Source organism: Hirundo rustica, chromosome 3 (genome assembly GCF_015227805.2).
Source record: "Hirundo rustica isolate bHirRus1 chromosome 3, bHirRus1.pri.v3, whole genome shotgun sequence".
NCBI classification, from domain to species: domain Eukaryota; kingdom Metazoa; phylum Chordata; class Aves; order Passeriformes; family Hirundinidae; genus Hirundo; species Hirundo rustica.
The window spans coordinates 86,747,168-87,323,883 of record NC_053452.1 but is presented as its reverse complement, the minus strand read 5'-3'; the positions used below and the strand labels follow the sequence as shown (position 1 = coordinate 87,323,883).

Sequence of the window (576,716 nt, the reverse complement as noted above, 5' to 3'; positions counted from 1 at the left end):
TGGAGTCTGTTTTGTTTTTGTTTTTTTTAATTCTATCTTGCTTTTTCCCTTCATTTTTTTCCCTTACATTCTGATATTTCTTTTGTTGTACTACACTATCCCTCTCATTGTGAAGTTCGTTCCACCTTCTCCTATCAGTAATTTGGGGATTTTGTCATCCTTTTTTTCCAGCTGTTTCCCAGAGCTGCCAGCTGCGTTGGCTCCATCACTCATCTGCAGATCCCTTGTCAATTCCAATGGACTCCAGCAGTCCCTTCACAGCCATGTGTCATGTTGCTAAGCAACATGCTTATTGGTACGGCTTTTTATTATTGTTATTGTTATTGTTGTTGTTATTATTAGGAAGGGTAAACATTTTGTTATATCGCAACCATTTTAAACACACTTTCATTACATAATTCGCTTCAGTTCAAAATACAGGAAAATGTTGCTCAGGGGAGTGAAGGAGCAAAGCAAATGAATCCTGCTGTGGTACAGAGATAATGTGAAGTTTGTCTGCATGGGTGCTGCTATACCAAAAAAAAAAAAAAAAATTGAAAAATTGACAGGTGTAACAACACAGCCTTACGTTTTGTCACTTGGAAAGCCCTGCATAAGGAACCTCCTGATACTGTCGTCACATTCTTTGCCAAGTGACTGGAGGGGGATGAATTAACATTAGCATTAGAAACTAAGGAAACAGTGGAAAAATTAATATTTTAATCAAAAGAAAGGTGTCTTGCATGCCCAGTGAAACGTCTCTGTAGACCAGGTCATTGAAAGGAAGTTGCAACAAATGGGTACTAAAGAGATTTCATCATTATTATTACTATTATTATTATTATTACGATTATTACTATTATTATTTAGTTTCCTAATATGATGAAATCAAATAGGCTAACTCTATTTCAAAAAAGTTAATTTTACTATAAGCAGTTATTTATATTGGGAAAGGCTAACAAGACAAAGACTTGTGAGCTGCAAACCTGGTTTTTAATCTTGGTCCATCAGAGGCTTTCTGTGTAACATTAGGTAAGTGATTTATGCTCTTTTCTTGATTCTCCTGATCTAAACTTTAGGTGTTTCCCTCCTAGTTCTTAGGATTCACCACAGCAGTCAACCAGCATTTCCAAAAATAAGGAGTTCTTTCAGTGGAAAGTGCTACATAAATATAATTTGATATTTTAAAGGAATAGTAGTTCCTACAAAAATATTTTCTGACTCATACAAGGCGCTTTTGCTCTCCGCTTGAAAGATTATTTTTGGTACTATTTCAGCCCTCCCCCAGTTGTATGACTGAAATAATCAAAGTATGTACATGGATTTTATGTTTATGAGAGTTGCTAGTTTGAAAGGTACAAAGATGGAAGCAATCTAACCACAGAGGAGATCCAAAGCTAGTGTTAAAAAGGCATGAAACCAGTGATTATGCCTAACAGAGTGCTGCTTCTAATCTCAATACAGTATTTTTCCCCCATGTTTGTATAATTATCTCTCTTAATCCAGACATTTAGACACTTGCCTCATTCAGATGTAAGGTCTTAAACATCTCTAAAGGACTGTTTCTCTGTTTAGATTTAGGCATGTAAGAAGGAAGAAGGATGAAGAAGATTACAGTCTGTCAAACAGGATTTATTTCTCCTATGAGAAAAATACATTTCAACAAATATTAAAGGAATTCCCTTGCTCTAAAAAAGTTAAAGGAAAAAAGAATAACAAGTGATGCAGAAAAATGTTTATATTCTGGGCTTCACTCGTCCCAAAATTAGTTTGTTGAGGCTTAAGAAAATTAAATTTAACAACCAGCAGGAAAGTAAGCCAAAACTAGAGGTTCAATATTTAGTAAATAAATGTATTCAATTCAGCAGGGTCTTATGATATTCATCACAAGCATTAGGGAAAAGGAATTAGGACACACCATTTTCATCCCTTTGGGTTTAAGAACATTATCAGAAGTATCAGAAGGTGTGGGATGTGTGGGCAAAGGGGGTAAGGGAAGGATCCAGAGAATTACAGAGCACTTGACTTCAATTCCCAGAAAGATTCTGGAACAAACTGTTAAACAATCAATTCAAAAGCAGCAGAAGACAGTAAAATGATAAAAGACATCTCACTTGAGTGTGTAAAGAACTGATGATTTCAAACCTATCTAATGTCCTTGTCTGCCAATATAATTGGCATAATGGATTAAAGGGAAGCAGTATATAAAATGTATCTTGCTTTAGCAAGGACTTAGAAACTGTCTTGAGACACTGTCTTCTGAAAAGGCTGAAGAAATATAACCTAGATTGATTGTTCTCACAGCCTAAACACAAACAGCAGTGCTGCACGGGGCACTTCAGAGCAATGCTCAGCAGCAGCTGCTCAGGCACCCAAAGCAGGAGGTGTGAGAGGTGGCACTTCAGGCTTAGCTGCAAGAGCAGAGTGAGAGAGAAGATGTGGCTACAGAGGTCAGAGGGGTTTATGTGAGTGAAAGAAAGGGAAATGGGAAGTGAAGTGTGATAAAAATAAACAGGGGCAGTGAAAAGTATGGGTAGGATCTCGATTTAAACGTTCACCTAAGGAGCCGGCCAGGTAGGGAACACCAAGCTGGAGAGGCGGAGATGGTCAGTGGGTTCTAGGTTAGAACTCTGCACAGGAAAATTATGAATTTGCACTAGTAAATTAGAGTGTAACTAAATGCATTTTTGTTTGGGCAGCAGTAGTGAACTGCAAATCCATTGTAATATCATCCTGTGCCTACATTTCAAGATGTTTGCAATTTGGTAACTGATCTGTACTGGAGCTAGTGCACTATTGCTCTGTCAGAGCTGCCCACAGTCCAGAAAACCTGGACAAATATATTTTAAAAAAAAAAAAAAAAAATTCAAAGGCAAAAAATATCCTGACTGCTATGATAAATTCTTTTATGGACACAGACAATGAAATGCCACACAGGAAAGTTGTAGAAATGCTGTTTTTCAAAGCTTCTGATGTCTCTACTATTCATCTCTGAATGAACCTTTATGCTGCCTCAGAATAGAGAATTATGCCGGATAATTCTGTGAGGTCTTTTCCAGTCCTGCATTTCCATGGGGACATCCTTTTATTGGCAGTTTAAAGAAGTGGCACTGCACTCTCTGGACAAGGTCCAATGAAACAAAGGACAATCCTGCCACTAAAGCCCAGACTTGAAGGAGACATGCAAGCTGAAAAAGTGGACCTCTGTTCATCAGAGCCTCACCTGAAAAATATGCTAGCAGGATGTCTGCCTGTTATCTGCCCTCCTTCACTATTCTCAAAAATATAAATAGTGAAAGGAAAAAAAACCCTATATTTGAGGAGTTAAAAATGTACTGCTAAGTTGGAGAGTGCTTTAACTCTGTCAAATAAAGATATAGCAGTTACCATTAGCCCCGTTTCAGGAATACCAACACTTATTGTCCAAACTGACATTTAAAAAGCCCATTTAATACCCCTAAAATTGTTATACAGGAAAGCCCACAAGTACACACCCCTTTTCCTGCATGGGTATCATGCTTGTCCTTCCAACACCGTTTCGTGAATGCAGACTGACAGCTTCCTGCCCTTGAGCAGCAGAGGCAGGAGACATTATGACAAGCCACCAGCACCCTGCCACCCTCAGTGGGAGGAGCATGATCCTCGTGGTGGGGTTTTTTCCCCTTAGTCCTGGGCTGGCTTGTTTTCCTGCTCCTGGTCTGCCAGCTGCTGTTTGGCCGTGGCCCCCAGTCGCCCCAGCACACGAAGGGCAATGGTTTGCCAGGCAGTGACTGGAGAGGGGCCACCCAGAGCTGAAGCTGGAGCAGGGAGACAGCAGCCACCAGCCACCAGCACCAGCGCAGAGTTTAAACCAGCAGCACCCGGCCCAGGCCATGGCAAGGCTGAGCCCCTGCACTGCTGGGCCTAATCAAAGCAGGCAGAACAATCTCATGCCATAAAATTGTACCTAGCTTACTTTAGTGGCAACGCACATAAACTTTTATCTAGTGATTCAGTGTCGTAAATGAATAAATAAAAGACAGTGTACCAGTGGAAAAATAATTTTCCTCTCCTTTGGGCTCAGCTTCAGCCCAAAACTTCTCCTCCCTTCAGCAGCTCTCCTCCACCCTTACTCATCGCAGCTCCCTTACTTTCAGGATGTTTGCACTCCGGCCCTCCTAAGCCCATGGCTGAGGGAATGGGTGGAGCAGGGGGTGGGATTCTGGATGTAATGGCTTCTCTCTGCCCCTCCTTTCTTCTTACTCATTGTCTTCTGACTGCCCCTCTGTTCCTCAAGAGCTTACCCATGACTGGACCCCCCCAGGAGTGTCCCTGCTCTGGCATGGACCACCCATGGCCACAGTGCCCTCAGAGCCTGTGCTCTGTGCTCAGTGCTCAGTCACAGAGCCCTCCTTTCCGAGAGTGCAACTCCAGCTGTGTCCCCAGCGAGTGTCCCCTTCTGCACCTCTCCTTCTGTGTCTCCTCAGATGTGTCCTCAGGCAACTCCTCAGATGAATTAACGGGGGTCTCTTGCCTCTGTCAGCTCCCACCCTTCCTTGGACACCTCTAAGGACCACACTGCTCCACCTGGCTGCAGTTTTCAGGCTCTGTGTGGTGTTTCAAGCTGTGGCCGAGGACTGTGGAACTAGCCATGACCTCCCCAGGCAAACACTCCACCAAGTGTGCTGAATGCAATCTCTAATAGCAAAGTTAATATTCAAGACAAACCAACATGTCATAAGAAAAAAGCAATGGGCTTCAGGAGACATCTTGGGCTGTGAATTGACATAAAGATAGGAAAAGGGGCCCCTGTGTGGAAAGGGACCCCTATGTGGGCCCCCTGAGCCTGCTCTAAACATAGAAATTAAATAGTTCCCTGTCACCGAGACACACAAAGCAATCACACGCAGACAAGAGATTTTCGCAGAGGTTCCTCTGATCCAGCTCCCAGCTGAAAGAGCGGAGAGAAGAAACCCCTTTGTTTATTCTTTTACTTTTATACATTTGTGGGTCTAGCAGAAGACTGGCTCCTTGGGGTTTCCACCCCTCAGCCTCAGTGGCCAGACGAATTGTCAGTTACAATTGTTTTCAGGTTAGAAATATGCAAACAAAGGACAAAGAATGAAAAACAAAGGATTTGTTTATATTACTTCTGTGGGAAAGGTAGAAAAACTGCTCTAATATTCTGCAGTAACTAAAAGATCTGACTCCATTTATGAAAATCCAAAGGCTAATAAAAAACTCAGAAAAACCAGGGTAACAGTTCCCAGACAAAACTGCATAGAATCCCAGCTCTGAAGCACTGAGGACTGAAAATGAGGTTAAGGGTGGTTAAGAGTGACAAAGTTCCTTTAATAATCTGGATTTTTTTTTTTTTCTCTTTTTTGAACTTTGTGAGATATTCTACTGCTACAGTCAACACTGTGAATCGTTTCTTCAAATACTGCAGATATTTGGCATGACATTTTTAATTAGTCAGTCTTTATAGACTGAGCAGAACAACCATTTGAAACTCGCACAAAATAACTTATTTTTTTAAAAATTGCTAATAATGCCCATATACATTCTTTAAAAGAAAATTAATCCTTTAGGATAGTAAAGGTCTGTATAATTAAGAGAAATGGAATCCAATTAGGTGGCAAAAAATCAAGGAGTCAGCAAATATCTCTGACACTAACATCTATTTGGCTGGGGAATGGCATCCCAAGGAAAATGGTGTGCACTCTATCTTTATTCACATTTAAATGACCAGGACTTCAATGACTGTTCAATATAAAGCTACCCGGCACAGAGGGTGAGTTACAGCCTTACTTCATCTAATTTGTGTTTGTATATCATATTTCTTGAATTCAGAAAAGAGAGGTTCTCACATAAAGCATAAAAGCCATTATTTATATTCTTAATATAGATTAGACTGCAGTCAGAAAGAAATAGTTATAGATATCTACAGAAATTTAGGGCCTTTTTTGCATTGATTTATTGATAGCTACGCAAGATTTCAGCTACACTAGAAGATGCAAATTTTCACCCAAGATTGCAGTTATTGCTTTTAAATCACCAGATATGTTCCATCAATGTTTATGGATATTGCCTTCATAAGAATAAAAAAAATCACAATGTAGGCATTGAATCCAAGGCTGTGCTAGAAAATACCTCCCTTCTGGCATACAATGATCATTTTTTGTTTCTATAAATTAAGGCTGTGTCATTCAATCATTTTTTTTTTTAATTACTGCCTCCAACCTGCTGGCAATTTGTTAGAAATGGGTGTCTTCAGCCACTCACAAGGGACAATCTGTGCTCACTATCTCACCAATTTATTCACACCCATAGCCAATCAGGCAAATGATTTTCCTGCTGGGTTAATGACCTCTGATTGTGCTGTTCCTACAGTTTCACTAGCCTGGCCTCACAATAGGCAGCAGTCTGATGCAGATGCTGTCAAGATAAGGAATTCACGTTAGAGTCAGCATTTGTTTAGAAAAAAACCCACGAAGATATTTAAAAGTGGAATAATAGGAACAAACATGCCACTTATAAAGTGCTGTTGAAGAACAGAGGGTAATTTTAAAATTATTTTAATAGATAGCGTAGTCTTCAAGGGTCAATTCTCTGCTAACACAAGCAGGCTGGAGCTCAGCACCACAGAACATGGTCTATTGTCTCTGCAGGCTGGCGGTGGCTTCTCTCTCCTTGCTCCTGCTCTGCTTCTGTTCAAACCTATAGCTTTGTGGAGGGAAGGGAAGGGAAGGGAAGGGAAGGGAAGGGAAGGGAAGGGAAGGGAAGGGAAGGGAAGGGAAGGGAAGGGAAGGGAAGGGAAGGGAAGGGAAGGGAGTCTATATCATGAATCAATTAGTCTGGTAAAATTGAATACTAAACATCAGAGTTTATAGCCATTTTATATTTCCCACAGCCTCATCTGAGCAGAGGAAGGACATTTTGGTAGAAAGCTCATGGAGAAAAATAAAGTTATTTGAAAGATATTAACCAGCAGTAAAATGTTACCCTGGTTTTTCTGAGTTTTTTATAGCCTTCTGAATTTTCATAAATGGAGTCAGATCTTTTTAGTTACTGTACAATATTAAAAGCAATTCTACCTTTTTCCCACAGATGTAACATAAACAAATCCTTTGGTTTTCATTCTCTGTCCTTTGTTTACATATTTCTAACCTGAAAACAATTGTAACTGACGGCTGGTCTGGCCAGTTGGCTGAGAGGTGAAAACTCTAAAAGCCAATCTTCTGCTAGACCCACAAATGTATAAAAAGTAAGAAATAAACCAAAGAGGCTCTATCTCCGCCTGGATTCAACCTTGAGCCGGATCGGAGAAGGACCTCTGCCCTGCGAAACCTCTCTCTCCGTGTGACTGCTTTGTGTGTCTCAGTAACAGTAAAATCCCTTCTTAGTCTGAAAATGAGAACTTATTTCCACTAAGAATACCCTTAATTTTATCTAGAGATCATTGTTCACAATCTGGGGCAAATGTAACATACTTCTGTAAGAAAGACCTTGAAATCTAAAGACACATATATAAGTTAACAGGCTGCAGTTAGAAATCTGTTATAATTAAGAGCTGGTTGAGGAAGACAGTTCATGTTTATGGGCTGAGACTTATCTTGAAACACCTTGGAAAATATGCCATATGCATCAAATGGCAGTAGAAATAATGGTATGTTTACTTACAAAAAATCCCTGGTTCTCAGGGACTTACTGGGCACTTCAGAAAAACAGAACAGAACGTTTCTATATAACCACAGTAAATTAACATCTTTATTGTTCCACCAGCATTTTTCCCTCTTTTACCTGGTCTCAATCCACACTGTGCATTAATTAATCACCATTATATAAAGCTTAAATCTTAAATCACATTGCAGAGTACTTAGGATCCAGCCCATTGGTTAGTAATTAACCTACTTTGCCTTTAGCCATAAACCTTTACATTGCAGCCCTGCTTTTGATATATGAATCAACAAGTCTGAAAGGCTTAAACGCTGTTCAGATTAATAGCTGACCAACCATAAGATAGATTTTTCCATTTAAAGACACCTCTTACTCATTGAAACTTACTGCTTTCTCAAAGGTAGGTTAATGTGACACATAAAGTACTTATGTGACTTAAGGTACCATGATATTTAAGATTTCGCACGTGAATGACAGTGAGAGGATTCCTATTGATTTGTCACCACTTACAAGTTGGTATGTTCTGTATATTGCTGCCAGGAAAGCTCTGCAGGTTTCTGCTGATCAGTTAGGGTAGCTCAAGGCAACCGTCTACATCTCCTATTTGCTTCTGTGGGTACAACTTGTAATTTTAAGAAAGAACAGGGCACCAGCCATGTGCATTACATCCTTTCATGTAAACAGGACTCATGTTCTCACTCACAACATGTCTCAGCCATCCCTCTGGGCTCTGAGCACCTTTGGGAGCAAGTTTAGCCCTGCAGGGGGTAGGTATGACTGAGACCAAGTAAGGTTCAGGTAGGACCACTTCCATTCTGCCTTGCCACAAATCTGGTAACTGCATTTGCACTGTTCCTCCTTCAACTATGACAGAGCTCCTACCAGGCTCTTGCTTCTTACTTCCTTCCCAGAAACCTCTCACTTCTGGTAGCACAACAAGTTCTTCCTAGCTTCCTTCCTTTCCAACATGGGGCTGACCTTCCCCAAGTGAGGCTGAGCGATTTTTGCTGTTCATTTATACTCTGTGGACTGGGCAGTGTGCAAGCAGCACCTGACTGATTTTCATGAGGAAGTGATGATGGAAGCAGACAGAGCTGCATATGGAACTACTGGCAGCTGATTTCAGGAATAATCATACCTGTTTATGTAGTCAGGGCCAGAACTGAAATGGAAACAATATTTTCTCTGGGCCGCTTTTTTTTGTCTCCTCCCTTTGTTGCAAAATAAGATTCTGGTCTTTGGAAGCACTGGCTAAACAAAAAAGGGTGAGGAAGAAAAGAAAGGGAAGGAGAGAGGAAGAAAGGGAGAGGGAAAAGAAGTGGAACTTCAGCTCAAGGCACTATGTAGATGTCATAGTAGCAATCCATAAACAAATGAAAATCAAAACATAATCACCAATCTTATTATGTTTCTGAAACAAGAACGTTTAGGGACCTAACGGGATCTGGATGAAATGCCCCTCTTTCTTCATTTGTCAAACTTCAGAAAGCAATCTGTGGCCCACTTAAATTACTAAAATTTGAATTGCATTTAATTCCCAGTTGATTACAAGCAATTGATTTGGTTTCATCACAAGGAAATTAGTAAGATTAATTGGGTGGGAAAAAAGTGTATGGAAAGACTTCTTGGCTCCTGCACAAACACTGGGGGGAAATAAGGACATAACAGCCTATAAGCAGTTACTATCTTATCAAATTTCTCCTAAAGTAAAATATTTTAGGAACAAAATAACTGCTTGCATAACTAGGGACATTTCCACAAAATCAAAATTACCTTAGAACAAGATCGTGCCTAAGATTATTTATTTGACTATGTCCCTTTTAAAGAAAAAATCTCATGCTATGAAATAGGAGCTCATTAGATCATTGCTTAGATAAGCTCTTTTGGGCTCTTTATTGATATTTTTTACCTCCCACAGTCTCATTAACAGACTGGCAAGGTTCTTGCTTATTTTTCTGATTCCTTGTGGAATACATAGATTTCAGATCTTTTTTTTTCCTTAACTTATTTTCTATGCTGGATTTTTTTTTTTTTTTCCCCACACACCTAAAAAGCTAGAAAAATGCACCACTTCAGATTTCTTTTAAAATAATTACCTTCCATATGATTAATAAAAGAGTACATCACTGACATGTGGAGGTGGTTCTATTTACCTGATATTCTTTGTCTGACCAGCAGTAGCATAATAGCAGGAATATTAAAAAGCAACAGGGAACTGACATCATCCTACTTTTACAGGACAAGTATTCTCATGGAAAAAGAGGAAACTTTCCCTGAAGGGAAAGCATGCTCTTGGCAAGGCCTTGAGCTGTGACTCAGGGTATCAAAAGTCATTTTCCTGTTCCACCACAGATTTTCTCCATTATCTTGCACAAGATTTCTTAAGCTGTGTGCCTGAGCAAAAGTTAAAAATATCTTCCTTCCTTTGACTGCTGTCATGACTATTTATCACATGCTCTTGAAGGGAAAAACTCTTTAATCTCTCTGCGCATGTCTCTGCAGGGAGGGACTAAGATGCCAGGGAGGCAGACGTAGCTTCTAGTGCTCCCCCTGCCCATCATAAGGGGAACACAATATCCAAAATGCTCTCTACAGTGTGTTATGGTAGAGCTGAGTCCACACAGATTCCTGACAGTTGGAGCACTTAACCAACAAATTGATGAGACTAAAAGTTATTGTTCTCTATATTGTGATATGTCAGTCTAATATATTTTTCCAAAATACCACTTGGAAAAAATAACAATGATAAGTTATTAGGAAGCTATGCTTAATTATATAAAGAATATAGATTTTTAAATATATATATATATATATATATAAAGATATAGATTTAGCTATGCATACATATATGCATCTCAAATGCAGTCTTATTTTTGCTGTTAATTTCACAAGTTGAAATGAATGATTGCTTGCTCTAATAGTAAAGCTTATATTCAGAATTTTCCAATTTAAGTTAAAGAATTTAAACACACAGTTAAACAATTAGTCAGAAATACTGCTTTTGCTTAGTCTTCTTATAGTGCCCACTAAAGAAGATATCTTTACAAAACACATGTAATTTCACAGGACACAGGATATTCTAAATCTGAAACAGAAAAATAAGATTAGGAAAAATAGTTCTAGCTTACAAGCCTTTATTTTTTTGGAAAAGTTTAATCTCTGTTCTACTCTCTGTACTAAGTACGTGACCCAGAAAGGCGAAGTGTGATTAGACATCAGACTGAAACACCTACATTCACACGTGTATGCAAGTGTCTACAAGTACACAAGGTGTCCAAGTCCCTATTATGGCCAAGGGAGATCTGTCCAGTAGAGTCAGTGGTGACTCAGGATTATTTCAAATCACTGAGACATCCGAATTTGGTTAGATAATTTGCATTTTAAACTTTCTTAAGTGTAGCGATTAGGTATCCAATAATTTGAGCTGAATCCTGCCCTTTTTATCTGCAGTTGACTACTCACACACGCTGTGTGTTCTGTTAGTGAAAACTGATAACTTTCAATCATCTGGATACCACTAAACAGTTTGGGTAGCCTTGTAATAAGCAGAACTGCAAGGCTCTACTTCATGGGTGAGCTGCACCTGTCACAGCTGTTTATGTTTTGAAAAAGTTAAACTTGAAATTACACCTCCAGGGCTAATGAAGCCTTGAAATGGCTGATTCAATGGTTGATGGCTCCGGAGCAAGGTCTACACACAGAAAACAGAATAGTGCCCATAAAATCCTACCCTGAGTGCTGTAAAATGATTACCCAAGAGAAAATAAGGTTGAGTATTGCAGCCACATGCAACATCAAATCACAGGTCTTGTCCAAAAGGTGTCAGAAGTATCACCTCAGCCTCTCCTCCCTGGCTGATGCTTTATCCAAGTTGCTAGCATGGGCACAGTTTGGTCCCTACCTGGCTGGCTGTCAAATGTGCCTCGATCCTCCCTGGACAATGGCCTCAGTATTTAGTCTCTTAGGTTGGCATGGTGATAGAAAGTTGAATGTCGGTAGAACATCAAAATCACTGCAGTACTTTCCACATTGTTACCTGTTCATGTGGCCCAATAGAGAGATGGGGTGTTCAGCACACAGCATGGTAGACATGGGCAAATTATAAATGAAACTGCTAGGGACTTCCATAAACTGTGCTGTGAGAAAAGTATCGCCAGCCATGTAAAATGATTTTATTATTGTCAATACTAAACTGTCCACACACTTTACAAGTTCCACATGAAACATCCTCAGCCAATCTCCAAACTAGACAACATAAGCTGATATTCTTAAAGGATGTAGGAAACTGAGAGAAACTTCTTATCCTTGTGTGAGTTTTGCCTCTGCTTTTCATAAGAAAAGAAGGCCCAATAGTCAGGTGGACATGAAAAAAAGCACTGAATATCAAGTTTAAGGATAAAAGAGCCTAGAAGACCACAAATCTAATAATTGTTTCTTAAACTTGATGTTTTCTTTGGCATGCTTACAGACTTACTGTGGTCTCCTACTGAACATTCAAAGCTTGAGCACTCCCCATCTGTTGCTGATAGCTGGGGTCCCAACTGTTCACATTTTCAGGAGCGTGCCAAAGCACTGAGTCACTCTCTTATTATCTCCAGCATACTGTTTTCAAAAGTGTTTAGGACACTCAGTCTCACAAAGTCATTGGTGAGGCAAATTCTTGATACTGCTGAAGATTTTAAGAAGGAAGTTTGTGGAGGGGTTTTTGTGGTTAATTATCTTTATAAGAAGAAATAGGGCTATGTGTAAGTCATATTCATAAAAGATATGTTTCCATTCTTTATAATTAATTTATTTAATCTTTCCAAGCAACTAGGCATGAACTTACATTCTCATTTTACTCATTTGTTCTCAGGAAATTGTCCTCTTTTAGGATTATCATGGAATATTGTAATTTACATTAATTGTATGTTTACGATTCCAACAACTGTTTGTTCTTCAGTGCATTACACAGTCTCTTACAGCATTTTTAGGGTCTCTTTATTACAGTACTCCTTAAAGTCTACTTTCTTTCAAACTGGAACTTAGTAACAGGTGCCTCACCTGAAGTGTGATCCAATATCCAATTGGGTTCAATCCAAGCAAGATCCAGTATTGAATACAGAGACATATAATCCAAGGAAAAACATAAACTTTTTTTAATATTCAGTATCACCCATATCGTCATACTTCACTAATACCTAAAAAATAATATGAATCAAAGTCAGATATATATGAAGGGATAAAGCTAGAAGCACCTTTCAGGAAATCTTCCTTCATTTTAAAAGGAATTGGAATCTATTCCCTTGTGAACCAGGTCAGGCTAACACTACTCAATGCATACACATAAAAAACATTTTACTTGCTTTCATCTGTGAAGGGCGATGCAAAGATCCCTGCACCCAGGAAGAAAAAGGCTGTCATCCTATATGGTACAATTTAAATATAATATGGAGATCCAACCAAGAGCTGAAGATAGAATAAGCCATCTGACGCTTTATCCAAATCAACAGGCAGTCTCAGCTTGGATGTGCACTGTTACAAAAAGAGATACAGGGTTTCTAGATCCCAGCTGGCTCTTGCAGTGCCAATCTGTATTTGCCTTTCGCTGCACTTCAGGTGCAGTAACCTTGAATAGTGGGGTGGGAATACATGATTTTAAGAATATTTATGTGTCATTACCATGGTATGTACCAGCTTCAATCTTTAATTAAACAAATACATTTGTGCTTTTTTTAACTGAAGAACAGAGATACTTAGTAGCACAGCAGATCTGAAGTTAGAGCATTAACTCCAGCTACTGGCTATCACATGATGCTTCTCCTCACCATATAACTTTACAAGAAATATTTAATTTTACATGACCATATGAAGCATTCTAGGTAGTCTGGTAAAGGCTATCAAGTATTATTTCTTTTTACTATGAATCTTTTCCAATCATTACAGTCAGACAAACGGTTTCACCCATGTAACATGGTCCTCAGACCTTGAAGTACTTTCAAATCTATTATTTTATGAGAGTAACGGCATTGTAGCCAAGAATGTTTTGAGAGTCATGACTTTTCTCTCACACAAAGTCCTGTACCAGGGTTAAAAGATGAATAGAATTTGCAGTTTTTGCTCTTTAGAGATGTTTATTCAGCTTCTTATCTCAAGGTCCACACGCCGCTAACACCTGGCTTAATGCATCGGAAAACACAGCTGGCAAGAATGCCAGACAGAGAATTCCAAGGTCTTTTAAAGGTTTCTAGTCCAATTACCTCTTAAAACATGCCATATTTGCACTTTTGTGCCAATAATCGCTATCTGTTCTAAACATGCAGTTTCTGCATCAAACCCATTCTACCAATGTCTCTGTGCCACCGTCACAGCAGAAAATGGAGTAGAGAAGAAGATGAGGCACCGCCCAAAATCCTCCATCGTGCTCTCATCTATCTCCAACCTAAAAACCCAAAACTACTAATTTTCACCCTGTGACAAACTAAGCTACTATTTATTTCAAATCTTTGTTGCTTTTAATTCATCTCTAAGTGTTGGAAGTTTTTCTTATGGACTAAGGTCAAAGGCAATGCTTTCCTGGGGTCCCAGCCAGGGTCTTGGACCCCCCAGGGCAGCTCGAGGGATTTTCTACGAGCCCTGGACTCCAACAAATGTTATCAGAAATATGCCATTATGCACATCTGTAGGATTTGTCATAAACTCTTCTCCAAAATATTCTATTGGCCATCAAAATTGGTGCCAACAGCTTCATGTCACAGGCCAGCCTCTGTCCTTTGCTGCAGACAATGTGCCACATGTCCTTGTTTGACATGGTATGTCTACAATTGTATGATTGTGGCCTTCCTGTCTCCCATTTGTATCAAGATACATCTAGCCCATATGAGCCACAAGAACTCATGTGACAGAAAAAATAAAAAACAACAAACCAATGGTCAAAACATATAGGACTAGAACGTAAAGGTAAAGATGCAACAATGTGGTGAGCAACAACAGTTGCGGTCATAGCATGAAGTGAACAGCATATGGAACAGGCAAGATTTTAAAATTAACATGCATCCATCCCCTCAAGTTTAGGACTTGGGAGGGCAAAGGCTGCTTCCATATATTGCAGGGAAAAGAATAATTTAACTTCTTGACATTACCATATTTCTTTCGCATCTCTACCCCATCAACTAAAGTTGAGTGAAAACTACTGATGAGGCCACACAGAGCATTACTCTGAATAACACACCATAATTTTGGTACTGTCTGCCACTGCGCAAAAGGAAAAAAAAAAAAAACCTTGACCTATGTTACCTTAGTTACTTTAATTAACTTAGTTTTCTAAATAAAGTAGTAAAGAATATCCTTCTGCAGATTCTTCTTTGTTTCTCAGCAGTGATGCCAAAATGATTTTTCCTTTTATATTTCCTCCATACATATTCGTAGCCCCATAGATTACTTTTGTATAGTTATGTAGTTCCTAGCTAACTCCAGTACTTTTCCTAGCCCGACAAAACACATTCCAAAGGCTCCTCTCCTATCTTGCCTCCTCTGGGAACCATGGTTAAAACCAGCTTCTCGAGATACTTTCTCATAAACAAAGAAGAGCTAGTACAGAAAAGGATGGTTCCAGAAGAGGTGGAACCAAGGCTGGGAATTACTTCATCACTTGTGCTTCTTATTGGGAATTCTTGTCAATTATGATAATTTTCTAAACTTATAAAACTGTATTCACCCTGTGTGGGGCAGGCACTTTTCCATATCTGGCCCTGGAGGCCTCCAATGAATGAACTGATTTTATATTACCTGCTATACTAATATTGCCTTGGAAGTGTGTGTTTTATTTCTAGGACTTTAAGGTCTTTAGGGCATGTTTCTATACATGATTCAAAATTACATGGCAGGGATCTTGCTAGAATCGTCTACTAAAATGCTATTGTTCTTTTTTCTTTGACCAAATAGGGACAGTTTAAATATTCAGGGTGAGATGCCTTCCCAAAAGTGGTAACAGGGAAATGAGGGAACAGGGAAGTCTGACATCCAGAAGTGAGAGAGAAGGGCTCCCAATGAACAAGAGTCTCTGTTCCATACCACAGAGGGGCCACCACCCTGAATTTTAGGTAATCAGACAATTTCAATGGCCCATAGTCGCTGAGGATCTGGCTTCAGTTCAGCCGAAAGGGGGTTTTAAACATGTCCTCTGATGATATAACTAGATAGCACATAACTAGAAGAGCCAACTCCTTTGCTCTAAGTTTAAACTGTGCTGCTGCATAGTGGAGAGGGAGCACTGCCTTTGTTCCAGGACAAACACAGACCTTGATGCAGCATTCTAAGTCTAACTTGTTTCTTACAAATTTCTGGGTTTGGAGGTCATGTCTAATTGCCAGTCTCATGTGCATGTAAGGAAGAGATATTTTAGTTATAATTAGTATAAATAATTTCAGGTACACAAAAAGGCAAAACCCAAAAGTATCTCATAAGAAAACATTCTTTGTGCTGTGTGTTTCTGTGCACCAAATTGGTTTTCAGTCCACACAACCTCTTTCATTTTTCTAATTATGAACCTCAGCCTAATTTGGAGCAAACATAAACAGCAGGTGAAGATGCGAAAAGGGCACTTGCTTCTGACAAACATTGTGAATCTCCCTTTTGTTTTTTAATACTGAACCATAATCTGCACAGATGATATGGTAATTAAAGCATAATGGATGTAGGGTAAATTATAATGACTTATATGGCTTACGAGAAAGAGGCTTCAGAATAATGTATTAAGGCCTGAGAACAGAAAATAGTCATTATGCTTTACCAGGCCACTGACAGATGGCTGCAAATTATAAACTGTTAAGGAATTTTTAAACTGAATTGGACATAGTGAGCTTTGTAAAAGAACCAACAAGAAAATTCTTTATCATAATTAAAACAAGGGCAAACTTGTGACTTGAACTGCAAGATGTGATTGTCTAGGTGTGGGGAAAATTCGTCTTCTGTCAAAACACTGAATCCCTTCCTAAATGTGATCCTCTGTATACTCAAGAATACACCAGTTGCTTTAGGTTAATCCCTGTCATGGAGGCCATTGAATTTCAAACAAATTTTAAACAGCCATCCCATTTCTTAAACTCTGCAATGACTCAGAGCAAACAGCCTGTGACAAACCAACAGTGCACAAAACAAAACATGGGGGCAACCCATGGGTGTCATGCTGGCACTGCTGTTGCTGTCTAAGCCCTTGTGCAGACTGAGAGGTGCCCATGTCCAATCCTGAACCCATCCTCTGAGTGGAGGCTTGTAGAGTAAGCACTGAAGACTTCAGTTTAGCAAACCTAATGGTGGAATAAGGGCTTGGGAATTGGATAAGTGAGTTAATGCATCTGTTCAATCTTACTCGTTTAAAAACTATGGCTAAATGAAGAGCTCCACAAAATGATTTCAGATATGCATAATTGAGCCTAATAAATGTTTTAGTGTTTTATTAGTAATTCTTAGAGTAGAACTCCACTGTAATGTAATATTACAGTCTTCACTATATAATCCTGTCTAGTAAAATTTAGCTGACAATTCTATTTCTTTTTTTTTTCCTTTGGCACCTTGTTTAGATTTCCATCTTAAATAGGACTTTAAGATACATTTTGGCAGAAATCTTCCTCACACAGAACATCCCATTTAAAAATTAATAGCTGGCTCTGCTAATCAAACCTGGAAGAGTTTACATTAGTGTTTTAAAACCAGAGTGCATGGTTCATTAAAACCCAGCTTCACCAAGCTTAAAAGAGAGGTGAATGTAAATGGATGCAAGGGAGACTGAGCTGCTTTTCTTTCTTCTCTACTCCTACAGAATCTGATTCATTTACACTGCAACCTTTAAATCTGACCTTTTTAACTTGGCCCACTACACGTAATAACAAAGTTATCTCTGCTGGCATATAGGTTCCCATGCTAAAGGAGAATACAAGAGACTCAAGGACCATTCTTTAAATTAATGCTATTCTGCTTTGATTGTCTCACACCACCATTCTGATAGATTCTGAACAAGTAATTTCTAAAACTCTAGTGCAGTGATCCAATTTAAAAAATGGTATAGAACATGTTTGTAATATACCTAGCCTAAGAGATATTATGAAGATATAAATTCCCCCACTTAAACTCCAGCAGATCATTTCTGAATTTGTCTTGTAAGTCCAGAAATATCACTCCTAATGTATAGATCTATGATATTACTTTCACCACTGTAGGTTTTCATGTTTCTTCTACATATTTCTAACTCACTACATGGAACTTCAGTCTACAGACGTTAAAACTGAAATAACTGGTATTTGCAAGCATCCTGGTGACATCAACAAAGGGCTCAGCTAAACCACCTCAAGATTGCCTCTGAAAATAAAATCAGCACAAACCACTATTATGTAGGACTCTCATTTACCTTTGTCAGTGGAGTTATCCACTACACAGTCCTTGTCCATCCTGCAAGCATTTCACCCCTTTGAAGGCAGCATTCAATTACCTAAATAAAGGAGCTTGATTGGATCAAGTCACCTCTACACTGTTCAGCCTCTCAGAGCTGCCTCCACATCCAATTTGTTACCACCCTGTAGCTGCTTTGGCTATGCAGATTTACTTACAAGACCTAGGATGCTCCTTCAGATTAGGAAGAGACTCTTCCTCTGCTGTGCTCCAGGTAGAATGGGGTTAGACAGGGCTCATGGAACTTCGATTACACCAGATGGATTTGTCACTGATGGTGCAGAATGAAGTTATTGCAAACACTGTAGGAATCAAGAACCTAATTTACTGCTCAGTGTTTAGATGTGGCTCCCTATTTTACCTTAACATGTTCTAGCAGAAAGAATTCACAATGTCCAGAAGCACTAATGATAGAAAACTCTTAAAACCCACTTTATTTTGCATAGATTTTCATTTTAATTTGTCTAGCAAATGTGTTAATTTAAGAATTAAATGACTAGTTGTGGAAGTTGTCTTCACCAAGCTGGTGTCAACATATTAATTTGTTGCCATGTCAATATTCCCTTTGCAATTTCCCATATGCAAACAATTCTTACAAAATCAAACACAAATATATTGGTTTTATTTGTCTTTAATGAAAGTTGCCAGCTTATTCTAGAAGACAAGGTGACTTATGTTTCAGCATACTTAGTATGCAACTCACATCGAGTGTGATTCTCAGGTCTACATTTTCCTGGCTGCATTTTTGTAAAGTTAAGACTTGAGTTTCTCATATAAGCTCCCTGACTCAATTGGGCAAATTGTGATATAGATGAACAATTTTTGCCTTTGCCAGATGAACATTTTATTCTTTTGATAACCAGCATGAACAAAAACTACTCTATTATTCCAAAGGCAAAACAAATTCCTAAGAAAACTTTCTAAACCTTACCTAACTGAGCTTCAAATGGGATTCATACAATCTGTGGCTAGTGGAGAGTTCCCTCTTCAGTGAAAACTGCTGACTTTGAATGCTCCAACAGCTTTGATCCTCTTTCTTTCCATAAAAGAAGTGCCAAAGGTTTGTGCTGGCATCCACAAGGACCTAAGCAGGGAGGAGAAATGGGCTGACGGAGCTCACCACATGAAGAACGAAGGGAGATAAAAAATCTTCCAGCTGGGAAGAAACAATCCCAGGTACCAGTGTATGCTGGAAAGCCACCTTGTGGAAAAGGCTCTGGAAGGCATGGTGAACACCTTATTGAACACAAGCCAGCAAGGACCCTTGTGGCAAAGAAGGCTGGCGGCATCTGAGAGGCGTTAGGAGGAGTGCTACCAGCAGGTCCTTAGAGGCGATCCTTCCACTCCACTCAGCACAGGTGATGCAACACCTGGGATACTGTGTTCAGTTTTGGGCTGCCCTTCACAAGAGAGATATAATGGAAAGTCTAGCCAAGGGTTGTAAAGATGATGAAGGGACTGGAGCATGTCCTCTGTGAGGAAAAGCACAGAGCTGTGCATGTTCAGCTTGGAGAAGAGGAGCCTTAGCAGGGAATCTCATCAATGAATATGAATGCCTGAAGGGAGGGTGTACAGAAGATGAGCCAGGCCCTTTTCTATGGAGACAGGACCAGAGGCAAGAGGAGGTATTATCTGGACATAAGGACAAAATTCTCCTGTGAGTGACCAAGCAGGCTGCCCAATGAGGTTGTGGCTTCTCCTTATACTTGGAGTTTTTCAAAATTTGTCTGCATACAGTGCTGGGCAAGCAGCTCTAGGGGAAGCTGCTTGAGACCATGTTGGCCATGTTGGACCACATGGCCTCCAGAGGTCCCTTCCAACCTCAGCCATCCTATGATTCTGTGAAAAAAATTCTCAGTAGCCTATGATTCTGTGAAAAAAAGTCTCAGTAGCCTCTTCCCTCACTGCTCAGAATTCAAACTGGATTTCCATAAGCAGTCATGAAAAACTGAGTGATAGATAAGATTATCAGAGCTTTTACAGGACATCAAGTTTGACTCCAGCTACTAAAGGTAAAAAAGTATTATTAAAGAAGGTATGAGATTAATCCGTGTGGTGGATAAGCCTTGGCTAAGACAAACCTCCACTGAGCTTCTCAACCTCCTGTTTTCCCTCCAGTCAGCAGGACAGGGAAGAAAGTAAGGACATTAGAACACCACCCTTCCCCTACACCTCTCCCCACCATTGCTAGGCTGACACCACATCTACAGTTACCTCCTTCTCTCCAAATTTTCCACCTTTCCTTCACCCTGAGCCACACAGGAGGATGGGGAATGATGTCTGGAGTCAGACCCTAAGAGCTCCTCTTGCCTATCCCTTCCTTGTCACTTTTTTTTCTGCTCCAGTGTGGGCTTTGCATGGCTTGCAGCTGCTTTAGGCCATATCCACCTGCTTTGGCAAGGGATTGCAGCCCGGATAACTGCTCTGCCATGGAGCACCTCTTCCTCTGACCTCATCTTCCCTCTTCCTTTCCCTCAGGCACTTTTTGCCCTTTCTTAAATATGTTTTCCTCACAGCACCTTGGCTGCAGGTTTAGTCGTGCCCAGAAGTTCCAGTCTCTCCTCAGGGGCCCCAACACAGCCCCTACTGCTGCCAGTGTGGCCTAGTCTACATCATTTTAGATTTTACCCCTTTTCACCTCCAACTTTTCAATGATTATTTTCATCAGAATTACTGCTAAAGTGTGACACACTGTTGAATCCAGACATCAGGGTTTGTAGTTGTCTGGTTCATTTTTTTCTCCTTTCTTTAACAACAGAAGTTCAAAATCACAAAAGATATAGTTATGGAATAGCTGTAAGCAACAAGGAACAGAAATAGCATTTACAAGGGGACAGTCTTACAGAGCTCAGACATCTGTCACGGTGCTATCTTAAGAAGCTAGGACAGACCGTCAGTGTTTAAGCCCAGAGCATCAGCACTGTGAACAGAACACAACAGAATGCTTTGGGTGGGAAGGGACCTTACAGACTGTCTAGTCCCAACCCCCCTGTCATGGGCGGGGACACCATCCACTAGAGCAGGTTGCTCAAAGCCCCATCCAACATGGTCTTGAACGCTTTCATTCACAACTTCTCTGGGCAACCTTTTCTAGTGCCCCACCCTTCTCCCAGTAAAGAATTTCTTCCTAATATCTCACCTAAACCTACCCTTATTATTAGAATACTCTTCTAAGCGTACAAGTAAGTCAGAAATAAGCCTTTGCACAAAAACCAATCCATTAGAAATGGATGTTATTTAACTGTATAACACAAGAGGAGAAAGGACAGTTCTCTGTTGGAGGAAGAGATTAATCCTTTAGAAATTGACAGCTATAATTACTAGTTTCACTTCATAGTAGTCTTGCAAAAGTCAATAGAATTATTTGCACAGGAAAATGAGCAACTTTTGTTATTAAATCTCATTTGATTGTTCAGGTTTCACTCTTTTTTTTTATATCCATGAGTGTAATTTTTTCCACACATATTGCAGAATTCCAGGACTCAGAACAGTCTACCAGTTACCAAAGTGATTAATCTGCTCTAGTAAGATTAACAATGAAGAAAAATCAATAAATGAAATTATCTTTTTTCAGCTTAAACCTTTTTTATTTGGTCACATTAAACTGTTGATTGAAGACTGCACCAAAGTGCATGCACTTTATGAACGTAGTATCATGTAGCTCAAGAAACATTTACACACCATATATATATATATACATATCCCTATGACTGATTTCCATTGATTCAGCTTTGTGATTTCTGGTGTTTATTACATATTTCAAATAAGCATACTAAAAATAAAGGCCTCTTTATGTGTCTATAGGTCTCTCTATTAATTTCAAGATGAATGATCTATAAACATATTATCCACCCAAGTGCAGAAGTCAGTGCTTGGCCTTCTCCCACATAGAGGGAGCTGTGAAAGCCAGGTAGGATACACAGCTATGCCACACTTGGAGGCACAAGGATTTGAGTACTTATGTCAGTGACAGGACTTGTAGGGCAGAAAATTGAATTCCTTTTCTCATCCCCTAACAGTCCAGCAGTGAGACCTTCTCCAAGGAGAAGAGATGAAATGGAAATCCTTTTCCTTGAGAAAGTAGAACCAAGTCTTCTGCATCCTGGATGAGTGCCCCACATGCAATATGGAACATATGAAGGAGATCTAGCTACGTCTTTCTCTGCCATGAGGCAGACAAACCTTTAAATTACTGGATTTTCATTATTTGTGAGCAGCTAATTAAGCACCTCTCCTCAGAACACAGTTTCCAAGTCAGTGAAGTTTCCAGAAGAGGCAATTTAAGATACATCCAGTTACACTGAAAATCTTGGGGATAGATGGAACTAAGGCTTTTTTCTTAGGCTAGAAAGGGCAAGCAAGGAGATAATTTTAAATGTTAACATGGTATAAAGGGATGTGTCAATCCTACTGTAGAAAATAAATAGAAGGGTAAGCTCAGGTGATAACACTTGTTGGCAGGACCATCTGATAGTGTCCCTGGAGTTGGACCATCAGGAGTAACACTGGCCAGTGCTTCTCATCAGGCACAGTGTTCTTAGCAGCATCTTGGTGTCCCACCTTCCTGCACTGTGACAGCAAAGCTCCAAGATAACCAGGGCCTTTCCCTCGTGTGACTTGCTGCATGCAAAGGTGAGGCTTTGAGGCTCTACAGCTATTTCAGTGGCCTCCTGTCCAGCCTGACTCGCTATAATGTACCCAACTGTCAAATGAAAGCTTCCAATGAGTTTTGGATTCCACTGAAGTTTTTTCTAGAGGAAGGATATAATCACTACCCATAAGCAACTTTTATTTTGAGGTGACAGGAACTGAACTGTTCATGTTAGAAACATCATCTTTAGTTTTTATGTTATGGATATCTCTTGTCATATATTTTGAGCTACCTAAGCAATGCTTGTGCTTTTCAAGCAAGTCTTGACAGTATTTAAATCAGACAATGAAATAAACATTGCTGCTGCCAAACAAGAGACTGGCCAGAAGTATGAGCTTAGATCAGCAAAACCTGAATTAATCACAAATCTGCGGCTCGGTTCCAAGTCTACTAGTGAAAAGCTAACTAGAGAATAACATAAAATAGAGAGAAAGAAAGAGAACCTGAGCAGTGTTGCTGGGGCCTGGGACTGCTGCCTCCCCAGCTCCAGCTTCAGCCCTGGTGATGGCCCTGCTGGGGAGGAGGAGACACACACGCAGCCTCTGTCCACCAGCCACTGCCTGACGAACCATGGCCATTTGGGTGTGGCTGGGGGCCACTGCCAGGCTGCAGTTGGCAGCTCAGGAGAAGCAAACCACTGAGGAGAAGCAAGCCCCACCGTGACTATCACTGTCCTCCTGCTGAGGACAGCAGGATGCTGGCGCTTTGTCACAACACGTTCTGCCCCTCTGCTACAGGAGGCAGGAATCTGTCAGCCTGCTTTGGCCAAGCTGCATTGGAAGGATAAGCAGGATACCCAAGGAAAAAGATCCGTATTTGTAAGCTTTTCTTATGTAAGTGTGTTAAAGAAGCATTATTTTTAACTTTTTCAGTCAATGTGGACAATGAGCGTTGGTATTCCTGCAACTGGACTAATAAATGTTTAGTGTATTTTGGTTAGACTTTTAAAATATTCACCTGCACAAGAATAAATTCTTAGTTCCATATACATATGTATGCATGTGTAATATCTTCTCTTTTGGCAAGAAAGAAAAATAAATTTGAATGCATCATCTGCTGTTTCTTGCTTGGGGGAGTTTTCTGTTAGCTTTTTGGCCCTTCTAAGGGATCTTATTTCATGTTCCTGACTGCTTCTGTGAAAAACACCTTCATGAGGGCAGTGGTCTATTACAGGGACCAGGCACAAAGACCTGAATCCAAATAAATTACCTGTAACTACTTGGGAAGAGTCCAAAAGAAGCAGGAATTGAACTGAGATCATGTCTGCATTTAACATAAATTCACCCTAACTGTCAGAGTAGTACTTCTCCATAGTACTTTTCATCCCTGGGGTTTCCAAGGCACTTTACCTATGAAATCTGTGTGTTAATTATTCATTAAATTCTGGATTCATTTTCTTGATCTTTGATACACAGTAGTTATTCTACGGGACATAGCAACAGTCTGGGTGCAGAACTGGGGTAGAGAAAAAAATTGTTAATTACAGTATAAGTTAATCATAAGGCAGAACATAGTTACATGGCTGAATGCATTTTCCAGCTTAAAAAAGCACCTTCAGCAACATAATGCCTGTGAAATTGTCCCATATATCAATTTTTTAATGAAAAACTCTGTCCCAGTGAATCACTGGGACTTTTTACAGTATATTGTGCTTGATAGCCATAAAGCTCTTAAGGGCTGTGATCGACCAGTAAAACCCCACAATGAAAATAATCTTTCCCTTAGATTAATTCATAATGAAACTCTTCTATTTTAAAATTTTGAAGTAATTTTGATACCTGGAATGGGAACTAACTGAAACTTTCTTAGAGGCCACAAATTTCCTTTACAGAGACAAATTTTCAAGAACAGTAATGAGTGCTTGGCATTTAGTGCAACTGCATTTTAGTATGATTGGACATGCTCTGGAAGAAGAAAAGTATCATTTTCCCCTCCTCAGCTGGAAGAAAAATGACAAAGGAGAAAGCGGCAGAAGAAGCCTACAATGCCAGCTTTGTCAGGGAAAATTTACATCTCTACAGTTTTAAAGGAAAAGGCTTTCTGCATTCTTCCATTTCTGATTCCCATGTCTGAGCTGGCAATTTGCCTGAAGGACTGATCCTCTGACAGAATTATTGTCAGGGAGGTCAGCTGTAAATTTCAATCAGTCAGTACAGGGCACAAGGAAAACATTGTCAGGAGTATTTTCCTGCAACTTGGCATCAGATATAAACACTGAATGTATGGCTCTAAACATAAATCTTCAAATAACAATTCACCCTGAAAATCAATAATTTTAAATTCTAACTACAGTCTGTTACTTATGTACAAAATCTCTACTGACTGAGCTGCTTTTCTGTGCTATGGAGAAAACCTTGGCCACACTTGCTGGAGCTGATGAACATCTCAGAAAAGAGAAAGCAAATATTATTTCATTACAGATATTAAAGCCCAGGAATTACTGGGATAATCACTTGCTAAGCAGTAAATTATGATTATAGACATAAGAATTACATTGAACATCCATAGAAATCACATCTAAAATAAGATTAAATTACAATATTTCTATCCAATTTTTGGTGTTGCCAGTTCACAGGCAACATGGGGTTTTATCTTAAAACTTTAGATTTGCTGTTGTCTGAAGACACCAGAACATTACTACTAATTTAAATTAAGGCTGAAAAGCAAATCCAGGGGAAAAATAAAAACAAACCAAACCAAACCAAACCAACCCAACCAACCAAACAACAACAACAAAACAAAAACAAAATTAAAAAAAAAAAAAAAAAAAAAAAAAACATGCACCACAACCCTCAGCAAACACATTTTATATTCCTGACCCTTCTGCTTATAGGGAGAAGCTTAAAAATTCTTAAAAATGGGCCACAAAGGCAGAAGGGTCAAAAAGGATATTTTCGGAGGGCATGTATCTGAATGTGTTCTGACACATCTAAATTTATATAAGTAACTCAATACCAATCTCATGTCATAATTTTCTGAGTCCTGACAGGGTATTAAAACAGGTGAGTCCTATTCTGCTTTCTGCAAGTTTCCAGACACCTTCAGTGCCAAGCACTGAGTGTGCTGGCTGAGCTGGAACCTTGGTTCAACCACGTAGGGTCATCTCTACTTCCCTTTGAGAAGACACAACCTCAAACAGGAGAAGTGGAATCAACAGTTCTGGTTTAAGCTGGGTGAGAAGTTGTTCCCAAACTTTCTCTCACAAGCCCCCATTACAGGCAGCAGTATATCCCTCTGACCCCCATAACCTTGAGGGTGCAGCCATCATCTCTTAGCTGCTTATGCACATTCTCACTCAAAGACTGAAAGAGCAAGTAGCTCAGGCAGAAAGCCAAAGGCAGTACACGTAAATCTTCACAGGTTCAAACACAGCCCTCCCATTGCAAGGGAGCTCAGAATCAGGTTCACACAAGGTCTGGATGTCGGTGTTTGAAGGAAGTTCTCATAGTTTTCATATGGGTTCCCATGGTACTGTACAGTGAACTTCAGTCCTGCTCTGCTGACACAAACTCAAGACTTATGTTAGCAGGAAAAGCAAAGTGTTTTCACTTCTACTTACAACTTAAGACAAAAATAACTTCTGTGGCTCATTCTGTCCTCTGGCTACAAAAGTCTTGTCTTACTTGGTGGTTTGAGGATTCAGAAAACACAAACTGAAATGGAAAGACTGTTGCTGTTGCAAAAAGTTCTCTTACATCCTCTGCTGTTTTCTAAGAAATAATCAGCTATTACTGGATGTGTACAAGAGCTAGGACAAAAGCTCCAAACCTAAGTTTCTCTATACCAACAAAAAATGTGGAGACAGGATGGAAAAAAGGAGATTCTTTAAGGATCGTCTTCCTCCTTCAGGGCTGGGGACATAGAGGGGACTTTGCAGTATTGGGGCAGGCAAAGACTTGAAATTATGCCCTTTCTTCCACTGTGCACCTGCTGGACACAAAATCTCATTAGGACACAATTAAAATACACTATGTAATTATTAGTAGTAAAAAATCATCTTGGGAAGGAAAAAGATTTTATTAAGTCTGTTAACAAGTGTATTCCCACCACCAACATATTTCTATGGAAAGCATAAACTGCAGGGTCCTCATGTAGGTTCTCTCAGGCCATCGTGCCCTGCATTCCAGTTGTGTTCCCTGAGGGCTTGGCCCAAGCTGTTCTGGAGAAAGACACATATTACCTCTTCCCTTCCTAGGGTTCCTATTTGAAACAGGCTGCAGCAGCAAAATACCTTTTTCTTCCCCAGGTACATCAAGGAGTGGGGGGGTGGTCTTGTTTTTGTTTAATTCTTTTTTCCTTTAAGAAAAATAAAAAGGAGGTTTTGCCATTACCAGAAAACACAAAGAAAGGGGAAGAGCTGGTACCTCTCACACCAGGAGGAGCTAGTGGGGAGACAGAGAGGTCCCAAATAATTGCAGTCTCATGCTGGGTCCCAGCCTCAGGACATCTTTTAAGTGGAACAGGAGTACATTTTTTACAGCAGGCTGCTATGGATTGCTAGTGACAATGTTGCTATATGCAGTACTTGAATTAGGAACTAGAAACAAATTAAAATGCTTCACCCTTTGTGTGACAGAGTTCATGAAAAATCACTGAAAAACCTATCACAAAGCAGGCAAGTTTTTTCTGAAGAATGCTTTCCCTGTGCTTGAAAGGTGAAAGCAAGCTTGGTAACAAAATAATACTTGTATTATTTTCTTATTGCTAAAGGGTCAATCATTAAAATTGTGCTAATAAAATACACTTCAAACATCTGATTAGTTTCCTAATAAATCCATGAAGGGACTAATTCATCGCAGTGCCATTTTGCCACCTGGCCAAGTGGCAACAGGAAACAAAAAATTTCAGTGAATAACAGGAATAATCTGCAGCACTGACTCCTTTTTGTTTCCTTTGCATCACTATAAAGATGACTTCATGTATTTGGATGAGGTTAATTTTAAACAATTTTCTCTTCTTACCTTAAGTGCTAAGTGGTTGTGGCAAGGTTAAATCCTAAATGACGAGATGAGGTTTTGCTGTTAAACTTGTCCTGCAGTACCCAGGCAGTCAGGGTGCACAGGCTGGGATTTACTCTTAATGGGACACCTGAAAAATGGTTAGTTCTAATCAAAATTACTTGGAGAAAGTAACCATGCCTACTGTGTTCATTCCTCCTTAAACAGTAAGTAAACAGAACAGACAGAAACAGAGATTTGGCAGGATATATCTACATTGAAAAGTAGCTCTGTGCAACAGGATGGATTTGTAGAATACCTACAATTCAAATTTGTAGAATTTTAATTATTTGGTGATGAGAACATATGTGTCCCCAGTACTGGAATTTTGAAGGATTTGATTCAGTCTGCTTCTGGTGTGATCAACAGAGTGAATATTTTCTCATGGCTGGAGCACACCTTAGATTTCATTTCAGTTAACACAGGCCAAAACATCTCCACAGTGCAACTCCAAGCCTGATAAGTAGGAACTTGACACATCCAAAGTCTGCTCCTTGTTTGAACTCTAGCATTAATATAGTTGTTGCCTTTGAGTCTCTCAACTAAGAGGTTCTGGCATGCACAGGAATTTCTTTGCCATCTCCATGGCATAGCCAAAATCTTCCTACCATGGTGGGATTAAGGGTTATTAAAAAATCATGTTTGCAAAGATTAGAGGTGGGTTTCTGCATCTGTGCAACACATTTTGCTCCTGCAAGAGAGAATACAGCAAGAGCTACAGGATTGCAATGCACAGGTGTAAAAAAATAGATGCCTCCAGGGTTCTGAAAATCTAGGCTGTGACTTTAGACAAGGAAATAAATACATTGAATATTTAAATGTCTCACATTTATATTACTTTGGGAAAAGTACAAGTTGTGAAGCAAATATAGCTGAGAAGTTAGTCATCGCAAAGTTTAAAGAAACAATTAGACTGTAAACAAAATTTCAATATTTTCTTAAATATAAGAAAACATGAAGACAAAGAAAACATTTTAGAAATTAAGTGAAAAGTTCCAAAGTTGGAAAAAAAAGTAGTGTTTCTATGTCTATTCTGAAAAAAAAGGACAGTAGGTATTTTTAAATACTACCTTAAGAAGAACTTTCTAGCTCTTTTTTTTTTTTATTATTTCTAAGATAATAGGAACACACACACACACACACACACACACACACACACTTAAAAAAAAAAAAAAAAAAAAAAAAAAGGCTGCCCACACACAGGGATTTAAGCATAAGGTATATTTTATTGGACCAAAGTGCTGGTCCTTGCCCTAAAAACCAGATCAGCTTTCGTTTCTACCTGAAATATATTTTTTCTGCACCAAAGTCCAGGACTCAGCATTCAGTGACAGGTTATTTAAATCTCAAAAAATTCAATTAAATACTTTTACTTCTGTAATTTTACATTGCTTGTCATTTCCTATTTCTATCCACACCACTCGCCTCCTACATGCTGCGCATCTTGCTTTTGAATCCTTCTGAAATGCTCCAATTAATTTATTTGTCATTGGTAGTACTGTATATATCTTCAGGTTTAAAATGCATGAAGACTTAAAATTTAATTTGAATTTGCCTTAATCTTGTCACCTTGGGATCTTATAATCAAGCTACAGAGTAAAGATACAATCAGATTTTCTCTAGCTTCACTAGAGAGGTAGTCTTGACTGTAGGAATGTTGTCTTACAGAGAATACTACTTCTCTCTGAGAGAAGACTCCTACACTTGTGTCCATCAGGAATGCCCCTTCTTCCTTTCTCTTCTCCCTAATACTGTCACAAAAGTGATGGCATCTCTGAGAACCTCTTTTCATGGACAGTTGCTACAGAGATTGGGTTATATAGCACAGGATTTGTTGTAAAAATTTACAATCTGTTTGGCTTCCCTGACATGCCCCCAAAAATAAAGAATATAAGTCTGAGGTTACCACATCTGAGTTTCAAGCATTTTCATATACTTCATCCATAAGAAACTGTGGAGGTTTGGCTGCAGGCCATCAAGAATGAAAAAAGGAAACATCTCTAGGAAATAATCTAACTGATGCTTGAAGCAGAAGATAGAGAAGATGACCCCTCAAGTTTTCTTCCAGCACACATTCTATGGTGATTTCAGTTTTGCACAGAATACTCGGTTCTGGAAAAATTGTCATTATTGTGATTTTATCAATACATGTCCATGGGAAGTTTAATTATTAGTCAATTATGATTCTACAATCCAATAACCCCTTAGCAGCTGGAGAGAGATAGGTCAGAATTTCTTTTGTTCTTTTGAAGGTATTTAAAAGAGGAAGCCAAAATCACCATATTTTATTGAATTGCCTGTTTTGGCACTTTTTCTAGAGATATATTGCCTAGATCAATAGCTTTAAAAGAGGCTACTTACAAATATGAAAAAAGATACATCCGCAAATATTTCTTCTTGACCCCAATAACACAGTATTTAATTTGGAATTTATGAACATTTTATACATCAAATTTTTGTTCATGTGAAAGCTTAAGAAAAGTCTTGAAGCTTACATTTGCTCATTAAAAGAATAAAAGGGGAAAAGAACAAAGCTATATTAAAAAAAATCTTATCACCATGGTAACTAAGCACAAGCTAATTTTGTAACCAAATTTTACTGGGAGGACAGAATGGATCATTGCCTCTATATCACTTAATCAGAGATTAAGAAAACCCCAAATAAATTATTTCTCAATAAATAATAATTACCTGAATACAGAATGCTAAAAAGGTCATAAAAAGACATAGTCTCAGACATGTTTATATAATATCATCAAACATTGTCAGATAATTACCTATTTTTTAAAGCTTTTAGAGGCTATTGGCAAAGAAGAAAACATGTGAAGTTAATGATTACTTTGCTTTCAAAGAAGAGTGTAATGTCTAAAGGCTAACTACCCATATTATTGAAAATAATTCCCCAAATGTTTTTAGAGAGATCAAAATTGCACCCAGTGTTTTGCACTGAGAAAAAAGTTGGAGATGGGTTTGATTGGCAGAAGTGCACAATGAGCTGCTCACCTTACCTACGCACCACCTACCCATGCTCCACACGTATGAGAATTTACAGGGGATGCAAATTTTTTTAAATGCCACAGAGTGCAAGCACCTCAGATCAGTAAAGGGACAAAAAAGATCCATCAGACCAATTACTATCAGCAGGCAAGAAAGAAATTTCAGATTAATTTCTTTCTCCATTTAGGATTTGACCTTTCAGCTGAAGCTACCAACAAAGGTTTCCATATAATGGCAGTTTTGGTGGCAGTTTCTGTGACATTCCCATGTATCTACAACCTTCTGCCACTTGCATCTTCCCAATAACTGAACACTCATTGCATTATTAGGACTTGGATTGCACTGAGCAACACATTTTTATGAGTTAACACATATGTAGTGCTCACAGAAAGCCTGGACTTCTCTACTTCACTATAATATATTGCTTGCTGTCCTGTACTTTATGGAGCAAAATATTAATGTTCAGTATAACAAATTCCCCATCAAAATAAATTAGTTTAGTGATCATCACTTCATGGCACACTGCAATTGTCACTATTCCTTTTTGAAGATTTAATCTGCTATTTAATATACAGTCTCTTTTTTAGGTCTGGTACTGACCAAGGTATTCTGGATGAAAATGGGATTTTAAATCTTATTTTTGGTGGGTTTTATTTGTTTGTTTCTTTGTTTGTTTGAGGTTTTTGTTTTGTTGTTATTGTTGTTATTCTTGTTTGTTTGTTTGCAGGGCTTTTTGTTTGGGATTTTTTGGTTTTGTTTTTAATAATTTTTTTGTATGATTCTGCCTTGGTTTGAAAGACAGGTATCTGCTAGGGAGAGACGGGCCTCTCTAGGAATGGGAAATTCCAATCCCTTCCCTCTGCGTTATTATGATTTGGAAGATTAAAAAAAAAAAATTCAGTCAGAGCTATGGGGAAAGGAATAACAGTCTTTTACTAGTAAATATAACAGGACAGACAAACAACAACAGCAATTATAATAATAATAAACAGAACCAAGAACCCCGAGGTGCTTTGTCTCACAAGCCCCGGGCAGTCTGATCTCTTGGGAACCCGAGAGCACCAAGCCGAAACGGTGGAAAAACTCCGGGCTGATGGCTGGAGACGGCGGGGTGTCCTGGCAGGCAAAGTGAGCAGTGCTGAAGAAGCCGCGATGGCTGGACAGGGGCTGACCCAGCTCCAGCAGGGCAGGCAAGGAGCTCCGAATTCCTGGGCGCTCCAGCAGATGATAGAATTCCCAGGACCGGACCCTCCGTTAACAGTGGACTCCTCACGCAGCCAGTAGTCGCACGCCCATCCTCTCCGGAAAAACCGAGAGCTCCTGGGAACCTTTACTTCCCCCCTAAACTAAGTGATCTGTTTCTTTTGTATGGGTCAAGCACCTTTTAAGCATCAGTATTTAGTCTCCTAGCAACTTATAGGGGGAAAAATTCCACAGGAAAACTTAACCCCCAACAGGTTCCATCAGGCCTAATAGAAGAGAAATAAGTTACATATCTTACGTTATAACTAGTATGCATTATTTTCAACTCCTGATAAAAGCCCATAAAAATATTTCTCAATAGCACTGTTGGCAAGTTTTCTTTCAATACTTCCTAACAACCAGCAATTATATACTCTGTCAAATGCTAGACCTTTTGTTCCTCAGGCGAGTTGTAGGATTACCTTCATTCTAACTTCATGTTACTTCTTATGTGGTCAGATACCATTTCCACTAACCAATGAATATTTCAGTATTTTATATTAAGTGTTCATTGGAGCAGGAAATCAAATGATGCTGATTTGCTTCCCTAGCAGGTACTCTAACTACTGGCCTGTGCAGCCCCAGTCTTTTCTGCTTCCACTTAATGAATTTTTAAGTAGCATGTACAAAGTGGATTTATTACAAGACAATAAAACTTAAGGACTGGTGGAAAAACTTCATAATCCTTGATTCTTAAATCAATGGTCTCTAAAAGAAGAAGGGGGGCTAAGATATACGCTTAATCACGTAAATGACATCTAAATGTGTATTGGGATTTCTGTGTTCCAAAAGCAAATATCTATCTTGTCAATTTTGCCAGTACTGTTATACAACAGAAACTAAGTGATTTGAATGTACCAGAGTTTAGGCAATGATGAGTAAAATTTAGTTGCAGAGTCAGGTTCAGTGGCTGCAAGCCTAATGGATATTCTGTGAACATTAGTGGGAGCCACGTGCTACACTGAAGCACTTAGAGGAGCATACCAGTACATCATCTTTTTGATGTATCCAAAACAGGGTATCCAGTCTCTACAGGATTCATCTGATTGCTACAGAGACAGCAAATAGTTTTCTGTTTCTTAAACAACCTCAACATGAAGGTTATCATTAGGAGCTCTGTGGAATCAGTTTTCCACATTTCACTTCTTTTTTTATGGGTGGTTTCCAAATCTAGATGAAGTGAGTGTGGACTAAGGAAATACACTGAGGTCTCAAATGAAAAAGAATTTTCTCTGGGTTTAATTATTTCTAATTTTGATGACAAAAATAACATCAAGTGAAGTATGTTAAGAATTCAAACCCATTTACTGAGAATGTGCTGTCATAACTCAAATCCATGCTGTCCATGAAACAATGCCAGCATCATCTCACTTTATAATAGCAAGTCATTATAGCACAGCATTTCAGAGGTTCTATTACAATCTCCAGGAATCAATAAACATCTTGAAGCAAATTTCATTAAGATTTTGTTCTGAAAAAGTGCAAAATGAAATAAAGCTCTGAGAAGACGGACTCATTGAGATATCAATAACATTAAAAAAAAGGAAGATATGAATTTGTTCTCTCACTGCAGCCTCACCTTGGTGGCTAAGGGTAAAGCAACATAGGCAGGATAGGATACATTCCAATTTTCATTACTACACAACTGAAACATAGGACTGGGAGAGAAAAACTACCCAGAATCAAACCTACCCTGCATATTATAAGGGACTGTACGATAAGAAGACAACAAGCAGATTAAACAAGGTTGGTTTTACAAACAGAAGAGGAAACACCCATGGATTCACCACACAAATTTACTGAGACCTAACACAGGACTGAGTAACTGATAGCTATGCCAAAAGCCTACTTGTTTGCATAACTACCATAAGGATACAACTATGGAGAGCTCAAACTTCATGGACAGATGATTCTGGAAAAGCCTTCACATATTTGAAACAACAGATCTTCAAGAAGTCAGTCCAGCTTTACACTATTTATTGCCAAGAGGCAGGCCTCTTAGGAGGTGGAGGACAACGGATACCTTATTCTCTACCTCTGCACAAAACCAGTCACTCAGGAAGCATCTTTGCACCAAGAGAAAAGATGGCACTATTATTGAAAGGGGCGAAAGTGTTCTGATAGAGCACATTCACTGAGTAAACAAGTTCAATAAAAAATTGACTTTTTCCTATTTGAACAACAGAGAAAGCAAGAATATGCATCCCAAATGCAAATATATGGCATTTAACGCCATTTGTCTTTAAGAGGAAAATGAAAAAAAAAAGACAACCTGACATCCTATTTCTCCCTAGAATTCAAAAAGAACTGGGTCTGGAAAGGAAGTTGGAGGTCTAAGCAAGTGTAAGGGAAGGGAAGAGAGATCAGGCAAGTTCCATTCTCAGCTGCTGTATGAAAAGGGTTAAATGGTGTCTCATCAGCTCAGAGCAGCCATGCCTGGAACACCTGATTAGCCTGGCTGGAACAAATAGCATCCAGAAAGAGAAGTTATAAGGAAGAAATCTTGCAGGAAAGAACTTGACACTGCGTGCTTCATTCTTTCTTTTCTTGGATGCAGAGGCAAACTTACCCTCTGAGAAACTTGACATGTATAAAGGGCAACCTCTCCATGCTCAGGTAAAAGAAGAAAAATACTTGCTTTGCCATGAATTACTTTACTTCTGGCAGTCAAGGACTGGATAGGTTCTCCTGGGTCAATATCAGTCTTCTTCACATTATGAGTAGCTCTAAGAATATGGTTCTTCTTTTAGAACACCATAAACTTTAATTTTAAAAAAATCCATTTGTGGATTATACCTGCTGTTTTAGGATGAAGACATTAATGGATTTGTAAAGTTAACACTGCCGTTAATTTATTCCCACAAACTATTTTAAAAAAGGTACAGCTATCTTCTAAAATGTTTATCTAAATAAAGTCTTTATTTATTGCTCTTGGTTAAGTTCTCTAGTTTCTAAATTATTAAGTCCTATAGTTCTGAATTATTCCTTTGTCTAACTCACAGCCTAAAAGCCATTTAATATTCTCACATAAGTTTTAAGTGACAGAAGGACATTTCTCATTCCCTTTCTTATTCAGTATATGGTCTAATAAAAAAGTAATCAAACAACCCTCATAAAAAAAAGTATTCATTATATTTTTTTATATTTCTGTACCAATAGGAAAAAAATCTGCTTTACTTTTAAAAAGTATACTTAATTGAAAGGAATTTTCTTTCTGGCACCTTCTTTATCTGGACTATCCAGGTATTCCTAAAAGTTTACACACATGCAGCAGACAAGCAAAGATCGTTTTTTTTTCTTTTGTATGTCAGTACAATACGCTAAGACAGAAAAGGGAGATGAAGGAGGACTTATGAGATAGCAGGATGTGCTTCAGATCCTTCTGCTTTTATAATTGTGAGTAGGAATGACTCCTACAAGTGCTGCAGTTAATGCTAGACTTTATGTAGATGAGATTAGGGGACAAAGAGGAAGCATTCAAAGGTTGATAGCTTATAGCGATGGCATTACTTTTCTTCCTCAGGATAGCCTGAGTTGTGTGCCAGGGCTTGAATCTTCCCTCTAATTACTTCCTGACCCAGTGAACAAAACACATTGGTCACACATCCAAGTCTTTCATGCTGTGATTTACTCTTCTTTGCAGCACTATGCCGGGCCATTAGACAAATCATCCATAGCACTTTCTAAGACCATGAGTCAATGAATTGGATTACTGCCAATTCAGAAAAGTCCTGCTAAACCTAGCTGTTAAAAGTTATTCAGCGGAGATCCTGAATTTCTAAAATTATCTGACCAGAATTTAAAGGTTCCACATAATTTGCAGCGGCCTTTGGTACCCTTTTGGAAAGCAACCCCCCAAAAAAAAAAAAAAAAAAAAAAAAAAAAAAAAAAAAAAATTTGCACTTTAAAAATGACCCTTATAAGAAATGTTTACTACATATAAGGTATCTCCCTTTTCATGCCAGGGTCCTCCTGGCAGCCAGGAGAGCCAGCCCTGTCCTGGGTACATCAGGCACAGCATCACCAGCCAGGCAAGGGAGGGGATTGTCCCCTCTGCTCTGCACTGGGGCAGCATCACCTCCAGTGCTGGGGGCAGGTTTGGGTGTCACCGTGTAAAAAAGACATTGAACTGTTAGAGAGTGTCCAAAGGAGGGCAATGAAGATGGTGAAGGCCCTTGAGGGGAAGCTGTGTGAGGAGCAGCTGAGGGCACTGGGTCTGTTCAGCCTGGAGGAGACTGAGGGGAAACATCACTGCAGTTACAACTTCCTCATGAGGGGAAGAGGAGAGGCAGGCACTGATCTCTTCTCTGTGGTGACCCAAGGGAATGAACTTGTGTCAGGGAAGATTTAGGTTAGATATCAAGATAAGGTTCTTCATCCAGAGGGTGGCTGGGCACTGGAACAGGCTCCCCAGGGAAGTGGTGACAGCATCAGCCTGACAGAGTTCAAGAAGTGTTTGGACAATGCTCTCAGGCACAGGGTGTGACTCTTGGGGATGGTCCTGTACAGAGCCAGGAGCTGAAGTCTATAATCCTTGTGGGTCTCTTCCAACTCTGCATATTCCATGATTCACTGACAAAAGTTACCATTTTTACTTGCAAACAAGACCATCTGCAATTCTAGATATAGCTGATCTTCGCTTTTTTTGGCCCGTTTCATTGCCATTAGGGCAGGGAAGAAGACATGCCTGCATAAACTACTAAGGCTATAAAAGGAAATCTTGGTTCATTTAGTGTGGCTTGATCCTTACAAGTGCTCAAATAGTCTTTCGAAAAGAGAACTGATGAATTTATTATATACACACCACTTACTGCAGTTAAAAAAAAAAAAAAAAAAAAATATCCAGGCCTCCTAAAGGCTCATGTGGTATTCAGTAAAAAGAAGGATTAGTTCTCCAAAGTCAATACTATATTCTTAACATTCAGAAATTCTGCTGCAATGATGGCGATATGAAGTATGGCTGTTGGCACAAAGAGCCAAACCTGTGATAGAAAAGCAAAGCTAGGCTAATTCTTTTTTTCTTTATCTCAGCAGTAGTTTAGATTGAAATGGTACTCAGTAGAAAAGGAAGTGCTGGGGAGAATTTTTAAATCGGTATTCAGGTGGAGTTCTTCAGCATGACAGTACTGCTCTCACACATAGCTTCTAAGGAGCTGTTACAAATAGGTTTTTGCAAGGTACCACATTTTTGTATCGCTTCTTCTGAATACCTTAAAAACCCAGCTGTATCATTAATACCTCAATCTAAAGCACAGGATAATCTTTAACAACAAAGGATATGAAGATGGGGAGAAAAAAGCATTTAAATAACAAATGTGTCATCTAGTTATGAGCAAATATATGGGGGCTTCTGCTTAATTTCTACTTGAAAATACAAGTCCCCATGGTGTGAGACTGAGCAATATTGGAGCAGAAACCATTTGTCTGTGCTACAGGAATCCCATGAGATGTAGATCAGGATTGAACTCCATTATTGCTGACATTTAACAAAGCCATTAAAAAGGAGCGCTCTCATTCCTACCACTTACAGTCAACTACTGAGTAAATCTAGTTAAAGTGAAGAGCGCACATTTGGAACGAGATGAGGACAGGAAGGTTGTAGGGGCATTTGGGCCTACATGAAGCATTTGTAATGGCTAACAGAAACATGAATACATATATATGTCTGCATGCACCTGTAAATGCTATTATAGGCACACACAAGCATAAAGGCACTTGTCATGATCACTTCACAGCAAGCTATGGGTTCCTCCCTTATTTCATCAAGGTCAGTAAGGGAAGATTGGCTTTGAGCATGAAGACATTAGCACCTAAGGAGACCGTGTATTCCAAGTAGATGAAAAAACCTGAGACTAAGCAGATGATGAATCAAGCTGAAAGTGAGAACTGACAAACAATTTGAGCAGACAAAAGAAAGGAGTTTTCAAGAGCCTTACTGCTATGTAGAAAAGGGTGGGAAACATTAAAAACAGTAATTTCCAGTTTGTTCCCACTGTCTCTGCCCTCGACACTGGCCACTACTGGAAAGGGCCTTCCTCTGTCCTCTTTTGCAGCCTCCCCTCAGGTATTTCTATACATTGATAAGATCCTCCTGAGCCTTCCCTTCTCCAGGCTGGGCAGTCACAACTCTGTCTGCCCTTTCTCGTATGAAAAGTGTCCCAGTCTCTTACACATTTCTGTGGGCCTTCAGCCATGTGGCCACTTCAGTCATTAATATTTCCGTTTTCCTGTACTCTTTTGCAAATACCAGGATCTTTGTCCCTGTCTTTTTGAAAACTGAAGCTTTTCAGCCAGTGAAATTGCTACACTATTTTCCTGTTAGACGATCAAGGAGAATTATCTTCCATTACAGATATTCTGATGATTTCTGGTCTTATAATGTACAACATCCCATCCCAAATGGGTTTGAAATTGGCTAGAGAATACAATTATTCCACACTCTTCATACTTCAAAGTCTTGTCCAAAGCCCAGTGTATACATATGAGCTCAAGCACATTTGATTTCCTAGTTCTGTGAGGAGGAGCTGGCTTTACTTCATCTAGAAACTAGAGCAGAAACAGCTGCTGGGAGTTAGTTGCATTTCATTTGCAGCACAAATTCTGTGTAGAATAATGCACATTTTAAGATCAGTGTGAATCGTTGAATCAGAGCAGAGCCTTCAGGAAAAGAACTGACACTCAGGAGACACAAAAGCCAGGCTTATTTTCTCTTTTCATAGTAATAATTTTGTATTGTCATTACACTTCTTAAGAGAAATGAAGCTGGCCTGTTTTCCTGACCCTTCAGATAATATTTTCTGGAGTCGAAACAATAGCTTGCTTTCTCTTTAAATAAAATGGGATTACAAAAAGAAATTAAAGGGTTTTAGAATTATAAAACAGTCTTCTGCTGCTCATGAATTCCTACCATAACAGGAACTGAGCTCTTTTGACAGCATTTCAGTATCATATATTTCACCTGAGAGCAAAAGCTTGAGTTATAACATCCCTTAAAACAAAGCAACTAATACTAGCCTTCAGAGTGAATCTTCATAGGACAATAAGGAAAATTTAATGAGAATATTATTAGTCATCCTGCACAAATACTTCAAATGGCTCAAGGAAGAGAAAATATAAAGTGCTGTGTATATGCCATGGTTTGGAAAGAATATTGGATCTTCGTTTGTGAAAAGAGTATTGGATCTTCGTTTGCAGTGATAAAATTCCAAACAAATAGAATTAACTATGACAAATGCTGTTTTTCACCCCTCATTACTTTAGCAGCTCAGAACAGAGTTAAATTGCCCTGCAGCATTAAGCAACACTTGAGATACAGGAATGGTCAGGCTGACTGGCCAAACAGACTTCATTTTGTCTGGTATTTAATTTCTGCATTGTTGGTCCTGACCTTTCAGTAAATGATGCTCTGAAATTGGTGCTGGGAGCTGCAACAAAGGATGTGGCCACTCACCTCTTTCTTCACAAACTAGCAAAATCCTTAATGGTGCAGTCCAGAGAATTAAGTCATTATATTCAAGCACTCCATCACCCAGTACCTGGTGTGGATTTACTCAGGTGTGAATTACATACTTTAGATCCTTGCAAAGTGAATGGGGACAGTAAGTTAAGAATGGAACACACAGCTGGCTTGCTTTCTAACTAGGATCAAGGCAGGTATCCATAAGTAGTGCCACAGTCAGTCATATACAACATGTAACTTCTTCCTGAAATCTTAGGGTGCCCGTGGGAAACAGTTTCAGAACCTGACACACTTTAAGACATATAAAAATATTTCAGCCACAGCAACCTAGGGCAAAAGAGAAAGTGTTTGTGTGAGCATCATAAGGTAATAAATTAATTCAGGCAGGATACAGCAGACATGGTGTCAGTTCTTTCCTCAGACTTCTCCCACTTCCTCAGCAGTTCTCTAAGCACAGCACAACTGTGTAACTGTGGAAGGATAAAGGGAGAAGCACTTTTTGTCCATCCTGTTAGCAGTCAGACACCATGCAGCAAAAACTTACAATACAGAAATACAAAAAAAAAAAAAAAAGCTAAAAGGCTCCTGTAAGCCTCACAAATTTTTGGAGCCTCACCCCAGAGAAGCTCGGAACAGTTCAAACACCGTCTCACCCCACATACAAAATGGCCAAGGGATGCTTTAATGCCAGCACAAGTTTTATTACACAGTCATTGCACAGTACATTCTATTGACAGCCAGGTAAATACGCTTGCACCAACACCAGCCCCTTTATGCCCTTCACAGGTATCAGACCTCTCAGAAATGAATACATCACTTTTATCATTAATTCCAGAAATAAATGATACAAATAGACTGCTTTTCTGATTTGCACCTGAAGTACATGATTAACACATTTGGCACTGTGATTCCAGGTCCGGTCCAGCCGGGCAGAGCATGGCAAAAATAGAGGAGTGGGAACAATGGAGAGCCTGAAAATGGAACTTTAATGGTGGTGAAAAAACAAACGTAGAGACCACATGGTCCGAAGGGCAACATCCAAAGGCTCGGGGCTCATTTTATTTAAAGAGAAAGCTACCTGGTCTAAGGCATTATCCATCTTCGGTAGCTCGGTTCCCACAGATGACCATTTGAATTTGTGACTAAAAGAGCACAGATTACTCCCCCGCGCTGTGGCCGAGCTGTGCCATACTTGCAGAGCACCAAGGCTATCTCTGCTCCTCGTGCTCCTCCCCACTGAGCAGGCTGTGGGTGAGGCAGGAACTCGGGAGGAGACAGACAGGACAGCTGGCCCCAACTGACCAAAGGGATATTCCATAGCATATGACATTGTGATTAACAATAAAAACTTGGGCAAAGAGGAGGAGGTAGCCGGAATCAGGACACTCCTGATAATGGCTTTTGTCTTTCCAAGTAACCATTACACAAGATGGAGTCTGCTCTCAAGGAGGTGCCTGAACATCGGTCTGCTGATAGGAAGCAGTGAATAAATTCCTTATTTTGCTTTGCCTGGGTGCACAGATTGTTTCACTTATTAAACTGTCTTTATCTCAAGCCACAAGTTTTCCCGGTTTTTTGTTCTTCTGATTCTCTCCTCCATCCTGCTGCAGGAGGAAGGGGAGAGGGGGAAGAAAGTTGGCAGGCAAACTGGGTTGGTGCTCAGCTGCTGGCCCTGCTCAGCCCACTGCAGCTAGGCCAGCAAGATTGGTATTTACCATCAGTGGCCATGGGCACTACTGAAATAGGACAGTGCACACCTCTTCTTCAAGAGCTATTTGCTTTGATACAGTTGAGTAACTTGAGAAAGCAGAGGTTGAAATGCTGGCTAAGACTGCCACCAGCCTGAAAGCACACAACTGACAAGACAAGCTATAGTGAAAGTAAGACCAAAAGGAAAGCCAAACCCAAATCTTCCAGGTAAGGTCTTCACCTACAGTCATACCCAACTGATCTCACCATGCATCTTTCTCCAATTACTATTACTCATGTCTAAGAAATAGATGAATCTGTCTAGGCTGTAAATCAATTAAATATCAAACAGTTACATCGGATTGGCATTGTGTCCAAACCAATAAAACTAGAGGATGTGAAGGGAAGGGAAAAAAAAAATCAAAACCCTGAGCCCTTCATCATGATATAGGGACTACTTAAGAGCACCAAACCATGCTCAACATAGTGATACTTTAGTATGTAGATCTCCATTGTGGAAACAAGTAAAATACAATAAGATTATTCATCAATGTTTTAGAGTAAAAAACAGTAGACCACCTCTACCAAGCTGGAGAAAAGAAAAATATTTTCCCATAGTTCATTCATATAAATTAGAAAAGGTAGTTTAAAAGATGACAGTAAGCGGCAAACTTGTACACAAGTGGCTGTGGAATTATACTAATGGTGTAGTTAGGCAACAAAGGAAGAGCACAGATTTTAAGAACATAGCTTTCAAGGCAAATTTGCGGGTTAGGATAGCTAGGAGATAAGGATATGGTGGGGTGGGGGGAGGTTTTTCCAGTTACTAAAGAATGATAGTAAAAACACAGGAAGGAAAAAAAAAAACTCCTTTAGCAGACAAAAGACAAGAATTCGTGAGCTGTTCAGCAGCATAAAACTTGAAAAAAATGAGTATATGGAATAAAAATGCGTTTAAATTACCAAGTGTAAAAGACTCAAATAAGAAAGCCAAGGATAAAGTGCAACACATTGTTTCATTACAATAATCACAAAAAATAATTACAGTACATGAGAGTCACAAGAGGAAGTGCAAAGAAAGTGAAAAGAGAAAGAAGGCAAAAATTCTGTGTGGAAAAGGAGAGGAAAGGCAAGATCCAACTGAATCAGTGGACATTGAGATGTTTTAGAGACACCACATTATTGTCATCTCTGAGTTTTCAGAATTCTGGCCTAGAAAAATGTTTGGTATGAGAGTTGTTTGGTACAACTCTCACTGCGTTCTTTACCTATTCTTCTGCATTAGAACTGATGAAACCCAGGGGCCTTAAGAGAAGAAATTCCAGAAAAGATGGAAAATGTCATTATCTGCCTTTCACAGGAGTACAAGAAGGAGTAAAAAAAAAAAAAAAAAAAAAAAAAAAAAAAAAGAAAAAAAAATCATAAAATAGCTTGAACTTAATTCCAAAGAAAAGACTGGAACATATAATCAAACCTATTTTCAAGCAATGCACAGAGAGTGAAGATGAATGTTTAACCTGTCAAGAGTAAGTCATTAAATCAGTTGAATTTTCTTCCACAGCATTTTCTATACTTTCCTTGTACACTTGGTTCTATGGATAACATCTTTTTTCTATCTTAACTGAATAGCTCTTACTATCAGTGTTCTAATGTAAAAACAGGAACATGAGTGCTATTTAAGAGGGGGATGGGGAGGGAGGGGGATTGTACACCTCTTAAGTGCAGCACATTATAACATTTTGATTTGCTCTACATTATTTGCTCTAACTTTCAGAAATTCTGTCACAAAACAGCCTGCTTCTATGAGTGAGGTTTTTGTCACTGAAATTGGTTTACAGCTTTTCAAAGATTTATTCTTGCCCCAATTTATCTTGGTAGTCACCAGCAGTGGATGTTCAACCTTCTTTTCTTAAAGAGAAATCAGTGGAAGTCACAGTTGCAACCTTTTCTTCATCTGCTCCTTCACAATATTTGAAAAAAGATACATTTCTTGTTGAATAAACCAGTAAAATGGAGAATTAATGACAGATGGGCCACTTCTTTCTATAATTGTAAATTCTACCTCTGAAACACACATAACCTATACACCTATAAATGCTTTAAATCCCCATGAAAATGTCACTGTGCAATAAATTACACCAACACTCCCTGTCTCCAATCTCCTTTTGTTGTGGTTTGACACTGGCACAGCATCAGCCACCCACAAGAATTGCTTGCTCACCCTCCCCTGTCACAGCTGGGCAGAGGAGGGGAAAAAAGTTGACAAAGGCTTCATGAGTGAGATAAGGACCAGGAGAAACATTTCAAGGGCAAAACAGGCTCGACTTTAGCTGCAAAGTGAAATGTATTACTAACAGAGTCTGAGGAGGATAATGAGAAGTAAAGTAAGCCCTTAAAACACCTTTTCCCCCAAGCCCCTCCTTCTTTCCCAGAGACAGCACAGGGAGACAGGGTGTGATAGTTTATGGTCAGTTCATCACCAAGATTTTCTTCTGCTGCTCTGGGAGAGGAGTCCTTCCCCTGTGAGGCCGTGAGTCCCTCCCATGGGAGACAGCTCTCCATGAAATGCCCTGGCATGGGTCCACTCTCACGAGCAGCAGCCAAACTGCATCTGCTGCAAACCTCACTCCCACAACCAGACATTCCTCCCAAAACTTCTGTGTTGTGAGTCTCTCCTCCCATGGGGTGCAGTAATCCAAGGGCAGGCTGCTCCAGCCTGGAAACAAGAGCCCTCTCTCTCCATCAGGTATCCCACAGGATCACAGCCTCCCCCAGGCATCCACCCACTCCAGTGTGGACATTTCCCCACGGGCTGTGGGTGGATCTCTGCATCCCCCCTGGATCCCCATGGGCTGTGAATGGATGTCTACATCTCCCATAGATCCCCACAGGCTGCTGGGACACAGCTGCCTCACCATGGTCTCACCACAGCCTGCAGAGAAATCTGGAGCACCTCCTCCCACTCCCACTCCACCTACCTTGGTGTGTCCATGTTGTTTCCCTCACATATTCTCACCTCCTCCTCTTCTCTGACTAGAAGCAAACCCTGTGACTTTTGTTTAGATTTTCTTCTTAGATATGTCACACAGAGACATTACCAACTTCTCTCATTGGCCCAGCTTTGGCCAGCAGCATGTCCATCCTCAGAGCCATCAGCCATTGGCTCTGCTGGACATGGTGGAAGCCTCCAGCAGCTTCTCACAGGAACCATCTCTGTAGCCCTCTTCTACCTAAAATCAGGCCATGCCAAACCAATCAACACACTTTTATACTCTCACCTGTAAGGATAACAGAGAGACTACCAGAAAGCAGTCTTGAACAGCAGGTTAGAAGCATTGTTCATGAAGAAGAGACTTTCACAAGACAGATGTTAATTAGAGATATGGACTTTAATGTGTGCTGGTTAGCATGTTTGCAAGCCTGTCTTTAACAGCATAAGCATTTAGAAGCATAATGCAGGATTTTGCAGTGCCTTGAGACAGGCTTCTTCCTTCTAAAAAAAGCGTTAAGAACAGGTTAGACATAGATCATCCATGACAGACTCCATAACCTTCCTAAACAACTAGTTCCAAAAGTTCTTGCTGTTGGAATAGTTATTTTACAAGTTCATCCAGCCTGTGGCTCCAAGTCATCTGTTGATACCTAATCATTCCTGTTACCCTCTCAAGAATTTGATCTGATTTGCTCTCAGGCTTCTTAAAGGCCATACCCAGAGCAGCAGGATGTATTCCTCCTGGTCAAGTCTTAATATTTTCAAGTGTAGAAATGATTTTGCAGTTCTTGAAGGTCAGATACCCATTTATGTGTTCCCATAAATTTGTTGAGGGGTGAAAAAAACTGTAGCCACAAACTGTACTTGTTCATCTTGTAATGCACAGTAATTTTCAGAGAAATTCCTAAGCTAGACCCAGTAGCCATTTATTCTTTATTTTGGCTCCATCTGGTCACATCAACCATTCCTGTCATTTCTCAGAACTCTTAAAAATTCATTATTTTATTCTACAGTGCTTGCATTCCTCCTCAAATTTAAACTACTGGCAGGTTTATTAAATCTATTCTACGTTTCATCATCCTGGTCCAACCATAATGTTACTATAGTATAACACTGAATACAGGGAAGATGGAAAAACCCAACCTAATACATTTTTCTGGGTTCATTAATGATCAGCTAACAGCTCTTAAGTGCAGTTCTCCAATCACTTCTGCATTTAGGCTCTAAGGAGGTTTCCAGAGATTGCTTATCAAAGCACTATCAGGACTGTCAAAATGCATTTCCCTGTCCACAATACCTTTCTCAGGGTAGAAAACTGATTTCAGTAAATCCATGGCAATTATTACTTATCTGCTGGCAAGCTTACAGGTACCTACCTGCAGGAAATGGATTTGTTGAGAATTCTCAAAGTCTGACAGAAGGCTCACAAAGTATGTATCTGTATGTAAACTTTGAGATAGAAAATGTTGACTTATAAATGGCATGTTGAGAGAGAAATGGAACCAGAAACAAGTTTCAAATGATGGCCTTGCAAATAAGAGCAGATACTTTGGAGAAATAGAGCTATGAAAGATGCACTGCAGTAGGACCCATGAGGGGTAATTTTAGATGATTGGCTTTAAGGCATTAACAGCATTGTGCAGCAGAAGCTGATAAGCCAAGAAACACTTGTAATGTATTGTAATTAGGAAATAGTTAGCTTCTGATTATGGTGGCATGAATTACAACATCTGTACTGTCTCACCCTTCACATGAGACTGAAAATGGAATAAACGTTTTAAAATGCCTCTCAGTCGCCCCATATCTGTGTCAGAAAAAAAGTATAATCCAAAACCCAACCAAGTATTAAACTATTTTTTTCTTGGAAGCTGATGGGGCTGGCTTTTTTCTGAATACTACTTTCAGCTCAACAAGTGAAAGAAACACTCAGCTTCCTCTTTTTTCAGTGTTGCGATATGCTGCAACTGACTTACCCAAAAGAGCTGGAAGAGTGACATCTCATCAGTCTTTTATTTTTTTTTCTTTGGGCGGGGAGCGGGGGGGTGTGTGGAGGGGCAGGGGTGAGGTCGGACGGGTTTTGGACAGGCAGCAGCAGAAGAATCTGGTCAATTTTAGGACAAAGTTCAAAAGGCTTAACCCAACTGGTAGTATCTTACTGAAGTACCCTCTTAGCATGCCCCATTTTTATACAAAGCTAAATTTTACCTTTTTATCCCTGGATTAAATCTTTCAGCCACCAGCACACAGGAGTCAGCTAACTGACCTTCCTGTGAAGACTGGCACAACAAAATTGTAGTAAATCCTCTTATGGCCTTAGGCAATGTATGTTGAGATCTCTGAGTCACAGAGAAGTCCTTCCCCATTTCCTGAGGTTCACAGGATTTTCTTTTACTGTAATTAAAGCCCTTCCCTTTTAGTTTTGTTTCAAAGATGATTCTGAGCTCCCCCTTTAGGCATGTAATTGAGCCTGATTTACTCCACCATGAGTTCTGGACCTATCTGCTCAAGCAGTACAAACACACTTGCATGCTAAGGAAATGGCAGGCAATGACAAGTCAGTCACCTCATCTATCTCATCAGTTCCTTGTGGACGCTCAAGGATCAAGTGTGCACTGCAATACTTCAGCACAACTCAAAAACCCCTTTGTGGTGACCTGTCAAAAAAACCTGGCTTCTCTCTCTGCAGGTGACAGCTGTTCCCTAGTCAACACAAGTCTGTTGTTCCCTGGATACTTGAACATGGAAGAGATCTGGGCATAGCCAAAGCCTTGCAGAGATCTGCTGCATCTTTGGGTGAAAAACATCATGTTATCAACTTGCCATTTAGACCACTTTTATTTCAACTCATGGTATGGCAAAACATTCCAAAAAGATATTAAAAAAAAAAAAAAAAAAAAAAAAAAAGGAAGAAGCCAGAAAGACACCATATATTAGCAGTACAGAAGTACAAATTATGTAAGATGATGGTATGATGACAGGCAGAGGCAGAGAAAGAGAAGGGGCAAGAAAAGAAGACCTTGGCGACCAGACTTCCCTAGGACATAGGTCTCCCTTAACTAGACAAGTGACCTCCAGTGTGGCTAAAACAGCATCAGTTCCACTTTCATATCCAAGTCTGCATTCCTTACATGGACATTTCTTTTTTTGGCAGAGCAGCTTAGCTCTTACGGTTCTCTTTCTGGAGTCTTACACAGATGGAAAATATTTCTTTAAGAGCCTTACAATGTGATTTGCTGGCTGTCCTGAGGTCAATCACTATCCTTCCCCAGATCATCACCCCACTTCACTCATGCTGTAGTTCTCCCTCCTTCCCCTCCCTAGCTGCTGTTTAGTTTTGCTATTACAGTAGCACACTGAATGAGCTCACAGATTAAGGGAGCACTATATGCTGCAGAAATATGCAGAGAGAGTCCCTTTTGGCAGCAAGCTACTAAAGCAGCTCAGCATGACTCAGTTTCATACTCATCCTATTGCTTCCCTACCTAAGGGACAGTGATTATTCTTAATACAGATAGGCACTGTTTCACTACGGCATATGTACTTTTGTATTTCACTAGTTAAAAAATTGATTCAGAAGTGAGAACTCCCTCTCTGTTTTAATAACTGTCGCTTCTGAGAATTCTATATAAATAAAACATAATTTACACTAAACTTTATATGCTATACCAAACTACACATTTTATTAATGTTACAGAAGTGTCCACATTATGAAAATTATGCTTCACATTCCCATCTCTGGGGCAAGATGAGACATAACGAAAGTTATTTTAGTACTTTGGCACAACCATTTCTACCCTAGGAACTTTTTAAAATTAAACTTCATTGCTGTGGAAGAGCATTTTTCATAACTAAGAACTAACTACATGAACACACAGGATGCAAACAATATGACTCATTACTTGCTCTTGGAAGAGAGTAACTCTACAGTAAAGAACTAGAAGTGCTTTAAGGATAGTTAAAAAGTGGCTATGGCTTGCTGGAACTGGGCAGCTTCAGAGAATCTGACAAACTCCTCAGTGGAGCACATTAGAGAGGGTTGGGTTTGTTTTTTTTTTTTTCCCCTTCATATTGATGACTGCCACTGTATGTGACTACAGAACAGGATCCCCTTCAGCACAGTGGGTACAAGAGCAGCTAGCTGAATCCATTACAGTATGGAGAACAGTTCTCATCCACACAGCTGAACACTCAAGGCCAACACATAAAGTTTTATAACTGTAATGTTATAAAACTCACATAGGAGCACTACAGATTTAGGAGTACTGGCATATTTCAAAAAATAATGATGCTGTAGGAGCTGTGATGAAACGTAAGAGAAATTTTAAAAAGTACATCTGCCAACCAGCAGCATAATCTTTGCAGTTAAAGAGCTCAGGATCTGCAAAAGACTCACCAGGAATGGTTTTGGAAAGAGTCCAAACAATACACAGAGAGCAAAAACAGGGCACCAGGTACAGCCAGAACATACAGTTTCTTTTATCCATGAGAGGGTCATGTCGTAGGAGAATTCAAGTACACAACCAGATTATTTAAATGGAGCTCCAACACTATTTGAGGATAAATTTTGCAATGTTATCACATAGAATGAGTGTATTCCTCAAGGCATTTAAAGATCATTTGCCCACAGGATTAGATTAGAGTCCTGAAAAGGAGTTTTAAAATACAGGCTGAAAAACAAATGGAAAATCTTAAAAGGAAAAGCTTAAAAATTTGTTATTGGAAAATAGTGAGCTAAGTCTTATATTTAATTTAAATGGAATAGGTAAATCTAAATAAGGCCCATCAGAAACACATGGAATAAGATTAGAAGTAACACTATCAGGAGTGATATGCTACCTTTTTTTTATGAGATGAGCTCTTCAATTCAAAACATCCCCATCGTATCAGACAGCTCAGAGTTGCTGCTACGAAGATTTTTCAGGCACTGGCCTAAAACAAGACACTAATATGAAAACATTTCTATTTCAGTACATTTCTGAAAACAGAAATTCACATGCGTGAAGAGCAGCTCTTCTCCACATTATTCATCCAGCCCAATGATGATATGCAAAATCTGAATGACGTACTCATCGCTGTGTCTTTGGCATGGGACCTGGGAGCCTTACTGGGAACTGTGAACACACATCCAGCAAACCTGTCAAAACAGGGCCTGTTCACACACAGCTAAGAGGATGAGACAGAACCATCCTCACATGATTTCTACAGTGGCACCGGAAATCTGTGAAACAGTTGAAAGGCATTAAAACAGCTCCTTGCTCCACTGTAGGAGGATGCCAGTTTGTCAGGATGCTGATCTTCAGCATTTTCTGAAACAAAAAATAGACATGCTTCATCTCCAGAAGACAGGACTCCTATTTGTAGGATGTGGATTTCTACTGTTACCACTTGGAACTGGCACCGTTTGTCTGCTCAGCAAGCCTTGCACATCAGTGCTGGTTCCACACACATCACATAGTAGCACTGGTTCCACAGCATGAAAAACCTTTTGTTCAGCAGGACAACATAGCAGGATGAGCAATGAATGTACTTTTAGGCGGGACTGTATTCAAAAACACAGCTTTTTTCAAGACTGGAGGACTAGACTCTAGCTACTCTTGGAATGCCTCCAAGACTAGAAAAATTATAATTCGCTGCCAGCCAGGTGCTCTGCTCTCTGGTCAGACCACCACCAACCACCCTTGCTTTGTGGACATACCACAGAGCAATTGGCTACAGAAGCTGCTGCTTCGACTTTCCTTTTTTATGTCAAGAGATGTTTAGGAGTCTGCAATACATCCAATTCAACAGCAGGCACAAAATTCTCCCTCAGAGCAGAGTGAAGATTCTTCTCCAGATGTGAAAACAAAAGTTTGTTTCACCCAAACTGAGGACAGTGCCATGATCCAGCAGTACCAGGCAGATATTGCATCCAGCCTGCAGGAAGTAGAGTGTACTATCTGTACTTCACACACATCAGATATTAGGCACATCTGCAGAGAAGGACATCTCTGAATACACAAGGGACCTTAATTACAGATTATCTAGAAAGTTTGGTAACCCAAACCATGAACTAAGTTTTAAAAATACCTGGAATAAGTTTGTTCAAATTAAATGGCTCAGTTTTCACCAAGGACTTGCTCAGACTAAATTTTGCCCATATGTTTTAATCTAGCTTTGCAATGAATGCAAAAGAACTGAAGTAGAAGGTCTGATCATCCAGGATCAGCACCCACTCAGCTTCTACCAAATGCTCCTCTTTGCCACATTCCAAAATAGGTGATACAGCTCTTGAGATTTAACTCATCAGGAATGCGATTCTACGATTCCATGAAGAGAATCACAGAATGGTTTGACTTAGAAGAGAACTTGAAGATCACCCAATCTAACCTCCTTTGCAATGAGCAGGGACAACTTCAACTACATCACCTGTCCAGTGATGGACTAGAGAAATCTAATTCTCTGTCAGCAATTAAAGTATTTTTATACATCAGAATTCAGAAACATACAGATTAGGTTTAGGTCCTGCACACCTGTAACCAGCAAGCTCCTTTCTTGGCACTCAGCTTTGCTTACACTCTGCAGCATTAAAACTCCCTACAATGCAAATTAGCCTAGAGTGAAGCTGCACTGAGCTGTTAAATACCAGATTATGTGAAATGCAGACCTCCGTAGTGCAAGCTTTAAGTAAGAGTCTCTATGTAAGAGTCTTTTCTCTCAACCTTTGTCTTTTCTATGAATAATTGCTTCCTAGAGCTGTCAGCCCCTTCCAGGATATTGTCAGGTACCATTTGGACAAGCTCTGAACAGCACAGGACTAAGAGTCAAAGATTAAAACTTTGCCACACAAAACCCGTTCTCTATTATTACGTTTCTTAACTCCATGCTCAAAGACAGTTCAGGAAAGATTACAACTGATCTACAATCAATTCTGACAGTACCCTTCTGCTGCCTCTCAGAACCAGAGACAAGACCAGGTAAGTCAGAAACCTGTTCTACAGTGATTGAATTAGTCAACTTTTCAGGAATATAATTTCAAATGCCTAAAACTGATAGCATTTTCAACTCCATTCATTAAAAGAATGTTTTCAATATATTTGATTCCTTCATTAACAGAAAGGAAAACTGTTGGGTCTATATTTTCCCTAAGTACTTCAAGCACAAAGCAGAATGTTCCAAATCCCCTAGGATCTGAAACCCTTGAGGTTTTCAGTAGGAGCTCCACTCAACATTTTTGAAAATTATACCTTAAAATAATCCTGATATCAGTCTCTGCACAACTTAAAAGGCATTATCTTTCTAGACAAGGAAATTAATAGAAATATCATTTATTTGATACAAATTTCTGAAAAGAAACTAGCTGTCTCATAGCTGGGAAAATGAGGATTCCTCTGGAGTTCATATTTTCCAGTTATGATTTTTTTCTCCACGTACTAGAAAGATACATCCATTGTTAAGAAATTAACTTCCGAGATTAAAAAAAAAAAAACAACAAACCAAAAAACTGTTCCGCATTCAGGACTTTGCAACTCAAGATAGACCAAAACACTTTTCTTTACAATAAACTGAAGTTTTCTTCATTAGCCCATTCCAAAAGAACACTCCATGCAAATCAGACATACTTGTCAACAGCACCTTGCCATTTTTATTTGAAAAGATTGTAAGGGTAGCAGACAATAAGGATATAGATTTCCACTTTTCTAACTTAAAAGTTTAAAGAAGACTAAGTAAAACTCAGAATTCAAAACCATGTAAATGTTGTGCTTAGGGACATGGTTTACCGGTGGACTTGGCAGTGTTAGATTCAGTGTTGAACCCGATCATCTTAAAAGTCTTCTCCAAGTTTTCTAAATGATTCTCTGATTCTGAACTTAGGATGTAAATGGTACCTCTAAATTATATATTAAGTGTGAGAATCAAATATTTTAGCCACAGGACACTCTTTCCAAAGTCTAACATGGTGGTAAGTCCATAGGCTGTAAGTTTGGGAAGGGGCATATGTGTGTGAGAAATATCACAGATTCACACCAAGTCCTTGCTGTCCTAACTCTAAGTACCCTTGGTTGAAGAAATATACTTACCCTAACTGGTAATGTCATGATTAATGTTTAGGCAGCTTAACAGAAGCAAAGGTATTAAGTCAATCTACATATTACTTCTTTGCAGGAAATTCTACACATTTTGGTGAAAAGCACCTTATCCAGACTGGAATTTCAGTAGGAACTACACATTTGTTCAGCTTCATATTTACTTTGAATGCCTCACAGTCTCCATTTTTGGAGACTTTCAGATTCTCATGATAAGGATTTTGAAGTTTTCCTGCAAAAATGCTCAAAAAAATTAAACTGTTTTGTTTTATAGGCAACCTGCACTATTTTCCTTGGGAAAAAAACACAGATGTTTGTAACATACGAAATAAGGACTCGATATCAATAGAGGAAGATCACAAAACTCACCACCTCTGTGGCTTACCGATATTACCAGCCCTCCATAAACCCAAATTCTTCTGTCTGACCCCCTAAATATATCACACTTCTAGAGGTAAATCTGGAAGAAAGCTATAAATACGGGTCATTAAATGTGCTTCAACTGTCTGTTTATTTAAAAGAAATAACCCTCTTTACAGCTATAAATTTGACTGAAGTGCTATCACTCACGCAACCTCTCTGAATAGAAGGAAGTTAAAAATAGCCCAACTTCCAGATAATTTTTGTAACAACCACATAAAGCTGAAGAATTTCTGATCCATTTAATTATCCAGGATTGGCAAGTGTCTTAATTTAGAAGCAGAATTTGGTTTAGAGTATTAATAGAAAATTGTATCTTGCCACAATCAAAACAAGTCTTTTATTTCTTTTGCGAAGTACATTCAAAATACACATTTGCAGGAGAGGAGACAGTGATTCTCAATTTCATCTCTTTGCTTTATCTGCAGGAAAAATGACCTTGCAGAAGGTTATAAGAGAACAGATCTACACTAATGTAAGAAGCATTTTCAATATGAACTATAATCTTTAACATAAGACCCTAAAAAATATTACAGCGCAAGTATATCAAATTACTTTGATAATTTTAGAAAGGGATAAATCTTTTTTCCTTTATCTCAGAAGCAATGCTTTATTTCCCTGCCCATGCCCAGAACTGTATCAGTGCAGTCGTGAGGGCTGAATATCTGCTTACTTACTGGAAAAAAGTTACCTTCTACACGTCATCAATTACTTTAAACACTTCAACTGCACCTCTGCTATGCATAACAGCACTTAGCATTATTTTAGGATAAACCACATAGTTTCTACAAGGGGGTAATGCTTTTCAAAATTCTGTTGTAGGCCAACTCAAACTGTCCAACCCAAACTTGTGTTGACAAAGCCAAATAACAGCTGAAAACCCAAGAAATACAGTCTCTAAGCAGTAGAAGACCTCTCAAAGAAACTGCAAAGTTATGTCTACACTGATTATTCAGAACCAAATCATAAGCATTGAAAAGGTTCATTAGCTTTCAGCTTAAATAGTCACATTTTCTGAGCATGCAATTACCATCCTTTGCAGTATGTTTCTTATACAGGTACACTCCACCCAGAAGTAGATTACAATTTTCAGTGCAAAATTCTCAAGTCTACCCTGCAATCATTTTCCTGAAATTAAAGCAGAAAATACAAAAAGTTAGCAGATATTTCTTTTCATCTTTACCAGGAAAGGCTTTTCACTTGTTTCTGCCAATCAGCAGGAAATCTGCAGCACACTCTCAGCTTCAGATAAGGAACAAGCAGCTTTATCATACTTATGACCTGGAACTCTGGATAAACTACCCATCACTGTAGTCCAAGTGGCAAAATGAACACTTTTTGGCACACGTTGCTGAATTCTATCCAACATATTCCTAGTGATCTTGGTTAATTTGACATGTCAGCAAGATTTAAGGCTCTCTAGGTTCTAAATGTTCATGAGACTTCAACATGGTAGAAGCTAACTGGAGAAGTGCAACAACAAAGGTAACTTACGGCAGGTCTGACCATGGCACTACAGAAGTTTTGAAAGCTCACACTTCAGAGATGGATTTGAAATATCACTCATTTAAAGAAAGCAATGAAACAATTCTGATGCCTTTTTCCAGAAAAGAGACCTCTAAAGACTCAATTGAAGATATTAAATGTTTGCTTGCAAGGTAGAACACTATTGTATCATGACTGCGAAGTTCAAATTTGCTCACCAAACTGCAGAAAACTGGATTTATCATTTCATATTTAACAGCTAAATGAGTGAGATGTGCTGCTACAGCAGCACTATAACTTTGTGAACGTAAAATAATTAATTGTTCTAACTTCAAGTATTTAAGACTGCACAAGAGGAAGCTAGGACAAAAATATACTGGAATTTCTGGTTTTTTGGAAGTTCCTGCAAGTACTGATCAAAGCCAAAGTACTTTAAATCATAGCTGTCTTAAACTTCAATGCTAGGTTTCTTGCCTGGATGATAATCGATGTAGAAAAACAGTCAGAGTTCACACAGTAAACTTCAAAAACATCTCCAGTTAATTTTAAAGGTACAGTACAGCTAAAAAGTCACGTTTCCCTCACATGAAGTATTTAGAGATGAATTCTTGAGTGTGTATTCATTACAATTACATTAGTGCATGGAAAATCTTTTAAAACCTTGTCAGTCAATTGGTTCATTGAACTCCTGAAAAATTTTAGTGAGGATGTGGCAGGTGACAAATAATTCCAATTATGAATGCTGGCAGTTATTTACTACTTCTGTGACAGAGGGTGACAGCAGATGTCTGAAGTAACTTTAGAACTCTCCTAGAGAAGCCTGCTTCTTGATAGCTGCAATTAACAATGGGCTGCTTATAAATCTGATTAATATCTGGATTAAAAAACCTGGTACTTACTGAGTCCTCCAATTAAAGACAGTCACCGTTTCAAAGGCAGATTGTTGTACTACTGCATAAAGACTATTTAGACAGGAAACAGAACTGCGTTGGGAAGAAATTCCTGGAAATTAAGAAAATGCTAAAAACCGGAGAGACTTATAATAAAATGTATCTAGGCACTGGCCATGCATCTTGGCCAGTGATCCCCTAAGCCTGCACATAGCATGAAGCAGCTACATGGCACAAAACCAGCACCTTCCCAACAATCTTCTCCAGATGAGCAGTGATGTCACCAGGGCAAAGTTAGGGCAGAATGGACGTAACTCTGCAAAGCTGTGTTACAAACAAACCTGTAAGAAGTGACAAATTTTGGTTAAAACTGAAGATGACAAGTAAAACTCACAAAGGAGGACATCTGAGCAGTTAACTTTATTTAAATTAGCTCATGTAAGTTTTCCACCAAGGCATGTACAAGTATACTCCTAGTATACTCCTAGTATACTCCAAGTATACTCCAAGTATACTCCAAGTATACTCCAAGCTCTTGCTAGGCTCTGGACACAGCATCCAGACAGTCAACATCACATTCCACCTTCTGTATGAATTACTTGAACTCTTATAACTAAATCCTTTCAAGTTTCCCCGGTTGTCATTTTTAAATAATATTCAGCTAATTCTAGTCAGACAGCTCAGACTGCCTGGTCAAATTTCAATATCTACTCTCAGTGTTTGAATACATTTCTATCCTTTCAAATGTCACATTAGTAGCAAACAGATTGATTGATATTAGTTGAGCAGACCTGACTGCATATTTTCAGCTTATGATCCACTTACAACACCAGGAGACGGACTCAATGATCCATGTGGGTCGCTTCCAACTCAGCTTCTTCCACATTGCTGCATCAACACTTATATTACTGAAGCAGTTGGCAAAGAAGTCTTATTAAAAGATGTCAGAGTTTTTTTGTTCCTATAGTCCAAACATCAGTTCCCTGTAGTCCTTCACTAACTACACAACTCATCTAAGACCTCCTCCAATACTGAAACTAAATTAAAATTCAGAAGTTCCTGAGAGCCTGCTGTTCTGAAATATTGCAGAAAGAGGCAGATTGTTCTTGAAATAACTTTAGTTTTTGCAAACATGAAAGCAGGACATAGTATTAAAAACTACGTTTTAGTAACTGTTTAACAATTAGTCTTATAAAAAAGACTACCTAATCACATTTTCAGGTGCTTGCATAGACTGTAACTCTCAGGTAGCATTAGAAGCTTAAAAATCTGTCCTTGTAAACATTTTCTCTTTCAGAGTCTGTCAAAGGATAGATGAAGATTTTTTTTCAACCTCAGAAATATAGCTCAGTAACTATATAGCTAAAATAGGATTAATTTACAAAGACAACACAAATGACAAAAATATTTCTTAACTGTGTTTATATAAACATATTGGTTTGTAAACAAATTGACAACATTTACTTTAAATATTGCAAGAACTTTAAACTAGACAATTTGCATTAAAGAGAAAAATAAGTTAAAAATTAATCACATCTTAATTATTCCACTGGTTATGACTAGATCAGGCACCTGGAAGTTTCAGAACTGAACTGTACTAAGACACTGCAACATTGCTGAATATTGTACTATGCACTATGATTTCCTTTGAGAGAGCAACACCTCATAGTTACCTGAGGATTTCATGGTAACTCAGTGGATATCACAGTATGAAAATGACTTACTTTTCACAGACTGGAAATTCACCATGTAAATAATACTGTTGGCATACTTTAATGGACAGTCTCTTGTTAACTATAGTTTTATACAGAAACCGAGCAAAACTAAAGCAAAAGTTAGGTCAAGTCCTTCTGAGAGTGCAAATTTCATCCAAACGTTTCCTGCAATATTTGCATTGTTTTGCAGGATTTTAGCTAGTTGTATTTACGAATGAAGTCCTACACGTTAAGCATGAAAGTATTTAAGAAAACCTAAGTTAACAGAAAAGCATTGTGAAATAGGAAATAGTTACAATGGTTCATCAAATTATAGATCAGAAGGTTACATACATGTTTAATCATAAACCAGTATTTTCCATATATTATTCAAAGTCAGCTTCAACATTTGTTCTCATTTAACAGTGATACTCAAAGAGATATTCAGGTTTTTATCCCTTTAAGTGAGTACACTCATTTCCTTTTACAGGTGCAAAGATGCTTATCTGGATAAGAGTTCCATGTGGGCATGACTCTCAACATAATACATTTTTTCATCTTGAAGGCAAAAGGCTGTCAATGGTAATAAACAGACAGTTCATCATCACTCATATCTGAATCGTCATCATCTACTTCACCTTCGATGACTGATTTCTTGCCTTTGCAGCATGAAACAATTAATCCAATTAAAAAGACCTGCAAATTTAAAGCAAAAAGTATTACTGTTACTCAGTTCTGGGGCATATAAGGGCAATTTAAGTAAAACAAATTGTTGTGTGGTGATGCAAACGATGCAATGACAACTACTGTAAATTATCCAACTTGATTCAGAGATCTCCAAAATCCAAGTACTTACTGCAATGAATGCCCAGTTCCCAAAGTAATAGGCCGCACTGAAGAACCAAAATTTATGAAGAAAGAGGTACGTCCGAGTGACAATACACTGATCTAAATTGAAAGGAAATAGTACTGATCAACACAGAACAACAATCAAAAAAATCAGCAAAATACCATACAGTAGGATAATATTTTAGCAGTTATGGAGAGTATTTAGCTCTGCAGAACAATTACACTCTATTACATCTAATTTAGTCTCCTGTACCAAGAAGGTATACAAAAGGGACACTTGTTATGAGAGAGTGACTGTTGACAGGTAAGCTACAATTTACACAGGTAACCCCATTACTACTGGGAACCATTTCTCATGCAGATGTGTCAATTATTAACTAGAATCTGTCCAAAAGGGAACTCACTTGCCATTTTACATAAACCAGCCATACAAATCAGATTCTGGATTAAAACCCATTTCAGGACTACGAAAAACTGTCTCTCTACCAGGATTACATAAGCTTTGTAAAAACTCAAAAGTCAATTACATGTACACAAAAAAGCTCCAACAGATACCGGACCTTTTGCAACCCAGATAACAGAAACCTTATTTGTACACAAGAGCTGACAGTAGTTGTTAAACCTTACTCCTCTAACAACTTGAATATTGAATATTTTCTGATGTGGCTGTATTTTCCCTCATTTCTAACTGTTAGATTTTAAAATTAAGAATCAAGTTTCCACGGAATTTTCAACATGCAGACGGGGAGCATAAAGGCTTGTATATGACACTGAACCTGTGGCATTCAAGGGGTGGTCATGCTAGAGGATGGCCAGCAGGACACACAAGCCAGTTCATTAATCTCTTAAACGCAAGGAAGGGCACACTCTGAGTTCATGCTCAGGTAAAATATAATTTCCTGGTTGCTTTTTGGGGGGTTTTTTAATACTATGCTTCAAACCCCACCGAAAGCCCATTTCAGAGCAGGAATTGGTGTGCAAACATGTTGAACACTAGAGAAAGCAAGCAACCCAGAAACCGCCAGTTTTGTCCCTCAGTTCAGACCCCAGATTTGGAAATATTCCCCAGGTGCAGGTGAAGTTAAGATTTCCTGCCTTCTAAAGGTGGGAGTGATACACTACTTACACAGTTACATAGCTCACTTTTAGCAGCCATCTAAGTAAGAAATGCTGGTTAAGATGCTTCATAATTGCAGACAATATTGTCAATACCATCTGCAGCTTTCCAGCTGGTTACTTGAATTAAAAAACAGCTAAAAGACTTTCAGATGGCTCTTTATAATAATTGGATTAAATAGATGATGATAAATATTTTGGAATAGTTTGACTTTGCAAGAATATTTCTATGCAATGTTACAAGAGCAGATAACTAATTTTTACCTATTGTTTCTGAACTAATATTACTTAATAGGCTGACATGACATTTTCCATCAACGGATTCCACCATATGACTCAACTTAGAGTAAGTTATGATGAATAGCCTGAATTAAGATAGCTACTTGTTATCCAGAATGATCAATGTGGATATTAAATGTATCTTGATTATACAGAACAAAAGTACACATGGAAAGCTACCACGCCTCCAATAGATACCTGCCACCATTTAAAAAATACAACATATTCTATGTACATATGTAGTGCTGACCAAGGAACGGAGCCAAACAGCCAGGATTTAAGAAAAAACAAATTTTACAATAAAGAATGACAAGTAATAATAGTCATTACTACCTGAAGACTCAACTATTTTTTGTTTTGAGTCCACTGATGAATTTTTTCATTATGGTAAAGAAACAGCTACACTTAATGTACTATTTTCAAATTAAGGCTTCTTCCAGGAGGTGAATTAGCTGGTTTATGATGAATTACAATGATAATTCTGTTCAATGCCAAGTATTAAAGCCTAAAACATGATTTTTTGCACTGAAAACTCAAATTATGAGAATTTATTGATGAAGTCAGTCTTTTATGCATCTCAAAACATAGTGATCTTTCACAAAAGCATGTAGAAGGAAATAAGTTTCTTAGGGAAGAGTTACAAATTGTTGTGAGCGATGTAATTTATAAACATTGGCATTGTTTGAAAGTCAATACCATACACTTGTTTTACCTTGTCATTAATCAACTAGACAATGAGACAGATTATACCCTCTGTAAATCCATAGATCAAACTGGGGAGAAATAAAGAACAGATCCCACAAACTAGATGGCTAGATTTAGGAAAGGGTTATTTTTCAAGCCCCTTGAAACAGTCCTCAAAGTTTAATGGAGACAGAAGCCCTGCACCTGGAACAAAGTGACACCATACAATAGTGCAGGCTGAGGGCTGACCAGATATAATCCAACTGTACAGAAAGGAACCTCATCTCCCAGTAGACAAAAAGAACATGTAGTTACTGGTGGTCATCTATAACTCAGATATGTAACCAAGTATCAGGCTTCAGTCCCTGGAATGCAGTGGAAGTCCACAAAACTGATCAGTTCTCCCACTATGACAAAATGCATCTGCAAGGGTGCCATTTTGGACTGCCCAGCACAAAAGCAGCATTTGACTTACTGAAGCAAATCTAGTGGAGGACCACTGCAACAGCTTACAGACAAGACCCAGCAGAAAATGAAGACGTGTTCTTTCGGCTTGAAGTAAAGGTGTATCTTACTGCTGCCTCTGCTATCTAGCAGGGGCTTACAAAGTATTAAATGAGATTCCTCTAGACCTGCATAATAACCGACAACAGATGACAGAGCTGCAGCAAGAAATACACTCATTAAGTAGTAGAGGAGGCAATCAGCATAGGCAAACAGTGAAGCAGGCTGTCCCTCAGACATTCACAGCTGGATGGATGTGAGCTACCAGCTCTACTTGCCCCCTGCTGGGGGGTTGGACCAGACTACCTCTTAGGTCCTGTGTGTGCTCAAAATCATTACATGAAGGTAGATATTAAGACAACACAAATCTAAGTAATAGTGGTAGTTTTAGATGCGAAACTCCAAAGTGTGAATGTTATCCAAAGACAGATATAACCTAGATCCCAGTTTCAAGCAGAACCTCGTTTTACTTAAAATACACTCAAAACTACTTCCAAAGAAAAAGCTACATCTTTTTCTTTGCTTGAACACCTAAGCGCTGCAAAATTTCTGACCCTAAATCCAAGAAGACTTATTTAATACAGCCTTGCTTCCAATAAATGAAAAGCTGCATTGCAAAAAGCAGCTGCTGCTTGAAGGTTCTAGGTATAGCTTTGGTCATAGGTCAAATTGTTGAGACAAAGCAAGCTTCAGGAGTCTCTATAGGAGGATATTAACAGATATATTAAAAATTCCTCGTTTTGTACCTATCATCTCACAACCTAACATCTTGATCAATATTTCATAGTGTTAAGGTCACTCAAGTGTTTACAAAGTCCACAGAAATTTATGTTAAAGATTGTATTTCACATATCACTTCTACCTTTCTCTGGAAACAGATTCATGGAATGGCAGCAACAGCTGTCCTGGCCACAAATACAGCATTTCTTTATTTGTTGGCTAAATAGCAAAGAATAACTACATTCTCAATTGCCCTCTGCTCATTAGTTTCTACAAGTGTTTTTTTATATACTATTTGAGCATATCCCCTTATCCCATGTTTTTCTCTGATATGATATATATATATATATATACACACACAAACAGAATTAATAGTAGCCTCATTTAGCTGTTGAGCCTGTCTTTGCACTTGACAATCCAGCCCCTCCACTGCTGCTACTTCTCTGGTTTCACAAGCTAAAATTAATCTCATAAACAAAACTTTTACAACTTTTGGGTTGTGGCATCCCATACCAGTTATCTTTTTCTCAGCTAACTTCTCCGAGAAATTGCTTAAATTTTAATTCATCCCTCACTCAGCTTTCACAATAATGCAAGTATTAAACAGCTTCGGCACCACTTGCTTCAGGGTTAACTTTGCAATAAAATTACCCCTTTGATCCCTTATCAGACTGAAAAGCGTATTGGAACACATACTACTCACATATAACAGGGATCTGAAAATATTTCCCAACTGGTTGTATGTAGCTACAGTAACTCCCCACTTAGAGATGTGAATCACTAAGCTTCCAACACTTCAAGCTGACAGCACTTTGAAGTACTACAGTGCACTACAGAAGCGTGAGTATCAAATCACTCAGATGTTAAACAACAGCTTGCAGCTATCTAAAATCTAGGTCTAATATATAAGCAAAAAAGATGCCTGTTATTTGATCCCAGTTGTCTGGCTTTGGCGCAGGATTTTTCTGCTTAGCTGGAAGTGGCAATGAGATGACCTGTAGACACCAAAAGTCTAGCCAGATAAAGTCTAGCCCAAAAAGCTACCTTATTCAGCAGAAGCTGCTCAGTAGGTTTGGAATCAAATCCTGACAAAGGAAAATATTCAGCAGGCTAAGGAGGAGCCAGAAACCTGGAAACCAGGAACTAATGAGGAGCCTGGAAAAGCTATTTGGGACAAGTTATTTACAAAGCAAACTGGTTTTTTTCTACGCTTCAAGCTACAGGTAAGTTGTGTATGATACTTCTCATGGTCTGCAGATCAAACACAACCTGATATAAAACTAGACAGAAAAATTATGTAATCAATGTGAATCAGTTTGGTTTTATAACAAATAGATCTGATTTTGTAACGAAAAGTTAAAAGTCTAGATAACCAATAGCTATTAGCAGTTATTGTACAGTACATGAAGAACTGCAGCAGTCAAACTTCTTGATAATTACACATTATGAATGTTTACATTAAATGGCTTGAGAATTTTCACATCCCATCAGTGGAAGAAGGGCTTTATAGTACAAGGAGGCTTCCAGTAAGATTCTCCACAACCGTGTGTCAAAAGAAGAAAAAGTCAATAATCAAAGTTTCTAAATGCTAAATAATAAAAATAATGTCCTATTGAGTGATCTGGGTATCACATTTTTCCCCAACAGTTAAATTTAAATGAATTGACATGTATGAACAGGATTTGCATTTATGTATGAATGAAGGATTGAGTTGTAGAAAGAAGGTTCTGGATCTTACAACCAAGGGCAAACAAACTTTAGCTAAGCATAGCAAGAGTTTTCACTACTTATACTTTCAGAGAGCCTGTCAGTCCTTTTTCAGCCATTTTAGATTTGGAGTTCATCCTAGCACAGTTATAGCATTATAATACAAAATTTCACCCAGTTGTAAGGTTTCTATTTCACTTTGGTTACAGAGAATATGTGAGGGTGCCAAGATTTGCATGTATTAACAGACTAGGTGAAAAACATTTAATGAGATTTGAAGAGCTAAACCTGTTAATCTCATTTTTCACAAGTTTAAAGGATGACTTGATTTTAATGTTTATTAAGTACCTTCAAGTGAGGAAGATACTAATGCTACAAGTCCATGTATAAAGTGGAAAGGTACAGCATTAGCCAAAAGCTAAATCTGAAGCTACTTTAATTCCAAAGAGATAATGCCCAGTTTCTACAGGGAAGCAATAAACCATTGGATCAGCCTGCTGATGTAAAAAGTGTTCTCAGTGGTTTTGTTGAAAGTAGAGCTCCTTTGAAACATTGTGTACAATTAAGGTTAATTACAAGCACCGGCCACATGGGTTTAAAGACAAGCCACAATTTTAAGTTCAGGTCTTTGAACTTAAACTTCAAGTTCTTCGAGAAGCATTTTCTGAGTCTCCCCTGAAAAGCTTATTTTTAAGTAACTAGAGGCAAACAATTCTTATTGTAAAGGTATAGCCGGTGATAAACATGAAAGGCAATACTCTAGGGATGAACACAGATGCAAAACTCTACAAAGGAAGCAGCAGACAGCATAACCCATTATTTTCCTTCTTATTAAAACCTCCTCCTTTAGCAAGAATAATTGCAGGAACTGACATACCCACACCTGTGTGTCAGTGAATAATGTAGAGCAGAGACATTTACAGCACTCTTAGCTGCTCATACTGTTTACAGGTGCCAAACAGGGCTCTCTGTGCTCAGACAAGCACCACTGTGCTTATCTATACGGAGTTCTAATGGTTACAGAGGACTTCCAAAGTGTTAGGTCTAAGTATAGATTCAGGGTAAAGTATTAGTACAGTCATTCACAAAGCAACAGGAAAATGGAAAGTACTCACTAAAATCTTTATGTGAAGCATTTTGTAACTTTTCAAATTAATTAATTTAGAACAACAGTTTGGAAGTGATAACCTACAGTCAAATAACTCTTCATACAAAACGACTAATATTGAGGATTCTGAGCAACTTGCTTGTGGTTTCCCTTTGCATGCCTCCTGCACTTCTGTAGAAGAGAAACAGAATATGCTCCTGATTTGGTATTTGTATTTGGGCCTCCAGCTTGAGTAATGTCTATATCTAGTCTTTATTCAGGCAAAAATAAAGCCTGAGGTCCAGAACTTTTTGACTTCTAGCTAATAAGAGCATCTTAGAAGGCAGCACAGATCAAGTTAGCACAGTAAGACCTCATCTCAAAGCCTTAGAAATGAGATTATTTTTTCTTTCTCACTTCATATGTAGTTCCAAGTCAGCACAGGTCTATGAAAAAGGCCTAGCAGATGAACTTTACCCAGCATGTAACAGGCCCTGGGCAAGGCTCATTTCCTCAACAAATGAAGAGAATCCAAAGGGGATTCAGAGCAAGTTATGCATTTAAAGTGAGTGATGCCTAAAACCTAGATCTTTTAATCTAGAGAGAGGTATAGTGTTTATCAGTTCTCATAGTTCAGGCTTGCAGCTGAGTCATTGCTCATTTACAGTAAATCCCATTAACCTGTTAAGCTAAACCTATACCAAATTTTCAACACATTAGTCCTGCTCCAAGAGTCATAACCACACAATTGAACTTCTTTGCTTTACCTTATACTCAACTGAATTATGAACCAAACATTTCAGCTGTCATTAGCCCTTGAAAACAGTCATCAAATGACATTTTTGCCCAACTGTACTGACCACTGAAAACGAAAGCTTGTTTTGCCTACAACAGATTCAACTTGCTGCCCCTGAAAGACTACTTTTAAAGCGTTTTAAGTTAACCAGAACAAACTTTTTGTGCAAGATGTTTAACTAGAAAAATTACTTATAAGATGTACTCTGCTCTATTATTTTTTGTCTTCTATTCTATTTCATGTAGTTACACTATTATGGCCCTTATCTGAGTATAAAACAGATTTACCTTCTGCATATCAGGAGTAAATAGAGACAAGCCTTGCTGAATGAAAGCAGATATCAATGCTAAAACCCCACAAATTATATCTCTAACTATAAATACTCAAGAATGTGTTTTTTGTAAGATTGCATTTTAACTGCCTTGTGTTTCTCCAGAAAGTGAAATTGTCCTTTGGACCAAACCAAACATTTGCTTGAAACATATCTACAGGAAACACTGCCCAATAAAGGCTGAAGTGTTAGCTCTTACAACCTGATCAGGTCTCTTCTACCATCTCAGAAAGAAAAAAATTATTTACTTAGGAACAGTAAGTAGAGATCATATCTCCAACATCTGAGCATTCAATAAGACAGCAGCTTGCTATAAGCTTATATATCAGCACAGCCATTAAAAGGCCATTGCTTGTTTTATGTTTAAGGAATAACACCTGTTAGAAGTAAATCAGTTTAAATGGAACAAAATTAATTGACGAGACAAATCAATGTTTTCATTTAGCTACAGTTCACGGGTTTACATAAAACCCTAGTACGAAAGAAAGTAATTCAAACTGCAAGTGTTTGACCAACCTTTATGCTAAAGTTATTTGCATTTATTTTTGCCCATGTCTAATATCCTTAAAAACAAGAGAAACTGTATTTAGGAGTTTTGTTCCTACCTTTGAAATAAATCTGACTTGTCAGGATGCTTTGTCTGATCACAGAGAAGAGTAGCATCTGCTTCTTTTCATTAGTTTTGTTACCATCTATTAAAAATGGCAGGTATTCCAAAGTAAGGAATACATTTCCAGTTTCTAAAACTGACTGACTGGAAGCAATCATTAAAGCGTTTTCACTTATGCAACCTTTTATTTTTTTAAAGTTGATTATTACAAAATAAACTTTTCCTTCATTTACAAAAAATGTATGAATGGCCTGAATGTATCCTCTATGGCTCATACAACTCCACTTAAGCCTTTTGATCACATTGATATTCACATTTAAGAAATATCCATCCATCTTCTACTTATATTAGTTTAACACAGGACAGCATATCACCATCTTCTCCACCTCTTTTCTATTAAGAAAGGAGACCATGACTCAGAGATAGCCACTGCAACAACGTGATGATGATGACAGACCAAAGCCATCACTTACTCCAACCAGCTTGTGTTCAGTACATCAGAAGACTAGTTTTAAGCATCGGCATATTGCTTCCATCGATCAAAGTAAATTAAGAAAGAAAATAATGTAAAGTATTAAAGTTATTAAAAAATTAAGTATGGGTGGTATTGAGTAAGTTTATTTAAATCCAATCCCAGTTTCTATAATTAAGCAAAGTCCGAGGAAATCAGACTATTTTAATTGCTCTCACAAAGGTCAAGACTAACAAACTTATCAATGCCAGGGAGTACATTCTGCTTTCAGCAGATACTGGCTAAGTCAAGAGGCTGCTTACAAGAAACAAAAATCTGTACAACTTGGACAAAAGCAATCTCATTTTGAAAGGCAACACATTTGCTCTTCTAAATTTTGCCAGAGTTTCTAAATTTAATCACAAAACCAGGACAGCTTAAACTTGAATTGAACAATTATATTTGTCAAAATATCTAAACACTTGAAACTGCATTAAGGCTAAAAAAAGCTATCAAAATATGGATGAATGATTAGAAGAAGGAATTGAGACTAACACATACTAAATTTGAAGATAAGCATAAATACAAGGGAACTGCCCTCCAGAGGAGACCTGGCTTGACAGATGAGGAACAAAGAACAGATGGTCCAGTTACCTTTACTGGTACAAAAATAAATTAAGTTTTATATTTTCCAATAACAAAAGTAGAGAAAAACTCAGTGATTATTAAGAACTTCTAAAAGCAGTCAAAAAATCAGGTGTTACAGAATACTGGTGGTAAGAGAAGAATACAGGACAACTATATATCTTTTCTGTCAATTAATTGACACTGTCAAGCATTTTCATAAGGATAGAAATCTACACACAATACAACTGCTTTTCATCCAGAGGAGCTGAAAGTTGGCCAGAGTAAGAACAATTAAAGGCTTGGGTTGGAAAAAATCTGGACCATTCTGAAGACTTATGCTGAGATCAGTGTTTAGCAATCAATGTGATTGTGACCTTAAAGAGCACTATCAGTATTACAACAGCTTCTGCAATTCAAACTGTGAAAAAAATGTTTATATGCAGAGGGAAAGGAAGTGTAAAGTAAGACTGCAAAAAATAAAACCAGCATGATTTCAAATTAGCTTGATTTTTTAATGAAACCAGGCTAAAACTCATTCACAGCGTTACTCAAGTTTCACAGAGGAATAAGCACTAAATAAAATGTTATCAGTCTCTCTCTTAAAAAAAAAAAAAAAAATCAACACTAAGGCCTGCATAGAAGGAAAGTCAAGGAACATTCCAGCATTATCCTTCTGCTTGCTAGTCACTACTTAACTCCAGAATATCTGTAATATATCTTCTGCCCAAATAACAGTCAAAAAGGGGACATTTAGTAATACAGCTGAGAAAATTGATCACTCACTATAAGTTCCAGCATAACTCTAAGCAAATCAGAGAAAAATAGACTAAGATTTCTAATTCTACTGGTATTGTTGCTCATGGAAGAGCCCACGTTTACATCTCATTAAAAATTATGCAATTCTCTTATCTGTAAGTTTCCACTGAGAATCTCAAGTTCCAGTGAGAAGCTCAGATCTTAGTTTTCCTGAGTACACTGAGAGACCAAATAGAATACTTGTCTACAAGATTGTATGATAAACACACACAGTGAAGTGCACTTTGAATGCTAAGCTATTCACCAGCTGGGGTTTATTTTTAAGATCTTCTACATACACATTAAAGCAAATATGATAATTTAAAGTTAACTCGAATATTTTGTTACCCATAGTTACTAGTTTCTACTAAAACTAGTCATCCAAATTAATAAAGTAAGCTTTAACGTAACTATACCTCAAAGCTTCAATTTAGGCAAACGAAAGCTATGAAGACAGATTAAGCTGCTTATTACAGCTGAGCATGCACCTATCGCATTGGAAATATAAGAAACAAATTTATCTTACCTTCAGGTGCATCTGCATCACAATCTTTAGACACAAGTGTCACATTCCTTGGCTGACCATCAATTGTCTTATTACTCTGCATTATAAATATGGAAAATTAGTGTATCAGTATACCAGCAGTGGTCTTCCATAGACAATGACAGTGCAGAAACCAAATATATTTTCCAGTGAATTAATTAAAAGAATACTTAAGCAAATCTCTTCAAATATTCAGTAGTATTATTTTTGAACAGCATATGCAGAGTAAGCTGTGAACAGTAAAACATGAACATTTCTAAGTATGATTTCATTAACCAAAAAAATAATAACTTGTGCTGTTTTTGAAGACTTGTGAAAAATATACTTGGGCTCTGAAATTAAACCTTTTAACTGTGCATAAAATTAATGTGAAATTCAACTGGTGATGAAGACACCACAAAAGTGTTAGGCTTGATAATGATTATGAATACAGTTTACTTCTGGTCTAAAAAAGCCAGATGGTAGCAAGCAACATACTTCGACCACCAGAGTGGAAGAAGAGACACTGTGCTTAAGTGAACTACTGAAAACCCAAATCTACCTGTTTAAATATCCCCAACCTTCAGAAAACTGACCCTTTCAGGGAACATGAACTGTGTTCCACCCTTTTGAACAACCAGTGAATAATTTTAGCAGAGTCCAATGTAAATCCTTTGCACTAAATTGATTTTTTTAATTGACTGACTTTAAAGGGTCCATACCTACTGTACTTGCACCCTCATGACTTCCTAAACATAAAACCTTCAAAAGAAATCAGTAAGAGTCAACACCTTTCCTTCAGATGCAAAAAAGTTCCTTAAAATATACCAGCAATCAATACAAGCTAGCACATAAAACTCAGCTCTAACAACTTAATTGAGGAAGTTGATCAATATTAAGCAAATTCCTTTTTCACTCTGAACAGTCAAAAAAAAGCCACTCAGTATCTACCTGAAAAAGTAGCAATTTGTACATGCAGTTAATTTTGCTTCATGCAAGGCCATGAAAGTGGGGAGACTGCCTTAAAAAATGGATCTAAAAGGAACATGACTTAGTCACAGGGATCAGGAACAAAAGAGAATGTGTAGACAGAAACAACAGGGTAAGAACAGAACACATGAAATTTCAAGTGTACATTTAGCAGTTTTCCATCTCCAGAATGTATTCCAGCTGGCTGTCACTATTCCAGCTTACACTGTTCAGTCATAGCAAACACTTCTTTCAAAAGAACAGTATCACACCTTCTAAAATTCCATGGGGTACACAAAAAGCACAAAACAATCACAACATTCAAAGTTTTGTCTTCCTTATCTTAATTCACTTTAAAATATTAACAGGATTTTAAACACAACATCAGCTAGACCTGTGGGCTTTCTTTGACAACATCTGTGCTTTTTTCCAGGTCTTGTATCACTGTTCACCATGAACATTCCTATAATTCAAGACATTTTTAGTAGAACTATTGGCAGAGTAAAACTTTAGTGTTCTGTTATCCCATCTACTCCAAGGCTGAAAGCAGGATGCATCAAAGCCAAGCATGAGCCAAAACTACGGACAGTAACTCAGTATGTGTGCCTCAAGAGCTGACACGTTTTAGACACTTCAGAAAATGGCCAGCTATTACATAAAGGGTTAGGATGCAACCTGTTACACCTACATGATTAGTTTCTGCTTATGTTAAGGATCAAGAACTTGAAAAGATCTGTTTCCACACAGCCATTTAAGGGATGGTACTTCTGGATTCCTGCTGCTGACAATAGAGACACTCTGGGTCCTGCAATTTAGCTCCACTTCTCCAAATTATCTAAGTGATGACTGAAGAAAGAAAGTGATTGCTGCTGTTCTGATACCCCACCAGGGAAAAGTACCCATGTTGCTTACGGCAAGTACTGGCTTTTTAAATCAAGTCTTGAAGATCCACTGGGTACAAACATCAGCAAGCAGTGGTCTTTCTTTCAGACAAAGGCAAAACAACCCTTGGTCTTATTGAACGGAAATAGGAATTATACCTTAAGCACAGGCAAAGTTGTACTTTTGCTAGAAAGCTAAGGTGGCCTGGATGTGGATACAATTCTTTCTTTGTGAAAGGTTATGAAAAGACTAATTTCTGATTAACAGATACAACAAATTGCTTCAAAAGGTGAAACCAAGCCATCCTTGGTGTCTGAAAAGCTCTGAAAGTCAAAAAAAATTCCTACAGAGGATTTGGTTGGTATGAGCACAATATCCAGAAGAAGTTTTCAAAAGTATCCTACAGACACCACAGCTGAAGACACTGAATTGGGGTCACATGCTCTGAACACACCACTGGCTCAGAGTTAATAAAGCAAGTAGCCCAAGACGAGTTAATGTTAATTGCCTCACAAAAGCTCCACTTTTATATACATATTCAGTTAAAAGGAAAAGTTACAAACACTTCCAAATTAAAAGCTCTTACCAAGAGTCAGTCTCCAAAGGAAACAGTTCAAGATTCAAACAGGAGTCTAACCTATCCCATGTATTACTAGAGATTGTGATAACAATTTAGTTTGACACCTTACTAAATCTGGAATTACTGTAGAGCAAAGCAAAGGGGGAAGTACTCCTTTTGCACAGCCTATGAACCATCAGATTGTCACACACGTTTATCAGCTCACCCATACACTAAGCTTTCCCAGAATAATGCTCATTTATTGCTTGGTTCTTACACACTGTTGGTCACCAGTGTTGTTAGTCTAAAGGATGAAATCAACTGTAGTGTGAGAGCACAGTGAAAACCTGAACTGTCCAAGTGAGCTGGTGCACAGGGTTCTCCTCATCAGGAAGCTTGCTACATCTAATTCACTTGCCCTGTTCCTGGTTATGTTCCTGGACACTCCTAAATCCATAATCACCCCATAATCCGTAATTCTTAAGAACCTCTTCATTGCTACAGCCACAGAAAAATATCTTGCTTCTCTTCATTCCCAGACTCCATCTCTCCTTACTTCAAAATATCAAAATTTAACTTACTTCAAAATATCAGACACAGAAAACGTTTCTGGTACATTGTGAAATAATCTTTGAGAGGATGTTTTCAAAAAACCTTGTATTTATTTGGTATGCCAGAGACGCCAGATGTAATTTACCAGTTTATTCTTTATGTCTGGTTATTTTAACAATAAAACCAGTTTCTACTCAGATTATGCACTTTAAACACAGCTCTTTGAAATGAGACATAAGCTGAGGACCCAGGACGGCTATCTTGACCAGAACATTTTTTAATCCTTTAAACAGAAAGTTACAGCTCTACTCAACCATTCCAGCTAATCCTTCTTGCAGTGATGACCAGCAATAGCTGCAAGAATGACAAGAGCCTTCCTACTGCTGTGCTCTAGTCTCTTGACCCTTTTTTCTTAGAAATTATGTATTTATCTTCAGATACTTCTTGTAATAAACAGTTAACATGCAAGTATTTTTAAAGTCTTAATCTTTCTGCCTCCCTTAATACAAACATTTTATTCATAAAGCAAAACAAACTGCTAGCCAAAACCTTCATTACTTGTTTTTCTCTTCAAATCTTCCATGCTATCTACAAACTTTAGCACAAGGGATTCACTACTCAGGTCACTGCAGGTCTTAAAGACTAGCTCAGCAGGACCCTCAATGGAATTGTTCTTCCCACTCTTACACCCACATTGGTTCTGCACTGTTGGAGGCATACAATCATTCTACAGCATTAAAGAAACCCCAAAGTGTCTGCTGCAGGGACTTGAGCTCATAACTAATTCAGATACAGCTATATGATGTTCTTGCTACATAAACAGTAAACAACCATACCAGAAGTTCTATGTAAACACACCTAAACTGACTTTCATCTTAGTTTCATGCTGCTACTACCCTAAATCTGACAATTTATACACACCTAAGCATGTTTATTTTGTGTTAGCTATTTTTAGCATAAAACCTAATAAAATGCATTACAGTTCCTAAATACCAAATATTCAAATCCCCTATAGTGACTCTATTACTGTGCTTGCACTGGTTTCAGGATGACCAATTGCCCATTACCAGACAATTCAAATATAAAGACAGCAGTAAAGTAGCATTTACTGAGACCTCTACTTCCTGCAGTGACAATCCTACCACACCAACATATTTAAGTTGAGCAAGTTCCTCTTCTCTAGCCTATTTAACACTTAAAAATTTAAATTTCTCCTTGTAATCCTTTTGCCCAAGTAGCCACTGTTTAAACTAAGAGAATTGATAGTAGTAAGTTGCAAAATTTACTAAATAGTCACAGCTGAAGGAAGTCAGCAGGTGCTTCATTTGTAAAGCAGGTGTGTTCTCCTCCCACAGGAACATCCTCCTAGAGAATTACAGATATTCCAAAAGCTCAAAGCAGCATCAAATCACTCCAATCTCATTTAAATCCTTTCTTTCAACCACTCCAGCTCAACTATTTTGTCTTTGTGAAACTTAAACATCAAACAGCAACCAGGGAATCTTGACTTCACTGTGCCTGAATAAGCAACCAGTTCATGATATGTTTACATTTGCAAGATCAGATCTAATGAAGTCTACCCTTCTAAGATACCAGACCTTAATAAACAGCCATCAATGCAACCTCTCAAGATGCTTCTGATATGTAACTTTGAACTTCCCCATAAATATGCAGGCTGCCACTCAAACTAAGATGTAATACAATAATTTAATTCTTCAGGTACAGAAGATGAAAGACTTAAAAAATCAAAACCTTGAAATACACAAAAGTGAAATAACAAAAGCGGAGACTAAATTTTAACTGCTTAATTCTGTAGAAGATTTTACAGTGCACAAACTGCATGGAGTTTCATGATATTAGACAGCCCAAGGTGCCTGAAATGCAATTAATCTGCACACACTTAGCTCCACTCAGATTATTATTTTCTACTGTACCAAGTTATCTTTCTCATTCCTCATAAATATGCACATAAAAATTATCAACTGTGGAACAGTATTGATTTCATTCTATACAAAGCCTTACACATTCAAAATAATCCTCACTGCAGTCACTCAGCAGCCTAAGCAGGTCAGTACAAAATCTAGTGGAAGACAACAACTGTCTTACCAGGAGTAAAACAAACCTCAGTTTCACAAAGTCTTGAAATGACCTAGAAATTAAGCTGTATAATATATAACTGCAATCAGTATTCCAAGAGACCTACTACTATTTTAAAAAACTGCCTACCAATGTCTCTTCAAGAACTGAAAATGTGTCTGACTTTCAAAGTTTCTGTAAACAGTACATTTTTAATGCAGAAAATAAAATTTAAACAACAAAAAAAAGCATCTCACCTGCACCAGGTATTTCTGGCTTCCATACATTACATACTGTGGGGCAAGACTGTAAATCATGTAACTTGTATGAAGAACTATCAACAGGAGTATCATACAGAGAAATAAGAGTGCTTGTGGTCGAGTTTTTCCTCGTCTGATTTTATAAAGCTAAAATCAGAAAAACAAATATTAACACAATGAAGTATCTCTTTTTTTTCTAAAGGCATTTAAAAAAACTCTTTAGTTCAAATAAGTTTTAATTCTACTGCCAGAAGTGGGAGGTTGCTACAATTATCTTCTGGTAACTTAATTCCAGTGGTTCAACGCAGGTTTTCAAAGCACAGCTATTTAACCAAATTAAGTTCTATTTGTATTAATGGCGCAAAATATTTATACACTAGCATTTAGTTTAAATTACCTGTCACACCTATAGCAAACTGTGCATTGATTTATCGAAGAATATTGTGTCCTTTGCTCAAAGAGGGGTGCCATCTACCACTATACACCTAATCAGATCTAGAAACAGAGGATGGAGTTATGAGAGCATTCCCAGGCTCTGAGTAAAACGGCACAACATATGGTGGCATCTTGTCCATTTAACACTGCAGGGAACAACATAATCCTTCCTTGTTGCCCTGTAGACACCACTCTAATTCCCAAGGGCACCTGAGTACCATGTTAGGGTAAAGAAGCTGGCAGCTGAGGGGGAAATGACAGCACCTAAACCAACAACTAATCTCACAACTCGTTGCAAAAACTGATGGTCACTGGTCACAATTTTGGAGTGTCACCACATGAAAAGGTGATAATTTTAAAGGGAAAGTAGGCATATGAGCAGGGAAATATTTAACCAAGTATCAGAGGCATGAATGTCATGCTATAGGATACAAAACTGCTTGTATACAGTCATGTATTATCTGCATAGTTTTCAGATAGCCCTATCACCACTGCACTGTCTTCTCTCTTATGAAGCTAAACACTCTTGTCACACAGATGGTAATTCATGAAGCTCTGACTGCATGCCACATTATAGATTTTGACCAATACTTCAAATATACCAATAATATGACTTTGACTTAGAGAAGTCAGAAGCCAAAGGGACACTGATTAAAAACTTGAAGGAGTCAGCTGATACTACTGCTCAAATTAAAACATCAGTTTTGATGACTTGACAAAGTCTGATAACTTGATAAAATACCTTCCAAAAGCAGTGACAATTGTACAATAGACTTTTAATGCTCATTAGGCATACGGACAATGCTATTGGCAACATCCCATATTTAGGAAGCAATACAAAAATATTAAATATATTCAAGAGCACATATTTGTTAAATATCTGAGTATTAAAAACTGAACTCTCAAGTTATATTTACCCTTGTCCAGAAGAACCATATTCCCATATTTCGAATCCCTGCCATTGAAGTGAAGATAAAATACATAACAATGGTTGTGATAAGAATATAATCAAGTGGAAAAACCTAAAACAAGGACACAAACAGTTAAAAAGACAAGGAAAAAAGCTCTTCTCCCGCTCAAAACAAAGTAGCTTTTACTTCTATAGCTTATATCTGAGGTAGACCGAGTCCTATTTTGAAGTTTCTATTTTGAAGCTGACTCCAAATATAGCTAGCATAGCTTGCTGCTAATAGAGCTTAGACAATTAGTTTGGGAAAGCACTAAGCATTTTCATTAATTTAAGATATGCTTTAATTTCGAAGTGCTATACATTTTTAGACCAAGAAATAATTATTTTAAATATGCCCACAGAATGACAAATCCACAGTGGCAACTATTATTTTAGGACTGCATATCTGTGATTACTTTTGTGAACATATCTGCATACAAAACTTGATTTTTATATTTACATTAATAAATGCTTGAGATAATATTGCTGCTGAACACTACTTTTCTCTGAGAACTACAAGCTTAGATGTACAATAGTTTTAAAAGCCATGGGGATGCAATGCATTGTGCTGACCCATTATACCAAAAATACAGGAATAACTCAACGGGGTGGGGATTAAGCAGTAGCTTAATATTAAGGCTTTTCTTTTTCTCAGTTTACTCATGACAAACCCAAATTTGTATGTGTACTTGTTGTCTTCAAACTCTACTAAACTTAAGACTAATATACTTACTGTAACATACCCAGTGTAGCATATTCCTCAATGTGTTATATATTAAAAAAGTGAAAAATCACATTTATTTCACTAAAAATGCTTACGATATCCAGGACACTGACTAGAATGTATGCAGAAGATGGGACAAAGCTGCTTTTATTCTGTGCATAACAACTACAAATGCTGTCATTCTCTGTTGCCACTGTATTCTCATCACATCAAAATCAGTTTCAAGCACCACCTTCCTTGCCCAAACTAGATTCCATTCACCCAAGATTATCATATCAGTAACTAATAACTAAAAATTAAGGAAGTTGCCTTGCTTTTACTGAACACACATCTAGACAATGTTGTCTTAATGAATTACCTGGGGAAAAGTTTAAAAGAAAACAGAAGAGCATCCTTATGTATGTGTATCACCAGTTCTTTACTTACTCTTTGAAGAAGCGGTAGCAGCATATTTAATGGATTGGTCAGATTAGTCCCAAGAATTATAAATCCTGAATCGAAGCCAGCCGAATGCAGAGCTTTGTCCAAACTGCAGTAATTAGAAAAACTGTGTAAGTACTGTGGTTCTCCCAGAGCTTCATCTTTAGTTTAAATTTAAAGGGCAGCTCAAAAGAAAAAAAAAAAAAACAACAACAAACTGAACTAATCCCAGAGAGTAACAGCTGTCTAGCATCTGCACAGACACAGGCTTTGCTTTACCACACTCACTGCACTTGTTCTTTGAAAAATACATTGATTTCTGCATCTCCTCAGCATTTTTGCTTTTCCCTAGTTTGGGTCATAAAGCTTATCTTCCCAGTCTGAAAGATGAAAAATGCCAACATTTGAGACCTCTGGTTAGTGTCAATCCGCATTGAAATCTACCAGACTTGCAGCTGGCAGTGCTGCCTTCAACACCATGAAACCATTCTGAAGTAATGCACATCAAAAGGGATTAAACATGTCATTTACTGCAAGATTTTAAGCACCTGTTACCCAGTCAAAGAAGTACCTGCAATAGGATTCATTCAAGCAAGCAGAATACCTCTGTAATCTGAATTAAACTTCCTGAACATATATGCTTAATTTCTTTGCTGAATCAGAATTGCTTTCCGCCTGAAACGTGATCTTTCTTTAGTTTGTTTTGGTACATTTTGTTCCATTTCAATATATTCTATTATAATGAGAAGTGCAGCTCTATTGAGAGAAATGTAATACTGAAAAGAAGGGGGCTAAAGCAAACCACCCCAATTTTTATAACAGAGCAGAAACTAGGTAGTTTAAATGGTCAAGAAAAACACTGAAATGTACTTACTTTGACAGGAACAGAGAGACAGTGAAGAGCAATGCCACAATGATGAAAAATACTCCCCACACAATCTACAAGTAAAAATTTAAAACCATTTAACTGAAAGTGTTTGCAGTTGGTGCAAGAAGTGAACACTTACATCCATTTCATTAACAAATTAATGATCTTTGAGCACTTCAGAGCTTAAATACACTTGAAACAGTAACTTTTTGGTAAATACTAGAGAGAAATGCTCACAAAACCTTTACCCTGTTAAACACAGTTCGTTAAGCACATCACATGCTCTAGAGTGTAATACACAAATCTACCCTGATATCAAAAGTGACTTTAAGAAAAGAGATGACACACTACATTTAATAAACATAGCATTTCGCAGAAGTCACAACCTGTATTCTCTATATTATGTGGAAAGCCTTAACTACGTACATGCATTTAGGTTTCATTAAAGAAATTAGACTGGTGCCTTGACCACCCCACCTGGTGCTCACCTTCCAACAGGAGGCAACCTGTGCACAGCTTACAAGGAAGATCTCACCCTTCCTGAGTAAAAGCGCTCTGCTGTAGCACTATTCTGAAACGCACAATGACCAAGTCACTTGGGAGTGATAAAAACTCAACAAAGCCCAAATGCCAGGTCTTTATTAAAACACAGAAAAGTGTTTTTACTATGCCTACCAAATACAGCACTTGAGCCAGGAATTGATTCTCCAAGCTGTCTCAACCAGAACACCTCCTACTCTTTTTCCCGGGTTATTAGCTAGTTCAGGAAACTATTCTCACTCCTTCTGTTTCTTCCTCAAAATCTTTTCCCTGGGAAGTTAAGGGCATGACACACAGAAGAGAGCCCAGATGGGAAATCCATCCAGTTACAGTTCCAACAGTTTCACTGTATTTTCCTAGAAACCCTAGTCATGGGATACAATCAGATAAGCGCACTGAACTTCCCAAAACAATGTTTTCAGATTGCTAGACCTGAGACCTAGACAGGGTTATTTCAAAATTCTATATGCAGGAACACAATGCATGGACTCCCACATGAATGAGGAAGTTTCACAGTTGAAAAGGTGATGAAAAGGTTAAGAACTTTATTACAGCTGCTCATTAAAAACACTCAGAGATACAATGCTATTATTGTTCATTAAATTCTGAAGATAAACTTCGATCTGCAAACTCTAACAATATTAGAACATCACTTATAAAACAACTCAAATTATATAGGTCTTATTAGATACAGATTTAGAGATCAATATCAAGGTATTAAGTTTTGCATTTCCATATAATTAAATGTACTAAGATTTTACCTCTCCACAGAAAATTCCTACTAGGTATTAGCTGTGTGGAAAATAGACATTCAAAACCAATTGAGGCCAAGAGTCTGAACCTCATAATTCTTCACTACCTTCTTCCAGTTATGGCCATTAGACAGGTATTTGTATATCCTCCGGAATAAGCCAGTCTTCTGAAGTGACAGCCAACATTTAGAAATGTTAGGGTTAGGGGTTTGCCTCCTATCCCTGCTCCCAGATCAGTCAAGCTAAGCCATTTAATTTATGAACAATTCTGTTACTAAGATAATCATGGAATTTCAGACTTAATTTACTATGAGCAGAAATGATCCACAAACATTTGGTACTTGTTTAAAGAGCCTTAAAAATAGTTCCAAAAATTGTTAATATTCACCCTGTAGACAGACACCAAACTCAGCAAAAGAGGTGCTGCTCCAGAGAACGGAGCAGACACTTCTACTCCAGCCTGTTAAGGGGACTATGCTGGAACAGATAACTACATCTTAACCCATGGAGAATCCCATCAGAACAAGAGGATATTTTCTAAAGGAAGCTGCAGCTTACAGAGATCCCACAAGTGCATCTGGCAGGAACTACAGTTCATGCAGTCCACTCACAGTAGAACAGAAACAAAGTGTGAAGAGGGAGCAAGAGCAGAGTAGAGGTGTTACGGACTGATGGCAACTCCCTATTCCCCTCTATGCCACTGCAGAGTCAGGACAAAAGGAGCTGAGCCTTAGAAAAAAAGAGTGGGGATCTCTGTTCCTGCAGATCTCAAAACAAAGCACCTGTTTGTCTTATATTGCCTTAGGCATCTCCAGTTTGTTCCCAACAGCTGTGATGTACACCACGAAAATACAGATGCAATACTGCCAATTTATTATTGTTGAACAGACTTCCATGTTTCATATCCTATGGTTTTGTTCACATATTGAACAAACATAGCTCTGTGCTCCAGAGTTTGTTTTCCACAAATAATTCTTAAAAACCCATATTATACCACATTCCTCTTATCGCTGAGAGTATCAGTTGAAAGTGTAAGAAACCATAAAAAGGAGAGGCACGAAATGCTACATTTTGTAGAAGGAAATTAGACTAATTCAGCATTACTCAAAACCCATTTTGGCCAATACTCAATTTCCTGGGATTTGAAGATGTGCAGCTTTTGACTGAATTGAAAAACTAACAGCTTCATCTTTGCATTAGCTTTGAGTAGAACAATCGTCAAATGAGGCTTTCTACCTAAAGAAAAAAGTTTTGCCTTTGTTTAACAATAAATCACACACTAATAGATCTTAGCAGCACTAAAACAAAGCAAGAACACTTGAGGACAGCATACAAGGACAGTATAACAGAGGTTTCACTGTAGACACATATTTGAACAGTAATATCCAAATTGAAGGCACTGAAGGTGAAAATGTTGTAAAAGGCAAAGGTCCAAGATACTTTCTGCCCTTCTACTTTGAACAGAAGTACTACATATGGATATTGAACAGATCTTCACCTTTTCTTAAAGCCCAGTAGAACAACTGACAAGTTATACATCTCCAAAGACACCCCAAATGCTTTTCAAGCAGCAGTAAAACATTTCTGCAATAGTTAACATGTAATTAAGTGATAGATATTACAACCTTCACAGGACAGCTCTCGTCAAAGTAAACAAGTTCTCTGACATGCTTCATAGCACAACCATAGTCTAAGAAAAATTTGTCAGGAAAATTTATCCACCTGCAACTTTGCTTTAGTCTGTGATTCATGAGTCAACAACTCACAGTGACTGTCACAGTTACTGAGAGAATACAAAGCTTTCAAACCACAAAAACAAGGAGACACTGGAATACCATCCAGACTACAGGTGCTAAGCTGTAACTAATGATAGTGTATCCTCCCCTGGGAGAACACAATGAACTGTTAAAGTCCCACAAAATACACGGCCAACACATTTCTCAAATTTGAGCTTTATGTGAAAAGTTACAGAAGCTTAATGCTTAATACTTAATACACAAGCTGTATTAAGTATTTTTTAAATAGAAAGGAAGCTTCCAAACTGTTAACATGAATAGTTAGAGATTTGTCCTTTCAAACTCAGTCTATATTTGTAATGTATCACAGCAAGATAACTCCACTAAGAATTGCACACTGACAGCTTTTGTTCAGCTGCAATTTCAGCCCATTGCCTTGAGCACTCAGCATCAACAGCAGCAATGACAGAAGAAACTGTGTACAACCCACCACCCTTCTCCCCAGCTTTCCCAAAAGCAGCCTACAGTTGAAAGTAATGCTGAAATTTCTTCCTGCATCTAGTTGGCAAGAAATACTTTGTATGGCAATACCGTTCATAAAAGTACTCGTTTTCAAAACCAGGTATCTACTGAAAATCAAAGTCCTAAGATCAAAGAGACCAAGATAAAAGCTTTGCCCCAGTAACCATCTCCTTTGCATTGGTTAAGTATCCATGATGTTAGGTTCTACTCAGCTAGCTTACTATTTATCAATTCCTTGGCAAGATATTTGTTCCAAATGCATATATTATCAAAGTGTTTCTTATTTCTGCTGGATACATGTAATTTAGATCAACCTAAGCTAACTGACAGCTGTAGAAGTCTTCCTTCTCTTCTTCTCATTTTTGTATGTTCAATAAAAAAGATGTTCACATTTTTTATGGCAATAGCACTAAAGTATATCAGCTACGATTTGTTCACTTTTAATACAAATCAGAGTTGAGACAAAGTAGAACGTTTTCCAACAGCTCAGAGTTCACTTCATTGCATAATACTGGAGCAAATTAAAAAAATAAAAGCAGTTGATATTCAGGGTGGCAATTGATAAACTTGACCTGTAACTTCTGAGGGAAAAAGGAAGTTATTTCAATTTAAGTATCAAAAAGTGAGAACTTTTACCTTTAGAGGTCGAATAGCTTCACAGAACTTTGTCCACCAGCTTTTCTCAATAGATTCCAGATGCCTCTCTCTCCTTCGAAGTGTCCTTAATCTATCTTCTAGTTGTTGTAAAGTTCGTCTATCCCTCGATGACAGAGGACGACCATCTCTGCACTGGTTACAAAAAGGGGGCAAAAGATCAAGTCACCAAATCAAGAAAATAGACTTGACAGCTACTTAAATTATTTAAAACAACTCTAAAGAATTTCTAGTATATAATTCATGCATGCATTACTTTTGTGACTGTCAAGAGGATGAAGCATGTAAGTCACAAGCTGCAACAAGAAGAATTCCTATTAGGTGGCAAAAACCACTTTTCACAATGAGTATGTTCAAAAACTTTAACAGAGTAGGTAGTCTTCATGGCTAGAGATGGTTTAAAAGCACAGTCATGATCTAAATAACCTGATCTAACCTGAAAGAGGTCCATATTTTGTGTAGAAGGTTGAACATGGTGATTTTCAGGTCACTTCCCATTAAATTCCATGATTAAGCCTATATATCCAGCTCAGCACTTCTTACTTTCTTCCCAACATTCCACTTGATATTCAGCTATGTTTCTTGAGCAAGAAACATAGGTCAGATAAGAGGCAGCATTACCCCAAGAATTAGTTGAATATACCAGATAATTTGTTTGATTATTATGCTTAAGAATGTCTTTTAATTTTGAGCCTTTAAACACAGAGCAGGAACCATTACACTCCACTAAAGTAGCACATCCTCACATCTCAGTTATTTGCTGTAAGCAAAAGCACCAAACTGGGCATTAGGTAGCTGAACCAAAATTGTTTTTAAAAATCGATGCTTGTGTATTACAAACTCATACATGGAAAAAGAGATTCTTTTATAGTAGGAAATGCACTAAAATTATATTCTAAAGTTTTGAAATTCCTTATTAATTATCCTCTTATTTTAAAGGATCCTTTCTGTAAATAACATAACACTTTATACCAGTGAAGTTAAAAATATTAAATAAATTTATCAAAAAGGCTACAACCACATTATAGGCATACATAACACTTAAATTGGAGGTTACAATATACTTTTAATAGAAACATGTACTATACCCTGTACAGCACTTCTGTGACTTAAAAAGGACTTTTTGACAACAGTTTAAGCTCTCAATCTGCAAGTTCACTCTTCAATTACTTAACACTAATGAAATAAGCCTACCAGATGCACAAGAATATACTACATATTAAATCATAGTAGAACACCTTCATACTTCTATTTTTTTTACTGTAAAGTACTCTCAGTAACACTTTCTTCACAACTTAATGCACATATAACTGAAGAACTAATATTTCCATTACAGAATGAGGCAAAATCCTGACCAGAATCCATAAACCAAGAAAAATTAGTTTGCAATAAAGGTCATGTTACAATAGAAACATAAATTAAGAACTTTCTACCTTTTGAACGTATAGTTTAGTTAGACTGAACAACTGGTCTTCTTTGCAAATTATCATAATCCAACAAGGTCTTCTACAATAAGGATTGATCCATTTGTCACAGATTTCTCATTTTGTCTCATATTGTTTCAGTAAGGGATGTCTTGGGAGCGTAATACTTTTTGCAAAACTAAAACATGGTAATTTAAACAGACTACTTTTTAGATTTCTTTATTTAACAAAGTATCTAAAACACTGAAGGTGCCCAGACGGTGTAGAGGTAAGCCAAGTATCAAGGGAAGACTGCTGGAACTGCTTCAACATCTCTGAGGTCTACTATCACAGAGCACACAACAGCACAGATGGACTGCCAGGATGGAAGCGAGGCACCTCCATGTCACTTTGCCCAATCAAGGCTGTGGAAACACTGGTCAAGCCATTACCTGAAATGGGTAGAAAAAAGAGGTGGGAGATTTTCCCCTATCATCTTGTATGTAAAAAAATCTTACTCCCCTTTGGCTTGCACTCAGAGAGTGCAAATTGTTAAAAGTGTCTTGCTTATATGAGGCATAGCATTAGCAGCAAAAGCATCATGGGTTCACAGATGGTATTTGCATCCTAGGGATATTTAGGACTCAGAACAGCTTTCCATATGTATTCTTTTTGTAAAGAAATTGGTTATAACAGCAAGGTACATTAACTGGGAAGCAAGAATATCTGGAGCTGTTATTTTTTCATAAAGATGATTAATAGTTTGATGAATCTAAATCATGACAGCTCAATGTGGCAAATATCCAGTGCTAACTACACTGCACTGAGTAAGCTGTCAAACTGGATGCTGTTTCTGGTAGCAGACTAAGTGAGGTTAATATCTACAAAGCATCTCCTCCACCCAAGCAGGCCTGGAGAAGTTTGAGACAGAAATAACTACAGCTGCAGGACTGACAAAAAAATGTAATCACTGCCACACAAATGACCACATGTGTTTCAAAGTAACTCAAATAACTGCAAGCTATTAATTTCTGACTTGCTATTTCTTCCAGAGCAAGGACTCTACAGCATGACCATGAACTAGTAAGCAAAGAAAAAAAAATATTAAGAAAGTGAGAACAATGAAGAACTTACCTTTGATTTAATCCTCAGTAAATGCTGTTCCACTTCTTCAATATCTTCAGTGTTCTCTAAACGTTCATAGGATGCACTGGTAGTCCCCTTAATCAAGTTTAAGGGCAAAGCTGACATACCATAAGCCTTAAATAAAAAGAAAACATACATACTCAAATTTTCTGCCACATATTTTCATCTGATAAGGCTGCTCTATGTTGTAGCTATGAGGTATCACAGCTGGGTGGCTTTTTCACCCCACCCGCATACTTTCACTGAGGCAACCAATTCCTTTCCCCTTTTGAGCAAAACATAACAAACATGCTATGCAAATTCCAGCATTCCATTTCATTCCAGTGGTACTTAAGTGTCTCATGATCACTAAGACATATTAAGACTTCATATAAGCACAGCACACTGATGATTTATCAAACTAGCCCTTGTTTTTTATATATCACATCGCTTCCAGAAACCTTAACTTTCCCACTTTAGATCAAAATGAACATTTTGTGCAGTACAGAGATTTCTAGATATTGAACAATAGCAGTTTTAGAAGCAAAGTACACACAAGTTCTTTGCAGCCAGTAGTCTTCAAGTTGCTTTTAAAATTAAATTGGGTCGAAAGTACCTAATTTACTAAAACCAAAATTCTACAGTAAAAAGGCAGCAAAAGTTATGTGAACAACTGAACTCAGTTACATTCCAATACTGCTTAGATACCCATTCAAATTCATAAATTTTGTTGGAATTTATTTCTCATTATAAACATTATAAGACATATATGTCTTTCAAAGTGTTTTGCCAGCTTCTACATGAACATCCAGATTTTTTCAATTAAAGGTCCCTAAGCTTTCCACTAAGATAAAAAGAAACATATTTGAAGCAAGGTAAACAAAAAAAAGGCACTACTTTCTCTCTGTTACCCTATGATTCTCAAGGATCAAGGCAAATATCAGAAGCTTCTCCAGGCAGTTTAGAGACATTAGCCCTAAGCTTGGAATTCATTTATTGACTCATCTCTGGGTCAGAAAAGGGCATAATCCAACATTGCTCTTGGTGCAGAGCTCAGCAGAAAAGCTCTTTTCTCCCTCAGCAATTAACACACAAGATTTTACTAGAGTCTTTGATAGCTGAATGCTTGCTAACAGAACTGTTTAGGATGAAAGAGAACTCTAAGATTATCCAGTTCAACCAGTAATCTAACACTGCGAAGTCCACCACTAAAGCATGTCCCTAAGGGCCACATCTACAAACCATTTAAATACTTCCAGAAGTTTGAAGAGCAGTTTTCTAGAATTTCACAGAAATACCACTCCCTCCTTCAAGCACAGCTTTACATTTCCTACTGAGAATAGGTTTAACACAAATGCTAGTGTGTTGAAAATGTCACCATACATGCTGTCACATCACGAGTTTTCTGCACGCAAGACACAATCTGACCTGCTTAGAAACCCACTTCAGCATAGTCTCAATGCACTGAACACAGAGCAAGGCACTGTCCATTTTTTGACTGTGTTTTTGAATACATCATAACTTAGCCTGGACTTGACAACTGTCCATAAATGTGTGTCAGCTCTCCCTTTAGACTGTCTCCTTTGACAATATTAAGCTGCTTTGCTACCTCATGAGGCTGCAGATATTGTCTACCTAGACTTTAGCAAAGCCTTCAACACTGTATCCCACAGCACACTCCTGGAAAAGCTGGCAGCCCATGGCTTGGACGGGAGCACTCTTGGCTGGGTTAAGAACTGGCTGGATGGCCAGGCCCAGAGAGCGCTGGTGAACAGCGCTGCATCCAGCTGCCAGTCAGTCACTGCTGGTGTCCCCCAAGGATTAGTGTTGTGGTCAGTCCTGTTTAATGTCTTTACTGATGCTCTGCATGAGGGGATTGTGTTACAGTGTGTTAATTGGGTTTATATTGTGTTTCATTTTTATATTGGCTTTGTAATGTTTCCCCTGTTCCCCTTGGAAACTACCACGTGGTTTGTCCCTGCTCGGCCATGCCCATCCCGCACTCTGGAATGTAACCCAACTCTGTTCCACTCCCACCTTATCCCTGATTGGGCAGTGGCTCGTCCCTGCCTCTAGGCCTGTCCCCTGGGGAAAAGCCCTGGGAGTGGCAGTGGCTCAGTCTCTCTGGTACAGGGACAGGAAAGGAGCTAAGTAAGAGCTCTGCCACCAGCGGGGGCACGACCCCAGAATAAAGCCATGATATCCCCTCATCAAGAGAGCAGGCTCTGTGCCTTTTGCCATCGGCGGTCGTCTGGATCTCAAAAGAACCACAGGACTGAGTCTACCATTAGCAAATTTGCAGGTGACAACAAGCTGAGGGAGACTGTTCATCTACTGGAGGGTAGGAGGGTTCTGCAGGGAGACCTGGACATACTGGATTGATGGGCCCAATTCAAGGATATGAGGTTCAGCAGGACCAAGTGTCAGGTCCTGCACTTTGGCCACAACAAACCCCTGCAGCACTACAGGCTGGGGACGGAGTGACTGGACAGTAGCACTGATGGACAGCTGGCTGAACATGAGCCAGGGTGTGCCCAGGTGACCAAGAAGGCCAGTGGCATCCTGGCCGGTGCCAGCAATGGTGTGGGCAGCAGGAGCAGGGCGGTCATTCTTCCCCTGTGCTCAGCACTGGTGAGGCCACACCTTGAGTGCTCTGTCCAGTTCTGGGCCCCCAATTTAGGAAGGATGCTGAGAGGCTGGAGCAAGACTGGGGAAGGGCAACAAGGCTGGTGAAGGGTCTGGAACACAAGTCCTGTGAGGAGCATCTGAGGGAGCTGGGGTTGTTCAGTCTAGAAAAAAGGAGACTCGGGAGACCTTAATCCTCCCTACAACTCCCTGAAAGGAGGCTGCAGCCAGGTGGGGATCGGTCTCTCCTCCCAAGCCACCAGTGAGAGGACAAGAGGACACCATCTTAAGCTGCACCAGGGGACGGTTAGGTTGGACATAAGAAGCTCTTCACAGAAAAGGTTATTGGGCCCTGAAATGGTCTGCCCAGGGAGGTGGTGGAGTGACTGCCCCTGGATGTGTTTAAAGAAAGTCTTGGATATGGCACTTGGTGCTATGGTCTAGTTGATAAGGTAGTGTGAGGTCATAGGTTGGACTTGATCTCAAAGATGATTCTGTAAAAAGCACTCTCCTAAAATTCTCTTCTCTAGGCCAAATAAAAAATTTCTTCAGCTTTTATTTATGCTTTGCTCTCTGCAACTTTGTAATCATGTCCACAAGCCTTCTTTGAAGCCTCTACAGTTTACCTGTTTCATAAACTAGGGGACCAAAATCAGACAATTTCCAGGTATGACTTTGGAAGTGCCAAATACAATGAAAATGTGTACACTCTTGCTGAGGCAAGCCCTGGACACTGTCTGGATTTCTGCTGCAAGGCACACTGCTGTATCATACTCAGCTTGCTGCCCAGTAGGACTTCCAGGTCATTTCCAACAGAACCATCTCCCAGCTGATCAGACCCAAGCACTAAATGTTACTTGGAATTAACCCATATCTGCTAAACCTGATGTCATTCTTGTTGCCCCAATCTTCCCATCTGTCAGTGTCCGTATGGTGCCTCTTCTGTTTTATCTATTTCTCCCAATTTGGCATATTTCTCAAACTATATGATTACTCAACACCATCACTCAGATCATTTATGAAGCCTAATGATATTGGGCCCTTACTGCCTCCAAAGAGCTCACTCAGATCAGCTAGTAGCATAACTACAGAATTTAGGGGACATGTGAACACCATACAACATCATAAACCAGAGTACAGGTTGCAATTTATCTGAGGTCCCACTCTGGAACCTAAAACATTTCTAGCCAGTGCTAGTGTGCAGAAACCCATAAGAGATTAGTACAATATGTACCTAAAAAATTTTACAATTTGATAGGATCTGAGCCTAAAAGTAATTAGATTTCAACATCTGAGGTTTCCACCTGTTCTTCAAATAGCTAACATATTAATTAACATATCAAGTATTCACTCTATGAAACTGTTAAGAAATAAAATCCAGGGCTTTAAAGCTTAGTCTAAGTTTCTACAAAGAAAAATACAGCTCTCAAAGTGCTGTACTGTTTTGCTGGTTTTGAAAATGTGAACTACATACTTGAACGTCAAACTCGCTCTTGTGATTCTAGCAATAAAGGCTGTCTAAAGTCCTTCCCTGAATACAGAAGATGCTAATAGTAAGATGATTATGCAAGTAAGGATCCCATCATCAGTGTGGGAAATGCACACATTGGTCCTTCAAGATGACAAATTATAGAATGAAGGACAGAGAAATGAGTCATCTCATGTGATGTGTCACAGGTCTGAACAGAAGCCATATTAGCTCATTTTCAGGGCTGCATTTTCCTTCAGGCTGATACAGAAGTTCAAGGCTGCCCTGGACAAAGTTCTAATCCCCTGGGTTAGTAAAACTGTTAAATTATTCAAGGGCTATTATTTTAGGCATCTGCAATTTAACATGCAAACAAGATATTGAGGATAGCAAAGGAAAACAAACCAAAGATGTACACTACAGCCAAGAGAGTGCTTAGTCCTGAAACAAACCGTGGGTTCAATGTTTGGAATATGAATCAAAACATACCAAAAGAGCCTTTAAAGCAATTAACACAAGTTAATGTACATAAATTTATATAAAACAAGTAATTAATTCTTGACATATTTATACCACTGAAACAACATATCCCAGGACTTATTTTTAGATGTTTTGTCTAGAAGTGTTCAGTCAAATAAGAGACACTGTACCAAAGAGTAAAACGAGATCTCCAAATGTAATAGCTACTGTATACAGTTTTGTAACATAGGTTCTTCAAAATAAACTGAGTCTGGAACTAAACACTAACTCTTCAGGCTGGTATCTGGTAACACATGTTGCAAGGACAGATCTCTAAGGTCTCAGACTCTATTTCTGCTCTTTTGGATGCTGGATAGCTTCATTGAAACCACATTTTTGAGTACAAAAAAAAAGTCTGAGTTTATAGTTAAGCCAACTTATTTTGAGAAGTATCCCCTCTCATGAATCACCACAAGTGGTCAACACAAGATCACGACTATTATTTAGCTTAAGGGCTGGAAAGCCAAATCCTAAGAGCTCACTACCTATTAACTACAAGTTAGAAGCATCATCCATGAGCAGCTGTCTCCTCATTTGAGTTTCTGTCCACAGGCATCTCTGGATGGATGAAGTTCGTACTTAAAGACTTTCTGAAGTATAAGGCCTTCTACACTAAAGGATAAGAGCAAAAACACAGAACAACTTACTGCAACAGAAAACCTGGCTTCCCAGCCTCATTAGAACAAAGCTTTTGAGACTCCTCTCTTATTTTTTACTCATGGAAGTGGTAGTTCAGTCTGAGACAGTAATTTGAAAATAAATCCATCTAAAGCAGGAGCCTGTAACGCTCAAGAATGCAACAAATATATCAATGTCTCTATGCAGTAACAGTTGGCACTGAAAAAGCAGTGAGAAGCATGCTCTACCTGTTCTCTGAGCATGCCACTGAGCCCAAATAATCTCCATGCTTCAGACAGAGCATTAAATACCTTATAAGAAATTACAGGAGAATTGAGACTTGCAAACTCATACAACCCATGGCCAGATGAGGGAAGTCTCTTATTAATTGCCTGCTATTGCTAATAACAGTCACTCAGAAACAGAAAGCAGAAGTGAAATTGTAACAAGTTGAAAATCATGTTTTACTGAAGTTGTTGCAGAAAGCAACTACTTCAGGGATAAACTCTTGAGTATTAAAAAGATCCAAAAAGGCTTTCCACTGAAAACCATAACCTCTAGTGTAAGATTTTAAGTAGCACAAACTATGAAAGAATTTCACCTAAAGCAAGTATTAAGGTGGGAACACCTAATCATCAATCACATCAGCCATAAACACATAGATCAGTTGAGAGGAAGACAGCAAAATCCATTAAAATTAATATAGTAAATTACTTGAAAATAGAGTTAAGTGACTTAAACCTGAACACCTACTGCAAAAAGCCTGAAGCCATCAGGCGTTATAATCTAACTGGAAGTTGATTATGTTTCACTTTCTAATCTGCTATGTTCAGCTAACAAGATATGGTCAAATGATTAACCTATGGCCCAAACAGGATAATCTCCTCCTTGTTAGACATCAAACAGAACAAGTAAATTTTTTCTCATCAGCTTGATGCACAACCAGAACTAAAAATGAAGACGAGGTAACAACTTTTTCTATTAAAGATACTTAAAAAATAAACTTGTAATTTCAATAAATTATCAAAAAGTATTTGTATAGCATATCAGAATGACTTCCTGCTCCATTTATTATTAGGGGTCTGTATATCATGCAAGTGGCTTTAAAGTGGTTATCACTGAGGTTTTTAAAAGATGTCTATCTAGTCTTGGGCAAGAAGCGCAGGAATAAATATTGACAAACATTTCTTGCACAGCAGTGCCCTCTAGCGAAATCACATTAAAAAAGCCAAATTAAAAAGAGAATTCTTCTAACAAACTGTATTTAAAAGACACCAGAAATACTCTCAGCTTTAAAGATACAAATATTCAAATTCCTATTTTCTTGCAACAGCTTACATCAGTACTTCACCTCAAAGTGTGACCATGAAGGACAAAATGTTCAGTTCTACCAACTAGACTGACCAAAATGCATCTATTCAAGTTAGAAACATTTAAACTATTTTAATATATGCAATATTTAAGAAATACAGTCAATTATGATCTAATTTGCTTCAATACAAGTGTCCCAATTAAAAAAAACCCTCAATTTAAAGAATTATTTCAGTATAAAAGATAATTTTATATAGTAATAGCCTAATTAGCCTTTTATTTGAATCATACTAAACATGAGGGAAGTCACAGAATACATTTTACCTTTCATAATAATTGACATAATTCAGTTGCTTATATTGAACAGCTCTGTACAAGTACAAGGCATTTTTGCCAGCATTGCTTCTGACTGAGCAGGTTGGTCAGTGAGGTGCATTTTCAGGTGTCACACCAACACAAGCAACACTGAGTTTAAGAGGAACTAGGACTCCACCTTGATTGAAAGTGTACCTACTCTGTGCAGCTTGACTGCACAGTTCTCTCGAAAAGTAATCTGACCCTAAAAGGACTCATTATCTGCTTTTTTTTCTAAAGCCATGTCTCCATCTCTGACTGCCTACTCATACTACCATTCATTCAAAAATAAAAATTGGAATTCAAGAATCTTATTTCCAGAGCAGCATTAAGCATGGCAAATAGTGACAGCAGTTCATATATCTTCCCTTAAATTATGAGGGGTAAAGGAGAAAGCCTACTAAACGCATCTGAAGACAGCAAACTCTCTCATGGACTGTTGGCTATTTGCTTCCTCTAAAAATCTCATGCCATACAGCTTCAATAATCATTCAGTGTCTTATCTGGTAAAATTTCTCATGGAAAGTTTTAGCATCCAATCTTCAGTTGCTATGAGAGCACAACTTCTTGAACAACATTGTTATAAAAAACATCTCAAAGCACGGAACAGATTGACCATACAGAACAGGCAGGTTCACTATGACAACTCTTGCATGATCTGCAGTACACAACATGAATCTTGCACTGAGCACTTGTTTCTCCATTTCTCTATTCTTCATCCCTACAGTATCCTGCTATACATTTACCTTCATTCCTCATAATAATGTTTTCTCTTCACCATACAGACTCATTTTTTGTCAATGTTTAAGTGGACAAAAAAATGCCATTAAGGTTTCTAAGATACAGAAGCCAAATACAACAGCCTCAACACTACAGTTGCTCTACTACACGCTGTGAACTAGTGCTTGCTGGGCAAAACATCTGTGAAAGAGTTAACTCTGCTTCAGTTACAGTACTGACCATAATTATTTTGTCTAGTTGTCACCTTCTATACTGCTCCATCAGGCTTAGAAAAGCATTAAAAACCAGACGAGTAACTTACTTTAAAATTTTAGAATTGGAATGTAGATTATCATTTTTCCAACAGTTTAATATCTACAGTTCTTCAACAGTGTAGTAGGAATCAGGCTGTTAAAACAACCATCAAATTGGTTTGCTATTATGGTTATTTACTACTTCACAGAGATGTGAACCTAATGAAAGAATTACATTTCTCTACTATTTCAGAATTGGCATTGAAATGATTAACTAGTAATGACGATGAATGCTACTAACATCTCAATTTCTCAATGCCTGTTTGACATCTGCTTAAAAGAATATCACTAATGAATGAGTGCTTTTAAAGTTAGACAGATTCTAAAAGGTTTTGAGCTCTTTGGTTGTTAATAACATCAAATGCAGAAAATTAAATCTCAATCTGGACAAAAATTAGGTGTGAAAAGGTCAACACATTTGTGAGTAGACAAGCACTTCCTCTTTCAGGACAGAGGAAAACAGCATTTTACAGTTCCATAAGAAATCAAATAATGTTTATTAAATGTTTAGGAAAACTACAAAGCCAATTATAATCATCCTTCAAGGACATGCTAAATGAGATGTGCAAGATCACTCAAAAATTCATCTGCCTATTATTGTATGAGTAACTCATTATTCTGTCTTGAATTCAAAGTATCAATTCATAGCAATCTGGAGCTCACAACTATTGTTCTAATACCTAAGGCTATGTAGAACCATTTCAATGTAAAACACATTAATGAAAGTATAGATGCAAACTACATCATCTGTGAAACTGTTTCAAACTCTTCCCCAGCCAAAACCAGCATAGCACTGAAGGCCTAATTTATCATTTTCTTGCTACTATTCCATATTTATAGACATAGAAAGCTGTCAGTATAAATCATCAATGCCATGGATTTGCAGAACCCCCCTGAAGATGACTTGTTCACATGTCTTACTAAACAATTTTAAGTATCAAGCATTGTACTTTCAGTACATTACATAAGGCCAAAAAAGTAGACTTAGTGATAAAGCTTGAAAATAAAAAAGCAACTACCAATTAAGGATTATGTTGAGAGACATAGGTCTAAATAATGTTCATTTAAACATTGCATATACTTGAGAAAATGAAATCTATGTTTATGCTCATGTCAGTAATACTAATGTATCAAGTGAACATTTGTAACTCCATCTACATTATTCACCTATACTATTATTTCCCCTTAAAAAGTTAAAAATTGAGCAGACACATCTTTCCTAGTTTCATCTTTCTTGTCCCTTCCTGGTCTTCCAAACTGTCAATTAAAATCAAAAAAAGATTATTCTTCGGTGTATTCGGCAAGGAAATGCAACATGAAGTTTTAGTATTGTATTCTAAAAAAATATGCCAAAAAGTATCAGCTCAAAGTCAGTTAAAAGAAACATAACTGCAGCTTTTATATTGATACATCCATTTACAGAAGGATGCAAACTTGCTTTTTGTCCAACCAAGTTGCAGAGTCACGAAATTTCTATTACTTAGAAAAAGAATAGGTATTAAAAGTTTGGTTGTTGTTCCCGTACTCTGAATTGACAGTCTCCCTTTCACTTACTCAATGAGCTTCTGAAAATTGCCACCTATCAAAGTACCTGAAAGTTATTACTATCTTCTGACACAGAACAGTCTTGCACAAGCTAGCAGTTATTAAAATATAACTAACTTGTTTTCTGACATTGCACAGTTTTTTCAAAGTGCCCACTGTACTTTTTAAAACACTAGTTGTACTGAGGTGAATAAATCATCGTAAGAATCTCTAATAAATATTTTCTTATTTTTTTTTTTTCCCCACAAATTAACAACTGTGAATAAATAGTTGTTCAAACTAAACTAAATAAGGTTACAACAGTAAAACCAGTATTGTGGAAAAAATTAATCCAATAAAGAGCCAATCTTATTGACAACCATTGTCACCTCAACCATTCCATAGCTTAGACCCAAGCTTAAAGAGAAGATACCTCACGCCATGAAGTTCAACACAGTGTAACCCACTGGTACCACTGTAAACCCTGCAGATCCACACAGCAGAACGCCAGAGGGACTCTGGAGGTCAGCTGGTTCAACACCTCTGCCCAAGCAGGGTCCCCTAGAGCTGCCTGTCCAGGACCACATAGCTACGGCTCCGAGTATTTCCAAGGAAGAGTCTCCACAATCTTTTTAAGTGGTCAGTCACCTTCACAGTGTTTCAGCTTGTGCCCTCTGCTTCTGGCCCCATTCCTAGGTACCAGTAAACACCACATAGCTCCATACTCTTCATACTCTTCCTTCAGATGTTTGTACACTTTGCTAAGACTTCCCCTATTGGGATTATTGAGAGAGAGACAGGATTACTGAGATTCATGTTAAAGCATGATTTATTGCTCTTATCTTCTACAGTCTCATGAAGGAGTGAGAATGTCCTCATGTCATAAGCCAGTAGTAGTTACAAAATCTCTAGCTACAATGTCCTATTGGCAATAAACTACTGCCACAGTTTGTTTGCATTTTCACACCAGTCGCTAATTGAACTATCTCACACGTTTTGCCAGAGTGCAGACCTTCTTAACCAACCATATAATGATACACAAACTTACAGTACTACATCTTATAATTTCTTACTACCTTTCTTACTATTTCTATGGCTAAACTTTAAAACTTTTCATTACCTAGCTTGACATGTTTCTGCTTAAGCTACAAATCCACATTCTTGCTTCTGGTCCCTAAATCTGGAAGCCTCTTCCAAGGTCTGAGATCAAACCCTGTATTCATTTCTATGTCTAAGCCTGCAGGCTCAAGATTTTGAGAGTTTCCTGTGCCTTGATTTTCCACATTCCCCTAAGTCACCTTTTTGTCTTGGCTGCCAGTCTTGGCTCCCACCCCTTCCTTATAAGAGGAAAGTGCCTCGATTATCTTTGTAGCTCTTTACCAGCCATCCTTCTACAGCTCAATCTCTCTTGCACGGAGAAGCCCAGAACTCTAGGTGTGGCCTCACCAAGGCTGAGAATAAAGGCAGAGCCACCAACAACCTGCTAGCAATACTCCTCCTAGTACATTTCAGGATACCACTGGCCTTCTCTGCAGCAAGAGTACATTCCTGGCTCATGGTTAACCTGGTGTCCAGCAGAACTCCCAGGTTCTTCTCAGAGCTGCTTTTCTCCTGAGTGGTCCCCCTACACATATACACATTCATTCCTCCTCAGCTTTGCATGTTCCCTTGCAGAATTTGATTCTGTTCCTGTCAGCCCACTTCTCCAGCCTAGCAAGATCCTTCTGAATAGCTCCAACATAAACTCCAGACAGTATTCTCCCAGTTCTGTGTCACATGCAAGTTTGCTGAGTGTTCTCCCCCATCATCCTGATCATTAATGAGAAAATTGAACAGGACTGGAACCAGTATCAGTCCCTGGCATACACAAGTGACTGCCCTCCAACTAGACTCATGCCACAGATCACCATCCAGTGGGCCTAAATATTCAGCCAATTCTCAATTCACTTCACTATCTGCTCACCCAAGCCCACAAGCTTCTCAAAGAGGATCTTATGCGAGAGGCTCAACATGGGCTAGATGAAGATTTTCCAAACGTGGTGAAGCCACATCACCAACAAGAGATGTTGTTAGCATGTTATAACAGTACTGTGTGTGAAAAGCTGAAGGCTGACATGAGATGTATTACTCTGGAAACTTAGCTCAAAAGTGTTCTTCAGAAAAAAAAACCTGAAGCTGCATAATAAAGTGCTATGCATATCTGTCCATAAACTTGCTTCCACAATTTTAAATTATGTTTAAAAACGGTATTGTAGCAATATGAATAAGATCTAGAGACAGCACTCACTTAAACTGTTATACAATTAGAAAGAAGTCATGCTGTTTAAAAACATTCTGCTTGGCCACACATATAATTGATTTTTGGTTTCTTTGGTCCTAACCTATATGCCTGCTAGAGTCCAAGCTTTTGGGAAATTTTGACAATTCAGTTCTGTGCCCACATCTTAAAAAAGTAAGTACCTTAGGAAGAATAACTGCTCATTGGAATTAAAAAAAAAAAAAAAAAAAAAAAAAAAAAAAAAAAAAAAAAAAAAAAAAAAGAAAGAAAGAAAGAAAAGAAAAGAAATTTGTGGATTTACCACTATGGACTTTTTAATAAAGTGAGACACTTATCAAATACAACAAAGACATCTGCTTTAGATTAAGTTTACACACTAGTGCCAAAACATCTAGCCTCATGCTAAATACCTCTGATCTTGCTTTGCGATCAAGTGTTAGAGAAGCTCTGTATTTCCTGTAGAATGCCAACACTACTAGAAAAATGTCCTGACTCAAAAACCACACAGTTCACAGCTGGACATCTTTATAGTGCAGAGAAGACCTGTTGCCACATTCTGCAGGACTGTCCCAAATATCATCACATGGAAAACTAAACAGAACAAACCAATTTATGTTCAATTTAAAGTGTGGAGTTAAAATCCTCTAAATACTCCTTTAACTCCTTAATCATCTTCCTTGCATATAATCTTCTCATTTGAATGACACAGTGTTAAGAAATACCATAAAATATTTAATTTGCTCCTTTATTCAAATATTAGCTCTTGACTCCTGAAGATATATTCTAGCAAGCACGGAACTTGAATTAAAATCTAATTCTTATAATAATTCTTGCTTTTTAGTAGGTACCAAAAACATACACAATCTTCTGTATTATGTTATCAATGAAAGTAGTTGTGAGTTCTCATTGACCTTTTCTTGGAAAAGCAATTTTTGCACTAACTCCTTAAGCTGGTAATTTCCATGCTAATACCCACCCCCCTTCCCCCCAGTGATTTACCTTAAGGGATAAGATGCTTTCAGGATCAGTATTTATTACTAACACTTCCCAAAGCTTTTAACTAGTATTTCACAGAAATTGAGATTAGAAACTTTTCACACCAAAGAAGTTTTATTTCTTTGGCTGTTGCCATATTCTATTAGCTTTCTGTGAATGTTTACATTTTGTAGTCAAGTCTTCTCACACTTGTAGCATAAACGAGAGTTGTTTTTCACATTCCTCTCTGATGAGGGACAACTGATTAACTTCTAGCCTGGCCAGTGGGATGGAGAAGTGGTAACCTTGTTCTCCAATCCCTGGTCATTGTCCAAAATCTATATAAACAAAGTAATCCAAACAAATTAGCCTTCTTTAACCTTAGAGTTAGTGTGAGTATCATTTCTCTTAGTGTCCTCTAGCAACATTTGGCAATTTGAGTTTTAACAGTGTATTTCATCCTACCCCATTCAGACGCTGGGGAAAAGCTCACAACTCAAAAGCAAAACTCTGCGTTTTCACTCAAATGGCAAGAAAAGCTCTTCTCAGTATGTATCACTGCATCAAAGTTACTGTGATCTTGGTGTTTGAAGCCATAGAAAATGGAACCCAGCAATCTAATATAATAACAACCCCATTGAACTGCAGTGTTACCTACATATCTATCATAGTCAGTAACACAAGTGCTCAGTTATCCGCAACTCTGGTCCAGCATGATGCTTCAATTTGTGCTGCCCCTCAACTGTCACGTTCATCCCTCAAATCACAACATATCAAGTGCTACAACACAGTACGATCAGGTAAGAATTCTGTTCTTCGTTGCATTAACAGCTCACCATGTAATTCGGAATAATATATTAAACCAACCAGGGCCTTGAGAGGCCCTGAACATGGGATTGATCCTTAAAAAATAGGTTTTAACTAGATTAGTCCTTGGGGTAAATTTGCTCATTCCATAATTTAAACTGCCGCCATTTACAATCTCAATAACACCACCTTGATGTATCCCTCCTACTGTGGAAGCAGGAGGATATGCTTTCATAAAGGAAGCCTACAAGCATACACGTGCTGAAGTGAGCTTTTACTCCCTATTTCTACTCAAATTCAAGGCTACCTGCTGACAGTGCCAAAGCCTTTTCCCCCCAACTTTTCACAGTATTGTGTATTACCACAACAAAGAAATTCAATTTTAGAGCAGCCATAATCTAATTCTTCATGCTGAAGGCCAAACAAAGCAGTACTGCTAACATACATTTAACTAATTGTAAAATGGATAAATTGCACTGCCAGGGACTTTAATAAAATCACTTGATGCATCTTTTTCATGGTTTCTTCCATAAATAACATTTTAAGATGAAATCAGTCAACTGCAGTCACAGCATTGCTATTTATTTTTTGTGTTTTGTGTTATAGTAGGCATTCAATATGAAGCCATTTTTAATTATGTATGATGGGATTTGCTAGCATATTACTTACTACAATACAACCTTTATTAGATTAGCATTTAGCATAGATTTTTTTCTTTACTGTGAATGAGTAGACCAGATGTACCTGTTCTTAGTTTCCCTTTAACAATACAATAGCAACTCTGGCACTGAAACAGGCTGAGGATATGCAGAAGTCAGGGGAAAATCAAAAAATTTCAGCTATGTTTATACTACAAATCCTCAACTCTTCAATGACCACAGGTCTGAGATCACCTCCGTCCAGAGACACAGGAACTCAGATCCCACATATGGTATCCCCATCTATTCTTTTTTCCATCATCTACTAAGCATTTGAGGAAAATTTTGAAATAGGTGTCTTTGTTCTAGTGTTCATTCTTACATAACATTCTCTTTCTGTGTTTAAAAACAACTAACACCAATGATCAAATAGTGGTTTGATGACTAAGCACAAATTTCTCCCACCTTTGGAAACTGGGATAAACAATTTGATAGGCAGGCAGAAGGCTGCCTGAAAAACACAGGAGCCTAACTACTTACTTGTGCAACGTCCAAAGTCAGCAGCAAGCATTCCAAACAATGCCCTACAGACTTGTCTGCGCACTCATGTCTGTCTCATCTAGAGCTGATTTTTTTTTTTTTTAAACAAAGCTAATATAGCAAAAAAAACCCCACCCCAAAAACGCAAACACATGGGAAACTATCAAGTTACTCCTTCCAGATTCATGTTCTCCTCCTCTGAAGTAGAGCAAGTGGAGTAATCCAAACTGGCAAAGACAGACAGAAACTGCACTCTGAGCCAGTTTCTCCCTGAGGTTTAGGGAAGTACCACAGGACAGAAACTTTTCATTACCGAAGCAATTTTCGTATTATGTCATACCACTGGGACAAGTCCAGCCCGTGCTGTTGCAGGTAAAAATAGCTTAAATATGGAAGCCTGACCATCGCTGCTGGTGGGAAAGGTATTATGAAAGCTCTAGAGCTTGAAGAACTGTTCCAACTTTGAGAACAGACCTTCTAATAGGTGTTTTTCACTGTCTGTAACACATTCATAACTCAGTCCACCCATATATCAACGCCAGCTCACTATTTCAGCATAAGATTCTACAACTGCCTGCAAACAATGACAAAAACCTCACATTAGAGGTAGATAACAACCCACTCCTGTGTGAGCTCATGCCCAAAAGTTCTGTAAAACAGCTCCTCCATTTCTCTCACTCTCCCTTAACACCTACTGTGAAACAGAACAGATAGCTCTGGAAGGATGAAATACACTTAAAAATAAAGGAAATCAACTTCACACTCCAGGCATTTACATAGACAGCTCAGCTGAACTTTACAAAGCAACAAATTAGCCCCAAAATCTTAGTAATTAAGGCATTAAGATAAGAGTTAGTTCTCATGCTTGATGTTGCACTTCATTTATAATTCAACAATACTGAAGAATTAGGTATTGTCTTCATCTGAGAAAACAGAGAACACTGAAGTTATTGAACACGTATTTCCAGGTTCCATATATTTCCAGGTTCAGCTAGTGTTGAAGACAGAAGCATACTGTGAAACTTAGCTGAATGGTGCCTACAACCAGTCTTGGTTCAAAAACAAGTTGGCAATAACATTGGAAGTAGGAGATATTAGCAGAAAATTGAAAAAAAAAATCCAAGAACCACAGTCATAAAGGTTGGAAAAGACCTCCAAAATCATCAAGCCCAATTTCTGACAGAATACCACCATGCCCACTAAAGCATATCACAAAGCACCACACCTGCTAAGGTTTTTATTGTAAATAGTTTACAATTCAGTCAGGAATAAAGTTGCTTTATTTTTACAATCTCACATTCTAGATGTCAGCTAACAGTTATAAAAATCATACTTGGCTGTTTCAACAAAACACTGATGATATTATCCTAGCAAATGAGTTTTTTCTTTTGTTAGTCTCATGGCTAAAAGAACATTATATGTGCTCTTCAGTAACGTAATGTAGTTGAACAAGAAATTTATCTTTTCTTCTATAATTAAAGGAAACTAATCAAAATCCAGCATATTACAGGCTAATTGGAAGTCTAGATCTTTTTTGACCACCACATGAACCAGATGTCAGCAAGATAACCTGAATCGTTTAATGACCCATGCCACTTTAAGAAAAGATTTAAAGTAATAAAATTTATCATCTTGGTCAGTATAAATAAAATTTATCACTTAGTCAATGGGGCTGAGAGCAATTCAGCTCACCTAAGATGCCCACTAGCTGATCCACCCAATTGCTCTCCTACCTACTGCAAGGACCCTGATGGCTGCCTGATGTCAGGGTTCTGACGCATCTGCAAACCTGTACTGAACTGCCTTCCATAACTCTGCTGTAACTTACACCAGCTGGAGAGACAGAAAATCATTAGTTATACTTGTTACTCATTTAAGAATCTAAAGGTAGTATTTCATAGGCACCTTACCCCATTCTCACTTTGTTAAATCCTGGTTCAAATTTTATACATTTATAGTTTGCCTGAAACAGACACCTCCTTGGGTACCAATGCTTCAAAATAATTTACTGCATAAGCTATTGCTACAAAGCCACTTAAAGTCCACTAGCAAAGCTACATGGGAACAATTGTGTTAGAGCCAGGCTCCAATGGAAAAAAACACTAAGTTCATGTCCTTGCTGATATAAAGATTAAAACCTGTCAGAAAAACAGTAATTTCTCAGAAACTTTAAAGCTTTGTCTGTTATCAGTCAGTTATCTTAAGCTTTTGAGCTCCTTCGTTGTTGCAAAATTTTACCTTGATGAGAAACTAACACACGTACCATTACAAACACACTGATTATTAACTGAATTAAGAAACAGAACAGATTGGGAAAGCTAATGACTACATAAACATTAAATGTTGGCCAAAGCTAGTACATTAACACAGTTCATTTTCTTTGTACATAAAAACAAGAGTCAAGCAGTTGAATTCACATAACCTTAATCATACCTTTTACAACTGGGTTACAGAATGAACCCCACCAAATCTCTCTCACAAAGAACTGCAGTACTTTAGCTCCAGATCAACCCTAGGTTATGCACACTTCAATAAATAAAAGAGTGCAACATTTAATTCTCTACATCAGGGTGGAGAAATAAAGGCTTAAGAAAAAGAAAAGACAGTGACTGTGTTACAAGTCACGAGTAATGTGACATCCCCTTGCATAAACACATCAAATTAAAGTCTGATCTGTGCTCAGTACTTAAACAGTAGTCCTTAAAGCTGCAGCAAAAAGTTAGAACTTAGAATGACTGTTTCAAACCATGAAAATCCAGAGCTAAACACACTGCTGAATCTTTTTAAGATGACAAGTTTTCCACACAGGTACAATCAGCGATAACCTCAAATATCATGAAGGTAAAAACCTGAAAACGTTGTGTAACAACTTACTGTGTAAGTGATAGCTGCCAACATTCCAATCACAGTCAAGGAACTAATGGAAAATGAAAGTGCAGTCAAGCCATCTGCAAAAAAACCAGAAAAGAACCCATTGAAAATACAGTAGGGTATGTAAGAACACTTCTTCCTAAATTAGTTTCCAGAAGAGATTTAAGTTTATGAGAAAGAAGAAAAAGATCAAGACATTATTGTTAGTTACCAGTCAGAACTCAGATGAAAAATTTACCTAGAAGAGCTTTTTGACCACAGCAGATCTTTATGTCAAATTGCAAGATCCAGGACAGACTCTTGTCTTTATCACAAGCTCAAAGAAGTTGCACTCACCCAAATGGTTGAAAAGCCACTAATGAACTTGTTCCCATAGCTGTCTAATACATCTTCAAGACTTATTTCTGACCTCTCCAGGGTGCTGTGGTAACTTCACAACTTTCATGTGCATTCTGGATGGTTCATCTTAGTTTTGTTTACTATCACCTGATTTCTCCGACTAAAAGCATTATCCAGAATCAGACAAGCATGGATCCTTCAACCAAAAAAATCCTCAGCTTCACTCAATATATATACAGATCAACAAACTGGAAAACGTTCAGGAGTTTAATTACTGGAGTTATAAGGCTACTGTAATTCTATAGTCTACAGTAGCCTTATAACTCCAGTAATTAAAAGATAGTAGAAGAAAAGAGTGACCAAATAAAAAGGCATTTACCCCTTAAAAACTCCTGCATAAATCTTCAGAAGAGGTCTGTCCTTAACCTCACCATGCAAGACATCACAAGTTGTTTTGGTTACTTAGTAACATTGAAATGTAACAGTAAATTACAGAAATTAACTTTCAGCAAACAATTTCATGTTTGTGCTCAGTCATAACCAGAGTTTATTGGTCTCCCCATGTCCTCCTCCCTAGTTAATTCAAGAATTTAGAGTAGAGTAACTTTTATTTCTACTCACACAGATATACTAGCCTGTTTCCATTCTTATGTACTGAACACAGCACTAAGCAGTCACAAACTGAGAAATCAAAACCTTCCTCTATGAGAAGCTACCCTTCTTCTGTCCAACTTCTTCTTCTGCACAAATCTCTCCTTCATTTTTGCTAGATAATATCAAACAACTTCCCCAGAGCTAAAAGCAATATATTCCTGTCTTCCAAATACTACAGCTATGTTTAAAACTTACTAAAAAAACCCCAAAAAACACAACAAAACCAAAACTCCCCAAAAATAAACCTAGCACTATTTTTCCTTCAGTAGTTGTGAAAATTTGAGTTGTTTCTCAAGTTTTCACTTGAAAAAAACCTCCACGAGTGACCTCCCTATTTGTAACACATCATGCAATGTACTTACACACTGTATTTGATGAACCTCCTGTACAAGTATTTGAAACCAACATTTAATATCCATTTTAAAGTCAAAACTATGCTCAATGGAACATTAAGAAACTAACTGACTGAAAAATTTATAATTGTATACCAGAAGTATATTATCAGGTTTTGCCTCAGTGGATGAGTTTATGTTCCTTCCATAATCCCACAACCAACCATCAAGTGATGATTGGATGTTTGTTCTATGTCTCAAGATCTTTGTATTTCTTGGGCCACTACAGACAGACAAAGGAAAAGGGTAAACTAATATAAAAACAAGAAAACAGGTACAAGTAAATACAACGCACAAGCATTTTGTCCTTACTTCTCCAGCACTTGGAACACAAAAAAACATTTTGCATAGAGTTGCTGTGTGGGAGTTGCTCTATTAAAACACAAGGGCCCCCCATGTGAAGAACCTGAAGATAAGCCAGCAGCATGTCCTGCCAGCAGAGAAGTCTCATGGCGTCCCAGGCTCTATCAACAGCAGCGTGTTCACCTATTAAAGGAAGGGACCATATAGTGCAGCCAGTTCTGAGGCCCCTGCTACAGATTGAGACTGATAAATCTGAGCAAGTTAAGGGAAGAACTAGGTTGGTTTGAAGTTGGAGCACATGCTGTGCAGAGCAGCTGAGGGAGTCAGGCTTGCTCGGCCTAGGACAGAGACAGGTTTGGAGACACCCACCACAACCTGTCTGCTTAGCAAAGAGGTGGAGCCCAGGCTCTTCAGTGGTGCATAGCTGTCAAGTGTGAGACAATAGATGACAGCAAGTATATCCACAAAAGGTAAGAGGAGAGATCTTTCCGCAATGAGTTCAGTCTCCAAACTCAAGGGGTTTTGGAGAGCTAGGTGATAAAGCCCTGAGCAACCTAGTCTGATCTTACAGCTTCCTTCTTGGTGCAGTTTTGAATAGATGACCTGAGGTGACTTCAATATGAATTATCCTAGGAAATTACAAGTCACAAGAGCATGCTGATAAAAGACAAAATCAGACTTTCACATCACAACCCAGCATCTTAATCATTTTACTTTCCTAGAAATACACACTGGCTATACTGTATTTGATAGCCAAGACAGAGCCAAATACTTTGTTACAGCCATATCAAGGTCACCTGGAAAAATTAACTTACATCTCAGCTCAACCATTATCACAACCTGCATAAACAGTTTAAGAAGCATTTTTTCCTGTGCTGTTATAATCCTTGCAAAGCAAGAGAAACACTAACAAGCAGGCAGCCAAAACACTCAATAAGCTATGGAATTGTCCTCCCCATCTCCTATGCTTACAAGCACAGATAACAGCACAGAGCATGTGAGTAAAGACTCTGCAAAGATGTCAAAGCAAGCAAGGAGGACTGTGAGTATTTAAGTGGCAAGAGAAGAAGAGGCAAAACAGGGGCTTGTTGCTGAGTGGGGCAGCGGGACCTGGTAAGACAGGACTTTTCCATGACAAGTCTGAGATACTGAATGTCTTCTTTGCCCCAGTCTTTTATTTAGCAAGACCAGACTTCAGGAAATCCGGGCCAGGGAGCTCAGTGAGAAAAGCTGGAAGGAATATGTACCCTTGGTGAAGAGGATCTAATCAGAGAATATTTAAGCAAACTGTACATATGAAATTGATGGGCCCTGAAGGGATTAGTCATCTCTGTCAGTGTTTGGTGTATGTCATTGCTGGGAACTTTAAGTCAGGACAAAATTCCTAGAATAATGCAAAATATGACTTGATGAAGGCTTGTATGATTATATCCTAAAACATTCACACAGAAGCCAATACTCTGATGCATATCAAGAATGAAGCACAAAATAATGGAGTACATATGCATTGGGATGAATGTTTGTTAGACAACTTCTTAGTTACCCTTTTTTGAATACATTTGAAAAGGGACATCAAGTCTGTTTTAGCTCACCTATAAAATACTTCCTTCATACCTTTACCCTGAAAACATACCCTAGGCTAAGCACATGAACTACATTACCTAAGTGTTAAATACTATTCCATGGAGCTTGGCCTTCCCAACAGCTCTTTACAGCCCTAGCATAAAGTATAACAAATGCAAACAAGAATTTTAGAAGAAGTCAGTACTGCAAGAGCAAAGGGAAGAAGCTGTAACACCCACAGGACTCTCCTGTCTATTTTAAATAGACAGAACCATCCGTCTCATTTTTACAGTGAACAGCAGTACTGCATTTCATTTGGTCAATGACTGAAGACTCACAACATGATACACACCCACCATACTCTGAAAGTCATTGACCTTCAGCATCCAAGCAGGATTTAAGAGCTGAGTTAAGTGAAGAAAGTCTCCTCCTCTCCCCACCATAAATATCAGCAGACAACACTGGAGTCCTTGCTGCCAAATGGGGACTGGTATTTAAAGTACAGAGAGGAGATGCTGGCAGCGTCTGCTTTTAAGATAGCTCTAATTATTGCTTTTCTCTGAACAGAAGAACAGTCCTATTGTAAAGACCTACTGTAGGTAAGTAGTCAGAGAAAAGTTAGAAATCTGCCACCAAGGAAGTTAATCATCTTGTTCAGTCAATGAACAGGCGGCAAAGGTTAGTAGAGTAGCAACTCATGCAAAGCTCAGAACAAATCTCAAACTTACGACTACTTCCAAATTCTTCAAACAGGAGCTTCACTTTCTCCCACTCTGTGGAATTCTTCTTGTTGGGAATATCCAAAGGAACAAAAGCACTGTAATACAGGAAAAAAAATCTTTCTTACCCTAATCACTGACAAATAATAATTCTATTTCCAAATTACAAGAAAAATAGAAATCCATTCATAGAAAAGGCAGTGTTTTACTTTACTCACATTCCCCTCAAACGCTGTATTTAGATCAGCAGAGTGCATGTATGTGTGTTTAGAGTCAGGTCTGAGGTCAATGAACAAGTGATTTTCTATCTACCAATCCTAAAAGAGGTAAGGACCCTACACTCAAGTATCACTGAAAGACATATTGATATATGATTTAGTATCCTGATTTGATTCATATGCAAAGGAGCAAATAAACTTAAAGTATCAATTGAGACAAATTCTCTTATAAATATACACTTCTGAGAGCCAAAATAAAATAATGATTTTTCAAACAAGCATTATAATATCAAGGGACGTGTTCAGCTTCTATTATTACAACTAAACACATCTGCTCCATTCCATTCTTTGTTCTGTAGCTGGCCTAGAGAACTGAGCTGCAGAGAAGTTCATTAAGTTTTTTTGTTCTTACAATAAGCAGACTAGCAAAGAATGCTCAGAGAACAATGTCAGGTAAAACAGCCCCCTAGGTGAAAGCTTCCTGTTGTGAGGCTCACCATCTAAAGTCAACTAATAAGAATAACTCTTCAGAACCTCTACAAACAGAACAGCTGAGTTTGTAATAGCTGGAAAAACAGTACCTCCCTACCAAAAAAACACTGAAACCATAGCTTTGAGACATGAACTAGAATGCCTAGAAGTCACAAGGATGACAGATTTGAAGGGAAACTCTTTAGGCAAAGAATGAAAGAAGTCAAACCAAAGTCCATAAAGAATGTTTACAAGTATCATCTGGACTTGTATGACAAAGTCTACATAATTAGATCCCTGCTTCAAGCCCCAAACAAATATGCATATTCCAGGAGCAGTCTCAAAGAACAAAATACATGCTTTTGTTTCAAAGGTTAGGGCTAAACCAACTGTGTGCACTTAAAATCATCATCACATGAAAACCAAAACTCTGCAAAAAAAAAAAAAGTTGGCACTTTAAAAGTCAAGATTTTAATTTCTAAAAAAATGCTTCTTGACTGTGTAACAGGCAGATTGAGGGTAAGCATTTGCTTAAGTTGACACATTCTTGCTGACTTAGGATTTAGCTCTTGTATCTGCCTCTAGTAGCAATTCTTTCTGTAAAACAGCATACAGACAAGACACAGGCATTAAAACCAAGTTAGGCAACATCTTTACTTTCAAATGACAGAAATAACTGCCAGTTTATTTACTAAAAATAATTTAAAAAGGAGACTGAGAAGGTAACTGAGGATTTGCCATTTGTGGACCACATGCAGGGAACAAACAAGATGGAACATTTTAGGATATTTATAACTTGCTTGCTTTCTTTTCCCTGAGAATAATAGGATGGGGGTTTTTTGGTTGTTTTGTTTGTTTCTTTTTTGTTTTTTGCTGAGACTATCTACAACCAGCATGTCAAAGGACACTAATCAGAGCAGGGGCTACTGAATACATTATCCTCTTCAATTAGTACTCAGATAAGGCTTGACTGAAGGAGATGGACATCTGATTCTGCTCCTGCTCAAGTTCCATGCACCAAAGGCCCCAGAAAAGAACACGGGAGTTATAAATCAAGGTAATGCAAGCCAGCAAAACAACTCAGCTGTGATGTCTGATACTTGGAGCTCTGGACACAAAATCAAATTATTAACTGTGGTAATTTTAAAAATAGAAGCAAATTGCTATGATGTTGAAAACACAGTCCTGGTAAATTATGATTAAAATCTTGATCAATATCTAAGCTGCAGAACAAAGAAAGTGCAAGACAAGCAGTTTAAAACTATTCACTCTTGGCCAGGCTAATACACAAGTGTAGATGGGTAAAGTTTGATCCTTAAATCAGAGGGTCATCAGCTGTCATCCTTAGGAAATTATTTTCCAACACACCAGATTTAGACTAATTTCCTCAAGTGAGTTCTGCTGTGATCTAATTTGCATAACTATTTATAGGATAATTAAATATATTAATAGCTTTTTAAGAGCTAACGGTTCTAAAAAATTAAGGTAACCAGTTTGATTCTGAACACTGACAGTCACGGAAGCACGCATTTCGGAACTAAACATTTCTTAGCCTCAAAAACAACCATTTTATTCCATACTAGACCCTAAGAGTGCATTAATATAGATAGCAATATCTCAAGCCCCTTGACAAGCATGTGACATTTAGAGAAAAGTACAAGGAAAGTACCTAACTTATGGGAAGGGAAAAGTATGACAAGTAAAAACTAGTTCTGAGCATTTCAGTATAAATTTGCCCTATACTTTGCTTTTAATAGTACTCTGCATCAAGTTGCGTACATAGGATTTAAGTGTTACAGACGTGCACTTTTCTGCCAGATGACTGTTCTGTAATAGACAATTAAAGTAAGAGGTACAAACACTACTCCTGATAACAATTTGGACAAAAACATCCTGCCCACTAAGCTGCGTTATCAAGTCAGAAAAACCTCCAAGATTATGTGGCACAAAACAGAAAAAATTTCCCCAAATAGTCACAACAATCTCTAGTGGAGAAAGTGCAACATCCTGGTAAGACCAAAACACTGAAACTTGGAGCTTAATATAGCTTTTATAATTCCTTTGAGGACAGCAGACTACAGAAGAGGCAAAAAATGCCTTATGTAGACCTTTAAAACTATTTATTTACTTGTTTTAATCATACAGATTACTTCCTAAACCAATCAAAACAGAGGCTGCCTAGCTATGAGACATTCATCATGTAACCACAGATAGAAAGACTATTTGTTAGGCACTCAACAGGAAATATTCCAACGCCTCTCACTGTCATAATCTGTGTGCAGGAGCACTCTAGTCCATTAAGCCTAGACACCTAGAGTCAAACATAGTACATAAAATTCCAGTCTATTTTAAAATTACTCTGATCCTAACTACCAGTGAGAGAATCCCCCACTACTGCAAGACTAGTCTTCACTACCACATTCATTCAAACCACTCATACAGAATCTTCAGCTCCAGCATGTTTATCTCTTTCCTGTCACACTGGCCACTTTCTGTGGCCACTCCCTGCCCTTGCTATGAAAAGAAGCAAAGACAGGTAACTTCTTCTGAAAAAGCATATATACACAAACACTGAGACATATGCTACCTAATCTATATATAACTACACTAGGAAAAAAGTTAACATTTTCCTTCAGCACAGTCACCTCAGTCGTCTCTAAAATTGAGCCTTCTCCCCTCGAAGGAAGTCTTGCAGTCTCACTTAAAGGAGAATATAAGAATTACCTTTTTCTCTCTTACTGGGAGAGAGGAACAAACATGCTTAGAGATACTGAGGATTCAGCTGACACCTACTAGAGACGCTACTAAGATTTCTAAACTGGCTATGTTATACATCGATCTATACCTATGATGTGAGCTGCCAGAAAGAGCTTTTTCCAGAAATTTTAGTAATATTTCTAGAAAATTATTGAGGTAATAAACTCCTACAATCTCTTATAAGAGCAAATACCTTACTTTCACTTAAAAGGACAAGAGACTTGATAGATATATACCTTTAACTTTTATAAAAACTAAAAGTATTCCAGGAAGATGGTATATAACTGGAAGCATTAATTTTACTCTAGTTTCTACTTCACGCTCCAGTACTTTGATATGGATCATTTTAGCACACATTTTGCAATTTTTACCAACTTTATTGCTGCAGTCAAAATGCTAAAAAGCTTATGACACAGCAGACATGAGAAAGATTCAGTACTGGTGTGCATGTCATGCTTAATGGTGATCTGAAATCAATTTTCTGCTACTACCTGGAGTTTCAGAACAACAGCAGTTGCTGCAAACAGCTTACTCACTTCAGTAACATTTGGCTTTTAAACAAAAGCCAACAAAAGCTTTTTCATCCAAGGCACAATTAAGTCAAGTATAACCCCACACTACACTTACATTCTTCAGACAATATTTCCATTTAGGAAAGTATAAGCACATAACATCTAATCATTTCCCCAAAAAGCTGTTTCACAAGGTCCATTTCAGAGAAAGCACTTAAGAAAGGCAAAAAATTGTTGGATGAACATGGATGAGGACAAATTCTTTACTCCCCGTTGAACAGACTGATGTAGTTGTGTCAAAGCCACTGTGCCCTTGATATCAATTCACACTGAACATTCAGCCAGCTTGGAAGCACAAGTACCTCCACAATTAAGAAAATCATTTTACCTTCCAGTTAAACTCTTACTTTTCAGGTACATAGTTCTCAGGATACTTAAGCCCTATTTGTGATTAAGCTAATGTTAATTATACAGATTCAGTGCATCATAATTTACCTCTTAGAAACAAAGAATACAACTCTGATAAATAAATCTTACACAGAACAGTGCTCAATACAAATACTTACCCAATTAACAGAAGAACAGCACAAATTGTGATGAATCCCAGAGTGTATTTGAGTGCAGTTTTAACCTGCTGAATGTTAAAGAGAAAGTTAATACATTGACATAAAAAGAATATAAAGGGATTTGTGCAAACTATGAAAAAGTATACTTAGCATAATAGGCATTCTACAAAAAACCTCCATTAAAAGCATGAGTAGTTTTATATACAAGTAATAAGTATACACAGAATTCCACTCTTGAAGAGTCTCATAGCTTGAGAACTGTGAACAATGACATAGAACTCTGCTTCCATCATAAGCTATGCATTTGAGCAGCTGTGGCTGGAAGCCTGGATATATTCATTGCAAACTCACTCAAAGAAAATACTACTAATGCTTTATATTACAGCTATTACTAAAAATCTTCTTCTGTTATGGCTACAACTAAACAGAAGGGGAAAAAACTATGATTAATTGTTTAGAAGATTCTTTAGAGAAGTATTTTCATTTGAAATGTAGCACCTTATTGGCACGCAGTTAGTGTGTTCCCTGAGAAGTCTCAAGCCAGAGTACTACAAAAGTAAACACATTAGCTTCAGGTAAATTACTACCTACTTCAAGAAAAAATACTTCTACTACAGTTGAAAGACTAAATTTGAGTGTCTATTTCAGAATCAGAACCATCTTTCTATTCCCTATTTTAAAAGCTGTCACTATATCAGGTTTTTATTCTATGGAAAGTCTCACATAAGAAGTTTTAACTTCTGTGTATGAAATCTTGCTCAAAACAATTTTTAGGAAGTTTAAAGAATTCAAGAAAATATAGACATTAATTACTTTTCTCACTAGAGTTTCATTTCATGTGAGACCACAGCACTTAGACTAGAAAATGTCAGACTATGTGTTACTAAGAGCTGCTCCAGGATTTTTATGGAACTATAGTAATAGATTTAAATATTACAATGCTAATACCCTTTCTAAGTTTAAAAAAATCATTCTTGCTTTCATATTTTGGATCTATTCATTTGCCTTTTCATTGCTTGGTGCATTTGCTACAGTAAACTTACTGAGCATGTGTTGCCATCATCATCCTCCTTCTCCTCATAATAGAAATAGACAAAGGGAATCCACAGAAAGACGCAGAACAGGATGATCGAGTACAGAGCTAGGAGAAAGAATTAAATTAAGAGAGTTACATTGGCACTTCATTTATTACACAGTAATTCAAAGGAAAGAGTAAAACATTAATTTCTCTTCTTTCTAGCTCATAATTTCAAGCATTGAAAAGTTAGTAAAATTCACTAGCCAGCTTGCATACTTATCACTGTTTTGTGAACTCCAAAGGACTTTAAAGTGAACTCTTTCAGATGAAGGATTTCAGATCCATCTTCAACTCAGCAACACCAAATGACTAAAAGTAATCAATTGTATGCAAGTGATACACAATACTAGCACACTGGCTTAAAGCATAGTGAATAAAAGCAAGCTAAGCCATCCAATAACAGGTTGCTCAAACAAATGTATATCAAATTAAACTAAATTAAAGGTATTTTTATCACTGGACTCAGAATAGGTTCTACTATTAACCTAAGTACATCAAGAATGAAAGACATGGTTATTACTGACCTCAATTCACAAAACAAAACAAGCTTCAGCAATATAGCATCATCAGTTTATGCTCTTTTAGAAGTACTAATTGGAGATTGCAACAGATATTTAACTGAGTAGCCACTAAACCAAAACAATCATACTGTCATGTCACTTTGATGCACAGGTGATCAAAAAAGTAAAAAGTTTAATACATCTTGAAAAATACTCTCAGGTTTTGAAGTCGTTAAGACAGCTGGTCAAAATCAATTGGACTAATTAGGCAGTGGTACGAAAAGACCAATTTCAGGTAGAGAATTCCAAGTCTAAATCTTAAGTTCTCTGCATTATACGTTGAACATGCTTTAGAACATGATTATTTAGGAAAATCTTCTAATATTCCAAATTATCTCATACTATGAACATTGCGGAAGTCCATTAGGAAACTAAAAACTGTGAAGCAGTACGTTACAGTATTTGCACCCCACAAGAAAAGTTATCTTGGAATAGTTTACTAAGACTTCAAAATGTCGTAAGTGCTACACAACCAAGACTGCTTGTGCCAGCACAAAATTGCACCTTTGAAAGAATAAGTACAAGTACTCAGGACCACAGAAATCCTGTAATCTTTGGTTATTTTTCATCTTTGCCCCATTCTACATGACTAATACATAACTTTCCATATACACTTAATTAACACCTTTCCATGAATACATTCATTCCCAACTTAAAGCCTGTGACCTCTTATTTTGACTAGCACACTCCACACAGTGCACACATCCAAAGAAATCTACCTCAGCATTTTTTCCTAAAGTTGGTATAGAAGCCAAATAAAGTATCAACAACTAGAATCTAAATATGAATCACTAATTATATCTAAATAGAAAACATTCTTTGGGAAAATATTTCAAAGTGTTAAAAAGTATCTACTGTTTAGTGTACTGAGTTAGTATGGCAATGCATGAAGAGAAAAAAGTTCTCAGTTAGTTCATGAACTCTCATATTTGCCAAGAGCAAAACATTCAGTGCTAAAAAACACCTTGAAACCTCAAACTCGAAAAGAAATCTTCCAAGACACTCTAGAGCAGTAGTCATATTACTTCAATATTGTGAATGCTTTCAGAAATCAAGCCTGTCTAATCTATAATCTGTTTTTCTAGACTAGTCCTAAATCCACACCACAATAGGCCAGTAAATTAGGCAAGTTACACGCATCATTAGTCCAAGAGGAGAATAATCAGCCCATAGAGGTCACCACAAGCACAGAAAATCCTCACTTCCAAGTTACACTACACTGAATTCAGCATACCTTACTCTTCAGGCATGCCCTTATTAGCTCATTACATAATGAGACTGTAGTCCATGTTTCTTCCAAGGGGACAAAGGAAGAAACACATTGATTAAAAAGACTATGAACTGTATGAGTAACTTTATTTACAAAGGATCATTAAGGTTGGAAAAAACTGCAAGATCAAACCTTTAAACATGTTATCTGCTGTCACTAAACTGCTAGAGAATCACATATTAAACAGATTTTTAAGTACGGCATGCAGTATTATAAACACACAGTAGTATAAACTCCAATCTACACTTAAAATTGCAGAAGTTCTGCAATTTTCTCTGTTGAAAACCTTGGCTGCCACAGTAATTTTACAGGAATACCAAAGAAAAAAGGCAGCTTTGGATTTGCTTTTCTCAAGAAAACCACTCCAAGACAGATCTTTTTGCTTACATATCAGGTGGTTTTAAACTGCCTGTGAGGATTTCTTAGTAAGAATTGAAAATGAAGTTTACAACTCACATAACTGAAGCAAAAGATAGTGCTTGCTATTTTACTACAGAAGCCAGATGAGGACTGGCTGAGGTCACTTGGTTCAGCCTGGAGAAGACTGAGGGGAAACATCACTGCAGTTCCAACTTCCTCGTGAGGGGCAGACACTGATCTCTTCTCTGCAGGGACAGGGCCCAAGGGAAGGGCCTGAAGCTGTCAGGGGAGGTTTAGGATGGATATTAAGAAAGAGGTTCTTCCCCCCAAGGGTGGTTGGGCACTGGAACAAGCTCTCTAGGGAAGCTCAAGAAATGTTCTCAGGACAATTCTCTCAGTAAATGTAAAGGTAATTTACATTTACATGGTGTGATTATTTGGGTGTTCTGCACAGGGACAGAAGTTGGACTCAAGGATTTTAACAGGTCCTTTCCAACACAGCATACTCTGTGGTTCTATGTAGCTTTAACAGATTTGCCCAAGCGCCTATCAGAAAGACATGAAATTGATCATCTGGTTTTTAAACTTTAATTTTCATAATTCACGAAAAAGGAAATGCAGCAACTTTCATCAGTCCATAAAACTTAGTTACCTGATGGCAAGACTCTAATTGCCTGCTGTCCTACCCAATAAAAGGGCTGTTTATTCCCTGAAAAGCTAACCTTCAAAAGCAGAGGCCTTGCAGCAGCAAACAACCAGACAACAGTGACAAATATATTCCCTTTCCCCTAACTCCTCTGTGACCTTGTGGCATAAAACATTGTCTCAGCTTTCAGGGACTGCTCTTTGTTCTAGTTCAGAGGTTCAACTTTTGTTTCAAAATATTTTTCTGGCTTCTATCAGAAGGTGAAGCACTATCACTAGAAGTGTGCTTCCTGCCACAATCTAAGGAATCCTCAGAAAGAACTCCTTCAAAAGGTTTGTCTGTTGTTAATTTGTTCCTTAGAGACTGCTGTCATCTCAAGTTACTCCTTCTGCTGATTTGCACCGTGTCAATACAAAGACACCTTAAGCATGAGGAAGTTACACCTCATAATAGTCTTCAATTAATAACCATAAGGGTCCCTTTATTACATTTTGAATTGTTGGGTTGTTTTGTTTTTTTTCCTCGAACAACTGGAAAGGTTTCAACCTGACTATCCAAGATGAGTATTCCCTCAAATCCTTTTAAGACACTATAGAAGGCTCAAGAATATTATATCATCAGAAGTCTCTTACACCACAGAAAACTTGTTTTTCCAGATGGTAACACATACAAGGGCATTACATAACATCAAAAATTACTACGCAGCTTAAAACAACAATCTGTTATATACTCCCTCACTTATTCTGCTAAGTCACAAACTACTCCTAGAAACTTATGATCAATCTTTCTTCCCAAATACATTATTCTTACAACTCACAAAAAATGTTTTAAAGTAAGTTTTCTTCAAGACTGGAAGATGATATCTGTTGTATTCCCAAGTGGAAGTTACAGAATACAAAGCAGTAACAAAATTCAAGTCAGACACTTGTTTGAAGCAATTCACCATAGTAAGCTTCAATGCAGACAGAGTCTCAATTTATGTTCTAGCACATTGCTCCCAGAAAAAATTATGCTAATTAGGAAAGTGTTTCTGTAGATGTAACTCCACAGTATTTGTCAGATACCGCTATGGATCGCTCATAGTACTCAGAATGGCTTCTCCTAGAACCAGATTACAAAAACATGAAGTCATATTTGACTTGCACTTAATTTCTAGAAGCTCAAATTCTTGTGTTAATGATTCAGTGTCAATGACTCATCAAACATTTGAAGTAAGCAGACAAAACTCCATGTAAAAATCATCCAAGTAATACCACTTACCTTTTTGGATAAATTCTTATTCAAAAACTTTAACCTATGAATCACCATACTATTGCTGACTTAAAATGGAAATTGAAAAACCAAAATTCATCACAGACTTCAAAGTACATGTGGAGATCCCACAAAATTTAGCAGACAATCCTTGGCACACCGTGGCTGGGAGTCATCCAACACATGCAGGTAAATACCTTTGTCTATCTCACAAGATGATTAGAATCTACCAATAATATCCTTTCACCATTCACAAATTTTCATCAAAGGACACTGAACATCGAGGTGACTGCAACAGCTAGTATTTACTTACTACAGCAAGAACTACAGAGCACACCTCCAGGTTACTGTCAGTTGTTTCAACCTCATTCTTTGCGATACAAAGCAAACTGTGTCGGACAGTTTTCAATTATAACACTTTCTGAAAAGAGTTTTCCTTCCAAAGAAACTGACATGCTTTTTTAGAGCATTTGCCAACCATTGATCACTGTTCAATCACTTCAGTACTGTGAGGCAAGTTCTATTACACCTGGGTTTAGAAATAGTGACACACTAAGCCACTACGGCTTCAAAGCAATTATTGGACTGGTTTGCTATGAAAAGCTTTTAGGCTGCTGAAATCCCTCTTCAAGATACAGTTATTTCAACTTCACTCAGAGAGGCACCTTATTTACTATTCTACCACTACAAACCCATTCTACTTTTGTATCAGTCTAGCCAATAAACCAGCTGGGCATGAGAAACAACATTTTTCATGGGGGCTAACAATTATGCAAAAAAGCCCAAAGCTTTTCTATATTTAGTTAGAGCTTTATCAGTAAAAAAAGCAATGCAGGTAGCAAAGTAATGAATAATATTCTAAAATATCAGTTAAATCACAGTCATCACATTCTTGTTACAATTACAGGTAACTTGTATTGAAGGACAATGACCAAAGTGCACCAATTATTACACCATAAATTGTCAATACAACTATGGGAGTCAAGTAGGCTCTATATAGTTATCCCTCCATTTTTGGGAGACACAAGAAAATACTGGCATTCACGTTCTTAAGTACAAAAGGGTACTTCACTTCTGCTCCTCCTGTCTGTTTAAAAAAAAAAAAAATCAAATATTTTCCTATGAAGATAGCAAAAAAAAAAAAGTTGTTGAATAGTATTACAGTGGAAGAGTCACTTAACTTTCTCCTTCTCAGCTGTTATGTCTCTATGCTGGGCAACAGCAACAGGGGACTAGATGATGTATGAGAGACACTGTGGTTTTATATACGATTTTTGGAGACTTCTGAAAAGTAAGTTACTATTATTGTTCATTTCAACGTAGCTCTAGTTATAAAACTAGTTATGAAAAAGTGTACCTAATCAAATTAAGATGACAAAAGAAAAATATTTTAAAACCATGTTTAAATCTCTACCATCATCTGGAAGATACGGTACAAAATAAGACATTTGTCCTACAGTATTGCATGTAGACCTGTCCAGAAAGGCCAAAAACAAAAGCAGTTTTCCCAGTTTAAATCTATTTCAAAAAAATAGTTCAAAATTTACCAAAACAGTCAGCTAGCCCAAAACACCTTATAGAAATTCATCAATCAATCAGTCTCACAAATCCATAGGAAACAGTCCACAGAAGGGCTTGATTATTCCACTTTATGAGCTGTGAAATATTTGGTCTGTTAAACAAGACTCTGGCAAACTACAAAGAATAGAAAGCAAATACAAACCAATTCCACTATTACAAAGTGAAGAATCTCTGTGTTAAAAGTTCCTTTTTGAAAGCAGAGAATTCTTCTTACTGCTTTCGACTTTATTCATTTTTATGCTGAGTGAAGCATAGTTTGTCACTATCACTGGCAGGCAATAATCTGTAATTTAACAAAATAAGTCCACTATGTGAAATAATTTCCTGATCTAATCTAAAAAACATATTCAAAAGAACCACAATATTCGAAGAGAAAAAAGACATCTTCAAGTCTTTGGAGATGTGAGCAAAAGCAGGCAGCCATCTCTGAGTTTGCATCATTAACTGAAACAAGCATTTCACTCAAACTGTGCTGAGCACACTTCTATACCTATTATATACACATTCATTAGTAGTAAAACTTCTCCTAAGTTTTGCAAGGAACACTTAAAAACTGATATCAGACTATGCAGAGGTTTGATGAACAGGTTTTTTTTCAGTCTTTTTTTTTTTTTAATTTCATTAAAATTTAGGATTACCACTTTTGAATAAACTCAACTCCTCTATGCTCCTCCACAGTAGCTGTTACTTGCACCATGGCAGCTGCGGAATCTGAACACTTGAAAATGTTGCACTCATGGTTGCATGGACTTTATACACGGTAGACAAGTTTCACACTGCTGCATATGTTAAGTGCCATAAAAGTTACAGCAATATCACATGTTTCCTTTAAGGGATCACAAAACACACACACAGGAAACATGTGAACCATAGATTACACAACTGAAACCATTAGCCTTTTCCATGAACTGGCTTCAGTATATTTGCATTTTTAGGGGACTCTTGAAGATAAAAAATATTCTCTGAAGGGCACCCAAGTATAAGACTCATGTTTAACCAAAAAGGGATAACCCAGTATGATCTCTAAAAACTTCATGACTTCACTTAAAGGTTCTAGTATATATATATTAAAAAAAAGGAAAAACTAAAATACTTACTGTAATATCCATAAAGTACAGTGTCTTCAATTTGCCTTGAAACATTAGCATCAGCCCAGACCTAGCAATAAAGGATAGAAAAATGTAATAAAAGAAGACTACATGAGAATCAACCATTAAAGGACACAAACTGAGGGAAATAGATAAAAATGCTGCTTCTAAAGAATTCCATGCTAGAGTGCCAGCAACAGTGAAAATCACTGGACAAACAGGAATCAGCACAGGACAGTTTCACAAAAGGAAGGGTTTAGACTCAAAGGAACATTAAGTTTTGGCAGCTCCCATGTATGTTCTTCTGATCCCCACAGTAGCTTTGTAAGAGTCTCTGAAGATAATCATGGAATGGGTTGAAAGGGACCTTCAAAGATCACCTAGTCCATCCCTCCTGCCATGGGCAGGAACACCTTTCACGAGGTCAGGTTGCTCAAAGACCCATTCAACTTGACCTTGGAATGCTTCCAATGATAGGCATTCACAATTCCTCTGGGAACCCTGTTCCAGAGAACCATCAACCTCACCATAAATTTCCTCTTTATAGCTACATCTAAGCTCTCAGTTTAAAGCTGTCACATTATTTTCTGTGTCCACAGGCACTAGTCAAAATTGTTTCTCCATTCTTCTTATAAGCTCGCTCTATACTGAAAGGCTGCAATAACATCTCCCCACAACCTTCTCTTCTCCACGCTGAATAACCCCAACTTTTTCAGATTGTCTTCACAGGAGAGGTGCTCCAGATCTCTGACCATGTTTGTGGCCTTGTCTGAACAGCTTTCTTGCGCCATGGGCCACACAGTAGGACAAAGCACACAATGTACACAGTATTTCCATCACAGAACAGCTTTGTTTAAAATTTGCATATACATATGCAACAATACTTAGACATAAGAATAAGAAAGAACTTTTTATTATGCTCAGTTATGTATAATTAATTTTTACTTTTATTCATTATTACATCAGTTTAAGCTATCATCACCTTTTTCAGAAGTACAAAACTTCACTTTCTTGTTTGACCAAGACTTAAATTACATGAATATTCAACTTAGCACTATCTAATTTTACAAGTCAAAGTCCAAGAGCACTTATATTCCTTATTCGAACAAGAGTAAAAGTAACTGCACTACTCAGTCCTGGGGAATGGTTCAGAGAATGGAAGCAATGAAAGCGAAAACACAACTCTTAACTACACTGGAAACTGCAGTCAGCCAGATGGCTGAAGTCACGTTCTTGTGCCTACTCCCTCTCCTCCAAGAGAAGAGCTGTTGGTTTAAGGAAGCTAAATATTTTATGACATAATGGCTGGCAGACAAATTCAGGAATTGAATAAAATGGTCCAATGCTGCTAGTACAGTTTAAACACATTTTAGAATCATTTTAGTTTTGTGGGATACAATCTGTATGTGGCCAAGATCAATAAAGCAGTTATCCAGAAGCAGGGTTCTTTAAAAGCTAGAGAACATACCAACATAACTGAATTAGTGAAAACAAAAACAAACAAACAACAAAAAAAATTCCAGTACTGTCAAAGCTCTTTTTCATTTCTGTACGCAGGTTTTCCTCAAAGTGGTAAAGTTGTAAAGATGCACACACTAACAGGGAGATATGAAAATGCATATGAGCATCCTACTTAAACACTGCTCCCATAAGACTTAAAGACACTTTGGCATTTGGTTTATCATTTCTCCCAGAACTGTATAAAGTCTTCTGGAATATGGGCTTGATGACATATCCTGAACACTTTTTCTACTGCCTCAGAAAATCAGCACCACCTTCCTTTTTCTTACTATATAAAGATCTCCAGTAGGTCAATTTACATTAAGCTTTTAAAATTCACCGTATCAACTAAATTAATTATCATCCAGCTGAAATTTGAGTAGAAAAATACATATCCATTTTTACACCTAATTAGCGAAAAGAAAGGATGAAAAATATTTTAGCAGAAGGGGCAGAAGCAACACCTGAAGTATCTGTCAGGTACACAATAAGCTCAGCCTTTGCAGACTGCCAGGCTCACACCCAACAGCATCTTAAGTAAGAAATTTCTAGGCATTTGTATTAAAATATACCACAAAAGAATTTGATTACAATAAGTAAGGAACACATACAGAACATTTAATTTGCCTCACGTTAAATATTAAGAAAATGCTTACTTTAATCAAGCCTAAGAGAAAACAAAGACTGAACTCAACTGTTTGCATTGCTTGATACCAAGCAGCTACTGGAAGAAAGGTCTCTTCTATAAGCAACAGAGACATTTAAAATGCACAAAAACCAAGAACAAGCAAAAAAAGCAACAGTGAGACCCAACTTTTAAGAGGCACAGTCACTGTAAAGAAGAGGTAGCTCATAATGGAAATACAAATGGCTTAGCTGCCCAAGAACTGCTTCCCCTTCAGCTACAGAAAAGCACTCTTAACAAAATACAGATGTAGAACTTTAAATATTGTCATTGCTTTTCATTCTGTTTTTCAAATTAAGTTGCATACAGGACCAGAGTAGTATACTAGGAAACACACACTACACCACATTAAAATAGTGAGCTGCTATATTACACTAAACAAACTCAAATTGCAAATGTGTGCAGTTTACCATTACTTACATCTGCCTCAGCATACAAATGCTGCATTACTCTGCAGAAGAAGAATATATAATGCAGGCCAATTTAATTATATATCATAATTATTACATCAGCTTCCAGTTAGCTTCCAAAGCGCCACATTTAAACAAACTAGAAAGCAAAATGCTTAATTCTAACTGGCAAATTATCTATATGCACACACTACCAGCAACTCAAAGGCAGCTATCAGTTCATCGGAGCTGTTACAAAGGCTAGTGACAGCAGCACTGTCTTCTCAAAAGCAAGCACTGCTACCTAATGAGTATCAGCTCTGACAATCTTAGCATCTCTGGTGCTAGGTATAGGAACTAGCATACTAAGCTGCTAGGTATAGGAATTTACTCAACTAGCACATCGAGGACTCAGCTGAGAACCCATTTGGACAGCCTCCAGATCTAGTCTTTTTCTTTTCCATCCATTACAACCCAAGCTTACAGTACATACAGCAAATGACTTAAAAGCACAATAAATGAGGGAGGTGAAAATTCATACTGCCTTCAACAAACAGTTTAAGGTGTCAAAATGGGACCCCAAATTCTCTTAGGACCTGCAGTATTCAGGCATTCTGCACTGTTGTGCTGTATTTTCATTTTGTTCCGTGCAGTTTAGCAAGCACATATCCCCTACTAATGCATCATACTGAGAGACAAGGGGATCCACAAATTCCAAGGATATGTGCAAAGAGCATTATGACCCATATTAAACTATTATGCTAAGTATTTCTTAAGATGTCACATGAAAAAAATGTAAAAAGTACACATGCTAGCAAAATGTTGCTATGTAAGTAAAAATATAAAAAAGCAGCTTAAGATACTTCAAGTTTACCTAAATGCTAAATCCAATTCAAAGCTCCCTTAGAAGACTAATTTTATAACTACATTCATGGAAAATTAGTTACAAAGAACACTTGCTTCCACATTAAACATTGAGCAGTCTGTCTTCTACCAGCAACTGTCCATTTAGTGACTCGTGTTAACATATTTCAAGGAACAGTACTAATCAAACTGTACAGATAACTTTCCCAAATAAAACCATTCCAAGTTAATCTGACTTTCCACCCTTTTTGGTGAAGGAATAGTAATAGATTTCTTTCTTTTATCCCCATTAAATTTGACATTTCTACTGTCACTGCTGAACCCTGCAAGACTTTCACGAGTAGCCAGGGAAGCTAGCTTCTATTCTCCGAAAATGTCCCTTAACAGAGCTTAAAGTTATGCAACATCACAGCTTTCAGTATTTCAGCAGATGAAGCACTCATTCTTCTGATTAACTCTCCCAAAGCTTGGGCAACAAAAGGAAGATGCAGTATGAAAGACAGGAGACCGAGTCACAGCATGGTTAGATACGAAGAAATTTCATATCCGCATCCCAGATCTTCCAGCCTGTTACCTCCAAAATGAGACAGCGCCAGGATTTTGACTGCCAGATGGAAAGTAGCATCAAGAAACATGCACATGTCAGCCCCACCTGCCTAGCATCAATGTTTTGGCCAAGTATTATTGCTTTATAAGTAGTAATTCTTACTCAAGAAGGAGGCATGGTCTCAGTCAACAATAACTTCTCAGTTAACACCTTCCTAGAAATAAAAACTGTGGATATTTCTAGTGGTTTTGTATTCTGAGCATCTACATAATGAGTTGTTCCCCTCTCACCCTCGTAAGATGCAAAAAACCTTAAACAGCCTTCAAAAAACATCTCCCATTAAGCAGATGCTACTCTTTGAATCATTAGGAGGATAACTAGCTTTTAACAGCTCATGCAGATACCCAAGTCTTGTGATAGATTCAGTTTTAACAAGACTGAAAGAAATGCCACTGGCTTTTAACTTCATATAGTAACAAGAATCCATACATTCCAAAAAGAAAAGGAAAGGTTCCATCACCTCCTCTGCCTTCTGCTAGAACAGTAGGGAAAAAAAAAGACAGTACAATGATGTGAGTGAGTATCCTTGTTTCAAGCAGTCTTCCTGCTGCAAGACAGAATCAGCCATGCTTTAAGTATTTATGAGACTTGTAGGTCAGACCCAGAGATCTTGGGTTCCAGCAGCAATATTATGTTTTTAATCTATGGTGAAGTTTTCTGTTCCTATGTGCTTGTTTTAAGTCCAATAAGTTTTCACATCAAATGGATCAGATGCAACTGGATGTATTTAAAGTCCTTTGAAACAAACTAAAGCACTAACAGTGCTCAATGCCAAAACCTTTGAGCTTAATTGGTGCTGTTGAACATTATGAGGGCTTCACTTTCAAGGTAATATTCAATTTTGTATTAGTATTAAACCAAAAGCCTCCCTTCCTACTCAACAGTACTACGAATCGAAGTAAACCCACCCTCTGGAAAACACATTGCAGGGAATTCTACTGTGCAAAACTTGCCAATAACAAACCTGCTCAATTCACTCAGTATAAAAACTTTAGACAATATTTGATATGTCTCAAAATACAGTGAGATACACCATTATGTGCTAAATGCTACAAGCCATTTTTTTAACCATAAACAATAATCTGTAGTAAGGGAAAGATGTATAAACAATATCTTAACAGTCCTGTGGAAATAAACAAAGCCTCAAGTTAATGAAGGCATAGCGTATACAGCCTTTGTCAAGGAAGAAACTTCAGAACACACGATGGAAAAGGGGTACACAACACTTTAAAGTGAATTCCTCCAGAAAGCAGCATAATATTCACAGCCTTGTGGAAAAGATACTCTGCTTGGGTATTACAGTTCAGGCAATCCTTGTATCCAGGACATACCACCTTTCCTTGTCACAGAACACACACACAATTCTCAATGAGAACTTTGAACCATCAAAGCCTTCAATTTAACCACCAGCTGTTAGCAAACTTAGGTAGAATCACATTATGCTACAAGCTTATTCATCTTGTAAACCTCAGCTAGATCTACAAGTTGACAGTAAGGTCAGACACATTAAAAATGAACTGAAAGTCCACATTTAGTACCTCTTTTTCAAGTTGAGCACCCTTGTTTTTCATCACTCTTAACTCTGATACCAGGAATTATAAGCGGGAAGTAGAGGAAAAGCATACAGAAAGACAAATTTCTTACTTAGAATCTGGATAACTGCCACTACTCTTTTGGCATCAGCTCTAAAATCATTCAGTTGGAAGATTTTTTTGATGAACTACTAATCTATCTACAGAGAATATTACCCACATCTGCTACCTGGATCTCCCTCAAAAAGTCACTGAGAAGATTAAAGACTTAACTCACTCCGCCCATCCAAAGCAACAAAGGTTTCTTGCTGGAGTCACTGTCCTTCAGACCCCAGCATCACTTACAGGGTTTTGGAAGAATTGGGTTTGAAAGAATGGTCCAGAGAACAGCCAGTAATCCTCAGGAAATGTTCTAAACACAATTCAGTCTATCCTACTTGTGAAGCAATAGCAGGAAAGAAGCACATGTTACCAAAAACAGTTTAAAAATTCATGAAGACCACAGAATCACAGAAAATGCTCAGCTGGAAGGGACCATCAGGACCACCACTCCCAGTCCTGTGCAGGACACCACGTGCCTCATTTTAAGATGCTGTCAGTCTCTCACCTCAACATTACCCCTAAACTGAAATTACTGAATCAATAAAGCTGACTTTACCTGTAGGTTTGTAGGTTCTGACTGATTTCAGATTCACTCAACTTTGAAGGACACATTAATACTTCTATACTGTAATTTCAACATCTGAGTTGCATTTCTGTCAATAGATCTTGTGTTACTTCTGCAAAGCTAGAAACTCAATTCAGCTGAGATTAAAAGACACAGAAGAATGCTTCTTCAAGGCAGTATGGAGCAACTGTACTTCAACAAACCATGAGAAGTATCTACAAATATTAGGAACTAAGCAGGACAAAGAAGCCTCAGAAGCATAGGCAAAATGGTACTTTATTAAAAAAGACTTTACCACAAGCATGAAAGCTTGCTCTGTGTAAAATTTTTAAATAGAATCGACCCATATCACCATATCACAGCATGCGTCCTTTAACAAGGAAGCCTAGCCCATGAAAAACAGTATTTGAAGTTCCTTTCCTTCGAATAATTGTGTTTCCTTTATTAAAAAACTGTAGTGACTGCATGACCACCTTTGAGGACCTGCTCTCACAGGTTTGTTTCTAGTCAGACAGAGCATACATTAGCAAAAATGTGTCCTTTGCAACAGGGAATTCTTCTTAGCTCCCACTAAAATTGCATTTTCCAGCTGGACTTACTTGCATCATGGTTATTTCTCTAAGTAGTGAGGCTCAATGTATTTAAGACTATTATTTTCATCAAATTGCTAGAATCCTGACATATGAAAGATCTCTTTCATCTTCTATATTCATTTTAATTCTAAACTAGCAAGATCTGAAAATATTAAGTTTTCAAAATAACATTGAATAACAGCTTAATTTATTCTGTATTAACTCTGAGCAATAAAGATGACAAAAAATACATCACAGTTCAGTTCTAAAGGCTTCTCATAACTTGCATGTATATAAGCACCAGCCAAAAAGCATTGTATTAGTTGCAAGCTAGTTTTGAAGCATTACACAGATCTAGCAGCTATATTTTCCTTTGGAAGTAGGGCTGGAAGGGAATACAGTCTGGTGTGCAGGCATTTACCTTTCTCCTACTCTGTCATTTGTTTCAGGATCGTAACTTTTACTACAGATCCAGTTAGGCTCCAAACCCAACTAAGTTGTTACTCAACTTACACATCATTCAAGTTAGCTACATGCTGCAGTTCAACCTCTTGTTACTCACAGTGCTCTCACTAAGACACTGGGTCAATATCTTCAAGAACTCCTACTGAAAATTGAAGTAATATCTAAAGCATTGGGAAGATCTCTTATAGAAATGCTTAGAGCAGATGACAGCAAGTACTCATCTCATTAGGAACTCATTTTGCACAGCAACCCCCTACAGTTTATAAATGCAGAAGTTCAGTTAAGGCTTCATCAGCCAAGAAGAGCTACTACTGCATTCCCCTCTGCCAAACATTTCTGTAGCTTTCAAAATGCTTATTAATTCAGGCTTTACATTATAGGTAGATTAGCAGAGTAGATCTTTATAAATCTTTAAATGTTCCAGTCCCTTTTTTTTTTTTTTTTTTTTGCTAACAAAAAAGACAATTAAAATAATCCTAAATTACAAAGGGGCAATACAGTCTATTTTTGAACAAAAGCACAACAAATTTTATTCTACAATGCCCCATCACGATACACTATAAAGCAACACTTAAGTGATTTGTTTATACCTTCAGGACAGTACACTCACTCTTATGCACAACAAAAGGAACAAGCATTTGGAAGTGAGCAAAACTGAAATGCAGTTCAAATACCAAACATGAGTGTTTTATGCAGAGTACTAGTACCCAGCTTTGAGAAAAGTCAGGTCACTAAAACAAGTATTAGCACTAGTTTCAAACACTTTGACAACCCAAGACCATCCTTGTGCAACACAAAGCGCTTGATCTGAAGAGGCAATTAACATTTTTGGAAGTCCATACCTTAAATGTACCATTTTGATTTTTCATGTATGAGACCAAAAATATGTCCACTGGCAGGAGTGCTGATGTGATAAGAGCAACGGCCAACGCAAAAATTGCTGTTATGGTAGAAATCACTTCACTTTCCCGCCGACTCTGATACTTGCGCACATAAACCCAGCAGAAAATTAGAATGGCCTGAAATACACGGGAAAAACACTTATGAGTTGTAAAATGACAATGTCAACAAGTAGGTACTGATGTTCGATCCTGCACGGACGACTGGCATCAACACATTTTTTACCTGAACACTCAGCACCAGCGTTATACTGACCACACGAAAGTCACTTTTCCTTAAGAGCAGCTTGAGCAACACCAACAACGCACACATACGGAACAAGCAAAAACATAAACAACGCGGCTCGCCGGGCAAGAGAGCGAGGCAGCCGCCCGCTCCCATCCCCGGGCTCGGCTCCGCTCTGCCCTGCCGCACCACCGCCGAGGCACCCGCGGGAGCCGCAGGGAAGCGCCTGCGGCCGGGGCAGGCTCAGGGGCACGGGCGAGGAGACCGGGCGGGATACCCAGCACCAGAAAAGCGAGCGGCCGAAGAAGTAGCAGCCGGGCCAGGCGAGGGGAGAGGAGGGGAGAGGAGGGGAAGGGATGTTTGAGGGGGCCGCCGCAGGGCGAGAGAGCCGCCTCTCACCAGCAGCGCCAGGCCGAAGAGGCACCATCCCGTCAGCAGGTCAGACGCTGCCGCCGCCATCTTCGCTGCCGTCAGCGGGAGCGCGGCCGCCCTGCCGAGGCGGCGCTTACAGCGGGGCGGGCTCGCGTCACCCGGCAACCGCCCGCGCCGCGTGGCGTCACGCTCCCGGCGCTCCCCGGCCCGCGGGCGCGGCCGAGCGGAGAGCGGCGCCTCTCCGGGGAACGGGAGTGACGGGAGCCGGGAGTCCCACGGCCCCGTCCCGTGGCAGAGCGCAGCCGTCGTGGGGCGGGAAGGGGGAGTCGGGTGGTGAAGGGTTGTCCTCGCTTCTTGTTCCCGAGAAGGGTTTGCCTGTCCTTTTCTCCCGGGGCCGGGAGGCTGAGACAGGGCAGCGCTCGTTCCGCGGGGACTTCTTGTCTGAGGGACAGCGGGACGGGAGGAAGGGGGGGTTGAGGAAAGGTGAAAGGTGCGCGAAGAGGTATCAAGCACTTTCAATCCTTTTATTGTTGCTTTTTTCTGTAAAAGTACCTAAACCATCTCCCTGCGTGGCCTGCAGTGCCCGGGACGCCGGGCAGGTGTGCGGGCGGTGCCGGCGGGTCGAGGCCGCTCCCGCAGAGATGTGCGGGGAGGGTGTGCGGGAGCCCCGCACCGCGGTGCCTCTGCCCCGGGCTCGACTTAACCGCGATAGTGCCGAACTTCGGGCAGCATCGCGGTCTGGTGGGAAGCCTCGCTTCGGGACGCCGTGCCCGGTGAGAGGGCAGCCGTGGGCCGGGAGGGGTGTAGGGTTAGGAGGTGCCTTGGAGAACTCGTGTTCCTCCGAGTGTGGATTTGGTGGCACGGGAAGTGGGAGACCCTCACCTGCAAGGTGCTGCCGCGTGTCTTAGTCTGTGCTTTGCTCTAAGTGCTGCATGCAAACAATCATGGAATCATCAGGATTGAAAGAGACCTCTTAAAATCGTCCAGTCTGAGGTCCACCCGGCACTTGGCACTGTAACTCCTGAACCACTAAACCGCGTCACCCAGCACCAGATCCGGACACCTCTTGTTTCACTTCCAGGGGTGGGGACTCCACCACCTCCCTGGGCAACCTGTTCCAATGCCTGACCACCCCAACAGTGAAATTCTCAACAATATCTATTCTGAATTTCGCCTGTCTTGTCTTAGGGCCGTAAGGTTGGGTGCTGCAGGAGTTCCCAGGGATAGCCCAGGGCCCTGTCCGAAGCGTGGGCTGCTGTGCCGGGTGTCTGCTGGGTGCACAGGCAGCTTAGGGGTGGAAATGTTTATGAACCTCGGTACAAGGGGCTCGGAGACCTAAGGCAGGGGGTGGCCACATTCATGTCCTGAAACAATAGATACGTTTTCTATGTGTCGGTTTGCTGTGAGAACAAACATACACCAAGTAAGAGGAGGTTGAAATTCTGACTCTTTTGATTGTAGCCTTCTGAGAAGAGACTGATTTGGGCAGTGGAGGTCAGCCTGGGAGGGAGGAAGTTCCAGGTGCTGTGAGGCTGGTGGGACTGATGGGAGCTCCTGGTATCAACAGTGTTCATGAGCCAGGTGTGAGGTCAGGTAAATGGAAGGACTTCTTGTGGGGTCATCGCCTTGAGAGATCTGTTGACTAAGGGGTTGTGAGAGCCTTATCCCAGACTGGGTTTTGCCCCTGCTAAGACTTAATTTTTATGAGGGACCATTTATATAGGACAGTAGTGTATGGTGGTGCTTGTGAGCTATATCCAGGGCATCTGAAGTGTGCGCTCCGGTGGATGAGTTCTCTCAGGAAAATGTACTTGATGGTGTGATTTGTAACGAAGTGTAGTAAGTTTGCTGGGCTTCAGTTTGCTGGGACAGTGTTGTGACAGCGCCCACAAGCTATGTGTGGAGTGTTTGGGGCAGCAGGTGTTCAGAGAGGCTCGCAGCTTTGCAAGAAAGGGACCTGTGTTTGGGAGGACAAGAGAATTGGAAGCTTTGCCTCAGAGCAGTGGATGTATGCTGTATTTCTCAATTTGTTGTCAGGGCAGTGTGGAAGGCACTGGCATGTGTCAGCATTCATGAAATGAGTGATAATGGAGCTGAGGAAGGTTCTGGAGAGCTTATAAACCTTGCAGGTAGGATCTGCAGGGGCTGTGTTCGCTCACGGAGGGAAATGTTGCTTGCAGGGTCAAATACCTGTGCCATATATTAAGTTACTGTGAGAACAGTGCAGGTGGAAGCAAAATGAAGTGAATATTCACAAGGTGCTTGGATGGTTGGGTGCAGTTTTTAGGTGAGCTTCTGGCATTGCAAGGGAGGGTCTGCTGATGGAGAAGAGGTATTGTTTGGGGGGGCTCATTCTGGAGGGGCAGGTGTTTGTGCTGTGTGTTGTTTGGTGTAAGGGCATGGGCAGCAATCAGGTGGCTGTGCAGCTCCTGAGCTAAGTGGATAGTTCATGACAACCTGTGTGAGCTTGTAGTCTGATAAGAAAAGCAGCAGATACTGTATAACTATAATTAATTGCAGGTCAGTAAGCAGATTGTGTACGTGCTTTTAGTTGGAGGCTTAGGGTTTTTTCTTTGTGTATTTTACTATTAATGTGTATGTATTATCTCCACCAGAGAAAATATTTCCCTGGATGTCATTACTATTAAATATGTATGCTGTGATTCAAAACTGCCTAAGAGCCCATGAAGAATTAAAACCCTCAAAGAACTACATTAAAAATAAACTATTCCCAAGAGAGAAGGGAAGTAATTTGCCCTTGGAGTATGTAAAGTTTTTATGTTTTGTACAGCACACCTTTACCAATAAAATATTGCTACACCAAACATCAGGGACCTGTAACTGTTTAAGAATTAAGGCTGCTGTTAAAATTTAAAAAAAAAAAAAAGAAATGCTATAGCTCTATGCTACCAGAATTATTTTTGTTTTGACTCAATGGTAGCATGAATATTTAATTTGCTCTAGTAAATAAGCCATAAGTGTACTCCAGCATGATGAAAAAGTCTTTTTATTCTAAACAGCTGAGTTCTTATAGTTTAAGAAAAAAAACCACCCCAAAATTGTAGAGTTTCCACTAACAGAAAAATCAAATCTTTGAGTCTTTTGCTAAAATCTTTCTATATTTTTGCAGTAAATGGTAATATTAAAGAAATTCCCATCATTCTGTCAGGTCTATTCTTTCTTGGTAAATATGGTTGATAACCTAGCTTTAATTGGACAGTGGGCAAAGTTTTAAAGGTTTCAGTAAAAAATGTCATGTCCCTGTGTGTAAAATGATTACTGTAATTCATAGTTTAAAGGAAGAACTTCCATTTTTGTCAGAATGGAAGTAATACTTTTAAGTACAGTGCAGGCACAATGGAAATTTTTCTTCTCACATTACCACTATGGTATCTGAATATGATTTTTTTTTAATACCATGTCACCACTAGAATTCTGAATTCTTTTTTCTTATTCCCTACAATTCAGAGTATATAAATTAAAATAATTTTATCCCTTATTTTAATAAAATTAGCAAGTCTTTATTTGAGGAATTATCTACAAACAAAATTCAAAGGATCAATTTATTTTTTTTTACCATTGGGTGGGCCACTGCTGATGTCAAGTACACAAAGAAACAGTTTAATGGCAAAGCTAGAAATTTTTTTAAAAAATGTTCAAATAATGACCTTTGTCTACACATTGTGCCAACAAAAGTCCTGTAATCGTAAGTCTTAAAAATGGTATTCACTTTTTGTGTTGACTCTAGTGAGGAGGTGGAAATTTCACCAGTTGCTGCTATTCCTGAGGAACCTAAGACTAACATTTTTCATGCCTGTATTCACACAGCTCTTTATGTAAGAGGATGCTCATAAATTGGAGGATAAATTGGAGATCAGATTTCGGAGTACTCACAATGTCTATTGACAGCTCTACGCTTGAGGATACGTTAGTTAGATGTTTCTTGGCATATCAGGGCCATGTTTGTGTTTCTCAGTCACTGTAGGCAGCTTCTAGGATGGCTGGATGGTCCCAAGTCTACCTGCATTTTTCTCAACTGCAGTGTAATGTCATGGGGTGAAAATGAGCAAGGACAGAACAAAATTACATAAGGCAGTGGGTCAGTAAAACTAATAAATGTGAGACCATGGGTCAAGAAATAAGAAATGAGGCAACTGGTCACCAGCACAGAAGAAATATTTCCACTCTGTTCAAACAGAAGATGAGAAGAACAAATGTACTTTTTTCTGCAGAGACTTAGTGCTTGAGAGTAGGTAGATGGTTTTAGTATGAGCCAGCCAGTGAAGTAGCATCATTAATACCAAAATTGTTGATCACCTACAAGCTGAAAGATGGTGTGGTGCCACACTGAGCGCTTGGAATTCTCATGATCAGCAGTGGTAGTGTTGGCTGCAGTGCAGTACACCAGTGCTGTGTTTCCAATAGCAAGGTTAAGCTAGCATGGTGTATAGAAAAACCTCAGTAGTTCTCCTTGTTGTGCTGTTCTCTCCTGCATTTCAGTGGTGAATGTGGCTCTTTTTTGTGCCTACACACAGAAATTTGTCTTGTGCTCTTTCACATTTCTTTGCTCTTGCTAATAAAAGCTTTTCATCAGGATGCCATCATGTGCAGCAAGATCAGTGGATGCACCAGAGTGGTAGTGGATAGAAGTACTTGTGTAGGGCATCATGCATGGAGTCAAGAAGAGTACAAAAAGTGATTTCTGTAAAGGTTTTCTGGGCATGTTTGTAGCAGGGGTTGATAACTGCAACTAATAATTAACTGTCTCTATAAAATCTTTACTGTACATAAAAAAACGGGGAGGATTTTTGCGAGTCATTGAGATAATGTGTGAATGAAAATGGAATTAATAAGTCTGAAGAGAATGCTGTTGTTGTATTCCTCAACAAAATCTGATAGGCGTTGTGGTGGTAGCAGCCATAGTGTGAAAAAGTAAAGAATTATATCAGTGGACTTTCCTAAATACCATTCTCCTTTCCCATACAAGATGGTTGAATTATTAAAAAAAAAAAAAAAAAAAAAAAAGTGTTATAAAGAAAATATATAACTTAAAAAAAATTTTACTTATATTGTTTATATATAAAATAAAATCTTTGTCTAAAAAGAACCATTCTAGTAATTCTTATGTATATATGAAATAAATCCAAACTATCGAAAATGTCTTAGATGCTACTTAATAACTTATGGAATTTACTTTTACTAAAGTATTCATGTGGTAAAAAGACAGAGAAAGAAGATGATTTGTATAATAGAAAATAAAGTATATGAAACAAGACACCATCTTCATTCTGACCAGGACAAGGGATTAGAATCATACTTGAACTAGATAGTGTACATACCAACAGGGAGCAGGTGCTCCTTCTCGCTTGACTGAGCTGCTTGTGTCACCACTTGATAATCCCCCGTGTTTCAAGGGGGCTGAAAGCATGTGGGCTAGTGGCAATGCCGTATTTTAAAATTCCCTTATTAACTCTACTTGTTTGGTTTTTTTTCATGTTAGAAGAGAAGATAGTGAAGCTGGATTTAGCAATATTTGACAAAATATGTCATGGTCTTATACTTGAAGGTGTAATTATTCTTTATGTTATGTGGCTGAATCCAGTAAAACCCATAAACCTGATGGCACAGAAAACATTGGACCTAGTAGTCTCCAAGTACACACAATTAACCATTGGAAATAATAACAACTTTAAGTGCTTCACCTTCTGTGAATAAAATTGACTGTAACTTCTTGAAATGTCTTTTGTTTGATGTGATGTGATTTACCACTACTGCAGACCAAGCTAGATTTCTGAGATTGGTGTGTCATGCATCTCCCTTCCATCACTGTATTTCAGTGCTTCCTAAGTCTTATTTAACCAATAGCACAGCTTTAGGTTTCTCCATAAACACCACATAATTGTTTCAATAAGTCAGCCAAGACTCCATTTTCTTCATGCAGGAAAAGCCAAATCTTTATTGTATACGTCATATTTTACAGAATGCACTGTGTCAGATCTTATTGGTGGACAATACATTCACACTCAGTTCACTGATCAGTACATGGTATTTTGCATATCTATCAAATTCGTGTATTTTTAGTTAGTTTACGTATTTTTTTCTACTGATTCTCAGGAGACTGATCTTATTGTTTATGCAGGTGCTAGTTGTTTTTCACCCAGGAATAGGTTGTTGTGTTAATAAGCTCTCATACCAAGACTGTTTTCACATCAGAACTTGCAAATTACTTAGCTGCACTTAGAAGAAATGACAGGCTAGCTATTAATTTAACAGAGCAGGCATGATTTTATTTTGTATAATCCTTCTACCTGTCTATGACAATTAATAGTTAATTTTCACTCTGAGTTTGATTTTCTGCTGTACCCACAAACTTGGATGTCATTTACTGCTTGTTTAATATAGAAAAGACAATATGATGCCGCCTTCACATCTTTGCTGCTTGTATTGCTTCCTTATTCTAAAATGTTACCTTTTTTCAAGATCCTCAGTCATGGCTATGTTTTCAGAGTGCTTGGATTAAGTGCAGTCTATAATTTTTCACCAAGAGAAACCTTATTTTCCCTTTAAACCTTTTTCAATATCAGTAGTTTATACTGATGTATCAGTGACTCAACATTTACATTAAAATAGGGACAAGGTTTTATGAACCTTATGAAAATTTCAGTTTAACTTGGTTTAAATCAGCTCAGTTCTTATTTTGGGTAAGAATACGGAAGAAAACAGTTTTCAAAAGAAATGATGATGTCATGATGAAGAAAATAGATGGTCCCATTGGGTTGGGAATAAGGTTTTTTCAATATTTAGTGGAATTGAGGAGAAAAAAATCCATGAAGTGGGTAAGCAAACAGTGATGTTCTCCCCAGCATACACATCAGGACCTGCATATTGTTTTTCAGATAGCCCAAGTCATTGGCTGAATCACCTTTTTTGGAGGCTCAAGATAGACTTTCTGTGCCATCAGTTCACCTATTTATCATGTCCTTCTCAACAAGAATTTTATTGTAAATTCCATGAAATTATTATATAAATAATTTGCATCACTTTGTATAATCAGTATATATAATAATTGGAGTACTTAAAATTGCAAAGCCCAGCCCCTAAAATGTGACTTTCTAACATGTAAAGAAAAAACTGGCATAGTTTGGGACTAGTAAATTCTTTATGAAAGCACAGAACTGTCACAAGGTGAAGAGGAATAGCTAATCTATGCACTGTGTGTTTTCTTGTTCTGGTAGTATTGAAGATGGGTAAAAGGGTTTGGGTTTTTTAAAGTTTTTGTTTATTTTGGAACAAAGGTCATCCTTCTAAAAGTCAGAACATGCAAATAGAAATAAGAAGTTGAGTCAGAAATTTAGAATAAGCCAATGGGAGAGTTTAGAGTGGTTTTCTTTTCATGAATTGCTAAAAGCTGCATAGTAATGTTTATGAAGGTTCTTTTTTATTCTTGGTACCATGGTTTGCTACTTGAACTAACCCAGAATTTTAAAAAGTAAGTTTGAGGGCAGAAGAGGTGAATAAATTCTCAGAACATAGAGAGTATAGGTTATTTTCTTTAAGAAGAGCTGTTAAAACAATAGAGCCTTCAAGGCTCTCAATTTTTTTTCTTTTCTGAACTCAATAATTAAAAACTTTTCTGAATGTAAATTATAGTTCTATATGAAGTGTTAAGAACAAAAGTAATGTGAACTTCCACAACAGAAGTGTGTGAACATTCCCACAACAAAAATGAATGTGAATGTTTTTTTCCCATGAAACTTTAAGCTTGCAGTTTTCAGAGGAAAAAAGAGAATTCCACTGTATTTTTATCATGGCACTAATCAAACAATAAACTGACTCCTTCATATTAGAACATCTTAAGTACTGTTTTCTGCATGTTTGTCTGAAATTATTAAAGGTTCTGCTAGTCTTTTGTACATGGGAAAACCACAGCCAAGGCATAAACTTGGAAGAAAATGGAGATCTTCCCAGGATGCACCAAAGAAACAAGATAGAAAGTAAGCAAAACAATAGATTAAATTCTGACCCTCTGCATTTAACGGAAAAGCTGCCACTATGTTTAGCTAAGTACTGATACTACTGGGATGGGCACAGTGTAATCATCATTATGCTCCATGGACAGTGAGTTGCTTTGGTGTCTGTGTCAAAAAGTCACACAGAATTTTTGATAGTTTAGAGTATGACAAGTGTGAGCCAAGTGAGGAGTACCTTCTTCTGCACAGAAACAAAGTAAGTAATTTGGAATCACCATCTTGGAAAAGATGCTGCTCAAGGAGAAGTAATAGAATTTTAAAGGTTCTGACTGGCACAGAGAATAAAGGACAATTAGTCATGCTCATATCAAAAGAAAATGGGCACAAAATAAATCAACAAGTAGCAGACTTAGAGAATGCTTTGGAAAATTTAAACAAAAAGATACTCTTAACATATGATTATTTGAATACCAACTATGCATATGTTAAAAATTAATAGAGAAATTCATGGATGAGAGGTCTGTCAAGCAGTATTAAGCACCAGTACAGAGAAACAGACTCCAGCTCAGAAGGTCCCTAAGCAGGGACTGCCAGAAAGGACAGGATCTGCAAGGGAAGATTTTTAAGCTTTCCCTGTTTTCCAAAGGGTTTGCTGTTGGCACCAAAAGGTCAATATAGGAAGTTGTACAGTCTTTCGGTCATTTCACTTACTGTCTTTCAGATAGTTCAGCTCAGTATGCCTGTTCTAGGATATCAACAAAGGCTGGGGTTTGTCAATTTGATGGTGTTAGAGAGTAATCTTCATGATAAAGGTGAATTTCTTCTGGCTCAGAAGACTGATTCAAAGCCATCTACATTATTTAAACCCAGCATACGGACTGCGTAAAGAATCCTGGGCAGCAAGGGCTGTCTAGCAGCAGAGAAGAGGCTATTTTTATATTATTATGAACAGTACAAACAAGGTAAGCCTCATCTCTCAAAATCGGCCTTAAGCCCATACCCAGGAGCACAAGAAGCTGCCAGTTATTTCAAAACAAGGCGGAAAAGTAGGCTTAATGCTTCTATGTGTAAAGAGAGAGTTGATGAATCTAATTTTCTCAGTTCAAGAAACAGATAAAATGGAGTGAGTTCAGGGGAGGGTGACCAGGTTGTTGGACTGTGTAATACTTGTTTTGTGTGGAGAGGGAGGGAGCCCACAGAAGAGATGGCTGTGGGGTCCAAACAGCAGGCTGGCGGGGAGGCAGGCCAGACAATGGAGTCAGTGGGGTACAGTAGAAGTGACCATAAACATACATTAAAATAGGAGGATCTGGCTGTCTGACTGAGGAAAAAAAAAAAAAAAAAAAGAAAGAGTAAGGATAATTAACCAGTGGAGCAAATAGTGCCGATAGGATTTCCTACTCATGACGGTTTACAAAATTTGAGTGACAAAACCTTGAGCAAGCTGGTCTGGATTCATTGTGATCCTGTTTTGAGCATAAGATTGGTTAAGATACGGGCCAAGACTCACTTCCAACCTGAGCACATCAGTGATTAATGCCACTGACACAGCAACTCTATTTAGATAGAAAAAAATATTTTGGAGAATGCAAAGGAAAACATTATTTTCAACAATTGCACCAGGAATTGGATAGTAGGGCAGTAGCACAAAACAATATCCTAGAGGAAGAATGGCATGAGATCATGGCTTCTGACTGTGAAGTTTATCATTAAGACCTTTTTGATCAATAGTGGCATAGCAGTAGTTACCTCTGTAGTATTGAGTTCACAAAAGAGCAAATTATTCTACTTTCTGCCATTTCTGTCCTATCTAAAATGTATGTTCTGTAATGATGTGGATCATTTATCTGTTAGTTTTTAGTGAACATGGATACAAACAAACACTGCTCTGTATGTGCCTGTAACTTGAGACAAACACTTTAAACATGTGGAGTCAAAAGAACTGATTCTGGCACTGAAACAGGTTTCCTAGAGGAACTGTGGATGCCACAATGCTGCCAGTGTTCAAGACCAGGTTGGATGGAGCTTTGAGCAACCTGGTCTAGTGAAAGGTGTCCCTGTCCATGGCAGGATGATAAGAGCTAGATGAACTTTAAGGTCCCTTCACACCCCAAACCTTTCTATGATTCTAAACCATCTGTGCGGAGCCAGGCATGTGTATGCACATAGTGAGGAGCAATCTCAGTCTTGATCCAATATTGAAAGTTCCGGCTTGTACAATGTTTGTTCTACAAGACCCAAAGGAATGCTAGGGCCTCAAGCTACCACTAAGACTTGATGTTCCCTGTACCCGGTAAAGGAAACAGCAGAGATGAATGCATGTTACAGTAATACTTTTTCTTCTATGTTTTTGACAAGGACTTGGTTTAAGGTACTTTTCCTGTTCATTTCCTACAGGCGAACTGCTTTCCTCTTTGGATTGCAGTTGAATAATCCCTGAAGGAGGTAAGGGAAACAGATAGTATTAATAGACGAACATTTAAATCACTATTTTTAATCGGTGATTCAAATAAATAATTTTTAATCCATTTATAATTACAAACCACAGCGATTTCAGGTGTAAGAATCCCGTTCCAGCGGCGGAAGCCTTGCTGGGCGATTCGGGGCACTTCCGCTGTTGTCCAGCAGAGGGCGGCAGCGGCGCAGGTCTCCAGAGCCGTTTCCGCGCGGGAGGTTTGGCAGCGCTCCCAGGAGAGCCTGAGATCGCATCTCGCAAGCACCACTTGGAGAGAGTCCCCATTTCCGCAGAAGTTTCAGCATAGCAAGAACTTCGGGAGTTGGTGTGTAATATATGAAGGATTTATCTTTTCAAAGTTAAGTATAAATCAGTTCTAAATCCAATTTTTCAAAACTAAAATGGACTGTTCCAAATCACTTTTCTTGTCGAGCTCTGTCGCTATTGATGGCACCATTGCTTTCCAAAGCATTCAAGCCTATGATACAGTGCCATCATAAAAATTTCCATTTCTGTAGATATGCATGGCTAGAGCTTACCTAAACTCTGCTATTTCTTCACTATATATTCAAGTAAGAATTTGTTTCTATTAATGTATGACTAACGTTTCTAAAACATTCTTTTCAATATTTGCAACCACAGCATTTCCATTTTGAACTCTGATAATCTGGTAATTCAAGAACAGACAGAAAAATCATAATAAATATGGTCCTGTTGATCTTTTCACTTTCATCTTCCAGTCTCTGTTGGTCTCTTATTTGTCTTGTTGGTCTCTTAGAAAGACACACTAATAGGAGCTTGTAAAATCCTGTATCTCATCTAGGTATTTACAGATCTTGGTGACTGCTCTCCTTCCCTTGTCTTATAAAAGCAACAATTTTGCTTTGTCACAGAAGTGCTCAGGTTATTTCCTGGATTCTGTCCACCTATTATTTTGGTGCCAAAATAACAATAACAAATATTATTATTTAGTATTTTTTCAGTGAAAAATAGTAGAAATATATGTTTATGTAAAATGATGCATGTCAGAGATTCACTTAAATGATTATGTATTTGTGTGAGTATTTGCTTTGCTATTAAAAACCTTTTCACTTCTGTTTTTTTCACTGGGTTATTATTTGCTTTCTTATAGTCACCAAATTAAACAAGCCCACCAGAAATTTTGCTCTGTTTAAGGTAACTGTTTGCTACAATGTCCCCAAAGTTTTAACCAGAGGAAAGAGCAATACCCAAAAGAACCATGTGCACAGGCCGTACTTTCTGTAGAAGCAAAGGACATCAAAATATCCCACAAAGTATGCTCTTAGTCACTCCAAGAAGAAAAACCCTGGTGGGAATCTGATATGAAGAAGAGTTGAAAATACATACCCAGATGTGGGTAGCCAAATTTTTTGACCATCATTCTTTGGCTAACGTTTTCCTGGTTTTTCCATGTTGACTGCATAAAAGATGTAGAGCAAGATGTCTGCAAAGAATACACAGTTTGCTTTCTGTGTCAGCATGTTTGCTATTTACAGGAGGGTGTTTTTTGGCATGGGAGTGGTCTTTGATGAGCATGGAAAAGTCTTCAGGGCACCTCATAGCAGTCTACACACAGAGCAAGGTCATTGAGAAAAATGAAGCTGAGCGGTTTGAAAGTACACGATGGGAGGATGCCAGCTGGGCACAAGTGGAAACGAGAGAGATTCCCACTGGATATGAAGAGAAATCTCCTCACCATGAGGACAGTCAAACAGAGGAGCAACATCTCTGCAGAGATGTTGCCTTCCTTCCCGGCAGCCTTCAAGACCTGATTTGCTTCACTACCTGCTGCTGAATACTATTTTTGTAGCACTTGACACCAGTACTCTTACACTGGTAAAATTATTCTGTTGTAGATTTGCTTAAATTTCTCCCTGCTTTACCTGGTGTAATCAGCTACTTTTCATTTTGTTTGTTACATTAGATACCAGTTCAACTTTGCTGTGTTTGTGCACAGTCTCCATTGTGCAAACTCTATACTGTTACCTATAACACTACAATGTAAATGCCATCTAGCAGGTATATATGTTTTGCCATTTTCTATGATGTGACTGACGCTTGTTGATCTTTCATAAATTATTCCATTTGTATTTTTGTGCTCTTTTAAGCAGCATTCTCAGAGTGTGATATTTTCTAGCATTCTACAGGTTGATTAAAACCATTTTCCAATGTGTAAGTAATTGTATTATGACTGTTACTACACTCACCATCATCTTTGCTCATGTGTGGTTTCACACTGATCACCTTTGAAGTCCTAGCCGTTGCAGATGTTATCAGGTTTTATTCCATTTGGGTTTTTGTTGTGTTGACTTGTGGCATAATTCCAGCAAATAATACACTACACCAATGAGTTGAAAATACGAGTACTTTCTTTAAACATACCTGACATCCAAAGGATAAATTTCAAAATAAATCAAAAGCATTCATTTTTGCTGTTACCAGCTATTTGCTCCTTCACAATGGGGTTCTAGATATATCTATACTGGTTTTTGAGAGTATTCATATGCCTGCCACTAAAATTGGACTGGTTTTGTAAGTAAAGCAGGTCTGCAAACAAGGCCTCAGTGCACATTTTTGTATGAGATAAAGCAGCTCTGAATGATAGTAGCACACCATCCTACTTGATGGTAGTGACTAATCAAATATTTTTTAAAAATAAGCAGTTACGAGTTAGATGAGACATTGCTAAGCAACTTCAAAATTTGTTTCAGTTCTACTTTTCCAGTTTTACAGTTGTCAGAAAAATAACGTTCTCACATGTACTTAGAACATTCCCTTCAAATTTGGAGATTGCTCAGCTGGCTTGAAGCAAAACTATCACATTACTGCTAGATAAATATCATTAAATTGAGTGCAAGGCTTTGCTTTCCTTGTCTAGAAAACATTGTGAACAGCTTGTTGTTGATATGAAGATGATTCAGTAGGAAATAATGTCCATTTTTGTAGGGTGATTTAAGATTGCCGAGGAAAAAGGTGATACAGTGAAATCAAATACAAAGTTTTATTTGTGGGAGCAAACCTTACTGAGCAGCATACAGCACTTTGGAAAGTTGAAACATTTTAAGGGAGGTAACAATAGCTTCACACACACTGGGATGGCTTAAAAAAAGTTGGGATTTAACAGAAAGAAATGCAAAGTAGCAGTAGTGTAGCTGTGTTACTGCTTTATATGGTATTGATCGTGCAACTGCCATTGTGCTAGCTTCTGCCATCCAAGCATTCTGCTTCCTAATTGATGTCAATGAGAAGGAATGGTTCCAGAAAAAGATTCTAACCAACCAAACAAAAAACCCACCTACCACAAAACCACAGCGCTTTGTAGCAAAAAACCAGATGAAATAAAACAAAAGCTCCTCACTCCATCTTTGTTATTCAGAAGGAGTTGAGAATGGCCTGTTTGTACATAGAAATAAGACTTCTGATACCATAAGACTATTTAACAGATAAAGGCATATGATAATCCAACCAAGCAGTCTCTTTCTGGTATATTTATTTCTTAATTGTGCTCTCTCTGGGGATGACATTGGTCTTTCTGTTTGGAGTGAAATCCTGGCTTCACTGAGGTCCCCAAGACTCCTAACACACAGCACTAGCCACTACGGGGAGGTCATGGAAAGCAGGTGTGACATTCTGGCCCAAATGAAGTTTATGCCAAAGCATACACAGACTCAGTGAATTCAGAATTTCACTCTAAATTGCAGCCTTTCCACGAGACTAGGCGGCCACCGAAGGTAGAGTCTTGACTCTCTGACTTCAGTGGGATAGTTCTGCTTTTATTCTTAAGTCCTGCTCAGCCTGGAGACCCTACCTAGTGGAAAGCCTAAGCCCAAGAGTGCTGGCCCGTCCCCCGCCGTGGCTTTTCCCCCAGGGGGCAGGGCCCATGGGCAATACCCAGAGGCATTGCCCCATCAGTTTTCAGGGGGAGGAAACAGGATTAGGTTACATCTCAGTGAGGGGGGTGGGCACAGCTGGACAGGGACAGATAGAAAAGAACATTACAAATATAAACCCAATTAATGCACCACAACACTAAATAAATAAAAAAAAACTTAGCAAACTTCCCACACTCAGCAGAAAAACAGAGGTATTTTAGTTGCACTGACTTTCTAGTTCTCTTTTGCTCATGCTTTCCAGTGTAGCTGGAAATCTCCAGTGAGATTCTAGAGTGGAACTATATAGCAGTGGCATCCTGCAAGCAGCACAGGAGAGAACAACCATGTGCTAAATATGCAAATCTCACAGCAGACGGCAGGGTCATTAATGGAACTGGGAGCAGTCCCATGGGAGAAAGTTTATTTCAGGAAAAACAGTAAGAAAAGGAATGACAAAAATTTCTTTCTAGGTAAGGATTTTTTTAGCATGTTTAAAAATATTTCAGTTTATAAATGAATCATACTGACTTTTTTTTAGTGTTATTTAAGCAGAAATTAAGTTGACGAAGCTATTTTCAGGGGGGTTTCTCATTGTGCTATTTTAATAGTAAAGGGTGTTTCTTCTATTTTCATTTTTCCCTGAGTTGTGGTGTTCTTGTTCTTAATGCTGGTAAGTTTTCTGTGAATCATTGTCAAATGCATTTCTCAACTGTCAAAGTTGTGAAGACATTTTAATACATATTTTAATTTCAGAGAAAAGAAGCTGAAGGGGTAGGTGGGGAAACTATGGCTCCCCATAATTATGGCTTAATTTTGGATTAAATATTTCTTAAGGCATCACAAGCATACCCCTTGGCTACATCAGAAAAGTGAGATCCAATCCTTAATCGAGTCTGATTTATAGGGTTTTTTGTCCATGCTCACTTACACATCTGGAATGAACCATATAATGATGTTTCACTCTTGTCTCCATTTACTGATAAACAGAAAAACTTACTCTAAAATTGATAACATCATAAAAAAGAACTGCCTTGCATAGTATTTTACACTGAAAGAGGTTGAATAAGTCTGATTGCATCAAGATTGGCTTGTATTTCATTAACAAAGGCATGAAAAGAAATCTAGCCCAACACATTTGGCTACGATATATCAAAGGATACCCTGGTATCTCAATTTTTATTTCTGTTTCTTTCTTTTTGTCTTATGGCCTCAACTCCTGACTCTCATACTGGTAAATAATTCAAAGATAGAGTAGAAAATCACTGAATTAGTCTATGTTTTATATTTTAGATATCTTAGTTTCCATAGGCGAGCAGCGACAGTCTCCCCTGTGGTAGATGTTACCCTGCCTCCTGTCCCTTTTCCTTGTACGGTTTTCTTTGCCTTGTCTCTCCAGTCTAGAGACAGCTGTCATCATGCAGGCAAGGCAGAGGATTGGGGAGTCTGATGGGACAGAGTTTGAACTCAAAGTGATGGCGATAGCATAGACTAAGAAGTAGTTAGGACTTCTGAATTAACTTCTGACATGAGAAATTATAGTAAGGTGGGGATCTGAGCAGTTATGACTACATCTCTGTTGCCTCGGACCATCTAGAATACAAGCGGAGAATGCTCTTTTACAAATTTTAATGTTTAGCTTTAATATTCTGATAAAATCACTGGAGTGGAAGTCCTCTACTGAAAATACTACTTAAATTTTTATCATCTCTTAGATAATAGATTATATTTAAAAAATGATATGCACACCTTTGCTATAGGACAAGGTAAGTTTGTGTTAATGAAACTCTAGAGGAGACCTGCTCGGAATGTAAAAGGAAGGCCTTTATGTAGATGTAACTGAAAATTCTTATTTAATCACATCTGTTGCAGGCAATGCTTGTGGGATATTTATTTAAGTCCTCTGTATATTGGATTTGACTCAGTTTTTTAGTATCAATTTCATTTGTGAACAATTTACATAATTATAAAAATGTATTGTAGTAGTATAGGTTATTTTTGTGGTTAACTTTTAGCCGTAAAAAGAATATAAATATTTCTAAGTACATAAGACTACCTTATCTAAAGATATCTAAAAGCTGTGCTGGTTGTAAAGTTTATTTAAACTGGTTGAAAGTCCTATAGATTCTATAGTCCTACAGATTCCATAAAACCTTTAACCATGCCCAGATTCAGTTCAGAAACTAAGGTGTCATATTGAAGTTAAGAACACTGTCACTCTAAAATCAAGAGAGACACTTATAAAGAACAGACCTCAAATCTGTATTTTCCAAGGGAAATTACACCTTTAATTTAGACATCTCAGGTGCCTCATACAACTTGCATTCAGGTTTCACCCCACTTGCTGTTTGCTTACACGTGTAGACAGGAGCATAACTCGCTTCCACAATTCCCTTGGCCTGAAATGACTGATAATGCTTAAAACTGGATTTAAACTTGTGATTAAGCTACTTTTGGTTTATTATCTCTGTGGTTTTCACACCACAGGAACACCAAAAATCAAGTGAATATGTGTAATCCTTTGTCTTGCTGTAATTGCAGAAGCGTGCTTTGATGTAGACAGCTTCTTTCTCTGTGCATTGGTAACACTTCTCCAGAGGTTTGCTGTGATGTACCACAGGCAGCCATGGGATACACTCAGACTCCCACTGATTTATGTAGTAAAGCTCAGTATCAGGGAGGACTCTGAAGGAGGCTTGCCAGATTTGTCATTTGGAACTAGGCTAGTCTAACTTGGCAGTCAAACCCAGGTTCTGATTGCAAGAAATAATTTTGTGGGAATGATAAATCCTGTGTAAGAAGAAATGTGCTCCTCATGCAAGCTCTTGTTTGTGGTAATGTATTATTCTTCTTACAAGCCTTCTGTGGTTAGGGGTTTTTGGGTTTTGTTTGTTTGATTTGTTTTTTTGGTTTGGGTTGTTTTTTTTTTTCCACTCCTGCCAACAGATTTGGCATATTCTGTTTTAGCCTATTTTTTTCCTAATTTTATTCTCCAGGCATCAAATCCTCCATTGAAGTAAATTTTAAAGTTCCCTAAAGACAAGTGAAGTATCTGTAACTTATTAACTGTTCCTTAAAGAAGTAACCTCTATTCTACGTTCTGGGAAATGGAACAATATCGAAACAGGAGAGACAAGCTCAATGTCGCTGATGAATCTTTGAGCAACTCAGTCCTAGAACAGTTTGTGAGTTCTTATTTATTCTTATTTTTTAACAAATCTGACCTTTTAGTTTTAACACATGAACCAGAATTACTTCTTCACAAATAGGTTTGAAAGCATATCAAGCTACGATTATTCAAAATAAAAAAAAAATTGACAAACACAATTTTGTTACAAAAACAAAGGTGTTTCCTTCAGAAAAGTGTCTTCCCCTTTTAAAAGCCCAGAAAGATAAAGAGCTAATTTGTACGCCTCATGGACTGATAGGGGTGGAGCCAACCAAGGATTGTTGGAAACAATCCACTGTGACAAAGAACAAGATATGGCTGGAGAAGAGCAGGGGACACACGGAGGTGAGGCAGCACTTTTCTGGGAAAAAACATTCTTGTTTTGGCTCCTGGAGATAGCTACAACACAGTACAGCACTGGCACTGGAATGAGGTGAAGAAGTTGGCATGGACTGTAAGGGAGGATCAAAACCACACAAGATCCCTGAAGCCCTCCAACCCATTTCCTGAAAGGTCTAGAAGAACGAATTGCACACACTAACTGATTTACTTAGAAAGAAATTTAACTCTAGGGCTACAAGGGCTGCAAAGGCAACAAAACTGCATCTCCATGAAGTCTGGGTGCATCAGCTGGATCAACACTGGAGCTAGGACTGGAGATCCTTTCCTTCCTTTCCTTCCCTCCCTCCCTTCCTTTCCTCCCTTCCTTTCCTTCCTTCCTTTACTTCCTTCCTTTACTTACTTCCTTTCCTTCCTTTCCTTCCTGTCATGGGCTTACCCTAGGAGATCAGGATGTGAACATGTCTGTCATGTAAAAATATGATCTCACTAAACAGTCGCCAGAATAAGCTGTTTGAACATAGTTGGCTCCAGCATTAATAATTGGTTCCAACACAATTAGTCAATGGCTAATTGGCAAGATAAAGTACACAGTTTACTAACAAGATTTATCTGGATTCCACTTACCAGGAAAGGGAAGAAACCAAAGCAGTTTCTAGCAACTCCAGGCTTCATCAAGATGGCATGTTCATGCTAAATCACTTGGCCTTGCTCCAAAATTAAATTTCTCCATTGTGTACAAACCTGTTTTGATGTGCCAAAAATAAACAACTTAGAGATTGAGACAAATGTTAGTCTTGATACATTACATGGCCACGTTTGTTTTAAGAACCTCCCATTTATTTAAATAGTGGCCTTTCTATGAGGCAGCATTGGAATTTGCATTCCTAGTAAACAGGAAAATTGATTTGAATTGGAGTGCATAAACACACAAATAGTCATGCTAACACGGTCTGATACGTTCTCCCTTTGGACTGTCATCTTCTATTAGTGATGAAATCCTTAGCTTCCAAAAATTCATAAATAGACAGGGTGATACAGGATGTTGACTTGCAATATGCATAGGTCAGTAGGCTTGTTTAGAGGGCACGTGACAGACAGATCGTTTATCTCTTTTTGCATGCGCTTCAGTCTTACTTCTAGCTGCAGTCTTTTAGAGGCTACTGAATTCAGGGTTCTTTTACATTGGAGACGATAACTAGATAGCTCTAGGCTTACACATCAAGCTTACATAAATCTACAAAACCTAGATGAGAGACAAAGTATGTGAATAGAGAGATAGATTAAATATGCACTTATTATGACTTTCTAGATTATTGTGCCTATTTATTCAGCAATAAATATAAATAAAATACTTGTCATTTTAATATTTCATTTTTTATGTCACTTGACAGTATTGAAATTGAGCACTGAAATAGAATAATAGTAAATAGCTCTGCACGAACACAGAATCCTGGATGTGTTAATATAGTTGTAGCTACTATGTTGACAAAACTGATGTTCACTATATTATCAGTTAGTATGGCATATGCAAATTTAAAGAAGTTACTTTCTGAAAATTTGAAACTCTTTATAACTGGACCTAGAAAGTGGGTTATTTATCATAGCAGTATTCCATTTTTAAATACTATTTGGGCAAATTAGCTAGCTAGAAAGAGCACAACAGTAGGAGACATTGGCTAATACTGAGACTTGAGAACTCTTAGGCATACTTGCTACAATTTAAAATCTACGCTTCATCTTGCTGAAGGTAAAAGAAATCAGGCACAGAGTATTCTCTGAGCTGAAATAATGCTGCCCATTAAGCCTGCAGGTCTTATACAGCCTAGTCTATTTGTAGGATCCTAAACTTTCCTGATACCTTTTTTTGCTATTCACCTTCCTTTTCCTAATATTTGCATTATTTAAATTTTAAATTAACACATTTTACTAATTTTTAGATGTTTTCAGACTGTGTGTAGGATTTTACCATATTCATACAGAAATATTAGGCAAGCACCTATACTTCCCAGCAAAGCTGCCTAAAACTTGGCCATGACCTTTTCATTATGTATAATGATTTCAAAGATATATGGATACTTCAATTTAAAACAAGTCAGAAGATGTGTTTTGACTTGTTTTGGAAAATCATTTTTCAGCTCTTCTCTTCCTAAATTAGCTGTTCAACCACTTACTTTTTTCATGTGCAATACAAAAGGCACCAAAAGGCATGTATTTTCTGCTTTACAGGTAGGGCAGATTCCATACGAAGGCAAGAAGAGGAAGAATTGTGGTAAACTTCAAATTTTTTCATTGTGTATGTCTTTGGTTTGTGAAACAATAGAACTTGTGGCAAACTGTTTAGGGCATGGCTATATGTGGGTATATATACATATTTATTAATAGGAAGAAAAAGGAAAGTATGCCTTTTACTAGACAAGGAACATTTTAATGCTATTATTCTTAGCATTGTTTCTCTAAGCCTACACTGATGTTTTACTGAATTCTACAAATCCAGAAGTATTTCAGGTTTGAATAATTTAGCTTTTGAATTTTTGAACTAAAACTTTAAAGAGCAGTATATACTGAGAAATGTATTTTTCTGGAATATTAATGAATACTGTTCAAGGCAGATGATAACAGCTTTTGGCATGTTTTCAACAGGTAAATATAAGCAATATATCATGACATTTATTTATTTACTTTGAAATGTATATATTTTGAATTAAAATGCCACTATTAAAAATATGAAACATATTAGGACCAGATAACACTAAACATTGGGAACAATTATTTTTTTGAGATTGGGTTTATCAGTGGCACTGGAATTCAAGATAAATGTTTTTTTGGTTTTTTTTTTCTGGTTGCTGTACCATTACATTTACTAGCAATTGGTTATTTTAAGACACGCTGTAAAGTGTCAAAGAGTGAAGACAATGCCTGAGCTAAGACAACAAATATCACAAATCTATAATGCTAAGTATTCTGTCTGTATTTTTTGGAGTTATTTTGGCCCCTCTATTGAAAATCTGAGTGCTGCTTAAGTATGCAGTAGAAGAAGTAGCAGTTGGGTTCTTTCCTTTTTGTCTCCTATAGCAGAAACGAAGTGACATTCAGCTTTTCTATTGGCTTTGCTGCTTAGGAGTGCTTAGTATGTGTGCACATGCATATAAATAATTCCCTTTTTATATAGTTTTTGCCAAAGTGCCCTCATTTGAGTGACATTTTTGCTCCACTTACATCAATGTCAAAATTTCCATTAACTTCCCGAGGGCTGGGATTCCACCTGTTTCGTCTAAGTTCACCATAGTTCAGTCTCATGTATTTAAAAGCATTTATATTTTAATTGCTTCAGTGGAATGCAGTTGTCGTGACCGGCAAATCTTGCAGAGGGCAGAAAGGATCATCTGGCAAGCAACAATGCCACATAAGGGCTTACACAACGGAACAGAAATACTGAGCACTACACTCAGTGAGAAATTGTGTGGTAAGGGGCGTTTCAAATTAATCTCCTTTTACAACATTTTTTTCAAGTAGGATGATGCTGCTTTTAAAGAGTTTTGTCCAAGTTTACAGCTTCATTCCTGTATGTCTTGTCATAAAGCAACAGTTTAAAACTCGGGTCTAACGAGATGGAGACAAATCTGTTAACACCGCACAGACAGAGTGTATTATGCAACTTGGCTGGCTTGGATATTTAATCATGACAAAAAAAGAAACAAAGGGTGAAAGTGAGTGTTAGCAACAAAGAAAAGTTTACTACAAAAATAAGTCAGTGCTTTAGTCCCCCGATTCTCTCACCTTTTCCCCCTGCATCTTGCCTGCAACTGCAGTTGTAGTAAAAGCTTTTCAGTGGAGCGGTTTTGCCTTGGCACAGGAGATGGAACGTTCTCTGCATGTCTGTGCTGAAGTATGGCTTCAAACCTAAATTTCTTTACTTTCTGCTTCTTGGTGTGTTTGCCTTGACTCTTTCCTGGATCCAGGTCTAATTCTGTCTTCTGTGTGCTTTGGCTAAACTCTGAGATAGCTGGAAAAATGTGTTGCTGCGAAGACAAGATGGGATATCATCCATTTGCTCAAGGCATCACTACTGCTTTAGCTTAGATTATCAGTTTTTCCCATACTTTCCAGATTTAAAGCAGATAAGACAACGTATGGACATTTTCTCTGGAATGCATCAGTAACTGCAGGTGAGGAATTGTTTGGGATTTCTAAGACGTTAGTGGCAACAACAGATGCATCATCAGTTGCGCCTTTGCTTCTTACGTTATGGGAGGCAGAAACAAACCATTTTTTGGAGGTCATGACAGAGGTTTTTAAAGGGCAAGATTTTTCTTGTTCCCAATTTTCATATCACTAGTCATTCAAACTGTTTTTAGTAATGTGAACAGTGTTGTACATAAATACATATGATGGCAGTCCCTAATGTGGTGCTCCTCAACTAGTATAAATCACTGTAATTCCTTATGTGAACTGGAATAATCCTGTTTAGTTGAAGATCTGGCCCAGAGTACAGGAAGCGTATGTATCAGTCAGGGAAGGTTGTAGCAGTTTCTAATTCTTCTACTTACTGCTTTTGTGCAGATGTGAAGTTTTTTTAAAAGTTGACACGGTCTAAATAAGGTATTTAGTTTTCCATCTGTAGTGTCAGTATTTTGCAAGGGAAGCTACATCCTTGGTTTAGGAATTGTTTCATTACTGCTTCACAAGAAACGAAGAACGTATTTGGGTCTGGACCTCAAAGCATTACTGAAATTTTAAGAGGCAGAAGCATTTCTTTAAAGGATAAACTGATTGTATGTGCAAACCCTTAATGCAATTAAAATGCTTAGCTACTTCAGAGCTTATACTTGATTGAAATTAATGAGACTGATTATATGCATGTAAGATGGATGAATCCAGGTATTTAGGACATGTAAAATGAAGTTAATAAAACAACTTAGAATTTTTGTAGCTTGCAAGAGCAATGAGAAATGCAGTTCTTCTCAAATTAAAAAAAAAAAAAAAAAAAAAAAAAAAAAAAAAGAAAATAAAAAAAAAAATGATGCCTTTTACGAGAGGCAGAGCTTAAAAAGGGTCTTTCAACTGAGGATCTCACAACTCTGAAACACCAAATAAGGGCTCAGCATTGAAGCCTTTATCAAATGAACAGTCTGAGGGAGAAGAGTGATTTGTCAGCTGTGGGACTGGGCTCTTGCACATCATCCTGAGAGGTAAGACAGCTTTACTTTCTATAATTTACAGAATGAGCAAGCAAGAAGTGTGACTTGCCTAAAGTTACACCACAAGTCTGTGGCAAAGCTGTGGAATAAAACACCCCAGCAGATGTGTACGCAAGCTGCAATTTCATCTTTCTCTCATGATTCTAAGTTGGGAAGAACAACAACTGTTTTGAAATTCAAACCAGGAAGATAATCATGTCTTTCCATGTGATTTGTTGGTTATCCTGGCTAGTTATCTTGATCGAAATGAGGAAACACATTCCAAAATCTGCTGAGTGGGTGGGAGGATTTTGGGTATGGGAGATGGGGGTAGTAGAAAGTTTACCCTATATATTTTCTGATCTGAAGACCAATTGGCTAAATTGATGTTAAGCTGATAAAATTTTCCTACGACCACCTTCCTTTTTTCTCCCATCAGAATGATTCAACAAGAAAAAGGTAAAATGTCTTGGAGATATATATTTTTTATATATATATATATATATAAAAATTATATATGTAAGCCCTACTTTCTGTCCTCTGTATATCTGGTTCTGGTTGTTTTAATTCTCTCTGTCTTTCTATCTGGTTCACATCTTTAAGTGAAATACGGAAAACTGCCACAAGCACGCTTTGAGAACCTGACAAAAGTGCAGTTTGGTGCATTGAGATAAGAGCCAGTGGCAGTGCTCAGTCTCATCATTTTATCACAGATAGATGACATTACAAGTGCAAGAACATTCAGGTTTTTAAATGACAGATTTTAAAAGGCAAAACAAATTTCTGTAATTTATTGTGCATTACAGCATCAGTGCCATAAATAGGTGTACTGTCTTGGTTTCTTGCATGGCTGATTTTTAAATTTATGATGAAGTATATAAAAGTATATAAAATTGAAGTACACTTACACTTAAAAGATAAAAGCTAGTTTCCACCAGTGTAGTAATGTACATAATTGGTTCTTCACAGCTAGAAACCAGATACTCTTTCATTCATGCATTCATACCATGGCTGTCTAATTTATGGAACTGTTGAGAGGGTGTTTTTTAGAGAGGTAGAGGCAAGGAGAAAAAAAAACCCAAACATTTCTTACATTGTTACCTGACTTGGGATGTACACATATGATTATGTAAAATCTGTGTCTGGGTGGCTGTTTGCTCTTTCTTGCAGAGTATTCTGTGCTCACTGAGTGGGAGGGTCACACTGTGAGACTAATAAGGACAGAGCTGCATCCCCCTCTACCACTCTTTGGAGACTCACTCCAGCAACTCCTCTGCACTACAGCAGCTCTGTACCGGCGTTTCCAGTGCTTCTGGGGAACACACCAATAAAAAAATTAAAGGTAAGCCACTCATTATTTGTAGTCAATTATCTAAACATCTTACATGTGCACACTCACACACACTATGCTATTCCTGGCTTGGTTTGGGGTGTTTTTGTTCAGGGGTTTTTGGTTTTGATTTCCAAAACTGTCATTTAAGTTTATCATTGCTAATATTAACTATGTCTTATATAAACATGATGTATACCGTAAGTTTTTAACGTCCTGTAATCAGCCTGTGCTATAGTATTCTGCTCGTGATCGTGTAAGTACATTGTATATGCCAGTGGGTGACTATAGCTATATGCGAAGATATGCAAATAAAAGCAGCCCTGCTAAATAAGCAGTAATTTACAAAACTGATTAAACTGCTGCGAGTTGCCACAATGCTGATTGCGCATATATTTGCATTTAAAAACCTACCTTGGGATTAGCACGCGTGCCGGCCGGCCTGCGCGCCGCTGGCGGGAGCGCTTTGGTGAGCGAGCAGCGGCACGGGCGGGCAGTGCCCTGCGGGGAGAGGGCACCGCGCCGGCCGCAGCCCTCGGGCAGAGCCGGGGCTGCCGCGGGCCGAGTCCCGGCCCTTTCGGCCCGCCGCGGCCCCTCACCTGCCGGCCCGGCGCAGGTGCCGCCGCAGCGCCCCTCGGCAGCGGGGCTGCCCCGAGCCGCTCGCAGGCGCCGCCGGCCCGGGCGGGCTCCCGGCCCCGCTCCGCCCCGGGGCTGCGGAGGAAGCGGCGGCGGGCGGCCGCCCCTCGCTTGCTCGCCGGGCTCCCCCGGCTCCCGGAGCCGCAGGCGGGGGCCGGGGAGACGGGGCGGGCGCGGCGGAGGGAGCCCGGGGCGGGGGCCGGGGCCGAGGCGCGGAGCCGAGAGCCGGAGAGCGGCTGCGGCAGCGGGGCGGGGGCGCTGCCCGGGCGCTCGCCCCGGCGCCGGGGAGCTGCCCGCTTGCCTTCCCGCCCGGAGGGCTGGACCCTCCCTCCCGCAAACGCGGCTCGATCCCAGGGAGACGAAGCTGCCGGCGCTGCCGAGTTAGTCTGCGCTGCCGAGGGCTCGGGTCGCTCCCGTAGGCTCCGGTGCGAGGGAGCGGAGCCTCCTGGAGCAGCCGGCGGGAGAGGCACAAGCCCGGAGGTGCGGCGGCAGCGAGGGGGTGGCAATATTGGTGATCAGAGCCCTTCGGAAAACCAGACCTCCGCGGGGCAGCTCCACTGAATTCCCGATGCCTGCTTGTAAAGCAGGTGCAGGAAATTAAATGATAATTGATTTGAACATGTATTCGCTTTGCTGCCGGTGGGAAGGCTAGAAAAGTTAACCATGATGTAGTTGCTGTCAGTTCAGTGACAGAATAGCTTTGATGATGAACAAGGTGCCTTGCGAAAATAACTATAAAAATTGTATCTTGGGTGTGTGATTTGCTTTTCTTACAGAAACTGTGATTAGAAAAAATGTTACACTTTTTCTGTTTTGCATTAAATTCATGTGTATTTATATGTCACAGTTGTCTTAGAAGGAAGCTTTTGTCCTGTAATGACAGTACCAATTTGTGTTGTTGAAGCCTGTACTTTTGTGAGATTTAAACTGGAAATTCAATATTGGCTGCTCTAGGCACTTTGCAAGGTGGAGAAATGCCACATTTTTGTTTCTTTTGTGGTTAAACTCAAACAATTGCATGTTGCCTTTGTTCCATTTGAGGACTACTTCATTAGTGACGGTAAGTCCAAACCAATATAGCTGACCAAACAATATAGCTAATATATTGAAAATTGAAAAATAATTTGGAGAGAAATATCAAAGAAAATTAGTAATTACTAATGCAATGAACATTCAGTGCCTTTACAATTAAAATCTCCAAGTTAGTATTTCTAAGGTGTTGCTTCTGAGTTTATTAATAAAGAACTAAAAAAAAATATATTTATTATCTATTTCTGAATTGGCATATGTCTTTTTTGTAGCTCCTTAAATTATACACCTGTATGTGACTAGTAACTTCTTCACAGTTAAGAAATTCTTGTTTGTAGTTTTCTGACAAGGTGAGGTGAAAAGAATAAAATGAGATTGTTCTGAATGTGCTTATTTTTTGTTTCAGATTTGTTGCTGTTTGTTCACATGTGTCCAGGGGGAGATGAAGTACATTGCATCCTGCATAGTTTGGCTTTATGTGGCAGTCTTCCTCCTTCCTGTTTCTACCTCTGTAGCTGTCGGTGAGCAGACAGGTACTTCCACTTTTCTTGCCCATCACAGACCAAAGGCATAAATCTCAGTACTGAAAATTTTCTTGTGAATAACAAGAGCACATAAAAAATAAACAATATGAACAGATAAAATTATACAAGGTTGTTTTAAACCTCTTTTCTGAAAGGAACTAAGTTTGAAGCAGTTCAAAAGCAGCCTTTCTGCTTCCTGTGCTTGTAAGATTTGTGTTTCGAAGTAATTGTAGTTCCTAGGAGTTTCTTTTCATACTTTTCTTTTCCTACCATTCAAAACAAGATTATAAATCAGAGTTTGCAAAACTTTTGCGAACAAATTCATGTGGCATTATTAGAGCAGACCAGTTATCACATTGACCTAAACAATGTAATGTTCATGTTAGCCACACCTATACTTAATCCCTAGACTGGGTCATATGTTTCACACATAGTGAAAAAAACCCCTTTTTCCTAAGAAGTCGCAGGAAACAAATAGAAAGATTTCAACTTAAAAGCTGTTACCCGTCTTCTGCAAATTTTCTCATATTTTCTGTTTTCTTCTTTTTCTTACTTTCCACATGTTATCTAGTGCTCTCACAAAGTCTACATTAGCTCTCCAGAATGTGGTAAATTCTGTCTTAAAGACGCATCCTATGTGCTTGTCAAATATGGAACATCAGTTTTCTAGAATTACTCAGCCTCAGCAAGTACTTATTATAATTTTTGTTAAAATTATAATTTATTATAATTTTCCTATAATTATTAGCAAGGGGAGTATGTTTATTGCTATTTAAATTGAGTTGGATTTTTCTCAAAAATAAAATTAGGTCCTAGTAATGCTGTTCCTTTCCAGAAATCTTATGAAAGATAATAGAAACTACATACACACAACAACTTTGAATCTCAGTAACTACTTGTAACTCAGGCCCAAGAAATTTAGAACTCCATGACTAGGAAAATAATCCTTTTACTACCCCTGGAAACTATAAGTCGTAATAATGAATAAATAATAAGTGTAATGTGTGGGCTCTGAGGTAATAATAATGCATTGTGAAGAGCCAGAATTTAAGTCAAAGTCTTTTTCCCCTTACATTTTTAGGGTGGTGAGGCTAAGTGCTCTGCTGATGAATTATTCTTAACTCCTCTGAGAGAGCAAGCCTACATTGTAGCTGTGAAATCACTCTGTCTGAAAGAAGAAAAATAGGTTTTATTCTGTCATTTCTAGGTGCTAGGTTGCAGAAAGGAAGTTTTTAAAGTGCTAAAATGGTGCAAGTACAGAAGTTTCCCTAGCGATATAGATTGAAAAATGTTAAAACAAAATTCTAGGAAGCATTGTCTCTTTTCTTTTATTTTTTTTTTTCCTAAATGAAATGATGTCTTAGTAAAAGTTGTGCCAGCCACAGAAAATGTAGCAGATACACTGAACTGCGAATAAATGGCGTATCTGAGATGTGCATTCTGTTAGAAGTTTGTAGCTAAGCAGCCAGCAGTGAAGTTGCAGTTTTCCTTAGACTGATTGCCACAAATGGATCAAATATGGGTCCAATTGAACTGCTAGAAAGAAAAGGAGAGATTGAATCTCTCCTGAGAATAACTGAGGGTGTGCACCTGAAAGATGCTTCTTCAGTTTGTGGTGGTACAAGCAGATGGTGAGGAATAACAAGTTGATAGCTGCCAGCTTGAGCAGCTCTGCCAACAGCAGGTGTGTGACTTAAACCAAGTTAAACTCCAGTTAATAACAGGAAAGAGACTCTACAATAGTTTGCTGATATGGTTACCATCCAAAAAAGAAATGCAAGTTAAAGACCAGAAAGCAGGAGTTGGGAAAGAATGGACCCAGTGGCAGAGCAGCGGTAGAAGTGGTACACATCTTTCTGCCAAACTTTGGTTAATCTGTTCTGTTCTGCTGAACCGAGTCCTCTGTGTTGCAAAGTTTTCTTGTTCCAGTGCTTTCTTCATGAAGAGAGTAATATTTAAAGATTTTTTTTTTTGTTTTTTATATCTTTGTTTCAGTCACTCTTTCTTTGGCCTTTGTTCCCTCCCATGTACAAGTTCTGTTTAAATCAGCATCTGTCTTTCAATATCTGCCTGGATGATCTTTTTAGTTTCCTTCCTTCAACAGCATATGCATAGCATTTATTTCTGGGCTAAAACGGAAGCTTTTCCAGCAAGCACGTTTAGGTCAGATCTGAGATTATTATATGTTATATTTACATCTTGAAATTTCTCACCTAATCTACTTGAATCTAAAGTAATGTCCTTAGTTACATGGAAAAGGCAGTGAGAGGAAGAAGTGTGTTAGGGGAAGGACTGACTTGTGTGCATATGTAGGGGAGAGCTTTCTGAGCAGGCATGCTGAATATACTTTGTGACTTATTCATTGGGCCAATATTGTAATAAATAAATACCAGTATTGAAGAGTCAGAGGCTGAGAGAGTATACTGGATCTTCTTGGAGCAGTCCTCCTTACGTTCTGAGGGTGCCAGTAAGCATTAGATTCACATAGAGGATTTCTTTCAGTTCTCATGGTTTGGTATGCTTAGTGTTCATTAGAAGGAAGAACTTGCTTCTCATGATGGAGTATAGCAAATCTGAGGGGAGGGAGTTCAGGAGTTTGCCACAGGCGTATTTTTGATCTGACTGCAAGCATAGTTTCTTCATGTTGTCAACTTGTTATTATTGGAAATATTTGGGTTTTGAGTGTGGATGTAAGATCTTTCTGTAGTGACACGAGAAGTTCTAATTTGATCATTCCTGAATGCCTTATAATAAGAATATTAATATTCTGTCTCATTTCCAGATCATTGCTTCTTTTTTGACTTTCTTTCACAATTACTGTTTTTCAAAGTCACTTGCTAAACCATGAAAAATGTAGTATAAACAAAGTCTTGGGACTATCAGGCATGGTAAATTTTCCTTGTCTTTTGACACGGAGTGTGTTGTGAAAAGTATGGGCTATGGATCATGATTTTAGATAGGCACTTTAACCCAAATACAGTGAGTGATTTCAAGCATGCAAATCAGTTCAGCTTTTTGGTTTTAATGTTTTAGTACAGCTAGATACTTCTCCAAATCTAACTCTCACATACAATGTATTCATATTCCTGATATTCTCTTCCAACCTAGCTTTGAATGTTTCCAGGGATGGGGCATCTACCACCTCTCTGGGCTACCTGTTCCAGTGTTTCATCATTATTGTAAAGTCTAGTCTAAATCTAACCTCTTTTATTTAAAACTATTACCCCTTGTCCTGTCACAACAGGTCTTGGTAAAAAGTCTGTACCCATCTTTCTTACAGGCCCACTGGCTGGAAGGCTGAAGTAAGGTCTCCATGGAGGCCTTCCTTTGCCCCTGTTCCAGCGGGTCCACGTCTTTCTTGTGCTGGGGCCCTGGAGTTGGATGCAGTAGTCAACGTGGGGGAGTTCTCATGAGAACTGATGGGCAGGATCACCTCTCTTGATCTGCTGGTCATACTTCTTTAGATGTAACCCAGGATATGATTGGCTTTCTGGGCTGTGAGCACACACTGTCAACTGATATCCAGCTTTTTATCCATCAGTACTCTCAAAGCCTTCTTGTCAGGGCTGCTCTCAATTCCTTCAACCCTCAGCCTGTTTTGATACTGACTGGACCTGACCCAGGTCCAATACCTCATGAGGTTATTGAACCATGAGCCCAATTCTCAAGCTTGTCTCGCTCCCTCTGGATGACCTCCTGTCCTTCAGGTGTGCCAAGTACACCACTCAGCTTGGTGTCATCTGCAAATGTACTGAGGGTGCACTCAATCCCTTCATCTGTATCATTAATTAATTAAATAACATTGGTCTCAAATGTGATACCACTTATCACTGATTTCCATCTGGACATTGAGGAGTTGACCACTCCCCTCTGGATGTGACTGTCTAACCAAATCTTCACCGTCCAAGCAGCCCACACATCAAATCCCAGCCTCTACAATTCAGAGATATTGTGGGGACCACATCAAAGGCCTTTCAAAATCCAGATGACATCCATAGCTCTTTCCTTGTCCGCTGATTGTACACTCCATTGTACAATGCCATGGAGTTAGTCAGGTAAGACTTGCCCTTGGTGAAGTGCTGGTTGTGTCAAGTATTATGAAGTTCTGCTTTTCACTACTTACTCTTCTTCATGGGAGAATATAGTTCTTTGGGGGCCTAGCAAGGGCATCCTAATTTTTGAACTCTGTTGCTTAGATTTCTTGTTTCTGCCTGCCAATGCTCTTGTGTTACTTCATAACTATCTACATCGTCACCAGACTTGAAGTTGAGTTCTTTACTGTATCATGTTCCCTTCATTCTTCCCACCCTTTTCTTAATTAACATATACATTGTAATGTAATATAATCTTTACAGAGTAAAATAACAAATAAAAATTTTGTTACTTTAAAAAAAAATACTAAAAAACTCACAGCTTATTTCCTGGTGCCTGTATATTTGAGGATACAGATATGTAGGAGATCTGAATTCTTGAAATTTTTCAAATATTCTTGAATATTTGAAAGCAAGCCAGCTGGATCTGTTTATCTTCAGTATGAACACATTTGAGGTGGACTCACTGGATATCGTTGCTGATATTTGCTAGTGTGTGGCTAGTTCTGAAGAGTCTGCCTATGTCTGTGTGTTTATGAAACCTGATCCAGTAATAGTATGAGAAAAATCTTGGGTAATGTAGGTTTCTGCCAGAAACTTGTGTTGACATAGGATGCAGGTATACATTAGGTTGGGCTTTGCTGTTTGGCCACATCCATTGGTGTGGCCATGATTAGTGATGGAAACTTCAGTGCCTTTGCAATGTGTGTGTCAGTGGTGGTAGATAGCAGCTAAAAACGTGACCTGAACATGAAGTTTAATTGTAAAGTAACACATAGGTAGTTGTGAAGTGAATCTAGCCATTACTGGTTACGCTAATTTGGAGAAACCAAAACTGCCCATTGGAAGTTACAGTTCCCACTCAGGAAGTGCTCACAAGAGGTATCTGTAGGAGGGAGACTGGAACACACACCACAGTCCCTTCTGTCCTCGTTTGCATGGAATGGAAAGCTGAGCATGGTGCCTAGATGGAAGTTGCAGTGTGCTTCAACAGGTGTCCTGATCATTCCAGGAATTAGGAATGCACCGTTGCATGTTGTAACAGATACGTCTAGATGCAATGCCTTTTTTTTTTTTCTTTTTTTTTTTTTTTTTTTAATAATAATGCCATCAGAAAACCAACAAAAAATTCTTACTAATCTTAGTGGTAAAAGAAAAGACAATGATCTGTGATATACCTGCTTGGTCTGCATAAATTAATATTTTCATGATTATTGGATTGATTTTATATTAATAAGCTCATAGCTAGAACTCATTGATTTATAAAGATTCAGGCCAAATTTTTTGTATGGATAGGTAAACTCATTAATTTACAGATAAGTTAATTTGACCATTGATATCACTTGTTTAATATGAAATTTTTAGTTCAATCCACACAGATGTAGTTTTATCATGTGCAGAGCTATCTAGTTTATAAATGTACGCTTGTTCTTCTTACTATTTTATGAATTTAATAGTAATGAATTTTAACAGGCCAGGTAGGTTCATGGTTTCCCACTGGATTAGCAGTAAGGGTTTATCGTGTTTATTTTCTTTCCTGAATATCTTCATGTAGACCTTGTTGTTCAGCTGCCCACATGTTGAACAGGCAAATTGCCTGTTTTGTCTCAGGCTAAAGAAAATTTTAGGATCTGCTAGCAGTACTAAAAATCATGGAAGAGGTTAACTATACAAGCTGTAACTGCAGAAAGAATATTCATCACTCTGTAGTAATGCAAGTTGTCAGTCTTGGCATGGAGAGGATTTGGTCTTGTTACTTGAGAGTTTTCCCTTAGCTCTCTGGTGAAAGGAATAGCGCTGGACTAAAAGAATGCATCAACAGCATGCAATAGAGGATTCACCATAACTCTTTCAGTTCTTCTGGGGATGTGGAATACAAACAAATAACTAACCCTCAAATGGCCAGTCGGTGCTGTGACTGTTATGCCCCTGATAAAAATAGGTCCACGGTCCAGTCTGTGGCATGTGAGGAATCATTGCTATCATCTGGATAGCACAAAAATTAAGGTTTGAGTCTTTATTTGGACTTGGAAGGAAGTGGCTGTGGGGAATAGGCTTGAACTTTCTAGTCTTTCACTGCTCAACACTCATGTAAGTTAATGCTGGGGGAAAAAAAAAAAAAAAAAAAGCATGCTTGTGTCTCAGGTTCCCTAAAGCTTACATCAGTTTAGGGTAAAATCAGAAATAAGTATTCGCTGTCTGCCCTTACAAGTACTGTCTAGAATTTAACAAAAAAGAGAAATCTGGCTTGAAATTTATTGAATATTTTTGAAAAAAAACCTTTGAAGACATGTAGATTTAAGAAAAACGTCTGTCCACGTGTGTCTGGTATTCTTTTGTAACTTAAATGGCCATAAATGGCTTCCTTTACACCAGCTTATTTCTTAGGGCTATAGTTATGTAAATGTACCTTAACAACATTGTTTTAGAGTGGCTTTATATAGAAATCTATAGTTTAATAATCTGTATTTGATTGAAGGCTGAGGTTTGTAAACTAAAGGGTATCTAAGGTGAGCCTGTTTCTGTCCCATGCTGTGTGTGTATATATCAACTGGTGTATTGAAATTGCTATGTTACTGTGTAATTCCAGTGAATGCTTTTCTCACTGTATAAAACTTCCTGCTAACCAAGAATGATGAAAGATTTCACTTCAGAGCTTTCAACATGAATATTCTTTACAGTTTGACATCTTTTCTGGGGAAAGGAAATTTACAGAGTTTTTCATGCATATATTTTATCTCATTTTTCATGAAACTCTATCTGTACAGGGAAAAACATGCTTATCCACGTATTTACAGATCTGTATAAGGGAAAGAAAAAATTTATTCTCTTAGAGCCTCAGAAGTAAACTAATCTATCTGTGATGTTACTTATAGTAATCAATTGTTAGTTGTAAAGGTAATTTTACACATGAAGCACATAGAATTTAATGAATCTTACAAAAAACAAAACCAACAACACCAAATAAAGGTGTTTCTCCCAGTCTATTCTTTAAATAGTTGACATAGCTTTCATTAACCATATTATGAGGAAGGTGTTTTTATGTCTGAATTATATGATATAGTTTCACTTTTACTAGTTTTTTTCAATTAGCCATTCTTAATCCAGATCAAATACTGAAATGTATTTAATAGCTTTTAAGAGTTTTGAAGGATAATATGCTTTCTACATAGCTACAGAATGAATGACAAATTTCACATGCTTTAGGGTTACAAATATAGCTATTTTTAATACCAATATTTGGTCTGGATGCTCTTACAAAACATTTAAATTTAGATGATTTCCAGGTTAATGGTACAGCATTCCTTACTTTTTCATTGAACTAATGCTTCAGAAAGTGCCTTGACCTTCACTGTTTGGCAACTTCAGATACGTCTTGGACATCTTTTTAGTTGCATCCGCTCACAAAGCTCTGTGCTTGATAAGTTGACAGGCCAAATATCATAACTTGTCATCTTTGATTTGCTTTTTTTTTTTAGGATTTAGCAGGGCTATTTGCAAAACTCGTTAAATAGTGAGCCTTATTTTTGACCTCTGCACAAAAGTGACATTTTTCTGTTTTTCCTACGGGCATTCCTATATATCTATTTTAAAAGAGCATAAGGGACTTACTGTACGTAAGAAGTAATAATCATTATTTTGCATACTAACACTACAGTGTCTTACCTAATGGTTCAGTTAGATTTAACCTCAGTTTACCGTGTTCCAAATTGCAGAGTGTTCTGTTTGCTTACCAAAATACTTTGGTTCAGACTTACTCTTCTACGTAATTTTCAAGCTTTTTTTTCCCAAAATATAATACTGATTCATATTCATGAATGGGGAAAATATTTGTTAGTAATACAGTGAGAAATACAAAAAGAACTTGGAAGAGATATTACTGCCTTATAGTGTTGTAAATGGAAACAATATGATAAGAATTTAATGGTTTTCTTCTGGCTATATTGTTTATATGAACTTTAACCACAGGCAGATGAATTAAAATGTGATACAAATTCTATCTGCTTATATTATTGGAAGAGTAGTATAAAATCTGCTCTTGTTTAGATTTTGTAATTTGGTTTGTTGCTGATTTTCATATCCTAAAGAAACAAAAATAAAAATTCCTGTCAATATTACCATAACTGCCATGATAGCTTGTTCAATTCCTGTTAGTTTGATAGCATTTTACAATAGATACTAAACTGTGTTCTCTTAAAGGTGCTGTGTGTCCTTTAATGAAAACAGTTACCCGTCATCTCAAACAAATCAACAGAGACAGTCGTGGTGTATCAGGTAAATGACCAAGCTAGTATGGATATCTATATTAATTAGCTCGTAATGATGACTGGATGTAATCATAGTCTGACTGAACTTGGCTTTAAAATTGAAAGGTTAGGACAGAATGCTATCCCCAAAGCATGAAAAGCTGCTGCTGCTCTGAGGAAGGTGACATTAAAATCAGAACAAGTTTTTCCTCAAAAGTATTGGTTCAAGTTCATCAGCCACATTAATTTCCATGTTTTTTTGCAGTCATCCTGCCGTCTTATCAATTAAGATGATAAAAGGAACTAGCAAATTCATTTTTCAGGTTTCAAAGTCATCTACCAAGTGAATTTTGCATGAATAGTCTTAATAAAATGAATATTAAAAGTTTCTGTGACTTCAAGTTCTGCTTTTCAAAATAACTTGTCAGTCTGTATTCTGGAAATGCTAATATGCTTGTGTTCAAGTGTGCTAAAAAATGATTATTTACTTATGGTTTTTAAATTCCATTAAATTGTATCATATTGTGTTCTATTTTACAGGGTTTGATCTAGCAGAAAGCTTTTCTTTAAGGCAAACATCTTGCGGTGAGGAAAAGATCTGTTTTAAACTGGGCAGTGCACCTCTCATTAGAGATACAAGGTAAGATGCTCCTTTCATGCTTAGCTTTGAAGATAGAGCTCAGACTCAATGCTACTAATTAACATTCCAAAGAATGCCAGAGAAACCAATACAACCGTTTGTAGAATTTTTCAGTTTTTTTCTGTGGGGAAGCATTTTGATTTTGGTGTTCTTGCCTTCTGGAATCTGAGACTATGTAGGTAGTAAGTTAATTGTGAATAGCACTGTTAATACGTTAATATTTATAAAACAAAGGAAACAAATAACATCCATGGTATGACAGGAAGTATTATACTAATCTCCCTTAGTGGAGTTGTCTGTCCTCTCTCTCACTATTGCTGGTAAGATTAGAAAGAGAGAGTATCCCCATTTCCTTGAATGCTGTTTTTTTATTTGCCTGATAGTCACATTTTGCTTTTGAGCAGCAACAGAATAGTGTTGCTACACTCAGTGTAGGGGAGAAAGTAGGCAGAATCCTATTCTGGCACAGAGTGGGATGAAAAGCAGAGACCTCATGAAAAATCAAAAAGGACAGTGAAAGGGTAAGGCACAATTGGATGGGATGGATTTAAGTTTGCATAGGGACAAGGAAATGTCAAGAAGCAGTTAGGAATGCAGTTTCAAGTTCCCTGTGCTCAGTGGAGAGAGAGGATCATCTCAGAGCTTCTTGGTTCAGATGTGCTCTGAGTCATGAGACTGTGGTTTCTGTACAGCGTGTTCCTGGGATGACGAGGGAAGCAACTGTATTCCCATATCTTCAGGTTGGGTATTTTCTGTTGCAAGTGGTCTGGCTCCAACTTGCCTAGTAAAAAACCACACCTGGTCCTTGGACTTCCCCTTTGCTTGGATCCTGGGCATAGCACAGAGGGACTGTGGGCAGCATGAGGCCAGGGGGAAGGAAGAAAAGAGTTGGAGGCACCCAGACACTGAAAGTGAGAGGAGCATGACTATAGAAAGATTTTATCTAGCAAGGTAGATTATTTAGGTTCTCTAAGTTTTTCTGATATATTAGATACTGTTAGTGCAAATTTTTTTGTTTGTGTAATTCTGCAAAGTTAAACTAATTACTATCTTTAAAACAATACGCTAGCTATTGAAGGAGAATTCAATAGACAAAATTACTTGACAAGAAGACTGCTCTTCATCTATTAGGATCTTTCCAGTATTACCCAGATTGTCTGTAGAAGAGAAACAGAAGATAGGAGGTCCCATCCATAAATATCTTTAGTAAAAATATTTTTAGAGATTTTTAGTAAGAAAACTTTCCTTTAAAAATGATATTTTTTTCCTTTTTTTACAGGTTTGTTTTTTTTTTTTTTCCAATTTGTGGGAGTTTGAGGGAAACATGAGATTACAGAAGGGTAGAAAATCAAGGCAATAACAAAAACTGTGAAGCAATTTTCCTTTGGGAATAAGAAACTAAGTAGTGCTAAGAAATGCATCTTTTACAGTGACATTATTTTGAAACAGTAAGAAAATCAGAGCCAAAAATAGAGCAGAGAGAAGCTAGAAATTGCAAAAGGGTAATTATTTCAAATTTATATTACTTTGAGGTAAAATTCTTGATTCAAATTATTGATTTCTAAGAATATCTGAGTGATTTTAGAAGTGGTCTGAAAGGTCTTGTTGAAGTTAAAAAACATAAAGCGTTTTTCTTGGCTTTATTTAGTAGGCCTGAATACTAATGTCTGTTTTTTCTTCTTCTGAAAACAGTTTATTAGTGAAGGCAATGAAAATGGGGAATTCACTCCATGGCTGATAGCTGTGACCTAACAAAGTCCTAATGATTTGCAAAGAAAGTCACAATGGTTGTTTTGTTTGTCTTTTCTCTTCTTCTTTTTTTTTTTTTTTTTTTTCACTATATAGTTTTTCCCATATTTTATCTCATCAGCTTTTTGAAGAGAGTTTTGAAGAGAGCTTTTTGAAATGGCTAGTTTTTCTTTATAGTCAGTGTAACTTGGCCAGGGGCTAAAGAATTTCAGTTAGGGGTAAACCTGGAAGGGATGTGACTTGGCTTTCATGGTCTCTTGGTTCTCACATTCCTCACTGTCCCTGTTATTTTCTTCTGCATATCCTCATTAAAGAAAAAAACTAAGGAGAAAATCTTTCTGGTTTCCCCTAAAAATATGCATCTCTAATAGATGAAAAATTTATCTGGATGAAGTGACTAAGATGATGATGAATAAAATGCGTATCAGTGCTAATATATGAATAAAGTCAGGCAGAAAAATGAATATAGTTAGGCAGAAAATTAATATCGTGTTATTGATGTTAATAAGGTACAAGATAAGATTTTCAGTCAGCTTGCCGTGCGAATGAGTATTAGCTCATACATATATTGTCCTGAACAATAAAAGGATTAAAAGCATTTTCAATAACATTCAAGCATTTCAGAATTTCTGTTAAATCCTTGTTCTTTATGGCAATAATCTTGCTTATCCTTTATTAACATTTCTTTATAGAAATGCATGTCATTAAAAGATTAATTTTATTCTTAATTATTTCAGGTTTTTGAATATAAAATTGCTTTCTGATATTGCGATAACACTTTGGACAAATAGTTTTTAAAAATTTTGTTTGAAGTGTTTTACTTTTTAAACTCTTCTCAGGTTTTAGGATTTTTTTTTTTTTTTTTTAAATAAGGGCAGATGGCAGTCAGGAACACCAAGTCAGGTTTTGGGTTTTTACATGCTAGGGTTACAATAAAGGATAGTCAGAAACTTGGGTATCTGTCATCATAACCTTATAATTTACTATCTCAGTTACCCATGTACAATATCTTTTAATTAGTTGTTTTTATTTAAACCTACTTCTCTTACATTATGTCAGGTTGTGTGGTTCAAGACCCCTTGTTTTATTAGATGGCTTTAGGGATCATTCTGTCTCAGAAAATATTTTAGTAGACGTGGTGTGCAGTAAGCAGCAGAACAGTGTTTGTTATCCATCCTGCAGGAAATTGAGAGTATCTGATTAAGCTGACTAGCAAGTATCAAGTAACTTGGCACATCTCCTCTTGCATTTCATTCATTCAGTTGTAGTGTGGGTAATAGAAAGCTATGCTGTGCCATTTTTCTTCTGTGATGCCATTTTGGTTTTTTTCAATGGACCTGGAGTAGTGTTTCACCTATTTATATGTTGTAAATAATTTACAATGCACTGTCAGCTTGGGAAATTGATTACGTTTATTTATGTTGGACTTCAGCTGTAGGTCTTTATCTCTTTCTGTGATGCGGTTCTGTATATATTTTTCTTGTGATAGCAGATAGATAGCTCTTCTTATGCGTTATGTAAATGAGTGTAAAATATTAATATAATGCCAGTAACACTTTCCTGATTAAAACTGTGAATTGCTTATTGAAGCTCTTTGTGGATTTTAACAGATGTTATTCCTGAGGAAAGAAGGGTAACTGAGCTTTTGAATCGTAAAGAAACTCATAGTAAAGTACTGTTAGGCAGACAGTCTTATTATATAGTCATAATCACACCACAGAAACATAGAATAATAGTAACTATATAATGGTTTTGTTCTATCTCAGCAAATACCTTATAGCATCATATTTCTTCTCCAGACTTTAACAGGTACTGCCCACGCGGTGTATTCCAGTGTGGCACAGAGTTTGCTGGCAAAGGAGAACAGGGCTTTGTGCTGGTAGCCTTCCTTTAGACCTGCCAGAATTATTCAGTACTTCTAGACATGAAGCCTTTTAGGCTAATCTTTGTTCTTCAGGTGCCTTAGAGTAAATAGTTCTATGATGAATTCATTTCACTGTCTTCCTCTATGCATCAGACATCAGTTGTTCCTCATTCTCACTTTTCTGGGTTGCTGGTGGGCCATCTTTTTCCTCTTCTGAAAGCACAAATAAAGGAGATAATAAGCTGGTTTCAGCTGAGTTTCAGAATTTTTTCGAAATGGATGTTCATGATTAGCAAATCTTCATGGCATAGTCACAGCTTTCTTATTTTGTAGTTTGTTTGGCTTGACAAACCGTATTAATTTACTGAGGAGATTATCATAGCTGGCTGTTAAATGATCTGAGTTACAGCAGTTGGGATTGCTCTCACGACTCTTTTAGGAATTCTTCCCCTTTCATTGTAAGATACTACAAAAGAGCTTGGATTTTGACTGTATTTGGACTACAAGCTCCACAGCAAAGTTGTTACTCACTTCTGCCAGAAGAGCTGTGGCTTGGACCATATTTCAGAGAGTGTTTCACTTCCTTGGGATGTTTAGTTACTGGAGGAACAAATACTGTTCCCACTTGCCTCAGTAAATTCCAGGTGGGAGGATTCTTTCTGCTAAGAACAGAAATTGGTGATGAATAACATCTATGTGGTGTTTTTTGTTTGCTTTTAGTGCTAACCTGTTTAATCACAAAAAAATGTGAAGGGAATTCCATTTTCCTAGAGCACAGCTGGCATCAAGTGAGGGGGTTTCTGTGGTCACTGTTAAAAGCCTTTTCAAGGTCAGCAATTTGCTTTCCCAAAGCCACCTATCTCTACGTGGTTTTGCAACCGTTTGCTTTGCTGTCTGTTCTCTGGCTGTATCTGACAAGACCAAACTGAAAAAAATACTGAGTTCCTTTTATAAACTTCAGCTCTCCATGAAGGTCCTCATGGGTGTGATTTTTTTTTTTTTTTTTTTTTTTTTTTTTTTTTTTTTTTTTTTTTTTTTTTACTTTTGTGCATGACATTTGCTTTGAGCAGAAGACTTAGTTTCAACAGTCTTCTTGAAAAATATTTTAAGACATATTTTAGGAAGTTTCATACCTATTTCTTAAAAATGGTATAGAATAGACAGATGTTATAATAACTGGTTTAAAAAAAAAAAAATCATTGAAGACTTTTAAAGCATGAATGAAAATGGCAGTGAGGTATTATCCCAGTTTTGAGGCAGTAGTTACAATTATTCAAACCAGCTTTTAATCTGTGCTCACACACAGTCCTGCTAGCCTTTGGTCTGTTAAAATGTTAGATGGTTATGCAAGAAAACACCTCTCCTTTACTATATCATGTATTTATTTGAGGTCATTTGAGCAGTTGGAGCCAACAATGTTAAGACTGCAATGTCTGGTATTTTGGTTGTAGGGTATTTTCAAGAAAAAGGCCTTGCCTTTGGAATTTGATTCCTGAGTGTGGGAGCCTGAATGTAGTACAAATTCTGATGGTTCTTCAGGTCTTTTAAAGTAGTGGATCAGAAGCTGTAGTGATTCAATCTTTCTTTTATCCTGAAATAGTGTATTTTGTGTTTATTTCCAGAAACTTTGACACTTGCTCTATTTTAGAAATTAAAAAGAAGGAAAATATAGTGATTATTGTTGAAAGAACAAATTGATGTTATATCTACCTCATAAATACCAATTATTTAATTTCATAGCTAAGGAGAAAAATGGGACTTCTTACCATGTAAAATGACAGACCAATGCGTCTTTTAAAGAATAATCACTGTGAATGTCTTTCTGCATTTTTGAGCTTGTTTCTACCTGAAAATTTACAAGTTATATGGCGATTTTAATGGATTTTAATGCCCATCTAGAGTTTGAATCATCCTACAATTTAACATGTAATTTACTATGCAGAAAGAATTGGGAAAGCAAAGGTAAAGGCAGAGGGGAAGAGTACATTTTTAAATGTATAGCATTTACATTGAAAGCACACTGTGAGGGAGCAGAGAGGTTGAATCTTTTTTAATTAAGCCACTGACTGTAACAAATTAGAATTCTTTGATCTGTAGTGTGTTCCCCTGACAGTGGAGCACTTAGTGAGGCAGTGTCATGCCACTTGAAATGGTAAAACACTGTTGGATTAAGCAGACTCTTTTTCTTTCCTAGTGATGATCTTGCTGTAAAACACTTGCAAAAAAAGGGAAGAGGCTTTTGTGAGGTGTGTACTTTAAGGGCACTGCTCCACAACAAGAGTGTGCAGGACACCAGCAGTGTTCATATGGAATCCCATGTGCCTCATGGCAGGCAATAAATAAATCCAAATTTAAAAAAAAAAATGCCAAAATCATTATTTGGAAGAAAATAAAATTAGGAGCTTGCTTTCACAGCACCCATCTCCATTTCTCAGCCTCATCTCACTTCCTCCACATCACCATCAGCCTCTCTGTTCAGTGGGGCTGGTGGCTGATCCCTGTGGCTGTGTCATCTCAGCAGTCACAGTGGGGAAGGAGCAAGATACGCTCTCCCCAACGCTGGCAGCACTGCCTTTAACTAAACCAAACCCTGAAATTGTTCCTTCAGTTTGTAATGGTTTAACCTGCCCTATGGAAAACCATCCCAGTGTTCCGATTGAAACAACAGCCTCTGCAATTTCACTTTTGCTATATATTCCTGTGGGGAATTCCTTTCTATTTCCCTCCGATATGGATGCCAAAATTATTTTTCACTTTTCTTGTTTAAGAGAGCAAAAAGTAAAACATAGATTTTCATAGATACTGCAACTGCAATACAAAGTTATTGTGTTATTTGATTTCTAGATTCAGCAGGAGAAATTTACCTAGATGCTTCTCAATGACCCTTGTTCAAAAGCTGAACAAATTCTGAAGAAGGTTGTTCAATCTACCAGTACATTAACTGAAGGAGTCCTAAGTGATGCCAAAGTGTGGGGAACTTCCAGAAAATTTTACATGCCTCTTAGTCCCTGCCAAATATGCTGGTTTTAAAAATCTTTCCAGTGTTTTCTTGGTTTGTCTTGGCCACCTTTTTTTGAAGCAAAAGTCTGTCAAAAATGAGTACAAGGAGGATGCTGATCTAAGTCTTTGACAAGGTCTGTGTTTGATAGTCTTAGAACAAAAGTGCACTTGCAAAATCAGTACAGATGAAATTTTTTGGAAAACCAGATTTATGGGAATCTACAGCCGTAGACCATGCAGCCACATAGAATTCAGTGGAATGTACTGGGCATAATGCACACAGCTGAGGATAGGCTGTAGCCCCATTATGTTGTATATAGAGACTGAAAGATCATTTATCAGTTTTGCTGATTGAGCTGAGAGGATTCAAGTGTCTTTATAAAATGCATATAATTTTTCTAGCTGAAGCAATGGTGCCACATGCTTCAAAAGTAATTTATCAGCAGACTGGAAAAAAAACCCAAAAAAACCCCCCACCAAAAACAACAACAAACAGCCCTGTAATAAATCATATCTTTTTCTGGCTTTTGTGATTTAACGCTGTGTAATCTAGTTTGCTTTACTTTGCTGTCAGGCATTTCTCCTCTTAACTGAAGTTATATCTACAAAAAAGACATTTGTGCTGATATATCTGTGTTTATACTGGGCCCTTTTGTTTAAACATGTCATAGAGATATCATACCCTTCCCCCACCTTGCCTCCAACTTTTTAGGTTTTATATCTAAAAATAGTTCATAGACTGTCTCACAGTGAAACTGCCTGGAGTTTTTTTCGTTACCCTAATTTTCATTTGTTTTTATTTTGTTCTGAAAGATTTTTGGCCTCTAGCATTTCTATGTGGTTAGGTCTTTGCAGTTTTTAATCATCATGCTATGAAGTGGGGTTTTTTTTTGTTTATGGAGATAAATTGACAAAAATTTTAAAATATTTCTTTGATTTTAAATGGACAGTATAGTCCATGTTCTGGGTTTTTCACTGAGAGGCTTGGGTATCAATTTGAGTTCAGTCCTAAGTGTACAGAGTTTGCTGATTGCACTCTTGCCTGTCTCAAGTGAATATTTGTCATGCCACAAACTCATTTCAAAACTTGGAATGATTTAATAAACTTCAACTTGAAAAACAAACTGCAGTCTATAGAAACAAGATGTACAGATACTGATATATTAACAGAACCACATGCAAGAGATCATGTTGGTTTTGGATTTAGTAAGTGTGACTAGTTTCAGTATCTCAAAATTCTATTTAAAAAATAAATCCTAAAAATACTCTGGGATTGGGAGTGACAGTTTAGGCTTTGAATAACTTGTTGATGGTTCCTAATATGGCACTGTGCTTTTAATTTTCATAGGGAAATTAATGTACCTTTTATTTTAGGGATTAGACTACTAATTATTGAAAAACCTGTATTAATAATGTTAATGTTGAAGTCCTTGATAAACTTCAATTTACCTCTTTTGCTCAGTTTTCTTTGTGAACTCTGCTAAGAGTTCTGCTTAGATTAAATGCTAGGATTTTTTTTTTTTTTTCCACTGAAAGGTTTGTAAAGCATTGAAACAGACTGCCCAGGGATGTGGTGGAGCCCCTTTCCCTGGAAGTGTACAAAAGCATATGGATATGGCACTTGAGAACACAGTTTATTGTGGACAGGGTGGTTGGTGGTGCTAGATTGGACTTGATGATCTCTTTTGTTAATGTTAAATGCTGGTTTAAATTAATCTATGGAACTAAACAAAAAGTATAACAGTGTTCACAAGGAGCGTATGCCATAACAGGAACTGATTGCCAGGACTTGCAACAAGAAGTGCCATTCCAGCCCAATTCTTGCGCTGAGGACCCTCCATGGTGGATGCACTTTGAAGTATAGCATGTGCAATTGCAGCATTAAATTATTGCTCTTTCTCAGCATGGACACCTGGCAGTGACTTGTACAGAATTAGTAGATAATGCTCACTCATTTTATAGGAAAAAGTGATATTTGGAAAGAGAGGGTTCTGGGACATGAATCTTCTATTGCAGTAGTTTGTTTGAATTTTTTTAATAGCTCCTGAGAGCTATTTTTTTAATAGCTCCATTGCTGAGAATTAGAATGTTTAGCATATGACATTATGTTCTAATATGAACTGTGGACAATATATGATAAGGACAGTAACTAATAAGAAGAATCATATGGACAGAGGCACTGGAAGAAAATGTATCTATTACAAAAGGACTTAATATAAAATGTAAGTTCTAGCAGTACTTCAGTAATGAGGCTATATATGATGACTTGAATATCTGAAAAAAAAAATGCCACTATATATCTGTTAAGTCAAAAAGGAGCACAAACTTTGAAATTATTTTTTTAATTGGCTATTTTTCTTTCCACAGAACTTTTTTTTAAATTTAGAAAGTGATAAATGATTGCATTACTGTTAGTACGTGGAGATAGATACGCTATGCTACCAGGAAATTACATAAGCTTAAGATTGGTTTGTTGTGAAAGTTTTAAGGAGTACTAAAAAAACACTTTGTGATTCAAGATAGCTATAGGATTTCATGGAAAGGAAAGTCATGACTCATTAACCAATTAGAGTTCTTGAAAGATCAAAGAGTTAGAGCACAGCCTTGCTTCTTTTTTCTCCTTAAAATAAGTTGGAACTACTCATATGAATTCATATTATGCCTAAGAGTACATTTCTTACAGCAACCTTACTTTTTTGATCTCAGTTAATGGACATCACTTTAAAAAGTTTATGCTGATTTTCTTCAAACACACAAATAAATGTGTAGCCCTACCCAGATGGGTCTAGGTGATCCTGCATGAGCAAGGGGTTGGGAGAGATGACTTCCATAAGTTCCTTCCAACCTCAGCCATTCTGGGGTTCTGTAATTGTATTATAAACTATTGTGTTAATAGTTTCACTTCCTTAAGAATATACCTTCCCATAATACTGGATTTCCATTGTCAAGCATGTAAATTATAGGATGAGTGTGAATTCATCAAAATGCACGTTTTGTAATGGGGTGATGAGGGAACTAAGTACTTCCTTTTTTAAAACTTCCAAAATATTCTTTTCATCTCATTGCGTGCTTAAATGTTATAATTTTATTTAATCAAAAATATTGGTGATAATAGTGGTATTTTCTTTCCTGTTGTAATTTTTCTACTTTTCATCTTCTAGTCTGATATATGCACTAGGTAATATAATGTTCTTAGAATTTTCATCTGCAGTACATATTCTAATCTCAGTCATACTGTTGAAAAAGATGATCATTGTTCATTCGAGTTCTGTTATTTTGCATGAAGAATTACATGGATGATTTAACCTCAAGTTGCTACAGTTGATGCATTGGCTTAATACAAAGCTTTTCTGCTGTGGAGCCTTCATTGTTTTGAGGAAAGTTTGTCAATTCCTAGCATAACAAGCTTCCTTGCTTGGATATAAGACATGTAGCCTAATTCCCCAGTCTGAGAAAGGTCATATTCAGTGTTCTTTCAAGTTGGGTTTGGTGTGTTCTTTTGATGTGAATTCACGTAAATAAAATGTTTGTTGACTTGTCTGTATCACTGCTTGACATATCCTCTCAACACCTCTGTCTTGAGTCAAATGCAAGACCCCATCTCTCTTTATAAGCTTTGGTTTTTGTTTCTCTTCTAGCACTTCAAAGGGAATACCTGGACACTCCCCAGCTGGATTTGATAGTGACAGGGTTAGCAAGTCACAGGTCTTTGGTCCATCCTGTTAAATATAGTTATGACTCATAAGATAGAAATGTGGGTATTTTTAAACTGCATTTATTTTTAACCCCACTTAATTTGTAACTTACAAAAAAATCTCATTATTAGAGAAATTGTGTGAGTTGCAGGCTAAGCTATACGTTCTCTTGTTTTGTTTTGTCTTTTCTTTGTTTTTTGTTGGGTTTTTTTTGTCATTATTTTTGGTTTGTTTTTGTTTCTTTTTTAAACTGGACATTAGACAGTCTAAGTCCTGAGATTTAATAAAAATAATTTCCAGTTTCTGAAAATGCTAGTAAGTCTTCTGATAGGATGAAAATAAGGTTTTTAATAATTTCTTTTCCATAGTCAGTCTCTTAAAATTTGTGAATGTTAACAGTTTTTATTTACTGTAAAAGAGCACATTATTTATCTAATTATCCCTCTAAGTGTAAGCAGAAGACCAGGCTTAAATTTGCATAAACTCTTCATGCTGTGTGTAGGGGGTGTTAAAGCAAAAGCGTGTTCTCCCTGTAGCTTCACTCTTGCAGCTGACAGCTACTTTTTCAGGCCTGACCCTGCTATCTGGTGTCATTAACCTTCTTTCTTACTTGGATCTCTTCTGTCGGAAACTCAGTCTTCACTACTTATACCTTCATTTTTCGGGAGGTAGCTGGAACCAAGACAGGTAGATATACCCATTTATAACAGAGTTGTGGGCTTTAGTGTCTTTGGTCTTGCCTGTGCCGTTTTTCTGAAGCGCTTCTTAGCACAGCATGCTTGCAACTTTAGCCAGGAATGAGCTTGTTTATTTATAGGCAGTCCTGCATGCTGAAGAGGAGGAGGGTAGTTATCCAGACGATTATTTGGGGTTAGCAAAGAAAAGCACCCCCCAGTTTGGTGCAGCTGCACTCCAAAGAGCAGTCCTGGCTCTCCCTTTGCAGTGCCAGCCGTGCTGTTAGGTTCACTGTGAGCGCTCAGCATTTTCATAAGAGGATGCTGGCCTGTGAGATGGTGTGCCCTTTACCATCTGCCAGGGTTGTCTAGGACTTGGCAGATTGAACCCGGGAAGGAAAGGGAGAGCCTGTTCCAAGTGTAATCAGCAGTTCACTTAGCTGTTACTTGTTCCATTGGTTCATTGTAAAAACCTACCAGAAGTTTGGGATGGGGATGAGGGGAGACTAAACAGGAAGAAATTGGGTGTTCTATGGAAAAAACGTTTTTGGGTTGGGTAGCATGACGTCATGCAGAAACACACAAGGTGCCTTCCAAAACCCCAGCGTGAGAAGTAAAAGGGTGTGAGTCTCTCAGCATGAAGCTCTGCTGGAGCTGACTCACCCTCCTCTGTACCAAACTGAAGAGACCATTGTGCTGCCAGTGTCTCTAGGTATCTGTACAAATTTCTGAGGAGAAACGGATACTTCGATTTCTCCTCCTACAGGGAAGATTATATGGATATATAAGCCAAATAATTACTCCTTTCCATAGTATGAAGTGCATTTTCTCTCTGTCTTCATGGCCTCCAATAGGCAAATTGTCTGCTGTAGTTTGAATTTTCTTTACTTTTTCAGACAACAGCAACTACTTAAATATACAAATGCTTAATACTGTACAATAGGTCTTGTTTCGGGGTAGGAAGCATATAAAACATGTGCAGAGCAATTTTCTCTGTCAGTTGCCTGCCAGAGGTTACCATTATTTTTTTTCATTAACATCATCAGAAGGTTTCTTGATTAGCTGAATAATTTCATTCCATTGTAGATAATCATATTTAGCATAAGAATTTAATATCTCATTGACTTCAGAGTCTGACAAATAACAGACTACTCCAATAACTAGACCTGTTGCATTTGTTACATTTCTGTGAGCCAACTAGAAGGACCATGTGAGTTATGAAGCAGCTCCTAAGATGTCAAAATAAAAATATGGGTAGATGTCAAAAGAAATATCCAGAGTTCCTCTTAAAGTATTTAAGTTCTCATCCTCTTCTCTTGATGGTTGCCATCCACAATTTGATTTTAGGATATTTAGGACAGAAAAGTGGCTTTTCTGCATAATCTCCAAAGACCAAAAATCTTGATGTAGTTCTTGAAAGAGCTGAAGACATTTTAAATCTCTGCCATTCTCTTCAGCACATCTTAGGTTCAAATTTTTAGCAAAGACTGTATCTTTGGAGACAATCAAACCCACTAAAGAAAAGGACAGATCACCACAGTTCTCTGGATTCTGCTGTTAATCTCCAAAGAGAAAACTTTGTGGGGTTTTTTTTTGTTGTTGTTTGTTTGGGTTTTTTGTGTGTGTGTTGCCTGTGAGAAATGTCAGACCCTGAGTAAATTTTTCTATAGGGGCATTCAATTTAATAGTGTGGCTCTAAGTAAGGAAAAGCACTGAAGGTTTCTGGGATTTTCACGCTGAATAATACCACGTTTTCATGTGTGCACGGTGGCTTCAGCCCCTACAGTGAATTACAGAAATAGAAACTTATTACAAAACCAGGGATGGGGGATGCATGTGTCTGAAGCTTTACATGTTATTACTAAAGGGAAAGTAGATTGAGGTATGTAAATAGGAAGAGCATAATTCTCAACAGGAAATGATTGGAGTTCAAAATAGATTATTTTCTCTTGTTTACTTTTGTATTTTCAGTGTAGATGGATGTTGCTGCGACTTACGCTGAGCACAGTTCTTGCATTCAGAGTGTTTCTTTTGCTTAGATGACCAGAGAACAAACAAATTGAGAGATGGGGAGCAAAGAAAGAAAAACATGGGTCTCTAGTTCTTTCACACAGGGGAAAACATTTCCTCTCCATCTGCTTTTCCTGAATCATGGAACTGGACGACACTTTCTGGTATCCCTCTGCCCCAAGCTGCTCAAACCAGCACGTATGTAACTTCATCAGAAGTGCTGAAAGCTGCCTTCCACAATGCATGATTCAAAAATTCTTTCACCTGAAATTTCCAAAAACTTAATCAAAATTCAGAAGAATTCTACTTAGGAAAAAGAGAGGAAAAATTGTTGTAATTCCAATATATATTATTATATATTACTGTCTTTAATTGTGTTGTTGTTTTACTGCTGTTTTTTGGTTGTTTTTTTTTCCCCAGAAAACTTAAAATACACAGAAACAGGCTAAACTTGGAAAGCAGATAGTTAGTCTGGCATCTCTAAAATTAAAGGAAGACTGGCCTTTGACTTCTTTAGGGCCAGGAGTTCACTAATAATTTCTGTTAATAAGGGTACAGAATACTGCTGGTAACCCTAGGGTTAAAGTAATTTGCACAGGCATAATGGTTTTGGTATTTATGTGCCTCTTTCAAACCATTATTTTTTCAAATGTCCTTAAAAATTTTGATATCAATACAATTGACTTTCACTCCAAAAAATTCCTGAACAACCCGTATATTAAAAGAGTCAGCTAATCTATACCTGTTCTGTAAATGAAAGCAGAGGCGTGCCAAAGTATATTAAATATTAGGTAAATCCCTCTTCTCAATCCTAAAATAATCTGCAGCTTTGCTTTCAGCAGTACATTTCATGAGTGGGTTGAGCTCTCCCTAAGTAATTAATAACTCTTAAGCTGTCTGAATAGTTTCCCTTGAGTTGCATCATATAATGTGTTGTATGAAAACAACTTGAGGCCTAATGTAACATGAAACTCTATAGTGCATCTTGATGTGATTTGAGGAAGATGGATGGGAAGGAAATTATTTCTTATTCTGACAGAAAAGACAGCTGTTCTTAGCTTTTATTTGAAAAGAATTTGAAATACACTTTCTAGGCAGGGATTGGTAAATTGTTCTAGTTAGTTGATACCTGTTCTCCTATTATACCAGTCAAGTTAGGTAAAAAACTGAGAATCAAAAATGTAGCAGTTTGTTGTAGAAATATTGATAATAATGTGGAGATTTTTGTATTTGGTCCACCCGAGGTTTTCTTTTTTATTCATAACAGATCTGAGTTTAAACCCTTTGCAAACATGGAAAAGTTGACATTTCAGTGTCTCCATCAATGAAGTACGAAATAAATCATTACCCAACACAGGAAAGTTTTTTAAACTAACTCCTTGAGCTCTGGTCACCAAATTATTAGAACATTGTCATGTTACAAGTGACATATACCAGGTAATGGTATATGTCAGCTGGAAAAGATATGTCTTGCCATAAACTCTAAACATCTCTCACTTCACTCTCAGGAAATGCAAGTTGGCTCATCTTTCTCTTCTTGGAAGATATACAGCAAGCTGGAGGCTTCATTGATACTTGTAAATACGGAAGTTTATCATATACTGTAGTGTATTCTCATTCGATATGGAACAATTAGAGTTCATAGGATTTAAAAATAGATGCTGCTTTTCCATTAGTGCTTTTTTTAAAAATAAAAACAAAAGGTAAATAAAGGATTGCCTTACTAAATTTGATATGGGTAACTCAATGCTACTTTACAAAGATAGAACTAAAACTGTTTATAGCACAGTGAATACACAGTTAATTCATTCATAATTACTTCTTTTAGTATGCTAGCGCTAGCAGTTCCAACTGGTACCCGTATTCCAGAACTTTTGAGGAAAAAGAATGAATAAAAAAAATATTTTGCCAAAAAATCATTCTATGCTTAATCTTTATAAACAGTGGGAAGTATGCACAAATACAGTGGTAATGTTCTTGCAACATTCTTGTAAGTGCTCTCCTGGTAATGTCATAATGTACAGTCATAATATGCACCTGTTTTTAGGAAAAATTATGGCTACATTTGATCCAGTAAAAAGATGGAGAATGCATCTTTGCAACTCTCCATATACATTAATATACTTTAATAGAGTGGCACACTGTTGTTACAAGAATGTGTGTGTTTGTTACCATTCTGGATCCATCTGCCTCACATTTCAACCAGTGAAACATTAAGAAACACCTGAATGTATGGATTTGTAACATATCTATGTACAGTCTAAAACCTTGTAGTGTTGGGAATCTGCCTGCTGGTTATTGATGGTAACGCTGCAATTTGCGGTCCAGCAGGCCGGGGTGGTATAAATTCAAACCTCTGTATTCAGTTCATGTGCTTCAATTCCTGCTATTGTTTTCAGAAGTTTCCACCAAGGGTGTGCTTTGCTTAGAGAACACAGTGCTCCATTCATCAACTTTAATTATTTATTATATACTACTGACCACATGGACAGAGGGAGAGACTCAAACTGCCGAAATTCCACCTAAAGTATAATTTAATCAGACTCTGGGCACCTGAGTCTGAGAATAATTCAAATTGCCCACTCTCAAGCACCACCCAACCCCTAATGGCACCTAAAATAAATAGTTTTGGACAACTGATTTCCTCTGGCGTCTGGGCATAAATTCCAGGCATGCTTAGTAGCACCATGGCTTAAGCAGACAGGCACGTAACTCCCACCCAAGTTTCATTGTGACTCAAAGATGTGTGTAGAGATGGCAGAATGTTGCCCATGTCCCTAGAGGTGCCTAAGCTATTGACTGTGCTTCAATCACACACAGTAAGCTTGGACAGCATTGGATTCAACACAAACCACAGCAGTCATGATTGTTCTGAGTGTAGAAGAGGAAGAGAGCACCTTTTTAATAGTCTTAAGGATTTGAGCAGTCATCTGGGAAGGATGTCTGGTTTGGTAAGGAACTTAAACAAGAATGGGAAAACTTAACTGTTGCTCCACTGAAAAGGATGGAACAACAGTTCTTTCCATGAAGACCTCAGCTTTTTTGCTCCCAGGTCGGATGATGCAATTTTCTTCAGACACTGTTGTCCAAAACGGCATTTGATTGAGAGATCAGATGCCAAGGATACCCTCATTTGTTTGTCTGTGTTAATTTCAAAGTTCTTTTGTCTTGTTTTTATAGACAAATTTGCACACTTACGGGTTGCTATCCATATTTCTGTAATATTTTAATTTGCTTAAAACCTGTCATCTCTCTTGCTCTTTTGGTGTAGTCACTATGATTTACTACCCTACGCTCATGTTCTCTGCTTGTGCTGTGTGTGTATCTATAGACTGAGATGAGCTTGGTGTAGGTTTCCTTCACCCTTTTTGTCTCTCCTTTTCTTACTGTTTTTATCCTGTGGCATGTGAAAAAGTTAAATACTCTATGTTGAAGTACTTTTTGGGTTGTGTACGTGTGGAACAATTTGCTTTTGAATTTTTTATTAATGTTTAATGCTCTTCCTTCATTGTTTTCACCCTGTACATAATACCTCATAAGTTTTCTCAGGTTTTAAGTGTTTGTAGATGTGATCAGGTGAAACAGTATAGTAAACATTCAAAGAATGTCTGAATTTCAAGTTCAGTATTCCATGAAATTTTAGTTTGACTTTCCTCCTGTTCCAATATGAGATTTTATGTCCATTTTTCTGTTTTGTCTTTTATTTGTCTCATCAAATGTCATTATATATTTATTTTTTAAAACATGTACGTACTTTGCATATTTTTGAGGGTTTTTAACTGATTTTACAGAGTAGAAGATACCATGGTAATAATACTTAAATGTCCCTGAAGTGTCTTACTAATCATCTGTATCTAAGTCACTTCAGTGCTCAATGCATGCTTTTTTATTCTATCACAGTCACTTGAAGTCATTCAAGGAGCAAGAACATTGGGGAATTTGTTTATGGTAGCAGATAGCCTGCTGGTTTTCTGGATATTTCATCCCATTACTTTGTTCCTTTTCATGCTCACCATCTAGCTAGAAGCGTTGACTGTGAAGTGTATATTTCAAAGCATCTGTTAATGATTTTTTGGTCTCTAGGGAATCTTCACATAGGTACCAATGATAACTCTTCTCAAAATAAAGATACTGCTTCTTAACTGCATTTTATATCTCTGGTATATGGTAGTTGCATATTAAATTTTGCTGTTTGTTGGCCAGATACTGGAACAGGTTTCCCAAAGAGTTGCAGAATAATTTCCATTCTAGATACTTCCAAAACTCAGCCAGACAGGACTTACAGTAACGTGATATAATTTTCAGGTTGTCCCTGCTTTAAGCCCAGGGTTAAATCCATTGACCACCAGAAGTACTTGCCTGCCTAAGTTTGATTCACAAAATAACTGAATTTATCCTTGGTCCAATTCTGCTTAAATCTTGCCTCTTTAGCTGACTTCACTGAAATCAGTAATGTCCTTAGGAATTAATTTGATCTTGTCTGCTTTTTCCATTTCTTTCAATACAGTTTTCTTTGTCAGCTCAAAAGTAAGGGAAGTTAGAGTGAACTCCAGCTGGTTTTTGTAATGCTGACCCGTACCTTAGCTCTTCTTTTGTTTCCTGAATAGTTTGATAAACAATTAAGGAAGGTAAATTTATATCATGCGTACTCACACAACCAAACTTATTTCAGAAAATTCTGAAATAAACACAATTTTAGAAGACTTAATACTGACATACAGCTAGATGGCTGTGAAAGTGTTAGGAAGGCATACAGTAAAAAACCATGGAATGATGGGTGGGGGTGGGTGTGTAGAAAATAGTGCCACCTTGCCCAAAGACTGCTTCTGCTTGTCTTCCAGACCTACAGTAACAATCATGGTCTCCCCTCCTTTCCTGTGATGAAGAATTCTGATCATTTCTCTTCAGGAGTTGTCTGTCCTTTGTCCATTAATGTTAATTCCCCAGTGTCCCCAATATGGAACTTAGCCAGGAAAGTTAATGGATTTTGGAGAGCTAATCAGATGCTCCCACGGCCAGATACCCTGTCTAGCTTACAGCTGAAAACCTGAGATACCATCTCCTTAGCTGCCTGGGGTGCAGGAAATCATAGGGCTGATCCCATCTCTAGATAGTTTATTGTTCTGCAGTCACACACTCATGCCTGGTGAAGGTATTTTTTTTTTTTAAATCATAAAACATATTCTTTATGCTATATTTGAAATACAAAGTATGAAATCTAGGTCTAAGTACAGCCAAGCCTATTCTCTTTTGCCTTGCCTTTTGACATTCTAATGTCTATAGCAGTACAACAGCATATGGGTCCACTAACAATGTGGGATAGCAGCCAGTTTGGTCCTACGATAAAACAGGAACCAGCTGTGGGAAATAAGCCAAAGAAGTGTGATTCCTACATAAGGGACTTAAATAGGTGCTAGACCTTAAAGAAGCTCTTTGGCTGGATTTAGGCTTCTCTGCACAGGAGGCATTTTTCCTGAGATCCTGAGTACAACGATTTCCAGCAGGGTCGTGGGGCTATTGTTTAATCAGCTGTAGTGCTTTGTTCTTTCTTTGCCCCCACCTTTGTTTTTTGCTTTATTTTGTTTTATTTTTAAGAAAAGCTTTATAGCACATTGCCATAAAATTGTAATCCCATCAGTATTTTTTTTAGAACTAAGCCATTTACTTCACGTGATTGTGGGAAATAAAGTGGAGGAAATTTTTCTGGTGCGTGGGGGGTCCTCAGGTTTCCTGAGCTCTGATCCAGGGAATACTTTTTGCAGCATGGCAAACTGATTGCAAATAGCAATGTGAATACTTTGGCTACTCTTGTATTGTGTAGAGATCTGTGGTTCTAATTTTCTCACCTCTCTCTTAAAAAATAAATAATTTGAAATGCAGAAGCTTCAAATTAAATAAATTGATTGTACCATCCTAATCTATTTAGTACAGAATTAGTGTATACTTTATGGTTACCAAAGTCTATAGAGTTGAGGTACAGATTTCACTTTCTGTGAAACATGAACTTTTCAGAATTCATGGAAGTGATGTTGGGTGCATTCTGTGATATAGGTCAGACTTTCTTTGAGACATTGACACATCTTAGGTAAGAAAGGAATAACAAAATCAAATGACAGTAAATAATTTGTTCTAAAATACATTCCTTAATTTTTTTCGAGCTTGCTAAACTCCAACTGTTCTGATGCTCAAGATGTCCAAGTCATTGCCCATGGAGGTCACTGGATCAAATCCCTGCTCAAGGCAGGACCAACTCAAAAGTTAGATCAGGCTATTATGAGCCCTGTCCAGCTGTGTTTTGAAAGTCTCCATGGATGGGGATTATTCCACAAATCCTCTACAAAACTTATTCAATAAATAAGCAATAAACTGTGAAAAGATGTATTTTAAAATGAATGTGTATGGGTGGGAGCAAATGTTTGGCTTCTTGTTTTCACCATGTATTATTTCTGTTCATTCCTTTAAAGCAGTGCTTTTTTTATATACAAATAACAAGAAATCTTTTTTCTTCCTCCTGTTCCAGGCAAGTATTTCCAAATGGGCTTCCTGAAGAATACTCTCTAGTTGCTACGTTCCGTGTACGGCGAAATACCAAGAAAGAGCGTTGGTATATATGGCAAGTTTTAAATCAGTATGACACACCTGAGGTTAGAGTCATCTTTGATTTATTTTTTCTTCTTTTTCTTGAAACTTCTTCAAAGTTTCTCCTTTTTTCCCTCATGTAATGCGGCACATGTAGTAAGGGATGTTTCATTAACGGATTTAGCAAAAGTTTATATGAAATACAGAGTGCTCTGAAATAACTGATATTTTTTTTCAGAAATGACAGAAATTTAGCAAAATCTGTTCAGTTTAGACTGCAAAAGAATATAAATGCATGTTATGATTTATATCTGATATGTATTTACCAAGTTACATAGAAGAATGTTTCATAACATAATTCTTGCCCAGTGTGTGTAGTTGAAATATTTTTTTTATATATGGTTTACATATGTGCTTCTTTCTTATAACTTTTAAATAAACACTTCTTTTATTTTGTCTTGCTTTCAGATCTCTGTCCTCCTGGATGGTACAAAAAAGGTGGTGGAGTATATGACCAAATCCTCTCAGGGAAATATACTGCACTACACTTTTAAGAGTCGAGAAATTTATCCATTGTTTGATCGGCAGTGGCATAAGCTTGGTATTAGCGTGCAGTCAGGGATCATTTCCCTCTATTTGGATTGTAATTTAATTGAGAGAAAGCAGACTGATGAAAAATTCACCATTGACTTGCAGGGAAGGACACTGATTGCTTCTCGTACTGCGGATGATAAGCCTGTAGATGTGAGTAGTATAAAGAGACAAACAGATAACTTGAAGTAATGTTTTAGCCATGCTTTTACTAACACAGTTGTAAAGAATCACGTAGATAAAATGTTCAAACCTCGTCATTATTTTTGAGTGTGTATTCTTAATTTGAAGTCCTTAAGTGTTTTTCTCTAAACATTATTCAGTGCTGTAGCATCTGCTAAGACAAAGCTGTTGCCAAAGTAACTGCATAAAACACAGTCCTGGTTTAAGGAGTCTGCTTTTCTGTATTTAATTTGGAGAAAGAGCCACCAAATTACAACAGATATATTATTGCGATGTTTAAAGATAACTTGCAGTCTTAATTTTTTCTTTCATTTTTAGTAAGATTTATTTATAGGTTTGTATCAGTTGTCTGTTACAATTTGTCTGTCTTTGATAAAGGAGAGACATAGAATAGTTGAGGATTACCTCTGTATTGAGGTCTTCTAGAGTGATTCAGCTATAAAGAAATAGAGGCACATTGTTCATAGTTGTCTCTCCCCTATCCAAAAGGGAGGGAATAGGAAGTGGCCAGAGATGTGTTTCCTACAGCCTTTGGTGCAAGAATTACCTAAGGAAACCCCATAATATTCTGTGCTATTTTCTGTCCCAGGAATGCTCTCCACTATTTCCTCATGCAGGGAGGAAAGTCATTTGAAAGCAAGTAATTTGAAAGCAGAGCAAGTAATTTGAAATTGTCAGGAAATATCAGTTTAAGTACACTGACGTGCAGCTACCAGGTTTAAAGCATCTGCCTTGGAGTTTATAGTGACCATCAGAAAGCTTCAGCAATGTCGTGTACACTGTAGGGTTCCAGAGGAAAAGAGCACATTGTAAGTGCAAGCTGATGTTGCAGGAGGAATCATTCTTGTGGGACACTAAGGACTTTGGCCTGGACTCAGAGCTCTTATTTCATGGAACCAAGCTCATGCTTTATTTTGTAAGATTTGAGTTCAACGTTGTTTGAAATGTGTGTACAGTCTCCTTATTTCCCAACAGCATGCAGGAGAAAGAGCAGGTTCTTTTCTGCTGGTTGCCTGGTATGTGCTGGGTAATTCTGAGTGGAAGTGGTCAATTGGGATTTCCATGTTTGCAGGAAAACATTACAGGATTAAAGCTTATGGAGGCAGCAGAGTGGATCCTGTACCAATGCTCACTTCACTTTTCTCAATACTAAGTGCAAGAGGGAGATTAAAAGGATATAAAACTGATGCAGAAAGAGGGATATGAGGACAGGAATAGCTGGTTAGAATTTTACTTGCTTCTCATTTCACCAATCCACTCAAAGTCTCTGAAACACATGCTTTTCATACAGAATTTTTGATGTTTGCTCTTCAGGTGATTTAGTGACATTGTCCAGGCAAAGGTCTGTCCAGAGTGATAGATGTATGAGGGAGAGAGTTTATCAAAGCTTTATTTTAGTTTCCTGCAGAGGAAAATTACATTCCTGAAAGGAAGGTTTGAAGAGGATCTCTACAAGGCTAAAATGCCAGTGTAATATAGCAAACCAATACAGATAGTTGCAACTTACATGAAAATAAATGGAATCTAAAATGTGATTTACATCAAAGTAATAGACTGCATAATTTGTTCCTTAAATAAGGAGCCATGTAATTGTTTTGGATTTGTCTTTGTTTAGCATTTCAGAAATATGCAGTGGTTCAAAGAGAAAGTTTCCTACAGCAAGATAAGAAAAAGCATGCCGTAACACGTAATTTTTTACACCTGGTATTTCTTTTGTATTTCTTAATAGATCGAACTTCACCACATAGCAGTTTATTGTAATTCACAACTTGTAACAGAAGATACGTGTTGTGAAATATCTGCAGACTTGGTAAGTTATCTGTTAAAATTCAAATATTAGTACAAAAGAAACTGCTTTATTGTTTCTTGCTAAAGACTTGTAAAAAATTCAACAGAGGTGATAGTTTAATTACCTTCTAAAAATGAATTCCATTATCTGGAGTCATGGTACAGTTTTTTGCTGCCTAAATTAATGGTAGAGTGGAACATCAGCAAAAGGCACTAGGTGCTGCTAGTGCTTTTTAAATGCATTTCTTAATATTGATTAATGTCTAATTAATAACTCAAGAAGCCTTGCAGAGTAGGAAGCAACTCACTGCGATTACTTGAGAATGGTTTCAAACAACAGAGGCTGTTTCAGTAACAGTTGCATCTTGTGAAGCTTTACGGATGATATAAACAAAGCCCATGAAAGAGTGATTGACTGTGGAAGAGAAGGAAAATGGGATGGTGTTGAGTTTTCTTTATCCTAATACACTAAAATGGAAGGTTTTTCATAATTGGCAAGTTACAGTTGTAGGTTGACAGTTGGACTTGATCCTAAAGGTCTCTTCCAACTTTGATGATTCTATGAAATACTCTTTTTTTCAGAATGCACATGTTTATTATATTGTTTAACATAAGGGAAAAACACTGATTTAATTTAAAGGGTTCACTTTTCCCTCTTGTTTTGATAGACAAGAATCAGTGCAAACTGGAAGACATAACTTGAAGTTGCAGATGTAATAATTTTGCTCAATCTAGCCAATTAAATAAAAATAACAAACCACAAATAGCCTCAAAAAGACATTGTGTTAAATTATTGGCCTGCTAGTCATAAGTAATCTGTAAGATCAGGCTCCACTGAGGCAGTGGACAGTGCCATCACCACCAAGGTTATAGTCAGCAAAAAAATACCCAGAGCATGTAAAAGGATTGATTGATTACATCCACAAAGAGATAAGGGAAAGTGTACCTGGATTGGAGAAAGAAATTTGCCCAAGAACAGAGAAGCAGAAGACTGCTTGGTGCTCAGAAGCATGAAAGAAACATGATCTAATTTCAGGGGGAAATTTCAATTTTAAACAATGATTAATAGTTGAAATATATTTCTAAGTATATTCTTGATAGCAATGCAGACTTTCTCTTGAATGTATAAACTTATGAAAAAGTGGAATAAATGAAATTTCTGTGGATTCCACTGGCTGCTTGGAAATAAAATTTATTGAGCAGTTATGACACAGTAGCAAAGAAAATAAGAACAAAACAAACCCTAATTATATATGAACACAAAAAGCTCAACAATAGGCTTTCTTAACTACTTAAACATTCATTCATCTACGTAGCTAAAAGCATCATCAGTTTCATTTGTATGTCTTTTGTTTAAGGTATAAGATGTAGTGGACTACTTGTTGATGACTTTCATATTGAAACTAGCATTACAAATTCTGATTTATTTTTTCACAACTTCCTTACCCATTATAACAGCTACATTTTCAGTGATTTAAGGGAAGGAATTTGTACTTGGATACAAATTTCTACACTGAGCAGTAAATCCCATGACAATTTTGCTGACAAAAGGCTCAAAAAAACCCCTCATCACATCTTAATGAGAGTTTCTGAAAGTTAGCAGGTTCTGTTGGTTTGTCCTGTAGTATTTCTTCAGGTTGGCTCTGTTCTCAGTAGTCACAGACAGGTAAATCATGGCTTCAGGGCTTTTTCGTTTGTTTCGAAACTATGTATGCCAGAAGCATTTAACTACAGGGGAAAAAAAAAAAAAATATTCTTAGCACTCACTTTTATATTTTGCACTTACAGGCAGGGCAGAGGACAGGTTGAGACTGAGAATTACTTTTTTTTTTTTTTTTTTTTTTTTTTTCCCCTCCCCATGGACATTTTCTGCTTCACTACTTCTAATTTTGGGGACTTTATTCCTCTTTATTCCCCTGTATTTTGGAAGAAAGAAATGGGACAAGGGACACTCATATCAGTTTAACTGGTATTGATTTTAGAACAGAAGGATCGCAATGTCTAGAATTCATTATTTTACAGCTTTTTTCTCTGTTTGGAAATTGTTGCCCCTTTCCATGTATGGTTTGTACACGGGTATTAAAATGGAAGGTAACTTAAAACTAGTGGTTGTATGGTATTTACCAATTAACCAAAGCAGACCAAAAACCAGAAAATCTTTTTGTTGTAGTGCCCGCATGAGGAGAGGTTACTGGCTACAACTTCATCACCAGTGACTGTTCATGCCAGCAAAATATATACGCTTCCAGGGATGCAACAAGAATCTACACACAGATGCTACTGCTTTCCAAATAAAGTATAAAGTTTTCCTGTTGCTTTTTAATGCATCATGCTGTTTAATTGTGTTAGATATAAAAACGGTTGGGATTGTGGAGTTTTTTTGCAGTCATGAAAAAATCTTACTGATTTGTAGTATTGAAATGTACTTACATTGTATTTCCCAGTTAAGAAACAGTACATTTTGGAATTAGTTAATGTAAAGTTAGAAATGTCAGTAAGGTTTAATTGTTTAAATATACACCCAAAAAAGTACCGTGGTAAAACTAAGGATTATATTTAGGCGTTATATTTAGTGTAAATGTTTTCACTTGAGAATGAATTATAGTCTACATAATGTTTGTTTTCTTTTAATACTTCTCCTGGGTGTTGCACTATATTTATTGAGTCATTTGCTTTGTTAGGCGTTTGTGACAAAGACAGGAAACCCAACCAAATATATTTTAGATCTGCTTTGATGACTTTTTTATTTCTTTTAAAATCAGGGAGAAGCAGGATTGCCAGGAGTAGCTGGTTTGCCAGGCCAGAAAGGAGAGAAAGGTGAAAAGGTAAAACACCACTTGAATCCTCTCTTTCAAGCCTTGTCATTGGCTTATCTTTCTTAAATAGGAATTGCATGGATTCTGTTATTCCTTAAAGGAATCTGCCTGAACACAGGTTAGATCCTTTACTAGTCAGTGTCTGGCTCTGCACGAGCTCCCTGCCAGGCATCCAACAGATGCTTTGGGGTCAGCTCATCAACTCTGTGGAACAGAGTTTACCTGCCTGGGGAGCACATGCCTCCCCAGCCCTGTCACCAGGCCCTATACAGAAGGTGTGTATATAGTCTGACAAGAATTTTTCTATATCGTGAGTGTACATCGCTACTGATGGACAGAATCCCATGTAGTGGAATCATCCTTGCAGTCATCAGTAGGTGGGTATGAAATATGGCCTCAGTATATTCTTTGGAAACACTCATTCCTAGAACTTTGCTAATTGCGAAGAGAAGAATCTGACATTGGCAAGTTTCTAGGACAGGCCAGTTGGTCCTTTCCTTGGGCCTTTTCTGAATTTTCCTGTAATGCTTACCATGACATTCTTATGCTACGTAGCTTGGAATTTCCTAATTATATAGGTCAGCATATCAGAGGTTTTCCCTTCACACTCCATTCCTTAAATTTTGTTGGAGGATGCTGAATTAAGACATGTCTGGGAATGTGTTTTCAATGTGCTATTAGAGGGGGCAAATTGAATAAATTATTGTAAATCTGCCACAAAGACAGTGAGATAGGAATTAGGTTCAGGGAATGCAGTGTGAGAAGAAGATGCCTAGAATGTCCTAGTCCAGAGGTTAGGATGGAGTCATCCTAACCCAACATCCTACCTTGCAGCACACCATTTATTATGTGATCTGAAATAGTTACTGAAGACAGCCAGGGCTGTTCCTACAGCTGTAGTATCTGTCTGAAAATGGTCCAGTTCTGAGAAGGCTTATCTACACAATTGAAATTAAAAACATTCCTTGATAGTATATATTGCCCCCCACCACAATTCCTCCCCTCCAGTATATATTTCACTTTTGACACAAGCTGTATTTTTAGGTGAAAAAAAACATAAAATTCAGGCACGTTGGTTTCTGTAGTCAGCTGGACCTAGAGTGACTGCTCTCAGTTTTCAGACTTAATCACAAAGTTTTGATCCTGAGTATATTAAACAAGTGTCAGTTTTTAGTATTAGCCTGTGCCACCAGCACAGGGAGATTCCTAGCCTTTGTTTGGGAAACTGCTCTTCTGCTCCTGTCTTGATCCATTTAGACCATTATTGCTACTAGGCTGGGAAAGCAGACTGCACAAGATTTTTTTTCCATTTAATCTCCTAGCCAATTAGCAATATTTACCATGCTAAGCATAGTGCCTCTAAACAAAGTATGAAAGTGCCTGTGGTTCTCTTTTGGTTCTGTTTTCACACTTGTTTTATGAAAAGAGCATCATTGCATGGATTCTCTATGAGTGGAACTATCTAAGAGTCAGTGAACCCTGCTGCACCCAGCCGTTTAACCTAAGGAGAGTATATTGACATTTATGAATGTTCTTTCACAAAAGTGAATGAATCAGCAGGTTAAAGTCAGGGCTGGTACACCAAGCAGATAGAAAGATACTTAATTTGAACTTTTGTTATAACTGGCCAGTACTTGTTTTGTTACTTCCTGGCTTTGCAGTGTTTTGTTGTTTTGGGTTTTTTTCTCCTTTTTTGGGAGGATGGAGAATGGGGGGTTGAATGGAGGACACAGTACGACTGTGATCAGGATTGGCTCACTGACCTTTGGGAGCAAACAAATCTTGTGTTCAATAGTGCCTGCCATGATGGAGCTGAAAGCAACATTCTCCAAGATTTTAATACCATTTTTCTCATTGACTCTGCATTTACGCAAGTTTTCAGTAACACTCATTCTCAATGACGCCCTTGTTACATCAGTAATTAGACCTGAAGAGGCAGAAATGCTCCAGAACATTCCAGACATGTAGGATACATGATTTATTGCCAGATTATGTAAAGGAAACTAAGAGTGTCTGGCTGAGTGTCTTGTAATATGTTATATACAAAACAGGCAGTTTCTTGATAATTTTGCTGGCCAGTTACAAAAAAACCAGATCTACTCTAAGTTGTATGTGGCTCCTAAGCATATTTCCTACTTTCCTTGTGCTCAACTTCTCATTTTATTGTTTCTTTTGCTTCTAAATCATATTACTATAGGCATCCGTCTAACTATATTTAAATGCCCTTGCCATTGCAACAACCAAGTGAAAATGTTAATATTTTACCTTCTTTCATGAGAAATTTCTAATTCTGTTGATATTGTCTCATTTTCAGCATAACAGTTCCTTTTATCTCATTCCAATTTCCCATTCACTTTTAATTAATTGCATGATTGAATTTATGTCTTTTTTTGTTGCTATGGGGTTGACAAGGAAGTCTCTACCTACTCAGATTGACATTAGGCTATATTCAAGCCCCTCTAAATTGCCCTTCCCTTCAGTCAAACATCATTGTTCCCTAAGGTCAGACTGTTCAGGAGCATCTAAGCTCTGGCCAGTATAAAGTATCATAGCTTATAAGATATTTTAGGCATTTGGAATTTAATTATTAGCCTGTGTCCACTTCATTCCTGTACTCTTGGCTCATCTTAGTACCTCTGAAGAGGTCTGAGCCAAAGTTCAAGGTACATTGCAGGCCCGAAGGAGTTAAGTGCCATATTTTCACTGGAACAAACATTCATGCAAATACTGATGTATCTCTGGCAAGCTGTGCATCTGAATGCGCAGGAGCATCACTGATCAAAATTATGCCATTTGTGTGAATGACCTTCCTCTTTGTATGCCTGGACTTCCATTATGTCTTCATGAGGAGAGTTCTTCACTCAAAACTATTACCTCCGATACTTTGGGCACAAAATAGTTGGTTTGCTCCGCAGGATATTTTTGCTGGGAGATCGGTTTCTGCAGCAAGGAACCACCTCCTGTTCTTTAATTTCTCAGTAATTAAAACTGAAAAAATTGCCGGGACCAACTCTGTTCGCTACTTACTAAGTGTACAATTTGGACTGCCCCTAAATATTATGCTGTATTATTCTCATAGCAGGTTGATTCTAGCAGAGTGTATTTCACAAGTTGTAAGTGGGCACAAGTCAGGTGGAAGTCTCCTGTGATTTTAACATCATCCAACGCATTTTAATATCTGCTGTGAAGTTGGGTTTTCTCTTCTGCTGATTTGAGTGAGCTATTTACTGTGTTTCCTGTTTGGTTGCAATTTGTATTACTTCAGCATAGTTTTTAGCTACTCGGAATCTTACAAACATTTATTGCTAGCAAAAAAATGTCTTTTGATAATGTTGTAAAGGACCAGTTTTGTCCTCAGTATGTAGAAATTCTTCAGAAAGACAGAATATGGATGACTGTAATTGTAATGATTACTGTATGCTGAATATATAAACCGATTTTCTATATTGAAGAGCCTAAAAAAAATGTTTTCTGCTTTTATTTATTTTAAGCAGATATAGTGTTCGTGAAATATTTTAAATTGAGATCTAAACAGAATTGTATATTTTGATACGACATTAACCCAATCCTAGCTGTGTTAATAGATCATTGGTTAATGCTGTAAGTGAAGTAGGGACTGAAAAGCCAGAGGCAGAGCTTTCAAATATTAAAATGCCTGTTGATACACACCATGGAGAAATTTATTGCTATTAAACTTTATTTTACTTAAGGAAAAAGACATTTAAAAGGCTATTTTGGGATTGGTAGAGATATATTTATGCAGTGTATTATTGCATTAGGAAAATATTTGTAACAGAATGATATGAAAAAAGATCTCCTGGAGAACAAGTGAAGTGTCTGAACTGTTCTTTCTTCCTATTTTCCTTGCTAGTCTTTCTTTCCTGCTACTCTGACTTTCCTCTTAAAATCCAGTTGACTTGATTCCACCTAAAGCTTATCTATTGTACTATGCAGCCTGGAGAATGGTTCCTTTCTGTCCCTGTCTTTGTTGCTGAGGTTATTGATAGTGACCTATAAGTTGGAATTCAAGAAAAAGAAGAAAATTGAGCGAAATAGGCTGGATGTCAGTTACAACAAAATCAGCTGTTACCAGTATACTTAGTAAAATAAAATCTTACAATAAGCAGAAGGAAATACTTCATGCTTACCAACATAGGAATTTATGGATAGTCCTACTTATGTTTTACTGTCTTATCATCCAAGTTAACAAACTAAAAAGGGAAAATACCATAAGGAACACAACTTTTTTTTTCTTATTAAAAATTCTGAAATGTGACTTACTGTCTTTTTTACCATATTTGCCATTCCAGTATTCATCTCAGTTCTGAGTTTAAGTGTTCCTGAGGAGTAGAGATGGTGGCAGCAGGTCCTCACCACTCTGAGGTGCTCAGAGGTGTGGGGGATGTCACACTTCTCCAGTGGGGCCATTCCAGAGCTGAAACAAGAGCAGGGGAACCAGCAGTCACTGGCACTGGTGCTGGAGTTAAACCAGTGACGCCCAGCTCAGGCCATGGTGAGGCTGAGCCCCTGCACTGATGAGACAGAGCACAGCTGGGGGAAGGATGATAATTCCTCGTCTGTATACTCCCTGCTGCTCCCACAGTACCAGGGAAACCCTGGAGTCATGCTGTCTTTGGGATGAGATTTCTTTCTCTTAACATGTTCTCTGAATATGAATTCATTTTTTTCCTTTTTGCTAACTGACACATTTTTTTACCTGCATATTTCTGGTGATGTTGTGTGACTGTGATACGCAAAGCAATCACACGAGACGAGAGATTTTTTGCAGGGCAGAGACTTCCTCCGATCCAGCTCAAGCTGAGTCAGGGCGGAGAGAGAGCCTCCTTGATTATTTCTTACTTTTTATACATTTGTGGGTCTGGCTGAAGATTGGCTTCTGGGGTTTTCCACCCCTCAGCCTCAGTGGCCAGACCAACTGTCAGTTACAATTGTTTTCAAGTTAGAGATATGCAAAGAAAGGACAGAGAATGAAAAACAAAGGATTTGTTTATGTTACATATGTGGGAAAAAGGTAGAAACTGCTCCTAATATTGTACAGTAGCTAAAAGGTCTGACTCTATTTTTATGAAAATCAAAAGGCTTTAAAAAACTCAGAAAAACCAGGGTGACAATGTAGGGTCCTGGTTTCGTTGGGACAGAGTTCATTTTATTCACAGTAGCCAGTATGAGGATGTGTTATCATCCAACCTGGAAACAGAGTTGATAACACAGGGATGTTTTCATTATTGCCAAGCAGTGGTTGCACAGTGTCAAGGCCTTTTCTGCTCCCTACCCCATCCCACCAGCGAGGGGCTGGGATTACACGAGGAGTTGTGAGGGGACACAGCCAAGACAGGTGATCCCAACTACCAAAGGGATATTCCATTCCCTACACATGGTTCCATGCTCATTATATAAGGCAGTGGCAGAGGCAGTGTATAAGGAGGAAGTGGTGGGACATCTGGAGTGATGTCATTTGTCTTCCCAAGTCACCATTATATGTGATGGAGCTTTGCTTTCCTGGAGATGGTTGAATACCTGCCTGCCTATGAGAAGATCAGTTGAAAAGGATTTTTGCAGTCACCCCTAGTAAATCCTGACAGTAGACTTACAGCTCATGGTTCTACCTTTGGCTGTTGTTACACTGCGTGTACCTCATAATCTATAAATGCCAGCCTTGTACTACTACTGTTCACCACTTTACAAAGCTGTTTTCCTGGCAACTTATCCTTCACTTTTGTGAAGGAGTTTAAGGCCTGAAGAATTAAAAAAGAGAAAAAATAAAAATATTAAAGGTGCATTTCCTATATTTTTAGTTTTAGTCTGTGATACTGTTTATATGAATACTATTAGATACCTACACCATCTGATATTTATATTCATAAAGGCATGAAAAACTACCACCTTTCAGCCTGTGGTTATTAAAATCACAACTAGAAGACAGAAGCATAACTTGCAGATCTAATTTGCAGTGGAAAATAATTGTCTTCAAGATGGGGAGTCTATCTGCAGTTAGTGGAACAGAAGTGTAAACATACCTTGGTTAATTGGCTAGTAAGTCATACAGGCTAAAGGCTTCCTGCCATGTAGCAGGCTGTGTAATTTTAGACTATACCATGTCTAAAAATACACCACTGAAGGTAACAAAGTGGTACTGGTCTACTAAAATACTGGCAAGTGGCAGAAGGGAACAGAGGATGATAGATAAGAGTGGCTCTGTGGGTGATTAGATAAGGTAACCTTTTCCTGTCATAATGCCAGTGGATTCATGCTATTCATACACACAGGATTTGGGTCTATTTTAGAGACAGAACTGACATATCTTTATCCATGGTCTGAATGCATGCTCAGTAAGAACAAGTCCTGTGAGGAGTGACTGAGGGAGCTGGGGGTATTTAGGCTGGAGAAAAGAAGTCTCAGGGGTGACCTTATTGTTCTCTACAAGTGCCTGAGTTTGTAGGCAGGTGGGGGTCAGCCCAACAGCCAGTGACAGGACAAGAAGAAATGGCTTCAAGCGGTGCGACAGAAGGTTCAAGCTGGACATCAAGAAGAATTTCTTCATTGAAAAGGGGGTCAGTCCTTGGAATGAGTTGCCCAGGGAAGTGGTGAAGTCACTCTCCCTGGAGCCATTCAAGAAACAACTGGACATGGCACTCAGTGTTATTGTCTCATTGCCATTGTGGTGTTCAGTCAAAGGTTGGACTTGTTGATCTTGGAGGGGTTTTTTTAACCCTTATGATTCTAGTAAAACTCTTATTGTGTACTTCTGGCCAAACTTGCTGCTCCTTTCTCAATTTCAGAAAGGTTAATAACTTTGTTTCAGACCAGAGTAATGATGTTATTTTTGCTGGATAATGTTTTCTTGGTAGAACACCTTATGTTTTGTTTTTAAATGAACATTCTATGGTTTCAGTGCTTTTGTTGTATTCCTCTGGCATCCAAATGATTTTTATTTTAAATTTTTTAAACTTTATACTTTACATTATTTAGCAAAATTTCTGGGTTTGATGTTTTCTTATGACATTTTTAAGACTTATGGTCCAATTTACAGCTGCTGAGATCTTCCATAACTCTCCTGATAGCCAGTCACTTGTCTCTCAAAACTAAAATTTTCTTATAGATTCCTTGTAGTTTGAGGTTTGGTTTCTCTGAGGGGGTAAAAGGAAGGAAGAGAGGAATGTAAGTAGCGTCTTTCAAAAATATTGCTGGCACACGACTGTATACAAACTTGTATTACATGTTGAGCTTTCTCAGTGTAGAACTGAAAATGGACCCTCTTAGTTTTAGTCTTCTGTTGCAATGAATTCCTTTAAATTTAGTGGACTTGCTTTTATGGAAATGTGGATGTGCAAGTATTTGTCTGATGAAGGACTTAATTGATGTTATAGGTGTTTAAAATGCATTTATTTTGCTGATTTTAGCATTACATGTAAGTCATCCTCCACAGTGGTTACATTACTAAGAAATCCGGTAGATCTATTAAGTCTGATATTACCTGAGTAGTTGTTAACCTCAGAAGTCTGTAGAGCTTCTAATTGATCAATTTGTTTTGTAGGGTGAGATGGGTGTGAAAGGACCGGACGGTGTTGCAGGTCTGCCTGGTGAAAAGGTACGTTCATGTTTGTTGAGATGTGATTTGACTCACGGGAAGTGTTCATTATGTCAGCGGCTTCTTTGTAATCGTGTGCAGAAATGGGAGGATAGAACATTTCTTTCAGAACATGATTGTCTTACCTGCACTGCCATGTTTTTGTAGCATGCTGAAAAAGCTGTTCAGATTAATAGTATTCTCTGCAGATGTGCATGATTGGTGGTTTGTTTTTTTCCCCAAGAGGTGGGGGTTATATACAGACCTATGGGAAGCTACTTGTTCCACCTGCCCAGTTTGTGGTCTGCAAGCTTAGATAAGAGCTCCCGCGCGCTCAACAGTCTGCTTGGTAGAGCTTGAGATAAACACCGCTGACCTATTAATCAAAGATTTGGCTTAGCCATGGCTAGGAGGGCATGCCAGCCTACCGGTGTATTCAGGGATAAGTTTCACTTCATTTCAGAATGTTAGTGTGCAGAATAAGACAGTTGTGTGCACTTACCGAGTTCAGTGCTACTTACCTGTATTAGAAGAAGTCTATAAATCTAATATCTAGCATCTTCCGTATAGAGACAGCCCTCATAACACTGAGGAAACAGCTTGTTGCTGCCAGGCTTAAAATCTGTGGGTTTACAGGACATAAAATTATGAAATTGTCTTTTATTTTTAGTTATTATTTCTGTCTCAAATTGTGATTTTTTAAAAGTGGGAGGTAGATGTATATGGGTAAAGTTAAGGGTAAAAATCAAGGTATTTGTTGCTGATGTTAAGTTATATTGGTAGAAAAATGGACAACGGGCTGAAAAGGTGTTCAAAGGAATTTGCAACATTGAAGAACTGAATTGTCAAGTGGTATGTAGAGAAAGCAATAGGCAAGTGATGCAGATGAAGAGAAAAACAAAGAAAGCATTAAGCATTTCATGCCAGACTGGACTAGTTACTACTATTCAGGAAAGTTATCTTGGAATTACAGATCAAGGAAAACATGGACTCACTGTTTAGTGCTAGTAAATAAAAAAACAATATTTAGGAATTACTTGGAAGAGAATAGGGAACAAAGCACAAGCATTTTATTGTCACCATTTTTAACGAATCCATCGGTATTATGCTGCAGCTTGAATGATGTATACAGTTCTGGTTCCCACATCTTAATGTGAATATAATAGTACCAGAAAAGATTCAGAGGCGTCAAGAGTGCTCAGGAGCACCAGACATCTTCCAATTAAAGTGTGACAATGTGGACTTCAATCTACAAAAGGCACAATTAAGAAAGAATATGTTATATTCTGTTCTCTGTACAGTCCTGAATAGAGCAGAAGAGATTAATAGGGATTTAATTATTTGTTTTATTTTTCCGTGTGTAAATTAGAGCATCAAACCTATCTGATAGCAGGTTCAAAAAGGATAGAAAGGGCTTATTCTTCCTGTTACAATATTACAGTTTGAACACTACCACAGAACTTGAAAAGTCTGAAAATGTATTAGAAAATTATTGGAGTAAAATACCATGGAGTGTGTCAGTTTGCTTGTATTTCAAGAGGCTGGAATCTGGGAAAGCCGTAAGAGGAGTCTTTATGGCTGCCCTCTTTAGACATCTGTTATTGCCACAATTGCAGTCCTGTAATTGACTGGAGAAACCTTTGTTTTGATCCAGATAGACAGTGTTATATTTTACTGTGCTCCTAGATGTGAATTAATGGAAAGAGTTATTATAAAGCATTGTAGATTGAGATTGATCTAGACTGAAACTGTGTTTTCCCTTGGCTCTTTCTGTAGCTCCTACTCTGATGTTATCTTGCCTTTAAACTTAACCAGGCTACGTCGCTTTTCCAGCCCAAGTTATTATTATTACAGTTTCCATGGTTAATATTGTTTGGGTTTTCTTTTTGCTAAGTGCCTTGCAAATTCATTGTCAGGCCAAATCCCAAAGCTCCTGTTAGTTTACATGAAGCTCAACAGCCAGATCTCATTTAATATCCAGACATCGTACTTTTTCTGAACATTACAACTCTTTTTAATTCAGTCTATATAAAATACTGTTGCTGTAAATTTAAAATGAACTACCATGAAATACGAAACTGTCAAAGCTTAAAACTTCTAAAATAAAAAAGAAAGCCAAATATGTTGTACATGCATAGCTAGATGAAGAAACTGAGATCAGCTACCCAGCTTCTGCCAGCTGGAGTGGTCATGTCTGTGTGGAGTGGTGCATTTCTGTGTGTGTTAGTTCCTTTCTGGAACTAGAATGTGTATTTTGTTTGTGTTGTGAAAAGTGCTAATGTGTCCTCTCCCAGGTGATGCATCAAGAACTATATATGTTTGTAGACTCTAATTTTTGTGCTCCCTTAAGTGTAGTGTTCTGGATGCTAACATTGTACACAGAGTTAAAAACAATGAAGTGAAGAAGCAGCACCAAACCTGTCTGAGCTGAAGAAGCATTTGGACAACACCTTCAGGCAGAGGGTGGGATTCTTGGGATGTTCTGTGAAGGGCGAGGAATTGAACCTGAAGTTTCTGATGAGTCCTTTCTAACTCAACATGTGCTATGATAAAAATACTCCAAGCACTGTTGTTTGCAGAGGTATCTCCTACATTTCAGGATGTTGAGCTGCAGACTGTGCAGTGCTGGGACAGCATTCTGAGGAGCTACTGCTGTTTCTGTATCCTCTTAAAGCCTTCAGCACATGTTATTTATTGTTGGAGATGTTAAATTGCTTAGTATGGCTTGTCTTACATTTTTTCACTGTGGATTTCTGAGCTCTGTGCAGATGTGGCCCTGTGTCACTAGTTAGAAACAGGAAGAAGGAAAAAGAAATGATACATTTTTTTTTTAAATTTAACTGAAGTTTGAGGCTTCAGACAACAACTGTGTGCTCTTGATAATTCTCCCAAAACTTATCCACTGCTGTACTCTTTTGTTTATACTTCATCCCCTGGGGTAAGTTTAAGAGAATAAATAAGCAGTAGATTTTACTCACGTTGTTATGCACAAGCAACAATATCAATACATTTGACCTATTTTAGATGTTTAGCTTAGTATGAGATAAACTTGGCTGGTGGAAGTCCTGTTTCTTTAAACTGATTATCTCAAACATACCTGACGTAGTGAAAAACTAAACTTAGAATAATACTATGCAATGGACTTTATTACTTGAGAGAATCTCAATAGGAGAATCTCCCAGAACAGTGCTTGATGCTTATATACTTAATTTTCAAGATACGAATAAATGGTGAGACATCTGTGAATCTTCATATATGGCCTTGACTTTCAAGGATCTTAAGTGGGAAACTTGTTCAGTCTGTCTTCAAATGTGACACTTTGCCTTCTGTCACTTTCAAGACATACTGTCACCGACAACATAATTTCCCATTCACTAAATGCTGCAGTGGATTTGCCACAGTCTCCCGGCTAATAGGTGCACAAGTAAGTGGTGTAGACTCCTAGGAGGCTCTTGCCAATTTACAGGTTGGATGTGCTGAAGGCTAATACAGAGAACAGGGTTTAAGGCTTGATGACTCTAGGGTAACATAAGAATAGTCTTAATACCCTAAAGAAAACAGAGGAATATTCTGTCTGTAATTCAGCAGTTTTGTGGATTTTTCTGATGCAGTACTGGTAAGTTGCCAGAGTAAAAAATGAGGTTTTCATTGATTGGTGGCACACCACAAGATGCTTGCCTGTTGTCTCATCTGCCTTTGGGTTAAAAAAAATCAGTGCCATGGTGCTTTTGACCAATCTAGAGCCAAGAATCTAGACAGACCCTGTGGAGCCCTACCTCAGACCCCCAAAGTCAAATACAGTAGATAGTCAGCACCATTACATATGTGACTGTCTATTTGATGTCCACCTATCTAGTTCCTTCATCCCCATCCTTTTTCAGAAAACTGTCTCAAAAGATTTTTCTTTTAAAAAGTAAAACCTACTTGGGGCAACAGGACAAACTCTTGAGATTGTCAGAGGAGATAGTTCTGAGATATTTGTTTATAATTCTGAAATAAGAGGGCAGTAGTCATTCCTTGGAGGGAAATTTCCTTCCTTTGTAGGCTATCAGAAGAGATGGAATAGTGGCACGATCCCTTTCCTGCAATCTAACTGATTTATAGCGCAGCCTTCTGGGCAGACTTCTTCAAGGTATCTGTCAAACCATGATACAAGAACTGGAAGTTGTGGTTAATCAGAATCCCTATGTGTGTGAGACCTTAGGCTCAGTCCTCCTGACTATGTTCAGCAAAGGCTGTGAGAACAGAGGAAATGTGTTGAAGGAAGCACTGTGTTAGCTTACATTTTTGTGATTAGCCAGTGAAATTGCCTCTGAATACACTTCTGAAGCCATTTAGTATAACTGGATTGTAGCCAGAGTGCTGGTTATGGCATGAGAAATTAAATCTGTCCCTGAAGTGGAGGTTTGAGGTGACTGGATTGATTTAAGATATGTTATGACAGTCACCTAGGCTCCAGAAATTAACCAATCCTGATCTAGCAGTTAGACTCATTATGGCAACAAAAATTGATCAGCCATCAAGACTAGTCTTCACCTATCACTGCTTTGTGCAGGGTCACATCACTGGCATAACCTGAGCAAGGTCAATACATCACTGTAAAGTATTTCTATTTTAAAAAATTTAATTATTTTCCTAGTGTTCCTGTACTACTGAAATGGAGAGACAACATTCCTGTTGGTGTGACCCACAGAATTCTCCCTAACCGAAGTCATAACCTTGTCTTACTTCCATACAGGCTGAATGTGTCTTCCAGGCAGGTCTCTTCCAAAGCACCCACTGGGGTGTTGTTACAGACTTCTCTGGTATGTTAGTGTTAGGTCTCTGCACAAAGCAAATCATGTGATGGATCCTTCCACTACTTACAGGGGGCTTATAAAAAAAGAGAGAGAGCTACCTTTTACATGGGCAGATAATGATAGGACAAGGGAGAATGGTTTTAAATTGAACTGTGAAAGCACTAGATAACATGTCAGGAAGAAATTCTTTACTCAGAGGGTAGTGAGGCATGGGAACAGGTTGAATAGAGAAGCTATAAATGCCCATTTCCTGGAAGTGTTTAAGGTCAGGTTGCATGGGGTCCTGAGCAACCTGGTCTGATGGGTGGCATCCATGCCCATGGCAGAGGGGTGGGAACTAGATGATTTTCAAGATGTGTTTCAACCCAAGCCTTTCTACGATTCTGTGATCCTCCCTTTATGCTGAATTTCCGGGCTTTCCAAACAGTCTGACAGAACTTTGAACCATGATTAGGAGATCATGTCTTCAAGCCTTAAAAATGTATTAGACACTTTCGGAGGGGGGGGGGTGGGGCAGAAATTCTACCACCTACCTGATCTCAGTTTTTTCACTTACACAGAGCTCTTTTTTTATTTTCCTTCATGAGCTTTTTGTAAACTTGAACTAGCTGGGTTTAATTTTGCTCCGTATAGTTGAGATCTTTCTTTTTCCTGCACTTCTTGTGTCACTCAGCCAAGTAAGTCAAGTCCTTCCCTTCTCTTTGCTACTGGCTCTATGCCATGGCAACAAAGCTCCAAATTGGAAGTTTATTTAAGTTCTGGATGCTAAGTGATGGAGTCTTGTTTGGGTTATGGGGTTATTTTTTGCTCGTCTGTGGAGCCTTGACAGTCAAGGTGAATTTCTCAACCTTTTTGGCATATACCTTTTAGGGGCTAGACAATCTCTGTGTGCTTGAGAAGGTTAGTCAGAGAGTTCCTGGTTCTGAGGGATAAGCTGCCACCTGTGGCAGATACTTTGATATAAAGTATTAAGCCTCTTGGAAAGCTGGGGACCTTATGACTCCCTCCAAGTACCTGAGATGAGAATGTCATGAGTGTTGGTTTCTTCTCCCAGGTAACAAGTGACGAGATAAGAGGAAATGGACTCAAGTCACACCAGAGGAAGTTTAGATTTCATATTAGGAAAATCTTTTTCACCAAAAGGGTGGTCAGGCATTGGAATAGGCTGTTCAGGGAAGTGGTTTGAGTCCCTCTAAGTGCTTCAAAAATGTGGCATCTGGTGACGTGGTTTAATGGTGTTCTGACAATGTTAAGTTAATGGTTGGACTCAATCCTAGAGGTCTTCTCCAACCTTAACAATTCTATGGCTTATGTGTGTTATGACTCCTGCTAGCCAGAAAGGCCTTATGCTTCTGAAAAAGTGCTGATGGCAGTAAGTCTCAAAGAACTCAAGCTAAGGAAGGTGAATTATTTACTCTGTTCCTGGCCTTTCCATATTTTTCTTATTTTTCTGTTATAAAAATATTTTTTCTTCTTTATCAGTGACTAAATTCTGAAAAATGGAATTGATGTAGGCAGCAAAATAATTCAGAAAATTCAGATTTGCCATATTAAACTGGATTTGTCCATTCCCCTTTATCCAAACCTCTATAGTAATTGCTTTCAAATGATACAATGATACGATTCATAGTGATGGAGATCATGTGTCTATGTTTCTTAAACTACATTTTGTGAAACACTTGCGGCAACATTCACTTTGAATATTTGACTTTCAAAATACTTAACTTTATTGTTTAGGGTTTTTGCATTATAAACAGTATTCCTAAAATATTAAATATATTAAGTAATCTTTTTAAAATATCTGGTCTTGCATGTAATCTTGAAGCAGTGAGATGTTTAATATGCTGTGCATTTGCTACATTTGCATTACACTCAATAGATCCTCCTGCAATATATTAATAAAATAGTTTAGATTAAAAAGAGAAAGAAATGCTTATGTAAATCAAAAAGTGTTTATTTCTACACAACTTAGATTTATATTCAGAATATTTACTAAATTAAACTGGGTTTGTCCATTCCCCTTTATCCAAACCTCTATAGTAATTGCTTTCTTATGATTCATAGTATACAATTCACAGTATACAATTCATAATGATGGAGATCATGTGAAATCACAGGTAGAATGTGATGGAGTTCAAAGTCAGACCAGAGAAAAAAACAAGTGTACTTTTGAAGAGTTCTATTAACTGTATGAGTGCTATTTGTACTTCGAGTATTGAAAATGAGACTTATATGAAATGAGTTTTACATTAAACTGTTCAGCAGGTAACTGTAAAAGGATTAGTTCTTTTTATTCAAGCACATGTATTTGTGATGATGATCCAACAAAATGTACATGAACTCATATTTTGTGAGCTAGAAGAAAATAGTACTGGAATAAATAATGCTGGTTTTTGTGTTGTTTTTTCTTAATTTAACTGTTCCTATTGTTATCTGGAACTTCAGTTTTCTCAATTCCAATATCACTATGCTGTCTTCAGTTTTAACTGACTTGGAAACCAAACACTGATGATTTCAGTTTTGATGAATTTAATAATCCTGTTGGAATAGGGTTCTCTTTATATTTGGAACAGGTAAGGAAATAATTCATAAAAGGCTACTTGAAAATGGGATATAGGTACAAGACAGCTTCCTGAACAGTCCACTTTGCATTGCCTGGTGGGAAGAGCTCTCCTTTCCCTTAGTGGCACCTGAGAGAATGAGTTTGAAAATGGCTACATCGTAAGATTATTTTTTCAATATACAGCATGGCTTAGAAATGCATAGTGCTTTGTTTTCCAACATGATTTAATTTATATACATGAACTTAAAATTTTGAAAAAAAAAAAACCAAAAACATGCTAGTGTAGCATGTGACTTCAAATTGCTTTCAGAGATGTTTTTGACACCCGTCTCTGTACTGAGTAACTACAGGGTCAGGGCTTCAGGGCCAACTGTGTCATGAAATCCACAACTGGAAACTTGTTAAGTGTGCATCCAAATCAAAACATCATCATGAACATCCTTGTAACCATTGATCTGCTTTCCCCACTGCTCCAGCTAGACCATGCAAATTCTAGAAATTTCCAGGACATATTTGACTTTGCAGAAGAGCCATGGATATTTGGCTTGTTGTGCCAGTTCAGCATATGCTTGTGGAGCATTAATCACTCTTGTAAATGTACAAATCTGAGGAAGCATTGGTGTTGAGTTTTCAGTAATGCAATCTTTTGCTTGCAGCTGTCTTGAAAGAACTCTGGACATACTGCCTTCCACATTTCATGCCCTGTACAGATCCTTGACAGGCATCAGGATATTTTGGAGGTAGCTCATCATCATTTTTGAGACAACTTCCAAAATGCATATGGAGCACTGGATAGGTACTGCTTAAAGCCATCTTACTCAGTTTATCTGTCTTTTATTCAGTGCCATCCAATTTCTGAGCTCCCATCACTGTTAATCAGTTATATTTCAATATTATTAGATTGTGTGTGGACATAAATTGTGTTATACAGCTTCTGAAAACTTTGTGCTGCTTTGCTCTGGAATATCTTACAGAAACAAAATAACATGATCAGTAACATAGGAAAAATATTTGACATCAGAAATCTTTTCAAAGTAAGAGAGTTGGGAGCTGTAAGAATGTGGTCCAGTTGGAAACTTTATTACTACTAAGTTTAAAGCCTTGAGCTTGAGAATTGCTTGTGATGGTAAATCAGGCAGTTGGATGCCAGCTATTGCTGGAACAAATTTTCTACAAGTTTTATATTCTTTTTGTGTTTACAGTGATGTCTTAGTGTAAAATAAATATACATCTGATTTTAAGAGATGGATGCATATGAAAATAGTACATCTCAATCGATTTGTGATACACAGATATGCTTAAAACTAAAATAAATTATCTTACTTGGAAAATATACTTTAGATCATTATGTTTTCTGAAACTTGTTTCATTGCTTCAGCATGTATAGTTCTTGCCTGCTTGCTCTTGCTCCCCCCTTAGCATTACAAGAAAGTGTTTTGAATAGCCTTTGATCATAAATTTGATTCCAGAGAGCTGTCTGCTGTGCTGACTTATTTTTGCCTTATTAGGTGATTTTTGCAGTTCACAACTCCAGGAACTGTTGAGCTCCCTGGTTTTTCAAATCCTAAAGCTAAACGACAGCAGTTCAGTTCAGTTGTTGAGAGAAAGCTCTGTGGAATCAAATACCTGGTGTGCAGTGACACTGCTGGAGTATTGTTTCCATTCTGGAGGGAATGGTGCTGGTGGCTGCTGTGTAGGTGTTGGTGAGCAAAGACTAAGACTTCATTTTTAAATTAAAGAATCATTGCTTTTTGAGGTAAAGGAAATATACTTCAGTCCCATCTGAGGAAAGTTACGGCATTGTCTTCTGTGCTCTCATGGGTTCCCTCAAAATCAGATTAGTATATCTCAGTAGAACAAAAGTACAAATGTGATTTTGGAGCCAGACATTGCTTGTATTGCTTGGCATCAAAGCTGTGGTCTCCTGCAGGCAAGTGACACTGGTGAGATAAGAGTGGGAGGTATATACACCCTCTGGTTTTGCATTGGAGCTGCAGTAACCAGCAGAATGTGGCTGGTCATGGGGGCCCGGAGTGCAGCAGCCGCCTTTGTGGTGTGATGTGAGGTGTGGCCAAAGCAACCGAAGGTCACCATTCATTTTTGAGGGGTCTGGGATGTTGAGAGCAAAGCCGAGCATGGCACAGTGCCATGCAGGGCAGGCTTTTGTTAGCCTGTTATGTAATGTGGAAGTAAACCAAAATGCAGTTGTTAAATAATGCAGTCATTAAATGCAGCCCTTTGTTCTTTAATCAGAGAGTCATGAATACTCTAGCTGTGAGTCTGCCTGGTTCTGGGGTTCTTAACTGTGTTTGAAAAGCCTCAGTCAGGACCTTCTAGAGCTTGAAAGGGCAGGGGAAGGCTTGAGGATCCTTCTTCAATTTCTCATAAATTGTATTTATTGGATTCTTTCTGGAAGGTTTCTATGGCACATAGATTTTAGTTTTGTTTGTTTTTTTCCCTTCATTTTTGAGGGTTGGAGACTGTAGGTTTTGACAGATATTCTGTACTTTCCACATCTCATCAGAATGCAGAGCTTTAAGAAAAGTACCCATTATTGCACCGTAAAAGTTGGCACCAATGTGTTGCAGGAAATGGACTAATTGGGGAGGAAGGAACTTTCTCACTGTACTGCCACATTGTACGTCTTGTCTGACACATTTTGCTTAGTTTTGTTTGTCTTCTTTTAAGGCACTAGGTATTGAACTTTACAGAATACTAGATTTTTTGGTCTGATGAATCATTGATCTATATTAGGATAAGGATGGATATTGTTATTGTGCTTCATTTAAATTATATATGAGTATTTTCTGCCTGAATAATAGCTCCTATTAAGAGTAGCACATTGGATTTTTACCCTCCTCACTAAATGTCAATCAATGCAAAAGCAGCACAATTTAAAAAAAAAAAATCTTTGCTTCATACAGTAGAACATTTATACATAGTATAAATTATACAGAGGTTGTAGATAATACTGTTGGCTGTGGTGACTTGTGGCCTATTAAGTCTCCTTTGCCCTTTTTTTAGTGGGTGAGTTATATTATTAAAATTTTAATAAGTGCAGCTCATATGTGCATTTTTAATGTAGATGAATATATTTCTTGCTCCCAAACCCTCTAGAATTGTAGCATGGGTTTTATATTCCAAATTCAATGTAAATTGCTTTTTTAAATTCACAGATATCAAATTGTTGGAAATAAAAACTCGACTTTATTAGTATAGTAAAATCATTCACAGGTATTGCAAACCAAAATGTATTTTTATTTTTTTTTTCAGTTCTCCCTGCTAGCTTGTATTTATAAACACCTAAGATCCATACTGCATGTTTCCAGTCTGAACCGATTAAATCAATGTGACATGCTGAGGCTGGGCCAAGGCTTGTCTAATCAGCAGTCAGCACTGTTGCTCTGGCATGAGGCTCCCGAAAATAGAAACACAAGAAGTCAAACAAGTAAGTGGAAGGGCACTAAAAGAAAAAGTGCTGCTAATTCCACTGTTGACTTTTTGTCTAATGGATTCTTGTTCCCAGGCCACACTAAGTAAAGCAACTGGCACGGGATGTGTTCCTGCAGATGGCTCAGCAGTGACACACGTGGCCCAGCTGGGTGACAGGTGTTTGATTTGTGTTTAACAAGTACCTCACACGAGACAGATTCTTTTTCTTTACAGATACCGAGAAGCTAGTCGGCTAATGTTTTTTCTTCAGAATTAACACCCCTTTCACTATGCTCCCTTTCTATTGTGAATGACAGTTCTTCACACATGAAAATTACATGGTTACTTTGAAATAAGACTCTAAACAGGAGAAATTAATTCATAATTAACTTTGTTGAATAGTTGTAACCTGTTACCTTTACACATAGAAGATGCACAGCATATAATCTGTAGCTATTGATAATAATATCTCAATAAATAATTATTTAGCTGTCCACCTCGCAGAATGAAAATTCACTTTAAAATATGAATGGAAGGAGAATGCCAGACTTGTGGGCTGTGACCATTATGCTCTGTATTAGTGTGTCTTCCCATAACATAACAATGTTTTGAGACCTTCTCAGACAGAGTAGCACAAACCTGGAGTAAAAGAATTTCCTTGTGCAATGGAGCATACAGTACTGATAGAGGTGGACCCAAGGCCACAAGGGAAGAGCAAAAGTGGGAAACTATTTAACAGCTGGGAATTGTGTACAATGTTTACAATGCTATTCATTAATGAATTTTTTAAGCTTTGTTGTAAGCTGTGTTACAGCACACTGCATAATTGGAGAGAGATTGTCTCAGAGGCAACCTGGGGGGTGGGAGGGGATTGGTTTTTTTTCTATGAGAAGAAGACATTTGTTAGTCAGTGCCATGATAGCAACTCTGCTAGCAAAAGCAAAAATAAAAATAGAAGTGTAGCAGGATGGTTTTGCCAATAATCTTTGATTAATGGGGACCTAAGCAGGTAAGATGTGTAATGGAAAAGTGGCTGTGGCCAGTTTGTCTTCCCCACACCATTTCTCCATACTTTGGTCTGAACATTTTTGTCTTCTGGTAGCAAGTCCATGAGTTTGGAAAAAGGTAAGGCTTCAGGATCTATTAAGAAAAATGTGTGACTCTCTGCATGTGACGGGGTTATACCGACAGTGTTGTCAAACAGCCAGAAGAAATACTACCCTCTAGAATACACTGTACTGCCAGTACTTCTGCTGAACCACAGAAGAATAAGAAAGGAATGCAGCTGGAGAAATGGGTGTCAGAGTATTGTTGATTCTCTAAATAAACATCAAGCTTTAATGAGAGGACAGTTAAAAACTCACACAAAAAACTTGTGTGCCTCGAGTAGCGGACAAGTTGCTTTCTGTCAGGCATCCCAGATGTAGTATGTGGAGTAAGCTAATCAACCTCAAAGAGGTTAAGAGAAGGCCTGAAAAATAAAATTACAACCATACTAGGCTGAGATGTCATCATTACCTACAGAGGTGCTCAGAATTTATGGAACCTTTAGGGAGTAGCTCCAGGACTCCTGTGCTGACAGTAGGTCTGCTGATCCCAGATTTCCAGGCTAGTCTAGGTGAGTTGGAGTATAGATATTTGGTTGGTATATCCTCTTAATCTGTCTCCAAAACAGTAAATGTCAAAAAGCACTGTTTTGGAAGTGGGGAGAGACATTTCTTGGAAAAGCCTAAAACATTTGTAAGTGGAGACCTAGAAACTGGACCTTGAACTGCTTTATTTATCAGTGGTTGAAAAGAGGTTTGCAGCTACAAGCACACCAACAATATGACATATCAGGAAAAGTGCTGATACGACTTAGTTCTAGGTTTGAAATTTAAGTCTATATGTAGTTCTATTTATTTCTGATTTATCCTAAATGATTACTTTTTCTACTGCATTTTTGCATCTTATATCTGTTAAACATTCATATCTGGTTAAACATTGAAGTTAGTATTTAACGGTCTGTGGGACTGACTTTTTTCAGTGTAAACTTAACATTTGTACCAGCTGAGAATCTGCCTCCTGAATCTTCACATTATGGAACTGGATAGTGATGATGGTGATGATTCTTTTATAAAGAATTCTGAGCTTCTGAGATATAAGAGGTTAACCAATGCTATTTACATTCCTAATATAAACCTGGGGGTCTAAATATTGAGTATAATAGTCATAATATATTATTTTTTAAATACCTCAGCAATATGTTCATATTGATTAATGCTTTTTAACATACATTTAGGATTATTGTATTTCAAATATTATTTGAGCAAGGCCAATTAGATTACTTTCCAGTTCTGTTGAAACTTTAATAGGATTTGGATTTGCTTTAACACTATGTTATGGTTGGATTAGCAATGATTTAATAGATGATGTGTAGGTCAGGCAGTTTTCCTTTTGACAGATCTGCTGTAAGGGAAAAAAAACATAGTTGCAATAAACTATGAGTTGTCCATGAGTATAAGATTGCTTCAAACTTTTTTCAGCTGTATTGCTTCAGATAATGGAAATATCCAACTGGCTAGACTTAGGTTTTTTTAATTGTTCATCTTTAAGACCTTATAAATCTTTGAGAATTTTTTTCAGCCAGAAACCTATTTGCATTTTCTCACTACTCTACGGGAAACGTTCTTGTGAATTTTATTTGCATTTTTTTTTATGTTCTGTGTATGATGTTGTAGGTCAAATGAACTGGATTGTTATCCAGCCCATGTTTAATTTGTGTCTGCGCTGCATTTTTAAATTGTCCCCTCTTCAAGGACATGCATAGCAGTGAATATCACTTGTAATTGCCAAAGGCAGAAAGAAGACCTACTGATAGCAGAGGCTCTGCTTCTGCTGATATTTTTTTGATGGCATAGAAACCAGTCCTTGACATACGTCCCAAAGATTTCGGTCAGTTTATTACCAAAGAAAAAAAGGAAAAAAAAAAAAAAGGCGGTATACCTGGCTTTAGTTGTGCATGACAATAAATGGAGTGATCCTTTCATCTTTGCAGAACAACTTCTCTGACATCTTCTGTTAGACATAAATAATTTGTGGGACGAAAATATAGGAACAAACTTTTGACTTAGGTACTTTATGTATGAAAATATGTTTTATGTATTTGAATATAGATATTTTAATGTAGATATGCTTTATGTATTTGAATATTGACATTGTGTGAGTTGCATGCTTTTTGAGATATGCTCATAGCAAAAAGAGGAAATTCCAACTAAAGAGTGTAGTCTGGAGTAAGGAACCCTGTGGCCATGTTCTCTGATGCTGCCTAATACAACTGATGTTTCTTTACTCTGAACATAGGGCACTAAAACCTAGATTTTCAAGTGTCATTTAATTTGGAGTATATTACACCCAATTGCCTGAATGAATAGGCAAGTTGGTCTTGTCTAAAAGATGGGTAACGGGAAGTGAATGAGGAAATATTGGTGCCTTCTGAACTCAGTCTATGTTATAATATGCAAATAAGATCACTAGGGTTATTGCCATTTGCCTTTCTCTTGAGGAGTTACCTACCATGAGCCTTCTAACCTGCCCTGACCCCCTTGGCCAAACCATGGTGTATCTGCTCCACTGGGCTGCTGTGGAAGCAGGACGGAGCAATGGAAATGAACTATTTACCTGTTAGAAGCCCTTCTTCATCAGGCTATTTTAAGGAAGGATCTTATTCTTGCTCACATGGATCAAGTTTGCATCAAGTACTCAGGAAGTGCTGGTAGCTCAGCAGTAACCAAGAGGGAGTAAAAGCTTTGGTACATGCAGTGAAGCCAAAATGTCATGATGTTCAGCAGAAACTTCTTGACACAACCGACCTGGGAAATTCATGGGGCAAGTTTTAATAAATACCTTTTGAATATATTTTTATGTAACTAATATTCTATCAGACGATCTTAACTATTCACATGAGCCTGTTTAAAGAAACAAGAAAATATTCCAGTAGGCTAAGAAAGGTGTCATATAATGGACTGTAATTGGTGTGGGATTTTGATCTGTTCAAGGCAAATCTCAGCTCCTGCTGGTGGCTCTGCACTGGCTGGGTACGTGCTCCACGGGGGAGGATGCTTCTCAGGCCCACTGACAGTACATTGTTGAACATTCCGCTCCATTTCTGCAATGCTAAAAATAGTTGTCCTCATTTTAAAACACCAGGCTATTAGATTATTCCGAGGGTCTGGCATACTTAGACTAATGGAAGGCACATATCCATAAATTATCAAAACACTAAGTAGTGTTTGACCATGCTGATTTTGCTTCTATTAAGATGAGTTTCCTTGCTAGTAACCCTGGAGTATCAAAGCCTATTTTGTAAATCAAGCTACTGGCAGTGCCCCAGTAAATTTAAAACCAAAAATGCTTGGTTTTCATATTGATAATGGAAAAGCATCTGACTGCTTCTTGGTGGCTGGTTTTTCGGGGTTTTTTTTTTCAGAATCATGTCTGAAAAATGCCTGAAGTATTTTATAGTAATTGTTTCTCTTTCCCAGCCTTGAGGAAAATCTCATGAAGTTCCAGCATGTTTGCCATTATAAATCTTGTTAGTGCCTAAAATAGTCCAAATAGCAAAACACATTCCAAGTGATTGATAAAAGTTTCTTTCAACACTTGGGGGGTTTTTGTTCCTTTTCTTTTCCTTCTTTTTTTTTTTTTTTTCTTTTGTTTTTTTTTGGGGGGGGGGGTGTGTTTTTTGTTTTGTTTTGGGTTTGTTTTGGTTTGGTTTTTTGGGGGGGTTTTTTGGGTTTTTTTTGTGCATGTGTGTGTTCAGATAATGTGTTTTATAATTCATTTTTCCCTACCATATCATTTGGCAGTACAGGTAACTGCTACTCATAAAGTTCATATGCTTGTATGGTAAGATAGCCTTTCCTTTTGTTCATTTTAATTTTTTTTTTTGTGTGAAAGTCCTTTATTTGGTATGGGGAAATAGCTAAATTGGAAATCAAGGTATAAAAACTCATGTAAATGTATTTTAAGAAGGTTGTTATAGACACACATACAAAGCATCTTACTCTGCTTTCAAAATCCTTAGGCATAAGCCAAATCTCTAATTTTGTAAGGTGTTTCAGTGAAATTATGACCTGAAAAATCAATAAATGAAAAATATATTAAGGACCATGTTTATAAATACATAGCACATTTCCAAAACATTTAAAGCAATCACAACCTCAATCATATTTTATTTAATAAGACTCAATGCTGATCGTACTGATGTAAAAGTATATTTTTTCATTGTTGTGTTGAAGAAATAATAATTTGTAGAGCACTGATTAAACAATGCAAGACAAAAGACCTATGGCTTGTCTTTATAAAAAACCATTGTGATTGTGTTTTGGAGGTGTTTTTCTAGCTTATAGTGATACAATATAGCAGGGAAGATGAAATGTTATTGTCTGGTAGCAGACTATAAAGAATTTTTCAAATTCTGTTCTGTAAATCTAGAGAAAATGAAGGGCTAACAATTACTTGTAATGATTAATTAGAATTTTTCCCCGGTATACTACCATGTATTGTTACAGACAGGAGCTGGAAAGAAGGTGTTGGAATCTGTGCCATGAGTGGAGTTACAAAAATACCATTTTAGCAAGCTATTTTAAGATGTATTTTAATTGTTGTTTGTCATGAGGGTTTTGTATTTATTTGCTTAATTATTTGTATCATTCTGATGAATAAGTGTTCTTTTAGTGGCTCTTTCTGTTTTAAAGAGAGACTGGAGTTTTTCCTTTCTCTCTGTTCTTTTTGTGTCTGTGAGGCATTTGTCTCCTGCTTGGCTTGGAATCAAACAAGTGAACTTTCAAAACTTTCTTTTGTTGCTGAATTTTGACATGGACAGAAAGCTCATTTGGGTGGTGTGCAAGTTACTAGGGCCAACTTCTGTCAAGGACATCAGATCCATGAATGGAATGGAGAAAGCATTTCATTTTAGACTTTTTTAATAAGACTTCTGAGCTATTAGAAGCTGTATAGCACAGATGAAGTCTACCAGAATTTAGTTCAGTAACTATGGTTTAATTATGAGAAAAATTACTGTATTCATGGTGGCATATTTCATGAATCTGTAAATGGAGGTGGTTCTTAGCTTTCAGTGGAAGAGCCAGGTTCTCACTAGGTCTATAATTATTTAATACACTTTGCTAAGAACAAGTGAAAAAGGAAATTACTGTAATATTTTATATTTTAATTCTAAATGAGATATTACTAGGCTTTTAACTATACCTTTTCCTTGTAAAGCTATATATTAAATGCAGAATTTTATTGTCTGTAGGTCTCAACTCAAAGTTCTTGATTTATGCTTTTCTTTTGTTCAAATACTCATTCAAATATTGAAGAGGAAGTTTACTGTGTTACTCAGCTTGAATAGTTACCTTTTAAAAACATTTTTGATTAATGAGGTGTTTGGTTTTACTTATGCTCAGTTCCTGTACATAACTTGTAAGCATCTGGTTCCCTGAACGGAATTTGCAAACTCAAATCAGATCCATCCTTAAATTTCATGGACACTGTAAGGAGAAAGTCATTTGGGAGGCTGGGGTGACTGTCAACTATGCAGGTAACTTACTTTGCTCTTTTTAAAAAAACGTTAAAACGTTTAGAGGACACAGTAAATTAACAGCCTATATAGAACATTCACTTGAGAAGTAGGGCAAACCTGACTGGTTGCAGAGGATCATGATTTGTATTTCTTCCTGCTGAGTAAGTTGGGCACTTTGAGATGAATGAAGGATCTGAAATGCCCCTTTGAGCAGAGCCTAGAGACCAGCAGTCAGCCCTGTGCATACAGATCCCTGTCGGACCTAATGGTTTAAGGGTAGGTCCCTGTGCTGGTTTAGGGACAAATTTGGGAGAAAACCCCTGAATGGAACCCTCCAGGAAGCAAACTCAAATGGCCCCTCCCCCCAACTCGTCCAGGAAAGAACTTCCTCAGAGAAAAGTGGAAAAAAATATTTTACTTAACAAAGTGCATACAAGTATAAAGAATGAATAATATGAAACAATAAAACCTCTTGTTCTGGAGTGAGATGGCAAATTGAGAAAGTCCTTGCCGTGGGTGTAGCTCGGCTCTCTCTCAGTCTCTCCTCAATCCCAGTCTCTCCGGCGCTGCTGGAAAATGCCGAGGTCCAGGCCCCGGTGGGCTGCAGGTGCAGCCCCCAGTGCTCCCCCGGGTTTTTTCAGTCCAGAGCAAATTTAAACAGTTCGAAGAAAAAAGGAAAAAAACAGTCCAGGGAACTTCTCTGCCCTAGCTAACTGAAACTAACTAATTAAAAGCAAATAAAATTACCTCTGTCCTGCAGCCTCTCCAAGCCTCCACCATACACACCATCCAGAGAGGAATGTGTAGGAGTCAGGCAGTCCTCTCAAAACAAACTCCGTGCTTCTCCTTGCTCTTAGAACCAGTCTTAAAGGCACAGAACTCAATATACAGCACAAAAAGAACAGATGACTGGGGATACAAGCATCATAAAGTCACCCTAGGACAGTCCCTTTGTGCTCAAGTGCCTGATATGTACTGGGGAGACAGTGGAAGCTGTGGTACATTTTTGGGGGTTTTAGGCACTTGGGTAGCATGCAACTCTTTTCTGGACTGTCTTCTTTGGATTAGGGCCTGAAATAAATCCTGAGAAAGTTTTTAATTTGATCAAAATTCTCTAAATTTTATTGTCCAGTTGTCTGAAGCAACCTACGGCTATATCTGCTACAGAATTGGATAACCTGTAATTGTTAATGGCCTATTATTTTGAAAGTGAAAAACATTAACCAAATACAAGGTAACAGATATAAATAACCCTAGAAATTAATCCAGGTATTCCGTAGAAAAGGAATGAGAAGCTATACATGTCCAGATGCCTTTTTCTCTTAATTTAGCTCAGTCATGAGTCGGGTCTGTAAAATGATGGCTGTGTATGGTTTGTTTCAGGTGGAAGCTCACTTAGTAGGTGCTCCTGGCAAACCCGGTCTTACTGACTACAAGGTAGAAGAGAAACCAAACAAATACCCAAACAAAGAAAAGTTTCATTCTAACCATTTGCAGTCTCAACATCCTTTTTACCAGCTGTCTAGTATCTACATAAATGGTACTTGAATTACATATCAAGTTTCTGAGTTATATAATGTGTCAGAGGAACTTTACTATTGGCTTCTCTTTCAAAAGAGAAAGGACATGTGGTGCTGGGGTAAAAACCTGCCCAGCAGTATTATTTTGCATTAAGACCAGTTTCCTAATTCTTCAAACTGTACAGGTCTTTGCAAGTATAGATTACAGATTCAAAAATTTGAAATTTGAGAGTCTTAAGATCTCAGCGAAATGAGTTGAGGAACAGCACCTCTTCCATTTTTCCATTTTAGTCTTTTGTTCCTTTCTAGAAGTGAAATATTCTAAGAAGGCCAGAACTTGCAAAAAGAGACATATTTATAATAGACCAAGCTGGTGTAATACTTGTTAAAATTGCCTCTTTTCATGGTCAGATTTTTTGTTGATTGCAGATGCTTTTAATGGCAAATATTTGGAATTTTAATGTCTGTCCAGCTAATAACTTTTGGAAAATTGTAAGGGAAATAGTTTTGCTACTTCAACAAATTAAGAGGCAACACAAAATTTTCCCCATTATTTTATTATTAAAATTTCAAGAAAATGTTCTGCAACATGACCTTGATGCAATTTGTGTATCTTTAGGGCAGACACTTCCTGTAATGTAGCACCAGGGGAAGGAAGGAAATAACTTGTTTTCTGCAGATGAGGTAGCCAGCATTTTGTTCAGCAACAAGATTACCACAGTCTATCAATTTCTACATTCAAAGACAGGATCTCACTGACTTGTACTGTAGGCATATTTAAAACATTGAAAATCAGATCAGCAGTCCTGCAGTGAGTATCAGGACAAGCAATCAATGATTGTCCATGAAAAACTTGTATGAAATGTCTTGCTTATACGTGAGTATTTTGCCACACAAAGGAGAATTTAAGTCAGTCATACATGTGGTACTTTTCAAATGTCACTTTTTTATTTCTGCAGCATTTGAATTCTTTAAAGTTAACAATGGATAATACTGTTATATTTTTATACCGTCAAGCAGAAATTTCCTAAACTTCTTTACCTACATTTTGTTGACCATATTTCTTATTCTGTCTAATTTGGAATCTTTTGTTTTTTAAATTCAAATATGTGCAAAAAATCTGGGCTGTTTCTGAAACATAAGGCATTGCTGATCACTAACATTGATACAGGCAAGAACTGACTTGTTGAAAAGCAACATCACTGAAAATGATGGGGAGGTAGACACAAGACTGAATTATGAGCTAACAGCATTCTTCTACTGGAATAAAATAAACCACTTATTGGACTATGTAATTAAAACTTCACCAAGCAGATCCGGGTGAAATATTTTCATTTCTTTGCTTGGTGGTGCTGCAGCTGGTATGCTGTATCATGCTTGGGGGAGTCCTCCACCCTCACTTCCACAAGAGATGTGGAAAAAACAGAGAGTCCAGCAGGGAATTAGTTTATGTTCAGGACCCTAGGAAAAAAGACATCTGAGGAGAGTTTCAAGGAGAAAAATGTTTTGAGTTTGACAAAGAGGAAGCCAAGGAATGATTGAAATTGTCCTGTCCTGCAAATCTGAGGAGCCCAGCTGGTTAATCTTCAAGGACAGCTTCCTAAAACCCTAAGAGCACTCCCATGTTGTTATGCAGGGGTTCGAGTGAGTATGGCAAAAGGCCAGCATGGATGAACAAGATGCTTCTGACTGACCTCAGACAAAAAAGAAAGTAAACAGTGAAAACACGGGTGAGCTACCAAGTATGAACATAGAAACGCTGCCAGAGCGTGTGGTGATGGAGTTAGGAAACCAGAAACTCATCTGTAATTGAAAGTAATAAGAGAGTTTTAAGGGCAGCATGAAGGGCTTCTGTTAAGTGCATCCATTGCGAAAACAAAGCTGAAGAAAATGTTGACCTGCTGCTTAATGTGGTGGGGGATGTGGAAAAGGCTGAGAGTACCCATTTTTTTTTTCACCTTGTTTTTTTCTCTAGTAAGTTGTGCCCTCAGACCTCCCAGTTTACTTAAGCATGTTAGCAGAGTGTGATGATGAACCACTGGCCACCAAAGCTGACGAGAGTGTTAAGGAGTACTTAAGCTACTTGAATGTTTGCAAGATACCAAACATTATGCATCCAGGGGTGCTGGGGCAGCTGGCTGGTGTCACTGCAGGGTTGCCCTCTGTCATTATAAAAAAATTATGATTACTAGGGAAGGTCACTTGTGACTGGAAGGAAGCAATCGTGTCCATCTTCAAGAAGGATACATTGAACTTCAGGCCAGTCACCCTCACCTCTGTCCCTGGAAAAATAATGTAGAAAATCCTGGAAAGTGTATCTGAACAGAGGAAGGACTAGAAAGTCACTGCAAACAGCTGCTGCGGATTTACCAAGGACAAATCACACTGACCAACCTGATTGCCCACTCTGATAAAAAGACTGTCAGTGTAGATTAGGGGAGAGCAGTGGATGTTGTATACCTTGATTTCAGCCAGGCTTTTGGCATAGTCTTCAGACATATAATTACATTAGAAACTGTGAGGTTCTGACTGGATAAATGAACAACAGAGTGGGTGGATGATTGAGGTCAAAGGTGGAATGATGCTATGCAGTCTGACTGCTACCTAATAACAAGTGTCATACACCATGAGGCAATACTGGTTATTATTTAATGTCCCTATTAATAACATGGATGATGGTGTTCTCAGCAAGTTCGTGGATGTTATCAAATGCAGGGAAGTAGTCAGTGCACTGGAAGGTAGGGCAGGAATTATATTCTCAGCATGCTGAAGAAATGAGCTATCACAGAACTCTTAAAGTTAAGCAAAGGCAAACATGAGGGCCTGCCTTTGAGAAGGAATACCCTCATGCTACAGTACAGGCCAGGTGCCGAATTTCTAGAAAGCAGCTCTAGAGAAAGTGTGTTGGGAGCTCTGCTGGTTTCCCTTTGTTTTAATAAGGCCAAAGGTATCTTGGGCTGCCTTAGCACGTGCATGTCCAGCTGACCAGGAGGAGTGACTGGTGAGTGCTTGTGAGTTCTGCCTCCACTTTGGAGCTCTCTGGAGAGGATAAAGAGCAGCTTCTTGGGCTGAGTCCAGTGGAGGCCTACCAAGATGGCCAGGGCTTGAAGCCCATGATGTAAGAGAGGAGGCTGAGGGAGCTGGGCTTGTTCAGCCTCCAGGTGAGATGATTTGGAAAGTGGTGGGTGGTGTGCAGATTCATTGCTGGCTGTAAATACTGGGTGGGTATGGAAAAGCCCGAGTCAGACTCCTATCAGAGGTGTACAGTGAAAGGATGAGAGGTAATGAATACAAGCTAAAATCACAGAAATGTTGACTCTACCTCAGAATAATTTTCATGTAATGAATTCAGGATTGAGTAGAAACACAAATGGGAAAGCTAAATGAAGAAAACACTTCCATGAATTTTTTAGAATAAGTGTTAGCTGTGTTGTTTGTCCAGAAGCTGGGGGGAAAATGGGAATCATAGAATAACCCAGGTAAGAAGGAGCTTCAAAAGACTATCTGACACGGCTTTTCACAAAAAAAGGAAACAAGATTAACTGAATAGAAATCGTATGCATTTGTAAATTATTTAAGAATTAGCCTCTCATTTTTAGGTGAGAACATGTTGAAGTTTATTTCACTAGATACCATTTTGTATGCTCGGACTTGGGCTTGCTTCTAAAATTGAGCTGTTGATTGTACAAGCCACCCCTGCCAAAGAAAAAAGTAAAAGAGAGCCACTGTAGGAAGTGATGAAAAGTCCAGAACGATTTGATAATTTATACTTCTGCACACCTCCAGAGCCTTGAATTTAATTCCCAGATGTGTAGTACACGATCAGTAAATGATAAATTACTTGAAAGATTTGACAAAATGTTGCTAGAATTTTTTTGCAAGTTTGCCAGCTGTTCTAGTTAACCTGACTTAAACTTCAGACTTCTATTTAAGGAAATTACACTCTCTGAAGGGTGAAAGAATGTTTAGACATTACTCTGTCTAGTTTTTTTAAAGGAATTTTAAAAAACACCATAAGCTTTCCTTTGGATATTTTCCACTCTTTTCATCTACAGATGTATAAAAAATCATGTGTGTTGTACTGAGGCCATGAGACTGAATTCTGGAGAAGACATGCAAACCATCTCCTGCTAGATGATTTGAGGGAGAACGGAAAAGTTTGCATTCTTTTAATTAGGTCATTTTTGTGCTGTCTGTACATAATTTTGCCCATCTGTCTTCTGTTTGTACACATTAATAAAAACCTAGAGCAGGTGTTATTTTTGTATAATGTAGACAGACTGCAGATTGCATTTGATGAAGATGTTAACATAGTAAGATTGTATACTATGATCCTTTTCTGATCTAAAAGTTAGGAAATTAGAGCTGGAAAGAGCATTAGAATAGGCCTTTTTATTGAAATACCATCAAAGAATTCAATCTGCAGAAATAATCTGAGCTTTAGTTAATAGTTTAAAACACACCCCTTCTGTGTTTTCTCTTTCTTTGCTTTGGTTAGTTTTTAATACTTGGGTAATTGGATATGGTTTTCAAAGTGAAAGAAATTAGTTTTCTTTTCATAAATCATATCGGTATATTTTTTCAATTGATCTGGGTCGGAGACCTTCACAGTTGACTAGTCATATTTAAAAATTACAATGAAGGTATTAATAGGAATAAATGTATTAAAATTGGTTCTGCAGAAGAATAGAAGTACTTTAATAAATAGGTCTAGAGTCAATAAATAGTTGAGAATTTTTAAAGCTGAGAAAATTTCTTAGGATAAATGGAAAAATAAATTACTTCCATTAACTGACAAAAAGATGGAAAGCCATATCATTTTTTTGTAGACATTTCACACCTTTTTGAATGAAAGACAATCAGCATCCAAATTATTTCATTTTTGTCTTATTATAAAAGTTCAATGTAGTAAAATTATTTTAAAGAATACAATTACTTGAACAATGTTTGTTTGAGATTTGTATTTTATCCTTTTGTGTTCCAGGGTGAACGTGGCTTTCCAGGTAGTAAAGGTGAAGAAGGTGAAAAGGTAAATTATTCTGTCCATGTAATTTATTGGTTTAACAATATGATATATGGCCAACCAAGTAGAGCTTTGTTCTGAGTGTCTACCTTAACCCTTTAATTAATAAAATTCTTAAATTTTTGACACATAAATGCTTAAGAGTGAGAAGTTCTTTATGTATTTATTGAGTGCCAGCAGGGCTTCTTTTAGATTTTTTTTTTCCCCTATAAGAAAAAGTTTTATGAGGAACCAACAGAACCTCTGCAGTGACAGGAAATAGTTCAATGACTTGTATTAAAACGGGAGCTAAACTGGCCTTGTGGGAGGCTGTCTTGCCTGATAGAATGCCAACATCAGGTGACATTAGATGTTGCAACCCAATCTTGTGTTTCTTCTGACAGGTAAGTTATTCCAGGTGCCCTGGTTTAGGGTAAATTTGGGAGAAAACCCCTGAATGGGGTCCCTCTGGGGAGCAAACCCAAATGGCCCCTCCCCCCAACTTGTCCAGGAAAGAACTTCCTTAGAGAAAAGTGGAAAAAAACTATTGTACTTAACAAACAAAGTGCGTACAAGTATAAAGAATGAATAACATGAAACAATAAAACCTCTCATTCTGGAGTGAGATGGCAAATTGAGAAAGTCCTTGCCGTGGGTGTAGCTCGGCTCTCTCTCAGTGCCTCTCCTCAGTCCCAGTCCCTCCAGCGCTGCTGGAAAATGCCGAGGTCCAGGCCCTGGTGGGCTGCAGATGCAGCCCCCAGTGCTCCCCTGGGTTTTCAGTCCAGAGCAGGTTTAAACAGCCACGAGAGAGAAAAAAAAAAAAAAAAAATTCTGTCCTGCAGTCTCTCCAATCTCAGGCAAATACTCAGTCCAGAGAAGAATGTGGAGGAGTCAGGCAGTTCTCTCAAAACAATCTCTGTGCTCCTTCTTGCTTCCCCTTTGCTCCCAGAGCCAGTATTAAAGGCAACAGAGCTCAATATTCAGCACAAATAGAACAGACGATTGGAGATACAAGCATCATAAAGTCACCCTGGGACACCATGTCAGCAATCAAAGGCAAATAAACCTGTGTTGAGGGACAAGTGGAAGCAAGAGCCAGATACTAGCTTGTCGAATAGGAACAGTAGTAGTTTATGGTTGTAACTTCTGTTCTTAAACATGTTCATGCCTCTTTACTGGTTTCTCCCTAGTTTTGGCTGGTTTGGATTAGGCAACCTGAAATAAGAGTCTTTTCTTAAAACATAATTTCTCTGCTTCAGCCCACTGTCTAAAAGGGGTGCAGATAAGCATTTCTGCTGAATTTATATATCATAAAGATGAAGAATGACAGAAGCTGCTATTCTGGCAATATTCAGACTGATGAAAAGAGAGAGTAGGTGGTAGCTTCTCAATATAAAAAATTTTTGTGAGTTAGACTGCTTTGGATGAGGATATATTCACTCATCCACCATACCTCTTAAGAAGTGTCACACAGTTTTCTCTGTCCATATTTTAAAGAAAGCATGCTATGGATTAACAGAATGGAAGCAGATTTAAAATGTGGAGGGTTTTTTAGGAGGAAGTATCCCATTAGCCAAGGAGGAAGAAGTATCAGAAGTAAAAACCAGCATCCATAGCAACTAATATTTATAATGTGAGAATTCAGCCTCTAAAAAACCCACTTGTTAATCTTGGGTGTTTCTAACTCCAATGGCAGATCTTATTTCCTCAGTAGTATCATTATTTATCAGTTCTGAAAGGCTTGTGGATTTTTTCTTTTTTTTTTTTTTTTCCCTCCCCATAATTGCTCTCTAGCTGTGCTGTGCTCTCCTTGAGTTTTATGAATAATCTGTGTTTGAGCACATGCACATGGTTCCAGCTGTTGCTGCCACTCTCTTTGCTTGATTTCCCTTATTTTAAAGCAGTGATAAAATGACCTAACCACTGGTAGTCACATTTTTCTTATGTGGAAGCTAAACCAGCATGCTTACACCGTTATTTTTTTCTTTCTGTCTCATAAATTCAGATGATAATTAAAAAGTCCCATTTAAAAATACTTCCAGTGTTTATTGTTATGTTTACTATTATTTATTATTAACTGCCCTTCAAATTAAAGGAAATAAAAGAGTGGAAGGATCTTTATTTACCAGTAATCACTCAAAAATAATTTGGGCTAGTCTCATCAGAAGTTACAGATTGTATTTGTGTGGGAAGCATGTGTTTTAAGGCTATGGGAAGTAGATCTTTAGCAGTTATTAATTTCAGCTTTAATTCAAATAATTTTTTAAGAATAACAATGTAGAGTTTCAGCTACTAAACTCCAGTATAAAAAAATTACCAACACATTTGTATTTTAACATAACAGCACAAAATGAAATAGTTATATTACTTTGTGTGTAACAAACATGATTTCAAAGCTTTAATGGAAAATTTTCCTATTACCAAAAATTCTGCCTAATATTGCATATTAAGGAACAAAAATTTTTTGCACACTCTATTTTGCATATCACGCAGGGTGGGACACAGCTACCTCAGCATGGGATATTTGCCATTCCAGACTCCCCGCAGAAGTACCTGGAAATGAACCATCCTCTACTTTTGGTTTAGTGCTCCTATCATTTAGTAGGATTGAATACTTGAAACAACTCAGCCTTATACCTCGTTTCATCAAATGAAAATACGGGGGGATTTTTTGTATTATGTTCTGCTTTGGTAGAGCAAGCCTTCAGGATGTCAGAGAGAGACAACTGATCATTTGTACATTACAGTTAGGGGAAGCATCTGTAATGTAAATTATTGAGAGAGATTTCTTTTATGCTGTTTAAGGGTTTCTCTGCCACACTTGGTTCTTTTTGAGGAATCCAAAAGTCTTGTTCTTCTTTTGGTCATGGCTGAACTTGGTTCTCTCTTACAGAAGCTGACAGTGGTACAGGAAATACTGTGCAGGTGTTATGTTGCAAGTTTTGCCTCCAAGGAAAATATACTCTCACTGTGAACTTACTTTAATTCTCCTTTGTGTTCTGTTTTCTTTGTGTTACAATGATTATGATGCTCTTATATGATAGTCTTATAGCTGCAATAAAAACATTGGTTTACCCTTTTATAGCATGACTGAAAAAATATATGCTGAGAGAGGTTTTAATTGGTTTGCTGCCAAGTAGGCAGATTGTATCATGGGGATTTGTTCTCCTTCTAATGCTGCTTAGAATTCTAATTTTACAGTATGGGATAAAAAATATGACTATTACATTTCATGATGATAGGAAGTCAGAAGTTATTGATAATAACTAGAAGAAAGCTTTAAAATATTGAACTTTCTTGGTAGATCAGAGATGTAGCCTGAAAAGAAAAACGAAATTGCAACTGAAAGACTAAGATGTTCCAAAGTGAAGTATTGTCTGCAACACTGCTTAAAAATTCTTACTAAAAAGGGCTATTAAGTTGTTGGTATGACTTCAATTTTACAGATTTTGGAAGGCAAGCACTGAGAACGACTGGTGCTCAGGAATACAGAACCTTTGAGGAAGGATCGCATGATTGACTCTTAGTGTGGAGTCAGCTGAAAATATGTGAACAGTTTTCAAATATATAACATTGATGCAAGGAGGAAAGAAATGGTCTGTTTGTGTGTCTGCAGTGCATGCAGAGCAGTGGGCTGGAAATGCAGCAAGGAAGAGACTGTGTAGCCATTAGGAATGGGTTTTTAATTTTAACACTGTTGCTTGTTATGGAAATAATTTCCTCTTCCAGTGGCCTGCAATTTTTATCCTGGTAACACAAAAGGGAATAAACTAAAGACTTAATTCATGAAAACACAGGAGATGAGATTATCTTAAATGACTTTGCCATTTTCTGTTAATAGCATCAAAATTATGCAAGGTATCCCTTACACTTATTTCTAATTTGATAAGCACAGAGAACAGCAAGACAGTTTCTTTTAGAACATACATACTTGTTTGTTTTTAATGTCCAGTTAATAGTTTTCTGTGACAGGACTGTAAAGCTCTGCAACAAGTTGCCCAAAGTGGTTTTCCAGCAGCAACTTTACCTTGAGGTTTTCAAGACAAGCCTTAAACAATCTGCCCTGATTAACAGGTTTGGGTCTGGATTTCAGCCTCTGTTGGTTTCAAGATCTCAGAGCTATCTTGAAACTTGCAGAGGCTAAATTTTATTCTTATTACTTGTTTTCATACTAGAAGTATGTGCACCACTTGGGGGTTGGAACGAGCCCGGTGTTTTTAGCTAGGTTGGAAAAGTCCTTTGGGACCATCGAGCCCAACTTGTGACCTGACACTACTTTATTAACTAGACCATAGCAGAAAGTCCTGGGGTTTTTTAAATACTTCCAGGGACAGTGGCTCCGCCATCTCTCTAGACAGCCCATTCCAATGCCCAGTCACTTCTTCTGTGAGGGACTTGTCTAATGTCCACCCTAAATATCCAAATTAGACAAATAACCTCTAAGACACCTTTTTCCTTTGTTAAATCTGTAATTAATTGTCTTCCCTCCTGGTTCTTGCTTCCTTTGATCACTCCAGTTAGTGCTCTTTAACCAGGTCCCCCACTTGCATCTTGCATACCTTTTTGGTTATAACATATATTTTATTTAGTACACTTTACAGCTATGATTCTTTCTGTAAATGAGCTAGAACACTGAGAATTCAATTTTCTGGGACACATGGAGCATGAATGCTGTATAGATTTCATTAACATTTAGCGGTATATGTGGAACAAATCTAAATTTTATTTGGAATAGATAGAAAAGCCAACACATTTACGTGTTAATTATATCCGAGCAAACATGACTTGTTTGACACTAACTGATAATAGTAATTTCATAGAGCTGGGACTCCTAAATTCCTTGCCTTGCTTAGCTATTTCAGAAGGCTTGTATAAAATCCCTGTTTGTGTTTTAAGTCCGAGAGGCAAGGTGTGCTGTTTATAATGAAATCACAGGAGTAGCTGATATCTCAGAACTTGTGACAGTAGGATTGCTGTGCACTGGAGAGGAACTCTCCAATTGCAGTTTTGCTGGACAGGATGCTTTCTTTCTTGAAGCATATTCCCTTTCTTCTCACACTTGAAGTAGAGGATTTTAAAACTGGATGTCATTGGACCTGAGCTATGTAGCAGTTTATGTGCTGTGATATGCACCTGTAAACGCCTGTTCTCTGGTAAATTTATTATTTTATCATAATTCTGTGATTAGTATTTCTCAGTAAAATTATATTTAAAAGTTGCATGTATTTGAATAAGGGAGACTTTGAGAATAAAACTATAATGATAGTTATTTATCATTTCCAGAGCTTCATCCTTTTTACACTACATATTCCATGTCTTAATTGTGCTTTGGCCTGTGTATACATATGAGAAGAGAGGAGGAGTCTGAGGCTTGTCCGGCCTAAATGTAGAAAAAAATTTCGTCTGCCTAATTTTCTTCTAAACGCAGGATGTTCTTTGTATATATTTACTATTTTCTGAAGTACAATTTGAATTATCCCAGGAAACAGGGCTTCATCTATTTCCTTTAGAAGACAATTCCTAATAGATCTTAGTGTCAAGAAGATTTCCTGGAGGTTCAACATTTTCTGCTCCATCCTATAACACCTAATAAAATACTCCTCTGTCTATATTCTATCCATCCAGAGCACACAGGGCTATAAACTTCCAGCTGTAGTCTTTAGTTTCAGTCTTCAATACACTTTTCTTAAATAAGCATAAGGAAATGAAGAAAGAAACATCTTTGCTAGGTCTAACGTGCCGGTTTGAAGCTAGTCATTATTAGTGTTTCTAATATTTTAATGTCTGTATCATAAATTTCAGTGGTAAAACCAGACAGCTTGAGTACTGGGGAAGCTTCCAATTTACTTGAAAAATAGAAGCTATTGCACATAGATAGAAGAAAAAGGTCTGTAATTAAAAATACTAAAAAACTACAATTAAGCGGTTAGTAACACTGTGTATTAGTAGAGTGCTTCTATTTATGCACTGTAGCTGTAAATTCTGCTAGAAATGCTTCAGCCTGAGCAAAAAATTAGAAGAGTAAATTCCATAAACTCCAAAACTAGGTGTAACTATGGACACTACCTGTTCTTAATGTTTTTGGAGTAATGGAAGAATGTGCAATTTGCGTTATAAACTTAGGGTCCTATTCCCTAGTTTGTTTGGATGTGAGTGGAGTTGGTGTCACGGTGCTTAAACCAATTTGTCTCTTAGCTGTGCAAACCATCAATGCAGATACTTTACTGGAGCAGGGAGAAGGATATTTAAAATCCTTGAAACCCTGTTTCCTGCAGGTAAGACTGAGTACTTTACTGGGTGGATATAAACGTGAATGGACATTTTTCATACTTGTTTCCTAATGCTGTATAGGGAAGTATAGAAGTTTTCTCTTTCTCATCTTGTATCAATTTAGTTATCTCTTTGTATCTTCTTTTATTTCTCTCCCTGAAATACGTGCAGTCACGTTGACATCCTAGTAAGCTAAACATTACCTTATCAGGTATTTCTGCAGTATTTGGCTTGATCTGGCCATCTTCCTGTTGTTTAATGCTCTTGCCCTTTGAAACAGGCTTAATCAAAAGTGTCTGTTGGGAATAGTGCCTAGCCTATGCTTACTTTTGAACTGTGCCTGGGATTTATACAAGGAAGTGGTAATTGGACTCATTGAAACGTCTGCAAAAAAACTTCACAGCTGGGGTCTATCAATTAAATGATATAGATGACCAAGTCCCGGGTCCCAAGCTCTATCACTGTTTAATTTACTTACACATACTCATTTGGTCAGATTAAAGGTTGATCAGGCTCAGCATCCTGCTTCTAATGATAGCCTGAAGCGGTGCCCTAGGGACAAGCATAAGGACAAAGTAAGCAAGTATTGTACTCTTCCAGCCTTCAATTATTTGAGACTGCATTTCAGCAGATGTGTTTTCAGTGAATGGACTTTTTGCCCACTAGAAAGTACAGTTTTCTCCTGGATTCATGTAAACTTCGAGCATCTGCAATATCCTGTGGTAAGGAATTACACTGTTTATCTTTGTGTTTGAAGAAATACTTCCTCTTGTTTATTTGAAACTTGCTTCCTCTTAATTTGATTTGGTGTCCTTTACTTTTCAGAAGGTTCCTGTTCTCCTTTTCAGTATCAATCGAGAATCAATAAGCTTCTATAACAAATTCCTGAGCTGTCTCTTTCTGAGAAGAGCATCTGTTTACTTAGTGTCTCCTCCTATGAAAAATATTCTGTATTGGATCATCCTTATTAGTTCTCCCTGGATATTACTGAGTTCTGTTCCAGTGTTCAGAGAGGAAAAGACAGAACTTCAGTCTCTGTAATATCACAGTGAAATTCTTTGGTTTAATCTCTGTGTTTTCTTGTCTCCCCACAGCAACTTTTCTGTCCTCTCTTTAGCTTTGAGTGTGGCCTCAAGATCTCATTATTGATCCTTTTGAACTGATCATTAACAGTCGCTGCATTTGGGAAGTTGTGTTTGCATTCACAGGTGTTGTGGCTACATAGGGGATATAAGGATTTTACAATCTTCATCATTTGATCTATATCTACACTGAACTTCATTTGTCCTTTTGCCATATCACTTCATCCTATAATGACTGTATTGAGTTTGTCACAGTTCATCCTCATCTGTTTTATCCTTTATAATTTAGTATTTTCACCCTATTGTTGTGTATTTCAAAATGGTTTTCTTTGACTTTTCAATGTAAACACTCCAAGTCTTGCTGAGAACAAGATTAGCAGAAAACTGACTTTTGCAATACATAAATGCTGGTGTGGACTCTCAGCCTCTTTCTGCTTTGGTTCAGAAATGTAATATTTGACAGGGCTTTTGGCATTAGAAAGGTGTCTTTATCTTAAGCTCTGAAAATGGCCATTTGCACATACTGAGTACAGTTGTTCATAAGCATCTTGAACCTGATAGAGTTCAGAACTCTAATGATGGGTTCTTTCCAACTCAGAATATTCTGTGCTTTTGTAATTTACTTTGGTCCACAAAGCTCTCCAAGTTCCAGCTGCTTCCACAGTGTAGGAAGTTTTTGCATGGTAGGCCCACATGTGGATCTCTGGGCAAGAAAGCTCGCTTGTTTTTCTGCAGGAACAGCCATGTCTATTCTGATGAGCTATCTGGGATATCAGAAATGTTGCAGCTTCCTTAGGGAGCATTCTGTTGAGATATGAGATTTAATAGTGTGAGCAGAGTGCTGAGTCCTCTGGATGTACTGCTTCCAGTAACAGTGCCTTCTGTGCCACTTCGGAGATTTCTGTGAAGACATATCCAGAGATGGATGACTAGATGTCATTACAGCTATAAATCCTAGAGAAAGCTTGTTTGGAAGCAAAGCTGTAAGCTTTTTGACTCCTAGCTAATAAAAGGTAATTAATTTAAAATTAATGTAACAATTTTTACCTGTAACACATGGTGCACATTTAGCAACTGAGAACTGTTTCAGAGGTTTATTCTTTATGAAAAAGACTGTACTGACAGGTATGTAATGATAAGAAGCAATATGATAATCTAATAAACAGTATTGATGCTGCAATATCTGAAAGTAACATTTAGCATAAATTGCATACATGCTTATGGAGCCTTGTTCCTATAGTTTAGCCTCATAATTTGACACCTCTTTAAAAATTCTTTATTTAATATTTATAAAACAGGCATGAATGCAAGGATGTAAATTTGTAGATGAAATCACAGAATCATGGAATGGTTTGATTTGGAAGGAACCTTAAAGCTCATTTAGCTCCAATCCTCCTGCCTTGGGCTGGGACATCTACTCTACCAGGTTGCTCAAAGTCCCATTCAAACTGGCCTTGAACACTTGCAAGGATTGTGCAACTTCTCTGGTCAGCCTGTTCCAGTCCCTTACTACCCTGACAGCAAACAATTTCTTTCTTTTATGTAATCTAAGTCTATCTTCCTTTTAATAAACAACTTTAAGTCAATGGGTTCTGTATGTGAACTTTTGCAATTTTGAGTGAGAGTAGTTTTCAACAAGGAAAAGGATTAGAATTTATGAACAATTTGATGAAAGAAGAAACAGCAAAAGGGTTACAGACATTGGTCACTGTAGAAGAGGAGATGACAGAACTGTTTTCATTAATATGCTAAAAATAGAGCTCAGTGTGTGCATCTGAGCAGGGGAATCTTTCTACAACCCGCAAAGACAGATGTGGATGTTACTACTGAAAAGTCAGCAATATACATCTTTAGGTATATTTAAGTTCCAGGGCACTTTAATACTGTAATGCTGTCAGTGATAAAAATGGTCTTCCTCCCAATCTCCTCCTTTCTAGTTGCTTCATCCTATCCTCAGTGTCCCTGTGCACTGCTATTCACACTGTTAGTGTGATTCCTAGTAAAATAAACAAGTCAGGGAACTGTTTAGACCAAAAAAGTGCCTCTGTTTACTGGGTTTATATCCCAGCACATTCTGTTTCTCCAGACTGTGGCTATTGTTCAGCAACCAATGTCATTCAGAAGAATGGGCATATTTAAGTGACTAAAAGGTGCTGCAGATCTATACAGGTGACTTTTGGGGTTGGAGAAGAACAGTATGATTCTTTTTGGAAGCTACACTGAAAGATGTACTTTGGGAAAAAGCCTATAATGCTACAATTTCTAATGGCTCTTGAATACATGAAACCAGATTAGAGCTACTTCAATGTAGCTTTGGAATAATTCCAACAAAATACATTTTAACATCTAGTACTCAGTGCCATTTTCTCCATAAATCATCTCTTCTGTGCCACACTCTATGCTCACATGGACATAAATTAAAAAATACTTTGAAGAAGACCTGACATATTGTGGCATGGAAGTCAAGGGTATTAAGGCTGTTACAAAGGATCTGCACAAAAGTTCAAGGATGGTAAATTGTACAGAAGGATGTGCTAATGTAGCTAACCCAGTCAGCAGCTCTATGATGCTACTTTTTACAATATGCACATTCATCATCTTTGTGTATTGTTAAATTTTAGTTTAAGAAGCCAAAGAAGCTGGATTAGAAGAGCAGCTAATTTGCAACAGCTGCTGAAAGTTTCTGTGACAGTAAATGAAATTTAGGTGAAGACTGAGTGGTCTTAGATGTCTACAGGGAACATATCACTGACCTTCCTGGTATGGTAAGGCGCACAGATAAAGAAAACGGCTTTATCCTAGTACCCTTTTAAGTTTTATGTTCTTACTGAAGGCTAGCAATAAGTTAAACTCCTGTTGTTGGTAGCTGGGCAGTAGATACAGTTCAGATTTCCCAGGATGACCGTTCTAAAGGTAATTCCTCCCATTCAGTAGGCTGCAGAATATTGTCCCACCTATTTATTCTAGACCCACTCTTCACTGCACTGTGGTTCAGCTAGAGGAGAAATGTAATTGTTTCCGTGGATGGTACCCATAGAACTTATATGGGCTGATTGTATAGACAGCTGCCAGGAATGGGAGATTTATTTTTGATCCTCAAAAGGGGAATTAAATCTCTCTTTGCTAACTTTTGTGCAAAAGGCAGAAATTTCCTACTTTTCTAATTATATTTTGAACTGGTCTTAGTGAGGTCTGACTGAGCAAGGTAGGTGTATTTTGAACACAGATCAAATCTCCACCTCAGATAAATATCCATTAGGAGATTGGACATACCATGTCTTCAAACTGTACCAGGGTTTTTGAGAGCTTTATTGAAACACCAGTTTCCTGGTATAAAGTATGAATTTCTATGACCTTAATAAAATACTTACTGTAGTCTAAGAAAATAGAGATAACTGATACTGCTGTCTGTGTGGGCCTGATGAACATGATTAATAGCTACAGCTACAGAGAAGGCTATTATTCTGGTTGTCATGTGACAGAAATAAAGCTAGAAGTGCAGCCTTTGGCAGAAAAGAAGTAGCAGTCCATCAGCTTGTGCAAACACTTGACGTGTCTTTAACCATCTGCAGAACATCTTTTAGGGTATAAATAACAATAGCAATACCCTGCCAAAACTACGAAAGCATGTGTGTCTAAAAAATACTATGTTCTGTGAAAGCAATACTATTTGTCAGCTGATGTCAAGAACAGATTGGCTTTCGGTTGCCTTGGGAGATAAGGCCTGAAAAGAAACTAGTTTATTCCTCCTACGGAAAAAATCTTCATTCAACACTAACACCAACCTGGTATAAACAGAAACCTCCCCACTAAAAGGCAGATAGAATTTTAAACAGTTGTAGCTGCAAGTCAAATCCATTTCTAGTATTTACTTAAGAAATTGAAAAATAATCTGCTCATTAAATGAGACAGTTTTTTTCTTTTGAGGTTCTAATCTATTGATAGATACACAAGATACTTATGTTCAGAACTGAAGTATCAGTGAGGGGAAACATAGAGCCAAATTCAGCTGTTAGTTTTGTTGTTGAACGATATGAGAACAAAACTCTATAACAGCCCAGGGATTTTTGCAAGTTGAGATGTATTATGATTCCGTTGCATTAGGCAATGTACAAAGACAGGGTGGACCTTTTATTTAATCCAAGGGTTATTATAACTAAAATGTAAGAATTAAGACAGGAGATAGATACCTGCAGAACAACCAGACATGACTGGGTAATTAAAAAATGAACAGTACACAAAATGATGCTACACCAATTGTGCAGATTTTGTGTTCATAAAGCTAGACAAAAATTGGATTGAAGGGAGTGGATTTTGTATGGAAATAAATGGAATGGCCTTGTGTAAGCCTAGCAATGCCAAGCTGTGCACTGAGTTTTACACTTAGATGTCCTAGTATTTAAATGTGTGTGTATGAGAACCTTCAAAGGAGAAGATAAATGATGACTAGAGTTTTAATCTATGACAATCCTAATGGATAGGTGAGAGCAGGATGAGGAATTACTTGTGAAAATAGCCTGGATCAAAGCAGAAGCTGTGTAAAGGGATGAAAAACATTTCGTCAATGGTCTTGATGTGGATTGTGTCTGAGAGACTCACTTCAAGATAATTCCAGTTCTTGCTGATTCAACAGAATCAGTGACTTTTACAGTGACAAAAAGATGAAGTTTCTCCAGTTAAAAATGTTGAAAGAAATATTTAAAACAATTCAGACATAGATTAGATATGAGATACTGGAAAGTTAAGACATGCTCTTGGCAAGGAGTCAAGTCTGAATGTAACTGATGACTCACAGAAATGATTGTTGATTCTATATTTGCAGATGAGATTAGCCAGAGACACTGCAGAAAGAGAGGAAAACTGGACTATGAGTGTTCCCTGCATGGCCTCTGCATGGAAAGATGCATATATGAGTAGTGTGACTGAATTCAGGAGTCCTTATAGTTTGGAAAGCCTTTTCTTTTTGGCTTATGAGGAAAGGTATAGCACAATAAATTATATGCAGTATACCCATTTTTAAACTGAATGGTATTCTGTGTGTAGAATTTATTGTAGAATTCAGCTAGATGGAGAGAGTAAAGAATAGAATATCTATTGCTCTTCAGAATGATGGGCTTTTTTTAGTTTTTAAAATATATTATGGGACTTTCTGGGGAGTTATATTAGACAGCTGTTTGCACCCACTAAAGCCTTTGCACAGAAATACCAAGTAGGATTTGAAAACGAAGATCACCATGAAGAAGCATAGTGACTCTTCCTTATAAACACATTTTGCTTGACTGATGATACTTTCTGAAGAGAGTATTAGTATATTCAAATGAATGTTACGAATACATATTATCTAGGAGACTGAAACTCTGCTTTCAGATAGCTAATGCTTTAGGTTGTACTATTTTTCTTGTTTCTATGAGTAAAACTTTAATGTTTGGTTAAGAATTTTTCTTTCAAGCTAGGTCTGGGAATAGATGATCAAATAATTACCCTAAAGAGTGGAGTTTTGATTGTTGATTTTGATAGTATTTTTTCCTTGACATTGAAAGATCTAAAGGAAAAGAAAAAATTGAAATTGTTGTGACAGCACGAGCCATGGCAGGATAGCATACAAAGCAAGGACACAAAGTCTAAATTTCATGTGGCAGAAAGAAAAGCCTCTATGAGCATCTTAAGCCTGATTAGGACATTAATTATTTAAGTTGGGACATTTATTATTGAAAAACAAACTAAATGTGAGATTGTGATTAGATTTCCATACACTGTAGCAAGCAAGAGTCAGCCAAAATCTCAGTATTTTTTTTCTTCTTATGCTGGCTAGTATCTATTACCCAGAAGGATGAGGTTTTGTCTTTATGTTTATTTTACCTTTACCTTAACAAGTCTCTTAGATGAAAATATGTTCTGTGTATCTTATCTTTTCCACTTACTACACCACATCTTAATCCCTTTTATTATTTGTTTCATTAATGATCTTTGGGTCTGGTCAGCACTAGGGGATTTTAGGCAATCTCTTAGATTTCCACAGGATAGAATTACACCAAAGATAATAACCAAGATGAGATTCAGTAAGGAACACATTAAGAGATCACAGGACTCTTCACTTGTGTTTTCAATCAGGCATTGCTAATAGTCTTGCTGTGGCATTTTCTAGATGTGAAATAATAGAATTGGACATTATTTAAGGCTTACATCTCAGTCATATTGTTACTCTGTATATTGTTGGCATTTATATTAATGTGTCTATCTTTCAACACCTTCATGAAAAAAGAGACATTGTTAAATGAGAGAGTTTTGACTCCTTAAGACTTGCACCTGTAAACAATGTAATCTTTACTCAGCAGGGACATCATCCTAAGAAAAGCTAAAACTCTTTTGACATGTGACTTTGACACATTTTTCAAGAGAGAGCAATCATAGCAGGACCCAGGAGCAGTTGGGAGGAAATGTTATCCCGAAATAGGGTTCAGGGTTCTATCTGCCTCACCCACAGGAAGACATGCATACAATGGAGTATCATCAAGCCTGCTTAGAGCATTCTCATGAAAAATTATTCTAACAATTTTAAGGCAAATTTGTTCTAATCTTAGGTCATTACAGTACTTCTCTGCCTTTTTAACACAAATTCCACCCTCCATGTCCCATTTGGCTACAAATGAAATCTGTTATTTGTATTACCAGTATGGAAACCTTGATGTCCCATTTATAGCATTTTTTCCCCATTCTTGAGATCCATCAGCATGTCCTGTGTCCATTCTTTCCTCCTGACTTTTTTTTTCACACTTTCTATCATTCTAGTTTGGAAAAGAGCAGAAAAATATGATGCCCTGAACGAGCTGTTATTTTGCACTGTTCTCATCTGTGACAAGTAATCTAGAATAATTGGGGGTTTTTTTCAGCTTGCATTTGACAAATGGAGAATGGAGTTTAGCCTTTTAAAAATGTCTTTGTGTTACAGGTTTCTGTGCACTACGTGATCCATAACAATACCCAGATCCTCTTCTGCAGTAATGCTGCAGGGGTTATTCTTGTTTGTGCACTGTATTTCTCCATTTGGAGTGCACTACACAGAAATTTTTTTGGACTTGGGGTTTGAGTTGGGTTTTGTTGGGTTGTTTTTTTTTTTGGTTGCTGTTCTAATTGATCCAAATAATTTTGCATTTTAAGTTTTTCCTACAAAGTGAAAATGGATGGCTGCCTTATTCCTGAGGACAGAATGAGGCAGTTCATTGGTGCAGCTTTGTAGCCGTAGGCTGGCCTAGATTCAGATTGTTCTGTGCCTAAGGTCTTGCCTTTAGCTGAGGTGGTAATTTGCCTTTATATGGCCTCTCTGGTTAGAAATGCTAAGAGCTTGCTTAGGAGTGTGACACAGGACACCAAGCAGTAACTAGCCATAGTGAGTATTTTCAGTATTGCTCAGTCTATGTAAAAAAAGCAGGAAGGAAAGATCTTTCTTCTTACATAATATCCAATATGTTCAGACACAACACTTGTTCAGGACTCTTCCACAATACAGCAAAGGCTCAGTTTGGAATCAGCAGGTTGTTGGTCATTATTTCTTGATCAGTGTGTCTACTAAACTGTCTGATCTCTATAAAGCTTTGTGATCTATTCCTTTGTCTGAGTACCCAAAACTCATAGCTTGGGAAGACAGAGGTTTTGAGGTGACATCCTTCCTCATCATTTCTGTTGTTTTTTGTTTTCTATAATAGGAGTGTATTTCTGCAATGTATTATGCCGTCTCTTTCTGACCCTGCTTAGGAAATACTCTTATGTTCTACAAGGTTACAGCCTGTTTGGAAATGAGCTTCATGCATCACTCTTATTTTTCCTTCCACAGTACCTCCCAGTCTGAACCGAGACAAAATCATTAGTTTGCCTTGCTTTCCACTCCTTTTAAATGGTACAGTCTCTCAGTAGTCCTGAGGTGCTTCACCCTGTGTATTGCCGTTTTCCTAAAGCACGCTATCCCATATTCTTTGGAAGATTTACAGGTTGGACAGTAAGCATATTATTGGGGTGGAGCTCTTCATAACCCCAGCTCTTCAGACATCTATCAGATAATCAGGAAGAAACAAAGGTTAGGGTTTTTTAACTGAAGATGTAGATTTTTTTAATTCATAACTTACGCAAAAATCAATAAGCATTAGTATGAGCTGAGAACAGTTTGAAAGAAACTATGGAGAAGTGGTCACAAGAAATATAATTTATGTAGAGCACTCTGCTAAGACTGACCTGTAACATAATGGGGAAAAAAGTATTAACAAAATAACAAGTCGTAAGTGTCTTAAAGATATGTAGGTATAATTGTGGAGTTTCAGAGGTTTAAAATTATAAGGTGTCCACACTGACTTAATGGAATTGTATAACTTGTGTGCTTTGGAGAGTAATTCAGCGTTAACAATGTCGCTTTAAAATTCTTCCAAAAACTGACATCAGAAATTGCTGATTTGTATCATTAACAGAGCAGTGTTGCAGAAAAATCTTTATCTTTTGTGTTCAATTTTCAGGTCTTAATGTATTTTATTTCCAGATATCTTACTTTGCCATTCTAACATGGGGGAAATACTGTGCAAGTAAAATGAGGCAATCTTAAAGTGGACAAGTGAGTCAGAGGCTGGTACTCTCATGTTGCAGAGGCTGTGGCTGTACCCCTGGCCCTAATTAAAGAATGCTATCACTGAATTCAGTGCAGCCACTGTTACACACAGCAGACTGAATCCCTCCCAGCAGTTATTCTGGAGCAACCCCATCAGCTTGTTCCATCAGGGTAATGGAATGGAGAATTGAACCGAAGAAATACAAATAATTCAGTGTAACATCAGGTTAGTTTTAGTTAACTAATAAAAAGGGCTTGATGCTTTCAGAGTTTTGTCATCCTGTTTTTGCAATAAGTAGTCTTTAATTTTCTCATCTGAATGCGGTATAAGCAGGCAGGAGCACATCATATGACATTAACACATTTTTCTCTCTTTTTGTCAATCTGTAAGGTACATTGCCACAAAGCCACAATGGTGATTATTAACAGCCTCCTCTACACTGCAGAGTGGCTTTGGCGACACTGCAGATTGGCTAGATTTGAAGCTGTTAATTATGCAGTATAGTGTGCTTCATAAAGACAGAAATGAGCACAACTTGGCTCAGTTCTTGTGAGAATAAATTGTAAAAATTGGACCTCTGTTTGGTTTGAATTCTGGCTTCACAGAGAACATGGACATTCCATATGACAGGCTTGGCAAGTACAAGTTGTGTACTCCATTAAAAAATAGGAATATGTTCATAGTAAAGTCTCACACCTGGCAGAAAGCCAGGGGCTCTGCAGAGGTCCAAGGCTCAATTAAAGGTGGTGCTTTCTGTCATTATGTCAAAGAAACCAAGAAACATCTTAAATCCAAATATTGTGTAAACCATAAGGAATGGGGGGGTTCTTTCTCCCCTGCATTCACCAGCCACACTTGTATGTGTCTGGAGCTGCCTGGCAGCATTTGGAAGTTACTATCTGACTGCTGGAGAGGAAAAGGCACATTCACCAACACGTACTGCTCATCTCACAGCAAAGCAAATGATAACTGAGGGTGAGGGGACAGGCATCTTATAGTTAGGCTCCCTGTTTAGCTTTTTATGGCAGTGTAGATGTTGCATAACAAATGATGACAAGATACTTTTACCTCTGGTTTCCACCTATACATCAAGGCATTTACAGGATGCTATAATTTCTGAAGCAAATCTGTACATATTTGCATCATTTTTCTTAAAGTGTTAAAGAAGGTACACAAGCCATAGAAGAAAAAAACAGCTCCATAAATTGGAACTATTTGCAAATCTTCTAGAAATACATTCAGATGAGGAGATATTATGTCCAATATATGTATGTACCTTTATAACTGTTGCAAGTTTGTAGCAGCGTAAGTGATACTAGATGAAATACCTGAAAGAGTATTAAATGTTCAGTATGTCACAGTGATGAAAAGTAAAATGTCATTTTTGCAGTTCTAAAAGTTTAAGTGAGCTATTTAAAAAGAACAGTACGCCTGGGATTTCAGCTGGGTTTTTTTTTTAAATTGACAGTGAAATAAAATTACTATCTCAACCGGTGTCTTAATCTGTAGAACAAAGAGGACTCTACAGTTTAAACATACTAAAATAATAGGTGTTAAATTCCTATAACTCTTTGGTGTCATTTGAACTTTGTAGTAAATGTGCAGATTTATCTGGTGGGGGGTTTTTTTGGCCAGTAAGAAAGGGAATACTTGAGGGAAAACCTGACCTGTATGATTCAAGCTAATGTGTAGCATTAAGTTTCTTATCAACAAGATGTATTAAAATGGAACAAATGAACCAGCAAAACCATCTTGGGAGTGGGATTATTAAATTCACAGTTTGCTGCTGCTAATTTGTTAGTAGGCTTCAGTTGTTTGACAAAACTCATACAACCTCATTTTGCAAAACTGATTATTAGATGAAATGCCCTCTGTCTTTGCCACGGGAGAAATAGCTCTGAATCAGGACTGTGTCACAAATGGAGTTAGCTGAATGATCTCAGTTCAATGCCATTTACCTAACAGAATTATCAAGATGATGTTGGTATAATGAATAGGTTCTGCTCAGACAAATGTACTTCCCTGGAGATAATGGAAGTTCATTGAAGAGCTCTTTGTTTTCTTTGGTTTATATGAAGAGCTTGGACTCTAATTAACTCAATCCTCATACTTCCATCAGAATTGCATTACTTTATGATTGCTTATTTTGATTTGACAAACTTCATTTGAGGGACAGAGATGCAATTATAGAGCTCTTTAGGCTTGTTGCTTCTGGATGGTATTTTCTCTTAAATTATGCTTCTTTAGCGGCTGTATTTTATTCACTTTGATGAAATATGTCTTAATTAGAATAGCATGGTAGATAGAGTTAACATGGAACTGAATTCTTTCATGTATTCTACAAAGATTATTGTGTTCTGTAGTCAGTGTTTCATGAGCAAACTCAGGAACCAGCTATAGTTAATTCTGAAGGAACCTTCCCACCATTTTTTTTTCCTTCTGATTAATAATGTTGTTCATATTCATACTTGTACGAAAACTTTCAGAACAAAAGTTGTTTCCATTTTTTAAAATGCTAATAGTGAACTATATGCCAGTATAGGTCAAAGAAAAATGGTAATACTGAGGACTTTATAAATAAACAGTTACTTTAAGCATCTGATAACAAAACTGAATCTCAGAATAAAAAGAAAAAGAAAATATGTAATACTAAGATTAGGATTTTCAAGAACAAAACTGTTCACTGATGTAAATTTCTGTTTCACTACCTTGTTCTTGAAACACAGAAAGAAACAAGAATGTTCTTTGGTGAGCTTTTGTGGATGTTCAGTGACACTATGAAGTACAGAGAACTGTCCCTATCAGAGTGCTAGCCATTTTTCGGGGACGTTTATTTGAAAAGAATTTCTGTTGCAATGTAAGAAATAGTTTTTCTTTGCATCCAGCAATGTTCATGCAGAACAGACCGGAATGGTAAAATATTTTTCCTGTTAAAAAATGTTTTGGGTTAATGTTTGCCATGAGTAAATATAATAAAATAAATATTCATTCTTTTAGGGTGAAAAAGGAGATAAAGGAGAACCAGGACCAGAAGGCCTTCCTGGAAAAGAGGTAAACGGAACAATAATTAAACAGTCAAGTTACAAACTTCTGAGTGGATGGTTAAGAAATGTAATTCAGACCTTATTTAAGAAGAGTGATGGATTTGGAAATTGTGTACGCCTAGAGATTTAACATCCACAAGACTATAGGGGTAGAAGAGATGTGACATAGGAGTTCTTAGGGCTTCATGTAAGGAGGGCTGTGAATGAGGATCTGGTAAATTCCGTGATTTTTCTGCTCATGACTCAGGAGATAAACTGAAACAAACCTGGGGATTAAACATAATATAGATGAAAATCATTCTTTGTTAGATTGTCTGCTGGAGAAGATTTTTTTGGACGCAGGCTAAAGCTATGGTTTGGTAGCTTTGGTTTCTGAAACAGAAAATTCACAAGCTAGTAGCCATTCCTGGATGTGTCACTCACTGTGTCATGTGTCTCTTGTGATAGAATCAAAACTTTTTTTTTTCACTGCCAGATTTCACTGCCTACTTAGTTAATTGGACTGAACTATATTTAAGGTAGGATAAATCTGTGTCTAAAAATACTGGATAATCCTGATGACTGAGTTCACATTCAAGTCTGAACCTGAGCCTACACTATAGGCATGACTATAAAGTAAACCATACTTTTCCTATTTTTAATTTTTTTTATTTATTTTTGTGTATATAAAACCAACATGAGAGGACAAAAAATCAGTTGTTTTTTTTTCAATGAAATACTAAAATAGACAACCAGCACGATTTCAAAAAAGCAAGATTTAAAAATCCACAGTAATAAAGCAAGCTGTTTGCTTTATACCCTCTTTCTGTCCCTCTCCCTCTTGATCTTGATGGGAGTGTCCCTGGCTTTAAGTTTTAATGCTGGATTCTCTTGGCTCTCCAGTTGCAAAGCATTGCTGTTGAAGGCAGAGAGCATCTCCCAGATGGGGAATGACTGACACTGGGACTAGAATCCAGATACAGGATTTGAAAAAAACATTCAGCAACAATTTTTTAAGCACTTTTTCCAAAAGAATAAAAGGGCCAGAGTCTAACACAAAAACACTATGGCAGTCTAGCTGAGGCTACTGAAAATGCATTAGCACAGACTACAAAATTATGATACTTTCTACATCACCTGGCTTTCTATGCACACTGTAATCATGAAAAATATTTTTCCTGTTTTAGGTAACTATAATTTAATGCTGGGTAAATCAGGTTATTTTTAAGTAATAGTGGATGTCCTTCATGTGAGAACATACACTATGTACTAAGCTGAAACTAAATTTAGGTATTTGAAGAGGTATTCTCTTGTAGCCTGTCTGTCTGTAAAGGTGAACTGTATACTTCTCTCATGCATACATATATGCTGACGGCATGGAAAAAACACATCTGTGTTTCTTTCCATAGCTCTGGTGACATTTCTGTGTTGGTCTTACATGATCTTCTTTACTACATGAGATCTTGTTCCATCAGCCTTTTAGAAAGAGTAAGGTATACCAAGTATCTGATTAACTCTGGGACTTATTTAACACAGTGGCACTGTGAAAGTGAAAAATACTGAACATTTATATTTTTAAATATTTACTGAACTGTTGCAATGTATCAGTTAACGGTAGATTATTATTATTATAGGAACTGTGATTAAAACATTAAGACAGAAGTAAAACTGCACATGGCAGTATAACATTGTATTTTTTGAATCCACACATAATTCCTTTTTAACGACTTACATAAAATGCTTTGATCTCAGTTATCACTCTGCATGGAGGTATCAATCCTTAATTGATACGCAATGACTGTGTATCATTGACTCTTGGTTTCTATCAGTGTCTCTCTAACTTTTTCTTCAAGCAGAAATGTAACATCTGATTTTTCTGCAATAATCAAGTTAATCTACTCTACTTACTTTGATGTAATCTGCAGTTCTGTATAAAAACAGCCTGAAAACCCTTAGAGCTAGTGGCATTGCCTTCTGGCAGGTGTTGTCTGTGCCTGGGGGAGTGAGGGTTTCCATCCTCACAAGAACTTGAAGATGATGACTGAACATTTTATTTTGAACAAATGGTAGAAACATATTTGAATGTATTTTGATCAAAATCAGAAAAGTAGGTGTCACAGAAAACTTTTGCATGCTGTTGGTAACTTGTGTTTTCTTAGCTGTACAGAAAGTTCTTGCTAGAAAAAAGTAGCATGACAGAGGGGAAGCCAGACCTGGTTTGGAGACTAGGCTGCAGTGATGATATACCTAGAAAGTTTCAGTTTCCTCTTCTCTCACTTGTCCTAACTGGCTCAGCAATCTCATTGAGAACCAAGTTTAAAGACAGGAACTGTGAATGTGTCTGACTGTTCTGCACATCTCCCAGTTTATCTCTCCAGTAATCTGAGCCAAGATCTACAATGCCATGTTTCCAGCCTGGGACATTATTCAAAATCCATCTGACAACATGAATACTTGCTATAAATACTACTAATGTGATTCCCATTGTTTTTGGTTTCCTAAATAGTTATAAATAACTTAATATAGTCCTCCTGTAGTACACATCCATGTCTCTAAGCAGGTATTTGCTTTTCTAGGATGAACAGCCAGTTTCCTTGGATAGTATCTCTTTCATCCCTTAAGACTCTTTTAGCCAGTTGAGATTAAACTCAGGTGCCACATTGCTGCCACTAAAATCCTGTAATTTTTTGAAGATATTGTTGCCCTTCACCATTCTTTTGGATATTTTGTTTTACAGTTAGATGTGAGACCTGTCTGCTTTTGTAACTTATAAATTATCGGGTCTAATTGACAAGGTGGTTATTAGTGAAAGTTGGACTCAATGATCCTGGAAGTCTTTTCCAGCCTTAATGATTCTGTGATTCTGTAATAGTGCTGTAATTTTTATCACTGTAACAAATCCAGCTTCATGGAAACACTATCTGAAAAAAAAACTGATAAAACCACTCATAGCCTGTGTGGAATACGGGCAAATTTGCAATATAAATATCCATGAAACTATCTGTGGAATATGTTCTCTGTTACATCCATATGTCTGCCTGTTGATCTGAAGTGCAAAAAAATCTTTATCACCTAAACTTTTAGATTCTTTTTGAGTCATGCTGTTTTCTTGATCACTGGTGCAGGTAAGGAATGAATGCCACGGGATACTGCCAATTACTATTTTCTGACATAAATTAAATCCTTCAGCAAAAGTAAGTCAAAACAGCAAGTTTTGTCATATCTGTCAGCTGGTGTCATGCATAGCTGGTAGAGGAATAGTGTCTTTCTTGTATGGGGGAAAAAAAAAAGTAAAACAAATCTGAAATTAAGATCTAGTATACATATTAAACCAGATGTTTAATTAGTTGTTTTTATTTCTCTTGCTGAGGGGAGTAATATCATAAGTGACTTTTCTAAAACTTTCTTACATAAAAATTTATTATTTTCGTACTTGATGTCAAAGGATCTCTTAAATTCAGTAAGCAATAAAATAATCCCAGGTTTTCAATGGAAAGATGGAAAACATTTGTATTTTGATGCTTGTGGGAAAAGGAAATCGGAAGTATGAGCATTTTGCAAGGGATCCTGCATCTTGATATGATAGCAATAGTGGTTTACCTTCACCTCAGTGTTACCTGTTAAGCTCAGGGCCTGTCTGTCTAATCTTGAACTCTCTTAGTATTAGCATTGCAAGGAAATACCTGAATAGGACAGGAATAATCCTATTGCTTGAAAAAGTGAAGCTGGTGATGATGTTTGTTTATATCTAGAGTCTGAGAATTCTGTTAGGAACAAGAGTATTAGGAGATCGATTTAATTTAGGGTACACTAAATTCTAGCAATATACCAGTTTGAAATTTTGGAATTCCATTAATGAGAAAAGAGCAGTGACAATATTTAAAAGTACCTGAGACATAAACTGAAAAAAGTGTATTGTTTGGAGCTATGAAAATACTTTGCTAAATTAGAAGAGTTATCCCAACATATCCAGGTTGGCATTGTACAGCTGACTTTGAAGCTGTTGTTAACTTGGATGTTAAGGCTGGTCTGTGAAGAAAATGTAGTACAGTTCTTAGTAGTTAGAGTATTTCCAAGCTTTGTTACTCAGCAGAGATAACTGATCTATAACGTGGTTGCACATTGTTGGTTAGAGTGTTGGGCTGTGTACTGTATTTCCAGTACATTAGATAATGTGTATTGCTGTAGGAGATTTCAACCTGATATGACATTGAAGCCAGGTTCACTCTAATGAAGGCCATGGAATTGCAAATAACAAATTACATTTTCCCCAAAAGGTATCTTTTAAAGTTGAAAACCTACTCTCCTGAAAATATTATTGCAGTCTGACTGCATTTTCCATTGCCACATATGTGCAGCATAGTTTATGCTGTACAACTAGGTGCAATTCCAGTAGGCATTTGGCTCCTGCACAGAGCTGCTAGAGTCTTCTGGTTGGGGTCCAGCTGATCTTTGCAATTTTTCATTGAGAAGAGTAGCTGGTGTCAGCTAGTAGTACATTTTACCTATTTTATCAATTTTTCATTCATACCACCAGAAGAAATACCATTGTCATCCCCTCCAATCAAAAACACTGCCTCTAATTTAACCTTTCCCTCATTGACTCCAATTCACACCCTTACTGATATTTGTCATATACTTGTTCCAGTAATTTCTCTGTTGGCTGGAAATTGTATTACAGTTATCAGTCTTATTTTGTATATGTATATAGGACATTTCTCACTTCTGCTAGTTCCAATATTGTTATCTTATTAGCTTTGAATTGGCCTTGTACATACATTTTCTAATGGTGACTTTACATTTTGGTTTCCATAGAGGTACCATTATGTAAGTTTATCATGACCTGTAAAAAGACCAAGCTGTAGTCCTTTTAGAGGAGAAAATGCTTCAGCTGAAGACTGTTCATGAACTCATAAATGTATATTATTATATTGGTCACAAAAAGCTAGAATTAGACTGGGAGAGAATTCAATACCCAATTAATTTACTCTCTGTTTTCAGAGCTGCTGGAATTTTTAATCTGTTCTTGAATTTCTACCAAATCTGGTAACAGACTCCTTAGATCAATAGAAATTTGTTTGTTTTCAAAGCTGACCTTGTTCTCCTACAACATTGCAGAAAATGAGATTTTCTAACTTAAGGCATGGTTTAAAATCATCCAAATGATATCTGTTTAGATAACCACATTTATTTTACTGAAGCATCCTGTTCTGGTCTCTGCCAGAGACAGATACCCTACTGTACTGTGCTAAAAGGGGCTACAGATTTGACTTGGCACAGGAATTCTTACTTCTTATGGCATTTCAGAGACAGTGAGCCAGCAGCTAAATTTCTCAGCAGCTTCAAAAGGGTGACTGCAGGGAAAAGTAGTCATGGTGCATTCCCAGATGTGTTTTTTGCAAGCATTCAGTAAGCCTGGAACTTACTAAGTTTATAATATTTTTAAATGCATATATAATGTGTAGGCAAACCCGAAAGGCTTCTAATGGGTCTATAACACTGGGTCCTTAAAAATCCTTCTTCAAACGCTGTAAGTTTCTTGTAAAACATGTTGTTTCCCCTTGTCCTTTTTATATGAGGTCAATTGCTGTGGTCATCATCTCTGCAGTAGCTGTCAGACTGCACACCTCACTGAGGTGCTCTTGCAGAAACACTACTAAAAGCTTTAAACACAGCAATTAGGAAAAAACAAGGTTCATAGTTTGAAAGTGCATGGCTCAGGCTCAGTATTTTTCATCTGCAGTTGCATTTTCTATTCAGTAGAGACAGAGATATATGTCACCATCTGTGAGTTGCAGATTTTTCTTAGCTTTATCTTTTGTCTTCTGTAAACATACAGCCTAAGAGCTAATTCCTAAACTCATAATAATTTTTCCACTGCTGATTTGCTAGTATTGATTTTGAACCAAATCCATGCAGTTTGCATACCTGAAAAATCCCTAAAATTGCTTTAAGAATATGGATTGGTTGTGGTTTATGCAGTCTTTCAGAAGGAGGTTGAAAGTAAAATGTAGCAAATGGAGACAATATTAAAGCAGTGTCATAAATATGCAGATTGTAAAAAGAAAGCAATTTTTTGGCTTGTTTTTTGAATCCATCTGCCTATTACATTTTTTAAGTTCAAACAGCAAAACTACTTCTGATTTAACTATTACATATTTGGCAAGCTTAATAAAGAACAAATCAAAGCTAAATCAGGGGTATTTACAACAACCACAAATTTAATCCAAAGTGGGTACTTAAATGCTCATATAGTTCTAAATGGTGTTCCTTCCAGATGGTGAATTAATGTAATTTTAGCAGGAAGGGAAGTTGCACAAATACGCAGTATTTAGAACACTCACTGATTTCGTGTTTCTGTACCCACTAAGGCACAGATGTTAGTTACCATTTTTGTGCCAGTTGTATCTATCTTCCTAATAATTGCAAACTGAGGAAGAGAGTTTGCAAGGACAAAAAGGGAGATGCTAAGAACTTTAGTTTGTAAACCCTGATTCAGATGTAAATGAATCTTTTCTATCCTTGACCTATTTAACCTCCAGAATAATAACGATGGTGGCCTACTTGTGGAGCATCTCATTTTGATTGGGTCTCGTATTGCCTACATTGTTGCCGTTTAGTTTCTAAGTAAAATCTTTGAACTTGTAGACGTGTCTCCGACTAAATATACAGTCTCTTATGCCACTAAAGCAGTGGTCAGAGGGAAGGCGCAAGACAAATCTATTGGCTTAAATAAAAATGTATTCCTGATAGGTTGGTCCAGCATGAGAATTAAGTTCATTCATTTTTGTAGAATGGCTTGAATTTCCTAGGCATATTTTGAAACCTCTCATTTTTCCATTTGTTTTGCAGCAAGGAGAAGACAACAAAGGTTGTGTGCTGGGTCCTAAAGATATTTTTTGGGGTTTTTTGGGGTGCTTCTGGTGAGAAATTCTTAGTGTAAGAGTTTTATAAGAAACGTTGTAGAGGGTAGATTCAGATTAGTTGTAAGTAGGAAATACTTTACAATGAGAATGGTGAACAACGGAAAAGGTTTCTCAGTGAGGCTGTAGATGCCCAATCCCTGGAAACGGGTGTTTAAACACTGTTTTAAACCCATGAGTAGGTTTAAAGCAGTGAATGGATTGGATAGGGCTCTGAGCAACCTGATCCAGGCTGGCAGTGTCCCTGTTTGCTGCAGGGGAGATTGAACCAGATGATTTTCAGAAGTCCCTTCCAGCCCAAGCCACTCTGATCCTGCAAGTGTGAAATGGCTGTGTGTAAGGTGTAAGGCTAGGCAGTACTATTTGCTTCTCCTCTTGGAGGCAGAATTAAAGAATCAGAATAGATTATTTCTCTATTTGCCTTTGTGGACACTGGTGAGAATGAGAGTGTTGGAAGATGTGCAGCAGCTCTGAGCTGTACCTTCCTGGAGCTCACCAGTTCAGCACTGCTACTTGAAACATAAAATCTGCAATTCTCCATCCGCCTCTGCCTCTTTCCCAATTTTAGCAGCATTCAAATGAATGTAGCACTCTAATATTCTATTTTATCTTTGTTGGCCATGCAACACTGCAATGAACTTTGCATTTCTACTCTTCTTTGCATACTACTTACCATGATGGGGCACAATAAAGTAGATTGGTTTCATATGTTTAATTATGTGTTGAAAACACATATGGTCTTTGATAGATGTTTGTCCGTTCACAAAATAATGAAAATAAAGAATTTTCAGATAGTACTAATAATGCGATAGAATTTTAAGGCCTATTTGTTTAGTATATACTAGTTCACAGTGCTACAGGATTTTGTCCCAGCGTTTTTCACAGATGACAACAAATCTGCATTTCTCTTTTTGCCTAGGGACTAAAAGGTGACCCTGGTAGTCCTGGTGTGTCTGGTCTGAAAGGAGAAAAGGTACCTTTTTAAATCTATTAAGTTGCATGTATACATGATTGTGCATAATATTCTTTAGTTTTAAGCACATTGCCATAACTAAGTGTGGCAAAACCCACTGCTGCCATTTGTGCAACTCAAGGGTTGAAGAATATGAGTACGGGCTAACTGTGAATGCGAAAGACAAGTACCCTTTATCACACTGAATTTTAAAAGGAGTTCTGAGCAGGAGCCTAAATTTGGTGTTCTGAATTGCTCTCTGGGTGCACTAATTTGCTCCCATGAACTAAACCTGAAGGTCTCAGATGTGATTTGTACCTCAGGGACCTAATTCTGTGAATATTTACACAGTCAGATGTCTTTACATATGTGAGCTGTCGCACGGGCTTCAGGCGGCCACCTTGTAAGCTGCAGCTTGTAACTTGACATATGGAAATGTGTTTTGAGGGATTGCTTTTTTTAAGCTGTGATTCACTTATGCTGAGGCCTGGCTTTTTTTTTTTTTTTTTTTTTCTTCCCTTTAACCTGTGGTGAACTGTGTATATCCATGACATTACTGGAGAAGAATATCACTTTACTCACAAATTTTCATAATCAGCATGTTTGATGATTGTACTGAAATCACTTCTGCAGTGCTGCATATTCTCTGAAAGATCTAGAGATTAAATATGTTTAAGTAAAGAGATTGTTGATTTACTTCCTCTCCTGTTTTAACTAGGGAGATGCAGGACCTCCAGGACCAGCTGCCTTGAGTGTGAGTACAAGTAAAAAAAAACCAGCCAAAATAAAATCCCTAAGAAATGCTGCATGTTTCTCATTTATTTGCAGTGTGAATACTCCTAAAATAAACCTAAAAAAAAGGTACTTTTCTTCGAAGTGCCTCTGCATTTTCTATATGATTTATGAAGAGAATTCTGTAAATATAAAAAAAATGAGCGGGTTTAAAACATCTTGTTTCCTCCCTAATGCTAACAAGGATATTATCTTGTTTATTCCAGGTATAAATAGTATAGACTTGTTCAAGTGAAAGCATTCCCTTGTTATTTTTAGGGAAAAGCATTTTTCAGTAAAAGCTTGCAAAAATGATCAATGCTTTTAGAGTATTGTATTCTGGCTAGATACTGCTGTATGTAGTGGAAGACATTCTTAATTTCCTTGCAGTGATCCAGGTCCCATGCATGCACAAAGCCTGAAGAACTGTCCCCAAAACTCTCCAGGACATGCCTTGTTTGCTTCATAAATGTCATAAATCCTGTCTGAATTCTAGTGGTTTTGCTCGTGAGCTGAGGTGAAAAGCCCTTTCATTCAGAACAGTCTGTCTGGGCAAAAACAAATATATTAAAAAAAAAAAAAAAAAAAAAAAGAGAGAGAGAGAGAGAGAAAAGCCTACAAATTCCCAGGCCATAGTTCACAACGTGAATAGCTCTTCTCACAGACTCAGTGTTATGAGCCACATCTGTACTATTCATATTACCCATGTAATCCTAAATAAACTTCAAAAGAACTGTCATTCATAGTGTAAATGATTATACATTGTCTTTTCCTTATCTTTATTTTCAACACCATAGCAGCAATGATCTCCATGAGATCTTACAAACATTGAAGGATATAACAGAGACCCGTAAGACAAAGATAAATTCTGCTCTTAAGGTGTCAAAATTAAGTTGCCATGTTTTAGACTTCTTGTTTTTTTGATGATGAATTATATTATCCTGTATCTCGATTTCCCTGGAAGAAGTTAGTGTTTCGTCCCAAGATCTTTAGGACAAAACTTTGCTGCATTTCGTGTCCTGCCAGAGGTAAACAGGTCCATTTATGTCCTTTAGTTCTTGAATATTCAAATTGTGTGTTGGAAGAGTTAATATATTATTAAAATATTATTAGTAACCTGCAATTTTACTGTAGTAGATGCGTTGGAGTATGTCTTGCTTTAGACAGATTCTTACAGGCCTTGTAGTGATCGTAGAAAGAAGAATCAGGCATGTCTGAAGATAAGAGAGGAAAAAAACCTGAAAATATCTATTTTGTGTATTCTCTAAGACCGTAGAACAGTATTTTTGAAACGTTTTTATGCAAATGATTGAAAAATTGGAGCATCTGATCTGTTCTGACAGAAGTACCTGGATATGTTGTCTCTCTCTCTCTCTCTTTTTTTTTTTTTTTTTTTTTTTTAAATGTGTTCACTGTCTTAATTTGCAGTTATGGACAACTTAGCTTTCCTAAGAATCATACTCAGAGATCAGTAGTATGATCTCAAGAATCGGAGAATATGCTGAGTTGGAAGGGACCGGTAAGGATCATCCAGTCCAACTCCTTACCCTGGACAAGACACCCCAAGAGTCACATCACACACCTGAGAGCATTGTCCAAAAGCTTCTTGAGCTCTGTCAGGCTGGTCCTGTGACCACTTCCCTGGGGAGCCTGTGCCAGTGCCCAACCACCCTCTGGGAGAAGAATCTTTCTCTAATATCAAACCTAAACCTCCCCTAACACAACTTCAGGCCATTCCCTTGGGTCCTGTTTGCTTGGAGAGAAGAGATCAGTGCCTGCCTCTCCTCTTCCCCCCATGAGGAAGTTGTAACTGCAGTGATGTTTCCCCTCAGTCTCCTCCAGGCTGAACAGACCCAGTGCCCTCAGCTGCTCATCCCTGCAAGGATGCATCCTCCTTGTGACCCTCATTTGGAGACTCTCTAGGAACTTTACAGCGTTCTTATATTGTGGTGCCAAAAACTGCACAGAGTATTCAGGGTGAGGCTGCCCCAGTGCAGAGCAGAGCAGGACAATCCCCCTCCCTTACCTGATCCAGGACTATTTTGTCTCTCCTGGCTGCCAGGGCACCCTCCTTTCAGACTGACTGACCTTTGTCCTTCTGTATCTGAAGTGATCCAATTTCATAAAATGGTTGTCAAAGACTTGCATTTCTTTCTTGATTACAGAATGCTGTGCAAATGTTTAGTTCATTGATTCCAGCACAACAGGGTGTCTCTGTGTTGGTACATTTACTGATGGTCATCTTTACACTTTTTAAAAGAAAAGATTTAAATTTTAGGAAAGCAGACACAGTCTTCAGAGGGATGTTAGTAGCTGATGTAGAGAAGAGTGAGTGTGAATGAGTTTAGCAGTTTGAAGACAGATTACAGCGGAGTGGGAATATACAACCCAGCAGGAAGGCTTTCTCTCTCTGCCACTGTAAATAGTTGTACATTTCTCTTGGCAAGAGCTAAAAGAAGATGAATTACATGAGTGATGGTGGCTAGGGGAGAATTCAGTTTTCAGAGTGGTTTTATTTGTGTGACTTCTGTGTGGTTGTGACTCTTACGATATATAATCATGAAAGGAAGATATGCTTTCAATAAATAGTAGGTCAGATAATATCACAGTTCATGTGTCACTTAATGAGAACTTACTGTGTCTGAACCATTCATGCTGTTATAGCCAAAATATGATCTAAGTGTTTCAGTTATGAATCCTGTTAAAGTTTTAAAATGTTCCATTCATTTGGGATGAAGGCATAATGTCATAAATTTATCCACTGCTTTTAGTAATTTTTATTTTTTGCCTAATGTGAAGATTTTTTTTTTTTAATCTAAAAGATAAATTAATTAAAATGCTGGGGGACAGGGAGGCAAAAGGGGTGAAAATGTTGACACACTGTTAGAACTAAGTCCTAAGTATGAACTTTTGGGCAGGGAGGAAGAGGATATTAAAAGAGACCAGGTGTCGGGGGCTCCTTTTTTAGGAGCTTAAATTCCCCGGCATTCAGGTGGTTTTAGAGTTCTGGCCCTCTGCAAAGCTCTGTGCCAAATGCAGGAAAAGACAGAGTCTTCAAGGTTACATGCTTTGTTTATTAGTTCTTATCTTACAATTTTCTCAGTGTCCAAAAGATGTTTGCCGCGGCTCGGACATCTGGTGACTCCCCCCGTCTCTGGGCTGTCCTTATCTTTTATACTAATTGCTACGTATTCTTTATTTACTATTTATTACCAATGTCTATCACTATTACTAAAAAGGTCATCTTTACTCTGACCCAATCCTCACTAACTACTTTGTGCCAACGTCACTGCAGAAAGGGAGTGAGGGAACAAGAAGGAAGAAGAAAGAGACAACACCCTAAATTCTCCATCTTGCCCCATTCACTTCAATGCCCAAAATCCCAAACCCACTGTTTTTTCACCCTGTGATATTCTAAACTACTATTTTTACACTCTTGTGGCCTGCAATGCTTCCTGCAGTGCAAGAAGCCTCTCCCATGGACTGAAATCAAATCCAGCATCTCTCTGAGCTCTGGGCTCTGGGCTGGGGTCCCAGACCCCCCTGCCCAGGTCCCTGACCCTCCAGGGCAACCAAAGGAATGCCCTGGGCTCCAACAACCAGGTTTTGCTCAAACTGGACAACTGGGCCTGGGTCATTGACCTTCTGCCCCAGTGCAATTGCATACAGAGACAGGTGGTAAATAATGGCATCACACAGAGCTCTGCTGCCCTGTGCAGCTTTTCCTTTCATTCCTGTGTGTTTCCATCAAAATCATACATCAGTGGAGTAAGCTGAATGAGGTTTATTATAAATTCTTATTTCAGTATAAACTAGACCATCAGTAGTGTTGTTCAGGGTCACAACATTCTGCCCATGCACAGACCTGTACCGTGCTTCTATCCTTAGCACAGGGAGTATGAATGTAGCAAAAGACTGAGGCTGCTTCATTGCAGCAGCTGGTTGGTCCAGGGAGAGTTGTTTGGTTGGTTGTTGTTTTGGGGTGGGGTTTTTTTGTTTGGTTGGGTTTTTTTGTTGTTGGTTTGTTTTTGTTTTTTTTCCATCTGTGCTGTTGGCACCTGCAAAAGTCTAAAAGGTGTCAGTGACCCTGTGTCTAAAATCGTTCAGACAGTCCTGATGAGTAGGAAATCCCACATGGCTCAGAAGCATGAGAAACTTGGAAACATGAGAAAATACAGAAGAGAATGAAGGAATTGGTATTTGGAGGGAGAAATGTATTTTTAAGTGTTCAACTGACAGATATAGCCGTTATAGTATGGAATGAGGCAAACTTCAAGGCAGTGTGTAAGGCAGAATTCATAAATACCCAACAGCTGTAACAGGCTATTAGGCAGATGAGCATATGCCAAACTGCAAAACAGGCAAAACAATAGCACTGCTTTTTAAGATGCAAAAATTATTTTATGAGTTTGAAATTGAAATTTCATAGCTCAGAAAGTGCATCTGAAAAATAAAGCAGAGCTCTGGATCTTCCTGTTTGATGTGAGTTAACAAAAAATTTCACACTGAAATCCTAACAACATGAACATTTAACAAAATTTCTCACTTGTAGCAATAGCAGAGAATTCAGAAAGAGATGAGATTAGAATTCCATGTATGTCTGTGCATTTGTTTAAGGCACATACATACGTCTTGTTAATTCAATTTCATCAATCATGCATGTAGAATTAGAGAAAAGAAACAGCATTATAATGCAAAATATGCTAAGCTGTTAGAAGAAATATGAGATAAATTTTATTGGATTTACATAGAACCCTAATAAAATTATTAATTTTCAATAGTTCTAAGTATATTTGTTTGAATCAGATATTATTCATGTGTGGGCCTGACGTTTCTAAGTCTGAAGAGATTTTGGCCTGCTAGCAGTGCTAACTGTTTCCCAAGGGAAAAGTTCTTGAGAAAGCCTCTTCTCAAAACAATCTCGGCAAAACAACTATCTTTCCCAAAACAATCTTTCTCCAGGTGGTGTTTTGCTGTTTCTCTAGTTTCACCAATGTGATTAGAGAGGTGTCACTCCTGTTCACCAGTCATGTTAAGTCTGTATCGGAACGCCTTATAAAAGGTGATAAGAATTAGACAATAAAGCCTTCTATATTCTTTTCCCTCTAAAAATACTTGGCGTCTTTCGTCTTTCTTTCATGTCCAACAGCGACATTCCTGCAAATACATTTTATTGTAAATTTGACATATGTGTGTGTATATTTGAGCCCTTTTATTAAGGACAGAGCTTTTCTGTGTTTCTGTGAGGCATTTAACACTCCCCGAGTCCAGATATACGTATTTATTTTTTTTCTCCTCAGTTTTGGTGGTAGTTTTATGGGGGTAGTCCAAAATCACGATTTATTCTCGGCCTTTCTTTATGTTGCCACTATTTTCTCTGCTATGTTCTGAATTGCTCTGTAAGTAGTAGATATCTCTTTTCTTTAGTACTTTTCAGGCGTCTTATGAATAAATGCTGTGATTATATTTTTAACTTTTCTCCTTTATTATGTCCACTTCATGCAGCAATATGGGGGATGTTTCAAGCCTAAGTTTCCTGATAAATTGTACTGTAGCTGATGAACCTTCCGAGAGTAAAAAGGAGGAATTGTTACTGCTGCTCTTTAGCCTGGTTTTGTCGAGATGTGGGATTTAGTGGCAGAAGCTGGGGACTGTGTTCTGCAGGGTCACAGCTGGCTCTGCAGCTTAAGCCTGTGCGTGCTGTGTCAGAAGAGTGACAGGTGAGGGAAGGTAGCACAGCCATCTCTTGTAAAATATATGATAACTATTCCTCTTGACACTCGATACGCTGCTTTTAGTTCCTGAGGAAAATGAGCGTCCGTCCGTACGTTCCTGCGAACCTATCCCTTTCAGGAGTTATAAAATAGTCATCCAGATGGCACCAAGTGTTTACTCAGAAGCCAAGGCTTAAGTCGGTCACAGACAGAAGTCCCCAGGACTTGCTTACTAAACAGATATTTGGAATGTTGGCTCCTAGGTCTGGTTAAATCGATCCGAAGGAAGCTGGTGCACAAGTGCCGTGTGGAGGCGGCTGTGGGAGGAAGTTGCAGATTCAGGTCTGGGCAAGCTCCACTGTAACTTTTGGCTCTCTCCTTTCTAAACAGACATCAGCTACAGATTGCACAGCTTTCTCCTTGGTTATTCATGGGAAGCTAAAGAAACTGACCCACACTCTCCAGTAGTAAGCAACTCAAATAATATTACCCTCGCTTTCTTTCCATGTAATGACATAAAGGAAAGTAATCTTATTTAACTAAAGGAAGTATAGTCTGAAAATTACAATTTCATTCTAAAACACTCCTTTTCATAAATATACTTTCAGGAAAATCTGAATTTTATCCATCTGAGCTTTTTAATGGAGGTGTATTAATTTCCTGAAAATAACAAAACAGTTTAGTTGTTTTTCATTAAATGTAGTGATCACTTAACTTCCACAGTATAACTTAAAAATATTCTCTTCTTCAAAAAGCACTTTTTAATTATGGGAGCAGCTGCTATTAAGATTACCCCTTTGTTTAAACAGAAGATGATTTAGCAGTTACACTGTGGTTTTTATCTTCTTTATGCAGTAATACTGATACTGAAGGCATAAGTGAAAATTGAAGCCTTAACCTTACAGTAAATTTGTTTTTCAAAAAATTCTTACTCTGATAAATTGACATGAATGTGATTTATATGTCCTTCATTAGAATAATGATTTTAAAATTGTCCCATATGCAGTAGACATCAATGTAATGAATAATTTTGATTTACTCCTCAGGATTTTAATTATACTTTTTTTGCTTACCAAACCTATGTTTATTAAAAATACTAGGTTCATTAATGTAAACTTCTGTAAAATTACTCTTCCAATTTCCCTTTCAAATTATTGTCTCTGAAGGAACATACATTACAAGTTAACAGAGAGAGCTAAAGAGATGGCCAAACCCAAAGAATTATGTCAGTGAGGAACATATTTTCTGTTTGTTCCAGTAATAGATTACCAAGAAAATGTAGCTTATCATATTTTCTGGCAGGCTGAAATACTTCTGCTAAATGCTGTCTCCTTTTCTGAAGAAGTAAATGGATTGAAAGCAGTTTAGAAAGAAAAGTGGTGTAGCAGCAAAACAGTATGGTCGCTGCAGTAACTTTAAGGGGCTGAGCAGGCGTATAAATCTTTCCACTTGCTGTCTCAAGGTACTCAAGTAAGGATGTGACTGAGATCAGATCATATTTGGAAATGCTTAAGATAGCGGTTGTCTAATTTCCCTCATAAATGGCAACACAACAGGAAATTAGTCATCCTTCTGTGATTTTCCTGTGCCATTTTTCCCATTGTAACATACTTGTAACAGTGAGGCGTGTCTGCAAGCTCTGTGGGCTTCTGTGTGAGTGGTGATGGACAGTGTTCTAGACAAGAAGAGGTAACTATGGTAATTGTATTTTAAGGTCTCCCCCTTCCTCAACCTGCTGTTTGAGGTTCAAGGTAAGGCAGCATCACAGCTGCAGCAAGTAAACTGCCTTGAAGATACTTGAGAAACCATTTTAACCATCTTGACTGAAGGGAAGTTATCCATATTTCAGTTCCCTTGCTTGCTGAGTGTGATAGTCTGTTTTTACCTGAGAGGGAGCCATTCATTTACTCTCAGTATGGTACAAACAGGCCAAAGAGGAAAATATTCTCAAAATAGGGTAGAAGGATCACAATGACCTGCATAGTTGAACTTGTTCTCTACAAACACCTACAGATTAAGTGGATGCCTTTAAGACTTACTGAACTGAATCTTGTTGCATCCTGTCTGGGATGCTGTGCCATGCTTACATCAGTGCAGCCACAGCAGTCCCACCCATCCCACAAGCAGCATTTGGGTGGCTGATGAGTGCTCTTCAAGTCAGTCAGGCTTCGTTTCTTCACTGTGACCACCCATTGTGTTATATCAGGAATTTGGAAATCTGTGGTCACTTTTTACCTGACTGCTGATTGCTGTGATTCTGTGCTGCTCTACTTGTGGAGTTTGCAGAGAGATCATTGAAAATGTAATTCAGCAGTGCGATGGCTTTTCTTTATCCTGATGAGGACGGTGCTTTAAAGAGCTACATCAATCACTTGCAATGGGAACTGCCCACCAGTCTGCTTTTAAAAATGTTTCAGCAATGATGTTGTATCAGTGGAACTGTACCTGTTTATCAACATAATGTTTTGAAATTGCTTGGCAATATCATATCTGTTATAGCTGGGTCTTTTTGAAGTAGCAAGTTTTGTCATAAAAACTTGCATATTCAGATGATTTTAAAATTACTTATTCTTACATTATCACAAGGCGTTTCTGCATACCTAATTTAGACTTTGTCTCTGTCTTTGTTTAACTCATCTCACTAAATTACATACGTTTTCTCCCTATCTAGTAGTATTTATTCTGTAAAAATTGTTTGCTGGAATTCATAGTGAGGAAAAACTGGATGAAAGTAGCTTGTGTATAGAATGCACAAACCAGTCTATAAATGAAATAATTTTTGTGCCTTAATTAGACCTGCATTATTATTGCTAACATTTGTATTATATTTCATTTTTGTTGAGAAGGAAATGTATTCCAGTTCAGAATGTATTCCAGCAACACTACTTACAAGTATATAAGGCAGCTGTCTACCCTTCTGCTTCAAAAAGTATCAGCTATGTTTTGAAGCGACTTTCAGAGTCCCAAAAATATATGCACTTGTCTAATATTTTGCTCTCTTTGCATCAACCATAATTTTCTGTGAGTAGTAATATGAATAACAGCTTTAAGTAACCTCACTATTCCACTTCAGCTGGGATTTTTTTCTTTTTTTTTTTTTTTTTTAACGTTCTTTGTTTCATGATGGGGTCAGAATAAAAACTTCACTTTTTTGAGAGAATGTTCTTAGGCACTTTCTCGGAGCTATTAAATTTATGAACAATGCCTCCACCATGTCTCTGCAGATGCTTGTTGTGGTGTATCAGGTATTTAAAAATGATTTTGTACCTGCAGAGTCACGTGACAGGATTTTAGCCCTTCTACAGTAAGTGGCTTCTGATAGCTCCACACTTGTACACTTTAAATTAACAGCTTTTGAAACTTAAAACAGCTTAACTGACTGAACTGTTCACTGATTTTTCTGTAACTTCCTAACATATTTTTCATCTACTGTCTCAAGTTAAATAATTCTTAATCGTTTTCGTCTCCTGGTACTTGCAAAAGATATTAACTGTTTAAGTACTAAAATGTTAATTTCTACAGATATTTTCAATACAAATTCTTTTAAAAACTCACTTATTCTACTATAGCATTTTTAAACCTGGTTTTTTTGCCCTTGTTTCCCTCAACTAAGACTTAGACTAAGTTTTGATGATACTTCATTTAAATACCTGTCTGCATGTTGTTCGCAGTGTGGTTGCTTTTTCTATCCTATATTCTAACCAGCATATTTTCCCTTATCAATGCTTCCTTTTATGGTTTACCTCTTATAAAGGTATTCACAAGTTTCTTCTCTTCATTTTAAGCTTTTGTACAACCCTCGTGTGCCTACCAGTGCATCATGTATCATCTCTCTTCATAGCCACCCTGACTCATTGTGGTAGATGTTCTAAGTTTCAGTTGCGCTTAAGAACATCTCCATTTTACTGGCTTTTATTTTCCCCAAGCTGCGTGGTAATATTTGAGACATTTACACTTTATGTTCCTCAAGCTCCTTCAGGTATGTTACTCCAAGGGCTTGCTTGGTCCATGACAGGAACAGGCTTTATAGACTGTATATATTATTTTAATTCACTGCTCCATGATGTAGGTGGAAGGTTATCAACTTTCAGCCTCAAAGGTGGCCTGGCAGAGTCAGGAAAATCCCATGTGTGTTAGGTCACCTCAAAGGATGCATCATACTTTCCTGCCAACCTGATGTCACACAAATAGGCTTGTTTTATACCTCACAGTGCCTTGTGCTGTTCCTAGACATTGATCTGCTCATCACCATAGCTGTGCTCTTTCCAGTTATCAGAGTGACAGTGACACACTATGAATGATTTCAATTCCCTTGCATTACCTGAAGGACACCTGTAAGAAAAGTGGAGACAGACTTTAACTGAACCTGTTGAGACAGGACAAGGAATAAAACTGAAGGAGGTATTAAACTGAAGGAGAGTCAATTTAGTTTAGATATAATAATGAGGTTTTTAATGAGGGTGATGAAACAGTGGAACGTATTGCCCACAGAGTTGGTCGGTGCACCATCCCTAGAAACATTCAAATCCAGGTTGGTTGGGACTCTAAGAAACCTGGTCTAGTTGAAGATGGTCATTGCAGGAGGATTGGACTAGATGACCTTTTAAGGTCCCTTCCAACCCAAACCATTGTATGGTTCTATGATCTTAATTGCTATGGCTGTTGTTTACCTGGGGAGTTTGTTCTAGTAGAGTAGATTGCCTTCTGACATAAATGTCATGAACACAATCCTCAGGATATCCCATATACCATAAATAGATGGATGGATGGATGATAGATAGATATAGGTATGTTTATTCAGTCTATATTCTATCCCTTAATCTGTGGTGGTGGGCTCTTCTGACCAACTGTGCTATCCGTGGTTGGAGAGAATCAAATCTGATCTTTGATCTCCAAATGAACGTCTCCAGAAATTAAATAGGAATGCAACCGAATTAGATACTTAATCTGCCTCCCTAAAAGCATGCATTTCCATTCATTGCCAAGTTCTATAGGAGTTTAGTGGCAGATTTTTTATTTATCTGTCTAGACAGAATTCACTGTGGAAGGTTTCTTTTTCATTTCTTATTTTTCCATGATCTCTTTCAGTGAATGTTGAGCAGAGATAGCCTTGCTAAGTCATTACTTTGTCAAGTTACTACAGTTTTAGAGCTGTGTTAGTTAACGTGGCCCATATTGTCCTATCACTTTTTAAACGGAAGATCCCACTGAAGTCGGTGTGAACTTTTACCTCGGTTTCAATATCAGGATGTGGCTCCTTGTACAGGGGAGTCCTCCCTGCCTAGTTACCAATTGTACACAGCTCTCCTCCCTTTCCTTGAAGATAAATCTCCTTATCTGGTTCCTTTCTCTTGACAATAATATTGTAGAGAGAAGAAAAAGTATAAAAGTGGAAAAAAATGTTGGCTATTAACTATCACTATTGTGCAGTTACATTCTTGTGTAATTCTTGTCCCCTTGGAGCCTTATTGTACAGATATGTGAGGCTGAGTATTTCCTCCCCCATAAAACGGACATTACAGGTTTTCTTCTCACTGCCCTGCATAAAGTTGTCATTAAAATGAAAAATTAACAAAACAAAATTACACCTCTTCCTGAATTCCCAGAATTTTTTTACAGAATTAGAATATTGCTAACAGACAGAACACTGCAAGTTCCACACTACCTAGATGAGAAAACAAAGCTTTACAGAGGTCACATTGACATGCTGCTTTATGGGTTTGTGTGTGTATAAGCTACATAACTTGAACTCTAATTAACTTACTGTGATATTATTAGTTGAACACAACATTCTCATGCATATTTTAGTTACCTAAACTTATGGTAAAAAATGGAAATGGCATGCATCAGCTTTGTAATAGATCCTACACCTTACCCTGTTTACATTATAAACTGAAATGACAGGAGAAATATCCTACGGTGAAATAGTGCCTGAGATACATTTTTAGCTTCAGTGTTGAAAAGTGGAGAAATGGTAGAAATGGAAAAGCTCTTGAAGTGACCACTTCTTTTTAAAATTGAAGTCAGACTACATTCTAATCAACTAAAAAAAATTACTTGAAAATATATGAGCTAGTAGCTTTGGAATGCCTACTTACTTTCTCAAGTTTAAATTGGGAACTAGAGATCATAAATGAACTTCTTAAATTAATTTCTAAAATCTGGGTATTTTAAAAAATCATGATTGTCAGGGTGCCTCAGTTCACACTTATTGGGTCAATAAATATGTGTAATTGATTTTAAGTAAGGCATTTGAATTTGACCAAATATATAACTCTTGATGAAGCAATACATGAGCCTGAGTAATCTTAAAGATTTTAAAATTTTAATATTTCAAAATTTTAAATAAAAGAAATTTAAGTTCTTTAATTTTGTGACATCCTGTAAGAATATGCAATATAACATGCAAGACTTTTTTTTATTATTATTATACAATGCAGAACTGTTACATATTCTTTGCTGATTACATTGAAAATTATTTCACATTTCTTGTTGTTATAATGGAAATTAGATTGCTTCCTCAAAGTAATTTTTTAAATTGTGTTCCAAGGTGACTCATGAAATAAAGGGGGAGCAGGGGGAATGACTTTTCTAAGTTGTTCTAAGATGTTATTTGAAGGCTTTATGATTATACTCTATATTAATTAGATACAAAATTAAAGCCCCTAAGCATCAGAACTGATCTGCAATTTGATCTGTGGCTGAAAAAGGCAGATCCCTGCACTGAGTTCAGAAGGAAGGCTCGCAATTCAAGGATATATTCAAAATACTCAGAGCTCCAGTGCCTGTTCAGGAGAGAGAGAGAGAGAGAGAGAGAGAGAGAGGTACGAAAGTGTTTTGAAAAGCCAAGCCAGATATGCAGAGGAAGCAGCCAGGGCTGGTTCTTTGGATCCAGCGAGCATAAGGCCTTCTGCTATATTTAGTTCACTCTCCCTGCCTTTCCCTCCCTCTTCAGTGCCTATATTTGAATTCAAGTTGTAAAGCAAGTTGTCTTTCATTTAAAATAACTTTTTGGAGTTGGGGTTTTTGGGGTTTTTTTTTGTGGTTTGTTTGTTTGTTTGTTTGTTTGGTTTTGTTTTTGTTTTCCTGACTTAACAAGATAAATCTCTTTTCAATTAATATTGTAGTTAAATATGACTATGCTTAATTAGTGCTGACTTACCTATTCTTTTCCGAAGGATACAGCCTTTATATGATGGAATGTACTTAATAATTATTGTTTGTGTTTTTTCTTGCACCTTAATATAACACTGAAGGAATTGTTAGGAATAGCCAATTCTGTTTATTAGAAATAAATGCCTTGGCTTGCCATCTGGATCTTTGGTCTAGTCTTACTTCTATAGAAAAATTGAGGATGGAAATAGCTCTGAATGTTATAATTGTTTAATGTTTGTATTTTCAGGGTTTACTGGAGGGTCCCCAAGGTCCACCTGGCAAAGAAGGTCAAAGGGTGAGTAAACTTGAACAACTGGTGAGCGTGCTAACAGCTTGATGTGCGGCTTCTGCCTAAGCGCTAATAAAAAATGGTAAGGTAGCAGCTGAGTATGAAGCATGCTGACAACAAACTGAGTCTTGACACTTGAGGTTTCTCTTCACTTGAAGGAGATTTAGCAATTTCAACCATCTAAAGTGTTTTAATGACTGGCAGCACAGATGTATTGTTTTTTGCAGTGTGTTTCTGCTGTAATTTTAACTGAAATAATATTAAAACTTTACTGTTTTCCTTTTTTAACAGAGGTAAACTGTACCTTACAACATCTAAGATATATAAAGATGTGAATTTAGGGTAATTATCTAAAATATTAACAGAAACCGGTAGTACTGACCCAGTTCTTTTAATGCCATAATGCAAGTATCAGGGCCTAACATATGTGTACAAAGGATATGATACAGTAAAGGGGGATGGGGGACACAATATGCCAAATACATTAAATAAACCTTTGGTTATTTAGAATTTTAATACAATTGAGTAATTGACTGACTGGTTTCTCCATGTTCTGTGTTTATTTTTCCTGCCTTATTGAATTTGATAATTCATTAGAACAGATAACAAGTATTTATGATTGTGATATCACAAGAATTACTTCAGTGTTGTAAATTTATAGTCTAGTATGTTCCTAAAAGTTCAGGAAGATATTAAGACTCAAGCATTTCAATATTTTTAGAAATTACGTGTGTGTCCAGTTTGCAGTTTTGAAGTTGGGTCTCAGTAATTGTTGGTTTATTGAGGCATCTTGATATTCAATATCTCAGTTAAAATATCTGAAGTAAAAAGATTCAGTGTTTCTCAGCGTTGATCTTAGTAAACTACAGTGAATTTTTAAAAGCTAATTTAATGATTCCAATAATACTAATAAAACTTACAGAAGACTAGCCCTTGAAACAAAAGTGAGGCATAGGCCCCAAAGCTATGTTTTATGTTGGTTTTTAAGTTTTAAAAATAGTACTAAATTCCATTTAAGTTAAACTAAAATACATGAAAGCTGAGTTTATTTACATTTCTCAGTAAGGATTGAGAACTTGTTCAGAAGAAAATCCGTGTAGTAATGGAGAATTCAAAGCTGTGTAATTAATATGTTATTGAAGCACATTGACTAGCATATTAATGTCCTTATTTAGGATTTTATAATTACCATGACTATTACGGTTAGGCAATTAAATACATGGGATACTGCAAAAAGGTATTTGTAGCCCCTTTTATCATATTTTAGGGTTGTTCTGTGGAGTATTGGATCTGCAAAAAGATTCTCATTTAGGAACAGTTACAAACATTCTTGTGTTTTAGAAACTTCCCTCTTGTAGTTTCTTCATTTTTTTACACAAAAAATTCAGAGTTAACACACTGTGTTATATTTAATGGTGGATAAATGGATTTGGAAATACTTTTAATTTTTTTTCCATTTTGCAGTAGGAATTAGTGTGTTGATACTTTCATCATGAACATTTTCCTGCTCACACACAAAATTGAGCTGCTGTCACACTCCAGCCTCTATAAAAACAGGAGCTCTGATGATTTTGTAATCTCACCATGCACACAGCTGCCTTGAGCCAAACAATGGGAACAGCAGACTCTGGAGCCTCAGCATCTGTCTTTATCTTTCTACCAGTGAAATGCTCACAACAATACTCCTGCTGGCCACTCCTGCCCAAGCATTAACAACATTGTTGGCAGTCTTAATTCAACCGCCATGCGCTTTTGCGTTTCCAATACATTTAATTACACAGTAACATAACATTTATAACAAGATCTCTGCTCTGTTTAATGACAAACAGGACAGTGCACATCTAATGGCTATTAAATGCTCCTTTTTATTCAATTATAGATGTCATGTTCCTCTGTTCTACTTTCAGCAGATCCTCCGAATCTTTCACATTATATGAAGTTATTGCTTTTCTTATGAGCTGTCTTTTGAAGATTGAAACATATTATTGAGTGTGTAACTAGCTAATAATTTTTTTCCAACATATTATTCAGACCTAAAACCGATATTGTGTCCATTCTGAAGACTGGAACTGTAACATATTAGGGGAAAAAACGCCATTCCAGAAACACCTAAAAGTATCTATTCAATTTAGATGCCGCACTTTGAGAACACAAACTTTTATTTTAAATTGCCATTTGTACAATACTTGCTATATTCAAAATTTAAATTTCCACCTACATCTGGAGCATTTTTGTGTTCAACTCCTTTGGAAACTGGTCTTAGATTAATAAGGAGTTGAGAAGACAATCGTATAGCCTGTAACCGAGGACCTCGGAATACACGTTGAAGCAAGGAACTGAGGTGAATTAACAGTGCTAATGGTGATATTGAAGGAACATATAGCAGGCTCAGGTTAGAGCTAGTGACAGGTAAATGGCAATAGAAAATGGTAGAAAAGCAAGGAAAACAGCATGCATTTTCATTTTCAGAGTGTTTTAACTGAGGTTTTATTGTATCAACACAGATCAGAGTTCAATATTAGAATCACTATGAAATACCAAAGGTGCCCTGTCCCAGAGTCTGCACCCATCTCCCTGCATTCACTAAAGAGGAAACTAGGAAAATTGTCCTCTTACTGAGAGAAATAAGTCTGAGTAGTAGTATTTCTTTCATCTCACAGGAATAATCTGCACAAAAAATTACACCATAAAAAAATATATAATAATTATTATAGAAATAGAGTGTGTTGTTATTATTATAATAAGCACAAAGATAACTGATCTGTAGGTTTTGAGTTCAACATTTTATCAGCCTTAAAATACTTCTTGACTAGACATCAAATTGTCTTAAAAATGTAAAATTATGTCATTTCTTAATTAGATTATGTCAGTGGTTTATTTATTTCAAGTGTAAAGGGGGATCAATACATTTTTTCAGATAAGGTGGTACAGATGCAATGTAGACAGAGTTACTGGTGTCATTTGAGTCCATGCATGATTATTAAAATACTGAATATGTCATTTTATGTGTCTTTGATATATTATACTATATATACAATAGAGTCATATAGAATATTACTACTGTATGGGCATACTGGGTTATCATCTTACTCCCACATCAAAGAGCAGATTAAGTTCTTTCTTGTTTAAATGATGGTCAGCAATGGAAATTGATGACAGAAGTGTGTGAAATGTCCTCTGTCTTAGTTGATATCCCTGGATGCTTTCCAGATATCCTAAAGAATAAAAATGTTTGCAGAAAGCAGTACGCTGCTGGGATATGTTTACAGAAAAGTAGTGTGGGGAGATCATTCAGAAGGAGAGAGATGAAGCCCTGAGAATTCTTTGACTAGTTTTGTGTGGCTTTAAAGAACCCTGTATTAGGACAACCAGCTTCTATCGTTTAGCTTTATTTAACAGAAAATTGCAAATTTGCTAAAAAATTTCAAGTAGTGAAGTCATGGAGAACAATTAATGTGATGATAAATAAAAATTGGATTAATATTCATTTTACTTCTCTCATGCTACTCTAGTAGCAAAATGCATAAATATTTCTTTTCTGAATAAACAAATGGATTAACAATCTAGCATTTATCAAGAGTATTTGTTGAGAGTAGACTCTTGAGTTTCCATTCTTTTCTCACTTATTGTGACACCTTTCCCTCTATCACCTACATTATCTCTTCTCATTGAGCTTGTGTCTGCCTTATGCAGGGGAGCCACCTTCGTGACCAATGGGTACAAATATTGATCTTCAGACTTACATATCTTGTTTTCTTTGCACAGAGCTAAAAAGGGAGGAACAGAGTTTTGAGATCAAGTGAAGGAATTTGATTTCAGTTTTGCATGGTTTACTACCATGCTTCATCTACACAAAAGAAACTTCCTAGAATTTTCAGTAGCTCTAGAAAAGATCTTAAAAGATATTCAATGATTCATCATATATTGTTTATCCTTAATTAAACTGTTTCTCTGAAGGCAAAAGTAATTGTCACAGCAGAAGACATCATAACCTGGTTACATCACAAGCTGGCTGTGTTCAAAGAGCGCACAGTGAACTTATTTCTGATTCTTCAATCAACCTGAGACTTATACAATACTCATTTAGAGGGTTGTAATAATGTCATCAGTGAATGTAGTTAAATTTTATGTCAGCATGTAGTGCCCTTTTGTTTCTCCTTTTGCCAAGATACCCCTGCCACTCACCACTCACATTTGTTAGTCAGTGTTGTGTTTTCCTGTGGGCTCAAGGAGTGCTCAAACATTTGCTCTTAAAGTGCAGTGTCTCTTGCTCTACAAGTAGTGACTTTGTATAACATTTTTTGTAGGTTTTTGATCCTTAATGAAGTAGTTTGTGTCAGACATGAGATCTTACTCAGCAGGAGCTTTGGGTTTTAGTTCTGGCCACTGAAAGATATGGGACTCATTCCCTCATCCTTTTCCCTCATTCCTACATGAGAAATACTAGACTACTCTGTGGGCAGGCATTCTGTTCATACATAATTTTTTAGTGTCCATCACATTGGCTTCAGGCATGTTACTGCTGCAGCAACTTGATACTATTACACAAGTGCTCAGAATGACACCAAGAGCTTCAGAAGGTAATTACACATTACTCAGAAAAGTCCCTTGACCAATATTACCAACCCACAAACAATAGTAAGATTGGGTACTAACCTAGCATTGCATGGAATTTAAACCACAGTGGACTACTATGCCATCTTCCTGGATTCCTGTGTTATGCAGAACTATTATTTTTCTCAATAATCCTGCACTTTCTAGGTAAGCTCATTTTTTGCAGAAGTCCAGCTTCCACTTCAAAGAATATCAACAATAGACTCTTTGCAAGTCTCCTTGATTTCTTTCTTCCAGTGTTTCTTGTCAATCACACGTTTCAAAATATGCATTTTATTTTACACGGAACATGTAGCTAATCTTCCATTAGTCTCCAGCAACTGGGTTTTTAAATGTCTTCTTTATATTGAAGAGGTATTTAGAGTTTTTTTCTCTATACTCAAATCACCATTCCATTGATTTTTGAAAAAAAATCAACTAGGGCCTTCAGCTCCCATGGAAAGAATTTTCTGAAGTCTTCAAATAATTTTGCCCTGTTGTTGTGTATTCTTAAAATTTCTGCTAGGTATAGTTTACAGGCTGCCATGGAGCTTTCCAGACTCTGTCTTTACTATGTTAAATGCAAAGAAGTTTATATCTCCAAAATAAAATTCCAAATGTTTTGAAAAGTAGTGCTTCATTTTAGTTGAATATCTTTGTAGCAAGGATTTTCCCTGAATTTGGTGCAGTTTTTATGTTTGTTTTTTTTTCTGAAAATTATTCAATTCTTAAAATATAATACTTCAGTAAATTCCAAAAATTTTCCTAATGCAAAGGATCAAGGCAATTTTATTAGACAGCTGTAGTGTGAAATCTAGACGATGATTTTGCATTCTCAGCTGGCCTCCAGAAGAGCCAGGCCCAGCATGCAGCTGAAATACACAGCAGTTTGTGCAGCAGTTTCTGCTTCCTTACAATCCTCTTGATGCCTTCTTGAGCTCCTAGAGACTTTTTGGGGGGGATTTGGTCACTTTTGGGAAGCCCCTGAGGTCACTGATGACGCTTGTTGCTTCCAGGTGAGGCTAAGGTAAGGGTAGCCCTGGCATCTTCTGACGAGCTCTGTCAGCTGTCCTTGAGCAGCGGGCGCCGCAGCAGTGAGGTCAGGCCCCCTCTCCTGTGCCAGGATGAGGACTCTGAAGCAGCAGTTTGTGCAGCCATGGCAGAAGCAGCCAGCAGATGCAGCAGGTGGCACAGCAGTTCATGCAGGAGGGCACAAAGAGGCCAGCAAACCTCTGTCCAGCGTGCACATGCTTAGAGATGGTGGTCACAAGGCAGAGGACCCAAGTGCTACTGGAGGAGCATTGACAGCTGTTTGCTGTCGGACTTTTGTACCCAGATGGAGGACACAGCTGTCTAAGTCCATAGGGCCTCAAACATTACAATCTGCTCTTGGTTATTTTGAATGGTCATGGTGACTGGGAGAGGCTCCTGAAGACTGGAAAAAAGAAAATATCACTTCTGTTTTCACAAAGGAAGGTGCAGGGAACTGCAGGCCAATAGACTTCAGCTCAATCCCTGGCAGTGTGAAAGAAGAAACCGTTTCCAAACACATGTGAGACAAGAAGGTGATTGAGATAGTCTGCGTGGATTTAGGAAAATTTTGCTTGACCAAATACATTGCTTTCTACTGTGATGCAAGTAGCTAGGTGGGTGAGAGGTGAGCAGTGGATGCCAACCTCAGCTTTAGCAAAGTCTTTGAGGTGATCTCCAATTATCTTTGTAGACAAGCTGACAAAGTACAGGTTAGATGGGTGGATGGTGAGGTGGATTGAAAACCATCTGAAAAACAAGGCCCAGTAATTTTTCATTAGTGGCACAATGTCCACTTGGAGACAAGTCATTAGTGGTGTGTCCTTGGGTTGCTGCTAGAGCCAGTAGCGTCCAGTGTCCTCATTAACAGCCTGGAGAATGGGCAGAATGTAGCAGAGAACTGGGGCAGAAGAAATCACATGAAGGGCAAATGCAAAATTCAGCATCTAGGGAGGAATAAGCCCAGATATGAGCATACACTGGAAGAAAGCTTTGTGTAGAAGACCTGTTTGGACAATAAGCAGACCATGAGCCAGCAGTGCATCCTTATGGCATAAAAGAGGCTAACAACACCCTGGCCTGCATTTGAAAGAGCGCTGCCAGCAGGTCAAGGGAGATATCCTTCCCTTTTTCTCAGTGCTGGTGAGACCAGTGTATCCAGAAAGATACAGACTTCCTCAGGGGCATCAAAGTGCAACTGGGGAAACTTCCATGAAAAGAGAGACTGAAAGCTAGGACTCTTCAGCCTGGAAAAGGCTCAGTGGGAATCCAATCAGTATGTAAATATCTGATGTGAGGGAATAAAGAAGGAGACACATTCTCCTCAGTAGTAGCTGGTGACAGGACAAGTGGCAATGGGTAAGAAATCTAAAAAAAAAAAAAAAAACACCACCCAGAAAATCCTCTCTGAACACAAGAAAGCACTTTCTTATTGTGAAGTTCATCACATACTGATGCAGTTGACCAGAGAGGTTGTGGAGTCTCCATCTATGGAGATATTCAAAAGCTGAGTAGACACAGTCCTGGACAATTGATCCTGCTTGAGGACAGGGATTATACTAAGTGATCTCAAGTTTCCTCCAACCCAGACAACTTTGTGGTTTTTTTACTAGCTCTAGCTTATCTTCAGCATAGCTGCCAACAACTTTATTTTTATGGATTAATGAAAATCTTTTCAAATCTTTTCTATGTATTTAAACAGATTATTTCTCCGTCATGGTGTCCCTAGTTCCAGTGGTAAATTGGGTTCAAGCATTTAAAAATCTTTCTACAATATCACGGCCATATCCTTGACTCTATATTCCTTGGGATGTTGCAGGTGTCCTGAAGTAAATATTTTTGAGAGAACTTCCTTATTTCCAATAGTTGTGTTTATAATACCAAATACTTCACTTAAGAGGAAGTTATTTTAGCATTATCTTAGTAATAAATTAAATACCTCATAAAACTCAGAATCTGTTGTCATATCTAGTATTTCAACAGTGATTTCACAAAAATTACATGTTTGGAGGGACTCTGTGGAATTGCAATATTTGCCTTATGTTAATAATCAGTTTACTCTCTAAGATTACAAGTTTTTCTAATCAAGCATGGATAAAGTTATTTTGACAGAGTGGAAATAGATTCTCTTAACATAATTATTTAAAGTGGCATCAAAATTAATTTAAATTCAGATTGCATTTATCTGATTTATAGAACTTAAATATTTCTTTGATATAATTTGTTTTCTAGTTCAGTGAGTAAATGTTGTACTTAACCAATTATAAAAAAACCTTACAGAACAATGATAATGTTTGCATTGCAGGTCAGCCTCCTGGCACAATGCAAAACATTTTCTTCACAGCTAAATCTCTGGAGTTTTGGAATCTCTTTTACTCTTCTCAGTCCTTCTTGACTTTGATGTAAGTTTTTTTTAAACATGCAAAGCTCCAATCTGATTTCATCATTTAGTTGCCGTTCTATATGTTCCTTCACTCTGACACTAACAGTTCAAAAATGCTCAGTTTTTCTCCCAGAATGTCTCTACCTTGAAGTACATATCCAGTAAATTAGGATACAGCTTGAAAATATTTCTTTTTCCCACTTTGACATTTAAAATGGAATGAAAATATTGTAATTTAGAATGCTAATGACATATTTGTCAATTAGAAAAATTCCAGGTTTTCCCTTGTTAATTTCCACTGTAGAAATTAAAATCCATCTTCTAATGGAATAGCAGAAATGGTTTGACTTTTAAGAGGCTCATTTAGAATTTCAGACTCTCTCCAAATACTCTATTATTAACATTTCTTTTAATGTCTTTTAGCCAAAGTATAGAAACATGAGAGAATAAGAAGTTACATCTCATAATTAAAAATTGTATCCAAATACAGTTGAAAACTATTTCTTTGTGTTATTTTGAAATAAAATTGAACTTTCTCCCTTTTACACTTGAAAAATTGTGATTGATTTTGTGTAGCGATTCGTAGGCAAAAGAGGTCATGGCATTCAACTTTTTGGCCTTGCTATGCCTGTTTAAGGACTTTTTCTTGTTTTTTAAGTTCATTTCAATTTTATGTAGTCTGGCTAGGCATTCCATTTAAGCATTTTATTCCTGTCATAATGAAGAAACTAGAGATTTTTTAAATCATTCTTAAAATTATTTTGGAAGAGAGCAGGAATGCTTCTGCATTAGTAAGGAGCTCCCTACTGGCTTTTCTCCCAAAATCATGGATTAGGCTCTGTGTGCTCTATTCTTCTGTGTTTCTGTGAAAGGTTTTAGTGTGGTATGATGAACAGACTTTTACTTGATTTCTGCAAACGGCTTAATTTCTTGCCTTCTGGCCTTATTTCCTGTGATTTTGTTCAGGTTTAACACCTAATGCAGAGGTTAATTTGTAATGTACTGGTTCCCATAATACATCCTCAAGGTCAAAGTTAATAGGATTGAAGAAGGGATTGTACATTCATATCCTAACTCTGTACTACAAAAGTTAACAAGGTTTCATTGTCTGCAACATAGATTTTCAATTTAGGGGAGAGAATATCCCAACTCCTGCCATAATCTGAGTTAATGTAGGCACTGGAACTTGTATGGCTGCTTGGTGGCAACTTTGGGCATTGGAGGAACAGTTTTTTAACTGCCCAGAGCTCCACTCATGTGGCTCTTTAGGTACCCAGTGTGCTGACTGGCGCCTGTGGGTTAGGCACTGTGAGACAGGGGCCTTTAACTCCCCACCCACCTCTTGTTTTGCTTCTCTGTGCCTTTTCAAGTCTGGTTTTGAGGATTAACCAAAAGAATCATAGTTTATCTTGGCAAACAAATTACATAAACCTCATTAATTTCGCATAACAATTACGGTAGTTAAGACTTTAAAGCCTAGATTTCTACTTTCCATAGAACTAGTTCCTGTTTTGAAATGTGATTATGTGTCACAAAAACCACTAATTAGCACTTTCCCTTGAAAATCCACATGGGTTTATTCGAAGAACTTTTGCCTTCATACTCAAGTATAGAGTCTTTAAATTATTTATTTCATAAATCATGTAGTGTTCCTACATAACTGCTTGATTTTATCCTTAAATAATCACAGCTTATTTTTTTTTAACAACAAGGTTAGAGATATTACTCCTCTAAAGTTAGAGAGATGTGAATAGATGGGTATGGCATGATGCAGCAGAGGGTTGCAATACAGATTTTGAATCCTTCCACTGTGTACAGCAATGCCCAGGGGCAGCAGTCAGAACCAGAGCACAAAGCCTATGGAAGCATGGCCAGAGCCTCTCTTCAGAACAGCTTTCCAGCTCATGTCAGGCAAAGCTCATCAAGTCATTTCAATTCACAGAAGGGGTGAAGGAAGAGAGGAAGAAAGATTGCAGCTGGTCACATACTTCATCTAGGCACTCAGCTGGGTTTCCTGAAGCACATAATCTCTCATTTACTTTATTTTTAGTATTTTATCCTTTTTTTGCCCCTAACCAAGCAGTTGTTATTTGAATGATTTGTCATTTGAATGATCTAGCTGAAGTCTGTCCTTTGGGAAAGAGCGTACAAATTAGTTGGGGCCAGGCGTTTCTGGAGTCAAGGGAACAGCATAGGGAACAGCAAGGGAACAGTCAAGGGAATATCAGTAATATTTTGAAAACTTCTTATCATGTTGATTGGCAACAAAAATATATGCCGCACAAAGGAAAAAACTAGCAACTGTTTTGGTGTTATTCAGGTATTCTAAGTAGCATTAGACAACTTGTTGACACCACATATCACTTTTAAGTGAATGTAGGTGGTATTGCATTTTTTTATTTAGTTAAAGGAACAATGTGATGCCTAGGACATTTATTTATATTTTGAGTTTTATAACCTCAATATTTGCTCGGTGATCTAAGCTAAATAAAGGTAACAGGCCTCCTCTGTGGGCTGTCAGCCCTCTGGCACTAAATACAGCTAACAAGACCCGCTGCTGAGCAGGAGATGGGAACTGTGGCTCTCTGCTAAGCCCGCTCTATAAACCAGAGAGGGCACTGAGATGTTTTTCACTTCTTTCTTGCCAGAAGGATGACTCAAAATCAAAATGTAAATATTTAGTCATGGTCTGCTCAAGGCAGCATCATAATGGGCTTGTCAAAAACACTCTTCTAATTGTTTTAATTACCCTGAACATAAATATGGACTATTTTTTTTTTAACTTACATTGTTACTGTAATACACATTTTATATTTTTTCCCTGCTGATGCTGAGGAGTCATAGAGAAGCAGGAGTGCTGACAAGTAGGTGGAGCTTTGGGTGTTCCTAAAGTTGAAGTCACTGTAGCTGAAAGGCATTGCTGAAAGGCAGTGGTTTTTCATACATTTCTGTATTAAATTTAAAATACCAAACAGTTTTTAAAGGTGCTCAGAGGCAAAAAATTGACTTTTATAACTATAAAAAGCTTATGCTTCATACTAATCTCTGTGGTTGTTTTACATGCAACATTGCATAATGGCTAATAATATAAAGGTGGGGCAAATATTTCTTGTGTTTCACTGGATATGTCTTCTAGTAATTAATAAATGACTTATATATATATATATAAAAATAACTTTTTTTTCAGAAATCTCATCAAGCCATGTCTTTCTTACATCATAAATCAAATTTTAGTTCATCTTGTAAACAGAGATAAAATTGGCTTCCCAACATATTCCATGTTTTCCTGTGTAATTAACACTTCGTTCACAGCTGTGTCTGCCAGTCAAAGCCCTGTCTTCTTCATCCTGACACTTCCTTGATACTTTGTTTAAACTGCTGTGACTTTAAGTGTCATCCTCAGGATACTTTAAATAAGTTCAAACAGGAAAAGGAAGGTGCTTCAAGAAGTCAGCACTGTAGACCATTATAACTCAGAGGGACTATTTTAAAAGTATGGAGCAATTTATCTTTGTTTATTACATTATTACATCTCAGTCTGGTTTTTTCTACTCTCTAAGGGAAGTTTACTGTTTATTAAAAAAAAAAAAAAAAAAAAAAAAAAGTCAGGAAATATCAGTTTCCTCCTGTATTTCCAGAGTAGAGATCAGTCCAAAAGTATAGCTGTATGTAGCTGCAGCCCCCTTTCTTTCTGCTTGTGTGCCTTTCCCAGTGCTGTGCCCTGTCAGGCCAGGCAGCTCCTCAGTTGCTCAGTGGACTTCATCAGTGAGCTGACTAAAGTCAAAATCTTCGCCCAGCTGAGTTCCCAGCTTCAGCAGGTCCTGGGGCTGCAGGGACAGTGTTACCAGCACAGCACAGGACGTGCTGGAGGTGGGTAGTGAGGGCCAGCGGATCCTGGAGCCCAGTCTAGGCACCTAGTACTGTATTCTGCTTCGACAATTTACCCTTAGCTGCCCCTGTTGGAGCCCTGCATGTGCAAGTACTGGTGGGATTAAACAGCTCAGCATGTAACATATGTCTCAGCTGGTTAAGACCCAGGAATCTGGCACTCCAGATATGCTGAGGTGGTTTTGTTTCACGCTGCCCTTAAAACACTGACTGAGGATGTTCATAAAATCATGGTGGCAGTGTACCCGTTGCGTGGCACCAACCCAGTGGCTGAAACACATCCACACCATCTATGTTCTGTTGCTTCTTCAGCTTGAAGGGCTTGAGCGACCTACCTCTCTCAGGAGAGTCCGTGGCTTCTAGGCAAGAGGTTGTCCTAGAGAACTGCAGGGTGTGAGGGAGAGGGATTTTCTACCCTTACTGTTATCCCCTCAGCACAGATCAAGATTAATGAAAAGCAGAGCATGAGAGTGCTTTCCTACAGATCAGGGCTCTCACCTGAAAATAGCAAAGCTGGATTTCTTCTTGAGAATACCTCTGCAGTCTTTGTGACATTGTTATTTAATAAACTACAGAAGCAGGCTTAGAAGTAGGGAGCATAGCTTACAGATATATCCCCATGTGTTAATTGTGAGCCATCAGCCAGAATTCTAATTTCTTCACTTTTTAAGCGAAGTTTTCATCAGGACACCTCCCCCCCCACCAATGCTTAACATTCATTTACATTTGCCATAAGCAAGGGAAAAGTTTACTCTTAATGGATATAATACTTTTTCCCTTTGCCATTTGCACATAGATATTAGTTGTTCTCAGCTGTTGTTTCTAAAAAATGTGCATCGGATTTCAGCTTGGTAATAAAGATGTGAATTCCTGTAAATTACTTCCATTTTTATGTTGATCTTCCAAAAAAAAAAAAAGAAAACAAAGCATATGTGAAACAGTTGTTCAAGTAAACTCTGTACTAAAAAAATTGTAATGATTACTTATGCATGTGTTTTTTAGAAACTTAGTGGAAAGTCTCCCTTAAGTAGACTTTTATGGACTTTACATTTTAATGCAAATGATTTTGCATGTGCATTATATATACACAGATGGTAGTAATTGCAGAAAGAAGGTGAATTGTTTTTGCAAATAAATCTCTGGCTTTTGTGCTCATTATCACATCCCAGAGAAGAAGGGCATGTGCGTTTTTTGAGTTATATTGCACATATGTACTGACTGCAAGTCAGACTGCTGCAGCACAGTTTAACATCTCAAGCTCCAGTGTATTCATACAAATACAATTTCTTTACACCTCATCAAGTCACTTTGTTGGTAACCTTATTGATGTGCACTCATATTTGAGACAAAGCTTTAAAATGTGACATTGTTACTGAGATGAGGATGCAAATACAGTTTGTTAAAAGCAATCGTAGAACTACTCAAATTAGATAGTATTGCAGCGACTGATACAGACTATTTATTTTGGATGGGTTTTGGGGTTTTTTTTGTTTGTTTTTTTTTTTTTTAGCTAATACATAAGGCAATTAATTTTTCTTAAAATTCTTATTCCAAATCAGTCCCTAACCACAGCATTTATAAATGTCTGTTGTAATTTTGTGTTTCCAGGGGAGACGAGGCAAACCAGGCCTTCCAGGAAAACCAGGGCCACCAGGACCTCCTGTGAGTAACTAAGAAGGGGAACGGGAAATTTTCTCTCTGTCCTTGGACTTCATTAACTCTTTTGTAGCAGGTTACTATACCATAATTATAGCTGAAAATAATTGATCTGTGTGTACTCTGCTGTATTAAACTGCTACTACTGGGAGCCTTTTGTTGCAGCAAAAATTAAGGGACTGAGTCCACCAGTAGGACGGACTACACAGGAGGGAAAGAACAAGACAAAAACTTCAGCAGGGGGAAAAGAAATTGGCATTTCAAAGAAAGACTGGCCATGTATGCTATATGTGAATACTGTGCTTTCATTCCCTTTGCGAAATGCGTGATGCTCTGTAGAAGGGATAATTTCTGTCTCAGAGGGGTAATTTGAAAGATGAAGGTCTGTGTGAAGCATGTGCCAACTGTCTGAATGATTGGGAGGATTATACCCAGCACTGGAATGAGCACTCAGCTGTAGTTCAAATGAGTTGACTGAAGAATTAAAAAGATTAAGAAATACATGACTTTATGAAAGGAATTGTAATATGAAGAACTAAAGGGTTTAGCTCAGATCTAAGAGGTTTGGGATTTTTTTTTTCCTTCTCTATTTTCTTTTTTTTTTTTTTTTTTTTAATATAAAGGATTTAAAATTCAAGTCAGGCATGAATGTATGTTAGTCTCCAATGAAAGCAGCCTTTTTTGGTAGAGGAGGACTTGTTCATATTTGTAGAATTCTCTGTATATTGTATTCTAAAATGTTGTCATGCACAAATACAAAACAGTCATTTGTGGATTAAGTAAACTTCTGCTGCTTTACATTCTTAGTATATACAAAAAAAAAAATTATAATCCCTTCTTTTGCTTACCTGGATAAAGGCTAGTGGTTTATGCATCTGAACATTTGATTCATATGCTTCTACCTGGTTTTACATGTAGAGAAGATAATAATGCACAGGTGCATGGGATACAATAACTAAAATGAAACAGGTGTCATCTACCCTCATCCAAAACAAAAGCTGCATAGATTTCATGTATTTTTTTTTCTTGCAAAATGTGTTCAGAAAGAAGCATTTGTGATTGAATTCATTTATCCTGCATAAAACCAAGCAGTTAGAAATCTCACTCTTTCACTCTTTTCCCCTGCATACAGTCATATTGAATCCTTGTTTGTTTGAGTCTTTTGCACAGTCCTAATGCTGAAATGGTATTGCAGATTGCAGGAGGCCAAACAGAGGAAAGGAGTGATGCAGAATCTTTTTTAATACAAGTGCCAAATATAACCTTTAAAGGATAAAAAAGCAAACCATAGCAGAGGTCAATGTTAGACCTAATCTACTTAGCTTTTTGTGAGCTCGTGAAAAGCTGTCTCTCTGTTACAGATTTCTGCCATCCTAGATTTGCTGGCAGGTCAGGCTTGTGAAGATGTATGATCCTTGACAGATATACCAGAAATCTTGAGTGGAAGCTAAATTGTGCTTCTATTACTGAGACATATCTCAGATTTTCTTACAGCAAATGGAAAGCTCAACTGTGTCAGCACGGCAACATCGTTTCAAGGAACTCTGTGTTGGGTACTGTAGCCTAGTACTGCATACAGAAAAGCATTCCTTAAACAGCCATGGTTTAAATATTGGTTTAAAGTATTTGTTTCTGGTATAACTCTCTTGATGCACTCCTCGCTTTGGATACAGCTATACTACCATCTTGTGTTCCTCTCCCAAGACTGAGAACGTAACACATACTCTAAAATCAGTAATGCCTGCTAACATGCATTGGCAGGATCCCCACGTTTCAAGTGCCACAGCTTGTACACACTAAAAAAAAACTTCAACAGGATCCATCATTCCCCCTCTCTTTTTCAAGGCTCAAACTATGCTCAGTTTGCTGGGCTTCCAGCTACTCTTCTCTCCTAATAGTAAGCACCTTCTTCCTGCATGTTAGTTAGTTGTTAGTCCTTACTTGGGCTTTTCCAAAGTGCAACAGAACAGTCACACCTGTAGGGTGGTTGCTATCATAAGTTTGGCATACACAGGGTACAAAGTGGTTAACAGATTGACTGAGTATGTAAAAATGAGACTCTCCAGTGTAAAAAAGTTTGGGGTTTGGCTGATGTTTCAAAAAAATATGAAATTTGTTTTTGAGAAAAAGGAGATTCAGTCATTAATTGTTAGGGTAGCTACAGCATGCAGTATATGTTTGAAATTAATAAATTTACCTAATTTATTTATCATTTTATGTCATGATGTTAAGTATTTAATTTAGATATTAGAACAGTCAAGTGCTCAGTACTGACAAAAAAGAGAAAAAATGAAAACACAGAAACTGTAACAAGGAAATACAGTACTCAGGGTATTTATTATAGAGGACAGTCCTAATAACAATGTATGCATATAGAGGAAAAGACTGGGGTAAAATTAAAGAAAACGGGAACATTATGAAAATTGCAGTTAACAAGCATGCTGTGCTTTCTTGTGACAGGAATGTAAAGGCACCTCCTAACAGTCACAAATCTACTTGTTGCATGGCAGAATTTAAGACTTTTCTAACCTTCTCTCAATATCTCACCTTTTTTCTTTTTTTTTTTCCTAACCGAATTTCTGGGGATTTTTTTTTTTTTTTTTTTAAATAAAATTTATGCTTGGTGTGAGTTTCTAGTCCCTTAATATCATCTGCACAGCTTTGGTTAAAAAATTATATCACTGTCAGAAACTTAGATTGATTGACAGCTAGTAATGTAACTACTCAGTTAAAGTGGGAGTTTCTATGAAATTTCTTCCAGATATCCTTTCTTTTGTGTCATTTTTTCCTTATGCTTTCTTTTTTGTTTTTTTTTTTTTTCTCTTTGGAACAAATTCTGTGTTCACAGAAGGCAAGGAGTCAATGAGGACTTTTATTGATCCGCTCTAAAAACTGTTTTTATAAATCTATGGAATATATTCATCCTTTGAGTATTTGTGTAAAGTCTTTTACATATGATAGACTTTTAAGGTGTTCGTTTATTCCCTTCTGGTTCAGAATTCGTGGTGTGCATCCTTGCCCTCTGATCTTGTTTTTGAGTACGGTTCTGTTATTTCAGTGCAGGAGAGCCGAGATGTGCTCGCACCCGGCTCCTTCCAGCGGGTAGCAATTTGTGCAGAACAGAAGAATCCAAGTAGAGCATCAGCTCCCTCTAGTGCTTTTCGGCCCTTTCTCCACTTCTAAAGCAGGCGGATAGCGGTGAAAAGCTTCGGTTAAACACACTATTCACTTTGCTCTCACCAGCATTCTGAAAATTGTGATTGTAAAATCAATATCACTGTACCCTCCAAATGTTTTTTATGTATTTGCCTACTTCCATTTTCTTCTAAAGTCTTCTGAAAGAGAGTCTGTCACATGCTCTTACCCTGCTCAGCATGGCTCCTCACTGAAATTGAAATGCTGATTTTATGAAACAAAAAGAATTACTATGATAATGGGATGCTATGAGGTTGTAAGAACAGCATTTTGATCAGACTGCAGAACTGAGCTGATTGCTGTCTTCTGCCGTAGCTGCTAAATAAAACTTCATAGGATTCAGTCACACAGACGGGTCCCCAGCAGACCACAGCTTGTTTTGCATTATGTATAATGCATTGACTTTCTAGATGCCCCACCTTTTTATTTTAAAAGCAAATCAAAGAATCACAGAATGAGTAGGATTGGAAGGGATCTCTGTGGGTCATCTGCTACAACTTTCCTGCTCAAGCAGGGTCATCTGAAAGCACTGGATTGAGACCAGATGATTCTTGAATCATCTTCCAGCATCATTCTTCCAGCAAGGAAGGCTCTCCCACCTCTCTGGGCAGTCTGTTTCACCATGCTGCCACGTGTGTTGTAATGTATGGAATGTATCTGACCTTGGTATCCTCGGCCTATGGACGTACAGGCCAATTCTGCACTCTTCACTTAGGCAAAGTCCTTCTCTGGTCTTGGGTTGTAGAATTGCTATCTGCCTCATTTTGTGTAGTGTTCTGTTAAGAGGAGATAATTTATTTTTCTGTTTGTTCTGCCTGGAGAATAGCTGCCTGGTGTCTGTCACTGTTGAGGCTGGGGGGGTTATTTATTTATTTTTACCTTTAAATTAATCAGCAGGTATATTTACTCACCTATAGATTTATAGAGGGGCTAGAGAACAGAAAAAAGTTTTATTCATTTCTCCATTGAGGGTTAGCTTTATCTTTACGGTCCTAATTTTCTCTGTCTCTGCTGGAACTGTTATTACTGGAGGAATTCCATTTCTCAATAGCTCCCTTTTTAGTGATTTAACTTGTTTTTTAAAATCAGTAGTGCTAAGCTAGAGTTGTGTTGCAGACTTGCACCAGTATAACAAAAAAAAAAATTCTTTGAGATGAGTCGGACTTTTGCCCAGTTGTTCTTTAACAGAAGTGAAACGCTATCAGCACTGGTTTGTCAAGGTAAGAATTATGAGGACTGCCTGTTCTGGCCAAACACAATCTTGTCCAACCTGCCTGTGGCAGAGGTGGGAAAGAAACTTAGGGTGTGCTAAATCACAGGTTAGTAAACTGAAATCACAATTCTCTTAAACTGATACATCCAAAGCTAAGCTATTGTTTTCAGCCAATAGATGTAATTGATTAATTTCACAATTGCTATAGCTTTTGAAGCTCATCAGTCAGTTTATCATTTACCTTTGGAAGAGGCTGAACTTCATATTTTTATCTTTTCAAGTATTTTTGCTTGGAAGATGAATTTTGTGTTACTCCCTAAAGTTTTAAATTAGGGTTTCATTTTTGTCTGCATTGCAAGTGATGCAGTAGAGGAGCTCACTTGAACTTCATTTAATTACATACACTTTTGATGTTGTGATTCAATACATATGTCAGTGCCCCCAAACTAGTTATCTTAAGTAGCCAGCAGTTCACCTTGGAAAATTCATTTCCTCTGCCTCAGGAAATACTGTCATTTCTCTACCAATATTTTGGAAGTGAGTGAATGTTATCGCTTAATTACAATAAAGAAGAAATCAAAGCAATGATAAGTGAAAATTGTCAGTAGCATTTCTGGTTTTCCTGGACTTTCAGCTGCTCCTCAGAAGAATATTGGAAATGCCTACATTATAGTATGTGAAGGGCTAGCAAAGGTTGATCATATTGCTTGTTTCTATCCATTAAGGTTTTTTATCCATATCAAAATGTAATTTATTTCTTGTGTCCTATTGTGGCAGACATCATGTTTTCATCATTCTTTCCATTTTCTCTTTGGAATAGTTATACAATATTGCACATCTGCGCTGATGAGTTTCGGAATGTTTTGCATTAAAATAAACAGAAAAAATGTGTCTTATTTTAATGGGCAGGCCCCAGAGTGAAATACAGGGATAAAGTAACTGCACTGAGTCACTTGCAGGCTGTGTTCTCTGAAATGGCCTATTTTTGAGATGCAACTAGTGCAATTTAGTTCTTACCCGATTTATGCATGGGCTGTGAGATTGGGTAGGCTTTTCCAACAGTCTCATCTTTACAGAAATGCAGATGAACTATAAAAGTTAAGGGAGGAAAATACATTGTAAACCCCAGTAATTTCAAAGTTTGGAGCTATTTCCCTTTAAGCACCTGTGTTTCTATTCCTGCCTTGTCTGTAGAAATAACATCTGAAACCTGTTTGCAATTTTGGAAAACAATCAGGACACATTTTCAGCTCTTTTCTTATTCATACAACCCTACTCTCTGCGTGTGTCGCTTCTTTCAATTACACAACTTGATACTAGAAAAAAAGGGAAACCCTGCTCAAGTGTCTCAAAGTGGCAGATGTGCAAAATTCTCATTCAAAAGCTAGAAACTGCTGGTACGCTAATTCTTCAACTGTTGTTGATTTAATTGCTTCTTCACTTTTAAACCAATGCTGCTGGGGGGTTTTGGGTTTTCTGGGGTTTGTTTTGTTTTGTTGTTTTGTTTGTTTGTTTGTTTGTTTGTTTGTTGTGTTGGGTTTTTTGTCTGTAGAGACTTCAGAGTAGATTGTGAAACTATGTTAGTGTAGTGAAACTGTGGAAGAAAAGAGACTATGGTTAAGGAAAAAAAGTCTTGAATAAAAATATTTTCTATTGTTGTACACTTGTTTTACTAGTTTTTATTATAGAAAAAAATGATGCAAATTTAAAATTATGAAATTTATGTCAATTTTTGGAAAACAGAAACACTAAACTGGTAATGCAAAGGCAGGGGCATAGTCAAGAATGCAACCCAAATGCCTAAAGTTCTCCTTGACTCTCTTAGTCATGAGACATTCTGGGGATTTTTTAGGATATGTTTGTTTTCCAAAACCGTGCCAATGTATTTTTCATCCTGTCAAAAAATATTTATTTATGTACAAATAATATCTGAGAGTTTGGGGATGATGGCAGATACAGCATTAAGTTCTTCCTGGGTTGTGTGGCTGCAACAGTTTCAGTCGTGGAAAAAGAATAAAAGAAGCATGGTGCATGGTACATGATGTCAGATGCAAAGGGAGAATAAGTTCTTTTTTTTGACTCCTTGCAGTATTTCAGAATTCTCCAGGAATCCTGGGTTCAAGGATTCAACTTGGCTGGTTTAGAGTGTTGATGCTGAGATTTTTAGGCAGTGTTGTCATACTTCAGTCCCAGCTCTGGATTGCCAGCTTTATTATGGATGTCGAAGAAAAATTCTGCCATTAACTTCAGAAATCAGAGTGGAGTGAGATCTTAGTGAAAGCATCATGACTATATGGATCTTATTTTTAACATAAATTTGAAGTGACAATTCACTTTCAGATAACATGAATATACTTTTGTCTCTTCCAGTGTAGGGAAGGAGGGAATGAAACACCTAAGATGTTTCATGCAGCTTCCAAATTGTCCTAGTATCAACACTAAGACAAAAGCTGCAGAGGGTAAATTGTAATTTTAAAAAGCCCCAGAGGAGGAGAGTTGCTTTTGTGCCCTGTCTGTTTTACATCCAAGTCAACCAGGCTAAGTAACTTATTTGAATATATTATAATCTTATTAATACAATTAAACATCTCTTACAGCCACCATGAGTAGTTGTTGTTCATACTGCATTATGAGAAAGCTTCAACTCAAAGAGGATAACTTTGCTAATTTGTAAATTTAATTGAGTCTTAGTTCATAAATTCTTGGCTGTACTTTCTGTGTTTTGCCCCATCTACCAAACGTAAAAATCTCATTGAGGGCATGCTTTTTGGCATGCCTAACCCTAAAACTGGGGGGATTTCATGTCCAAAAACATTTTTTCCCAAGCACACTTTTCAGTGTTTCTGTCCTAAACATTCATTTGATCAAGAAGTTCCTTTTTCAATGTAGAATGTTTTGATGAAATATGTGTTTAAGTAAAAACTTGCAATGCTAATAAGTTAAGGAAGGAAGTTAATATTTTGGAGAATCCTGGCTTTCCTCAATTTCACTTACTGTACTCCCAGGTTAAAAACTTAGTTTACTCACACTAGGGGCTGCTTCTACAACAAAACTTGTGTTTTGAGTTAGTGGAAAGAGTTTTAAAATGCTGCAGAACAAGAATGTTATTCATACCAGAAGGGACTTGTATAAAAATTGATATGGATTTCATTTCTGCTTTCTCTGACTGACCAATTCACTTGAAAATATGATGCTGGTTTTCAAAATTCAGAGATTTAAAAACTGACTTTCTTCTTCGAAGCTCTGTGCTAGAAAAAGGAAATAATGAAGTTACAGAAGATAATTTACTGAACATTCAAGTAAAAATAAAAAATCTTTTACATCCCCACTGCTCTTGAAATACAGCTATGCAAACATAAAATTAGTTAAATGAAAATGACCTTCTGTTGCGTATTTTTCCATATAGGGTCCTTCTGGACTAAAAGGAATCCTGGATTCATTGAACAAGCATTATAATGAGGTATGGAGATTTGATTTCGTTTATGACTGCGTAGTATCTAAGGTAGAAATGACCCCAGTTTTGATCTCTGTGTACCACATTCCAAATTCATTCAAAAAGTAATTTCTTTCCTGCCCCCCTTCTGCATCCCTTTACAAGTTTCAGTCCACACTCCAGTCACATTCTTGCCTTGTCACCTATCTTGCTGCCATCTGTCTTGCCTCCCATCCACCTTCTAATTACTTGCTTTTGACTGGTAAAGCTCAAAAAGGAGATGTGTGGACCACCAAGCTGTTAGTGTGAAGCACAAGCTCCCCATTTCTATACCTAATTTCTTTAAACTGTACTTGACATTTATTTCTTGACCAACGCTGTCATGATTCTAAGAGTAAAATAGAAAGAAAAGGAGGCATAATTTTGAAAATATCTGCCAGCAGTCCATGAGAATTGTCCTTATGTTTGTATTATGGACTAATAAAAATCCTGTGTCAATTATAAAACCACCTGCAGCCAAAAGAACTTTAAAGAAAAAAAAATGTTTAAATTGCATAAGACTGTGTTCAATTTGACAGAGCTTTTACATTCTTACTGCAGGTATTTCGAGTCATTTAAGCTGTGGTTGTGTCTGCCATTGTATGAGAATAGAGAAATTTGCTTAACTGATTTGGGAGTATGTGACCTCTCTGATCAGAAAACTATTTCATTCAAAGGTTCACCATGCACTATTACAGCGTTATTTCCCCAGTACAGTGGTTAATGTGTGTATCGCAGCTTAAGTCACGCAGGTCGAGCCTGGAGGGAATTAATTCCTTTTAACATTAGAATGCATTAACTATAAGGAGCATATGTATTCAGGGTATTTTTCTTATATAACATTCCCAGATGAGTGCTAAAATCTTTCCTTGAACAGGGACTCTGGAGTAAAATTCATGTCAAACACACCTTTCCAGATGCTTTTATCACTGAAGTGATTTCTCTGATACTAATTCTGATATTTAATCCCTTCTAAATCAGTATATCAGCTTAGAAGCACGTATTAGGAATTAAGCATAGGGCATTTTTATGCAGACTTAATTTCTGTATTTAGTCTCCTGTTTCATATCTATGTGTTGGAGTTTTATGTATTTTGGTTTTCACGTTTGGTCTCCTTACCAGTTTCTTTTTCCCGCCAAAGAGCTTTCACTGATACCAGCGATGTTTCCTCTATTGATACCATATTTATTGTAACTCATTTCCCACCTCTGCCTTATCAATCTCTTTTATCCTGATAGTTCCTTTAAGGTTAATTCTGAAAGAGAAAATACAAACAGTGACAATCTCCAAGAAATGACACACATCTGTTTCCAAAAATCATGTTTTTTATAATGCTCGAAGTATTCTTCAGATGGCTTATATTTCCTAATTAACAATATTCTGTAAAAATGTAGACCTGCTGGTATGTGTCTATAAATTGATTATCTTTTAAATCCAGGATAGCTTACCAACTTTTCTCTTCCTTCAGCTGTCTAGTTTGAAGATTTTAATGACTCTGTCATGAGCAATTAACTGTTCAACAAGGAAGTGCTGTTTGACTCCAGATGAAAGAGGAGTTGGCTTTCTGATTCAAATAGAAGGTTCTAAATATGCAAATTTTAACTAGATATTCAGACCCTCCTAGAGTCAGCTTGAGTCTCCAACAACAAATATATTAATTCTTATACATTTTATGATGGGAATGGGATATCCCATCAAGAACAAGATAAAGAGGTCTTCAAAGAAAAGAATAGCTTCTCTGCTTTGCCATTGATTCACTTAGGCAGATGTATGTACTAGTAACTTATCTTTTTTCCATGCTGTTACCTAGCATGACAGCAGCTGATTTTGTCCACAGCACCTTGGAGACATAAAGCAGTCTTTCACATTCCAGTATTGAATTTGCAGTGTGCCTCAGTTATTTGTATTGGTAAAATGATATTTGAGTGATACCCTGAAGTTTCTGAGGTTTCTTACAGCACAGGGAATTGTTATGTTATTTTCCATCATTTTATTCATATTCTCAAAGATGTCACAAAATCTTCTTTCAGTTTGGTGTTTAAAGTGTTCAGGTAAAGACCAATTTTAGTTGTTACAGGTATTTTCACACCTTTTAAACAAAAAATTAGAAAAATAATAGGATATGAGTATGGCTTGTGTTGGTATTTCTAGGAACCATGAGATAACAAGAAATGTGGTGGCTCAAAATTAACAACTTTTTTTCTGTTTCTCTAATTTCTCTGTTTCTTATCAGATTATTTGCAATTTTTTCTGATGGCTGTATGGTAATTTCTGATTGTTGTAATAAGTATTGGTAATTGCACAATGTATTTAAATAATTTATTGCAACCAGGACTTTTCTGGGTCATCATCAATCACTTTATCGGAGTGATTTTTAGGGAGGCTGGAGTGCAAGCCTTTAAAAGTATAATTTACTTGATCCATATACACAGTGAAAGAGCACTGTAAATACAGTGGCTGATTGCAGCAGCAAATTGTGCTGAACAGCAAACCAAACCCAGCAGTCTTTCTTTAATGAAGGTGAGAGGAACCTGCTGAGTTTAAGTAGTGGCATTGATCCTTAATGGCATGGGAGACAGTGTTGGAACACTGCTTCCCTTCATTCTTCCTGTGTGCCTGTTTTTACCTGTGACTATTTTTATATTCCTTCTTGTTATGTCTTGTGCGTTTTCAGCGTAAATCAGATGCTTTGCGTGTCTTTTATAAATGCATTTGGTTCTCTTCTTTTTGCCAAAAACTAGTTTTGCCAAGAAACTGTTCATACTAGTACTGTATGTTACATTCATTCAGAGATGGATAAATGATGCCTCATGATTTGCATTTATATACTCTCAGGCCTCCGTTATCCTTTGCTTGGGCTTTCAAGGCCTCTGTTTGTCATCATTCTTACTTACCAGTTTTCCATTTGTAGATATAAGGTCATTTAGCCAAACTTGCTTCTAAATATCTTTGGAAAGGGAATATAGATCAGTTTAATCAAAAACGTTCTCCAACACAAAACAAAAATAAAAAATTAAACCAAAACACAAAGAAATTGAAACTACAACAAAATCTAGTCAGGAAATGCTTCAGAATCATTAGAATTTGTAGTAATTTTAGATTTTTATGGGATAATTCATTATTAACTTCTTCTTCGTCTTCTTTTTTTTTTTTTTTGCTTTGTTGTATTTTACTTACATTTGGTTGTAAAGAGCAAACTACCTATAAAAATGCAAAGGACATAAGGGCAGTTAATTGGTTTAATAGCCTTTTCCCTTTTCTAAATTTTTTTGCTCCATATATGCAAAAAACCCCCACAACTCAGTATAAATCATAATTTGTAGTGTACTCATGGTAACCAACACATGCATCCTCAGTCCAGTGGTAGTCAACTACTTCTCATCAATACTCAGGTATCTGGGTATCTGGCTCTTGCTCTGAAACTGATTTTGATAATTAGTATACTAAGAGTGTTACAAACCCTAAACACCAAGGAGAATCCATCAGGATTTCTAAAATAATAAGGGGTTATTTTCAATTTATATTCAGTTACCATCCTCTGAAAATATTAACATGCTGTAAATGGCACGTGTATTCATTGTGATGTTTTCCCATTTTAGAGCTCTGAAAACTGGGGCATGGCAAGGGGACTTGGCTTACTCAGGATTCCTACCACTCCAGTGGCATGAGTTCTAGGATTGGGATTCCCTGGGTCTTGACTGGAGCTCATTTATCAGGGTTATTGGGGTTTTGTTTCTTTTTCCATTGTCATTGCAAAAAAACATGTTCCCCTTAGGAAGTCTGACTCCGTGAAAAGGAAACCATTTGCTTTGCGTTTCATTGTGTCTTTACCTTGTACAGAAGGGTAAATAAATGCAGTGCAATAACAGCTGAGCAAGTGTACAACCTGAAACCTCTAGTCCTTAAGTCTGTCTTCTTTGAGAAACAATGTGAAGAGCATGTTCCCTCTCCTTTGTCTTACTACTGTAATAGACTTAAATTAGTTCTACTTTTTTTTTGCGTTTCATGGTGCTCAAAAGTAAAAGGCTTGTGGTTCTTTTTCATAGAAGTGGGGGTTTTTGTTCTTTTCTAACATACTTGAGAAATGTATTGCAACAATGAGCATAAAAATATGTTCTTTGTGTTGAACTTTAAAAAAAACCATAGGTTTGCATATCAGTAGTCAACATAGACATTTCCATTTATGCTTTTGTTCATTTTCTGCTTGTGTGGCAGGAGTGTGAGTGCCTGATAAAGGATGTGTTCTGCAATACACTGCCTAGTCGTACTGCATAGGCATTTATTATTATTCCTTGTCTAATAGGAAATTAGAACTTCTGAATTTACAACTGGCAAATTACAATAGTTTTGGTAAATAAATTGTTACTGGAAATAAATAGCGACATTTTCTGATCTTTGTGGTGATATTTCTTTCCAGAGTGATACAAGACTACTAGGCGTACTTGGGACCCCTGGACTAAAAGGCCAGAAGGGAGACATTGTAAGCATTTGGGATGAGTTTGGAGAAGTTTCAAAGTGCCTACCCAACCTGTCCCTGCCTCCCTTAACACAGTGCATTTTATTTGATTTATCCCAATAGGCTTTTGAAGGAATAGATTTTTGAAATGACTGGCACTTTGATCTGTGTAGTCCAATATCCAGCTCATTGTGCTATCCTGTAGTGGCAGCATGTGATCCTCTCTCCTCTAGTATAAACAGAAAGGAGAAATGCTGAAAGAATTATGTATGGTTTCTATAATGCCATCTGAGAAGTCAAATGAGCTGCCCTGCCAGTTACGTGGGAAAGGCTCTGAAAAAGTTGAAATTCAGAAAATATTTTGGATAGTAAATAATGACTGTTTTAAGCAGTTTCTCTGTAACAAGAAGGATTTCTATACCAAAAATACTTATAGACATCCTCTAAAAACTACATGGAAGTCCAATTCTGAATCCACACCATATGGCACTATACTGTTATAGTTATCTGTCCTGTATAAACAGCTCACCATATTTTAACAACTGCATGCCTTTCAAACTTGAAGAAGACAAGTGCTCTGGATATGTGACAGAATAGACAACATTTTATTAAGAAACCTGCAAATCTGCTATAGAAAACAGTCATTAAATTAATTTGCAGATGTTTGAACTTCATTTCCATTGTAACAATAATTAAGATTTTGTGGCCCATGCAGAACAAAGTACAGTTAAAGAGGAGGGTGTTATTTAAATTTGCCAGAATATAAAGATTTTAAATATAACTAATTTTGTTAAAAGGGTCAAAAAGGAGAATTGGGAATGACTGGTGCAAAAGGAGAAAAGGTGAGTTAATTCCTAATGTCTGTGCTTATGTGTTTACTAGAAGTTGATGCAATGTATTGATTATGAATGAAATCTTGTAAAATATACAGAAGATCAAGAAAAAATATTTGCGCATAGAAAAAGTTGTCCGTCTCTAAATGTCCTCAGTATTTTATTCAAGCCCCTCCTTGGGAAGGTATTTATTCACCTTGGGAAGGTGAATTTCCTGTTCTACCAGCTCACAAAACCCTTACCTTTGAAAACACTCAGACTTTACGTACTACCAGTTTAAAATTATTTTTATGTAAGTTTATGACCAGAGGCTGCCTCATGAATTAGGTGTCAGTCCTACTTTTCCAAGTTATGAATGTGATCTTAAATATCTATATGAAAAAAAACCAAAAAGCTTCAAATTATTAAAATTTACAAATAAACATTCTAATTTATTATGTTTTCATTTAAGAATAAATTTTACAGTATGATTTGGGAATTATTACTTGGGAAAAGAGGTATATTTTGCTTTTCTAGGAACATGTGCTGTACATAGTTCTACTGATCAATACGTTCCAGGGTGATTTTGCCATTCAGATGTGAGGCTTCTTGATTTCTTTAGTTATACCTATATAAATAGTTTTCATGCAGGTAGAATCATTTTTACTTCCTTGATAACACAGATTTATGATTTTGTATGTTATAAAGCACCTGTGTTTGCAAATTTTTCAGATTTGGGGACATAATCACTCTCTTTAGTTCATGACCCTCCCTTGTGCTCCTGCTTGAAAGGATTGTAGATGTCATGGACTGGCCATTAAATCAGCATCATTCCTGAAGTAAACTTTTGCAGTCCATATATTTGTGTTTTAGACAGGTTTAAAACAGCCATTTTCCAAGGCTCTTTAGCAAAACCAGACGTATGTGCTATTTACCATTTTAAATAAATCTGTTAACCTCCTTTCTATTTTTCCTTAGGGAGAGCCTTCTGAGAAAGGGGACAAGGGAGACCCAGTAAGTATAACATGTTTTGAACTGCTGTGAATAATGTACATTTGAGATAAATTTAATACCATATTCACTCTAAAATTTTTTTATTTGTAGATGTTCATTAGATGCAGGGATTATGTGGGATAACATATATATTGTCTCCTTCCATGTGCATCAGGGTTTCCCAGGTTATAAATAAAAAAACAGAGGTGCTCTGTTTTTCAGCATTTCTGTTGCTGGTACTGTCCATGTACTAAACTGAGTTTCAAGCACATGCTTTTTTTAATCCCTGAAGGTTCTTTCTTTCAGCTTTTTCACGAAGTTTTATGTGGCCTGAACTGTACTGTTTTGATGCCACCAGAGTGGCATTTAACATCAGGCTGTTCTCATACAGCCATTTTATGTGTGCATAACTTTTTTCTTATTTTCAGATCACTCATACTGTAAGAGTCCATTTACCTATGTGTCACCCTGGTTTTTCTGAGTTTTTTAAAGCCTTTTGATTGTTCATAAAATGGAGTCAGACTTTTTAGCTACTGTACAATATTAGGAGCAGTTTCTACCTTTTCCCACACATGTAACATAAACAAATCCTTTGATTTTCATTCCCTGTCCTTTGTTTGCATATTTCTAACCTGAAAACAACTGTAACTGACAGTTGGTCTGGCCATTTGGCTGGAAGGTGAAAACTCCAGAAGCCAATCCACAGCCTGACCCACAAATGTATAAAAAGTAAGAAATAAACAGGCAGAGGGGCTCTCGGCCTTGGCTCAGCCTTGAGCTCGCTCGGAGGAACATCTCTGCCCTGTGAAAATCTCTCGTCTCCGTGTGATTGCTTTGCGTATCCCGATCACACCTATGTTACTTATTTGTAATTAATTATTGTCCTCCCTTATGATATTTGACAAAACTTAGTTACATTTTTAATATAAAACTCAAGGTTGCCAAGATGCTTGTTGCCAGTATATTATAATAATCAGAATAAGTCCTACTGTAATAATGTGTGGATTTGGAGGTGAATACTGGATACCAAAAGAGATGTAGTGGTGAAGAATAGGCTTTTGACTGGAAGTGCTCTTAAGGAAATGTGATGTTTTCAGATATTTTTCCTTTAAAACATTGGGAAAACATGCAAAAAAATTAGGTTGCAAAAGGAATGTTTGTCAGAGTTAGCAAAAGCCACCAGAAATTATTTCATATTTTCTCAATATTTAAGTTTGCAAACTGTATGACAATATTTTAAGGTAATAAATTAAACTCCTAGTTGATCCTGCTTAAATTTCTAACTTCTTATGGTTATATTTATTATTTTCAGGGAGAGACTGGAATGGAAGGATCAAAAGGAAATAAGGTATTTTTGGACTTGTACGTGCCAGATACGTTGCTAGTATACGCAGCTGAAACTGGGAGACTGATACTGGGAGACATAGCAGTAAATTTGGATTTTTTTTGTTTTCTCAAACAAAATCATTAGGGTGAAATGGGAGATCCTGGACCACCTGGTCTTATTGGAAATCCAGGATCAATGGTAAGTGAAACTTATTTCGTCCAGTTGCATTATCTGCTGTTATATAAGAGGACTCTGAAGCTATCAACTCTAGCTAGTATTAATGGGCAAAGAATGCAAATAGTTTATATCAAGAGTTCGTGCTTGGATCATGGGTATTTTACATAAAATTTACATTTTACATCAAGTTCTTGTTCCTTTCAGTGTCACTCAGAAATATCAGGAACATTTAAGCAACACTCGTGTTATTTTGTCACAAGAATATGAGACCCTTTTGGCAATTAGAAGTCCCCTGGTAGCTGGGTGTATTCTCTTTATGCATTAGTGAGGTGGGGAGTAATCACTGCCAGTATTTTAGTAGCTCCTTTGTTTAATCTATGAGACAGCAGGTAATGTTAAAGCAATCGTGGCCTTGCTTTGAGTCTATCCTCACAGGCAAACCTCAGGAAGTGTGGACTGGATGAGTGGACAGTGAGGTGGATTCAGAGCTGGCTGAACAGCGGATACCAGAGGGTCATAATCATGGCACAGGGTCTAGTTGGAGGCCTGTCACTGGTGGTGTCCACCAGGATTCAATATTGGGCCCAGTCTTGTTTAACTGGTTCATCAAGGACTTGGATGAAGGAGCAGATGTCTCCTCAGCAGGTTCCCTATGACACGAGGCTGGGAGGAGTGGCTGATACCCCAGAGGGACCAGGTTGGAAAGATGGGCAGGGAAGAACTGTCTGAAACTCAACAGAGGAAAGTGCAGGGTCCTGCACCTGGAGAAGAATAATCATAGGGGACAACTTTTTCTAGAAAGCAGCCCTTTGGAGAAGGACCTGAAGATCCTGGTGGACAACACCATGAGCCAGCAGTGCCCTTGAGGCCAAGTAGGCCAGTGGTGTCCTGGGGTGCACTAGGAAAGCATGATCAGCCGGGTTAGACAGGTGATCCTGCCCCTCTACTCAGCCCTGGTGAGGGCACATCTGGAGCGCTGTGTCCAGTTCTGGGATCCTCAGCACAAGTGGGCAAGTGGGACATGGAGCTCCTGGGAGTGGATCCATTGGAGGGCATCAAAGATGATTGAGGGGCTGGAGCATCTCTCTTACAAGGAAAGGCTGAGGGAGCTGGACCTGTTCAGACTTGAGAAAAGTCAGCTGGAAAGAGACCTCATCACTGATTAAAAGCATCTAAACTGTGATGTTGAGGTTTCCAAGCTCTTCCCAGTGGTGCCAAGCAATAGGACAAGAGGCAAGGGGCAGAAACTGATGCACAGGAAGATCCACCTGTACATGAGGATTGATGACTGAGCAATGGAATAAATTGCCCAGGGAGGTTGTGGAGTCTCCCTCACTGGAAGAAACTGCAATGTGCTCTAAAAATGACCCTGCTTGAGCAGGAAGGTTGAACCAGATAATCCACTGTGGTTGCTTCAAACTTCACCCATTTTGCAATTGTGTGATTCTGTGAAGAAAGTCAGTGAAGCACAAATGTTCTTGAGAATCTTTCATGATGCCTTGAATTGTATCAAAGATAGAATTAGAAACTATTAAATCTAACTGCCACCAAACATGATTCATGTTGGATAGTACCTGAATTTGAGATCATGAAAAGAAGGCCCTGTGAGAATGGATGTGACTGTAGAAGCCACAAAATTGTTGTCTTAAAAATAATTCTTGAAATCTTGATTTATTCTTTTGTTATGTATTTCCCTTTAGGTATTCCTTTTGTATTTACTTGTATTTGCTTTATATACATACTTTGTATTTTGTACGTATTAGTCAACAAGACTTATTAAACTAAATGTTAGAGTTAACGGGAGAATGAGCAAACTCTGTACTTCTTACTCCATGTAGAAGATAGTTCTTCATGCCTGAAGTTTTAATATATTTATATATAGGAACGCTTTACACCATATTGCAGTAGTTGATTGACTTTTAACTCAGGTGTGTATTATATCATTTTACAGGGACTGCAAGGCCCTCCAGGACCGGTTGGACCCAGGGGACTGCCAGGAGAAGTTGTATGTATTGTGCCATTTCTCCAGCTGTAGCTGCAGTGCATGAGCAGTTAGCCAGTGAAGCACCACCACAGAAGTTAGCATAGCTGCTCCTCTTGTGGGTGGTACTGTAGCTGTCAGGTGTTGAATAGCATGTATTCAGGAAAAGTAGGATGGGATGCCTCCCTCAACAAGCCATTATGTTGAGTTTCAGTAAACCATCTATATCCTGCTTCTGACACTGTTTGACAGCCTGGAGTGGATCTGGATATTAGGGTCACTGAAATGAGAGCTTTTACCCTTCTAGATGATCTCTCCCTAGTTCCCCTGTTAGCATTATGTTTGTTGGGTCCTGGCTTCCCATTCCAGAAGGGAGATCATTGCTTGGCTGCTATGGTTAAGCAACAAGTGCTCATGGTTTGTGTTGTGTAGCTGCTTGCAGTCACCAGCGCAGATGTTACTGGGCAAGGCTCCCCAGAGATGTAGTGTTTTGGGTGTGAAACTGGTGGGTTGGCCCTGTCAAGCAGTGGTATTTCTCAGCACAGTTGGAATGTTCCTGTACTTACTGCGCTTTTGGGCACCCCGCATTCAGGTCTACCAAGTGATTGGGCAAGGTGATGGGGGTCTCCTTTGTGGGAGTTTTAGTGTCCCTGTAACTATTATGCCACTAGGCAACAGCCTGGTGGGTCTCCTGGCTGGCTGGGATTTCTCAAACTGGTAGGCACCTACCCCAAGATCCAGCACACTTGTGACCCTCGTGCTTCTGGGCAGGAAGAGCAAGGGTAAAATGTCAATCCAGTCTGGATTCTCTAGGAAACATCTTAAACTATTAATTACCTTTATAATAAACCCGAAAGTACCCTGGGCATTTGTGCATGCTTGAGGGCAAAACCAGCGAGAGACTCCAAGTCAGAAAAAAACAGTTTAATAGGAGAGAAAAAAAAAGTAAAATAAAATAAAACACATGCAATAATACAAAGGATCACTGACAGATTCAGAATACAACCTGAAACCGTGGTGGTAGCAGTCCAGATGAAGTGGTCTTGTTGAAGCAGTGTTCCCACAGAAAGGTCTGGTAGCTCTTGTCCTCTGGGAATCCAGTGGGTAGGGCTGCCTGTGCTGTCCCAAATCCCAGATTATATCCAGGTGGGAATGCTTGGCTCCTCCCCCTGGGCGGAGCATCTCACAATGGACTGATATCATTCTATGAGCCTTGCAATGGGTCCTTGATTGCCCATTAAACAGAGATAGCTCCTGGAGGGAGTTACCTATGAGTCATGCTGCAGGGCATTGATGGGCCATTAACAGAAGATAGTCTGGAGGGAGGGGGCAAGGGAAACACTGCCCAACCTAGTTTCAACAGCTCATGTAGATGGTGGTAGAATACATACTTTGGGCGCATCTGACATTGTAACCTAGGACAGCATTTGATTTGACACCCACATACAGCAGAAGCCTCTCCTGGGGCAGTGGCTGCCTGTCTCCCTTCCAAATTATGGCACAATCCCTCTGAGTATGCAGACAACTATTTTCTGCCTACTTCCCTGTGTTTCAGTCCACAACGCTAGTGTTGTCACATAAACTAACAAGTGGCACCTACCCCCTCTTCTTGGTTCTTGTACTTCCCTTCTTCCATAAACCGTAAAATGGCTTCTGAATAGCATTTTGGAGGTAAGACTGGTTAGATCCAAGAAGTGGATCAAGAAAAGCAGACAATAAAAAGGTTAGCTTTAGCCTAGAAGTTCAGCCACTTACTCGAAAATTACTGGGATTTCGATCATTACTCTTTGAGTGTGGTTTTGGTTTTTATCTTTTTTCTACCAACAGAAGCATCTAGAATCTGGTGTTGCTGCATTTTGTCTTAGGCCTTTCCACACACACCCTGAGACTATATTGTAGAAGAAGATTTTATTTTGAACAGACTTTTAAGCCATATACTTTATTAATATTAAAATACCCTTCGGAGTGGTACAGAGCTGGCAGACATTTTATCAGTGACCTATTAAAAGTCTTAGGGATACGAGCAAGGTAACCAGTGGAATACAGCATCTTCAGCTCTTGACAAGGGAAAAAAAACACTAGTATTTAACTATGCATGTAGTCATTTTATACCATGTTACTTACTGACCATTTTATTATATCTCATTCTCCTACTCCATTGAGGCACGTGTTTTTTCAGTTGTGTCTGATTTACCTATCAGCTATTCAAAAGTTTGTAAGCTTTATTTGCTGAGCTTCTTTTTATGTATAAATCACCAATCCTACTGTGAAAGATAACAAAATACTCGTTTCTCTCTTGCTTGTGTTGCCATCACCCCACTTGAGTACATAATTGCTTCTTTTGAAACTGGTGTTCTGATGGATCCTTGATCAAGAGAACATTGTAAACATATAAATACTAATTATAATATATGAAAGTCCTAGATATAGATGGTCCTGAAGACTTCTATCTGTGCACACAATTTTAGTATGTAAAAACATCAATTTTAAGGTATTATAGAGACATTGGGCTTGGCTATAAGCTCATTTTTTATCTTCTAAAGATGAAACATTATAGATCAAAAATCATAATTTATTTCATGCAATGTGATGACAATTATGAAAGTTTGAAAATTGTTTTACATTAACTTACATCACCAAAGAATCATCTAACAGATAATAATTACATATTTTCCTAAAAAATCACTTGAGCTTGGTCCAGCCAAAGAAAAGATAAATTTGGGAAATCCTTAGAAAAGAACAGAGAGAGGAGAGGCTATATGTATTTTATGCCACTATCAAAAGTGGATAGAGTAGGCCGTGATCAGTGAACATAAATTTCCATTTCCATAATGATTTTGTGTTGGTATAAGCAGAATATTCTTAATTATGGTACTTTTTTTTTTCTTTCTTATGCTTGTAGTTTGGATGGCTGAGTGAAACGAGTAGCTGTCTGTCTGTATTAAGCACAGAATGCAGCAGAGAAAGCAAACACAGCTGCTGAACATTCACTACTGGCATGGAAATGTTGTCATCTGTCATATGTCAGTGTGCACAAAACTGTGTTTTACACTGAGAAGAAAATTAAAACAATATGTGTTTCCTTGTCTTTTGCTTAGAGAGTTCATTTTTCAGTCCAGCTTAAGTTTCTTAATATTTAGATTTACTGTTCAGTTTGGGCAATTTTATCCTTTACTGTGAAAATTACTGGTATTCTTAACAAAACACATGACTAAATGGTTGGTTGAATAACATTGAAGGGTCATGGAAAAAGTTTTCTGTATTTGTTGCAGTATAGTGAGAGAACTCAATTAAGCCTTACTTATTATTTAAATAGTTCCTATTTATATTTTAATCTTTTTCATTTTATCTTCATTTCTCTGCATTTATAAAAAATCCTTCATGAAAAGGACAAGGGAAAATACTGAAGTTAAAATCAAAATGTGAAATGAGAAGATTTAGACAAATTAAAAGGCTGGAACATACTTTATTTACTAAAAATGTTTGACTGGCCATTACATATCTAAAACATTTAAAGGGATTTGTTGGATTAACTAATGTGAAGAATTCCTTGAGGCTTTTAAGATACCCGTTTGAATAATTAACTTGTACAGGAAATCCTGCAGCCCTCCATGGGCAAAAAAGATGAGACATACTTAAAATTCAAATTTTTATGTGCTACTGCCTTCCTTGAAGAAACAGTTGATTTTCAAGTCTTGGAATTACTTTGAAATATAAGAAATAGACCTTTTGGTGTCTGCCATTGTCCCCAGTAGGGTCCAGAAAATAATCTTGATTATTACATTTTAACTTAAAGAAAAATGATTTCTTTGTTTAATTAAGGAAGCCTTCATTAACTTATAGTCTTTAACATTTGGGGTCAATACTAATGCACAATAAATATTCCAGTGTAAAGTAATTTTCATCTGTTTTTTATATAACCATGAAGGGAATAGCTATAAAAACATACAGTTATATTTTTATTAATTCCAGGGCTTACCAGGAGATCCTGGGGTACCAGGAAACCCAGGAATTAAAGGAGACAAGGTATGTTTTAAGTGTTCTTAATTAAACTTGATATGTTAAAGCATTTTAAATTTTCACTTCAAGGGTGACCTTCTGTTCTTCTATAGTGCATCTGTGTGGCTGCTGTATGAAGTGATTTTAAAATGTACCAGCAGCAACCCCCTGTGTCTTGGAGAAGAAACATCTCTGCTTTTGGAGATGGTTCAGACCGGTTTGGCAACCCAGTTGCTCTTTAGATGAATAATTTAAGTAATATTTCAAAGAGGTTGGACTGTGCCCTTACATTAAATCTGTGCTGTGCAGAAATGTCAGTTCAGGTCCTGACTACAGAACAACCCTTGCAGTGTAGTGTCCTACCCAGACTAGTGTGTAAAATCCCACTTCACAGTCAGACATACTCATCTTGGCACAGCTCTAGGGCAGCTACACTGGCTCAGATGCAAGCCAAGGCTGGATATCCTTAGGACAATTGTATTTTGCTGTATAGAAATCCCTTAGGTAGAATTCAGCTGTGTCAGCAAGAGCTAAAAATTATGTGTGTATGTACTGAATGTAAAGAAGGAGAAAAAAGAGGATATAAAAGTGTGCCCTGAGCTATGTAATGTGTTTTGGTATTTATACATTGTGGAGTACAAGGGAAACCAGTAAACTCCAGTCTGAAGAAGTGAGCTGAAAGAAAGACAAAGAAAATAACTGGAACTAGGACAAAAATGTACTCATCTTGCAAAATGGTGAATGGTGGATTCAGAAAGAATCACACAAGATGTTGCAGGAGCCTGCAAAAGACAAGAAGACAGCATAATAAAAGGCACAATTTTACTGCATAAGCAGCAGGAATTTAGAGATATGGAACAAGAGACACTGCATGTATTGAAATAAGGAACAGATATGTAAAGAGGAATACACTGAAGGCCCCGGCTTTAGCACTAGTGGTTGGTAACTGGTGAGAGACAGCTGTTGTTTCAGCTGTTGCTGTGAATTAGTTGGCAGATCTTAATGACAACCTGCATATTAGGAGCCTGGGGAACAAGAAATGTGGATCAGATGCATTGCAAGCATGGAAAACGAAGAGAATGCTAGTTATTATTAATGGTTAAATGATCCATGTCTCCAATTCTGTAACTTTTTGAAGGAAAATATGAGGATATTTTTTCTTCTCTATACCTTCTCAAAGTACTGGCACTTTCTATGATAAAATTGATAATATTTAGAGGGTTTTTTTAATAGGGGAAAATTTTCACATTTCAACTAGTGGTTCGAATTCATTTTGTAGGGTGACCCTGGTGGAATTATGGGACCACCTGGACATCCAGGTCCAAAAGGCGATATGGGGCCTCCTGGAACAAGTCTGCCTGGAGCACCAGTAAGTTCATAATCTGAAAAGACTTTCCTGACTTTATATTCTGCAGGGGCAACTGGGAAAGAATTCTCACTGTGCAATGAAAGAAATCACAGAATAGTTTGCTCTGGAAGATACCATAAAGATACCTGGTTCCAACTCCCTGCTGTGGGGAGGGACATCTCTCACTAGAGCAAGTTGCCATCCAAGCTTCCAGGGATGAGGCATCTGCAACTTCCTCAGCAACCTGCTGTAGTGCCTCATCATCCTCACAGTAGAGAATTCCTTCCTAATGCCTGATCTAAACTTAGTCACTTCCAGTTTAAAGCCACAAAGCAAGTATTTTTTATTGTCTTTTCAAAGTGGATGTATATTTTACATATATTATAAGTGCACTAAAATACAGTCTAGAAATAGTATAAGTTATCACACGTGATCCTAGTGACATTGGCACTAACAAGGAAGACATATAAACTTGTCATAGTTTATTTCTAAGGGCTGGCTGATTTTGGCCATTAAATTCATCTAGTCTCCTGGATTTTAAAACATAATTTGGGTTTTTTCTTCGTTTTTTTCGTGTTTTGTTTTGGGTTTCTTTTAGGGTCCCACTGGTGTTCCTGGAAACCCAGGTCCAAGGGGGCCAAAGGTACGCAAAATATGTTATTTCTGTTTCCAAAAATATTTTTTAAAAGATAATATGGTAGTTTTCATTTTCAGAGCTGTTGTGATGGAAAGCCTTGTACCTTTCACAGGGAGAAAGAGGACTACCTGGTGTACAGGGAGCACCTGGGGAGATGGGGCCCCCTGGAATAGGCATTCAGGGATCACCAGTAAGTAAACCAACACCCAGAATTTGGGCTTTTCACTGTCCATCGCTGAGCAACTGCAATAAGCAAACAAAGCATAACAAAAAGCCATGAACTCCCTTCTGGCCTGTCTCCCAACTCCCAGTTTGCTTCAAGGGTTGCTGTGCAGTTTAAGTTCAAAAATGAAGCAACTTGACACAGACTTCTAAAGCATTCATAGAGAATAATTTGTAGAGCAATAACTGTTTCAATTATTCAGCTTGTTTCCCAGGTTTCTTTCTTTTTAATGCCTTTAAATAAAGCCACCTGCAGTGTCTTCAGAGTATTCAGTAAAAAATTTGCTGATGTTGATGGTGTACCTGGTAGATGGTACATGTTATTGCAGGAGTTTTACTCCAGTGACTGAGGCAATCTCTCTTCAGTTGAAAGTATTTGTGAAAGGTGACTTGACATTCACCCAGAATATCTTAATCTAAAATAATAATACTTAAAGGTATTTTTTTTCAGTTGCAATATTTTCAAATCTGGATTTTAAAAATTACCCATTTATAGCTCATTTTTCTGGTTTTATGCAACTGCTAACTAGCTGTCTTTATTAATGTTCTTGCTAAGATACCAAGTTTTACCACAGATCTTTAATTTTTTGAAATGCTTGCCCTGAAAAATGGCTATTCACAAAGTCTTGAGGTCTGTAACTTTGGCAAAATTACATTTGCATTTAAAGCCAAACCTTAAAGCAAGCCTTTCTCAAAGTGAAAACTGCACAAATATCCCACATTTATCATTTTTAAATGAAGTTCATCTCTCTAATCCAAGAAGGTGTAACTACTGATTATTTGGAGTTTTCTTACAGGGTCCTGTAGGTCCAACTGGATCATCAGGTGTGCAGGTAGGGTATAAGTTTTCTTCTTAATAGAAAAATACATTAATTTATTTTAAGAATTCTGCAGGAAAAGTATTCTTATATCCTAAATGACCTTTCATGCTCTTAGGGCCCTAGGGGACCTCCAGGATTACCAGGAGCTCCAGGTACCCCTGGTATTAATGTAAGTTACAGTATTATATATATGAAAGAAAAAGTAATGTGTACCTCATCAATGATTTAAGGCTATCAAGTTTTACATTTGTTTCTAGGGCACTCCAGGAAGAGATGGAAAGCCAGGACTACCAGGCCCTCCAGGTGATCCTGTATGTATACAGGGAAAGCTTTTGCATTTGCTTTGGGGCAAATATTTTAAATTTATATGAGGTGAGATAGCATAGCAAGTCTAGCAGAACCAGCGATATGAAGGTAAAGTAGAAATACTTACTTGAGAAAGACAGGAAAACAGCCCTGTTATGTACCTTGGCCTCAATAAAACCAAAACTGTCTTCATGGTGTTTCTTTAAGCAAGAAAAAATGCTTAGAATTAGTTACCATGTAGTTAATGCTTATCAAGAATCATGGATCTGAGTGTCTCTCAGCAGATTATTGTCAAACTTGAAAAGAGAGGTCTCTCCCGTGCTCAGTTCTTGTCAGTGATATAATTTGATTTGGGTAAGTAGATAAAACTCTGGAGTGGAAAAGATTGCTTGCTTTTTGAAGATGTAATCAAAATTCAGAGGCTGTATGAAGTCAACAAGATTTAACTCAGGACAAATGAGGATAAAGTGCTTAATAAGGAAAACCAAAATCCATAAGTAGAGTAAGTCTGGAAGGCACAGTTCATTGTAAAATAAATGTAAGTAAAATATTTGATGCTGCTATTAAACAGACAGGTCTAAATGGTAAAACTCACAAACAGGATAATTTTGCTCTCTTGAAATAATCTTCTCTTTGGAAAGAGCAGTTTTTCAAGGTAGATGTAGCAAGCAGGAGCGAATCTGCAGAATTAAGGCTGTTTTAATATTTTCAAAAACACAGCATAAATCATACACTTACTCAGAGATCAACACACAGATTTATGGCTCTAGAGAGTGTGTTTGCAGTCAGGCTGGACTTGCCTTACACACAGAGGGGAGGAGCTGTGTGGCACAAACACAGTCAGCTTGCTCTCATACATGTGTGCCCTTTGCAGCTGCGGTTAGGACCCTTTCACACTGAGGGTTTGGGGTTCTGTGCCATTCATTGATAGAGCAGATAAAATAAGAAAATTAGAAAAGAGGAGAGACTAGGGAAATTACACTTCTAGTCCAGTATGAAGACCAACAGGTGATATGGTAACAGCCTGCCTAGCTGAAAAAATGTCATAAGGGGAAGGGTGAAAAGTCAGGCCATGTAGGTTTTTGTTTGCAAGTCTTGTCACAAGTTTTTAAGAGCAGCTGATCCTGTCTATGTACAGTTTACCTCTGTGCAGAGGATGGACTCACACCTTACATAACTATGTCCTCAAGTTATGCTAGGTGGTGTTGTCTCCCCCTAAAAAACAACTCAGTGTGCTTTCAAAGGTGGTTATGCCACCCTATAGATGATGTACTCCTGTTTATATTTCTGGTTAATTATGTTCAGCAGTGTGTCTCTTGAGCTGATCTTTGACACTCATTATTTTTAACTGGCAGTCTTTGGAATATGCTAAAAAAGTGCTTATATTTTTTTTCCCTCTTTTTCAAGATGGAAAGAATTGAAATAGACTGAACAAAACCAGTTACCTTATTTTGAATATGTCTAATTTTACAGTATACCCAGGATTGATATGAATTTTAATTTAGCAATTGCCAGACAAAATGATAATTACTAATTGGAGAGTCTGTGAATGATGATAACCAGGGCAATGAGTTTTTAACAGGGAGTCTTTAAATATAAGTTTAATGGCAGGTCTTAGAAATCTGGGATCTGTTTCAGTACAGTATAGATCCACTGATTGATTTTCATTTGGGTCAGCTTTAGTATTGGTAGCAATTCAGCGGTGGCACCAAGGAGTTACACACTAATTATTAATATTTAAAGGCAGGAAAAAATATTACATATGTTGATTATGTTGCTGTAGCTGGATTATTTCCAGTGTCTAATTTATTGAAGTAAGCTTTGGCATCTCCAGAATTTGTACTAAAGTTCACAGTAGAGCCAAAGCCTAGGAAAAAGGAGGAGGAAAACAATTGAAGATAATCAGATGAGAATACGAGACATTCCAGCAATATTAACTTGTTGCTGATGTGCTACAGAAACAATATTCATATGTTCAGGAGTTATGCTGGTGCCATGGTTTGAGAAATTTCATTATGCTTGTAATGAAGAATCACAATTAATAGGTTGTACAGAATTACAATTGATAGGTTGTATAGACTGTGATATTTAATTTATATCTGAAAACCTGTTTTTTCTTTTGAGTTTTCATTAAAAAGTAGCCTCAACCAACATATATACATAATCAGCTCTATGTGTAACAATATAAAGTTTAGAAGCTATGAAAACTCATCAGAATTAGTAGTGCTTTGTAAAACATTAACTTCAGATGCCTTTTTTAATTTCAGGTGGCACTTCCACTTGTGGGAGACATGGGTGCTATACTGAAGGTAAATTTTTTAGAGATTAAATGTCTTTTTTTGCTATAAACATGATTTTTAAATGAACACATGCACTTGAGATCTTCTATAGGCTCAGTTCTGACTTGCAGGGCTAGTCTAAAATAGTATTGTGATTTTTTTGTTGTTGATTTTTGTTTGTTTTTTTTTTCTTTAATACTAAAGAAATGTATTTTCTAGAAATTTTGCAAAATAGTGTTTTAACAGCATGTAAGGTAGTAGCGAGCAAGTGCCTATTCAGCACATGCAGCCCACAGTATGAATTGCTACAAATATACCTTGTTCTCCACTTTACTTTGTAGCATTAATTTCAGTAATATACCAAATGGGGAAAATAGAATTTCTAAGATAATATTTTGAAAAATAATGAAAATTGGAGTGTTCTGCAATATTCTGAAATGAAAATTGTTCTCAGGAGTATTTCAATATGAAAAGCACACATCATTTCTACTGTCCTTTATTAATACATGTGCTTAGGGCTTATTGACTTTCTCATTTCCAGGTCTGATTTATTTTAGGTCTTTCTGTTTGTAATTGTACTGTCTTTCTGCTGTACATGCTCTTCTTGTCAGAGCTCTCTCTCTTGCTGATTCTTTATGCTTCATTCTTCATTTCTCGGCATTTTGTGGTTGCCACTTCTATATGACTGCAATTTAGCTGACAAATGCTTCTCTCAGCAATGCACGGGTCATTTACTTTTAAATAACTACAGATTTGAGGCTGGAGAGAGTAACTAGTAACCTTCATCTCTAATTAATCTTTAAAAGGAAGATGTTCAAACCTAAACACAGGTGTGTCTGGGACTATCCAAAATTAAGCTACAAGTGTGTTAGCACGATTTGAGTAGAGAATGTAAGAGATGGGGAGGAAAACAAGGAAGTCTCTCTGAACAAGTGTATGGTTTAGAGGAGGGCAAAGACTGAAGAGAAGGCTTTGGAGTAAAATGAAGGGCTGGTCAGAAAGGCGGGGAGGAAACAGTGTGCATAGGTCTGCATGAATCAGATCTATGTCATAAAAGTATTTATAAGTCATTTCATTTTCTGTCTGCTCTACAGGGTGATCCTGGCACAAGAGGTCCTCCAGGCATTCCTGGTAGAGAAGGACCAAAAGTAAGTTTTGAAGAGTGTACTTTTCATTGCTTTGTTTCTTGTTAAAAGCAGAGGGCCAGTTTCTTACCTTTGCGAGACTTGGCTTCTTTGTCTGATCCCTATGCCTGTGGCATTGAGCAGCCTACAGGTTCAAATAATTTTTATGTTTCAGGTGTCTTCATGTGTCAGTTTGCCTTTTCTCTAGGCTGAGTGAGCAAAGTAGCCTAAGTTGAGTCCCAGGCCTGGATAGCTTTTCTGTGTCATGCCTCTATTAAAGCTGGGTCAGATCTGACTGCCCAGGAGTGCCTTGCTATCTATAGAGTCATTATAGGTGAGTTAGTCACACAATAATCCTGCAGTGAACAGGCAAATTTCCCATGTCTCCCTCAAGTGTGCAACACAGCTGGACCACTCTGTGCCTTTGTACCCATTTCCCATGGGAGTAACACAGCCATTTCCCTGGGACTTGAAGTTTCACTGACATCAATCAATATCCTTCACTGGAATTGGATAAAAAGCCACATGGTTTGACATTTAGATATCTCCTGTCATTGAGACTAATTCCATAGAGCTGAACTTTCTCTGTTTCAGCAAGCATTCAAACTCTTTAATATCTCCATCTTAAGGTCTTATGAGAATTTTGCCTCCCAGGTACAAACCACTCATTTTCTTTCACCTTCCTGGCAGGTATATTTGAAAACTTTCAGATAGTTTTGAGCCTTTGCTTTATCTTTTAGGCACTATGGCTGTGAAGGCATCCTGCTAGCATATATTGAATGTGGGTTATAAAATGCCCTAAAGAGCATGGAATTTGTTCTCTAATAAAAAAATATTTGTTTGAATGTTATGTTTTCACAGGGAAACAAAGGTGAACGTGGATTTCCTGGGCTTGCAGGAGAAAAGGGCGATGAGGTAAAATGATTTAATTTCTTATCTGAACCTGAGTAAAGACCTAGACTGAAAATGAAATGCACATAATGTTTAGTTCTTTAAAACTGCTGAGGTAGTAATGTAGTGCTATAAATAGCCCTTGATTCTAATTTTTCAAAGAGATTGAATGTTATTATTCAATAAAATAACGTCTATTTCATTTTCTTCTGTGAATTTTTGCTCATTTGTATGTTTTAAAGCCTCACATATACTTACATGCTAATTTTAAAGGATATAGGATAGTTCAATAAACAGGCTAATGCGAAATATTTTCAGAAAATACATCATGTATATAACATATTTGCTTTCATTTTGTTGGTTCCCTTTTAGAATTCACTTTTGAAAACTTTCCATTAAGCAAATAATCTGACTTGAACAGTAATAGCAGCAACTACAATTAAGTGGAAACTGAAAAATATTTGAGGAGGCTGAATGTAAAGTATTTACAGGATTTTGCATCTTATGTTACAATCTTAGAGTTATTTTTATTTCTTTATGGAGAAGGGAAAAAAAGCCAAATGACCGGTGGTGCCAAATCCAAAATAGCTGCTATAGCTTTCATTTTGAATTGAAATATTGGCAGTTAAGATTTCAAGAGCAATATCAGTGGGGGAAAAAAAAAAAAATCACAACAGAAGCTATTAAGCAAATTAATCTGGATAAATAAATAAATTTTTAGTGGTCTTAGTCAACTGAGGAGTAAAAATAAGTAGCCCATTAATAAGTATGTGGTGAACGCTCTGAAACTCCAAAATATTTAATTGCGATTAAACACATACTACTCTCTTTTAATTTAGGGGTGCTGGTTAGAAGACACAGCACCTATAAAGTACAAAAGGAATTTTGAGTGTATTGATTGGGGGGGGTGTTGCAGTTCTTTGTAAACATTTCACATTACTTCGGCACTAAGGCCATGATATCTTAAGAATTTTTGTAGAGTAGTAGAATGAGAAAATAGTTTTCAAAAAAAAAAAAAGTGTTCATCCTTGGCTTACAAAAGTAAGCAGTTATATGTGGAAAAAATAGATGCAGCTCCTGCTACTGTTTTGCCCCAGAATTGAGCATGTTGTCTGCCTAAAGTATCATGCTTATTTTTTCTTTGGTTTTACGTGATACATAGAGCTCATTAAGTCTTTGCTTCTTATAGAAGCAAGTGCCTCCTGAGGTGTGTCTTGGTTTGGAAAGACAGGCGTCAGTTACAGAAGGCAGGAGCCTCCCTTAAAATGGAGAATGTAAACCCCCTCCCTCTGAATTATTATAATTTTGAAATTGAGGGCTCTCAGGCAGAGATGTGGGAATAGGAATAACAGTTCTTTACTAGGAAAATTAAAATAAAAATGCAGTAGTACTGTCATTGTAGGACACAAAAGAAAGATAAGTGTCCCTAAACCCTAAATATTTCAGAAGGCAAAGAGTATAGAAGGCTTTATTGTCTAATTCTTACCACCTTTTATATGGTGTTCCGATACAGATTTAACATGACTGGTGAACAGGAGCGACACCTCTCTAATCCCATTGGTTAAACTAGAGAAACAGCAAAACACCACTTGGAGAAAGATTGTTTTGAGAAAGGATAGTTTTTTTGCCAAGATTCTTTTGAGAAGAAGCTTTCTTGAGAAATTTTCCCTTAGGAGGAAGCTAGCAGCTGCAAGCAGGCTAAAATCTTTTAGATTTAGAAATATCAGGTCCACATAGTACAAAAAAAGAAAAAAAAGCAAACAAAAAAACACTGACAGAGTCAGAATACAACCTGACACCCTGTTCATTAGGGTGCTGGTAGCAGTCCAAATTAAAATTGTGGCTACTGTCCTCCTGAAGTTAACAGATATGATCTGTCTTGAAGCAATGTAGAAGGGTGTAGTTTTCCTCTGAAGGTCCAGTGGTGGCAAGATGGGTCCAGTTTTCCTCTGGGAAATCCAGTGGAAGCAGGCTGTCCTGGTGTTCTGAATCTCAGTTTTTATCCAGGTAGGAATGCTTGGCTCCTCCCATTGGGTGGAGCATCTCACAATGGGATGATGTAATTGTATCTGTCATGCAGTGAACCTTAATGGCCCATTAACAGAAGATATCCCCCTGGAGGGAAGATGGGTTGTGGAAGAGATGAAAACACTGCCCCACCTGGTTTTAACAGCCAGTAATAGAATACATACTTTTGGTAACATCTTGCATTACAACCTAAGACAGGTGGAATTCAGAACATATTCCGTAAAAGGATGGGGCAGCCATAAGCAAATTTTATTCAGAATTTTACTGTGAAAGTAACACATACTTTGTGTGTCATGTTGGATATTCTACCCATCAACCCTAGTAGGATGAAACATTAGCAAAAAAATTTAAAAAATTCAAATACTAATAAACTGCTGAGACATAAATAAGATATTGCAAGGAATTAAGAAGGTAATAAAGTAACAGCAAGTTTATGACTGGCAGATTTTTTAAAGGCGTCTAGATAAAATTTATTGTATATTTTTCATTAATGCTGTGTTAATAAATAAGTTATTCAACTATTTCTTCACTATTTGAGAGCTGGTGAGCTGCCTTAGCTCTTATATTTTCAATGTTTTGCAGCAGCTTTTTGATTATGACATGGTGAGGGTGCATGTGAATATTTTTTTCAGAAACATATAGGGAAATGTTTTAAAAGTAACTTCTTTTACAAAATTTAAATTTTTTATTTTTATTATTTTGTTGGAATGGGAATAAATGAGAAGAGAAGCCCATCTGAAGCCCTTTGAAATATGCTCATTAACTTCCATATGCTTTCCAATTGCCCTTTTAATCTTTGTTGAACTTGTTATCTTCATTTTCAAAGCACTTCTTTTTTTCGGGGGAGGGTTTTTTTAATATCAGTTGTAAGAATTGCAGAAAATGTTCCTTTGGTTTCATATTAATTTTTCATGTAAATGTACCATCAGAGTAAAGGAGTTCAAAAGGAACAGAGAGCACATTAGCAGTTACCTTGCCACTGTGAAAAGCTGCGGAGGCGGATCAATGTCCTCTGTGTGTGGGAGCAAGAGAAGAAAATCAATGTCACTCCATCTCTACATTTTTGCTGATTTATTTCTCTCTGAAATTTTTCCTTCAGTCTCTCCCTCAGAGCACCTATTTCAGGGTTCCTGACCTCTGTGACTTTCCAGGCTGCCTCCTTAGCCATTCCTTCTTAAACACTGCATTTCAAATGAGAAATACACCTTCTCTGAGTGAATTATTTTTGTCAAAGGATGGACAGATGAAATTAATCACTGCTTGGAAGAATCTGTTTCTCTTTGTGGATTATTGGGAGAACCAAGAGCATTAGCTCTCATTAGTATATGACTTTCACATGTCTAAAATTGCACTTAAGCCTGGTGTGGTGGAGGAAAGACGCTCAGTGACATACAGGCTTATCTCAAATCCCACCTCTATCCACTGTGGTGAGTTGCACAGCTGTCTGTTTAGTAAGTGGATACTAGAGTCCATTGATTTTCAAAGGAATAGAATACAAACAGGAAAGCAGATTAAATACTGTGTAAAATGTCATGTTCAGTTACCAAAAATCCAAACCAAAAATGAGGCAGAAAGTATAATTTCATTTAGATAGCATCAGGTAATATTGAGAAGCCTGAGTAAATATCTTCTCACCAGAAAAAAAAGAAAAGAAAAGAAAAGAAAAGAAAAGAAAAAAAAAAAAAAAAAAAAAAAAAAAAAAAAAGCCTTTTAATAGAAAAAACTAGAAAATTAATCTCTAAGGAAAAGTTTGAGGTCTGTTCTTATCTGCACAACTATAGACAAAACTGTTTACAAAACATAGGCCAAAAACATGAAAAGCTGAAGGACAAGTGGTGTTTTTCACTCAAGCAAGAAGTTGTTTTTAGCCTGGTTCAATGATAACATGGTTCTCTTCCCTACCTGGTGGGGTGGTTATTTTTTTAGCCGTTACCAAAAATAACCTACATTTTAGAAGAAAATGCTCTCTAATGCAGGTATAGTACTGCTGGACATGCTCAATAGAAGTATTTTTGAAGTGTAAGTGGAAGAGGAACTAGACATGTGCTCTTTTAATTTCCAGGGTCTTCAAGGTGCTCCTGGACTGCCAGGTATACCAGGACCCAGTGGCCCATCTGTAAGTGTGTGGTATCACCCGTGATCTAATTTATTTCTGTAGGGGTTGCTATAACTGCCTGGTTTCTAGTCTTTTTTTTCATATTTTAGGAGGGTAATAATAAAATCTTACCCATTCTGGCTCTAGTAAAGTAAACTGTACTGGTGTTGATGTTACTGAAAATACCATAATCGTCTGGACTCAAAGTTTATGGAACTTAAATAGATTTGAAGTTTTGACATTACTAGAGAATCTGTGAGGTTACATGATTTATGATGTGCAAACTTGCAATGAATTATGTATTTTTACCCAAGTTAGAATCATGTTAGTAATAAAATCTAAAAATAATTCCTGCTAGTCATTCTGAAAAAAACCCTAGTGCTAAAGCAAAGTAATTCCTTGGTTTCTCAATTCAAAGCCAAAGAATTAGAAGAAGCTGACAATATTTAAAGACACTGAAATATATCATTAAAATTGTTGGTATTATTGGGAAAAGTCCTCTGTGAAATTTTTTCAAATATTCTTTTCTACATATGGGATGGAATCACATTAGTTAGTATGATCATTGTTCATTCCTAGGTTTCATGACAATACTAATACTTCTCTCAAAAATTGTAGCACATTTAAGAAGTTTAATGTGGAATACATAAACTGGCATTTAGCAGTAAAATGTGATTCTCATCTGTATCAAGGCGTGCCAGTTAGGGTCACCACATTTAGTTTGCCAAGGTGAAAATGCAACAGTGAACACAAGTTTTACCCTTCAAAGGACTTACCAGGAGGACACTGCTGTTGTATCAAAGAGAAGAGAAATATTTAAACCTGAAGGAGAAGTATATCTAGGTTTAAATTACCTCCAAAAAGCATGTTCTAAAAACATAGTGACACTGCAAAAATACTGTGTTTCATTTTTTCCTGTCTTATATAAACAATTCTATGTTGTGCAGGGAGTCCCAGGAAGACCTGGACATCCTGGTCCAGCTGGAGCAAAAGGAGAAAAGGTATTCCTTCTTTTTATTCATGGTGATGGTCTGTGAAGGTTTTGCAATCCCATTACACTGTGTTTGGGGGGTTTTTTAAGCAAGTGCAAGAGTATAACAAGAATGTGGCATACAATTCAAATTTTTATTTGTGTTCCACTACAAGTACTTTCCCTAAGCAGCGCTGTGCATATGGGCTTAAATTTTGAAGTGCACTTCTTGTGGTATATTTAAGTTACAGAGAATTTTCTTTATGTATAACACTTACATAAGGTTTAGGAAAGTGAAACTATTTTTCTGATGTATATATGACTAGAGGCTGCTTGCTGTGCTTCTCATTCTTTTACCAATAGTGTACTCAAAAGGAATTGTACAAGCACTGAAGGTTATTGGGGGTTAGTTATTCTGAAAAAAAGGCATAAGCTTCCTTTATACTCAATTTACACTCTCTTAGCACTGCTTTTTTTCAAAATGTTATGTACTTATCAGGAACTTGATATCCATTATAACTAAGAGGTCAAATTCATTTCTTGGGTACCTCAGATCAGTGCAATACAGCAGAGACAAACTGCTGCAAAATACTTTCTGGGACAAGTTCTACATTTCGTGTATGAGAACAGCTTTTCTTTCAGTAGTACTCTGGAATTTTCCAGGCATAGCACTGCCATTTCTACATGTGGGATGCTAATTCCCTACAAAACCTTGGTATGAGTAAGAATGAAAACTATTTTGTGAAGCTCAGAAATTATTTCAGTATAAAATTCAAATGAAAGTTATCTTCTTGCAGATTGCAGTAACAAAAATTTACCCCATTTATTTCCTTTTTGTCTAACTGAATGCAAAACACAAGTCTTTGATAGTTCCTTCTTCACAAGTCACACACAGGTGGGAATGAGAAGCCCCTGCTCTATAGCTCATGTCTCATCATTCTAAAAGTGAAAAAGTCAGATGGCTGAAGAGTAATGAAGTAAACTGAAATAAAGCTCCAGTAAATTTCTCATCTGTCCTTCATCTACACACTTGAGAATTGATCACATAATGTGCTTTCTAAAATAATAGGATTTTAATTCCCCATGAAGCTCTTCAAACCACTTTTGGGAGGCTCACAGTTTCTAACAATTAGCAGGGCCATTTGAAAATTATCTAGTATAAATGTTTAGTAAGAATTATATTTTTCTGCTAAGCTAATTATTGCCATTGAGCACTAAGCTTGATTTTTGCCACCTTAGTAATTTTAAATTTGTGACTTAACTGTCTCACTGAGATACATTTAATAAGATCCAAAACCAGTGAAAAATTCTGACAGACTTGTTCCAAATTATACAGTGTATTTATCTGAATTGTAGTGACGACATTTTGAAAAGACTTTTGGGGAAACTTTTTTGCTGAAACTTTTGCAGCTCTCTACTATTCACAGGCACCATGATTCTGCTGAGGAAAAATCTCAGCAGCTGTGCTTTTTATAGTCAATTCAGTACACAACAGCAGAACAGGCCAGAGATACAGGTAACAATGGATGAATATTTTACAGTAAAAAAACAAAAAGATATTCATTATATCTCTTAATAAGGAAGATTCTTTAAACAAAACCGTAATTTATATTCAACATGTTTTTAAATACACTGAATTTATAAAACTGTAGCTCTTCTTTATTTACATATGAATGATCAACTGAGGACTGGCTGCTGCAAAATAATATACAAATCATAAAATGAACGTTAACTTTTATCTGCCAGTTGCTTAGAAATTCATATTAACAACTCCTTTTTTTTTTTTCCCCTTCCTCTCCCTCCTGGTACATATGAAATGTTCCCCAACCCAGGTTACTGCTGGTATTTTGCCATAAGGAAGTTACTACCCATAAAGCAGCAAGTAACTAACAAAATAAAAACTAGTACAAAGTAATGATTCATGCCTTCCCTAAAGCTAAAGCAGGAACATTGCAGTAGAATTTATTCTTGATATTACCTGCTCTCATTGGCTGTATCTGTTGTTTATTGTCATTATGGTCATCATAGCTTGAATGTGGAATAGATGTTGCCAGTTACAGGAAATGAGTTACATCAATCTCTTGCTGTACTAGGGTGGTGAAGGTTCTCCTGGGAAACCTGGACCACCCGGGCCGCCGGTGAGACATTCTGTTTTATATCTTGAATTTATATTAGTAAAAATGTACTTGTGGGCAAAATGTAAAGAACTGAGTATTGATCTAATAAAAATTAATATTACAGGAAGGTAACAGTGTCTTTTTTCAAAACGTGTCCGTATTCCTTTTTTTTTTTTTCTCTGAAGTCATCACTGAGTAAGTTCAGATCACTTAAACCTCTAAGAAACCTACTAAATTACTTAACCTTGGTATCCAATATTATTAGAGTAAAATTGGCAGATTGGATACCTGAGAACCCAGGCAACCTAAGGAAAGTCTGTGGAGTTCACCGGACTCTAAATTAAGTGGAATAATACCTAACACAAAATTTATTCTGGAGAATTATAATTATAATAATAAATTATGTACACTTATTTAGAGGTTTCTTGCTTTATAATTAAAAAAAGAAAAAGTCCCAAGCTGTGTTGGCGTGTATCTTATGTTTTTTCTGAAATCTGGAATCTTTTACAAATTGAGAACAAGAAGGATACCACAGCTTTGCTGAACTACAGGACTTGAACAGGGCAATAGTTCTGCCTTTATAATTCATAAGTGACACTTACTTGGTTTTTATGCTTTAAAGGGTATGCCTTACAATGAAAGAAATGGAATGAGCAGCTTATATAAACTGCAGGTATTTCTCTTTAATGTTAATTGCTTTTTTTCTCAATGGCCACCCAATTTTAGCCCAACTCAACTTTTAGACTTGCTGTTACAGGGAGGTGTGAGTGTCGCAAGTTATCCGGGTCCACCAGGACCTCCGGTAAGTGTAACCAGAAATCTAATTTCTAGTAGCTAATTGGCATAGAAACAGGGGAGGGTTAGTTGCGTGGAATTTGAATTTTATTGTGAAAGATTAAAAAAATAAGGATGTGATTGGGATGTAGCAGTCTGTGATTTTATGTTTGCCAAGTGTTTTAGGCCATTTTGGAGAGTGGTTTATTTTTATTCAATCATTTCATACTAGCAAGTAAAGGCTGAGGAAATGGTACATAGTTTGGTATTGGACTTTTTAGTGAAAGTATTCTTATATTAAAAATGTGTAATTTTGTACTTATAGTATAGTGTATAGTATTGACACAGTTTTGTAGTGGACAAAATTTGGTGCCAGAAATGACAAGCTCATGAATTCTGACTTGAGTTTGGTCACTGATTCACTACATACAGCTACAGTGCAGGAAAATATGTAAAACTAAGAATTATATTGTGAAAAGTAATACAGGGCTGGTGTCTTTCACATTGCAGATGCAGCACCTGGCAGCTGGACAATGTTGCTTTGGTTCCATGGAACTAAAGATGCTGTGCACTGATTTACATTCTCCTCCTTTTTAGCAGCAGATGCAATTTCTGTTTTGACATGATTGTCTCTTTGGTAACATCAGTTTGGGGCTGGCACCGAGCAACAGAGCTGTCTTTCTCTGTATTCTGGAACAGCAAAATAAAACCCAAAATATTACTAAGATTTTGTACTGAATTAATCATCTGAGAGGGCTGGAATTAATAACGATTCTAAATGCACTGCATTAGCAAAGTATACTTGTAATGCAGTAATTTACAAAACCCATCTTATCGTGTAGCTGTTCTTTAAATGTAGCTTGCTTTGTCTGTTTGGTTTTTTTTTGCAGGGTCCAAAAGGGGATCCTGGAACAGTGGTATGTATGTATTTTTTGGTTTTGATAGAGAATTCCTGAAGTAGTTTGACACATGGTACCTCTGAAGAATGATAAGAAACCCAAACCAAAACCTCTCAGCAGCAAAACATGGAGTTGTAAGACAGTTTTCTAAAACAGTTTAATAATTTGTCCTCAAAAAAATTCGCAAAGACTTTTTTTTTTTTTTTTTTGCCATAATGTCTGGAAGCTGAATACATCTTTCTGTATTTGCATCCCCGTCCTGGTCAGAAAACGCCAAGTGCCAGTTTAGGTGGGAAAAGTGAGATCTGTCAGAGACTTCAGGAAATGCACACAGCAGTTTCTCATAACTTTTGATTTAACTGAGAATTGCTGAAATACTGGAATTGTTGGCTGTAGGTTAAATGTCCATGCTAAATTATCAATTTTCTTTCAAAAAATAATTAAAAGGACCTTCCTACTCTGCTCTAAATGTTAAGCTGATTTTTCCAGCAGAGCATGTTTACAGTTTTCCTCCAAAACTTGAAGACCTACCCAGGGATCCAGTCTGTGTGTCCCTTGCTGCAGAGTAATCTTTCTTTAGGGAAGAGAGCACAGGATTGCTTGGAGGTTGGTTCTCTGGTTGACAGTGTATGCTTACACCCCAGGGCTAGGCTGCCTGCAGGTGCTTCAGAGGTGACTTTGGCATGCAAGAGCACTGGAGCAGAGTCTTCTGTATTACATCTTTCATCAAAATAAAACCATTGAGCCAAATACTCACACAGAACCTCTGGGAAAAGCTTCATTTGCAAATCAGTAAAATGAAGCACAGCAAAATCTGTTTATCTAATAACTGGTTAGCTGTTTTGGTAATCTCAAGTTAAATAATCTGCTGTTGCTTGCTGTTCAACGTTTTCCTTATTGAGTAAAGAAATTCTAATATATGCAATCTTTTATTTAAAAAAATAAAAAACAGGGAGACCCAGGACCAATGGGATTACCAGGACTGGAAGGACTCCCAGGAGAAAAGGTAGGACATTTAAAAAGAAGAAGGGATTTCTTACTAGCCACTATCTGCAACAAAATGTTTTCTGAAGCCTTGTTTGCTTTATTTTTTGTTTAAGTTAATGTTTCTATGAGATAAATCTTTCCATACTTATATTTTTCATTTTTGCTTTAGCATGGGTGTGAATAATGTACTCACCAAACATAAAATTTCATTTTCCACAAGTGGAAAATTGTGTGTAGGAGGCCTTGTAATATTATTGGTAGAATACTACTCCACTTGATAGTAATATAGTTAATATTTTGCTATGTATGGTTCTTGTTCTCACTTGGACACCATCTTACATTTACAGTCCATCTGTCTTGTTCTCAGCCTTTTGCTTTCTAATTGTGGAGGCTGGTTACGAATTTAAAGAAAAGTTTATCATAAAAGGTTAAAAAAGTCAAGATTTTTCTATTCATTTCTAAATATAGCAAAGTACAAAACATTCAGCAGAGAAATAAAAAAAATCTCTAAATGTGTTTTCTGTCAGCAAAACCCGTTTGATTTTCCCCATATCTTCTAATTTAGGATGAAAAAAGAGTAAATTTTTTTGCAAATGAAATTATTTTCAGCTTTTTGAATTATGCTATTAAATGACTTCATGCAAAAGTACTTTGCTGAAACTTATTTCTCATCACAAAGAAATATAAATTAAAAGTTTCCCTCTCAATATGCATTCCTCCTACTTACTCAGTCAGTGACAAGTTCTAAGGTAGGTATCTATACCAGATGATTAAATGACATGAGGTGGTTCTTTCTCTGGAATTCTACAGCTTACAAGCAATTAAAGACTAGTCTGATTTCAAAATGAACAAACACAGAGAGACATTACAGGTCAAACTGAGACGAAGTAGAGAAAGGAATTAAATAAAGGGAATAAGCAATGCAACAGACCAAAAAAAACAGCTGAGTGAATGTTTAGCCCTCTCCCAAAGTAAAAATATCATTTGCTTAACTAAATTTGGTAAAACTTTTACATATGTGGTGCAAAAAAGTGAACAGATCTCAGAGCCTGCCAGTCCCAACAGTATAGTGCCTGCTAGGTTTTTATTTAGAGCCAGGATGCTCCTCTGTGTAGCAGAATGCCATCTTCTACAGACAACATTGGCTGTAATTTCATGAGCTGCTTTAAGAAAGTCATGTCCTCTGGATAAAATGTCCCACTGTGCTGACAGTGTCTGGTGCAGCTGTGCTGCAAGCCACGCTTCTGAGAGAAGCAGAATAACCCTGAAAAGAGGAAAAAAAAAAAAGTTGCAAGGGAAGTGTTAGGCATTTCTAGTTCACTATGATAGCCAGCACATAGGGAACATACCGTAAGTTCTGGGTCCAGAATAACCACTGGGGCAGAGTGCAGTGCTCCAGACAATGAGCACTGCCTGCTGCCGGTACTCAGCGCTCCCCACGCGGTGTTCCAGAGGTGTATGTTGTGTTCCTTGCTGAGTGACCACCACCAGCCTCCAGAGCAGGACAGGCTGAGCTGTGTCCTGTAAGCTGCTTCCTCCAAACATGAGGTCAGACGTACTTTGTCATCTGTTACACTTCGTGTAAGGGAGTTAAGTGTTTCTAATCAACAGCAATATCATCGCACACCTCTACTAAACGATGAGGATGACACAAACCACCATTACTTATAAAAACAGAAACCAAAAATCCCAAAACTCCCTGGGGCTTTTATGCAGAACACAACGTGGCTTATGCAGCTATGTTTACAGAGGTTTAGTACATCTGCTCCAGGTAATGTAAACCCATCTCAGAAAAGTACTCTGCTGTTAGTATGGCTTCAGCAGTGCCAGGGGTTTTCTGACACAAATCTAGAAATGAGGAGCCTGATTTTTTTCTTACATTTTAAACCAATGTTACAGTAACAGAGCATAATGTTGCAGACCAATGCATCAGCAGTGGGTAAATACCTCTGGGTAGAGTTTTGCCGCTCGTTGAGCTCTATCTGTCTGCTTTGGATTACAGTCCTGTTGACAAAGATGAATTTGTGCCTGTAACTCATCAGTTCCAGCCAAAAACCCAATACTGTCCTAGCTTAAAGCATAGGTGAAGGTGGCTGCGTGCTATAACGAGAACCCTTTCCCTGAAAGGCCACGACACAAGCATAGGATGTTGCCTTATAGTAAATGGATGACTGGTTAGCAGGAAAGCAAAAACTTCTTCGAAAGGTGCATCTTAAATATAGGGATGTTGATATGAAAGTGAATTACCTTGTGTAAGTTTCGGTCATTGTCATGACCACAAATTATAATTATTTGGAGAACTAGAGATAAGTCAGGGACTTTCCATCCCTTTTCAAGGGAGGCCTCCCGCTTTGACAGAGTCAAAGGGAAACATTATATGGGAGAACTTAAACAAAGGATTTCGGTTACTTGCTCAAGTCTGTATAATGAGCCAGTGGCACAGATAAATATTAGCATTTAGCCTGGCTTTTGTTCTCATTTTCAGTTCACTTCCTTGGGTCTTAATGGTAATCCACCAAGAAATTTCTGGTTTAATTGTTGTAGTTTAAACATAGATTTATCTTTTCTTCAGGGTGACCGTGGACCAGCTGGTGCACCGGGAGCATCAGGGACACCGGTACGTATATTCTTTAAAGAAAACTCGGGTTTTTAGAAGCTGAAAAAACAGGCCAAGCAAGGTGCTGAGCTCTCAGTCACTGTGGAACACCAGTGCTTGGCTTGTGCTTTATACACAGGTATGAAGATTATGAGTTTTCCCTGAAGAAATTAGAGTTTTAACAGCAATTTTAATAGTTTTAAAATTACAAGAGTGAGTGGGGTGAATACATGATAAAGCTGGAATTCGAAGCTGCATATGCTTAGTTAAGAAATGTGAGATTCTTCTCATTGCCTCTGTTTAATATAGATAAAGACATTTTTTGTGTTCCTGGGCATGCACAAATTTCTGAGCATCTTTGTATCACAAAGTTAAATTCATGAATGTTATTTATTGCCACCCCCAAGGATCTGCATATCAAGTCGATCAAGCATTGGCTTTAAGGGAATGCTTTGTCAGCTATTTACATGTGGTATTCAGAGAAGTTTCTGAAAGTCATAGAGGAGTTTCGTTGTAGGTGAAAGTAAAAGTAACTAATAATAAATTGAAATTATTATGATTTGTTTGTGTTCCTAAAGGAAATGAAGATACTAGATTGCATTCACAGTTTAATAAAAAAGTTTATCCATATTTCAGGAGGCAATATGGAGTTATTTATATGCAAATTGATTTATTATTAAATTTTAGCAACTACCAATACATTCAAGAGCTGTTTAAATTATAAATATGTGTTTCATGAAATAAAGAGAAGTAGGTGTCTACACGCTCCCATTTCCATTAGCCACTGATTTAGTCTATTTTCTGTGAGTTCCGAGAAAGAACATCATCTTAAGTAGCCTAATTTCATTGGGTTTTCCTAAAAGAATTGTACATTTAAGGGGAAAAGTTTTTCTCTGGGTTCTATAGCAGATGTAAGAATTTCAAAGTTTGTTGTTCTGAAACAGATTTTATACTGTTAACAATTATGCTGTAGCTGGTTAGAATGATCACAGTTAAGCATTTCCTATGAATTTCCCACTGGATACATCCCAAGTTCTCAAGTCGGATATGAAATATTTAATGAGGTCCCTTCTTCACTGATGGAGTTGCATTCAGTTGACTATATTTATTTCTAATAAAATCCACTGAAATAAAGTATTACCCCCTGAAATAAGTTGTTTGCTTTTGCATTTTATACTAAGGAATTGTAATCAAGAAAATAGTAGATATGTAGATATGTAAGACAAATGTTTTTCCAAATGTAGTCCAGGAGGAATTTGAGACATATCTACATATCTTGCTGGAAGAGAATTTGTCTTCCTTACCTGTAATTATTCCCTAGATTGAATAGTGGATCCTTTTTCTCATTTGGGAATATAAACCTCTTGTTTTCACTTTGGTGTTTTGCTGAGATTGCTGAGATTGTCAGGGAAGCTTGGACTGAGATCCTGCAAGCATTGTCACCAATGCCCATTTCAACACGAACCCTCAGTCCGGCTGTTCCCAGAGTTGTCCCTGGTGCGGATGAGTTTGTTCTCTCACTTGTACAGGTCACCTGAGGATCTGGTCCAAGGATACTTTCAGGAAATGTAGATTCAAGTTGTTAAAAGAAGGCATCCTACAAAAAAGAGACATTTTAAATCAGCATTTAAATGTACCATAACAGAAGATTGTGAATTCTGGCAGGCTGAACATAAAATGACAATAAAAGTGGCCAATAAAGGTCATGAAGAAAATTTGCAAAAGGCATTAAGCCAGTAGTAAAGTCACACATAAGAAAAAAATCAGGACTAAAAATTACGCGAAGGAAAAAATTTTGATTTTACATATACACTGAAAAACTTATGACTTCTCAAGGTGGAAATCATGGTGCCATAAAAGAAAATCTCATAAAAGTGTTTCAGTATTCAGGAAGAGTAAACAAAACCAAGCTGCTGAGTAACATTTATTGCAAGAGCCTGTTCATTAAATACAACAAAAATCTGGGAAAAATATTTATTTTTCCTTTCTTAAAGTGTTAATGAACAATACCATGAATATTTCTCTTTTATATATATATATACAGTCTCTTATTTTGGATACAGAAAAAAATTTTATTTGGCTTCCTAATAATTTTAATCTGTAATATTCACTTTTTGCAGGGAAGGCCAGGATCCCCTGGGTCCCCAGGATTGCCAGGAGAACCTGTAAGTACAGATTTGAGTTCTGGATTCTTACAAGCAATAGCAAACAAATATTTCAGACACCTAATGCAAGATTTTTCATGCAGATTTACATGCGTGTTTTCTTCTTTCTTAGGGTGAAAGAGGACCTATAGGAGATATAGGCTTCCCTGGTCCAGAGGGACCACAAGGAAAACCAGTAAGCAATTTTATACTGAATATAGATTTTGTTACAAAAAGATGTGTTTTAGTTTATCAAAAGACATTACATCTTGCTTTGTGTTAGCATGGGTAACATGTGAAGAACACAGAGAGCTGCACTGCTCAATATTAACCATCCAAAAAAGAATTCCTGGTATTGTGGTGTTTCAATAGTTAATGTTACTGAGATGTTGCCTTTAAAGGTCTTACAAAGGTCATTTGGATCTTGTTGACATAAAGTTTCCTCTTGTACTTTTTTCTGTGGGGGCGTATGAACCCAGACACTCAGCAGAGTCAGTAAAGGATGGGGTGACAGAACAGGTTCTCAGTTTCAGTTTAGATAGAGAAGCGTGTGCTTCATGACTGGATAAACTTTGAGACTCTTCTGTATAGAGGTGATGCAACACTGCAGCTGAAGCATTTAATGTTCACTTAGGAGCTGTCTAATCTACTCCCTTTATGTAGTAAAAGTGTGACAGCACTGTAGTCAGCACTGTCTGAGTTGGTTTAAAAATCCTAGTTTATATTCTAGAAGGGGTTCAGCAAGGGTAGTGCAGGACTCATTATCTCCCCTGAACCTTGGTGTTTTGGGGACGAACATGAGCAGCAGATCTTTGCAGCCTGTCAACACAGCTCCACGTTACACTTCTGCCTTGAAAGAAGAGAGCAAATTACAGCAGCAAATTAGCCCAAGGTGCCTAATCTGTGCAAAACTCCACTTTTGCAGTATATGAGGAGAAAGAAATATTCCTGATGTCTCTGCTCATACAAGTCATCCTTTCTCACTCAATGAAACAGCTGTGAGTTTGCTACATGTGCAGATCCATAAATATCCTACTAAATTAAACACTGCCAGAGCATTTATCTCACGATTATCTGGCATTGTAGAATTGTTGATATACTCTCTGACATTATTTTGGCCCATACCAGCTAGGACTCTCAAATCATGCCACATTCCAGTCTGGAGGATAATGTGGGCCTGGAAAAGTTTCCAGCAGGTGCTGTGAAAGCGAACACCTTCTTTTGGGAAGGAAATAGCTTTAGCCCGGGAGACCAAAATTGTGCCATGCTACAAGTCCTAAAGACCAAAGAATGAATCTGGACATGTAATAGTAAGGCATAATCTCCGTAACAGCAGAAGGGTAATTCAGCACCAAGGCTGAGAATATATCTAGAATAAAAGAAATCTCTCCCATGGTTGTATTATGACTAGCTGAGAATGAAAAGGGGCATGTACATGTCCACAAATATTCCACATCGGCAAAATTTCCCCATAATTTGTCATTTAAAGTTGGATAATCATTAGACTTGGTGCACATCTTGATGCTCTTTGTATTTCTATATTGTAGCAACCAAACTGCTGGTTCTGCAGCTTCTGCAACCTTTACTGATACAGCATAAAACACTGAGATTTACTCTTTATATTTTTAAAACACATAAATGTATTGACTTTTTTTTCTTAGGGAATCAATGGAAAAGATGGATTGCCAGGTCCTCCGGTAAGAAAACATGCTTTTGTGTATTTTATTGCTCACAGAAGCCCCAGCTGTTAATCTTAGACAATTGCTTTCTGTTCTACTAACACATGGATACACAACAAAACCTTGATAAGTATTTCTATTTTCAAAAACCATTTTTCAGGGTGCTGTGGGGAGACCAGGAGACAGAGGACCCAAAGGAGAACGTGTAAGCCCCTATTATGATAATTCTTTCTCTTGTTACTGAGCATATAAACACCTCATCAGCACCTATCTTATAGGCAAAATCAAGAAATTTATTCTCTGTGAACTTCAAGCAGTCACCTAGACATCTAAGAGGTTTAGTCCTAGGCACCACTTCAAGGAATTAAGAGTTGATTTGGCTTCTGCATTTAGAAGAAAAAACACATTTTTTAGACTTTCTGACACAAAGAAATGTGTCAGAAAGTTTGGCCTGGACAATGTGAATTGATCAATAGTCCGAAAATTGGAAAGCAGATAATCCAGTTGTGCTGTTGTCAGGCTTAGCAAAAGCTATGAATTTGCCCTATTGTCATCCTTTCTACGTCACAAATACAGATCATGTTTTATATACAACAAGCCTGTCACACTTAGGCAGCAGGAATGCCAGTGCAATACCTGACTGCTTCTGAACTCTTCAGACAGTTCTGTTCATGGCAGCAAGGTCATGGTGAGCAGGAATGATTATGGGAGGGGAGAGATGAGGTTATATATATATACACATATATATATATATATATATGAAAGATGGTCTTCTTATAACGTTGCTAAAGTCCCGATGTCCTAATCAAATGGCTACCACATTTATTTGATGACTCAGAGAAGCATCTCCCTGTTTAATCTGGAAAAGGAAATGCTGCCTTGTGACACTGAAGAGACAAGAGGTTTTAAGAATTATTACAATTATCCCTTAAAAAACTAACTGTTTGCAATGTTCTGGTCTTCCCTTTAAGGACACAGGCCTGCATCTGTGAGACAGATTGCAATGATTACGGAAAATAAAATCAAGGTTTTCTTGCAGCAAGGTTTCTTGAGATTATTACTGCTGTACAGTAATAATCTCAAACTGCTCCTTCAGTTTGAGACCAGCTGTTGTAGTTACAGGAAAGAGAAACATCAAAATTGGAAGGACAGAACGAAACTTGAGATTTTCTTGTCTAATATAAGAATGTCCTCATAGAATCCATTCTAAAAAGAAATAAGCCACCTGGGCTGAAATAATTTTTATATATCCTTTGAGTGACTAAACCCTGATGTTACTACTATTTTATAGACTGAGTGACAAACTAGTTGAAAACATATTTCATATCAACCAGTTTTCTAATGATTTCAACAGATACAAGTGCTAGTGGCTTGCTCATTCTTTTCTGTTATCTGGATAATTTGATCACAGATTGTGAACCTGCTGGAGTAGAGCATGTAGAAACACAGGAAAAACAGTGGTTCCTTCTGCACAGAATTTGGTACAGGATAAAATACAAGAGATATGAGAACACTGTAAAGGAGAAGAGCTGAATAAAGCAGCACCTTAGGCAGAGATCACAAAACACAAATGTCCTGAATTTTGTATAATTCACAGTGGAGAGTTTAAAGAGAAATCCGGAGGAATATATGACCTAGTTTATGAATTTTTACAAGGACCTTTTTCAAAACACAAGGAAAACACTGGAGGCAGTTAAAAAATGTTTGTTTGAAAAGCTGCTGAAGTATTTGATTTGCCTCCTACACATTGACAGCCTGTAAAACATGGACTGCTTAGAAGAAAAGGATCAGCTTCACACTGCCATAGCACCATGATTCTAGAGAAACCTGTCTTTTTCTTTATCTCTGTTAGAAGAGATATCTATACCTACTTTTCAGGGTTATAAACCTAAGAACTTAGATATCATAGAATCATAGAAAGGCCTGGGCTGGAAGGTACATTTAAAGATCATCAAATTCCAGCCACTCTGCCATGGGCCTTTCATCAGACCAGATTGCTCTAAGCCCCATCCAGCCTGGCCTTAATGTATTTCCAGGGTTTGAGCATCCAAAGCTTCTCTGGACAACTTGTTCCAGTGCCTCACCATCCTCACAGTAATGAATTTCTTCCTGATATCTCATCTAAACCTACTCTCTTTCAGTCTGAAGCCATTGCCCCCTTGTCCTGTCACCACATGTCCTTGTTAAAAATTCCTCTCCAGCTTCCTCCTAGGTCCCCTTTGGGTTCTGGAAATAACTTAGATGAACTATAATTTTGTGTAAATGATGATATAAAATAGTAGGCTTTTAAGGAAAGTTACAGGAAACATCCTGGTGTCTCTTGCTTGTGTGAATTTGAGCACCTGGATTATACCTATGCCATAACTGACATTTCTAGATCCTTGTATAAGGGCTAAAAACTTCCTGTACTCAAGCTCTTTCCTTGAAAAGTGGGCTACAGAGTCAAGCTAGTCTTTTTGTAATTGACTTCAACATCAAAAGTGCAAGAAAACAAAATGTATTTTCAGAGACAGGTTCTGCCTGTAAAATCATCTTCCCTGCATGACTCAGTCTGTTTCAGGACAGGCAAGAATTTTCTCTAGCATTCTCGAGTGACTTTTCAGGTTTGTTCCACTATGTGCAATGGTTTTCTTTCTGTTTTCATTTTTACACAGGGAGATCAGGGTATTCCAGGGGACAGAGGTCCACAGGGTGAACGAGGGAAACCTGGCCCATCAGGGGAAAAGGGGGATGTGGGTCCTGTTGGCCCTCCAGGAGACAGAGGCTACCCAGGATCACCAGGTCATCAAGGCCCCCCAGGTTCACCAGGACCCCCAGGATTTTCAGTAAGTAAATATAAGCTTATCTTGGTTGCTTGCGAATTCAGACAGTTATGAAGGTAGCTTGGGCTGAGCAGTGGAAATTCAACTGAGGACTAGCACAGTATTAGAAAAACTAAGGATTTCTCTCAGTTAATTTCAGTGTTCAGTTAAGATGGAAAAAAATATGCCCACATGACCAGGCAGTTATTTTAAATAATTTTTTAAAACATCTGCTATGGATAAACTCTAATTATTCATTTCTTTTTTTCCTGCATATCAATATGGCCACTCAGTACAGTTAATTTACATGTTTTCCATAAGATTAAGAGCTAAAGTCTGAGCCTTTGCAACTGGGAAAGAAAAGGAGGCAGCCAAAATGGATTTTCAATAGAGGAGAAATCAGCATTTAAAAAGATAATGAAATGCTGCTTGCCAGTTGTAGATATCTTGGTTTGTCTGCATGAGCACGCAGGTACGCACATCCGTGTTATGGGTGCGTCTGTCAGATAAGGTAAAACTCTAAAGCACTTTCCCAGTGAAGTTACTGGTGCTGTTTCTGTTCTAGTCAGCAGAGCATCAAAGCAAGTAGTCCCCATTTGTGGGGGGGGAGAGAAGCTGGCGGGTGCTGTGCAAAAGTAAAGCAGAGTGTTGTCACCGGACATCCTTACAGTCAAGTGCAAGTTAACATCCATACTCATCACGTTCTGGTCATCTTGGCAGCTGGGAGTGCTTCTCCCGCTTCATGCCACTAGTAGTTTTACAATATTATAATGTAAATTTGCAGTAAAGTGGCTTTTGCAGTAAAATAAATAATGCAAATATATTAAAACACCGAGTTGTTTTAATGTATTTGGTGAAAGGTTTATATCTGTAATGCTAATTTGAGCATTTCTTATTTTTGTAGCATCACAAAGCATCCTCTGTATATTCCTTCTGATACATGTGACCTTTCTTTTTCCTCATCAGGCTGATGCAATTTCACTTGAAGAAATAAAAAAATATATCAAACAAGAGGTTCTTAAGGTGTTTGAAGGTAAGAAAAGGAAGTATTATCCAACTAAATCTGAAATTCTGCTCTAAATTTCTTCACATGTTGTCTAACTTTGGACTTAGTAGCTGCCATGTTGCTGCAGCTGTTTTAACAAGTCTACTTTACATAATCCTGTTCAAACAATGAGAAGTTAGAGCATCTATAAAACAGAGTATTTAATGATGTAAAAGATTAGCACTGGAGGGTAGTCTGCTCCAAAGCATATTAACAAACATATGTCTCATTGTAGATACATTGTGGATCTATTACTGCAGATACTGTTTGTCTACAACATACCATTAAGATATTGAAGTGCTGCTAAGGCAGAGACCATAAATATACCTGATTATTTTGCCCACTTAGTGGCTGTCTAAATAAGAGAAAGGCTTGACAACTTCCAGTCACATAGGTCTAAATTGCTGTGCAGTTTTCTCAGCAAATATCCCTGCTGAGTTCCAGAACTCCCGGTCAGACCACCATCTTCTGGCAGTTTTAGGCAAATACCAGATTCAGCCAAGTCCTTTGTATTATATAAGATTTCTTAGATGAGACCTTACTCTGAAAAGGAAATAGTTTTCTTCCCCAGCATTCCTTTAGTCATGGTAGAAAAGCTGTGACTCAGGTTTCTGAAACAAGATTCTTCTTGAACACCCGTTAACAGCAGCTTCTCTTCCATTGCAAAATATATTTCTTATGTCTTCAGTATGCTTTGTTATTCTGTCATTAATATTTGTGGACAAAAACCATCTTTTAGAGATAAAAGAAATAATATAAAGCTTGAGACTACTTAACCTGTTTAGGCAGTTTTTCACTTTATAACAAGGCTATCGTTTTGTGTATTGCCACCTTTCCTCAGAGTGCTACCCCTCAGAGTTCCATCTACTATGTATTTCAAGAGCAGTTTGTTGAGTGATCATCTCTTTTCCCACTCAGATGGAAGTGTTATTATTTTTTTATTCACAAAAAGAAAGCATTGGAAGGTGTCCTGCCTACAGGGAATAGAGGAGCTTTGTCTTTATAGCTATTCCATTTTCTAGACCTCGCTACTGTTCCCATAGACCTTCCAGTTTTGGCATTGTTTCATTTTGTTTACTATCATCTTCCTCCTTTTTTGTTTGATGCCTACTCTTCTCTAATTTTTTTCTTAAGTCTTAAAATTCCACCACAGTAAATACCCTCTAAATTGTGGAATGTTTAAGGGTTTAACCTGGTATAAATGAGACAGAGTCAAAATTAGTACCTATTTAATCTTTCTCTAAAGAAATACTAAAATATTACCAAGGGCACTTTGTGCCACCAGCATGAACATTTCTTTTCTGATATATCTGCAATTAATAATCTTTGCTGAGCACTTTCAGGTTTTTTACAACTGTTTTCAGGGTTCCAGCACATTTCAAGAACTGTTCGCGGTATTTAATCTCTACTTTGCAGCTTAATATGAGTTACAAACATATAAGGTAGCTCTCCATCAGTGTGTTAAGTACTAATTATTCTGTCTATGTGTTTTAAGTACGTCCATGAACAGGAGTCAGAAGTCATTTGAAATATTGGAATACATTAATAATAGAGAGTAGTAATAGAAAATTTAATACAAATTCATTCTGGTTATTTCAAAGGGTAAAGACTCAGACATGAATCTGAGTTGGAACTGAAGGTCTCAGTGCTTATTGGAGCATTTAATACCTTGACATTAAAAAGAGTTAAACACCCTATTTACAGAAATTTTAGTTGGAGCTTAGGGATTTTTTTTCCCCCTTTTTTGCTGGCAGATTTCTTATTGACTTTTTTTTATGTCTTTGATTAATGAAGAAAGGATGGCTCAATTTGTATCCCAGCTGAAGCTCCCTGCTGCCATGCTTGCCTCCCAAGCTCAGGGAAAACCAGGGCCCCCAGGAAAAGATGGGTCACCAGGGCCACCAGGAAAGGATGGTTTGCCAGGGCCACCAGGAGAACGTGGAATTCAAGGTAGGAATTCCAAAAAATGTTCCTTTTAATTGTATCTTGAAATCCTTATACACTTGCTAATGTTTATTAAATAAGCCAGGATTACCTATCTAGCCTTCTAATTATTAACTTTTAAACTTATGTACTTATATTTTTCCAGACCACATCTAAATATTAACCCGTAGTAAATGTGTGGATTTTACTGATTAAAAACTCCTAATCAGTGCATTCTATTCTAATCAGTTACAATTATTGCCAGACATCTAAATCTGACAAAACTACTGTAGCAGTTATTTTTTCCTACAAAATACTTGAATAGGGAAGAAAAACAAGGCCAACACTCTTGCAATTTAGATTCAGCTTTATAATGAGAGACCATCTTATTTAAGAAAGAAAATTTGATCTCCTAGTCTAACTGCTCTTGATCCTGAGAAAATAAAAGGCAGGAAAAACTGAAGAAAAATATTCTTCTTTAAGAAGCAGTGAAAACCAAAGTATTACTGAATGAATTCTTCTTACATTGAAGGAATATATTGTTTTCAAAAAAAAAAAAATCAGAGTAATCAGTTTTGCACCATACCCCAAACAGTAATTTTTGCATTGCAGTGCACTTGGACAGTATAGGACTCTTGTTTCTGTGAACTTTTACTGAAAAATTAGCTTTGAGGGATCCAGTTTCATTGTAGTTGTACTCTACTGCAAAGTCAGCCTTTCAGAGATTAAAAGGGTGAGAAGACCAGAATAGAAGAAAAAAAGAATTTATAGATGAATAATATTTTGTGGGTGGGTAACATGTAATTTGCAGTTTATCTGTAGGTAGTTCTTTATTATCTTTTGTTAGTTTGGTCTGCTCTGGAGTCAGAGCAAGTCAGACTGGAATGAAGAACATGCCAGCAAAGCTGAAGATGTGTGGATCCTAAAGCTATCAGAAGAATAAGGACTTACTAACTCTGATAAGCGCAAACCCCTGACAGAAGCTTGAAAAATGTGATGAGCTCAGAATGAGAAGAACAAGAATAAAGGATCAAGGAAAACAATAAAAGGCTTAGAATCTTACAACACTGACTTCATCGTTACCTAAATATTCAGATCACTTCAAATAGTCACCTTCAATATCAGTGCCAGACTGTTCAATGTTGATGTATGTAATGGGTAGCCTCAAATGCATCTGGAAAGTGAAACGTTGCACTAGGTTTCATTTCCAGCTAGTGAGCATCAAGACTAAAATATGATAGCTATGCTTGAGAGAAACAAAAACAAAAACAACAAAACAAACAAACAAACAAAAAAAGCTGCTTTTCCATACCTTATACTTAAGTAAAATAGTGCCCCATGTACACAGGATTTCCATTTGTTTTACTGGTATGCTTCAATGCTTGGTTTTGATTAGTAAAAGGTAAGCTAAGTAAGAAGCCTTTCATTCTCTGATACATCAAGAGATATAAAAAATTACACTTCCAAGGAAAGAAAACCAAAATTTACCTTGCCTCTTTTTCATACTGCAAATAAAAGATCATCCTGTAAGAGGTGCACACTTACATATACCCTTCATGCCTTCCTCAGTTGTGCCTGTGAATGTTACTGCTTTGTGCCAAGAGTAAAAAGAAATTCAAATCTCTGAGCAGATTGAAAAGTGTCCTTTTATATTCCAGCTTGTCTTCAGCATAAAATACATAGCAAGCAAGACTTCTTGGTGAAGCACATTACATGCATGTGTGGCTGGGCCCTTTAAGGTAGCATGCTGTGTGCACAAGTCATAATACAGACTTGGTATTGACTTACAGACACTTGTTAATATATTTCTCACTTATGTGTAGCCCAGATTGCCAGCTCCAGGGATTTGCTGTGTGCAGTAATATGTGTCTGGGCTGGCAGAGTGAGTCACTTGTCCCACACAGGCAGGGAGAGGAAGTAGATGCTTTCGGCAAGCAATTAACAGGACCTCTGTGAATATGTCCTGTTTGTGTTGCTGCATGCAGAGTCTGCTAGAGCCAGCCAGCCGGAAAGGCAGATGCTACTGTGTGTCTGGAGAGGTGTTTAACTTCATTTGTGGATTCACAGGCGTCCCTCCATACACCTTGAGTGTGGTGCCAGTTCCCCTGGAAACTGGTCTGGAATGATTTAGCCGGATTCCAGCAGAATCTCCTTCTGCACAGCAAATTAATAGGTAGAGGGTTAGTCCCAGAAGCAAAAAAGAGAGATACTAACTTTTGGAAGTGTAGACATGGTTTTCAGAAAGTGTATTTAAAGAATTGCTAGACTCATGCATAGTCATTCCCTTCTAAGGAAGTCCAGGTTTTTTACCTGCTGGCCTTCAGCAAGGTTGTTCGTAGTGTTCCTCAGATCCTTTCCAGTAGTTCAGGTAGATACAATTTATAGGATGGTCTCATTAGAAATATAGCATGAAAGCAAAATACAGTGAAGAATTGCAACCTAAATTATGAAACACCTAACTGGTCTTCAAATAGTGGATAGAAGATTTTTACAGACATATATATATATATATATATATATATTCATTGCAAAAATGACCTATGGCATATGCATCTGCAAGGTGATGCTCTGAGGCAGGACTAATAGTAAAATGTACAGCATCTCCTTAAGGGAGAGCAGAGAGACTTTACTCTCTATGAGTTTTAAGGTATGTTAATATCTCCTAGAGAATTAGAAAGCTTCTTTAAAGATTTTATAAACAAGGTACATCAATGTAATCCATCCACGCACAGTCAGTCAGCCTGTCATGTGTTAGAGGATCTAGCTCAATTAACTCCACTGACTTAACTGGATTTTTTAAATTGTAATAGTAAGTCAATTTTGGTCCATTACATGAAGTGGACCTTGGGATAACTTAGCAATCCAGAGATACTTTATGACTTGATATGACTTGATTCTTTTCTCAATGGAGAAAAAATTCCCTCCTAGTTAAAATTCACTCTTCCTACTAAATTAAGGAAGTAAGGTTTCTTATAGGTCCTCATAATTTGTGGTAGCCTTGAGGAATAAATAAAAAAAAAAAAGCTCAGCTCAGAAAATAAAAATACTATGCAATGAATAGTGAAAGCTCCTTATTTTTATTGGTAATCTCTGTTGTAAAGTTTATGTCTCTTACTATAATTATTAATTTGCATGGTGGAAGCACGTAGAAACCTTGGCTGACATCAGGACCCCATTGTAATGGATGTTGTCTAGACAGTCACTCTTCTGAAACAGCTGCACTGGTTTCAAGAGATACCTCCTGCAAAATGTTCTCTGTTGTGGAGGCTAAAGTTAACCTGTATTACTTTGATTTGAAACCCAGCTGCTCCTTCTCAGCTGAGAGCTGTAACACACAGGAGTTCAGAACATGTGTTGGTGGCTGGATGATAGAGCTTGATCTTGGCACCCTCTCTGTTGCTTTGCAGTCTTTTTAAGAACACTGAGTGTTTGCACTGTAAAATACAGTGGATACTTTGGTCTTGTTCCCTGTTTTGGTAATCTCTTTGCCTTGTATTTGTATTAAAGAACCTCAGAAATCTTTAGATACTTGACGTGTTAGTTTCAGGTGCTGCGTTGTCCATGCTGATGGAAGAGGTCTCCATAATATACATGGAGTATACTGGAATAAATTTTTGGAGCAGTTTAAATACCTTTTACCTCCAAGTTCATGGATGTGAACTTGGGTCATTTCCACGTAGAACCAAGGGTGTAGCGATAGTGACACTTTTGACCGTGATGTTTGTGGGGAGCACCAAACTGAGGGCAGAATTCCAGCTGTTACAACTCATCTGTGAAGAAAAGCTTATCTGTATGAACACAAACTTGCTACATACTGCTACCAAGTGTTTACCATACTGCCACCAAGTGTTTACCATACTGCCCACGCTGGGTACAAGTTTATAATAACAGAAGTTCAGGGTTGCAGAAATCACAACAAAACTTCTGGAACATGAATGAAGGGCTCTGCTAAAACAGTTATCTTCTGAATTAAGCAGGTGCCTCTTACTGGAACTGTAATTCCACCAGGAAAAGTAGATAACATCTTATATGTGCCTTTACATTAAAAACAATAAATCAAAATCTGCTTTATGTGTATGGTAATATTTTCCTTTGGCTGTGTATGTGTTTGTCAGTCTAAGCTCAGAAAGAAGGTGACGTTATCCTCTAGAGGTGTAATCATGGCCCTGCTTCTGAGCAAAATATACCTCATTAAAAATCAAATATTTTTCTCCAGAATTACGCATTACATTGTTCACATTGTTTACATATAAGTCTGTTTATTAATATTCTTGCACTCTATCAAATAATGCCTTTCTGTTAGACAAGGTATTTGGGAATTTTGTATTAAACTTCAGTGCTAGCAGAACTTACCTGCCACTGTGTAAAAAGTACATCCTTGCATGTGTAGTATTTGGATACAGCCAATAATAGTTTATCACTACCCTGCACCATATATCTGCATTGGCAGACTGCTATTTGTCCTGCTGTGGTTTGTTTTGTTGGGGGTTTTTTTTTTTTGCTTTTTTTTTCCTTATTTTCTTGTATTCCAGTGATGTCAGTTATGTTTACAGAATCATTCAGGCTATCTCAGTCGTTTTCAATTACAGTGTGTCAGAGACCTGCAGTAATGCTTATCAAGGGGATTTTAAATGTGATATATGGTACCTTTAATTTCTCTCTCTCTTCTCCATATCTAAAGAAATAAAAAAAAAAAAAATTATTAGTGGCAGCACTCTGTTGTAAAATTAGAGTTTTGGGTTTGTGGTGGGATATGCATTGTAACTGTTGACTGTAAATTAAAAAACATTGAGAAATATAAAATAAATAAGACATGTAATGGATCCTGTGGTTGTATGATTGAGCTTTTCAAAAAGTAGCAATACTACAAGTTACACAAGATTTTTCAGAGTAAACCAACTTGATGTAGTTATAAATACTACTCTGGTCATTAGAGAGTAAATACGAGACTCAAAATCCAGTGCAAACATCTGCATATTCCTTTTCCTTCATCTTTATAGCTTGTGTGTGTATATGCCTTCTACAACTTTGTTTAACATAACTCAGTGACCAGAATGCATGATTAATTTGAATCTGGGTTTCTGTGAGGTTTTAGACTGTTGATTTCCTTTAGTTATGTTATGTATGGCACGCTGCATGCATTTTCTAATGCTTTTGCCTCACTGTAATTTCTTTGTTGTGGTGCTGAGAGTAGTAAGATGACCGATGCTCTGTTTTGAAAACTGGAATGATTGCAACAGAAAGCAGACTTTTGAAGTGTATAATGAACTTGTGTGTAACAGAAAGCTTGAATGCTCTGTGTACCATTCCTATTGCATTGTGTCTGTCATAACAACCCTGAATTGGTACCAACAGTCCTCAAAGTAATTTCCTTCTGGAATATCCTGTAAGGCAGCAGTGTTGCATAAACCACAGCACACTGACAAGACAGCCTTTGCCATCCACCTGTCAGTGACATTTAATCTTCATGAGACATCAGGTGGATTGACAAGGCTGTGCTCTTCTCTTTTGAGTCAAACTAAGTTAGTTTTTCACGAGAGGAAGAACTCAATACTTTATTATAGGGCACAGGTGATGCTGAAAATATACTGGTCCATGAAGCAGGAAGATTTAAATTCCATATGTGACCAGAAATCAGCAAATTAATCTTGAACTTTTGTCATCTTACATGCCAGCATCTGAGGTGCTGGATACAGGAGAGGGTTTCCTTGTAAGCCCTTTCGAAGTCAGGGTTTGTGGCAGGTGCCTTTAAAAATGCCTCCATCCTTTCGCCTGCATAATAAAGGTACATTCTTAACTTGAAATAATAAGGAAAATATTTTACTGATATCAACAAGTCCTCTGCTCTAAAGCAGTCAGAGTGTTTCCAACTAACAACACTTTTTAAAAACAGTTCAAGGAAAAAGAAGCAGAGGTTGAGCATGGGTTGAAGCACCTGGAAGGTGGAAGCCATTTAGATAAATACAAAACTATGGCCTGAGAGTAAAAAGGACTCAAGTGTTCAAAATATAATTAGTAATCGCATCTTGTTAATGATATGGAGCTACTTGGGTCAAAGTAAGCTCCAAACCCAAAATCTGCGCAAGCTCCAAAGATGCCTCATTCCGTGTGAGGGCAGCTGGACAACAGTGGCCAGGGAATGGGTCTTCTCTCACATACACGGGAATTTCTAATTATAAAACTACCAATTTGCAGTCTAAAAAGTGCAAGTGTAAGAATGTATGCAGAACAGAGAGGGTAAAGTCCACATTTGGCTCTTTATTGGAGGAATTTCATGTTACTCAATATCTTGGGGAAAGGTCCAGCTAGTGAACAAAGCAAGAGCCCTTTGACAGATGATGTAACAGTTACAGTAAGAAATGCTCATATTTTCCAGAAGGAATTTTTGAACTTTAAGGCTGTCTCAAGAAAGAGAAAAGAAAAGAAAAGAAAAGGAAAAAAAAAAAAAAAAAAAAAAAAAAAAAAAAAAAAAAAAAAGAGAGAGAGAGAGAGAACTGAGCATGCACTTTCCCAATTATATTTGTCTTGGTAATTTTGTGTCAACAAGATATAGAGAAAATCACTACCTAAAATAAGAGGGTGCTCTTATTTTCATATCTTTATTCTGTGTAGGTTATAGAGGACAGAAAGGGGAAAGAGGCGAGCCTGGAATTGGACTGCCTGGTAACCCTGGACCACCTGGCCCTGCAGGTACAAGTCTCCAGATTTATTTCTGCTGTTGTTATTTATGAACTAACAAGCCTTTCTCCTGTTTTTAACGCCGGTTTTACACTCCTGCTTTTCCTCCCGAGCTGGTTCGTAGCGTGAGGTCAGCCCCACCTGCCTTTTCGTGGATGTGCTGGAGTGCAGCTGATGTCGGTGATGAAATGCAGGGCGCTGCACGTGCTCTGGTGAGGACTCTGCTAATTCTAGCTTTGTTTTGCCAGCTGCTGGCCTGCCAGGCCCACCAGGAACATCAGGTGCACCAGGACCGCAGGGGCCGCCTGGACCCAACGGGAGATGCAATCCGGCAGATTGCTATTACCACGTATCACAGACTCGCTCACGCACCAGCAGGAAATAAAAACCCTCTCCCCCAGACACTTGGGTTCACCGTCGCTTTTCACACTTTCCAATAAGTTAATTTAAGTTTTGAAATATTTGCTGCATTTTTTTTTTCTCTCGACACTGCATGGTATATAGATGATTGGTAAGGCACAAAATTGAGCCTTTTTCTATGTTATTTGCAGTGTTACAATGATGACATGATGTCATATAATTTCCAGAGTGCATTCCAGGTGTTCTCATATTTATTTTGCTTAGAAGAGAAAACAGGCCCAAATAATTTTCATAAACTTCTTTCTTCAAACAAAAAGTATTTTATCAGAACTTAAGACATTATGTGTGCCTCCATATGTAAGCTGGCTTTATTTTTCTTGCTGGTGGTGAATTTTAAATGGAAAAAATACATTTCTGAAGTTGCAAAGTGTACTCATTCATGGCGAATGCAGGACCTGAACTGGGGCACTCGGAACTCTGTTTAGACTAAACATTCATGTCCTTCAAGGAGGCTCCAGCACACCTTCTGAAAACTGTCTGCCATGCACCAGGAACACTGCCCACCATTTCATGGTCACATCCAAGATGGCAAAGAAGGAAACAAAGATGTGTTTATGGTCTCCTTATCCCATCCAAGATGATGCTGCAGACTGACTGGAAAATCACCAGGTGTAGCTCCAGGAAGTGTCTCTCCTGACTGGATTTTGTCCCAGCTGGGGGCTTGTATGTTCCTTTAGTCATGGTTACACATACCCCAGGTATTAAATGCAAGAGGCTTCTGATGGTGTCCTGGACTGAGAACTGGCACACCTTTTAACCATTACGTGGACTGAGTAAGGGCACAAAGTACTGTAGTCAAGATACTTTGCCATTAAGTCTGCCTACAGCAAAGGTGACCCTTTGCTTTAGAGCAGAGGCTGGTGAGTACATGGTCCAAGAATGGAACTTCACAAGCCTCTAATCTTGGTGATAGCACTGTTTTCCTCTTCTTCCTGCAATATTCATGTGCTGAAATAGGCTTCAGAAGAACGTGGAATCTATAGAGTGCAAAACACACAGCTCCTATTAATGGTTATAGAAAATTTCTTGAGTTCAAGAGAAATTTGGAAAAACTACAAACCCTCCTAGAAAAGTGTACTACCAAGAGCAACAGCATCTAGTTTTCAGGCATTTAGTAAAGTCTACAGGAACAGACAATGTCAATGATGAACAAAACAGATCAATGTGTAAATCCCATGGAGTTCAAAGGGTTGAGCAAAAGAAAAGCTGGAGAAAACTAGTCACACAGGTGATCCTGAAATGGAGTGAATAGGGATGGCCAAAATGTCACTTCTGGTTATTAATCAACAAATGATCCTAAGTTGGTCCTGTGGAATTTTGTACCGTGCAATAGAAAGTGAAGGTGCTATTTAGAGAACACAGACATCTATAACCTACAACCTCAAAATGTACCTGTAGTACAAAGCCATACTGAAGGCTCTTATCCCATTGTTTGGAAGTCACTCTCCCACATCAGGCAGAGAAGTAGTTTTGATAACTTTGTGCTTGAGCAGTACTGAGCCACCAGGGAAATATTCTCAAATTGGAAGTGCTGGCTTCCAGAGAAACTGTTGTGATACATGAATGTGGCTAACTTCTGGGTTTTGCTTAAAAGCAATTAAGGAATGACGGGTGGGAGTCTTTAGCAAAAGATACACGTTGGCATTTGTTCTGCATAGAGTTCCTAGCACTTGCACCTAGAGCAAAGGAGCAAGGTGAGAGCAAGAGGTTACAGAATTAACTCAGGCAACAGCTGGGACACTCAGGACACTTTCTGAAAAGGAAAGCACACATCCCTGACATGTTCATTGTTTTGGTGTCTGGAAGAGAGAAGGTACTTGCTACAAAAGGATGTTAAAGGAAACACAGGGATGGAAGGCTGATAGTAAACACCTGGGACAAGAGAGGGCAGCAGGAATGAGGACAGCAGAAAACCTGTGGCATACCGTGAAAGTATCTCCTGAAGGAGCTGCAATGCACCCTGCAGCTATGGACACCTTGGGGAGTCAGGGTGTTTTATCTGTTCCATGTGAGAATGGCATCAAAAGCCCACAGGCAAACCCAGTCCTCACACCACCTGTTCTTCTCACGTCCCCCGTTCCTCAGGAGGCAATGGCTGTCCCTTCTCCGGGCCAGCGCATCCTCCTCTGCGGGCAGCGGGCGCCTGTCCTGCTGGGCTGAAGGTGCATTTGGGACAAGTGGTCCTGCCTGAGCCTAGCTCAACACGAGCTGCTCCCACTCCAGAACAGCTGTGCCCATGGAGCATGTTTTGGTTTGCTCTGTGGAACTGAGGCTGTGGGAGTGCTGGGAATGGCGAGGCAGCTGGAAACCGAGCACTGAGGCACCAACCGCTGTGCGGGCCATGGGTCTGCCCGCCCAGACGGTACAGCCTTACACCAACGCATCTCGGTGTCTAAACATGGACACCAGAGGAGCAACAGCCCCACTTACTGCTGTCCATTCTCTGAAAGGAACTGCTGGTCCAGTATCTTGCATGAAAATTTTCTCTTTCTTTTGGTTTTTGGGGTTTTTTGGGGGGTTTTTTGTTACTTCTCTAGGAATTCCAATATATGTAATAATCTAAACATTTTTTACTTCATAAGTTAATTTTGAACTTCATTTTCTGTGATAATATTGAAAAGGGCGCTGTCTTGTGGTAGTACTTGTGTGACTTAGAGATTCCCGAGCAGCCCCATCCTGGAAGACTGTACATAGACCGTTGCGCCGCATTGGTGGTATCTGTATATTTTGGGGCTTTTAGCTTGCTGAAACCCAGCATCTGTTATCTGTCAGATGCAATTGCTGTATTTTAATTTACTTGAACTTACTAGAAAGCAGAACACTTTTTATATTTGAAGAAGTTTTATTTTTTCATCTATGTTTCCTACAGATGCCTTTTTCTTTTTATAGGCTCAAAGAGAAAGGTCTTTCTAAAATGTAATTGAATGCTTTCAGTTGATTTGCAGGTAACTTTGGTAATTATCTTCTTGAATTATTTTTATTTTGCTAAAAGCCCACTTTAATTTTCTCATGTGAGAAAATGGGTATTTTTTATATGGGCTGTCTCAATACCTGTTTTAAGATGCCATGTTTTTCATTGGGGTAGAACAGAGTTAATCTCAGCTTAACTTTAATTCACACTGGCTTGCTCCTACTTTGCAGTTTTAGAATTGAAAATGGAATGTAGCTGGAAACGTGTCAGCATGTTTTCCAGGTTTGGCCCCTGAAATTTCTTTGCAGTTTCAGACTGATGTTTTCTTAGTTTTGGGGCAGGAGGCCAGGGAGGGAAGAGGGGATGCTAACCTATTTTGCAATTTGCTTTATCAATTTTGTGTCTGTTTTAAGCAGTTCATGCTGCAGTAAGCACTACAAGGAAATAAACATGAGGGATTATTTTCTTCCAGTAACATAAGGTCTTTTATTCTGCTTTGGGTTTGTTTATGTGCAACAAGACTCAGAAGTGAAGTAATTTTGACAAAATGTTTTAAACCTTTCTTAAAAGCCCTTTAAGCTTCATCCTAGTTCAAGGTCCGACTATTATATTTTGCAGCAAGTTTTTTATCGCCTGTTAAGAACCTGTTGGGATTTTCTTTAAATAGCTATGTACAGAACTACTCAGTTTGCCTAAAGAAAGTACAGAAACTTGCTAAGTGGGAAGCTTTCCCGAGGCTGCAGCAGACCTCCTGCTGTCCACATGGTGGAGTGCAAAACATCCTTTCAGTACAATGAGTGCAGCCCAGGCATAACTCGCCCAGCAGCACAAGAGCTGACCCAGCCATGTGTACTCTCACAGCACAGCAGTCAGTGTTTCTGATTTTGTTCTTGAGACTGACTTTTTTCTATTTTCTTCCTTCAAATCTCTTTAATTTTTCATGGCAGTATTTGCAGAAATACTGCCTTTCTTGGATAATTATTGTCAGATAATATTGCTAAGACTGTGTTTATTATTATATTGTGTTTTATGTACATTACAAAAGAATATGTTGTGGTGGGACATCTCACTTTCAGGCATCATTTATGCTGCCTGCAATGATGTTTGTCTCCAGGGGAAGAGGGACTCACCTATGGTTAGTAAAAACTTCAACAGCATCCAATGTACAATTGGGCAGCAGTGCAGCCTGTTTTGAGAACAGCAGGCAAAGTTTTGAGAGCCAAAATTCTTACCTTAAATTGGATTTGGTTTCAGTGGTAAAAGAGCACTGTGATACGAAACAGGACTGATTATTATTTTATGATTGTGGGTTATGACAGATGTTAGATATACACAGCTTTGTTAAATAAGTGGGGGGGGGTTATTAATGGATAATCACACAAAATATTTTGGATATTCTTATTTTTCACAAGGGTGAAATGTTATTTTTCATGTCTATGTGCACTCAATGTTTTTTTCTGAAATGTTTATATGAAAGTATTGTAAAAATCCCACTGGCTAAATTAGCATTTTATAAACTTGTTTCTCCAAGCGGACTACATAAAACCAGTCCCTAATCTTACATTTTACTAATGCAGTAGAATTGCTGCTCTAATGTGAGATGTTAGAAGAAGAAAAGTAACCCAGAAATCAAAACATTGCTGGTTTGGGGTGTGTTTTTATTGAGTTTTTCATAGTTTCTTGGATATACCAAGTCATGCAAATTTTTCCTGAAATCTGATATGTCCACTACAATTCAATTGTATTGGATGGATGTTTAAATCACCTCTATGCACGTAGGTGGGTGTAGGCCATATGGAGAACAAGTTTAACTCTGAAGTTGTTGTGGTTGGTATTTAAGTGGAAAATCCAAGCTTCAGGATACTGTAAGGAAACATGGTTTTCAAATACTAATTGCAAACAAACATTGCAGAGTCTAGACCAAAACAAGTTTGTAGTTAAAAAGATTGGAGTCTACATGTCTTTTAGCTGTTTTCTTTCTTTGTCTGCTATTCTATATACATGAATGCATTTAATTAATTTCTGCAGTTTTAATGTAAATATATTCTGTCTCCAGTCAGAATGTTTGATGGATTCTCAATGACACACCTCGTTTTTTTGTATTCTTTAATTTCTGAATTATATGCAGTTGTCACTGAATGAATCACAGAACATGACGACTGGTTATTTCCTTCCTTCCTTATATTTGTGGCTTGCAACATTTAAGGCTCAGTTCAATGGAAATGTATTAAGTGGACGAAAAATAACTTTTTACATTATTATGTAGCCATGTATATATGAAACAGGATGCAGGATGGAAATTGAAATATTTCACACACGTTCTGTTTGTGGCTCTGTCAAAAATATCATCTTTTCCTTCTGTGTCAAATCATGAGAGGGAGGATGCAATTGCAAACAGGAGAAAGGAGAGGCACAAAGCCACTTCAGTGAGCTCTGGGGAGAAGTCAGGGCAGGCTGGCTGAATTTGAGAGTGTTGGATTTTGACCCAAACTGAAGTCGGTCTTGTGCTTACTAGGCCTGGTGAAATTTAGGGATTAATAAACAAAATAAAAATAAAAATAAAAATTAAAAATTAAAAAAAAAAATTAAAAAACCCCACCACCTAAATGCAAAACCTTGGTCTTAATATGTATATTATTTATGGAAATTAATACAATCCCTTAATGCAGATAAGCTTCCTGCCCAAGTAGGAGATAATCACTGTTGTTCAAGAAACTGATTCACTGAACTTTAGGGACCTTTAGGAATTTTCATTTTTCTCTTGCTGCCTAGCTCTCCCAGGAGGAAAAATGCCAATGCTATTTTAAAGGACTCTAGGTAATAATTTCACCAATAATTTGATTTTCTTTCTTCTGATTTCATAGTGACTTCAGAAAGTTTGTTTTGTTCATTGTCTGAAGCGGCTAGGTTTACTCATCCTTTTGAATGCACAGGCAGCAAGCAAAACAGAACAGGAACAACAAAAAATTGAAAGGAGGGAATAAAACTGAAGCTGTAACAAATTTCACAGGAATAACTTGCCCTACAAAATATCTATATTTCTTCTCTACCTGTGACCCATGAGCAGAGGAGATGCAGCAACTGCATTTTTTACGTATAAAGGAAGCAGAGGTTACATGGCCAAAAAATAATACAGTGATGAGCAGGTCAAGCAAACACATTTCACCCAATTATTTAAGCAATTTAACAACATTTCCAAAAATGCAGCATTTGTATGTGGTGCACAACTGCTGTGTTCTACCAGGATGAACTAACACTGTTGTCTCTGAAACAGTGTTTCTTGGAAAACCTGGCTTATTGTTTCTTCTGTCCTTCAAGTAACCTTCAAAATACCACCTGTTGACATTTTCCTATTTGAAGGAAAACAGGTTTTTTTGTAGATCTGTGCTTGGCTCTGGGAGAGCTCAGATCATGACTAAGGTATTCAAGGACACAAAATGTAGTGTAATCCTCCTTAGCCTTGGTTTCATACATCATTTAGGAGCTCCAAATACTGCTCTAGAGCTTCTTTGGCTGCAGAGACCTTTGTGAAACATTCAAGATTTTTTGGTAGCAGTTCATACTAAGTTGCTTGAAACCAGTGATGTTTGAGGCAGAAAACTTAAATATAAACTCATATATTAACTTTATGTATATATAATCTATAGATGTATAATACATCCATCTCTTAGCTCAGTAATTGGCAGCAGTGTTATGAATACTTGCTAATAGATCGTGAATGGTTTTAATCCAGCTGGCCTCCGGTCAGAACTGGGGTTGGTCCTGTTCAGTGTCTTTATCAGTGACCCCGGATGAGGGGATTGAGGGCTCCCTCAGTCAATTATAGACAACACCAAGCTGAGTGACAGTGTTCATCTGCTGGAGGATAGGAAAGCTCTGTAAAGGAGGGAATCTGGACAGGCTGGATTGATGGATGCTGAGGAATGCCTCAACCCATGTGTAGGACCTTGGCCTTTCTGAACCTCATGAGGTTCCCATGGACCCACTTCTCCAGCCTGTCCATGTCCCTCTGGATGGCATCCCTTCCCCCCAGTGTGTTGACTGCTGTTGACTAACTGTTGACACAGCTTGGTGTCTTTGACAAACTTGCTGAGGGTGCACTCGATCCCATGGTCCATGGCATCAGCACAGACATTAAACAGTGCCAGTCCCAACATGGACCCCTGAGGAACTGTCCTCTACTTGGACGTTGAGCCAGGGACCCCAACTCTTTTGGGGTGTCCACCCAGGTCTGTCTGTCAAATGCATGTCTCTCCAGCTTACGGACAAGGATGTTGTGCAGGACAGTGTCAAATTCCTTGTCCAGAGAGATGATGTCATTCCCTCTTCCTTCCTCCATCACCACTATAACCCTCTCAGAAGGCCACCAAATTTGTTGGCAGTGCCAGGTTACCAGTCAGACTCAATTATAATAAAGTTCTTGTGCAGCTTAAAAAAGTGTATAAACTGGTTATCATTACGATTTTCTCTGGATTCCTGCCTATACTGAAGTAACTGAGTAGCTAAAATATGTATATATCACACTATAATTAAACTTCCAGAACTAGAACTGGTGACAGAGATCATGATGAGTAAAAGATTTTCACTAGTCTTCTGTTTAATAAATCTCAATTTTATGAGGCTGAACCTGAAGGAGATGAGATTTATTTGGGATTTCACTAAGATTTCAGGAGTATCTGGTTAAAATTAGTGGCACACTGACAGTGGCTTGTGAAACCTCTCAGCCTCTTTGCACTGTGTCTTCTAAATTTATTTTTAATTCTTTTTCCTGTATCACCATTGTCAATACATCTTTATTTTAAATACATAATCCTGTCTTTATCTTCCAAATGTCTATTTTACTTGAATGTGCTGTTACTAAAAGTCACATCTCTGGTATGCTGTGGTGCACAGTCAACCATTTGTCTCTTTTCCGTTCTGGTGTAAGATTTAGAATTGAGAATTAGATTAATCAACGCATCCCACAAGGACTTACAATAGGCCTGAGGATTTTTTCTTCATTTCTTTAAGTTAAAACTTGTGAGTCAGCTTGAAGGCAGAAAATTTATCACAGTCTTAAGATGTCCACTTAAAAAGATTCTGCATTGAATTGACTCTCAGTGTTGAATTTGTTTGATTGTAATAATTCTTCTTTGGGCTTTGCATATGAATATTTTTGTTCCTACATGAGTTTCCTTCCATTGTGGAATTTTATGCATTTTTCAAACTACATTTTCTAAAGCACTTCACAATTGTATTTCAATGGGGGGGGGGGGGGGGGGTGGGTGGGTGCTTATTTTGATTCATAAGTTTATGCATTACATACAGAAAACAGTATTTTCATTCTGTTATCAGGTGAGATTTTTCCTTTTCAACAGTTTTACACACTTTATAGTCAGAATAAAAGTTTGCTGGTGAAACAACAGGGTTTTTTACTAGTGTTTTATTTGTTCTACTACCTAAGGAGTACTTTTGAGGACTCTGCCCCAAGTCAGTAAAAACTGACCTAATTCAAAACTTTTGAAAACCGCTTGATGTGTTCCCAAGCCACTCACCTTGTGTGGAATCTTCTGGATTTGTTCCTCAAGAAGGAAATTATTTACACTTGCTGATTTTACTGACTTCTTGTAGTTTTCATGTAGGAAATAAGATTTGGTTTGGTATTTTTTGCAATAATTCCTTTTAGAGCATGCATAATACCAGTACTTTTCCCTTAAGTGTTATCTTAAGTGTTACATGCAAAATGCAGAGCTCCATGGATCTTGTTATTTCTCTCTGTTGTTACATGGCATCAAACCAAGGGTTTGGAAAATGATCAGACAGTTAAGGGCTAGGAGCAAAATCTGTGCTTAACACAAGTGCTCCAAAGCTTGTGTTGGAAAATTTGGATGTCTGATAATGAAACAAAAGGAAACGTCATAAGGTGGTTTCATTGTTGTCTTGGAGAGAATAAACTTCAGAGAGGTAAAGTCAAACCACAAATAGTTCAGTTTACAGAGAGAGGAACAGAATACCAACATTGTACTTTTTCTGCTAAAAACTGAGAATCTAAAAAAGTCAACTTAGGCCATCTAATGTTTCCTTCTGGCTGCTCTGGCTATCAATACTGAATGCAACCATACATTAAAAAAAAAATTATTAATTTGGGGATTTTTATCATTTATAGGTAACATACATACTTCTAGGACTTAAAATTCTGTTGACAGTGGCTACTGGCCTTTTATTTTAATGTCACCTATAACAAGGCAAGCTGCAATAGTGTTCATCTGGAATTACAAATGCAACACAAATTGGAGTAAAAAATGAAGAGGCTATTCCTCAGGGGTTATTCATGGCAACCTGTGATTGTACCTTTACAGATATTGGCAGCATAAACAGTGCCAGAGGTGGCAGGTTTTCGTAAGAACCTCCCACGTGGGTTTCTGTGACTGAATTGAAGAGCTGAAGGAGGTTTAGCATGTTCTGTGCAAGGCACATGTACAATGAAGTGACTGTGCATGAAGGGTATCTGCTAGCGTTTATTTTATAAGTATGAAAGAATATCTACAGCTGCAGTAAATAAAACTATCCTTTTTATTTCATGACTGAAGATGTTATTTCACTGTACATCTTACATAGGAATTAAGTAGGGGAGGAGGAAAAATCACAGAAACTCTTTATTAAACAAAACCAAAAATAAAAATAGACAAGCACCTTTTATTTCCCCCCAAAAGGAGAAGGCAGAAGGCATCACCTGTGTGTTTCTGTAAGCACCATTGTTCCAGCTTGTGTTGCTAAGTACTCCTTTTGGAAGACTGTACAACCACTGTGTTATTACCTTACTGAAACCTCGGTTGAAAGGTTTGTCCATGTGTGCATTTCTCTGTCATTCTTTATGTTGTCCTCAGCTGTCTGTGCAGGATGTGAATTGATGCCGACACGGTGGCGCTCTCAGGGCCCTTTCATGTTCTTCTCTGCTCTCTGTCCCGCCTGCATCCTGCAGGACGCTGGCTCGCAGTACCCGGGAGGGCCGGGAGGGCCAGGGGGACCAGGAACCCCCGGCTGCCCGGCCACCCCAGGGGGACCTCGGTCACCATCACGGCCTTCCCTGCCGTAGCTGGCTTTGCCTGGTTCGCCTGGAAAAGTGGATGCAAGTCTAAACGTTGGCAGCATACAACTTGCTTAGCAGAATTAGCATCCTGTCCTTCAATGCTGTATGAAAGTGGTTTTTCACTGCTCTCAGGGTATTCCCAAGAGGAGTGACAACTTACAGGGACATTTCTCCTCTACCTGACGCCCAATCTGCAATTACACAGCTACAGCAATGAAATTTCCATCCCAGTGCTCTCCAGTTGTACGAGTGCAAGTCTGCTGCTGTACAAAGCTCTGCAGGGTACTCTACTCAGCCATAGGGTAGATGCTACTTGCTACCACAGAATTTCATTAGCTCTCTGGAAAGAGAAATACCAGGTTGTTTTTTTTCCCCTCCACTCAGATGGTTGGGGAAATAGACGTAAAGATTAGAACTGCTGAGCACTAAAGTAGTTTTTACTTCTAAATCTTCCTGAAGAAAGGAAAAAGAGTGATTTCAGGAAGCCTTTTCCAGTGATAGGTTTCTACAGAAAACACCTCTGAGTTACACAGACATCCTTGGGATCATTAAATATTAAACTTCTTTTTTCCTTTTTCTCAAGAGAACAAATATGAGTAGTTCATCTTGCTCTCTAACCACAGAAATGTACTGTAGAAATACTGATGGAAATAACGTTTATGTTCATTCACTGGCCACTAGAGGCCAGCTGTGCTTCATCCATCAGCTGGAATCTCCTGGTGCCGTGCTATATAACACTGCAACTAATTACCACAGAAATAAAATAATATCCTAAATTATGACTGGAGATTTTGAAGACTGCTTTGTCTGCCAGTGAGATAATCTGGAGGTTTTGGCCTTTTTTTGTTCATTTTTTATATATAATTACATGTGCATATAATATACATAAAAGATATATTAAAAGAGGTGACATTCATGTGTGTAATTGCCTCCCTTTTTAAAGCTTTCTATACACTTTCCTAATATTTCTACACTGAGATAAATTAGGAGGTAGCTTTTTCGTTTTTAAGTCTGATTTTTGACTGAATCACCACCTATAAAGTAAAAATTATGAAGCACTGTATTTTAGAGTTTATTGCTTAAGGGACTCCTTTTATCTTTTCAAGGTAGCTTAAAGTATCAGTTCTGAGTAAATTTTTACTATATATCTTCTTTATCCTCACCCTCTTATATTTACCTGGAAGACCTCTTGGTCCAGGAAAACCTTTCAGTCCTCTGCCTGGAAATCCTCTTTCTCCTCTTTCTCCTGGTTCACCTAAAGCAAATTCATGAAAGATTAGTTACAGTCTGCCTGGACTATCATTTTCATCCATAAATTCCCTTTCAGAAGTGAACAGTTAATAAGCAGAGAATTCAGCTGGCTGTATATATCCTTAGCATTTTTCAATAATGTCCTGACACATAAGATGTTTGAGATTTAATTGGGGTTTTTTCACCCATTTGAGTCACACTCAGAAGCAGACAGGTCAAAGGGGAAAGAAACCACCCAGAGCTGGAAATTAAGTACCACGTGAAATATATGTCACAGCCTATAAAACAGGAATAAACCAAAGTCCCAGGATTTCAGGATATTTGGGATACAGATGGAGGTTACTGGCTTCTGCAAAACCATACAAGCTCAGCTAAGAAGTAAAAATTCTCAAGTGTTGGTCCTTAAGACAGGCAGTGCAGAGGAGAAAAAAGGTGGCTGCACAGATGACAGTATTCTGTTGATATTCATATTGTTTTACTTTCAGAAAACAATTTTTTTCTCATATAACAATATCCATGGAGACTTTTCTTTGGTGGACACCCAGAGTTTCTTCAAGCCCCTTACGTGCTCCAAACCTGAATCATCTTAGGAAGGTTTTTTTTGTTGCTTAGATTGTAAAGTTCAGTGTTGTTCACTGTTACCTATACCGTAACACTATGTATATCCCCAGTTGTGAATACATTACCTTGTTTGGGTTTGTGGGGGGCTTTTTTCCCCCCTTTTTTTTTTTTTGTTTTCCCATGCAAGTTAAAAGTCACAAGTTTATGCCCAATAATATTTAAGTGAACTTTATTTTATGCTTCCATACTGTCTTGTCCTGTGGTGAGGTAAGTTAGAATAGACTGCTAGGTTTCTGGCTTGCCTAGAAATGGACAACAGAAAAGAAGGAAGCTGCGCAAAGAAATACAAGAGTCAGTACAAAAGTCTGGGTTTTAATAAAAGATGCACTCAGGATACTAAAGGAGGAATCTGATCTCCATGCTTCAGACTAACTAGTCAACATGGAGATCCAGCCTGTCTTTGCAAAAACAGCTACTGCAAGCCCCAGTTCAGATCTTCCATATGTCCTTCTGCTTTTTCCAGCTACCTAACACTGCAGAACAGTGTTTACTTCTGCTTACCCCAGATTTCTCCCACTTTTTATTTCTGTTTCTGAACAGAAATAGTCCTTCACTACCCCAGATTGCTCATCAATGTAACTAAATCTCCTTCGTTGAGGTACCTCTTTTTGACTCCCCCATTGTTGCTGCTGTTAGAATCACGGTACCATTGTATCTTCTGCTCTGCCTCATGGTTACCTTTGCTGTTACTATCTCCTATTTATTATTACCTTTTTTAAACTATTCTCAACATCTTTTCCTGTTCCCTTTTATCACATGTCCAAGTACCCTTTTAACCTCACTCCAGTCTCAGACAACTCTCCAAATGGATGGTGAAAATCAGGGCGATCCCTGTGACTTCTGTGGAACTCTGGTAAATACCAGGAACTCATAGTGAAGCACTGACAATTTTCAGATTGGCTGCCATGTACCATAATTATAGCTCTTGCACGTGACAGCATTCACCATTTCCCTTGTATCTGTAATGGTATTGCAAGGTTTACATTGAGGTAACTCGGAATTTGATGACAGTTATGATAGCTTTTTATTAGTTATGGTAAGCATTTTGCTTATTTTGGTGGGGTGTTAATGCTGTTTATTTTTTTCTTTTAATATTAACACAATGTAGCCTGCTGTGTGTTGAATCAAATTTTGCATATCCCATACATCGCCTTTGTATTTCTGGGTTTGGTTTCTTCTGCAGATGACATTACATTGAATTAAAACAGCAACAAAGCTCCAGCAATGATGCTGTTAAGTTTTGCTTTGTTTGTATTCTATTCCTTCTCTCAAAGGTTTTCCAAATTTCACTTTCAAATAAGGCTTGAATTAAAAGTAAACACCCTACTCCAGCAACAGACCAGCGTTGTGCAAAAAGACAGTTTTAAAATAAGAGCTTCTTTTTTGGAAAACAAATCAAAACCACTCCTGAATAAAAACTAATACACGGTAGGCATAAGACTTTGCAGAAAATTCTATGCTGTAATCCTGTGGAGGAGAATAGAAACTCAGACATGAACGGAAGATATTAGCTTAGATCAAAGATTTTATGGAAAATGTAAGTAAATTTTATTATGGATTTGTCCTTTCCAAAGAATCAATAGACTCTGGCACCTGGTGAAATTATGTTAAATGGCTAAAGTATGATACGCAAATAAAAAGGTAGATTATTATCAGTCCCTTGAATGTGATAAACTGGGTGTGCTTAGAAAAGTAGACTAGATTTCAGAGTGTAGTAATCTGACTGGTTACATCGGCCCTTGGGACCATGAATCTTGCAGAAGTTAGGACAACAGCCAGGCTGAATGGAGGAAAGAGAACAACTGCTGGAATCACATGTGGTGTTTGTCATCAAATGACTTCTACCATGGGAGAAAGGACAAGCATCTGCCTTGAACTAGAAGGAAGCAGCTGAGTCAGAGTCCTTATATTGATTCTCGCTCTTGTGGACTTTTGAGGTTTTGTGGGTTTTATGTGCTAAAAAGCAGATTTCTAAACAAGTCTTGCTAAAGCCAGGCCAATGACCCCTGTAATCACTGCGGTAACTGACACAACAGTTACAGCAAACAGCTCCTAACTCAAGATCCTTTTTGGACTTCACATGTGTGCCGTGTACATCCACAACAACAACAAGACTAAAACAAACAAACCCCCCAAAAAACAAGACTGAAGCAATCGCCAAGTGAGAGCTGGTTGGAGAATTTCTTACCTTTAGGACCTTTACGACCAATCTCACCAGGGGGACCCTTAAGGCCAGGCAGGCCACGGGGGCCAAGCTGTCCTGGGAAACCATTTTCACCAGCAGGTCCTGGAGCACCTGGTGGCCCTGGTCGGCCAGGAAGACCCGGAGCACCAAATTCTGGCCTCTTAAGGCTGGCTGCCAGCTGAGCTAATTGTTCTGCAAAGAGTTATGGAGTAAGTGAACATGAATGAAGAGGTTCCCATGATCACTGAAGAAGAATGTATGTTCATGGCTACAGGAACTGACAGATTGCACTACAGCACCTTCCTTTTTTACATTGCTATGTACAAAGTTTATTACATAGAAGGAATTATCTTATTATAGAATAAGATATTTATGCTATTATAGTTTGGTTTTTTCTTTTTTTAAAACCCTGTTGAGCAGTATCAAGTACAGTGACAACTACTGAAAATTTTTAAAACATGAGCAGCATTTTCATTCTGCAAACTCTTAACATTACAAAGGCATAATAACCCAAAAGACATCTTCAATAGCAAGTAGTGAAAAATTTCTTGTGTTTACAGAGTAGCATAAATTTCTCAACTCAGTAAATTCCACGCACCCAGCCATATTAGAAAAGCTTCTGTGTGTCAAGAAATCAGCAAATTAGGGTTAATTTAGAGTATCTCTCTATTGCTTTAATTTTAACGTATGTTATCTCCAGAAACTTCTCTTCTTTTCACCTATTTTGCTGAAATCTAATAGTGACTACAAAAAGCTAAAAAGCTTTCAGTGAAGCTTGGACTTTTATGTATGTAAACACAGCAAGTGATTTGAATACAAAATGTATGTGTTTCACACTACTACTCTGGTCTATGGCCTGCTACAACAGCAGTACTGTGGAATCAACAGGCAGTTCAATGAGGCTACAAAATATCAATAAATAAGGGGCTTCCTCATACTGTCCACATTTGGATGTGGAAAGATTTTCCACCAGGTTCCCTATTGAGGCCATGCAACTTGTTCTGTGTAAGCACAGGGAAAATCTTGGTTGCCTCCAGAGAAATAGGTGATACCAATTTAAATGCACAAGAAATATCAAATACTTTTTAGCCTATTTACCTTGCATGACTCTCATGCAGACCTGCTTAATGTGCTGATCACTTGGTTCTTTTCCCTAGGATTAAAAAAAAAAAAAAAAAAAAAAAAAAAAAAGAGAGAGTTTTAATACAATAGTTTATGCCACACTAACATTTTATGAGTGTGCCTGATGCAAAGAAATGCTGTCAATAAACAGTTGTCACAGTTTAACCCCAGCTGGCAAAACACCACACAGCTGCTCACACCCACAGCCCACACCCATGGAACAAGGGGAAAAAACAGCTTAATAAATGGAAAGTAAGAAGAAGTAGAGGAAGGGCAGGAAAAATGGGGAAGAGGAAGAAGATGAAGAAAATAAAATACAAAAAGGATAATGATCATGCAAGTGATACAAATGAAAGCAGTTGCTCACCCCTCCCACAAGTTTTCCCTGGTTACGTGGCTGAGCATGATGCCATATGGTATGGGATATCCCTTTGGTCAATTATGGTCAGCTCTCCTAGGTGTGCCCCCCTCCTAATTTTTTTGTGTACCTTCAACCTACTCCGTGATGGTGCAGTGTAAGGAGCAGGAGAGGTTTTGATTCTATGCAGTGCTCATGAGTAACTGAAACATCACAGAATGGCTGGGGTTGAAAGGGACATTTGAAACTATCCAACCCCCCTTCTCAGGGGCCCTTTTAACCTGGCCTTGAACCCTTCCAGGGATGGAGCATCCGCAACCTCTTTGGGTGACCTATTAGTACCTCTCCACTCTTGCAGTGAAGAATTTCCTCCTAATATCTAAAACTATGCTCTTTCACTTGGAAACCATTACCCCTTCTCCTGCTCCCATCAGCGTGCTATAAAGAATATTTTCAGCACAAATCCAAAACATAACTCTGCACAAGCCACCATGAAGAAATTTAACTGTACCCCAACCAAAAACAATCCATGAGTCACTAAAAGGTGGCTGCAAGTGCAGCTATTCCAGCTGATGTCAATTTAACTAGAAGGTAAAATCTGACTGATGCTCCTTTGTATCAAATACGGTTTGGTTTCATGCACACTGCCTGTAGTGGGGTGGGGATAAGAAAACAGAGCTGAACTGAAAGCTGGGACCCCAAGGACGTAGCTGTGTACAGCCCAAGATTGCCCTGGTGTACACCTGCGTCTGATGAGAGGCACACTGTACTCCAGACTGCTGTGGCACTTCAGATTGCCATGTGTACACGTAAAACAAGGAGCGGTGTGAGCGAGGGATAAAGGTTCAAAAGACACCAGGTACATGACAGCAGTACTTACAGCTGGGCCCTCGCTGCCAGGCAGGCCTGGGGCACCCTGCTCACCGGGCAAGCCTCGTGGTCCAGGTGAGCCTCGTGGCCCTTCCATGCCAGGCAGCCCCCGACTTCCCTCGGGCCCGCGGGAACCGGGGTCTCCAGGATTACCAGCCTGACAAAGAAAGAGAGGAATTTCAATGGCCTGCTGGGCTAGTGATAGACTCATTCTGACATATCAAAATGGTGACAGGAGCTATTCACAAATGTGAAGAAATGAGTGCTGAAATGCAGTTGTTCAAGAATTTGGGGTTTTTTTAAATAAGTAACTGGAGTCAGTAATTGCACGTTTTTTAAAAGGTCTATGCTCTTCATTTACAGGGGAGAAGTGGAAAAATAATCTATTCTGTCAGAATAGGTAAATCATAATTAATAGTGACATGCTCAAGATGGCTCTCTGTCCTCATGTGTGAGGAACATGGAACATTTCTAGACCTTAAATATTGCTTAAAGTATGAAAATTCCAACTCCCTTCTTGCTCCAAATGCCTTTAATGTCCTCTGTAGAGAGAACCACAGTGTGAGCCTCTGCTGTGTAGCCCCAAGCTGTTCGGGAACACACATTTTTGCTTTGTTTACTCTGTTGGAGACAGAGGTTGTTCTAGTGCCTATGCTGAAGTTTGCTGGCTGAGGGGAAGGAAAATCCTCACACCAACTGACATTGACAAACTGCCTGAACAGATGAAGTGCCACCTTATTTTACTCAGGGAATGGGTAGAAAATTATTCCTGACGCTGGGGAATTAAAGGATTGATGGGGCCATATCAATATGTCTGGTTAAGTACACTGAGTAAACAAAGCTATAGCTTCTGCTCCAATAGATTTACTAAGAGTTAAATATCAGGCAGAGGGAGACCTATGACAGCAGGCACCTCTGAATTATTGTATTTGGTTTGAGTGGCAATGTTCTGGTAGCAGGGGGACTACAGAGGTGGCTTCTCTCAGGAGCTGCCAAAAGCTTCCTACATGTCCAGCAGAGCCAACACCAGCCAGCTCTGAGACAGATGTGCTGGCCAATGCTAAGCCAATCAGTGATGATAGTAAAGCCTCTGGGATAACACATTCAAGAAACAATTGCAGCCAGAGAAGAGCAGGGTGAGAAGATGTGAAGTGAACAGCTCTGCAGACACCTAGGTCAGTGCAGGAGGGTGAGGAGGTGCTCCCCTTTTGTTTTACTTCCCATTATCCTACTCTGACTCTGATTGGTAATAAATCAGGTAATTTCCCCAAGTCTGTTTCGGCTGTGACTGTAACAGATGAGGAATCTCTCCCTGGCCCCTTATCCGGGCCCATAAGCTTTTTGTTGTATTTTCTCTTCCTTGGCCAGTTGAGGTAGGGAGTGGCAGTGTAGCTTTGGTGTAGCCTGATGTCCAGTCAAGGTCAAAGCACCACAGCTGCTTTCAATACAAGTTAATTTACTCCTATTAATCAATAGTAGCCATAACAAAGAAAAATAACATAGAGAATAAGAAAAAAAATCCACATAAAAAAACCAAAACAAGCAGGGAAAAAAAAAAAAAAAAATCCTGCATACTCATGACTTGCCAAATCTACTGGGGAAAAAAAAAAAAAAAAAAAAAAAGAGAGCAACACCCGCTAGAAGAGATACTAAAGAACAAATTACTCAGCTGTGGTATCAGTTAAATCCACAAGGTGGAACCATTTCGGTTGCAGCTGTGCTGCATCCCAGACAGCCGACGGCTGTCCCTATCAGAACGAAACCCAAAGAACGTGCTTCAATAGATGTATTTAGAAGACAGAATAATTGCTTTTCTGGACTATACAGCTGGGAAGCCATCATTCCTTTCCTCCCCAGTCTGGTGAGTTATCAGGTTCCCAGACAGATTATTCACTCCTGTGAAGGTACTCACTGGGATGACAAGCACTCTAGGCTCTCATCGAGACAAGAGGATTTGAAAAATCTAGGTGGACAAAATTACGGATTTCTTGTCTAATCTATTTCTTCCTCGTGTCCTTCTTGTAGGATCTTCATCAGAAGTAAACACTCTAGCTTGCATTTGCTTAGCCCAAAAGTTACCCAGAGCACTAATAACACAAGCACAGGATTTTTCGTTATGCTCTGCCTCAATTCCCCATAGGGAGAACTGCTGGTATTTTTGCATCTTAGTTCATAGTGTCAGATGCTGCAACAATCCAGCTTTTCAGTGATCCTGAAATAAAAGAATAAATTCAGCTCTCCAGTTATTTTTTCATGGGGCATACAAGGTTCTGCTCACCTTCCGCATCAAAGTTATCATTTTGCAATAAACCAAAACAAAATGAAACAAAACAAACAAAAAAGATAAATAAAATAAACTAATATAAAATAATATAAAATAAAGAAAGCTGGGCCATAAATTCTTTTGGTTTCACGGACATCACAATCCTGCTGCCAGCTTTTTAACAGTGGCATGCAGCCACTGCACTGAGCCTCCTCTCTATCTAACACCTACTGTACAAAGGGTGCATTCATTTTCTTTAAAAAAAAACTTTCTTGGCCAGAAAACTGCTGCTGAATGATGCTCTCTTTTATGGAGTTAGAATCCAGGAAACTAATTCCTTTTCAAAGCTAATTCATTTTAATATTAACTGTATTCAAAATTTAAACAGAAGAAAAGTTGCTAAAACTCATTCCATTTAACTGTGATAAAGAGTGCAGCTTGTTATTTTCTTTCCTTTAATGAGAAAACCATCTATATGATCCACTAGATCTCTGTATATCTGTAACGATGTTATTCATTATACTTACAGCTCCCTTTGCTCCTGGTAATCCCATGTCACCCTAAAAAGAAGACAAACTATATTAGAAAAGAGTCTCCTTACCAGAGACATTACAAATGCAGTAAATGTGACACAATATTTTTAAAAGATAAAAGAAATTTCATATATTTAGTTGATTTATGCAAAACTGCACCACAAATAATTGCAATTCCTTTGAAAATAAGACCTTTATTTTGAGTGGGTTTTATAGAATTCCTTTCTCAAAAACTTTTCTGTAAGGTGCAAATGAGAAAGCAAATGGGAAATGAGAATGGTTTTGTATTGCTTCTCTTGGAATTAGACACATGGTTCTAACCTCTCAAATATAGCTACACCATACAGCAATCTTAGATAGAAGATCTATTAGAAACCTTTAGAAGAAGCATTTTTTTAACCAGGATGTTCTAGTTTCTACAAAGTGACAGAACTATAGATATCAGTGTTGTGTTATTGCTGAAAAAAACTGCGACAGAAACTACCTAAAGTTCTGTGAAGAGGCAAACCCCCTACAAGCTCCTATTTCCAGAAATCTTTCTCCTGGCTTCAACAGTACCAAAATCCCTCAATCATTTCTGGCTTTGCTGGGTGAGGCCCCATGGGAGCCACTGGACCAGTGGGTTTCTCTTTCGGCAGGGATACAAAGCCTCTTTACCCAAGGGCACATGTCCCAGGCATTACCCGTGTCAATTCACAACATGCCATACTCCTGTAGCATACAGATAGATAGACAGATATAAATACATATGTGTGTATATATATGTGTGTGTGTGTGTGTGCAATATCATAGTGCCACAGCTTCTTCCCAGTCCATTTTTCCTCTCTCTAACAGCCGGTTGCAAATCTTATTTGCAAAGAGGAGGTGAATACAAAATATTTCCTTTAAGTGTGAGCCATTAAGGATATTTATTAACCCTCCTCCTCTTTCACCTGAATTAAATTACTTGCTCATCCTCACTGCCTCAATCACCAAGAATTTCTGTTCCTGTGTATGGCATGTGTGTATATATATTTTATATATAAACACTCTTATATATATATGAATCTACATACAAACACAGACAAGTCCTTTTTCTTCAAGACTGTACTGTATTGTACACCTAACAGAACCTGTATATATCAGTGCTTTCCAAACAGCAGGAATAGAGTAATCAGGCAAATAGGACTGCTGTGCTCTACAATGGCCAGTTGGTATAAAACTCAAATGTGCCTTTCAATGATGAAAACTTAACACTTGAAGCATTCCAACAGTACTTTTTAATTTACAACAACAACATAATATTATATCAAGTAAAGGAAAAAAAATGCGCCTTACTAAGTCACCCTTTTCTCCTCCATCTCCTTCTGCTCCAGGTGCACCCTATATCAAAGAAAGACATACTGTCAGCCTTCAGATTTAGTCAACATTATGTGACATTTTAGTGTGATTTTAAAGTCCCACGATCTCTAACATGACTTACTTGTTCACCCTTGGGTCCTGGTTCACCCACCGAACCCTAAAAGGTTAAAGATTGAAAATTAAAAAAATAAAAAGAAGATTTTAGAAATTTAAAGCTCAGGTTCTAAAGCAAGCTGTATGTTATTTGATCCTAAATTTTGCATTCATGAAAGACCTGCAAATTTTTAAGAATGACAATGAAAGTACTTAAATCTTGCAATATAATTTATGTGAGAGTGTGAAGGCAAGTACTAGTATGGAACATATAATCCACCACCACACTGTACAGTACAGATTTCAACTGTCCAAAAGAACATCTCCCCTTTGCATGACAAATGCTCTTGCAGATGCAACAGATCTGCTCTGAGAATTGCTTAGAAGCTACAAGTAAATAAATCCAGTAGGTGTATAATTTTTTTCTAGCACTATTATATATTCCATATTGCTGTAGGCTATACTAGCCCTGCAAATGTGGGAAAAGCAGAGAGACATGCACAAGTACAGTCACAATCTTGTCCTGCGTGCTGCTTAATTCTCAATGTCTTTTAGCAAACCTGTGCTAAATTGGATTTGGATCCAATTTGGATCATTGCAGGCAAAGCTGAAGCGCTTGTATCTAAAGTTAATACTCCTTTTTAGAAAGAAATTAGACTATGTTTTGTCTTAGAATCCTCTAGCAAAACGTACCACTGTGGACAGGCAAAAAAACAAAGAGAAATAAATTAATGACTCAATTAATTTCAAACATGTAATTTTTTTTCTAGAGCAAAATTATTAAGTTTTTAGAACAGTATATCATTTAGGAAAACCTTTGTGTATTTGTATTCTGTTGGAAAACCAGTCACAGCATCCTTTTAATATTCCTTGCAGGCTGTGCATGTTCAAAGATATGCATTCCAAACGAGTGATAACTGTGCATGATAATCCTGTTTTTGTAAAACAGACTGAGATGCAGAAGTTTCTCTCCCATTTCAGAGATCAATTTAATTTGCATAAGATATAGGCACAGAGTGGTGTAGTTTATACAAATTTAATGAATTCTGACATGTTCTCTTGTTCTTGAAGATGAAGAGCTAATACTAAATTATCCACAAATCTAAACAGTATAAATGACAGAACTATTTAACATTCCAACTTTGTCAAACAACTCTGAAACTGTTTGTCTGAAGTGTTCTCAACATTGTGCCTTGTTAAGTTTCCCAATTACACAAAAAAAGACATTGGTTTCCAACCTAACAGTGTTTGGGGGTTTCTTTTCCTCCCCTTACTCTTCTTTAGAGAAAAAAAAGTCTTCTATGTCAGCCAATAGATAAAGCTGACACAGAAGAATCTATTGCTTTTGTGAGCCTTGTCCTGCAATGTTTGTATAAGCAAAGATGAAAATCACAACTGAAAGTCATGAAATCTATTCTACATTGATGCCAAAACTTGCAATGGAGGCAATAAGGCAAGATATTAAACTATGAAAATACTCACTTTTCTTGACATACTGCCTATCTGTTTTGCAAAAATCCCTCTCAAATCATACTCAAGAACTATTTGCACAACTGCCTGTCAGCATGATCCAAAACTGTACCGGGGCAACTTAAGTACTTAGCAGCACAAAGGATCGTGTTTAGGTGCCAAGGTCTGGCACTTTAGCTTGGTGCTGTTTAACTGACTAAAACAGACAGAACCCGAGTGTATGAAACCAGTCCGAAATACATGAATCAGAAACAGCCCAAGTGGTGAATGCTGGGGTTTGGCCATTATCCGTGCTGCATGGGCATAATCACTCAGTAAGATTCACAGAAGTGTAAGCTATTGACCTGATATTGCTTTGTACTGCTATCTCTGCTAGATTACGTCAGGTGAGCACCTGATGCACACAGCTCCTTGCCCAAACTAGTGGCAGTTCGGTGCAGGCTCCAAAGGAGGCAAACACCTAGGCTGTGACCTGCTTTTCCAACCTGAAACCCAGGCACAGGGTGACATGCTGAGGATTGGTCCATGTGGGCTTGGAAAGAGGAACACTGACCCTGCAGTTAGCACATGATATTACATTTGTAACATTCAGTCGTTGTTATATCCGTCAAATTTTTACATTTTTGTAAAATGTACTCACTTTTACATGTTACTTCAGTAAAAATCATTCTGGTGGTATCTTTGGTGGTGATTTACTCTTTAAGTGGGCATCACCTTAATGTAGACAAGATGCCAACAGATAGTATACAATATTTAACAGCTTTGGGATCAAGCTGATCTGACTGCTGATATATCAAATTCATGAATTCTACTGGCTTCTGGCTGCTATTTACATCAACTCTTACCATGCAGGTAAAGGTACACAACAGAACTTAATAGGATCCCTGTGTACAAAACCATGACGTTTTGAAATCAGAAAGGGAAAAAAGGTTACTTCAGTCTAGGCCATACTCCTAGAATGGGTTGACCCAAAGACTGGGCTTAACAGGTTACAGAGACATTTATTTCGAACATAGAGACATCTATTTCGAACATAAAAAGGTTGTTTGTGTGAGACTGATGCAGTTTCAAAAACGGAAGGGAAGAAGAAGGATAGAGTGGCACAGTGCTCTCCAGGCTTGTGACTTGGAAGATATACTGCAGGTCAGTGCTGCTAGCAAGGCTGTATCCCTGCTAAGCCTGCCCCAGAAAATTCACTCCAACCTCTGTGCAACTGGAAAATAAAATATGACTCAAGGGTACAAGTGGAGAGCTAAAAAGTAAGGATGAAATAATTCCTAGCATAGCACTTTGGACTTTAAGGTATTTGCACAGAGCATTAAACTGACCTCAGGTTTTATAAAAAAGTCCAGTCGTAAGTTACTGTCATCTGCCAGTTAAATACTCAGAAACCTCCTGGCTGTAGTCTGAATCTCTCTAGGTCTGTTTATAGGATTTACATTCTACTTTTTCTCCTAGAGATCCAGACCATTTGTATGGCAAATGTGGAAAACCCAGCACCTTTGGTGGGAGATTGTCAGCACTGCAACAAATGTTAGGTATTTTCCTTCTACCTTTGCTTCCTCAGTACCTTCAATATCTCTCTGGAGAAGTCTAAAATATGAATCATTACTGCTTTATGTCAATACTTACATTTGACTAGAAATGTGTCCTGATCTCACCATTAAGAGAAAACCAAAGAAGCATGAAAAAAACCCCTCCACATCAAAGATTTAGAATATTGCTTTTAAGTACCTGAATAGTTTTTTTTAAAAAAAAAAAAAAAGCTGCCAAATACAACAGCAAACCCTTTCCAGAAACCCTATGATGTACACTAGGAGCATACCAAGAGCATTCCTCTGTTCAGCTAAGATATTCTACAGCAGTTATACCCATGTCTGACTAACAGTCCAACTGTCCCCTGGTTGTCAGGAGGATGTAAGAGACACTTCACAAGTGTAATTCATTCAATATTGATGTACACATGCCTCAAGTATGGAAGTCACAGTAGGGAACTTAATATTTTTATATCAAGTATGTCAGAAGTTTGGCAAGTGAATTCCATCCTTTGCAGTCTCCTATAGCCAAGAGAAGATAAGAAACATCTCTGGTTTTATGTACTGTTTTTACTAACATTTATTGAGCAAAGCAAGATATATTCTGCAGTTATGTGAGGCCCATAGGGCCCAATCCTTCCCTCTCAACAAAATACTAGAAGATATGTCTTATAATTGATCATGTAGGCATAGGTGTCTCCATAGCTGCATTAACCTGTGCATTTCCATAGCGGGTCCTAAGACAGGTAACAGGCTTCTCTACTATTGTAGGTTGAAGTTGCAAAGTTCTATAATGACCACAGACCCTGACTGACCATTTCATACCTGGCTGTGTCAATGATTTGCAGTACAATTTAGGTCTTATATGATCCAAACTTTAAAAAAAAATAAAAATAATATTTACACCAGTAATCTTATTTCAGTCCCTTAAGTGACACTGTCAAGACTTTTCCTATACACATTTCTGAGCTATAAGTAGTTGATGGCCACAGAGAGCACCACTTTCAAGCACTTAAAATATCTATATACAAAACAAGAAAACAGACATTAATTCATAGAAAAACTGAAAACAGTGCTCAACTTATTGTTTACTCTTGACATCAAACTGCATGTACAAGTGCGTTTCTTACCCGGTCACCTTTACCACCAGGAAGACCTGGAGGACCAGGCAGTCCAGGAAGTCCAATACTACCCTGGGGACCCTGTGAAAATAAGCCAAGGATGTAAACTTAGCCAATCTTGTTTAGAACGAACAAGTAAGGGTCATACCCTGAAGCAGAATGGGGCAGAACCTTATTCCCAGAACAAACTTGGTTTGATGAAAGAGGATTATCTGATGCAAATTTGGGCTGATCCAAAGTAAAGCACTCTAAACAGAATCTTATTATGAATTTATTGCTGACAAACAGAACAGAAATGACTTACAGGGTTTTTCACCCTACAGTCCCTCAGCAAAAGATTGATTCTCTTAAAAATTCTTCCCAAGATCTTGCACTCTGCGATTTGCACATTCCTCTGTAACAGTAGTCTCTTTCAGCCAAGACCTCCCCAGCTATGCTTCTGACTGATTCTCTGTAAATACTGCAGGAGCTCCGGTAAAAGGTGGCATTCATAGCGTGCTCATTCATTATTTTCACCTAGCTCTTAGCAGAAAGCCAGTCTGTCACTGCTCCTGTTCCCAGGAGCCCACATAGGAGTGTGCCACTCAGCTTTGCATGTCATAGGATTTAGGGGTTTATCAAGTAGAAGAAAAAGTCACACACATCTCCATGTAACTTAAAACAGCATTTTCTAATATTAGCACAGTCACAGAGGACTGAAAAAGAAACTGAACCATCGCTCATTTCAATGTTATTTTAGGTTTCCTGCATGCCTAAATGTGTAAGTGCAGCTCCAGATGATACTATAGCTCCTTGAAAGTAAACCTGAGCACTGAATATGGAAATTAACTGCTTACCAACTTCCCTGGTAAACCTGGAGGACCTGCAGGACCTGTCTCCCCTCTGCTACCCTGGAAGCAGAAATAGAGGGACAACATTATTTCCTGGAATTCTTCCTGCGATCTGGGAAAAAAAGTATTATTTATTTTTCCTTTCATTTAAGTGATTCACACTACATAGCCATTGAGTTTAATTAAAACTTCTTTTTCATAATACAAAAATACCAAATGCATTAAAACCAGTGAAACTTTCTGAGTAAACATTTTAAACAATGATGTATAACATTTATTTGACATTAAATGATTCAAGTAAGTCATTTTGCTGAGTGATTAAGCAAAATGGGCTTACACCTGAGAGTTACCTGTCACAAACACATTCACTTCACTACGACAACCTTGGCAGGCACACAACTCCAGGCTTTTGCTTAGTTTCATCACCTGAGCTCCTATGTGACCACATATTTAGAGCACCTGATCCCCAATGCACAAATGTGAAAATTAATGCAGAAATAATGCTTAACAAACTCATTCAGGTTTAAAAATCTAGTGTTATAGGGAAGGATAACTTTTAAAAATCACCATTCATAATAGTGATAAGCATAAATATGTGCTTTATGAACTTTTACATCTTCACTTCAGACGTATTTATCCATTCAGATCATCATAAGCAGATTAGTGTTACAACTCTATTTCTTAATGTAGACATTTGAATACACACTCTGGGTAAATCTGACATTAAGCCAAACTTCCAAAGATTTTAAACAATTTTTGAACTAAAGTACCTTTCTCAAAAGATTTTGTCTCTTATGATTAAATTTTTCAGAACACCTTAGTAAATTTTCTAGCTTTACTCTCACAAGTACAGACATATCCCTGGACAGATAAATTAAAAATATGTCCCAACACAAGCCAAGGTCTCGTTTTAAAAACTCTACTTAAATTCACTGTGTGACTAGGTAAGCAGTATTTGCAACAAAAGAAAGATATAACATTTAAGATCATAAAATGTCAAGAATTGAAATTATTAGCTACGCAAGCTGATAAACTATTATAAAATAACAGAAAAATTTAGATAAAAGCAGATCTTAGCATTCTAGTGCTGTATGCAACAGATAATTTTAAATACAGGAGTTTTTTTCATAACAAGAACAATATTGTGAAATGTTGTGGCATACTAAATAAAAGGAGATGGCAGACATGGCCTTTTACAGTAGGTCATAAATGTAATGAGAACTTCTCACACAAGCTTAGGAAAGCTAACTCTACAATTCAAGAAATAATTAGGTATCCTGGAGAGATCACAGAACCAAACATAAATAGACTTTTAAATTAATTTCCTTCAAAATAATTTATGATGCTAAAATACCTATTACTTTAAAACACTTTTCATAATTTCTAGAAACATTTTTATGTTAAAAAAAAAAAAAGGGAAAAATGTCCCCTAACTCACCTTCATCTTACAACCCAGAAAATACATTAAAATTTTATTTAATCACAAAATTCTAAACTACATCTCTGACCTGGAATACTGCTACATTTCTGATGCAGAAAAGATGAAGACTTATGAAAGATAAAATTATGATCAACATTAGAAACTTGTCTTCTCATATCATCTTCATAACAGTCATTGCTATACAGAGATGAAACAAAAGCAGTATAATCTTCAGAGAGTTAAAATCTTATGATAAACCTCTTAAGCACATCAAAAGTTCTACTGGTCATACAAACTTCAAGAAAAAAGCTTCCATTTTATTTCAAATGCAGAAAAAATCTTTTGTCAAATGCACACCACAGGCACTTTGTTAAAAGCAATGTTTTTCTAAGGAGGCAAAGGAGGAGGTTAATTTGCAGAAGACTGGAATACAAATGTATTTCCTTTAAATATGGACATTATGTCTGTAAGGACAGATTATTTCTAACTATGGGCCACCACTGCAATATCTGCAGTAGTGTTTTAGCAAGAGAGGAACTGGAACCCAAAGAAAGAGGAATTCCATCCCTGGCATAACTAGAAAGACTGTAATGCTTCCTCCAAGTTATACCAGACTGAATTTGCCCTAGGATAGGTTATATAGTAAGCTGCTTACTCATAGTTCTGATGGTTTGGGGTTTTTTTAAAGGCCCATAGGAGGGTTTCTGTGATAGTTGGTTCAGGTGTTGACATTTGTTCTTGGTCAGATTAAATGTTCCTCTGCACTGTAAGCCACTCTGGGCAGTAATTAGGGCAGAAGGCAGTTTGGCCATGTCCTCAGCCTACCTTTCTTACACAGCAGCCCTCTATATATCAGTGCATAGCTTCAGGCCACCCACAAACAAGAGACATGTTGCACCGGTTTAAACAAAAAGACTACCAGAATGTCTATGGCTTTATGCACTTTTGACACACTTCAGAATCTGTACTTTTCCTAGAGGTGAAACACTTAAGGAAGGAGGGAAAGTGGCCACTCTAGTTCAGAGTGAGCTGAGACCGACCGGCTTGCATCCATGCTGGTGAACGTTCCATGCCCCTAGGGAAAGGCACATGCAAAGTGGTAAGTGTGAAATGGTAGCACAGCACTGCAAGTCTGAACACCACAGGGGTGCAGTCCTTCCACAGCTCCTATGCTAACTGTGGTTACCACAAAATCTACCTTTCCCTTGTTTCAAGGCGCAATGCCTGAAGAACTCAATACATTTAAAAGTTTAATGTCTTCACAGAACTGTTACATTAAGCCTTTAATGCGACACACATAAGAAAACCTTACAGGATTTACAGTTGACCTTCCTTTAGGTTGGCTGGGATGGTTTTCATCCTCACTGAAATTTGAAGACCTGATCTTTTTGTAGAATTCTCACAAACAGTTATAGAATGCATTCACACGCTGAGAGAGCTTCACTGGCTTATTGATTTTCTGTTCATCAGTTGAGTGGAACAATAATAAAAATGAGAATACATCTCAGGTAATTTGCATCTCACTTAGTTGCCCAGATAATTGAAACACTAATTAGAATCACTTGAGAGGTAATCCACCGCATATACTGTAATAACCCTTTATTACTTTAAAAAATGTTATTAATTATAACTAATTAATATATATTATTATTAAATACATGTCATAGGATTGCCACAGATAATTAAGTATGTGTGGAATAAAGAAGAATAAACAGTACATTTTGGATTTTTTTAAAACTTCATATTCAAAGTTTTTTTGCAAAATGTAACCCATTTATCAACTATATACTTATGAGACTTTAACTTACCAACTTTTTGTTATGCAAAATCTCAGAGGAAATACTCATTTAAGTTTAAGGATTTATCCACAGAAGCATCAACAGGATTCTTTGACCATCAACAGAGTATTGAAATCATCCAAGTATGTAAACTAATATTTGACGGAAGAGTAAGCATACAAGGAACTTTCTCTGAGATTTTAAATGCAACTTGCAACTTTGCCAAAGTAATAATTAAATTGTACTGCTCGGGATAATGGTAAGAGGTAGATGTAGCATGAAATGTTCCCTCCTCTAAACTACGCCAGGCTTTGGGCAGAAGCAACAACCCACTAGCTGTCATTCTCTTCCTAAGTGATACTGTGGCCAAGTCTAGAGGGCAGAGACCTTTCATTCTGACTGTGTCCACTGTGTTACCTGAAGTCCAGGACAGCTTTGTTATACTAGCTCCATAACACGTCCATTTTTACCCAAGTTATTGTCTACACTCCTTAGGAGAAGCCAACATAGTGATATCTGCTGACATTCAGAGGTCTACCATGCCCAAAAGTCAAAGAAAGTTGTTGGAGGTGGAGGGGTAAACAAAGAGGTATCAGACAAGAAACTATCCACGTTGTTTAGGAAGATGGGGATGGTTACTATGAGAAATGAAGGGGTTTGGAGCTTGTAAATCTTGACTGGGATTTGTCGTCGGCAATTGTGACTGAAAAAGTGCTACCCTGTATAAACTGCTGCAGAATCGGGCTGAGTCAAAAAGTTTGTCATATTCATCTAGAGGCTTAGGTTTACTGGATAAAAACTACCTTCCAAGATAGAAATGCACTTTGTCTTTTTGACTCTGCTACAAACACTCTAATGCTAACTAATCCTTTAACTCTACCTTGAATGTAAACTGTGACACCACTTGTGGAACATGTCTGAAATTACATATAAAAAACATGTCCACTAATTCCTAAACATAGCATATAAACCGAGACAAGGACATTTCATCCTACCATTATCAACTAAAGAAAGTGACACATTATTTCAGTTGCAGTCATGTAAAAGGAATATGATAGAAAAGCTACATTTTAGTTACTACAACTTAACTGCTTGAGGTAACCAAAGTTACATTTCAGCACATAGGCAGAACAGAAGTAATTTTAAAGACTAGAAAATTATTTAGCTGAATGTAACTTAAGATGCTGAAAACGGTATTCTCCTCTAACTTTAGGCTGTGTGACCTTTGACTGCTAAATCCAAGGTACTCTCCAGGTTTCCTCTTTATAGTGACACAAAAGCACTTCTAGAGAGGAAGTCAGGCCGACTGACCAGGGCCCCTCAGAAGTCTCTCAGAGAGGCTATAGTATCAAATTTTAGGCAGCTGGATTTTGAGTCTGTGTTGCTAATGTTGGGAAAACATGTATTGCTTCCTAATTACAAAGCAACATACACAAATGCTGGCCGGCACACATATCAAGTTTGCTCAATTTGCTAGACACCTATTGAACTTTAAGTGATTACTTCAATATTACAAGCTCTCTGCAAAACCATGGGGTGCAATACAGGCTCTCAAAATGTTAGAAATTTATAGGTTAAATAGCTGAAGAAAAGCAAGGGATGAAAAAGCAGAGGCAGGGGTCAGTATTGTCTGCAGAAAATAAATTAGATTACTAGATCTCAGCAAATATGAAAGAAAATGGTTAAGCAGCTTAGGGAGCATGACTAAAATCCACTGATTAGGAATGACACTCCCACATTTGAGAATTCCTTCCTTTGGCCCACCTGCCATGATGATTGACTTAGAAATGTTTAAATCACAAATGAGTTTGGTAATTACTTGGATTGGTTAGAACAATGTGAAGCAAACATAAGGTTAACCAACAAAACAATTAGTGTGGAGTGGACAATATGTTTCATTTAGAAATAAAAGGCAAAATTTCCATGTTGCTCCTGTTGTCTTTCCTGTTTACTGAACACATAAATAGTAAAAGGGTTTTCTTTTCCCCCTACCCATTCAGATGCCAGTTGAAGTTTTTTAAGGAAAAGCAATAATAGACTAAAGTGATACTTTTTAAAGCAAGTTTCTCCTAGGGATATTTGTCTGAGGTGAGGAAAAAGAGTCTCCTAATACAATGAGTTTGCCATGAGTTTTTAACTAGAGCCAGTAATCTTGTTTTCAAAGATTTAGTAACTTCCCTGCAAAACTGTAAAAGTTTACAGACTCACGAAAAGCCAAAATTTCAATCTGCTGTTTAGTAACAATATCTTTCCAACTACATTCCAACAGCTGTTTAACAACAAAATACACTGAAATAACATGGTTTATGACAGAGAACTCTACAAGTTATTTGGCAAACCGTACAAAAGTATTATTTGTCTCAGAGAGCCACTGAAGATAGTGCTCTCTTGTGTAATTTTGAAAAACTACACACTAGTTGAAGTGAAAAATTTTTCTCAAAAAATGTCTTTTGGAAGTAGATAAAGCTGAAAAACCCTGTGATTTTTAAATATAACACAAATGTAGGCATGTAGGTTTTCCCTAATGCAAATATCAGCCAGCTGGCCGTATTAGCAGAGTCAGCCTTGTTATCCCCCTGCAGACCTTCACCAGATGTCCTTTCCTCTGGAGTTCTGGCCCTCCTGGAGCCACCAGCCATGTTGTCTCACCCAGCTGCAACTCAAAGAACTCAAAGGGGTAGGTGAAATAGGGGAGTGAAGAGGATTTCATGTGGCTATTGCTGTGTGACCAATATATTAGGTGACTGAAATTTCCCATATCCTCCAAAATATTAAGTTGGTTTTTTTTCTCCAAGGAATTAGCGCAAGACCTTCTGACTTCCACCTGAGTCTTTTATAGCAAGAATAAAATGGAACAAAGGGGTAAAGGAGAAAGAAAAGAACTGAAGTGAGTCATAAAGTGAATATTCAAAATAAGAAGAAACAGGCCAAGAAAAACACCTATGAATAGTAACCATAAATTCCTCAGGCTTTAAAAGTGTTTGGTTATGCAGCTTTGGTCTAAAACATGCAAGTGTTAAAGCTGTGAGAAAATTTCAAATTAAGAAAAAAAAATTCTACTGTGAACAATTAAAATTGAATTATAATTGTTTTTCTCAACTTATTGCCAAATTGTCTAGTTTTAGAAGTTTGAAAATGATGCCATGTAGAATTATTTACCCAGCACATTTACCCTAGAAATGGAAGGGCAGTATCCTAAAAGATGAAGTTCAAATGTATCTCCTACATCTACATGCTGCAGAAGAAAGAGAAAAGGTTCTTTATTCTGTCCTGAAAATAAATATTGACTCAGACCAAAATGCCCTGAAGTTCAATAGTACAACACTGTGTCCTTCTGAAACAAAAAAACCCCTCATCATCCCCCTTTTTTGTGCAGATGCAAAGTGCTCCTCAAAAAGAAAAAAAAAAAAAAAAAATAGAAAGTTATTCCAGTTATATGTAGTCTGTAGTATCAAAGTGATGAGAGCCAACGTAGTTATTATCCAAGGTTCTTTATAGCTTTAAGGGACCTACAGAAGAGAAGTTTGATGTACCACATACAAACTTACTTCATAACCAATAATTTACTTCCTTTCTCTATGTTGTATTGATCAAAACTTTTCTTTCTAAGCTTTGTTTCTAATGTTTACATGTTTTCCAAAATTAGTGCACTTTGTAATGACAGAGAAAATAAATGCAAGGAATCCAGATGTCTTGCTAGTCTCTAGAGTGACAAAATGAAAAATCACTGTATTTAATCTGCTTTAAGTATTTCTGTTCATCTACAGGGTTACTAATAATTAACCTTGTGTGTCAACCCCTGTTCTACGGACTGCTGATTTTGTAAATTCATGTTCACATTGAAAGGATTAAAAGAATAGTTCAGCAGATTACAGTGCATTATCAGAGTGGGCAATTACTTTGGTCTGATTCAATTATAATTCTTGTTCCTGTCACAAGTATACAGGATCAGCCTAAGAACAGAGCTGAAAACCTTTTTGAGTGTACCCAACACATTTAAATACAAAGAACAAAAAGCAAGACAGAAATGAAAACTCGTTTGCAAGTTGGGTATTTGGGAGGCTGAAGACACCTGTATTCCATCCTGGTAAATGCTCTTATAATCCCCTTTCTGTATCATCCTTAGGCAGCTGTGGACACAGCAGCAACGCAAAGACTGTCCAAAATAAATATGAACAAATTAATGAATCATGAATTAACACATCTAGCACCTGATAGCATAAACCACAGAAAAAACAGAAGAAAATGGAACCTGCTCCTCGGCTGACTGCTGGTGTATGTTTAGGAGCTAATTCAGAGAGGATATTCCTGACCCTTACAAATAAATCACAGACAGTACCTCACTAAAACTTGTATGAGAATAACCCTACAACTGCATGAGCAGAACTTGAGTCGTATTATAGCAGAAGCTCAGAATATTCCAGGCAATCACCCCCAGGGTATCAGTGGCAATAGGGAAGCCTGAAAAACCAATTGCTTACAGAGCCTGAAGCCTGGTTAATGTCATCAGAGTGAATATTTGTCCATGGAAATTTTCTTCAAATCACTGATCCTCTCATCCCTCTCCATCCAGAAGGATTAACAGCAAAGGGAAATTAGATCTGCTTTATGCAGCTTCAAACAACGTCAGGTCCCCTCTAGAGAAAATCAGAAAGCAGTATCCAACACTCTCCAGCATCCAGCTCTCCTTTTTCTTCAAAACTGAGCCCTAACAAGTACCAGCAGTTCACTTTTCTTAGCAGATTTATTTCCTGCAGCGAGCTACCTGCCCAGCAGCAATTTCTCCAGTCTTCCAAATCTTTCTTGTGTTAAGGAAAATCTCTAGGGAAAGAAATTACAACAGCAGTGCTTCCAATGAAAGATAAATCCTATTCTTCACACCACTTTATCTATGTAAATAATGCCAACCAGACTGCTGCAGTGGAAGAACGGGAGTTTGGTTCCAGCTTTTTTCACAAACCACACTTATTCCCGCTGGTTCAGCTTTTGCTTGGCATATTTAAATACAAAGACAAAAACAATATAAACAATATAAACTTTTCGCCAAAGCCAAAAACAATCATTGGACATATACAGGACTGTATTCCTCTATGTGACAATGCACATCCTCTTGGTAAAAAAGGCAAAGAACTGGTATTTACCTCAAAAATTAGAACTTATGATAAATAATAATTTTACCTTGTGGCTAGCTTCAGCAACCCTGTCTTGAGACTGTAATTTTATATATTCTCAATTAGAAGTTTATTCCATACTTACTGGTGGTCCCCGGGGTCCTGTTGGACCTGCTTCTCCCTCTGGGCCCTGTTGACCCTGTTATGGGACAAATTTGAAATGCAACAAAATTTAAAAGTGGGGTTTTTTTACATTTTTCTAGATCTTTTGTATAAGATTAATGGTTTTACCTGTTTACCAGGATTTCCCATTAATCCTGGTACCCCAGGAGGACCTCTATTACCCTGTTGGGCAGAAGATGAAAAATATTAGCCAAGCCAATGGTTTACTCTTCCATTTTTAAATAAAAAATTAAAATAATGAAAGCAATAAGGTCTAAAAAAAAATCAGCCTGTGTTAATTTTTTAACTTCTGTCTTATTTCTGGTTTTCTTTTAACTTTGACCAAACCTTTCTACCTAATTTTTCAGAAGTCACATTTCAGTTCCCTTGCTGTTTATGTGCTGACAAATCCCAAACAGAATTGATTGCTGCTTTCAAATCACAGAAAGCAATATCACTCCATGTAATTTCAGACGAAAATCATGTCTCAGTCTAGTTTACTTTTTCAATTATTTACAGCTAAACTCAAGCATCATTGTCTGAAACATTCCACAGTCTCAATCTTACAACAATTTTTTAAAACTGAATTGGAATTGATGCTGCAATTTGATGCTACCTAAATAGAGATAACACCCTCTGTGATTGAATCAGCTCAGGGTGGCTATAAATACTATTCTTGTTACAAGATCGTTCATTTCAGGATGTAGTGAGTTAGGCAGATCAAAAGCTTCCTCTAGCAGTGATTTCCACCATTTTAAAAGGAAATGAGCTTTTTTAGGTATTATTTAATGCCTAGAATAATGAAAACCACGTCATGTAGCACAAGAATCGTGAAAATTATTAAAAATTATATTTAATTCTTACAGCATAAGGCTTGTCTCTTCACAAGAGAAGGTTAGTACAATTTCATTGAATACTTTATAACTTTAGATACTTTAGCACTTTATTTGTGCTTTAGATAAGAAAGACAATGCGCAAGATGCTTTACCTTTGGGCCAGGAATGCCTTTCATACCTGGAGAGCCTGGGAAACCCTGAAAGAAAGAAGATTTTCATTTATTTGTTGTTAAGCAGATTGGGAATGATGTTTTATATATATATATATATATATTTTTTTTTAATATATTGTATATATATATGTCTTTCTCATGCTTGAGTATTTCTAATCCTTTCACTTGATATTGAAGTACCTTCATTCAATAAGAGACCAAGCTTGAAAGCTTGAATTCTTTCTGCTTACAAAGTAAGGAGTACAATTCTTATTTCATAAATTGCAAAAGGAGCATATATAAGTGAGGAGTTATGACTTTTTCTGTCTTACACTAGAAATACATGCTTCTCCCAGTATGCTGAGACTGGAAGTGCAGGGTTTAATATATACCTTTGGACATTTTTCATTCCCTCCTCACTTCCCTGCAACAGCTCATAGCTAGCACACTTTTACTAAATTGTCTTCCAAGCTTAAGAATTCACTAAGTATTACAAATTTATGGCCAGTTCTGTTTTAAAACATTTCCTTCACCGTTCCTCACAGCAATTACTCCGATAGCAAAGTGTTTTAAAGAGGTTTCTATTTAGCTTTTGACAACTGATACAGTTTTCAAACTTAGCTAATGCATGAGGATTACCTTCTGAAAGAGCCCATAAAGCACTTGTGATTCCTTGTAAGCTCACCACAAGGGATACACTGGGGATCTCCCACCACCCGCAGAAAGAAGCATGAGCATGATGCATTCCAGATGTTCTGAGCCAGCAGAATATCAAAGGACGATTGTTCATGGAAGGTATGTTAGACTAGCAGCTCAGCTTTTCCTGCTCTGCTTGGGAATAGTTTTGCCCTAGTCAGTACAATGAGACCAGCCCTAATTGTGGGGGCATCATCGTCTCCGTGGGGTCTCAGGTAGGAGGAACACAAGAGTCACAACCTGGCCACGAATGTTTAGTGAGGCCAATTTCCTCACAATGGCATCATAAGGAGATCTTGACTTCTGTGCAAAGGTTTGAATACACATAGCAAAATTTCCCCTTGCATTACATATACTCTCCCCTGAGCCTTTTGCTTATATTTTCACTAGAATTACTCCAATATCAGAGTCAAATCAACCTATACACAGGATTTCTATGATTTGAACTGAGCCTACCTTTCAAAGGTAATATACTTGATACTTACTGGCAATCCCTGGAGCCCTGTATCACCTGGAGCTCCAGGTTTTCCTGGTTCACCCTGTAAAACATTTTAAGTTGTAATTTATGCAAATCAAACATGAGGGAAACATTATTTCTGGAAGACAGAGTTGACATACTTTCAGTTCTGTAGTACAGAAATGTTAATTCAATCACCCCCAAAATGTGCATAAAGCCATGAGCAGCAGCCACAAATTAATGAACAAATCTAGGACATTACCAAAGCTCAAAAATATGCCAATTGTGCCTTACTTTAGCTCCAGGCATTCCAGGGATCCCTTCGCGGCCATCAACTCCTGGTAAGCCCTTGAAGAGAGAAAAAAAATTATTGTAACTTTGAAAAGGTTTTGCCCAAGCACTAATATACCAACATAGAATGAAGCAAATAAAGAAATTAAATATACATACAGGCTCTCCTTTAGGCCCAGGGAGGCCATTTATTCCTCTTGTACCTTGAGGACCCTGAGAATAATAATATTTAAAAATTAAGCTAAAGGCAATGGAATGACAGATTAAAAGAATGTCATCACATACTCATTCAGACACACATTACTTTGAGACTACCAGTTAGGCACTGTTTATATGCTATTAAGTAGCTAATGTTTACAAGTCAACAAGAGTCAAAATTTGTCTGTGCTCACCCTTTCTCCCTTTGGACCTGCCTCTCCTAGAGGACCTCTCTGTCCTTGATCCCCCTACACAAAACAAAACAAAACAGAACAGAACAAAACAGAAAAAAACAGAACAAAACAAAAAAATTAGAAATAAAACCAGAATAAACTTCCTTGTATTTTTTAGCTAAAAACTCTCAGAAAATCAACAAGTACAGTTCACATTTGGTGAAAGTAGACATCTCAAAATCACATTACATTTCAAAATGCAGCTAACAAATATATTTTTAAAAACATGGCTCAAGCCATCACCTGAGTTTTCAGGAGTGTCTAAGCAAATGTTGTTTCACTTGTTTGTTTAACACAGAGATACTGGCTGTTCCAAGCACAAATTCCAACTATGGAAGCAGAGAGCAAGGAAGAATTTAAGAAAAAACCAACCAACCAAACACCCCAAATAAATAAAACGCACACACAAATAAAAAACTCCAACAAAAATTGCTCAAAGTGCCCTGTCCAGGTTTTGTTCCAGTTTGATACCTAAAAAATTCCAAGCCACCCTAATGCACAGTAGGACTTAGAAGGAATAGGAAACAATAACATACTAAGAAGTTAAAGTGGGTTCATCTGCCTCAAATTCTTTGGGAACATTAAGACATTACTGACTTGATATCACTGTAATACCATTTATTCACCTGTGGGGAATCAATAGAATTGGATTAATCAGAGGCTTTTTTGATTCACAGCTGCAAAGTTTCACTAACTGGGAAGTGTTTGGATAACCCACACTATACTTACAGGGGCACCAGGAAGACCTTGGGGACCAGGATCACCATCAAGACCACGAGCTCCCTACAAAACAAATAGATAACACAAGATATTAATGTGATCTGCTGGAGCAGTAAGAACATGTATCCTCCTGCTTTGCTTGGAGCCACAAAGTCTTTACAGATGAGGGGGCTTTATAGCTCCAATTAAAAAACAAAGCAAATCAATTCTCTTCATTTTCTTTTTTTTTTTTTCCTTAATGGAGATATGAAAGCAAATGTATTTAAATATGAAAAAATATCAGTCAAAAAACAACATTCAGATCATTCTCTAAAAAATCTAGGAAGGAGGTAGGCTTTTACATGTTCCTTCCAGAAATCTCTGTGTCTTCTTTAAATATACTAGAGCCTTCACCACATAATAGAATAACATCAAAATATGCAGAGAAATCATCAAGTGCAGTGCTGATATTTTTATCGTATATGTTTCAAGGAAACAGTGTAATCACTACCCATAAATACAAATGGAGTGAAAAAAAAATTAAAAAAGATTTAGAGAGAACATGGAATTCCTTTGTCAAACAGATGAAGTAAATATTTCAAGTAGACAAAACATTACAAAAAATGTAGATGAATAGCTACAAAGGATTAGAACATACAAAAGCCAGAAAAACAAATTAAGACAGTAATAGCTTAGTAAACATTCCCAAGAGGTTAGGAAGGATCATTCATGAGAAGATTCATAATCAGGAGAAATTTGATGTTGTCTCTGAAGACAGATGATCACAAGATTTATGTGATTTGACTTCTGGAGAGGGAAACCATGGCAGGATTGTTATATTCTACTTTCAGAAATTTTTACCATATAGATTTAATGAGATTATGTAGCACCCAGGTTTGAAATAACAGATAGAAATACTTAGACAAACAGAAGGAAAACTGTCCAGGAAAGTCAGAGCCCACATAAATATGAATCCCACTGGCAGAAATTTAAGACACAGAGATGTCAAAGAAAGAATGGGAAAAAGAACAAATGCTAAATAAAAACTCCTGACAAAAACTGGGATGATGATGGTGGCAAAAAGCTTTAGACAGATACAAACCACAGGAGGGACTACTTAATAAATTTTAGCTTCAATTAAACTATGCTATAGTTTATAATTTTTATAACTTGCTACCTTTCTAACTACAGACCTTCATACATGCAAAACTGCCACAAATATGCAAGGATTAGGAGAAAGAAGTGAAGAGTATGTCTTTTCATCAATTAAAAGGAGTGAGCTACCTTTCCTCCTAACCAGAAGTACAGTAGCTATGGAAACACAGCTGGAAGGAGAGAGAAAATATAGGAAAAATAAAGAAGAAACTTAAATAAGCTTTTAAAACATTCAGAAATGCACTTTTTTTTTTTTCTTTTTTTTTTTTTTTTTTTTAATATAGGCTATTTTATAGCAAGAAAGGTTAATACTCACTTTGGTACCTTTAGGTCCCATTATACCAGTTATACCTCTGATACCTAGAATGCCCTGAAATAGAAAAGTATATTCAAATTATGCTTAATTCTTCTCATCAGAACTGTCCTAAAACAGTCCTCAGCGGAACTGTCCTGAAAGCTTCTGTTTTCAGACAGAAGACTCCAGAGTTCTACACCCTTTCTTCATGATTATTTTACAATTTTTTTAGTATTAAAGGAGAAATCCAACTACTGCTATATTAGAATACTTAATTTATATGGTAATTTGATATTTTACTAATTTTAGAATTTTGAAAATAATAACAAAACTATCAGTCTGTATTCTAAAATCACAAATACACCATAAGGACCAAAAAACCCCACTGATTTTTCTTAGTTACCTCAGAGTTGCAGCATTCTCAGCTGCAGCTTGTACAAAAGGAACATGTGATGGCCAAATTTGCAAATGTGCTAAGATGTCTCAAGTGGAGGACTGGACAGATGAAGGAGATTTTACAGAGCTCCAAGGGCAGATAAAATAGGGCAATGTTTTTGAGAGTACAAGTGCTAAATTTGTATGTCCACTAAGAGGCTAAACTGAGTAGACATCCTAATTCAGCAGGATGCATCACAACTATCATCACAGCAGTCATCATTTTCCTTCAGAATCATCTCGTGGGAAATTTGGCTTCACTGTCTTCCTCATCCCAAGAGACTGACACCACCTGAGATGTCTCCTCCCTGCAGAGACCAAACCCCTCGCCATAATATGCTTGTCCTGCAGCTGCATTATTGAAACGGCTACAGGCACTTCCCTACAGCGTAGGCACACCCACTCCTTGAGCAGATTCTACACTGGCAGCCTCTACTTGCTCCTCACAAAGTGAGGTGGAATCTTGCACAGAACATTTGAAGCCTTGTCAGCCTAAAAGGTGGGGAAAATCATGGTAATGCAACAATCACTACGGCAGCCTCACAAGGGAGATGAATGCAGTGTAATCCTGCTCCTAAGGTCGAAGTTGGAGGTAGGCACACTGTGGTATCCAAGATTTTCTATCAAAAGCAATGCCTCTCCCAGGGGTGGGTATCTATGCAAATCTTGTCAGTGGAGTACATTGGTTGGGTTGCAGGTGCTGTGGTGGAGAGTGGATACTTAACCCCTTTCATTCATTTATGTAAGGAGAATATAAGAAGATACAGTAGAGTCTACATGCCCTCCATCTGTGCCTCTAAAGCATTGTCTGTTCTTTTTCACATGGGTTAACTATCTGATATCGCTTTATGCTTATTATGAACCCCAAATTTTAATTTAAAAAACATTATCTTAGAGTCTGTGTGGGGTGATACAGTGACATGTTACGAGTAACACACACACCCACACACCAAAAAAAAAAAAAAAAAAAAAAAAAAAAAAAAAAAAAAAAAAAAAAAAATCAATCTTTAATTGTTTTTTAATTCTACTGTGTTATTTCACCAGTGATTGAAGATCTATACCAAACTGAGTAAAATTAATTGGTCCCCACAGGCCTTTCAGACAGCAGAAGCTGACTCTTACAAAAGTAGTTTGTCTGCACCAGGGCCTCAGGGACATTTTTCAGGATCGAGCATCAGAAGAATTGCACCCTTTCCTTTACTTAGTCTGTTCTTTATCTTTTTCTAGTCATAATCCAGATGTTTATGCTGTCATATGTTTATGTTCATAGAGAATTTCATAATTTAGCATTTAGGTGTCATGTGCATTAAGGTAAGCTCCTGTATAGTATCAAATCTGGACACCAATGGCATTAAATAAATATTTTTACACCTAAGAAAAAAGCATGAGACCCCACCAGAAAATAATGAATAGAAATGAAAGGTGTTATGCCTGTTTCTCCCACTTAGAATGACTCCTTTATTCGGTCCCTAGTCCTTTTCAGCCACGGTAACCACAAGAGCTCCTCACAAGGAGCAAGTTGAGGAGGCAAGTGTCAGAACGAAGCACAGTGAATCAGGACAAGAAAACAACAAGGTATGAATGGAGGATACTTCTTTTGCAAGCCAAAAGGCAAAAAACTTCAGGAAAAAAAGAAAATGTTCTTCAGTGGTTGCAACTTCATCCCCAAATCTTAGCTAAGTCTGAATTTCACAGCTGTTTGTGTTTCAAACACAATGAAGTCAGGATCACCAAAATTATGAAAAGGAAGGTGAAGGGGAAAAAAAAATCCAACTGTTTTTGCAATCTAAGCACAACACAAAATTTAGGACATTAAATAGTTCCATAGAACTATATGGAACTTTGTGTCAAGCAATAATGCAGGTTTTGGGGGGATTTAAATAATTCTTTGATTCATAGACAATATGGCAGAATAAAGAGAAAGTGCATGGAGGTTCTATAATATCTGTTTTCTTACAATAATAAGAAAAAAAGATATATCATTATGAAGAAAATGAGTAACACTTTAAAAGGAAATACTTTACTGGAGGGCCTTGAGCTCCCACTTCACCACTGGGTCCTTGGTCCCCTTCTTCACCCTGGGAAAGCAAAAGGAATACAACTGTAGCCAATCGGTACTGCTCTGTCATTGTACGAGGTGTATTTCCTACCCAATGTTTTCTGTCACCATGTCCTGCTTGAAAGAAATCCAAATGAAGTCACACCACTTCCTCAGACAGATAATCATTCAGGTTCACATTCCATTCAATTGTTAGTCAAAAGGGTAATTTTAAAGAAACTTCGGTATAAAGAATAATGATATTTCACCCTTAATCTGTCAATTCATTTTTCTTGATGTTAATGTCTTTAGGATTTTGTCAGGTATAGTAGTGATAGGACAAGGAGTAAAGGGTACAAACCACAAGAGGGGAAATATAGGTCAGCCCTCATGAGGAAAGTCTTTACTGTGAGGGTGGTGAGACACTGGAACAGGTTGCCCAGGGGGGTTTTGGGTGCCCCAACCCTGGCAGTGCTCAGGGCCAGGATGAGTAAGGGCTTGAGGAGCCTGGTCTAGGGGGAGGTGTCCCTGCCCATGGCAAGGGAGACTGGGACTAGATGATCTCTAAGGTCCCTTCCAACCTCTTAACATCCTATGATTCTATGATTTCTCATTCTTCCAGACTAAAACTGCAAAAAGTTTTCTCTAATGTTTTTTCGTGCAATACTGAAGCATGGACCAAGGCAGTGCAAATCAGAAAATTTCTTGCAAATATTTCAATATTAAAGAGGTTATATAACAAGGTTGATTCAAATGAAACACCTTGAGAGAGTTAACATTTCAGATGAATTGGACCTGGCCTCTGTTTATTAATTTATGCTGTGTCCTTTCCCTTTCAAATGCATTTTTCCCTCTCATTCTTCATGTAAGTACTCATCTGTGCTGCATAACAGATAACTTGGTAATTCAGGGAATTATCCTGCATTTAAATGCTTGAAAGTTTTTCAATTATTAAACATAGCTTCAATTTTCCCCGTAAGTTCTATAAGAATTAAATTGAAAAACCAAAAGCAAGACTTGTACATCATAATAAAAACAGAGTACAGGTGAATGAAGAATAGAGATGTGCCTTTGGTTACCCTGGAGCACTATGATATGTAGTATCACTTCATGCATTCTGTTAAAACAATTAATACTTCTAACAAAATATAATACTGTTTCTGAAGGCAAGGCTAAAGTACTATTAGTTTGCTAACAAAACCAGAAGTTTTATCCTCTTTTTTTATTTTACCTTATAACCTTGTTTTCCTGGTTCACCAGACTCTCCTTTTGAACCTTTTTGCCCCTAAAATAAACACAAAAAACCAAAATAAATACATAAATAGTGACTATTCTAAATTAAAATACAGTTTTCCAGAACACACATAGACTGCTGAGAGCTGTCTTGCTGTTCCCTCACAAACCCCACTCACTGCTCCTTCCTCACCTGTCTAGGTAACACTACATATTAAGTACTATGCTCAAAATATCTGCTTCTGGATCTAAGAAGGCTGCATTTCTAGGCAGGTTAGTATTTCTTCCTATGTTATCCCATAAAAATTTCCTGAGGTCATCAGTATTTCTAGAAATCAGCAAACAATATATTTTAAAAAGGTCTTAGGTAAAATGAGACTCGAAACCTGTTAATTTCAATTTCGTATGTTGCAGGTCTCCCAGGAAGAGAAAAAGAAGTCTAAAGGATTAAGGATCTGGGGAAATATTTAGAGTTTCTGGAGTCAGACCACAAATGATCCAGGAAGTGAATGAAACAATCCTTCACATACTCTAATCCTCTCAGGACCACACATAAATTTTTGGTGAAGATTAGGGGAGAAGAAAGAGATTTCAACAACAAGAGGTTGTTTTGGCAGTCAAGAGCTGAATAACCATAAGCAACCAGACTAATGCAATCTTTTTTGAAATTAAGAATGAAATGCCCTTTTTCAAGTCAGTAATTACCCTCCCTATTTCCTTGAGACAGCATCTCTGGAGGGAGTGCTGGCAAAAACAAGTTCTCTTACCTTCATACCCATTAAGCCAGCATGTCCTGGGCGGCCAGGCGGACAAGCACTGGGACACTGGAAAAGCATTCACATAGTTATTACCACATAGGCTGAATAAGTTTTTCTGAGATTACTTAAAAAGAAATAAAAACACGGACAATAATCTTACCAACACGTCGCCATCTTGAAGGCCAATCGTTCCCTAAATTAAATTAAATTAATCAAAGTCAGCAATACAGAAATAACCAAACATGACCCATTAGGCAACACAGTGATTAGACAAAACTGCTATCTAAACCTGGAATTAGAAGTACAATCAACCAAAGGATCTCTCATATGAAATGTTCCTTAACTCTAGGTTTTCATTATAGGACTGCAGGTCCTATTCTCTAACTCAGAAAAACTTTTCAAACAATCTCTAAATATTTCTCTTGCTCTTTAAACTACCTCAAACATACTTTCTGTTAAATAAAAAAAATATGTCCAAACCCCATTAGTCTCTAACAGAAATCAAGATGTCACCAAGACACGCAAAGCAATCACACGTAGACGAGAAATTTCGCAGGGCAGAGAGGTTCCTCCGTGCTAGCTCGGGGCTGAGTCAGGGCGGAGAGAGACCTCCTTGCTTATTTCTTACTTTTTATACATTTGTGGGTCTGGCTGAAGATTGGCTTTTAGAGTTTTCACCTCTCAAGCCAACTGGCCAGACCAGCTGCCAGTTACAATTGTTTTCAGGTTAGAAATATGCAAACAAAGGACAGAGAATGAAAAACAAAGGATTTGTTTATGTTACATCTGTGAGAAAAAGGTAGAAACTGCTTCTAATACCATACAGTAGCTAAAAGGTCTGACTCCATTTTATGAGAATTCAAAAGGCTTTAAAAAACTCAGAAAAAACAGGGTAAAACCAAGACAATTTCTCTAACAAGAATAACTTAGTGCCATTCACCAATAGATTCAGATCTTTACAGAGAAAATTATTTTTACAGGGAAAGCAATCTTCCCAAAAGTATTGGTAGATGGCAATTGCAATAAACTAGACATTAGTGTACAATGAGGTGGACTCAGTGGGGGGGAAGGCCTTTTCTTACATTAAATCAAATACTTGATGGAAGCTATCGGGAGGTTTATGAGGCACAACAGGAAGAAAGATTATTTCACAGCAGCAGCTGGATTCTCTGAAGCCCTGTGGGAGGGAGCACACTGTTTCAGAGAAAAGCACAGGAGGCTTTAAGGAATGAGCTCCTTAAAGATCTGTCTTCTTATGTGCAGAAGGATTTTTAAAAAGCCAAGATTATTTGGGTCATGTCATCAACTGGGGTGGGACTGGGGCACTTCAGAAACCTAAAACAGACAAAACTTTAAGGAACAGAAGAGCTATACTCTGCTATTGAGAACTCATTTCCACTTGTTTCCAAACTTCTCTTCCCCAATTTGCCATTCATGTTTTATAAAATGTCTCTGCCAATTCTCTGTCAACTGTCATGAAAACAATGGCATAATTAAAGCGTATGTATTTAGGGTCTCCCCTAAGAGTGGGGGATGGAGGTTCCCAGCAGAGGAACAGTACAGCTTTTAAAAAGACAGTAGAACAGCACCTTTCCCAGCAGTTTGCATTTCCCAGCACTGAGATGTGTCTGCCAAACTCTGCATTTTGTTTCTCTGGGCTGGTAAATTGCCACAAGACAAAGGCAAAACACACATCCCTCCTCCCAAGAGGTTAAAAAAAAAGAGGTAGCTGTTCCCCTGGAGAGGCCAAGCACTGCTGTTCTTTCTTCTATTCTTGCAAGTAGCAGATCTGATTGCAAGAAAGACATTAGAACTCAATCCACCTGGAAGTGTATATTTCTGTCTCATGAGCCAAATATTTTTTTCTTCTCCTAACAGAGAAAAGCCTGCCTCTACTGAAGTAATACCAATGAGGCCTAACAAAGATTATATTTCCAGTATTATGATTCACAGGGGAATTTAAAAGCTGTGTACTTTCAGTTTACAGAAACAGGAAGGCATCATGACGGAAGTTACACAATTTACATTTCAAACTACCTTTTTATAACAATAAAGAGTGGAAACTTGCTTTCTAAATGGAAGATAAAAACCTGATATCCTAAAGTCAGTATTCAGCTCTAGGACTTGGGGAGAAATTTTGTTCAAGCAGCAACAACACAAAATTCAGATGTAAGCACGTACTAAACATAATCACTTACTGGAGGACCTGGAGGTCCTGGTAGCCCTGGTGGCCCTCTTTTTCCTGGATCTCCCTTAAAAAGGATAAAACAATTTAGTTTCTTGATAGTAATAATAACCACCAGTAGTCATATATTCAGACCACTCAGCAACAGTGAGAAATTATATGGCTACAGAAGGACAGTCTAGATAGGCAGTTAAAACTTCAACCCACAACATGGCTCCCAGTACAGAAAGGAAAAACTATTTTTTAGTATAACAGCAGCCATCCTGTGAAACAGGAGTCACAAGAAAACCAAAACATTTTTTTGCCAGCTTTACAAATCTGAAACATCTGACCACAGGATCATCTATGCACTCCTCCTCTATAGCTGCTATTAAGTTATGAAATAAAAGAATTCTAGTAACTGACAAAAGTAGAGAGGCAAAAATCTACTTTTTTAGAGCAAAAGATGAATTTACCAAGTTGCAAATTTTTCCTGTTTGTGAAACTTTGATGCTGAGTGCTCTCATAAGAAAAGACAATGTGGAACTTTTTCAAATTATGTTTTTCTGAAGGTTTGTAATTAAAATAAATTAATAATGGGGAGAGACCCCCTTTTAACTTAATATTGGGATTTCAATATTACTTTTTACATTTCATTAAGTCATATATGAAATTAAAAAATGAATATAGAAAAATTATTAAGTAATTCTCAAAACATTGCATCCATAGAGTCATTTCTTTCCATGCAATGCATAATTACATTGTGGGTCTCATTATTGCAATGTGTTATGGAAGCTTGGGATATAAATGGATGCAGAGACTGACTGCATTAATAGAAGATGGGCTCACATGCAGCTTTTGAAAAGGCATCACAGATGCAATTTCTAAGTCAGGCAGTTTCTGAACTACCAACTAACCACCAGAATGTGCGACAGTATGACAGAAAAATGCCATTTTACAAATAGCCTGTACACTTCCCTTGGTATCTATTCTTGCCCCTCCTACAGACAAAACACTGAGCTAGATGGATCATCTTCTGAAGCAATTTGGCAGTTTTTAATATTCTTTTTTAATTAATTAATATAATTGCATTAAAAAGTAGGTTTTATTAGGCAAAAATTTAATGCTATTTCAGATTTCAAGTAGAAAAGTACCAATTGGTTTCAGCTTCCATTTCAGTAAAGTGTGGTGTCAAAATATGACAGTGTGGTAAAACTGAGGGCACAGATCAGCAGTAAGGTCAATAGATGGAGCCACACTTAGAGCAAGATGGAGAAGAAACACTCAATTACCATGTTCACTGGTATGCAAATGAAAATCTGTAGTTTAAGTAGTTAATGTTTACATTTACTGTATTTCTGTCAGGTCTGCTTTTTGATTTCAGCTTTCCTTGAATAAGAGAATTAGAGTACAGGACGCTATGAAACATTTCATCCCTATCTGACATGTGGCACTGCTACTCATTGTTCTTATTTCTGATTAGCTTCAAACATAATCCTTCTTTTGCAGTGATCACTGCAGAGGGGGGAACAAAACAAAACAAAACAAAACAAAACAAAACAAAAAAAAAAAAAAAAAAAAAAAAAAAAAAAAAAAAAAAAAAAAAAAAAAAAAAAAAAAAAAAAAAACACCACCACCTTTTGAAAATGATGTGATAGACCAAATAGTGTTTAGACAGCCTATTTTTTCTTTAAGTAACTCTAGCAATTGAATAAACCTGCATTTTCAGCAAACACAGTAGTACTTACAGGTGGACCAGCACGACCTACTTCCCCAGGAAGTCCTGCTGCACCAGCTGGACCCTACAACAACCAAGGTAAATAGTATTTTTATACCATATAATACCTATGTAACAAACATCCAAGGACTGAGAACATGTAGTTCTCACAAACAACAAACTATGCCTTCAGACACCAATATTCTTGCTCCACATACTGCAGACCTCAGGGGTGGCTGAAGAAAACATGCATAGTAGACATAGAACATCAGCATTACAACATCTCTTTTTTCACTGGATTTTAATTATAGTATAATAGCTTTATTAAATATTCAAACAGATTAATTGAACAGTGCATTTATGAATTGTAAAATTGATACTTACAGGTGGTCCAAGAAGCCCCTTGCCCTGTGAAATATGAAAAAAAGGATCAGAAATATGGGGAGGGTTCCAAACCTAGTAAAGCTCTTTTTCCAAGAATAGAGTATTTCAGATTTTAAAAAAGGTATTTAAAACCCCTCATTTGATTCTGCAAAATCATTTTGAAAATTTAAACTACTGTTAAAAATCAATTTTATTATTAGGTAATCGGTATCAATAGGGAAAATTAAATTATGGATTAACTTGTCTTGCAGTATCATTGCACATATTTATAAACCTATATACTTCCACAAAGGAATGAAGACATTAAAAGCTTTGTGTTTAGCTAATTATCAAGTACCATGATAAACATATCTATGCTATAATAACTTCCTTCTAAAGTTACATTTGAATTTATAATAAAAGTGAACTTTTTTCCCCACAGTGCTTCCCTGAGGCCTAAATCCATTAAACTTATGCGGTTTAGTGATCAGAAAGAATACCAAACTTATCCTATTTACATTTTCCATCAGTATTATTCTGAATCATTTTAACAAGAAGTGTCCAAGATACAAATGTGTTTCTGCTTATTTGGATGATATACTCCCTCAAAGAAAACAGATCCCTCAGTCTTGCATTATTAAAGTAAATGGAAAATTTTATGGAGAACAGTGTCAGTGATATGTACGAAAGACTAAAATATAAAATCCCAAATATGTTTAAATGTTCAGGAGATTTGACATAATAGAGTACCTGGGCTGAATGTGAGTAAAAAAGCCACAGAATATCAATCCAGGGTTGTATTTGTAAGGCTTTTTAGAAAAGTTGGTATAACAGAGAGAAAATTTCAGGCATTCATCAGAATCATTCCATTTTAACCATTTAATACAAAGCAGAAAGTAAGCCTGCATAACCTACATAATCCCTTTGTTATTGCTTCACACCTCCTTGCTGCAAATCATCATATTATGCCTATCTATGTTTGACTATACAAATCAAAATTTCACTGCATCACATATTCAATATTATAATATCCCCTGCATCTGAAAGAAGGAAACCACCTTCGTACAGGTCTCATTGGAGTACCCGTCCTAACACACCCCCTAACGGTGGCAGGGAAGGTCAATGATACCAAAAGTAGCAGCTACAGCTCCTGTGTCCAGCCAACAGAGCATCCCAGGAGAAGGTTGTCCCTCCTCTGACCACTCCACTGCATCTCCTCACCTTCCTAATTAAGACTGAAAAAAGCAGGGACACTCCTCCAGCCTCCTCACACAGCCACTCCACCCTTCTGGCCATGAACTCCCCACAAGCAGAACAAGCTGCAAAGCTGAGAGCAGCTCCAGGGCAGTCATCATTAAGGACATAAACAGAGCAGTTCCTGTCCCAACCAGCTGCCCACGTTCCTTGCTCTGTGTCCTAAAGGGAAAGCCTCTCCACACAGCCTGGGACCGCAGCCTTACATGCCCAGGTGCTTGCTGCCTGCTGTGGAGGTGCTCATCTGACCCACATAACATGGAGTGCACAGGCCTGAGCAGCGACCCAAAGTCTGTAATTCCCTGCAGCAGAGGCACCTACCCTGAAATGTGGTAAATACCCCTGCCATCCACCACAAAGAGTCCAATGTTCGTAAGTGTACCCTGTTCTGGACCCTGAGTTCTAGTAGACCTTAAAATATTTTCAAATTTTCTGTCACTAAACACGCACAGTCCTCCCCATATGCCACAGGTGTAGACCACTAGCAAAATATCAGCTCATAGAAGAGTTAGAGCGAACTAAAAGAGAGAATGGACTGAAGAGTGCAATGCATGCACTTAATGTAGTAGCCCTAGGTCCTTCTACCAGGACAGGTCAGAGACATCAGCATATTTAAATTAATTGAATAAAAAAATTACTTGAATTAATCACAAGAATTCTAAGAACTTTGTAAGCCTGTCATTTAAAAGATTATCTGCCAAAGAGATGAGACAAAGAGAATAAATTAAAACAAAATGATGAAGCAGCAAAAAATGTACAAAAAAAGGGGATGATAACTGAAGATTGCCAGGGTACATTCTGGGGAAGAAAATGTGACAGAGCAGAGAAGCAAATGCTGTATAAAAAACTTTATGTCCTTAATATTCATTCTGGAAGATACCCAGAAGTCCTAACTTGGCTGATAAATATCACTAGAGGAGCATGAAAAACAGTGATAATAATTTAAAGCTAATTAGTGTTGTATCCAAGGCTTCTGGTTTTCTGTTTGCACTGAGCATTTTAATAACTTAAGCAAGAGGTTTTGTGAAAAATGAAGTCTTTGGATAGCTATCCAGGGACTACTCCACTTGCACAAAGCCAGTGACAGTATTCAAAGCAGTGCATAATTACACCTAAGCACTCAATTAATCATGTAGGCAGTATGCAGATTCATAATTGTGCTCACTATGTTTCTGGTAAATGAGGTTTCATGGATCAAACCAAAGAAGTGAAAGGTTAAACAGCCCCATTACTTCACATTTGTCGTAACAGCTTCTCCAAAAGTCTCTGAATCTGAAAATTAGAACCATTGCACTCTGGCACTACCATTTTTACTTGTTGGTTTTTTGGTTTTGTTTTTACAGTAGGTGGGTTCTGTTTGGGTTCTACAGGGGGTCTTCTGTTTGTTTTGGTAGTGGGGTTGTGGGGTTTGTTGTTGTTGGTTTGGTTTTTTGTTTTTGTGGATTTTTTCAGTAGGTATAATCTCACTAAAAGTCAGATGAGCAGTGCTGGACATTTTGAAAATCTTTCAGCAGCTGCACAACATCTTCAGTAGCATATAGCCATTCATCAGAGGGAAAACTCCATTTATACAGGCATTCCTAGGAGATTTATTTTGAGCATTAATCCCTCTATATGGATTCAGCATGTATGGGTCATACAAAATCAATCACTAAGCCTCTTCCTAATGTGTGAGGTGTAAGGATAGATCTTGATAAGTACAAGGGTAATGACATGAGTTGACTGAATATATCCATATTTTCTCTTCTTTTAAACTAATTGGAATTCTCCTCTCCTCATTATAAATATTCCTGTGGATTCACCTGAAAATACAAGTTTCAGATTCCTATTCAGCAGAGGCAGAACAACTCCAAAGGCAATCCCTACTGAGGTTCACTGAAGCATTATCACCTTAAGACTGAAAGTCTCAGGGCAAACAAAATCACTCTGCTTTGAACAATGGTCCAAAATCTTATCAGATGTATTGCTTTTACAGTCTCAAAATATGGTGACAAAAGTCCTGCTGCTCTGAAAAGAATCAGCATTCTACCTTGACAAGTTGGTCCAGTTTCCTGCTTTCCCAAATTAACATCCCTACCTCCTAATGAGATTAACCCTCTTTATACGTGTTTAATGCACCCACTTATTCCAGAGGGTCTTAAATTAATCATTCTTGCATAATTCTTTAAATGGTGAGCTAAAATCATGTATGTTTTCCCCAACTCAGTTTTTCTTTTGGTTGACAGGCTAATATGCCATAGTACTTTAACCACATATTTCAGTAATTCAGTTTTATTTCACAGCTTTTTCCGACCATAGGATAACAGGATGGCTTGGCTTGGAGGAGAGATTAAAGATCACCTAGTTCAAACTGACATGAGCAGAGACACCTTCCAACAGACCTGGGTGCTCAGAGCCCCATCCAACTTGGCCTTAAACACTTCCAAGGATAGGGAGTCCAAATCTTTTCTGGGCAATCTGTTCCAGCACCTCACCACCCTCACAGCAAGGAATTTCTTCCCAATATGACCTAAACCTACTCTTTTTCAATTTGAAGCCATTTCCCCTTGTTCTGCCACCACATGCCCTTGTAAATAGTCCCTCTCCAGCTCTCTTGTAGGGTCCCTTCAGGTACTGGAAGGCCACAGTTAGGTCACCCCCAAGCCATGTCTTTTCTAGGCTGAACGATCACAGTTTTCTCAGCCGTTCCTCATAGGATAGGTGGTCCATCCCTCTAATCATTTTTTCCCGTATCACCTGAGTAAACATACCTGACAGAGTCTAACAACGTCTTCTCTGCAGCTAGATGTTGTAATATGCATAGCGTACAACCCAGAAATTATTTTCCCATCTAGCTGATGTCAAAAACAAAACAAAACAAAACATAAAAAAACAAAAAAAAGAGAAAAAAAAAAAAAAAAAAGAAAAAAAAAAAAAAAGGCAGAGAGAGAGGGAGAGAGAGAGAACCACCAAAGCCTGTAACAGAAAAATGTAGGGGTTTCAGTCTACCTAGAACCTGCCTCAGTTCTGCTATTTTCTGTAACTAAATTTAATTCATATATTAAGCCTACAGACCAGCTAGCCATTATATTACCTATTTTCCAAATTTTCAGGTAACAGCGAGCATCCATGTAAATGATAGTGTCCACAAAATGATTCATCATGAATTTCAACATGTCTATAATTTCACACCTTCAAGAATAACTTTATCATTTTTCTCTCTGGCCAACTATCAAAATAATTGTTAAATTAATGAGAGTTAATAGGAAAAGGTCAAAAATACAAATACACAAGGAGTGTTGTACTGGAATACCATACCTCTTCTATTTAATTTAAATAATTTCTCCAAATTGAATCTAATTTTAAATTAAATTCTCATTATATTCAGTCTTATTATAATTTATTCTAGTCATCCTGTTCCATTACTCATCTTGAAGTTTTTTCCTAAGCTAATTTCCTACATGCCAACCATCACTCTCTTCTTATCTCAGCAAAACTCCTAAAATTCCCAATTATTTTCAGCCCCTAAAAACAGATGTTAGATCCATCAGCATGCCAACTGGAACCGTACTCTTTGCATGTTCTGTCTCATATTTTGCCCTGATTTCATACAGAACTGCAAAACAGCACAAAGAGTCTCACAGAATTTACACTTCTATAATGCCATTTAAACACACGGCAAGAAGTTGAAAGCAGGAATAAGTGTAGACTCCTCTATGCAAATTAAACACAGGCTCTCTCATCTTCATAGCATTTTCACAAAGAGATGGAAAAGAATGGTATAAGTCTAAAACCTGGTACTACAACACACATGCTCCTTTCTTTTCTACAGAATACAAACCGAACATAACATTTCAGTAATATTTGCACACTTAGATACAAAGACAAAAAAGTGTTCTTTAAAGTACTACTTATGTAACTTAGGAGTTTTTTGAAACCTCAGAAATAGTTTTGGGCTTTTCTTCTCTACGTTTAGTGATAAGAAGCCTTCATAATAATACTTAAGGTGTAAAAATCCTCTTTGTGTACTAAATGCATTACTTACGGGAAGTCCACGAGCACCTGGCAGTCCTGGCTCTCCCTTTAAATGATAAAATATTAGTTTTTAAGAGGCATTAGCATCAAGTTTTGTAAACAATATACAGGAAGATGTTCTCTCACCCTTTGGAGGGCATCATTTAGTGGACATAGTCTGCAAGTATTACTCACTTCATTAATGCTATATGCTGGTTTCAGTAAGACTCGATAAAAAGGAAAGACTTCTCAATATTAAAAAAGATACAGCCTCTGGCCTTTTATTCCCCCACCCCTCCAAAACCCAAGCATGCTTGTGACTCTGACTTTTGATTTATATTTCATTTGTTTGATTGGTGATGAAGTCAGGTTTCACTGTTCTAGTTCCCACTGCATATTACGATGACACAATTGTAATACAAGATGCAAAGGGCCTCAACTTTTCTGAGGATGCTCAACCTTAGTGTCAACACTGTAATGGCAGCCACCATTCCTTACTGCTGGCTGTGGGAATGAATGGAAGCTTCTTTGTGCTGTGTGAAAGGGGGCCAGTACATATGTATTCTAAAGGTACGTTAGGATTGTAAGAAAGGCTGCAGCATCTTATTAATCACATAGAGACAAACAAAAATGCTGCTTTAAAAAAATCCATCATTTCAGGCATAATTTTTTTCCTACCTTCTGTCCTTTTGGTCCTGGGGCACCCCGTGAGCCATCAGGTCCAGTGAATCCCTTTGGAAGTAAAACATAAAATGTTAATGCAAAGGTTATCTCTTTTTCTTAATCACAACAGAAAACATTATAAAACATAGAAAAATGAAGCTATTAAATAAAATCAGTAACTGTAGGAGACTTGTAGTCCAAGTATTTATTTACATGTACAGATAGAACTGCACAAGTTCAAAGTACTAGCTTCTGGTGACAAACATCAGTGCCTGTGATATGTATCTTCAAGATTTATTCAGTTAAATCACAATTAAATTAAACATTTGCTCTCACATGATCTTATTTCCTCTTAAGGGGAAATTGATAAATTTATTTCATGGCTAAGGTTAAAAAAAAACTCCCAGTGTTTCCCAGTCCATTTCAAATAATAGTTTAATTGACAACAACAACAAAACCAGAAAGCTACCAGGCTGGATTTAAATTTACCCTTTGAACTTGTCTATCTGGCTAAAATTAAAAACCAACCATGATATTATAACCAGGAATTTATTTGGAGTTCTTATTTTTCCTTTTGTTTCCAATTTTATAGTCAACTTATATGGATTAGAAATTTCCAGCTATCCAAAAGAGCTTTTCTTTTATGTTTATCTAATACTTTTATTTTTTTGGTACACCTCCAGCAATTCAGTTCTCTCACAATTGTTCTGACAATCTGATTTTGAAAGCTTACATGATCATTACAAGCAATTACTGTACAGTACATTTTACAGTCTATTAAACCTGACACTGAAATAATTTCAAAATAAAGTAAGATTTTAAAAGTCAAAACTGCCTCACCAATTAAACACAGAAGGTACTATAAATCTAAAACACCAATTAAAAGTTGAATACACAGTGGAAGTACAATAAGGTCTCACTTTTTTTCTTCAAGTGAAAATTTAAAAAGTTTCAATATTTCAAAAGATTGTATACTAGTATTACATTTCCACTTATCCACTTATATGAGGGAATATACAAGAGTGAACATATACCAAAAGCTGAGCTGATCTCAGTGTGCTCTGTTTCACATGATTGTGTTTCTGCTAATTTTGGCAAGGAAAATAAAACTGCGCCTTAAGTGAAAATTGCAAGAGGCAATGATTTTTAAAGATCTTATATATAAGGTTTTGACATGTACAAGTGAGTTGCGGGCCTGTATTGTTTTTAGGAAAAGGTGAAGTGCTATGAGATGTCACCCACAAAGCCCATTTCTTCTTACAGCTATGAAATTTGAACAGTTTAGTTAAAGTCTCTTCCAGCTCCATGTCCACTAAATCTCTTCCCAAAAGCAATTTAAATAATAACCTCTAACAGCATTGCAACATTAAATAGACACTAGGCTTTTTCATTTATATAATTTGCAATACCCTCTAAGACACTGGTTTATGGTATTAAATCTTTATTTTTGATATTTTAGACTTTAAAAATTTTAAAATTTTATGTAAATTAAATATAAGCTTACCTACCTCCTGGCATAACATCTAAGTACTAATGCAACAAGCTTGCTTCATAACAAGAAATGCTTTTTAACAGTGCTCTCAAGAGAGAAAAATTAAGTTTCTCAAAAATGTTTGAAGGCATTTTTATTGGAACAAATTTATTCAAGAGATATGACCTAAAAGACCATGAACACTATATGATTTTGAAACTTTGATAGTCTCTATTATTTTCCACAGGACAAGAACGTGCATCAGAAGACTCTCCACGTGCCCTCTCTGCCCTGCTCTGTCACCAGAGGTGGCTTCCAGAGGCAGCAGTGCCAGTCATCCCTGAGACCACTGCCCAGCGCCCTCTCCGGGGCCAGGCAGCAGCACTGACAGCCCTCGCGCTTTAGCTATTCATTCTTGGGGAAGAGGGGAAAAATAAATAAATAAAAAGAGGAAATTCTAGAAAATCAAGTGTACTCACATCAGCTCCCGGCTCTCCTGGAAGCCCAGGGGATCCTGGTTTGCCTGCATCCCCCTCTGGACCCTTTAGGATTTAAATGGACTGTTAAGCATGTTTCACAGAGGGAAGCAGAAGCAAAACTCAACACTCCTTCTCTCACAGGAACAAATGAAAAGTAGTTGAAATGACTTACCGGTGGACCAGGGGGGCCCTTCGGGCCTCTCTCCCCCTACCAAGATATGAAAAAGAAAGTATTAGTCAGAGTTACAACAACCTTTTATGGCCCTTCGTGAAAATCACTGATTTTCAGAAATATTACAGAAATATTTTCAGAAAAATTACAGATTATCAGAAATAATCCTGAACTGACTCTTATTGTAGAATATAAATATTAAATCCACATCATTTCTACTACAGATTAACAGAAATCATCACATAAACTTCTGACAGGAATCAAGGGAACACACATAGTAACTCCTATCAGGAATAACGCCACAAATCCTTAACATGATTTAGTATGAATGATCCTATGTAATCTCTTTTGAGATTAGATTTATAAAACCCCTACACCACATTAATGGCAGATAATCACAGCATATGGTGCTGATTACATAAAATAAATAATCCTGAGTTTTCTGTACCAAAGATAATCTGAAAGTCTGCTTCCTCCCCTCACTCCAGCCCATTACAGAGCACGAGACTCATCAATTCCTTCATGTGTCTGCAGTCAAATTCAAACTCCTGAAGATCAAAGGCTGACAGACAAGGTAGATACACCTCAATGCTTTTCCTATTACCTAGGTAGGCATGGGAAACACTTACATCAATGCCATCAATACCGGGAACTCCTGGTGGCCCTGGTGGACCTGGGGGGCCTGGTGGACCAGGGGGGCCTCTCTGACAAGGAGTGAAAAAAGAAGCTATTAGAGCCTGACAAAACACAGAGCTGTTCTGGGGGGACCAGCACAGTTAGAAGCTATGGGTTAGCCAGGAGGTCTCAGCTGTGACAAGGACCTGCATCCAGTGTCACCCCATGTATATCACTGGCCTCATATCGTATTTTGACTGTCACTTTGTGAGGACTGGCAACACTGCCCTCACCAAAGGAATGGAGACGGTGTTAAACCCCCCTCCCTGGGCCCAGCCACTCTCCTGTGCCCACAATGCTGGCAGGTCCAGGTGGGCCCCACTGCCCACCCAGCAGGGTCTGAACGCCACATGGCAATGACAGGGTGGCAGAAATAAATTGATCTTTGCGAATCAAACACCGAAATTCACTACACTAATTACTCTTTCTGCCAACACGAAGGAGACAGTTTTCCCGAGAGTTCATACGAGCAACGAAAATTTAAAGCAGCCCTTTCCCTGCTTCACGGACAGGCTCAGCAGCTTCCCCTGGTTCCTCAGGGTTACATTAGCATCTACAGAGGAACTTTCTCAGAGCGCCGGGCTCCCGAGGGGAGGCAGCAGGCGCCGCCAGCCTGTGGAAACTCAGGGAAAGGCTGTTACAAGTCTCCGTGCTTATAATGGGGAGCTCTGTTCTCGGAGGGAGCTCTGCCCGCGGCCCCACAACGGGGCTCTGTCAGCAGAAGGCTGTCCCGGGGCCTGAGCCTCGTCTCTTGGTCGGCACGGTGCTGCCGCTCTGGAGGCATTTCCTCGAAACCAGAGATCCCAGAAATGTTCCATCCGGCGGTAGCTGCATGTGGAGCTCAAGCCCCGCCGGTGTTGCCTGCCCTGTGCTCACAGGTGGGCACACGCAGGTACCACTGCCCTGCGGTCAGCTCGCTCCGCCGCCTCACCCACAGCTGCTGGGGGACACGGGACAAGCACCCTGCGGCGGGTGGGCGCCAGGGCACGGCAGAGCAGCCTTCGGTCCCCCTGCACCAGCGCCCCGAGCTCCGTCCGCTCCCTCGCACTTACCTCGATTCCCGTCTGGGTTACCTGCGAGGGAGAAAAAATAAAAAGCAAGGGAGAGCCAAAGTCAGAACAGACTTACTTGAGCCAGGCCGAGGCAAAGCGCCTGCAGGAAAAGCCCTAGGGGCAGGAGGCGCCGGGCCATGGATGGAGGGAGCAGCCTGCGGCTGCCGGGGAGCGCGGGCGAAAGGTGAGCGCGGCCGGAGCCCCTCCCGGCTGCGGCCCGGCCCTGGGCAGGTCGCGGGGATTGGAGGAAGGCTGGCGGCCGGGCAGGCGAGGACGGAGCGCCAGCAGCGCATTAACCCTTTGCCCTGCTGCTGTCGGGTCGGACAGGGACCCGCCGCGCCCGCGGGTGCCCCGGCGCCAGGCCCCCAGGAACCGGGGACGGCGGCCACAGCCGCTCTGCCGGCGGGGCACAGCGCACACTGGGGCCAGGCAAGCACCCGCCGGGGGCCAGGCAGACAGCAGGGCACCGAGGGGTTAAAATGAGGCGGCGGCTGCTGCTGCTGCTGCTCTGAGGGGTTGGATCTCTAAAATCCAGGTTGGATCTCTAAAATCTCTAAAATCTCTAAAATCCGCCGAATACCAGGCAGGTATGGTAAAAAAGAGCATCGCCGGCCAAGAAGGGGGAGAAAAAATGAGACTTTCGTGGGCTGTAGAGGCAGCCAGGACAGGACTGCACAGGACGGGACGGGACAGGACGGGACGGGACGGGACGGGACGGGACGGGACGGGACAGATCTCTCACCCGGGCCGGCAGCTCGCCGCAGCCTTCGCGCTGGGGGCGCAGGGGGTCGCAGTGGATCACCATCCACTGGATCTCGAACTGGCAAAGGAGAAAAGATCATGTTAATTCGGGTCAGGGGTCACGCTGGCTGAGCGTGTTAACGGCGGAATACTGGCACACTCTGCAGAGGGTTAAACGTTAGGTATTTAATGTCAATAGCTACAGGTGAAGCAGTGCTTCCCCCTGCATTCCCCCACTCCTAACTCTGGAGGTCTTTTAAAGAGGGAGCATAAACCGGCCGAGGTGCTGGCACCCCTGAAATCTTCTTTATCACATCTCTACTGTACTGTCTTTGCAGTCATCACAGTTTCCAGGGTGCTGAGACTGGAGCACAACGGAAGCAGTACCCTTGTTTCTTTTACCTGTTAACGGACACCATCATCTGTGAGCCAATTCTTTCCCTCCTTTATCCACTTCTCATTTTCAAATCTTCATAATAATAGCCAGTTGAGTGCCATAATATACATATAAAAGAACTAATACTAATTTAATACTTCAAGGCAGCCATACAATACCAACAGCTCAAACAGGAGTAAGTTGTTAATTTACACACTAATTATCATCACATTAAATCCAAAACACAGCACTGTACCAGCTACAAAAAGAAGAAAGCAAACTCTGCCTGCCTTGAGGCTACATAAAACAAAAGCTGATAGGAAACCTCTCTAACTTCATTTTTAAATGAAAAATAAAACTCTTCAGGTGGCAAGGTAGAAAAAGATGTGACTGGCTTCCCGTTGATTTAGGAGAGGTGAGAGAAGGGCTAATGTGTTCTAGCCTTGCTGTCAAAGTATCTTTTCTCTTGCCACTATTTCACATTGATCTTGGTGATTATGTTAAGCTGACTTGAAGGATGCCACTATTTTGAAGATGTCTCATGTAGGTATTCTACTGATACCAATGTACAGTGTTATTAAGGATTAAGTACAGTCACAAAGTTCTCAAAATAATTTAGGGGTAATCATAAAGCAAAAATATTAAAATATAACCTTTTAAACCCAAAGGTGGTACCCTGGCTTAGAGCTTATTTTGTTTAGAGTAGCTGGTTTGGAGCCATGTTTTGAATTTGTGCTGGGAGCAGAGTTGATAGCATAGGGATGATTTTGTTTTTGCTGAGCAGTGCTTGAACAAAGTCAAGGCCTTTCCTGCTCCTGACCCCGCCCCATCAGCAAGGAAGCTTGGGGCTGCACAAGGACTTGGGAGGGGACACAGCCAGGATAGCTGACCCCAACTGACTAAAGGGATATCCCAGACCATATGACATCACGCTCAGAATATAAAACTGTGAGAAGAAGGAAAGGACAGGGAGGAGTTTGAAGTGATGCTCTTTGTCTTTGAAGTCATGGTTACTTATGATGGAGCCCTGCTTTCCTGGAGATGGCTGAACACCTGCCTGTCATTGGAAAGTAGTGAATTAATTCCTTGCTTTCCTTTGCTTGAGCTTTACCAATTAAAGTGTCTTTACCTCAAACCACAAGTTTCCTTACTTTTACTTCTCCAATTCTCATCCCACCCTGAGGTAGTGGGCTAGAGTGAGCAAGTGGCTGTGTGGGGCTTAGTTGCTGTCTGAAGTTAAACTACAAAGAATATTTAAGACCCATAGGTCAGTATTCGTGACATACATTTTGTAGGTTTCCTACAGGATTTCTGTTTCATCTTAATTTCTTAGTCAGCACAAATATAGTTAACTGTGTCTGACTGTTCACTGTTTTGTCCTCTTAAGTTCTACAGAAGTTCTGGCAAATGCTCACCATCTTTGCGCATCTCGATATCAAACATGTAATTCAGTTGTCGTATTAGTGCTTTAGCTGAAGAGGTGAAGGTTAGGTAAAATGCAAATGACACCTGAATATGTAGGGTAGTGTTTTCTGTATAAAATCAGTCACAGGGATGCATTTAGCACTACCATAGCTTTAAGGAAAACCATGACCCTCAGAGAACAGTGGTAGGTCTCCTCTGGGAGATCTGGCTCCCTGTACGCCACTGGGCTATTGCTGGCTTGGTGATGATCCAGGGGAAGTCATTCCTCCTGGGGAAGTACAACTCAGCTAAGCAACTTTTCACATGGGGATTTTCCACAATACTTTGTCAAGGATATCTATGTTTCTTCTAAGAGAGGTCTGCTGTCAACTGTACATTTGTTAAGTGACCAAGGATAAACTACATGTATTAAATGCATCTCATTCCAGAGTTATTTTAAACATGTTTTGTCCACTTTTTGACATCTCTGAAATAGCTTTTTAGAGCTTCATTTTCTTTGCCCCTTTTTTTAAAAGCCTTTGAACATCACAGCCAGTTCCAGTGTTACTTGGCTTTCCATAGCCAGGGTTCAGCCTTCTGAATGCGAGATTTCACAGGGTGAAAAAAAAAACCAAGATGTGATTTTTTACAGTACACAGACACAATCTGTTCTGTGGTGTAAATTAATCCCTCTTAAATAAATATTGACTAGCAGCTTCCTCTTAGATGCTATAAGTAATGTAGCTTCCCTGAACTAGTTAGCAGCATTAAATGTCGGTTAAATAATGACCAAGAGTCGCTTGGTCTTTATTTACGCAGCAAAGTGTTTAGAGTCTCTTATGAAAAAAAACATGGTAATGCCTCTGAAATCACAGGAACTAAGGCAATTATGTAACCTCACAGAAGTTATCATGTGAGCAGTGAAAAATCAATTTCCTTACCTTCCTATAAAAAATATGTAATTTAGGAAGTAAATTCCTTTTCAGTTTTGAAATTATGCTAAATCTCATATTGCTTAGAGTTTATAGTGGATTATATTAATTACTTTTAGGTAAAAAGATTAAAAAATTAGATATTTTTATCTAAAAAAATAAAAGATAAAATACAGCTGTGAATCTGTGTACAAATTCATCCTCCATAAAGCATTCCAGAAATCCTGGAATAAATCTTTGTAAAGGCTGAAAGGCAAGATGCAGTTTCTAATGGAACTATATCTATTATTCTCCTAGGTAGTCATAGTAATAACAAGTAATAAAGAATCCCTTTTAAAATTATATATATTACAGTGTGCCTCTGAGAAGTTTACCTATTCTTCAAGAAAAAATAGGGCCCTCACCAAAATGCTGCAAAAAAGAATAGAAAACACATAATTCATGTCTTTTTAAAATCATACCACTGGAAATAATATACTTTAACAATGTCTGGGAGTAAATTAAAAGCTATGCCTGGGGCATATTAAATAACCAAGACTGTTGAGATATTTAAGCTTATAGTCAAGCAAGTTAAAGACTAGAATAGCCCCAAACACAGATTTATTTAGTCAGTTTAAAGAGAAATAAAGTACACAGGCTAAACCAGAAATTTCTGCAGTATAAGTAGACAATTTAAAATTACTAGTCCATCTGACTGTGTAATTTCTTTATCATCATTTCAGACGATACGGAGTTCCTAAATCTACATTATTGTAATGTCAGGTTCAACCAATACCATTGTTTTTTTGGGCTTCCCAGCACAAACCATGCAATTCAATCTAGTGAGTCCTAAGTCAGTTCTGTCTAAAATGAATTGTATTTTTAGACATCCAAACTCAGCTTAAGAATATAGTGTCAGGCTTACTTTCTGTCTTCCCTGATAATTTGTTCCAGTGTTTCATTATTCTTTTTGTTAAGAAGTGCGTCTCATACTCTTTTTTTAAAGCCTCATGCAAAGATTTTCCTTTCTTCATAAAATATACTCCATATAACCAAGTCTTCCCAGAAGCATGCTAAAGTTATAAACAAATATTTTGCATTATAAATGGTGAATTATGAAAAATATTTAATTCCATTTTGTTTTTTCATCCTTAAAGGAGTTTGTCCTGTAATTACTATAGCTCCACACTGGTGCCTAAAGATGTACAGTCTTAAACACATGCAAGGCAGAACTTAATGCCAGACGCTTTTCAAATGCCTGAAGAGCCCTGGGTGATCAATGCTGCTCATTTGTATGCCTTGCTGAAAAGAGCAAGTCTCTGCAAAACACACGCTGGGGAGGAAAGAGGATAAGATTCTAAATTGCTCTTATGCTTTTCCTCACTTCTTTAATCCTGGCCAAAGGTCAGTCAGAGTACCAACAGAAGGCCAAAGTGACCTTGACACCGCATCTCTCTCCTCATTTGTCAGCTGCCATTTGGAATCACTACTTCAACAGGCAAAGGAAACCTCCTCTTTTCTAAAGGGAGGACACTGTGTCTAATTTGAGGGCACAGTTATCTCTAGCACTGTATACTAGGTGCTGTAAAATTATTGCATTAATACCTACAGCTTTCTTTGCATTTAATCTAACTGTCCTTCTGAAGAGGAAAACAATATTAGCACAGATTTCTTTTCATCCTAGTAACATGTATAGAATATGTCATGCATAATGTTTTCATCATCCCACCTCTTCATTCATCCATCAATATCACTCAGAGCAGTTAGCAAAGCTAAGATACATATGCTAATTTGTAATAAGCTAATTACCACATTAACGACACCAGCTGATTATTTTTAAATGACATTTTCAAAGACTAACTCTTGTTTTCCACAGAATTAGTATAACTTTTCAGCAATTGGCACTCCTTAATCCACACCTATAACAGCATGCTAGATAGATCCCTTCATACATGGGGCAGCTTTCTGCTGGTATTTTCGTGTTAAACTGATTTCAATCTAGTGCAATACAGCAACTAAACATACAAATGTGACAAAATACAAGATGCTTCTTTTGTAGGAATGTTTTCCCTTTCAGATTTACACAACACTGGTTAACCTGTGTCAATGGTTTTTTGCAAAGAGTGCGAGATATTGTTTAAAATTATGTCTCCCTTCACTCTTTTACTTCAAAGTTCTTGTAACAAGTACAGGAATGTGTAAGAATTTTCATTACTGAAATTTAGACATAACCCGGGTCATTGCTTAATTTAACAAGGGATAAGAGAAAAATTTTAAAAACACAGTCAGTACTTACCTGCCAAGGAGTTATTTTCTACCATTTCTCCTTTCATAAATAATTTAAAAATGCATTCCACAAAACAAAACCCTGTATTTAATGTAAAACACATTTTGAAGAAATAAAAGATTTTGAAACTTACCGGAACTGAAATTTGAGGATTATTTTTAAGTTTTCCAAGCAGAGCAAAGCCATCAGTGTTGATTTTCCCTTTTGGTTTTATGTTTAAGGATTCTATTTTAATACAGTCAATAAAAAGTGTGACACTGTTTGCTTCCACTATTATCATAAGCTTGTGCCATTGGGAGTCAAACAAGAAAGGCAAATGTAAAAATGATGCCGTTTGGTGTCTTCCGTCTGCTCCTTTATAAGAAAACTCAACACTTTTCATTTGACCATTGAGATTCACTCCAACTTGTTCTTTTCCTGAAGAATCCTGAATCTGCCAAATAGTCCAATATTTCTGAAGTGTGGCCCCAGTCATCCGAAAAGTTGTTAGAAAGGAATATTCATCAGGCAATCCATTGGAATATATGGCACTGTGAAGGATTAAAATACAGTATATTTGTTTTGTATTTGCTCTGAAAAACTCCACATATCACCACAGAGTAATGAGAAACCATTTCTCAGTGGAACCCTATCTCAACCATTCTTTTAGCAGGGCACTCCTGCACGCTGAGCCTCCAAACAAGGTGTTACTAATGGCAAAAGAACTGGTTCAGAAGTGGGGGTTCTTCCAGTGTTTTACAGTTTTTATGATAACCCTTTCTAACAATAATGGATGGAGAAACAACTAATTCCTACTTCAGATATAGAAAGTATATCCTACAGTTATCCTATTTCCCTTTAGGGAATCCTATTAGGCTTACAAAATCAGTCAACATAGTATGACTTTACAATGACCAGGGAAAAATCTGCAGATCTGATTTCATTCATAAGAATGCAAATGCAAAAGCCATCTTGTTCAGCCTGCTGATAACCCTTTTGTTAAGATATATGCTATCATTTCAGGAGAAATCATTGACAAATATATGGTGAGAACCTACACTCAGGTATTATGTCCTGTGATATTCAACCACTAAACTAGAATTAGCAGGGAACAGATTTGCCACATATAAAACACCTCATATTTTAGCAACTCCTGTAAGATGAGCTTTGAAAACACAGGTAGCACTGGCTGTGTCACTGTGCAAAACAGTAATGTCATTTTTTATTTCAAATGCATCACTTCAATCCAGTACAATATTTAAGAAATAGACCTTTCCATATTTAATCTGTGGATCATAAAACTCGTGTCATATCCAATTGACATCAATACATTAATTGTCATCTGCCCACATTTAATAATAATTTTGAATAAATTTCTTAAGCATGAAGATATGCAGAGCTATTAGAAGTTATTCTAATGGAAACTATCCCAGTTTTCATTACAATAACCTCTCAAACAAGTAGACCTTTTGAACAAAGATGATTTTTTGAGTGGCAGATCAATCGTATCTCAGCAGCTATTTAGACAGCATTAGTGAATCTCAGGATTTAGGTTACGGCAAAGGGGGAAAAAAAAAAAAAAAAAAAAAAAGTTTAAGTAAGCTCCTATTCTGTATGCTTGACGACTACCGATTTAGAAAGGGAGTGCTCCCAGAAGCAGTCTCCCTAATTTGTAGTGTTCCAAGCTGTAGTGCAGCTGTGTTCCAGCAGGCAGCGACACAGCCTCAGCAGAGTTCAGAGAGGACCCGGCAATCCTGTGAGCAGCGGCTTCATCTTACAAATAAAGTATCCACTCTGCTGGTGTTTCTCCTTTTGCCCACGAGCCTTTGAAAACGCCCAAGAGCCGGGGTATAAGGAATGGGAAATATATAAATATTTCATATAAGGTGTGGAGATACACAAATGTGGAAGCAGGGGTTTCTTGCCAGTACTTTTAATCTGTCTGTGCTTTGTTTTGAATTGTGTCTCTTGACTGAGGATGAAGTAGTTTGCCCCACCTGCTTTTGTTTGATAGGATTTTATCTAACTCGTTGTGTTCTGTCATCATTTATTTTCAGTTTGTATCTTGCCATCTCAGATGCAGATGTCAACGAGTGGATATTGTAACTTTCTCTCTGTTCCAAGCACTTTGCAGTGTTTACCGTCCCCTGTTCCTCCTTGTGTTAGGTTTCTGGCCTACACAGTAAGCATATATATTCTTTTCTGCTCCAGGAAGATAATTCTTCTCCCTATCCAGACCTACCTTCACCCTTACCAAGCTTCTGATCCAGTTCAGGTCATCTTCTCTGGCCCTTTGTGTCCTTTCTCTGCAATATGTCTTTTAAGAGAATTTCAATCTCCTCTACTGCTAACACTTTATCTCAGCTGGGTCATCTGTCTCTTCAGTTGCTGAATCTCATTTGTTCTTGCAGAAGAGCTGGTTTTTCTACTACCACACTGAAGGTGGTATTGTTAATCTTTAAATAGCTTCCTTGTGACATTCAACTTTCTCTGCTAAGTTCAATGACTCCAGGGTGTCTGATACACCAAGACTAAAAGAAGCAGTACTAATCCCAGATTGTCTGTGAAGAGTTTTCAGTATTTCTCTGCACTGCTAAGGTTTGCTGTCATGGCAATACTCATTGAACTATCATACACATTCTCATCTGACCTCAGTTGACTGACAAAATACAAAACAACAAAAGAAACAAAAACCCTAGTACATGAACATACTTTTGGATTAAAAGATTGTTTACACCAGATTGGCAAATGAATCCTTTGCACTATATTTAGCTATAGACTTAGTACTTTTCAAGACATTATATGGGTTCTCCTTTTTTCAGACATTAAAATAGGAAAGAAATATGTTCACTTTTTCAGAACAAATGTAAAGGAGAGAAATGATGTAAGAGCTTCTGACGTTGGTAAAAGAAAACTAAATTATAAAAAATGTATATCAAACACTAAAGATAAAAACTCAGTTCACAAACATGGATAAGTATTCACATTTTTAAAAAATAACAGTAACCAATGAGAAGAACTGCTGCCTTTAGACTAAAGGTTCAGTATCAGTAACATGACTCAACACAGTGAAGCATGACCCATCACCAGAAAGGTACTGTGCAGGGGGCTGTTACTGTGTAAGATTTACACCTATAATTCTACAAGCAAAGCAAAGACATTCTCATCTCAGCTACTCCAACAGTAATGATCCTTTAGTGGTTTAACTGTATTTCAGGACACATTTTTATCCAAAAGCATGTAATCCTTATACAGGTAAAACCCTTCTGAAGTCAGCTAATGCTAAATGCTAAATATTTGGAAACCATGGTAAATTTAGCATGATATTTAAATAAATAATTTTAGAGAAGCTACTCCTCCATCTCACTGCCAAGTGAAGAGTGATGGAATCTCTAACTTTATTGAACAGCTCATAGCTGTATAAGCACTCAAATTATTTCTGGAAATTACTTTTAACATCATTTTTTCCAATTCCACTGATTTATGGAAGGGGAGCAAAGCAATTATAAATTTAGATTCAGGACAATGAGCAAAGAAATGATTTATATGAAAACATATTTAAAGGCCAAAATCCAGATTTATTCCTGACTTATTTCATGCCAACTTAAAATTGTTAGGGATATAAACCATCAGACCTTTTTATTTAATTTAGATTTTTTCTTCAGTTTGTAAGAAAACTGCCAGTCCTGCTTTCCTTGTATACTCATACTATCATCAGTAGTATGAGTATACAAGGAAATATCTAGTTGTTTTAGGTTAGGTCATTTTTTTTATCAGATATTTGAATATTTGCCTAAATTTTTCAGGTATTGCAGGTGGGTAGTTTGAAACATTTCTAGTTCATCTAGGAGAACTTCTGAAACACTACTCTTTCTTTTCATCTTTTTCATAAATACTCTCACTAATCCTGTATTTTGAATACTTACCAGGAAGATTTCTTTGAGATTCCAAAGCCAAGTCCTACCTGGGCTTCAATACAATAAAGGTAAGTTATCTGACTATGGTGAGGAGGGCCCTGACCCATCCCACTGACCCCAGGATTCATCAAGAGCAGAAGAGTAAGTTAAAGTCTCGGCTATATACCCATTTGAATTCTACAGAGAAACTGTTTATTTTACTAAATTTGGCAGGGTTTTGAGTTAATTTCTTAGGTGAGCTCTATTGTTCACTGACTTAACTTAGTCCTTGCTAAATAAAGATTTTAGAAATGTTAGCACAACCCACTGGAGATGGCTGTGGAAATTGCTGCTGCCGTTCTCATGATAATGCAGTATTGTGTGCCCAGGGCTGAAGGTTCTTTCAATCGATCTGGAGACACTCGTGTCTGCATCTCCTGAAACTGCATAGAATCACAGCTAACCTGGCAGACACTGCCTGGCAGTAATTGAAGAAGTAATAACAATAAAACTTAGCTCAGCACTTCTAAAAGCATCTGTCCTAAGTCATTAACCAGAAGCCATTTGTTGGGACTCATTACCCTCAGCTGATCTTTATTTTTCAGAAACTTCCACTTCTGAGCTAATTAATTCTCTTATGACCCAATTAGCTTCCTAGCTGCAATTTGTCTTTTCTGTTTCAGAGTCATCATCAGTATCTGGGTGGGATAGCTTACTCACAATGAGAAAGAAAAAGGACCTGGAGAGTTTCAGTGGCTGAATGTAGAAAAGCCAGACCTTCAAGAACATGCACTTGAAGTGTGCTGCTTCACAGAAAAGCAATATTCCCAAAAGAGAGAGGGGAAAAAAAAAAAAAAAAAAAAAAAAAAAAAAAAAAAAAAAAAGCCATAAAATCGGCATTTCAAATTCTCTGGATATTTCAAGTTTACTGATAAAGCTTTATACATTTCCTCCCTACTGTTTGGGGGGGGTTGTGTGTGTGTGTTGTGACAGGTGCATTTGTGAAGTCAAAGGTTTAAGGTTTCATCCAATGCACAAAGATAATTAGCCCTTTTCCCAACGTGTCATGAACACATTTCTTTGCGCCAATATGTATTTTTAAGATTTCCATTAAAAAGAAACACAATCATTATCCAAAATAACAGGATTAATTTTGTACTTACTAACTGGTCAACACCTACACCTTGTACATAGATTAAATTGAAAAATGATGGGTCCACCATTTCCAGTGAAAACAGCTATATGTCATGGCTGTTCCACACAAGGTTATTACACCATTATTACACCACACTGTTAGATGGAGAACACTGTATTGATCCTTCAGCAGATTTTACTCCAGAAGAAACACTGGCCAATGGGAACTTATTTGGATGATGGGAGAAGCTCAGTTATGACTTGTGTGCAATCATTTCTGTTCATTCTGGGTTATCCTTCTGGGCAAGCACGCAAAACAGCAAAAAAAAGACGAAGCTAGAACTCAGTAGCATTTTAAAGAAGCTCTGTGAGTTTTTCAAGTCATAAGCTATTGCTACATCAAAGACTGAATGCTGAGCCATGCCCATCCAGTTGAGCTTTCATTCCCATACCATAAAACCACTCTAAAATGGGCTTCTTTGCCTTAGTATAATAACCATATGTCAGTCAGCCTAAAAAAATATTTCCCTGTTGCCAGCATGTTTGACGAGCGTTGCTCCCCAGCACTCCTATGGCACTTGGGTTATCATCAGCCGTCCATCTGGGAAAGCCACGCTGGCCATTTTTCCCAAACTCGCTCTGGTTTTCCTCCCGCACCGCTGGACGCAGTGGGAGCTCCCGGGCCAGAAGGTGATTCCCTGTGTGACTCCGGCGGGCGCCGCTTCAGCACCACGGGCAGGGACAGCTCCGGGGCGGGGGCCGGGGCCGGGGCGGGCAGCTCTGCCCTGCCCTGCCCTGCCCTGCCCTGCCCTGCCCTGCCCTGCCCTGCCCTGCCTTCCCTCCCCTTTCCTCCTCTTCCCTCCCCCTGAGAGAGCCAGGCTGTAAAATAACTCTAGAGCAGAGCAGCGAGCTCGGGCTCCGTGATAGAGGAGCACTGAGGCACTAGAGCACGGTCGGGACTCAAGTCTTAAATCCATTTCCTGGGTCAACGACCCCAGTGGCAGGAGTCAACTCAGATGCTGTAGTAAGGCAATTGACATAGGCTTGTTCAGGGGTAACTTATATATATCAAGCACATATTTCACTATAGCCACCTCTAGTTATAAATCTAAACTCTCTTAAAAGTGAAAATATGGCTGCTTTTATCTGAGAATCTCCCGTCTTTAGCGGAGTGATAATCCCTTTTGCTGTCTGTGTTTGGATACAGTTAGGCAGCCCTGATTTGCATCTGGGACTGAAAGTAATCAGGAGTCAAATGTAACCAAACAGTTAAACTCTCAAATAGCTTAATCTGGTGGCTATGAAGGTAGGAGGCAGGGAGGATTGCAGCAAGAAAAGTTGTTACGGATAGGTGGAGTAAGACAGAAACACTTTACAATCCAATTATTCCTAGCTGAAACAGTAGACCAGTTAACGGTCTTGTCACTTAGTTGCTACTCTGAGGCATTCTTAATTGCATAAGGTGCTGGAACAGAATCCAGACTTGCCTAAATTTGGCAAAGACATTTGTACTGTACTGCTGTACAGTATTCCTTCACCAGCAGCAAGTCTAGCCTGTAAAGCACAAGCATAATTGGATTCCTAAATTCTGACGTCTATCACAAATTCACTGTAACATACTGAATAATAATTTTCAAATTTTATAGATTATGTGACCATAAAGCAGCCAGGAACATTCATGTACCTGTTACCTAAAACAAACAGTGAAAAAATCCCCTTACCTCAAAATCAGTGAGTTGTTATCCTACCTCATTTCTGCAATTCTCACATGATCAGAAAGATCTCTTTGTGTCCGTATTTTAAGAAAATTTTCTTCCCTCTCCTTTTATTACATTTCCTTTGCCTCCCTATTTAAAGTAAAATCAGCAACTTCTGACATTACTTTCTAGAGAAGAATCCCCTAGTATCAGCAAATCCTGAGGCACTGAGCAATATCATTGGTTAGAGGATTGTGGAAACCTCTGAAATTGCTGCTACAGAATCAGTCTGATCTGGTGGTGACAATGAAAAAGACAAAAAATGTTCAATCCCTCTTCCCCCTTCCAAAAACTTTTCAAATTGGGTGATCTAGCTGGTGGGAGATCTACCACTTAAAAATAAGATTGTAAAATATCTATATTTTAAAGCCAAACAAGGAAGGCTTTACCTGGTTGGTATCCTGAAGTCTACGTTGGGTCCCAATTTATAAGCTACTTGTAGAGAAGTGGATCCCACTACTCTCTCAATAATTCCTTGGGAAGCAGCTTTTTCTATTTGAAACTGAGAAATCAGGTCAAAACCTACAAGAAAAAAAATATATATACCCATAATGTAACTTTCATTTTAATTTGAGAATTGTGCTGTCACAAAGTTGAATATAACCTGAAAATTTTTTTAAACTGCAGCTTTTTCCTGAAAAAGTCAGGATGCTACTTGCCTGGTAAGTCATCTTCACCAATCCTGATTGTTGGGCAGATATCAATTCTGTGACTGGCACCCAGAATAACTGGCAATCCTCCAAAAAAAAAAAAAGTGAATTTACTAACCATGTGCCTGTATATTGCCACAGATCACATTATAGAATTAACTGAAGCAACTGTAATATTATTGTGAATTAAACAGAGCTATAAATAATAATAATTAGAGGTATATAATAATTTAAACTGTACTCAGTAAGAGGTATCAGAAAATTATAATCTTTTTCTAGAGAGTTACAAATTAAAATTATAACTTGATATGCTATTTGATTTTTTTTTAAGCATTTAAATGAAAAATGTTATAATAATTCTTCTCTTGCAGAGCTGTTGAGAAATAGTAATAGTTTAAGAAGGCCTGCTGTGTAAGTAAGTTTTGGGTTGTAACTTTTGTGGTTCAAGCAAACTTAAAAAAAAAAAAAAAGGCCAGTTACCTAAATCAACAGTGTCCCTATTCCAAAGAAACTTAAACAAACCTCACGCCAACTAAAGAAGTTGTAAATCAGTTGGCATCTTTTCCATCCTCTCTGGTATTACAAGACTTCCCACTTTCCTCTGTGCCAGATTTGATCAGAAAATGAACATTCATGAAATGCAGGGTGATGGCAAGAAGACTTTACAGACCTTTTCTGTTTACCCAAATGAGAACGGAGAAAAAAATTTTTGAGGAAACTAAATTTAAAACTCCAGTTTTTCAGAATATTATTTGTCAAAAAACCTTGTCATGACCATAAAACCTAGAAGATTCCCTATCCATAATTAAGGAAAGAAGAAGGAAAAATAAGCATTTATTTGAAGAATTTAAGAGCCATGTACAAGTCCAGTACCAAATCAATCTGGAAAACCTGTAGCAAAGTGTGGGTGGGGAAGAATGAAGAGGGGAAGTTGGAAGGAGAAACATTTCTAACCTACAGAGAGCCTCTTGTGTGCTGCAAAGGCTCAACCCTAAATGTGGGTTTCCTTCTGACAACATAGGCTTAAAGAGAACATTCAGGTTGATGTGTTACACCTTAGAAAAGACCTCATTCTATATTCTTTGATGAGACACGTGGCTGACATCCAGCCATTTACATTTTATGCCCAGCAAATAAAGTAGAACCAGTTTATTGCCACATGTAGCAGAAGAAAATCTAACTGAAGCACTTTCAGAAGCACCGAAAGACAGGGAAGGTCTGTGTCTTGTATTTACCATCTAGATTTTAGTCCTTACCATAAAAACACATCTAATAGCAAATTTGAAGCAACGCACACAGCTCTTGCTTTTTCCCCGTTTTTCATATATATTCTTCTATCCATCCATCCATACATAAGTGCACATAGACAGCTCTCATTTTGTGTGATAGCTAGTTGCAGAGGATTTTAGGTTTGAATAAACACAGAACAATTCTTTTGACATTCAAAATTACACAAAGATAAAATGTAGGAAAAAAATCTGTCTCCTTACTTGATTGGTGCTGGATAGTGGCTGAGATGAAAGACCACAGAAAACTACACAGGCAAAAGAAAGCTGTAATTTTCCTGTAAACAGAATGAAAACTCCAGTATGAATCTATAGTTTCTGACAGGTTTCGTTATTGAATTTCTCCTCCAAGCCATGCATATTAAACTTATAAAATACCAGTTAAGGATTTGTTAACAGATTTGACAAGACAATCTCTTTGACAAGATAATTTCTTCACATGACAACGTTTTATTTTTGCCTTTTAATAAAACATGTCGATAAAGCCCTTTCTATTGTAGTTCCCTCATATAATGCTGGCAAGGACAACTTGCACTGTTCTAATCTCTTATTTACAGATGTCTCTAAATCCCACTTGTTCTCTTACCGGTGGCTTTTCATCTTCACTGCTGGATTTCTTCACTTCTCTCATGTGAATATGCAGGGTATATCGTCACACTGCCTGCTTCCCTCTCATTAGTCCGACCGAGGAGTGCAGCAGTGGGCGCAGACAGCTGCTCCTGCCCCACCAGGACTCAGCAGAGAGGGAGGTGCAGTCTGCTGGGCTGGTTTTAATATTTCCAAGGGAAGGAGGTGGAGGCTGGACAGACGTGTGTCCTGGTGGGCTCTGAGGGCGGACCTCAGGAGCCAGCTGAATCTAAAGAAGCCAAGAGCACAAATTAGAGCCTGTTTCTTTCACCAGCATGAGGGCAGGGAAATTTAGAAAATGTGAGTTTAGCAAAGCCAGTCTCTGAATGGTGGGATCTGCTGTTCTGCCATGCAAGGGAACGGATTATATGAACCAGGAGGTGTGAGGAAGTCAGTGGTCTTGATACGGTGTTAAGACTAAAAGCTCTGAGAAGAAGGGAAACCCTGTCCTATAAAGAAGGTATTTCCATTTCTCACTGATTTACTCATCAGGTGACCTCAGGAAAAGCCTGTCTGGTGAGGTCCCAGAAGGTTTTTCTGAACAAAACAGGTTATGTTAAAGGGTTTTCATTTCTTAGATTCTAACCTCCATGGCATATGTACAGGCATTATTAAGCAGACTCCTGTTCTGTCATCATTGATAAAGCACTCCCTTTCCAAAGGGACTATTACGTATGCTTGGACACACAAAAACATTTGCTAATATTTGTTTACCTGGATGTAAAAAGAGAGAGAGAAACTAAAATCTGTATGTATAAAAAGATCAAAGAAATGGTAATAAAAAGCCAGAACATCCTGATAAGAACCACAGTCAAAATACATATATGTATGGAAAAGTATGCTAGATTATTCTTACACATCACATTAGTAAGGTTTCGTCTTTTCTAGACTACTAGTAATCTGGTTAATAGCACCCTAAATTTCCATTTTTTTCCAAGTCTGGAATATAGGAAAAGGAATAATTGCTGCTCTCTGATAAGTGTCTGCAGAAAAAACCAAGTAATGAACTATTCCCTTCAACCCAATTTGCTGGTATTGGTAATTTCAGTGTTAATGTGGTTTACAGTTTTAAATCTATTGTTAGAAAGGGCAGGGCTGGATCAAGCACACAGTTTGCCATGAATAATGTCTAATTTTAGTGCCTAAGGTGATGGAGCTTTGGTGATACCACTTTTTCACTCTTCAAGAGAAAGATACACCCAGGGACCCTTGTGGTCCAGCACAATTGTAAACATAACATATCATCGCTGGGATTTTCACAGGAAACCTCTGTCAATTAAAAAACAAAAAAGGTGAAGTATCAATTTGATCTCACAAGACGTTTGCCCAAGTCACCACACACCCGAGTGCCTTACTCCCTGTCCTGGGGTGACTGTGTATCCCCCAATCAGGGGGATGCACCTATTGGGTGCAGGGGGAGGGAAGCACCATTTGTTTTTCCCCAGGAAAACTCTGCTCATCAGAGTGACCTCGAAGCAGGGGAGTTGGAACACGGCAGGATGAAAGAAGCTCTGTTGTTTTTTTTCCCCAGGCAGTTAGTGAGTTTAGTGCTAGTGTAGTCAGACGCTGTAGAATAGCTGAAGCTTTTTTGCCTTTTTTTTTTCTTTTTCTTTTTGCCTTTTTTTTTTTTTTTTTTTTTTTCCTTCCCTTCCTTTTTTCTTTTTTGTCCTCTCCTCGGAACTGTTCCAACCTCTCCAGACTAAGGACCCGGGGAAGCACCTGGGGCCTCCACAGGGGACCCACCCCACCAAGACCAGCCCTGCACATCTCCTTTTCTCCCAGCGCCAGCAGAGACGGAGCGGTGGAGCACAGTGACTATCTTCAAGAGGAGACTTTCTTTCAGTTTGTTATCCCTCCGTAAGCGGCACGAAGCTCTTGTCATCGGGTATTGTGCTGGGAGTGCTTTGCCTGTTTAATAAACAGGTTTTTTCCACTTCTCTCTGAGGAAGTCTTTTCCTGAACTTGTTGGAGGAGGGGAGGGGGGCCCCATGGGAGGATTTCTCCCAAAATCAGCCTGAAACCACCACACTCCCCCACGCAGATATTTCCACTGTGGCATCCAATGGTACCCATAGGGCATGAGAGGAGTCTCTAAGGAGCTGGAGGAAGAGCAGTACAAGGAAGTCACTTGAAGCTATAACAAAGGGGAATGTGGCATGTGAAGGAATGACAGAGAGCACCCAGGGCTTAGAAAGAATACCAGAAGCTTTTTGAAGGAATGGAAGGGTCAGGTGCCAAACCTTATCTTTTCCTGCCTATTAACTGTGACATTTCCTTTGCCTTTGGGACTGCTTGGTATTGTCAATTTATTTGAGGTAGTATTAAGGAAGAAAAAGCCACTCCAGTAGTTAGATATGGAACTAATTAGTACCATCTTACAGTAAGTTAGCAATCTTTTTTGGTACATGGTGTGAAGACATCTGCCATCCATTGTGTCTGGGATTATTTACACACACATCATCCTCTCCTAGAGGGGGAGTCTTGTTCAAAGAAATTCAGAGAACACATACTCTGTTTCTGGGCAATCTATAATTTAATTTTGCTTGCATTTCATTGCAGCAATTCTCAAGGGTGGAACTTCTTTTATGTCTGGAGTATTTTCCCAATACAGGATCTTCAAAAGACATTTTTACTAAAATAAAACTTGGGAGACAGTATGTAACTAAAGCTGGGAAAATACATTTACTATTCTCTTTGTGGGCAAAAGAAAAATTCTTTAGAAATCTAATAGCCTCTGGTTGCTCTGTGTGCATTTTGAGTTCTTCATCTTGAAGGAAAATTCATGATCTAGCCAATATTATTCGCATTTCAAGAAAATGTAAACTGGGATAGATGGAGTATGTATCCTACATTTCTTGCTGTCATAGAGGCAGTTTCCATCCAACTAATACTCATGTTTAGCTGATATGACTATTTTGATGTTACTCTATGTCACATAGTTTTCTCTCCTTATGAATTGGGCCAGTATAGATTTTTCAGAAAACTCAATGTGCAGTGATTGCTGTTTAGCCACTCAGAGATTCATCATCTAAACACTAAATGCTCATCTTTTGAAAGTGGATTAATCAAACAGTGGTGACTTTTTCAAACACTGTCTCCTGAAAATAAGCTATGTAGGAATGTCATCACCTCGCTAGCACATGGAGGTGTGTTTACACACCTGACTTTCATATTCCACTCCTCAAATATCTGATTCTATATTCATTCTGTACTCCTGTTCTTCTGAGTTGAAGAACAGGTTGGAGAACACACAGCTGTCTCGGAGAATGTGGCTGAATTGGAGAGAAATAGCAAATGAGTGCACCCAGCTTCTCTTGCAGATGTATAGCTTGCTCTCTGTGATGAAAATGTTTGCAGCAAGGTGGCTGCAGTTGAACTTTCAGATTGTGCAGTCCAGTGAAATCCAAAAAAGACTAAATGTATGACTTAGAGAAGACCATGTGGAAGAGAAGAAGGTTTCTCATTTCAAGCTTGGTTTTACAGCAATTGAGGATGACTAAATTAAGTGGGAAATCTTTTCCTGATGCATGTTTTCTGTCTGGGCTTGAAGGAACTCAATGTCACTGGCTTACACTTTTGAGCACGACTTTCAGAAGGACCTAGGGATGTTTGTTCTTCCCCTGAAAGTATCATGATATATTATGCAGGTACTGGGGTCTCAAGAACAAGCTTTGGAACTGGAAGAACTGAAGTCTGTTAAAGTGGGGCCTCTGCCTGGATGAGTGATCCCATAAAGGACCAGTGGTTCATGCTCCCAGCCCTACAAGCTCTTCCTACAAGCTGGAGAGGAGAGGAGCAGCAGGGAAGACATTACTTATTTATTGCCTATCTCTCTCTCGCCTATCTCCTGCAGATCATTTCTCTCTCACATGGTCTTCTCTAAATTGTGCCTTTAGTCTTTTCTTCACGAAACTGTGACTTTTGCCTCTTACAGCCCCATTCTCTCTTCAGTTTAAAATAACAAAAATCCACTTTATACATTTCAACCTTTTTTATCCTTACCTATAGTGTAAGGGTCACTGCTCTCCCTGGAGTTTACCAGACCCCAGGATAAGCACACAACACGCTCTTAGCATGAGTGAGTTTGTTGTTACTTTTTGTTTGGCTCTCCCAGCTCAAGGTTAACTGTGAGGCTGTGAGATGGCATTTCTGAAAGACCTGCTCTCAATTAATCATGCTAAGAGTTAAGGTAACTTGGACCTGGGGCTGATCTCATTGGCATCAGGGGCAAAACTTGCACTGACTTAAGAGCCTTTTAATTAAACCAGCAACAAATAATTAAACCAGCTTCCTCAAGTGTAGAGTAATTGAATTGACAACAAAACTATAATCCTTGTCAGGTTCCAACATATCATTGGAATTTAACAAATAATCTATTACCCAATAAATTCTCACCTTCATCATAAAACATACTTTTCTGTCCAAAATTTTAGGAATTTTGGCAAGGGAAGAAAAACAGCTTTTCTTTCCAAGCTGTCAGATGCCATTTTGCATAAAGATCAAACAGCTTCTTTCTAGTAGAGGTCACTCAGAGAAACCTGGGAATTCTTAGGGCCAGATTGTCACCTCCTCAGCAAAACCCTCTTTCCAGGTGAACCTCACTTTAACGGCACTGCAGCCAATTTGTGAATACCTAGGCTGTCCAATGTAGACTACGAAATTCAACAAATCCCTCAGGAGTGTTCTTGGAGCACAAATAGGCGTGATCTCTACATGAAACCAGACAGAATTCCACCTTAGCTCTATGTCCCCTTGCCATAAATTTTTTTACTGTGGATGAGGCTTGCAGCTCCCATTACCTTTGGATGAAAGTTTATATTATGTTACCATTCCTATTTTTATTTCTTTCTAGGTCAGAAGATTTGTATGTTGTCTCCAGGAGTGTCAGACAGCAATTATCCCCAAATGTTACAGGCAGTGTGTCAGATTACCCTAAATATAGGAGAATTTATTTTCTAGTGGAATGGCAGAGAAAGCAAAAAGTTACGCAGATTTCAAGTGTTACTATGCTAATATTGCCATGAACACTGTTGTGTTTCAGCAGAGATTACAACTCTGATCTCATTTAGCATACATCTGTGTCCATCTACTGATCACACTCATTCTCAAAAACTAAAATAAGATCAGAAACAAGGTCTGTTGTTATTTATTAGTTATTTGTTGAGTAAAAAATCTAGCGAAAATTTTCTCATTTATAATAGCAAATACTATTACAAAGTTCTGGATCCAAATTTCATGTAACTAAAAGCAAAACAAAACAAAATACCACCCCAAATTTGGAAGTATTTTCAGTCAGAGTTTAATAATTGCTAAATTAAAAATCTTTTATATTGTCCTCTCTTCTAATACCTCTAAATATATTAAGTTTTTTTTCTAGCAAAAATTATATTAACTGAACTTTTTGTAATTGTTGACATGATGATATTTAGTTATGTTAATATTTATCTCTAAATACTGCAGCAAGCATAATTTATTTTATTGTCATCAAATACCCTTTGAAAGAGATCATTATACCAGTGAGAAAATACTTGTTGATTGAAATGGAATCAGGTTTTCCCTCTCTTACACCAGCATATGTGCATCACAACAGTGGTTCATAGGTAAAAATGCTCATAAAAATAAAATTAGTGTATGGTTACTTGAGACAGTGATCAGGCTTTCTCCATCACTCCCCACCTCTCTGCCTCCCTTCCCCGGCCAGACTCAGCATCCTGCCTCCTATCCTCAGCCCAGTCGAGCTCCTGTACCCAAGGTTGGAACAGGTTCCCCACCCCCAACCAGAAAGCACAGGATAAGAGATCCTGACAGGGTGTGAAAGGAAAGAAATATGCATATATGGCTATTTGGTTACACAAAGCAGCAAATTCTACGGCACAAATTCTGATTCGTGTGGCATAAGGGGAAAAAAAGGCTATTTCATACTGTTGATGACCATGAGGATTCTGTAACACTTTTTTCTAAAATGGCAAAGTCCTCGGATTTTCCCAAAGTAATTTCAGGATTTTCACAGACTCAGAATATCACTGTATAGTTTCATGTTTATTCAAGGACTACCTGAACAGCTCTGGGACAGGGACAATAAGGTGCTCTGTTCATTTTGAAATGAAAGCTCTGATTCAACCAAGTGTGGTATTAAGACCACAGAAAACTGGCACACAGAGACCTCTGTATAGAATTGGACACATTTAGAATATGTACTTTCATCTCCACTACATGTTCTGTATCAAAAAAACTGTTCCAAATTTTAAAAATTTCTATTTTCTCTCTTATGGGAAATATAAAGGACATATGTATATAACAATAACTCAAATTAAATACTTGAAGTATAATATTAGAAGCTTGTAAGTATCTAAATCTATATAATTAAGGTCTGCAATTTGATTGCCCTGATTTTGCACTTCCAGTTACACCTGGTTATAGACCTCAGAGAGCTACTGAGTTGCAAAAAATGTTCTGGACAGGAATTCATTGAGGAAAAAATAAGAACAACAATTTTTTTAAACATTATTCCTTTTGTTTTCTCCCAGTGAACCCAACATTCTGCCACAATGGGCAGCTTCTGAACAGTGTGCTGCCAAAATGAAAACCACAAAGAAGAAATCAAAGGGCAAATTTCATGACAGTTTTCAAAGCAGAGGGAAGCTTATTAGTGAAGTCCCACAGAGATTTGTACAAAAGCCTGTGCCATTCAAAATATTCATAAATGTGATCTGGAAGGCAGGTGTATAATGGGGAGGTAACATCTGCAGATAAAGGAAGTTACCAGAGTAATAAAAATGAAAATTTGAAATTACCCAAGCAATAAAAATTGAGCTGGCAGTGTACCTTTGTGTCCAGGAGAACCAATAGTATCCTGGGGTGCAACAGGAAGAACGTGGCCAACAGGTCAAGGGAGGTGATCATCCCCTTGTGCTCTGCCCTAGTGAGGCTGCAGCTGGAGTACTGCGCTCAATTCTGGTCTGCACAGTTCAAGAAGAACAAGGAACTACTGGAAGAGGTCCACTGGAGGGCCATAAAGGCAGCAGGGAATCTGGAGCATCTCTCTTTTGAGAAGAGACTGCAGGAGCTGCACCTGTTTAGTCTAGAGATGAGAAGAGCGAGAGGGGATTTCAGTATATAGATACAGCTTAAATGCAGGTGCCAAGAAGCTGGTGCCAGACTCTTTTAAATGGTGCCCAATTAAAGGATGAGAAACAGTGGCCATAAACCAAAACAAAAGAAGATCCACCTCAACATGAGTAAGAACTTCTCTACATTGAGGGTGGCACAGCACGCAACAGGCTGCCCAGGAAGGTTGTGGAGTCTCCCTCTCTGGAGACATTCAAAACCCACCTGGAGGTGTTCTTGTGTCATCTCCTCTAGGTGACCTTTCCTTGGCAGGGGTGTTGGACTGGATGATCTCCAGAGATCCCTTCCAACCCTAACAGTTCTGTGATTCTGTAGTTCTGTGGTTCTGCAGTTCTGTAATTCTGTGATTCAGTGAAAGCTGATGGTATAAATTGCTGGAAATCTCAAAATACCTAGTAAGATTTTCACAAAATAGCAGGTGAAATTCCATATAAATAGGGGAAATAATAGTCAGTGAACAAGTAGTACTAAATTTATGGTGGCTTCTACTGTTCTAGAAAGTTATGTGTCAGCTGTGATGGGCAGAGCTATCTGTAAGGTAAAACATACCTTAGTGCTCAGTAGTAGGTAAAAAGCACAGGGCATGTTAGGAGAAATTAGGAAAACAATAGTGAACAAAGCAGAAACCATCAAAGTGCTGTGGTATTAATCATGGTCAGCCGGGATGATCAAAGGTTTGAACTGTTTTCAGAAGGGAAAACAATTAAATGGATGAGGATTCTTCAAGCCTAAAAAAATGAAATCTAATGAAGTCTAAGCGCTATGGGAAAGTGAGTAAAGAACAGTTGTCACTCCCTTGCAGAACAAGGACAAAGTCTACCAGATATGGAAGCCAGAAGTTTGAAAGCAAGCAACAAAGAGCACTTCCCCATACACTACTAGGTGAGAGGTGGAATTCTTTTCTGCCACTTTTAGTATTCACCATTGAAAATGCTAAAATTTTTATGAGATAAAAAAGAGATACTGGCTGGGAAAATACATGGGAGAAGTGATCCTATGTATTTATGCTACATTTACCTGCTTCTCTTAGCATCCACTATTACCTTGATCAGATAATTTATGCTGGACCAGATGGACATTTGATCTGACATGATACAGCTGTTCTTATCTTTTAATATTTAAACAATTTGAAATACTGAAAATTCAAAAGGAAAAAACTACCCTTGAAATGCCAGAACACACTTTAGAGCACTTAGACATAGTAGCGCTCTTAAAAAAAGCCGGGCATGGTCTGAGAAGAAAGGGAATGTTTTACTTACGTTTCCTAATATTTTCAGAGTGCAGGATACTGGGACACAAGTTTTGGTCTTGTATCTGGAGAGGATTCTCAAAGATCACCTCACAGACTGGATGCTAGGAAAGAGTCCAAAAATGTAGAAACATAGAAGAATTTAGCCCAGGAATGATCCAGGGATACCACCTGGTCCAGCCTCCTCTCAATGCAGAATTGTATTTCTGAGCCAGAGAAGGTTGCTTAGAGCCTTAGCAGGCTGGGACCAGAGTTTCTCCAGGGGCAGAGATTCCAGAACTTCTCAGGATGACTGCACTGTTTGTTTAAGCAGAATTACTACTTCTGCATCTTCACACATTGTAAGCACTCAGAGTTTCTGGGCCTCATTCCTCCCTCTCTTGCCCTTGAGAATAAATGTGAGAAGGACTTCAACTACCACAAACAAGTGATTTGATAGTTATTTTCTCTCTATTTTGTATAGTTGTAAGTAGCAATTTCTGCTGCAAGAGTGTGAGGAATCAAGTTCTCAGTTTAAGAGCAGTGTTTAAGAGACATGCAAGACCACATGAATTCAGAAAAAAATATTTTACAGTGATATCTGGAAGATATTTCTTCTGGAAAACTATGTGAAAACTTTTCTTAAGAAACAAAACAAAAAAATTAGAGGCTGAGCAGAATAGCACCTTTTCATCTCAATTCATGTTATAGTAGTTGACTTTAAAAAAGATTAGCAAATCTTTTACTGCAACTCACTGAAGGAGGAAGGTGGCATGCCTATAAATAAATCCATATTGATTATGTAATGGTATAAGCTTCTCTGTCTCCCATGTTACTGATGCAATTCTCTGAACTGCATCTCATCAGATATGATTAGATATTTCCTGTTGTCATGTGTAAATTAGTCACTCACTCCTGCAAATGTCACAGAACTTGTTTTGTTGCTTTCTCATTTATTTTTGTTATGTCTTATAGCTGGATTGCCCAAGACAACTGCTGCTACTATCTTTTTTTTAATTCCAATTTTTTACTACCAGTGGGCTCCATGTACAACAAACTAGAAGACTGCTAAGTATTATAGCAAAGATGCTACACTTCCTGGGTATATTTTGGTTAGTTTTTTGTATGTATGGTTGAAATAAATATTTTTAACAGTAAAAATTCTTGTAAAATTCTCTAAGATTTCTTACCTTTGCTTACAGTGGAGATGGTACTTTGTCCATATGCCTTCCTAAGTATCTAAGTATCTAACTAAATATCAGTCTAAAAAAACCTTCAGCAAAGGTATTAGGAAGATGAGCATTCAAATCTCATGTGCTTCCCCACAAAACCAAGCAGGAATGTCTCCTGTGTACAGGATTCTCATCTCCATCCACAGGAACGATGCACAAAAATAATGGGAATAAAAGTAACCTCACTACAATGTTCGGAAATGTCAAACACATTTCTTCACAAAACTTGAGATCTTGCCTGGGTTATACAGACTGTATTCCATGCTGCAGCCATTCTGGAAAGCAGCCAGGTTCTGCAAAGTTTTACAGCATACTTTAAATATTTGAAAGGGAAGATGCATGTTCAAGGGGGAGGCAGTGATGCAGAGAATTAGCCATGGGAGAGGACTTCCTCCTCTTCTAGGTCAGCACTCAGCCTTACTCAGAAACAAATAAAAGTTGCTACTATCTCCTGTCTGCTAGTCCATGTGAAATGAATTAATGAACCCAGGCAATCCTTGGCAGACAAAAGCCCCACTGCAAAATCACCCTCCCTTAAGGAAGCTTTGCAAGAAAATCAAGAACTAGTTGGGCATGGAAAATGAGCTTCTTTGAACTACTATTCTTCTAACCAAGGATTTTCCAGGCTAAGAATAAAGCTAGGTGGTGGGAAAGGGTGAGCAAGTAGCTGCTTGCCTGCGATTAGGCATTTTGAGCATAATCAGATGACTTTGCAGGAGTGCAGTATTGCTCAAGCCCTGGTGAATCCATTGGAAGACATAAGTACATGTGAGCAGCACTCTATTCAGTACTATGCTCAGTATTTGAGGCAGACCATTACTACTGAATTTTCAAGACTATTTAGATTTGTGTTAGCAATTTGAAGGCTCATTTTAGGTCTGAGTTCTCTTGAGCCAAATCTTAAAATAATTAAGGTACTGGACGGAAGAGCACAAACATCTTGCCTGTGTTGGAGTACAGTGAGTTTACCAAAGGTGTGACAGAGACTCATTCACAAGTTCAGCCTTGAAGGGGTTTCTGGAGGTCCTCCAGTCCATCCCCTGCCCAGAGGAAGGCAAATCTCAGGTGCTGCACACCGGTCAAGTTTTATCTTCAAGGATGGACAACTTGTTTCACCATTCAATTACTGTCTCACGTGGATACTTCATAATATATTCTTAGTTCCAGCGTTCCAGCTGAGCAACTTAGCAGTCCTGGAGCACAGAAGTACCAGCAAAACTGCTTGACACAGTCAGCATATAAATATGGGAGAGAACTTTTTCTACATTCACTGTCAGTCAGGCTGTCTCCTGTAGCTCTAGGACATTTCTCAGAGTATTGCAGATGCTTTGACATAATTGAGAATGATACTCCCAGGCACTGAACACAATTTTCAAGGTAATGCAGCTCAAATTTGACACACAGTGTCCTCTTGTTCTGTGAAACTTCAATAGGTTTTTTTTCAGGAAATTTCCTATTTTCAAGTTATCTGTGTCTTTAAGCCTCCTCCATAATCTCATTTAATGCCGCCTGTGGAATACTTTTTTTAGGATGAGTTCAGATCTATATTGGAAAAGCCTTTCCTGGCATAAAAATGACAGAGTGTGGGATTTCTTGTCACATTTTTATACTGGAAAAGTTTTAGTGTGTGTGTATGTACATATATATATATACACACACTATTATACCAGATAAATGGGCTTTCATCAGAACTCGCACAAGTGAGTCCAAGAAAAGCAGAGCTTTATTGCAAAGAAATTATCTAAACTGAGAATTTTTTTCCAGTGTGAAGAGGGCACAAATAACCTGCCTGCACCAACTCGATTAGTGAACTGACTTATCTGTCCAACAGATGGAGTTTTACAATCACCAATGCTCAGATTCTCACACTATGCTGTTCATTCATTATAAATTAAATTAGTTCTAGCCATGTATTAGTACTGCTTAATTGTGATAATTCCAAATGGATATATGCATAGATGAATTAATTATTGGCCTTTTTCATCTTTATGAGTGTTTAGGTTGTTAAGGCACACAAAGTCAGTTTCTATCTTTAGTTATATTGCTGAGATATTCAAGAAACATGATTTTTGAATTTTTTCTTTCAAGTACTCTAGTATTACCTACACTTTGTTTAAAGGCAGTTTTGTTGCAAAAAATATCAGAGCAATTCATTCTGTCAAATACTAGTAAATTTTGCATTCTTATATTAACTATTATACATCTGATGTTGATGACCTTTCATTTTTTTCTGCACTCTCTGCATGTTTGGAAGAAATAATAAAACATATGTCGATGATTTCCCACCTTTTAATTACAAAAAGACATTTCATTAACTTCTCCATTGTGATCCCATATTTTCTATAAGCTGACATCTCTTATTGGCTTAATACTGTGGATTTTACAGAGTTTTTATTTACATTGCAACACATAATCCTCTAATCACAAGTGAAAAACTCTGAAAAACAAATGCAAATGCAACAGCCAGGAGAGTGATCATGGACTGAGCTGGGATAGCTGGATAAAGAGCTGTGGATTGATGGCCATTCCCAGCCTTACCAGAAACAAGATCCATTCCTTTGGGGTTTAGCTCCAATTTCTAATGTTTAAGTCATGCTCCTTTATGGTATCCCTGCCTTCTTCCCTGATGAATCTTGCATCACTCTCTGCATACAGTGTAGCCAGGAGCACACAAGGAATGGCTGGACTTTCACTCCCCACAGATGGAAGAAGAAATTGAAGCTTGGTCTCAAATATGCTGGAAATCTGGGCAGACTTGCGTGCTGTTACACATAAAATAGGTGTGGTGGTAACATCACCTGTAACCACACTGATTTTTGATTGGAAAAGGCTGGAACCTGATCATTCTCTCCAAGTTGAGGTGTGAAGACCTGAGCACCAGGGTTGACTCCATGTTCTGGATGCCAGAGGTAGGGAGGAAACCTCCTCAGGTCTTGAGTCAGAGACTTGAGCTCCGGGTGAGGTTTTTAAGCATCTTCCTGTTTGTTCCCAACAGGCATTAAAGTGTGTCACTGAAGTGGTCACTGAATAATTCCCCAACTTGGATTCTTTTTGAGGAAGAGAGCTATAAAATTGGAATTTTGGGCACACAGGCGGTTAAATCCCTTTTTTAGTCTTTGTTCCTTTTAAAAAAAATTGTTGGGTATTTCAGTTGTTACATAATCTTAACATTTACCCTGGGAATTTCCTGGGAGAGTTGTCTTATGCTACTTTTTGTACAAATGCTTCGAATCAGTATGAAAAAAAGGAAACACAGTGAAATGGGCTTGATGGAACACATAGGTTATGCAAGAGTCTCCAGAATTCCTCAAAGCTTTTGTTGAATGAATCCTAAAAATTTATTCAACCAGCTATCATAAACTGGCAAAACAGCTAAAGAAAATAATTAATTGACTGGCACCTCCCATTATTGACCACATCTTTCTGTTCTGCAACCAGGGTTGAGACATTGCAGTTTTAGCAGGTTTTTTCTTTGTTGGGGGTTGTTCTCTCAGATATATTAAACTGACTGGAAGCCAAAGGCAGAAATGTCTGTGAATTATCACATGTTCCAGAGCAGCAATAATCTTGAAATGTCTCTGACATTCAGAAATAGAAAGATATTACTTGGATAGAAATGTGTATCTCATAGCAAAGAGGCCAAGAAAATACTGTAAATGCTGCCGGTGTAAGGAAGGGAGTGAGTACATACTATGCTGTATGTGCATTCAAAAGCTGTGATCTGTCATGTGCTTAAAAGTGGTAAAAAGAAGATAGAATTAGATTTTCTTCACTGAATTATAACCGCATTTATTAATATTTATAAAATCTCTTAAAAATAAATGTCAGGGATGCTGAATTCTTCATTACTTACACAGTGAAATAGTATGTTGATAACTGAGGGACACCCAGCACTCTGAAGTGCAGATCCATAACATTTTTCTTGCCGGGTAAATGTAGAGTATTACATTGTGAATAAATATACACTCAGGACGAGTGTGAATACAAGTTTTCTCCAGCAGTTCCTGGAAGTCACTTTTACACCACTGTGAAATATGGTTGAGTCCTGAACCATGTGGACAGCTGCCACATAAGGTTGGACCAGAGTTTATGTTCACAGGGCACAGTGTGGACACATGATGTGAATTCCCCCAAGCACTGGTACATCTCCATTTTTTACCCATGTAATCATCCAAAAACAATGAACAGTTGTGCAGGATCAATGGACATTTTTTCTTACAGCATTATCAGCCACCTTTAAATAGATGTTCCAAAGAACACATACCATGTTACATGATTCAGCTGAGATTTCCATTTCTCTGGACATACTTCTGGAAGTGAAGTGAAACCTTTAACTAAGGGCTAAATCTTGGATCATGACCTTGGGTTGCAGTTCTCAGCCCAGAACACTGAGTGCCAAATGCAAGTGAAAGGACAACAGTATCCAGAGGGAGCAGTGACCTTCCTTCAGGAAATCTGCCCATCTCTGTACCAGCAGTAAGAAGGAATGTAGTATCTTCTCTTATTCATTAAATGCTATGGGCTAGAACAAGTTTTACACCTGTTATTGAAACTGCTTTGTAAAAGCAATAAAAATGTGACTCCTATTCCAAAAGGCTAAGATTAAAATGGAAGAAAACATTGATGGTGACGAGTCTTCAATGGGTTGCAGCTTTAGACAGCTGATTTGGAGAGGGTAGATACTTGACACTGTTTAGGGAACAGGGCCTTTGAAGGAGTCTGCCTGGAGGAGCAAGGAATGACAACTCCCTGGAGGTCCCCAGGACAGGCGGGGCACTGCTGTGGCATCACTGGGAAAGGACCTGGTGGCCCCAAGAGTCTGACATGGAGTCCTGAGCCAGGGCAGGGGTGGAGGAAACCAGGGCAGGGACGGTATCAGAAGAGAAATAACTATCAGGTTGAGGGAAGGGATTGCTCCCCTCTCCTTCACTCTGGTGAGACCTCACCTGCAGTGCTGCATCTGCTCTGTGGCCCCAACATAGGAGGAACGTGGACCTGTGTGCAGGATGTAAAAAGTCCAGAGCAGGACCCTGAAGATGATCAGAGAGCTGGAGCACTCGCCTGTGAAGACAAACTGAGATAGCAAGGCTTGTTGAGCCTGAGGAAGAGAAGGGTCCAGGGACAACTTAGAGCTGCCTTCCAGCACCTAAAAGGGATTTATAAAAAGCCTTTTACATGGGCAGACAGTGACAGGACAAGAGTGAATTTTTTCAAAATGAAAGAGGGGAGAGAGTGAGGTACCAGAGCAGGTGACCACATAAGTTGTGGATGCCCTAAGTGTTCAAGGCCGGTTTGGAAGGGGCTTTGAGCAACCTGGACTAGCGGAAGTTTTCTTTGCCCATTGGCTAGGACTAGATGACCTTTAAGGTCCCTTCCAAGCCAAATAATTCTGAGGATGATGATGATGAAGTACGGCCCTCACTAGAGGCCTCAGATTTTTAGGTGATACATCCAGAATCACTAGATCTCCTTGAAAAAACCTTGGTGCCAAACTCCACAAGGCAATTTCAACATGCAAAGGACAATGCTCTGTCCACAGGGAATAGTTTGTCTGGGAGTGACTTTGGCTGCAGCTATGCCAAGTCGTTTAATGATTGATACATCGTGAGAGTATGCAGTCTTTTTGTTATTTAAAGCTCAGAAAATTAAGAAATTTAAGTCAACATGTAGTTCAATAAGTAGCCATGGGAAGTAACTCCAGAAAGGGCTAGTGTTCTAGAAGCAAAACACACAGCTTCAGGATCTGAGATGGATGGTGATGGGTGGGGTGATTTCTGGTATCAAAAAGATTAGGAGATTGAAACAGCAAAACCACAAGAGTAGAGAGATCAGGAGGTTTAAGAGCAAACTTTTTTTGCCTCTTCTAGAGAAAAACACTGGACTTTTGTCAGGGCACAAATATGAGCAAAGTAAAAGAGAGGGAAAATTTAGATGATTCCTAAGATGTGATTCATGTCAATGAACAGAGTCCTGGAAAAAGGGTCGTTTCACTTTGTGTGAAACACCCAGACTGTGATGGAAACTTCTCCTTTATGCATTCTAAGGTTACTGTCTCAGAAGAGCATCTACACTAATGGAACCAGGCACTATTGTCCATGAGCTGCCTACAAAACAATGGGAACAAAAATTAAGCTCAGAGGGATGCTAAGAAAGATTGAAAGAATATCTGGGTGGTGGAAGAGGAGACCCAAGTGAACAGCCTGGAAAACATACAAAGACAGAAAATCGTGAAAAAAAATCCATCCTGAATTTAAAAGTCAACAAGTCTGAAAGGAAGACAACATAAAGCTCTTGAAGCCGAGCCAGGAAAATGGGTGTTTGGATTCTTTGCACTGTTTCTGCTGCAGTTGTTCTGTGAAGAAATACCAGAGTTTGACAAAACCAAGCATGTTTACAACATTTATACAGATTTATACAGGTCAAAGCATACAACTAGACATTTCACTACTCCTCTCTTCCCGAGTTAGTCCCCATGATGTCCATAGAAATCAATGGAAGTATCTCGATTTTCAGAGATGTAGACAAGCCTAGGATCTTGCCCAGGAATATTTATTTCAAAATAGCTGATTGACACCAGATATGAAAGCCTCCTGAACAAGTAAGGGATGTTTTCATGTGCCTGCTTGCTCTGTGTGTGTTCTGCCTGCTGCTTGCACAGCAGATGCTGTAAGAGCTGCTGGGGGGAAGACAGAGACAGCAGACATGTAGGTTAAACATAAGCAGTGATTTTAACAGGGTTTGGGTAGCACCTATTCAGTGAGCCCATTAGCTCTGAAAGGCACTCTGCTGTGAGACAAGCTTATGCCTGACGAAATTTTTTCTGTCTGAACACAGAGATATTTTAGAATTTTTTATGTTGTTCCCATGGAAACTTTCCCCATGTCACTCACATTTTTCTTGCTGCAGGTCATATCCTATTTCATCTTCAGTTATTATTATCGTTATTAATGTAGATGGTGGTTGCCTTATGACTGCCTTGCAGATTGCATGCTACTATGGTCACCCTTTAAGATAAAGATATAATTGTCATAATTGTTAGGGTTTAGCTGTCATTCACTTCCTGTATACAATACAGCAAGGAAAAGATCCTCTTGGGGTTTTTTTGCCAAAGCAATAAGGCTGTTTCAAGTACAATGGTCTAAAATAGCATTGGATGTGATTTGCGTGGGATACTCTTACTCCAATGTCTGTAATGTTCTGATCCCCTATACAATTTGTGAAATTTTAATTGTTAAAGGGCAAAATCCACAAGTCAGTTTGCTACTTAGTGTTGTAAAAAACTGTATTTGTGGGGGGAAAAAAGGGTGAGTTTTGCTTTTCTTCATTGACTGGAAAAGTTCTAGTTGTAAATATTTTCAGAGATATGCTGAAGTGCTCCTATCGTGTTCCTCGTTTTCCCCTTTATTCATTCCAGAAAATGTTTGCCTGTTGGATCACTGTAGCCCAAGATAAAGCAATTTTGTGTCTTGAATGAGTAAAGAAACATATTATAATTATTTGTGTGTGTGTACATATGTATGCTTTTAAATAGATGCAGTTCTGCAATTGTTTGGCTAGAAAATAGTTTAGCAAAATATCCCTCAGAGAGGAAAATTGTATGAATGTTTTGATGAAAATCAGTTTAGATCTGGCCAAGTTACAGCTTGCTGAAAATAACCTTCTGCAAAGGCAATCTTTTTTTTTTTAGAATGTGTACTTAAAATTGAAAAAATACTGCACGAGTGCACAGCTAATACAATCACCTATTTTCTCCAACAGCAGCTGTTTCTCTAACAGCACACTGTAATACACAGCTTTTTGCTGCAGGCCTTCACAGTTCTTTCTAATAAGCAGCACCCTGTGTTTCTGTATACCAAATATGTAATAAGAGAAGAAAATGTTATATATTTATATTTAAGATATAGAAACAGTATGTCAGTGTGTATCTGTGCAATCCTAATGGATCAGACTGAGATTTGGTCAGGACTGATGCCCTGTTTCCTCCAGTTTCTGGCTCCTTTAGGAGAATAGAAAACTCTGTCTATCGACAATGCACTATTGTCAATCGTCTGCTACAATTCCTTATCACCCAAAACAGAGCATGAGATACTGACAGGCAAGGAGTAAGAAGTTAGGCAGCAACTCCCACAAAGCTGCTTTTTCTGTGGTGAGCTGGAAAGGGGGGAATTAAATAGTAAATTATCTTCTTGTTCTTTCACTATCTCGCAGCAAGTGTAGTCATGACACATCTCCCTTTTACATGTGCTTTTAAGATTTTTTTTTTATCATGTATCCTTGTCTTCTTGCTAAAATATGCAGTGCTAGTATTTTCAGCCTGTTTTCAGTGCAGAGACATTGCTCCACTTCCGTCATTTTCTCATTCTTATATAAAGTACAGACTCTCTGAGTTAGATTAATCTGTATCATATGGAATATGCATGTGAAACTGCAACACTCATTTGGTTAATAGCTGCCTTCTCTTCTTATTTGAATAATTTTCCTCCTGCATCTTAACATGGCTTTGTTTTTCAGTGCCTGGATGCTTGTGAGCCTCACACAACTCTTGCTACAATTTCTCCTTTTCACAGGAAATGTTGGGCTCTTTTGCTGGGTTTGTAGGAAGCAGGGGGCAGGTCTGTGAGTGAGAACACTTTTCAACCTCCAGCCACGGAAGAGCATCCAAATTGAAAATGCCCACTTAATTCTCAGTGGCTCTTTTTGTCAGATATCTTTTTTCTAGCATTCACTGAACATATTTTTGTAGCAATACAGAAGTCATCACAATGGAAGAAAAAATATTTTCGAGAGAACGCTACTTTTTGGAATTTATGCTTTATTGAAATCATCAAAATAATAAGATCAGAATGAGAAACATCTCTCCTCCCAGTATTTCATGCATCCTCTTACGCATCTTCAATCAACTAGCTGATTTAGTGAAAGATTCCTTATCCTATACTCTTTTTGAAATGGTAATAAATTAAAAACCAGTTTTTAAAAAGATGTAGCTCAGACCAAAAGCAGGCATTGACACATAACTGACTGTTCATTTTAATCTCCTAAAGCAATGACCGAACACTATATACCTTTGTTAGATCTCTTTCTGACTGTAGTAGAAGTTGAATATATCCTTTTTACACCTCTTGGTTCAAAGGGCGTTCTAAGACTAATCTCTAATTTCCTCAGGTTATAGTGTCCACAAAACATGAAACCATGCCCTACATTAGGATGCACTAATCATCATGCAAGATAAGGCAAAGATATGTAATTACAAACTGTTCTATTTGATACATATGGCATGTCCATTGTGCTAGCTCTAAATACTCCTCTTTACTGGGACATAAGACAAGATAAGACACAGATCAAACAAGCAAATTATAGTGTTAGTCCAATTGCCACAGATCCCACAGAATTATAAAAGGAATTTATTTAAACAAATATTTACTCTAAACAAAGACCCAGGGGACACAAATCTATGCTTTCTTGGAGGTCTCTCTATGGAATAAGTCAACCTACAGAGCGTTCAGGAAAGGAAAAGATACTCAGAAATAAACTGGGGTTCTTTTAAGAACAATTCACTTAATGAAGACAAGAAGGTTCCTGAGCCATTTAATTTCCATTAACTCTAATTAATCAGAATGGATTTTTCATCATTCCCTAACACATTTAAAACTCAGGTTTTCTTTTTTAATGCATTTTAAAATCCAATCTATTTATCTCAGATTCCCAGAGTCTGCCAGCTCTCTGTATTCACTCTAGATCTGCCATGGCTCTATCTATTGACATATCCCATACATTGGGTTTCGTTTGTAAAATGCTCCACTAAATTTCACAAAAACAATTTGCACAGACTTGCATAGCCCAGGGCCCTTATCATCTATGCATGACCACCTAAGCTAATTTTAACTTGCAGAGTTTCTTGAATATTCTGCAAACCCTTAGTTGCCATGGAAACCCCTGCACCTCCGTGTGCACATATAAAACTTCCACAAGAAATCCACACAGAGAAATAGTGCCTATTTTTAGGGTAAATGCTAGTTAGAGGTTACGAATATTACAGATCTCTAAATCACCAGTATCTAGTCATTTCAGAAAATGATTTGTTTTCACCCACAACAGAATGGGTGAAATGGTCCTGGATGAATGTCCTGCAAAAAAGAAAGAAAATCATGCTCTACTGTTGTCAGCCAGAATAACAGAATGAAAAAAATTTGCAAAATTTCCATTAAAAATTACCACTTCTTGTAAAAAGGTCACCTTGTCCACTGTCATCATGCTAAGGATAAGCATTAAAAAGAATCATGTTGTTTTCACTTATCCTTGTAAGAAGTGACTTTTCTGAGGCAAACAGGCAGCTGGAATTTTGAAATGATGTCTTAATAATAAACGCTTCAATAAACTTTTTCCTACTGATCAGAACAAAAATCATCTGCTGAAATAAAAATGCAAATAGAACCACATTAAAGCATTACTCAGTGGCCATAAATATGTCCTGTTTCTGGTGGCTTTTTTAACAAGGCCAGACTAGAGATAAGCAACAGAGATGTACCAGCAAAAATGGGGAGAGAGAAAGAATGTGAGCCAACAAACGTAGGTAGGACTCTTCCAGATGTAGATTATCATGGGATACCATTTTAGTGCATATTTATTCTTTCCGTATTGATTGTATCAAATGGTTAGGTCTGTGTTTTTCCTGCCTTCACTTTATATTGGAAACATATAAAAACATGTTCTAGAATATTATAAGCAGAAAATAATTTGCTTAACTAATGTAAAGGTCACACAGACTATCCCTTATGTTTCCACTGCACTGGTTATAGATAATGTTATCTATTTTGCCCTTTACCACCCCTCTGGACTTGGCTGTTGCTGAAGTGTGCTAAATTTAGATTAAAATTGATGCATGTCTGACTTCTGTTCCTGGTATTTTCTGACTGTTTTAGAGAGTTTATTTAACCCCTCTCTCTTTTATCTCTACACTTATACATGGGAGACCATATAATTTATTTCCAATGGCTACTTTTGGTATAAATTACATTGTAAGCAGATAAAACAATGTCTATACTAAGTATCATTGCAAAGAATATAAATATTAAGGCTAAATCTAGAAATGAAGAAGTTTTTTTCTTTGTTTTTTTATGGTTTTGATCCCAGCTTACATTACTTTTTAATTATTTTGTATTGTCTGAATTTTAATCAGAATGGTTGTAAATCTTTTTTTATATAAAATAAATAAATATCTGTGGTGCAGAACTCACTACAGTCCATTAAGAAATAACACAAGAGATAATCCTCTATCAATTTCAGAAGATTATCTCTTCCTGATAAGATACTTCTTTATTGATTTCTTGCCTACTGAACTCCCCAGGGTCTTTCCATAAGTGATGCTCGCCAGCTTTTAACTAATGGCATTACAACACCACTTCCACCTTCTCTTTCAACAATAAAATGTAACAAAACAAATCATCTGCAAAGGAACATCTGCTGCAGAACATGGAACTGCTGTGTTCACCTTTATGTTAATGGACAAAGGCCATTAAAAATGGAAAACAGAAGTCTTTATCACTTTTAAAATACATCCCACCTGAATTGAAAATGAGCTCACTGTTCTGAAAGCATTTGGTTTCCTGCATGTGGGATGTGTTTATACAGCTGTTTTTCAGTCCATTGGCTGATGATGACATCAAATGAAATGAAAAGAGAACACACATCAATATCATGGTTTCTTCCTTATAATTAAAACCTTAATTCCATTTCCTACCCCAAAGAGATGTAAGAGGAGCATTGTGAGATGCTAAACATATTAAGTGTCCTTTTAGAAGTAAGACTTGATTAAAAGTTCTCATTTGGGTCAGTTGCCCTCTTAACTATAATGCTACAAATTCAATCATCTAGCTGAAAATGCACTGTGCACAATAAATGTATAAGCTTTACAAAGTTATTTTTAGAAAAGAAAAGTGACTAACATGCAGAGGCCTGAATCCTGACTTGACAAGGGTCACGCTTGATTTCTTTGTTATTAACTTTCCAGTGAAAGAGGGTGAGTCAGTGACTCCTTTGACAGAACAGCAGTGTATAGCACACTCCTAATAAATTCCACCCAAAACCATGAAGAGATGTTCTAAGTAATAACAAAGTAGGTACAATTATATGGCAGGGAGGTGTATTTCATTTTGGTTTTACAGGTGAATAAACTTAGGGAAACTAGTGTACCAAAGGTCAGGCAGTGCAACCAATAAAACCAATACAGAAGCCCAGAGTCCTGAAGACTACAGTTCAGAGAAATGAAATTTTCATATTTGCACCATGCCCATGTAGGATATGAACTGACTTGCTGAATAATGCTATGAAGATGCAATTTACTACGTTTTTGAAACAAGGTGTTTGGACATTTGGCCTCTATGTGAAGACACTGGCTTCCTGAATAGTTTGATAGATTTTTAAAGTGAAAAAAAACACTGAAGCATGTGTCAGGAGATATCCTAGTAGCTCACAGACATAAAACTCTTTTCCAGGAGTGTGAACATCATTTTTGTCTTTTCTCATGTGTCTGTGCCTCAGCCTATATCTGGATTCATGATGCAAAAGAAAAGTAACAGGTGAAGAAGAGAAAAGTTCTCCCATAAATTTTTGTTTGATCCAAAGGAATGAAGCTGAAAAAGCACATGCAGTATTTCCTCTATGGCAGCTATTTTATTAACTTCCCTAGTATTTTTCTTAATGGTCTCTGTGGGTCTTAGAATTTTGGATGGGGTTTGGGGGCTTTGTTTGTTTGTGTGTTGTTTTGTTTGGTTTTGTTGGAATCACTTTGCTAGAGGAGTGAACGGAAGGAAGGAAGATGTCAATGGAAATCATGTTATGCTGCATTAACTGTAGCTGCTGTATCAGACAGGTTTTGCAGAACTGGGATCAAAGTGAATCCATTTGGAGGACATCGTCTCTATCTCCTTATCTTTTGACAAGCATCTATACAGTTGTCAATGCCAATTTGAATGTTAGTATACATTTTTGCTCTTAATGTCTTTAGCTATAAGCTCAGCTACTTAGATTCAGATTTTTTTTACTGTCTGGGTGGACATTATTGAACCCTCAAACACCTGATCAGTTCTCTGATCCAGAACCAGTTATGTGTCAGATAGCATTTAATAACTGTTCCCACAGAATGCCATCACAGGGCATCTAAACCTCAGCATTTCAGCCTGCAGCTCCTGTGATGCCCATTCCAAGCAAAGGTGGGAAAGCTGGGCTGACTGCTCCAGGGCAGGCAGGCTGTGAAGGAGGGTAAGGCTGCACGATCATAACAGAGGAGGCAAGCAGCTTCTCACATGTCCCAAATGCAGCAGCTTCCACACAACTCCACACTAGTAGACTTCCTCTTCCCAAGAGCTTTTGCATGTGCTTTGCACACCAGTAATTACAAGGTGTTTCAAGACTCTACATCCAGTCTATATTGTAGATGTTTTTCTCTACCTCCCTCTCTGCTACGTCATTAATCACTCTGACAATCTGATCCTTTCTCATCCCTCCATTGTTCTTTCCTTTTATCCTTCTTCATGCAAAAATAAAACTGATTCTTGTTTTTGTATTAAATCTTTATTCACATACAGATATCTCCATTCATAGGTTGCAAATGGTTTTCTCATCTCTCCATCATGCCTGTTTAAGACTTCAGGTTCCAGAAGCAGAAATTCCTTGTGGATGTCTGAAGCCTAACTAGGAGGATCAGCACTACTCTAAAACTGCTACTAGAAGGATATTTGTAACAGTGAAGCTTAGAGATTGTAACTGAGTAAATTTGTTTGTGATTTGCAAACATAGTACTGAAAAAAAAAAACACAGCAAGAGAGGAAAAGCTTAAAACTTATAGCAAGTTGCTGGATGATATACTGACACATTAGAGCATGCAAGAAAAAAAGAGTTATTGAAATCTTGGACAAACAAGTAAAAAAATGACAGATTTTAATGCTGAGCTATTCAGTTAAAACACACACTGATCTTTCTCCTTAAAAAAATTGGTAATCTTGTAATAAAACCTAACTTAAGCAAAACTCAGCTTACCAAATGTTTGTCTCTGAGAAGCAAAACCACTCTTGTCTAGTAGAGTAAGGTCGATAAAGTTCAATTGTGGCTTCTCACAGTGAATAGATGTGAGATGTGAGACAGTGGATTAGATGGATAAAGCAAACACTTTTATTGTTACTGCGTGAACAAGGTTTGCCAAAAGACCAGGGCAGCTCCTTCATAGCAACTCGTAATTCCTATAGCCTGTTAAGTAGAGATGGGAAAAAATGAGGTGGTAAGAGTAGTTTGTGGCTTCTACAAAAGTGATTTCAAACATTCACTGATGTTTGGCATACATCAAAAGCAAGTAAATGACATACAGTGGATTATGTCCTCAGAAAGTACGTGGGTTTACGTTATCTTTAAACACATTTGTACATCTGCTATTGTCTTATACTGCAAACTACATTCTCAGCAGCTGTGATGTCAAGTAGCCTGACATGATCTTAGATGCTTAAAGAGAGATAGATGTCTCTTAATCCACATTTTAACTTTACATTGTTTTTCTCTATCTCTTCTACACTGTTGTCCTGGTTTAGGGCAAATTTGGGAGAAAACCCCCGAATGGAGTCCCTCTGGGGAGCAAACCCAAATGGCCCCATTCCCCCAACAGGTTTGGGAAAGAACTTCCTCGGAGAAGAGTGGAAAAAAATATTTTACTTAAAGTAAAGTGCATACAGGTATAAAGAATAAATAATATGAAACAATAAAACCTCTTGTTGTGGAGTGAGATGGCAAATTGAGAAAGTCCTTGCCGTGGGTGTAGCTCGGCTCTCTCTCAGTCTCTCCTCAGTCTCAGTCTCTCCGGCGCTGCTGGAAAATGCCGAGCTCCAGGCCCCGGTGGGCCGCAGGTGCAGCCCCCAGTGCTCCCCTGGGTTTTCAGTCCAGAGCAGGTTTAAACAGTTCCAAGAAAAAGGAAAAAAAAAAAGAAAACCACAAGAGTCCAGGGAACCTTTCTGCCCTAGCTAGCTGAAAAAGCAAAAAGATCCTGCAGTCTCTCCAAGCCTCCACCAAATACACCGTCCGCAGAAGAATGTGGAGGAGTCAGGCAGGTTTCTCAAAACAAACTCCACACTTCTTCTTGCTCTTAGAACCAGTCTTAAAGACACAGAACTCAATATACAGCACAAACAGAACAGACAACTGGGGATACAAGTATCATAAAGTCGCCCTAGGACAACAGTCTTACTGTACAGCCTCAGTGCCTTGTCCTCATGATTGTCACCTTCCTTCTGTCATGGATTTTGTTCCTCCTGCAGCCTCAATATCGGCCCTGACCTGAAATTGCCATGGGAACAACCGGGTGCAGGCAGGAGCAGGCAGTCCTACCCAGCAGGCACATCCAGCTCTGGGAGAGGAGATACGTGCTACGTGGGCATGGGCTTCTATTGCAAAAAAGGCGGTGTCCACAGATGAGAGAAATTCAACCATGTGTGAGTAAATACAAAGAGCAGCCTCTTTCAAGACAGACACTGGGAATAGCATTCAATATTTTTGATTTTTATGGTTTCCATTTTAATTTATGCTGACTATCAACTATAAAGCTTTCCAGACACTTTCTTCACACTTTCTTTAAATCATTTCAGCTGTCCTCAGCACGGTTACTTCTTTGTTACCTTCCTCTTCTCTGGCCTATTTCCTCATCTTTTTTTCCATATATTTGTCTCTCTGTCCATTAATTCTCTTTTTAAAAAGTCTGCTTCAGGAACTGAATCATCTTTCCATTTACTTCATGGAAAATTAACTGAAAATTGTGGAAATAGCAGAGTATTTTCACAAAGTTCCTCTGCTTATAGGATTTATCCTTTCCTCAAATGCTTTCTCTCTTCTCTTGACTATTTTGTTTGTAAAAGTTTAAGAAAATAGTTTTTCCCAAGGTGGTTTGCATGATGATGGCATTTGGTGATAAAAGTCCATCCAGAGTGGTTTATAATGTACTGCAATATGCTCTTCCTTTTGTTGTTTCTCAACAATGCAATCCTTAGAATATGAAGATTATATTAGAAATTACTAAAGGCAACCTCCTGTCATAGACACTACTCCAGTTAAAAGGTGATGAAGATGTGAATCGAGTCCAGCTCATTGCTTACCAGAGTGGGATAGAAACATTTTGCCACCTGGTGATCATAGAATGTTTTACTCATAAATACATGGTATGTGATAAGATAATAATTTAATATATGTTGATAGTATATGATATGTTCATAACGTGTGATCAAGTGATTTAGAGGATGCAAGTAGATGTTGAAAGCAGCAAAGAAAAAGTGGGGATTGACACTGAACACCTGTGTATTGTGAGTTAATTGGTGAAGGTAGGATTTCCAACAGCGTTCATCAGCAGTGTTCATCCAAGCTTCATTCTTGCTTTCCTTCCTATTTCAGTTTCCATGCAGCTCAGAAAGAAAGAATTATCCATCAATAGCAATGAATCAAATAAAATAATAAAAATGGATAAGACCTTTCCTTATGTGAATAGATGACCATCAAATGCTTTAGTGAAAGGGCATCTAATATAAGAATTCTGACTCTGTCCACTTCCTCCAGGGCTGAGCTCAGTGTTGCAAAACAGCCACTTTTTCTCTTCCATCTCCTGCACACTGCCTCGCAGACAGCACAACAGCCATGCTCCTGGTGGGTTTTAAATTGTTTATTGGGTGCAGATTTATAACATGAAAAGCAAGGAATAAAAGCACAGGCTGCAGAATATAGAGCACAGCTCTAGTTGGGCATTTTGAGGGAAACCATGGAGCAAAAGCCAGCTGCTGCAGGGTGCAGGTGGCAAAGCCCAAGCCAGAGTTCAGGTTGCCTTTGTGGCAGCTGTCACACAATACTCTGCAGCTGCTTCCTACTCCAGCTTCTCATATTATCGCTGAATGCATGACCCAGCTGATAAATATCTTCAGTATTATGGAGGAAAGCTAATTATTTGTGTCCAAGATAAGACATGCTTGTGAAGTTTGTATTAGGCAAATTATGAAGTCTGTTTTGTCATACTCTGGTTTTGTGGTTACAAAGTTAGTATTGGTAGCTAAAGAAGTGTTGCAAAACAGTGTTATTAAGCAATTCTGACTTCAGAGTGTACAGATACAGACCAATTCCTGTTTAGTTTTAGATAAATACACAGTGAAAGAATACCATCAGCTAAGTTTTCATGCTGTTGCATATGTCATAAGTTCAGCCTATGGGAAAAATGGGTCACTACATCTACCATGTCAAGAAAACATGGTAATTAAGTGGTTCATACAGTGTTCACTGCTTGTTCTATGAAATCATTTCATGATCAGATCTGATATAGAGCCAGAAATCTCAGCCCGTACTAATTGCCTGGCTGGTAGAGCACACAGCCCCAGCACTCTAACCTGGGATACTCTAACATATTGATAATATTCCCAAGTTCCCCAGGATAGATAGAACTCTGACTTGCTCTTAGAGTTTCAGTTTATCCCAGGACTGGGATCATTCTGTTTTCAGTGTTCTAACAGTCCTTTGGATAAAATCCTGGTTTTACTGAAACTTTTTAACTCCTCCAGTCTTCAGCAGGACTAGAGTTTTAGCCTTTATTGTTTTTTTTCCCCTTAATAGATATAGGTATTTAGGGAAAAAACACATGTATTATGTATACAAATGAAAGAAAAAACATCTATATATGTATACAAAAGGAAGAAATGAGAGATGTTGCTGTTCTACGTCCATCAAGTCACTGAACACATATAATAGGTTTGCTTCCCTATACTCCAACCAGGAACTGAGGCCAAGCGTTCATTTTTATATAAACCGAATACTGTGACTTTCAAAGACAAATAAAAACGTGGGATTTTTTCATAATAAATTGGTATTAAATTTTTGGAAAAATACATTGTGCAATCAAAACATTTTATTCAGAATTACTTACAGTTAGTCGTTTCTGAATGTCAGTATTTGTGTCCCAGCTGGGGTGGAGAACCATCACAGAAGTAAATAGAAAATATATAATATGAATAATACATTTGCTGTGCAAGCAATCTTTCAGAGTGAGTAGATGCATAAATGTGTTTGGGGAAGGACCTCACCACTCTATGTTGTATATATTCAATAATTATAATTTTAAAACCTTAAATAATAAATTAGGAGATGTGTTGTATTTTAATAGTCCTGATTCTAACTTTTGTTTTCCTTCCACTCATTTTAAGTCTTATAAAATACAGATTTTTTTCAAAGTCAAACCCTTCATTTATATAGTAAGGAAATAGTGTAGCAATATTCTAAAATCCATATACTGTATCCTTCTGAGGGCAATATGTTTTTGCAGTGCTTGTTTTACTATGCACACGCTTTAATGCCAGAAAATATTAACATGATAATAGCTGCAATTATGCAATAAAATTTAGACTGTAAAATATGACTGTGTATTACTAAAACATTAACGAAAGTTCTTATACACCCATCCCTTGTAAGAAATGAAACAATATGATGTAGACTCCACTTACCCTGCAGGTTATTGGGAGACTGCATTTAATGCCTTTGCTGTCTCAGATAGAGTTTGTTACCTGTTCAATCCAGTTCGCCTTTTAGTTATTTCTAGAGATATTTAAAATCTCTGCACATATATAATGTTTTCTGGCTGAAAACAAAACCATTTTCACACAGAGTTTTTGAAACTGCTGTAGTGATAGGCATTCATGTGGCCTGCAGCATTTTTCCTCAAAGTCATACTAGTTTTGAACAGCTCAAGAGGTTTTTTGTGAACACTGAGATACACAAAATGTACACATCTGTAATACTCAAAACATGGAAGTATATGGAAGACAGAGTCCGTATGGTAGTTCCTTCCCCTTTGCTTACATTGAATATAATTGTATTTAGGATTTTTTTTCTTAGTAGCACTGCACTCAACTTATAAAATCTTAAAATCAGTGTGATGAGATAGCACAGCCTTATCCTGTGTGGTAACCACACACACACAGACACACTGGGCCTCCTAATCTCTTAGTTTATTGGAGGCATAAAGGAACTGAACTTTTAAATTGACAATGTAAAAAGATCTTCAGAGTATGTCAGAAATTCTGATTTTCATGTTTTTCTGAAAACCCCCTTCATACCTTAGAATGTGAAATACTGGTCTTGCTATGTTGTATTCTTTCTATATAACGATAATCTTAGTTCTGCTATTGAAAAAATTTTTTAAAGAAACATAACTGAGGGAGTTTTAGGTTCAAATCTCCTTTTTACTACTGTTTTTGCATAGTGTAATATTCATACACAGAGGATCAGTCCTGAAAATTGTCAACCAGTTCACTCTTGCTGGATCGTCTTTTAACCTCTCAATTCAGTTGACTCTATTATATTTTTATATACTATTATATTCCTTTATTATACCAATATTTTACATGTACAACTCGTGGCACTGATATTTTCTGCTTTCCTTTAAGGTGGGATATCACATCATGCTGATACCATAGTTGTCATCCATTGGAGCCGTAGTGCTCTTACCTTTGGTAGGACATTTCTTCCTGGTTTTAGAATTGAGATTTGGTTGGCACTCCAGATCCTATATAATATCTTTCAGAAATCTTCAGGACATTATGCAACTGGTCAGGGAAAATTCATGCCAAGCTGTGCCATGCATACTAATTTTTGACAAACACCACCTTTTATTTGTCAGCCCATTGCAAGTCCTGAGAATTCACTACAAAGAAGCATCCCCTGTTGACTGGGGACTTGAACTTTGGAGCCTGTGCAAAGTGTGAAGGGACATATTTGTTTTCGTACTGAGATGGATGTTTGTGTAAATCACAAGGCAAACAGGGAAAAACTGAAAAATGGCTGGTTTATTGGAAGACACTTGGAGTCATTTCCCTCCACAATCAAGCTTGTTCTCTGTGAAGCTGGCATTTATAATCTTGATGCTGGCACCCCTAGCAGGCTAAGTGGTTTGAAAGATCTGTTGTCGTGTTTGCTGACATTCTATAATATGTTTTAGATAGATCATTCCCACAGGTTTAATCCTTTTTTCTCACTCAAAGAAAAGGTGGGATTATCTGCTTGAGCCAAAAAGGATACTCAGCACTAAGATGTTAGAAAACAAATGACTATTGGGCTGATGATCCTGTTACTGCTGCAATGAAGCTGGCACTACAGTTTTTACCTAAGCCAAGAAGCTGAGATAATTTTCTATATAGTGAGATGAGAAAATTCACAGCAGACTTATGTTCCAAAAAAGAGATTTTTTTCCCCCAAGTTTGCTTGTTAAGTGTCTAATTTCTAAGTTTATCCATAATAATGAAAGATCAACTAATCTGAGTAAAAAGTTCTGGGACAGTGGGTCTGGGAGCTAGACTTCTTGAAATTGCTGACCAAATTATTATAGAATTTGTAGCTGAAAAGTTTAGCATGTCTTATGCAATTGTAAATTACCATTTTATTTGGCAGTGTATTGAAATAAAACTGCTACACAGAGAAACTGTCTTCTCATTTAAATAATTATAATAATTATAGACACACTTTTTTATTTTTTTGTGAACCTGATGGCAACAACCACACACTGTTAGTAACACAAGGCTATTTTTCTGCATAAAACAACCAGCTTCATTTTAATCAAGAAATTAAAATAGTTCTGAGAAAAGTGACAAAAGTAATTAGACTCAAGAAAAGACTTCCATGTGAATAAGATTTGAAAAGTTGAAGTTCTAAAGGACATGAAGAAGAGGAAATATGAAGAAGTAGGATATCCATCCTTTAGCAGGATATACTTTTAAGGACAGGATCTTTTCCAATAGCAAGCTGTGGGGATTCTACCTCTTTGCCTACTCTTGAGGATCTTTGTAGAATCCCAGAAACTGAAAAAAATATTGTCACTTGCCTGACTTTGCTGTGTCAGTCCAAAATTTGCCTACGTCTCTTTAACTTAAAATGCATACACAGTCTTTTACCCCACAAAATCTGGAAACACCTCTTTACCCCCTTCATAAACATTTTCCGTGTAGCCTGCAGTCTACATCTAACCTGCCTGCCAAGTGACTACAGCTTTGTAAAAGCTGGTCTCCCCTCCTTCTCCTTCGACTGTACTAGAAGCTGCTGCCATTGAGAAAACAGAAGAAGATAAAGGGAGAAGTGAGTCCCAGCTTACCCAGGCTAGAAAGAGCCCAAGGACTCTTTGTCCTGATAAGCTGGCATGGTCACTGCTCCCTCTGCCAGGGAAAATCCCTCACCGTTAGTCTCCAATAGCTGCAGAGATAGTGGCACGTGGCTAGTAATAATGTGGGTAAGCACATTGACCTTTCTTATAAAGATTTCATAGTAGATATGGCAAGGGATGATTGACAATGGACTCACCTGAGCTAAGGCTTTCTGCATCACAGGTTTCAAGTCTATTGCTCTCCTTGAGAGACAATATGGACATACCTATTTTCTATTTTTTTACTGTAAATGCAATACTTACATGCAGTCTGCTGTTATTTTCTGAACTTGCACAAGTCTTCTTTCACTTGGAATGTATGAGTGACATTTGAGAATGGGATGGAATGACATTGAAATACGTGAATGACATATTTCATATGGAATATATGAAAAACCGAGGCAGTAACACTAGAACATTCTTTCAATGTACTATAAAAGTCAAAAAGGAGCTTTGTTTCCCCTAGAGAAAAGACCTTTTTGGCCTGAACACTTACTTTAAAAATGTCTCAATGTGGATGTTCCAGTTGCGTCATTATATTGGTGCAAACAAAGTACAGAAACCTACAGAAGTCAGCATTTTTCTTATCTCTTTAAAATACTGTTCTGTGCAAGACATCGTTTAAGAAAATGCAACACAGAAAAGCAGGTGTGCAAAGATAGGTACGTGAAGGGGGTGAGCACAGCTCCTCATCCCTACACCCACCAGCATTTTTAGTCCTTCCACGATGTCCGCACTTCCTCTGTCTCTGTCAGGCTACCAGGCCACACCACATCGTGCCCAAATGCATGCACATGAATAGGTGTGGCTGCAAGGGTGTGCAGGAGGCAACCAATATGAAGTAGGACAGTTGTGTTCATAGCAATGGCAGCTTTGTGTGGGTGAAAGGAGACGCATGTAGAAATCTAGGACAACAATGCCTCACTAAAGCCATGTGTAAGAAACAGACATCTCGTCTATTAAGTCATGATTCATTCATGTGCCAAAGCCCCATATCAAAACTCAGAGTAATTACTGTTGAGTCATGCAGGCAAGGAGACGAGCTCGGAGCTGGCACAGGCATTGCCAAGAAGTGAAACAGCAGCAATCACCTGGGGTGGGGAGAAGGGAGGTGCTGCTTCAAAATCTTGGGCAAGGCCAAACGCCACACAATGAGATCAAAATACCAATGTTTATTTTAAAAGAAAACATTTTCCACTCTGTCTGGATATGAAGAAAACCTTAAAAATACAACAAGCTACCTGCTTTTTGGTGTACAGCCTGATATATTAGCTTCATTAGGAGTAAGCTGTCCTGCCATGTCTCTCTCTGATGCATACTGCCAGCTAAAGAAGGAACATGTACTGCGGGAACAAACAGAAGCAGAAGTGAGAAGGTCAGACTGTGCAGCTTCATGCAAAGCTTGGCTTTCTCTGGCTCTGGAGAGACCTTGTCCATTCTGGGCATGATTATCACCATGCAAAACCCTATCTGCTCGCATTTTCTTGCTCTCCTCTGCGTGGTGACTTTGCAAAACTATGCGAAGATGATTTATGCATGATGTACAAGAGGGCTGGCTATGAGTCACAGTCGAGATGCACAAGTTAATTCACTGGAATGTTCCATGCTACACCAGTTATTATTTGAATTCACTGCCTTGGTTGAAAATTCCTCCGCTGCTTTGCATAGCAAAGTTAACTAAGCTACTTAAGTTAACTGTGCACACAGCCACGTGTCTTTAGGAGACTTGTCCTGACACAGTGAGGGATGAAATGAAGTGTGCTTTGGGGAGCTGGTAGCCCTCAGGAGAGTGCAAGATGTCAAAGTGTTCTGTCAGCACTGCCTAATGAATCAAGCATTTCCAGGCATGCCCTGTGTAGCAGGGGATCAAAACTGATGCAGTTGCAAGGGAGAGAAGTCTCATTCCCAGGCTGGAGGGTACTGCACTTCCTCCCTGGCCTGTTGCTGCTCTTGTAATGTTCCTCTGTGCCAGGATGGAGTCTGTCACTGTAGACAAGGTTTTTACAGATCTTCAGCATCTGTTCCTTTCTCTATCAGGAGTGTCACATTCCTGTTGGCTATTTAAACCAAAATTGACAGGCAGCCAGGTTCCTCCTATGTGTATTTATTGTGGCAGCTCCCCGTTTTCCTCTTTAAAATGCATGGAATTCATAGAAATGCATAAACCTTGACACAATCATTTAAGTAAAAAAATTCAAAACTCACCAAATATATAACATATTGGAAATAGAAAAGGTTTAGTAAGATATTTGCTTTGTTCATGTCTAAGTGATTACATACATATTTGGGTACTGGATTTCCATTATTACTCTGAAAGAAAAATTATTTTCTTCAGTCATTAGCTAAAATAAAACTGGTATTGTTATTTTGGAAGTAACTGGCTTCACAATCTTTGCTTAGGGAGTCATGATTTGAAATTTTGAGAATCAGGAAATGAAAAAAAATGCAAAATAAAACAATTCATTAAGAAGTCCTTATGATTTGTTTTCCTTACCCCTCTGTAGAAAGTTTATGCTGCTGCTGGTGGCTTTGCAAATGAGTCTGTTCTTGGAGGAGCCTAAAAAATCTTGGTCTCACACGGAGACAGATAACTGTAAAGCTGAGGGTAGGGCAGAAATCCATTTATTGGCTACTCTAGACTCTCTAATCTCTTTTTTCTTTTAATAAATAGAAAAGTCTAATTTGAACATATCAGAAATACCTGAAAATGTGTCTAAAAGTCCTGTGGAATGATAGATCATCTTTTCTATATTACAGATAATTGATACAGCTTATTATCTGTATATTGTTTATTATCTGTGAGTATTATGTATGAAGTGGTAGCTAAGAGAAGTTATGAGGTTAATTTTTTCAATAAACTTCCATTTAAACTGTATTCAAAAACATAAGTTTTTATATTTTCAATGTTCAAAATGTGTTTCAAATAAATCCAAATAACATTGTTCATGAAAACTTTTCATCTCACTAAATTAATGAAGAGTTTCTGACTTTTAAGTAGCTATTCAAGAATGCATTATCTTGTTTTCATAATCTTTTTTCTGTTAGAAAAGTGGGTGTCATGTGAGTCATTTCTTTTTGAGCTGCATAAGACAGACTTGTGTATGACAGAAGGCCAGATTTACTTCCCAATTAATATAAATAACACAAATAGCTATTATGCTTTGTTAAAAAGGAAAACAAACAAACAAACAAACCAACCAACCAAATCCTTGATATACAGTTCATAATATGCACTCAAATAATAAAGGTACCAAAAAATTACTACCTAGAGTGTGTTAAGATATTTCACATGTAATCGGAAAAGATATATACTGACCCAAGCATTTAAATAAACAAGGTTTTCATCCAAGAAAGAGAAGACAAATTATACAAACATATACAAACAACCTTGGCAGAAAATTTTGGATGGTCAACACTTTTTATGAGATGAAAACATTCAAAATGTTACCAGCAGGAAAAAAGTTTCCAGTAAGAAGAAAACTTCAACAACCTTTGAAAAAAGAGGAAAATTGGTGCAATGAAAGAGTCATGCTCTAAGGGCAATAATGGCCTGACTGTCCCTGCCCTCCTCCCTGGGTGTCCCTGCCCAGCTCCCCATGCCAGCCCCCTGGAGCCACCATTCCGTGCTCCAGTGATGCTGCGGCAGGGCTGATCTCCAGCCCCCCACAGACCTGCCTGGCCTGGCCACAGCCCAGCTGTGCCTGCCCCAGTTCCCTGCTGCTCCTGGCTGGGGCAGTGGGGTGGGCCCTGGCTGTCAGACCCTTCCCTGCCACACCCCTGGGGACTCCCTGCTGCTCCATCCCTAGAGAACCATCCTGGGATGCATCCAGAATAGGACGGCTGCATCACAGGGCTGCTTTCAGTTCTGCAAAAGCAGACACCTACATTCCTCAGCCAGATTTCTTCACAGTGCTTTTATTTTTCATCAACAAATGTGTTTTTACACAAACACATTAGAAAGCCTGCATTTCTGAGATAAAGCACATATAATATGCCAATGCTGGAAAGGCAGGGATTTCCCATCCTTCCCCTCAATCAGAGGAACAGCAGCTGTCAGATTTTGTGGACTCTTTCCTGACCAGTATCAGGTACTTTCATAATCTGTGGTTATTAATGTATTGTTAACTTCCAAAAGAAAACTTCCAGTAGGTATGTCAAATGAATCACAACGTTCAGGGCTTGCCTGATGCCTCTAACACAGATTAGAAAGAACTACAGGGAAAGCTGAAGGAAGTAAAAACTGTAAAATAGAACAACATCCAGTGCCCCAGAAGCAGCCTCAGGAGTGCAAGGATGTGATCCCACAATTCCTCTCCATGCTCTGGCCAGTGCCACACAGCACATCTTCATCCCACGGGTTAACTTCTGACCCCAGCTCAACCTCTTGTCAGTGAAGTCCCCTTCTGCAAACTTATTTTCCACCCAGTCAGTGCCCAGTTGCAAGATTGTGCAATATTTTCTCATCCTGAGTGTGAGACACTGCACTGATTTTTGGTGAGTTTCTTGAGGTTTCACTGGGAAATTCGCCTAACCATCACTGTCTTTCAAAGCTGATGGAGACCTGTTCTGCAATACGGTTGGCCAGTTCCCTCAGCATGCAGTCTGCACCTATGGATATCTTTACATCCAAAGTGCTTAAATAGGCCATGACTAGATCCTCTTTTAGTATGGTAGTGTGTCTCTCCCTCAAACTCAATGAGTCAGCACAGACCTAGAGATGTCTGGGGAAGTACCTGCTCAGTATAGACTGAGGTGAAGAAGGTATTTATCTGTGGTTTTCATGTTCTTTTTCAACCACCCCATTCAGCAGTCAATCTTGTTCACAGGGCACCTACAGCAAATGTTTTTTACATTTCTCACCAGGTTTAAATCCAGCTGAGCTTTGGCTTTTCCCTGCATGCCTGGGCAGTGCCTCTGCACTCCTCCCATATAACCTGGGCCCCACTTCTACCTTATGTACACTTCAGCCCCAGTTATATGCTCTGCTTTCAACCAAGCTGGCTCTCAGTCATGCTAGATTCCCAGCCTAAACGTATTCGGGAGTTTTGGACAAAAACAAACTATTAACTTGTTATATACAAGTTGTTTGGTTATAAAACATGTGGATATTAGCAACAGCTGTTTTGAATAGCTTTGATGTGCACAAGTCAAGAATATATTTTCTTTGTCTTCCAGACTCATCAATAACAATGATTCTGAAAAAAAAAAAGAAAAAGAAAGAAAAAGAAAGGAAAAAAAAAAAAAGGTAATACCTATCTAAAATGTTTCTTCTTCTAGATTTCTCATAATTATTTCTTACAATCAAGTATCTAAGAATCTTTCCTACTTCCTTTGTGTACAGATGTATAGATAAAGTAACATGCCATCAGCATGTTTAAGTAAGACATGGTAAGTCATCCATCAAGTAACACACCTCTACAATAGTCATCTTAACTATTTTATTGACTATTAAAAATTCAGATTACTTAACTGTTTTATCTTCATTAGTCATCTACTTGATTTTATTCTTGTGAGTCTTTTATTCTGATACATCTTGTATTGTTACATGCCTAATGTGCTTTTATATATCTATTATGTTCTAATACACCATAGTATGGATACAAGATTTATGCTCATAAATACTATTGAGTCACTGATTGGTAGAATCATGCGCATTTTTATGCTTTGTTACAACATCATAAGTCAAACACAAATGACATCCTCTCATTTACTGCTTTGATTGCTGTGTAAAATTTTAAAAAATCGTGAGGAAACTTACAAAAAAAAAAAAAATCCAAAGTGTTTTCTTACTAGGATTGGAAAAATCCATAGAAACCAATTCACATGAATCATGAGATAACACAAAACTATCGTTCATCTCTTTTATCATCTGTGTTTACGGCGTGAAGGTTTTTCACCTTATGAACTGTAAATCTCTTTAATCATGCATTCTGCCTTTCCTCATCTCCTCACATTCCACAGACTGAGCAGCAAGGGGATATGTCACTGTGAAAGCTACACAGGTAGCATTTAAGTAAGGACAGAAATTGGGAGGATTAATTTTTCATAAGTGATATGTGGTGACTCAGTGCTTCTGTTTAGAACTACTCCACCTTTGAGACGAGAGCATGACAGAGAAACAGTCTCTCCCATCCAAGTGCCTATGGCCAGTCTTGCATTCTGCTTTTGGCTCTGCTGTGCCACATTGACCCTAACCCCAACAGACCTGGAGGCGTAAAGGAAGCCTTTCAACCTAACCACCCCACTCCCAAGACAGACACCAATTTATGAATGTGTCAGATGTAATTTCTTTAAAAGATACATAGAATAAGTGGCTTGCAAAATGTTACAAAATGCAGATACTTTCACAATGTAAGCTTGTAGCTGCAAGTCAAGCCTGTACCTGAGCTAAAAGAACACATGGATGTAGCAGTCAGCCTCCTGATACCCCTGTTCTTGTATCAAGGCGGGAGGTGGGTGTCGCTGCTGGTCAGCCTAGAGGTGCCTCATTTGGATTCCCATCGCAGGTCCTGAGGCATAAATGTGAACTGTTTAGTAAATCAGTATTGGTAAGTCCAGTCTTTCATCCCTGGATGTTCTTTGGTAAAGATTAAAGATGCATAAAACAGAGCTAGAAATAGATTATCATCAGATGTATTGATGGCTATTTTGAAATGAAAATCTCAAAAAAAAAAAGGAAAAAGAAAATGTATATGTTTGTCAGCTGCAGTGGGTATCTGAGACTCACCAATAAGGACAAGATTTTTCCTATGTGCTCTTAAGAAAAGCATGAAACAATTATTTCTGGAGTGTTAGATACATATTGTATTTATGGTGATGGAGGCTACTGAAACTGTAACTTATGTTCACCCACATCCTTTTCTACTTTCTCATACTGATGCATCCCAGATCTCATTACTAACTATGCACAGAGCTGGGGGACATCAGCCCAAGCTGTGGATTCTCCTGGAGGAGCCAAGGACATGAAGGCTCAATGCTACAACAACTTTCCAGAAATAATGATCCTAAATAATGCCAAAGTGCAAATATGCTTTGGGGAGCAGAAGGTGGATCTGCACTCACATTACGAAACTCAGGATGAATATTCATGTATATTTGGTCTGGCAGGAATCTGTATTCCCTGAAGATGTATGAGGTAGAAGAAAGGTGGATTTCTAGCCTTTTGGTCTGCCTTTCAGGATAAATACTCCACTTCTTCCAAGTATTGAAGTGGGAGCCCTATATCTATAACCTTCTCATATCCATATCCTTTCCAGGGTCAGATCAGCAGAGCTTATGCTGGTGTTGCTCACTGAAGGTTGACAATGGGACATTAGCATCATGTCCATGTTACCTGGGCAGGATGCAGTGCAGATGAGATGCAGATGCCAGGATGCCACATGAAGCCCAAGTGCCGGGACCCTCAACCTCCGCCAGCACATGTTGGGTATTTGCTTCCCTGCTGCTACTCTGAAGTGAGACAATCCTTGCTTCCTAAAACCCTCATCTGTTTTTCATCTTGGATTCAGTGTGTTTCACATTGCTCAGGGGGACAGACATTTCCGAGGAAGACCGACCTTACTGTGCCTATGCAGGACCAAGGACGTGCATGAACAGTAAAGCTGCTGATCCCAGAAAGTGCCAGAATGATGATGTGCTCACTTAGCTCACCCAGTTAAAAGAGTGTGGATGGCGTGAAGCATCTTGGCTGGGATGGTGCTGTGCCCTATGGCAGTAGAGCCAAGGGCCAAGTTTACCATGCAGACTGACTTGCACACTGCCTGAATACCCCCAGAGACATAATCTTGATACTCACTAATTATTTATCAGAAAATAAATTTATAAAGGATTCAATAAAATTACACTCTTCACTACACAAGTCAAATATTAAACAATATAAGGAAGTAAGAATAACCCCAAATCTCTGGCTACTGCTGTTAGGGTGCTGCATAGAGCATTTAAAATTCTGCTGTAGCTTTGGCACTGGACAAACTAACATTGTCAAGGTACAGAGCAGGTAGCAACCAGACTTTGAACGCAATGCTGAGTGTGACTAGCAGTATTTTCTATAATTCAGACTGTTTAAGCAAGTTAGGGACCCAAAACCTTATCAAAGTCAATTGAAAGGTTTCCTTTGCTAGGATGCCCTAAATTTCCAGTAGAGACAGCTTCTCTGTGTTAGCTGGCTGTATGCATCACTCATAAGGGTCCCTTTTCCCTACACTTTTGCAGGAGAGCTTCACTGACTTGAAGCTTCCAAATGAAGAGAAGACACAAAGCTGCTGATACAGTGTCACTGTTTTCTAGAACAGTCTTTTCTTTTCGTCTGTCCTACTGGACAAGATCCTCTGTGCAGTGTTCATATGCCTATACTCATCTCTGACGCTTCTTGTACTTGTAGTGGTTGTTTTCATCTATGCCACACTTCTGGAGATCACTGAGTTTTCACTTGACTGTCAACCAAATGTGGTTGATGAATCATGATTTTAAAGAATTAAGATGTTAGCTAAGGGTTAGAAGCAATTTACATTGATCAAGATGTAAGTTAGATTAGTTAATGGTAGGTTAATGATTATTAGATGCCTAAGCTAGAGCTAATTGTTATATTTTGAGTATGTTTATGGAAGAAAATGGAGTAAGCAAACCGTTATAAGAACAAATTGAAACCAGTAAGGACAGTGGTCAGCACCTCGACTTCATACCAATCAGTCACGAAGCAGGAGACCTTGGATTGTGCCAAAGGGTCACAGAGACCTGATGAAGACTCTCCTGACTTCATCCTTTGAGAAAACTGACCCAATTCAAGAACACTAACCCAATTCAAGAGAAGAATTGCACACACATGAAGGACTAATAGCCTCATTTTAATACAGAGCGGGGATTGGGGGTGCTGGGGTTACACATATGCATTGTATGTAAGATCTTTGAAATAAATAGAGCGTAAAGAACCTTGTTCAGGGCAGCCACATCTTTTGGAGATGACTCCCATGCTGCCTGCTGAATAAACATATCACTTTCTAACTTTAATTAGTTAGAGGGTCTTTGTCCTTGATTATATTGTTTTTTAATGACTCAGTTGATAATGATAAACAACATTTGTGACCACAGAAAATTATCCAAATAGTCTTTGTGCCCAAAGACAGCTCTGGTTCTCCCCAGAAATTCTATGTTCTTGTGCCACTGGATCATGAAAATCTTTGTGATAAATGCAGATATTCTTTTGATGGGTGTTACATGAACTCCTTTAAAAGAAACTGAACACGTGATTTCCAATAAGAACATTAAGTTGGACACATCTTCTTTGGTAATCAGAATGCATCTTTTAAGCTGACAAAAAAGGAAAAAGGGCACAAGTAATGGATCTTTTAAGCTGATAAAAAAAGGCGGGGGGGGGCACAAGTTATTTTAAAAAATTATATATTATTGTTGTGTATACTCTGCCAGATTTCTGACTGTGAAGAAGATGAGTGAAAGTCTCCTCTTTTATTGCTTTTACTTCAATCTGGTTGACAGGTTTTAGCTGACTTCTTTTCCCTAGTAAGGCCAGATCAAGCTGACACTTGTTTAATTTTGAGACGTGAGTAACTAACTCCATTTGCTTCAGCACCACCAGGAATTACAAAAACCAGGGTTTTCACCAGCTTGTGGATGATAATGCAGATCACCTTTGCAGCAGGTCCAAAATGACAGTGCAAAATCTGAGAACTGCTAAAGCAGACAGCATGTTTTTTTCCTGCCAGTTTATGTGACCATTAGCCTCGGCTGCTCAAGGCTTTTCTCCCAGCCTCTGCTGCCCTGGTAAACCACTCATTGGATATAAATGTTATAAAGTGTTATAAAGAACCAATACAAAACTATTTTCTTTATATTTAGTCAGAGTCATTCCATAATTGTTTGTTTCTTGGTATGAGCTGCCCATGGAAGCAGAAGGAATTAGCCCTGCAGGTGTGGGGTGAAAGCTATTTAATACTTTGGGAGAAGAGAGTTAGGAACATGACAGCCCAAACCTGATGTCAGTTTAAGTTGTAGTACCAGACCCAATAGGCAAAATACTACCTAAAATTACTTTCAACTGCTTAATTAGACTTGTTATACCTTTCATATGGATGGTTCATCTGAAACACCAGCTGGCTTCTTTCTTTTTCATCCATCTGTAGAAATTATTCGGAGTTATTACAATGAAACTAAGTATGGTGAGGGGAGCATTAGTGGTCTCAAGAATATGAAAAAAAACCCTCTTGTCTTAAAAGCCCCAGGCTGTTTTAGTGGTAGTGAAGAAGTGCTCTGGGTTTTGGTTTGTTGCTCTTACAAGGCAGCCCACAATATTAAACTAAGCAGATCCATCAGAGTCATAATGTCTCCCTGTAGTTTAAAGTATGCAAAAAAGTAAAGCAATTGACTTAACAGTGTTCTTCCAATTTTATACTAATTTTGACTTATAAGAACCAACTGTGTTGCCGCCAAGGCACTGTTAGAAATTAATAAGCCATTTGGAAAACTTGAAATGACTACATGAAGCAGAGAGCAATAAAGGAATGGGGGTTTGGATCTGAAACATGAAGGGGTTTTAGATGCCGTAAATGAAAACTCACTCAACAGTATCATCTGAAGCCCCTCTTTGCTTCAGTGCGTTTTCTGCCCTAAAGACTAACTTTTCTGCTAGAATCCATGGGTGCCTAGATTTCCATCTTAAAGGTCTTCATACCACCCCCTGTGGTACTCCACATTTAATAAGACTCACAAGAGTCTATCCTCTACCCATCTTAATGCATGACCCATCTGAGAGTTCTTCCAAAGCACTGTCAGTGTGTTTTTTCCTAAGTCTTGACACCTGTCCTCCTAGTCCAGGTGGCCTCATTCTTAGCTTGTTGGTTTCTTTCTGTCCTGTTTCTAGGATCTACATAAATACCTTACAGGCTGAAAGTGGGACTAATGAAGAGTTTGGAGAGTTAAAATCAAGGTGTAGTTAATCCCCACCAATGCTTTTATTGTCCTAAAGTCTTTGGGCATGTCTGTTTTTACCAGAACAATTCTTGGGGCTCCTACAGTTGTTATTTTTTGTGGACTAAAGTGGGCTTCTCTTTACCTAAAACTGTTTGGATCTGCCAGCTAGTAGTCTTTCCATTCCAGTGTGCAGGAACAGAAGATGTTTACTAGAATTGTGTCTTTATCCTACATTGAATATTATTAAAAGTTGCATTATGAAAGGTTCTTCTGTGGCTCTGAGCTTTGATTTCTCAGACATCAGTAGTTTTCATAGTCCAGAATTTTTTAATATTAAAAAAAAATGTGGTTTTTTAATGTTCTTAGTCTTAATTTTCTTGCATAATTGGACTTCCAGAGAATAATTGCCAACTAGAAGTCACTGTTTCTAGTATAAATATTTCTCATAAAATGATGTCTTTTCTTCACTGTTTCATTTCCCTTTTACACCCTTCAGATTCATATTCTCCCCTCCTCTTGATTTTTCTTTAAATGCATTTTCCTGAAAACATGGCAATACTGCCAAGGGAATCTTTGCTTTTCTTAACATTGCATTGTACCTCTGATTTTAGGTATTCTCATAAAACAGATAGAATATTTGTGCTGAAGAGCAGAGACTAACAGAAACATGAATGTTAGAATTAGGAACAGAAATATCACCAGAAATCAAATCTTCCTTTAAGTGCTCTTGGTATGAGGAACAACACTCTGAATGAGGAGGAAAAGTCCTATTGTCTAACCATGCTTCCATAAAGGCTTTATTAAGCTTATTTTTGCTCCCACATCCAAGCTGTTTCAGTGTAGCTTTAAGAACTGAATGTGCTTTCTTATATATTTACATGACTACAGTGCTTAGTCTAGGTCTCAGCTGCAGGCAGATGAGCAATTCTAATGCTCTAAGGACAAAAAACATGTATGCAGGCAGAGAAGGTTAAAATTAGATGGGCTGTTTGCTACTTGTCACATGTTCTTTTAGATTGCATTGGCAGCTCCATGTATGCTATGCTATAAAAAGATTAGTCAAATCCAATAAAAGGAAAACATTGAAATTGTAACACACTGGAAAGGAAAAAAAAAGAAAAATAACTGTGTATCATTAACAGTCCAAATATTTACCCTCAAGCACTTTTATAAAAATCTTTTTATTGGTGTTTTGCACATATAAAAACTACAAAGTTACAACATTTAATTATAGGACAAAAATTTTAAAAAATAAGAAAAGTGACTATATTAGAGAACAATTCTTCCATAGAAAGGATAAATAATTTAAATTAGTGTGCATGATCATCCATAGAAACCTATGTTTGAATCACTGATTCAAAAAAGAGATGTGTACAGTAAGACAAACCACGGTGACACATGATTACATGAAACAGACAGAATAAATCTCTCACAGCACCTGTAGTTTATAACACAGAGGATTGGGAGAGACTGACAGAATTCTAACTGCTTGATGAGGTTTATTCAGTTAGCAAATAATTCCAAATATTAGGAGAAATACTTCACATTCCCATCCTACAGGTAAATAATAAAGCAAATATAAAATTGTTTTGAGATCATAGTTTTATCTAATTTTCTATCCTTCCCTAATTAAAAAGTCTAGCATTATATTGTGACTCTTATGTTTTCTGTATTTTTCTTTCCACAAGGATGAATCAGTTATTTGAAAAAACTATTTTTACTACATTTATAAATGGGTTACAAGTAAATTTTATATATATATTAATTCTGGCTTTTTCTAGTAGATGGAGATAGCCAGATATTTCCATGTAACATCCACATTTAATCAGAATGTATAGTCAGAAGAAAGGTCCACTATACTCAGTGCAGTGAAAATTCAATTTCACAATTGAATCAGTTCAGATTTCAGTAAGTGAACAGCTAAATAAATTAGTTTCATGTAAAAACAAAACTAAAAAAGCAGGCTGGGAATCCATTATTTGTTGCCCCAAATCCCCTCATAAAGAGTTTCCCATTAATAAAAGTTGTAGGTCTTGCCTGAATAGTTAGAGACTTTAAGGACAACACTGAAAAAGAGTCACAGTGAGAAGGAGAAATTTTAAAAGGTCAGGTTAGTATTGTTTTGAAGAAAAAAGAGTTTACTGAATTTGCATCATTTGACAGAAGAGATGTGTTTTTCTCTACAATGTTCAGACAGTGCAGGGAAATGGTAGAGGATATTACAGATTGTTCCCACTACCCTTTTCATGTGCTATGAAGCCAGATCCTTACTCACGTGGACTCTTTCAATACTCAGGAGGAAGGTGGGGTCTAAAGATTAATAATGATATCTAATGATTTCAGAGTGAACTCCTTGCATGCTGACTGGTTACTACTACTTAAATGGGCAATGAAAATAATGTGAAAATATACTCTTAGCCATAAATACATACAGCCTTTTTTAAAATTGAAAGTAATAAACCGTTAAAGGGATTAGAATAATAAACAGCAAAATAATTGCTCTGATTACCAGGATACAGTGTACTATTTCTAAAACATCCTGACTAGAGTAGCAGTTTCAGAAGTTTCAAAAATATCTAAATAAGAAATGGGAAATCTCCAAGACTTAGAAAAGGAAAATGGTAAGAAATTACTTAAGTATATATTGATCAACAAACTGATAACACAGTCTTCAACTGCATATATCAGATTCCCTATTTACAATTCCATTACATAATCTAACCAACATATCTTAAAATAGGTGCATGGTCAAGATTAGCAGATGGCCATCTTTCTCTGTCCAAAAATACCTTCAAAAGCTGGTCTCTGAATAGCAGTTGGCAGGAAAAATATGCAGATGGCTGAAGTAACTTCAAGATACATCCATTATTGATATCGAATTAAAGGGAATAGATAATTACGCATCATAATCACTGATGATTAATTACAAACAACAGATATAAAATATATGTGTTTCATATGTTAGTTCTTCAAGTGGACTGCTAAGGCAGCTGGGCATCGAATAAAAAGATTAAAACCCAAATTAGATATGCTGTTGGCAAAAACAAAACCTAGGAAAAAATCCATAACTAGTCAATCAGCTGCTCAATACAACAGATATCTCTTGCACTGTAGCCGGGAGGTCAGTCATCTGACTCTGATGGCATGTCAAGAAGAATAATTTGCTTCAGCTGAAAAGAAATCTGCCCATAATTGAAATACAGCCAGTTTGCATTAAATTTAGATCCCTTTTTTCCCCTCAGAAAAACAGGAGACAATCTGTATTGGGTACCCACAGGAATAATAAAGAACACGACAATTGAGCATGTATCAGAGAGCTGAAATAGCTTTTGGCTAACTTTTGTTGGGCTACAAAGATATAGCAGTGATTCCTAAAGCCATTCAAAACAGTTAGGGAGGTAATTTAATTACAAGTTGCATTCTGGACTGCTGCATCCTCTACAGCACTATGTCAGCACTGCAGAACAAATAGACATCTATCCTTTATCTTGGCCTACTGGCCTCCACACAAATGCCAACATCACACACAGCTTTAGAGCCCTCAGAATCCTCTTTCAGGCTGCTACTAGTGGTGTCAGAGTTTGTGTGTCCCTTTAATGTAATGGAGTTCTTCCCCAAAATTGCTGAATTTACACAGAGTTCAAACACAGCATCAGCATCGAGGTGATGCTTCAGCTAAAATAATTTTCTTTTTTGATGAGAGGCTCATACTGTATTACCTACATCCTACATACCTAATACATTACTGTATTACCTACATCCTTACTGAAATACATGTTAATAGAGAGTAAGGGAAAACATGGGGATAAAAATAAAAACAGTATCTTTCACTAAACTTTTATTAGAGGAAGTTTCAAAATAATATGTCTTGTTTCCTTTCTCAGTAAGGATGTTCCCCTTTCCCTTTAACAAGCAAACATCAATTATACTCATCAAAAAGGGATCTAATGTGTCTGCACCACCTTGCTTATTGAATCAGTTTATCTGTGGCATTGTAATTACTGTAGCATCTGAGCACAGCATTAGCAATGACTGCTTTACCCAAGTGTGATGAACTTCGATTACTGACATGAACCTCAACCCAAGTCCATTTCAAAGGTTTACTCACATCTTCCTGGTCATCAGCCTCAGTTATTCTGTTGTTGTCACTACAGAAGTACATATGCAAACCCTGAATATTTTTCAACAAGTAACCCTATCCTGGTCCCATAGGATTCCTGAATCTGAGTTTGTGATTGTTTTTTCACATAAAACTCTGAAAAGGCAGAGGAGTGGATTAAGATAGTGCACACAGGAGCTGCCAGAAGAAAAAGATAGTTGGATAAAGAGAGCCATGGTACTTACCTGTCTACAGACAACATATTCTTCCTATGGGAAAACCATGTTTCAGTGATTGTAACACTATCAAACTGTTCTAAAGAATATTAAAGGCAAAAAGTTTTTTGGGTTTTTTTTACACTCTGCTAGGTTTAATCATGCTTTGCTTTTGTTTAATTGTAGTTTCTAAGCATACCTATTTTGAAATGATGTGTTTTTAAAGTATTTTGAAAGCAGTGAAATATCTTCTCTTTCTCAACTTACCATGTCTCATAGCCATTATTTTCTGTTATTGTTTTCCAATCCCCATCAGTCCACTCAGACTTACAATAAAATTTCCTTTAGAAACTTCACTTGAGAAACATCAGGAAGATTGAATGTACCCAGCTACTCAAGAGAGTAAGACTAAGACTAAGCCATCTCCCCTAACTTGGTGCAACTCCAGTTGAGAAGGAAAATACCAGCTCATCCTTTCAAAACCAACTGTCTTATTGAACAATTTTACTCTAAAATGCTGGATTAATGAGTTTGATATATGATTTCAGTGGATTGCATCTGACTAACTGGACCCATGGCTTATAGCAATATGGCATAAGGGTAATTGTACATGAATGACACATTCTTCTGATGTATTTCTGTAGTGTTGCAATTTGTTCAACTGCCGGAAGATAGAAAAATAAAACTGAGGATACGGAGAGGTGAAACTGAATTGGGCATTTAAATCCCTTGGACTGTATTATCATTTTGACATTTTAAGACAATGTATAATTGTGAAATCTGAATTTCATTAATGTTACAAGAGTTTTGCAATTTAATTTAAACTTTATTAAAGATTAAATGAAGGCAAGGCATGTTACCAAACACATTTAGTTGTCAGTGATTCATACTTTGTGACTTCTCTAAATAAAGGAGAGATACAAGTTGTGTTTAGGGACCTGAAAAAAAATATTATCTTGAGAATAAAATATGTTTGAGGCTATTTAACATCTAGTCTTGTTTAAAATTGTTGTATATATTATCTCTTTTGTATTATACCTTTATATAATTATGCCTCTGAAATTTATAATACATACAAATTTCCATTAAAAATTGTATTAAAATGATAGGACAATCTTTATTATAGACAGCCAGTTTCACTAAAAAGTATTAATGATTTTCTGCAGAAACAGATAGCAGTGATCAAGTGTAATTAAAAAAAAAAAAAAAATTAGATCATTATGAGTTAACCTTAGCCATGCAGAATTTTGAAGCAAGAACCCTATTAGGGAAGTGCATTGATTTAATTGCACTTTTTATACTCTTAGTCAAAATGTCAGAGGTATGCTCTGAATTGTATATTATCTGATGGCTTGATTGCTTGCTTGTTAATAATTATATCACTCATCTGGAAATACTCTTCTGACATTTAGCTTTACTCTGCTTGCTTTTTAAAGTAAGACATGATTTAGCTAAGGCAAAGAAAAGAACATGAAATAGGAAGCATAAGGAATTAATTATTTACTGTGTAAAATTACATTTACATTTAACTGAGTTAGACCTGATCAGCTGGGGTTTTTAAACTCCTACTGGCTATGGATGTGGAAGATGCCCTTTTTGGATTCATGTGCCCTCTGCACTTGCTCCCACTGTTCTTGATCCACCAAGAGACCTCCAAACATTTCCCTCAGAAGTTCCAGTTCAGCACTGACTGAACAGTCAGGCTAACAGCTTAAGTCATGGCATTGTCTGGGCCAATAAAAAGATGCCATGCTAATAATACATTACTGAAGCCAATACATGTCACTGCAGGTGAGAAGTCCTCATGGAAGCTATTGCTGCAGAGCATGGCAATGCCTTATGCAGGGGCTTCGGAAAGGATACATACCCACAGCTAAGCTTTTACATAGTCTTCAGGATTTAGCGTGGGTAGGTCACACTCTGGCCAAATTACACCTTTCAGTGATGATGTACCCATCCAGACATAAAATGCTTCAGTCATACAAACCCTGATAACATTGTGCAAGATCTAGGTGGGAGCTAGCTCTCAATAGAAGAGCAGAGCACAAATCCTAACATGCTCTGAGTTCTGCTCCAGATGGATAACCATGCTGGATCTAAGATAGTATCTGCTTTGACCTGTCTAGACTTGTTCAGCAAACAGAAAAACTAGTCTGCAGGCCTGCTGACAGCACAAAGGAAATTTCAACACTGGATTTGGTTGCAACAAATACCTTGTTTGGGGTAATATCTTCAACAAAAAAAACCAGCTTGGAGAAGACAAAGCTCTAGGAGATCTTATAGAAGCCTTCCAGTACCTAAATAGAGCCTATAAGAGAGCTGGAGAGGGACTTTTCACAAGGACTTGTACTGATAAGACAAGGGGGAAGTACTTTAAATTGAAAGACAGTAGTTTGAAATTAGATATTAGGGAGAAATTCTTTACTGTGAGGGTGGTGAGGCACTGGAACAAGGTGCCCTGAGAAGTCGTAGATGCCCCACCCCTGGAAGTGTTCAAGGCCAGGTTGAATGGGGCCTGGTCCAGTGGAAGTTGTCCCTGCTCGCGGTAGGGGTTTGGAATTTGAAGATCTTTAAGGTCCCTTCCAACACAAAAAATTCTGTGCTTCTATAATAATACAGTTCCATTTTGTACTACATAGTGGACTTTCAGCAGTTATCATTGGGCATGGATAGAAAATTTTCCAAAACAATTTCCTATCAGGATAGAGATAGGAAACCGACTGCATTCTATTAATTTCACTCTTAAGTGGTTAGAATAGCAAATAGTTTCTATTTCCTAGGCAATAAGGGGGAGAAAAAGTGATTGTAACATCATATTTCCTGGCACTGCTACTTGTTCCTGCATGGATGGACATGGTACAGGAGAAACATTTTTAAGGGGAAAATTTTTAAGGACTCGTGTCCTTAAAAATATTATATCTTATATATTATTTAGAAAATTATAAAAACTAATAAATTGTCTCAAGCAAGTAGACTGAGAGTCTTCCAGCTCTTAAAGTCATAGCTCACTTCCCACAAGATCTCACTAGATCACGGATTCAAGTTTCACTGTGGTGCATGCCATCCAAGTAGTGAACTCGGAATTGCCACTGCAGAGCTCCTCACTCAAGCACTGTCTCACGATCTGAGAGGTGCAGAACTAATGAGCTGTTTTCCAGTAACATTTAGTCACATCATAGTAAATGATTGCAATTTAAGTATTTCCTATTGTTATACTGAACACTGTATGTCAAGCAGAAAACAGATGTGCTGATTCTCCCTCTCCAACAAGTTGAATGAATGTTCATTCCTCTCCCATTTCAAGAGGCTGGTGCTGCATTACCACAGCCTATTTGAACACTGTCGATAATTTAAATGCAGTCAGAGCCAAAATGAGATAAGAAAATGGGTAGAGTCATGTTTCCAGTTGCTGCTTTGCAAATCACAAAGCAGAATCTCACATTCAAAAGGAAAAAAAAAAAAAAAAAAAGGAAAAAAAAGGAAAAAACCCCTAACATAAAAAAAAACCAAAGCAATCAAAGCAATTAAAATTAAAAGGAAAAACTAGAACAGGAACTGCCACATCCCAGAATTAACGACTGTGTCAGAGTTCAAATGTCAAATTTTCTACTTGAATGATGTCTCAAAGGTATATCACCTAGCAATTTTTGCACTGCTTTCTCCTGCCACCTTCTACCAAGGGTCAGGAAATTAGGTCCAAGGTTTTATTTAGAGACATACAGGAGGATTAGAACAGAGTGATTAGATACATAATTTAATATATTGCTCTGTTTTTTCATCTGTACTCATTGCACTAAAGTTATCTTTAAAGAACTTGGATTAAACTTATCCAACATAGGTAGATTTTTTTGCCAGTACTGTGATGCTTGAGGATTTTAAAATATATTTTAGTTGCTGGAAAATTATGTACTTTTTGGATGCATAAAATAAACTTTTCCTCTTAATGGACTCTAACCCCCATAACAGAAGTAAATAAAAATACACTGTGATCATGATCCATGAGAAAACAAATACAACAACTAAAAATAAACAATAAAAAGTAAGAAATTTAATGGTTATAATAATTTCTGTATGTTTTATATAAGAGTTTAACATATCCACCTCTAAGTAATAATACAAAACTTTCAGAAAACCTTTATCCATACTGAAAGCAAACTATATTACTAGAAATTATGTCCCATAAAATATAGAGCCACAGACTCACAGAATGGCTTTATTTGGAAGAACCTTAAATATTGTCTAGTTCCAGCCCCCTTGCCTTTCATTATCATCGTAATCAATCGGTTTGTGTTGGAATGGACTTTTACATTCATCTAGTTCCAACTCCCTGCTGTTGACAGGGACATCTTCCACTAGACCAGGTTGCTCAAAACTCCATCCTGCCTGGCCTTGAAGACTTCCAGAGATGAAGCACCCACAAGTATGACTGCTGGTTCTTAAGCATGCAAAGAAAAATGTAATTTGTAATGGAAAAGCCCATTATTCCCAAGAGTTTGGATTTATTATTAGGAGTTGTCAAATGGGAAGTCTAGCAAAGGCATGGTTGTCTTAGTCCCATATCCACAGGGGGCTGTCAACAGTGGGGCCAAACACATACACTCACATGCTTCTAGGTGTGCATGCACATTTACACATGATAACATGGCACAAGAGGTGAAGAATTAAGTTATTGGTACTTGTGTGTGTATTTCACTGACTTGGTTTCATGACTTGAAATGCCAAGGTGCTCTAGCTGGCAATGACGCTGTTTTCACTCTCATCTTTTCTAGTACCTTTTCTTACCTTTTTCTTGTGTCTTACCTGGTGGTTTTGCTGATGAAGTCATGACAATCTCACCTTCTACCCACAGTATATAATTTTTGTGGCTTTTGTGTTGCAGATATAAGCTAGAAGAAGGGACTTCCAAAGGTTCCAAACCTGAGGAAAAAGGTTAATATAACAATAGTTTATTTTGGTAAAACCTCAGCATTTTTTAAAGCTCAATGATAATTTGAAGAACATGCACTTCAGGAAGAAAACAAGGGTTTTCTGCTTTCTTTCCTCACTGTTTCTATATATAGCAGGCAATAAAGAGGCTGAGAGGTACAGCATTCATGAAGTAAATTTTTCATAGGCATGGAAGAAACCGTAGCACTCAGTCCATTTCCAAGGAGCAGATACCAAAAAATGAGTTGAATTGGTAACAGAGGCAGGAGAGAGGAAACACCTTACAGAAGAATTAAATCTATGCTAATGATTGCAGGCCGTATATATTCGGGTGTCTGTTCTCCTCTGTTTTGCAAAACTTGTGTCCTTGGTCACGTCACTCCAAAGTGAAGAGGACCTTACATGTCAGGACTCAGAGAAGACATCAGCTCCAAAGAGAAAATAACTGAAAACCTTCTCCCATTCCCTCCCCCTCCTTCCTTCCTTTGTTCCTTTCTCCCTTTCTTCCTCAGAAGACATTTTTGTGCTTATCTGAGTGAGGTTCTGATAACTGGCCTCCCCCTCAGAACTTCACTGATAATGCATCTAAAAGTTATTTAATACTAATTGCAGATTATTTAAGGCATAGAGGCCTGATCCACTGCAGAAGCACCACAACATTAATGTAAGTGCAGTGATTGATATCTGCACTCTGTATCTGCATTTAGCTGTAACAATTCAGCTAAGAGAATGCATGCTCTCTAGCCCTTGATATCATTGCTCTTTGCTCTGTGGAATGCTCTCCGCCAATGTATTGTGAGAATTAAAATATGAAAAACAGCATAACACTTGGAAACATTTCCCAGTACAATTCAAGCTGATGTGGAAGGGAAGGTACACTGAAGGTCTCTATTCTTCCCTATTTCAACTCCTTTCTTTTGGAAATACCACAGGGAAAATGAGATACAAGCAGCAGTGGGGTCATGAAATTTCTGCAAAGCTGAAATTTTGGGGGGATTTAACCACTGTGCCAGCACTGCTCAGAACTGTGTTGCTTTTGCTCTGGAGTTTGGCAAAACAGAATGAAATGAATTGGCTAAGAATTGAGTGTTGGCAATTCAATCGTTGGCCCAGCAGTCACAGATGTTTTCAAGGCAGCTCATGCTGTGCTGTTCACCAGTCTAGTCAAAACTTGAAATATTCCCCAAACAGTTGTCTTTAATTGGGTTTAAATGGATGAGTTATGGACTGAATGCATATGTATCCCCAGACATGAAACTAGCAAGCACAATAATAGAAAAACCCTTCAGAATCTTGGGGGTTACTCTTCCGTGTGATGGGATTAACGGAATACAGGATGCCTTCAACATCCAGAGATCTGTCATTAGGTTCAGGCCAATACTCTGTTCTCTGCAGCATCATAAATGATGTGTCATGCCAACCCTGATTTTAGGCAACCCAAGAACCATCTGCTGCCTTGATTGCAGATGCCTTGTCATGTGCCAGTAGGACAAGTGGCAGTATAATGGTGCTCAGAACACCGTGCTGGAATGTGATCCTGGACAACTGACAACAAACTGGGCCTGTTTGCTTTCTAGTTTGGATGCTGGGCATGTTTTTCTCTTCACAATATCTTTGTCAATAAAGAAACAGCTTTGCAGCCACCAAACACTTAAAACTGTCAAAGGTGCATTGTCTGTCTCAGCAAAGATGATAAGGAACACCTGTAGGTATTTAAATTCCCAGACTTACCAGTAACATGTTGAAACTCATTCAATGCTCTTGTAGTTCATCAGTGCACTTGACTTGTATTTAAATGCAGCATTTTTGCAATGCGAGTGAAATAGCTGTCTGACTGTGGTGAAAAATGAAAACATTGCATAGAACTTTGTCACATCCTCATTTTACATTATTTTGACCTTATTCTTTGAAGAATATCACTATCATTGAAGGAATAAATCCTGTTGCACATGAACCTGGTAGGAGAAAATGGGGTTTTGTAAAGTATAATGTAATTCCTTGCTTGCAGTACACAGCCATAACTGAGAAGTAATGACTTTTATCTAAAAAAAAATCCATTGTGCTAGCTGAACCTCTGAGACAGTCAACTTCTGCATATAGTACAATTTTGTAATAGAATTGTTTTCCACAGGAAAGCAACTGGAAAGCTGATTATTAATTATCTGTATATTATCTTTCAAAAATATATATTAATGTAAGGACAGGGTCACAGCAGGAAGAGCAGTGTTTTTTATCCTTTTCAATTGGCTAAAACTTAATAAATACTGTGATGTTCAGATATAATCATGGAGGAAAGATCTCCCCGAAGAAAGGAAGCCACCCACCTGTGCAGGCAGAACCTTCCCCTCTCTTGTCATATAACCAGACACTTGCATTCAACCATTGTCTGCTGCTAGGTTGAAGGAAGTTTCCCCATCACTGCAAGCAGAATAGTAGTGTGTGCAAGGGATAAAGGCTGAGCAGAACTGGCCTGCAGCATGGCAATGAGCATAGCTGATCCTCCAAGCACTGCTGCAGGAACAAGGGACTGTACTGCAAAACCCACCCATAAATTTCATATTATTTGTGCAAAAGAAATTTAGGCAAACCAATCATACTCCTTGCTAATGATCACTTTCCTCTTCTCCCTCAAACTCACTTTCATGCTTCCTTGTCCAAAGTGCAAAGGTAATTTGAACTAAGACTGATCCTATCAGCCAGTAAGGGGGGTTACATGAAAGGGGAGGTTGTGATGTGCCTTTGCACACATCCCAGTTCTGAACATGTACCCATCCTTACAGGAGGCTCACTGCTCACAGGGCAGCAGAGCCTGAGGCCTGGTCCAGGTTCTAGAGACTCTATGGGGTTTCTAAAGGCAGAAATATTGGCAGCAGTCCTGAGGGTGACACATTCATGTGTACTCACAGCACAGCAAATTAGTCCCATCAATACCAGCTCACAGCTCCCTGCACCACAGAGCGGTAAGTAGTACAGCTGTACCTATGTACCTATTGTTCATCTCATACTTTGCATCCTCTTTAACCAATTCTTGTACTCATGTCTAGCTATCTCAACACCATGATAAGCCCTTCAAGTGTGTAAACCTAAAACTGGACATTTCAGTGTTGCAATCTGAAGAATTAAAAACATTTTCTTTCTTGGCTGTGGCCCAAAGTTGTATCTTCCAGCTAAGTTGCGTGGTATTACTCCTGGTTCCCTATAGCAGTGCACAGGATGTATGTGCAACAGCTTGTGTAAAACACCACTTGGATCTGATTTTAGCAACAGTTCATTTGATTTAGCAGTGACAGGATAAGCTCTTTCGGTGCCTGTTTTGTCTACTCAATGGTAAAGCATCTTTGCGTGCATTCAGGAAAAGCTCTGTTAATGCAGACTATTCTCTGAGATGTTATTGGCAGCTTGCTTTAGATTTGTACCAGCAGTAAAGACAGACACCTGCTTCTGCCTAGGTTGCTCTGGATAGGGAATGGGATGGGTGGAGCCAAGGCATTGCCCATTTCAGCTCCACCTGCTATGATGAAAATATAGATATTCTTAGATCCAATGTCCAGGCAACCACAAACAGACAGAAAACAAATTACTCTTACTGTCCTGACAGACAGTAGTAAAAGCCATAATCCTGACTGGAACTCTTTTGTTTACCTGAAAAAATATACTATTTTTTCCATAGTACCACTTCAATAATCCAAAATATCTGGTAGTTAAGAAAACCTGAAATAATGGATAAGTTTCACTTGCTTTGTAGCTGTCTCAGCTTCTGAGTTTCATGATTTTCAGACTATTTTTATAAGTCTAAGAGCAACAATGCAGCATTTCTAATCCCAGACAATGAAAGACTTATAATAAAATAATAGGAGAAAAAATATTTTATAGCAGACATGGTAGATGACAAGGACCTTTCTTTCATGTTATAGTGAGTTGCAAAATTAATTTTGTGCCAGAACTGCCTGAAGTAATACAGTAGCATAAAACTGAACAATAATCTGAAAAACATTTTTTTTTTCTGTGTTTGTAGATGGCAGTATTTGTATGACTTTTGCCTGTGAGTAGTATTTGTGATGTTTTTGCTCATCCCTCTTTATAAAAAGAGTATTACAGCTTTCCAGTTTGGCAGATACCTGAACCAGCTCATACGTGAGGTAGCTGAAGAGAAAAACGAATGTTCTTCTGTTGGAGATACAAAGTGGCCTACCCTGACATATCATTTTCCCCCAAACTTATCTCACTTTTCTCCAGGGCAATCAAAACCTAAAACACTTTCAGATTCAGTGGAGATGAGATGGCTTCAATGGTTAGTGAAATTTGGAAGCAGACTGACTGCAGTAATAATGAAAGTATTTGCCCTCAGACACAACTTTCTTTTCGCCTTTCACATTTAATGCTATGCAAGGGTGAGACACCTTCAAAATATTATTTCTTGTATTTTATCTCTTACTGAGTCTGTTCAAATGCTCACCTGATATTAGAAAAACAAGATGTCCCTTTGGACTTTGTTGTTTCAGGATGGCATTTCACCTGTGTATTTCCATTTTCATACCTTTCAAATTGTTGTGATCATTAGGATCTTAAAATCTCAGCATTTCAGAAGCTCCTATCTAAGCAAATATTTCTTTTTCAAGACTGTATTCTTTTAATCAAAAATATAGGTACAGGTCTGATAGATTTAAACAAATGACCTGACAGTAGTGTAATTGTGCAATATGATTTAAATTTTGCAAATATGCATTTTTTTAACAGTTGAGGTTGTAAACTTAACAGAAGCTTTGGAAAGAATCAATGAAAGACCATCAGGATATCTTAGTGATTTTCATATTCTAACTAAATATAAATCACAAAAATTTAAATAAAGAATAAAACAGCTGTTTGTATTAAAACCTCCTGCTAACATATTCAAAACCAACAATATCACAGGTTTGAGATTATGTATATTACATATTTTTGTACTTCTGTGCTTTAGAAATTTCATTGTTGACTGACACCAAAGAGGTACACAAAGCTTTCCAGTAAGAGGCGCGCATTTTCAGGAAATTGAGTAAATAAATGAGACTTATGCTTTAACTGACCTTCAAATCTCAACAAAATCTTCTTTCTTTTTTTTTTTTTTAATGTGATTGCAGTCACAGTGGTGGGGGTCTCTTGTGCCAGTCCTGTAACAAACCAGTGCAGGACTCATGTTCTCTAAGCTCTGGCCTCAGGGCATACATGATTGTCTACGTCCTTGACAAACACAAAAGAGCAAAGGAGTGAGCAAAACAGGGTTGAATCCCAAAAAGGTTTTTCTTTTCTTTCCTTCAGTCTTGTCACACCACACTTCTATGTCTCTCACTCTCCTCATTTTAAGCTTATTATGAGAGCTGAGTACTCATTTGAACCCTCAGTCACATGCAATAAGTCCATATGGATTTATTGTACTGCTGCGCTTCCCAGATCTCAGAAGGATATACTCTCATTTAAAAAATAATGGTTAATCTTATACTGCATAATCAAAAAGATTGTACAAAAAAGACAATGATAAATGGCAACATAGAAAGTGGTGGGAAAGCTTCTAGTTGAATATTTTAACAGTTGTTTTTAGGTTTAGTCTCAAAAATTTGTATTCATATTTCAGAATCAAAATCAAATAATACATTAATTAATCTTAGAAATTATATCCAAATTGTGTAAAAAAATTCAGCAGAAAGAAAGTATAGCACCATACTAGATAAAATAAACTACCCCTGATCTCAGAAAAATGCAGACAAATAACACAAGAGAGAAAATACTCAAGACAAAATATCATGGAGTTGGTATTGGATATAAAATTGCGGAAATCTCATTTGATATTTCCAAAACACAAATTAAAAAGTTGTGGGGCATTTGGCTTGAACCCTCAGACTCACCCACTGCAGTACATGCAGCGGTCTTGCTCCATCTGGCACCTGCCAGTTTATACTTCAAGTACTGTGTTTTCCTTGAGGAGGAAATATTGAGAGGAATGAAATTTGTCTTTACAAACAAGCCTTGAGTCTGCTAGTAGATAAAACTAGCACTGAGAGATAAGATAAACAATGGGAAGGATTCTACTGATTGGTGAATGGAAAAGAAAATACTTGCCTTTACAAACAAACCATAAGTTTGTTTGTAAATGAAACTGAATATTGAAAGATGAAAGCAACAATGGGGAAAACCCATAAATCCCATAAAAATTAAAAATTAGCGGGGGGTTGGTTATACATTAAAAAGGGGAATCTTAGGTCTTAGGCATTTCAGGAAGTCTGTACCTCTCAAGTACCTCAGCCAATGGGGAAAGAGAGAGGGAAATGTGGCCGGGAAATTAGGATAAAAAGGAGGCTGCGTCCTCTGAAAAACTGAGAGACCCCAGGGGAAATGCCCCATGGCCTCTCCCTTTATTCAAATAAAGTAAAAGGACTCCTCTGTCTCCTTTTTGGACATAAACCTCTGGTGTTCGTGGATTAATTTTCCTAACAATATAAATTCTACAGAATATTAGAATTAATTCAGAAACCACTTACCTAATGGGAAGAGCTGGCAATCCTAAACTTGTGAAGCTCAACATGATAAAGAGAGATTTCTGGTGGAAACATTAGTATATGGGGCTATTCAGGGAAGCAGCCTGCCCAGAGAAATCATTGAACCACCATCCCTGGAAGTACTTGAAAGATGTGTAGATGTGGCATGGTTTAGTAGTGAATGTGGCAGTCCTGGGACTTAACAGTTGGACTCGATGATTTTAGAGGCTTTTTTTCAGCCTTGGTGATTCTATGATTCTATGATTTATGGTACTGAATGCAGAGCATAAGAGAACTGTTAATGTTAAGCACAACCTAGGATAAAGCAAAATGTGATTTCAGTATAAGAAAACACAGCATTAAGGTCTGATCTGCAGGGCTGTGGAATGTCCTTCCAACAACCAGGGCAGAAGGCCCAAGGCAGAAATCATTTGACACATGACTGGATGTTAGCAGGACCAGGCCCTGGGCATCACTGAGAGGAGGGCAAAATCTCAGTGTGGGTGCAGCTGTAGCCAGAGACACAAGGCCCCACCCCTCCCATGATAGGGCAAGGGAACAACCTGGAGAAAACCATTTTCAGAGACCCCACAGAAGAGTCCACCCAATACCCTGCAAACAGCACTTTCATTCTCACTGCTGCCTAGGAGAATTTGCTCAAAAAGTACTGCTGTGGCACTGGGGAAAGTGTAATTAGTTTCTATTGCTGCCTTTCCAAAAAGGGCGAGAGTTGAAATTGTTAGATGTTGACATGATTATTAAATATTACTGCATTGAAAAATTTAGGTTTGATACATGGGAACTTCCTAAAGAGCAATGACAGTTAATGCAAATTTATTTCCTGTAGCTTCTCTTGGCATTAAATTTTTTAAACAAATCTTCAAGTAAATTACTTTCAAAAATTCCAGACAGGGGACTCAGAATTTTTTTTACATCTTCCCTCATTGCCTTTCATTTGATGAACACCAATATCAAATGAAAGCACATATACCGTGTCCTTGACATTTGCAGCTCTTTCTTATGTAAAGAAAAGCAAAACCAAATGCCGTTTTCTCTGCAGAATCTTTCTCAGCATTTCTAAATTACTATTGGTGCTTTTTTCCAACATCCTGTGGACTATATTTCTTCCATATCATTGTTTCTTCTTTTTTTTTTCAGAAGGGTAATTAGTATGCTGTATTTAAAATCCTGGGGTTTTTTTCTGCAAGCCTGCATTGAATTCTTCTAGTGGGTTCTCTGCTTCTCTTTTTCCTTCTGAATGTACTTCTGCCTTTGGATCATTTCCTCTCATGCTACAACTACAACTCCTCAATAATTGACCTCTGCATTAATACTGTTCCCATCTTTACTTGCATAGTTCTATCACCTAACATGTCCACTAATTTAATCCTGTCTCTAGCCACTTTGAAGGCCCCTTACTTAAAACCAAAATTCCTGTGGCTGTGTCTGAAACCACTGACACAGCAATAGTATGAAGGTTTCCCTATATCACTGTTAGCACACTGTGTGTTAAAAAAAGCCAGTTCCTTATTTTTGCATCAGACAAATACCATGCAAGCTGAAGGTGCCCACACTGAGTTCCATATCTTGAGTAGCCTTTAGAGAGCCTCTACCGACAAGAGGAAGCTGACCTTTTGAATTCTACTGCTGTATTTTTATATCTCTCATTTATTCTATGTACACGATTTGTTAATTTTCCCCCATTTTTTTTGCAATTCCTAAACAACCAAAAAATTATTATTTTTCATATGAGGAAAAGTAGCTTTTAACCAATTTTCTGTGAATCCTATAAATATTGTGTTTATTTATTATGTAATACAGTTCAAAAGCTACTTTAGATTGTTTTGACTAAATTATTTAAAGCAAAAAAAAAATCGTAAGTGAAATGCTTTCTATTTTAGTAACATACTAGCTTAATGATGATTTTGTAATTATATTCTAATGAGAACTTTGCAATCCCTCGCAGTACACAGAAGCATCTTTTCATTCACTGTTTTCAACACACAGTTATCAAAACGTTCTCAAAATGTAATTAGTTTCTATGTTTTCTTATGATTAAAGCCATTGCAGAGGACGTTTCACACAAATCTGTTATCCAAAAATGAACATGTTTAGTGCTATGTATCCTATATCTGGATATTCATTTAGGGCACACAGCCAAATCTAGCAGTTGTCTAGAACTGAGTTTTTATTGAGCAATCAGTTGAACGTCCATTCAGCATTTTTCCTTATTTTGACAGCAAACACGCACAATCAACAGCTGCTTCTCTGACAGGGATCATTCCTCCACTCATACTTACCCAGTAAGTAAAATCATAGACACAGTAATACACGAACCATCCCTATGATACAATGATCACTCCAAATCTGGCAATCTTCCTCATCCTACTCTATAACCGGTGTTTTTTTCTCTGGCAATTTTTCTGAGATTCAAGCTTTCTCTTTGTCCACCTACATAAGCTTCTCAGAAAAAGTGTTTATTTACTCCACGCTCTTCTTGAATGGCCTTCTGATACACCAACCACTTTGTGCACACTGTTTCTTTGTCAGTCTCTATTGAGTTGGGTTTTTTTGGTTTGGTTTTTTTTTGTTGGGTATTCCCCCCCCCCCAGGAATCAGGATTGAGCCTCACAGAATATTCCCAGACTGGTGGTTCCACTCAGCTTCACTATCCCTTTACCACATTATTTCCACAGTGTGCTTGTCTATACTACACAAAGGAGCAGTGCAGGAAGAGCCCCAGGTTATCACTGGAGAAGCTGGCTGTGAAACTGGAAACTGTGCAATTGATTTCATGTGCCTTTGCATCTGGGTCCCCAGTCCTGCTTCTCAGTTCAGCTGCTGGTGACTCCACAGCTTTTGTTTATGAGTCTGCATGAGTTTGATGCTAGGTAGAGGATACAGACCAGTATTAGTGCTGTATTGAACCTGGCAGACACATCTGTAAATCAATAACCAATTTTTTAACAAAACCCTGGGTGAGTAAAAATGCTCTGCCCAGCCATATAAACTAAGGACTTAATTTCATTCCACATAGAAAAGACAGCTTCATCAAAACTCAAACTGCAGAAGTAGTTTCTAGAGTCTCCTACATCATACCTAAGCAATCAATTATTTCCAGGCTTCCCTATGTTAGTTGTTAGTGAGAATAGTCCATAAGTTCATGATAGATATCTCTAATAAGCAATGCTTATCAGTGCATCCAGGCTTGACAGGATACCCTTTTTTTGGCAGTTCTTATGTACAGCACGCAAATTTTAAAAATCTCCTAGAAACAAAGGCAGCCTTGGACTGAGGGAGCTGCTGTTCCCCAAGGTTGTTTTCATTCAGAAGGGCTGTCAGGTCATCTTTCTTTACGTGGACAAACAGGGAGGCACCAGAAAGCACATGGGATATGGGTGGGACATCAGCAGACCGCATCCCCAGTACTCACTGCCTCATGCAAGAGGGCCAAGGTTGGCAGCTGGGCTGATTGATAATGTATCTTCCCAAGTGGATTTTTGGGAGGGAGGAAATCAGATTTCTCTAATGGCAGCTCTGCCATTTATAGGAACAAGCTGCCAGATTTCTGCTTATATCAGTGGACAATACAGCGACCAAGAAATGCTTCCTCCATCTAATGGGAAAGAACCCTGCAAAATACATTCTCCTGATAGCAGAAGTCCAGCCAAGGTTAAGGAGAGACGACAAAAAATTACAAGCCACAGAAAAATGTATCTGTGCAGATATATAAAAGCCCATCCAAACTGTCAGGCCAGCTTCTGGACTATTCAGCAACCAAAACATCTGCATTAGAATCTTGCTTTTGAGATCCACTATCTGCACTATCTGCTGCTGAGCATTTTTTAGTACAAAGCTGCTGTATTTCTGAGGCAGGTCTGAGGCATGTTTAGGCCTGGTGAGACTTTTTGTCAGTCATGCACAACTGCTTCAGAGTTTTTTTTTGTTGTTGGTTGTTTTGTTGGTTTTTTTGGTGGTTTGTTTGTTGGTTTGGTTTGTTTTGGTTTTTTGTTGTTGTTGTTTTGGTTTTGGGGTGTTTTTTTGCTTGTTGGAACTGCCTCTGTGGGACCACAAAGCAGTTACTAAAGCCTATCCCAAAACAACCAAGGACAAAACCAAAAAATGGCAACCACTGATAATTTCAAAACTGCCTTTTTATAAAGCCTTGAGACACTCACATGCTCCTGATAAAACAGATGCAAGTTTCATTTAAATCATTAATCTCCCATGAACTGAAATATCTTTCACAAAAATTAAATTTCCAAATAGGCATGAGTTCAACCTGCAGCAAATTTCGGCCAGCAGTAAAATCTCAGTCAGATTTCACAGAAAGAAAAGGTGCTGAGAACTCACAAGGGTGTCTCACAAAGCTTCTTTTGGTACTCCATGGCAATCAGCTTCTCATCTCTCTGTCATTTATCCCAACCCAGCATCAATTTGACTCCCTGCCTTCACAGTCAATTTTCTGTTTGCATGTTTGGATGTCAAATCAATTGGTGACAAAATTACTGAAAGAATTCTATGAAAACACTAACATAAAATTTAACATTGCTGCCACCTGACTGGACTGAAGGACCCCTTTAATTAAAAGCAAATTGTCTGCTTTCCAATTCCTCTCTCTGCAAAACAGCTAAATGGTTAACTTTGGAATTGAGAAAGAAGCCCACATTGGGAATCTGAAAAACTACTTTTATGCAAGTTTTCTTCACATCCAAGATTTTTTTTTTTTTCAGATAAAGTCATGCAGATAGAAGGGGAAGATGAATATTATTTTTCTTCTGACAATCATTTGGTTTGCAAAAGTTCTCCGAACAAACTAATTTTCGAGCTACATGTCGCACTTGTAAATGAGACAGTAATACCCTGCATCCCTCCTCCTCCTCAATGTCAAAGACTACCAGTTTTATTAGTGCCGTTTACAACCGATTTACTTCTGTTTTGGCATCACGTACTGATAAAGTCTTACTAGAGAAACGAGAACTTTTTTCCAATAATGGCCCATTACCTCCAGTCCTGCACCCCTGGCAGGTACCCCACAGCCCGGCCCGTCGCGCCGCTGCCCCCCAGCACCCCGGGGAGCTTTTCCCCGCGGGCTGCTCTCTGTTCCCTGCCCAGGCCGGGACAGCGGGCACCGGGTTGGCAGCGCTGGCGGCCGCGGCAGAAGGCAGGCCTGCCTGCCCCGCCTCACACCGTGCACCACGGAGGGCTCTCTGGGGAGCGGGCCGCGCCTGGAAAGCAGCGAGGGCTAAGCCCCGGGTGGGTCGCGTTCCTCCCGGCCCGGGGGTCTCCCGGCCCTTCGCGATCGCCCCGAGACGGCCCCGCGGAGCCGCGGGAGGGGCCCGAGCCGCGGCCCGAGCCGGCGGGGCGGCAGGGGGAGCACGAGCGCGGTCCGGGCGGATCGCGGGGACGGCGGGGGCTCCCGCTGCCAGCAGCGGCCGCCGCGGGAGCCGCTCGGGAGACTCCTCGGAGCCGGAGCGAGGCGGCGCGGAAAGCCCGGCGCGGGAGCCGAGGATGCGGCCGCTACCGTCGGCCTCTGCTTAGCCGCCGGCGCGGCCCTCCCGGCGGCGGCTCCGGCACCCACCGGCCCTCGGCGCCGGGCAGCAGCAGGAAGCGGCGCTCGGCCGGCTCCCAGCGTCCCCCCGCTCCCCTCCCCGCCCAGCGCAGAGCGGGCGCCGGCGGCACGGGCCGTCGCGGGAGCAGCAGGCGCTGGCGTCGGATGCCTGCGCTACGCCATCCCGGTGCTGCCGCGGCCTGGACTCCGCGGGGAGCGCGGGCGATCGGCGAGCAGCGGCGGCCGCTCCTTTGTATCCCAGGTCGGTGCCGGGGAGCGGCGATGGGGCGCGGGGCGGTCGGGCAGAGCGGCGGGACCGTGTCCGTCCCCTCCCGGAGGGCTGGGGCAGGTGGGCACCCCTCCGTGCCCGGCCTGTCTCCGGGGCCGCGGGCATGGCGGGCGGGGGGCTTGCTTGTGTCGGTCTGAGCACCCGCACCCCGGCAGGAAAACTCGGGGAGCCTTTCCGCAGCCCGAGCGGGTGGGCGGCGAGGTGGGGCAGGGGCTGGGCCGCCTCGGCCGCGGGGCAGGGGACGCTTTCCCCGAGCCCCCGGTCGGGGTCGGCTCGTGGCTCCAGGGAGCGGCTCGTGGCCGTAGAAGTTTCTGCCCAGGCAGCGTTTCTCCGCCGCTGTAGATTGTTTATCGCTCCGAGGCGGCGCCGAAAATAGGTCAGAAATAATGTTTCGCTCGTCCCCGCCGCGAAGTGTCCGAGGGCCGGCCGTGGTACTAGGAACTGCTGGAGGCGATGGTGCCCTTCCCCTCCTTCCTTTCCTGAGCAATACGGGACCTTCACAGGTTTTGAAACGATATTGAGGGGGCAAGGGGGGAGGCGGGGGCGGGGGAAGCGGTAATTTTTTTTTTTTTTTTTTTTTTTTTTTTTTTTTTTTTTTTTTTTTAATGTCGATTTCTGCGTGCAGTGTGGAAAGTTGCTGGCCGAGCGTTAGGAATAACTCCCAGCTATTTCCTGGTGCGCGGAGGGCGGCACCGGCGGCTCCCGCCCTCCCGGTCCGAGCGGGAACAGCCCGTTCCCGTCGGAACGCCGGCAGAGCGGGGCAGGGCGCTGGGCGCCGGCGGTGCTGTGCCCTCGGCAGATGCTCCTCGCCCCCGGTAACGTCCGCAGCATCTCGGCGGGGCTCACTTAACCTCGGGGCGCGCTCGGCAGGATTTGCATGATCAGTAAGCGCTCTGGTGGAAATAATGTTTCCTTCCTGTATTATTTTAAGCAAAATTTCGAGCAGAATCTGTTTGAAAGCTTTATTTGATAATTACGCGTTGGAGACATACTGCTTGGAAGAGAGGTGGAGTAGCATAACAGATTTTTAGAAATTGTAATTGGGGGATTTACGATCATGTTGATAGTATAACCGAAGAGGTATTTGTGCTGATGTGTTTAAGCCCACTTCCCCTTTCTCCTGGTTGCAGAGGATTTTGCTGACTGAAAAGTAAACGAGCTACTGTTTAAAATCTTACATTTTATACAGTAGAGTGGATATAAATGCCTTTTTTTTTTTTTTAACTGGGTCTTACTTTGTTTTTAAGTGGTTCTTTCAACTTGCTTAATGTCTTATAAATAGGCAAAACCTGAGATAAAATCTACATGCACCATTTTTGGTTTGCTTGACCAATAGCAAATAGCAAATGCTGCAGAATCTGAATTACTCTGGAAGGGAATGTATTACATTTTCATCCATTAAATAACTCCAACTTAGCATTTTGATTGTGAAGATAAAATTCCTGGGCCCTTGCTAAGGGATAAATAGCACAGCCCAAACCTGGTTCAATAAATCTCTGCTTTGCTGGAACATTATGGCCTTTTTTACAATGAAAGAATTCTGGATTTGTGGAGGAACAAATTAGGTAGTACAGCATAGTTTTTATTATTCCATTCAACAGTTCATTGCCCATTAGAACTGAATTATTTTGTAGGAAGTGAACAAGAATCTGGGCTCTGGCTGTATCTTTGCAAGTACTTTAAATGAATGAAGCACAGAGTTGTAATCTTGTTCAGTTTCTTCCGTATGACTGTACCAGTAGTCACAGTCTGAGTACCTGCATTTGGTATGTCAGAGCATAGTTATAAATCTTACTCTGCATTTTCCTTGGGTGGACCAACTTGTTTTCCTTTTCCTGTCACTCATTTTCCCCCCTTTAAATGGCGTGAGTCAATTCTTAAGCTCTCCTTTGGTAATTGATAAAAGTCAGAGAATATGAATTTGAGCTCCTTCTTTGGACTAGTTTAAATATCCCTTGTGAAAAATACAATCCTACACAACTGGTAGGAGTTGACTGATATGTGAAAATACTGGTTTTAGACTTAATTTAGCACTTCATTAATAAAACTGATTTCTTATCTTCAGTTCAAATTATGGTCAATGTGACTGGCCTGGATAAGGTTTGGCGTGAATACTAATCAGTAATAGCAAAAGTGCACACAGTAACTGAAATCTGTCTTCAAAACTGTGATTTTGAAAATGTGCCAGACAAACCAACACAGTTGTTGATTCAATTTAATTCCATTGCAATAGAATTTACTTTTGTTTTGAGTTAGGTAAAACCTCAAAAATAACACGTTGGGCTCTGTTCAGATTTCAGAAGAGCTAAGCCTTGTATCTCTTCTGAAGCCCCAATGATGGATGTGACACTGTTGCCTGACACTGCAGTATTGTGGTTTTAACATTTCCCTTGGCAGCGCATGAGTTTCAAAGCTCAGTTCCAGGACTGTCTCTGGTGCTTTTTTCTCAATAATATAAAATTAGTGAATTCTGTTCCCAATCAGCGAGAGATGTGAAAACCGAGATCCATTGCTCACTGTTGTTCCTTGTAGACTTCGCTAGTCAGTTATCTGCTCAGAGAGACACTGAGAAGTTCTAGTGGACTTGGTTGTGGTTTTGAGATATGATAAACACTCTTTGACAGGATGTTTCTATAAGTATCTCATTCTCATCAGGTTACAATCTGGCGGTTTGGTGCAAGCTTCTCCTGTTGGAAGTGATTAGAATGGGATATGGATGCCACAGCCATCTGTCTGGCTGGGGAGGTGCATAGGAAAGCAAATCGTGGCAGAGGAATGAGGCAGGTTACTCTAAATGGCAAGGTTGTGAACTACTGCAGGTAAAGGTATTGGAGCCCTTTTTGAGCTCTGACTCTTGTACTGTTTTTTCCTTGAAGAGAATCTGGTTGCCTGCATCAGCCTAGGAGGCAGGTACCCAAATGTTTATTAATGTAATGCTGAGAGGACTGATGCCTGTGCCTGTCTCTTGGCCTGGTTGCTGTCCCAAACAAATTTGAAAGTTAAATTAGTGCCAAAGATGGACCTCAGTGTGAGAATCAACAATCAAGGGTTGTGAATTCTTGTTACTGTTGACCTTGTTTCAGTGTTTGAAGTTGCTATTGTGATAAGGACTAATGTTTCTCATCCTTGCTTGGTAACTGTTTCATCTTGTACTTCGTGTTTTCTGTCTTGAAGTCTTTTTGTTCTTTTCCATCTCCCAATCTCTACTGACTATAGGACACTCTTGGCAGAATACATTCCCTTGTTAATCAAGGTGGAAGAATTGCAGTTTTATTGTGTGTGTTTTCCCCTTCTCCTTTTTTTCTGTATGGAAAAATACAGTCTCACTAGTGTTTGTTTTCATGACAGGAAAGAAGAGTAGCACCTGTGTGTTTACCAACCATTGTCCCTGATGGATATTTGTTTTGACAGCCTGTTGTTGTGTCAGTTACCTCTGACAGGCTGTTGCTCAGAGAACCTGTAGCCTAAATAAGTATTACTGTGTCAAGTACCAGCACATGAATTTCTTTTGGTTAACTATGAGCATAACTCAGAGTTTCTTGAATTATTAATTCTTTAATCTTGCATTCAATATTCCTCCTAATAAAGAAGCATGGGAAATGTGATTTTTCTTTTTTGTTAATGAAAAGTTTATCTTGCAATCTTCAAAAGTTTTATAAGTTTCTATATTCTGGTGGTACAGTTCAGTGGTTACAGTGATATGCTGGGTTGACATTTGGACTTGATGATCTTTAAAAGACTCTTCCAACTTTGATGATTCTGTTCTATGATTCCATAAGTCACAATCCTGCTGCTTCTAAATAGGAATGAGATATTTGTTAAATCCACTCAAAGGTCACATTTTTTGTCCCTGTGAGCTTGTTACAATCATACTATGCTTCTCAAAAAACACCAGTTCTATGTTCTTCTGTCACAGCTAGGCAAAGCAGTAAAGTATATCCTTACATACTGTTACTATTAATGCACTATGTGTTTTCTCCTTGGCAAGACATGTGATATTATGTTTGTTACACATCTGGTGATTTTGGCCTTCTCTAGCATTTTGCTAAGCACCTTTTCAACACATTAATTAGTTGGATACATGCCATTAAGTATTGTGTGTAGAAAAATATGTTACTGTTGAAGTATGAACATAATTAAATATTTATGCTTTCATTTGTAGCAAAAGCAGTTGGTATTTAGTAATGTGGTGTTGCTGATATTTGTAGAAGTCTGTTGTACAAACCATCTTCCTCGAAGAACAATGCGTGGAACCTCTGTGGTGACAAGAGTATACAACAAGGAGTATACAAAAAAAAAAAATCTCAAAGGGAGGAAATAAGTTTGCCATAGTTTCAGGTCATGAGGAAGTCAGGTGAGCAAACTGTGTTTACTTCAAGCAGGAAATTGGTGACAGCATTGTTCTTGGAAAGAACAGAGAGAGAAGTAAGGAACAGAGCTCAACTTACTAGTGGAACGAAAGTTGAAAATGCTAAAGCAAATTGCAATGACATCAATTCTATATTTTGTTAGATGGTTTCAGGTTTTGGCGGGGGGTTGTTTTTTGTTGTTGTTGTTTTGTAATGGATTTTCTGTAGAGGTTTTGAAATTGGGAACATTTTTGTTGTGAAGAATTTTGAACTTTGTATTGTGCAAGCAATTTTGTTGGAAACAAGATGCAAAGTTTCACTTACCAATATTTCCTACTAAAAATAAATAAAAAATGTCCACATATCTGAATTGCAAGTCTTGTATCAGAAAAAAAGGAAAACATAAAGATTTTGCTATATTTAGCTTTCTAGTGAAAAGTTAAAGAAAAATTTGTTAGCTCTAATACTATAGATTTATACATATGTATATGGTTTGGTGAATCTTTTTTGTAAAATAAGTCACAAACTTGTACACACCATACCCCCAAATTAAGAAGAACTATATAACATTCAACAGTTAATTTTGCAGGAAGCTTTACACTTGACCTCCGACATTTTGAAATAGTAAACTACTTGTTTTCCAGATGCAAGTGTGCTTACTATAATCACAACCTTGTTCACGTGCTGTGAGTTCATGAATTAATCCCTGTTATTGACGATGCCAAAGATCATTCATTACCTGTTACATAAAGGATGTTGAGAGATAATGCTCTATCGTGCTTTGTAGCTATAAAATAAACTGAATTCTCTTTATGCTTTAGATGATTTTTCTGAAGTTAATAAGCAAGGTTTCCCTTTCAATTTTCATATTAGAATGGCTTGCAGTACATTTTGTGTCTTCTTTCTCTTGAAATTTACAAGGAAAATATTGTAGTATTTGACCTTCTGTAGAAGAAGCTGTACTTTCTCCCCTGACTGTCAGTTCTGTTATTGCTTGATGATTTTTCTGCATAATGATTGTATATTTCCTTGTTTAAAAAAAAAAAAAAAAAAAAAAAATCATTCTAAATAGTGTAATTAATGCTCCTGAGTTTGGGGGTAGTAATAGTTGCATATGTGGTGCTTTAAAGCTTAATTATAATTGCTTGCCTATTTATATGTGACCTATCTAGCTTTCTATAAATGCATATATATGTTTCTAAAAGATTTTCTGGCCAAATTCTGAGATTGCACCAGCTATCAGATAACTCAAGAGCTTGTATTTTCAGGAACCTCTCAGCTTCAGTCCCTCACTGCAGTGAAAAAATCCAGATTGAGGATATTTGAAGTACTGAAACAATATAGATAGTAGCAAACATGTTTTACTGCTTTACATGTAAAACAGCTTAGAGAAAAAAACCTTGTAAGGAGTGAGGTCAATATTAGATCTGAATGTGGAAGTCAGGACCTAGATGTCCACGTTTGTGGCCATTCTGTCATGCTGGACTTCTCCTAATGAAGGCCCTTGTTTCTGTGGCAGAAGCTCTGAGCCATTGGGTTTTACCTGCTGTTAATTTTATTTTGCATGTTCTTAAGAGACAACCTGTGGAAGGTGCATTGTACATCTCTGAAATTGGTTTGAATGCCAACTAATGCTATTAATGTTTGAGCTGAATTTGAGTTTGTGACTAGAAGCTCTAACAGATGTGTTCCCTGCCTTTTGTTATAAATGTGTAAAAGATGATGGAGTTTAGCTAGGACGATGAATTTTCATGGCCAGTCAGTATAGTTTGCTTCTCAGGTAGGAGAGGAAGGAAAAACAATCATTTTGGAAACCAACCAGCCATGCTATCAGCAGGGCAGGGAAAGCCTCTGATGACTTTGGTTCCTAGTTGTTGGGCCTTTTTTCCCCTGAATGTTTATGCTATTTAAGGGGTGGTTTTACTTGTTCTAGTTGTAGCAAATTTGAAAGCAGCATGTAAGGGATTTAATGATTACAAAACGCTAGTACAAGAATTTCTAACTAAACATGACAAGAAAATGGTAGGAGAAGAGGAGTGAACAAAAACTGTTCTGTACAAAACACTGTCAAAAATTAAGTAGCATTGGTGATGGTTCAAGCTAATTCAGAAAACAGTTTTCTGATTTGTTTTGATGTAACCCTTCAAGTCTACCCATTGAAGTTACTAAAGGTGATCATTAGATTTGTTTTGTTTCCAATGTGTTATTTTGGAAACAGAGTCTTGCCATTTTAGTCAGTGTTTTTAGCAGCTTCTCACACGTCAGCATTGTTCTGTTAAGTGAAATACCATGTGAGGAGCAAGGTAAGAGGAGCATGAAGCCTTCAAGCTGCCACAAAAACAAAAGCAAATCTCTAAACTGAATTTGTTAAAGCTGCTACACTTGTATGCTTAATAGAGATTCTTTAGTAAGATATTCTGGCACTCTAGTGGGGGAAGAGCAATGCCAGGACTCTAAGGGAGGGTTGCAGCTTGTGGAGCTCAGGTGGAGCAGGCTGGCTGACTAGGGCAGCCCTGTCGCATTCTTCCTCCATGACGGGGAGCAGAAGAGCCCTTCTTCAGCAAAAATTGTGCCTGTCTCCTGATACCAGATGTGTCAGTCGGTTACTCTGCAGGCAGAGAGTATTTCTGGGCCTGTTGGGACAAAGCTGCTGGAAGCTGCTTGGCTTTCCATCCTTCCATGCCTCCTTCTGGAAGGAAGCGGTCTGGGGTGCCAAGGAGGGTTCCCAGGTGAGACATTGCCACCCTGGGAAACCAGGCCTGTGAGTAGAGAGCAGAACTTGTGGAGGGGAAGGTTAGACTGAGCTGCTGCTTGGGCTCTGCGGTTGTGTCCTTCCATGGAAGAAGTGAGGCAGGGGTAGGGTGTTACTGTCCAGCTTTTGAGGTGAATCAAAGAAAAGAATGGAGGGTGAAAATACTGCTTCAGGAATGGCTATGAGAAGGGGGAGTTTCTTTCACCCTGCTACTGAGACCTCTTTGCTTTGCTGTGCCAAGGCTGTGACTTATGGAGGCTGAGGGGACAACTGGCCAGGGAACTGCTGTGTTGTGCTGCTGTGTGCTTCCCTTCCCTGTGCTCGATGGCACCGCTATTTGTGGAGCTGTGCTTTGAAACCGGATAAGGAAGTGATCTGATCAAGCCCTGCAAAAATAGATTATTCTAAAATGGTAACTAATTCATTTTAAAATGCTGTCCCACGAGCACTGTGTTGGCAGCGTTGAGGGGGCGATGTATTGATGCTGTGAAGATGTGACTGAGCACCTGAGGCAGAAACTTCTGAAGCTGTTTCTAGTGTGGAAGACTTTGTGTAGTTTCACGGATAAAGTTGGCTAGTATTCTGGATATGCCCTCACTTAGCTTTTCAGGGTTAGATGTTAATATGGGCATTCTCTGAGATAGATCAGTGCAGCTGTTTGTGGCACCATGCTGTATTTAAATCAGTGAAATATTGCTGTTTAAATTAAAAATGAAAAAAAACTAACCAACCCTCCCCCCCCGCCAATAACCACTTACAAAGTAATCTCCAAAATAGCTGTAAAGGTTTCGTTTGATGTTGTGGAGCTTTTTGACTCCCACAACGGCTGGCACAATTGCAGAGATGTTTGTGGGGTGGGTGCAAGCAAGTCTGCAGTGGTAGCAAAAGGATATGATTTAAATGCTTTGCTACTGATATATAAGGTGCTGTTTTCTCAGGGTGCTTACTGACATCCAGTCTTATAGTGTGCATGCTAAGATCTGCTCAGTTGGTTCAAGCTACCATCGCAGCTGTCCACCAGTCCTGATCAGTGTTATCTTTACTTGACACTTGTTTCTTCAAAGACTTATTTGCCTGAGCATTTGTCAATAGAAAAGCACACACAGTACTCTGCATACTGTGTTTAGTTCCTTCTCTTCTGAATAGCTAAAAACAGTTGGGAGTGATTAAATTTTACTGTTTTGTTTTGGTTTTTTTCTCGGGAGTGGGGACTGTGGGTTGGTTGGTTTTATTTGTTTGTGGGGGTTTTGTTTGGTTTTTGTTGTTATTTTGTTTATTTGCTTGGGTGTGTGGTTTTTTGTTGTTTTTTTTTGTTTGTTTTCTTTTAGGTCAGATCTGTTTTGCTCCAGGCTTCAGTGCTAGAAAAAAGTGTGGAACGTTAAGGACAGAGCATTAAAATCTTTTGCTTGACTGGTTTGGGTAGTAGCTGAATGATCTTAGAAGTTTAGATATGTTTCAGCTTAGTGCTCCTAGATTTGGAGGTGTACAACTGCAGGAGGTGCCACCTGAGGTTGCAGGGAAAAGTGTGTCTCTTTCTCACCTGGTCAGTATGAAGATAAGTGAGCATCAAGAGAGCTTAAAGCCTTAGGCCAAATTGACATGTAGGTGTTTGTTTGCTACAATATGTTTTTGAAAAGCTTTAATGAACATTCTGAAATACTTTTTATGACCTCATTAGGTCATTGCTTGCAGTGGCAGTCTGCTAAATTGTCCTCCTTCTACTTTGCACTTGTATCATTCAACCAGAGCTAAATTGCACTTAGTACTAGAACAATATGGATTTGACTGTAAAATTAATGCATGTTTTGTGTAGCAGAAAAGTTATAGACAGGGTCTTAGAGGGGTCAGTTGAAGAGAAGGTCTTGTAGTGTCAGAAAATCATTAACAAAGAAGATAAAAATAAAAATATATGGCTTTTCTCATGTAGGTATTGAATAAAGGCGGTGGGCAGATGTTATGAGAAGTGAAAAACAACATTTTATATTTCCAGTTTTTAGGTTTGGGGTTTTTTTGTGCTGAAGATCAAAGAATTAAACTATTAACCTAAATTTATGTGTTATAATGCTTACCTCAATTTGTTTTGTTAAAATGGTAGGAAACTGGAAGCCAAACCACAAGGAAATCATTGCAGTAGTGTGGCCAGCAGGGCCAGGGCAGTGATTGTCCTCTGCACTTAGCCCTGGCGAGGCTGCATCTCAAATCCTGTGTCCAGTTCTGGTCCCCACACTACAAGACAAGCACTGAGGTGCTGGAGCGAGTCCAGAGGAGGGCAATGGAGCTGGTGAAGGGTCTGGAACACAAGTCCTGTGGAGAGCTGGGGGTCTGTATCCTGGAGAAGAGGAGGCTCAGGGAAGACCTTATCACTCTCTACCATCTCTTATCACCTGTAGCAAGGTGGGGTTTGGTATCTTCTCCCAAGTAATAGGTGACAGAACAAGAGGAAATGGCTTTAAATTGTGTCAGGGAGAGTTTAGATAGGAAAATTTCTTCACTGAAAGGGTTGTCAAACGCTGAGATCACCATCCCTGAAAGTGTTTAAAGAAGTGTGGAGCTGGCAGTTGAGGACATGGTCTAGTGGTGGAGATAGCAGTGTTAGGTTAAAGGTTGAACTTGATGATTTTAGAGGTCTTCTCCAACTTTAATGATTCTGTGATTCTATGAAAAAAGTGAAGTCAAGGATTATGTTTTTAAAGATGTATTAGTCATCCCCAAATCAGCGACTTTTATATTGGGTTATTAACATTAGGTGTTGAAAAATAAAGTAGTTTTTGATACAGTACTCCTGTGTGTTTCTGAAAGAACTTATATTTGTAAGAGAGTCCTGTTGGAGTCACTGTTTTTCTGTGTTGGCTGATCCAGCCTATCACCACCAATGCTATTACTGTAGGAACTACCAAGAAAGTGGTTTTGGGACCACTGATCCTGGATCAGATTTACTATCAGATTGTCCCTTAATGTAGCTTCGATCAGGCAGCCAAGCTATCACATTTCGTAAGTTAATAAGAGTACACAATATATCATTTGTGCTAACTTAATGCCTACTGTGGGAAGAAATACAGGAACTATTTGGCATAAAGCCTTGCAATACAATATCAACCTGTCAAATCTAAACTGTATTTACTGTCTTGTCAAAGAATGACCTCAGTGCAGGTATTGGAACAATAACTCGACTCTGTAAATTGTGCTGTTTTATTTACAGAGGACAAGAATACAAAATTATTGCCTATTAAAAATAGTTTACTGATCTTACACCATTAGATTCATTTTTCTTGAACCCAAAGCTTAAATTTTTGAAAACAAGTTTGCTTCTGGTGGGAGAGAAGTTGCAACTTTCTTTTGGATACTTTTGATTCATAAAAATGGCAGAGTAATGACATTACCAGTCATTGCAGACATTTTAATGCCAAATTCATCCATCCATATGAAAGTTATTTTTCATTTAATGACATTGTTTGGACATAGAATTCAAAGAAAGAGAGCTTTCTTCCTTTGTCTAAGTAGGAAAATGAAGTATGTTTTAAGTACACTTAGACCGTTAATGTTTTATGAAGAATCTATTCCACTGGACAGAATCAAATTATTTTAGTAAACTTCCCTCTCCTACTTTATTAATTCTTAGGTGATACATCCTTCATAAATTCAGTAGTTTATAAGAAGGTGAATGTATTAGGCTGTGCGATTTATTTTTTAAGCCAAAATACTACAGCCTGCAATCTATTGTTTTTTGGGGTTTTTTTCCATTTACTGTAAGATCCTTATATGCTTTTTATGTAAAGTTCCTAAAGACTTTGATTGTTTAGTATAAGCACTTCATTTTGGTTTTTCCCCTATAATACTCTCCTGAATAGGTTAGGAAAAGATAGATTGTGAGTTCATTAATGGAAAATTATAAGCAAAACAAGTAATTAATTCACTGATTTATTTCTACATTTGCAGATGTATTTCTAGATACATTACTGCTGCTGTAGTTATTTATTTTCACCACTGTTGTTGAGGTAGCTCAGCTTTACTGCTGATTTGCATGGTCCACTCTCCTTGATTCTTGGCATGAGTGTGTGGAAGTTCATTTTTCTCACTCAGCCAGGGTGTGGGATCAAAGTGGGGCACGGTGTCTGGCATAATGTAGTAGCACATATTCTGAACTGCTATTGCTTATCATCAAAATGCTTCATTTTAGCTATTTCTGACTCAAAAGCAGTCACATTTGTGCCAGGTATTTATTTCATACCCCTTTAATAATTTTTAAAATGTGGGGTTTATTTTTATGGGAAGTGTTTGTAAAAGGCAAATAAAACATTCAGTTCGGTTTGTTCATGTTCCGTTTCAATTTCTCTGTGCAAATTACCATTGAAACCATTGCTCAATTCATTTTAATAAGAAAGAGGAGAAGGCATCTCTGAGATGATGCAGTTTTTGTTTAGTGTAAATTGGTGGCTGAAGAGAGAAAAAGTTAGTGTCAATACTGGGAGGAAAAATACAGAAATCTGTAAGCATTGGTCTATTTTGCAGCAGGGTTTTTGTTCTGGAGGGAGAAGAACACATTGATAAGAAAGAGAGCTTTTAACTGTGCTCTCAGAACTTTTCCTGTAAAACTTTTTAATGAGGAAGCTTAGAAATAACGTGTCATTTGTCAAGCAGACAAAGACCAATGCTAGGATAGAAGGGAATAAGCCTAATAAGTGTTCAAGATGAATTATTGTATCACATGTATGATCTATTAATAGGGGAGAAGAAAAGAAATAAATGCAACATCTTAATGACTTCTGTGCTCAGTGGGAATAATCAAGTTGTCAGCTCAAAGTAGTGAATATGTTGCTTTTATCCGTATGCTGCATAGGGGATGAGATATTGGTGCTAAATTTAATGCAAAAGGTATGAAAACTTGAATTTTAATGCCTGATTAAGTTGGTTGTTTATCTAGCCCATTAAAATGTCATAGGTATTTAGCATTAGCTTTGTTAAATCAAACCTTGTGGTTGGCTGGGAAGTAGTCTAGGCTTAGAGAACCAGGCCTGAAGAAAACGGTAATAGTTGAGTTTTGCCATGAGCCCATGAAAATTAGGTCATTGTTTAACTGTATATGTAGTTATTTACTTCACATAATTATTATAACTGTGAAGCTTTTAAAAAATTAATTAGGAAATTCTGATGTAAAGCATCTGTTCTGAAATCTTTTTCTAGTGTGGTCATGCCGTCTTTTTAAAATTAAGATTATGAATTGAATAAGGTATTGTAGATATTTACACATAGGGGTTTTGTTTGTTTGTTTGCTTGTTTTATGACATGATGATTATGCAATCCAAAATTCAACTACCATTTCTTTTCTACACCCTCACCTTTTTAATTATGGAGAAGCAGGGTTTATATCTAGTGCTGGGACGCTCTAGTCTCAACCAGAACACTGTGATATCGAGTGCTGCACAGCTGTGAAGGGATTTCAAAGGACAGGGGAGTTATGCTTGCAGTAGTCCAGGCTCTCTGCAGGGAATGCAGAGAGAGAGGTGAAATGATCAAAATAACAGACTGATTCTTTGCAGCACCATGCTGAACTAATACACGCAGTGAATTATGCTTTTTCAGCCTCACAGTAATTAAAATAAAAGGATATTAGCTTGGATGAATTTTGGCTGTGTGGATAGATGGGACATATTTCTAATTGCATGCAGAAAAATTTGGCACGTCTTCTGTACAATCTCGCCAAAGTCTATGAGAACCCAGAGAAAACTAAATGAAAAACAGTGTCTAGGTTTCCAGTCAGGTTGTGCTAGTATGCACACTCAGAAAGTAGGCATTAGGAATAACCTTGCTGGTGAGGTCAAGAACTTTATTTTCACCACACTAAGTTTCAGCTGAAGGCAGTGTCCAAGAAACAGCTAAAATTGGAATTGAAGGCAGTCCTCAGGTGGGGGGACAAACCTGTGAGTCATCAGCACAGAGATAGATGGTGGCTGAATTGGTGTTGGCAGGTGCTGGATCTCTCCGCATACAGGAGAAGAGGACTGGTAAAAAAGCTCAGGGATGGAGGTGTTCAAGGCTCCTACAGCAACTTTGAAGAAAAATACTATTTGAAAGTTAAATGAACAGCTAGAAACAAACTGGAGCAAAAGGAATGCTTTGTTTTATTTTAATTTGTTAGATGCTTTAGTTTTACTATTGATTTCCACTGAATATAAAATACTATATCTAAGGCTAGAAAAAATTCAGTTCTTCAGAATTGTGTATGGTTTTTTTCTCTCTCTTTCAAAAAAAGAACTCATTCCTCTTTAATAGAGAACTGATATGACACAGGCTGTAATGCATTGTTAAGCAAATGTAATAAATGTTGGTGCCATATTTATGTGGCATTATGGCATCAGGATTTTACTGAGTTATTACTGAAAATTTGTGGTATCAAAGATGTAATACCAACATGACATGCACAAGTGAAATCTGTTTTAAAAAAACCCAGATAATTTTTTTGTGTTCTACTTTCTCCGTTTTCTTCCCTCTGAAACTAAGGCAAAATCAGTTTAGTTTCACAGCTTGCCTGCACAAGCTGTGATAGATTTCACGTTTGTATTTCTCTAAAATATACATACAGAAAGATGCAAAGCTCCTATAAGAGGGTAGAACTAAGTGTTCTCTTTTCTACGTCTTTGAAATGTAAAGATCATCAGATGAAAAAAAGAGATTTTGCATTTTTTTAAATTGTATTTTTTAAAGTACCCTAATAACCATTAGTGCAGGAGAGATGAACTGATTCTTAATAAACAGTTTTAAGGTAGTGGTTTATCAGGAGCTCCAGGGAGAGTTTCACCATATTAGGTGGTGTTAACCTACCTGCAGTGTTTGCTCTAAGAATGTGGGCTCATGGTCTAAAGCTCTCCTCCTTGTCCCTCGAATTCTGGCTGCTGTGAGAAGGGACATAGGATTTACCAGGAGAATCTCACCAGACCTGTTCTTATAAGTTGTCTCCTCCCTGGCAGCTATGTTAGGCTGCGTGGGGGCTTGAGCTGTATTTGATGACTCAGGCCAGAATATCCTCCTACCTCTTCATGGCTGTGTTGCTGCTGGTGAGCTGAGAGTCTCTCTGAAGACTGGGGAGGCTGTGGGGTGGCTGGGGCTCTACCAGAGTCCCCTGGGAGCTTAGAATTCCTTGGCTGGATGTAGCAGTGTCAGCTTTGCCAGAGCACTGGCTTCATAAGAAGTTGTATTTTTTACTTTATTTTGTAAAAATACATATCAGACTGCTACACTTTAGGGGAGCTGAAAACTGCAGTGCAGGACCCAAGGTCAGATTAGAGAGTGCTGGTAGGCAGTTCTTGTGTGATTGTTGGAGAGGTCATGATAAAGGTTGTTACTAGAATGCAGGAAAATAGTCTGAAGTACATAAGTACTAAAACATTCTAGAGATGTTGCTCTTAGTAAAACGTTTGTTTGTTTGTTTTTTAGTTCGAGCAGTATGTTTTTGACAGCAGAGAACTGGAAGACTGGTTGATTGACATACTAAAATGGAGTATTTACCAGTGCAGGTAAGACATTCTTTGAACGTCTTTTTGCAGTTTCATTTCTCAGTGTTGTTTTGCAGTTCCCAGTGCAAATACCTAGATTAATGGCAGTGTTACACAATCATTTTTCTGAAAACAAAGTTGGTTTAGGAGGTTTCTGTATTTTCATCTCACTCTCAGGTGCTCTGATGCAGGTGCTGTAAAGTAGCGCTAAAATGATTGATTTAGGGAAAAAAAAAAAAAAAAAAAAAAAACAGAAAGAAGAGAAACACCTTTTTATCCTTCAGACAAACCATAAAAATATGTTATCCTGTGATCCACTTTGTATTGTGGCCTCAGGAAAGATTAATTTGGGTAACTAAAGAAGTGGTGAGGTGATGTGTGGACAGCATGGACCAGCCAGGATATATAGAAGATTTTCCAACTTAGGAAAACAAGTAAACCCTCAGAAGTATGAAGGAAAGGTTTGGCCCTCAGTGTAGGATGAAATGGCTTTAACTGACATTTTAACTATTGGATCTGTTAAGTCTCAGTGCTCTTAATACTTTTGAATATTGAAATGCTGTTTTGATTATAAAAGTTTAGCTACCAAAAGTTTAGAACGCTCCTGTTCTAATTTGTGTATTAAGGTATTGTCATTTATTATCAGACCTTCTGATATGGGCTTATATGCTGCATTAAAATCCATTTGTCATATAGAAAGCTCCTGCTGAAGGATTCTTTTGGTTTTTAATGCAGTTCAATATCCTGGTTTCCAAATGCTAATGATGTGCTTTAAAATACAACAATAAGCTCAAAAAGTATTAAAATGAGTTGTGGACATTTGTTGTAGATGAAGTTTGTGAAGTGCAGCTGTAAATTTGACAGGAATCTATACAACAAATACCTCTACACGAGATCAATTTTTTGTTGTTGTTGTTGTTGGCTTTTGTATGATTTGTGTACAAGCTTAAGAAATTGTCCAAGTTGAGTTTCTCCCTTAAAATATTTATTCACTGCATAATACTTTCTATTACATAGTTCACGGAATTATAACTGTTCCATGCTAACTGTTTTCCTTTGCACTGGTATAAAAGACTTTGGCAGAAAAGTAGTGATGTGGTTTGTCAGCCCAGGGCAGTGAATGTTCCCCTTCTTCCAGTTTAAGCTGCACATGGAACAAGCTGATGCTCAACAAAGAAAAAGCTATTCTCAGTGGTCAGCTGGGTACCTGTGGCAGCACGCAGGACTGCTGCTGGATGTGCTGTTCTGTGAACTGTGCCACAGTAATTCTTACTGGTTTTGTAGTTGGTACTGAAGCAAGGCATAGACACTTTTTCCAAATACTGTTTTGTAGTTGAGCAAGAGCTGTGTTACTGGATTAAAATGCATGATATTGTGTCATGCAGGTCTGTGGTTGCTGGACCCTGTGCTCAGTCTGCAGGGAAAAATTGCCCGCCAAGCAATTTTTAGTGGACTGGCTGGGAGTGCTAAGTAAGCTCGACAGGGAAGGGAGGGAGTGGCCCCAGCTAGAGCCACAGTCGGAATACCACAAGTTCACTGGACAGCCCTTTTGGCAGTCATGCAAGATGTGGCCCTCTTAAGGGTTTGGTTGTTGTTGTTGAATTAACTCATTCATAAAATGGACCTTTGCGCTTACCTAATTGGACTGGTTCTGGATTGTTCTGGATTTTCCTGCTGGGGACTTGAGGGACCCTGATCATGGCCCAGCAGTAACCACAGGAACAGTCTTCCCTTCTCTTACTGGAGGCAGACTGTTCAGGGAGTTAGCACTGCTCGTTGTGCTGGGAAGTCAGAGCCTTGTCATGTCTTCCTCTCTAAACAATGTTGTTTCATCAAAATGCAAGCTGGGTCAGACTGCCCCATGGTATCCTTACTTTATCCTTTTGCTTTTCCTTGAGTTCTTTAAAGTGGCTTCCTTCTGAGGTACTGGCCAGTTTCATGCATAGCACGCAGGTTTGTTGCCCAGCAGCCAAGGGTCACAGTGGGTCTAGAATCTCTGGATCTCTGCTCGGTGGCAGGTCAGGTTTCATTTGCAGAAGATACACTTGCATTTTGGTGGGTGATGCCCATGTGATAATGCAGCATTGCAGCCCCAGAGAATTACAGTGCAGAACATTTTGATTATAGCTTTAAAGACCACAGAGGACATCCCCATACAATACTATAGACAAAGCAGTGGAAGGGGGAATTGCTGCAAAGCCCTGTAGGCTCTCACTGCCAGTCTTAACACTACAAGCTGTAGCAAAACTTGCAGCATTATTCAATTAGTCTCTTGAAGTCCTTTGGTTGAAATTCGAATAATGACAAAATGTTTTAGACAAGCTTGGGATGCTAGCATCATCTAGATGCTGTAGTTTTGATCTTGCAGTAATGGCCCTTGGTCAGAGTTCTTCATGTTGTCCCAATGCAGCAAAATTCCTCTTCCCCTGTCCCTGTGTTTTTGTAAAGTGCATTCAGAGTCCCTGTATTGGCTGTTAAACCAAGGACAGAATTAATGTCTTGTTTAGAGTTTAAAATCTACACTTGTGTTACAGTGCTTGAAGTCTTTCAGCTCCTCTAGAGTGAGTACAGAAAGGGAAATCTTGTCATACTCTAAGACAATTCAGTTGGTAGGCTAGAGGTTGTGCCCCTAAAGGTAACTTGGTTTTCAGCTGACTAATACCTGTTGCAGTCATGACTTTTTTTGCTACCTACTCTGTTTCAGTCTCAGTACTGCCTGCTGCTTCACAAACACCCAAATGCACATTCAAAGTTTTAGAAACAAAAAACCCCATAATCTATTCAAGCTCCAGACAATGTCTACTGCTTTTACATCAGAGCCAGAAAAATTGACTAATGTGCATGAAGTACAGCCTGCTCAAGCTTTTTTTAGTTTGCTTAGTCCTCAAACCAGACAGTGCTTGCAGAAATTGGGAAGTTTGAAGACAAGTGTTTGCAGAAAGTGTAGTCCATTTCATTAATCTAGTTGATAGTGTTGAATGAAAACCAGCAGAATTTAGTAAAATCTGTAGATTTTTAATTTAGGTATCAGCAGGCAGTTGTTAGCTGGAACTTGCTGCTCTGTGGCTGTGAAGATGACTGTGAGAATTATCACTTTACTACTACTACTACTACAAAATTTAACTAAAAGTAGGTGTGTTGACTTCCTTAACTCCTGCCTTCCCCTGGAATTGCTCAGTCTAAAGCCTTACATGCTGGGGTCAGACACTTTCTCTTTGCTGTTTGGCTACACTGTAATTCAGCTGTTGGCTGTCCTCATGCTGGAGTTGAGGCTTTGCTGCCTGCATGGTCATTCTGCGCCAACAAGGGCTGGAAGCAGTCCATGCTCTTTTTCTCCTTGTCAGAGAATATTTTTCCCTCTCCAGCCAAGAACCAGAGCAGAGCTATAGTATGTAGGTATCAGTTAAGTGCCAGGGTTGTATTATGCTGACAATGTGTTGTGATGCTTCTCTGATAACACTTGATTCCTTCACAAGAAAGGTAGAAGTTACTGTGAGCTGGATTTGGTACATCCTATATTCTTGTTTACCTCAGGGCCTGCATCTTTAGGAAGCTGTGCAAAATTGTGTGTAAGCATTGTCCTTTTTAGAAACAGATGGGCATTACCCCAGCTTGTGTTCTAAATAGTTTGGTTTTGTTTTGTTTTCAGTAACTAAGGTGCTGACAAGTTTTGACTTCTTCATCCTCATAAACATGAGTGAAGTTCAGGCTATGGTAGAATTCTCCGTGGAGCTCCACAAATTCTTCAATGTGGATTTGTTTCAAAGAGGGTAGGTAGCATGTTCTTTCAAACTTTACACTGTTGGATGGCTAATGTTGGAAATATCTTAATGGGTACTGTGTCATGTAGTGTTGCTTCATGTGTTACTAACTATTTTTATAGTGATTTGAATTTTTTTATTCTGTATTAGAAAGTCATATTCTTTCTCAGATTTAAAATTAAATATTAAAATAATTTTTCTTAAAACCTAAGTTGTAATGCAGTATTTTTGTCTGATTGGAAATGAGGAAAGACCTGTAGATATGAAGAGTACATAATATTATTACCCACGCCTTTACCCTTGCATGTCTTAATTTCTGTAATCCCTTTTGTTTGAAATATGATAGGTGTTTCTCTTCAATATTTTAAAAATGGTCTTGCCCCAATTAACCTACTCGTTTATCAGTTTGGCACTGGAGAATTTCACCAGCCTCTTTCCTCTCGCAGAGCTGTGCCTTCAGTTACTCCATCCTCCTCTTTAGACTCTCCTGACCTCCTCTTACTCCACCTTACCTCTGTAGATGTCTTTGTTCACATTCCTTTAATTTGATATTATGTGATTGTCCTAGATGACTTTCTAAGGTCCTTGTTTCCCATGGCTATGCAGGAAATAATCCTTTGTAGCTTATTCTGGAGCTGTTAAAGATTATTGGTCCTTTAGTGTTGTGGTACATTAGCCTTTTGTCCATCCTCAAGTAGACTACAGTAAAAATGCATGTTAGAGTTTAGGCTGTGTTAGTGTTTGCAGAGATGGAGCAAGGTGTATCAGTGTTGATTTAGATAGCTGCTTTTCCAAAACATTGTAGAGTAACTTTCCTCAGAAAATTTTAGTAGTAAGAAAATACGTTCGTATTTTTAGCCTTGACTTAGTTCAAGACAGGTGTGTGTGTGAGAGAGAGTATTGTTTTCAGTACAGTTAGGGGGAGGGGTTTTTTTGACAGAAGTGATTATCCATTATGTTTGCTACTATATGGAGTCAAAGTATATGCAACAGACTATCCCCTTTTTAGTGAAAATTGTAATTTCACTCTTTACTGGCAGAGAAGGATTAAGGAAGGCTTAAGAGGTCTGGGAAAACATTGAGAATATTCTAATTACTTCAACAAAAAAGCACAGTGTTTTGAAGTTTAGCCTTTTTTAATCTCTGAAATCAGTGGGGAAGGGGAGGGTAGAACATGGCAGCACATTTATTCTAATAGAGGATCTGAAGAAAAGAAAGTGTTTTGGTTGTCTTACCCTTACAATTCAAATGGTTCCTCAGAAAGGTAGTTGAGAAGTAAAGCACAGCAATGTAATTACCAGTGCTTTACCTGGCATATTTCTTTTTAGCTTACTCTTGCAGTAAGCTAAAAAGCAGTACATTCACAGGGGAAGTTCAGAGAGGTGGAATGCTGACATAATGAGAAAAGTGACGTGAGAAGATACGACTTTTCTGGTTTCAGGCTGAACCTTTTAACTCTGGACTCTGTAGAAATTAATGTCAGGAAGAAGAGAGAACTTCCAGAATAATTTGACAAACTGAGAAATGTAACTATTGCAATAAATTCAATTTGGGTAGGTTCCAGTATTTTTCTAGGAAACTGTCTTTGTGTTTATTTGAGACAGGATGTAATACTTCTGTTGCTGGAGGAGCTCTTGGATAATGGATTGAATGAGCAGAAAAGAAAATCTGTAGTTTCATTGTTAGCCTCCTATTTTTTAGCTACCACTGTGTTTAGCGTGGTTTGTCTCACCAAAATCAAGTACATAATTGATTGTATTGTGTGCATTCAAGCCTTCCCAGTGTGGCATGCTTGTCTCATGGAGTTAGAAACATCATGACCTTCTGAACTGCGTAGAATAAAATGTCAACTATTGCAAGTAATTACATCAGGTTCCTTCTTAAAACTTAGTAGATTTTTATCCAAAGTATTTGTTTGCAGGGTGAGTTCAGATTCTCACTCATCTGATTACTGTAGATGTCATCATTCCCAGCCTAAATTTCCTTCTACTCAGTTTTAGTTGTTTTTCTTTACAGGTTTGTCATGTGTTTTGAGTCACTCTATCAGTCTGAAAGTTCACCCTAATGTATTTTAGATGTCAGTCTTTTTCCCCTTTTAATAAATATGAACTGACATTAGTTTGGTAATTGGAATTTGTAGCATATTCTCCACCCCCCCTTCCATTTCGCTAGAGTCCGCATACCCTAATATCCAGTCAAACCCATTTTACTTTTTTCCTGCTTTTATAACTATTTGAAGAAATCTGCCTACTCTTGCATCCAACTGTATCATATTTTCTTGCATCTGTATCTGTAGTGGCACTACAGTTGCCAGAAGCACTTATGACTGTGTTTACACTAGCAATTAAATTTGGTATTTAAGGAATGAATTACTAAAAGCAGTGTTAATGTCCCTACATATGTGTGGTTCCAGGGTTACTTCAGACTAGATTTTAACCTCATCTTCTGGAGCAGATGTTTTGTATCATGAGTGTAATTTGAAGTTGCTTGCATCAGTAGTTGGTTCAGACCTTTTTGTGCCCCCAGGGGTTGAAGTGCATTTTGTGACAGGTAGATCAGAGTAGTTCAGCTTCCTTAGGAGACATCCAGGTCTGTGACTGGAAGGCTGTCAGTGAATTGAACCAGCATAGAATGACTGGGGTCATTGGGGAAAGTGCCTCAAAACCACTCTGTTGATCTAAACTCGTCTAAATAGTGCAGACTGACCCAAAATTTCTCATAGTATTTTACCCAAGATCATAGTTATATGAAGGGTCATAACTATATTATTCTCCTAAGTGACCCTCTAAAGCAAACTACTTTATTTTATATAACTGTTACTCCTCCAAGAAGGGGTAACAGAGAGTGCAGACACTTCATTGTAATAGAATATTTGTCTTATGTATCTCATACAGCTATTTTGTTATGTTTTCCTATAACTGTGCCATTTGCTTTAAACCCAGCTTGTTACAGATGGCTCCGCTGGTTTATTTTTATCTGTTATTACATTCAAATAAGGCTTCACACAATTTTTGTTTTGAGCTAGTAAGATAGGAATTTTTGCCCAAACAGGGATTGATCTGCAAGTATTGTGTGAATTAAATAAATGTATTTGTTTGGGACCTGTGAGAATGATAGTCTGAGACAGTGAAGTTTCAGGCTGCTTTGTCGTCTTAGATCATAAAAGTTCCAGTAAAGTGTAGGTTCTATAGTACTGATCTTCTATAAAGACAAAGGAAACATAACATAGCTTGACTGCAGAAGTGGAGAATGAGTTAAGTGGAAGATTGGTTGGATGATTCAGCTCAAAGAGTTGTAGTCAGTGATGCCAAGTCCAACTTAAAGCTGGCACCAGTGGCACCTCCCATGGACTGATACTCAGCAGTCTCTGCATAGAACCATAGAATGACTTGGGTTGGAAGGGGCGTTGAAGATCATCCAGTACCAACCCTCCTGCCATGGGAGAGGCACCTTCCATTAGACCAGGTTAGAGCCCCATCCAACCTGGCCTTGAGCACTTCCAGGGATGGGGTGTTCACAGCTTCTCTGGACAGCCTGTTGCAGTGCCTCACCACCCTCTGACTAGAAGAATTTCTTCCTAGTATCTCACCCTACCCTCCTTCAGCTTAAAGCTGTTTAAGTTCAAAGACTTTGCTGTAAGAACAGGTTGCTTAGCCCCTCATTTGCATACATTTTGTATGTGTCAGCATACATATGTGTCCTGAAGTGAGGTACAAATGTGTTCAGAATGTCTGATTCCAAACAACTGGTTACTGAAAGTGCCTCAGTACTTTGTAGTGCTCAGTTGAAGTTCCCATGTTCCGCCATGAGATGATGGATCCTGATATCTAACTTAAGACAGTTACATCTTTTCTGTGGGCAGGGAGAAGAGTTTCAGGAGAGGAGGTTTTAATTTCCCGAGAGCTGTGTATTGCTTTTTTACCTGTAAATGGCAAATCTGATGAGCTAGAGACTTAGCTAGTAGTTTGTAGTTCAGCATAGTGCACACATTGCTGCAAGATCTGCTTTGGAAACTGCTTTCATCTAGATTTTCCCCATCACTGTGCATTTTTATAATCTCAGTCTTAAGTTCTTACTTTATCACTAACCGTGTGTTACTTTGTCAGTAGTATGCATGCACACACAACTGGCCAAAGCTAGATTTAGAATACTTTTAATAGTAATGTCTCTGTGATTTGCTGCCCTTCTTTTTTTTTTTTTTTTTTTTTTTTTTTAATACCATTTTGATTTGTAAGGTACAATGCCTGCAGTTTCATTGTGGGTTTCAGAAAAATGGGTTTTTGGTGGTGTAAATTTGTTTTTACATAAACTATGAGGAGAGGAAGTAAAATAAAGTATTAACAGTAGCTCTTTATTGCATATTTACTGCTCAGTGTGTCTTAGTTTTCTATTGTTTTACTTTGTTTTGGGTTAAAAGATTCTTATAAAACCACATGAAGAGCTTACATTAGTAATGTAAATCTGTCACACTTCTTTAAAGTCTTTTTGCTTTTAACTCTTGGGTAACAGATGGAAGAATAATACTAAATACCTTCCACAGGAGAGACTGGCAGATTCTAACCTAAAACATATTTTTGGAGATGTATCATATATGAAAGTTTACTGGTAAGATTGCAGCCTAAGTTGCTTGTGAACCTAAGTCCTATTAAAAGTCAAAGGAGTTTAAGCTACAGAGACTACTGAAAATATAGCCTTATGATATTCTTCTGTTCCATAGATTTTTTTCCATGTGTAGATGCTTACTAATGTCTGAGCAGCATTGACATTTTATGCTTCTATGCATGTGGTTGTGTAATATAGCTTAAAAGAAAATAACACTGAATCAGAGTATGAAATTTAATGACTCCTATTATGATTACTCAGTAATGTCATGAGAAATAATGCAATATATGAAAAGTTGTATTGTTTTCTGGGTCCAGTGAGTTGCCTACATTAATTTTAAATTTTTTAAAAGGAAATTAAAATTCAAAATATATGCTTCCAGCAGAACAACTTTTATTCCTCCTGGCTATATCAGTAATGAAAAGGTTTTGTCATTAAATTAAGAAGTAGCCCTTGCTAATGGTTTGTGTTGCTAGCATATGATCAAATAACAAACTCTTGATGGACAAGGAACATTCAGGTCCACCTGTTTGGATTTCTTTCTAATTCATACAGCTCAGACATACTTTTACTTTCAAACTTTCAAACTATGATTCTGTATATTTTTCTGGAAATACGTGTTGTGAATTGCCTTCTGACAGGATAGTTTATCTTTTGAAGTATTGTACTGTGATCTTTATATAATGTAATGCATCTTTACAAAGAAAGAAGAAAGCTGTCAAATTGTCTAATAATTCTAAGTTCTGTTCTTCAGCTTATGGTTTTACAGTAATACAAATAGCAATTATACAGGTTCACGATGTGGAGGGCTAGGCTGTAAACTCAAGGGAATAGTCTGCCTAGGAAAATTTATGCAAATTTTTTGGGTGGTGTGGCTTTTTTTTTTTTTGTTTGTTTGGTTGGGGTTTTTGTTTGTTTGTTTGTTTGGGTTTTTTATGGGTTTGGGTTTTGGTGCCTTTTTGTTTTGTTTTGTTTTGGGTTTTTTGGGGGTTTTTTTGTGTTTTTTTTTGTTTGTTTGTTTTTGTTTTTGTTTTGTTTTTGGTGGATCTGTTTCTGATTGTAGCTTATCAGTGGATGCAAACACACAAGTCCCGCTTGCTCTGAGGTTAGAAAGGGTTAAGACTCTGAGTGAGCAGTGGGAAAGTCTTATTTTAAATTGCCATTGCTACAGAAGTTGAAACTTAGTATCATCAATTTTCCTGTTAGCCCCGCTGATGCGGGTTGTATGAGACACCAATGACAGGGTCTGGTCCTAAATAACAGTTACAATTTAAAAGATAGAATCTTGTCTTCTAAGATATGAAACCTTGTATTTGTTGAAATGAGAGGTTAGAAGGGTAAGTGGAGAACTGAGCACTGTTTCCTTTGAGTTAGCTGAGACATTAAGGTTTTTTGAAGCACACCGAGTAGAGCTGAAGACATGGGGAGGTTGTTCCGCTTGTCTTCTTCAGTTATCTGAAGTGCAGTGCCTGTATTGGGAGACTTCCAGCCACACAGGGAAGCGTGTCTGAGGGTCACCTAGAGCCACTGTAAATAGGACTCCTACTTTTGAATCCTCCTCCCCACTCTTCTCCATGGCAATTCCTAGAAGACTGTACTCCAACTTAAGAAATTAAATGAGATCCCGATGCTATGGTTTTTAGCTACAGATTCTGACCCATAAAGATGATCATACAGATGCTTATTTCTTCAGTCATTCATAGAAGTATAGCTAGGAGTTGGTAGCTGTAGTTGTCCTGAGGGTGTGGGGTCTTTTTCCTGCATCCCCCCATTTTCCAAAAATATTACTTCAATATTTTGTATTATTCATGGGTACTCATTGCATCTTCTAGACTTCTCAGTCATGGGGAACAAATTTCAAATCACCTAAATTTTATTCAGAATTTAGCTCTTATGTTTAAGTAGTGCTTTTGGACATTTTAAAAAATCACAACTTTTGCAATTGAAATTATGATTTTGCATGCAAAAACATCTTCACAACTCAGATTTAAAGAGGTCTAATGGAATCCCATCTCCTCCAGGCATTCAATTTGGCAAAATTCCATTTTCTAAGAACAAAAAGATAAAGAGCTCAGATGCCTAGTTATACCATCTTGCTGCCTTTCTGGACCTGACAGTGCCGTGGTAGGCACAGCTATTTGGTGTGAGAATGATATGGCATAATTTGCTGTCCTTTGAGACTGCTTTTGGGGAGGGTCTGCGTAATTCATTCTTTCTTTATGTAATTGAAGAAATAGGGGTCTTGTGTATATAAGACCAGGTGGCATTTCACACTGCAAAATAACAGTTGTACCTCAGCATGCCTTGCCACAAAGTCTGTTAGGAGAAACACGATCACTGAGTTTAGTGAGGGAGTAAAAGACAGCAATGAGTATAAAAGGATTTTGTCTGGAGAAGACCCATTCTTTTATTCTGTAGAACATATAGCTATCAGCTGTGTATAATATGAAATTAAAATGGGCATAGATTCTTTCAAGTGTTACCACCTTTATGTGGAAAAGCTGGTAGCTTGGTGTAGTCTTACAGTTCAGACCTCACAGTGACATGGTAGCAAGACCCAGGAAAATCTGTCATTCATAGGTGTTTCATCTTATTGATGTGTGCTTGGTTAATGCACATAATAGTTGCAGCAAAAATGTGGTTCTTTAACTTAGTTTACCATCCATAGCTATCTGAGGGAGGGAAGGAAGATGCTTATTCTGTGTTTTTAAGTCTTGATTGCCTTACAGTACAGCAGAAGATTCTGCTGGTGTCTTTTTGTATGGTGTCTTTTTGTGCCTCTTTTGCTACACAAGCTAATAATACCTTTATGTATACCTGAGTCTGTAATCACAAACAGCACATCACTGGATCATCGCATACAGCTTTGTTGGGACAGGGAGCCAGGCTCAGTCCCACCACCAAATGCAGACTCAAACTCGCTGCCTCCAGTCAGATGCTTGCTTCAAAATATCTTCCTCTTTTACTTCTTATGCCCCCTGCCAATTACTGTACTCCACATAAAGCAACTCATCAGATTGTTGAATATTTTTTTGACTTTATTTCACCCCACTCCACTTGTTCACCCTTTCCCAGATTCTAACTCACATTGGTCATGAGGGAAGAAGCTTAAAATACCTCCAAATACTCCAGGCAGAGGCACTCTAGACTGGACCACCATGTTCATGCTTATGCATACATAACTTCCTTTGTTGAATTGCAAAGTTTTAAATTTGGTTTAAAATTTTTTCTCATATTTTCTCCAAAAATATGTTGAATACCTAAGAATAAGTGATCAAGACTTCTGCTGATAATCATTTTATATATTCATGCATTTTTACTGCAAGAAGTAGCATCCTAGCTATTGGAGGTGATCAGACTGAGGGAAAAAAAAAAGAAAAGGCATATTTTTCACTTGTGCATATTTCTTTGATGTGAATGGTTGTGCCTGACCAGGGGTTTTTTTTTGGTGGGAGGAGAGGGTATGAGAGTATACCCAGCATGGCCCACTGTTGATACCATGAGCCCAAATCTGGTGTGAAATAGAATTCTCATCTGTGCATTTATAGTTGGCCTGAGCATGTATCTGCCAAAAAGTGTGATATGCGTGGTCTTCTCCTGCTTTGTTTGCTCCCGTAGTCGTATCAGTAAGATGGGCTTGCTTTTGACAGCAGTGTAGTCAGAGAGTGGGTTAAGCTGGCAGGAACACTGGGCTAATGGTATAGGTTTTTCAGGTAGGGAGATCTGTTAGATAGCAGCTGCCTGAGCAGGGTGATCCTGCTTCTGGTGCTTCCCGAGTGCTTGTAGTCATGCTATTTTATCTTATGGTCAGCTCAACATGGTAAACCAGCAGAAAAAAACTGGCAAAACCAGAATAATTTTGCATTTTTTTTAAATCTCCCTGGTCCACATCAGCATCAGGTATTCTGTCAGCAGTGGTGCAGAAGGAGTACAAAGTACACAGGAGGAATAGGATGCCTACTTCTGTCATCAACTAGCTTTTGGGTTGGTTTAATTGTAATCCTGGACTGTGTCCTGAGAGAAACGTCCATAGAAGTTCCAGCCTCTGTGTTAGGAAGATGTCTCTGGAAGAATAGAGGCCATTATGTCAGTGTGATCTGCTCAATGAGAGCAGCCCAGAGATTAGTATGTTTTGAAACAAACCCTCTGTTTGAACTTCTGCATTCATGTCAGTTGGCATCCCTGCCCCTAGGGTACTGAGTTATGACAGATGTCAGGTATGTCAATTCTAATTTCCCTAAGCCCTCATGTGGAGATACAGAGCTCGCCCAGCAATCAATGCCAATTTGCACTTTCCACTGCCGAGCTGCTGGCAGCTTCGTGCCGCTGCAGTGCCCTGCCCCGTGGGTTGTGCTGGCTGAGCTGGATCTGAGCAGCGTCCAGAACTGCTCTGCAAGTGGTGCATTGGTGTAATTGAGAAAGGTGTCAAGTGTCTTCTTGCAGGGGCAAGTGCTTCCAGTGCCTGGGAGAACAGGATAGAAGAGAAGGGAAAACAGAATGCCTTAAACTTCATTTCTTGCAGAAGTCCTTATATTGTAAAAGTACGGTCTAAATTTCAAGATATTATTCTTGACATTCCCTTACTATATGGCAGGATAGGGTTTCCCAGATGCCAGCTTACTTGACTAACACAGAGAAGGAATCAGATTGTTGCAGAAGTCAGAGAGATCCAGTTCTGGTACTTGGCAGAGAAAGGGCCCCTAATCACCTCTGAATGCCAAGTCCCTTTCTGTAGGTCAGCTCTGAAAGAGGGAAGGAGGAGATGATAGAAAGGTATCCAGAGCAGCAGAAACCCTCAGCTTCCAACTCTGCAAAGAGAACTCAGATTCTTCTTCAGTGGATTTTGTAGATCCGAGCTTACAGGGACCAGTGGCGGGAGGTCAGCCTCGCAAGAGCAACAAAATGAGTTAGATACGCAGGTGCATGGAAAGTCTGATGCTCCTCAGTGTATGTAGAAAGTAAGTATATACAATCACTTTGATGACCATCTCTGCACTTCGGTCATGTTACTATGGTTAGTGCGTCTTCTATGGAGTTTTTCTCTTTTCCTAATCATATTCTTCTCAGTTTTCATCTCACAGTACTTTAGCATGCCTTCCTTTCAGCAATTTGTTTCCTGCCTTTCCTGAATGCATTCCTACGTAAAATTGATTTCAAAATATTTTGGATACCTGAGGTTTGGATATCTGAGGTTTTCTGCGGGGCTTATTACAGTTTTCTCAAAACAGAAGTCTGAAAAATGTAGACTTAGAAAAAAAAATATTTTTTGCTTACTTGTTTGTTGTTTTTTTTTTAACTTGTTGAACAGGTTCAACAGGTACTGTGTGTCTTCAGGGCATCCAGCTTGTGGAACCTGGCAAGAGAAAAAGGGATTTGGCTACTTAGTGTGTTTATTCTCCTGTAATTTGTTTCATTTTTTTAAACTGGCATCAGAAGTTTAATTCTTGTGAGTGTGCTTGATAGGGTAGATCTTAGGAGATGGAAGATACTGTTGCTGTAGGAGGTGGCTCTATCATGGCAAAAAGTCTGTTCAAGAACAGTAACTCTTCTTTTTTATGAAGGTGAAAGAAATGGAGTTTTTGCTTTCCAATCTTGAATGCTGAGTTTTTGACATTAATAAGCTTTTAGGATCATTGTAATTTAGAGTCTTGACTTATGCTTGAATTTTGCTTAGAGTCTTGACAGGTCTTGACTTATGCTGCTAACTTTTCATTACTTGCTTGTGACAATGTTCTGGTCCAAGATTATTTCTTAAGATTTATGTTAATAATAAAAGTATAAATATCACATGCAGTCAGGAGTTTGGCTTCTCAGTGGTTTTGGAGTTGAAACTCTTGAAGTTGAGGAAAAAATAATTTACTCGAAGTGGCAGTACAACTTCATATTATTTCTGAGTGTGGAGCTCACCACTAGCTCAGCCTTTCTTACACCCATGTCGTGTCACTGAAGGGAACATTTTCTCTCCTGGCCGTGTCTTCCTGCCTTCTGTTAATAGCCCCTACTGGATTCTTTTTTTTCCCTTTCCAGATGGATGAACATGTTGGTTTGTTTTACCGTAGAGTTGATGGAACATCAAAACTTATTTGAGGAGGGACAAAAATATATAAAAGAGGTTTTGGTCTGCAAAATGCTTCTACCTGTGGCTTAAGGTGATTTAAATGAATCATGAAAATGTGCCTTGCTTGAAGGAAAAGACTTCTGAGATTTCTTTTTTAGTGTGTTAATAACATTTCAGAGCAGTATGCTATATTTGAAACTACAGTGTTTCAATTTAAAAAATTAAATTACATTAAATTAATGTGACTTTCATGAATGAGACAGCTAACTACAAGGGAAAAGATGAAGATATTGGTAAGGGATGAAAGTGATGATCTGCCTTTCTTTGATGCATCTTACATAAGATACAGTGGTTTACATGGGCTCTTTTATCATGATTTTTTGCAACAGTTTTCTTTGTGGTACCTGATTTTCCATCTCTGGTTAAATATTTGGTATTAGAACAGAGATTGCGTTTCATTAAAATAAGGTGCAGAGTGAATTGGAAGTCTTGTATACTTGTTTACTGACAGATGAGAGGAACAGAATTGCACAGCTACAAAACTTAGAAAATTTGAAAGACCAGTGGATGTCAGAAAATGAGTTGACTTCTGGTCTCCCATCTGTTGCGTTTGCTAAACTTTGATTTCAAAATTAACATGTAATGATATATCTTAGTAAAAACTGATGCCTGTTTGCAAGGGGTGAAGCTTATAAATTGTGACTCTGGAAAACCTAACATCCCATACTTTTCTCCTCAGAAAACTGAAAAGTTTCAAGTCACAGTGTTTAAACAATAATGATATATCATTTGCAAGGCTAGTATGTTGAATCAAAAAGTCAAATGAAAAATATTTTCAACCTAAATAAATAGAGTTGGAAAGTTGTTGTAAGAGAAAATGAGAAATCATTATTCCTGAAGATAAGCTTTATGGGACTGTTGTACTTTAAAGATGTAAGAAAATTTAGTATAATTTCTTTTTCTCTTCAGTGAGAATGGGAAATAAAAGAGGAACTGAAATGATAGACGTAGCCTAATGTAAGTTAAGATATGTCTGATCAAATAAAAACTCATCTAGTACTGCATGTTTATGTGTCTCTTTAAAAAAGCAGTACTTATTTGAGACTGTTCCCCTTTCAAATATTTTAATAGGAATTGCAGGAATTCTGCCTGAGTGTGTCTTGTGGAAAGAACACGGTGAAAAGGCTTTTGTAGTAATAAGGCAAAATCTCCAGTTGCATTACTTTCCCCTCTCTCCTGTTTCACGTATTTAATCCTGTTTCATAACAGGCTGCTGTGACTTAGTTGAGGTACTAGTCTCACAAATAACTCTCATCAAACTTTTGGTCTAATTACTATTTTATTTATATATAAGACTAATTTTCAGAAATGAAAATTAGTCTTATATATAAGACATGTAAGGTACTTCAAAAAAGTAATTAACTTTCAAGGAAACTTTCTTTCAAATCAATGAGAATCTCTTATCTATTTCCTGTAAGTTTACCCATTGTGTTATTCATCTTAATAAAAGTCATCTGGGAAATACATGGATTTTTCATTGAAGGGATTGCTAAAAGATTTTAAACATAGGGTGTGGTAGTTTTCCTGCTGCTCAAGTATCTGAATTAGAGTTTCTCAGATAAATCCCACAATTATAGCAGAGTGTAATCTCATATTGGTCCATATTAGAAGTAGTTATTACAAAGTGATTGCAAGATACGAATCTTTCTGTGGGTTCTATACTTGTATGAAATAATTCCTTGTCTAGATAAGCCCTGTAACTAATTTGGTGTCCATTTGGTCCAATTTGTCCGTTGGATTAAATTTTTATAGATGACTGTGCATGTCTCCTGGTGAGGAACAAGTCTAAACCAATTCTGTTTTTAATTTTGCACTTCAATAATCAACATTTTACTGCCTGTGCTTTATTCTCTTTCTCTGTTCTCTTGTTTCTGTTTCATTGCACTTTATTTTACTTGCGTTGTGATTTTCCTCTTTGCCTAGATTGCCTTTTTACAAAATGCTTATGAGGTTACAAAAAACTCTGGCAAATTTATGGTGATGTTTAAGATAGAGTATTTGTATTCCGCAATCACATGGAGTGCTTTAAACATTACAGGTGTACTCAGATTGCCTAGAAAAGTATTGGCTTGTAACTGTGTGAAATGCAAAATGTCTTTACTGTTTTTAAGACTTTTTTTTTTTAAATCTGTGGAATAATTAGGGACATAGGGTCTCTCCAGTAGCAAGGGGTTTATCTTGTAAAACAGAGAGGTGTTGGACAGAAATAAGAGAGTATTTTTTCTCGTAGTTGGACCCTTTCAGTATTTTGCTGACTCAACCTCTCACTGCAGTGTGAGTTTCTGTTAGTGCCCATTTGCTTCTGTGGGAAGAGTTGTGATCTGTAGAAGACACAGAGCTCTGCCAGGGTCAATCTGATGCTGCCTCCATGGCATTGGGGCCCCCAAGCTGCTTGTTCCCCTGGAGACTCACTCTTCTCTCTGTTTTCCTTGCAGTTCCTCATTTCACTGCCACATTCCATATTTGCAGAGCAGTGCTTCAGCTCCAGCTCTGTTTCCTCCTGCACCAAAAGAGTCACGCTTGCCTGAGCCAAAGCTCACCTTGGGAAAAGGAGAAGTCTTAGTGGCAGTCTGCAGTGTAGGGTGTGTTTTTAATGAGGCCCTGCACTCAGTAGATCCCAAGAGCTCTCCTGAGGTTTGGCATGTACAGGGTCACAGCTGTTCTTCCATTTGGTTAACTTGATAAATTTAGAATCTGCCCTGCAGGTGACCCAATGTGCATGTGAGTTTGACAGTCCACGACATTCAGTGCTTGCTCTTGTTAATGTGACTGAATGCATTGAATTGTGCAGAAAGCGCAGTGGGATTTAGGGAAGAGGAAAGCTCAAACTCTGCCGTACATGCTTTTGCCTTTCCTCTTCCTGGTGGGAGGAACTGCAAAAAAGTTTTACCTCAATGATGAAGTGTGTTATGAAGCTTTTCAGAATGTACACTTGCCTTGGAATGTTCTTTAGCTGACAAACTAAGTGGTTTCTCAAGTAAATTCTTGTGCAGCTATTGCCATAGATGCTCATACTCTTTTTTAATGCATGAGGGTTTTTTTTATTTTAATAATGGTTGTGCTTTATGACTGCATTTGCACACATTACTCCTTGTAGTTCCATGTGGGAGCATTAAAAAGTCAAATAACTACTACATTGTACATTTCCATTTTTGTCAGTGGCAAGATACATTCCAGTTATTGATAACCCTATTTCCTGCTCAGATTATAAATTACCATTTTCCACAAATGTGGTAAAAGCATCCTTACTTAGGCCTATCTAAGTGAAGCTCCCCCCAGTGGGGATTAAAAAAAAGGAAACCTATAATTTTTTCTGTGTGGGAAATCCTTTATACAGGATGGACAGTAGAGATGTCCTCTGCCTACAGGAGAGCAGTAATTCTAGCTATTTATTTCAGAACACCTTTTCCTACAAGGTCTGTAGTAAGGACACTAAGCTCCAAATATCCTTGAACCTTTTAATATGACCGTTATGTGTTTGCATGTAATGACATTGAGGACCAAATGACATAAACAGGCACATGCATATATTTACTGAAGAATGACTCCATAGACTGAGTTTGGCAGAAATCACCTAGATATTTATAAACTGTCTACTTCAGCTTTGCTTATATGCTGTCTCAGTAGACATTTCAAATGTTTAGACTACTTCCCACATCAAAGCAAAAGCAAAGGTCCCTTTTGGGAGATGGATGTCAAACTGCTTCAGGATAAAGGTTTTAAGTACTGCAACTAGAGCAAGAGATTCATCCTAGACCTCATGTCTGTGGCCAAGATAAGTACAGGTAGATGCTGTGAGCATTTGGTGAAGGAGGGGTTGGCAAATTTTCATACGTGGTATTTTAGTTGTGGGGGGTTTTTTGGTTTGTTGTTGTTGTTTGGTTGTTGTTGTTGTGTTTTTGTTTTGTTCTGTTTTGTTTTTTTCCCTAAGTCAATGACATTTGAAATTTAATAGGAAGTAAAAGATACTGCCTTTCAGAGAAGCAAGTAAATCCGTTGTTAAGAGGGATTTTGCCTGTGTAGACTTAGGAAAGCCAGGAGCTGGAAGATGCTCTATTCATAGGTGCGTCTGCAACTTGTTTTGTTTACCAGGCCCCAATCGTATGTGCTTTTTACTGTGTTGCCTTTCAGTCATCAAGTTGGAAATTGCTGAGCCCTGTTTTTCAGGTTTCCTTTCACTACTGGAATCACTGGTTCAGGGTGGAAGGGATAGTAGCATATCATACAGTTCTGACCCTCCTCCTGCTGAGAGGAGGGTCAGAACTTTATACAGACCATGTTGCTTTGAGCGCTGTCCCCTCACATCTTGAAAGCTTCCATAGGGGGGGATTCCACAGCTTATCTGTTCCAATGTTTAAGTACCCTTAAGACTGTTTCAAGTTCCATTTATTCAGCCTTCCTCTGGGGCCTGTCCTTCAAATTGCATCAACACCATGACCATGAAGCTGCAGCATTCTGCTCGTTGTCTTGTAAAACTGGTTCTAAAGACTCATTCAAAATCTGTTCTTGGTGTGGTCAGACTTTCATCCAGCTGTGTTCCCTGCACTGCCTGTACTGCAGTGACTCATATTAAGGCTCAAGTTCCTTTGCTGCCATTGTAGCCCAGCAGCCTTTTCAAGTGCCAAACCCTAGCTGTATCATCTAAGATCGCCCAAATGTATCAGGTGCTGATTCTAAACTTCATGGCTTAATCTGTCAGGGCAATTTAACAGTTAATGCATATCAGGCTCTTGCTTGTGATTAATTTTTTAGTGCATTTTCTGTCATACTGTAAATTAAAGTTCTTGATGGTATTTGTGTTGTTTTGTTCTCTGTTTAGTGAAATACGCAGTTACCTTGCTTGAGCTAATGGCACAAATTATAGTCTGAGTGTTGCTGTTTTTGCAGGTGATTCTTAGAGTATATCACCTTTCTGAATACCATTGATTCTTTTCTTTGAAACAGAGCAGCTTTGTCAAAGTACTTCTGACTTCTTTGTTATCTGAAAAAATCAACCCTTAGTTAAAAAATAATCTGAAAATGATGGGTTTTTCATGTAATGCGGTCAAAACAGATTAAGGAACAGATTGTAACAGTTTTTTTCAAATTATTCTCTAAAAATCTTCACATAATAAACTCAACTAGTCTATGCTTTAAGAACCCTAACAATTTTTTGGAATCTTAATGCTGACTGCAAAGCTCGAGCTATTTTCTTTTTCTAGCATTTCTGCTCTGGAAAACAGTTTTACATAAAGCTTTATATGAACCTGAAGCCCTGTCTCTGTTACCACTAGAGCATTTGTCTAGGTCACTGTCAGAATCAAGACTTGAGAAGGAACCAGACTGGTGCGAGATCATGTTGATTATTCCCCTGTCATGTTCCTGACACTTAGAGGTGTGTATTAGAGAAAATGTGCTGTACCGAGGTTGAGCACATGAGTCTCACTGGCTTTGCTTTAGCACAGGCCATGCTCTGAGATGTTTGTACTGGATTCTCCCTTCCAGTGGGCTCCAGGAAAGTTTAGTATAGACTCACTGATAGACCCCATCTGTTATGTCTGAAAAGTTCTAGTGGTAAGCCTACAACTGTGTGATTAAGTCTGCTGTGTTCTGTCGTTTGGCAGAAGCTGGGCTGGGGTTTGAAAGCATTGGTAGATTTACTTCATCGATTTGGGCACATTTGCTGCACCATCGGTTGAGTGATCTGTAGCAGTGTTGTCATATGGGATTTTCCACTGCTCAGGATACCTCCATTCTCTAGTTACATTAGATAATGGAGAGTTGATACATGAGACAGTGGAGAGCTGGTTGTATTCAGAGCTCATTTATGGAGTGTTTTAAGGATATTTGGGACAATTGAGTGTGATAGGTGAGTAACAAGTCCTTGATACTGAATTGTTATGTGTAGGCCTAAGATACGATAGATCAGGTTTATGAGTCAGTTTTCCCTATAAGAACTAAACAATATTTATATTACAGCCAGGAAATAATTGAAAGTGACTTGGTTTTGTTTTGGTTTTTAATAGAAATGGAAACATTGCAACACAAATTGATTAGCAGGTTGAATAAAAATATGGCAAGATGAGGAAGGTGGGGCTTGGGGAAAAGAGTGATGAAGCTTAATGCATTTTTTTACATTACTTTTAAAATTTGCTGTCAAATGAGAAATGTACATCATAACTTTTAAAAATTATTTTCTTACAAATTGCAAATATAGTACTTTTGTGACTCAAGTATCCTTCGTCAGTATAATAGTTCTTCATTTGCAGATAGAATCCTTAATGTATACAGCATTTAAAGATGAGTGACAGTGAATAATTCAGGTAAATACCATGTAGGGGGCTGTTTTTCTTATTTAAATATCTTGGTTCAGTTGAATAATTTTGTCATCTATCTAGGCATAAGATTTTGAAATAATGTTTACATCTTTACTCTTTGCTGAACTCCTACAAGATTTCATTATTCAGAGTAACAGGTGAATATTTTATGTTCTAAACTGTTCAAAGTATAAATCTGCTGAAAATCAAACGCACCTGTCTCAAATAAGCAAACAAGACACCTTAATCTCCCCATGAAACCAAATAAAAATATCAGGCAGGTAAAGGGTTTACTGAAGAAAAAGGATAGAATGGTCTGCTCTTGATTAATTGCAAGCAAATAATAATAAGAAAGGAAGGATGTCCTAACAGCCTTTTGGTTTCACAAATTACATTTTATGCATGAACAATTCTATTGATTGTTTTCTTTGAGGCACAAATTGTAAACAGTCACTTAATAGTATCTCTAGGGCGAATGAATCTTACTGGATTAAGTAATGGGAATATCCCATTGCACCTTTTTTCTGTTCAGTGCTCAGTTTTTACTTCGTCTTGCCTTTCATTTTACCTTCTTACAGTCCTCATTCAGTAATCTATCCACATTTGATAAAGTTGTTAATCCTGAGTTAAATTTATGGTCTGCAGAGATGTCATGTGCTTTTAAACATCAGCTGAGAATTATGCAGATTTTGGATTTTTTAAATTCTAAGAGTGACCAGGTTTGGTAGGCTAAAGCCAAGGTGAATTAAAATATGTGGCATCTCTCTGAACTTACTGAGATGTGATGTTTTAATACAAAACTGCAACAAAATATTTCATGTAAACCATATCAATAATTTGACATCCTTTTAATACATGAAGTAACAAGCAGTATGCTTTACTATCACAGGCTGGTCATTAGGATCATGGGAAGATGCAGCTACTAGTGGTAGAGCATCAGGCCCTTGGTGAATGTTTACTGTGGATCCAAAAATGACACTGTGAAGCTGGGGCTGGTGGAAAGTATCTCCTTGCTGAGGCCATTGTACATTATCATGTATCATGTTTCCTCAGTATAGGTGAAATGAATAACTAATTGGATGATGGAAGTCTCATCTGACCCAGAAAAAAGGAGTACATCATTGTACTACGCTGCATCCTCCTGGGTCAATGTTAAGAGGACATTCTTAATCTTCTCAATTCTTTATACTCTTGGAGAAGATAAGAGTGAAAGCTTAATGTTAATTTATATTTCATTAACCCAATGCAAAGTGAATTAACTTAGTATTTATGAATCACTTAGGGAGTGTATTTGGAATCATGCTTGACCTATGGGTTTCCAAAAATGAAATATGTAACTAGTAGCTTGCAAAAGGTTAAGTTTTGCTCCATTTTTTAAAAGTAGGAATCACTTCATCTCTTATCTCTAACAATGTTACTGGTTTGCTATATATTTCTATTCTTTGCTATATACATTTTGATAAAAACTAAAGCTGATTTTTTAATTTCGTGGAAGAATTAAATTAAGAGCTTCTTCATTGGTGGATTGTTTGGCTAATACACAGTCACATCAGTTGTAGTGAAGTCCTGAATGGTGAACTTCAGTTGAAGTGTTAGAAGCCAAAATCAGAAAACCACAGATAGATTGGTTTGAATTTGGATTTTTGGGGATGATGAAAACCGTGACTGTGATTGGATGTACCCTGTGAGTGAAATATGAAGGGTAAATGTTTACTCCTAAGGGCATTTAGGACCATGCTTCTGCCATAAAAGGTGAGGTTTTCTTCCTCTCTGTACCTATGTTTGTGCTGCCTCCCTTTCACTGGTTTTAGTGTTTGTGGAGCTGTGTCGTAGGTCACATCAGCTCACTGAGTTAGCTGAAGCTAAAACAAAAACAAATTATCTGAAATGGGATGAAATGGATAGAATGTGTCATCAAAGTGTACTTGTGGGTGCTTGTGTTATTTAAAGGCTTCCATAAAATCCGTCTGGTGACAGTTAAGGATTTCTTAGATGAAAATCAGTGTTGGAAATGGTACGTAGCTGAATAAGATGAAAAATGATTTGGAGATGGGGTAGAGAGCCCAAAGACTTGTGTTGGAGTTTTTCTCAATTTTAGGCTTGAAGCCTGCAGTTCCTGACCTTGATAGCATAAAGGTGCTGTCATGTTTTGACTAGTGCAACCCTTTATTTGTACTTTTGCATAGCTGGGGGCCACAAACAATATGGGGAGTTTCTGGTAAGTGGTGTGTTTTCAGTGGATCCTGGAGGGGGGAGTTTTACAAACTGCAATTTCACTTCCTTCAGTGTCAGAACTGATTGTAGCATGCCTGTAGATGTGCTACATGGCAGATCCTTCTGAGATGACTGTAGGTGATAATCCTGATCTTTCATTCATACCAGTTTTCCAGTGTAGTTACTGCATGTCTTTGCAAGTATTTGCCCCAGCTCAGGGGGGTATAGGGAAACTAGTATTGTATTAGGACTTCTTTTTCTTCATGTTTGGCTTCTGCTTTGGTTAATAATTTAAAAAAATAAAACACAACAAAATAAAGGGTCAAGTAAGACATTATTAAATGTTGTAGACTTCCTTTACCTGTTCATTTTTCCCATTATCCCTTCTTGCCTTTGTTAATTTATCTGTATATGGTAAATGAGAGGTACTGTAACACATCTATTGCAAATCACTGTCTTCTTCTTTAGTTTTTACCAGATTCGTGCATCTATGAAAATTCCTCCAAGAATTCCACACATATTAGAAGCTAGTTTGTTACATGGAACTGGTAAGTGCCAGAACTTTTCAGAATTAGGTCATTATCTTGCGTTGTTAATTGGGAGATTACACTTTTTGTCATATATTTTTACAACTAATACACAGGTGCTTTTAATTTTGTTACTAACGCAATGCAAATATATCTTGTTCTTAACAATGGGACTTAAAAGTTGATTACAGAATTTCTGTTACTATTTTTCATCTGCTGATTCCTTCTGCTGGTAGCAAAACATGGTGATTCTTTAATATTAGTGTCATCTGTTTTTTTCCACTGATCCGCTCAGTCTTCTCCATGTTTCAGGCTAAGATGACTAAGGTCAGATCTAAGTAGATAGCTGAAAGCAGTAGAGACTTTCACATACAGACTCTTACACAGATTGCTAAGCCCATTCTTTTTCTGGAAAGAGTGCTTTGAAAGGATGCAGTTTTCAAACTTACTCTGTTATTCTCTAGTGTTAAACTTGAAAATTGATTTAACCTCCTGAACACAATTCCCTTATATTTTTTTTCTTTTTTAAACCTGTCATTCACTTTTGGTTTCTATGTCCAGGCAAAACTAAATCCAGAGAAACCTTTTAGGGCTCACCTAATTCTGTGTAGGCCATACTTCAGCATGGTGTAAAAATGTGAAAAGCAAGAAATTAATTAAATTTTCAAATGTTATGTGGAATTATGGGAATTTCAAGGAAGAAAAACATAATACAGCCTGAGAAAATGGAATAGGATGTTACTGAAACCTGAGTTTTTGAGGCTATTTTGAAAGTAGCTTTGAGTACAGCAACAACAAAATTCAGTAGATACTGAATTTTGTTCAAGCTTCCTAAATATTTCTTGGATTTGTATGAGATAAATGAATAGTTTTGATGAGCCAAGATTACTCCACTTCAAAGGCAAAGTTTTATATAGTTTAGAGAATTTGGGTCTGGTAAACATCCTTTAGTAAAACACACTTTGTGACAAGTGACACTTAATAATATGATTGATATTGCTGGAAAAAAGTTTTTCCATTTCATGGTATATTTTTGAATGGTCTTAGGTTATTTTTTCAGAAAGCTGCAGTCTTGTTAGTAAATTGTGACATATGTGTTAGCTCTTGTTTCTTGTTACTAGACATAAAGGGTATAAACATTAAGACTGCAATTTGGTGTGAGTTTAGATCAGCAGTTCTGACAAAGAAAAAATGCCAGCCCTTAATTCCCTCTGGCCACTCTGTCTTACCTTCATATTGTTCTGTATGTTATTGATACAAGTGTCTGATTTGGTCTGGGAACTTGACTGGGGAACTCATTCAGCTGACAAGCAGCCATTTTACAAATAGCCAACTTCTTCAAACCCCAAAACTGGTGCCCTTTTTAGATCAGTTTCTCAGTTTAGTTTTTCAGGTAGTTACTGATAAGTTTGTCCCACAACAAAGCAGAAGGAAAGGTACAAGCTGGTCAGTGAAAGGGGGTTAATTTCTCCTTCTTGTGGACATCATCGTGCTAGGTCTTGTCCAGAACCTCTGCTTTCCATTTCCATTTAGCCACTTGCTTGATTTAGCAGAGCTGGATGCTGTAGACTCACATGCAGCCCTCCTGCTCCAGGAGGAGGAATAGCTGATAGCAATTCCTGAGACTGCTGATGTGTGTAGAAAATAGCTGCTACTGGTCTCAGCATAGAGTAGCACTGTGCTGATTCACTGTGTGAAAATGTTGCTTGTTAACCACAGAGGAGGCTGGTCAGGATCTCACAGCTCCCACTCTTGAGAGTGGTGTCCTCTCTTGATCAGGTGCTTCTTTCTGTACTTTTTTCTCTCTTCAGTCTTTGTCATACTTACCTATTCTAAATCCTATTAGCTTTGTCATGTCGTGATTTTCCCACCTCCTCTCCAGGTCATTTTGCTTACTTCTAGCTCTCCCTGGACTCTGCACAAGTCACCCCCAGTTTCCTTACTTCAGCTGTGTTTTGTCCTCTCCCACAGACCATTTGTTTGATCTCTCTCCTTCTTTTATCTCCCTGAGTCAAATACATAATCTTAAGGTTTTCCTCTTTTTCTTGTTTGCTTGCATCTCCTTGCATCTTCTTTCACCTCTTGCTCAGCTCTTCATGAAGTCATTCATTAATTTAAATAAGGGTTTTTTTCCATTTCTATTTCCCACATCCTTTCGTAGCTCACTAGAGCTGCTTGGGACCCAGCATGAGTGTCATTACAGATATGATAAGGCAATTCACTCGCTTTAGCTCCAGCCTTGCAAAGGTCTTTTATTACTCTTGTAATTTGAAGAAGATGTAGTTGTGCTGTAGAAAATGAAAAGAAAAGCATATGTATTTTTAGCCTTTATGAGGTTGTTTCAGATTTGAGGATGTTCTGAATTCCTCCTTCTCTCAAAAATTCTTGACTGGTTTTTGGAGAAAAAAAAAAAAGGGGAAGGAAAAAACCAGCAAAGGCAGAGTAGGAAGGAAAGAGGTGTCTGGTTTTATGAGCAAGAGTAAATTATCTTGTAAAATACAAATTGATAAATATGTAAACCTATATCTCTAATAAGAATATAAATCTAGTAAATTTATATGCAAAAGCAATAACTGTGTAGGAGTAAATACATAATTTATATGCAAGAGTTAGAAAATGCCACTGCTTTTTCTCCTCTGTTGTGGAAACGGCCTTTTGTGTGGTTAGAAGCTTAGGACTAGTCCTGGCCAGTAAGTGCATCGCTGATTTAAAAAACCAGCAGTTCTGCCTTGATGACCTCACATTTGTGAGACCTTGCTCCCCATGTGGAAGTGGCTCAACCTGTTCCTGACTCAGCTTTTCCTCTGCAGCTCCTCTCTCTCTTCTGGGGGTGCTGGTTTGCATTACACTGAAGTCAGCAGAGCTGGGGGCTGTAACTCAGGGTTGGACACTGCAGAGGAAGTGGGACCTCAGCCATTTGTCTCCATTACTTCTTTTGTTTCAGATGGGAGTGGGAGATCCTTTTTGCTGATGCTGTGCAGTTATATCAGGTTATGTGCCAAGTGAAACCATACCTGCTCTGCCCTTCAGCTGTAACAGATGACACAGATGGATGTAAGCTGAAAGTGGCATTATACACAGGGGAATTACCTTGTAGTGATTCAGCCTTTGTAAGCATTTTGTCCAAGACACCAAAGAGAAGATATGTATGAAAACACTTCAGCAAAACCCCATATTTGTACATTTCTGAAGAGAAGTTGAATTAAGATGTTATTAAGAGTGGGAATGTTTGCCAAGGGCAGTAATATTCTATTAGAGGCCCCAAAGCTGTAGAATGCAAACTGCAGATTTTTTTTTTTCCTCTTGTGGATTCCTTTGAAGTAATTTATCAACAAGAATCAAAAGAATTTCAAGAAAATTTTTTGCACCCTCATTTACATGATTTCTAAGACATTTTGTCTTGGAAGATGATGTTTTTGAGCCATTTTTAAAGAGGAGTTATAAGTGTCATTACTTCTGTTACTTCTGTTCTTCCAAGTTTCAACTTCTTTGAGGTTTTTGTCAGAGGATAGTACCCATCGTGATACTTCCTGTGTGATGCTATCCTTTGCTATTAGGATAAATATTTTCTCAATGACTGTTTTAAATCATACCCGTTCTCATTTCTTCTGCAAGTCTTTTAAGTCTTTTTTTCAGCAAAAGATTCCTCAACCATTTATCACACTTTTCTGAACTCTTTTTGATGAGTAGCCTTGGGTTGAAAGCAGAAGTGTCATATTACATGTGCAATGCCAGGTTCAGGTGATAAGCTTGGAATTAGTTTGGCCTGAGCAGGATGTAAAGATTTCAAAAGAAAAACAAATGACCTCTGTTCTTGATTATTTCAGTGGAGTGGTGTATGTCATTTAATGTCTTTGCCTCATCTGTAGGTAATGTTGTTTTCAGTGTGGTTAAAACCTGCAAATTAACATGAATGCTAGATGAAACAATACAGAACTCATGGTTTTTATTACAAATTTTAATGCCAGAATGTCTTCAGTTTGTAACAAAGCAAAAATTCTTCAGAACTTATATCAAAAGCAAATGATATTAAAAATATTGACAGTGTTTCTTTGAAACAAAATGTACCTTTTCAAATTTCATCAATTGCTAACTGAAATCACTTGCATTACTGATGTTGTTACAGTTTTTAATAGTAATCATGAAACAGATGGAAATAATAGTTCCACTTAATAGCTGCTCTGAGTTTTCCTGTGATATTAATACTTGTTTCTCTCTTCAGGTGCAACAGATCTTGCCTTTCCTGCTTCAGTCCATGACAATATAGTTTGCAGTAAAACATTTCAGATTCTTTACAAAAATGAGGAAGTTTCTGTGAATGATGTGATGATTTTCAAAATAAAAATGCTGATAGATGAGAGGAAGGTAATCTGCTGTTCAAATTTACTATATTCAGATAATTTAGGCTTTGTTATGTACAATTTGAATTAGTACAAATAAGGGACCTGAAAGATCTCATGCTTCTACAATTTCTTTGTAGATTGAGGAGTCACTTAACGAAATGAATTTTCTGCTGACATTAGATTTACACTTCACGGATACAGACTACTCGTAAGTTTAAATATAGAAGATTTTGGTAAAGCAAGAATATATGTTAACTCTTTAATCTGTTTAAATCTGTGTTTAAACACAGGTGTAGTGTGTTCACATTAGGCATAAATGATGGTAAAAAAGAAATCCAGTGCTGAAGTTTTAAGATTTCATAACTGGTTTGTCTCATTCTAATTTTTTTTTCTCTAAGGATACGCCATCACATTCCAAAGTGTGAACTTATGCTAAATTGCTATTTGTGTCAGTAACTTGCACTTTAAATATGATTGTTTTATTAATTGTTGCTCTGTTAATTTCTTTTTAGACCAGATGACCTGAGCACACTACAGCCAATAAGTAGCCGAACTTTAAAGTTGCACTTTAACCTACACCAGGGCCTTCATCATTACGTCAATGTTATGTTTGATTACTTCCACCTTTCCGTCATATCGGTTATAGTCCATGCTTCTTTGGTTGCTCTGCATCAGCCATTGATAAGGTAATCTCTTGCTAATAAAATGCAAATAAATTATTGAATGTCCAAATGGAAATGTTACAAAATCAGAATAATTAGGAAGGATTTAAATACATGGACAGTATTATTTTCTATGATGATTTTGGAATTCAGGGCCCAGAAGGATGAGAAACTTTTTGTTTTTAAAATTATCTGAAACAAATTTTGAGGTTTTTTTAAATTAGAAATATGAGTATGTTGTGTAGAAGAGAGAGAATGCCCAAGGCCAGAGAAGTGCAGGAATGTATAAATATCTATATGTATATATTTATATGTATAAATATTTATGGTTTTTTTTTAATCAGGAAGATCTGCTGCACACTGTACAAAACAACTGAAATAGGGTGCCTTCTGTTATCTATTTGCACAGTTTTCAGTTACTGCTGGAATGGCAGTGATATCTGCAAATGATACATTTACCATTTTATTCAGCAAATGGAACTGGAGAATTTACTTTTCTCTTTAAAAAAAGATTTTGGCTAAGTTTTGCTGGAGCCTTTTTATTTCATCTACTTGTATTACCCTTTGCAATCTCTGGTTACTTTGCATCTCTCTCTGTGTGAAATAAGGGCTGTACAGTCAGTTACACATATGAAGTATCCTTTGCATACCTTCTTTTTTTTTTTTTTTTTTAGCATATCTATCTTTTCCTTCTTTTATGGTCTTCAAATACTCCATGTTACGGCCCTTGAGTTTCCTCATGTTCAAGTCCAGTCTGTGCCGTAACTGCCCAGACCTTTAGCTTTAGCTATTCCTACTCCTTGTGCTGTCTTCACATCACGGAAAGCACTGTCTCTGTGTATGTTAGACAGCTGTTCTCTGCTGTAGGGCTGTGCTGGTTTGGAGGAGCCAGCTGGATTTCATGGTTTCTTTGTCCTTTTTTTAACCCTGCAAGTTGGTTTGAATTGTTTTGGTGATGTGTTTTAGGCATGGTTATATAGTAAGTGAACTAACACATCTGAAGAGATGGCACAGCCTTATTTGGGAGAGAAACAAGTACTGAGGAGGTGGGAATTGTTGTTGAAGAAATAATCTGATAAATGCACTTATATGCACTTTTTAATGCACTTAAAGTAGCAGCATGTGTGTAATATGTACATGATCACACTGTCCACAAGTGAAATTCAGGCATTTAACCTATATAGATCATTTCTTGTCAGAAAATGAAAACAGGTCTTGATACTAAATTTTTAGTCAGAAACATATTTGTCCCTACTGAACTTTTTTAAAAGTTGTGGTGAATCTGAGGGGTTTTCTGTGTATTTTTCCCCAGTTTCTGGCTATTCAAGTGATGATACAATAACACTATTTAATTGTAAACCTCAGCTTGATACAGTTTGTGTAAGGAGATACTGAAACAAAACAGCAACTTCTATGTTGCTTTTGTTAGCTTGACAGTAGGGGGTTGCTGGTGTCCACAAAATTATTTTAAGTATTCAAGCTGTCCTTTAAATCAGCTTATGATGGGGAAAGGAAGAAACTTTAAAATTTACAGTGTTTTATTTCAGCTGAGCTCCCCCATGTAGCAAATGCTTAATGGTTGCTGTATCCATATCTGGCTTACTTTTCTGGACCTGTTTCTGAAAAACCTGAGAATTGCAGATGTCACTCCTCTTTGTCCTTTGGGCTTTCATGGGTGGCAATTTGGTCCTCTCTTTGGATCATGCTCACATTTTTGGTGCCTCTTCCTTTCCTAGAGGTGGTCACTTTCGGAGTTTCCTTCTTCTGAGTAGCATTCAGATTCACCTTCTCTTGGGAGCAACCAGTGTTAGCACTTCCCTTGAAAGAGAGAAGATAATTCTACTTGGGTACAGCCCTGAACTCCTGTATAACCTACACTTTTCTTTAACCTGTAATTGCTTATTTCTGCCTGTTATCTAATAGTCCCCACTTTCTGTATTCATTCATTTTTCATTCATCTTTCCTAGCTGTCATCACAAGGCTACTGTTGCAGGATGCTCTGTTCTTCCAGGAGTTCAGGTTAGGATCTCCTCCTCAGCAGGCAGAGGCCAGGCATCCTTTAGGAAACCAGCAATGTCAGTTTGTGTAACAGCTTTCAACTTCCTTCTACTGCTTCACTTTTAAGAGGTTAAGTCCTCACAGCAAAATCCACAGAAAATTAATGCTTCATACCTGATATATTTCAAAATTTATCTTTCTGGCTTAAACTTCCAGGAATATTGTTTGAAGTTTGCATTGGAAATAAAGAGTATGTTCAGATTATCAGTTCATTTGTGCTTTTTGCAGTTTTCCTCGCCCAGTGAAGAATACATGGTTGAACAGGAATGCACCAGCACAAAACAGGGACTCTGTGATTCCATCTCTTGAAAGTGTGGTCTTTGGCAATAACTACACAAAACAGTTATCAGCAGATGTAAGAATGCATATCAGTTCAAATTTTTATTTGATTCTGTTGGGAGGTGTGAATTTTATCTTTTCTGCGGGAATATTATTTGATAAAGAATGAACTGTGTTAGAGTTGTTTTGGGGTGGCACGTGAAAAGGGAAATGAGAACAATTGTTCCAAAAGACTGTATTACCTGTTTCAGGAATCTGCATATGGGAAGCTTACAATATTAAGTGTTTGACCTCTTTTTTTAATGTCTCTCAATCCACTGAAAATCACAAAAATGTGGATCAAGTTTGTGGAAAAGGGCAATTGCTTATCTTTTTAGATTTAGTGTTTAGCATTCTGCTAACACTTCATTTATTATACAAAATTAATATGTGCCTTTTCTTCTTTATTCTAGGGTTGCAGTTTTGTTGTTTCAGAGTCTTTCCTCAGCCACGCTTATAATTTCCACTATACACTTTGTGCCACTTTGCTGCTTGCTTTCAAAGGGTTACATAGATATTTCATTACAATAACCAAGGATCTCCCCTCTTCCCACCGAATTGAACTGGGTATGTTCAATTTCATAAAATGTATCACTTTCTTGTGAATGTTTATTAAGATCTCTTCTAGACTAAACTGTCATTTATGGCCTACCTCTTACATCTAAAATAATTTTTGCTGAAACGGAACTGAAATTTAATAACTGAAAAAACCAAAGAAACAAGTAGTATCACATCTTTAATAAAATAAGGAGATAACAGCCTTAATCTATGGAAATACATTTTTTCTTCTTGGTCTTGATTTGTGCTCACATTTCAAATTACTGTGTTTAGTGGTGAGAAAGTTAGAGAAGCTCTTAATCTAAGTAGGATACTTCACTTCTTTGTTTGTTGTAAGGAAACATTGCATATTTGTACAAAACTCTAAGTTCTGTAAGTTTTGAGAAGAATATTTCACTGAAAACTTACATGAAAAAAGACCCACAAGAAAAAATTGCTGCTGGCTTAGTTTGTAGTTCAACTTTTTAAACACACTTAGTTGCCAGGAGGATAACTAGCTAACCACACGTGATAAAAGTAGCTGTAAAAGTATTACATGTGATGTATGGAAATGTACATGTCCATTCCTTTTATGTAGAACGAAGATATATTAGAGAGCCTAATCTTGATTTGTGAAATAGAAGAACAGTGGAAGTAAGAAAGGAAAATGCATTGGTGTTGTGAACAACGATTCAGACATTTTCCTCAGCAAGCATATATTCTTTTTAGTCATGTTCTATTAAAGAAAAAAAAATTCATTTTCATTTATATGGATTGTAGACAATACTTACTGATTTTTGTACTGTTTAATTTTACCAGTGTCAAAACTAAGCAAGTGAAACAGTAATGTTGGTAATTGAGATATAAAAGATATTTTAAAAATGTGATGTGGTCAGTAAGTGATTCAAAGAGAGAATGTTTCACTTCTGTATTACAAAATATGAAGCTATTTTTGGTGGAAAAAAAAAAATCAGGGAGCATATTATAAATCTGTCCATAGAAAAATACTAGAAACTGAGGTGTTTTCTTTATAGAAGCAAAAATACTGCTGCAGTTACTGCTGCATTTTCCTGTCAGTTATCTTAGTTTTCATACAGAGTTTTCTTAGTTTTCACACCTTGTTAAAGGAGTGATTCAATTCTTAGTTTTCCTTTAAGGTCAAGATTTACTTTTCCCCAAATCATAGAGGGTCATTTAGATTGGAAAAGACCTCTAAAGATCATGAAGTCCAACAATTAACCCAGCAATGCCTTGTTCACCACTAAACCACATCTCCCAGGTGTCACATCCACATGCCTTTGGAACGGTTCCAGGGATGGTGACTCCACCACTTCCCTGGGCATTGTTCCAATGTCTGACCACCCTTTCAATGAAGAAATTTTTTCTAATATCCAATATGAGCCCCCTCCAGTGCAACTTGCGACCATTTCCTCTTGCTGTGTCACTTGTGACCTAGGAGAAGAGGCTGACCCCCACCTGGTTACACCCTCCTTTCAGGCAGTTCTAGAAGAGCAGTGAGATCCCCTTGAGCCTCTTTTTCTGCAGGCTGAAGGACCCCAGCTGCAGACCCTTCACCAGCCTTGCTGCTCTTCTCTGGATTTGCTTTACCAGCTCAATATATTGAGTTTGATGGCACTGTTGTTGTCATAAGGATAGGCTTAGACTAAATCTTGATACTTAAATGTTTCAGATATGATCTTCAGTTCCCCTAAAACATTCCTTCAAAAGATATATGTAATAGAGAAAAGCGGCCACTGAGTTGGATACTGGCAATGCAATGTTGGGCTGTATCTCTCAACCACATTGTAGTCAGCAAAACCACTCACAAGCTTCAGTGGAACTTGAATCAGACTTTTTCTCATCTATATGGGGGATTTAGTTTACCTTTAGGAATGTAGTTTTGATCAGAAATGCTCACAATAAACATCTGAAGAGAAAATTACAACTTAGATTTAACATTCCCTGTACATACACTACTGACAGTTTGTTTCCTGTGGGTTTAATTTTTTATTTTTATTTTTTAAGTCTCTGCTAGAATTACTTGTTTTTGTTCATATTTATAAATATCTTTTTCATTTATTTCAGTTATTTTGTTTGTACATTGATTGGGACAATTGATATAATAAGAAGTACTAATCATGTAAGCTTTAATTGTTACTCACATTTTGCTTATGAAAAATAATACCTACCATTAGTGCTAATTTTTCTAAAATCCATCAGCAGTTAACAAAAAAAAGCTGTTTCTGTAATGTCTATAAAGAAATTGAGGCTCACTGAACTTCACAAAGTACACAATTGTAATTTGCACTTTTTTTTTTTTTTTTTTCATTTTTAAAGTAAATTAACTATTTTTATAGTGGATATTTTATCTGTGAAGTTTAAATGGGCATTGCGGAAGAGAATATCCAGTCCTGTTTAAACTTCAGAATCATCACTTTTTTGTTTAAGATAAAATTATTCTCTCTTTAATTTTGTTTCTTCTGTTTGCTTTGCTATCGCTCTGTCATATAATTTTAACACAAGGCACTGATTTTGCAGAAGCATGTGAAGACGAGAGTTGGACTCAATAATTGTAATTGAGCATTTAAATATTACTGGTTTCAGGAAATAAAAACTGCTACCTTAATGTGTATCACAATTGATACTTAATCTAGAAACTACACTAAAATGATATGTTTTCATATACTGATCTAACTGCACTAATTGCTAGGCTAGCAATAAGCTCTTTTACTAACTTTAAGGCAAATAATAAATCACAGGTGACAAAAGTGTAGTAACTAGTCGTGTGTACAATCCCTGTAACTAGCCAAGGCCAGCATGCAGGTCCTTTATGAACGCCTTCTCAGAAGAAAATATCCACGAACCCAGAGATTCGCCTACCTAGGTATGTTTCCAAAGCAGGTGATATAATCCCTCAGATTTTTATTGATACTATAAAATATGATATTCTTATTAATAATATAAAATGTTTCTCCGTTTGGTGAAAGAAACAATTTCAATATTCAGCCATAGCAAACATATGTTGAAGTCTGAAGTCTGCAGAATTAAGCTACAAAATTATAGGCTGAGTATAGATGATAAAATGAGACATTGTTGCTGGTTTTGGATTTAGTGTTGTTCTACTTTACTAAACGAAAACGAGTGAAAATTCAGTCAGTCATCAACATTTTAAAAATAGCTTAAAATTAAATCTTCATTTAATGCAACACAGACTCATGATTTTTGGATAATTAGGATAAATAATACTTTTTCTTTCTGAGAAACCTTTCAGATTCCTTCTGGTATCAAGACTTAATTCTTCCAAACACTACACAAAGGCACGATGAGTGCTTAGGGTGCATTTGTCCATACCTACATGGGCCAGTCCTCCCTCTGCAGTGTCAATGTGGCTTGATGCTGGACAAAAGATTACAGTGCTGTTTAAGCACAAGGAAGTTTCAGTTGGGAAAAGGATATAATGGCAGTTCAGTCTCAGAGCAGGTCACCAGCTTATTCATCTATAAGTGTGCTTTGGTTTTATTATAAAAAGGAAACCAAACTGGGTTTTAGCAGAGCCAGCAAAATTGCATCAAATGTTTGCTGGGTTAACATTACTGCTATAGAAAGTAAACGCCTAATTTCCTTTTGTGTTCTGTTAGCTCTAATCTGTCTTCTATTTTTTAATATAGCATTGGGATATTAATGTAGTTTGGGGTTTTCCATAATGATTTTACATTTGGGGGTTTTAAATCTTGTTCAACAAGTGTATTCTCAATTGAAGTGTGACAAACAAATAATCAGTATGGTGTCATAAGTTACACATTTATTTTTTTCACTAATAACAAATTTTGTATGGCCATACCAAAACTGTATGTAGTACTATAGCTTAAATTATTTTCACACATTTTCAGAAAAATTGTCATGAAGTACTGTTTAGCAAAAGGTATGCATAGTTTCTTTAAACAGCTTTTGTAAACTTTTTTTTCTGAGAACATCATATATTTCTGCAATTTGCTTTTTTTTTTCTCACAACTTTGAATTGTGTGAGTTAATTTGTGTGGCATAAAGTTCAAACCTAAGCATGATGAATGCTGTTAGTTGAAAATAAATGTATACTTACCAAATATATGTGGCATAATTAAAATAGAAGTTGAGTATACACACTGTTGCTGTTCTGTAAACCTTTCTTCATTATCCATACCCTGAAGTTACTATTGGGGCTTTCAAGGCATATTTTGTTGCTTTGTGTCTTCAAGAAATAATGAATATTTTTGTCCTTAATACTGTGTTTAAAGATGAAATATAAATGCTTGTTACAGGCAAATCTAGTGTTTATTAATTGTTCCCTTATTACTAATACTTCAGATGCAGAAGGAAATGAAACATAATACCAAATTATTATTTGATTTATCAAATCCCCCAAAGTAAACAGGGCTGTTTAACAAGGAAAAGCATCTTCATGAAGGAATATATCTGTTTTCTTCATGAATGAGGCATTCAAGGTTCAGATCCCGTTTGAGCTGACATACTGTGTTGGATTGATTTGCTCTTAATATTGAGCTACTGAGAGATCACTTAAAGAACAGTTTTATTGACTAAAAAGTAATTCCTAATTCAACATTATATTTATATTAATGTATCTTGTAAATGATACACCTTTAGAAAAATGATATAGGAATAAGGCTTCTCTAGAAAATCTGGTAGAAGAGGAATTGTATTACCTTGGTTTTAAATGATGATATTGCTGATAGCAGCAGTATCAATGAATAATCTAAAAACTGTATCATCTAAACAACAGTATTTTCAAATTTAATTTTGAATGGAAGATTGTCCTTGACAAGGCATCATGATTAGCAGTCACAATAATTGCAATTTTTTTTTCTTAATTATGTTCTGTTCTCAATCTCAGAAATTGATATAAAGAATTTTAATCGAAGTTTATAGTTTACTTAATAACTGTGGTGGTTAATATAGCTTCAAGTTTTATGTGATTAATTTTTTTTCATGTCTTAAAGTTATTTTGTGAGATAATTTGTTTGACTCTGTAACTTGGAAAGTACATTACTCATGGGTATGTCCTCTCATCTTTCCAGAAAACATAGATGTAGATATTCGTCTTACAGAATTGTGTGAAGAAGTCAAGGTACAGGGCTTTTTTTATGTATTAAATAAGTGAAATAACTATAAAAGTAGAATGTGATGATTTTATATGCTACTTGGGAATAAACGATTTGTTTCAGGGATGACAGCATGTATTTTTTTGCCAGCACTTATTTCAACTCTTCCTCCAAAGAGAAATTGCGCAACTGATGCCAAAACTTGACTGTTGATTTGGTGGCTTGGTGTGTCAGTGGTAGCTATTTATACCATGAAACCGAAAGTTTAGAAAGGTGGATTATTTGTATGAAAATCGCGCTTTCAATTTACTGCAATTGCAATTTGATTTTCTTGGGTTTGATGGTATCAAATAACAATGACACAAGATCAAGCAGTAATAGGTTTTACAAAAGGAGATTCTGCAAGTCACCCCCTCATCTGAAAGTACTTGTTCTAATGCTGTCTCCTTTTCCTGTTTTCCCTACATTCTCAAGGAAACACTGCTTTAGATGGCTTAGATTTGTCTCCCCATCTCTCTCCTTAGTCAGAAGCAGCCCCAGCTAAGTAACTGATTTCTGGGTCACAGCAAAGTCTAAAGGTTTTAAAACTTCTTGAAAGATTACCCACACTTTGCTGCCGAGTGGGCCATCTGCCCAACTTGGAAGAACAGTCAGCTCACCCTTAGTTACTGCAGTAGTAGTATAACTGCAAGAAAATGTAATATGGCCTTTAAAAGGATGGAATTTGTAAAACTGGAGACAAATTCAGTACTGCTAGCTCTCTATAGGCAACTAATAATCTCACCTTATGTATTAAAATAGTTTTTGTATTTACATAGCTTCTCTGAATTTGTTAGTTTATCCCTTACCTTGCTACATATTTTCAGTTTTCTTCTTTCTGTTCTTTTGTACAGTTCTTATCAAAAGCTTCTCATCTTTCTCTTATTATCGGTTAAGTTGGTGTTTCTATATTCCCAATCTTTTTTTTCTACTAGCTCTATATATTGCTTGTTGGTTCTTTATTTTAGTTTTAAGCCCTTTGCCTCAGTGCCTTATGGGCCTACAATGAGTTTCTGAAAAACTGTGCTATTTTCTAAAATGGCAGAGAGCATAAGCCTAGCTATCTGCCATTGCTGTGGGTCTGTATCACAAGATTACAGTATGTTGTAAATAAAGCAAAACTTATTTCACACCAGATTTGTCTTGGTGTGATCTGGTTCTAGGAAGCCCGTGCTATAACACTGCTTCCTGACTATGCATAAAATGTATGTAGATATATAGCATCTTATGAAGGTTATTGTGATTTATAACTATTCTGAAATGGAGATATCTTCATTAAATTCTTATGATTTTATCAAAGTTGAACTAACATAGCAAGTGTCAATTTTTGGTTTCCTGATTTCCTTTCAGGCACACAGTATTTTTACATGTTAGAAAATACAACAGTTGAACTCAGTTATCTTTGCCAGAAGTGGAATTATTGCTTTAATTTTTGAACTGGGGTCCTAATTCTAAAAAGAAATGGGATAATATTTAATACAACATAAAATAATCTATTACTGTTGTAACATAAATCGATCCAGTGTCTTGGTTTGAGGACAGGACATCCAGTTTTGATAGTTCAAACAGTTCTCATTTGGAAGTTGCTTTTTAAATTAAAATTTTCACTAAGATAAAGTATACATTTTTTTTTAAAATCCTGTCTGTACATTATGGTTTCATCAGTGAATCACAAATACTTTTTCCTGACTTCAGAAAATGGAAAATCCTGATGAACTGGCAGAACTTATAAATATGAATCTTGCTCAGCTTTGCTCACTTCTGATGGCTCTTTGGGGGCAGTTTCTGGAGGTCATTACCTTACAAGACGAGGTCACAGCTTTGCTAGCACAAGAGCATCACACATTAAGAGTAAGTATTGACCCAGGGATATGTTGTTATGGAAATGTGTATCAAAGTGAGACTCCAGATTACCATTTTTCTATTTATATTAAGGAAAGCTGGTTGGAATTGTAAAGGGAGCTGTTGTTTTTCATTTGTTACCTTGTATATAATGTATTATGTTGTTGGAATATAATGCATAAAGCATATTATTTATGTTTAAGAACCAAGTAATTCACTGTTCTTTTGAATAAGAAATGCAGTTCAGAAGGCAGATTGCAGGCTGTGGAATAACATATATTTGTGCAGACTGATGTATTTTTCTCTAGGAGCCATGTCCAGTGCCCACACTACATTTTATTTCTCTGCTGCATTTAGACTGCCTGTTTACATCACAAACAAAGGTTATTTCTTTCTGAATTCAGAATTTATGAAGTTAATAAGTTTTGAAAAGTCTCTTAATGGGATTTTATAAGTGTAGGTGAAATGATCTGGCACGTGAGTATGTGTGTGTGTACTAACACATCTCTAGGGCTGTTGGTCTGTCCATGGGTGTGTGCAATTGCTATGGGCTCTGCAAGCAGAACCATGGCTGTACTGTTCCTATAGTGAAATATAATCGAGTATGGACTAAAGCATTACTCTTACCTGATAAATCACTTTGGTTAGCGAGGAAATCGTGGTTGTGTAAATAGCCTGTTATGGAGAATAAATGGAATCTTTCAGAAAGAATGCAAGGGTTATTTGTTTGATGTGCTAGCCATAAGAAGGGGATCATTTTATTGTGTGTCTGTGAATCTTACTTACCTTTCTGTGATTTTCATATAAATACTGGAATCCCTCAAGTTAACTAGTGGAAGGTATGAAACAAGAATCCTGTTTCATTTAGCCTGCTTTGCATTCAGCTGCTGGTATGTTAGTGTTTGTACAAATTTATATTTAATAAAACCAAAGGAAGAATTAATATATTAATTTTTACTGCTCCAGAAAAGACACTGCTAATGATTATGTATTTATCTTCTTAAATATGTGTCCTGGGGTGACTTTATAATGTTTGTATGTGGTACTTTTAAAACCTGTGATGTAAGTCATCTTCCTTAAGCTCATAAATGCCTTAATTATTGAGTTTTCCTGCAATTGTTTTAGGGAGTATAAATCAAGGTATTTATTATACTATGGGAATTGAGATATTGCACATATTAAAAGTATTTCTGTGATGCTTTCCAGTTTGAAAAAAAAATTTCAAATAGGAGTTCCCTTCCTCCCTATGGAAAAAAAAAGTATAATTTGATTTCATATCTGCATGCTCTGCATCCTTTTGAGTTGCTGTTATGCTCACTCCTTTTGTTATCTGTCACTGTACTCTATAATCGATCAAAGATGGGAGAGGAGCTGCAAGGCATGGGTAATCCTAAAATTACATTTTTATTTAGTGCCTGATAGCAGAAAGCAAGCAGGCTGACTCTAAGAATTGCATAATACAGCGTTGAAAAGGGATTTTTACCTAGCCAACTTAGAACAAGCAGTGTGATATTACTTCATTTTTAAATGGACACTTGTTTTCTGCACTCCAAGATGATATGAGTTTGTGTGAATACTTTGCAAATATATGTAATTAAAATATATGTAAAAAACCATTGCTCCACTGGGCTTCCCAAGTGGCAGTAGAGCAGGAACTTGAAATCCATAAATTCAGTATACCTTTAAATGACAAAGAGATGCTAAATTTCAGCCTTATCTTTTCTAAGAGTGTGTTCAACTGTTGGTGTTGAATCTTGTTTTGCAGTGCTTAGTATAATAAATTGTAACTTTTATTAATTATATCTCGGGAATTTATATTCAGAGGGATTGTATAAACATACCTCGGGAAATATACAATGATGATCATGTTCCACTGGAGCCATTATCTGCACATACCGAGTGATGCAGGCTTTCTGGTTATTGGATTTAGTTGAAATTTGAAACATGATCTACTAATTCTCCTCTTTGGAGACTATATGTTGACATTTAGAGTCATGGAATTGATAAAGTTGGAAAAGACCTTTAAGGTCATCAAGTCCAACTATCAACCCAGCACCACCACGATGTTTTAAAAGCACTAAACCAGATCCCCATGTGCCATACCCAAATGTATTTTGAACATTCCCACAGATGGTGATTCCACTGCTTCCCTGGGCAGTCTGTTCCAATGCTTTACAACTTCTTCTGTGGGAAAAAAAAAAAAAAAATCCTAATATTCAACCTAAACCTCCCCTGGCACAACTTAAGGCCATTTCCTCTTGTCTTTTCACCTGAGACATGGCAGAAGAGACCAATTCCCACCTGGCAGCAACCTCCTTTCAGGTAGTTGTAGAGAGTGATGAAGCCTCTCCTGAGCCTCCTTTTCTTCAGGCTAAAGATGACCCAGTAATACTCCTCTTAATAGACTTACCTGTCCTTTCTGGAATAAGAAACCTTTTTATTTTGGGAATGGATACTTTGATGTGTTTGCTACTGGATGCTAAATCTCATTTTATCTTTTCTTCTTGCAATATTTCCAGACTATATCTTCCACAGGAAATTTCTCCCTGTGAAAGTTTATTAATGAACCCTTTTAGGGAGTGATTAATCTGAGTGGATAAGATACTTATGTTAAAATACCCCCTAGAAAGGCCTGCCACCTGTATTTGGTCAAATGACTTTCACCCTCTTTGCACAGATGCATGCTGAAGAGTTGTTCAAGTGTTGAAAATATTATTTTAATAATTTTACTTATGGTTACTTAAATGTTTCAGTATTTCTCTATTTTCAAATACTTGGAGAAGCACTACATTAAAAAGTGAGAAATAGTTTAGGTAAAACTGAACATCCATCTACTACATCTTCTACATCTACTACATGATCATATTGATAAGGTTTACAAATGTATTTTGTTGAAAAACCTGCTCAGAGTATGTTGTTTTATATTACAAAACATTTGAACACTAAACTAGTTCATCTCTTTGTTCTGTAGTGACATCTTCTGGTAGGTCTGAATATATTCTTCCAAAATTATTTCCATTTGATTAGTCCTAAAATAGGACAGCTGAAAACTAAGATCTCTGACTATTCATAAATACGCAGACACACAATATGTGTTCCACAGCAGTTTTTATACACAGTTCTGTTTACATTGGGAGGGCCATAGAACCATGTATCTGGATGTCTGCAGAGATTAGGAGTAGCAGCTGCAATTTCCTCCTGCAAAGTCCTTGTGGAGTCCGCCCAAGTCAGTGGTTCCTGCATCATTAGCAGAGCTGGCAGTGACTCTGGGTCTGCAGAGCCTGTTTAACAGTGTCCTAGCAAGTGCCTCAGTCCTTGAGTAGATTAGGCACCGATTAAACATAATAAACTACTGTTGACTGGGGTTATTTTCTCTCATTAATAAAGACTTACGTATTTTTGGAGCTTGCTTTCAACTAGTTTTACACTGTTGCTATTCTACTTGGAGTTGTCTGAGGCTGGTAATAAGATTTTCTTCAAAAGAACTGGAATTACTTTATTACAAATGTGATTTATTGCAAATGAAAAAATGCCTTTCTCTTCTGTTGGAGAGAGTGCAATATTCTAAAGATCTAGTCTCCATATAACTCCAGTTACTTTTTATGGGGAAGTGCTCACATCTAAACTCAAAACTACCTTGCTCGCTTCCTGGGAAACAGCTGTGTGCCCTTTTCTTGACATATACCACAGACATCTACTAATTTGGCAACGTTCCTGTAACTATTACTTGATTGATTAGGATCTTTAATTATTTTTTAAATTCCTTAATGTAAAATGATAATGTCCACTATTCATGATCAATTGTTCCAAAATCTAGTTTTTAAGCAGTAAAATTATCAGTTAAGTCTATTGTATAACAATCCCCTCATCCTGGAGGAAAGGGTGGGGATTAGCTCTGAAAAAATCATGTATTTGCAAGGTAGATGTCTGTTTAGAAAAGCCAGCTGGGAAGATGCAGCAAATTACTTGGGGGAACATCAATTCTAATCCTACATGTGTATGTATAAACTCCTAACAAGAAATTCTGAAAGAAAGAAAATTCAGTTCTGGCAAGTGTGGAACTTGCATTTACAAGAAACTGTTGAAATTTGTGTTTTCTTTTAGCTCCAAAGCATTTTTCACGACTATTCAGAGATTAAGTTATGACTAAGATTAATTTCATGTGATACAATACAATAAATTCTGGGAGGGTGGAACAGGATTTTCAATTTCTATTGCAAGTTAGAAATTGGGGGTAAAATGTTTGTGATTTGGGATTGGGTTTTTTCTTAAGCAGTTTGGAACAATTTTTCTCAGTTCTTCTTGTATTAAGAAAAAAAAAGGGCAGAAGCTACAGAACTTAAAGGTAATCGAAGTGGTACTCTCTAAAAGTGTACTGGGCAGTGTATCAGGAGGGCTGACGAACTCCCATGCAAGTGCTCTGAACAAAATTAATGTGGTCCTGAAAATCTGATGTTCGCCAGTTTATGCACAAGATTTTTGCAGATCCATGTTTGTGCTCAGGGTTGGTGCAGATGCTGGCTGCAGCTCTGAGTGAGGGAGCTGAACTAGGTCTTCACACTCTGTTGCCAGTTTCACACTGAAAGCTCCCACACTCTGTTCAGGAAGTTCCATAATTTAAGAGGAAGACCCAGAGTATATTAAAGAAATAAAGTTGTAGGGGGCCAGGAAGTGCTAGGTAAATAAATTATTGATTTCGTGGACTAATATGTAATTCTCTAAGTGGGATAGAAATTTTGTTTAAATTGATACAACCAAATTAATGTTAAGGAACAAGCTGTTGCAAATAACCATTGAACAGTCCATTCTCTTTGGTTTGCTTTTTTTTTGATGCAGGTAATTTGTCAGTTGCAAAAATAAAATGCATATTGATTTAATTAATATTTCTATAGAATATTGGAAATGTGAGTAATCTCATACAAAACCTTTAGGGTTTCTAGATACTATTTTCTCAGTATATTGATTATGTTTTCATTTGCAGCAAATCTCTGTATAATTCACATTCTCTATTTTTGCAGGTATTTGATGGTAAAATATTGATGGTTTAATACATTTGATGGCAAAAAATATGCTGCCGTGTGTTATTAAATGCTACTTCAGTATTGGATTGTTTACGGACCTCACACATACAATTAAGTCTTTAATACAGTGCTTAGAATTAATGTGCATTCTTTTACTATCTTCACCATTTCCAGCCAAAATCTTTGCAAACAAAAGATTCTTTTGCACAGTAGTTTACTGTGGCCTAGGGAGTACTTATAGAAAGTTTGAAACACTCCTCTACATTTTGAGACTGCAGAATATCTAATGGGTTTCTGCTTCTGAAGGTAATACTCAGGCTTATTCAGAAGAGTCAATTGAACAATCATTTCCTTTCTTCCCATCAGAATTCCCAATAATATTTTCTTGTGTTATTGTTCGAGCCTGATTTGGATGATTGATTTATTGGAAATCAAATTTTCAAAAAGCAGTTGACTCTGATATAATTCCCAGTTATCCAGAGCACAAATTAAAATTGTTTTAGTCACTGGTCTTGTCTGTGGTGCCCGTCCAGATTGAACATGTAAAAAAAAAGTAACAGTCTGTATTATACATACAGATGATACATTGTTGCATAGAAATGATGGTGGATTAAAAAGATATATATTTGTAATGTAAAATAAGCTCTACTTTCATTTGGATCTTGCAGGTGCGCAGATTTGCTGAAGCATTCTTTTGCTTTGAGCATCCTCGGCAAGCTGCTCTTGCCTTTCAAGAACTACAGTGAGTAGCCTTTGGAATTCCACAGTATATGGCATGTGGTACTGTTACTTTATGTTGCATAGAAGTAGCATTGCAAAAATACATAAGAGATTCAAGAGAAACTTTTGTTCCTAAATTAGATTTAAAGCATTGGAAGTTATATAAGAAGTTATTAAGTAATCAAGCTATTAATAGTTAATTAGCAGAAAAGCTTCTACCAAAATTAATTAAACTGTTGGTAATGTCTATTAATGAAATATAAATAGTTCTGTTTTTTTCATGGAGGACTACTTCCTTTTTTCAGTGCTCAGAGTCATCTACAGGTGTGTGCAGCTATCAAAAACATTTCCTTCTGCAGTTCTCTTCCACCTCTCCCTATTGAATGCAGTGAACTAGATGGAGATATGAACTCCTTGCCTATTATCTTTGAAGATCGGTATTTAGATTCAGTTACTGAAGGTAAACACACCTCACAGTACAATTTCCTCTCCGAAGAAAAGAGCAAAAATTATGTAAAACTTGAGTATTTTTTTATAAATTTCTTGATGGCTTTAAAGGACTATTTATTTAATAGAATATGGGGTTTTAGCTTGAGTTTTGAGGATGTGTAAAATTCTATAATTACTAGTGTGTTATAGCATCACTTATCTGCATAACCTTATTGAAAACATACTTTCTCTCTCCCCACACCCCCTCATTCTTTGACAGATTTGGATGTGCCATGGATGGTAGCTCAGAATGTTCCAAGGGCAGAGTCCAGTAAATTGGATAAATTTGAAGCTGAAGAAGATTTTGTTGCTGGTTTTACTAGCCCAGAACTGAAAATAAGACCTGCTGGTGCCTCTGTCTTTTGGCATTCAGAAGCTGAAAAGATGCTAACAAAAACCTTCAAAGGGAAAAATGAAGATACAAATAAATCCAAAGCTAAGGTTGCTAAGCTCATAAAAACAATAAAATCTGAAAACACAAAGAAGGTTGTAAAACAGAACTCAAAGGACTCAGTGGTGTTAGTAGGATACAAATGTTTAATAAGTGCGGCACTGGAAAATGCCTGTAGAAGGTTAGATGGCGAGCCTTCATACAATGCTAACGAAGGGCTGGACCCTAAAGTCGGCGAAATTCCTTGTGATACAAAGGCCTGCATCAGGCAAGTAACTCCAAGAGACCTTCCATTGCTGCCGTATGATGAAATGGCTGTCAAGAGTGAAGGTGACCAACCAGGTCCAAGTAGTCCTGTGCACTGTGAAAATGAGGCTATTTTTGATAGACTGACTATCTCCCAGACAGGTTCTGGAACTCTTCGAGCAGATAGTGCTTTACAAAGCAGAGGTACACTTGAAGGTTGTCATGGAGGTCAACCAGCTTCCTCAGGAGTCAGGACAACTGAGGTCAAACCAAGTAATAAGAATCTTTATGAAGAGGAGAAAGGAGTGGCTCACACTGGCTCATGGGCTAAGTTTCCACAAGATGAAGTGCACGAAGAGAATTTGCTGACACCCAATATTCAGTCTTCAGAAACTGGAAATAAATTGAATTTGGGAGAACAAGAACCCATGCTTGAAAAGGAAGAGGTCCATGGGAGAAATTGTCATCATACCAGTGACATCTTGACAAAAACAAAAAGCAATCCCCCTGCTCTTTCAACAAAAGAAAGTCAAATCTCTGCAAGTGGAGACATAATTAAATTACCAGATGTTAGTGTGACATATGCCTCTTCCAGATTTTCAGATTCAGGTGTAGAAAGTGAACCAAGTTCTTTTGCAACTCACCCTAACCCTGACCATGTTTTTGAAAATGTTCATGGACAAAGTGCACACAATGGTGAGAGAGCGTTTCCTCAGCCCTTACTAAAACCAGACTGTGCAATAAAAAACACAATCGAAAGCCATTGCACTGAGAGTACAAGTGCTGTAAGTGAAATACAGTCATCCCTGACATCCATAAATTCACTGCCTTCAGATGATGATGAGCTGTCACCTGATGAGAATTCAAAGATATCTGTTGTACCTGAATGCCAGCTAAGTGACAGCAAAACAGTATTGGATCTAGGAGCAATTGACATGCCAAAATGTGATGACAGTAAAACATCAAACACCAATTTGCAGGAACAACTTGTGTATTCAGGGCACTTGGATAAAAAAACTCTGTCTATACATTCCTCACTCTCAGGAAAAAAAGATCTGTTACACTTGGTTGTTTCAGATGAGGACACACCTACTGATGTGGGAAGTTACAGCCCACAGACAGGCCCTGGCACAACCTGCAAGAGCTCTCAGGACTTTGAAAGGCATCCGAGAGCTACAGAAGAAACAGTTAAGTTGTGTTTGGAAACAACTTGTATGGTTGAGCCATCTGCTGTTTCAGGTTCTTCATCTGTAAATGCAGAGGTTAAAAAAACAAATAAAGGAAAACATAATGAGCCTTTAGAACTAAAGGGCATAAATGAAGATTTGTCAGTAGCTAAAAGTGAAACTGGTACAGATAATCCTTCTCCTGCTGCTGACATGGTAAAGCAAGGGCTTGTTGAAAACTATTTTGGCTCTCGAAGCAGCACAGATATTTCAGACATTTGGCCTATGGACAATAGCAATCCTGTTAGCCCTCAAAAGGAAGCATATGAAAACCAAATTATTTGTTCTTCCCAACAAGATGAGGAAGAGGAGGAGGATCAAGAAATGATTGAAAATGGGTATTATGAAGAAACTGACTATAGTATATTAGATGGAGCTTGCAGTGCTGACCAGGATTATGGCTTAGCAGAAGAGAGAGCCCTGAGATCTGAAATGATTGACAGTGGACACCTGCAAGATATAATGACTGTGCCCCCTGTCTGTACTCCTGGTTGTTTGTCTTTCCCTTCTTCTCTGAGAGACTCTCCCTGCAATGTTACCTCTTCTTCAAAGAATAAATCTGATGCAATTACACAACAGCCAGGCAGCACATCCTGTAGCTCAGCTTCAGCTATTTCCTGGTATGAAAGCTCCCCAAAACCTCAAATGTTAGCGTAAGTGACTGCTTTAAAACAACCTTTTTACTTTTAGAAATTATGTTAATATAATAGAGAAGGGGGAAAGAAGCATGGTTGTGCTGTAGAATGCCCCAGAACTGTGGCTTGTGGATTCTGCATGTGCAAGGAACAGCGTGTTCTAGATGTTCAGATAAAAAGTGTCTTTGCGCTAAACTTCTTCTATGAGTTATCTTGTCATTTCATGTGGTTTGAAAAACAAGCGAAACAGGATTTTTCTTGGTTATATTTAAAAAATAATCATTCAGCTGAAGAATGATTGTAAATGCTACTGAGCATAAAAATGGTGTTTTATGAAATGGAAATTGTTAAAAAAGCAAGCTTGACTATGCTTTGACTTTAAAATCATAAATCAAAAAACATTGTGCAACTGGTTGTCCATCAGCTTAGCTAAGTGAAGCAAATGTATAACGCAAGCTATGGTAATGGCCTTACTTTTAAATCTTAACTTCAAATATCAAAAATGTAACACCTCAGAGACCACAGTGCTCTAAATTGCACCGGCAGTTTGGATACAAGGAAAGTCAAATTTAGAGGAATGTCAGGGATCCCAGCTTGTACCTCTTGCTATAAACATAGGTGTTTCCCTGGTAACACCCTGCTGCTGAATGAACATGTGAAGTAGCAGCTAATGTGTTGTATTGGAAGGAAAAAGTTGCTATGAGAGAAAATTTAAAAGAGAGGTAGAAACAAACACTGAGCAGGTGGAAGAGATAAAAGACCAGACAGTTTGTGAAAAGCAGCTTGAGAACAGAAAGAAGTGAGCAGGCAGTGGAGGAAAACAGGTTAGAAGTGGCCTGAAAAGTAGCTTCAGAAATACTGTACAGTGGGTACTGGTGTGGAACGGGAAAGATGAAGAGCAGAGACGACTCAGGGTGTTCTGTAACAATAAAAGTGAACTTGGAATAAAATCCAGGACTCGGCAGTGGGAAAAGCAAAGTGTCCTGAAACATGAGATAACTGTGAATCCAGAGGGTATGATCTGCTCCATACAGAACCACCCTTGGTGTGTTCAGAAAATATGCCTTGAGTACAAACTCAAGTAGCTTCTGTTGCAGAGCGATAACGGCAGCTGTCAGCAGTGGTTTCTGTTCAGGCAGACTTCATTGAGGCCTGTTCCTGCCAGTTAGTGAGGAATGAGCTAAAGATAAAGCTGGGGAAACAGAGAACAAAAGGTAGAATGGGAGAGAAACAGTGAGCAGGCAGAAGAGGATGGGGTGCAGCCTGACGCCGTGAGGGATCATGCAGAACAGATGGATTAAGGAAGCATAAGAAAGCATAAAGCTTTATGTGCTGCAGGGAAACTGATATGCAATTAGGAAGGCCATACACAAAAACTAAGGGAAGTGGAAGAAAGGGAGGGAGGGAGGAAGGAACACAGGGAGCTCCAGGCATGTGAGGATCTCAGCTATTGAAAACCTTACAGTGCATGCCTTCATAGAATATGTAAAAGATCAGAAGTCTGGCTGCTTCAGATGCAAGTATCAGTTATTCAGCCTGCCACAGGAACCTTATGGTGAGACATTACAGCACTGACTCCAGCTCTCTTCTGACCTAAGAAATGGGCTTGGCAAGAATTATCGAAAGTCAGTGAAAATCTTAACCTTGACTTCCAACTGGTTATAATTTCTATAACATTTTTATTGTGTGGAAACAAAGCTGTTGCTTGCTCAAGGCCACAATGAACCCAGCATCTTCAGTGATTTCAGAAACACTTGAGAGTTTGCAAAGACCATCACAGGAGAGAAGAGAGTAGAGCTTGAGATACAGTTTTTGTTTCAGAGGAAAAGGGGCTGTAGGAATCTGCAGTAAAAATGTTCTGAAGAAATGGCTTATTTTGTGAAAATAGTAATTTGATAAATATATTTTCCTTCATATTAATTACATAGAATACAAAGCAAAATAATAGTAGAAAACTGTATCCTGGAAGACCTCACATTTATCTAGAAATAATAAATGTATAATAAGTTGTTTTTTTGTTCCAGTTTCCTACAGGCTAAAGAAGAATTGAGGCAACTTAAACTTCCTGGATTTATGTATAGTGATGTTTTCAAACTGGCTTCTTCAATACCTTATTTCAGTATGGAAGATGATGAGTGTTCTGAAGAAGGAGTACATCTTATAGTCTGTGTCCATGGCCTAGATGGTATGCTGGGAAATGTGATACTTTACAAGAAAGCAGTTCAGATTACCAGTGAGATTTAACTTTGGTCATTCGAACTCTGAACTGAGCATCTGAAAGAGGTTCATAGGAGGGAAATGGGAATCTGACATTGTACTGTTACATTTGGCAACATGTTCCATAAAATCTTTTCAATTAAGAATTCTCTGTCTTTAATAAAACTTCCCTGCACATAAATCTGTTTAATGCCATAGTTCACATCAGGTGCATCTACCAGGTTTTTATGTTGTAAAGGACTTTTTCCATGTTGTGGTAATAGAATGGAGTTACTGACAAAAATGTTTTCTTTAGAATTGCTGTGTTGTCAAGGAAAATGAAATACGTGTATCTTGTTAGGAAAAAGATACCATACATGTAAAATGCAGTCAAGTGTTTATAAGGTTTTAAAAGGTTAAGTCACTGAATCACAGTTTGGTTGAGGGTGAAAGAGATCACTGAAGATTGTCTTCAACTTCCGTGCTCAGAGCAGTCACCTACAGCAGGTTGCCCAGGATGCAGCTCAGTTGGGGTTTTGAATATTTCCAAGGACAAAGATTCTACTCTGGTAGAAATGAGAAAATCTCTCTTTAATTGAAAGGATTATAAAGTTTAAATAGCTTGAAAATATTCACCTGCTTTTAGTTCAAAGCATATATGCATATTAAGAAACTATCCCCTCTAGATTTTGTGCATTTGTGAGACACTTCTTAAATTAACAGTGTAAGGAAACACAAGAGGGCAGTAGAATAGCATATTGTACTGCACCAACATTGCACAGGCACTTTCTTCATTTTTCAAATTCCTAAGTTAAAAAAATAAAATAACAGCATAGTTTTTTCTTTCCTCATTTGGGCAGAAAGCAGCCTTTGTTAAGTACTTTTAAAAATAGGACTCGGAGGTATTACCTCTTACTAGTGTAGATACTTGTGCTATTGCATGTAGGAGCAGCACAAAAGTTGACTAAGAAGCCTGTTGTTAAAAAAATGTATTTGAAGCCTTAGGAAGGTCCACATAGTTAGAATTTTCTTATGAAATTTTGAGCTTATACAAGCTATTTCCTATAAATGACAGATGTAAATAAAAATCCTGTTCTCTAATTAAGGCAGAAAGGCAACCCTTTCTTCAAAAGCATCCATGACTACTGATGTGGAAAAACATTCAGGATGCTAGCTAAACTAGCATTTGGTTTGGGCACCAAAGTATCTAAAAGTATCTTTATCTGCTGGTACTTCACTCTGCCTTTTCATTTTATGAAAAAACCTGAATTCCTTCACTGAATTCTTTAAGCTCACTTTGAGGTCTTTAATTGGCTTTATCAAAATTAATTAGGTTTCCAAGGTAATGTTCACAGTGCTATGTATCAGTTGGAAGCTTAGACAAAATCAAACATGACTTCCTACATCCTTGCTTTTTTAAAAGTGTTTGCATCGAATCTCATTTTCATAAACCATTTTGTCACTTAATTTGACATTGTAGTTTATCTGTCAAAGTTTTACTGAATTTTAATTAGGGCTGAGAATATAATTAGCTGTGTTTAAATATAAAGCCGGAGATTCCTTTCAGTATTCTGAGTGCTTTTACTGCAAGTTAACTTTGCAGAATCTGACTTTTGTTTTTCTTTTGAAGGTAACAGCGCAGATCTGAGATTAGTGAAGACTTACATTGAGCTAGGTTTGCCTGGAGGAAGAATTGAATTTCTTATGTCTGAAAGAAATCAGGTATTTTCCAAATAAAAAAGAATTTTTGTAAAGTTATAATCAGCGTAAACCTTCAAACATGTTTATTTAATGGCACTATTGTGTTTACCACATTTTGTATATTTTTATTGTATTTTCATGGAATCCATTATTTGATCTGTGGCTTGTGTCAAAGTAATTACAAAATCTTGTATGGTATTGAAAGTAAATATTATAAGGGGTAGCATTTATTATTACCAATTTGTAGTGTGCACTGTGTCTTCTAAGTTCTCAGCATAAGCAGTTTGAATTGTGGATAAAATATGCTCAATACTAGTGGTAAAAATGGTAATAGTGAAAACTGATGTGGCAAGAAGGGAGATGTATTATTTCAGAGGATCTGAGAAATAAAAAATTCCTGTTGCTTTTTCTTTTGTCAGCATACTGCAAGATCTAAATCATAATACTGAACAAATATCGAATTACTTCTTGTATTAAGCTTTCATGAATTTTATTATTTTCTGATGGAGTAAGTTGGCCAAAGCACAGAAGACCAATTTTTACTTTTTGTCTGTGTATATATGTGTATTACATTTTGTATTAGACATCTTTCAGAGATGAACTAGAACAAAGTCCTGTCAGTGGCTCAAACCAAAGCTTCATTTAGTGCACTAGCATCTTTCTGGCAGTAGCTGCTGGGATGCTTTGTGAAACAGGCTGGATAGGCACCAAGCCAGGCTTTCTCTTCTCTAGCTCTATAGTTCGTGTCAGGCAGCAGCTGTGAGACTTTCTGATTTGTGGATTCCACCGAGACCACTGAGCCTAATAGCTGCTGACAGACTTCTTTCCTTAATGTTGGCTGATTCTTTCTGAATGTTTTTACTTCTGTATCTGTAGCATACAGTTGAGATTAATTCTGTGGTTCATATACATTAGTAAGTCAGTTACAAACAAGGAAATTGAAATAATTTACCTTACGGCTTGTTTTGGAAAAAATGCTCAATAATCATTCCTCATTGACTGTTTCAGTTAATCACATATTTTATAAACAAGTACAATTTCTCCCTCAGGAGGCAACTGAAGAGACTTAGTCCATTTATTATTTCTTAAAATTAGATGTGAAACAGTTTCTGTTCATCCATGATACCTGTCCTGGCCCGCTTGAAAGTTCTTGTCATTTAAAATTGAGTGATCAGAACTAGACAGGGCATTTAAGACACTTTTGCACTACGTACTGACAAAATGCTATATTGCTATTTTCTTTCCTTGCTTTCCTAACAAAGCTGATTATATGCAACACAGATGTGTAGATTATTGTTTGCATATACAGTTAGGGCTGGTTTTCTCTGTGTAACACTGGTTTGCATTTCTTACCATTTTATCACCTAGGCATGCAGTAGTATAAGATTCTTCTGGAATTCTGTTTGGTTCTAGATTTGACTAACCTGGATATTTAGTTTTGTCCACAAACTGATATTTCATCTCCTTCTTTCCTTTCCCAGATCACTTACCAATATGTTGAACACTACAGATTTTAGCGCAGATCCTTTGGAACTTGGGTTGAAAAGTTCTAGGCAGGCTTTGTCTGTCTCTTAATTTCTTACTGGTGATCATTGGAGAGAATCAGCTATGAACTGGGGATAAGGCCTTAAGAATTTTGTCTGTTTGTTTCATTTTGACTAACCAGTGTTACTGTAGACTGTTGTTGCAGTAACTGCCTCATCTCTATTTCGTGGGAAGTGTGATATAGTTCTGAATATGAATAGTTTGGTCTTCTGTTTTACTACAGATAATCTTAAGTGTAGAGAACAGCTTAGAAGTAAGGCTGGGTGTGTAATGTTAAGATTTGTTTTGGTGTTTTAGAAGAAAGTAATCTTACAGTAAAATATGTACGTTATTACTTTATTCCATGTTACAAGAAAATTACATCAAAAATTTACAATAACTAGCTGTAGTGTTTGTATTCAGAGTTAATATTGATGCTTTTATTTGTGTGCTGTTGATAGAAACACTGGGGAGTAAAAATTCAGACTGAATGCAGAATGTATATTGCTGCATTAGAAAATACAGTTATTATTTTTTATTTCTTTTATTTTACAGAATGATACCTTTGCTGATTTTGATTCCATGACAGATCGTCTTTTAGATGAAATTATACAGTATATACAAATTTATAATCTACCCCTTTCAAAAATCAGGTAATATCTGTTCTATACTATTTACAGAAATAAACTTAAAGCTAGAGCCCTGGGTTGTTTTAAACTGTGATGCTCAGGAGCAGGCCAAAAGAGAGATGGGATAAAGCAATTTGGGATAGGGGAGGAGTAGGGGAAAGGAGGATAGTGGAGAGAGAGGGAATTACCAGATGAAAAAAGACTGAACAATGTTGTAAGCTCATCTGTTGGTGGTTTTAGGGCAGAGGTCAAGCACTACATTTAAGGAATTGCTGTCCTGTGCTTCCACAAATTCTGCATAATAAAGTTCTGCAGAAAAACAGATAGTATTTTGAGAAAGCCAAAGGAACCTGTAATAGCACTATGCCAGGAATTTAGCTTCCTTCTGATTTTATAGTCCCATCACCAAGTATGACATGGCAGACTGTTTTGTCTTGTCACTCCTACAGGGCACTTTCATCTTACCTGTGATGTTGAAGGGCAGCTGCATGAAAATGTATTTCATTATTTTTTATGTTTTCTGATTGTTTTATCTGCTAAAGAAAATGTTTTACATCTTATTAGAGGGCTTACCACAGTCTATGCATTCCTGTTTTCTTTTACATTTGTTTCCAGGGAATGCCCATTGCATTAATTTTCTCAAAGTAGAGTGCACCATTTGGGCAGACTACCTTACTAACTCAGCAGTGTTAGCTCACCAGTAGATGAAAGGAGCTAATTCAAGCCTGACTTCATCCATTTGTTTAGGCATCCTCAAATTATACATCCAGAAGGTTTTTTGACTTGCTAGTCACATGTGTTTCTGACAATTTTCTGCATTCACATGTTTGGTAGGCCTTGTTCAGCAGGAGGAAACATCTAAAACATTTAAACATAATCTCACTATTTAAACAAATGTTTCTGTTTTGAGATAGGTAAGATTTAACCTGCTTAACTTTGTCTAAACTGTTGATTTAAAAATTAAAAAGGCACTGTGTGATCATATTTTTGTTTCACAGACTACACAGTAGCACCTTTGGTATGGGAGAGAAGAGTTCTGTAATGCACCAGCATACACCAGGATCTTCTCTCCCATGCTGTTGTCTGAAGGTTGTAATGAGCAAACCCACCCACTAATCTTCTCATTGTTTATAACTGAGAACTGAACTCTCATTTGCTTTTGGTTTGCTTCTCTCATAAGTCTTTCGAATTGTAAATAATTTTCCCTTTTATTTGTTTCATGGTACTTAAAAGAAAAAAAAAAAAAACCACTATGAATTTTTATTTTAGTTTCCTTTTTAATGTGTATACTTGTCTTGGGCCCTACTGAAGCAGAATTTTTCATTTCTCAACTTAAACTTTTCTTATGAGAAAGTTAAATCTGCCAACAAATCGCTGTTCTCTGGTAGCTGCATGAGAGAGCTGTTAGAAAGAAATGTGCCTCTATGCAAAGCCATTAAGAGATGACCCAGAAAGCCTGGGAAAGTACTGCTGAGAAATCCACTGCTCAAGAACCCAATACTTTCCTGCCTCTTTTTGGTTATGCCACTGTAGAAAGTAGCCCTTGTGGTAATCTGTGTTATCCTGAATGATGCTGGTTTTTCCTCATAAAATATCCCCATCTCCTAAAGGAACTATTCTCTCTACAAGTACTGCTCCATAACCCAGTCAAAATTGACATCAGTCTCCAGATCTGTGATTTTGTGTGGCAAAAAAAGGCCAACATCCTAAGGTGGTTGGATTCTGTCTTGCTTAAGTAGTTGGACATCAGCATCCCAGGGCTTCAGTATAAGGACAGTCATGTTCATGGTGTGAGTTTTAGCTTCCTTGGGTCTGGATAGATTAATTTCATATTTCTATATTTCCAGTTAGCACATATGCTCTTTCTCTTGTTTTCCACTTGCTCTTTTTTCCCTCCCGTTCTCTGTTATACCTAATGCTGACTTCTCCTGAGTTACACAGCTGTGCTCCTGCAGTGACCATTAACAGATCATTTCCACACCACACTTCATTCTGCTGATACACAGTTCAGGCCACACTGAATAACTACTTGTTATTAATAGAAACTGTAGTGAAATTAAAATAACTTTAGACCTGACTTGGTACTTCACTGGCAGGTGATCGTTGTCACAGCTTAAACAAATCAAAATCAGCTCAGGTTGAGATAAGTCCAGAGGTGTTCTGGGATTCTGCCCTTTATTCAGATAAATGCAGAGTCTAATGCTCTCAAGTAATGGTGAAATCTTACTTACTGTGATACATTCCTGTACTAAGAAAAGACAATCCCTGTGCCACTGGGATAGTGTCAGCTTCAGTAAACATTTTTGGTACTTGTAGAGCTAATACCAGTTATTGCAGCAATTCACAATCTAACACCTTTATTCATCTCTGAACAGAATCTTTGTGCTCACAAGCAGCATGCAGCAAGCATGAGCTGAAAGCGCAATTCAAAACAAATGCAATTTGCCTTATAAAAGAACTGTTTACTAAAGAATCACAGGAGGGTTTAGGTTGAGGGGAGATCTGGATCATGTGTTGGACCAGTCATACAAATGCCACCATCAACGTTAATGCAACTTTGAAGTGTGTCAAATTGCTGTCATACCCATTCAAGTTCTGAGTATCTGTGAGGATGGAAGCTCTCCCAGGTAACCAGGCAGCTGGGGAATAAACCACCTGCTCTTACAGTGCAGTTTCAGAAACCATTTTGCATGTGTCAGGTTTTATGTATATTTCTGATGACTTGTATTGGACTTTGACCTCAGGTAGATTAATCAGCTTGTCATCCTCTTCCCTAAGTACCATTGGCTCATAAAAACAACCTAAAGTTTTTAATGCTGTGCATATATTAAAACGTGTATGTTTGTTGTTTCAGCACCTCATTGATTATGAATCTTGATTGATTTTTCTTCCTTCCATAAATTTTTATAGTTGGACAGAACTTTTGTTTGTTGGCACAGAATAATGAGGTTTTGCTGTGTCTGATTTTCTTGCCTGATCTGAATTCATAGACTTGTATCGTAAAGCATGTATAAAAACTGTAATTCTGTTAACTTCAGTGTGTTAATGATATATTCAGAAGGTTGTAATATTGCCACCTAGTGGTCATTGCTTTTGCCAAGCATCCCATGAGTAGGAAGGATTACAGTCCTGTCGTACACTTTCAAGACTCTATTTGAAGGATTTTCCTTTTCCTCCCTTTTTTGATTTGAGCAAATTTTTAAACCTTTCTCTATTAATAAAATAAAAAAAAACTTACTATGTGTTCACCTAAACATCTGAATTGGACCACAATGTATTACTGCAACCTTTATTATATTTCTGCGGATATTCAAATTAAGTACAAGTGTTTATTCTTTGAGATACATTCACATAGCTGATTGTGAGCTCACAGTTTTCCTCAAAATGGATCTTTCATGTTTCTGAAGTTTTGGTTAGGTATGCCTGTACTCTTAGGGATGATAGAATTGTTAGATGGATTGCTGCTTTTTTCACAGAAAATGCCCTTTGTTATAGTACAATATGAGTTTCTCATCCCCTTATGACTTTTAGTAGCTACTGTCTGAACTGTAGGAGAACTTTCAAGAGTGTATCTCTGCTAATGTTCAGATATTCTTTAAAAAACAATGTTTTACTCAAAAGCAGTTACATCATGCAGATCATCTTCAAGATCAACTCAATTTCTGTGGGCATTTACTTATTCTTAAAGAAATCTGTGCTTTTGTTGCTCTTGTGTGGATTTTATGATGTCCTCCAAGGGAATAGCTTTAAATTTTAACATTCAAGAAGCAGCTCAGTGTTTTGTTTTGCAAATGCAGTGCTGTTGTGTTGACACCACAGAGGATACATAATCTTTCATTTCAAAATTAGTTAGGCCAATATAGCAAGCTCAAGCAAAGAATTTCTCATACAAATAATTTTGGAAATCTAGTAGTAAAAGCAACTGAGAAGAATATATATATACATGTGTAAACTGTGTATTAATAATGAATAAAAAACATTTTTCTGTCATAAAAATGCATAAGTATTTTGGAGTTTAGGGTGGTTCTGCCATTCTATAACCAGTTGTTTGAAATTTTTTTATTTACCATTAAATTGGTATTTTCCAAGGCAGCGATTCTTGCTTGGGAAACATTTAAACAGTCAAGTGATCTTTCAGTACTGTATGTTACCCAGATGTTACAGGAAGCTTTGTTTTAGCAACTTTTGTTGATGAATGTAGTGATACAGAGCAAACAGGAAGGATGATCCTAGAGGTATAAAACTGTAGCACATATGTGATCGAGCAATGATAGTTCTACTGTACATAATTCTGGATGGTTTTCTGTTTTCACCATATCCTGGGGTTGCATCTGTAACGCAGGAAGGCACTTTTTCCTTCTAACTTTGTGAGTCTGGTCCCTACTGTATACTCTTTAAGTCAGTGCCTAGTCTGGTCCCAGCAGGGATCTGTAAGCATAATAACTAGAATTGCTTAATTTTGTAGTGTCAGTTTTAAAGAAATGCTTTCTATAGACTTGCGTATATGACAGTAAGCACCTCAAATTAAGTAATATTTATCCTTAGATACAAGAAGCTAAGGAGTCCCATCTGTCTTTCCTTTAAATTGCTTAACCAGGGAAACACCTAAAAGTAATATTGTCCTGACAGAGACATATTCTTCAATTTCTTGCTCAAGCTGATAATCACTTCTTTTGGTCAATCTCCTAGGCAGATCTGAGATGTTGCTTCTATTTTTAAATAATCAGGTTCAGTTAAGTAATGGTGTTCCCCCCTATTATGACTACTTTTGGAACCTGTCTCCACTAGATTGTGTCAGGAATGCTCATACATTTATATTGAGTGCCATCCCATGCCAAAGTAATGATGTTTTCAGTCATGCATGGCACATAAAGTACATTTTTAATAGTTGGTGCTAAGAGAAATGAACCCAGAAATAATCTTGGGTCTGGGTGGTAGGTGCTGATGGAAGGATAGTTTGGTTTTGATAGCTTTTCAAAAGTGCTGTATAAAATATTTCTGGAGGAGATCAAACATGTTTGTAATGCGTTTGTGCAGCTTGAGAGATATGGACAAGCCATGCCTCCTGTATGACATCAAATACAGGTTTGAATGGAAAGTTTTCATTAATTTTTTCCTATGCTCTTTTAGCATTTCATGACACTGGTTTTCTTTTTCTCTGTTAAAAGAAAAAAAAAATCCTGCTATAAATTTCCATGTTATATTGCTTTTTCTTTTGAAACAGCTTTATTGGACACTCACTGGGTAATTTGATAATCCGTTCAGTGCTCACAAGACATCGATTTAAGTATTACCTCAACAAACTTCATACCTTCCTGTCTCTGTCTGGACCACATCTTGGTACCCTCTACAACAGCAGTGCTCTTGTTAATACAGGTGAAGTATTATTTTCAGTAGTTTTAGTTTAGGGGAAATCTTGTCTTTGAAATGCACTTGCAATTTCATGTGGGGTGCACATTTCTGCATTACTGTGATTTTGAGAAACTGCATATTTCACTGTCATAAGCAGAGAGAAGGATTATAAAAATAAAGTATCAATAAAAGGATGTGCAAGAGGTGATTGGTGTAAGTATTTTCCAGTGTGTTTGGTTCAGATTTTCTGTTACAGCATAAATAAACCCCAGTTGTAATCTGTTGAGCTCAATTTATTATAAACTGAATTTGAATATACTTAATCTGACAAACAATTAGATAAGATACATTAAAATAATTCTGAAATATTGGTGTCTTTTCTCTCTCAAAAATGCCTTACAACTTGTAGTGTGTTTCTGCAGATATGCATGGTGAGGGAGGCAAGATTTTCTGAAAAGCCAGTTAGCCATCTATTACTATTATTGACTAACAAAAAGAATATAGCACCATAAGAAAACATTCTACTATGGTATTCCTGTGAGAAAATTCTGCTTTCTTTTTTGAAGTTACATTTAATGAGTTCAGTATAGAAATTGGAGAAGTAATGCCTGTTGTTTTTTGAACATCAAAACATTATAATATTATATAGCTCATTAAAATAGAATGTGTATATTCTGGCTAAAATGACTGTATTTACACTTTCTGGAAGTTATTTTTTGTGGGCAGGCATGTACATTAGTGGAAATAAAGGCCTTCATGCTTCATTGTATAGATAGACAGGAAAGAAAATGAAAATTTAAACTGTTTCTGAGCTTGGCAATGCTTACATGAAAAGCCAGATTTACATCTGAGAGACTGTTACAAACTTTACATATTATACTTATGGTTAATTACTTTTCATGTTTTATTGTGGATCTATACTCATGTTGTACCTAACAATGCAGGACTGTGGTTTATGCAGAAGTGGAAGAAGTCTGGTTCTTTATTGCAATTGACATGTCGAGACCATTCAGATCCACGACAGACATTCTTATATAAACTTAGCAAAAAAGCAGGTAAGCTTTTTTAATGCTTCCTATCTCTTAAAGGCAGCTGTGTATAAATGTGAATAGGAAACCTTAAAAAAAAGAACTTATTTTCAAAAAGCTGCTGTTTCTGTTTTAATATTTGAGTTACTTTAGTCTTGTATTCTTCCAGTAAAGTAAACAGTAAACCACTTTTGTTGCAGAGGTAGGATATTACTTTAAAACTTTCCTTCCTGACTAGTGAGTAGAACTTGAGTGCAGCCACTATGCCAACAAATAAATAGGGGATTTTTAAAACATCTATCTATGAGCCACTGTGTGGTGAGTCAAGTACAATCATACACATTTAGGATTACCTGTTTCTGTATCTGCCTTTCTTATCTATAGCGTAAGTCTAAAATTCTGCTTCAAAGTTTTTGCTAATTAATCTTTTATTACCTCATTAAGATGGTCAGGGAAAACAAAAACTCATTTTCATAAAGGAAGAAGTTGTAGTTAGCATAATAGCTAAATCCCAGGTTAGACTGCTCACGCTATATTGTTCATACATTTTTCTCTGGATTGAATATCCATATTTCAACTGCTGGCCAAGAAGGAATTTTGCCAGTGGGTAATGTGCCAGCAGGGGGGTAGTTTCCATTAAGCATTATAAAATTATTGAGGATTCTTCTGACAGGTGTTTCTGAATGTGTGTCAGTGAAGCAGTTGTGTAGTCAGAGATGCTTGTGCTGTTTTGTGAAAAATCTGGGCACACTCCTACATCAAAATACTTCTAGGTTGTCACAGCTGGAACTTTGTTAAGAGCAAAGAAGTACAAAGATATGGGCAGGAAAAGACTGACATATAGCTCTTGAGCTGCTTGATTATAAAATTTACAGGACTTGGAAGAAGCAGAAAATAGTAGGGAAGGAGTAAGAAGAAAAATCATAAGTAAGATGGGTATATTGATCAAAAATTGATTTTAGAAAAACTTGGGGTTTTTTCACCCTTCTCTTCAGAATCTACTGTCACAGTGATTTTGTTGATGATAAGGTAATATTTAAAGGTGAACTCAATCGAGTTTTACTATCTTCTGAAAATAAATGTTTGAATATAAACAGAAGTTATGTGAGAAGTTACTCACATACCTTGTCACGTAAGTTGTCATTCAGCACTGGATGCTGAATAAGACTGTAGGACCCCTCTTAAGAGGTAATCAGATTAATTAGTTACTTTAAAAAAATTCATATTCCATGGTTTTTATGTGGATGTATCTCAACATGACTAGAGACACTGTCATTTGAATACTATTTTCTGTTGTAGAAATGTGACATATTTTCTGATGACAGACCTTTATATGACAGGATTTTTGAAAGACCTAGATAACATCATCTCAAGAGTCACAATGTGCATTTCAGACTTTGTTCCTCATAAATTGTAGAAGGAATATAAAAGTCTTCAGGCTTAATTTCTGCTTTTTTCTTTCCTACCAAAGTGATGGGAAGAACTGTATTTTGGGCCACAGCTTCATACACCATCTTGTTTCCATGTCTTTCAGTGAGGTCGATGTAAGGGACAAGGAAAAGCTGGGGGAGACAGGATAAAGAGATGTGAAAAATTAATCATTTTAGATAAGGAGAAAAGAAAGTTTTATGCTTCCCTCATAGAGAAGGAAGTTTTCCTTTGAGGGATGAGTTCATATACTGGATGTACAATGTAGGTGTTTGTACCTTTAACTCTTGATATCTGTGCAAGGCCTGCTTCTGTCCTACTATCTCTTTCTTCACTCCGAGGGCAAAGAGCATTGGCTGTGCTTGACTCTCAGACACAAGGTGAGAAGCATTTGGGATTCCCCAACCCACACAATTCCTCTTTTCAGATTTTCAATACAGGGGATGTTCAGTACAGGGATTCTAAACCTAAGTCTTTCCAGAGGTCACTTAACCCCAGGGTACATGCAAGTGGTTGACAACACTGTTGAGAAGTATAGCCCTGATTTCGCAACATCTGTTGATTTTCGTAATCATATAGGAAAATAGGTATCTAAGATGAAGAAACATCTGTTACTGCTTAATGTGGTGTCTTCTCTGGACATTGGCTTTGCATCTTGGAAAATCCTTAAGGCAGCAAAAATTAAAACTTGCTTTGGATCCAGCAGGTGCTGTTTTGAGGGTCAAGGTCTCAGCTACAGTGTTGTATGGTGGCTTATGACTCAGTATTTCAAATTTGTCCAAGAACATACATGTTAAACACATCATCCTGTTGCTTAACCCCAAAGTGGATGAAGAATCAGTAAACAATAAAACTCACTTATCTTATTAAATACCCTATATACTTCCTTTGCTCCTGCTGAAGATTTTGATTAAACCCTTTTTCGTAATGAAAGATTGCTGATACTTTTGAATAAAATACAAAATTCAGAAGGGGCCTTCTAAGGCAAACTATTTTCTTAAAGTGTTCCATTGTGTTTGGCCTAAAACAGATGGGCAGCACCAGAGATCTGCTGCAGCTTTCTACAGAAATCGTAACGCTTAAATGTCTTTAAGGGCTATAACTCTGTCATTACAGATGAGACTAAGGGTTTCTACCTTTGCATCATTCTACTATTAGCATGCTTGTCCAAGAAGTAGAAAGTCTGAGTTCAGTTATAAAGGTTTAATTATACTTTGGGGTTGTGCTGGGTGGATTCTGTACCTGTGCTCGAGCTGGTTAAACCTTACAGTGAGGCAGTGCCTTATAAAGTCACCTGCACTAGGCGGGCTATATCATGTATGTGTTGGTGCTAGGCACAAATTCTAATTGCAGCTATTGTCTGAAACATCAGTGGAGACAAGACACTATCCATCTTTAGGTTTCTTTAAGTTACGTGGAGGCTTAACTCTCTTCTGTATACCCAGAAACCAATCACTGTATTCCTAGGAAACAAGATGAAGGTTTGAACCATACTCAGTTTAATGGGAAAATCGACAACTGAGCCATGGCCACGTGTATTAAATATGTACAGAGGAAAGGCTGGTACCAAACATCTCATTATTTTGTAGCTCTTCCAAATGTAATTGGGTTTTTTCTCCCTTTTCGTGTAGGATCCTGTAATAAATTAGTGTCAAACATCAGTTGTAAATTTTTAAATTATTGTTTAGTAATAGATCAAAGGATTTGCTATAAGTGATACTTTTTTTCTTGCAGGCCTTCATTACTTCAAAAACATTGTGTTAGTAGGATCTCTGCAGGATCGTTATGTTCCTTATCACTCTGCTCGCATTGAGATGTGTAAAACAGCTTTAAAGGATAAACAATCAGGTAATAAATATCCTGCAAAATAAACTGCTCAGGTTAAACCCTCACACATATCAATCTCCTCCCATTTAATTTTGGCTGCTTAACTGAGGAACCTCGATTATGTGTTTAGAAACTCTGGGGCTTACTTTGTAGTAGTAGTAGAGAGAGAAAATCCACATGGAGGTTGATTTGATTTCTGTATCTGTCCTGTTCTATTACATGGAGATGGAGATGACACCGAACAGGTTTCTAGCTTACTGACTTCACTGAAAGTTAGGTGAGATAGACACAGCCCTTGATGCACTATTCCATGAACAGGGAGGACAAATAATTTTGATTTTTGAGGATATCAAATTATAGCATCAAGCTGTATTTAGCTGGGGCTTTATATAGCACTGAAAGAAAAGGTAATTTTTCGATAATCAGGGTCAGTTTTTGTACTTACTGTTGAGATATCCTAGCACAATTGAATTCTAATATTATATATTGACAATAACTTTTATTTTAATGTAATAAATTATTACTGATAAGTACATTCTCACTATAAATGTACAAACACTAAAATGCATAGCTTCAAATTATTTTTCCAACACTTCTAGAGGAAATTAAACTTTCTGTATCTGCTATCTTACAGAACCACAGCATAACACATTTCATTACTTCTCTTGCTCTGGAATGTGTTCATTTTGAGTTCAAGGTCAAAGAATTGTGTTTGTTTCTGGCAATTCACACAGTACAACTTTTCTTTTCCTCTACAGGACCAATTTATGCTGAAATGATCCAGAACCTGCTTCTGCCAGTTCTTCAAAATAAGGAATGTAATTTGGTTCGTTATAATGTAATTAATGCATTACCTAATACAGCGGATTCTCTCATAGGGAGAGCTGCACACATTGCTGTCCTTGATTCAGAAATATTTTTAGAAAAATTCTTTCTTGTTGCTGCCCTAAAATATTTTCAGTAGAGAAATGCATTGTAAGAGACTTGGTTATTACCTCATTAACAGATGAATTCAGATAATGTGTGGTGTTAAAGTATAGCTGCAGCTGTATTTTAAGAGATATTTATACTTTTTATATGGAAGATAATTTATATCATCCACACGTAAGGCTTTTTAACATCAACTTTACTTTCTAGGTAATGTGACTGTGCAATATTTTTTTATTTTGTTCTTTTTACTTTTCTATTACTTTTTCTTAATTTTGGGTACCGAATTATTTGGAGATTAAAGCACAGTGTGTACTTTTGTTTGGTTGGTTATTGGCTTTCAGACAACAGAAGTCGATGTTACTTGGCTACATTTTACAAGAGGCTTTATATGCCAAAAATAAATTGGATTTTAAAATTCTAACAATGTCTTTCGTGTTCACTTGTCGTATTTGAGCACTGTAGGAAGTTTGACTGGAAACACAATGAGCTGCTAAAATACTGGATATTTGAAAATTACTATATCTGCTACAGCTTAACAGTTTTCTACAAAATCATTACTGTCATCGTTAAATATGTTATGCCTGTGGGAATATATTTTCTACTGATCTCAAAAACATGTTAGTTTGCATACTCAAATTTTATTACTGGAACTTTTGTTTTCAGAAGCAAATGACAACTAAGGATTTTTGAGTGTTCAGTGATAGCTGCCTTCAAATAATTGGGGTTTTGCAAACGATTAAGATGGTTCCTTATTCTGTCAGTTCTCCAGATGAACATGGCTAACTTTACGTGGACTTCCTTGTATATACTTAAAATAAGTAAATGTTATAAATTTCTGCAATACTTTTATGAATTTAAGCAATTTTTAAATATTGGTAAAATGTTTTATTGACTATATAGTATTGTAAATATAAATCAATTCATCTTCAAATGAGACAATATTGTAAACTTTACCTGTTTAGTGACACAGATAAAGTGTTTTTGATATACAGGAATGTTAAAGGTCTGACTTTCTACTGGTGCTGAATAGCATTGTTTGGTTTCCTCTTCCTTCCCTTTTCTCTATTTCAAACAATAATTCACTAAAGGGGAGGGGGAAAGAGTTATATGTGCATTCACTAATTGTACACTAATTGTAATGAACATTTTTTGAAAAATATAAATTTGTTGTATAATGCATGTTTATTTTTAGCATTGTGTTATTGCATCTGGTGTTAATAAAATGATCAAATTACTCTAATGAAGGCAATTAAAGAAACTGAAATGTTCTGCTAATTACCAAAATTCTGGGGAGGCTTTTTGTATATAATTAATAAATTTGTACTTTTGAAATTAATATAGCAATAATAGTATATAATGAAGTCATTTTGCATTTGATATGGAATGTTGCATAATAGTCTTTGTAATATATGGGGGGGAGGGTTCTCTATAACTTGCAAGATGCTCAAATGAGCACCTGAGCATCTACAATTCAGCAACGTCTACCCTACAGAATATTTTATTAGAATTGTGTTAGGCAAATCCTTATGACACAAAGGTATCTTTAATACTTTCTCACTATAACAATGCCTATTTTTATTCTTAATTTTGTATTATGATGTTGCTATTAAGCTCTAAATGTTTAAATTATGTTCTGTTATCTCAACTGTCTTTTATTTAACCGTATTATTGGATTTGGCTACTGGCTAAACTTTGAATAGCTGTTTAAGGGAGCTAAAGTTACAAAATATTCCTTGATTCACAATGAGGACTTTAAACTGTTCTTAGTAAACAAGTATTTAGATGGTTCTGTCACTATTGAAAAATGTCTGTCTTGCTTTCTGTCTCTGGAAATCTGAATCTGTAAAGCACACTTTTGTGATCAGAAAAGCAGAAATATCATGTCAGAAATAGCCACTTTTTTTTTTTCTTCTTTTTTTTTTCTTTTTTGTGGGGGTGCGTAACAGTAGATACCGTCCATTTAAAGCAGCTTGAATTAGGTTTGTTCTTTGAGGAAAATGGATGGTGCAGGAAATCGTGCGATATTTGCATGTAAGTATATCAAGGAGCAGGGCAAATTAAGAGAACAATAAATTCATTCTCTCTTCCTTAATTTTTATTGCCTACTCCATATGTGGTCTGGCAGCCCTCTGAGTACTGTGGCTTTTGTGAGGGCTGTTTGACATCTCAAAGTCCCAAAGGAATGTGCTGACAGCAGTGGGAAGTGTGATCACCCCAACATGTCCTTGAAGCATAGGAAGTTCAAGGTGACCATACAGGACTGTATGGTCACTTGCAGTTGCTCTCTGAACAACACATGCAGGCTGCGATATTTTGGACAACTGTGCATGTGTTGCATAGCATGTTCCCCTTATTTCTGCAGTTTTCTGCTTCTCTTTCCTAGGCCTAAATACAGACTTGTGTATACATATGTCAGTGTCATCTGATGCAGTAGCAGCTATAAAGTGCTGCTACTCACCATCTCACCACTCTTCTCTTTGAATTCATGTGATAGTGACCTCTTCTTCATGCAGGTATCCTGCAGCTGCTTGAAAGAGAATTATGCTGCTTACAGAAGAAGAGCTAAGAACTGAGGTCTTAACATTCCTTTAGCTGTCAGTTTCTTGTTCCCTGAAGGCAGTAGGATGGTACTGTTATTTCAAAAAGCTCTCGGTGATATTATTAGGAGATCACCGCATAAAATGTAACAGAGGTCTGAACCTCTGTTTCCATTTTGTGTATATAAATTAATTCCTTGGGTTGTGTTTGAATCCTCAATATAAACTAAACTTTCTGTTCCTGTAAATCTAGGGACAGCTACTACTTTGGAAAACGTGTTCATGTTACACTGGAAATCGCCAGGTTTGCAGCAGAGCCGAGAGATTTGACTTTGATGGAAAACTTACTCTGTAACCTGTAACCGTGAAACAACCTTGTTTCCAAGCCAGTTTTATTTGCCTAGCCGTGACCGGGTGTGGTGTTCAGATAATGAAGGTTCTTGACCTGGTCTCAGAGGCAGAGAGAGCATTTAGGCTGTATGAGTACCCTTGCTGTCCAGGGCAGTGCGGGTTGTGGTGCTTTCCAGGTAGTCCCCAAGACCAGGACATCTGGCCCATCTGAACTGACCTGCTGCAAGCTTCATGCTAGCGTTAAGTCTTTTATCCCCCACACTTTAGAACAGCAAAGCTAAATAGAATATTGTTTGTGTCATCTCACAAAGCAAGCTGCAGTGCAAGAGATAAATTATCAGTAAACAGAGGAAGGAAAATGAGAAGACACTCCATTTAATTACAAAGTAGAAAATTCTTGTGGTGTATGCTACATTTGTTTTTTACCAATGTTAAGATTTATTACCTCCTTAGGCAAAAGATCTAGAAATGAATAATTCAGGAGTTACAACTGAATTTTTACAGCAATACAATAAATAAAGACAAGAAATATGTTTTGAAGACAGTTAATTTTTAGGTGGATAAACTACCTCAATCTTTCACTGCTATTTCATTCTTACCATTTGATGTAGGCATATATGTATGATTTTTCATGGATTGTGTTAAGTGGTTTAGGAGCAGAGCTTAGTATTACTTGGTGTCTACAGGCAGTTTGGTAAGTTTTTAAGGGAAGAATTTAATGTTTTTATTGTACTGAACACATAAAAAATAAGTTCTTGAACTTTGATAAGATCTGTTTAGGTTTTTTCCTTCTAGTTTCGGGCAGAGCTTTTTTTTCTGCATTTGTCTTTATTCTCTCTGAACCAGGGGCTCAGCATTTTGTTGTTAAAATAAAGGAAGGGGTTTCCATTATTTTCAGTCTCTAATGTCTCATTAACCGTGTTATAAAAGGTGAGAAAATGTCACTTATAAGGCAGTCAGTTAAATTTACTTACTTTCAGTGTGTAGGTATTGCCAAATGTAGCTCAATAAACTCCAGGGAGTGCTGCTGCTCTTCAATTTAACCAAGATTTATTTTCTTAAAGCTTTGAGATGTGAACAAAAAATGCTATTTTAGATGCAGACCTCCAGGTTATCTTCTGCAGTGTTAGTATCAGAGTGAATTGTGTTTTATCTACGAACAAGGTTAGCTGGAGAAGTTTCAAGAGTGACAAAAAGCACAAGTTGCCATATTCAAAACATTAAGTGCAGTTAATTAACTGGAGTGCCACTCCATGAACACAGGTGTTACTTAGTCCAGCGTGTGGTTTACACTGAGCGTTGAAAGCAACTTCACTGGTTAAACTCGGAAGCCGGAACGATGCCGTCTGAGAGCACAAACACTCTGTACATCACTGTGTTGTTGGCCAAAGTTCCTACATGTCCTAAGCAGCCTTTGTGTATTATTTGAACAACGTACAATTTTTTATTATTTAAAAAAAAAAAAAAAAAAAAAACCACCAAACAAAAAAAACCCACACAACCAAACAAACCACCACCCTAGCTGGAGTGCAGTACACATTGAGGGGAAAACGGGTACTTGCAGCGCTAAACTCTTCACTGCATTGAAGTCAGGAGACGTCTTTGCTCCAAGTTTGCCCAGTGATGGAGAGAAGAGTTTCTCGAGTACCCCTAAGAGCCCATAGCTGCCTCCACCGGAACCATGGCTCCCTAGGTGCCGTTCGCCTCTGTTTGCCGGAGCCCGGGAGCAGCGTGGAGGCACAGGGGGTTGTGAGGCCGCTGACGGAGCCCTGACCTGGGCCGCGTTCGCCGCCCCCGCCCGCCTGGAGCCGCCGCCTCCTTGGGCGCCTGCGCGGCGCCGCCGCCCGCCCCGCACGGCTCCGTCCCGGCCATGGCTCTGCGGCTGCTGCTCGGCGCGCCCGGGGCAGCGAGTAAGAGGCGGGCGGAGGGCGGGAGGGCTCGAGCTGTGCCGCGGAAAGGCTTCTCGGCTCCTCGGCTCCTCGGCTCCCCGGCTGCCCTGCCCTCCTGCCCTTCCTCCCGCACGAACTGACGAGCGAGGGGACAGGGCGGGCGCCCGGGGCTGCCGGCACTGGGGGAGGGACTGGAGAGCGCCCAAGATGGCGGCGGGTGAGGAGTGCGACACGCCCCGCCTCCTCAGCCCGCGGGGCCCGGGGGCTTTCGCAGCTGTCACCGCGCCTTCCATGTCCCTACAGCTTCCCTGCTCTAACCCCCTTCCCTCCCTCCTCCCCTCCACCCCCCGCCCATTCGGTGTTAATATTCTCCCCTGTATTGCAAACCCATTGCTGTTGGGCAAATCTGTTATTACGGAGGTTTTGTTGCCCTGTCGTTCATTTATACTACTTAACGGCAGTAAAATGTTAAACAGTGGTTTATCGTTTGGATAAACTACTCCACAGCTGGAGGAAATGTGCTGTGGACCTGGAAGTTATGGGTCCGTGCCCTTCACCTGAGGAAATTCGGGTGGTTTGTTTATAGAGAGGTAAGGCAGACTGGATAACAGAACCTCTCCCACAGACCTTAGCTTGCGCTCTTTATTGGGTGCTTCCCTGTCTGTTTTTGACTGAGGTTCTGTGATGCTTTTTATACAATACTCCTAAAACAAACCAGTATGCTGTTTGTTAATTGAAGAGCTGTTAAAAATTTGTTGTTAGATGTTTGTGCTCTATTTGGCTGTCAGGTTCATGACAAGATGTGGATGATGCTCTAATCCTCTGAGCATCCCGATGTGTGCCCAGCTCCTGCTGCATGGATGGCTTTGTTAGGATAAATCACAGGCTGTGGACCACTTCAAAAGATGGAATATTGCAGCGCAGCAACTTTAAAGACTTGAGATTTTCAACTTCAGGTTCAGTTATATAATTAATAAGTGGGAGGGCTCTGTGACACCGTGTAAAAGAGGAGGGAATCAAAGATCAGTTTGTAGGATGTGGTTTACTAATGTTGATAGTTCATCTCATCTTTTTCAGAGATGCTTAATGTCGAACTTTTGTCACCTCTCTTTCAAGAAGAGTGTATTTTGGTCAAGGATATCAAGTAAATGCATCAAGGAAAATGGATTTTGCCTCTTCTCTGGTGACCGAGATAATCAATTTTGTACCAGTACCTTAAGCTGATTTTTATTTGAATTTGGACTAGAATGCTGGCTATAATTTAATTTTCTTGCTAGCTTTTCTTCTAGCTTACTGAAAAATGACAAGAAGCTTGGCAGGAGTAGAAAGACCCAATGTTTGCAACAGATTAGATCCTTTACTGTTAATAGTTTGTTATGTCATGCTTAAAGCAAAAAAAAAAAAATACTCCTTTGGGGGCATTGGCAGCAGTTAGCAGACATAATACAGTTTATGTAGCTGTAGGGTTTGATACTAAAGATGTGGTATTTAAAATGAATGAATATGCTGATTATGGGAATATAAGTGGGTTGTTAGTTGGTGTATATTAAGGTGAGTCAGATTAACAGTGCTTGAGAAGGCTTCCTGATTCAATCTCTTCAGGAAAATAAAATTACAGTTCTTTCAGGTACTTTGCACCCAGCTGGTACAGGGAGGATTTCTGTTTGAATCTTGCTTCCTAAGAAATGTCAGAACTGCTTAGGCACCTGTCCACAGCCAAAGTATTTTTAGTGGATAGTTCATGCTCACTGTGGACATTTGGCTTTTTTAACCAAATTATTCCTAGGACTTTAAAGGAAAAAAGTTAATGCTTTTAATGAAAGCATTTGCATGCAGTTACATAATTGAACTTAAAGATGCTCAAAGTTTTTCCTACTTTTGACTACCAGCTGAATTATTTTACCATCCTAAGGGAAACCCAGCTATCCTCTGCCGACATTCTGGGAAACCTGTTACTAGGGGAACATTTTATTTTTTTAAACTTTCCTTTGGAAAAGCAGAAGCTTTGTCTGACTAAAAAGCTGCTGGAAATGAGCCAAGACATGGAAATCAGCAGGTTTCTTGGGGGAGGTTAGGATTTCTCCTGGAAAACAGACTGTACTGGTCTATGCTAGCATGATTACTGTCTAAATACAGGAAAGTAACAGCAATGATAATTTAAAGCAGTTTAAAATACGCTGTTTATGTGAACTGAGTTATACAACTAACACAGTTTTGCCTACATATGTTTCTAGGGCTAAAAATAATTATCTGTGCTGATTTCTTAGGTGTTTGTGAGTTGAATGTTAAAAAATTTTTAGAGTTTGTTTTCCTGCCTTCCTCTCCCTCATCCTTGAAGTAGGTTTTTTTCAGAGGTGCTCTGGACAGTCACAGCATTACTTAGTGTTAAACTCCCACATTTATGCTACACGTGTCCGTTTGCTTGATAGAGTCATCACTTCTTTGCCACTTGCGAAGCAGCTCCAGCTCTAAACCAGGAGGAAGATCTGAACCTGCTAAGCAGCCACTAAGGAAACCAAAGCTACCAGTAGGTCGGTTTGATGAACCAGAAGAGTCCAGTATGGAGAAGGAACCCCTGGAAAGTAAGTAATGTTTTACAAAATTCGAAGCTGTGTTTTAAAGGCAAGATTGTGAGATGCTGTGCTGATGTCAGTTCAAGAAGGTTACAGGCATTCAGCACTCTTTAGAATCATTTTCTGAGCTTACTGACTCGAACAAAAAACAAAAAGCCAGAGAGGCAGGGCAGTGGGCACAAGTTGCAGCAAATGGTGCACCAAGGGAGAAGAATCTTCAGAACAACCATAGTCAAATATTGTAGCAAGTCACACAGAGAACCTGGGCTTCCTCTGATCTTGAAGATAAGCAAGTTTGCCTGAGTGTCCTGACAGTACCAGCCCTGCCTTTAGCAGGGCTTGAGCCAAGTGTTTGCCAGAGGTGCTTTCCACCACCACAAAGCATTGCATGATTCAGAGAAGCGTAGCTGGTATCAGTCTGTAACAGTACAGCTGTAAATGGTGCCAGTAAATTCACCAAGGCACCGATTACTTTGCATTACTCAAAAGGCCTGTTTTATTTCTTTGTCCACAAAATATTTCTGATTCATGCTGCACTTTGTGGCCAAAATTTCTTAGTTTTTCAGGCAGAGTTTTGAAAAGAAACAATTGATTCTGAGTTTACTGAGCAGCTTGGTGAGGCCTGGGAAGACCTAATGAACTGGTATGGTTGTTGTGTTCTGGTGACCTCAGTGGGGCTGCATGACAAGATTGAGGCACAGATACATCACTGCTGAACTAAATAGGAACATAAGTTTTTTTGTTACATGGGAGAAAGAATCTCTTTCTTCTTTTTAATTAGCCATCTTAACTAAAAGCCATAGTCATGCTTTGTATATAACTCACCATAGTGTGATGTTCTGCTGCATTTCATCGGTAGCAATAACCCATGTTTGTCTATTTTGAGGTCTTACTTTTTAGTGTATCAGTAGATTACTATAAATATCCGGATGGCTGAATACAAATTGCAGTCAACAAACCTGAAATTAATTTTGTAGGACTCTGGGAAATGTTTAAATCAAGGTTGCATTTCAAAACAAAAAAAAAATTGATTTTGTCTTTGAAAATGAAACTAAAAGGAGAACATCATAAGTGATAGCATCTTTATATTTGTCAAGATTATAGAATTTTTAATGAATTTTCCCTATTATTTTAGAATTCCCTGATGGAATCAATCCTACTACAAAAGAGAGGGGTGGACCTAGAGGCCCTGAACCTACACGTTTTGGAGACTGGGAGAGAAAAGGACGTTGTATAGATTTCTAATATTTCAGTGTCTGTATTGCTAATAAAATATTTCTAGTTGCTGAAAAATATAATGTATAGAAAAAAGTATCACCTCGATTTGTTGTGAAGCTTATTGTTTCTGATGTGCCACCACATTCTGTCATGTAATGAATTTTCTGAATAATGTAATGTAATTAACACAGTGCTGCAGCTCAGACTATGGAGCTGTTAGTGGCTCAAAGTCTGCCTGATCTTTAAAGCTATTTACACTGTGCAAGTATAAATGCAAGTATAGCGCTGTGAAATTGGTAGTCAGGAGCTTATAGAGATATATAAGAGCTTGTATTTCTTCATGAATGTAAAGATATATGTGGTGTCGTAAAAGCGTTGAAAGACCTCTGCATTTCATGAACCTGGACACCATCGAAAGTAGAGCCAACTCTGAGGAGATCAGTAGGTCACTGATTTCACACAGTGGTTCCCTGATAAAAGCTGCTTTACTCCAGAACCTTCCCTGTGTCCCCATTACAGTGGGTTGGGTGTTTTTTCCTGTTTGTAGGGAAAGGACAGTGTTGTCTCTGATTGAGGACTGTAAGTAGCACAGTGGAATGGAGACTTCATTTTGGAGAGGGTCAGCTCTTGATTGCAAGCAGTGTAGAGGTGCTGTATTTGCAATTCGGGAACACTGTTCTGTATCACCTGTCTTCTTCATGCTACTTGCATTATCTTTTCTTTTGTAAGTGGAGGTCTGTCTTGGTTTTGAAAGACAGTTGTCTTCCAGGGAAAGCTAGAGCCCCCCCTTGGAATGGAGAATGTAAACCCCCTTCCCTCCAAATTATTATAATTTTGCAATTAGGGGCTTTCAGGCAAAGATAAGTATTTCTTTACTAGGAATATTAAAAATAAAAAGGAAAATACAAATGTAGTAGTACAAAAAAAAAAAAAAAAAAAAAAAAAAAAAAAAAAAAAAAAAAAAAAAAAAAAAAGCAAGGAAGCAAAGAAAGATCCTGGAAAAAACCCTAGCAGAGTCAGGGATATGACCTGACACCCTGTTGATGAGGGTGTTGGAAGCAATCCAAATAAATCCTCCTGGAGTAACAGATGTGGTTCTGTGGAGTAAAGATGGTCCTGTAGAAAGTCCAGTGGTGACGAGATGGGTCCAGTCTCCCTCCGGGAATCCAGTGGAAAACCAGGATACCTTGTGTCCTTCAGTACCAGTTTTTATCTAGCTAGGAACAGCTGGCTCCTCCCCCGCTGGGTGGAGCATCTCACAATGGAATGTGTCACATCATTGGTGGGCCCTACGATGTCCCCCTGGAGGATGGAGGGGTGGTGAAAGAGATAAGAAACACTGCCCCACCTGGATTTAATGGCTGGGCCATTATGAGGAGGCATCTTCCTCCTTCCCCCCTGGAGGGGCAAGAGAAGGAGAAAACATCTCCCAAAAAAACAGCCTTCAACAGATGAAATAGAACAAACATTTCTAGGTTACATAATCCAATACAAGGTCCCCTTTTGCACATGGGCTAAATGTTGCTTGGGAAAAATACAGCATTATTGTCTGAAACCTTATGGTCAAAGGGAACAAATTCTGTTATGTGATCTAATATTTTAGATACTTAAAACCAAGTTATCTGGTGTCAAACTAAAAATCTTTCCGTCAGGCTGAGCTCAGTTCTTCATTCAAGAATTTGCCTAGTCTACTGTAATAGAGGAATAGTAGAGTGCAAATCTACCACTTGTGTGAGTCCTTACTAATGAAAGTAAGTTGTCATTATTGAAATGTGTGAATGTGTGCTCTATTTCTCTGCAAGTTCTTTCTGATAGCCCAAACAAATGGATCTTCTCTGGTCACAGATTCAGAGGAAGGTGTGGGGTTTGCATTACTCTGGCTATGTGTGAGCTTTGCCTAGCTTTGCCTAGCTTTGCCTTTGCACGGTTTAATGAGAGCATTAAAGTGTGTTGGTCTTGTTACAAATCTGAGCAGCCTCCCCTAAAACTCACTTGACTGGCAGCCAGTGGTGGAGCTCCTTGTTGAAATCTGGCCGTTTGTGTATCCAGTGTGTGTCTTGGAGACATAGTCTTGCTCTAGTTGTGAGTTTGGATGTTTGTCTCACTGTGATGATTCCCTACAAAAATACTGAACTTGTTCTGTTATAGGTTTATCAACCAAGTACCTCACCAACAAGCAAAATGAGATTATCGAAAGCCTCATAAAAGGTGTTAATTAGTGGTAATTTTATTGTGAACCTTTAAATTCTGCAGTATGGCTTGGATATTGGAAAATTGGTTTGTATTCATATCTAATTAATTCTCGTATCCCTTCTGTAGAGTGACAGATCTTTCCAAAATCTATTGACATTTCAGTTATCTAAAGATAGGTTAGGTCAGCTGTGTTTAATAGATGGTGTTGGTTAATTATTTTCAAGTAATGTTTTGCTGTTTCAGTTACTGGAAACGTTCAGTGTGTTGGAAAATACTTTCTTACACAATACACAGCCTTTTCAAATAGGAAGTGGAAATTTTAATTGGAAGCTTCTGCCTTTTCTGCATCATTATTAATAGGCTTAATGTCTTAATTCACAAAGAGGTGGTAAAATATTGCAGTTATTTTATTTTTTAATTCTAAATCTTCTCCAGGGATTGTTGCATTACTTCATTATCTTCTCATACCCGGTTTTACCCTTCCCAGCACACATTCCATGAATGTTTACCTAGTTGTACTTATTGGCATTCCTGATTTTCAAATTGAATTGCTTTCCTCAGCATTGACTGCAGGTGCATTTCTCCCTGGATGCAGAATTACACTGTTTTGATTTAGCAAATGAGGAACTGGTCTCACTTTTCCATAATTTTCCTTACATTTCAGTTGTTTTTCTTCAGTCTCCCTCAGCTTTGTGATTAAAGGCTGACCCAAGTACTGTCCAGGCCCCTGCTTGTTGTCTTTCATGCAGGTGATGACTACTGCTGTCAGAGCCACAGGCAGGCAGTCCTTCCTGTCAGAGCTCAGGCAGGTCCTAGACACTCCATTCCAGTATCCGTGAAGTACCTTGATTTGGAAGATAATTCTGAGAGTGCTAGCATCTGTAGCAGTAAGACAGAGTATCTCAAAAAAGTCAGGGATTTTGCTTTCCTTCAAAAACCAGAATCACAGAATAATTTAGGTTGAAATACACCTCTAACATCATCAAGTCCAGCCGTTAACCCAGCACTGCCAAGTCTGTCACTAAATCATGTTCCTGAGTGCCACATCTACATATCATTTAAATTCCTCCAGGGATGGTGACTCAACCACTTCCCTGGGCAGTCTGTTCTAAGCTTGATGGCCCTGTTGTTGAAGAAATTTTTCCTAAAATAAAAAGGCTGTTGTTAACCTGTGTTATAAATAGCCAAAAAGGAATTGGTGCATGGGAAATAGAAAATACCACTTCAATCTTGAGCAGCTTCAAGCCTTTTTTTCCACTGGCTGGTGGAACCCAGGCTGGTGCCAGCAACAAGTGTTTGCTTAACTTGTTTTTGGAATGTGTCAATAAGACATAGAAAACTGAACATATAAACAAAATAATATGTAAGAGCCAAAGAGTGAATGCCAAGGGGCCCTCTTACATTGTCTGGCAATCTGGCATTTACCGTTTACTGGAGCCCTGGGCTCCAGTAACAGTTAAACATAAAATTCTATGGTGCTGCAAAATCTCTTGTGGTACCTGTCAAAAGTGATCAGGGATTGAATGTAACAAACAATACAGTGATATTCTAGGGTATGAATGATCATTTCTCTTTGTTTTCTTGCAGAGCCTGCAGTTAGGAAAGCAGCACTTCAGCACTTTTTTGGAGCTTTCTTCCTGCTGTTCCCAGATAATTACTATTAGCAATTCACTGGAATTTAGCATTAGGGTAAGAAAATAGCTTGAGGCATTAACTATTAGATCAGCCATAGATACGGTTTTATCATAAATACTGATTGAATATTTTTTGTAACTTTTTGTTAGTATAAACAGTGAAGAGCAGCAGTGGTTGTATCCTAAATTTTTCTGTTAACTTTCTGGGAGACAAAGGAAAATTGTTCTGTGTGTATGCAAATTCTTGCAGTACTGCAAGACACTTGCTGCTCTTTCGTTTTCTTTACTAAAAATCTCTGTGTTGTGTTTCTGCAGTAGGTTTTCTTTTTTAAATTTGTTTCTGCTACTTGGCATAGTTGCATTTAGTACATTATTAAAATTATGGAGCCTTTATTGTTTGAAGGAATTGCACCATAATTACTTTATTTTAAAATACATAAAGTTTCAATTTACAGTTTAAGAAAATATTTGCTATATATTGACTTGTTTGGAAAGTATTTATTTCGGTGTTGATTTATTAAGTTGGAACACAGAATACATAATAGAATCACAGTAATATTACTTGTGATAGTAGCATATGTTTGTAAAGTACCACAGAATGCCGTTATAATTCTTTACTGCTTTTTCAGTTGACTGCAATAAATGAATTGCAGTGAATTGCAATAAATTTCAGTTGACTGAAATAAAGAAATAAATAATAAAATAAATAAATTCCAGTGGTCTGTAGTGACAAATTAAATGCCTTTTTGTGACCTTTATTTTGGTATTCCTGTTGAAAAAGCACCACACCATCTTGTTCTGAAATGTCAGGAAAAGGAGGAAAGCTTTATAAGAGAAGCAAGTTTGGTACTTCTTTGTTTTTTGTAATTGTTCCTGAGTCAGTACCTATTATCAAGTATATCTGAACATAAGAAAGTGGTTTGAAATGTGTTTTCATGTGCTCATGGAGATCAAAAGCACGCACGTTTGTGGTCACCTTCTTGCTTTTGTAAAATACAATATAAAATACTTTTGCTTAGCTGGTGGCCAGTGTTCCAGACCAGACCAACTGAGATGTGCAGGCTACATTCTAATATGAGTATGGCTGTGCTCCCTCTTCCAGCTCCAAAACTGCTGCTTATTTTAGGGGTAGTCGTGTCATCTTCTAAAACACTTTTGTTGCAGAAAGGGTGTCCCAGTAGATATTGAATCTTAGTTACAAAACGGCAAATCCTGAGAAAAGAACTCTATTCAAAATGAGTGCTCTGAGGGGTGGAACTGACAAAATCCTTGTATCCTATGAATGTCTTAAACCCCCTGCAGACTGAGCATCTTTCTCCCTGTTCTGTGTTGATTGATATTATCTCTGCTAGACCAGAGACAGGGCATCTTTCTGTCCATCTTTTCCCCCTGAGAGGAATTATTTGGACCTCTTTCCCAGCCACTGATTTCCACAGAGCTCTCAAGAGCTTAATTCTCTTAATGTCTCTCCTTGACGCCTTTTCAGAATAGGTTGGAGTTACTGACTTTTGAAGTGCAGGGGTGTGTGGAGGCCTGTGGGCCTGCTGGGGGACTTCCAGGCTATCCCTTGGAAGAATGTCCCCTGACCCTAGCCTCTCCCGTGGATCTCCTGTTTAACTGACGTGCTGCCAGTTAGCCCCCATGTCGCACCCCTCTCTTAGCCCATTGCCATTACACTCCCAGTTTACCATATATGGTCAGTTTCTAGCAACTTCTCTGTTTCCTGTGCCCTCATTGGTTTGTACCCCTGTTTGTCTGCCCTAGTTGTTTCCCTATTGGTCTCTGTAACTACTCTCCCGCCTACCCCTTGCATTGATTGCCTGCTACCATTGGCTCCACCCCCTTGTACCCATATATAAGCCTGAACCCTCTACCCATCTCTTTGTCCATGGACCTCTTCAGTGAGTCGGTGAAGTAAACTACTGCTGGTTATGCACACAAAGACCCTTCCTGCCTCTGTCACTTACGTAGTCAGCTGCTGTGAGTGTGGTGTTTGCTTTTGCTGCGTGCCTGCTGGAGCACCCTACTCTTGGAGACACTTCAGGAAGGTTGTGGCATTTTACCACCTGTCCATGTCACAGCATGGGTGGTGCAGCTATTGGCTTCCTGTCCTTTGGAAACCAAGCTGCTGAATGACTTGGACCATATGTATTTTCTTTGGAAATATTCAGCATCTCTGCATTTTTTTTCTGCGAGAATGGATTTTTTTTTCCTGTCAACATCAGAAGTGCCAGTTTGAGTTTACAGCAGGAAAGTCTTTGACAAGCATTCTCCAGGCATTAAATCTCCCAGTCAACTACAGTCTTGTGCCTGTAAAAAAAAAAAAAAAAAAAAAAATCACATATTTTAATATTGCCATTTTTAGGGTGAGAGTGTTCAAAGACGCTCTTTAAGGTTTTTACTTAATACATGAATTTACATTAAAGCTGACATACATGGCCCATCAAAACACAGTTGTAATTCTCAAAAGTTAGCCCCTGGCAAAAGTCAGGTGAGCTATGCAGTGGTGGTCAGGTTGGTTCAAGAAGCCAGATACTGAGCTATAACTTATATTCTCCTAAGTGATTGTTTTTAAACTCCAGTGACTTACGTAGCCATCTGTGCTTCCCTCCTAGTTGTAGTGCAGGGAGATGCCTCTATAAGGTAGTCTTGTCTCAGTCTGGGGAGTTTGTCATTACAGATGGTGACTGGGGTGTTTTAAGGGCATTCTCCCCATTGACTTTAAAGGCTGCCTAAACAGCTGTCCTAAGTGAGATGCATTAGGTGTCAACACTGTGGTGCTGACAAGAGAAGCCAGGGTGTCCCTGAACATGAGTGTGAACTACTCACTTTCTCAGAGGGGAAAGGCTGAAGTGAGGCAATGGGACCTGCAGTACTTTTGCTGAAGGGGATGTCCAGGGACAGGTCTTAGATGCCTTGTAAAAGGCAGTTTCATTGTCTTAAAATGAGAGGAAAAAGGCTGAAGCTAGTTCTTTAAATTTCTCCTACATATCCACCTCCTAAACAAATGCCTACAGCATGATACAGCCAGGAGGGTAACTCTGAATAAACCTATACTCAGGTGACAAGAAGTATCTCAAACCTACAAATTAGTTGGGATTTTTTCCCTAATAAAGGTAAAGTGCGTCAACATAACAACTAAGCAGTCTAATGTGACGTGCTGCTGAGAAAAAGCTAACATCAAAATAAAACTGGCAGGCTAGGAAAAAGTCATATATTTGCTCAGCAAACCTTTAGTCTGTGTGACTTCCTTGTGAGAGACTAAAGAACAAAGGATGGTGTGTTTCCAGCTACCATTTGAAAGCTGGGGGAAATTTCACATGTCTTAAAAGACAAGCAAGTGTTACTTAGCTCAGAGAATATCCTGCTTTTAGTTTACATTTTACCCCTGGGCTTTCACTTATAAGTTCTGCAGTACGTATGTGTGATCCTCAGACAGATTTTTTCCCAGATGACAGGACTCCAGCAGCTGTTTGGTCTGCCAGGCATATTGTTTCACTCTCCCTGCTTCTTTTTCAGCCTGATAATGTCAGCTACAGCTCTCTTATTATTAAATTGCATATTATTTAATTTCACTTTTTGCCATCCTTGAGGTGGGTTTTTTTTGAGAGGTTGTACCCTTAGTTTCTCTGTAGTAGTAACAGGGCACATCATAACATTAACCACAAATTACAGGTGTTTCTCCCTCCCTCTGCTTCCTTTCTTTGAAGGAAATCTTTTGATAACATGGGGGATTTTTGTATGTGAAGATCTTACCTGGAGTCAAGAAAGATAACTGAAACTTCCCCAGTTGTATTTGATCAAATTACATTCATTATTCTGTCAAAATCTAGCTTTTGTGGGAAGTCAAAGGTGCAAAGAAGGAGAAAGTGATGCCTCTAAGAAGTAGCATCAGTCTCCCTGAAAGTTTTAAACAGAAAGCCAAACTCATTTCAAGGTCTCCTCAGTGAAGGTCACTTAGCTTTTTTCAGAGCACATGGCTGTTGTCCAATCTGTCCAGTCAGGACATCCTGGTATGTCAGGACAGTCCCAAAGCAACCTTTTGTGGTTTCAAGTCTTAGTCTGCACAGAGAAATACCATGCTAAAGTAGTACACATCTGACTGGTGGGTACATTGTAGGCTCGCTGTCAATGACGGCCGGCATCAAAACCATCTCTGAAATGGCAGAGATTTGAGTAAAAGGGCTCAGAGAGCCAGGTGGTTAACTTCTGGTCCTATTGTCATCTCTATTTTGAAGATAAACCAGGATTTATCCCTCCTTAAGAACAGAAATTTCAAAAGTGTCTGAATCTGCCACCGTGTCAGGGAGAGGCTGTATGATACTGAACAGGTGCAGGAGGCAGCAAATGTGCATTTGGGCAGCTGACCACCAGATGGTCCTTCCTATAAAGCTAGAGAACTGTGGCTAATACTTGGTGTATCACAGAGGTTGCTGGGCTCACAGAGCTGTGTAAGGGGGAACAAAACAGAATGCTCAGTGCAGGATTTGTGCAGTTACTGTGATGCTTCAAAGGAAGCTGGAAAGCAAAATGGCACAGGTATGCAAGGAAAGAATAAGTATTTTCATTTTGCCATATTATTGAAATAAGGGTGGCTGGAGAGTGAGGTGACCAGTATTGTGCTGTGTTATGGAGGGGAGGAGAGGCAGGAGTAGGCTTCTCCACATGAACTGCCACCAGGCCTGGGCTTATCCTGGACCGTGGTCTGTTTCTGGAGTCTTTTCTTCCATTCTTGTATATCAAGGTCACTGTAACATCTAACTGATATTTTATTATAGCCTTTTCCTTGTGGCAGCAAGTCCTTCAGTGCTGCTCTGGCTGGGATTCCTGCATTTCAGAAAACCCCAGCTGACCAAGAAAGCCCCTCAGCAGGTCCATCAGCAGGTCCCTCCTCATGTAACTCTTTTAGCCCAAAACGCTTTGAACCTGGGAACTGGCATCTTGTGGAGGTAGACGAATGTTTGTCCCTTGCTAAGAAGAATGTCCCCGACCTTCAGTGCTGCTGCATACCTCTTGTATCTGGTCATCGGCAGAAAATGGAAAACTTACTCATTTATTTCATACCGTAATAGAAATTTCAGTTCTTACCTCTTTTTTGTGTTCTTCCATCTCTGCTTTGACATGATTTCAAGATTTTTTTTCCTGTCACAGAAGTGAGTGTGTTTTTTCTTTCAGTTTACGGTGGCAAAAAAATGGTTATGTCCTTTTAGATTTTGTTGAAACAGGACTGATGGCAGGGCAGGATTTATGATGGTGCTGGCATTAGTTTAGACCATAGTGCCACTGAGAAACACAGTGTTCGTTTGTTACCTCTGAGCAAAGGAAAGAACAAATCCTTCTGGCCTTTAGGAGAAAACGAATGTATTATGTATCTTACTTCATCATCTTGTGATTGCTGGGAGAGAAATTGTAAGGTGAGGATCAGAAATTTGGCAAGAAATCCCTCTAACATTTTGAGCTGTCTCATCTGTAGGAAATTCTAATCCAGCCTAATTTGGAAATAGCAGCCCAAATTTCATTTTGAACAGAACCCATTCTATCTTCAACAGCCAGACACATATTTATAAAACTTCAGGAGTAGTTCTGGGTGTTGTACTGTTCTGGACTCACAACAAAACTTCCTTAAGCCTGTGTCTTGCTCATTTTTAGTTTGGTTTTTTAAAAGTTAGGCTGTCTCCAAGGAAGTGGCCTCATGAGAAGCAGTTTTAGCATGAATATGCTGCTTTTCTAAACTCAAGGACAAGAGACCTGGATTTACTCTACATTCTGGGAAGAATTCAGTGTACTGGAGACTGACTGCCGGATGCCTTGGTAGGTTGTTGACACTGACTGGTATGTGGGGTTTTTTCCTTAGTCCATGAGCAGTAGAACACACTGCAGTGCATCCTTGGTGGCACACAGGAAGAGCAAGTTCTGTGGGAAAGCGGCCAGCTGAGTTTCCTATGGAGATTAAGGCATGGACAGCGTGACTGTCTCGGTTTGAAAAGACAGGTGTCTGCTAAGGAGAGGCAGGCCTCTCTAGGAATGAGAAATTAAATCCTTCCCTCCATGTTATTATAATTTGGAAGATTAAAAAAAAAAAACAACTTTTCAGTCAGAGCTATGGGGAAAGGAATAACAGTCCTTTACTAGTAAATATAACAGGACAGACAAACAACAACAGCAATTACAATAATAGTAAAACAGAACTAAGAACCCCGAGGGCAAACGGTGGAAGCTCCGGCGCTGATGGCTGGAAAGCGGTGGATTGTCCTCGGCAGGCAGGGGGGTGCCCTGGCAGACGAAATGGGCAGTGCCGGAGAAGCTGCAGCGGCTGGACCCGGGCTAACCCAAAATCCAGCAGGGCATCGAAGAAACTCCGAATTCCTGGGCGCTCCAACAGATGATAGAATTCCCAGGACCAGTTAGCCGTGGACTCCAGGCAGCTACCCGTAGCCCGGCCGTCCTCCCGGGAAAACCCAGAGCAGTGAGCCCTCCACACTCTGCTCCCGGGAGCTTTTTCCCTCCCCCAAAACTAAGTGATCGACTTCCTTTGTCCGGGGTGAGCACCCTTTAACTATCAGTATTTAGTCTCCTAGCAACTTATGGGGGGGAAAAATTCTACAGGAAACTTAACCCTCAACAGTGACCCAGCATGTATCTATCATAGATCCCTCTCACACACCCTCTATGCTGCATCCAATCACAAATTCATCCTTTCCCATCACCTCACTCCCAGTATTTTCAGCTCTTTTCCCTAATTTCCTTGGCTACAGGCTGGGCACATCAAAGCAGCTGCAGAGTGTGCGGGTGACCCTGCTTTCCTGCTGCCCCATGTAGGTGCAGGATAATCCACAGGCTTGTTTAACAGCATCCCAGCTTTGTCCTCTCAGGGCAGATGGGCTCTGCAGGTTGCTAAGCCCCTGTTGTCCTGTCAGACACCGTGCAGGCAGCAGTCTGGACTCTCAGCATTTCCTGCTGAGTTACTAGTCATGGGGTTCTTTTCCTCTCTGGTCAATAGATGTATGTTGTTCCTCTCCATGGAAGGAAACTGCCTCCCATGCAGAGCTGAAAATGAAAATAGTAACTGTTTCTAGAACATGAATATCTACATACATTTGCATATCCTTATTCACACATATGTACGCACACACCCCTAATACAGAATCATTTGCCAATTTCATCCCTGTGTGGGAGATCGGCACTTTATGACACCGTTTCACAACGCATCAAAACTTCATAAATAACAATTATAATAAAGTGTTTTATGTAGTAAAAGTACAGCCAATAGCCAATAGCGTTTCTTTTGGAGTTTATAAATATTCCATAGAATTTTGAAAACTGAAAAAGTTATGGGCAGATAAAAACTAGTTTAAAAGGCAAATACTAATGTCTCTTCTCCACTTCTGAAAGGTTGTTTAGCAAATGCCTATTTTTGTGGCTAATAAAGAGGAATACACCAAACTGTAAAAGAACTGATTGTGTCTGCTAGAACTATGGCCAAAATCCAGCTAGGCCAGCATCCTTCATCTGACAAAGGTATCACTAAGTGCTTTGGTAGAAGTCCTCTCGTAAGGAGGACATTGTAGAACATTAGTGGGACAGTTTTTTGTTTCAATCTTCTGTTATCTCTTTCCATGGTCTGACTGTTTGACTTTTAAGTCTGTGTGGTTTTTTCAATACAATTCTCTTTCAGACCCTGTGTTCTCAAGCAGTTCTATGTCTTGTACACAAAATAAATTGTCCAGAGACAAGACTAAACAATAGGTATAAATTAACTTTGGAAATCATTTAAGGACCATTTGATCACCTGCTTCTTTGAAACTCTTTCTAATGGTTGTTTTAATGCTGTAATTAGTCAAGGGGAGCTGTAGTGTTTCCTAAGTGGGGAAAGAGAGTCAATAAAAAGAAAAATATAATTAAAGAAACTAATTTAGAGCATAAATTACCTGAACAGCTGTACATTTCTGTTGATTTTAATGTATGTGAGACTGAATCCAGTGTGAATAAAGATGTATTTTTTCCTCATTGCAAATATTCAGTTGAAACCCCAAGAAGGTATGTTGGGTATTTCTCATTTGTAATAACAACATCATTATGCTCTTAGAGTAGTGGGAGAAGAAAATTTCAAATGCTGTCAGATGCAGTTTTATTTCTCAGTGGAGAGATCTCTGAGTATATCAGTTTTTTGCTTAGTTCTGTTTTCAGAATTTACACTCAGAAGTGAATCCTTGCCTTTGCCTATTCAATTTTATGACTTTTATTTTCACCTGGAATTCTAATAAGATCAGTATCTAATTTCTGTGATCTGTATCCTGCCTTCTAATTGCATGTGCCGAAGAAGTGAATGGAGGACTGTGTCCTCAGGTTTCTCCTCAGGTATGCACAATTTGCTGTATCCCTGGCATTAAAAAAAGATTTCTGGCGAACTATAGCACATATTTCTTACTCTTCTTATCCAGCTGAGGCTGTGCAGCTTCCGTACCTCACGGTGTTTGCTCTTCTACCTGTATTGCTATTCTGCAGTGGTCACAGAACTGGCACAGAATGCTTCCTTTGCATCATCAGTAAACAATGGGAAGAATTTGGAAAATACATGGATACTTGGTAATCAGCGTTCCCTCAGTTTGTGGTCAGCCGTGCTGAGGGGCTGTGTCATATGAACTAAACCACATCAGTCGTGGCTGAAGTGTCTTTAAGAACTAGAAAAACAAGACTTCAATGAACTTTGTGTATGTGAATGAAGTTAGTGTAGTTGGCTGATGGTGGGAAATGCCAGCTGCTGCATGGAGTAAGGAATTGGGGTCTGCAGAGGACAATAGTAATTAAAAAATTTCTTTGGAAATATTCTTGTGCACATACCTCTTACTTCTTGAGTAAAAATCAACTCAAATATTATATATTTGCATAGCTTACCTCACCAAAGTGTACAGGTATTAATACTCTTGGATGCTAATCTAAGATATTTTTAAAGGCAGAGAACTGTGGACACTGTATGTAGCCTGAGAAAGCACCAGAGCAAAGAGCTGAAGTCTCATTCTGCTCTCCAGGCTCCTGACATCCTTTGTGTGTATTCTTTATTGTATCAACATGTCCCTCAAAGGTGAAATAGGTATCAGGAGAATTTTGGAGAAATTATTCACTTAAACCCTCACAGTAAGAAGAAAGGATTATTTTCATTGCATATAGAATACAATGCAAGCTGAAATACCTGAAGAGATTCAATGTTCTCTGTTCTTACCCTTCCAGGAGGTGGTTTTGGTTTTTTTGGGTTTTTTTTGTTTTTTTGTTGTTGTTGGTTTTTTGTTGTTGTGGTTGGTTTGGTTTGGTTTGGTTTGGTTTCTTTGTTTGTTTGTTTTTGGGGGTTTTTTTTAGGTTTTTTTTTTTGGTCAAGGTTTCATTACCATTAAAATCAGGTTATTTGAAGGAGGAGAAATCCCATTTTTTCTTCATTTAAATTTACTATTAAATTATTTGCTTTTGTAGTAACAGTAATTTTTTTTCATGGCATCTATGCTACAAGCACAATTTTAACAAATTTCATCTGTGGATGTTGTTTATCTTTAAAAAATTAACGGAAAAGAGTAGAACTCCTCACAGCAATCATTCAATAACAGCAAAGCCTCAAATTTTGCCATCTGACATATTTTAAAATGTTTTCCTTCACCCACATTTGTATTAACAAAATACTTCAAAAATACTTTACGCTCTATTTTTAGTTTCCTAGAAAGGCACTTTTCCATAGCAGAATTTTTTTTTATCTGCGGCCTTTTGTTTTGACCACAGATAAAAAATGGCAGCTTTAGGACTAAAACAGAAGGCTGTACCTCCACCTGTAAAAGCCCCACAGCGAAAGCAAAACACATAGAGCACCTAGTGCATGCATTTTCAAGTGCAACTGGTACCCACCCACTGGGCACCTCTCAGCTGGAGACCAGCTCTGCAGGCTAATCAGTCTTCACCCTAGTTTTCTCAGGTGCAAGAACTTCTAAGAAGAGTCTTCAGCTTAAGAGATACGGAATCTAAGACACATGGGATATTCAGCTTCAGAACAGAGCCAGAAATAGAGTCAGAAATGGGAAAACCTGCTTACTTTCCAATTCTGCTCCCCTGATGTGTATTCTTGGGGGCTTCGATTCCAGGATGAGTCATGCCAGAAACTCTGCTGTAGCTGACATCTTAAGGCTGTGAAGGGTCAACAAAGTGAGGCAGCTGCTCTCAAGTGCAGGAAGTGTTTCCTTGAACCTCAAAATCCATGCCATTTTCTAAAAATAAACATAAAGCAGATAGATATTTCAGAAAGAACAAATGAACACCAAGCAAACACCTTCACCTTAATCTAAGCTCCAGGGATGCAGGACTGGATATTAAAATGTTATTTAGCAGCACTTCACCTCTATAAATCTGGTATCACATTAAAAGAGACCAGTACGTTAGGTTCATTGTATTCATGGGGAAATGAAGCCATTGAAGGTGGAATGACTTGGTCAAAACCAGGTCTGGGTCTACCTGTATTGGATTAGACCAATTTTATCCAGAAAATACGCTGTGTCTGATTACAGCCACCAGACACATCACAGGAAAGTATTAAAAAACCCACTTACATGCATTGACAAATCTACCTGGTTACATTATTGTGAGGTGCAGAAGGGACGCAGATGCAATTGCTGAGTTAAATCTCCAGCTAAAAAAAAAAAAAAAAAAAAAAAGGCACAAGAAGCTATTGTTCTTTCCTTTCATATGATACAAGTAGCTTATGGAAATGTGTGCTAGAAAAAATATATGAAAAAGCTCAGAATTATAGTTTTAATTTACACTGTTGATGTCATGCAGCTCACCCTGAAATTAGAGAGCCACCTAAAGAGTTTAGTTAATCTGTCATGTGTCTGAAGGCTGTAAATCAAAGGACATGAAGTCTTGTCTTTAACTATTGAAATGTGTAATAAATATGATCGACCAAATTCGATAAATCAAAATTTTGGAATTTTATTGAGAGACAGAATGACAGTCTCAGACAGCCACAATTAAAAGGACAGCGTCGAGCCTAGGATCGGCGCTGGGTGAACACAGTAACACACTTAGCCAGTATGTCACCCCCCAAGTTCACATTTCTGGCTTGGAGCAGTCTCTTTTTATACACTGGATCGCTGAGAGAAACTCGGGACTTCGAGGATCCTCCTTCCGAGGCAGCCTCATTAGACATGCATGTTCCAGTTCTGGGATTCTGAATAGGGCAGCTGGAGAGAACAATGCCATTGATGGTTGAGTCCAGGTATGGCGTGGAGATGTTAATTTCAGGAGGAGACGGATGAGATATCGATCTGATGTAATCATCTGGTTCTCCAGGCTCTCATCTCCTTTTTCCATTGTCTTTGTCCTCCCCTTAACGATTCCCGGCAGAGGCATCCCCGTGTCCCTTCTTCTGGTAATTCCAATCATGGTTTCTTCGTGTCCTTCCCACGTCTTTTCAGGCAAAAGAAATTCTTGTACCCTTCTCTGGGCTGGTTTCATCTGAGTTAACTCTTAGCATACTGGATTAGAAACAAAACTTACAGGGGTTGAATCACATTTTACATCTTTTAACATGAATTAACTTTAGGACATATATCACAAAATGCAAAGTGAGAAACTCACCAAGAAGATAAGGAACTTGTATAATACTGACATGGATAAATTTTGGTACTGGAGTGATATCCAGGAAAATTTGTTGCTTGGTTATCTGAGGCTCAGGTAGTAAAATTCAGCTAAAACCAGAGGAAGCTGTGAATTGCTTGCACTGTTTTGACTGTCAGGACTTCAGGATCATCAGGGACACAAAACCTCATACTTACTGCTGATCTTGAGAGATTTCATGGAAAACAGCCCCAAACTAGAAATGAAATTAAATGTTTATTAACATCCTAGTGTAACCAAACTAAAAACCACCTCCCATGGAACTAGCAGAGGAAGACACCTGTCCAACAATACCTTTCCATCAGATTCAATTTAAACAAGTATTTGGTTTGCATTTTTCCACTAGTTAAGAGTTACACTATCATCATAGTCTCCCCTGAGTGAGTTGAAGGGGTTCAGCTGTCTATTTCAGCATTCTGATTAGGATTTCTATGGAACAGTAGGTCAAAAGGACAACATTTTACATATCTGCGTGATTACCAGAATTTAAGAACTTTTGTAGTTTGTAAAAATCTAAGGTTTATTAGAACTATAAATTTAAATAAATTAATTAAAATAATTTACATTACTTAAAATATGCTACCATTTTATTTTAACCTTAACTGTTGTTAGTTCACGTATTAAGAGCCTCCTGCTAAGGCTAAGCACTTTTACTGCTCAGTAAAGAGAATACCACAAGTCTCTGGCATTAAAGAGCCATCACGGACAATGTTCTATGCATGGATATTAAAGACAATTCCTATCAGACTACGGTATTAAGAATACATAGAGATAATGGCTGACCTTGGGTGTGTCATTTCAACTGAAGATTCACAGATGATCTCAGTCATCAGCGTTGTAAGGACAACATTGCTAATTACAAATTGTGCTTTAGAGAGCAAGTAATTATGTTCTGCCTAGCACTAGACTGTTATTATGCAGTGTTACAACATTTAAACAGAGCTCTGAGTCTAAATTGCCCTGACACACGAAGTATTCATATGTTATGTAGAATACCTTATTTCAATACCCTGCATGTTCCAGGTCATTCTTGCAACTGATCTGATAACATCCAAGAAACAAGCAGGGTGTAGCAATGTACTAAAGCTATTGGTGTGAAGCAGCAGTTGCCAGCACACAGCGCAGCTTTTTCTTGCCTGTCCTGCAACAGGAAAGGTGCACACACTCTGTACCACAGGCTCTGTTCTGCACTTGCTGGGGAAAAGAAACGGCTCTGCTGCTCTGTGCACTTACACCGGCCTTCACAGAGGCAGGTACTGACATTTAAATTAAAAACAAAGAAAAAAAAAGCAGTGCTTGCTTGTTAAATGATCCTCTTTAGTAGTCTCAACATCACATATAAGATACATTATTTACTTTTTTTTAGTCTTGAATATCTCTGCTGTCTATTTTATTCATTATTTTATAGTACTCTGTTACAAGCTCCATATTTTTAGAGGACAAATCCCACCCCTAAAGACTTGCAGTGCATGCTGGAACTATGCATGGGAGTAAAGCCTGAAAATAGACCATCTTTCTGCACTTCAAAGGTCCTAGAATAATCTGGCAGACAAGTGACATTAAAGAACACAAAATGAAGATTCAGAAGCAAGAAATGAGTAGTGGAAAGAAGATCTTGATCTTGCTTTAATACAAATATACATTTTTTAGATCATTTTTAGAAATGAGGCATAGAACTTATCTTGGACTCTCTCTCTCTCTCTCTCTCTCTCTCTCTCTCTATCTCTCTCTCTTTTTTTTTTTAATTACTACAATGTGTCTTTAAATCTGCCCTGTGATTCTTACAAGATCAATCTTTTTTCTCTCTGTGACTTCTGCACCCGTTACCTTACTAGACTGTTTTTTTCAATAACCTTCTCCTTTGACTTCCTAAATAAAAATATCATTTCATATTCAGTAAATTAAAAACATAGCTTTCAGAGTATGTCTCAGAACAGTACACTTCAAGAAAAAGAAATATGTTTTCCAGATAAAACATCAGAATGAAATAAACACAGAAACAATGTGCCTTTGGGGAGTAAGAAAACACTCAAGGGCTGATTATATTTGCCAGAACACTGAACATGGACTCATCAGATTGATTAAGTCTGTCATAACAACGAATCACGAAGCTATAAAAGACAAAATTCAATATTCTTTCTAAACATAGAAGCCTATTTTTAAACTATCAAAATAGTACTGCATTTAGAAAATCCCTGTTGCTTTTCTGTACAAGTATTTTGAGCAGCACTTCAGTATCAAAGATGCTGTAGTAATAAAAGCACAGACACTGCAATTGCAATTTTTCTTTTTTACATGATGTATATGTGTGGGCCTGTGTCAATAAAGACAAAAAGGGAAGGGAAGGGGAAGGGGAAGGGGAAGGGGAAGGGGAAGGGGAAGGGGGAAGGGGAAAGGGAAAGGGGAAGGGGAAGGGGAAAGGGAAGGGGAAGGGAAGGGGAAGGGGGAAGGGAAAGGGGAAGGGGAAGGGGACGGGAAGGGGAAGGGGAAGGGGAAGGGGAAGGGGAAGGAAGGGAAAAAGAGCTCAGGGGCAAAGGACCAGCATAGGTTTTGTATGCAGAGAAAAACTCCTCCTGAAAAGCAATGCAGTTATGAGGGACTTTCCACTAAATATTTCCTATTCTGTGGAAACTTGATCTGATCTGGAGAAAATTCCAGAGTCAGCCTAAAGCCAGGAGAAAAAGTTGAAGCAAACTAGTCAGCTGGGGGGAGTCCCAGTCAGATGCCTGTCCAGAGATTTCCTGTTCTGCACATGCTATGCAGGGCCATGCAACTCTTTGAGAGCTGCAAATTCCTAGAGTCGGAGCTCATATTCTCCTATGTCGCACTTCCTGTGCAGTATAACTACAAGTTTTGTGCAAAAACCACGGAAAACACCACATCAACCATCACGGGCTTTATGCTTCTAGAGGCAGAAACACAACTTTTTTTATCTGCCAGATGTAGCCACTGCCCTGGGAACACATCCAAATATATTTCTCCTCAAGTGATAGATCACAGAGGGATTGAAGGAAGATCTTATTTTTTTTTTCTTTTGTGCAGCAAATCACTTTTCTCATTTCTTGAGTATCCAGTAGCTGAGGAAAAATGTTTTTCCTGCAGATATAAGCTCAGCTTGTGAGTGCTATGGACATTCTTTTCTTGATAAAAGACTCACTGATCACTAAAAATATACAGCTTTTGAAGTATAAATGATTCTCCTTCATCATCTCTGGACTGCAGAAGACAGTCTGATTTGTTATAACCTTACCCCCTTAGTCTCCCCCAGTGTGAAATTATCTCAAAACAGAAAAACAAAAGTATTTAAAATGTTTGTCCTCAACTTTTCCACTTTTCTGAGGATGATTCTAAGCCAAAAATAGGTAGAATTTGCAGGGCCACTACAGACTTCCAAACTGGCAAGATATAGCACACAATTATTAATTACTCCTTATAATAAAGGACATTGGCAAGATAAACACTAATTTATTCACACTGGTATTTAAAGAATACTGCAGAAAAGAGAAGGAAAAACATAACACTATAGAGTAAAAAAAAAAAAAAAAAATCTCAAATGCTATGCATATCTAGATTCTATTTTGTCTGCAACAGTCTGGAGCTTGCAATTTATCAGCTAGTCTGTAAAGCACGCTCTCTTGCAAGTTCCTGACTTCTTTGGAGGGGAAAAATGGACTACATGAATCACAGTTCCTATTGTTGAAGAGCTAAAATTAAGATTTGTGAAGATCAAAAACTGTCCTAGCTCTAATGTCTAGATAGACATTTACCCATCAACAAAATATTTTAAGCTTCAAAGACAACCTTTTGTACAGTAGGACATGAAACGGTAATAACAATGGAGCTCATCTTCCCCTTCTTTGTATTTTCTTTTCATATTTTTCCCTAATATTTCAAATTTATGATTTTTCAGCTGATTTTACATCTGATTTTTGCCCTTCATCTTGGCTAGATATCAATGACTGCTGATACCTAAGGATGGTATTCTTATCCTCAAAGCCCAACTGAGCCAAATGCATGACTCACAAAGTCCCATCTAACAGTCTCTCTGTTCAGAAAACCCAGTCTTAAAATGAGATGAATTGAAACGAGAAGAGTCAGACCAACACATACAAATAGCTTTAAATAACTGAAAATACACCATGAGCTTGGAAAATGCAAAGCATTTAATTTTAAAATTGCTTCCGTGCTTCCAGTGAAACCATATGGCACTTTCCTTATATTCTACACCTACACTATCCTACATTATAATTCACATGAGAATATAGTGGCCTAATACATGCACTAGTTCAAAACATAACAGAGCGTATTAGCTGTACAGTATGGTATTTTTTTCCTAAGCTTACACAATTATGACTGACAGCAAAGGTCATTGAAATGTATTTAGTCATCCTTCTGTTTAATTTGCAGTTTCCCCCTCAGGCACTAATTTGTATTTACAATTAAAATTCAGATTTACTAATAACTCTCAAGAAAATAAGACCGTCGGTGAAGCATCAGAATTTCTGTCTCAATCTTCAGAATTGCAGTCACATCACAATCTTTCTATTCCAGTGTATTTCAAATGCTCAGCAGCATTAGAAATTTGATTGCCTTATCTGGGATGTTATAATGTCAATAATTCATCTAATACCAGGTACTTGGTCCCTGAATAGAAGTAAAGGAAGAACCAAGAAACTGGAGGAAAGATCTACTGCCTCTAATATCTCATCTCTCCAGTCAAGTTGCTGTACAGAAACCAGAATTCATTGAAAACGCAGCCTCACCTATAAATCTTGGTCCTTTAATACTTTTTAATCATTTTAGGAGTGATACTATCACTGTTTGGTTCATCAGCCAGGCAGTAAGTGCTCAAACTGTAAGAACATGACTCATGTCACTCCTGGGGCAAGCCCACAGTGCTTATCAACCAGAGTTCCCATTGCAGTGACCCTACAAGGCTGTCGAACATATAATACTCATTTTGGGGATGATGAGATATGATCTTATTACTCCTGTATACACAGTATTCAACCATCGTTTCAAAAGTCGTGTCCCCAACAATTTTGCATTGTATAAGGATTCTTTTTATTGCATCAATATATTCTGTCCTATATAGCTTAGGTTTTGTAAGGCAAAAATTGACGTATTATGTTCAAATATACATCTAGTTTGTATATTAACATTAAAAAGGTTTATCGATGCAGATTTAAAATTGGGCTTTGAAAACTAAACTTCCTGATTCTCCAAGGATGGGGTTTGTTATGTTTTGTTGGGTTCTTTTGTAAAAAAAATGCTGAGTCTTTTAACACTATAGAATATGTTTTCAGGGCTGTATTTTTATATTTAAACAAAGAATAAAAATATGCGGAAACTCTTGGTATAGTTGTAGACTCCCTGATACAGATGTTATTTCATGTAATGTGGTGTTACTATGGCTTCCTCCTTTTTTTTTTTTTTTTTTACTTTTTTTTCTGATTGAAAAAACCATTGCTAGAACTGGGCAGGAATTGTCCCACACAAAGTCCATTGCTGAAAAAAATCTCATCAATAAAAACAATGCTGAGAATTAATTTCCTAAATGCCTTTTACCACTCAGGTAGGAGACAGTCACCATCTCTACCCTTTATTCTCAAGTAGGAGACACTGTCAAGGAAGTGATTCCCATCCTTCTCACACAGGCCCCTCCAGATGGCAATTCAGCTCACCCCAGCCAGACCCCTGTCTGAGAACATGGCACACCACCTTCACCAATCTCTGTTTCTCTCCACTGGCCATCAAGGGTAGACAAGGTGACAGGCTCATAGCTCAAGATTTTCTTAAGTTTGTGATAGAAACTGCATCTGAAGTGTTTGCTGCAACACAGTGGTTATGGTCAGCTTTTCAGGTTCTGCCATCCTTGGCCAGCCAAGGATCACGAGGGAGCACATTATCTGACCCAGCGAGCTGCCCAGACTCTGCAGCATGGGGAGCCAACTTGGAAGAGCTGAGTTTCAGAAACATTACTGAAATTTCTATTTCCCAGGAAATTTTATATATATTACATGTTTCTGTGTGTGTAGGTATACATATATATGTGTATATATACATATAGACACATATACATATTTGTGTATATATAGATTTTTCTTAAGAGCTCGAAAATTTCTGAAGCACCAAGCTTTCTTTAGAATCAGAAATTCTCAACTCAACAACTCTAATTGGACCCCCATTTATTTATGGACTTTGATATTTGAAGATGAGGCATTAGAGAAACACAGCTATTTTAACACCTGCTTTCAATCCAGTTAATAACTTTGCACCTGATACATTCTTTCCCATTAAGTCAAATTTATGCTAATACTGTCCTGATTAGCAAATACTATTTAAAGCTGGTTTATGGGATGATTTCTGAATAAGGTAGGTGTCTAGATTTGGTGAATTTCAGCTATCAGATTATGAAGTTCAGAAACTATGGAACAGCCTGCAGGATGACAAGTAGTGACAATTAGGGAGAGATTTTTCTCATGCTGGATAAATATTTGCTTTTACTGAACACAACACAAGTATTTCAAGTATTGAAACCCACAGAACTCCAATGTTAAAGTTACTTTATGGACAATTCAGTTACTCTTGTGAAACTCACTCAGTTCTGAAGGTACAGGTCCTGAAACAAGGCATGTACTTCAAACAATTCCAAAACTGGATTGCTTAGGCTGTGTACTACAGGGCTTAATGAAAGGTGATGCAAAGGGCATTGAGCTGACAGGCTCAGCATGAGAACTGTGCAGCTTCTTTTGAAGAAGCAACATCTCTGGCCTCTCTTGTGCTACATGTCATGGCATGGTGTGGGCAGACCTGAACTCATTCTATAAATTATACTGTATCCTGAAAATCATCTTTTCTTCCTTTTTCTGCCATCTGAAAAAATGCTTTTGGCAATAACTTCACATCACAGCTTTCTGCTACTCCTTAGGATCTGGAAAAAGCAGCAAAGTCACAGAAAAGATACATTTCTGTCCTCCAATTTATTCGTGCTCTGAGGGAAACACCTAATGATGTATTACAGCATGCTGTTTTCAAAGCACTATCTATTAAAATATTAATAACCTATTCATCTCACCCCATGGTGAAATAGGTGATTTCACATTTCTACTACATTACAGAAGCAGAATTACTTAAAAGGATAATTTTCAGAGCTGAACACAAGAAGCACATCTTCATGCTCAACAGTTAGAAGATGATATCCCACATCAATCAAGATATATATAACATCTAGTTTAAAGGCACTAAGGGCAAAAACACACACTAAACAAGATAGTCTCCACTTGTGTGGGTTTTTTCAAGCACAGGAACTGGATCAATAGCCACTTTTCATGGGAAGATTTACTGTATTTGTTTTAGAGTCAGAGAAACTGATGCACATTAACCCAATTGCTTAAAGCTATTTGACACCTTTTGGCAATAAGGCAGAGAGTTTCAGACTATGTGTAACCTACAGGTCAAGTCTGTCACATAGAAAAGAAACTACTGTTTCCTTCTAAAATGGCAATGCTGCTGCTTACCTAGCACATGAAAAGCAAGTTCATGTCCTTTTCTCTCTCTACCCGTGGCTCTTGCCTTTCTGACAAGCATCCTGTTTGTCAGAGTCCTGGGATAAGAGCAAGGAGTAGAAGCTCCCTTTCTAGCTGAAGCTGGTTTTCTCTCTCTCTTTTTTTTTTTTTTTTTTTTTTTTTTTTTTTTTAAAAAAAAAAGTAGTAATTAAAACCACTTTGGGCTAGAAAACCATTATATGCCTATAGATAAAGTATTCAGCTAGAAAAAGTCAGTCCTTCTTAATGTCATGTTTAAGCAGCCAGGACTATTGTGCTTCAACGATTGAGTCTCTAGGCAAGGGCTGATTTCAGGATATAGTAATATTTGTGTTACACACCTTCTGCTGCAGCAGGTCATTGTATACTGGCTCTGTAAGGCAGCTGGAGCTCAACCTTGCTGTGCCATTCTATATTTCTGGTTTTAACCCTTAATGCCTGCTCCAAGTAGGA

At 37.9% G+C, this 576,716-nt stretch overlaps 5 protein-coding genes and 2 long non-coding RNA genes across 31 annotated transcripts; 4 read left to right on the top strand and 3 right to left on the bottom strand.

The window, feature by feature from the left end:
- Positions 1 to 56,353: 56,353 nt before the first annotated feature.
- LMBRD1 (LMBR1 domain containing 1) lies at positions 56,354 to 125,950 on the bottom strand. 2 transcript variants are annotated; one of them, XM_040059898.2, is made up of 16 exons: positions 125,843 to 125,950; positions 125,161 to 125,337; positions 117,047 to 117,107; positions 110,247 to 110,344; positions 109,204 to 109,271; positions 104,689 to 104,777; positions 100,713 to 100,786; positions 83,157 to 83,282; positions 80,602 to 80,754; positions 76,422 to 76,486; positions 75,554 to 75,656; positions 74,372 to 74,476; positions 73,017 to 73,166; positions 67,725 to 67,800; positions 57,499 to 57,590; positions 56,354 to 57,338 (listed from the first exon to the last, which is right to left on the bottom strand). In XM_040059898.2, the coding sequence occupies exons 1-16, from the start codon at positions 125,900 to 125,902 to the stop codon at positions 57,219 to 57,221; spliced, it is 1,617 nt and encodes a 538-aa protein (XP_039915832.1). In that variant the 5' UTR covers positions 125,903 to 125,950; the 3' UTR covers positions 56,354 to 57,218. The 2 variants fall into 2 exon arrangements, with proteins under 2 accessions (XP_039915832.1, XP_039915833.1); XM_040059899.2 differs by having other exon boundaries at positions 109,204 to 109,268.
- An 8,041-nt stretch (positions 125,951 to 133,991) lies between these two features.
- Positions 133,992 to 136,391, top strand: LOC120751258 (uncharacterized). The gene is made up of 3 exons (XR_005700340.2): positions 133,992 to 134,041; positions 136,183 to 136,230; positions 136,334 to 136,391. It is a non-coding gene; the product is annotated as an uncharacterized LOC120751258 (long non-coding RNA).
- On the bottom strand, positions 136,264 to 150,674 carry LOC120751257 (uncharacterized). 2 transcript variants are annotated; one of them, XR_005700339.1, is made up of 5 exons: positions 150,563 to 150,674; positions 147,419 to 147,660; positions 144,266 to 144,382; positions 137,609 to 137,705; positions 136,264 to 137,166 (listed from the first exon to the last, which is right to left on the bottom strand). It is a non-coding gene; the product is annotated as an uncharacterized LOC120751257 (long non-coding RNA). The 2 variants fall into 2 exon arrangements; XR_005700338.1 differs by lacking the exon at positions 137,609 to 137,705.
- Positions 150,061 to 338,590, top strand: COL19A1 (collagen type XIX alpha 1 chain). 12 transcript variants are annotated; one of them, XM_040060799.2, is made up of 51 exons: positions 151,471 to 151,536; positions 151,739 to 151,844; positions 152,220 to 152,346; positions 160,629 to 160,703; positions 161,216 to 161,315; positions 180,828 to 180,951; positions 181,355 to 181,630; positions 183,390 to 183,470; positions 185,619 to 185,744; positions 186,211 to 186,273; positions 193,820 to 193,873; positions 217,716 to 217,760; positions 236,674 to 236,727; positions 244,542 to 244,595; positions 245,293 to 245,328; positions 258,462 to 258,509; positions 272,005 to 272,058; positions 279,867 to 279,920; positions 284,350 to 284,412; positions 285,186 to 285,230; positions 286,179 to 286,214; positions 287,506 to 287,541; positions 287,665 to 287,718; positions 289,649 to 289,702; positions 293,651 to 293,704; positions 294,957 to 295,046; positions 295,624 to 295,668; positions 295,775 to 295,852; positions 296,682 to 296,717; positions 296,821 to 296,874; positions 296,963 to 297,016; positions 299,279 to 299,320; positions 300,385 to 300,438; positions 301,276 to 301,329; positions 305,396 to 305,449; positions 306,376 to 306,429; positions 308,492 to 308,536; positions 309,138 to 309,188; positions 309,273 to 309,317; positions 310,180 to 310,206; positions 311,141 to 311,194; positions 313,748 to 313,792; positions 315,892 to 315,936; positions 316,049 to 316,111; positions 317,577 to 317,612; positions 317,755 to 317,799; positions 320,249 to 320,419; positions 321,362 to 321,428; positions 323,235 to 323,390; positions 329,976 to 330,053; positions 330,290 to 338,590. In XM_040060799.2, exons 2-51 carry the CDS (start codon positions 151,803 to 151,805, stop codon positions 330,424 to 330,426), a joined length of 3,435 nt encoding a protein of 1,144 aa, XP_039916733.1. In that variant the 5' UTR covers positions 151,471 to 151,536; positions 151,739 to 151,802; the 3' UTR covers positions 330,427 to 338,590. The 12 variants fall into 12 exon arrangements, with proteins under 12 accessions (XP_039916737.1, XP_039916741.1, XP_039916743.1 ...); XM_040060803.2 differs by lacking the exons at positions 151,471 to 151,536; positions 151,739 to 151,844 and adding an exon at positions 150,061 to 150,160; XM_040060804.2 differs by lacking the exons at positions 151,471 to 151,536; positions 151,739 to 151,844 and adding an exon at positions 151,144 to 151,264.
- A 1,320-nt stretch (positions 338,591 to 339,910) lies between these two features.
- COL9A1 (collagen type IX alpha 1 chain) lies at positions 339,911 to 427,673 on the bottom strand. Of its 3 annotated transcripts, XM_058419753.1 has the most exons (41): positions 427,371 to 427,673; positions 426,655 to 426,861; positions 411,420 to 411,513; positions 402,992 to 403,261; positions 402,610 to 402,683; positions 401,129 to 401,206; positions 400,859 to 400,991; positions 393,837 to 394,233; positions 388,727 to 388,804; positions 387,985 to 388,005; positions 386,887 to 386,961; positions 386,258 to 386,293; positions 386,086 to 386,148; positions 384,151 to 384,204; positions 383,504 to 383,539; positions 378,247 to 378,270; positions 377,894 to 377,947; positions 376,180 to 376,233; positions 374,142 to 374,174; positions 373,991 to 374,047; positions 373,222 to 373,275; positions 371,977 to 372,030; positions 369,539 to 369,592; positions 368,098 to 368,151; positions 367,330 to 367,383; positions 367,097 to 367,150; positions 366,941 to 366,994; positions 366,675 to 366,728; positions 365,494 to 365,538; positions 364,635 to 364,688; positions 364,489 to 364,542; positions 356,041 to 356,094; positions 355,214 to 355,285; positions 351,107 to 351,142; positions 350,962 to 351,006; positions 349,639 to 349,671; positions 346,859 to 347,005; positions 345,597 to 345,651; positions 344,502 to 344,690; positions 341,619 to 341,696; positions 339,911 to 340,466 (listed from the first exon to the last, which is right to left on the bottom strand). In XM_058419753.1, exons 4-41 carry the CDS (start codon positions 403,003 to 403,005, stop codon positions 340,282 to 340,284), a joined length of 2,760 nt encoding a protein of 919 aa, XP_058275736.1. In that variant the 5' UTR covers positions 403,006 to 403,261; positions 411,420 to 411,513; positions 426,655 to 426,861; positions 427,371 to 427,673; the 3' UTR covers positions 339,911 to 340,281. The 3 variants fall into 3 exon arrangements, with proteins under 3 accessions (XP_058275736.1, XP_039914480.1, XP_039914479.1); XM_040058546.2 differs by lacking the exons at positions 426,655 to 426,861; positions 427,371 to 427,673 and adding an exon at positions 409,858 to 410,113 and having other exon boundaries at positions 411,420 to 411,648; XM_040058545.1 differs by lacking the exons at positions 400,859 to 400,991; positions 401,129 to 401,206; positions 402,610 to 402,683; ... (2 more) ...; positions 426,655 to 426,861; positions 427,371 to 427,673 and adding an exon at positions 397,609 to 397,715.
- A 37,970-nt stretch (positions 427,674 to 465,643) lies between these two features.
- On the top strand, positions 465,644 to 545,095 carry FAM135A (family with sequence similarity 135 member A). Of its 7 annotated transcripts, none has more exons than XM_040058267.2 (22): positions 465,644 to 465,738; positions 480,855 to 480,934; positions 484,563 to 484,683; positions 504,373 to 504,452; positions 508,654 to 508,796; positions 508,912 to 508,982; positions 509,287 to 509,460; positions 511,723 to 511,849; positions 512,226 to 512,379; positions 515,156 to 515,233; positions 517,422 to 517,471; positions 519,180 to 519,335; positions 525,016 to 525,089; positions 525,373 to 525,527; positions 525,777 to 528,072; positions 530,079 to 530,239; positions 531,881 to 531,972; positions 534,031 to 534,128; positions 539,329 to 539,480; positions 540,401 to 540,511; positions 543,647 to 543,760; positions 544,498 to 545,095. In XM_040058267.2, exons 3-22 carry the CDS (start codon positions 484,607 to 484,609, stop codon positions 544,701 to 544,703), a joined length of 4,569 nt encoding a protein of 1,522 aa, XP_039914201.1. In that variant the 5' UTR covers positions 465,644 to 465,738; positions 480,855 to 480,934; positions 484,563 to 484,606; the 3' UTR covers positions 544,704 to 545,095. The 7 variants fall into 7 exon arrangements, 6 of the variants coding, with proteins under 6 accessions (XP_039914201.1, XP_039914200.1, XP_039914203.1 ...); XM_040058266.2 differs by lacking the exon at positions 465,644 to 465,738 and adding an exon at positions 466,182 to 466,295; XM_040058265.2 differs by lacking the exon at positions 465,644 to 465,738 and adding an exon at positions 467,042 to 467,206.
- Positions 545,096 to 549,398: 4,303 nt separating this feature from the next.
- SDHAF4 (succinate dehydrogenase complex assembly factor 4) lies at positions 549,399 to 558,092 on the top strand. Of its 4 annotated transcripts, none has more exons than XM_040059527.2 (3): positions 549,399 to 549,467; positions 551,876 to 552,028; positions 553,155 to 553,333. In XM_040059527.2, the coding sequence occupies exons 1-3, from the start codon at positions 549,428 to 549,430 to the stop codon at positions 553,262 to 553,264; spliced, it is 303 nt and encodes a 100-aa protein (XP_039915461.1). In that variant the 5' UTR covers positions 549,399 to 549,427; the 3' UTR covers positions 553,265 to 553,333. The 4 variants fall into 4 exon arrangements, with proteins under 4 accessions (XP_039915461.1, XP_039915459.1, XP_058275923.1 ...); XM_040059525.2 differs by lacking the exon at positions 549,399 to 549,467 and adding an exon at positions 550,049 to 550,402; XM_058419940.1 differs by lacking the exons at positions 549,399 to 549,467; positions 553,155 to 553,333 and adding exons at positions 550,410 to 550,629; positions 557,018 to 558,092.
- Positions 558,093 to 576,716: the final 18,624 nt, after the last annotated feature.

Bases quoted from the DNA above. Each gene is read 5' to 3' on its own strand.
- LMBRD1 (XM_040059898.2), bottom strand. From the start codon at position 125,902: ATGGCGGCGGCAGCGTCTGACCTGCTGACGGGATGGTGCCTCTTCGGC. The intron at 80,755-83,156 runs GTAAGTTCTTCA...TTTTGTAACCAG, and splicing joins TACTGAGGATTAAATCAAAG to TGCAGAGATGGTCGTCCTCT. The intron at 74,477-75,553 runs GTAAGTAAAGAA...TCCTTGTTTTAG, and splicing joins TGCTACCGCTTCTTCAAAGA to GTTTTTCCACTTGATTATAT.
- COL19A1 (XM_040060799.2), top strand. From the start codon at position 151,803: ATGTTGCCTTTGTTCCATTTGAGGACTACTTCATTAGTGACG. The intron at 293,705-294,956 runs GTATGTTTTAAG...TTCATTTTGTAG, and splicing joins CAGGAATTAAAGGAGACAAG to GGTGACCCTGGTGGAATTAT. The intron at 299,321-300,384 runs GTAAATTTTTTA...TCTGCTCTACAG, and splicing joins ACATGGGTGCTATACTGAAG to GGTGATCCTGGCACAAGAGG.
- COL9A1 (XM_058419753.1), bottom strand. The intron at 372,031-373,221 runs GTAAAATAAAAA...TTGCTTTCCCAG, and splicing joins CAGGAAAACAAGGTTATAAG to GGTGAAGAAGGGGACCAAGG. The intron at 347,006-349,638 runs GTAAGTATAATG...TTTCTTTGTCAG, and splicing joins TACCAGGAGCAAAGGGAGCT to GCTGGTAATCCTGGAGACCC.
- FAM135A (XM_040058267.2), top strand. From the start codon at position 484,607: ATGAGTGAAGTTCAGGCTATGGTAGAATTCTCCGTGGAGCTCCACAAA. The intron at 484,684-504,372 runs GTAGGTAGCATG...CTTCTTCTTTAG, and splicing joins GTGGATTTGTTTCAAAGAGG to TTTTTACCAGATTCGTGCAT. The intron at 511,850-512,225 runs GTAAGAATGCAT...TCTTTATTCTAG, and splicing joins CAAAACAGTTATCAGCAGAT to GGTTGCAGTTTTGTTGTTTC.
- SDHAF4 (XM_058419939.1), top strand. From the start codon at position 550,482: ATGTGGTTTACTAATGTTGATAGTTCATCTCATCTTTTTCAGAGATGC. The intron at 550,630-551,875 runs GTGACCGAGATA...TTTGCTTGATAG, and splicing joins TGGATTTTGCCTCTTCTCTG to AGTCATCACTTCTTTGCCAC. The intron at 552,029-553,154 runs GTAAGTAATGTT...CTATTATTTTAG, and splicing joins GGAGAAGGAACCCCTGGAAA to AATTCCCTGATGGAATCAAT.